The sequence below is a fragment of the Gopherus flavomarginatus genome, chromosome 16 (genome assembly GCF_025201925.1).
Source record: "Gopherus flavomarginatus isolate rGopFla2 chromosome 16, rGopFla2.mat.asm, whole genome shotgun sequence".
Taxonomy (NCBI): Eukaryota; Metazoa; Chordata; order Testudines; family Testudinidae; genus Gopherus; species Gopherus flavomarginatus.
Window position 1 is genome coordinate 18,961,927 of NC_066632.1, and position 568,627 is coordinate 19,530,553.

Sequence of the window (568,627 nt, forward strand, 5' to 3'; positions counted from 1 at the left end):
GGAACAAAAGTCCTCAAGTCCTCTTGAGCTTAATGAATCGGGTCTTCCTCAGCTGTGTCCTCTAGGTCCAACATCTCTCAGCCCACAGCCCATTCAGGAAGTCTGAAATGTATTAAACATTCTCAACTCCCATGGACATAATGAGGAAGGGCCCTCGATGCTACTCAGAAAGTGCTCCACACCTTGCAGAAGTGGGCCCAAGGAGTGTAACTGGTAAAGGACTTGTGTCACACGTAGGAAGCCCACAGTTTTGGGAAATTAAACCTTCTTGGTTTCGCCCATCACAAAAGTAGAGGAGTACTGTCTGGTCCTGCTAACATACTGCTCTTTAATTTGTTTCAAAACCTCCTCTATTGACACCTCAGTCTGGGACAGTTCCTCAGATTTGTCACCTACAAATAATGGCTTGGGTGTGCGAATCTCCTTCACATCTTTTGCAGTTTCATTCTGAAACTAACTTCAGAAGCTGGAAAGGCCTGTGAAACAACATCTCATCATCATGGAATTGTGACACAGTAAAATGCAGACTAATGAGTAGCTGTGTCACCCCTGCCATCCAACCCAGAGTGCTCTTTATAATGCTTTGATGCTATAGCTTCCAGCATGGACTACTCACAGCAAGCAAGTTACTCCCACCTATGTCTGTGTTTGTATGCTGCAGGCAGCCAGCCATACTTTGGCTCTTACGAGCCTGAATTATACTGCAGGGTGATCCCAACACACTCCCAGTCCCAGATTTCCTCCCTCACTTCACTCCCCCAGAAATGTATGCCTTGTATTGCCCAGCCCTCTCCTGGGCAATACAAACTTATCTAGATCTGTTATTTCATCAATGGAAATAATAAGCACACATTTTGTTATCCCACATGGAGTTTCCCAAACAAACACACTGGATTAGATAAAACAAGTTTATTAACTACAAAGAGAGAGATTATGAATGAATAGAAGTAATGAGGCAGTTGTGGGGCAAGTATGCCCCACCCCCTTTTGGGCAGGGCAAAGGCATTGCAAAGCTGCGGCTAAGTCCACCCAACCAACCTTAACCTCAGGGCAGTCTTGTCTAGTGGCCAGAGTCGATACAGATGTCCTTTCCCTTAGGGCTGTGTTGCCCAATGGTCAGAGACAATATAGCTACCATCTCCCTCAAGGCAGCAGGCCTAATGGTCAAAGTCAGTATGGGTGCCCTCTTCTTCAGGGCCATGTTGCCCGATGGCTAGAGTCAGTATAGAGACCTTCCCTTGCAGGGTTATATTGTCTAGCAGCCAGAGTCAATATAGATGTCCTGTTCTTCAGGGCTATGTGGCCTAATGGCCAGATTCACTATAGGTGTGGTTTAATGGTTGTAGAAAGGATGGACCACCACCCAGGGTGGGTGGGTGGAGGGGTAGAGGGACCCAGGCCTTCTCTACCCCACTGGGTCCCAACCCAAGGCCCTGTCAGAGGCTAGTGTACTCATCACTGTGTCAGAAGGAATCCTACAACTGGTTCTAAAACCAGACCAATGTAAAGTCCCCTACTTCCTACCCTGTCTCCTGACATGGTGGTCTGGGTGTCTCCAGGTCCCTCAGCCTATGCAGCTCCACTCTCTCTTGGGTGTCCTCAGGTAGCCAAGTATCAGCCTGGATCTCAACAGCTCGCAGACTGGAGCTGGCAAGGTGCATCCTCCCGCCTTGGCAGTCAGCCCCAACTGAGCAGACCTGCTCCCTTTTCTACTGGCGTTCCTGTTGGAGCATACCCAGCAGAGGTGAGGGGGCATGGCTTCCTCAGAGCACAGTGCAGGGTTAACCCTTCCCTGTCCAGTGTGGGGCAAATATACTCCATTGCACAGACAATGATAACCCTTCTTCCCCTCTGAGTTGGCAGCAACAAGGGCCAGGTTCAGTATCCAGGGGTTCTGTTTCAATAACGCAAATGCAAAACCGGCTCAAGCCCCCACCCAGTGACCTGGGACAATTACATACCACCCCCCGCCGGGCGCTTCTAGGAGGCAATACTTCCCCTCTCGCAAGCACAGAGTCTGAGTGTAGCAAAATCCTTTCAATAAAGGAGGGAAACAATGTGGCATCATATTGGGGAAACACCACAAACACGATTCATAACGTAAACCATGACCAAAAGACCCACCAAGTAAGTTTTGGCAATGTCCTTTTCCCCTTAGGGTCTTAAGTCCTATCACCCCAAAGTCCAACAACCCAAAAGTCTCTGTCTCTGGTCAGTGCCACCCCAGAGTTCAGAAGTTTATCTGCAGAGTTTTACCCGCCCCCCAGCCTGGGTGGAAATGGGGGGGCACATAAAGGGTGTTAAGGGGCACCTTACGTGGGCCAGGCTGACTGCTCCGCCTCTCTGTGGAGTTCTGCTACAGCCTTCACCATGACCGGCTCCACTCCAACAGCTGTGCCACTCCTCCAGCTGACCCGTGAGCCGCTCCAGCCACCCCCACAAACCGCTCCACTCACTGTTCCATGGGCTGCTCCAACGTGCCTCAACCTGCTCCGCTCTGCTCTGCCAGACGCTTAGCGATAGATCTTCAGGCTCCCCCACTAGTTAACATAGCACTCAGTGATCTCAGCTCAGTAAGCTTAGCTCTTTTAGTGATTTCAGCTTGTGGTAGGGGAGCCCCAGTGCTGGTACACTATTAGCCCAAATTGAATTCAGCTCCGCATCCTCTAGATGGACTCCTAATGGAATCAAAATTAGCTCTGCTCTTCAACAGTGGAGAGAGAAGGCTGTGCAATTGGTGTTCCAGGCCCTCAAAAGGCACCCGGCCCATACCAGAGAGAGGGAGAGAGAGAGAGAGAGAGAGAGAGAGAGAGTGTGTGTGCGTGCGTGCGTGCGTGCGTGCGTGCGCGCGCGCACACACACCAGCCCCCAACCTCTCTCAGTTCACTGGGTTTTGACAACCATGTCCCTTGTCTAGCAAGTGCTACTTAACTGAAGGTGAGACTTTCCGTCATAAAGCAGTCTCATAGTTCCTCATTCACACAATCAAGGTAACAACAGTTTATTCCTCCTGTCCCAATAACAAAGAAATTGGGGATCCCAGAGCTGCCAAAATAACCATCCCAGGCTGCCGTGGGCTATGCTAGGTGGAGTGGGTGTGCCAATGCAAATACCTGAAATTCCTTTCCACACTCCCAATAATTCACCACCAGATGTCAGGGTAGAGCTCATCCTGACTGCTTACACTAAAAAGTAAAGATAAAATGCAATTAATGCCTAACTTAACAAACTGTTTTAAATTCAAAGTAGGGCTGTCAGTTAATCGCACTTGATTAACTCAAAATAAAATATAGTGACTCCTCACTTAAAGTCCTGGTTAACATTGTTTCATTGTTAAGTTTCTGATCAATTAGGGAACATGCTCGTTTAAAGTTGCATAATGCTCCCTTATAACGTTGTTTGGCAGCCACCTGCTTTGTCCACTGCTTGAAGAAAGAGCAGCCCATTGGAGCTAGCTGGTGGGGACTTGGAACCAGGGTGGGCTGATAGCCCCCCATCAGCTCCCCTAAATTCCCTATGTGGCAGCTGCCCAGCAGGCTATCAATTGCTGGACACTTCAGGTGTCCCTGCCCCCACTGTCGTGTGCTGCTCCTGCCCTCTGCCTTGGAGTTGCTCCCAGGAGCCTCCAGCTTGCTGTGCAAGGGGGGGTGGAAAGAGGGGTGCTAATATCAGGGTGTCCCCTTCCCCTCTGCTCCTGCCCCCCTGCTCCTTTATCCCATCAGGCCATCTCCACAGACCAGGGGCGGGGGAGACACGACAGGACTCAGGACAGAGGGAGCTTGCTGGCAGCAGCTACTGTCTCAACTTGCTGATCTACTTAAAAAGGCAGTGTACTTAGAGTGGTGTCAGCGTACTTAAAGGGGCAATACACGTCTCTCTCTCTCACACACACACACACATACACGCGCACACACACACACACACACACGGTGTGCGTCTCTGTCTCTCTCTACCATGCTGTCTCCCCTCCCTCCATTCGTGCTGCCTTGTAGAGTGTGAGGCTACATTAACAACATTGTGTTAATTCTTGAGGTCTCAGTGGAGTGCTAGTTCATTATTTAGCAGTAAGGCATTCCCTGGGAAATATCCCACCCTCCTACTTCATCACTTCAACCAAGCTTCACAATCATCATTCCTGTGTACAGCATTAAATTGTTTAAAACTTATACTGTGCATATATATATAAATAATATATGGAGATATACCTATCTCATAGAGCTGGAAGGGACCCCAAAAGGTCATTGAGTCCAGCCCCCTGCCATCACTAGCAGGACCAAGTACTGATTTTGCCCCAGATCCCTAAGTGGTCCCCTCAAGGACTGAGCTCACAATCCTGAGTTTAGCAGGTCCATACTCAAACCACTGAACTATCTCTCCCCCCAGATATATATCAAATGTAGCCTTTTGTCTGGTGAAAAAAATTTTCCTGGAAGCTAACCTCCCAATTTACATTAATTCTTATGGGGAAATTGGATTCGCTTAACATCATTTCGCTTAAAGTAGCATTTTTCAGGAACATAACTACAACATTAAGTGAGGAGTTACTGTAATTCAATGAAAAAAATAATCATGCTTAATCAGTTTTAATCATACTGTTAAACAATAGATTCATAGATTCTAGGGTCAGAAGGGACCAATGTGATCATCTAGTCCGACCCCCTGCACAAAGCAGGCCACAGAACCCTAACCATCCACTTCTATAACAAACCCCTAACCTATGCCTGAGTTATTGAAGTCTTCAAATTGTGGTTTGAAGACCTCAAGCTGCAGAGAATCCACCAGCAAGTGACCCATGCCCCAAGCTGCAGGGGAAGGCGAAAAACCTCCAAGGCCTCTGCCAATCTGCCCTGGAGGAAAATTCCTTCCTGACCCCAAATATGGCGATCAGCTAAACCCTGAGCATGTGGGCAAGACTCACCAGCCAGCACTCAGAAAAGAATTCTCTGCAGTATCTCAGATCCCATCCCATCCAACATCCCATCACCAACCACTGGGCATACTTATCTGGCCAGTTGCCAAAATTTGGCTCTCCCATCATACCACCCCTTCCATAAACTTATCAAGCTTAATCTTAAAGCCAGATATGTCTTTTGTCCCCACTACTCCCCTTGGAAGGCTCTTCCAGAACTTCACTCCTCTAATGGTTAGAAACCTTTGTCTAATTTCAAGTCTAAACTTCCTAGTGTCCAGTTTATACCCATTCGTTCTTGTATCTACATTGGTACTAAGCTTAAATAATTCCTCTCCCTCCCTAATATTAATCTCTCTGATATATTTATAAAGAGCAAGCATATCCCCCCTCAGCCTTCTTTTGGCTAGACTAAACAAGCCAAGCTCTTTGAGTCTCCTTTCATATGACAGGTTTTCCATTCCTCGGATCATCCTAGTAGCCCGTCTCTGAACCTGTTCCAGTTTGAATTCATCCTTCTTAAACATGGGAGACCAGAACTGCACACAGTATTCCAGGTGGGGTCTCACCAGCGCCTTATATAACGGTACTAACAGCTCCTTATCTTTGCTGGAAATACCTTGCCTGATACATCCTAAAACCGCATTAGCTTTTTTAACGGCCATATCACATTGGCGGCTCATAGTCATCCTGTGATCTACCAGTACCCCAAGGTCCTTCTCCTCCTCTGTTGCTTCCAACTGATGCGTCCCTAATCTATATCTAAAGTTCTTATTATTAATCCCTAAATGCATGACCTTGCACTTTTCACTATTAAATTTCATCCTATTACTATTACTCCAGTTTACAAGGTCGTCCAGATCTTCCTGTATGGTATCCCGGTCCTTCTCCGTGTTAGCAATACCCCCCAGCTTTGTGTCATCCGCGAACTTTATTAGCACATTCCTGCTTTTTGTGCCAAGGTCAGTAATAAAAAGGTTAAATAAGATTGGTCCCAGAACCGATCCTTGAGGAACTCCACTAGTAACCTCCCTCCAGCCTGACAGTTCACCCTTCAGTACGACCCGTTGTAGTCTCCCCTTTAACCAGTTCCTTATACACCTTTCAATTCTCATATTGATCCCCATCTTTTCCAATTTGACTAATAATTCCGCATGTGGAACCGTGTCAAATAATAATAGAATACCAATTGAAATTTATTATAAACATTTTTGGATGTTTTTCTACATATTCAAATATGTTTATTTTAGTTACAACATGGAATACAAAGTATTTTTTATTATAAATATTTGCACTGTAAAAAACTAAAAAAAGAAATAGTATTTTTCAATTCATCTCATACAGGTACTTTAGTGCAATCTCTTTATCCTGGAAATGCAACTTACAAATGTAGAATGTTTTTGCTATATAACTGCACTCAAAAACAAAACTATGTAAAATTTAGTACACCTAAAGTCCGCTCAGTCCTACTTCTTGTTCAGCCAATCACTTAGACAAACAAGTTTATTTACATTTACTGGAGATAATGCTGCCCGCTTTTTATTTACAATGTCACCTCAAAGTAAGAACAGGTGTTTGCATGGCACTTTTATAGCTGGCGTTGCAAGGTATTTATGTGCCAGTTACACTAAACATTTGTATGCCCCTTCATGCTTCAGAGTTTTAGGGTATCTGCCCTTTCTTTTTATAGTCCTGTCCCCTCTCTGAGAAGCATTTCCAGCTGGGAGCATGGCAACAGGGAACTCCATGCTGTTTCTTTGCTAAGATATAGATTTTTCACCCATGCCCCTTTTCCTGCCAAAGAATGACCATTTAGCAGGTGATGGTCCATTGGCCTTGTTTACATCTGCCTGGGGGGTCAGCTTGCCCTTTGTCTCTGAGGAACTGGTTTGGTCACTCCCGAGGCTTGGAACATGTGTTAGTAACACCACACAGTGGAAACTTATAACTTTCCATACACAGTTATATTTTACCAGGACAATAATGACCAGAAATAATGAGTTTTCAAATGATACCTCACGAGGCATACTTGTATAAAGATTATCACAAGAGTGGACACAGGTATATTCTGTCACAGGGATGATCTGACAATGCCATTTGTTAGTGCTACAGCATGACAGTATGGCAGCAGAGAATGGCTCTCAGTGAGATGTATAAGAACTGGCAATGGTGGTGCAGAGGCAAAGAGAGTCTCCAATCACTGGGACACCTTAGCAGGGTTCAGACAAGGTTGGACATTTGGATGGATGACATGAATATCCATTTAAAACAGTCAATATTGAAATAAACAAGAGCTTTGCCAGAGGCAGCAACCTCCTGTTTCATGGCATGAGTAGACTGCTAGCTAATGGGGACTGGGAAGGAACTTTCCCAGAACATAAGAACAGCCATACTGGGTCAGACCAATGGTCCATCAAGCCCAGCATCCTGTTTTCCAACAGTGTCCAGTGCCATATGCTTCAGAAGGGAATGAACAGAACAGGGTAATTATCGAGTGATCCATCCCGTTGCACACTAGCTTCTGGCAGTCAGAGGTTTAGGGACACTTGAGCATGGGTGGCACGTATAAGAGGCTTGGGGAGGCTAAGCCTCCCCCAAAAAGGCTGGCCATGCAGGGGGCAAGAAATACTGGATGCAGGTGTAGGTCACCTCCGGCCTGCCACTCTTGGAACGCCACCACTGGAAGATCCCTAGAAGCAGAGGGGCCATGACACCTGGACTGTTGCCCTGCCCGTGCTCCCCCCCCCCGAGACCCTGCCCTCGCTCTGCCTCTTTCCCTGAGTCCCTCCTCCATAGGTGCTGGAACTAGGGATGCTGGGAGTGCGGGAGCACCCCCTGGCCTGAAATGGTTTATATTATATACCTCCCTGGCCACACTATAGCAGACCTTAAGGTGGCCATCCTGCAGCAAAAACTTCAGGACCAGACTTCAAAGAGAAACTGCTGAGCTTCAGTTCATCTGCAAATTTGACACCATCAGCTCAGGATTGAACAAAGACTGTGAATGGCTTGCCAATTACAGAACCAGTTTCTCCTCTCTTGGTTTTCACACCTCAACTGCTAGAACAGGGCCTCATCCTCCCTGATTGAACTGACCTCGTTATCTCTAGCTTGCTTGCTAGCACACATATATATACCTGCCCCTGGATATTTCCATTACATGCATCTGAGGAAGTGGGTATTCACCCACGAAAGCTCATGCTCCAAAACCTCTGTTAGTCTATAAGGTGCCACAGGATTCTTTGCTGCTATTATATACAGGGTTTAAAGTTTGGTCCAATGGCTCTCAGCACCCGCACTATACAAACTGTACCAGCACCCCTGCCCCCTTCTGCAGGGTGACCTGATGTCCCGATCAAATCAGGACTGTCCTGATATTTAACCCTTTGTCCCACATCCCGATCAATGTCTGATCGGGACGCCACTTGTCCCAATATTCAGGTCAGGAGGCGAGTGGGAGGGAGGTGCTGACTCTTTGGGTGCTCCAACACTGGAGCACCCATGGGGAAAAATTGCAGCCAAGCTCCCCGCTCCTCACCTCCTTCTTCTCCCCTGCTCCCAGTGTGCTGCGTCCCCACTCCCCCCCCCCCCAGTGATTCCCAATGCTAACAGCTGCTTGGCTGTGCTTAGCGCTTTCCAGGAGGGAGGGTAGAGGAGTGGGGACGTGGTGCACTCAGAGGAGGAGGTAGAGAAGAGCCAGGGCAGGGGTGGGGACCTGGGGGAACGGGGTGGAATGGGGGCGGAGTGAGGGCGTATGCTTGGGCGGGAAGAGGCAAAGGTGTGCAAGCACCCACCTGGCAGAGGGGCAGTCAGCGTCATAGGGGTGAGTGGCGGGCGAGGGTGTGAAGAGGTGAGCAGCAGGAGAGGACGGTGAAGAGGCCACCGGCGGGTGCGGGACTGAGGAGTGATGCAGCAAGCCAGCAAGGGGCTGGAGTGTAAGGAAGGGCACAGTGGAGGGGGGGCTGAGCGGGGAGGGGGCAGGACCTGGGGAGGAGTGGGGGCAGAGCCTGGGAGAAGTCAGGGTGGACTGTGGGTGAGGCTGACAGCACCCCAATATATTTTAGTGTTGTGATCTGGTCACCCTATCTGCCGGCCATTCGCTCCTCTCCGTCCCTCCCCCCATCACTATCCCTTAAGGCCGTAAAAAAGTGATGGGCCCACGGCCCCCTGGCTCCCCCTGTTCTGGCATCCCTTAGCTGAGTTGCTTAACCATCAGCTGGCACAGCAGGAGGAGAAGTCCCACAGCTGGGCCAGCAGGGAGAGGCTGTGCATGCTGATGCTGGAGGAACTCAGCTAAGTGGTGCCAGGACTGGGGAGGCAGGTGTCCGGGAGCCATGGCCCCATCACTTTTTTCCTGCCTTAGGGGCGAGCGACGGGGGGGGGCAGAGATGAGTGAGCGGCGGGCAGGGGGGGCTGCAGGAGACAGGGTTGGAGCAGGAAGAGGTGGAAGGAGGACGGGGCTTCGGGGGAAGAAGCCAGCAGGGATGTAAAGAGGTGGAGCAAGGGCAGGGCCTTGGGGCAGAGTGGGTGGGGGCTGGGGCCAAGGACACCAGTAGCCCCCCCCCCCCAACACACACATCTTTTCAGGAGCTTCTGGCACTTGCATAAGCCTCCCCAAATGAAAGAGTCCTGCACCACCTGCATCCCTGACCATCTTGGCTAACAGGCATTGATGGACCTATCCTCCATGGACTTATCTAACTCTTTTTTAAACCCAATTACACTTTCAGCCCTCACAACATCCCCTGGTAATGAAGAAGTACTTCCTTATGTTTGTTTTAATTCATTTCACTGAGTGACCACTTCTTGTTTTATGTGAAGGGGCTAAGAACTGGAGTTGCCAGTTTTCTTTGGATGTATTCCTGGAAGTTTCATCTCATGATATAATCTTTAATTAAAGGCAATCCTGGAAGATTGGCAATCCTATTCATAATACTTCTCTATAACTGTCCCTAGGGGCAGTTGATCCCATAACTGTTGTTGCAGTGTTCTCTCACCTTCTCCTAAACCATCGAGCGCCGGCCACTGCCAGAGTCACGATACCGGACTAACTGGAACATTTCTCTGATCCAGTCTGGCAATTCTGGTCCATTATTCCTGTGAATGAACCTTTCACATCAGCCAGGTTTCAAGCCCCTGATTTAGTAAAAATGTCTTAGACTGTAAGCAGGGCAGGGACTCCTCTGTCTTCGTGTGTGTTCGGATAGTGCCTGACACAAATCATCATTATTATTAATATTAATAATAACAATAAATAATAGCATAAAAGTCAGAAAGATGTTTCTGTTTGTATCCAGTATAGTAACCATAGGAGGATGCTGCCACCTAGAGCTGAAATTTGTTCATGGTTATAGACAGGGACACACAGATGCACCAAAAACCCTGTATCAACCATAGAATCATAGAATATCAGGGTTGGAAGGGACCTCAGGAGGTCATCTAGTCCAACCCCCTGCTCAAAGCAGGACCAATTCCCAGCTAAATCATCTCAGCCACGGCTTTGTCAAGCCTGACCTTAAAAACCTCTAAGGAAGGAGATTCCACCATCTCCCTAGGTAACCCATTCCAGTGCTTCACCGCCCTCCTCGTGAAAAAGTTTTTCCTAAGTTCCAACCTAAACCTCCCCCAATGCAACTTGAGACCATTACTCCTTGTTCTGTCATATGATACCACTGAGAACAGTCTAGATCCATCCTCTTTGGAACCCCCTTTCAGGTAGTTGAAGGCTGCTATCAAATCCCCCCTCATTCTTCTCTTCTGCAGACTAAACAATCTCAGTTCCCTCAGCCTCTCCTCATAGGTCCTGTGCTCCAGCCCCCTAATCATTTTTGTTGCCCTCTGCTGGACTCTTTCCAATTTTTCCACATCCTTCTTGTAGTGTGGGGCTCAATGTAGTGTAGATAGCAGGTATCAGTTTCTTGTGTCTGTAAACATCATTTTGGCAAATGGAGCAAAATTTGGAATTTAAGGAAAAAATCTGAATTTTTGAGAAAGGCAAAAATAACTAAGGCCTTGGCTACACTGGCGCTTTACAGCGCTGCAACTTTCTCGCTCGGGGGTGTGAAAAAAACACCTCCCTGAGTGCTGCAAGATACAGCGCTGTAAAGCGCCAGTGTAAACAGTGCTGCAGCGCTGGCAGCGCGGCTCCCAGCACTGCAAGCTAATCCCCATGAGGAGGTGGAGTACGTGCAGTTCTCTCCCAGTGCTGGCGCTGCGACCACACTCACACTTCAAACTGCTGCTGTGGTAGCGCTCCCGCGGCAGTGCTTTGAAGTTTCACGTGTAGCCAAGCCCTCTTTCTTGAGCTTCAGAGTGTTCACCCTATACTGCCCCTAAGGATCCCCACGGGCAGTAGGCAACCCTGGGGAAGTTGTTCCAATAGTTAATTACGCTAACATTGTTTGGGGTTACCTGAGGTGTCTGGAATGCACCACTATCACCTGCTTATCATCAAAGCTCTGTCTGTGTGCACCAGGGGAAACGCTCCCCAGCCACCGGCTACTGGCAACACAGTTGCAGGAGTAACACTAGATATAGATCCTATCCTCTGCTTTGGAAAGTGCTGAGACCAATGGCTGCAAGGTGCTAGATAACACCTATTTATGAATTATAATAATAATAACTATATTATTATTAATTTTCCTAATTGTTCTGTCTCAATTGTTTCTTTCTTTGGAAAATCCCAAATTACATTCCCAGCAGTTGGGAGGGGGTTAAATATGCAGTTTACCCTGGCAACTCTCTCAGCATAGAAATCTTGTGTAAATATAATCATTACTATCGCCAATTTATCTGGAAAAATCTGACTTTGTGTTACACGTATCACATGTGGCCATGTGTTGCATACATGTTGCAGACATGATCAAGTGTCGTATGTGTGATGGTGCCTCATGTACATTGTGCCCATGGCTATGTTGCATACATGTTGCAGACATGATTGTCACCTGGAATGTGTGTCATGTATGTTGCACCTGTGACTATGCGGCACACATGTTGAATGTGAGGCTGTGTTGTATGTATGTTGCATATATCCCTATGTCCAATGTATGTTGCATGTGAGATCGTGTGTCATATGCATGTTGCACGTGTCCATATGTTGCACATGTTGCATGACTGCCATGTGTGACTGTTGCATATACAACCCTGTGTCACACACACAACTAGGTGCAGCAGGCATGCTACACCTGTGACTGTGTGTTGCATGCTGCACACATGACCATGTGTAGGTGCAGGTTGCATGTGTGAATGTGCATTGAGTACATGTGTGCATATAGTGTGTTGTGTGCATGTGTGACTGCATTAAATGTCTTTTGATTGTGTGTTATATGTCTAAGGCTTTTATGATGCCATGCTCCATGTATGCTACACGTTATGTATTGTTTGTAATGTTCCTGTAGCCATGTGGGTTCCAGGGTATGAAAGACAAAAGGTGGGTGAGGCAATATCTTTCATTGGACCAACTTCTGCTGAGGGAAGAGACAAACTTTCCAGCTTTGCAGAGCCCCAGCCCTAAAAAAGAGTTCTGTGAAGCTGGAAGTTTGTCCCTTCCACCCAGAGTAGGTGGTCCAATAGAAGACACAGCTCCCATGTGGCATCTGTCACACGTCACCCATATGTTGCGCACAGATTGTTTGTATCACTGTGTCGTATATGTAGTAGGAAGAGGGCCTGAAACATAAGGCCTTGTATCAGAGGCCTGATATGAGGCCTAAGTCCTGGGCTAAAGTAGTGGTCAAAGCTTTGCTGATATAAAGCAAAATCAGGCTGTGAGATAGAGACAGGCCCTGCTCACAGAATCTGGCAAGAACAGGGCTGATATTGCAAAAACACACATTCCTAAGAGGTAGGGTTACCAGATAGCAACCGTGAAAACACGGGACAGGGAGTGGGAGGTAATAGGTGCCTATATAAGAAAAAGTCCCAAAAAACGGGACTGTCCCTTTAAAAATGGGACATCTGGTCACCCTACTAAGGGGTGCTAAGCACAGACCACTCATACAAACACATTTAAGAGTGGTACCAGAACACCTTGATATCAACACATTCCCTAAAGAGAAAAGGAACATGCTGACCCATCCCAAAGATAAGGTCAGGATGACAGTGTGATGGATAGAGATGTACAAGGTGATAGGTGGTAACTGGCTACGTCAGAGAGTGTCAACTAACTAACTATGTCAGAGGGGCAATATCTAACTTGTTTGCATTTATGTATAAAATGGAATATCAGAGGGAGTGTCTTTGGCCAGCCGAGGGGGAAATGGAAAATCCTGCCATTCACTCAGTTGCATCTATTGTCACAGGCATCCATGTCTTAGTATCCTCATAGAGTCTGCTAGGTGCTATTACCTTGCTTCGTCAACAATAAACCAGGCCGAGCACTTCTGCACATTAATGGATCTTGTGGTAATTGGGTGATTCACTTGAGGTCTGCTGTGCTAGCTCTCTGAGCAGAGCTGGGACAGCACATAGGGAGAACACACACATGCAGCCAAACATCTGATGACAGCACACATTTTTCATGTGTTGCATGAGTGTTCATGAATACATTCTGCACCCATATCTGTATGCTGCATATGTTGCATGAGTATCCATGGGCACAGACTGTACCAGTGTCCACGCTTCACATGTGTTGCATGAGTGTCCAGGGCACAAACTGTACCCGTGTCCATGCTGCAGGCATGTTACATGAGTGTCTGTGGGCACAGACCATACCCATGTCCATGCTGCACACGTGTTACATGAGTGTCTGTGGGCACAGACTGGACCCCATGTCCTCGCTACCCCTGTGTTACAGGTGTCCATGGGCACATACCACATTCGTGTCTGCAGTGCACGTGTGTTACATGAGTGTCTGTGGGCACAGACAGTACCAGTGTTGTTGCTGCACATGTGACATGAGTGTCCGTGGGCACAGACCATATCCGTGTCCGCGCTGCACGCATGTTACATGGGTGTCCGTTGGGACAGATGGTACCAGTGTCCGTGCTGCACGCATGTTACATGGGTGTCCGTTGGCACAGACCGGATCCGTGTCCGCACTGCACGCGTGTTACATGGGTGTCCGTAGGCATAGACTGGATCCGTGTCTGTGCTGTCCGTGTGCTACCTGAGTGTCCGTGGCCACAGACCGTATCCGTGTCCGCGCTGCACGCGTGTTACATGAGTGTCCGTGGGCACAGACAGTACCAGTGTTGTTGCTGCACATGTGACATGAGTGTCCGTGGGCACAGACCGGATCCGTGTCTGCGTTGCATGCGTGTTACATGGGTGTCCATGGGCACAGACCGTATTCATGTCCATGCTGCCCGCGTGTTACATGGGTGTCCGTGGGCACAGACCGGATCCGTGTCTGCGCTGCCCTCGTGTTACATGGGTGTCCGTGGGCACAGACCAGATTCGTGTCCGCGCTGCACACGTGTTACATGGCTGTCCGTGGGCACAGACCATATCCATGTCCGCGCTGCACGCGTGTTACATGGGTGTCCGTGGGCACAGACCGGATCCGTGTCTGCGCTGCACGCATGTTACATGGGTGTCCGTGGGCACAGACCGGATCCGTGTCCGCGCTGCACGCGTGTTACATGGGTGTCCGTGGGCACAGACCGGATCCGTGTCCGCGCTGCCCCCGTGTTACATGGGTGTCCGTGGGCACAGACCGGATCCGTGTCCGCGCTGCACGCGTGTTACATGGGTGTCCGTAGGCACAGACCGGATCCGTGTCCGCGCTGCACGCGTGTTACATGGGTGTCCGTGGGCACAGACCGGATCCGTGTCCGCGCTGCACGCGTGTTACATGGGCGTCCGTGGGCACAGACGGTACCAGTGTCTGCGCTGCACGCGTGTTACATGGGTGTCCGTGGGCACAGACCGGATCCGTGTCCGCGCTGCACGCGTGTTACATGGGTGTCCGTGGGCACAGACCGGATCCGTGTCCGCGCTGCACGCGTGTTACATGGGTGTCCGTGGGCACAGACCGGATCCGTGTCCGCGCTGCCCCCGTGTTACATGGGTGTCCGTGGGCACAGACGGTACCAGTGTCCGCGCTGCCCCCGTGTTACATGGGTGTCCGTGGGCACAGACCGGATCCGTGTCCGCGCTGCACGCGTGTTACATGGGTGTCCGTGGGCACAGACCGGATCCGTGTCCGCGCTGCCCCCGTGTTACATGGGTGTCCGTGGGCACAGACCGGATCCGTGTCCGCGCTGCACGCGTGTTACATGGGTGTCCGTAGGCACAGACCGGATCCGTGTCCGCGCTGCACGCGTGTTACATGGGTGTCCGTGGGCACAGACCGGATCCGTGTCCGCGCTGCACGCGTGTTACATGGGCGTCCGTGGGCACAGACGGTACCAGTGTCTGCGCTGCACGCGTGTTACATGGGTGTCCGTGGGCACAGACCGGATCCGTGTCCGCGCTGCACGCGTGTTACATGGGTGTCCGTGGGCACAGACCGGATCCGTGTCCGCGCTGCCCCCGTGTTACATGGGTGTCCGTGGGCACAGACCGGATCCGTGTCCGCGCTGCACGCGTGTTACATGGGTGTCCGTAGGCACAGACCGGATCCGTGTCCGCGCTGCACGCGTGTTACATGGGTGTCCGTGGGCACAGACCGGATCCGTGTCCGCGCTGCACGCGTGTTACATGGGCGTCCGTGGGCACAGACGGTACCAGTGTCTGCGCTGCACGCGTGTTACATGGGTGTCCGTGGGCACAGACCGGATCCGTGTCCGCGCTGCACGCGTGTTACATGGGTGTCCGTGGGCACAGACCGGATCCGTGTCCGCGCCCCCGACCCCGGCTCGCTCCCCCGGCCGCCAGGGGCGCTGCGGCCGCTCCGGGCGGGGCGGGGCGGGGCGGGGCCGCTCGCTGGGTGAGGCGGGGCGGCCTGGCGCGGCCCGCACAGGCCGGGCTCTCTCATGGCGGTGAGCCGGGCGCTCGGGCTCCGTCTGGCCTACGCGGCGGCAGGCGCCCTCATGGGCCTCTCGGCCTTCCTCACCTGGAGCCTGGCGCCGGCCTTCCGCCAGCCCGCCACGGCTGCCGCGGGGGGGCTCTCCGGTACGGGGGGGGGTCCGCTGCGGGTGGCCGGGCGCGTGGGGGGGAGCTCCGGTACGAGAGGATCCGCTGCGGGAGGGGGGGGGTCTCCGGTACGGGGCGGGGGTGTTCCGCTGCGGGGGGGGGGTCTCCGGTACGAGAGGGATCCGCTGTGGGGGGGCCGGGCGCGTGGAGGGGGTTCCGCTGTGGGGGGGCCGGGCTCGTGGGGGAGGGGTTCCGCTGCGGGGGGCCGGGCGCGTGGGGGGGGGGGTTCCGCTGCGGGGGGCCGGGCGTGCGGGGAGTTTTCCGTTCGGGACCTGTGGTGGTTGACGTGCGGTGGCCGGGTCTCTCTGTGCGGGGCATGCATGGGGCGAGGGGGTGGGCCTGGGCCCGGGGGGGGGGTGGCTGTCTGATAGGGGAGACTAGGGGGTCTCCTCGGTGCACGGGGCGGGGGTAGGATGAGGTTCTCTGGTACAGGGCAGGCCCGGTTAGGGGGAGGGATGGCTCAGTGGTTTGAGCATTGGCTTGCTAAACCCAGGGTTGCGAGTTCAATCCTTGAGGGGGAAATTTAGGGAACTGGGGTTAAAATCTGGGGATTGGTCCTGCTTTGAGCAGGGGGTTGGACTAGGTGACCTCCTGAGGTCCCTTCCAACCCTGATATTCTATGAGACTGAACGTGGGCACAGGGCTCTGGGTGCTGGCATGGAGTGTGGGCTCCCTGATACGGGGCTAGCATGTGGGGCACGAGGGGGCGCTCTGGTATATGGGGGCTGGGCACAGGTAATGAGGGGCTGTCCAGTATGGGAGGTTATGGTGGGTCCTTCCAGTATGGGTGGCTGGCACAGACATGGGTGTGCATCTCTGATATCTGGGAGGGGCAGGTGTAGGCATGAAGAACATTTTCCAATACCTAGGAAGCAGAGGCCTCCTTGGTATTAGTGGGGTCCTCATGCAGCTGGGGCTCCAGGCATACCGTGGTGTTTCCAATTGGGGGTTCGGGTGCGAGAGGTTCCAATACTGGGGACACAGTACAGGCAGATGCTAGGGCTTTGTTCTCTGGGATGGGACTTGCGGAGTTTATGGGGGGTCTGGCCTGTAGCTACTGCTCAGGCCAACATATCTGTTGGGTTGTGTGTGTGGGACGCAGCACCCCATGGTCAGGGGCCCTTGCATGTTGCACTGCTGGGACCCTGTGCTGAAAAATCTGTTAGCCCAACTGTGCTGGGGGGTTATACTGTAAGTACCCCCCACCTGGCTGGGGACTGGACTAGGTGCACCTCACTGCCTGGCAGGGGATTGGATGGATTCAGGCAGGTCCTCAAAGTGCTTTCATGAGCTAGTAACTCTTTCTCAGTGACCTGGAGCAGTTTCTGATCTTGTGTTTTGGGCTGGCTGCTCTTTGTTGTGGCTTATTTTATTCATCATCTGCGAGGCTTCCTCATGAAGTTTGGCATTTACTTAGTTTGCAGCAGATGAGGCTAAGTATAGCCCACTGCCACTCCCCTCTCTAACCAGGGCTCAGCTTCCAGTATTTTCAAGACTGTTCCTGTCAAGATGGAGGGTTGTATGCTGGGATTTATGCTCCACCAAGTTTGCTATAAACATGGCTGTCCTCTGCTCCACTTCATTCAGCCCTCATACTGCTGGGAAGATATTAACGCTGCCCCTTTGGAGGAGATTTGGAGTCCCTGCAGGTGTATACAGGCTATCAGAATAGCCCACTCTGATACTTGTGGTACTAGATTTATAGAAAGCTTTTTGGTTTTGCTCACTTAGGTAATATATTTACAGCTGCCACTCTCAAGATTGTTAGGGTTTCATAATTACAAGGCAGTTTTAGTAAGCTGCTCATGTTATGGTAGATGGGAGTGGGATCTTAATTCTGCTTCTGTGTGTGTTGATTTGTCTGTGGGAGGATTCATAGATTTGAAGGCCAGAAGGGACCATTATTTTCTAGTCTGATGTCAAAGTTAGAATCAGGACTCACAATTTGTCAGACCACTCTGTTTTATTAGCACAGCGCTCTGCCAATAACATTCAGAATATGTGAGCGGCCATGCAAGGCCAAAACAGTCTTATTTATACAGATAAAAGAGTGGGAATCAGACAAAGGAACAAAGAAAGCAAAACTGTAAAATTCACCTGGGGCACAGCATGCATATCCTACTTCCTTACTAACTCTTTATGGATCTGAGGCTAATACTTCACCAATTGCCCTTAAATGGTGCAATTGTTCTATGTGAATGTCTGTATTCCTGACACCTGGATTGCAGCATTCCAACAGTTTTTCTTAAAGGTACAGACAGCATTTCTTTAATCCTTTCTATTTTCACAATATAATTCATTCTACTTTCATAATCCCTCCTTTTGGTCAAGCGCACGCCATGACCAACAATTACTGGGTTCCACAAATTAACTGTTTCTTATCTTTTTGTTCATCAGTGATATTCAAAATCATTATATTAGCACTCTGTTTTGGGGCAGCCATCTGGGTGACACAATTCTGGATACAACAGATTAACTGAAAGCATACAAAAATCACTAAGATTTCAAACAGGATAGTTAGGGCTCCCTGAAACAACCAGTTTCCTATGCCAGAGAAATTGAACAGGTTACTTAGCCACTTCCATAAAGAATTCAGCTCTTCATGAGGAAGATATGCGATTTGTTCTAAGTGGCTGTAGCGATCTATTACCTTATTGGTATTGTATAAACATACAACATTGTTTTCCAGTGAGAGCACAGGTCCCTCCTTTGGCCGTGAGCACTATGTCCAATGCCTGACGGTTCTGGAGGGCCACCTGTCCGATCGCCTCTGTTTCCTTGGCCAGGGCTCTTAAACTTTCTCTGGTTTTATTTGCCATTATTTAACTACTTAGGAGCCTTTTTGCCTGGTGTATTGCTCCCCCAAGTGGGGTAAAGGAACTGCCAATAGCCTCTTCCTAGGTGTCATTACTGTTCCATATTGTGTTAAACAGACAAGGTCCTCCAGTGAGGTCTGGGGAATTGAGTGGGATAGCCAGGACAGGAACACCAGTTTGAGAGTGGGCTGGGATGTGGCTGCAGACCCAGCATTTAGAAATAATAAGGATCTGAGCTATCCACACTTGCTGCTGGATAAAAGAATTGTCATTGTGTGCACCCCAGACCTTAAGATACCAGCAGCCGAGGAACAGGCGCTACCAGAGCTGCATGTTGGAGGCAAGGCCCTTCTGGTTCTGACAACCTCAACTGAGGGAACTGCACTCACAGTTTTATGTCCACCAGGCAGCAGGCGCTTGGCTCACTACTGCTTCTTCTTGGGCCTTGCTTTATGTAGTCATCTGCTTCTGGCAACCCTTACGAGAGCGTAGATTGTAAGGTATTGCAGGCTGTTCCTCTACGTCTTCTTCTGGAGTTAAAAAAATTGACTCTGCGTGGTCCTGAGGTGGTGATTGGTTCACTGGGGTCTGTGCATTCTTACACTGCGAAGCATGTATCCACTCTGAGATGCCAGACAGTTTAATAGCCGTCCCTTGACTCTGGCTGTAACAATGGCCTTCACACCTTATCTTTTCCTGATGCATACATTCCTCATTCACACAAATAGATTTGAGAATACAAACAGTAGTATTTTATATAGAACAAAAAAAGCATTGCAAATTAAACCTTGCTAAGTTTTACAATTGATAACTAAGACAATTTACATTGAGACCCAGGCCTTCAATGTTTCTCTAATTTACTTAACACAGACACAATAGAGAATCCTGTCTCTTACTACCTAAATCTTAAAACAAAGAGTTAGAGAGGGCCCAATTTGTAATGCATATGGGAAAACAGAATCCTATAGTCCCAGGGGGTCATTTCTTTCTGCTATTTAAAAATAGTGACTAGCAGGATGAAATCAAATTATACTTTAATTCTTATGGGATATTATAAAATCCTGCTCCTACATATCCCCCTTTTGACACTAAGATTATTAATCGCCAGTGTCACTTCTTATTTAGTCCACGTAATAGAAAATACTGGGAGGTGATTTGGGCCTGTGGCTTTAGCTTTACATACATTTGTTTTATCCACCAGCACATTTTAAACATTTCAATTAAACACATACAATGTAAAACCAAAAACAATTAGGGTAGTAATATTAGTATGCCAGTAGTTGTGGGAGACCATCCAGAAAATGTTATACCAATGGTAAGCTGTTATGCTTTTATGCAGTGGCAATTTTTAACATGTCCCCATTTGCGTGTATAATATGAACAGTTTAGTTTTCCACATTTTTGTTTTTATTTTTTTTAGGAGCCATGTTACCTTTTTACCTTTTAACAGATGATTGGTAACTGTTTGCCATTTAATGCCAAGGTTGATAGAGAACTCAACTAAATCAGTGCTTACAGTAAGCGGAGACTCTTTTGTTGTTGTTGTTGTGGCAAATAGTAAATGTGATTATTGGTAAACACAGTACTTACATTACATTTACATTTGTCTTCTGGTGGGTTGCTAGCACTTTTTAAACACTTTTCCCCAAGATTTAACACATACACATAGTCCATTATACAGTACTTTGGATTATCTGAAAGACAAAAAGAACAGTTTTCTACCCCTTTTGGGGTGGCATTGATTATTGCTTAAAGATTTCATTCTTTTACAAATACCCTTCCTGACTACAGGCAAAACAGAGGAATTACCCCCATATTTTCCTGTGTGTGTTTTAATGGCTTCTACATTTTAAGGGTTATGCAAAAATTATTTCACTGTTTAGTTATTAAATTCATGAGGTGGTGTACCTCAAGTTTTGCCTCTTATATAGCAGAGCAAGTTTGTAATGTTTTCCCTGCTGTGTTAAGCTTTAAGTTTATTCACAGGTAATAGCTGAGAAGCATCATTACCATATTACTTTAAAGGATTTTTCCAAAAATCATACACACTACAAGTTGTTACAGGGGTACTCACTAACATTAAAGTTATTTTAATGTTTAATATTAACAGTAACATTAGCATCAAATTAATTAAAGGTATCTTGTTATACCATGCCTTTTATGTAGGCAGTTTGTTTGCTGACCAGGTATGTTCTTTATTTGCAGCTTCATTTGTGCTGGCAGTTTTCACCTTTCTTTATCAGTTAGGTAATTTGCATCAACACAGGCTAGGCTTTTGGATTCAAAGCCATCAGCAGAGCTCAGAGACTCTGTTTTAACACACAGGGATCTGAAAAAGAAAACACAGCCTATTGCGGCTCTTTTTGGAGCCCTAATAGGATTTTAATTCAGCAGCATGTTTCATTTGCATTTTTTTTTTTTACATCCCTTTCTACAATATACGCTGCACATGTCCTACAGAAAATGCACATTCTTTCTATACTATAACTTTTCAAAAACATTAGCCATATTAATTTTTACATAAGGTATAACTTTGTTTTGTTTTTGCATAGCTGTATATATATATAAGGATTATTTACAGGCACTCTTCTGGAAAAGGGCCCATTTTCCCTTCAGAATGTCTGCAAAGAAACCAAGAATTCTCTCTCTTTAACATGGTCCTTTTTAACATTTTCCACAAAGTTTAACTGCTTAATTCTCTCCAGCCTCTATAGTTAACTTTTCACTCTCTTTTCTTAAATCACTTGTTTATGTTCCAAAATGACACCTTTATCTCCTTAGATTTCACCCTTTTAAGTATTGTTCCAGGGGTTCATGCCTGCACTTACTACTTTTTTTTACTCCTGACACTATTCCCTTAGGGCTTTCAACCTGTTTCTTTTCTGTTGCTTGCCTGCTTGTCTGGGCCCGATCCTGCTTTTTTCAGTGAACCGTTTGTGAATGATATTGTGGTCATTTCACAATTTTGAAAGAAATGTTCAAGGAAAGGGACCAGGAAGGGTGGGGGCTAGTTGAGGAGCTCCCCCCACCCCAAGCCTTGCTGAATTGGTAGTGGGACACTATAAAGAATCAGTTTCTGAGGCAGACAACAAAGGGGAACAGAACAAGGGACTTTTTGTCCTTTTTACAATGAGATGGGAGTATGAAGGGGTTTGGATCGATCCGGGGTTTGGAGAACGGGGTAAAGGGGAGCGCTCGGTCTAGTGGTGGGAGAGGAGGCTTTTAATAAAGCTTTTAACTTATTATTTGAATAAGTGAGAGAGGCCAGTTTTGATTTTGTCCACCTATGATTTGCCTCTTCCCACCACTGCATGAAACAATTAACCTCTCCTTTAGCCAATTTAGTTTTAGGTTGGCCGAGTTTGTCCTTTAAGACGTCCACTCAGTCTTTGTTCCAAGATTTTAACAGTGGCCACTGAGTTTTGGGATCCCCCTGAGTTAGCCTAGACCATTTTCCCAGAAATTTACAGGAGTCGTGACCCTTTTTACAGGAGTCTGGACCCATCCTAAATACATAAAATGAGCCGGCGTTCATTTAGGGAACTGTCCCGACTTAGACGTCTGGTTACCAGTACAGGAGGACTTTCACACACCAATCACACAAGAAGGAAATTCAGGTTCGTCAGAGCGATGCCTGCTGCAACACATAAAAGGAGCCCACAGGCTACTGCCTCAATTGTCCTTGCTTTCACACTAAGGGTTTTACCCAAGGTGTGGTGCGGCTGCAATTGTGCAGATTTCACTCACTCAGACCGCGGGGACAGGAACCCCTTGGTCGGCCGATCCCCAGACAGAGACGGCACCCAGACTCAAACACTCCACAAGAGGACAGATAGACACAGAGACAGGACAGTCCTCAGTCCGGACAAAACACAGAAATAATTACCTGACCAGATTCCTGATGTCAGATCCCGGGATCCCTACCAGAACAGAGTGGGAACCAACAGGTTCGATGGCGTAGACCTCACTGTGGCTGTGCGCCTTTCCGCTCTAGTGGGGGACCGCTTGGGCCAAATGCCCAGGTGCTGGCTGCCACGGTCATCCCACAAAAACAGTCAGGAATCACACAGCCCCAGTGAAGACGTTTGCCATCTCGGTGGGACCTCCAAATTGTCAAAGTTAGAATCAGGACTCACAATTTGTCAGACCACTCTGTTTTATTAGCACAGCGCTCTGCCAATAACATTCAGAATATGTGAGCGGCCATGCAAGGCCAAAACAGTCTTATTTATACAGATAAAAGAGCGGGAATCAGACAAAGGAACAAAGAAAGCAAAACTGTAAAATTCACCTGGGGCACAGCATGCATATCCTACTTCCTTACTAACTCTTTATGGATCTGAGGCTAATACTTCACCAATTGCCCTTAAATGGTGCAATTGTTCTATGTGAATGTCTGTATTCCTGACACCTGGATTGCAGCATTCCAACAGTTTTTCTTAAAGGTACAGACAGCATTTCTTTAATCCTTTCTATTTTCACAATATAATTCATTCTACTTTCACACTGACCTCTAGCATAACACAGGCTGTGTAACTTCACTAGTAATTCCTCCTTCAATCCCATAACTTTTGGGTGACCTAGAGTAAATTTTATAAAAATGCCTGGTTGTGATTTAAAGACTTCAGGTGATAGTGAATCTACCAGGCCTCAAGGTATGCTGTTGCAGTGGTTAATTCCCCTCACTGCTAAAAAGGTATGCTTTTATTTCTAGTGTGAATTTTTCTAGCTTCAGTTCCTATTCTGGACCTCATTATAGTGGGGTTTTTTTTTATTTTTTGCTAGACTGGAGAGTCTAATCAATCAGATCAGAAATGTCTTCCTGTGTACCTATTTTTAGCCATTGGTCAAATCACCTCAAGATCAGCAAGTGGCACCATGTAAGAGGGAGACAGTAGGAATAAATGGAATTCTTAAACAGCAAACAGTCTACTTTATATGTAGTCAGGGTAACAGAGATACTTCTAAGGATTTTGTGGGAATGATAGAGGCCCTCTAGGTGTCTGAACCTTAATGTTGCCATTGTTGACTCTTTAAAAGCATGTCAGAGCATTATCTGTAGCTGGTAGTAATCAAAGGCAGTAGGTCAGTGATTTCTGCAAGACTTCTGAGAGAGTGGGGAAGCCCTTATGGCAGGGGTTCTCAAACTGGGGGTCGGGATCCCTCGGGGGTCATGAGGTCTTTAAATGGGGAGTCACGAGCTGTCAACCTCCACCCCAAACCCTGCTTGCCTCCAGCATTTATAATGCTGTTAAATATATTAAAAAGTGTGTTTAATTTATTAGGGGGTCACACTCAGAGGCTTGCTGTGTGAAAGGGGCCACCAGTAAAAAATTTGAGACCCACTGCCTTATGGTTTCAGTGTGCTAGTCAAGAATGGGAGAGGTATGGAAACTTCAACACAGTCTACATTAAGGACTGTTAAAATTCACCAGTTATATATCACAGGTTGCCAGCTGAGCCCAAGTGAGCTGCACTTTTTGTTAAGTGAACAGCCAGGAAAGGTTATTGGGATCATGAGTGTCTCAACTGAGGCTGAGAAATGGATGTGGGGAGGGAGGGAGGAATAAGTTAGGCCTGTGAGGTAGAGTAGGGTAATGGAGAGGCTACGTGGTGGTCTCATTGTATAGGTGATCAGAACTTTCAAAAACTGAAGAACTGCAGCAGATATATAGGGAGTCCCTCCCTGTATTTTTGCACATGGACCTTTAAAACTTTACCTGGTAGGATTCTGAATTTTCTTTAGTGGTGTCCCTTGAAATCAGGATTTTTAAAGGACTGTAAGTGAGACTTATAATGCACTGTTAATGTCTGATCCAAGTTGGAATTTGCCATTTAAAGTGGTGGTTTCAGGTTTACGTTAACTTCTTACCAAATGTGAAAACTCAGTAAATGAGTAATTTAAGTAAAAAAATAACTTAATTCTTCCCACTTCCTGAACCTCACTGCCAACAGGTTCTGTTTTTTCTCTTCTCTGCACATCAGTCCCTAGAATGTTGTTGCAGCAGCTCCTAGCTATCTCCTACCCGTGCTGCTGTTTTCTCTGTGAAAGACTGAGGATGAATTGCATATCTAGTTTATGTCTGTGGGGTTTTTTTGTTTTTTTTTGGTAAATGAGGATTGAAGGCATTTTTTACCACTCAGACTCCAGACACGCTTTTTATGAACATAGTCTCAATTCAGTATCTGACTAGGCTAGCCCAGGTATAGGCAAGCTATGGCACACGTGCCAAAGGCAGCACACGAGCTGATTTTCAGTGGCAGTCACATTTCCTGGGTCCTGGCCACTGGTCCAGGGGGCTCTGCATTTTAATTTAATTTTAAATGAAGCTTCTTAAACATTTTAAAAACTTTATTTACACTATATACAACAATAGTTTAGTTATATATTATAGACTAGGGGAAGGCAACCTATGGCACGGGTGCCGAAGGCGGCACGTGAACTGATTTTAGTGGCACTCACACTTCCTGGGTCCTGGCCACCGGTCTGGGGGGCTCTGCATTTTAATTTAATTTTAAATGAAGCTTCTTAAACGTTTTTAAAGCCTTATTTACTTTACAAACAACAGTAGTTTAGTTATATATTATAGACTTATAGAAAGAGACCTTCTAAAAATGTTAACATGTATTACCGGCACACGAAACCTTAAATTAGAGTTAAATGAAGATTCGGCACACCACTTCTGAAAGGTTGCTAATCCCTGGGTTAGCCCAAAATATGGCATTTGGGGATGAGGTAGGGGGATGTAATAAAAGGCTGGGATTTTAAACTTTTTATGGCTGCTGTAGTAAACCCAATATTCTGGCTAGTCCTTTCACTGAAAATCTATTCTGTTAGTTCTAGGTTGCGTGTAAGGTACCGGTGAGTCCAGAATGGCTGCTGTCTGCCTGCACAATCACTGTGTTTTATGAACAACTTAAATCTTAAGTTCTCATTTTGTAATGTTATCTATCACATTCACAAAACAAAACTGAATAATTGAAACATGGAATTTAAACTACAAAAAGTCTAGTCTTTCACATTTTCACTGTTTAAAAACAGTGTCCAGAACAATGTGTTCCAGAGTATAGTTCTGCAGGATGAACAGTGTTCAACAAACCTGTCCTGATTTGAGAGCTCTCTGTTCGTGGCTGTTGGTTTGACAGCTATCAGCATTCAGGGACTATAAAACCCTTAATTGTGGACCATGGATTACTGTCTCAAAATGACAAGGAAGAATTGAAAGCATCCCTGAGTTTGTTAAAAGTTTTGGATTGGCAGCTTATGTTTTATCAGCTTTTCACTGGAAGCTTTCACAGTTTTAGTCACGACAGGAACTGAAGGGATCCCCATTTCCTGAGACTTCTTTGGTAATATCATCTGCTTTGAGAATTCCCATTGGGCTGTGTAATGCAGGGTGTAGCAAGTATATAAGGGAGGGCATAATTTGAAGATAATGCAGTTCCACAGATGTCTGTACACTTTGAAAATTTTAGGCCCAAATTCAGTGTGACAGATGATTTTGAGTGTTTTAGTTTTTGGAAAAGCAGCAAAGAATCCTGTGGCACCTTATAGACTAACAGACATTTTGGAGCATGAGCTTTCGTGGGTGAATACCCACTTCTTCAGATGCATGTGGTGGAAATATACAGGGGCAGGTATATATATGCTAGCAAGCAAGCTAGAGATAACGAGGTCAGTTCAATCAGGGAGGATGAGGCCCTGTTCTAGTAGTTGAGGTGTGAAAACCAAGAGAGGAGAAACTGGTTCTGTAGTTGGCAAGCCATTCACAGTCTTTGTTCAATCCTGAGCTGATGGTGTCAAATTTGCAGATGACCTGAAGCTCAGCAGTTTCTCTTTGAAGTCTGGTCCTGAAGTTTTTTTGCTGCAGGATGGCCACCTTAAGGTCTGCTATAGTGTGGCCAGGGAGGTTGAAGTGCTCTCCTACAGGTTTTTGTATATTGCCATTCCTAATGTCTGATTTGTATCCATTTATCCTTTTCCATAGACTGTCCAGTTTGGCCGATGTACATAGCAGAGGGGCATTGCTGGCATATGATGGCGTATATTACATTGGTGGATGTGCAGGTGAATGAACCAGTGATGGTGTGGCTGATCTGGTTAGGTCCTGTGATGGTGTCGCTGGTGTAGATATGTGGGCAGAGTTGGCATCGAGGTTTGTTGCATGGATTAGTTCCTGAGCTAGAGTTATTATGATGCGGTGTGCAGTTACTGGTGAGAATATGTTTCAGGTTGGCAGGTTGTCTGTGGGCAAGGACTGGCCTGCCACCCAAGGCCTGTGAAAGTGTGGGATCATTGTCCAGGATGGGTTGTAGATCCTTGATGATGCGTTGGAGGGGTTTTAGCTGGGGGCTGTATGTGATGGCCGGTGGAGTCCTGTTGGTTTCTTTCTTGGGTTTGTCTTGCAGTAGGAGGCTTCTGGGTACACGTCTGGCTCTGCTGATCTGTTTCCTTATTTCCTCATGCGGGTATTGTAGTTTTGAGAATGCTTGGTGGAGATTTTGTAGGTGTTGGTCTCTGTCTGAGGGGTTAGAGCAGATGCAGTTGTACCTCAGTGCTTGGCTGTAGACAATGGATCGTGCGATGTGTCCGGGATGGAAGCTGGAGGCATGAAGGTAGGCATAGCGGTCGGTAGGTTTTCGATATAGGGTGGTATTAACGTGACCATCACTTATTTGCACCGTGGTGTCAAGAAAGTGGACCTCCCGTGTAGATTGGTCCAGGCTGAGGTTGATGGTGGGGTGGAAGCTGTTGAAATCATGGTGGAATTTTTCCAGTCTGCTTCCCATGGGTCCAGATGATGAAGATGTCATCAATGTAGCATAGGTAGAGAAGGGGCGTGAGTGGACGAGAGCTGAGGAAGCGTTGTTCCAGGTCGGCCATAAAGATATTGGCATATTGTGGGGCCATGCGGGTGCCCATAGCAGTGCCACTGATCTGGAGATATATATTGTCATCAAAATATATAGTTTTTGGAGTGCTTTGCATGTAATTCTGTAAAGAGATCTCATTTTCAGAAAGTGTTAAACAGCTGCCTTGTGCAAATCAGACCCCTTTAAACTACTTAGTAATATTGGCTGTAATTAATAACTCTGTTGATATGTGACAAGAGAATTCATATCATTCTTGTCAGCTCTAGGAGTAAAAGCTATCAGCAGACACTTTATTTAGCTATGTCGGAATATTTATTAGTCTCTCTATACAGTTATTTTCAGAGTAGAACTGCATTTTTAAAAGTATATGGATCTCTCATGTATTCTGCTTGAACTCTGGAAAGTCAGCACTCCAGTGTGTTTCTGATGCCCTGTCCAGTGCAGCAGCAAGACGTGGAGCTTCTGAGACACACAGGATACAGATATTCCTATATGCCAATAGTCCATTCCTTCCCAACTGACTTTTCCTCTGTGTGCCCTGCTCATACTGCACACCGAGAGCTTTTGTTCTTTGCTGATTGGAGAATCAGACAGAGGTGCCACCTACCTGCCCTATTCTCCTGGTTCTATAGAACTGTTTGGCATACAATAAATACAAAAGAGGTTACAGAAAAACCTATTTTCTACTGCCTGCATACATAATCCTCCCACTTTGCAATGGGGTTTCCAGAGCCTGCTTCTTGACTGGGTATTAGTGTGAAAGGCAAAAACAATATCAAAGCCATTCCAAACTGTGGGTCTGAGGTTGTCTAGATTGGGATTTGCGGTTCTATTTTAACTGTGCTTTGCATCACAGTGCAGACTGCATTCCAGGAGTATTGTGAATCTTCAGTTAGTGAAGTTGTTCACTACTCCACTCCTAAGAGGATCCCACTATATTTAGGCAGTAGTGGCCCCTTAAGTCTCAAATAAACAGTGCTATAGTTTAATTTTTGTCTCTGGGATACTTCATTAAATAGATTAGTCTGTTTTTAGCTTAACTCATTAATTAGTAATTGTTTCCATTGAGAAGAGATGGAAGGAGAGGAATTGGGCAAGCTTTTCTGAAATTTCTGAAGTTAGGGAACTTTTCAATTAGCTGGTGAGGAAAGTAGGTGCCTTTTTGTGATTTTTCCGTATTTTTAACAGGATATTAAATACCAAATGACTGCAGGCTAACTAATGTTTGTGACACAGCCCACAAAGGCTGGGAGGCATAGTGTTTGTGCTGGTGCAACCCATGCCGCTGTGAAAATGCAGAACAGCCCATGCTTCAGATCAGAATATGCTGGCTCTTGGCACAAATTTTCTTTTAACTTAAATGTACCTGTTGCATTCACAAGCTTCAAAAACTCATCCAGGCACCTGAATGAGAGTTGTAGGTCTGGTATTGTGTATGTGGGAGAAGTTTGAGTATCTTTGGCAGCCTGGCAAGCAGTTCCTCATTAACATGCTTCTGATTAAGCCAAGAGTTTGCCTACCTGTTTGTTTTATCATTTTGTATTTGTTTGTACATATTTATCTAGCTTTAACATCTTTCCACCTTACCCTCACCTCTTGCATTCTTGTCTTCTTCCATCTCTTGAATGTCCAGATCTGAGAGAGTGCCAGTATCAGTGAAATTAATTGCTTAACTGACTCTAATTTCCTCCTTTCTTGTTTGTTTGTGACATCAACTCATTTTCAGGAACTGTTTAACCTAATGCTTTTTCCTTCTTTCCTTACTGGTTCACTTTTCTTTCTATCTCTGATTTAAGAATTTGGTAGGCAGTGTCAAGTATTTCTCTCTCTTGTGGAGCCTGTTCCTCTATGTTTGTAATCAATTTATTACAGTCTAGACACTGCCTATGTTTTTTGGTTACCTGTGATATTTTATTCCCCACTGCTCTATGCCTTCTAATCTGCCTTCCCCTGCTGGTTTTCATTAACCTGCAGTCCTTTTCAGGTGTTCCTGTTCTACACATTTTTACTTTTGGCTGCATGCTATTTGTTAAGGTTATATACCATTGCAAAGATGTGGAAACCCGGGTGCTTATAGATGGGGTCCAAAGTCCATCTTTTGGTACCTAAAGAACAGCCAGTTTTTCAAAAGTGCCGAGCAGCTACGTCTTCCACTGACTTCAGGAACTTAAATATGCACTTAGGCATCCGGACTTGAAAATTGTGATCTGTATCAGCAGTTCTCAAACTGTAGCAATCTGAGGACCCATTGTGATTTAAATTTTTTTGGGGACCCCCAAGTCATGCCACTTAGCCCCAGGCCCCACCTCCATTCCACCCCTTCCCTCAAGGCCCCACCCCACCTCTTCCCACCCCCACTCACTCCACTCCCCTCCTGTCGCTCACTTTCCTCCACCCTCCCTCACTTTCATCAGGCTGGGGCAGGGGGTTGGGGTGCCAGAGGAGGTGCAGGCTCTGAGAGGGAATTTTGGTGTGGGCTCCAGCCAGGCAGCTCTTACTTTGGGTAGCTCCCGAAAGCAATCAGCACATCGCTCTGGCAGCGGCTCCTTGGCGGGGAAGTGGGAGGGCATTTGGATAAATGGATAATTTTTCCGTATTTTTAACAGGATATTAAATATTATACATAGAATTATTGACTCTCTGGAGATTTTGCCGACTAACCTAGGGCCTTAAGTATATTGTGCAACTCCATATGGGGTTTGGGCCACTGAGGCAATTTCATCTGTCTTGATGCCTGCTCAGAATTAAACAGTAGAATAGTCCACAGTTCTCCAACTTGGTCAGGACCCCAAAGTGGGTTGTAACTCCATTAAAATGGGGTCACCAGGGCTGGCGTTAGACTTACTGGGGCCTGGGGTTGAAGCCGAAGCCCAAAGGCTTCAGCCTTGGGTGGTGGGGCTCAGGTTACAAGCCCCCGCATCTGGAGCTGAAGGTTTTGGCTTTGCCCCCCGCCCCACCCAGGCAGTGTGGCTTGGGTGGACTCAGGCTTCAGTCCTCCCTTGTAGGGTCATGTAGTAATTTTTGTTGTCAGAAGGGGGTCATGGTGCAATGAAGTTTGAATAGATTGTAGAGAAAGGTTGTGTTTATGCATTAGCTAGTCTTTAAATGTTAATAACTCTGGTTTAAATATAAAAAATACCACAAATTCACCATCTAGATTTGGGGTGATGGCAGTAGAATGTTATGCTTTAAAATGGAGAAGATAGGCATGAATGGAAAAAAATTGAAGAAAATAGGCAAAGAATGAAAAAATATACACATACACCAAAACAGGAAAATATGAATGGATATTTTTGTCTTGATGCCCCTTTCTCTCTCCTTTCGCTGATGTCTATTTAGACTACGTTTTCAGAGGCCAAGATCTGCCGTATTATGTGTGTATGAAATGCCACGCAAAAATAATAAACAATATTGTTGGTTTAGTTTGAAGTGCTATATTAGATGCATAAAGCATCTGAAATCTGAATCTCATTTCCTGCTACTAAAACTGACTCATCAGACTTAAGAGTTGAACAAAGACTTCACATGCCAAGTGCCTTTCTTCTTGCACATGTGCAGTCCAGCCTACTTTGCTCTGAACCAAAAAGTCAATCCGCTTATGCTGCAAATGCCCAAAGTGCAATGTTGTGGGCTCAGAAGTTGGCCAAATGAAAACCAGTTTTCACTTGAACTCTCAAGAGATTCTTCTCAGAGGACTGTTTCCCTAACAAATTACAGTTTTCAATCACCAGCTGTTTTGGCATAAGAACTGTTCAAACAAAGTCTTAAGAAGATTTTTTTTTTTAACTTGTTCCCACAAATGGCTGAAGCTGAACTATTTTGGCTCAGACTTTCAGAAGAAAACGTTTTATACTTTCATAGAAATCTACAGTTCTTCAGCCTGACTGGGCAAGGTCTTGGATAGTTATGACAAAACGGAGTCAGAATGGAAATGCCTAGGGTCCCTTCATATAGGTGTCACTAATGCTTGAACTTGAATAACTGCACTTATAAAACAAGAGTCTTATGGATGTTTGATGGAAAATGGCATTCGGATAACGTGTTCTGAAGAAACTACTTTGGGTTAAATATATTGATATAATTCTACCCTGAAATGTTCCAGTGGTTCACAATGGCATTATCCATATTTATTTTAATTTTGCATAGTCATCACAGTTGTCATTGTCAGCAAATTTGGTTGTTTATTTTTTAAACTCCTGTTTAACTGTTTGGTCTTCTGGAACTCACTGTGGGAAGAAGAGCTGTTAGGGTTTTTTATGCTGTCTTGTCCTTTGTCAAATTGCCCATGATACCCATTGCTGTGAGGTCACTAATTATGAAGGGTATTTGTCCCACATCTGATTTGACAGCAGAGGCAGCTTTTATATTGTCTTGGTCAACAATGTAGCTCATTTATCAAGGCTCTGAAAAATTAGTCAAAATGATGAGGAACTGGTTTTTAAAAAAAGTACAACCTGGTGTTCATTTTAATTGTTGCATTTGGAGAAAATGAAACTTGTTTTATGTATCTTGAAGTATGGGAAGCTTTGAAATTGTGTTATTGAAATCCTGAGGATAATTATCAGTATTTTTCTCCTTTAAGAATTGTCTACCAAACTTGGTGACATCTTGTTTTGAACTTATTTTTAGGAACTTGTTCATTTACATTTCATTTAAGCTTAGTACCAATGTAGATACAAGAACAAATGGGTATAAACTGGACACTAGGAAGTTTAGACTTGAAATTAGATGAAGGTTTCTAACCATTAGAGGAGTGAAGTTCTGGAACAGCTTTCCAAGGGGAGTAGTGGGGGCAAAAGACATATCTGGCTTTAAGATTAAGCTTGATAAGTTTATGGAAGGGATGGTATGATGGGAGAGCCTAATTTTGGCAATTGATCTTTGATTATCGCCAGATAAGTATGCCCAGTGGTCGGTGATGGGATGTTGGATGGGATGGGATCTGAGTTACTACAGAGAATTCTTTTCTGAGTGCTGGCTGGTGAGTCTTGCCCACATGCTCAGGGTTTAGCTGATTGCCATATTTGAGGTCGGGAGGGAATTTTCCTCCAGGGCAGATTGGCAGAGGCCCTGGAGGTTTTTCGCCTTCCCCTGCAGCGTGGGGCATGGGTCACTTGCTGGTGGATTCTCTGCAGCTTGAGGTCTTCAAACCACAATTTGAAGACTTCAATAACTCAGGCATAGGTTAGGGGTTTGTTATAGAAGTGGATGGTTAGGGTTCTGTGGTCTGCTTTGTGCAGGGGGTCGGACTAGATGATCACATTGATCCCTTCTGACCCTAGAATCTATGAATCCACACACATTCCAAGTACTCTATAGGGTTTATATTATTAAATCTGGATTTAAGATTTGTCAAAATACCCAAGTTGACTTTTTCTTTAAAGAAATTGTGCTTCTATCCACTCTGTTTCAGATCTACTATGTGCTTTACTTAGGTAATCTTTACTTTAGATGTGTCTGTTTTCCATAGCTCTAAGTAAGAAATCCCATAGATTCTGTTTTGCTGAATGGCTATTTTATCCCAGGACAGTTCCGAGAGCAATCGTCTGAGAGTGGCGGCAACCAAATATTTCCAACTGTGAAGGTTGTAAGATTATATGGGCAGTGTTTGGGCCACTGAGGCAACTTCATCTGACCACCTTCCAAAACTGCTGCTGCGGGGTTACCTCCAGAGGCCCTGATACTGCTTCTGTATGTGACTGTGGTGTGGGGCTTGGATCAAACTATGTGGATGCAGTGTTGGGTGGCAGTGGTTAGATGGAGTATTTCTTGGGAGTAGGATTATGTGAAACAGAAAATTTAAACACTGAAAGTCAACTGAATCCTCTAGAGGTCTTTAAACCTCTCTTCCCCGCTTTAAATGACATCATTTTATTTTATTCCAGTAAAAATTGTTTCTAAAAACAATTTTTTGGAGCAGAACAACTGAATCAGTCAGTTATTGCTTTAGTGTTGGAGCCAGTCCAGCAGAGCTCTCAAAGCTGTATAGTGCTCTCACATTAGATGTGTGCCATATTTCTGCTGGAGGTGTTCTCCTATAGATGATGAGTGTAGTCCTTGTTGAGGGAGCAGAATGGTCTGAGTTCATTCTAACCACAACATGACCATGTAACCCTGTTAATGGGAGTGTACCGTTAGACACACGGATAGGCTATTTGAAATTGGGTCGTTCTAATGTGTCACAATATCATCTTGTCTTATGACCATTGTAAGAACATGCATCAAAATGAAGGCAGGCTAAGGCTTCATAGGATTCATATTAACCAGGAACAGTCATGTATTCTCGTTTAGTTTCCCAAATAGTTGTTATGGCTACTATCAAATTTTTCAAGACCCTTTTACTTTTAATCTGGCAAATTGACCTGGCCCCCTCACCACTTACCCCAGGGAGGTTATGGGATAGAGATGGTTTCCTTTCATAGCTCCACTAAGACAAGTTTGTTTATGTGGCTTTATTTGGTGAAGAGTTTTGCTTCTGTAATCTTCGTTGGTAAAGTCAAAGCCTTGGGGCTTGTCTACATGTGGAGTTATTGAGGAACAGCTATTCCTGAATACCTCCATGTGTGGACATTTTTTTCCTCAGTAAAGTGGCCTTGTATCTGTTTAAGCTTAATTCAGTGGGCTAAACAGTGAGTTAAACTAAATATGGATAAGGCACTCTTACTGTGAAATGAAGGTGTCCACAAATGGAGCTGTCATGGGTTGCACAGGCTCCATGCTCTGGAACCACTCTGAATGAAATTCAGACAGAGCACACTTGTGTGTGTCCCCTCAGGGCACACTCTCACTAGGGCAAGCCTCCTTGGCTTCAGCTCCTCCTGGGGTCTGCCCTTGGAATGTTCAGCACCCCTCTTCATGCCCTGAGCTCCCCGCAATGAGTCCACTTGGGGAAGCTGTACTTGCTCACCAAAGGGGCCAAGAACCCCCCCCCCAACTTGACTGTCAGCCAGCAGTGTAAAATAGAATGGTTTGTTAATCTTCTAGAACAGTGATGAGCTGCCAAAATATTAACAGGTTCCCTCCTCCTCACCCCACGAGGGGCTCGTGGCCACCCTCCCTCCCCCACCCGGGACTCCTGCCCCATCCAACCCTGCACGTTCCTTGATGCCCCCTGGGGCCCCTACCCCATCCACCCTCCTTCCCTGTCCCCTGACTACCCCCTGCCGCCCCATCCAACCCCTCCTCTCATTCCTGATTGTCCCCCGGGAGCCCTGCCCCATCCAACAGCTTACCTGCCTGCTGCTTGTTTCAGGCTTCCTGTGAACATCTGAGGAGAAGGGGGGCGGAGCATTCAGGAGAGGAGGGGGAAGTGAGCTGGGGCCGGGGTGGAGTGCAGGAGCTTTTGTTAAATAAAGCCCTTAGGAACAACTGGTTCTAAAAGGCCTTCTAAATTTAACAGCCGGTTCCTGCAAACCAGCTCCAGCTCACCACTGATCTAGAACACAATGTAGAACAGATCTTGTTGGCACAGAAAGCAGGAAGTTACAGCGAAGTCCATTTTGGAGGGATCCAGGACCCTGCATTCTCCCCTGAGTCCCAACCCAGGAGTAGCTTTTGTCCAGCAATCTCTTGCTATCTGCTCATGGTTTCAATAAGAATGTTTGCTGAACTATCCATGGAACCCCATTGCCTTCATTACTATATAAAGTGCCTTGGATTCCTGTGGCTTGGAAGGAAATCAAGACTTCAGTTTTCCCAGTGAATACTTACAGTAAATGAGCATATGAGGGGAAATTACCTTTTGGGCAGAGACTGGTCATAATTCTCCAGGAAGCTAATGCTCTGAATTTCAAAGACACTGTATATGCTGTCCTGAACAGCTTCCCGAAAACTTAGCAATAAATGCTCCAGTTTATCACACACTTCCCTGTTGTTTTTTTTAATTGTGGAGGCTTTAATCTCAGTAATCATATTGCTTTGTGTTTAACAATGTATTGGTCTGGCTTGGAATGATGGGCTATAGCTGTAATAAGCAGCAGAAGTTATCTGCTGGCCTGTGGGGACAATGCTTCAGAATGTGCTGTTCATGAACCATGCAGCCCTTCTAGGTGTGTGTTAATTTTGCAGAGCAGCGAAGAAGGAATGCCTTGTTAGTGTGTGTGAAGTGCACGGGCTTGGGTTGAAAGTCATTTTTATTTAATATTGCTGCTTCACTCTTAAAGCCCACTTACTTGGGCATTGGTCACTTGCAGTTGGGAGCAGCTGTTGACCAGCCAGTTCACCTGTGCAGTTATTATGATCTACAGATGTTAAGACCAGAAGGGACCAGTCTAATAATCTGCCTAATGTGCGTAGCCCTGGCCAGAGAGCCTATGGGGTATGCCTTCCATCACCCCATCTCAAACAAGGCATCTCGTGTGGCCCAGCAGGTGCACCAAAGATCAGAAATTGCCAAGTGGAGAGGGCGAGAGTCCTTTTGCGTTATGATAGAGCTTGTGTTTCAGGTACAGTAACTCCTCACTTAATGTTGTAGTTATGTTCCTGAAAAATGCGACTTTAAGCAAAACAATGTTAAGCAAATCGAATTTCCCCATAAGAATTAATGTAAATGAGGGGGTTAGGTTCCAGGGAAATATTTTTCACCAGACAAAAGACTATATTATACACACACACACACACACACACACACACCCCCTCTCTCTCTCTCTCTCTCTAAGTTTTAAACAATTTAATACTGGTACACAGTGATGATGATGCTTGGTTGAGGTGGAGGAGTCAGAGGGTGGGATATTTCCCTTACTGCTAAATGATTAACTAGCAACTGGCGGATGCCTCAAGGGTTAACTCTCTCTTTGCACAAGGCAGCAGGAATGGGGGGAGATGTGCACATTTCCCTTAAGTACACTGCCTTGTTGATAAGATCAGCTTTCTGAGACAGCTGCTGCAAGCTCCCTCCATCCTGAGTCCTGGTCTGTCCCCCCTGCTCTGTGGAAGGTGGGATAAACAGGGTGCAGGAGCAGGGGGGAGAGAGACACCCTGACAGTCCCCTTCTTCCTTCCCTGCCCCCTCCACCCCCCCCCCCCCCGCACAGCAAGCAGGAGTCTTGGGGAGCAGCTCCGAGGCAGAGGACAGGAGCAGCACATGGCAGTGTAGGGAGGGACACAGCTGACCTGCACACGGGACTTAGGGGGCTGCCGGTCCACCCTGGTTCCAAGCCTCCACCAGCTTGCTGCGCTTCCTGCAAGCACTAGACAAAGCAGGTGTCTGCCAAATGAGGTTAGAGGGGAGCATTACACAACTTTAAACGAGCATGTTCCCTAATTGATCAGCAATGTAACAATGAAACAACTTAAGCCGTTAACCAGGACGACTTTAAGTGAGGTGTTACTGTACTGTCAGTAACAGTGGTCACTTAGTTTGGTAGTTTTCAAAACAAAACAGCTCTCTGAAATGAAAGCTTCTTCTCTCTCATATAAGCCCTCCCTATCCTCACTTCCTGTTATGAAACAAGAAGTTCTATGACTTTTGTAAGAGAGAGGGATGTGTTCAGTCTCCAGACCCGTTCAGCCATGGACCTGTGGCCAGAACGTTAGAATGGGAGTCAATTGGCATGACATGTGGTGACACCTATTCCCTGAGAACTCAGACCAGGAGCAGCTCTCATCACTGGCTTGGCTCCTGTTCAAATCTAGGTTTGGTTCCCTAGAAATGGAATTTTATATATCCCATTACCAGCTACCAGAGCCTCCCAGTTGCCCTGTTGATCAGTCTGGATTTCATTTTGATTGGAGACTATTCTAGGGATCCTGCAATGATTAGTTAACATTGATGTGTGTTTTTCAGCTACTGTACATATTGAAAAGGAAGGAGTGCCATCGCCTTTTAATGAATTTTTCTGTTGTGCTTACCTGGCAGTGGCTTTTAGTGCTATTGCTCATACCCAGTATGTGTCAGTTATGCCAAGTCTGAATTAATCTTCTCCAGTTTTGATCACAAATACACTTCTTAAAAATAAAACCAACTGGATGCAGTAGTATTGGAGCCAGTGCCAGGAAAGTGCTCCAAAAAGTTAATTGTACTGGGGAAGGCTTACTTCGCCTCAGCACTGATACCCTGTGGGTTAGTAATTTAGTAGCTTCTCTCTGATGTTTGAGTCTGTGCAGGTCTTTGGACCTCTTATCCCTTGACATTTGTTTTTTCTTTACCTTAAACTTGTGAGGACACTTCTCAGAGCAGATGTTTCTTTTGTTCAGCCACATAGGACAAGACAAGTGTGATTGGACCTCTGCTGGTTTCTTAAGTTCTGCATGCCTTCATTGTGTATTTTTGTTGGTTTTGTTTTGTTTTTTGATGGTTGAGTAAAGTTTCATTAGTGGCCTTGAGTTTGAATTGCATCTAGCTCAGGGGAGTCGTTAACTTGGTTTGGACTTTCATGCGCTACCACCATGCAAGTAACTAGGAGCAAGCAATGTTCCTTCTAATTTTTTCCATCTGTGTGTGATATGCACCGAGGTATATGTGCGGATGTGTGCCACCAGTAGAAACAAAAAACCTAGCTATGATTATGTATTTTTAAAAAGTTAAATAGGGATAATTACTCCAGCCAGGACAGATTAGGTATTTTAGAACTCACTGCTCAAAGAATTAAATTTAAGTGTAAGAGAAGTAACAATTATTAAATGCAGAGACCAGTCAAAACGCTAAAATAACACTCTCTGAAAGAATAAAATTACAGAGAATATATGTGCATTGCAGGAATTACCAAGAAGTAACAACTACAATAATGCAAGTATGTGTTGGGAGGTGAGTGTGACAGAGACTGTGCGTGTGTTTGACAGTATGTGTGACCCTGTGTGTGTGAGATACTGAGACTGTTTGTGACAGTGTGATGCAACGACTGTGTGTGACAGACTGTATGTGAGACACAATGTGTGTGACACAATGACTGTGTGTGTGTGAGAGAGAGAGAGAGAGACCCAGAGACAGTGTGTGTGCTGGCTGCTGGGAAAGTTTCTGAGACACCCTGCGCTGTCTCTTCAAGAGACTCACTGAAAGCTCTTCTGCTCTGTCCTGATCCCTGTTGTCTCCCCTTCCCCGCTTGCAGAGATGGGGCCTGCGGGGGAGGGAGTATGTGTGTGAGACAGACAGACAGAGACTGCGTGCGCTGGCTACTGGGGCAGTCTCAGAAACAGTGCACTGTCTCTTTAAAAAAGGCACTCAGCCACTCACCCTTCCCCGCAGCAGCTCTGAGCCAGGCTGTGTCCTTTGCCTCTCCCCAGCTCTGCCAAGATGGGATACAGGGGCAAGAGGGGAGGGGTACACCCTGACATCAACACCCAGGAGCAGCTGCAGTATGGAGCACCTGAACACATGCTGCCCTCCTAATCAGCTGGGTAGCAATTAAATCTCTCCTGTGCAGGGCACCCAGCTTACAGGGAACACAGAAGCAGCACTGTCATGGTTAAAAGCAGGCTGTGATTTGGTGCCTGGACTCTCAAACTACTTTTACAGCTTTTCAAGGCAATCAGCTCATCTGATTCTAAGTATGAAAATGTGAACAGCAAGTGGTGTAAGCCATTCCTGACTTATTTGATACTGCAGTAAAATCCTAATTCTCCTCAATGAGAATTCATTTCCCTGCAGTGTAGTTCTTGGATTCTAGACAGCTGTTCTCTAAGTTGGATTCCAACCCTGTGTATATTCAAAGCATTAGAATGAATTTAAACTTGAATAAATCATAATAAAGTAGCTAGTTTTGTGTCTGTCGTGTCTCGTAATCTTCTAGGTTCTGAACGCAGTGAATGCATTCTTAATTCCCTAGGAATCCAGTTATAATGCATTTATGGAAAACTGTTTTCATTGTGAGCCCTTTACAGTGCTGCATCATTCAGGATTTTTAGTGATCTGACCATCAGTTGTAAAACAGTTCATGAGCTTTATAATAAAGTCCAAAATATAGTAATTTTATGCTGATTTAACAGATGTTGCAATTGCTAAAGACTGCTAGGTTTCTGCACTTGTGAAACTCTATTCCCAGGGATGATGCCTATATGCTGTTTTTGTTTTTGAGCTTCCCAGTTCTGAGAGTTTGGAAACAGCATGAACAGAGGGAATTCCAGGCTAACACAAACCTTTTAGATCTTCCATTCAGCATAATGCTGAGGACTGTGCTTTTGCTGACTTGAACCTGTTTGCAAAGTTTGTGTAACAGAACACCATGACCTGTCAGTATCTAAAGGCAGAGGCCTTTCACTTTCAGGAGTAGCAGATGATTTTGGGGAAAGGACCGAGGTGTACTTTGTTCCTTTCAGACCAGGTGAGCTGATTGCTAGGAGTCAGAGCCCTAAACCCAATTTAGAATCATTAAAATTCTAACACTGTTTTTGTCTAAAACTAAACATTGTTTGGATGCTCTTGGGACCATCCCTAGAGAAAGGGAGGCTGACCCATATCTTCTTTTGCATGTCTGTCACACTTGTCACCAATTTTTTTGCCCCGTCATGTCAAATGATTATTCTAGGCTAGGGCTCATAGGTTTAACTGATGATAAATGTTGCTAAGTAATTTTTCATGCAGAAAGTGCTGTGTCAGGCCTTGTATAAGGAGGGAACCAGGTGATTCCCTGTGTGCAGAATCAGTTCCTGTCATGGGAAAACCACATCATCAGCTTCTCCTAAAAACAGCAGCTTCACTGCTGTAACACAAGCACCATGAATCAGCACTTTAACCAAGTAAAATGTGCTTAATCATTGTGTGAAAGTGCCTCCTCTGCTGCAACAACCATGGGGAAATGTTTACATTCTGCAAACTGTGAACATTGTGCTTCCCATTTTCTGTGTGTTAAGTGTGGTTTGAACTTTTAACTACTCACTAGTGAGAGCAAGCTTAGTTAATATGGTGTTCAAGGTTAGTAGCTTAACCTTCTAAGTGCTAGACTCTTCTAACAAGCCTCGCACCATGTTATTAAAAGCTTGCTCACACTGTTGTGATCTTCTGTACGTGTCCACAGAGCACAGTGCCCTTCTGCTGAACACACCCAGCTCAATTCTGATCTCTGGTATGTGTACACAGAATGCTGTGTTAGGTAAAATCAACTATTCAAAAGCATTAGCAGTAGCTGACATCACAAGATTTGCGGCATTAAGCTTTGGAGTTGCTTTAAGGAGTAGTGCCTCAGTGCTATCAGTCCAACCAGATTAACAGGAGAGAAACAAGAGGCAAGCCCTACCTATCTGTTTATACACTGAGAAAGGATGTAATCCCTGCCCCATTCCCCTCAGCATGAAATCAGTCTGAGGGCTCTGTGACAGTGAGAATATTCTGTCATTTTTTTAGGAATCCTTTGTTTCAATTTCCCCATTATTTTGAATGCCCACCCAGTGGGAGAAAAAGGACTCAGTTTGCTCTCAGGGCAGGCTGAGACATGGGGGGTGCGGGGGGGGGGGGGGGGAGTTGCCTAGCTGTCTAAGCCTGAATGGGCCATTAAAAAGGACTGGCCTAGGCTGACACTATATCAGTGGAAAATCTGAGAAAACAATGGAAAATCCAGTCACCAGGAAACTGGCAAATAGCAGCCAAAGACCTAGAGGGAGGTGGATGGAAAGTTTGTTGCAAAAGTTGGAAGGTTTGTATTGAAAGAGGCAGGAGACTGCAGGAAGAGAAAGGACAGTATCATGGTCAGGGCAGTAGAATGCCACCCAGGAGAACTTCATTCTATCCCTACCTCTGCCACAGAGGTCCTATGTGATCTTGGCCAAGTCACTTAAACCAGACTCTTCACAGGTCACTGCAAATTTTGTGTGCCTCATTTGCTGTGTGCCCTATTTCAGACATCTTGGGCCAGATATGCAGAAGTGCTGAGTGTTTTTATGACTGCAGGTGATACTCCTGGGGGAATTCTGTGCCACACGCATATTTAACAGCTTCTGCTGAAAAGTTACTGCAGTTCCACCTTTTGCCTACTGGAGGGCGCTGTGGCACTAGAACAGAGCAGCTGCTCCTGGCAAGCCCCAGCCAGGATAAGGAAGAGAGAGAGCCTGCCTTCTTCACAGCTCCTGTTGGGGCAGGTCGGGAGACAGACAAGATGGGGCTGCTGAGGGGTTCACAGATGGGGGCTCATAATCACTAGTGGGGGAGGACAGACTGGGGCAAGGGCTGAATGGGAGTGGAGGCGCAGGGCCATGGTGAGGTGGAGGTACAGGGCTACAAGGGGAAGGGGTATGAAAAGTGGAGGTACAGACACATGGGGAGAGGAGGTGCAGGGGCACATGGAGATGAGTAGAGAGGGCTGGCTGAGGGGATGCAGGGACACGGGCAGAGGGATGCGGAATGCAAAGCTACAGGGGAAAAGGGGGATGGCAGAGTGGGGGCACACAGACACTTGGGGACAGGGGTAGATGTGCCTGACTGAATGGAAGAGGCTAGCGGTCTGCATGGGGGGAGCTCCCTAACAATCCCTCCATGCCCCGCAAAAAAAACCTGTTTCATACTTTTCCCACCCGTACCTCACAACCCTTCACGTTCATACCCAGGCTTCTTTCCAGCAATTATTTCCCTCTCCCTCTTCTCCATTACCCTTGACTCCCCCAAGCCTTTGAACAGCTTCTGAGGGGTGCAGGAAATACGGTTTTGTACTGTAGTTTAAATGAATTATTACTCAGAGTTCTGTATTAATGTGCCTAGTAAGGAATCTATTTGTCAAAACAAGTTTCCTGACTCTCTCTTGTTGTCTATATTGTTAGACATGCTTACTGACAGGTATTTTGAAACAAATTACCAAAATAATTGAAACTGGTGTGATTATATTGTGTTATTTTGACAAATAAAATATGCAGAATTGTGCAGAAATCTTAAATTTTTGGCACAGAATTCCACTGGAACTGTGCTTTGAACAACTGAAGTGCTATAAAATGCTAAATACTCTGAAAAATCAGCCCTTAAGGTTTTGGACCCCAAAGTTAGTGGTCATGTGACAATTTTGGCTTTAATCTCTGTGTTTCAATTCCCCAGATGTAAAAAGGGTTGTTAACACCATCTAATCTCTTGAGTGTAGTGACAATAATCATTAATATTTGATGCACTGAACTGCTTATTAAGTATCCGTACTGTGGTAAGAGAACCATAAAAATGCCCAGGAGGAAATTAATCAATGTATTCAGGCCAGGGTTTGAACTAGTGTGTTAAATAAGGCCTGGGATCATACATTGAATGTGGAGGATAAAAAGTTACTGAATATCTACCTATTCTTGAATGAGGCTGGGTCCTGTGGAAAAAATAGTGTGAGATCCTGTAATTGACCTCTGTTTTATAATGCATACACACAAGGGGGCTGAATTAGGGTTGCATGGCCAACCTTAATTCTAGCATTTCCTAAACTTTGAGCGCTTGACTTCGAAGCCTTAATGTTCTTTTAATGTAGTTTTTGGATGTAATTAGCTGTATATTTGTTTATAGACACCTTTCTGTGTTGCTGTGTGATCCATTATACTGATTCCCCTTGCTGTCTAATTGAGCAGGTGTTCTGGCGCTCTGGGCCCTAATCACGCATGTGATGTATGTGCAGGATTACTGGAGGACCTGGTTAAAAGGGCTGAGGTTCTTCCTCTTCATCGGGATCCTCTTCTCTGCTCTCTCCGTGGTGGCATTTTGCACATTCCTTGTTCTGGCCATCACCAAGCACCAGTGTAAGTATATTGTACCAAGAGTGATCGTGGGGAGGTCATCAGGAAGGCTGGAATTAATGGGATTGTAGAGGGGAGAACACAAAAGTTAGTGACTTGCCCAAGATATTGAAATTACTTCTAAGCACCTGTCTATTCAGTCTTCGTAAATCAGTTTAGACTGGAATTTTGCCACATAAACCTACAAGTCCCTAAACTCTTTGCATCAGAGTCTGAGGGTTCGTCTATACTCTTTGCCAGATCAGCGTATAGTGTTCGATGTATCTGGGATCAGTTTATCGCGTCTCATCTAGGCGTGATAAACAGATCTCCAAATCGACACCCTTACTCCACCTCGGCAGGAGGAGTAAACGGAGTCAACGGGGGAGCCGCGGTGGTCAACTCGCTGCCGTGAGGACGGCCAGGTAAGCCAAACTGAGATACTTCAACTTCCGCTACACGAATAGCATAGCTGAAGTTGCGTATCTTAGTTCGAACCCCCCTGCTAGTGTAGCCCAGGCCTGTGCCTGTCAGATCTCCAGCACACCTTGTAAAATTACGGTGCTATAAAATATTTAACAATAAACCAAAGAGGAAGGGTCAGTATTGTTGGACTAACTTTGTCACCCCTGGGGATTCATTAACACACATTGGCTGGATGGAACTCACTTTTAAAAAAACATTCACATTTGTGATATTTATGGATAGACAGCCACCCAAACAATCCCATGTGCCAAGGATTGGCAGTGTTCATTGGGAACAGAGCCCCTTAACTTCCCTTCGTTTAGATCCAAATGGAGTTCTGCAGAGATTTGAGGATCTCCTTTCATTGTGACAGTTTCTAACATTTCAGTAGAATGTTAATTGTGCTCAATTAGTCAATTCACACCACAGCAAGATGTGGGCTTGGGCAGGGGAGCAGTGGGGGTTACTGTGACTGACAGTGTGGCTTTGGGGCTCCTAGGTGTTACTGCTCTAGAAACAACACTACTTAATTTGCATGCTTTAGTCTGGACTGTACAGCACTTCCCTGTGGCAGAGATGGAGAGACCATTTGCCTATAATATAAGACAGCTGAGGATCTGAGTGTGTGAAAGCCTTATGCTGAACCACCTCTGAGAGGCATGGAGCACTGCATTCCTAGGCAATGGCACTTACCATCTCTAGTGCCCCATTTTATATTAGCTGTTTTCCGATGAATAACCAAAAATGCTTCTTTCCTTTACATCTCCATGAGCTCTGCACAATATGAGTAGTTGATACATGAGCATATACCAGTCGTGTAAGATCCTTCAAACCATGCAGGCTTTTCAGACTCAGTCATGATCATCCCAGTTTACTTTAAGTGACTTGGAATAAGCTTCCAAGCAAGAGTGTTGTAGGGCTCTGTGAGTGAGGCTGAGTCTCCTCTGGAAGACTGGGAGTGTAGAGAAGTAACAGCATTCCTCTCGTTTCTCCAGTTAGCATGCCTCTCTCATGCTATCCTGCTCTGCAAATGCTTACAACACTTATGCTATCAGCTGTTCCACTGCATGCAGTCCTGTGCTCCCTTCAGTATCCCTTCCTGCCGCTGGCAGGGAAACATCCTTGCTGTGTGCTGGGATTCATCTCTTCTCCTCAGAACCCCCAAATTAACCGAGTTCCTAGAAAACAGCGGTCTTTTCAAATGGAAAATGGACAGTTGTGTGGAAGCATGATCTATCATGTAACCACAGCTCTCTACTCTCGGGACCCACTTAGCCATAGTATTGAGCTGGCTGTTGGGTTGGTAGCTGTATGATTGGTGTATCCCTGCAATTGCTGCTTACACACCTGGAGGATCCCTAACGGGAGACAGGGAATGGTTTCACAGAGTGAAGAAGGGTCACTGTCACTCTTGGTCAGAATAGCATCGTGCATGGAGTGCTGCATCCTTGGAGATGGCACAAGTATCCTTTCCATTTGATTGGAACTGGATTCAGGTTGAGCCTCCAGGACCCACTGCTCTTAGAGCTACAGAATCCTAAGCAGAACTGGTAAAGTTCAGTGGCACCAGTGAACACAGCACAGCTCGCAAACCTCTGTTACTCCTGGAGGCAGGAGCACAAGTCTTCTGTTGAATAGGAGCTTGGAGAGAGGTTCTTCCTGGGACAGTCTTTCACGGGGGCTTGTGTTGGTGTTGGTCCTGCCTTGAGCAGGGAGTTGGATTAGATGACCTCCTGAGGTCTCTCCCAACCCTAGTCTTCTGATTCTGTGTGGAAATCTAAAGGGGGATTTTAAATATAACTGGCTCCTTTTCTTTCCTAGCCCTGACTGACCCCAGCAGCTACTACCTGTCGTGTGTCTGGAGTTTCATCTCCCTGAAATGGGCCTTCCTGCTCAGCTTATACTCACACCGGTACAGGAATGAGTTTGCAGACATCAGCATCCTCAGTGACTTCTGAAGCTTGGACTTAATTCTGTCGGAAGCTGCTAATGTTTGACTGGGCTTTTGGAGCCCTGCACTGGAAGGAGGCTGCGAAGAGGCAGAGAGTAGGAGCCAGCCCAGCTCTGCATGACTTGTCTGTCTGCAGTAGGGGTTTTCCCTAATTGCTTTTATTCAACCACTTAATTTGGCTAATTATGTCAATCTAGTGTTTTTGTTATCCTCCAGGGAGTCCGTGTGTCTGGCAATGAGTCAAGAAGTTCCATGCACTCACATGCAGCAGGCCTCAATTTGCTATCTGCATTGCTCTGCTGTTATCGTAAACCAGTGACTTTCAAACAGGAAAGTTGCAGATTAGCCTGTGGATGCAGCACCTGGTTAAGAACTGGGTATCTTTCTCTTAGCCAATGATTCACCAGCCTGCTCGTGGGGGTGCCTGGGGTTGCTTAGCAGAGGCCCATGCCCTGGGAAGGGATGTTTTTATTCTCACAGGGTGGTTTGAGCAGGGGGTGTATGTTCTTTCCCAGCACTGAGGAGGACAAACCCATCAATACCTCCATGCCAGCCCTCCAAACCTTCAGCATTTCATTGTGCTGCTTCATGTAAACAGTAGGGCTAAGAATAAGGCATGGTGCCGGCTCTACCCTGCTATTTAGAGCACATGCATCCCCTTGTGCAGGCCAGAAACAAGAAGTCAGCAATGCAGTGTCAGTTGTCTCAAACAGAGGTCACTGATGGGGGAATCCAGTGCTGGAGAGGATCAGTGCTAGCTGAGCATTGCACCCTGTTACATTGTGCTGCCTGTTAATCCAGGATCATTCTCAAAGGAAACCATTTTATTACAGCACTTGAGAGAGATGTAGCAAGTGACATCTGACCTGTGGGTAGTGGGTGCCCTGGGCAAGGGTCTGGGCTGTTTGAGTCTCAGAAGGGTTGTGAATGTGTGTGATTCATTGTTTTAAAGCAGTCTGTCTCTTAATGGCCGTGAAGCATTTGGAGGGCATTGTGTGTGCTTCTGTTCCTGTAATGATTCTTGTTCTGTTCCACTGTAAACCTAATTCTGACCTACCACTATGGACCATTAGTGCTGAGTGGCTCCAGCTAGCATGGGGGAGACACGCAAGAGATCAGCACATCTGTGTGTCCTGCAAAGGCCAGACCAGCTGTAGATTGCTGGCTGCCGCTCGGTGGAGGTGGCTTCTTCCTGCTGGAGCCTGGTATAGGGCACATAAGTCACTAGCAGTTTGCCTGGGGTACTAAAGTTCTACAAACGTATGCTCTTGAGCATAAGATGGGCCCCCACTCACCTACAGCTGGATGAAATTGCTGATGGGAAATGGGTTGCAGGAGCACAGCAGAGGAGACCAGGTGACGAAGCTACCCTGGCTCTTCTCCAAGTTTGAAAAATACATTGGAATGTACCCAGTAGGCAGCTTGAGCAGATCTCCATGGCAAGTGTCACCAGCGTAATGCACTGAATCGGTGCCCTATGGTAGGTCTGAACTTCACGGGACCTGCTATGGGAGAAGTCACACTGAGTGCTCCTCCCCCTCTGCTCGGGGAAGGCTCTAGCACTGAGATTTTGCAGTGTCAGCTCTTCTTTGACACTTGGACACTCTGAGTAGGTTTGATGCTCTTTCACCCTTGTGTTTGATCCTTGTTAATATTCACCCTGGGAAGCTTCACACTGCAGGCTGTTGCTTTCTTTCCTTCAGTTTCTTATGCATACACTTTCCGTTCAGGGCGGCTCTTGGCATGATTTGCTGGAAGTGTCTCATCAGCAAGGGGCAGTTGGCATTTCCTTTTTAATAAATTAAAAAAGCAGTTGTGTGTGATTTTCTTTTGTGCAGGTGGATGGGGCAGAGGCTGTAGGAACTCCAGGCCCTGGCAGATTGAGAGGTGTCAGGGAACTGGGCTGGTGGGACTGGACTGCTCCATTACATGTACATGGTCACAGGTCCAGTTGTAAAGTCACTTCTGTATATATACTACTGAAAAAGTCTCCTGAAACATAGGGACAAAGATCTCCTAGACAATCCATAGAATGTAAAGCACAGAGGAAACTGCATCAGGTGCAGTGACTAGGCAATGAAGTAGGTGTGCTGGGGCCTTAACTGTTTGTGTTGTCAGGCTTCTGTGTCTTAAAGCAGAGTGGATTCTTTGTGCTGACATCTGTGCAGTTGTCCACTGGGGAGTAGCGTGCAGTGTTCAATGTAGGCCTTGAACCTCCCCATCCACACCCCATGCTGTCCTGTGCTTGGTTTGGAAGATCAGTAATTTGAACACATGGCTGGATTTAATTATTTTTGTTAAAGGGATTTTCAGTCTTTGAGATTCATTAAATATAAACTTCCTTCTGTTTGTAGGACAGAGACCCTGACGATTAATATCAGCCCCAGAGCAGCTTCCAGGGAAAAGCAAGGAGTGAAGGCTCAGACTGCAGCCAACACCTCCCAGGGCAGCAAATGCTGGTGAGACAGGGCCACTAGAAATCCTCAGAGACCTGCAGGAATCTCCAGTGCTGAGTAGAAACTGCAGCTCTGACCCATTATAGAGATTAATAGTTAGGCTCAGAATTACTGAAACGACCCCTAGAGGTGATGTTGGCAGAAGGCAGCGTGAGACCCCTGACTGGGTGAAATGGGTGTCCCTGCCCTCATGAGCAAATCTGTGACAAGGCAGGAAGGAGGCTGCCTGTGCATTTAAGTGTTTTAAACTGTGGTAGCTTTAATCCCCCACCTAAAAGCTCACGTTGTCCTGCTCCTGGGAGGGATCCTGAACAGTAAAAGCCACTGACTCAAACTCAGAGGTTCATCTTGGCCCTAATGTTACTCTAAAGGTGGAACTATGTCTCCATTCGCTTACTAAATTATGCTGGGGTAGACGGACTCCCCTCAGGTTTATACCCAAAAGGAGGATGTGGGGGGCTTTTTTTGAGTGACAGTAACTTTGCTTACAAACAACCCACTTACTCAACTCTAGTCTTCGCTCCACCACGTTTGCTGTAGAATTTGTACTCATGTCACAGCTTTTTAAAAAAAAAAAAGTATATGTAAATATATAATATATTTTTACATTATATTCATGCTTTGTTTGCACGCTCAGTAAGAAATGGGTCATGTAGCAGGAGTGTAATTCATGGGGCAGGATTTACTTCCATGTATCCCAGTGTGTGTCTGACATTGTATTAACCACACTGTAATTTGTCTGTGACACCATAGTAAGAACAGAAATACAGTATTCTTTCTCACCAAACCAGAGCGTCCGGAGTGATTACCTGTCCTGTAGGAGCAAAGCTCTTCCCTGTTGCAACAGCATGTTTACAGAAATCATTTTTAAAAACGGTTTTAAAATGAATTTTGAACACAGTGGAAACTAGTGTGGATGGGTCTGGGACCAGAAACAGAGAACTCGTTAACCTGCACTCAGCTCCCATCACTCACCGGTCGCAGCAGCATTAACATCCAGACGTGCGTTGTGAACTGTCTTCTGTGAAAACACCAATTCTCCAGTGTGGGTTTGAGTGCACAGCCCAGGACAGCAGGCCTCCCTCAGAACGCTTGCGCTGCTGCTCTAACAGCAGCCCTCTCCCTAGGTTTCAGAGCCTGAGTTCCAGCCAGCGGTTCTACTTCAAAGCGCTGGCTACACAGCTCCTGTTAGGGCCGTGGCACAAGCCCTGCTAAGCCATGTCTGCCAAGCTGGGGTGGCGGACTTGCTCCAAAATGCTATGTGGACATACCCCACGGATGTGTCAGATGTTTGAGGAAGGTGTGAGACAAATTGCATTTAGCATGGGTGAGGGTAAGCTGCCCCATGTGTGATTCACACCCTTCAGCCGTGAGGCTGCATTGCCATGTTTGTTAGTTCAGGGCTGGGCCACTGCTTTTGGGTGTGCATGTTTGGCTGCTACTGTTTCCTCAGCATATAGCCCAGTTTCTAAAACAGCAAACAGCACATCAGTTACGGCACTGTGCCCAACAGCCAGGGGTGGCTCCAGGCACCAGCATGCCAAGCCGCTGGTGGGGGCACTCTGCTGGTCGCCACGAGGGCAGCAGGCAGGTTGCCTTCAGCGGCATGACTGCGGAGGGTCCGCTGGTCCCGCGGCTTCGTTGGACCTCCCGCAGGCGTGCTGCCGAATCCGTGGGACCAGGGACGACCTGCAGGTAAGCTGCTGAAGGCAGCCTGCCTGCCTGCTGTGCTTGGGGTGGCAAAATACCTAGAGCCGCCCCTGCCAACAGCAGTAATGTTGCATGCCCCCTAGGCTTAACCTGCCCCTCCCCCAAGTGCCCACAGAGCAAAGGTGCAGCATGCCCTGACTCTGGTATACCAAGGGGAGGGTATCCCAGCATCAAGGATCCCTCATCTCAGACGTGTTGCCTGCAGCCCCCTTCCATTTAAACTAGAGGAGTTGTAGAGCTTTCATCTTGTTATAACTGCTGCTTTGCATGGGGAAGGGACAGTCGTGGTTAAGAAAGTAACAACAGCCTGGGCCAATTTGTTGCTTATGCTGGATTCCACGCTACTGTCACTGCTACCCCTCTATACAGTCTGGCAGTCAACCTATTGCCTGCAGAATCCAAAGCACAGTGAGCCATTCAGCTCTCTTCACTGAATGTTTAAATTACCCCACGCTCCCAGAGCCTTTGAGAGGGTGACAAATCCACTGCCACTAAGTGTCCCTATTTGGAAGGAGACCCACAGTAATGCCCCCTGGATGCTCATCTAGGAGCAGTGCAGCCGCTGTTACTTTCTTAGACAAGGCCTCATGGCAGCAGTGCATGATCTCATGGGAGAGACTTCTGCCCTATTGCACACGCTGCATCACTAGCCCCTGGAACTCTAGGCAGCAGAAAGGCCTCGCGGCAAAGAGCTCAGCAGGATTCCTAAAGGATGAGGCGCTTCTCTGGCGCATGAGACTGTCCAGTTATGTTAGACAGTGAAATGTGTAAGAGAAGCAGTGCTTCAGGCTGTTAGCGGAGTGAGTCTGCCATTGGCTTGGTGCTGTAAGATAGTCTAGTGGGAGATTACAGCTTCCTGTGCAACACCAAATGCTGACCTCTTGGAGACAGCACTGGGCTAGATAGTCCCTGCTCTGATCCTCCCTGGCTTTCTGGGACCTGAAACTGCCTCAAGCCCCTTTTATCCCCTTCTAGGTCCTTTTCCCTCTCATCAGCTTGGCCAGAACCTGCTGCCAATCTTTTTTAACCCATGTCTGTGGCTCCTGATAGCCTGGGCAGTTCTTGTTTCTAGTTTCCCTTGAGCATCATGACCCTTGCACTGAGAAGTGCCCAGGGGAAAACTGGCGCAGCTTGTGGGCAGCTCCCTGCATCTCTGTCCTCCCCAGTTCAATTCATGCACCTCTCAAGTGATCTTAGATCTCCTTGAAAGCCTGACTAACAGCCTTGGGCTTCCTATAGCGACAGCTCTGTTGATGCGTCTCAATCCTGACCCACAGCTTCCTGCTATCCCAGCCCTGGGCTGCCCCAGTTCTGCTGGTATCCCTCAGTCCTGACCCACAACCCCCCTGCGCTCCCCATGCATGCACAGCCCTCAGTCCCGGCTGGTTGTGTTGCCTCCATCCCAATGCTTTCAGTACTTTACAGCTTCACCAGTATTTGTGTTGAATTCCCTTTGCTTGTTCGTGACAGCCCCTTTGGAATTTAGGTTGGGTCAGGTTTTCACTTAAAATGGGAATTCACTATCTCTGTTTTATGAGAAGAATCTTCCCAAAATTTAGAGCAAATAATCTGTGGGTAAAGAGTGAATTTTCTAGGGATTTTCAACTAAATCTATTACTTAGCACAGGGATGGGCAACTTTAAGGTGGTAGAAGGGCACAAACTCTACTAAAACCCTTTGGCATGCCATACGTGGGCAGGGGATCAGAGTGGGAATGCAGGGGTGGGTGCTCTGCATGAGGAGCCAGGTGAGTCAGTGACAGCAGGTGGAGAGCTTGGGTGTCAGCGATAAGAGGGGAGTGGGGACAGTCAGGGTGTCAGAGATGGGGGACAGAGGGGTGGGTGCTCAATATGGAGAGCGGAGAATAGTGGGGTGTCAGAGATGAGTTAGTATTAATGATGTATTTTAACTTCCCTGATATCTGTTGGAAGACCGTTATAGCAAAGTGTAATATGTCCAGCAAGTTGTTAGCATGTTTAGGGGTCAACTTTCTGATTCAAAATGGATGACTCCCTAGTTGTTGCTGCTTCAACTTTCTGATTCAGAAAGTTGAAGCAACTAGGGGGTCATCCATTTTGGATCTGGTGTTGACCACCAGAGATGAATTATTTGAGAACCTGAAGGTGCTCAGAAGCTTGAGAGGAAGTGACCATGATCTGATAGAATTCAAGATCCTAAGGAAAGGAGGACATGAAAACAGCAAAACAAGGACACTTCTTCAGAAAGGCAGCTTTCAACTAACCCAGAGAAATAGTAGGCAAGGTCCCATAGAAAGATCAATTAAGAAAAGGAGTCGAAGGGGGCTGGCAGTTCCTATAAGATGTAAAATATAGGCTCAGCATCAATCTATTCTGACACAGAGGAAAGAGAAGAAGAGCCACAGGAGGCCAATGTGGCTGCACGAGGATCTTACTAGTGGTCTAAAAACCAAAAGGAAATGAAAAGAGGGGCATGTCACCAAGGGCAGTATCCATGGGAATAGCACAAGGTGTAGGGACAAAATCAGAAAAGCCAAGGCAAAGAATGAGTTACAGCTGACAAGGAACGGTAGAGACGACAAGATGGGGTTCTACAAATGTGTCAGGCAAAAAAGAAAGATAACGGTTGTTGCTCACTGGAGAAGGTGAGCTGGGAACAGAAGATGACAAGAAGGCAGAGCTGCTCAATGCCTATTTTGCTTTAGTCTTCTCGCAAAAAATAGCATGTGACCTGATGACTAGCAAAGTTCCCATAGAGGATAAAGGGGAAGGGATGCAGGTCAGGATAAGTGAAGAACGCATATCAGAGATCTTCTGACTAATCTGAATGAATTCAAATCTGCGGGGCCAGATGCTATTCAGCCAAGGGTAGTGAAGGAATTAGCTGAAGAAATCTCAGACTACTGCCAATAATATTTGCAAACTCATGGAGGACAGGAGAGGTCCCGGAAGACTGGAGAAAGGTTAATGTAGTGCCCATCTTTAAAAATGGGGAAAAGGAAGAGCCAGGGAACTTTAGACCAGTCAGCCTGACCTCGCTACCTGGGAAGCTACTAGAGCACTGTATAAAACATTCAGTTTGCGAATACCTGGAGAATGAAGGGGTGATCACTAGCAGCCAGCATGGATTTACCAAGAACAAAACATGCCAGACCAGATTGATTTCCTTCTTGACAAGGTAACTGGTTTGGTGGATAGGTGGAATGCGGTGGACATAATATATGTAGCATAGGCGCCAACATTTTCTGGCGCCAGTGGGTGCTCACGTCCCCCTGGCCCCACCCTAACTCCACCCTTTCCCCACCCCTGCCATGCCCCCATTCCAATCTCTTCCCCAAAGACCCTGCCCCAATTCTACCCCTTCCCTGCCCCTGTTGGACCCTGTCCCCAAATTCCTGCCCTGGCCCCGCCTCTTCCCCGAGGGCACCGCGTTCCCCCTCCTCCCCCATCCTTCCCAGCACTTGTCGCACAAAACAACTGTTTCGCGGCGCAAGCACTGGGAGCTAGGGGGAAAAAGCGGGCATGCAGCTTGCTCAGGGGAGGAGGCGGAGCCCCAGAGCACCCATGGAGTCAGCGCCTAATGTGTAGACTGTAGCAAGGCTTTTGACACAGTCTCACTTAACATTTTGATAAGTAAGCTGGAGAAATATGGGCTTGGTGGAACTACCACTAAGTGGATACAGAATTGGTTGAACAACTGCAAACAAAGAGAAGCTATTGATGGAATGATGTCAAATTGGAGGGAGGTCTCAAGTGGGGTTCCACTGAGGGCTATTCTGGGTCCAGTGTTATTTAACATCTTTATTAATGACCTGGGTGTAGGAATAGAGAGCATACTGATCAAATGTGCAGATGATACAAGGCTTGGGGGGAGGGAAGGTGTGCCAATACTTAGGAGGATAGAGTTAAAATTCAGAGGATCTTGATAAATTGGAGAACATGGCTATAGACAACAAAATGAAATGTATCAAAGACAAATGTAAGATGCTACACTTAGGGAAGAAAAACCCAATGAACAAATACAGAATGGGGGATAACTGGCTTGGCAGTAGCACTGCTGAGAAGGATCAGGGAGTAGTAGTGGATCATAACCTCAACGTGAATCAGCAATACGATGCTGTTTGAAAAAAACCCAAATGCAATTGTAGGTTTCATTAACAGAGGAATAGCATGCAAGTCATGGGAGGTGAGAGTGCCGCTCTATTCAGCGCTGGTTAGCCTCAGCTGGAGTACTGTGTCCAGTTTTGCTCACCAATGTATAGAAAGGATGTAGTGAAATTGGAAAGGATCCAGAGGAAGGCTACAAAGATAATCAAAGGACTGGGATGCCAGCCATATGAGCAAAGGCTGAAAGAACTGGGCATGTTTAGTTTGGAAAAGAGGAATGAGACCGGGGTCTTAGTGGGGAGCCAGCTGTGGTCACTCAATTAGGGTGAACTGCAAAGAATGGGCAGACAATCTCCAAAAAGCTGATGGATATTGCAATACTTAGATTCACCAAACCAGCACAAAACAGCTTTTTTGTTACCTGGGAGAATAACATGAAAAGGAAAGGAATCCAAGAGAACTGGCTGTATTTTAAAGAAGCTTTATTGATGCTGCAGGAGCAAACCATCCCGATGTGTAGAAAGAACAGTAAATATGGCAGGCGACCAGCTTGGCTTAACAGTGAAATCCTTGCTGATCTTAAACACAAAAAAGAAGCTTACAAGAAGTGGAAGCTTGGACAAATGACCAGAGAGGAGTATAAAAATATTGCTCAGGCATGCAGGAGTGAAATCAGGAAGGCCAAATCACACTTGGAGTTGCAGCTAGCAAGAGATGTTAAGAGTAACAAGAAGGGTTTCTTCAGATACATTAGCAACAAGAAGAAAGTCAAGGAACGTGTGGGCACCTTACTGAATGAGGGAGGCAACCTAGTGACAGAGGATGTGGAAAAAGCTAATGTACTCAATGCTTTTTTTGCCTCCGTCTTCACAAACAAGGTCAGCTCCCAGACTGCTGCACTGGGCAGCACAGTATGGGGAGATGGTGACCAGCCCTCTGTGGAGAAAGAATTGGTTCAGGACTATTTAGAAAAACTGGATGAGTACAAGTCCATGGGACTGGATGCGCTGCATCCGAGGGTGCTAAAGGAGTTGGCGGTTGTGATTGCAGAGCCATTGGCCGTTATCTTTGAAAACTCATGGTGAATGGGGGAGGTCCCAGATGACTGGAAAAAGGCTACTATAGTGCCCATCTTTTAAAAAGGGAAGAAGGAGGATCCAGGGAACTACAGGCCAGTCAGCCTCACCTCAGTCCCTGGAAAAATCATGGAGCAGGTCCTCAAGGAATCAATTTTGAAGCACCTTAGAGGAGAGGAAAGTGATCAGGAACAGTCAGCATGGATTCACCAAGGGCAAGTCATGCCTCACTAACCTAATTGCCTTCTATGAGAAGATAACTGGCTCTGTGGATGAGGGAAAAGCAGTGGATGTGTTATTCCTTGACTTCAGCTAAGCTTTTGATATGGTCTCCCACAGTATTCTTGGCAGCAAGTTAAAGTAGTATGGGTTGGATGAATGGACTATAAGGTGGATAGAAAGCTGGCCAGATTGTCGGGCTCAATGGGTAGTGATCAACGGTTCCATGTCTAGTTGGCAACCGGTATCAAGTGGAGTGCCCCAAAGGTTGGTCCTGGGGCTGGTTTTGTTCAATATCTTCATTAATGATCTGGAGGATGGCATGGACAGCACCCTCAGCAAGTTTGCAGATGACACTAAACTGGGAGGAGTGGTAGATACGCTGGAGGGTAGGGATAGGATACAGAGGGACCTAGACAAATTAGAGGACTGGGCCAAAAGAAACCTGATGAGGTTCAATAAGGACAAGTGCAGAGTCCTGCATTTAGTAAGGAAGAATCCCATGTACTGCTACAGACTAGGAACCGAGTGGCTAGGCAGCAGTTCTGCATAAAAGAATCGAGGGATTACAGTGGAGGAGAAGCTGGATATGAGCCAATAGTGTGCCCTTGTTGCCAAGAAGGCTAATGGCATTTTGGGCTGTATAAGTAGGGGCATTGCCAGCAGATCGAGGGACGTTGGTGAGGCCTCATCTGGAGTACTGTGTCCCATTTTGGACCCCACCCTACGAGAAGGATGTGGAAAAATTGGAAAGAGCCCAGTGGAGGGAAACAAAAATATTTAGGAGGCTGGAGCACATGACTTATGAGGAGAGGCTGAGGGAACTGGGATTGTTTAATCTGCAGTTGATAGCTACTTACACCTACCTAAAAGGGGGTTCCAAAGAAGATGGATCTAGACTGTTCTTAGTGGTACCAGATGACAGAACAAGGAGTAATGGTCTCAAGTTGCAGTGGGGAAGGTTTAGGTTGGATATTAGGAAAATCATTTTCACTAGGAGGGTGGTGAAGCACTGGAATGGGTTACCTAGGGAGGTGGCGGAAACTCCTTCCTTAGAGGTTTTTAAGGTCAGGCTTGACAAAGCCCTGGCTGGGATGATTCGTTGGGGACTGGTCCTGCTTTGAGCAGGGGGTTGGACTAGATGACCTCCTGAATTCCCTTCCAACCCTGATATTCTGTGATTCTATGATTAACTTACTGGTTACTCAGAAGTTCAAACAACACAGTTCCCTTAAAGTGATCCAGCCTCAGGCCTCCATCCAGGTACCCACATCAAATATGATGAAAATTTCTGTAGATCTTATTTCATCTTATAAAAAAAAAGGTGCTACCAATCCCAAGGGATCGAACACATTACCTCTCAGATTAATGAATGTTTCAGATTTTACCTAAATATACGCTACAACCAATTCTTATTAACTTAAACTAAAATTTATTAAAAAAGAAGAGAGAGAGAGAGAGAGTATGGTTAAAAGATCAATATACATACAGACAGGAGATCAATTCATTGAGGTTCAGATTCACAGCAGAGATGGCGAGCTTTGTAGATGCAAAAAGTTCTTTCAAAAATAGTTCATAGGTCAGTGCTCTTCATTATTTTTCAAGTGGGAGCCACTTTGGCAAAAAACCTTCAATGTGAGAGCTACATGGGGTGGGGCCGAGGGGTTCAGAGTGTGGGAGATGGTCCAGGGTAGGGCAGAGGGTGGGCTGCAGTAGTGAGGGCTCTGGCTGGGGATTAGGGCTCTAGGGTGGAGCTGGGAATGAGGGGTTTGGGGTACAGGAGGGAGCTCAAGGCTGGGGCAGACAGCTGGGATGCAGGGGTGAGTGGTTCAGGGTGCAGGAGGGGGCTCAGGACTGATGCAGAAGGTTGGGGTGTGGGGGTGTGTGTGAGGGCTCTGTGTGGGGGTGCAGGCTTGGAGGTGGGGCCGGGGATGAGGAATTTGGGGTGCAGGCAGGCTGCCCCAGGGCTGAAGCCAGAGGACTCCCCCTAGCCCTCTCCCTGCTGCCAGGCAACACAGGAGCTTCAGAGGAGGGGGCCCTCTCTTCTTCCTGCCGACAGCAGGGAGCTCTGGGGCCGGGGGAGAGGCCCACAGCAGCCCTGTAAGGCCCAACTTGCTCTCCTCCCCAGTTCCCGCCCATCCCCTACCTCTCTCCTCTCCAGGTCCCTGCTGCATGGCCCTTTAGAGCTGCTGCATGGCTATTTATAGCCTGCTGTGCGGCTGCGCAGCTTAGAGGGAACTTAGGGAGCCGCATTTAGGGTCGATGGGAGCAGCCACTGGCTCGCGGGCCTTGCAATGAAGAACATTGTCATAGGTTATAGTCCAATGTCCAAATCTCATATTCAGGGTGTGCCCGCATAACTGGGACCTCAGTCTTGTGACTCAAACTTCCCCTGATGAAGCCTAAGCAGATCTGGGATGACAGAATCAGGACCCAAGGATCTTTTATACAATTTCATGTTCTCTTTGACAAGCTGGGGTTTCCTCGGGGAACAAAAGGTAATTAAGATGACTTTGAAGGAGGTCCTTAGCTATACAAATTAACGTAAAGCCGTTTTCTTTTTCCTCCACCATTCACAGTACGTTTCAAAGAGAGATGAATACCAAGATATCCCGTGCTTAAAATTCTTTTAAATGATATCAGAATACATCATAGGCAGGGATTGTTGATTACATTGTGGACCCTACTCATACATATGTAAATACACAAAAACAGAAACATTATCTCCCCACCTGTCTTTTGACGGGTATTTATTTTGCAGGCTGTTTAATCCTTTCTAGCCATGTGCCACAAGGAGATTAAGGGGGGATATGATAGCAGTCTTAAAAGACTGCCCTAAAAAAGATGGAGAAAAGTTGTTCTCTCTTGCCACAGAGAGCAAGACAAGAGGCAATGGGCTCAAATGATAGCACAGCAGATTTAGATTAGCTCTCAGGAAAAGCGTCCCAACTTAGAAAATAGGCTAATGGAACAGACGCCTAGGGAGGTTGTGGAAGCTTCTTCACTGGAGGTTTTCAAAAGAAGGCTGGATGGACATCTGTCTGGGATGGTTTAGACACAACAAATCCTGCATCTTGGCAGGGGGTTAGACTAAATGTCTCTTGCTGTCCCTTTGATTCTATGATAATAGGGAAGTGGGGCGGGTGCTCTGCATGCAGAGGGGGACAGTTGGGGTGTCAGGGCCTGGAGGGGGAGCTTTGAAATAGCTCTGGCTACACCTCAGCAGTGGAGCTCATTCTCTGAGAGTGCAGCAACGTCAATAGCATTCCTCAGCGACATCTCAATACCAGACATTTGCAAGGCTGCTGTGTGGTCATAGATGTGATGATGGTTCGTAAATGTTTGTCTCGCATCTTCCAGGACGGATGCAAGTTTTGGTAGGGTAGGGCTGCAATTCTTGTTTAGGTAGCCCTACCTCCTGGGGGATGGGGTACTGCTTGTGAGTCACCTCAGTGGAATATGTGGCTGTGAATTCTTCTTGAAGAAGAAACAGTTACTTTCCGTTAAGTGGTCAGGCAGCATTTCTCAAATGTGGCCACTAGGGATTTTTCTCATGGCCACAGCCTCCTGGACTGTGATGGAGTGAGAAGGGGCAAAGTAGTGGCCCTTCCCCCTCCTTGGTGCTCCTAGATGAACTTGGTGTTGGTTCCTGTGGCTACCAGCAGGGGTTGGGCCCTGCCCCCTCTGGAGACACCTGAGACATGATGCTGGAGGAGCAGGCAGTCAGTGGGGCTCAGGCTTTGCACGTCAGCCCCATGCTCTGGCCACATGGCTTCTGGCGCCTGCCCTGGGCCGCATCCTCTGGTCGCAGGGCTTCGGGCTCTGGCCGTGGGGCTTCAGGCTCCAGCCCCTCGCTGCCTCCTCACCCACCCCCATCACCCCTGGCCCCTGCTGCCTCCCCCAACCCTCCATCCAGGGCTTAATTTGTCCCTGGTTTGCCAGGGCTGAATCAGTCTGCTGTGAAAAGTCATACTTGTATGTTTGTTAATGGCACATTTCACAATAGACTTGCTAGCTAGCAATAAATAAATTACAATGATCTGGTGTGTCTGTGTGCACATTTATTTGGTTTTCCTAAAGCTAATTAAGTATTTTAGGAAAAAGTTTGAGAGCGGCCACCAGCAAGAGTGGATAGCCACACTCTGAGGGCATAAAAAAAATTGTCCTAAGATCATCTATGCCACAACCACCCTCCATCACCTTGTACTGAAGTCTGCTCCCTGGGCATTCAGTGCATCCAGGGTAGCATCACGTCATAGAGCCAGAGGAGGGCTCTGAGCACAAGGCCAAGTGCTACTGCTACGGTTACTGCTTGGCACAATTCTCCCGTTCCGGGGACTGGGCGCACACGCACCTACACGGCATACACCCTGCAGCACATCTCAAAGAACCAAGTAACCATTTCTCCCCTGCTCTACCGCAGCTCCGTGCACAGCCTCGGGAAGTCACTTAGGCACCAGTGAGAGCCTCAGAATCCCAGGCAGCTGCTGTCTGAGGCTGAAGGTTCCCCAAATCCCTCTGCACCTACATGTTTGCTGTAAAAGCTCCCTAGGAGCCTAATTTTGTGTGCACAAAGCCTCACTCTGAGTATCTGGAGGCCTAGTTCACACCTGTGCCCCAATGTGCTGCTGAAGCCAGGGGAAGGTAAGTGCTGTCCTGCCTATCTTGCCAGCAGTGCCTGCTCAGATACACAGTCTCAAAGCACACCTAACAGCTAGCGGGAGGAGGCACAAGCCCCCCTTTGGGCCAGAAGTTAGGGCACTCCCCCAGGACTTGGGAGACCCCAGTTCTACTGCCACCTGCTGAGAAGGGTTTTGAGCAGGGCTTCCCCACCTCTCAGCTGAGTGCCTAGCTACGGGGCTAGGGGATGCTCTGAGGGGACTCTCAATCTGTCTTGTTGAAGCTGTTTCATTTTGTGTGAATAATTAAATATGCATCGGGCCAGAGAGAGCATGGGAATGACTATGGTGCAGGGGTCAATCGAACCAGATGAGTGATGTAATCCCCAGCCTAAATGGCAGAAAGAAGGCCACCACCTCCTCCGCCAACCCCATTTTGTATGGCGTTAGGTGTGCACTGCCTAGGTGCCTAACTCCCTGAGCAGGCTGGGGCTGAACGCTGAGCTCCGGTCAGCATCTCCCCCCCGGCTGCCATGTGTGGGGCCCATTCAGAGGTGCTCGTGTTCGCCATGCCTCCTACAGGCAGGCTGTGGATTCCACAGGGCGGGAGGCGACTTCACAGCTGTTAGCTAAGCACCTTTGTGTAGCTGGCCTTAGGCTCACTGCTGTTGCTCTGTTTCCCAGCTGTGTGGGGGAAGAGCCCGGAAAGGGGGGAGAGGATAATGATTAAAGATTGTGAGGCACACACACTACAATGAGGGGGCAGATCGGTGTCTCAGGTAGATAAAATATATATTGCCTGCAACAGGCCGGCCGCAGCTCACAGCCTCAGGCTATTTTCTCTCTGTGGGAATTAAATGAAAGAGGAGGTGTTTTTGAAAGAAAACTGGACAACTCACACTGAGATCATGGACAGGATTAATGACCCCTCCCATGGGGACCAGCAAGTCATGACCTCCTGACTGCTGGGATGAGTCGCAGCAGTACCTGTTACTCCAATATGGAGCAGCCCCCAAAAGAGTCAGAAACATTTATGCTTTCCCAATGGATTACACAACTATTTGCAGTGTAATGCTGAGAATCAGGACTCCTGGGTTCTATTTCCAGCTCTGGGAGAAGATAGAGTGGGGTCTACTGGGATAGTGCAGGGGGTGGGGGCTGGGAATCAGGACTCCTGGGTTCTGTTTTGAGCTCTAGGAGCGGAGTAGGGTCAATGATTAGAGTTGGGCGGAGGCTGGGAATCAGGAATCCTTGGGTTTTCTCCTGGCTGTGTGAAGGCAATGATGGTCTAGTGGCTTAAGCAGAAACTGCAGAAAATGCAGCCAAGCACCTAGAATGGACAGATTGTTGGGAGTGTGGATGCAACTTGGGCTCTGTGATAATACAGACCAAGGGTGCAATCCTGGTGCCTTTAAAGTCAAGAGTCTGAACAATTTTTTCTATTCCAAACCTTTTGCAAAAATTTAATTGAAAATATTTGTTTTATAAATTTTTTTATTTTCATTTATTTAGTTTTGGTTTTTCAGGATTTTCAGGGTGTGGGTGTGTGGGGCAGGCATATGGAGCATGCACAGGGTGGTGTGCAGGTGTGGGTGTGCTGCGCTGTGTGCAGTGCATATCCTGATCTGGTGCAGGCACATGGAAGTTGTTCACTGGACAATGTAGAGTCTGTCAGTCAGTGGAACATGCTGGCTGGGTGCCTGGGGAATTTCAGAGAAGGTCCCTGACTCCACAGTTCCCTGTGCTGGGGACATCTCCCTTACCCAGCTTGGAGCCCTTTATAACAAAGGTTTTGTTAATGGAATATAAAGAAAGCGAAAGCTGCGGGAGGCTGTAACTGCTGCTTTGTCTGAAGTGGTAAAAGAGGAACATCTGTGGGTGGGAGCCCAGGGCTGAGTTTACATTCACATTATGCATGCACCTGCTCCTTTGATTGGCCCCTCTCTGAGGCTTTGTCTGCACTTAAAATGTTGCATGCACCTGCACCGCTGCCGTGCTTCAGAGAAGACACTACCTACACTACAACCCGGGGAGAGCTTCTCCTGTGGGCCTAGCTACTGCACTTCCCCAAGAGGCAGTAGCAAGGTTGACAGGAGAATTCTCCTGTTGACCCAGTGCTAGCTGCACCGGGGGTTAGGCCAGTTTAACTGCATTGTTCAGGGGGGTAGATTTTTCACTCCTCTGAGTGACGTAGTTATACTCACCTAATTTCCTAGTGTAGACCAGGCCTCAGTGTTGTACATGATCCCCATGTTGTATTAGAGGAAACTGAGGCACAATGCCCCACAGGGACTTGTGCCAGATCTCACAGGAAGGTGGCACAGGGAATTTGAACCCAGGCCTGGCAGTTGCAGTCAGGAGAAGGACCTGACTCTCCCAAATCCTCCAAGCACCTGAATAAAACAAATACCCAGGGCAGAAATGGCTCCAGGTTAGTGGCACATGTGGCAAGGCTCAGAAACCTGGGTGAGTGTGTCACCCCTGTGCCAAAGGCCAGCACAGCCTGCGCCCCACTTACAGCCAGGGCCGCTTTTAGGATTTATGGTGCCCTAGGCGGGATTATTAATCTGGTGCCCCTGTGCCTGTCTTGCTCTTAGCAACACAAACATAAGCTTACACTATTGGAAAACTTGCCATACGCATGTTATTAAAACCAGTTTAACATCGTTAAGAACACTGTAATGCTGATGGACTAGCACTAAAGAAGTAGCACTATAGAAAAAATTCTAATTTGACAGAATGATGCAAATAATATAATTTTTTTAATTTGTCAACATTTTATAGGAAATTTATATGAAGAGGTATTGAAACAAGGATTTGTTATTAATTAAAAGCAATCTTTCTGGCTTTTTTGGCTGCAAAATCAGTAATAATGTCATCGTATGACAAAGACAAAGTGATGTCTTGTTCGATTGCAAGAATAGCAAGACCAGTCAAGTGTTCCTGACTCCTTGTAGAGCGGAGATAGTTTTTAATGAGATTTAGTTTTGAGAAACTCCATTCTCCTGATGCTACTGTTACAGGAATTGTCAGTAGAATACGAGTGGCAATGTACACATTAGGATATATGTCAACACATTTGCTGGTATGAGTAAACTGTACAATGTCCATTATCGATTTTGCATGTGGCAACACGGATGACAGTATACTCAATTCTTCATACAGTTCAAGTCCATTTAAATCAAAACGATAGCCGTGCTTCAGGAGGCTTTCTAGGTCAGGGGTCCCCAACGCGGTGCCCGTGGGAACCATGGCGCCCCCAGGGGCTCTCAGTGCACCTGCGTACCGGCCGGCGGACAAGCATCTGCTGAAATGCCAGCGAAATTCGGCGGCATTTCGGTGGCGATGCCTCTGGATGACACCGCTTGCTGCCGATAAGCAGTGTCATCCAGAGGCATCACCGCTGAAATGCTGCCGAATTTCGGCGGCATTTTGGTGGATGCTCGTCCACTGCCACGGTCCTTTGTCTGGCAGGCTCCAGACAAAAAAGGTTGGGGACCACTGCTCTAGGTTCTTGCACTTTGTCATTAGTTGCTCTTGTTTTCCTATTTCATTGAATTTAGTCCTGCTCAGCCCACTACCAGCTGAGTGAATGGAACTCCAGGCCGACAATGGGTTGAATGGCTCGGCCAGGGTCTCAGCCACCGGCCTTCTCGGCCCGCTGCCAGCCTGGGGTTCCTTGGGGGTCCCCAGGTCAGCAGTGGGTGCTGAGTGGGGCCAGCGGCCAGGACCCTGGATGGCAATGGGGCAGCCGCTGGAACCCCAGAGCAGTGGTGGGCTCAGCTGCTCAGCCTGCCGCTGCGTGCCATCAAAAATCAGCTCCAGTGCCACCTTTGGCACGTGTGCCGTAGGTTGCCGACCCCTTCTCTATACATTAGTAAGGAGATGAGCATATTTACAGTTGTTGGAGGGCTCTATTTAGCAGTAACAGGGCTATAGGAAAGTCAGTCAACATTTTTAGTTTCTCTGATGAAAACTGGCCCACTCCCTTCCCCATACCAAACTTGTCACAAATAATTGTCAACTTAATTTTCTGTTTTTGGCTAAGATATTGATTTAAAAAAATATTGAAATGAATTCAGGATTGTTAGCAAGCATTTTTGGGGACCAAATTTGTTAAATGACAATCTAAATGGAAACACAGTACTGCTTTCATGCTTGGCTCACCCCCCAGCCTGCTGGTCCAACAGCTGCAGTAGAGGAGGAGATAAGTGGAAAACTGCAGGACCCCAAAATCCACCTCTTGGGGTGCAGAGTGGCAACAGCAGCAGCAAACCCTCAGGTCTGATCACATGCCAATGGGCACCACCACCAGCCCAACTGACCATGGTGAAATTAGCACAGCATCTGATCTCAGGGACGGAGCACCTATGAAGCCACAGCAGCTCATCCTGCCCTGTGCAGCTCCCCTCGGATGAGATGGATCAGATGCCAGCCCGGGGGAGAGACACGCTTTCCAGCTAGGGTGTCCAGATCCAGATGTCCTGATTTTATAGGGCCAGTTCTGATATTTGGGGCTTTGTCTTATATAGGTACCAATTACCACCACTTAGGGTGACCAGACAGCAAGTGTGAAAAACCAGGACGGGGGTGGGAGGGAATAGGCGCCTATATAAGAAAAAGACCCCAAAATCGGGACTGTCCCTATAAAATTGGGACATCTGGTCACCCTACAGGTGAGTTCCTTCCCTCACCCCTTCCCAGAGACCCCAGCAGCCAATCCCCTCTCTCAGACTGTGCTGCATTCATCTCTCTCTTGGACCCAGCAGCCCTGCTCTTACATGCTCCACTGCTTCCCATCTGTCCAGGCTCCCAGCAGAGCGGTGCCCCCAGACCTAGTGGTGCCCTAGGCGGCTGCCTGTTCTGCCTATGGCTAAGGATGGCCTTGCTTACAGCCTCCTAACCTGGGGAGATGAGGCCTCTCCCTAGCCTAGACTTGGCTCCAAATGATTGCACTGGGTTATGTGACCATTCCCCTCCCATCTCTACCAGCCAGGCCGTGCATCCACCCTGCAGCACTGGCCCATCCGGACCCTGCAGTCAGGCTCCCCGCCCTTGGGCTTTGCTTCCCAACACAGGGAGGCAGAGAAGGAGGGTGGGGTGATGTTTGGCTAAATCCCTGCTCAGGGCTGACTCCTGTGGGTTGGCGCGTTCCAGGAGGAGGGGAGGTCCCCTCATGTTTATGTCTCTTCATCTGTTTTTGGTATCAGAGCCAGAGTGTGAATGCTGGTGGGAGGCCGGGGTAATTAGAACATTTGGAATACATTGGATGGGAACGCATTGGAACGGTGTCTGCTCTTTGATGCCGTTCCTGCAGCAGGAAAGAGTCCAAGGTTCTGTAATGCTGCGGTTAAAGGCACCAGCCCATATTTTTGCTGCATTGAGCTTCAATCTGGCTCCAATTACAAATGAAATGAGTTTGGTGGGCTCAGCCGAATCCACAGGGGTCACCACCTTGCATCAAAAACACTGCACAATGCAGCACAACTGGCAGCCTTCTCTGAAGAGGCCCAGGATTGAATTAGCAGGGGTCTTATGGGTCAAGATTAATGGGCATTAGTAGAACTCTGTGTGTAGGGAGCCCAAGGCTGGGAGAGCAGGGGGATGTGGGTCAGAACTGAGGGGAACTGGCAGAACTGTGTAAGGAAGTAACAGAATGTCTAACAGGCTTTACTAGTCTCCAGTCCAGTGCAGTAAAACTATATCCGTCCTTTATAAAAAGGGGAAGAGTTGATACCTGGGGCAAAGCCGCTGGGAGACGCTCCCCTCTCACTGGCTCCATCTCAGTGAGACCCACTGTTGCCTGGGGTCTGAAAGGGGAAGGCTGTAGGGCTGCAATCAGGGAACGCAGGCTGAGAACCTCCTGCACTCTGACTGTGCCTGTCACAGTACTGCTCAGACCCTCCCAGTGCATCTGGCACTCGAGCAGGGCTCTCTGGGCACTCCCTTGGGCAGGTGGTCAGCATGCTAGGAGCTGGGCTTATTGGACAATCTGCCCGGGGAACTGTGGTAACCTGGCCCTGCAGGGTGTGAGCGTCCTGTGTAGCCGCTAGAGGACAGCGGTGACTTTGAGCCCATAGAAGCACAGTTTGAAGGGCCCCGGGCTTCTGGTGAGGCCTGCAGGACAGATGGGCAGAGCAGATGGGATGGGAGTAGGGCCCAACCAAGGGGGTCTGGTTTGCACTCTAGGTTACTGGAGGCTCCAGTCACCCCAACCCTAATGGGTATCAAGGCAGCACCCTGCTGGGGGCAGCACCTACAAAACATGGGCATGTCCCCAGGACCGGCGCTAGGGGTTTGAGCGCCCTAGGCGGACTGCAATTTCGCCGCCCTGCGCGCTGGTCCCACAGCTCCGCTGGAGCTGCCGCAATGGTGCCTGCAGAGGGTCCGGTGCTCCATGGCTCCGGTGGAGCTGCCGCAGTGATGCCTGCGGGCGGTCCACCGGAGCCACACGAGCAGCCGACCGTCCGCAGGCACAACTGTGGCAGCTCCACCGGAGCCGCGGAGCACCAGACCCTCCGCAGGCACCACTGCGGCAGCTCCACCGGAGCCGCCTGCCGCCTCCTCCGGCAAAACGGAGCCCACCAATTATTCTGGCGCCCTAGGCTATTGCCTAGGCTGCCTAAATGGTAGCGCCGAACCCTGCATAGTCTGTGGTGAAATTCCTGTTATCCCTTTTGGGGGAGGGGGTGCTCAGTGTCCCTCCCAGCCAGATCCTGCCTTGCTCTGCCCTTGGAAGGGGACAAGGCAAGTTTTCACAACCTTTAGGGGTGTCTGGACTTGGGGTTGGGTTTGCCCCATTGTAGAGGCAGGGCAGCTGCAGAGTTTAGCTGCCAGGGTTCCCCCAGTAGAGGCTGGGCTCAGGGCTGACTCCAGCACTGGTACAAGACACTCCTCCCCTGGGAGATTTTGCTGTCTGGGCTCAGAGCCCCTGCCTATCTCGGCCCAGGACTGAAATAGCCAGAGGGTTCTGGTAGTGGCAGACCTTGGAGAAGGGTGGTCAGATGAGCCAGGGGGGCAGGGCAGGGTGGACTGAATAACAGAGGAGGCTGTAGGCAGGAGTACTAGCAGACCAAGTGGGGAGGAGATCTAAGGCCTTTACCTGGCCTCCATCACCACAGGATCTAGGTCATTAAGGTATTTACCCTCCTACCCCGCCCCTGTGAGGCAAGGCAGGGCTCTGATCCTCATTGCACAGATGAGGAACCAAGGCTCAGAGAGACTCTACCAAGGAGGCTGTGACAGCACAGGGACTTAAACCTGGGTCTCCCTCCTGCTAGGTCAGTGCAGTAACCACTGGACCATCCTTCACCTCTAATCTCTCGCCCTATGTCTCTCTGTTGTTCTAATGGCTCCTGCCCTTTCCCGAGCAGTGACTGTCACCCCTCAATGGAATCTTCTCATTATCTGCTGTGAAGTGAGATACAAAGGCGGCTCCGTGCGCACACAGCCGCTGGGCCAGACGCCAGCATTCAGAGATACTGGAGCTGCCTGCTTCAGGAGGGTCATTAGCCTGAGTGAATGTGTCAGCTCTCGGTGCTCCCAGCCCATTCACTCCTGGTATGGGAGTTAGGCTCTTGGCATAAGTCCTGCAGAATTCATGCCTGAGCTCCCAGGTGGTATTGCTCAGCCAAGGCTCACGGGACTGGGGCTGAGAGCACTGGAGCAGTACATAGGATCTTCCCAGCCTTCCTTGTCCTGCTTCCTCAGAGCTCTCCCAGGGCAGGGATGGGCTGCAACCTCTGCCACAGCTCAAGGCTTTGAGCTGAGCCTGTAGGCATTGGGACTCTCTAGCTTCAACCATGCTCCAAGCAGAGCATTAAAGGCCTCTGGTCTGGCCTACTCCATGCTGCAGGCTGCATTAGGATGGAAGCACCCAGAGGCCCTGGCTGGGATCAGGCCCCATTGTGAGGGGCAGTGCATACAGTGAGGGGCAGTTACTTCCCCAGAGAGCTCACAGGCCAAATGCACACACCAGACAAGGGGCGGGGGCGAGATTAGTGTCCCCATGTCACAGATGGAAGCAGGGGCTCAGAAGGACTGAGCGCCTCACCCAGGGCAGAGCTAGGGGGTCCCAGTCCAGGATCCTGGCCACAAGGGCGGCCTTCCTCTCGCTGCTGAAGCTAAAGGGAGGGACTCTAGCTCCCAGCTTTGCCAATGCAGCTGCAGGCTGGGCAGGTGTGCTGGAGTTGGAGTGCTAATTGCTCTGGCATAGGCCAGGCCTCACCGCCACTGTGGCAGGGCCGGGTGCTGGGATCAGGCTCCGTGCAACCTCTGAAGACTAAACTCCCTGGATCTCAAAGCACTTTGCAAATGACAGGGAGGCAGGTGATGCCACTAGCCACAGTTATAGAAACAGATTCAATGGGACAGGCCCCAAGTCACCCAGCAGGTGTGTGGCACAGCTGGGAACAGGGCTCTAGTCTCCTGAATGCTGGCCGCACTGGCCTCAAGTGCCAGGCTGAGGAGCAGGGTTAATGCAGTGCATGGGCAGCCAGTATCATGGGCCAGAGGAGACTAAACTTCCCCTAACCCAGGCTGTGGCCCGGCCCATGCTCCATTCCGAGGCCCCGCTCTCACACCCCCCTCCCCTGAAGCCAGTGGGGACTCAGCTTTAGCCTGTGACCCAGGGTTTGGGCTGGCGGCCAGGGGCCAGGGTGGCCAAGGGCAGCTTGGGCCAACCAATGGCCCAGGGCTCCTCAGGCTGGCCCGGGGATTGGGCTGGTGGCCCAGGTTGGCTAGTGCTTGGGCCAGCTGGTGGCCTGGGGACTGGGCTGGTGTTTGGGCCAGGGGCTCGGGGCGGCTGGAACAGCTGCTGAAGGCTGGCTAGGGACTCGGGGCAGATGGGGTAGGCAGGGTTGCAGGGTCTGGGCCATTGTGTGATGATGGCGGTGGGATTTTGCAGTTTTTGGTGACATACCTTTCCCCTGCAGCCTGCTGGTGCATTTCCCGTTGCAGTGATGCCATCTCTTATGAATCTTGTGCAAGACTTGTGATGGGGGAAGCAAGGGGCAATGGCTCTTGAGGGGCTCCTCATGCTGCAGAAAGCTTGTCAATTGTTACCCTTATCCAAGACCTTGTGGGGCTTGATCTTCAGTCAGTTATTGATGCGAGTGTATGTGCACTCGGAAGCCAAATTTGAAGGTGCTTCCCCCCGAAATGCACACATGGTTGACCTCTGCCTCATGACTGGGCATTTAGGATGACGTTTTTACATAATGTGCTTGCAGTTGCATTCTCATTCGTGGTGCACTCGGTTGCATAAAGATCTCAAGTGCAGTAGATCAATGATGGCTGAGGCAGCAGGCGCTTGTCTGGTCCCAATGCCCGGGATATTGTGGAGATAAAAAAGAGAACACAAACCATTTTTAAGCCATTTTAAAGCCTTGAACATGTGCACCCTCCCCCAAAATAGACCCATAACAATCCAGATAACAACAGTTTGAATTCCAACCAGTGGATTAGCAGCTAGCGCAGAGAGCAGCCATTGGCTGTCCCAGTCCATTCCAGCTTGGCTCAGGGAGGGGCCATAGGCTGCCCACAGGCCACACCAGGTTGGCTCAGAGTGGCCATTGGCTGCCCCAGTCCACACCAGGTAGGTTCTCCCCTCTCTCACCAGGTTGGCTGAGAGAGAGGAGATTGGCAGCTTGCAGACTACACCAGATCGGCTGCTCCTGGTTCACTCTCCTGGCATGAACATTTCCTGTAAATAGTCAAATCTGTGTTAACAAAAACATGAGAGATTTTTGCATTCAGCAATCTGCTTTCAAGATGTGTGGAAGCCAGAAGCAACTTTTCAAAGCTCTGGAGCAATGTAGTCCTGACAGAGACAGATGCCTCTCCTGTCACGTCCTGCAGCAGCTGCAGTGGATCATTAGGGAAGTGAATACAGCCAGCATGAGACTGGAGGCAGACGGTTGCCTGGGGGGGAATCTGCTGACCCCAAACTGTCATTGATCTGTCTCCTCTGAGGAGACATGGCGAGTCTCTGTCCAGCTCCTCGTGGCTTTGTTTATGGCCCCATGGTGACTGACTGGCAGGAGGTGCCCAGCAAACTTGACTGTCCTCCTACCCCTGGGGCAGCACCACTGTGGGAAGAAGGCTCTGCATTACTGCAGGCCACCCTGAGCCTGTGCTGGAGAGGCAGCAAGGACTCCTGCCCCCAGGGCCCCACCTCCCAACAGACCCAAATCCACTCACCTAAGCAATACTAGTGATGCTGTGGGGTTGGTGGAGGCTGTTGGTCTTCAGGCCATGGCTATGCCACATGAGGGGATGTGGCAGCCACAGCGCAAAGCAGAGCAGGCAGAAGCAGCTCCCCAGTCCCCCATCTGTACAGTGAGGAAAACAGCCTGGCCCTGCTTCCCAGCGTGAGGTGCCCAGACACTATGGTGATGGAAGGCAGATGAATACCACAGACTAATGGTAGGGGTCTGCATGAAGGCGCAGCATGTGAACCAGCCTCCTTGCACACTGCTCATGTGCATGCCCTAACCCCTAGCCCAGACCTCCCCCAGCATGGGGCAGTGCAGGCCAGGCTGTCCAGTGCTGGGCTTGGGTGCCCAGACCTCTCCCTGCATGGGGGGCACAGACCGGTCTGTCTGGTGCTGGGCTTGGGTACCCAGACCTCTCCCACCATGGGGCAGCGCAGGCCCATCTGTCCAGTGCTCGACTTGGGTGCCCAGCACTCCCTGCATGGGGGGCGCAGGACGGTCTGCCTGGTGCTGGGTTCGGGCATCTAGCTGTTCAAAGGCGAGCCAACATGCTCTACACACGCTCTCCCATGTAGGCACATGTGCACAGGAAACATGGAGAAGCCCCGCCCGAGGGGGTGGGAGTGTCTCACAGAAGGGGCTGATGCCTGCTCCAAAGGCAGAGGCCCCTGCACCCCTCCATCAGTCCAAGCAAGCGGCTGTGGATAGTTCGGTTTCTGCCTTGGTTCAGCAAAGCCGGGGGAGCCCACAGGCCCAGTGCGTTCGTTCGTTTGTTGGAGGTGCTGCCCTAAGCTCTGCAGCACTGGGGCTGGCCCGCCGGGGAGCACAGTGCAGAGTCAGCACATAGTTGCTGTTTACTGGCTGGTGCTTGTAAAAATCCCCCAAATAGCATTTTAATAGTGTCAGACAGGCCTCGCACGCCACGTCCTGGCCCGAGGCGGAGGGGCTGCAGAGGAGTCAATGTGGCTGCTGGTGTTGGGAGCTCGTAGGGACTTGGGGGCACCAGGTGCACTGTGACTTGGGGGCAGGCGCTGACATCACCCTGCCACCACACCCTCCAGGTATTAGTCCGGGGGTCCCACAGCTTGAGCAAAGGGGTGGTAGGAGAGGGAAGGCTGTAATCCCCTCAGTCCCAATAAAATGCAGCAGCTTCTCGCTTGGCCCCTGGGGCCTTCCACAGCAGGGCTGGACTTCTCTGCGCTAGAGCCCAGGTGCCCGCTCCAGCCCAGCCCTGGCAGCCATCAATAGGCCCCTGACAGTTTCCTGGCCATGGACAGCCCATGATGTCCCCTCTGCATTGTCCCCTGGCTGTGGCTTTGCACCCTGCAGGGCTCCAGCCAGTGCGCTGCTGCAGCTGCCGTGGGGATCCAGCTCTGAGGCCCCCCAGCCCTGCTGTACAGAGGGCCCTTTGCAAGGCCATGCCTTCTCCTCTCATCTCCAGCCCCCAGCCAGAGTGTAACCTGGGAGTGCGCCACTTGTCTGCACTGACCTGGGCTGGCTACTGGCTCTGTGCCCTTGGGAGCCTCTGCTCAGTCCTTGGCTGCAGGGCTCCTGCCCAGCCCTGTATCCAGCAATCATGTCTGCTCCCACACCCCATCACACCTCCCGGGTGGCTGCTGCCTTCCCAGAGGGAGCACTCAGAGAGGGGCTGGGGCTGCGTTACCATCTTGCAGGATGGCGGGGAGCAGAATCAGTTTCATTACAGCCAATGGCTCCTGAAGCCCAGGGGCACACATGGCGAAAGGCTTCTGGGGCACTCGGCTAGGACCAGCCCTCTGGCCTGGGGCAGGCTGAGGAAACCCCTGACTGAGTGAACTCCAGGCCAGAGCCCCTTGGCAGGGCAGCAGAGGGCAAGACCTGCCAGGAATCAGGAGGCAGCAGTGCCCTGGTGGGCCAGGCAGGTAAACAGAGGCTTAACATCGCACCGTGGCAACTCAGGGTGGACTAGCCCAGCTACCCCAAAGAGCACCTAGTCCGGTGGCAGAAGATGGGACTGGGCCACAAACTCCCATCGGCTGTTTGGACAATCCCAGCTCCACTCTGACATGCCTTCCCCCCTGCTCCCTGGCTCCCACAAGCACTGCTCCAAATGGGCCATGGCCCCCAAAGCCATGTTGCCACTGTGAGGACACAGCCCATCCCAGGGGGACAGTTCAAGCTAGCACCTAAAAATAGCAGTGTGGACAGTGTAGCCCATGAGCTCGGACTCCGGACATTGGGGGGACTTGGCAGGGGCAGCTAGCCTGAGCCCCTGCCAGAGCTGCAATGTCCGTGCTGCTAATTGTAGTGCCTCCCAGCTGCAGTGTAGATATACTCCAAGGGCGCACACCCCTCCGCCCCACTGCAGCAGGAGCACCTACCACTTCCCCCCGGGGCTGCCTCAGCCTCCTCCCCCCACCCCCCAACAGACCTGTCCCACAGTGCTCTTTGCTTCTCTGGACTCTTTCAGGATTGTAAAACAACAGGGCAGCTGCATTATCCCCTCTGTGGGGGTGTCACTGCCACGGGCCTCACCCCCAGGCACCTGGTGAATCACACGGGGCACTGCCTGGGTTTTCTCCAGTAACTCAGGGGCTGAGTGAGAGTTTAAGTCTCGCTAACACTCCCTCCAAGCGGCAGAGAGCAGTGCTCCGAACGATCGAGCACCCACCCTCCACTCCCAGCGCAATGTGTCAGCTCCTGTTCACACAGCGCAAACACCCCTCAATCCGCAAACGTAGCAAATGCCCAGGGAATAATGGAGGTTTCAGGGCTGCAGAACGAAGGTCCTGGGACGTGATGTGAAAACCTGGTCCGCTCAATACCCTGCCTGTCAAGCCTAGCTGAAGCGAGAGCCTGGGCCTGGCTGGGACCCCCCAAGCCGAGGGTTTAGAGGCTCCAGGATTAGATATAACATGGCAATGGCAAACTGGGCTACTTCTGCCCAGCAGCTGGTGTTGGGAGAAAGCCTGACTAGCCAAAGCCCCGCCTAGGCTGGGGTACAGCCAGAGCTGATGTGGATCATGTACTGAGCTGGTAACAGCTATTTTTAGGACAACTTTCAATTCTGGAAAAAGACCAAGTGAGTAAACAAAACAACAGACCCCCTCCCCCCGCCAGCAGATATGGTTCCAATAGTTTCAAAGAAAGGCTGAACCTCCCAGCCTGTAAGCTGAAGGTCTATATTAGGAAAAGCATTTGCGATGGTATTTCTGGAGAGCTGTCAGGGCCCCACTGGAGATTGCAGTGTACTTGGAAGGGAGGCTATGAGGAAGGGGAGCCATCACACAAAGCCCATCGCCTTTCTATATTGACTGGTTCTGCAGCTAGCTCTTGTCTATTGTGACACAAGGGTTTCCTCTGATGCAGCTGGCACCAGGGTCAGGCTGCTGGGTGCAGGGGCCATTGGGGCACTCCACGGTGGTAATTTCCATGTGTTTCTGTCTGTCTCCTAAAACCTGGAATGGGGGAGTGGGGTGGGAGAGAAATGAAAAAAGAAAAGGGCTAAAACAAGAACAAAGCTAACATAATCAGAGAAGGGTAAAAGACAACTGAAAACACAGAGATGAACAACTGGGCTTTCCAACCCCCACTCCTTAGATGGTGAGCTCTGCAGGGCAGGGTTCTGTTTCTTATATGTCTGAAAAGCACCTGACATGCTTTGGAGCACTATGCGTGAAATGCACCCCTTGCAGGGAGCCAGCCTGATGCCTGTGTACCACCAAAGCCCCATTTATGACCTTAACGTAAGAATGTCCATACTAGAGCAGACCAATGGGCCATCCAGCCCAGTATCTTGTCGTCTGGCAGTGGCCAATGCCAGGTGCTTCAGAGTGAATTAATAGAACCGGGAATGAACAGAACAATTTTGAGTGATCAGTCCTGTCATCCAACCCATCTTCTGGCAATTGGAGGTTTAGAGACACCCAGAGCATGGGGTTGTGCCCTTGACCATCTTGGCTAATAGCCATTGATGGACCTATTACCCATTAATTTAGGATTTACATGATTTGGAGGCCATATGCTGGACCTCTGCCCAGGGGAGAATTTCACTAGCTGTAAGTACTGACATCCAAAAACAAATAATAAAAAAAACATTATGAGAGTTGCTAAGTCAAGCACTCAAAACTTAGGAAATGCCACCATTAAGGCTGCCCGCACAACCCTCTTATCCCCATTTTACAGATAGAGAACTGAAGCACAGAAAAATTAAGGCCAGAAATGTCCATTCATTTCGGGTACCCAATCTGAGCTGCCTAGGACCTGATTTTTTCAGAGAATTTAGCAGACTTGTAGCACGTTATATGTTCACATCACTGCTCTCATTGACCCCAGTTAGCATTCCTGTAACTCATAACCCGTGTCTCAGACCGGGCACCCCAGAAAATGAGGAACATACAATTAATTAGTGGCCACCTGTGAACAGTTGAGTTTTGCTGACTTGCCCATCAAGGGATAGGAGCCAATTCTCCAGCGCCTTAACCATGAGACCATCCTTTCTTCTCCTGCAATCCCCTGCCTTGTTCACACTACGCCTTCCAACTCCTGCAAGAAATGAAAAAAGAGTTTTACCGACAACAGTGTCCTTCACTACACAACTTGATTCATCCCAGAGCAGGGTCCATCCTATATACTGAATGATGCAGGGGTACTGTGGAAAAAATAGTATGTGATCATATAATTGAAGACTGTGTCACATATCATGCACAGACAACCTTAATTCTGTCATTTCCTAACTTTTGCAATATTCATATTCTTTTAATATAGGTTTTTGCATGTAATTTCCTAGATTTTTAACAAGGCAAACTGAAACTCTCCCCAGCAAATTCTACCCTGTGGAATCATACTGACCCCCATTTAGGTCATTGGCAGGGTTATGCCCCTTGAGCTAACAGAGTAACTGGGAGCAGCAACAGGCTGTTATTCTCTATGTGGACCAGTCACCAGAGGAGGGATGAGCTATATACTTCTCTAGTGGGTTCCACAGCTATTTGCAGACATTAGAGGAATACCCATAAGAAATGTTAATAAGCTCCCCCAGAATAATGGTTACGGACCTTTCTGCCCCTGAATCTTCCAGCCTGCCCTTCTCTCAGTGTCCCCGCCATTCCCTATGAGCTCCACATCGCTGTTCCTCTGCAGTTCCGTGTCCTCCACTCCCACCCTGCCCATGTTTTTGTCCCTGTCCCAGTCTCCCACACAGTCCCCTCTCTAGTTCCTCATCCCAGTCTCTCCCCTCCCCCAGTTCTTTATCCCAATCTGTCTTCCACACACACACACACACACACCTACACTCCTCCCAGTTCCCCACTCTCCGCGGATCCTTGTTCCAGTCCCTCCTATCCCTCCATCCCAGTCTCCCCCCTTGCCAATCCCTCTGGCCTGGCTCCTCACCCCTCTGCATTCCAGTCAGGCTTCTCCTACTCCTCCATGCAGCCTGGGTACTCTCAGTGGGGGCACTGAGAGCACAGGAGAGATGGTCTCCCTGTTCTCAGTTGCAGAGCCCGGCAGCCCCCCACAGCCCTGGGATGGAGCATGGTCTTTCTGTGGGGATGGAGCATGCTCACTGCAGGCAGAATCTTCAGAGAACTCAGCAGCCAGCCCCTAATGAGTCTTTATAGAATACGTGCAAACTGAGATTCTCAGAGGTTCATGCCATGGCCAAATGGGGGTGGATATTCACGGGAATGGCAAAAGGCTCCTTCCCGACCCCAAGCCCACCTCTGTCAGTTTAAAAGTCCCTACTCCAAAGCACAGAGGTGCTAGATTGTCTCAGTGAAACAGTAGAGAGAATTTTTTAGCATGAACAACACAACATAGTTTTTCCCAACCTCATTCTGAAAAGCAGCTCAACCATTTCTGCTGAGAGTTTTCTAAAAAAAATTCAGCCTGTGGCAGTGTCCCAGTGTCCCAGGGCTAGACCAGGGCTTGTCCCCTACAACATACGCCTTTAATTTCTCCCCGGACACAGGGCGGGGGGTTAATCTCTCTGCAAGCCTGAGCTTCTCTGGCCCAGCCTTCCCCTTCTACTGTGTCTTTCCTGTCTCTCTTTTAACTGTCCCTGCTGCTGAGCTGAATCACCTTGCTAGCTGTTTAATCATCCTGCCCTTAACCAATTAGCTCCTCAGTTTGGCCCATATGGGGAGCCTTGTAAAATGCACAGGAGTGATGAGTCAGCTCTATGCTACTCACCCACTGTCCCACACTGGCTCCCTTCCCCATTTGGGGCCTTTTCTCTCCTTCCCAGGGCTATGCGGGTTGCCCTCTCCTTTCAGGAGCAAGGTCTCTTTAAACTGGCACTCTATAATGACCATAGGAACCTTCTTCAGCCTAACCTAGCAAAAGTTGCTCCCTGACAGAAGAGGTAACCCTGACATCTCTTTTTCTGTCCCCCGGTCCCTTTTAGATCACTGGGCTTCTCCCCCATTTTAATATCTCCCCCAGGTTACCCTGTATTTCAATACATGGCTGTCCTGGCTCTGGATCATGCTGGCCCTTGACCTTTTCACATACAATTTTGCCTGCTTTCTCTATAAACTCTTGTTCTGTTTTTTCCCCCTTTTCGTTCCTTTCATCATTCTTGCAATCTTCACCAAGGCTTTTGGGTTCTTGGCTTGTCTCCTGGCAAGTCTGTTCTGCTTCTTCCTTCTCTAGCCCCCACTTGGCTTCTTGACCTGTTCCTCAACATCTGCTCCTGCCCTCCTGGGCTTCCCCAACTCCCCCTGGGTGAACACATGACCTGAACAGCCTGAGGCTATGGGCCCTCTCATTGGCTCCCTACTTCTCCGGAAAAGCTCAGGCTGCTTCCATGGTGCTGAGCGACAGAGAAGCAGCTGGTTAGGATTATGATACTGTGACAGATTGAAGCCCGTTTCCTTTCAGGAAGGGGAGAGATGCCCAGAGAACAGAGGGCCGAAGCTCAGCACTGTCATTCACCTTTCTCCTGGAAGGGGGGTGAAGCAAGCCCCTCTTCCTTACGGTACCTGGGGCATTGGACAGAGCTGTGGGTGGGAGGAGCTATCTGGTCCCAGGGCTTGCAGCGAGGAGCCTTGGCTCTTAAGAATATTCATGTTATTACTGTGGCTGCTGTTAATATTGTCCTGAGGAATCTGAGCATCAGAGAGAAATGGTGATTTTCAGAATATATATATTTGCCAAAGTGAACAGAATTTCTTGGGACAAAGAAAGGCACTTCTCTAGCCCAAGGCTCCTCTCTGCCCGATTTCAAACAACAGATTGGTCAGAGTTTCTCAAAAACAGGAAGCATATCTCCTTTATAAAGGAAAGGGTTCAACGCCCACTAGCATCACCCCTTATAATACTAACAAAGGGCTTGGCCAAGCCCTGTGGATCTGGGCATGGAAAGGACTCACATGGCAAGGAGGGGCAGTTTCCTCTGTGATGGCATGTTCCCCCGGCTCATTGCAAAGAGTGCTGGGCACATACAGAATTGGCAGGCTACACCCACGAGATCTGTTTGGGAGAACACTCCATGGTGAAACTCCCTGTAATTTCCTCCCCATTTTACCCTGAGTATAGGGCTTGTGGGCAGGACAATCATGCCCCATCATCCAGTGGCCTCAGGCATGAGGTCTGAGGGCTGCGTTCTGTCCCACTCAGCCGTGCCACTGTGGAATGTGCAGGCAGGAACCACTATGCTTCTCTGTCACGGCCTTGTCCACACTGGGATTCAATCTATCCAGTAAGCTGAACCAGTGCCACCCATAGGGCCAGTACAGCTGGCACCAGTGCACACCCCTCAGTCAGTACAGCTGACACAAATCATGTACACACATGCATCCACCCACAGTCGTGCACACAGACAGACACACAATAGCTGTAAGGCCAATGCTGACACATGCATACACGTATACTCTCACATACAGACACAGAGATCCACAAGCACATGTGCCCTTGTTGCCAAGAAGGCTAACAGCATTTTGGGCTGTATAAATAGGGGCATTGCCAGCCGATCGAGGGATGTGATCATTCCCCTCTATTCGACATTGGTGAGGCCTCATCTGGAGTACTGTGTCCAGTTTTGGGCCCCACACTACAAAAGGGATGTAGAAAAATTGGAAAGAGTCCTGCAGAGGGCAGCAAAAATGATTAGGGGGCTGGAGCACATGACTTATGAGGAGAGGCTGAGGGAACTGGGATTGTTTAGTCTGCAGAAGAGAAGAATGAGGGGGATTTGATAGCTGCTTTCAACTACCTGAAAGGAGGTTCCAAAGAGGATGGATCTAGACAGTTCTCAGTGGTAGCAGATGACAGAACAAGGAGTAATGGTCTCAAGTTGCAGTGGGGGAGGTCTAGGTTGGATATTAGGAAACACTATTTCACTAGGAGGGTGGTGAAGCACTGGAATGGGTTACCTAAGGAGGTGGTGGAATCTCCTTCCTTAGAGGTTTTTAAGGTTAGGCTTGACAAAGCCCTGGCAGAGATGATTTAGTTGGGGTTGGTCCTGATTTGAGCAGGGAGTTGGACTAGATGACCTCCTGAGGTCTCTTCCAACCCTGATATTCTATAATTCTATGTATGTTTACATACTTTCACACAGACACATATGCACACACATTGTGTTTTCTACCAGAAGAACCAAACTTTTGCATTCCTGTTTCCTCAGTTCTGGCCCTGCAGGACACACTCCTCCCCATATTTTTTTTAATGCCTGTTCAGGCCCCCACCTGAGCTGGTCACTTGCTGTCTTCTCTAGCCCATCTGGCATGTGTTCTGGCCCTGGCAACCCCTGGATCGTTCATGGAGGATCATTAAATTCAGAAGGGACCACTGTGACCATCCAGTTGGGATTCCTGCACCCCCCAGTGACGCCTGGCTGCAGCCCAGCACTGACAGAGCACAGCTATGTAGCAAGGTGCTGGTGCAAAGGCACCTAATTAGCCCCTACTCAGCCAGCTCCAATCAGGGGAAATAGATTGGGGCTGGGGAGAAGTCTGGTGCCTGGTCTTTAGAACTGGCTGCACCTGTGGGCCTGAGGCTTCAAGGGCTATAAAGGCTGGCTGGCAGCCAGGAGAAGGGCCAGGGGAAGGTTAGCCTCCAGGTTGAGGGTAGGTGTCATGTGGGAGAGGTGATTGTCAGGCCTGCAAGCTCTGTAAATAGTATCACTGGTGGTGGGAACTTGTGTAAATAAAGCCATGGGTGCTACAGCAAGAGAAGCCTCTCTGTGCTTTATTGGGGCAGCAGAGGGCCTCAGGAAGAGGGACAAGCAGAGGACCCTGTTACAAGCTATTACCCAGGACAGAAAATCGACCCTTCCCTTGCTAAGAGGTTTCTAAGGCTAATTCCCCTCCCCTTCACCTCACTTCCAGTCTGAATTTGTCTGGCTTCAGCTGCCACCATTGGATCATTAGACCTTTGTCTGAGAGATTAGAGAGACCTCCTGTAGGTTCTTATAGACCTTGGTCAAGTCACCTCTTCCCCTGCTTCTTGCTAAGCTAAAGAGAGAGAGCTCCTTCAGCCTCTCCCTGTCAAGCAGCTTTTCTAGACCTCAGATCATTCTTCTAGGAACCTTTTTTAATTTGTCAACATCCTCTCCAAGATGTTGACATCAGAACTGGACACTGTATCCAGGGGTAACACCTGGCCCTACTGGATATTCTCCATTTACTCATCCAAGGATCATTTTAGCCCCTAAAGGTATGTCTACACTGCAGCTGGGAGGAGTGATTCCCAGGGCAAGTAGACAGACCAATGCTAGCTCAGCTCAAGCTAGCGCACTAAAAATAGTAGTGTGGTTTTTGTGCTACGGGGAGCAGCGTGAGCTAGCCATCTGCGCTCAGACCCAGGGGGTTGGGCGGCCTTGGCTATAGGTGGCTAGTGTGAATCACTGCCAGTGCCGCAGTGTCCAAACTGCTAATTTTAGCACACTAGCTGGAACAGATCTAGCATAAATCTGTCAACCTGGGCTGGGACTCATACCTCCCAGCTGTAGTGTATACATACCCTAAGCCACACCATGCCCCTGGGAACTTGTGTTCAGTTAGTGTCCACCATGACTCCTAAAACAGAGTCGTGCTTTCCAGGATATGCTCCCGTCCTGTGGATGTGACCTACATTCTTTATTCCAAGCTGTGTGTGGCTGTATTAAAATACATGTTTTTTCCAAGAGTCCAGTTTACCAAGGGACTTGATTACCGTTACTCCTGGGGGAATTCTGCACCACTGCCTGTGCACAGAATTCATGTCCCCCACAGATTTCTTTGCTTCCCTGCAGAAAAATGACTTTCTGACAGGGAAGCAAAGGAAAGCTGCAAGAGCAGTCATGCACCACTCCCTAGCAGCAGAGGTACTACATTTCAGGCACCCAGAGCACCTGGCAGAGATGTAAATCACTGTGTGGCTGGGGACACTCCAGGCAGTGGCTCCTACCCTGAGCCAGGATCAGCTCCTAGTCCTGGCTGGGCTGGAGGCAGGAGAGGATGGGACTTCCTCTTCCCCTGCAAGGACTGGCTGGGGCTGTGTCAGACCCACCCTCCACAGCTGCAGGAAGCTCAGCATCCTCCTCTGCTTCCTGCCCCCATCATTCCTAAACTGTGGGGGGAAGGGTCACTGTATGGGGAGCTGCTCTCCCATCCACCCAACCCCTTTGCATCTGGACATCCCATACCCAGACACCCCTGCCAAGCCTCACCCGGTACATCCAGAATCACCCTAGCCCTCCATACCTGAACCCCACCCCACTGAACCTCAAGCCCTGCATCTGGAGCCCCCCTGCAGCAAGACACCCTGCCCCTGGACCCCCACCCCTGCATCCAGACCATCCCCCACTGAACTCCCTGCACTCAAACCCCAATCCTGATGCCCCACCCTCTGCATGTCTCTGAGCCCCCACATCCAAACCCCCATGCCACTGACCACTAACTAGCTGCACCCAGGCCCCCACCCTATCAAGCCCCACTCCTCCAGCACCCAGACCCCCTCACCGCTGAGCCCCAACAACTTTCACCTAGAAGCCTCTGCAGAGTCACATTGCCCCTGCACCTGGAACTGCCCCCCAATGAGCCTCTGAGTATCCAGATCCCCCCACACTTAGACCCCCGCAGTGAGCTGCCTGCACCCAGATTGTCCCACACAAAATCCTCTTACCCCACACCTGGATCCCCCCACACTGAGCCTCTCTACAATTGTGATCCTGCCTGGTTGAGCCTGCCCGCCCCCAACCTGGTGCACCTGGTGCAGAGACGTAGGGCCCTAGGGTGTTTGTGGGGCAGGCCTAGGCCTTGTGCTATCTTGGGGTTGGGTGCAGGCTCACCACTGAGTCCGTAACCTGGTGGGTGGGGGGTGGGAGGGCTGCAGGGTGCTGTGCTCCCCACTGCCATGCTGGAGCCTCTGCATTTATTTATTGACAAATAAAACTTGCAGAATTTTAAAATATTGTGCGCAGAATTTTTAATTTTCTGGTGCAGAAGGCCCTTAGGAGTATACCGTGGATACCTGTTCTGTCCTTTATATTATTTACCATTCCATCAATTTTGTGTCAGCTGGTAAACAGCAATGATTTTCTGTTTTCTTCCAGATCATTAATAAAGCTATTGAATAGTAATGGGCCAAGACCCTGCGGGTCTGCACTAGAAACACCCCCCTTGGATAACAATTCTCCATTTACAGTGACAGATCTATCAGTTAGCCATTTTTGTTCCACTTAACATGGGCTGCACTGATTTTGTAAAGTGCTAATTTTTTCATCAGAATGTTGTGTGGGACTAAGTCAAATGCTATATAGAGTCTAAGTATATTCTGCCAATACCGTTACTTAGTCAACCAAACTTGTAATCTCATCAAGAACCAATAGCAAGTTTGTTTGACCACCCCTATTTTCCATAACACCATGTGGATTGGCATTAATTATGCTGCCATCCTTTTGATGCCTCACTGATTGTGTCCAGTTTTGGTTAACCTTCCTGCAGCTGAACTGCAGCCATTGCATTCTCTGCTAGATTGCCGAGTCCCTGGGAAGTGACATGCCCCTGTTGCTTTTTAAATCAAATCTCTTGCTTTTCTGTCTTCTAAGTTGCCATAAAGGGAAGATCCGTTCAGCTGGAGGATGGTTAAGCTCAGCAGATTCCTTGGAAGCAGACAGCAGTTTGCTTTGAATGTGCCCTCTCACCCAGATTTCAGCTGTACAAACGTAACTTCTTGGCTCATGTTGCCATGGGCCACTGCAACCCCAACATGGCTAGTGAATCAAGGTTGTTTCCCATGGCCACCTGATGGGGAGGTGAAAGGCCAGAGGTCGGGGGTCTCAGGCTCCATGCCTTCCTGGGAGGATTTTTTACCAACCTCTTCTCTTCTCTGAGCTCTCCAGTAATACCTGCAGCACACAGAACACAATGGGGTCCGTTCTCCTCGCAGATGCAGTAACTATAGCATGGTCTTTCTCCTGACTCACATCTCAGTCAGTAAGAGAACAAATGAGGCCCTGAATGCTCCATAGCTGAGGCCACAGATTCATAGCTAGGCAATTTACCAGGGCAATGTAGTTTGTGACACAGTTTTCCAATGAACTCTGAGAAAGACCCACATTATAGCCCTATCACCTCCCGTATGCTGTGCTTGCCAGCCCTTGGGTCCCTTCTGTCCTCATGCTGGCTGACTGGCATGACAGTTTTGTATCCATCAAAGTCTCTAAACCCCCAGTCAACCAGAAATGACTGTTCTTTTTCAAGACATTGAGATTGTGTATTCCACAATAGGTGTGTGTGTTCGCCACATGCACCTGTGCCAGAAGTTTTTCCCCTAGCAGTACCAGTAGGGGAGCACCCCTAGCGACTCCTCGAGTGGCGTCTCCATGGCATGGTATAAGGGGCACTGTGGGCTTCCCCCCCCTCAGTTCCTTCTTGCCGCCAGTGAAGGTGCTTCAGAACTGCTCTGCTCCAGAACTCTTGTTCCTTCAGTGCTTCTCCAAACGATTGTGTGCTTTTATCCCAGAGTGATAGCGGCTGACTTCAGACTGTTGGGTCCTCAACACCGTCTCCTGGGGCTACAACCTCCAGTTTACTTCTACCCCACCCAACCACCCTCCGCCCCCATCCCTCCTGGGGGACCCTTCTCACGAGGCCCTGCTCAAGCAAGAGGTGAGGCGGCTCCTTGGTTTAAGAGCAGTGGAAGTGGTGCCAGCGGAGTTCAAACGCAAGGAGTTCTACTCCCACTATTTCCTTATCCCGAAGGCCAAAGGGGGGCTCAGGCCCATCTTGGACCAGCGAGGCCTGAACCAGTACATGGTAAAGCTCAAGTTTCGCATGGTCTCTCTGGCCTCTGTCATCCACTCCCTGGATCCCAGGGACTGGTACGCCGCCCTCGATCTGCAGGACGCATATTTCCACATTCATATATTTAAGGGGCACAGGAGCTTCCTCTGTTTCATGTTTGGGCAGGAGTACTTCCAATTTACAGTCCTCCCCTTTGTTCTGTCCACTGCTCGCAGGGTATTCGCAAAGTGCATGTCTGTGGTGGCAGCCTACCTTAGACGTCGTGGGGTCCAGATCTTTTCCTAGCTGGACGACTGGCTGGTCAAGGGCAGTTCCCGGTCACAGGTGCAGGATAACGTGGTGCTCCTCCTGTTCATCACCCTGGGCCTGTTGTTAAATGGCACCAAGTCCACATTAGTCCTGGTACAGCGCATAGAGTTTATCGGGGCAGTCCTGGATGCAACATCAGCCAGAGCCTCCCTCCCACTGAACAGATTCGAGTCCCTGAAAGGACTCATTAACACCGTCACAAGGTTTCCCGTGAAGACAGCCAGAGTGTGTCTCCAGCTCCTGGCTCATATGTCGGCATGCACATATGTGGTTCGCCACGCCAGACTCAGGATGAGGCCCCTCTAGCTCAGGTTGGCCTCGGTATTCTCCCAGGCCAGGGACAGGATGGACAAGGTCCTCATGGTGCCCAAGCTGGTGCTCGCCTTCTTACAATGGTGGTCTTCCCCAGGGAACATGCTCCACAAGGTCCCATTCAGGGGCAAGGCCCTGTCGGTGGAGCTGGTGTCCGACACATTGGACCTGGGGTGGGTAGCGTATGTGGGGGACGTTCAGACCCAATGTCTGTGGTCCACACAGGACCTTGCCCTGCATATAAACATCAAGGAACTCAGGGCGGTTCAGCTGGCTTGCATGGCCTTCTGCTGACACCTGAAGGGCAGAGTGGTCACGGTTCTCACAGACTACACAGCCTCAATGTTTTATATCAACAGGCAAGGCAGGGCCCGCTCCTCTGCCCTCTGCCAAGAAGCCCTCAGGCTGTGGGACTTCTATATAGCCCACGACATTTGCCTACAGGCCTACCACCTACCGGGTACCCAGAACTCGGGGGTGGATCGCCTGAGCCGAGACTTCTTCTCTCAGTATGAGTGCTTTCTACACCCAGAGATGGTGCACAGGTTTTTCCAAGAGTGGGGAACTCCCCAGGTGGACCTGTTCGCTACTTGGCAGAACCACTGGTGCCCCGGCTCTGCTCGTGGTGGAGGGGGGCTGGGAGTGAGTGCTATCTCTTTTGCCTTCCCCCTATCCTGGTCAGGCCAGCTTTTCTATGCCTTCACCCAGTTTCTGCTGATCATCAAGGAAAAGATAAAGACGGACAGGATCAGGGTCCTCCTGATTACCCTGGCATTGCCCAGGCAACATTGATATGGGACCCTCACAAGCCTGGTGGTCACCCCACCGTGGCCGTTGCCATTCCACCCAGACCTGCTCTCCCAGGACCAGGGCTGCCTCCTCCACCCCAAACTAGTGGCACTCCACCTTACGACGTGGCTGCTCATTGGTTAGGCCAGGAGGAGAGAACGTACTTGGAAGGGGTTCAGCGCGTCCTCTTGGAAAGCAGGTGACCCTCCACATGTGAAGCCTACTTGTCAAAGTAGTCTCGGTTTTCCCAGTGGACGGCTGAGCGAGGTATTTCCCCCATGGCTCTCCTGATCCAGCTCGTTTTGAACTACCTCCTTCACCTTAGAGCCCAAGGCCTGGCGCCCTCATCCATCAAGGTGCACTAGGCGGCCATATCGGCCTTCCACCTGCCAGTGCAGGGGCACACGGTATTCTCCCATGCTTTGACTGGCGAATTCCTTAAAGGGTTGGAATGTCTCTTCCCGAACATTAGGCCCCCAGTCCCACAGTGGGACCTGAACTTGGTGCTGGCCCGGTTGACGGGTCCCCCCTTTGAGCTGCAAGCTACTTGCTCCTCGTCACACTTCTCATGGAAGGCAGCTTTCCTGGTGGGGATCACATCAGCTAGATGGGTCTTGGAACTCAGGGCCCTGACCTCTAAGCCCTCATACATGGTGTTCCATAAGGATAAGGTCCAGCTCCACCCACATCCTTCATTCCTCCCAAAGGTGGTCTCTGCCTACCACATGGGTCAGGACATTTTCCTGCCGAGCCTGTGTCCCAAGCCACATGCATCCAGATAGGAGTGCCGCCTCCACACGCTGGATGTGAGGCAGGCTCTGGCCTTTTACTTGGACTGGACTAAGCCATTCCGGAAGTCTTCACAGCTGTTCATCGCCTTGGCCGAATGCATGAGGGGTCGGCTGATCTCCACTCAGAGGCTCTCCAACGGGATCACTTAGTGCATCCATACATATTCTGACCTGGTGGGAATCCCTCCGTTGCCAATTGTGAGGGCACACTCGACTAGGGTGCAAGCCTTGTAGGCTGCCTTTTTAGTCCATGTCCCCATTCAGGACATTTGCAGGGCTGCCACATGGTCTTCAGTTCACACATTCACCTCGCATTATGCAATTGTCTCCCAGACCAGGGAGGATGCCGGGTTTGGCAGGGCTGTGCTCCATCCTGAGAATTTGTGAACTCCTACCCACCTCCAACCGTTCTAGCTTGGAATCACCTATTGTGGAACACACATGAGCAATTACTCAAAGAAGAAAAGACAGTTACCTTTTCCATAACTGGTGTTCTTTGAGATGTGTTGCTCGTGTCCATTCCACATCCCGCCCTCCTTCCCCTCTGTCGGAGTTGTCTATCAAGAAGGAACTGAGAGTGGGGGGAGCACGCAGCACCCCTTATGCCGCCATGGAGGCACCACTCCAGGGGTCGCTACGGGCGCTCCCCTATGGGTACTGCTAGGGGAAAAACTTCCGGCACTGGTGCACTTGGCGAGCATGCACACCTATTGTGGAATAGACATGAGCACCACACCTGCAAGAACACCAGTTACGGAAAAGGTAACTGTCTTATTCCTGGGTCCAAGGGAGGGTGGAATCTCATGCGAATGGCTGACATGAGCAGTAGGAGATTTCAAAGAGGAACTGCATGTTGTAATGCTATGTGGTGGTGGGTGATTAAAAGTATTTCCAGAGGTAGAGAAAAGTTGGACGTTTCCAAGATGTTAGGTCCATTCTGAGAACATTAGAGGCCCCATGGACCAACTGCCTTCCTAACAATACTATTGGTTCCTCCAAGTCACCCCTTGTAACTCCTCCTGCACTATCCCAGCAGCCTCAATGCATCTCCAAATTATATGGAAAGTTGAAGACCAAAAAAGACAAAGAAATTCGATTTTGCACTTAGGCTCTCTGGTGCTAAGGACCACACAATTAGATAGATGCACAACTCAGGGTTCCATAGCTAAGTTGCATTAAATTTTGCATTTCAAGCAGGAATTCAACTACTTGGCTATGTATAAAGAATTCAGCACATCTCTCCCAAAATCACAGCAATTACTCTGAGCACAGACTGAATCTGAGAAAATTCACAAAAAAATCAGTTAATCAGTTTTAAAATAGGCCCTTTAAGACATTTAGCCTTAGATGTTGGACCAATTTTTAATCTTAGGAATGGAAAAACATGAGCCCTTCAAACTTTTCTTGTAGTTAAAACACTGAAATCTCAGGTTACATTTGAAGATTTTTTTTTTTATGGTTAAGTTTTTATTTTGCCACTATTCTTCAAAACTAAGTTTTCTTCTTCTGCAGGGTGCTGACAAATAAACTTCTCACCAGAAGTATGGCCAGCCCCATGTACTCAAAAACAATGAGTCGAGTCCCCAAAAACATGAGATTTAAAATAGTGAGATTTCTAATGATAAAAAATGGGCTATTTTTATTCACTTTCTGGTTTCTGAGTCTTTAGGCTGGACCTATTTCATGTTTTCAAGTATGTTTCTGTAACCACAAGGGCCAGAAATTTACTTTATTTTTTAAATGAAAGCTGATATTCTGTCCTGCAGTTAGGGCTTCAAGAGAAACACTAAAATAGGAGGATGCAAGGGTTGGCAACACAGAATTAAGTGAGTGCTGCTGCTTTTCAGCATTGCTGCCTTCTCCTATTGTTCTTAATGAGAATGAAGCCTTGAGGGTACCATTAGCAAAATGCCTTTTTTCAAAATGTTCACAACCTCCCTTTGTTCTCAGAGGAAGTGAGGCCAAGCTGCCCTCAAATGAAAAAAATCAAATTAATTGATCTCTCTATGAGTCGAGGTAGGTGAGGTAATATCTACCTATCTAGCTTCGTGTTTTAGCCTGTCACCCATCACCATAGCATCCGGGCACCTTTCCTGCAAAATCAATAGCAATAGCCATGCCCCCCCTAGTCAATCTGAGTGACTCTGGCTCCTCTCCCTGTAGGAGACTCTGCTTGGGATAGGGTGTTTTGGGAGTGGGGATTTGTGGAGTTTGGGAATAAAAGGGTTGTTTGAATTGTGTGTGTCCCACAGGAGCGAAGCTGTTGCAGTGGGCCATAGATCAAAGCTCAACCTATTAGCTGCTGTGCTGATTTGGACTAAAGCTTTAAACCAGCACAGGGAGCTGACGGAGCCAGTGGAGGAACCTGAGCACAGGCCTGATGTGCTACCAGGGGCCTGAGCCATGGAGAAGGCAGGTGGCCAAATGTTGAACTAGCTGGAGCCTGCACCTCAATCAGCCTCAGATCCAGTGAGTCAGGATAACCCGGCCCAGAGGTCACAGTGGCCTCATCCCTCTGGCCAGAACCAGAGGAGGGCAGAGTTTCCCAGCAAGCTGGAGGTGAAAGGCAGGATTATCCTGAGGGCACCTGGGGGTCCATGCTCAGTGAGGAGTCACACAGCACCCTGAGGCTTCCTGGGTTACCGAGTCTGGCACAGTAGCATTTTGGAGGCTCTGTTCTCTGACTAGGCGGATTTTTCAAATCACAGGAAATGTTCGGGATTATTGCAGAGCAGACAGTGCAGCTCAGAAAGAGCCCCAATTGGTCCACTTCCCAACTGACCCTTTCCCCTGCAGCCACAGCTGATGGATCCTGCCCATCCAGGTCCCGGCTCCCAGCTTTGGGGACTGGGTCCCACAGGGAGGTGCTGACTGACGGCTTGCACCAGCCACCCTGCCACCATGAGAGGGAGGCCCTGGCAATGGTTTCTCAGCGCTCCTTCTGGGACGATGCCCCCCATAGTCATGCAGAGCCGGCTGGCAGGTGCCAGGCACCACTCCGTGCGTCATCCATTACTTGCTTGCCTACCCCATAAGCTGGAAGCAGCAGTGGGGGGGACAATGCCCCAGAGGGATGAGAACCTTTTCCTTCACCCAGGAGCCGGGTACCTAGTGCTCTCTGCAAGCCTCACGGCCTGGGGAAGGTGTTGGTTCAAAGACTTGTGTGGCCTGAGGTTGTCTATAGACGCCCACAGAGGGGGGCGGGGAGGGAGGCTCAGGGACCACCGAGGAGGGAAGGACATCTGAGGTCGCCCATACCCTGCTTGGTACCCCCACGCGACCCTCCTCACCCACCTCCCCCGGCCACAGAAGCCCAGGATGGAGCAGGGCTACCCTGCAGCATCCCCAGCTGTACCACCCACTCCAGCTACCACCTCGTCCTCCCCCTCTATCTCTCCACCCTTTGACAGTGTCCTCTTTTTGGAAATCTGAAATATGCTCTGACCAGTGAGGGCTGTAGCCTTCAATGGAAGGTGGAGACAATGTCTTGGCCAGTTCTTCAAAGCATTTCCCCTTCCTGACCAGCACCACTTCAGTCTTGCCTGGGTTCAGCTGGAGTAGCTGCTGTTTGTCCAAGAACTGATCTCCTGCAGGCATTCTGATATTTCAGCAGTGGTGGTGACTGCATAAGTTAAGGAGATATAGAGTACATGCTGTGGGAGCTAAGCACACTATGTCTCCCAGTGGACTTTTGTAGGTATTGAAGAGAAGCAGGGATAGTGTGGATCCTGGTGGTACCCTTCTCCTTTGGAGAAGAGGAGCAGTCACCCATCCCTGTTCTCTGAGTTCTGCTGGAAAGGAATGATTGGTGCCACTATCACGCTGGGCCATCTACTGCTGCTGCATCAGGTAGGTGGGACTGCAGTGCCTTGTGGGCCACTGTGCCAAAGGCTGCAGAGAGGCCCAGCAGTGTGAGGATCGAGATCTTGCCTTTGTCCATGACCAGGAGCAGGTCATCTGTTAGTGCTGTGAGACCTATCTCTGTGCTGCCCTGGTCTGAACACATTTGGATGCATCTTTAAAAATCAGTTAGGAGCCTGCAAACACTATTATGCATCAACCATAAGTCTGTGTTTAATGCGTGGTGTCCCTATAGGGCAGAGTTAAGGTCATCTGGAAACCTTAACTCTGCATTTCCATTCCTTAACATAGGAATATTTTTAAACTTTAACCTTATTCAGAATTTCTTGGGTTTGTAAAGTTTGTTCTTTGTACCACAACCTTTTAATATTTTCATCCTTGGGTTTCTGATATGAATTCAACCTCAGGTCCAGTTTAAGGTAGTTTTTATCTGGGATTAGATAGATAGATTTGTTATTTACTTATCATGCACAGTGGCTCAGATTCTGACCTCAATTACAGTAGTTTGACAAAGCCTCTCATGTTATCCAGTCTTTGGCTAATTCATATTTTTTAAACTGAGGGACAATAACTAATGTGATGTGACTGTGTGTAACACTATTGCCACAGCCTGAGTGTAGGTGTTGTGCTGCCTTCCTGCAGCCAAGACAAGAGACATCACCTTAAAATGGGACAGATTTCTGAAGTCAATGGGAAACTATCCACTGGTGATGGTTCATATTGACTCTAATGACACTACATCATTTGATATCTTACAGAGAGTAGATGACTTCAGGAAGCTTGTTGAAGACAAAGAATATCCAAGCAATTGTCTCTGAGATCCTTCCTGTCCCCTGAGCAAAGGAAGACAGAGGGCAGAAGATTCTGGAAGTGAACTGCTGGCTAGGCAAGGGGGAGTAGGGATTTTTATGTGGAACGTTGGCCAACGTTCTATGCCGACAGGGGGCTGTATCGTTTGTATGGTCTTCACCTCAGTAGAAAAGGGACCAATCTTCTCAGGGACAGTCAGGCTGGGTAGAATATCAGGAGGGCACTAAACTAACTCCAGATCAGGGAAGATATGAGTATTCAGCACAAAATCGAAATGTTGAGAACAAAATTAATCAAGGAAGCAAAGAACACGAATAAAAGAAATTCTTGAATTGCCTATACACCAGTGCTAGGAGCCTGGGCAACAAACGAGAAGAACTGGAATTACTCATTTATGAGCATACATATGATTTAGTTGGTATTACTGAAATCCGGTGGGAGGATTCCCATGACTGGAATGTTAAAACCAATTTAGAGAGGATGAAGTGTGCAAAAGGGCAGTGGGGAGGGCACTCTGTCAAAAATGGCATTACCTGTTTCCAAATCACTGATAACACAGAAGAAAATGATCTTGAATGCTTATGGATCTATGTCCTATCAGACAAAGCACAAGATGGGGTGATATTTGGTGACAGACACCAAATTACACTAGGGAATAGAATGGCCACTTTCTGATACACTATCTATAATGTGTAGGGGAAAAGCTGCATCTTCATGGGGGACTTCAATTTGAGTGCCATATCCTGGAGGTCACATGTTGAAAGTACTAAAACATCCTTGAAATAAAGTCCCAACTAGTGATATATATGCTTGGTGTTTTAAAAGGGCCAGTTTCACAAGCTGAAAACAATTATGAGCCAAATCAGTTGGGACAAAGAATTTAATTAGAAAAATGTGAATAATAATTGGAATTGTTTAGGAACACTTCACTAGATACCCCAAAAGCCACAATCCCACAATAAAGAGAAAAGGCCAAATTGGTTAAAAAAACTAACCTGGTTTAGCAGAGAAGTGAAGGCAGTTATAATTTAAATATGACTTAAGGACAATAAGAAGGAGGTTTTAAAAGTATATTAGGAACAAAAAGAATCCTGACAATGGCTAGATGGAAATGGTAGAATTATCAATAATAATGCAGAAAAGGCAGATGTGTTCAATAAATATTTCTTTTCTGTGCTTGGGAAAAAAACAGATGATGTAGTCATATTATGTGATAATGCTTTTTCCATTCCACTAATATCTGAGGAGGACGCTAAACAGCAGCTACTAAAGTTAGACATTTTTAAATAAGCAGGTCCAGATAACTTGCACCCAAGAGTTTTAAAAGAGTTGGCTGAGGAGCTCCCTGGAAGGTTAATGTTGATTTTCAATAAGTCTTAGAACACTGTGAGAATTCCAAAAGAGAAAACTAATGTACCAATACTTTGAAAATGGAAAGACCCGGAAAATTATAGGCCTGCCAGCCTGACATTGATCCTGGACAAGATAACAGTGTGACTGATACAGGATTTGATTAATAAAAAATAAAAAGGAAGATAATATAATCAATGCCAATCAATATGAGCTTATGGAAAATAGATCCTGTCAAATTAACTTGATACGTTTTTTATGAGATTCCAAGTCTGGTTGATAAAGTGCTGATGAACTATACTTAGTCTTCTATAAGGTGTTTGACTTGGTACTGCATGACATGTTGATTAAAAAACATAACATGGCATCCATTAAATGGATAGGTCTCCAAACATAATTGTAAATAAGGAATCATCATAGAAGAGTTTGTAAAAGCAGCAAAGAGTCCTGTGGCACCTTATAGACTATCAGACGTTTTGGAGCGTGAGCTTTCGTGGGTGAATACCCACTTCGTCAGATGCATAGAAGGGTTGTGTTTCTAGTGGGGTTCCTCAGGGATCAGTTCTTGGCACTACATTATTTAACATTTTTATTAATGACTTGGGAGAAAAGATAAAATCATCACTGATAAAGTTTGCAGATGACACAAAAATTGGAGGAGTGATAAATAATGAACTGGGCAGGTCACTGATCTGGATCACTTATTAAACTGGATATAAGCAAACACTATGTATTTTAATATAGCTGAATATAAATGTATATATCTAGGAACAAAGAAAGTCGGCCATACTTATATGATAGGGGACTCAATCCTGGGAAGCAGCGAGTCTGAAAAAGGTTTGAGTATTGTGGTGGATAATTAGCTGAGCATGAGTTCCCAGTGTGATACTGTGGCCAAAAGCACTAATGTAATCCTTGAATACATACAAAAGAATATGGTGACTAGGAATACAGAGGTTATTGTGCCTCTGTATTTGGCACTGGTCAGACTGCTACTGGAACACTGTGTCCAGTTCTGGTGCCCACAGTTCAAGAAGGATGCTAATAAATTGGAGAGGATTCAGAGAAGAGCCAAGAGAATGATTAAGATTAGATAATATGGCTTATAGTGAGAGATCCAAGGAGCTTAATTTATTTAGTTTAACGAAGAGAAGGTTAAGGGGTAACTTGATTACAGTCTGTAAGTACACGTCTACCTCGATATAACACTGTCCTCAGGAGCCAAAAAATCTTACCATGTTATAGGTGAAACAGCGTTATATCGAGCTTGCTTTGATCCACCGGAGTGTGCATCCCCGCCACCCGGAGCACTGCTTTACCGTGTTATATCCAGGGCCGGTGCTTCCATTTCGGCAACCTAGGTGTTCGCCTAGGGCACCAGGATTTGGGAGAGCTGCAGACTGCTCCAGTAGACCTCCCGCAGGCGTGCCTGCGGACGGTCCGCTGGTCCCGCGGCTTTGGTGGAGCATCCGCAGGCATGCCTGCGGCAGGTCCACCGGAGCCGCGGGACCAGCGGACCGTCAGCAGGAACACCTGTGGGAGGTCCACCGGAACCCCGGGACCGGCAAGCTGGCCCTGCGCCTAGGGCACCAAAAACCCTGGCGCTGCTCCTGGTTATATCCGAATTCGTGTTATATCGGGTTGCGTTATATCAAGGTAGTACCTACTTGGGGAACAAATATTTAATAATGGGCTCTTCAATCTGCCAGAGAAAAGTCTAACACAATCCAATGACTGGAAGGTGAAGCTAGACAAAATCAGACTGGGAATAAGGTGTAAATTTTTAACAGTGAGAGTAATTAACCACAGGGTTGTGGTGCATTCTCCATCACTGACAATTTTAAAAACAAGATTGGATGTTTTTCTAGATCTGCTGTAGGAATTATTTTGGGGCAGGTCTCTGGCCTGGGTTACACAGGAGGTCAGATGAGATGATCACAACGGTCCCTTCTGGCCTTGGTATCTACGAGCGTCAGCTAGACTAGACCCTGTCCTTGACGTCTGATGAGTGTCAAATTGTCTCACTGGCTGCACCCTCAGTAGATAATGGAATGAGGTAGCCCTGAAACAGCAGGCAAATAGCAGGGCATAGCAGTCATGGTGTTTTGGGAGTAGTCCTGTCCTACATCCACGTGCAAACTCTAGTCAGCTACTGCAGTTGTCTAGCAACCCAATGAGCTTGGCTGGGCCCAATAACCCCCACCAAGTGGCTGTGCTCTCTGACTGGACAGCAGGGCCAACAGCTCACCATTTAAGCCTTGTAGCAACAACAACACCATGGCTGCTCAGTGCGTTCCATGCCCCACCGCTGAACCAGCCCTGCTTCCTCCACCAGCCCATCTTCCAGCCTGTGCCTGTTCCACTCTAACCCTTGTCCCTACCTTCCTCAGAACTCCTGGATCCCAGCTCCAAACACTGACTTGGCTCCAGTCCACAACTCTGGCCCTGCCCTTTGGTTCTCTTCTGGCTCCTGACTCTGACCATTAACTTATCCCTTGACCATGCCTCCAGTTCTGCCCTCTGAGTCTGCTCCGACCACTAGGCCAGACTCCTGTTCTGAGCACTAGGTTGCATCACCCACACCCCAGTGTGTGACAACAGCCTCCCAAAGAAGTGGCTCATGGGAGATTTTAGAAAGTCTAAGAGGTTTGTGGGAGAAGAAGCCAAGGTGGGGCTTTTCAAGGGACCCAAGGGATTTAGGTGCCCAAATCCCACTGACTCCATTAGGCTCTTTTATAAACATCAGCCTGAATTACCATAACTGCCTGGGAAACACAGAGCCAGCCTTGAATGTCGCTTAGCTCTAGTGTAAGGTTTGGCCTCTCTGGTCCCTTTTGTATCCCTTCCCCCTCTCTCAGGGAAATGCTCCCAGCTGCCCCCAGGATGAGTCTTTCTGAAGCCCCAGCTCCCTTTAGCTTGGAACCCACAGGGAGAGCTCCTCATCAGGGCTTTGGCAGTTCCCAGACAATTTCCTTTGGTCTGAGCCCAAATTTCAGTAGAGTGAAGCACATGCCAAGACTCTCATCTGGCAATGACTAGTGAGGGAAAGGGGGTGGGAGAGGGGAAAGGAAGCATTCGCACTGCAGCCTCAGTGCGTTCTCTCTGCTCTGCACATATCTGAGGTGTGATTTGCGACCTGAGTCATTGGCTTTCCCATGGGGCCTTGCAGGACAGATCCATGATGGACCAGAGGGAGCACCTTTCATCTCCAAGAATCCCCAAACCAGCCCTTATGCCAAGGGAGTCCCTGGCCCTTGTATTGTAATGATCAGTGCAGACAGCACTTCCACCAATACCTAGTTCTGTATCTTTATCTACTGTTAAGTTGCTATCTTGTTTTGATGTTGCATTGTTGTCTGGGTTCAGATGGCAGGGCTAGGAGGAGGTTAAGTCGTGCTTGTGTGTGCTTGAGTTGATACTTTGAAATGTCCCAATAAATCCTTTTATTCTATAAGCAAGTTTTACAACTAGGGGCAGCAATTTTCAAATGGCAAAAGTACTTATATCTGAGAAAAAATGTACAGGTAATGTGGATGAGAGTGGAATCTGTGAGCACTTGACAGACTTTGAACTGTTGCTCTCGGTGAACGGTGATCTGACTAGAAAGCAGCGCAGTACCAAAGCATTTTACAGCAGCTTCCCAATGTGGATTGTGGTTTGTACAGACAATTACACAAACACCTATATGACCACTATGACCGAGATTGGCCCTTCTGAAGTTCTGGAAGGAATGACAACCAAGGGGTCAGCAGGAAGGGGAACCCCTGTATAGTTTTTTGTGTGCATTGCAGAAACTGTTTGTCAGGGCTTTCCCTGCACCACACTGGCTGGAGGATGCTCCAGTCAGACAGAACCTGTTATACTAAATCTGCAGCTGGCAATGCATGGGAAGCCACAAGAGAATCCTGGGTGAAAAGTCAGTTTATGAATGGTTTAACAAGAGAACTTAATGGCTTGTTGGTGAAAGATAACATACTGGATAAACCAAAGGTGGGCAAACTATGGCTCGCAGGCTGAATCTGGCCCACCAGCTGTTTTAAGCTGGCCCTTGAACTCCTGCTAGGGTACAGGGTCTGGGGCTTGCCCCATTCTGGCACTCAAGCTAGGGTGCAGGGTCAGGGCCACTCCATGTGGCTCCTGGAAGCAATGGCATGGCCTCCCTCTGGCACTCCAGTGGGAGCTGCAGGGGCGGTGCCTGTGAACAGGGCAACATGCAGAGCCGCCTGGCCGCACCTCTGCATAGGAGCCGGAAAAGGGACATACCTCAAGTGGTTCCTGGAAGCAGCGGCAAGCGTCGCCCAGAGCCTGCGCCCCAAGCCTCTCCCCATGCCCCAAATGCCTACTCCAGCCTTGATCCCCCTCCTATCCTCCGAACCCCTCGATCCCAGCCTGGAGTACCCTGCTGCACCCCAAATCCCTCATCCCCAGCCCCATCCGAGAGTCCACGCCCCCAGCCAGAGCCTGCACCCCTTTCCGCACCTCAACCCTCTGCCCCAGCTCTGATCCCCCTCCCGCCCTCCGAACCCCTTGGTCCCAGCCCAGAGCACCATCCTACACCCCAAACTCCTCATCCCCAACCCCACCCCAGAGCCCGCACCCCCAGCTGGAGCCCTCATCCCTCCCTTGCACTGCACCTCCCCCCCCAGCCCGGAGCCCCCTCCCACACTCTGACCTCCTCATTTCTGGCCCCAGCTTGAAGCCCACATCCCCAACCACATCCCTCACCCCCTGCCACGCCCCAACCCCAGTTTTGTGAGCATTCATGGCCCACCATACAATCTCTATTCCCAGATGTGGCCCTTGGGCCAAAAAGTTTGCCCACCTCTGGGATAAAGCTATGGACCAGAGTATATACAGAGCTCCAATCGTAGAAGGAGAAATTGGGGTTTCCTTAAAGGGATATGCTCTTAATTCCCAACCTCAGAGTATCAGAGGGTAGCCGTGTTAGTCTGGATCTGTAAAAGCAGCAAAGAATCCTGTGGCACCTTATAGACTAACAGACGTTTTGGAGCATGAGCTTTCGTGGGTGAATACCCACTTTCTCAGATGCATGTAATGGAAATATCCAGGGGCAGGTATATATATGTGTGCTAGCAAGCAAGCTAGAGATAACGAGGTCAGTTCAATCAGGGAGGATGAGGCCCTGTTCTAGCAGTTGAGGTGTGAAAACCAAGAGAGGAGAAACTGGTTCTGTAATTGGCAAGCCATTCACAGTCTTTGTTCAATCCTGAGCTGATGGTGTCAAATTTGCAGATGAACTGAAGCTCAGCAGTTTCTCTTTGAAGAAGCACTTCAAGAAATGATTGCTAGGGAAGTGGCTAAAAAACTGGAGGAAGCCCAACTGCAGCTATTCACAGGCATCCTGTGAGTGAGATGAAGTCTCTCTCCTCCCAAGGGGGTCCCAGGCCAGATCTGCAGGTGATGCAGAGGCAAAGGCCATTGGAGACAGAATTGCCCAAGCAGAGGGAAGCCATGCCAGGGAAATTAGAAGTTGCTGATGCAATAGTGCTTGCACAGCCCATAGTGCTAGCACAGCCCCTGTTACTATGTACGGGGACATCAATAGCTAGACAACCACAGTGCTGTTGGACTCAGGATCTGAAATGTCCCATCTATGGCAGGCACCCACTACTTAAAGGGAAAAAAAATGTGCTGTAGGCATTTAATCATAAGCTGCTGCAGACAAGAGAAATCCAGCTTCCTCTGAACTTGGGGTCTCTGCATACTAAATGGATTGTTGTCGTGGTGACCAATATTTCTAGTTGCTGTCTTACTGGGAGTGGATTTCATCAGCGGTATCACAAGATTCAGAGATTCCAAGGTCAGAAAGGACCACTGTGATCAGCTTATCTGACCTCCTGCATAGCATAGGCCAGACAACTCCCCAGCATAATTCCTAGAAAAGAACTTTTAGAAAAACATCCAATCTTGATTTCAAAATCTCCAGTGATGGAGACTCCACCACAGCCCTTAAGGAAGAGTTCCAATGGCTGATTACCCTCACTGTTGAAAACTTACCCCTTATTTCCACCTGAATTTGTCTAGCTTCAATGCCCTGCCATCAAATTGTGTTTTTCCTTTCTTTGCTAGGTTGAAGAGCCCATTATCAAATATTTGTTCCCCAAACAGGTATTTATAAACTATAGTCATGTTACTCCTTATCCTTAGATTAAACCAATAGATCGAGCTCCTTGAGTCTCTCACTATAAGGCAGGTTTTCTAATTTTTTAACCATTCTCCTGTGTCTTCTCTGAACTCTCTCCCATTTATCAACATCCTTCTTGAGTTGTGGGCACCAGAACTGGACACAGGAGTCCAGCAGTGGTCACACCAGTGCCAAATACAGAGATGCAACAACCTCACTACTCAACATTCCCCTTTCTATGTACCCAAGGATCCCATTAGTCCTTTTGGCCACAGCGTGGCATTGGGAGCTCAAGCTCAGTTAATTATCCACCCAGCTCTTATTCAGAGTCTCGGCTTCCCAGGATCAAATCCCCATCATGTACATATGTATATTCGTAGATATTTACATTTAGCTGTGCTAAAATGTATATTGTTTGCTTGAGCCCTGCTTACCAAGAACTCCAGATCCCTCTCTATCAGTCACCTGCCCTCTTCATTATTTACCTTTCCCCTATTTTTGTGTCATGTGCAAACTTTAACAGTGATGATTTTTTCTTTTCTCCTAGGTCATTAATAAAATGTTAAATAGTGCAGAGTCAAGAACTGATCCCTGTGGGACCCCCGTGGAAACATACCCACTTGATGATTCCCGGTTTAGAATTACACATTAAGACCTGTCAGTCAGCCAGCTTTTAATCCTGTCAATGTGTGCTATATTCAGTCTATGTTGTTCTAATGTTTTAATCAACATGTCATGAGGTACAAATTAAAATGCCTTACAGAAGTCTATTACCTTCACAACCAAACTTGTAATCTCGTCAAAAAAGATATCAAGGTCATCTGACAGGATCTATTTTCCAAAAACCCATATTGATTGGTATTAATTATATTACCCTCCTTTAATTCTTTTATTAGTCAAGTATCACCCACTCTAATATCTTGCCTGGGATCAGTGTCAGGCTGGCAGACCTCTAATTACCCAGGTCATCCTATTTACATATACATCCTTTTTAAAATATTAGCACAACATTCAGTCTTCTGAAAATTCCAAGTTTGAAGACTTATTGCAAATAAACATTAATGGTCCAGGGAGCTCATCTTTTAAAACTCTTGGATGCAAATTATCCAGCCCTGCTTATTTTAAAATGGTTGACTTTATTAGCTGTTGCTTAACATCCTCCTGGGATAATGGAATGCAAAGAATGTTATCATCGTCTGATATGATTACATATGGGTTTTTTTTTCAAAATATAGAACAGAAATATTTATTAAACACTTTTGCTTTTTCTTCATTATTATTGATAATTCTACCATTTCCATCTGGTCATTGCTGAATATCAGTGGTAGGATTCTTTTTGTTTCTAATAAACTTTAAAAACTTCTTATTGTCCTTTTTACTCTGCTGGCTAAGGTTTCTCTCTGTTTCCCTTATCAATATTTATACTTCTGATTTATATTCATTTGTTATATTATATATAATTTTGTATAGATGCCTTCACTTTCCCACTAAGCCAGGTTAGATTTTTACCAGTTCTGCCTTCTTCCTCAATTGTGGCTTTTGGGGCATCTACTGATGTGTTCTTAAACATCCACATTTTTCTGATTAAGTTCTTCCTCCCAGGTGATTTGGCTCATAATTGTTTTCAGCTTTGAACTCCTGGGGTGTTAACAGAATACACTTGTCCCTGGACAATATTCAGATAGCCCTGCTGGATGTGAGTAGGAAGTGTGGTCAGGAACCAGGCTCTGCAGCAAAGCTAATCTGGAAGCAGGTCCTGCAGTAGAGCCAGTCTCTGGGCTACCTACCTACCAAGCGCAGCAGGGGTGTAGTAGGCTGCCTGATTAGCTACATCCCTGATTGGTTGGAAGAGTCAGCAGACCAGCACTTATGTCCAGCAGTTTAGTGGCTGTGCAAAGCATTTGCCCATGGCTGTGATAGTGCCTGTGTCTTCTTGCTCCTAGCTTTGCACCCAGCCTTACCCCTAACCTTACACTTGCCTTTCCTGACTTCAGGTAACCCAGTCCTGGCTGTGGCTCTGCTTCCTGATGCACTGGCATCTGGTATCTGACTCTGGTTCTGATTCCTGACTTCTGACTCCAGCTCTGACCCTTGGCTTCAATTCCTGACTAGTGACTCCTGCTCTAACCACTAGGCATGACCACCCATGTCCCTGTAACTGACACTTTGGGACATCTCTTGGGGCTTTAGAGTGCCTACTTTAGAGTACTATGCCTACACAGTGATGGAGATGAGCTGCTCCCTGAGGTGGCTCAGAATAATGCTGCAGTAATACCCCTAAAGATAAATAACTGCTGTAGTGAACTTGTAGGAGTGTTTGATGCTACCAGTATCCTGTCAGGGCTGTGTTTTGCAGAACTCTGCTTCAAAGTGCACCAAAGGGTGAGTTCTGGGAAAGAGCAATTCACTTGACTGACTAGGAGATGCAGCTAGTGAAAGATCAGACCCTGGGGGCAGCATCCAGTGCAGAGATGGAGAGCTGCAAGGCAGCCCAGTCAGTAACAGAACTAGGGGCTGACCCTACAGAAGCAGACATAGAAGGAAGTGGTTAGAACAGCTGCTCTTAGGATATGCTTGTGTGTTCTCCAGGAATAATGAAGAGCCTGGGAGATACCATTGGGTGCCATGTTGGATAGTGCTTATGTAACCCACACACCTGTGGGGTGTGGTGTTCTGTCCCATTTAGTGGCACCGAGACCACCTAGAGAGATTGAGATTAATGAGTCTGCTCTACAGTCTAGCTAAGAGCCATATAGCTTTTAGCTCATGTGGGAGAGTCTCAGGCACTAAGTTTTAGAGGCCCCAGAGGTTCGATTCCCCTGTCTACGACTGGGTCTGTCACTGTTACACTTAAGCTAGGGAGTGTTACCATGAGGCAGCCCCTGTCGTGGATTCCCCTGGCGTATCCGGGAGGAGTGAAAGAGAAGCTAAATCATAGGCATGACGATAGCCTGTGTGAACAATCTGCATCACCTTGGACTTCCCCAGTTGTAATTGTGAAAAACCCAACAGACACTGGGGGATATGTGTTGACTACAGGAGACTTAATACACACAGTCCAAGATAGCTGCCAACTCCCCAACTGTGAGATGGTTTGGGGTGTAATCCAGACTAGGGAGGGGTTTTGTCACCACTAGCCCTGCAACCTTGGGCGCCTCACGATGCTTTGCTGCTGTGGCTCCCAAGCTGGGACGCTTACAGCCAGTATCCAGGTCACACCCTGAGTGTCCTTGTGCTGGGCAGTCCTGGTTCAGCAGCTCAGACCCCAGCACAGATTTTAGAGTTCCACTGAACCTCTCCACCAGCCCACTTGTCTTTGGGTGAAATGGGGCAGCTTTTAGTTGTTTCACCCCACACAACTTCCATAATTTACTGACTAGTTGAGGCATGAAATTCGACTCAACATCAGATAAAATCTCTTGAGGGAAACCCACTCTGCTAAAATTAGTGAAAAGGGCTTTTGACACAGAATCACTCTTTTTAGTTAGAACAACTGCTTTGGGTTGTCTAGGGGCACAATCCACTACCACCAGGATAGATTTCTTTCCCCTTTGGGGAGAATGTGGCATAGGACCCATAGCGTCCATTGCTACTCTATAAAATGCCTCTTGAATCACAGGCAAGGATGGAGAGGAAACTTTTGGGGTCCTATAGGTCTTTCTTTTATGACATAATTCGCAAGACCTGCTGTGATAAATGAAAGGGGAGGCGGTAGCTCCCCTTTATGGACACTTAGCCGGCCAGTTAACTATAAAACTCCTCTTAGTAGCTGTTCTCAATTTGCTTTACCTGTAAAGAGTTAACAAGCCCACAGGTAAAAGGAAAGGAGTGAGCACCTGACCAAAGGAGCCAATGGGAGGACTAGAACTTTTTAAAATGGGGGGAAAAAGCTTTCCCTCTGTGTCTGTTGTTGCTCTCTGGGAAAGAGGGGAACAGGGAAGCAGTTATGCTGTGAGAAGCTTTAAAACCAGGTATGAAAAAGCATCAAATAATAGAATCATAGATTAGGGTTGGAAGAGACCTCAGGAGGTCATCTAGTCCAATCCCCTGCTCAAAGCAAGACCAACACCAACTAAATCATCCCAGCCAAGGCTTTGTCAAGCTAGGCCTTGAAAACCTCTAAGGATGGAGATTCCACCACCTCTCCAGGTAACCCATTCCAGTACTTCATTACCCTCCTAGTGAAATAGTGTTCCCTAATATCCAACATAGGCCTCCCCCACTGCAACTTGAGACCTTTGCTTCTTGTTCTGTCATCTGTCATCACTGAGAACAGCCTAGCTCCATCCTCTTTGGAACCCTCCTTCAGGTAGCTGAAGGCTGGTATCAAATCCCCCTCACTCTTCTCTTCTGCAGACTAAATAAGCCCAGTTCCCTCAGCCTCTCCTCGTAAGTCATGTGTCCCAGCCCCCTAATCATTTTTGGTGCCCTCCACTGGACTCTCTCCAATTCATTTACATCCCTTCTGTAGTGGAGGGACCAAAACTGGACACAATACTCCTGATGTGGCCTCACCAGTGCCGAATAGAGGGGAATAATCACTTCTCTCAATCTGCTGGCAATGCTCCTACTAATACAGCCCAATATGCCTTTGGCCTTCTTGGCAACAAGGGCACACTGCTGACTCATATCCAGCTCCTCATCCACTGTAATCCCCAAGTCCTTTTCTGCAGACTTTCTACCTAGCCTGTAGCAGTGCATGGGATTCTTCCTTCCTAAGTGCAGGACTCTGCATTTGTCCTTGTCATACCTCAATCCTACTTATGTGAAACTCCAAATATGTAAGTTATCAGGGAATGTCTAGGAAGACGTGATTAGGGTTATTTGCTTGTGGACTCCTCTGTGCTAACCTCAGATGCTTTTATTTTGCTTGTAACCTTTAAGCTGAACTTCAAGAGAGCTATCTTGATGCTTAATTTTTGTAATTGTTTCTTTTAAGATCTAACAAAAAGCCTACATTCCAAATGTATTTCCTTTCTTTTTGGGTTTAATAAAATATACCTTTTTTAAGAACAGAATTGGATTTTTGTGTCCCTACGAGGTTTGTGCTTATGTTGTTTAATTAGCTGGTGGCAACAGCTGATTTCCTTTGTTTTCTTCTCAGCTCTTCCTGGGAAGGGGGTGAACAGTCTTGAGGGTACCCCACAGGAAGAAATTCCCAAGTGTTCCTTCCTGGGTTCTCAAAAGGGGGGGGCAGGGGTTGCACTTGGGTGGTCGCAGCATCTACCCATGTAAGGTCAGAGAGAAACTGTGACCTTGGGAGTTTAATACAAGCCTGGAGTATTAAAAATTAAGTATTAATTTTTAAAATCCTTGCAGGCCCCCACCTTCTACACTCAAAGTGCCAGAGTGGGGAATCAGCCTTGACACCTGCAATACCCTCCCCCATCATTCTGTATCCCTGGGTGGGGGCTCAAACCAGTTCTGTGTTCTCCTAGATATTGAACCTGGCCCTGGTTGCTGCTGACTCCACCTGGCAGATGGGTTACACCAGGCCAGGGTTGAACATTTCAGAACACATTTCTGGTGAAATTTGGGGCTGATGGAATCACCTTACTAGTTGCTAACCAAGGCCGGTGGAGACCTGTGGAAGTCTGTGGTATTGCTGTCAGGCTCCAGGATCCAGAGCATTGAACCAGGGCTGCCCAGTATATAGACATAGAGTGCATGATTGTTGCTGGGCATCCTAGGCAGAGAGCTACAGTAGCAAGGCATTGTAAGGCCTAGAGGTGACACAACCCCAGACCGTGACACCCACATGGCAGACGCTCTGAATAAAATGTCAGGAGCAAAATAGTTTTGATTTCGTATCTGGAAACCATCAGGTTAAAGTGGCACCCGAGCTTCAAGAAAAACTGCCTTTGGGATCCCCCCCTGGACTTTCTGAAATCCGCAGAATGGCTTTTTCATTCATGAATGTATCCAGGATGTTTCAGAGGATGGTAAATGACCTAACCCAAGTTCTGAGAATTGAAAGCACCCTCACATACTTAGAGGTCTTCATTTGTTTCCATAAAACATGGGAGAGCCATCTGGTGGGAGTGGAAAGGACTATAAAGCTTTTTAAAAAGCCAGGGAACTTGTAGGAAAGAGAGGTCAATTTACAAGGTGTTGCATCATCATGTTATTCCTTGACTTTAGCAAAGTTTTTGATACAGTCTCCCACAATATTCTTGCCAGCAAGTTAAAGTAGTATGGGCTGGATGAATGGACTATAAGGTGGATAGAAAGCTGGCTAGATTGTCAGGCTCAATGGGTAGTGATCAACGGTTCCATGTCTAGTTTGCAACCAGTATCAAGCAGAGTGCCCCAAGGGTCGGTCCTGGGGCTGGTTTTGTTCAATATCTTCATTAATGATTGGGAGGTTGGCATGGACTGCACCCTCAGCAAGTTTGCAGATGACATTAAACTGGGAGGAGTGGTAGATATGCTGGAGGGTAGGAATAGAATAGAGAGGGACCTAGACAAATTAGAGGATTGAGACAAAAGAAATCTGATGAGGTTCAACAAGGACAAGTGCAGAGTCCTGCACTTAGGATGGAAGAATCCCATGTGCTGCTACAGACTAGGGACAGAATGGCTAAGCAGCAGTTCTGCAGAAAAGGACCTAGGGGTTACAGTGGATGAGAAGCTGGATATGAGTCAATAGTGTGCCCTTGTTGCCAAGAAGGCTAACGGCATTGTGGGCTATATAAGTAGGGGCATTGCCAGCAGATTGAAGGACGTGATCATTCTCCTCTATTCGACATTGGTGAGGCCTCATCTGGAGTACTGTGTCCAGTTTTGGGCCCCACACTACAAGAAGGATGTGGAAAAATTGTAAAGAGTCCAGCAGAGGGCAACAAAAATGATTAGGGGGGTGGAGCACATGATTTATGAGGAGAGGCTGAGATAACTGGGATTGGTAGGGATACCTCAGTGGTTTGAGCATTGGCCTGCTAAACTTAGAGTTATGAGTTCAATCCTTGAGGGGGCCATTTAGGGAACTGAGGTTAAAAAAAAATAATTCAGGAATTTGGCCTATTTTGAGCAGGGGGTTGGACTAGATGATCTTCTGATGTCCTTTCCAATCCTGATATTCTATTTAGTCTGCAGAAGAAAAGAATGAGGGGGGATTTGATAGCAGCCTTCAACTACCTGAAAGGGGGTTCCAAAGAGGATGGATCTAGACTGTTCTCAGTGGTACCAGATGATAGAAGAAGGAGTAATGGTCTCCAGTTGCAGTGGGGGAGGTTTAGGTTGGATATTAGGAAAAACATTTTCACTAGGAGGGTGGTGAAGCACTGGGATGGGTTACCTCAGGAGGTGGTGGAATCTCCTTCCTTAGAGGTTTTTAAGGTCAGGCTTGACAAAGCCCTGGCTGGGATGATTTTGTTGAGGATTGGTCCTTCTTTGAGCAGAGGGTTGGACTAGATGACCTCCTGAGGTCCCTTCCAACCCTATTATTCTATGATCTTCCTGGCATGCAAGATCAGTGAAGATGAGTTATAACATTTTGTTTCTGGGACCAGGTTCCAAAGGAATGGAAGTGTTACCTGGGGTTCTTTCAACCCAAAGCTCTTGGTAACTTTACTCTGTGCGAGGAGGTGTCAGGAAATAAATCAAGGGAGACAGGTCCATCGGACCAATAGAGGGCTGGCACAAACAGGACAACACAAGAGTGCTTGCACTTAAAGCTAAACTTTACTTAGTCTCAAGCACTTACACACATCCACAAGAAGTTAGTAAAACACCCCCAACCCTTGATAACTACCAAAGCTGAGTGTGGCTTTCCAGTGACACAGCGGCAGCCCGTCTGCCACTGGGGAACAGAAGATGCATCCAGAGGGAGAGGCCAATCCCAAAACAAGTCCCACTTGTCTCAAGCTTTTTCCCCTTATTTATACATTGGTAATTAAAGAAATCTTGTTAAGTAAGCAGTTTCAAGCAAGAGGTTCCTTCTGAATATTGATTAACCAGGTGTGGGTTTTTCCAGAACTTGGAGCCTTGAGACCTCAACAGACATTCCTGGGGCATATCCTACTCTTTGAAAACACATGTATCAGCAATTTTAACTCAATTCTTATCAGGAAGGATGTAGGGTCAAGCTGCCCTTTTGGTGGCACCCTAAATCCCCCTCCCCCCTGCCTTGGTCAAGCTGAGACTCGCTTTTAACAGCTTGCTGACTAGGCTGTCTTTAACAATAAGCCATAGTGGTTTCAGGCACTTTACTGGTTTGCCAAAGTCTCCCCATACAGAAGGTTCCTACAAACCTGGAGCAGGTGTAACCCACATGCCTAACAGGGAGATATCTCCTTAAGACAGTGGTCCCCAAACTTTTTACCTTGCACCCCCCGCTTACCCCTATCCATGCTCTCCTGGCCACTGGTAGCGGAGGACATGGACAGGGTAAGGAGCTGAGACTGGAGATAGGTGTGGGGCTGGCAGCCACGGCTGAGGTCAAGAGTGGAACTGAGTGGTGTACCCTACCTGCCCCTGTGGAGGCTGGCCTGGGCCCCAGCCACGCTTCCCTCTCATGTAGGGCAGGTGCAAGGAAGTTTCGCGCCCTAGGCAAAACTTCCACCTTGGGCCCTCCCCACCACCACCCAACCTGAGGTGCCCCTCCCATCCCTGCGGCAGCTCCCGCCCTCTGCCTTGAGGTGCCCCTCACCCCCCCACGGCAGCTCCGCCTTGAGGCTCCCCCCAGCTCCCCCCTGCTCCACACACAAGCACCCCGAGCAAGCCATTGCTGCTTCACTTCTCCCACCTCCCAGACTTGCAGCGCCGATCAGCTTAGGTGCCGCAAGCCTGGGAGGCAGGAGAAGTGAAGCAGCCATAGTGTGTTCAGGGAGGAGGCGGGGCAGGGGTGAGCTGGGGTAGGGAGTTCCCCTGCGTGCCGCCCCCCCCTTACTTGCTGCACACGGCCCTCCTCACGCCCCCCTGCCCCAGCTCCCTCCACCTAAATGTCGGCGGCGACCGGGGTGGCCGAAGATCCTGCCGCCGTGGTCGCTGCCAACGAAAATGGCGCTCCCCAAATCCTAGCACCCTAGGCGATCCTCCAGGCATGCTCCACATTGTGGGGACCTCTATTTAAAAGATCTACTGAGGGGGTGAGTAGGAGTGAGTTGTGTCTGGATTATTGTTACTAGTCAGATGCACAATTAGCACGCCATAGCCAGAAACTTCTGGAAGTGGGAGTGGTAGTTTTGGGCATGCTCAACAGGTTTCCTGTAGGTCAGAGGTTCCCTCCCTGGGGGGTGTGCCCCCCAGCGAGGCGTGGAGGAACATTTGGGGAGGTACAACTGGGGCCTGGGCCATCCCCCATGCGGGGCAAGGAGGGAGTGCAACCCATCTTTGTTTCTGGCCCCATGCCCAGGGCCCTGGCCACCTGCCCTATGCCCATTCCCACCCCCAGCTGTGGCCCCAGCCATAGGAGCCGACTTCTCTTCTGCCTGGTGGGTGCTCAACCCCTCCCCCACCTCTTCCCACCCCTGCACCACCTCACCCTGCCCCCATTCCACCCCTTCCCCAAAGTTCCCGCCCCTTTTCAGCCCCCCTTCTACTCCCTTCCCCCAAGTCCCCGCTCCGTCCTGCCTCTTCTCCGCCTCCTCCCCTGAGCTGGCCGCATCCCCGTTCATCCCCCTCCCTCCTGGAAAGTCCTGAGCGCTGCTAAACAGCTGATAGGTGGAGTGGGGCAGGAAACACTAGGAGGGAGGGAGAGGAGCGGGGATGTGGCATGCTCAGGGAGGGAGAAGGAGGTGGGAGCTTGGCTGCAGGTGGGTGTGGAGCACCCGCTCATTTTTCCCTGTGGATGCTCCAGCCCCAGAGCATCCACCCCCTGAGCAGCAGCCCCGCTTCCAGCTCCGGGTCCTGGGGTGGGGTTATGGACAGCAGTAAAGGGGTGCAAGGTAAAAAGTTTAGGGACCACTTGCGTAGGTAGACTCAGACTCCATGAGGGCGAGCAGTCAGGGCAGCTGCTTTACAAAGGGCCATGTGCTCTGTGTGGGTTGGGAGAAGCTGAGCCCAGGAACAGAATGCAGGCTGTTGTGCCTAACTCAGAAGCATTTTGCAGCAGGTTAGTGATATCGTTAACCCTCCAACAGGGAAGCCCTGGCAGCATTAATTATAGAAAGAGAAAATTGGGAGGAAAAATAATTCATTTTAATGGTAAACTCTGAATGTTTGGTTCTAACCTAACTGTTTTAGTTAAATTGTCTCAGCTAATATGATTCACCAACTTTTCTTTAACTGTGATAATGGGGAAAGAGTAGTTTATTTTGCTATTCTCCATTTTGTATTTTTCTTGTAACAGGTTTTTTTTTAAGCTATCAATACCGGTACTTAACTGAGTGATTGGTTAATTGGTTAGCTGACTGGCTAACAGTGATTTCAGCAGAGGAAGAGTCTGCATGGATTCCAGCTGAAGATTTCTACAAGCAAGTGGAGGGAAGATGTTTTTGATTCAGCAGATTGTATAGATTTGGTGATCATAGACTCTGAGACTCGACCTAAGGTTTTGGCAACTCTGAGGTTTCCTCACTATGTTTCTGTAGGGGCTGACCTGTTTAGATTTAATTTGTTTTCTTTATGTTTATGTGTATCTGTGAAGATAATGTATGTGGATTATAAAGTAGCTGTGCTATGTTGTAAACATTAAATTTATTATTTTATTTTTCTTAAGATTTAATAAAGTTGGTACTTAAGTTTATTCTTTTTGGGACTTGAATGTGGGGAGGCTGACCCTGTGCAGTCATTGCTGAAAATCCTCAGAAACTGAATTCTGGCTCCTCCGCTGCTTTTCTGTTACCGAAATATCGGTCTTCCTAGCTGAGAGCCAATAACAGCCTGACAGGGATAAGGAAAAATGCTTTATTCTGCAGAACAAAGGAGAGCCTTGTACCTTGGTACAAAAAACTCTACTCATACTGTCATAAACAGATAGCTAAGGGTTAATGTCTCTTTCACCTGAAGCACCTGACCAGAGGACCAATCAGGAAACCGGATTTTTTTCAACTCTGGGTGGAGGGAAGTTTGTGTCTGAGTTTTTTTCTGTCTGCCTGCTTTCTCTGAGCTTTGGAGAAGTAGTTCTGCTTTCTAATCTTCTGTTTCTAAGTGTAAGGACAAAGAGATCAGATAGTAAGTTATATGGTTTCTTTTCATTGGTATTTGCATGAATATAAGTGCTGGAGGGCTTTGATTTGTATTCTTTTTAAATAAGGCTGTTTATTCAATATTCTTTTAAGCAATCGACTCTGTATTTTGTCACCTTAATACAGAGAGACCATTTGTATGTATTTTTTCTTTCTTTTTATATAAAGCTTTCTTTTAAGACCTGTTGGAGTTTTTCTTTACTTCAGGGAAATTGAGTCTGTACTCACCAGGGAATTGGTGGGAGGAAGAAATCAGGGGGAGATCTGTGTGTGTTGCATTTGCTAGCCTGATTTTGCATTCCCTCTGGGTGAAGAGGAAAGTGCTTTTGTTTCCAGGACTGGGAATGGAGAGGGGGAGTCACTCTGTTTGGATTCACAGAGCTTGTGTCTGTGTATCTCTCCAGGAGCACCTGGAGGGGAGGAAGGGAAAAAGGATTATTTCCCTTTGTTGTGAGACTCAAGGGATTTGGGTCTTGGGGTCCCCAGGGAAGGTTTTTCAGGGGGACCAGAGTGCCCCAAAACACTCTAATTTTTTGGGTGGTGGCAGCAAGTACCAGGTCCAAGCTGGTAACTACGCTTGGAGGTTTTCATGCTAACCCACATATTTTGGACGCTAAGGTCCAAATCTGGGACTAAGGTTATGATACATACAAAAATCAAGAATCTTTTATACACACTCACACACAGGCTTCGGTCGTGCTAGCATTTGATTGGTGATTAACAAACCCTGCACTTCTGCAATCTGCTCAGCAAAAACCAGCTAAGAACCAGCTTCAACTGCCTCAAAACTGATAAGGGGAGACAGTTCAAGAGCTCAGGGTACTGTGTCCGTGAGGCTTCTGCTTCTCCCTACTGGCTGCTTGTAAGCTGTTAAGGGGGGCTACCAGTGACTTTCACGGTCCCCCTTCGGGTCTGACAATCTGGGTTGTCAGATCGTCAGGGCCATTACGTAATTTGCGATCAAGCTGGAGGGATAGATACTGGTCTTCTATATGGGCAGCAGAGGCCCTAGTCACAGCATTACAGAGACATTTTGCACATTGCAGTATTACCCAAATAATACATAGGAAGAAAAGAGAGAAAATAATCCATTTGACAATTGTACGGAAAAGGCCAGTAAACCATGACCCAAGGTCTGGGAAGAGGTCCTCAAAACTAAAGGTGTGATCAAGAGACACAGCGTGGAAAACAACAGCAGCATTCTTAACATCTTGTAAATCCTTTTCAATTAAACCAAAGTGATTAACATAAAAACAGCATTTTTCCCTGAGGCGAGCACAAGCCTCCCCTAATTCAGCATTCATGGCATCTAGCACACATCTATTTTGCAAAGTCACTTCTGCTACTTCATCAATCTCTCGCTGCAACTTTTGGAAAGCATCTATTGATGCATTAGCTGTTTTTTCAAGCTCTGCAGAAATATTTACAATTGCTCTCTTGAGCTTAGCCACCCCCAACCCAGGAATGGGTGCACGGACAAAAAAGTGGAAACCTGTTTGTCTGACAACTAAGGGATTGGGGCACTGACTATAAATCAGTTAGGTATACCAGGTGGTCTAATTTCCCAAATGTCTCAGTGAATAATCCAGTCCCACATGCATCCTTCCCATGGACCCATCAAGATTCGGTATGTGGGAGCCCACACCCCCCTAACCAGTCCAAATGCTTGGAAGGAGCACTGTGAATGTCCACACTTCCACCCAGAAAGTGTCCAAGTATGTCTCCATGACCACAGATCAGGTGGTACTCCTGATGTGTGTGTAAGGGCAGTGGGCCAAGCCTGGTGCTCAAGATCACTCCAAATGGCCATCAGCTGGTCATTCAGGAAATCCTGTATTTCTAAACATACTAGATCCCACTGCAATGCCTTCCCAGCCTCAGTGATATTTAATACCATCTTTCCTTGGTGTAGTACTATATTACAACTGTTATTTAACTCCTCGATATTTTCAAAAGGCATTAACATTAATAGCCTAGGAGGGGGTGTATTACAGGGTAATGGGGGAGATGGCAGGGGCAACAAGGTGCCTTTGGTACCTGTCATTTAAAATCCAGTTAGGGAGAGCAATACATGCTGAAGGATTTATCCAGAACACAGGGCGCAGCCTGTAGAACAAACCCCAAAATCCAGTCAATACCACATTCCCAGGCATGGGTCCCACAAATTTCTTCCTGCCAGTGTATAATTCTTTGTTTCTTCACCAGGATCAGTTCTTAATATCCTTTCTAGTCAGGAATTCCTGGACTTTGGCAATATCAGTGGAGTGAGTGTTCCTTCTTCTTCCCCAAAACAGTCGTGGTTCAGCATCCTACAGGGGAGAGGTTACCAGCACATCACCCTGTAATGGTTTTGATTCTTCTAGACAAATCCAAAGGCACAGTAGGTTTGTCAGTGGACAAGGGAGAGGTTACTAGCACTTCACCTTGTCCTTTTTCCCTGCTGTCCAGAAGGTACAGAAGGAGAAATAGGCTAATCATCCGTAGGAGAATCCTCCCAAGGTGGAGGGGTCTTTTTGCAGTGAGAATCATGGGTCCAAGCAGTCAGTCTTTGGCACCTCACAGCGGTGTTGGTAGTCAGCAGGACTTAATAAGTGCCTTTTCAGCATGGAGCCAAAGCAGTCTTTCGTTGGTGGACCTTTACATAGATCCAGTCTCCTGATTCCAAGGAGTGGCAGGGCTGCAAGGGTCTTTGGGTAGCACTTCTTTACCTGTGAGAAAAGAAACCTAACACATTTCATTAGTGCCTGGCAGTGTTTTGAAGATCTCATAGCTGTTTGGGCACATTCAAGCTCCCCCCCCTTTTTTTTGGTTGTCAGCCAAGTCTTAGCTGGGAGGAGTGTCCTTGAATGGGGCCAGTCTTATCTTTAGCCTAAGCATGCTAGCTATTTTTTCCAGTTAATTCATTCTGTTCTTTTTTCTTCTTCCCTTCTTGGCTTCTTTTAACCTACAAAAGAAACTTTCACTCTTCACTCATACACCATTTCCCAACAATGAACACATAAAACATTGCCATTATACAGTATATTAGTCTTATTATTTAATATATGCCACATATACCCTTCCACTAAAATAACTTTTTACAAAGCTTTGAAGCAACAAGCCAGGACAAGCACACCCACTTTGAGGAGTTCACTCAATATAACCTCTAGTCCAATAGCTTCCCACCATCCCTAGCCCTCTGGCTAGAAAACTGAGGTAGCCAGAAGGATCCCATGTACAATATGGGGAGTGGGTTAACTTTTCGTGTCCTTGCTTCCAAAGACTGTTGGTATGCAAATTTTAATAACAATTTTTTTAATTAACAATCTGACCAATGAAGTTTCTTCTTCTTACTTAAGCAAATGTGTTAGACTTTAGTATATCACATTGTCCTGGTTTATCCAAACACTCTGTATTCCAAGTTGAATAAAACAAGTATCTACATTTAACCCTTCTGTTTGATTTTAAATTAGACTATCCTATGAAAATATTAAACACAACAATTTTGGCCACAAGACAAACACCATAGAACAGAACATAGAACACAAAATATAATTCCTATTGTGCCAGTAAATGCATGGTACGTTAAATGCTGTTCAGCTGGCATCAGTTTTCTCTGATTATCTGAAAGACAAAAAAACAGAGGTCTACCCTCTTGGGCAGTCAATCATCGCTTAAAATATACAAATACCCTTGTTGATTTCAGGCAAAACAGAGGAATTACCCTATATTTTCTTGTATTTGTTTCATAGGCAGCCCAGGTTTCAGTGACTTCTACCTTATCAGTTAGATAATTTGCATTAATACAGATGCTTTCTGGCTTGCTTTTGGATCCAAAGCTATCCACAGCTTAAAGATTCTTACCTTAAAAGGGACATAATTAACTTTGTAATTAACATAATTAACCAGAATTTTGATGGCTTTTTACTTTTAACTCCTGCTTTCAAACACTGAAAGAAAACATCACTACTTATAGTGCCCCTTAGAGCCTAATAAAATTTCAATTACATAGCACTGTATACATTCTTAAGCTAATTCAACTAAATTGTTCATAGCCAAATGATTGCAATCTAATAATTTCTTTGCCTGATTTTATTTACAAACATTTCAAAGACACCAAGAACTTTCCTCTTTGGTATTTTTACAAAGTTCAACTGCTGTTCCCTCCAGCAACTACAGAGTTAACTTCTCACTTCTTCCTTAAATCACTTGCTTGTCTCCCAACAGCCACTTTTATCAACTCAAATCACCCTTTCAAGTATTGTCCTGGGTATTTGAAATCCCCATGCTTACACTTACTTACTCCTTCCTTCCACTATACCCTCAAAATTTTCGAACCTGTTTTCCAATCTCTCTGTCTGTTGCCTGCCCGCCTGGGCCCGATCCTGCTTTTCTTGCTGAACCGTCCCTTCCATGGGCACCAACTTGTTCCACTACCAGTTTAGCTAGGAGGGTGGGCTTCTCAACTAGCTCCCACCCTTCCTGGTTTCTTCCCTTAAACATTCCTACTCACAAGACTACCCGAGTCCTCCCTCGTGAGGCTTGTCACCTGGACAAAAACACATGGCCCATTGACGTTTAACTATTCAATTTCCTCTTGACATTCCTTTCTGAACACCGGGTAAAGGCCATTTACTTAACATATAATCCAAAGGACTATCCTTAGAGGGTTTATCCAGAGACCCACCCATCTGTCTTCTGACACTCAAAAAGAGAATTACACAGAGAGCAGAGGGAATTATGGTCTAATCCAGGTTTTTCTACTTCTATACACTGACCGCTACAGGGGATGGGACAGAAGGATCTCAATTCGACCTCAGAGCTTCATCACACGCAATGGCTTCCACCTTGAGGAATTACGAACGAGAGGTTCAGTTCCGCCCACACACCTAATGCCCAAATGAACAGAGCAGAAAAACAACAGTAACCGGTTAAACAGAACAGAACCAGAACCAGATGGCAAACCAGAACCAGATAGTGTTTCCTTATGCTATTAGGGCTCACCTTATCGGAGCACGAACCCCAGGGGCTGCAGTGAAGTGAGGAAGCGGGGCTAAACACCCCAGTGGTGCCGCTCCTAGTTCGCTGCAGCCATCCAGAGTCCGATGTCCGAGCTAGGAGAGTCCCATCTGGGGTCGCCAGAAACTGTTACCGAAACATCGGATCTGCCTAGCTGAGAGCCAATAACAGCCTGACAGGGATAAGGAAAAATGCTTTATTCTGCTGAAAAAAGGAGAGCCTTGTACCTTGGTACAAAAAACTCTACTCATACAAAAATCAAGAATCTTTTATACACACTCACACACAGGCTTCGGTCGTGCTAGCATTTGATTGGTGATTAACAAACCCTGCACTTCTGCAATCTGCTCAGCAAAAACCAGCTAAGAACCAGCTTCAGCTGCCTCAAAACTGATAAGGGGAGACAGTTCAAAAGTTCAGGGTACTGTGTCCGTGAGGCTTCTGCTTCTCCCTACTGGCTGCTTGTAAGCTGTTAAGGGGGGCTACCAGTGACTTTCACATTTCTATGGGAGTTTGGTTTGGCAGGGGCACTGAAGAAGAGCAATGAAAGTGAAATCTAGCCCACCCAAAGGTTACACTTACATCACATGAGAGCCCAAATCTCCTTTGACTTACAGCAGACCTCGGTGCTTCTGAAAATGCTACCCCGTCCCTAATTACACAGTCACCTCTCTCTGCCCTTAAACGCTTCCATATGAAATGCAGTGTCTTGCACATCCCAGCACGTCTCCTCACCCCCTGCACAAGCCTCATCCTCCACAAACCACACTTGCGGGAGTGCCTGAGCGCACAGGGGCCCTGTGCACTGACACAGCCTCCCGGCTCCAGTAATTGGGCAGCCAAATGAAGGCAGTTGGTTCAATTATTTCCTTCCTGGCATCAGAGCAGAGCAGGCGGCCAGGCCAGCTCATTAGGGAAAAGGAGCCTCTTTTGCACACAGTGTGTATTTTTTCCCTTTAAGACTTTAAAGCCTCATCGCGGGGGAGTCATGGCTCAGGAATCCCTGCTGGGAGTTTCTTCACTGCATGCAGGAGGCTGCAGCAGCGTTCACCAAAGAGGCAGCAGCAAAGGAGAGTGACCAGTTGATGATGTGTGCAGGGACACATCAGGCAGCAGTAAATATACCCCCACAAACACTTCCTCCCTCACCTATGCTGTGGCTCCAGCCCCCACCCCCCCCAGATGCTACCTCACCAGGTGCTGTATGGGAGCCTGCACTACCAGACATCTGTGCCTTGTGTCCTACCTGGGGGGCAGGAGTTGGACTGTTCTAGCGTCTCCTTCTCAGGTGAGAGGAGTGGAATGCTGAGGAATTAGGGGCTGTGACTCGCTGAAGGGGGGGTTGCCCCTTGGGGAGGGCTAGAAGGTAGCTGTGGTACCCAGCCAGCCACTGCTGTTCCCACCTATAAGTAGATGCCCAAGGTTCTGTCCAGGGTCCCTGGCATGCAAGAGGAAGTCATGCTGGGCCAACAGAGTGAGCATTGGGTTTGAGGACGAAACTTAGTGACTCAGCAGCCATGCACAGCATCTCTTCCTCTGCCATTTACCTACTGTGTCTGTAGGCAAAAGAAAGGCTGCAGAAAAGGACCATGCCCCAGGTAAGGAGCCACTACAGCATGCGAGACTTCCGCCCAAGCCAGCACCTCATATAAAATGCAAGACCATGTCAGCAAACAGCAGCCCCTTGCGGCTTGCTTGGGGCATGTAGCTGGAAAGGGAGCTGCTCTCAGAGGGGCCCCTGACCTTTGCTTCCGCTTCACAAAATGATTTGTGTCAAAAGCAGAGTCTGCTGTGGCTATGCCAGGACAGCAAGCGACAGCGTGAGAGTCAGGGCTGGGGTGCCATTTAGTTCAGGGGGGATGTCACAAGTTGGTGGAGAAGCCAGGACTCCCTTACCCACTCTCCCAGGCTTATGGCTGCCTGACCTCGAGCCCCACATAGGATGCTTGTTGCTGAGACTTGTGGGGCTGCCCGTTGGGTAGATGCTCTGTGCCAGCCCTCCCAAGTACTGTCCAGGCTCTGACAGCCTCCATTCCCTGCCTGCAAAAATCGCTTTACTGGCATGTGTGATTCTGGGGGCTGCTAAGGTGTTTGGGGACAGAAGGGCCTTGTCTTAGGCTCTTTGGAGAGAGCTTGAACGTTCCTTCAGCAGTGGCTGAGCCTTGTCTAGCCTGTAAGGTCACCAACTTTCTAATTGCACAAAACTGAACACCCTATCCCCACCCCTTCCCTAAGGCCCTACCCCTGCCCCGCCCCACCCCGCCCCTTCCTAAGGCCCCGCCTCTTCCCTGAGGCCCCCCCCACTACATTCCCCCTTCATTGGTAGCTCGCTGTTCCCCACCCTCACTCACTTTCACTGGGCTGAGACAGGGGGCTGGAGTGTGGGAGGGGGTGAGGGCTCCAGGGTGGGGCCAGAAATGAGAGGTTTGGAGTGCAGGAGGGGGCTCCAGGCTGGGGGGTGGGCCCGAGGGATTTGGAGTACAGGAGGGGGCTCCATGTTGAGGCAGGGGGCTGGGGTGCAGGCTCTGGGCTGGGGCCAAAGTGTTCAGAGTGTGTGAGGGGACTCTAGGCTGGCGTGGGGTTGGAGTGCAGGAGGGGTGAGGGCTCTGGCTTAGGATGCAGGCCCTGGGGTGGGGCCAGGGATGATGGGTTTGGGGTGCAGGAGAGGGTTGTGGGGGGCTCAGGGATGGGATGAGAGTTGGGGTTTGGGATTGGGACGTGGGCTTACCTCAGCCAGCTCCCAGTCAGCAGCACAGCGGGGCTAAAGCAGGCTCCCTGCCTGCCTTGGCACCGCACTGCACCCCAGAAGCGGCCAGCAGGTCTGACTCCTAGGCAGGGGGCCAGATGCATCACATGCTGCTCTCGCCCACAGGCACCATCCCCCAGCTCCCATTGGCCGTGGTTCTCGGGAGTCCGGAGCCGGTGCTTGGGGTGGGGGCAGCGCGTGGAGTCCCATGGCCCTCCCGCCTAAGAGCTGGACCTGCTGGCTGCTTCCAGGGTGCAGCATGGTGCCAGGACAGGTATGGACAAGCCTGCCTTAGCTCTGCAGCACCGCTGACCGGACTTGTAATGTCCTACCAGCCTGCCCTGGTCCTGCTGGCCCCTGCTGCCAGCCTGGCTGATAAACTCTGATAACCTATGAGTACTCATGGCCCAGCAGGAAGTGATGCGCTGAGTTCAGTGATGAGGACCAGCTGTGAGCTAACATTAGTCAAGCAATGGGGAGTTCTCCTTTGGAAGGGTTGTGGCTGGGTGTGACTGTGCATATGAGGCTCTGTGGGAACATATGGCTGTGCATGACTATGTATGTGTATGTGCATGCAAGTGAGCGGGAAAGACTCTTGCCTGAGATTATCAATTAAAGTGATCAATGAAACCCAAGGAGGTCTGAGTGACTAACTCCATTATACACTGAAAATCCCAACCCACGTGTGTGGATCCTTGCGTGTGTGGGTATGCCTGTGTGCATGTTTCCCTGTGTGGAAGCGCACGTGTGTGTGTCTATATCAGGCATGTGTGTGTGGGCAGATGTCCATGTTCCTCTGTGTGTGCATGCGGGTGTCCCTATGTGCACGGCGGTGTCATGCATACATGTATGTGACTGTGAGCAAATCTGCACACTAACGTGCTCTGGTGTAACTAATAGTGTGAATTTAACCCACCTTAGTTAGCCCAGTGCAATAGGCTGTGTGGATGCTCTGATACTGGTTAAACCACAGGCTGATTTTGGGTTAGTATAAGTCAATTAGGAATCAGTTTAGCTTAAACAGCAATAAGATGGTCTGAAACCCAACTCCATCAGGGGTTTGCACCACTTTGCTAAATTATCATCAAACTGGACCGAAGTGGAAGTAATGTTGCTTTTGGTGCCGGTGAGGCCTTCAGGCCCAGACTAAGCTGAGAGAAACAAGGTTGGAAGTGATATCCTGAGTGTCCGTACTAGAGCTGCTTCTGGTTCAGAACAGTCTGCGTGGGGCTGGTTACACACAGACTCACATCACTTTTGTTCGGCTGGTCCAGTTAAATGAGTGCAAATCTCTGTGGACATTCTTATATCAGCTTAAACCAGGTTATATTAGTTCAGCTGTGCACTATTTCTTTACAGATACCAGCTACATCAATTGAATCTTGTGGTAAAGCAATATGAGTGTGTGCACACACAGCTGCTCTGGTTTAGCTAATTTGGTGAAGTTAAGGTTTAGTTAAACTGGGACAATTTTGATTGTAGACCTGCCCTATGTTGGGGGAGTGTGTAGGTGTGTGTGCACAGGCATGTGTGTGTGTGTGGTGGGAGGATGTGTATGCAGGAGTGTGTGTGTGGTGTTTGTGTTCAGGCCTGTTTGTCATTGATAGGTACATGTGCGTACAGGCAAGGTTGTGTGATGGGAGGATGTGTATGCAGGTGTGTGGGTGGGTGAGAACCTGCCCATGAGTGTCAGTGTAGAGTTTGTTTATGAGTGCATATGGACACATGTACGATGGAAACAATGTGTTTATGTGTGGGTGTGTGAGCATATATAATGTGTGTGTAGCTGTATGCGTGTGAGGATATGTAAGGGCATAGGACATCAGCTCAGACCATCATCCAACAGTGGCCAGAACCAGCTGGTTCAGAGAAAGGTGGTAGAGCCCCTGCAGCAGGGTATTATGGGAAAATCTGCCCTGGGAAGTTCCCTCCCAACCCCTGATAGTCAGAGATCAGCTTATGCCCTGAAGCAGGAGGATTTCTCATCCTGCCATAGATAGTCTCTTAGATAGTCTCCTAGATAGTCTCTTAATATTTCCCATTCTAATGCTGGATGGTCTTGATGTCCATGTAAATGTCAAATCCTGCTGTATCTTGCTGATCTCTTGGCCTCAAAAGACATCCTGTAGCAGTGTGTTCCACAAGCAAAATGTGTTATGTGTGGAAAAAATGTTTCGTTTTGTCAGCTTTGAATCTGTGACCTTTAAGTTTCATTGAATGTCCCTTGTTCCTGTGTATGAGTTCAGGAGAACAGAAGCTGTTGGATCACTCTTCTCTAGGCAGGTCATTCTTTCATATATTTTTATCTTATTAATAATCATATTTACTATGGTAGCGCCGAAGAGCCTACCAAGAGTGAGGTCCCATTGTTCTAGGCATTGCACAAACACAGAGTAGTAGATGGTCCATAGTTTTCCTAAAAGATCTTCTCTAATTGAACCAGGAATTATCTGGGGGAAGTTCTATGGCCTGTGTCAGATAAGATGATCATAGTGGGCCTTTCTGGCCTTGCAATCTCTGATTCAGAGAACTTACCATCTAAATAGACCAGCAAGACGCAGGACTGGAGAAGGGGAATGAGCAGTTACTCAGGATAAGCAATGTGATGGAATTTTTCTGTCCTGAGTGACCCTTGTCACCTGATGCTGACTCTTTCTGGGAAGGGGTGACCAGAACTGCACCCAGATCTGGGTGAGGGTGTCCCGTTGATTTATACTGAGGCACGATAACTTTCCTGTGTTATTCTCTGTCTCTTTCCCTTTGCATCTTAACACCTTGTTTGCTTTTCTGACCTCGGCTGCACATTGAGCAGAGCTCTCCTTGGAGCTGTCCACAGAGATGTCTGTGGACAGCCAAGTCTTTATGCTGTTTACTACAGCTAGTTTTGAACCCAGTCACTTGTATGAATAGTCCGTTAGTCTCTCCAATGTGCATCACTTTGCATTTGTCAACACTGAATTTTATCTTCAGTTGTTTTGCCCATGCCCCTGGCTTGCTGTGATCTCCTGAAGTTCTTCACAGTCTTCCCTGGACTTGTCTCACATCAATAATTTTGTATCACTACAAATTTTGCTCTTTCCCATCTCTAGGTCCTTAATAAATTCCGTAAACAGCATGGGACATAGTGCAGAGACGTGATCCCCCCTGGTTCATCTTTTGCCATGATGAAAATTCACCATTTATTCCTACATTGTTTTCTGTATCTTAGCCAGTATCTGATCTATGATAACACTGGTCTACAATTTTTGAGAAGTCGTCTGCTTCAGAGATAAAATGTGATATTTATTATGTATTTTGATGTGCTGAATTCAAATATGACAATTAAAACAACTGATTGGCTACTGTTTCTAAGATATTTAAGTTTTTACATTTTATGTCTATGTCTATTGTGTAGATAGAGTTTTAATCATAAATTGTAAACCTAGGTCTTTTCATGTGTTTATGGTTGCTTTACATGATAATATTTCACCTGTCCTGTTTATGTAACACTTTAAAAATCAGCAAAAGGGTTATATAAATAAAATTTGTTAGGAAACAAAAGGCAAAAAACTATTATGTACATAGTTTAGTCCTATTCGGTGTCTACTCGGTGCTTCTTGACTTGTCTCTTGTATTCATTAAATGGTGCATCTCTTGTCACTGTCCAGCAATAGTCTGCAAGCATTGATGGGCTCCATTTGCCCTGATAGCCTGCCAGGAGATTCCACTGCTGTAGTCTGGAGCCCAACAGCTCTGCCTTACTTTTGGGTAGTTCCAAATCCCTGACAAGGTCATTCAGTTCACCCTGTGTTATGAGGTGTGGTTCAGAGGAGGAGGATGGGAGAAAATGTGGGTCCTGTGACATTGATGGTTCAGGACCAGAAGTTTCATCCTCTTCCTCTTCCGCATCTGACTCAAGTGAGAATGATTCTGGTGCATCGGGAACCTGCAGTCCTTCTCCGTGGGGTACTGGGCGTGTAGCTGATGGAATGTTTGGATAATGCACAGTCCACTTTTTCTTCTTTGACACACCTTTCCCAACTGAAGGCACCATGCAGAAGTAACAATTGCTGGTATGATCTGTTGGCTCTCTCCAAATCATTGGCACTGCAAAAGGCATAGATTTCCTTTTCCTGTTCAACCACTGGTGAAGATTTGTTGCACAAGTGTTGTAGCATATGTGTGGGGCCCACCTCTTGTCCTGATCTCCAATTTCACAGCCAGAATAAAGGTGATAGGCTTTCTTAACCATAGTGGTTATACTGCGCTTTTGTGATGCAAAAGTCACTTCACCACAAACATAGCAGAAGTTATCTGCACTGTTCACACAAGTACGAGGCATCTCTGCTCACTTTGGCTAAACAGAAATGTGTCCCTTTGCAAAATCAAACACTGACAAATAAGAGAGCACTACACTGTATGATTTCTAGAGCTGATATAGGGCAATTTGTTCAGCAGAGTGATGTAAGCTTCGTTATGATTCCATTATCCATGACTTCTAGGAATAACATGATGCAATTCATATCATGTATGATGCAATACCAACTTCAGATTGCATCACTCATTGTTTTGCCTAAAAAGCAAGTACTGTCCAAACCCAGTCATAGATTTATTCATAGATCCAGTCAAAGATGTATTTTAGTCATTTCTGGTTTAAATTGAAATCCCTTCCCTTTATAACTCACTTATCCTCCGCCATTTCCAAGTCAAGGGTCGTATATACTGATCCAATAGCACATCTTGAAAACTAGAGCCAATCAACAATTTTAAGCATCATTTTCTTTCTCAGTGACCCAGAATTAGTAAAGTTGGACTACATTTATTTCAGAAGCATTTTGGCTGTAGAGCAGTGTAATACTCTCACCTCATGATGATTTGGCTTCTTTAGTAGCCTCTTGTGGGGGACCTTGACAAAGGCTTTTTGAAAGTCTAAATCAAATGCACAGAGTTTCAGAGAGTTTAAGGGTAAAAGGATCCATCAGATCACCTAGCCTGACCTCCTGGGTAGCACAGGTCCTTACATTCCACCCAGTTATCCCTGTATTAAGAACAAAGACTTTAGTTAGACTAAAGTATTTTAGTCCTTGGAAGACTAAACTGTTGTGAGTCACAAGCAGAGAACAGGTGAGACTGAGGTGCCACCAACCCCTGAGGCCTCTGCAGTGGCAGGGAATTGATTAGGTGGGATATGCCCAAATAATTCTAGCAGGCAAACAATCCCACAGGCAAAACAAACGAACAAATCTGAGGTCCCTGACAAATTTGCCTGGGGGGAAATTCCTGTCTACGTATCAGTTGTAGACCTGGGATAACTCAGTGGTTTGCGCATTGTCCTGCTAAACCTAGGGTTGTGAGCTCAGTCTTTGAGTGGGGCATTTAGGGATCTGGGGCAAAAATCTGTCAGGGGATTGGACTTGCTTTGAGCAGGGGGTTGGTCTAGATGACCTTCTAACCCTGATATTCTATGATGTGCATATACTCATCATCTGCATGCTAGGGTTGTGGGTTCATTTGTGAGTATGTGTATGAGGAGCATGTAAAATGTGCGTGCATATGAGTATGTGCTGAGAGATTTTCTGTATGTCCTTCCTGCTGCGCATTCTCTCTTTATGTCTGTATGTATGATGTCTGTTGCAGTCATCTCCAGATTTAGCAGCTCATGCCCCTGCCTTCCCCCCTTTAAATCTTATTTGGAAGCTTTTAGCTGATACATTAGCCCAATAAAGCCCAACAATTGGAGAGAAACCCAATACCTCTCCCCGCTCTGCCCCCTTCTTCTCTGAGATCAAACAGGCTTTAATCGGAATAGAATTTCCTCTGAGAAAATGAGTAAAATCTGTGGCTCACATCCGCCAGCCAGCAGCTCCCCACTGTGGGCTCCCCACTTGGAGTATGCTCAGAAGTTTCATTCTCCATATTTCTGGGTGGGGAAAAGGGGCTGTGGTTGTGACACAATTATCCGGGGGCTTTGCCCTTAGTCCCATTGTCCCTACCGCCCTTCCCAGCACAGACCTCAGGTTTGCAACCAAGAGCCCAATTCTCCTCTCACTACACTGAACTCTGGAATGACTCCCCTGAGGTTGGTGGCATTGCACTGGTGTGAGTGAAAGGAGCCTCAGCCACTCAGGATATGTCATCACTGCAATTAAAAACCCGTAGCCAGCTCAGGTTAAGGAGCTGTTTAATTGCAGTGTAATCGTACCTCACAAGATCTGCACTTAAATAATCTACACAGCCTGAATCAGCTGGCCTGGGTCAACCAAGGGTTTTTAATTGCAATGATCTCCAGGCTTCCCCATCCCCGCAGGGTGCCATTGACTGGGTGGGTTTTATGACATGTCACGTGAAATGTCCAGGCCAGTGACATTGTCTCTGGAGTGGCATGGCTGAGTCAGGAACTTTGGCTTGCTACAGCCCAGTAATCCATGGCTAGTTAGCAAAGTTCCGCAGCACATGAAAGATTCTGCTATGGCGCTCAGGAAATGGGCCTCAAACCCGACTCCAAAGCACCAGCAACTCATTCCAGCCGTGGAGGGGATTGTTTCCTTTCATCCTCAGCCAGGAGTTTAACCGACCTTTCGTCTCTTCCCAGACAGGGCTTTGAAGGCTTGCCGGGCCCTCCTACATGTGTTGCTGGGGGTGGGGGCAGTGCCTGCTCTGGGACTGGTGGGGGGGGCGGGCATGGAAAGCAGCCCAGGAGAGAACAATCCCATCCCCAGAAGAGCAAGGACGTTGAAATGGGCAGTGCGCAATGTGTGGGGAAGTGATTAGGGGGTTGCAGTGAAGTGATCCTCTCAGCCTGTGCAGATTTGGTCCCCAAGCCAGGCTCCCTGCTCCATGGAGGGGTGGGTGCAGGCAGCCAGCTAGGGAGAATCTCAGGGTGCCTGGGCCTCATGCAAACTGCCATGAAAGTGACAGTGAGACAGGCAGTGGGTGGGTCGGAGAGGTGCAAAGTGTGTGTGTGGGTTCGATAAGCCAGCTGCCTCTGGGCTGCTGCCTCCAAGGGTAGGTGCATACTGCTGGAATTCACCCTGGGCCAGGCTAGGCACCACATCAATCCCACAGCCTGGGGCTGGGCCCCTACACAAGCCTGCACCGCAGGAGCACTTCACAGCAGGCTGCGGACAGGGCTGCTTCACAGAGCAGTGTGGGGCTTAGAGGGGCATTTATAAAACCAAAGAGCACAGGCTTGTGGCACTGGTGTGCATAGTGGGGGTGGGGTCCATGCTGCATCCATTGTGGGCTCTGGTTGTTTTACACTGCCTTAGTCTCTATGATGATGGGTTGTTGAGAGTGCAGTGTCCCAGTGTCATTGCTGCATATTTGGGAGTCTAAACTGGTGTAAATATGGCACCCTGTCAAGGGGCAGCATCACACCAGCACCTGGCTGGGGGCGCAGAGGGGAGGAATCAGAGGGTTTCTGTAATGTAAACACTGCAGGTTAGTCACCCATAAATGTCTAATCCCTTTTGAATCTTGTCAAGTTTTTTATCTCAGTAACTTCCTGTGGCATGGAGTTCCACAGGCTAATCACAGATTGTGTGAAAAGTGCTTCCATTGATCAATTTTGAATTTGCCATCATTTAGTTTAATTGAATTTATTCATTCATTATTGTACATAATGGATACAGCACTGACCTGGGACTCAGGAGAGCTGGGTTCTATTTCTGGCTCTGCCCCTGGCCTCCTGGGTGACCCTTCTCCTCTCCATGCCTCAGTTTCCTCATCTGTAAAATAGGAGTAGAGATAGAGACCTCCTTAGCAGAGTGCTTTGAGATCTGCTAATGCAAAGCACTAGGTAACAGCTAGGTGTTTACTATTATTATGTTGTTATTATTATATACTTTTATCTTGCATTTCTTTGGCACCTTCTAGCCAAGCAAATCTCAAACCATTTTACAAATTTTACTATTTTTTCCTCATTATGCTGCCAGCTCTATTCATCCAGTATGTGACAGGTGTTGGCCACATTGCTTAATGCACCTACTCAGAAATCATGACACGAACTCGGACACAGCAGAAATAAATTATACACGTTTCCCCTTCATTGGTGACTAGTTTCCTTTGTCCGCTAGTCAGCCAGCTCCACTTGTGATGCATCATCATCCCATAAGGAACATTCTTCTACACGCCTTAAATAAACAAAACCCCCATTTGAATATTGGGTTTGAGGGAGCAGGGCTCATCCACAAGAGTTTGAACCTTGTGTCAGTTTTGAATCCCTGGTAATGAAGCTGTTCATATAAAAACAACCTACCATTTCTCAGAAGGTACATATGTTATCTATACAGCTTTCATGACCCTGGTCTCTGAGGACCTTGGATTGTTTAGGGCGCAGCCAATGGAAAACAATTCTGAACTCTTGGCAACGGTGATCTGTTAACTCCCAAAGTCCCTGGTGTTATGGTGACCACCTTTTCAAAATGCAAAAATGGGACACATGCAGGACCCCTGCCCCCACCCCTTGCTCCTCTTCTTCCCCCCAAGGCCCCACCTCCTGGCCAGGCCAGAAGTGGGAGCTGGTCTGTGGTAAGAGCCACCCAGGGAGCCGGGCTGCTGTGGGGAGCCCTGGACCCTCCCAGGGCAGCTCTTACCATGGCTCAGCTTTGGACCTGGCTGGGGGCAGAGCCTCGAGGGAAAGAGGAAGAGCAGGGGGCAAGGACCTGTGGCAAGGAGGGGCTAAGGTCCACCTCAGCCCCCCACTCTCCCACCGGGAAGAGGCTGGCATTGCCCCGAGCCCCAGGCAGACCCAGAGCGACGCTGCAGGGACTCCAGAACAAATACTGTCACCGAGTCATTCAGCCCAGGACCGGGACTTGAAATGTACATTTTGGGACTGTCCTGTCTATTTAGGGATGAGTGGTCACCCTACCTGGTGTGTGTCTGACTTAGCTTCTATTGTGCTCTCAGCGGAGGAGATACAGCTTCCCCTGCCACTCTCAACCCCTCACAGTTTCTGCTTGAAATGCACTTCCATTCCCGTGGAACAGGTACAGGGACACCTGCCCTAAACAACGCAAGGCACCAAATATAGCTGGTTGCTTAGCAGAGATAGGTCTCTAGCTAAACTGTCCTACAAAGCGTGGGGACATGGCTGCTTGTCGTGTATTACACTACTCATTTATCATTTGCATAGCTCAGGGCCTGTTGTGCTGGGCACTGCAAATACAGTCAGTCAGCCAGCCCTGGCTCCAAAGGACAGAAGCTGGCAGTAAGGCTGGATTGTCACCCCTGTTTGATAGCAGGGGTGCTGTGCGACAGACTGGTGAAGGAACAGATTTTCCAGAGTGCTCAGTATGCAGCAGCTCCTATTGCTTTCACTTATGGGGGGAAGAATTCATCTTTCTCAGAGGGAGTTGCTGAATGCTGAGCTCTTAGGCCAGAATTTCCAAAGTGACGTTTTTAAGGACTGTGCAGCAGAGCCAGGAACTGAGCCCAGGGCATTCCTCACCTCAGCCTCAAGCCCCTCTTCCTTTTTGGGTTTGGCTGTGCCATGTTCCGACACGTCTGGTGCTCGTACTGTCCAGAGATGCATATTAGACACAGTAGGTTTGGAGGAGAAAGGGTGGGATTTGCGTGTAAAAGGAGTGTCTCTGGTCAATACCAGGTGCAGGTGAAAATTCTGGTGCTCAGCTCCTTCATGGGGAGATGTTTGCAGACCATGTCCTCCCTCCAGGCCAGCTCCACTCTCTGGGCTAGCAGAACCACAGATACACTGTCAGAAGAGTTGCTTCTCTTTCAGAGAAAGAACATTCCAAGAATCTCTTCTCCACTGCTAACAAGTTTGTGAGCATCCCTCTCCCCCGCATATTTGGACACATTTTCCTGGCATTGTTCACTTTCACTGCATGTTTCTCTATGAAGGCTACTGTGGTGTGTGGGTGTGCATGCCCGCAGGCATTGCTTTGACACTGTGTGCTGGCAGCCAGGGAACCAGAGATGGCTAGAAGATACAGTATTCTTTTGGGGATGTGCAGAGAGGGATAACGGAGTGCTAAGAAATGCATGTTCTGCTCAACCCAATTCCTTTAAGAGAGCAGGTCCAAGAGAACCTATTCTGTGCACAGAGGATGGTGCTGATGGAACGTCCCTTTAAAGTGACACCATAACACCGCCTCCCCAAGTAGAGCCCCAGTCAACCTACTTCCATCAACATAGCAAAAGTGTAGACACTGCATTGCCTGTTTTGACTCTAAGTATGCTCCAGCAGCTGTCCCACAATGCCCCGTCAACAACAGTGGTTGCTGTGGTTACAGTTTTGAACTGCACTGCGCAGGGGTCACAGCCACTGGCAGTATGCCCCTCCCTTTAACCCCTGGTGGGATTGCCTGCCATGGTGAGCATAACTACCAGCCCCACTTTGCAAGCATCCACCCATGCCATCTCCACCTGCCCTCAGAGTTACTAGGAGCAGGAAAGAAGTCTTGGATCCTTGGCCTGGGAAGAGAGGCTGTGCAAGCCCCGCTAAGGAGCAGTCAAAGAACTATAGACATCTATCTACAGAGTGCACAAGGGATGCTAAAACTGGGGCATGGCAAGGATGAGTAGCAGTGCCAGGGGAAAGGAACATGGGCAGGCATTTCAGAAGGCAAGGGAGGGCAACAACAAATGTGGAGCCACTCTGCAAACCTGCTGCTTCTACAGCGAACTGCGTGTCACACTTGGTGGGGACCCCACTCGCACACCGCATGTGACTGTGGGCACTTGACGAGAGTTTGGTAAGAGCATGCATGCATGTGCGTCTGGGGAGGAGCATGTGACCCTTCTTGTCCCTCCCAGGTGTCACCTTTCCGGTGTCTCAATGAAACACTCATGGAGATACTCTGCAATCCTCTCCCGAATATTTCTAGGGATGGCGGCCTTGTTTCTGTCCTGGTGATAGGAGGCATTTCCACACCACTCTGCAGAGAGTTCCACTGGTGCTATTGCAATAAACAGGCTAGGAGCACATGGGCCTGGGTGGCTTTGGGACACTGGCAGCACCTGTGTTTTCTGAGCCTTTGTCACCCTCGGAAGTGAGATGTCAGCCAGAATCACCACGGCCTGCAAAAATAGTGGCAATATTCGCTGCACTTTCCCTATACTCATACCCAAGGTGCCCATCAGCAATAGCCCCCACCACCGAATAGTAGGTACTCATCATGGCTTGAGCTGCAGAGCGGAACTGTAATGAAGTACTCCAAAGGAAAAGTGACAATCTGCATTTCTTATTAAAGGGTTTTAGGAGAATAATGTAAAGGAGACTTGAGACATGTCTTCCCGTTTTCAATGCCACTGTAAATCTAATGCTGTATCTGTCTGTTTTAACCAGCTGCCTCTGATGTGGTGGCCTTGAGAGGTGCCCCAACCCGCCTGCTGAACACTTAACCCAGATCAGGCGAAGAAAGAAACAGACCAGGGAGGATATATTCCTCGAGATTCTCTAGTCCACTACAGCTGCTGACTATGAACACAGGGGCTGGAGGGGCCAAATGCCCGAGACCAGGGTGAAGGATCAGGAATGGAGAGATCAATTGCAGAAAGGTAGGCAAAGGGACAGAGAGGTGCACTGGGACATTACAGCTTTGCTCAGGCAATAAAAGTTATTGAGCTGCATACTCTGCTTCTGAGGGCATTCTGTGCCAAAAAATTAAAAATTCAGCTCACAATAGTTAAACATTCTGCAAAATTCTGCAAGTTTTATTGTCAATAAATAAATGCAGAGGCTCCAGCATAGCAATGGGGAGCACAGGCCACTGGTTGTACAAAGGTGGGAGATCACTCTGCAGCCTCCTCACCCCCAAACCCCGGGACATAGACTCAGTGTTGAGACTGCACCTGACCCTGACACAGCACAAGACCTGAGCCTGCCCCAGAAAAACCTTGGGGCCCTGCCCCTCTTCTCCAGGCACACCAGGCGTGGGGCAGGCAGGCTCAACGAGGCAAGATTCAAGTGTGGAGGGGCTCAGTGTGGGATGACAGGGTTCTATGTGAGACAATATGGGTGCAGGCAGCCCAATGAGGGGTCTAGGTATGGGGGGCTCTGCATGCACAGAGGCTCATTGGGGGGTTCCAGGTGCAGGGGCAATGGGACTCCGCAGGGGCTGCCAGCTGAAAGTGATGGGGGCTCAGCGGACTGGTCTGGGTATGGAGGTCTCAGCACAGGGGATGGGGGAATGGGGCTTGGTGGAGTGGGGTCTGGGTGCAGCTAGTTGGGGGTCAGTGGCATGGGGGTCTGGATGTGAGGCCTCAGAGTGGTTCAGGGGAGTGAGGCTCATCAGGGTGGGGATTTGAGTGCAGGGAGCTCAGTGGGGGTCTGGGTGCATGGGTGGGGGTCTGGAGGCAGGGGGTCTGGGTGAAGGGGGGCTCCAGATGCAGGGGTTGAGTTTCAGTGGGGTGGAGTTTGGGTATGGTGGGCTAGGGGGGTTCTGGATGTACCAGGTGAGGCTTGGCAGGGGTGTCTGGGTATGGGAGGTCCATATGCATGGGGATTGGGTGGATAGGGAAGCAGCTCCCCGTACAGTAGCCCTTCCTCCCACATCTGAGGAATGATGGAGGCAGAGGAGGATGCTGACTTTCCTGCAGCTCTGGGGGGGTGGGTTCTGGGGTTGGGTCTGACACAGCCCCAGCCAGTCCTTGCAAGGGAAGAGAGAAGAATTCCCATCCTCTTCTTTCTCCAGCCCAGTCGGGACTAGCAGCTGATCCTGGCTAAGGATAGTAACCGCTGGCTGGGGTGTCCCCACCCTGTGGTGATTTACCTCTCCACCAGCTGCTCTGGGTTCCTGAAACAATGTACCTGTGCAGCTAGGGAGTGGTGTGTGACTGCTCTTGCAGCCTCCTTTTGCTTCCCTGTCAGAAAGTCATTTTTCTGCAGGGAAGCAAAGTAATCTGCGGGGGACATGAATTCCACACACACGCAGTTAGGGATTGGTCCTGCTTTGAGCAGGGGGTTGGACTAGAAGACCTCCTGAGGCCCCTTCCAACCCTGATATTCTGTGATTCTATGATTCTATTAATTCCCTCAGGAATAATGCTCAAAGATCCCAGACAGAGAAGCTTTTCCAATCCATGGCAAACTCCATGGTCACTGCTCCCTATACTCTGCAGTATAACAGGTGGCAGCCTGGCCATCCCTTACCCATGCCGCATCATGCCAGGGGAAAACACCTCACTGATCTATGATAACTGGCCACCAACCACAGTACACAACATATTTTGCAACATGAATGAAACATTGTAATATGTTTTGAATATATAAACATGTATGTTTTTATAAGTATAGGTCACCCTCTACAATGCTGATAATGTTTTAACTTGTGTATTTGCACTTTAACTTTTTTCCTGTTGACTTGCACTCAATAGGGTTCTATATTTTGAAGCTCCAGACTATATTTATTATTTTACACTAAGCAAATATGCCACATAGAAATCACAGAAATGTCAGACTGAAAGGGACGTCAATATGTCATCTAGTCCAGTCCCCTGCACTTAGGCAGGACTAAGTATTATCTACACCAGTGATTCTCCATTTTAATGGGGTCACCAGGGCTGGAATTAGACTTGCTGGGGCCCAGGGCCAAAGCCCCCCTTGGGCTTCAGCTTCAGCCCTGGGCTGTGGGGCTGAGGTTACAGGCCCCCTGCCTGGGGCTGAATTCCTTGGGCTTCTGCTTTGGCCCCACACCTGGGGCGGTGAGGATCAGGCAGCCTCAGGCTTTGGTTCCCCACCTTGGGGTCATGTAGTAATTTTTGTTCTTAGAAAGGGGTCAGGGTGCAATGAAGTTTGAGAACCGCTGATCCACACCATCCCTGGCAGGTGTTTGTCTAACCTGCTCTTAAAAGCCTCCAGTGATGGAGATTCCACAGCCTCATTAGGTAATTCGTTCCAAAGCTTAACTACCCTGAAGGTTAGTCATTAGGAAAAACTTCCTAACCTAAAACTCCCTTGCTGATATTTAAGCCCATTGCTTCGTGTCCTGTCCTCAGTGGTTAAGGAAAACAATTTATCACTCTCCTCTTAAAACAACCTTTCACATACTTGAATACTGTTATCCTGACCCCCATCAGTCTTCTCTTCTCCAGACTAAACAAACCCAACTTTTTCAGTCTTCCCTCATAGGTCACATTTTCTAGACCTTTAATCATTTTTGTTGCTCTTCTAGACTTTTTCCAATTTGTCCACATTTTTTCCAAAGTGTGGTGCTCAGAACTGGACACACCTGGCTGGTACCCTTTCCCCCTTTGCCTCACAGATCAGAGACAATGCATAACTGTTGATAGTCGGGGGGGGGCACAATTTAAAGCAGTGGCTCTCAACCTTTCGAGACTACAGTACCCCTTTCAGGAGTCTTTGTTGTCTTGCGTACCCCCAAGTTTCATCTCACTTAAAAGCCACTTGCTTACAAAATCAGACATAAAAATACAAAAGAGTCACAGCCACTAGTACTGAAAAATTGCTTATTTTCTCATTTTTACTGTATACAATAAATCAGCTGGAATATAAATATTGTACTTACATTTCAGTGTATAGGCTATAAAGCAGTATAAACAGCACTCCCCTGCCCACGGCCGCACCACAACTGCCCGGCACCCCCCACAGAACCCCCACTCCCTATTGCCCCAACACATACATCTTCCCCACCCCCTCGCAGCCCAGCACCCTCACCCCTAGATTCCCCAGAGACCCACTTCCCCACGCCCTACCTCCCGGCCACACTCACCGGCCCTGCTGGGAGGGGACTGTGTCTGCTGGGCTGAGCTGGCAGCGCAGCCAGGGCTGATCCCAGAGCCAGGAATTTCTCTGTCCCTTGAGACGCACTTGCCTGGAGGGGCCCAGCCAAGTCTCCCCCACCCTCCCCAGGCTGAGACTGGCCAGGCTTCTGCACCAGTCCCAGGCAGCTCAGCTCCGGGAATACAGGTGGGGCCCCACAAGCTTGGAGCCAGAGGTGCTGCCAGGGAGCAGAGAGGAGCAGGGGGGTGGGGCCAGGGGGCAGAGAGGAGTCCTTGGCCAGCCGGCAGGCAGGCCCAGAGGCAGGGCCGGCTCTAGCAATTTCGCCGCCCCAAGCATGGCGGCACTCCGGCGGGGGGTGCTCTGCCGCTCACCGGTCCCTCGGCTCCGGTAGACCTCCTGCAGGCTTCCCTGCGGGGGGTCCAGTGGTCCCGCGGCTCCGGTGGACCTCCCACAGGTGTGCCTGCCGATGCTCCACCGGAGCCGCGGGACCAGCGGACCCTCCGTAGGGATGCCTGCGGGAGGTCCACTGGAGCCGCTTGCCACCCTCCCGGCAACTGGCAGAGCGCCCCCCGTGGCATGCCACCCCAAGCACGCGCTTGGCGTGCTGGGGCCTGGAGCCGGCCCTGCCCAGAGGAGCAAGTGGTGGGCGGAGGGAGGAGCAGGGTCTCAGGTCACAGTGCAAGTGGAGTGGGCTGGGGCCCCTTCTGGGCATGGGCCCGGCTCATGGAGCCACTGGCACCATTGCAAACCTGGCACTGATCCCTCCCCCTGGCGCCGGCTGCCAATACCTCTCTCTGCCAGAGCTGGGCAGTTCCTGAGTGCTTCTCCAGCTCCAGCACCAACTGCTCTTCCCACCCTCCCAGCGGCGGATTGGAAGCCAATTGCAAATGGTAACTGGACTTTGGTGTCCCGTCAGTGGTACTGACCAGATACTATCAGATCCCCTTTTCGACCAGATTTTCCTGTCAAAAACTGGACACCTGGCAACCCTACACCCAGCATCCAGCCCCTGCCCCCAGCCCCCAATCCTGGGCTGGCACATGTGCCCTCCCTGCAGAGATACTGTGTCCTGTCTAGGGGAGAACAGCTTCCCCAGGGACTGCCCCCTTCAGCATCCAGTTCCCCACTCAGGGACTGCCCCCCATGCACCCAGCCCCCCAGGTAGGGACTGCCCCCCAGCAACTACCCTCACATGCATCCCCCCAAGGACTACCCCCCACACTCAGCCCACCCATCCAGGATTTGTGCCCTAGTATCTAGCCCCCCATCCAGGGACTGCTTCACCCACATTTCCCCACACCTTGAGTCTGTCCCCCACGCACCAGCTGCACCCCCTCCCTGTGAGCCCCCTCTGCCCAAGCCCCCTGCTGGCCCCCCTACTTCGGCTGCAGGTACTTCAGCCGTGCAGCCCGCCTTGCCCACCAGCAGCTGTAGTCCTAGTCCCGGGAAGCCTGCTGAAGCCGGGGTCACTGGTCCCACAATCCTGTGGGGTTGGGGGTCACTGAGCACCATGGCCTCCTGCCAATGCTGCTGGACCTGATCCTGCCGGAGGGAGAAGGATGACGTCACTGGTCCCGATCTTGAGGGGGGAGACTGACGTTGGGTCTGATCCTGCACAGCCCAATTTTTGTACCTCTCCTGCCAGCTTTGTACCTGGGGCAGGTGCCCCTTCTGCCCCACCATAGTTACGGAACATAAGAACAGCCATATTGGGTCAGACCAAACGGTCATATTGGGTCAGCACCCTGTCTTCCAACATTGGACTATACTAGGTGCCCCAGAGGGAATGAACAGAAGAGGTAATCATCAAGCGTCCATCCCCTGTTGCCCATTCCCAGCTTCTGGCAAACAGAGGCTAGGGACACCATCCCTGCCCATCTTGGCTAATAACTATTGATGGACCTGTCCTCCATGAACTTATCTAGTTCTTTTCTGAACTCTGTTATAGTCTTGGCCTTCACAGCATCCTCTGGCAAAGAGTTCCACAGATTGACTGTGTGTTGTGAAGAAATACTTCCTTTTGTTTGTTGTAAACCTGTTGCCTATTAATTTCATGTGGTGACTACCTAGTTCTTGTGTTATGAGAAGGAGTAAATAACACTTCCTTATTTACTTTCTCCACACCAGTCATGATTTTATAGATCTCTAACTAGGGTGACCAGATGTCCCATTTTTAAAGGGACAGTCCCATTTTTTTTTGGACTTTGTCTTATATAGGCACCTATTATCCTCCACCCCATCCCGTTTTTTCACAGTTGCTATATGGTAACCCTACCTCTATCATATCCCCCCTTAGTCGTCTCTTTTCCAAGCTGAAAAGTCCCAGTCTTATTAATATCTCCTCATATGGAAGCTGTTCCATACCCCTAATCATTTTTGTTGCCCTTTTCAGAACCTTCTCCAATTCCAGTATATCTTTTTTGAGATGGGGCAACCACATCTGCACACAGTATTCAAGATGTGGGCATATCACAGATTTATGTAGAGGCAATATAATATTTTCTGTCTCATTATCTATTCCTTTCTTAATGATTCCCAACATTCTCTTCACTTTGTTGACTGCCTCTGCACATTGGGTGGATGTTTTCACAGAAGTATCCACAATGACTCCAAGGTCTCTTTCTTGAGTGGTAACAGCTAATTTAGTCCCCATCATTTTATATGTATAGTTGGGATTATGGTTTCCCATGTGCATTACTTTGCCTTTATCAACATTGAATTTCATCTGCCATTTTGTTGCCCAGTCACCCAGTTTGGTGAGATCCCTTTGTAGCTCTTCACTGTCAGCCTTGGACTTAACTATCTTGAGTAGTTTTTTATCATCTGCAAATTTTGTCACCTCACTGTTTTCAGCTCTGAGGATGTCATGTGGGTCACAGCTGTGTGCTGATTGGGCGAGCTGAGAACCATTGTGCTAGAGCGATGCCAGAGACTGAAAAATGGCACATGGGAATTTTAAAAACAGCATGAAAATTATGGGATGGAATAAGTACTATGGGATGGAGAAAGTGGCATTCTGAGAACTCGACCCCAAGTTCCCAGAAAACTCTGGGCCAAGTGCTGGTATCCCACAAACACTGCAAAAATGTCCCTCACAGCATTGTGTTGAACATGGCACAAGGCACACCAGAGATAGCTCTGCATTTTCCACCACTCCATCTCTTCCACCAAAACCCCTCCCTGGTTCCACCTCTTCCTGACCCTGCTCTGTTGCCTCCACTGAGCGCTCCCTGCCCTCACTCTGCCTCTCCCTGCCCCGCCCCTCCCCGCAGTGCCTCTTGCCCACTGCTAAACAGCTGATTGGCGGGTGTCTGGTGGGTGCTGAGCAGCCACGGTATTTTTTCCATTGGTGCTCCAGCCCTGGAGCACCCACAGAGTTGGTGCCTGTGCCAGAAACTGAACTAAGGCTTTGTGAATCACACTCTGTTCCTGGGATTTTCTGGGTGCCTAAAAGTTAGGCCCTGTGATGTTCAGCAGAGCTGGCAGGTAGCACCAGAAACCTCAAACTAAGAGTCACATTAGAGAAGATAGGTAGGGGGTGGAGTCTCCCAGGAGCACCCTCTTACTCTGTTGTTCTCAGACACTACAGAAATGAGGGGCAGAATTAGACAGATGCTTATACAGCCCCAGGAGCTTCTCAAACAGTGGAGTCCAAAGTGATCTAACTGGGCTGCCCAAACACTCTACTGAGAGACCGGGCCCAACAGAGACACAGGAAAATGTGTCCCAAATGACAGATCTTAAGGAACAACATCAGGCTGCTTTCAGAGCCTACTTTCCACGTGGATGAACCCAGAGTGGAGAGGACAGAGCAAAGGGAGTCCCCTCAATAGAATTATGTAATAATAATAATAATAATAATAATTAATAATGAAAGGATACGATTATGTTGTGAAGTCACGGATTCCGTGATTCCCAGAGACCTCCATGACATTTCTTCCCATAGGGGAAGTGACATTCCCTGTAGTTGCACAACAACATGTACACATCTGGGTGACACTCACGTGGATCCCCATGCACAGAAAGGCCCGCTGCACCCTAAGCTTCCAGCCGAAAGAATGGGAGATGTCAGTTGTGTTATGTCTCTCAGCTGATGATGACTGGCTGACTCACTGCACACAGTGACGAAAGCACATTTCCCAATAACCCAGCAACAACTGCCAGGAATTCTGCTACTCCCGCCGGTAACTGACCTCTGACCTCTGGTGACTGATTCAAACGCAGGACTAACTGGAATGCTTGTGAAGTGTTCTGACATGATAGAGCTCTCCTGATGCCCCCCTACTCCCTGGTTTCTGCCAATACCCGGCTCCATCCCCCTCTCTCACATAGGATGTACTCTTAAACCTCTGACACCTTCGTGCCCCCATTAAGCCATATAAAGGTGACAGGACCTCATTCTCCAAAGCACAAGTCTCTTTGGCTAGAGCTAGAGAAAGCCCAAGTGCCCATCAGCTGACACCTGAATTCTGTTGCTACTGAACCATGAGCAGCTGGTTCCAGCTATGTGGGGAGGAAGTCAGTGGCAGTAGCAGGGCAGAAGGGCAGGGATGTGTTTGCACAGAGCCAGGGGTGTATTTGCTCTGGGCTGGGTCAGTGGGAGTACACAGCCAGCCCTGGTAAACGGTTTAACGACTGAGTCCGCACGCTGGAGAAACAGTGATGAGCAGACATGGGTGTGCTACTTCCTGGCACCGGGCTGCTGCTTCGCTTGGCTTTTAAACCCTGAGCAATAAAATTGGCAGGAGGGATAAGTGAGAGGACAGTAGCGGCTTTTCTTCCACAGTCCTTTCAATGGTGATAATAATCTGCCTCATATAGCCTCTCAAAGGTGGTTTAGTATTGTTATCCCCTCTTTAGAGACAGAGAAACTGAGGTAAGGAGCGGCAAGGCCAACATTTCAAACATGGGTTCCTAAGGAGAGACTATAAATCCATGTTGGTTCAGGGGCCAAAATATTGATTTAAAAGGCTAACTTTAAACATCCAAGTTTTGCTTGGGTGTTTAAAACAAACTTTTGCAGAAGTCTGTGCTGCCATGTCTGTGCTGCTGTTATTACCTACCCACATTGCAATCACCTCTTGATGTGCTGTGTAGACAGACCCTTAGAAAGACACAATGAGACAAAGACTTTGACACCTCTGTTTACAGAGTGTTCGCACCTCTGAAAGCTATGTTTCCTCAGGGATGCCTTTGTGAGTGACATAGGAGAGCTTGTCTACACACGCTGAAATATGGACAGCGGCACTGGTCTACACACGGAAGTTGCAGGTTAAGTAAAGATGTGCTGTTGCCCTATTAAAAAATTTGATTTAGGTAAACCTGTTAAATAACAGGGACAAGCTAAACCTATATATGCCAGGTTTAAACCCCTATAGAGTGTCCATACACAAAGCTGCACTAGGCTAGCTAAATATGTGCCCCATTGCTCTTTTACCAGTGTAATCATCGGTTTTAATTCAGATCTTTCATTATTTTATATATAGACCCATTTTGGTTTAAAAGTCCCTTATTTTGGATTAGTTTAAACCAGCTCCTTAATTAACTTAAGCTGAACTGAAATTTGTGGACAAATTGGAGAGAGTCCAGCAGAGGGCAACAAAAATGATTAGAGGGCTGGGGAACATGCCTTATAAGGAGAGGCTGAGGGAACTGGGATTATTTAGTCTGCAGAAGAGGAGAGTGAGGGGGGATTTGGTAATAGCCTGAAAGGGGATTCCAAAGAGGATGGAGCTCGGTTGTTCTCAGTGGTGGCAGATGACAGAACAAGGAGCAATGGTCTCAAGTTGCAGTGGGGGAGGTCTAGATTCGATATTCGGAAACACTATTTCAGTAGGAGGATGGTGAAGCACTGGAATGGGTTACCTAGGGAGGTGATGGAATCTCCATCCTTAGAGGTTTTTAAGGTCAGGCTTGACAAAGTCTTGGCTGGGATGATATAGTTGGTGTTGGTCCTGCTTTGAGCAGGGGGTTGGACTAGATGACCTCCTGAAGTCTCTTCCAACCCTAATATTCTGATTCTATGAAATAAGCCTGGTTTACCAAAATCAGAGGATCCGCACAGCCTTTAGCGATACAGGGTTGGTGAGGTATTAGCTTTTACTGGACAAACTTCTGTTGGTGAGAGAGACAAGCTTTCAAATTACACAGAGGTCTTCTTCAGATCACAACACTGTATACTCACAGCCTTTGGCATGGTTTCAATAAATTGGTTTAAAATCACACCTTTCGTTAAACCAACTTGCTCACCAACAAGGCCTTTAACTAAATCAAAATATACCAGCAAAGAACTTGGTCTAAGGGAGTGAAGGTTTTCTGGCGCTGGCTCATCTCCTTCCAGAACGCGGACATTCCAGCTGGAAACACTTTGCAGAATTTAGAAATACACTCAGCAAAACAGAACTCTCATGTGTGAAAGGTTAGTGACCGAAGACAGGCGGAAAATAAGGATTTCTGGCAATTTTGAAGCAAATGAAAAAAAATGTTTTTATCAAAAATTTCCACAGAAAAATTCAACTTTTCATTGAAAAAAATCAAAACTTGAAAACTTTTAGCAAAAAAATGTTTTGGTTTTTCCTCCTTAAAAACCCTTACTGTTTGGAAATGCTGCCATGGCATCCCCAGCAGGTGTAGTTCAGATGCCTCACTCCCCTCTTCTGCTTTGCAGGCTGGGTGCCCTGCCTGGACTACACCTCCCAGGTAGACCCCTGTGAATTTAGTGTGGGGAGACTGCAAGGGTCATCTAGTCTAACCCCCAGATCCTAAGAACAGAGTCAGCTGGAGCTGGGATCAACGGCTGGTGGGTACCACTGAAGCCTGTTAGGGCAAGGACGGGAGGGTTGAAATGCTTTCCCTCCGCAGCACTCCCAATGGTGTCAGTCAGCCATTCCTATTGAACAGGTAGAAAAATGGACTTCCAGGCATGACAGAGTATCAGGCTCTTTCAAACGAAGCCATCTGAGTTTCTGTGTAGACATTAAGAGGGATCCTCGGGCAGCTTTCATAAGATCAGGGTTTTGGCCCTGTCTTCTCCTCTGCTCTTGAGTTATCGATTCATAGATTTTTATCATCTAGTCTGAACTCCTGCAGAACCCAGGGCAGAAGATTTCACTGAGTGATTCTGTCACTGAGCCCATTATTGCTGGTCATGCTAGACTGGACCTTTCAGAGAGAGGTGCCCAATTTTGAATTAGAGACTCCAAATGACAGAGAACCCAGCACAGCCCTAGATGAGTTGTTCCACTGGCTAATTACAGGTGCTGTAAAATCATGCCATCTGACGGTCTGAATTCATCTAACGTCAGCTTCCAGCCATTGGACTTGGTCAGCTGTTAAAGAGCCCTCTGCTATGAGAAACCTTCTCTCCATGTACTTACAGACTGTGACCAAGTCACCTCTTAGCTTGCTCCTTGTTAAATTACATAGATTCAGCTTCTTCAGTCTCTCTGTCAGGCAGGGTCTCCAACCCTCAGACCGCTCTGATAGCTCTTCTCTGATCCTTTTCCAGTTTGTTAATGTCCTTTTAATGTGGACCCCCCGCACCCCCCCAGAAGTGGACACAGTATTGAGGAGCGGTCTCTCTAATGCCATGCACAGTGGTAAGGACACTTTCATACTGCTCCTGGATATTACACTCCGTATGCATTCAAGGCTGTGTTTGCTCCCTTAGCCACCACATAACCATGGAACTCATGTTCAGTAAGTTAGCTGCCATGATCTCTAAGTCCCATGTACCAGTTTGGCTATTGTGCCCCACCCCAGAGACAGCTGCATTTCATTGTTGCTGTGCATGTTTTGTAAAGCAGTTTGGGATCCCTCAGAGCACGAAGGTGATATGGGAATATAAAATATGACTGGGCTATATAAACTACTATTTTATTGCCAGTAATGGGCCTGATTCTCCACTGCCTTTATCACTGCCAGATCAGAACAGGAATTTTTTACACCCACTGCACATCTGGTTTGCACCAATGGAAGTAACTGTACAAAGTGCAGAGCAGTGGGGAATGAAATGGGTCCAATGTAATTAAATGACATTCACCATGACTGTAAATTCCTGCCTCCAACCAGGCTAATATGTACATTAAAAGAGGCAGAGTGGGTCCTCAATTCAGGGCAGCCTTCAGCCATCAAACCAAGGTTACACCGTTACTCTCATTAATAATATTAACTGATTAGTAAGTCTCATCATCTTGCATACCTGGGTCTGAGCCTCTGTCACATGTAGCAGCCTACAGTGAGCACTGCTTAGGTTAGTGACAGGGCTGGACCCCATAGCCCTGCAGAAGGAATGATTAGGCATGTGTGGAGGGTTGAGGAGCTCTCAGCTGTAGACACCAGAACATGGTGCTTTCTGTTTTGTTGGGCAGATGGAAAAAAACTTTCACACGCAGGACTTCAGGAAAGAAAATTAACTGGAAACAACATGGCAGCTAGTGCTTGTGTCTATGCCAATGGGTAATGCTTGGGGTCTGTGCACTGGGTGCTGGGGCAGCACTAACATCTGTGCTGCATCTCCTTCAAAATGGCATGTTGTCCCCTTTCCATCAACCCTCTGTACCCAGCATGCTCTAGCTCATGGGGAAGAAGGTGGCATCCCTAGGGCAGTGGATGCAGAAGCATTTCTCTGGCTACTTCTGGCCTGGGTGTGGGGGACTGATGCTTCTCCTACTCTGCACACTGTGCTCAGATGCCATGTAACTGATTGCATTTGGGCGTCCCCTGCCCCAGGCAGGAGGCAGGGTAACATGCCCGATCCCCGTGCCTCTCCTTTGGGGGATGGGGGGAGGGGAGTTCCATGGAACATCTTTTAGTTCTTAAAAAGTTCAGAAAGTTCCAAGAACATTATGTCATTTTGACAAGGAAATGAATTGCAAGGCCATCAATCAGAACTGCAGGCGCACAGATCAAAGGCCTCCTGAGCGCTTTACAGCCAGGGCTCTCCATGATCCCGCTCTTCCATATTCCCTGCGGTTGCCGGAGCAACAGCACGCTACAGTGGATGCTTAGCATTTTTATTCGCACCACACATGTTTCCACTCTAGCACTGAAATAACTAGAAAAACCTGTGAAACCAAAGCTGCTTCCCCCAGCCTTCAGGGGCAGCCGCTATTCCCAGCTCCCTTTCATGTTCCCCATTGATTAGTATTAGCCTCCTTTTTTCACACAGTATAAAACAGAGATGATTTTTGTCCCCTTCACAAAGAAAAGGAGCTGACAAAGAGCCCAGAACAAAGGCTCACCTCTGATCTGGTGTCCAGGATTATTTGCAGGTGCAATCGGGTCTTCAGCCTTTCAAGTCGCGTTATTGCACGCTGAGCACTTTGTACCTCCAGATCTCAAAGCACTTAGCAAAGGTGGGTCAGCATCACTGTCCCCATTTCACTGTGTTGGACACTGGGCATGAAGCGAGAGGCAAGATTTCCCAAGGTGACATAACAGGCCAGTAGCAGAGACAGAAGCAGCCCGGACTACAGCTCTCCTGACTCATCCTTGATCCCTGGATCATGCCGCCTCTCCAAAGGCCAAGGGCAAGAGATTGCCTACCTAATCTGTTTGCATAAAAAAACTGCCTCCATGCTGATATTACAGATGTGATGAGGCTCAAGGGGTCAAATAAGAAAATCCCAATTCTCCCTCCTACTCATCCCATAGCACTCCCCACAAACACACCCAGCACACAAGGGCTAGGCCTTAGCTCCCCAAACAGCTCTCCTTTGGTTTGTAGTAAGCTCCTGATCCCACCTCTTGCCCTGTGGGCTCATCTTCTGCTTTCCCCTACTGACCCATGTGTGTGAAAGCGGCCTCTGGAAGGCAGCTACCTCCTCCCATGACGTGTGAGCCCCAACTCATTGGCCCCCATGGGGTGGGTGAGTCTGCATGCACACAACTTCCAGTTCAGAAGAGGTGAGGGACATGGCATTACAGAGCGAAATGTTTGTTCTGCCAGAGGTTGGAGTGGTTCTGTGGTTCCTGGGTCTTCCCAGAGGGTGTCCTGGACACAAGCACTTTCAGTGTCCTGGGTATTTGTTATTCTCAACCATCCACAGTTTGGATTATTTTCTTGCTGCAAAAGCTTTGTGGGCAGCTACCTCCTCTTCCTCCAAGGAAGTCATGGGACACTAGCTGGTATCTGCTGAAGCCAGGGGACTGAACATTTCAGTTATATCACTGGCCAACGCAGACCCTGTAAGACTGGCAGATCCTCTGATGCATCTGCTACAAGTGATTCTATCCAAGTGCAAATGTTGCAAAGGGAAGAACCGGAGGTCTAGCTCGGTCTCCGTGATGCCGCACATTTTTTCCCCAGCCACCCCTGCTCAGGCTCTGAGGCCAGCCAGAGATCAACACTGGTGACCTGGCAGTGCCATCCCAGCCTAGAGGCTGTGCAGAAAGCAGAGGCATCAACCACTGCCTGGATGGACCTGGCTCTAGCTCCCTTCAAACTCTGAGCATAACAAATGAGGAGGAACCCTAGCTTCAGGGAGGGAAGAAGGGACCCACTATCTTCACTCAGCTGCCAAGGGGGAACTTCCTGGGTGGTTAAGCCTGTATTTAGGAAGTCTATGATAAAAACATCAGCATCTCACCTACAGGAGAGAACAGCCCCCTCCAGGTTTGCTTTGGTGACATTGCTCTTGTTCAGCGTACTGCTTCAATTTCTAGTGCAGGCCTTACCTTAGCCCAAGGTTCATTGGATGCTGTGCAGAGGGGCCAGCCCAAGACCTCTCTAGGCAGACATAACTGCCTAGGTGTGCATTTCGCTGGGAGAGGGTAGAGCCAGAAGTTTGCGCGGGTCACTTGCCTCTTTCACCTTCCCTGGCTCAGTCTGCAGGATTTCTCATTCCCATGAAGGTCTTTTCTTGCATTTGTAGTAATGGTGCCCCAGGCCCCTACCTCCTGAGTCTGCTCCATTTACTCTTATGAGCTCTTGCTTAATACCCAGCCTAAACTTTTCCTTTCTTTGCTTCAGGCTGGTGCTTCTTGTCCATCCATCTCTGGAGACGGTGAAGAATTCCCTTTCTTAATTCCCTATTGGCTTTTTGAAGTTACTTATAGGCCCTGATCCTGCCCCACTCCTGACCTACGTGCTGGAACTAGGGGTGCTGAGGGTGCTGCTGCGCCCCGTGGCTTGAAGCGGTTTCCATCCTATACAGGGTTTACAGTTTGATTCAATGGCTGTCAGCAACCCCACTATACAAATTGTTCCAGCGCCCCTGCCTCCAGAGTCTGCTTATTTCTAGATCCTGTATGTTCAGTTCCCTCCATCTCCCCTCATGTGTTTGCCTGTGGGTCTTCTTTGCTTCCTTTCTTTCTATTTCTCCCCTTTCCAAAGCTGTGAGGACCAACTGCACACAATGGTCACCATTTGGATCCCAGTTATCTGGCTAGTACACTGGCATGTCCCTGTTGGCTCCAGCAAATTTACTTCTGGTTCACATTGTGTAATTTAGCTCAGAATCAGGCCCAGGCTTCCAGTTGTGGTCACTCCAGGGCTATGAAGAGTGACCCTGAGTCTTCCAGACGTATTGGAGCATGAGCTATCGTGGGTGAATGACATGCATCCGTTGAAGTGGGTATTCACCCACGAAAGCTCATGCTCCAAAACGTCTGTTAGTCTATAAGGTGCCACAGGACTCTGCTGCTTTTAAAGATCCAGACTAACACGGCTACCCCTCTGATACCTGAGTCTTCCCTAGTTTGACATCAGAACAGGAAAAAAACAAACCAAAAAAGGCTGTGGTAATTTCAGTAAATTCAAATGTATCTTCCACGCTGTGGTGTTTCAGTCAATCAAACAATCTGCTTTTTATTTTGTTTTCCAAATTTGTTGCAAAAATTCTTCAGATTGAAATTAAAAACAATTTGTTTTTAAAATCTGAAATTTTCACCAGACAACCAATCCAAATGAGCCCTGGGGGAAAAAAAATATCTATAAACTGGAAAATGAGAAACACAAACACTGACAGACAATTTGATGATAAATGGATGAGTGACATTTTTTTCACTTACTTTTTGCACACTTTTTTAAAAAATTGAAATGTTTTCACGTAGGGGTGTATACATTTGATAGTGCACTGTAGCAGTGTAGGAGTGTATGTACATTCGATGGAGTGAGTGCACGGTAACATTAGTGTATGTGAGTGGGTATGTGTTCGACAGAGAGTGCACTGTAGCAGTGTACATGTGTATGTACATTTGATGGAGTGAGTGCATGGTAACATTAGCAAATGTGGGTGGGTATGTATTTGACAGAGAGTGCACTGTAGCCATATATGTACATTTGATGGAGTGAGTGCAGGGTAACATTTGTGTATGTAGGTGCATATACATTCAATACAAACATGTTACATTAGTGCTTCAAAGGGCTGCGAAGAAGTTTAGGAGGATTGGCTTGACGAAGCCTCTGTGTGGTGTATCTCAGGAGAGCTGGCTTCAGTTCCTGGTTCTGCCAGCATTCTCCAGAATTATTCAGGACAAGTCACTGAACCCTCTTGGCCTGCTACACCCCTGTCCAACCTGGGGATATTAGCCCTTCCCTTCTCCCACCATGTCTGTCTTGTCTCCTCAGCCAGTTGGTCAATGGACTGGTGACCCACTGAGGACAGTGCAGAAAGTTAGGCATGTGTGAAAACCTTACAGGACCAGGGCCTCAGGGCGGTGCTATCTGTTTGCTGCATCTACAACAATGGGGCCCCAATCTCAGCCTGCCCTGGGCTGCGGGGACTGAGATTGCCCCTGACATACTGGTGATCCCAGAGCCTTTGCCTGGCACTGGAGAAAAGCTAGACCAGCTCTGGTTGCTGAAGGTAGCAGGTAGGAGTCTGTGACGCAAGGCTGTGAGACAGTGAAGAAGGGACATCCCCAAGTCTACAGTCTGTGCATCAAAAGGTAGGGCTGAGACTATAGCAAGCGAACATACAACTGCTTCTTGCCTCTATGGCATGAGCAACTTAACCCCCCACCAGCCTGACCAGGGCACGGCCTCCAGTCGTGTGGGTCATTAGAAATTGTTCCTCTCTGCTTTTCCTTCTATTTTTGCAGTTAGGACCTGACCTTATGCATCATCTCCCAGACTGACTGAGCATGCTCCAGCCCAGGGCTGCAGAGGCTGAGCTAGATTTTCCACGAATGTGCTCCTCCTGGCTGCCATTGGATGCTGTGGCTCTGAGCACTAGAACTGAGAGCAGGGAGACTCTCTTGATCTCTGGATGGCCTCCCTGCTGGCACCCATATGGGAGATGGGGTATAGGGACAGGCTGAGGGGGCAAGAACAGAGGGGACTGGGGAACACTGGGGAGGGGCAGGAGTACAGTGCTGGTGTAGGAACAGGAGCAGAGAGAGATAGGGCAGATGAGGAAGGAGCAAAGGGGAGGTTGCATGCTGGGGAGTAGGAGCACAGGGGCATGCTAGGCGGCATGAGAAGAGGGAACATGGATGGAAGGGGGGGAGGAGGAAAGGGGGATGGGACAGGCTGGGGGTGGAAGGAGTGGGGACATGAGCAGGCTGGGGTGAAGGAGCAGAGTGGGACAGGGTGCAGGAGGAGGAAGAGAGGGGACTGTAGAATACTTCCCTATGTGAAGGAATTCACCTGGCCATTTTTCCAGGTTGGGTCCTGAACTGTCCAGAGAGCAGACTGGGGCCAGTCATTGCTTTATCCCATCAGCTCTTGGCTATGAGGCTGCACCCTGTCCTTCCAGTGTCCCCCTCCCAGCCTTGTCTCTGCCATGTACCCAAATGTCCAAAGGCCTCAGTTGGCTTCAGGACCCCTTGCTGGGCGCTGCATAAACACAGTAACAGCCTACCCCAGCCGTCGCTGGACAATGATCTAAAGACAGCAATGGAGCATGGCAGCGATCAGATAGAGCGCCCAGGCCAGTGAGCGGGGTGGAGAGTAGGGGACTGACTCATGGACTGTAGCTGTATTTTTGAGTGTGATAGAGGTGTGCATGGGGGAGGGCAAGAAGCGAGGGAAGAGCAGTCACAGTGCATGCTCGGCAGGCTGGCTTTGTGGGCACAAGAGCTGAGGTGATCCTGAGCACCTGGAGGAAGAGAAGACAATAGCTGTTCGGATTTTGTTGAGGAATTTTCCCTATACTCAGAGGGGTAGCATGAAGACAGCCCAGAGGGATCTGAGACTAGGAATGGTGGGGAGTAAATGGGCTGAGGGTTACATTACGAAGGCGCCTTAACAGTAAAGACAAAATGCTTGTGTTTGATGTGAAGCTGCAGGGGTAGCCAAGGGCTCAGATAGTGGCCTGCTGTGGTCCGAGGTACGAGTGGAAAAGACAAGCTTAGCAGCAGCCTTCTGAATAGAGTTGGGGCTGCATGAGTGGAGGAGGCCAGGGGAGGGGGTGGGAAGTGAAGAGGCCTTGGGTAGGGTCTGGGCTGTGTGTGGGAGAGGAAAGGCCAGAATTTAGATCTGTTATGGTAGGACAAGTGGCAAATCTTAGAAATGGCCTGTAAAGGAGGGTCTATTGTGAGGAACGAGTGAAAGATGGCACCCAGGAAGGGGCCTGAAAGCCTAGGGGATGGTGGTGGTGTCCACAGTGGCTGCAGAAGTGGGAGAGGGGAGGGATGCACTGAAAAGAGGAGCTCAGTTTTGGCCATGTTGGGTTTAAGATGACATCGGTGAAGAGGTGGTGGGTGATTACTCATCAGCAGAGAGGTAGGTGTGTGCATCATCAGGAGAAAGATGACATGAAAGCTATTCTTACAGCTAAGTGTACCTAGAGAGGGTAAAGTGGGGGAGGCCAAGAACAGAGCCTTGTGGGATCCCAACAGAAAAGACGAGGGGAAATGGGTGATTCACCTAATGAGACAGGTAAGAGGAGAGGACAGAATCATGAAAGCCAGTGGCTCTGAAAGCCACTCAGAGGATGAGGAGGATGGAGAAGAGGCCCTGAGACTTGGCCAGGAAGTGAGTGCAGTTTCAATGGAGTGTAGAGAGCAGAACCAGATTGGACAGGGTCAGGAAGGGACTCGCGGGCAGAGCAGCTATGGAGAGTGAGCGAGCCTGGGGATGAAGGGAGAAGCAAGACTGGGCAGTGGTCTGAGGGAGAGCCTGGGCCAACAGTGGATTTGTTTCAAGGGGAACCCTGTAGGTGGAGTGGAACCTGATGGGATGAGAGGTTGAAGAGCGTGAGAGGAGCTGAAGGGAGAGCAGGCGGGAGTCTCTGTCAGTGACAGAGGGGAGTAGGAGCAGGTGGGGTTTGCAGAGTGAATGGGTGTGGAGTGAGGAGGGAATGGTAGAGGTGGGGTTTGAGGAGGGAAGGGGCGGGGCTGGGTTTGCAGAGGGAATGGGAAGAGGCTTGAGGAGGGAATGGGAGGGGCAGGGTATGCAGAGGTAACGGGAGGGTGGGGCTTGAGGGCATCTGTGACCTCTACTGGCTCCTGGTTTAACGAGAAAGGGGCTGGGAGCAGGGAGATTTCTGTGGGATCCAATCTGGTTCTCTCCGTGTGCTGGAGCCTGAGTTCATTGACTGTGCAGCTTCAGGGTTATCAGTGACCCCAGGCTGAGGGACGGAGTTTTACCAGTGGTTTGGGTTGGGTGTGCACTGTGTGTGTGTTCAGGTGTAGACTGGCTGATCCGCTGTACACTCCAACAAAGTCAGTGACCACGTTAGGCTTTCAAAGTGGCATCGCAAAGTCCCCACCAGAGGCTATAGAGGAAAACCCAGTACCTGCAGGGTCGGGGGCAAAGTCCTCCCCTGAATTATACATTGAAAAAAGAACAGCCAGAGAACCAATTCCTCAGCTGGTGTAATTGATGCAGCTACACTGAAGTCAGTGCAGCTCCACCTATTCACATCAGCTGAAAAATTGGCCCAAAGTCTCCATTAAATGCACTAGGGCCTTCACCGGGCCATCCTAATTAATCCAAGAGGTGCTCAGATACTACAGTGATGGACACTAGAACAAAAGATAGAGGGATGTGGCTGGGGATAGCTAGTGAGAAGTTCCTGGGAGCAGTCCCAGGACCTGACTTGTCCAATATATTTATTCCCTATGGAATATTAGCACCACGCACAATATTAACACCACTTTTCACTTATGACTCAGGAAATGTGGACGTTAACTCTGCCCTTTTGTGTGTTTGGAACATCATGATACAGATTCTGTCTGTCTGTCTGTCTAGTTACTTATATGACCCTCACCACTGTAGTATATGAGCACTTATAATACAATCATATACTACTTCTGAAATAACAGACAGTTTCCTTTCTACGATGTTGCACATCTCTCTTTGTTTTCTTACACCAATTTTATTCTCAGAATAGGCCAGCTTTTCTTTATTGACTTTAGGGGAAACATTTTAAAAGGACCCAAATATCCGAGGAGTTTATGTTCCATTTTTTGAAAATGACGTCAGCATGTAGGTCCCTAAGTGTTATTGCAAGTCAATAGGACTAAAGCTCTTAAGTCACTTAGGTGTTTTGGAAAAATTTCCCCTAAACTTTTGAGATGAAAAGGTCTTTTCTCTCTATAGCACTCATGTAATACATATTTTCTTGTGCCAGCAGAAGTACAGTCATTAGTCTTCCTTAGGGTGTAGTTCAAGGGATGAGGCCATTAACTATGAAGTTAACATATATTCAAAGTTCGGTGGTTGAATGTATACTAGCAAATGTCACTACTATTCTGTATTGTTATACTTCATCTATAATGAATGGAGTCACTAGTGTTGGACAAAGACATCTCCCTGGGTGGTTGCACGTAAGTAGGTGAAGAGTCCAATGAGTCTCTGTGCAGAAAAAGGGGTGCATGCTAGCTGATCCAGATGCAGGATTGAGTCAAATATTCTAGACATCGTACAGATGAAGGAATGGGGCACAAGCAACATCCATAAGCCAGTGACTGAGTGGTAATGTGAGACACACCTCTGGTTAGTTTCACGATTTTAATGCTTTTGGATTTTTTTAGTTTATTGGTTTTTGTCAACTGTTTTGTTAACACTGCTTTCAGGAGAGGGCTGGGGTTTATCTGTGTCTGCTTGCATATTATGGTAGCTAGCTACCATAATAGATTGATAGGTAGATAGATAGATGCAACTCCAGCTTTATGCAGGTTGTTCAGAATCCCCTGCTTCCTAAGAAGAGTATGGATGAGCTACTGCATCTTCTCTTGGATGTTGTGAATGTGCCGGCTAGCTCTGTCCAAAACATGCCATCTCACAGCATGTCTTTCCATATTTCCAGTTGACTCTGTCACCGATAAAAGGCTTTGATTAAAAATCAGGGATCAGGCATAGAAATAAATGTTTGTGACTGACTTTAACGAGCTGAGCGAAGGCTGTTAAAAAACTTTTTCACTGCAGTTCCTGTTGCTCAGGTTAGCAGAAGGAACTTCCTCTGACATCCGGGCAGCAGGCAGGAGCATCTGTGCCTAAGGGCTTGGGGTGTGTTGCGGGGGAAGGGAGGAGGGAAATCTGGAACCCATAAGCTTCACTGATGTTTGCATTACCTTGCACTGTTGTATTGGTCTGTGCTTGGCCCCTCCCCCAGCCCGCCCTGCCCTATCAGCAAAGGACATCCACAAAGTTATTCAAATGTCCCTCCTCTCCTTAGCCCTCCCCCCCAAAAAACAAAAAACCCAAAAAACCACCCAGCTCCTTGAAGGTTGGGGAGGCTCCGAGACTTGAGGAAGTTTGGGAAGTCTGGCCAGTGGACACGTCAGGGCTGCATTCCCTGAGCTGGCTTTGTCTGCTTTCCTGGCTGCCTCTCCAGATGCACTGTGGCCTTTGCAGGCCCTCCATCCTGTGAGGTCCAAGGCCCCCGTGCCTGCCAGGTGGGAGAGACTCCTGGGCTGAAAGGGATCAGTTCTGAGAAGATGAAAGAGGAGAGCATGTGCCCAGACTCCCCCGAAGGCAGCCTGGTCACTAGTGAGGAGGAGGGCGAACGGCTTCACAAGAAATGCCTCCGTAAGCGCGGCCAGCTGGGCAAACCCATGGAGGATTGTGGCTCTCATTCTCCGCAGGGCAAGCGCAGCAAGCGCAGCCCCGTTCCCCAGTCCTTCGAGGATGTGCACACTCAGCGGGTGATCGCCAATGTACGGGAGAGGCAGCGCACCCAGTCACTCAACGATGCCTTTGCCGAGTTGCGGAAGATCATCCCCACGCTGCCCTCCGACAAGCTCAGCAAGATCCAGACCCTCAAGCTGGCCGCCCGCTACATAGACTTCTTGTACCAGGTGCTGCAGAGTGATGAGCTGGACCACAAGATCACCAGCTGCAACTACCTGGCCCACGAGAGGCTCAGCTATGCCTTCTCTGTCTGGAGGATGGAAGGGGCTTGGTCCATGTCAGCATCTCACTGAGCCTGCAGGATCCAGCCAACAGGTATGTCTAACAAACTTCCTGCTGCCCAGCTCCACTGAGAGCATTGTCTTTGCATCCCTCCCTCCTGCCTTCTCAGGGTACCTTCCCGGCTGTATTTGTAGCTTCTCCAGAGAAAATAAATGTCATCTCTCTCCCCCCACCCCGCCATGTACGGTGTCTTTGAACAAACCCCAGACGTGCGACGAGTCCTGTGCTCAGACGAGGTAGCTGACCCCGAAGCGAACAGGATAGCTTTCATTGCCAAGCCGCCACTCACGTTAATGGGACCTTGGAGGGATCTGAGCAGCAGAGCCCTAGAGCAACTGATTTAATTTACCAGAGACAATGGGGGGTTGTTTCTAAGGGCCAGTTAATGAAAGGTTTAAAACGAGAGTTTAAAATCAGATTTATCCTCCGATTGTAGCCTAAGAGTGTGGTTAAATCAGGAACAGTACTACTGAAATCAATACACCAGTGTAAGAGAGAGCTGAATCAGGCCCAGCTACTGCACTGATCACCCCAAAGGCAGCATTCTTATAAGATGCAGTCCCTGATTCTGATCTCATTGCACTGGTGTAAATCAGGAGTGACTCCACTGAAGTCAATGGAGTTGCACAGGGGCCCACGCCTGCAGAATCTGCCCTGTTACTCTCCTGGAGCACGGTTTAAAAGGGTAGAGAACAGTAACCTCCTCTGATCTGATGGGAGCTCAGCCCAGCTGTAATATGCCAGGAATAACGTACACCGGGGAGGATGTGAGAAACATGAAGTTTCATGCACACATTGCTGCAAACATTGCACTGAGTCTGGATCTTATATGCATTCCAGCCTCACGCAAATGCCATCCAAACACTCTCTGGGCTTCAGGCTCTGCCACTGGCTCTGCTCCTCTCAGCCACTGGCAAAAGAAAGAAAAGACCTATCAGTGATTAACTTATTTCTGGCAGCCAGGAGCTGCTGTGGGGGCAGAGAGAGTCCCATGAAATGGACAAAGGGACATGGGGAGGCCAGGGCAAGGAAGGGTGACAGCACAGCATCCACAGACCCATCCCAACCCCTTGCCATCGCTGGATATCCAAGATAACTGAGAAATAGTAAGAATAATTAAAGCCAACTCCTGGCCTTCCTCAGGCAAAGTGCCAACTGCAGTGGTCTGGGAAGGGCAGCAGCAGTCATCTCCTAGGACATAAACCTCTCTAGAACACAGGGCCATGGGCATTGCCAGACTGGATTCAACCCAAAGTCCATCTAGCCCAGTGTCCTGACTCCGACGTGCCCAGCACCAGATGCTGCTGAGGAAGGTGTAAGAATCCTGCAGGAGCAGATGTGGTCTCTAATAATTAGCTATCGGCTGAAGCCCCAAAACTCTTCCCAGATGTTGGGTAGCATTAATGACAGGAGCTCTGGACATTCTAATTATCCAGAGAAATGACAGGTCCTTTTTTCCAATCCTCCAAATGGAGGCGCATCCAGCTCACTGAAGCCCACCCCCGTGGATAGGTCCAGGTCCTCTTTCCTGGACTCCCACCCTCATTGCTGTGGGCCTCATGCTGGGGTCAATATGTCTGGCTTTCCTTGGATACTGACAGACAGGAGAGTGGAACACCTAGTTAATCAGCAACTGGCCGCTCTGGCTTGTGTCAATCCGGCTCCTATGGCACACACTGGTCTAGGCTGAGGCTGAGATCATGAGGAACATGTCAGTGTTATTTCTGCTCCCCCTAGGAGATGCAACCAAACGTCCTCAACATGCAAAAGATCCTTCTCCTTTGATTTTTATTTCTAGATATTAATTCTCTTATTAGGACCCGATCCAGCATGTCTCCTTACTCAAATACATGTCTTGGGGGCCGGATTCCCCTCTCAAGGCACCTCTTTCGACTAGGAGTAAATCCACTGAATTCAATGGAGTAGTTAGCTTAGAATCAGGACCATAAGGGTGAGTGTGGGCGGGATCAGGCCCTTCACTGGTTTCAATTTAAATATGAAGCTACAGATCCTTTTTTGTTAAACAAACATCAAAGTATCAGATCTGCCTAATGGAATCTGTGCCTGCTCCAGTGTGTATGAAACCCAAACACCACGGTCAAGCAATTATCCTTCCTTGGACTTTGTACCCAGAGTGATCTAAAATGTGAGGCAAAAGGGAAGAGCTCAGTTCTGCAGGGACTAGCAGGGAGCTGGGAGTATGGCCTCTGGTTAATGGCCTGTGGCTTGCTCACCCTCTCAGCTATGCCAGGAGATGGGGAAGCCTGACGCCCAAAACCTCTTTCTCTCTTGACCCACTGGAAGGTCGAGTCCCATGTCCCTCCCCCTTCCCTCCATTGTCAGTCTCATCAGATCCTGGACTGGGCTCCCCAAAGGCAGGAGTCGGAGCCAGAGTTTTAATTTCTGAATTGAAACGAATCCCGGGTGATTCCTGGGAAGAGGTATCAGTAATCTGAGGCTTATGCAGCAGTGACCAGAACTCTCAGCCGTTCCGTAGAGCACCCCTCTGACCACTTACCTCAGCACCTGCTCGGTTCTCAGTCATTGCTACAGGGACCACTCATTACTTAAGAGCTTTGGCTCTTAGGGCCAGAATTTCAAAGGTCTTTAGGTGCCCAAAGAAGCAGATTGGCACCTCGTGGGCTCTACAAAAACACCTAAGCACATTCATGCTGAACTCCCACTGAAAGCAATTTTGAGGCCCAACTTAAGACACAGCTCCTCACTGCCTCAGCTGGAGGTGCCAGTCACTCTGCAAATCAGCGGGGCCTAGCAGCTCAGAAACAGCACCTGAAATGTGGCCTTTGGCACCCCATTTCAACTGCTCTTTCTGCAAACCTGGGGTGAATTGTCTCATGATGGGCTCCAGTGAAAACTCAGCACCAAGAATCACAGGCAACTTCTGAACATTTATTATTAAATTGAGTATTTATTGGTCTGTTCCAACGTGCAGGGCTGACTCCAGGGTTTTTGCCACCCCAAGCAGTGGGGGGAGGAAGAGGGTGCAGGAGGAAGCCGCGATCGTGATCGGCAGCACTTCGGCGGCGGGTCCTTCCTTCCGAGAGGGACTGAGGGACCCGCCGCCGAATTGCTGCCGAAGAGCCGAACGTGCCACCCCTTCCCATTGACCGCCCCAGGCACCTGCTTGCTGTGCTGGTCCCTGGAGCTGGCCCTGCCAATGTGATGCCCAAAAGCTCTCTGCTCCCTTTTGCTGTGGAAATCCCCTGAGCTCCATACCTGACCTCAATCGCTGCCAGTCACTGTGCTGTACTTGCCCAGTGTCTGGGTGCCCCTTGGCTCCATTTCTGTAGGACCCTCCTCTGTTTGCTCTGGATAGCAGTGCAGATAGCGGGATTCCAGTGGGGATTTATCACCCCTCCCATGCACTGGGGTCTCGCAAATCACCACAGCATTATATTTGCTCTCAGTCCTGTGCCAGTTCCTTCCACCGCAGCAGGGTCATGGCTTCACTGCACATTCAGGCAGCAGATGCAATCACTGTTGGGCCTTTAATCAGGATTCATGGAAAGAGAAACCTCCTCCGGTCACACACTGTAAAGGCACCATTGTCATAAAATCTAAACAAGCCAAACGAGAAGTCAAAAGTATTTTCAGGTTTTATGTCTACCCTCAGCCCCTGCTTTAGCCGCTCACCCACACGGGCGTGTGCACACGCACACACACACCCTGGCACCTGCCCTTCACCTCAGACCAATTTTTGTTATTTTACAATGGTGTTTCCCTGTTGTTTAAAGATGTTTGTCTCTGTCACGTCGCTGTGATGCACTCAAACAACCGGGGAAGCATGGAAACAACCTGTCTCTGCACAGAATGCCGCTAAATGGACACGGCAGTACACTGAAAACTAGAGTTGTGAGGTGTGGGTGCCTACGCAACTACAGTGGGTGAAATACAGTCAGATGGCAGGATGCGGCTTTTAAGTTGACGGTGTTTCATTAAGTGTCCTTTATAGGGTCATTAACTATTAGGCCTAATTAGCAGTGAAGTCAGTACTGAAAGTGACTCTGCTAATGTAACACCAGGGTGAGGATGGTCCAGCAGTAAGTGTGGCTGCTGGAGGCAGCAGTTTAAACAGCCAGAGAAGCCAGAAGGCGAGGTTTGCTCCTGTGAAGTTAATATGGACAGATCTGTTATTGCTCGAACTGGCCAGTGCAGCAGAACATTTATTAGTGGTGGGTTCGCAGAAAGCTAGCGCAGTCTCAGTCATCTACGGCTTGAGCGAAAGGCCATTTGAGTCAATGCAAGGACACTCTATGACTTCACTGGGCTTTGGATCAAGCCACTAATGCCCTGCTTGCTTTGGGTTGTCTCTAGAGATGGAGTGCTTTCCCATGCTGTGTGCCTCAGCAGGACATCTGAGAATGAAAGTCCCTGGCATTAATGGTCACTTTTTGCAAATGCTGAGCCACGTGTCAGCATGAATGTGGGTGTCGGGCTTGCTAAGATGTGCAAGTCTGCGTCTGTTTCTACGTGTGCATGTAGTTAAACTGGTCTGTGTTTGGCAGGGGTTTCGTTCCTATGATAAACGGATGAGTGAAAGCCCCTTCAGTGAAATAACTCTTGTAAATATCCCCCCACTCCTGTAAGTACAGAGCTATTGGTGTTCTTAATAGTCCTGTTTCATATTCAGCCCAGATGGCTCCAAAATGCTTGCTAGAAACCCTGGTCTTTTTGTGATACATTGGTCTCCAAAATGGATGATTGTTTGTACTGTGCATTCCTGCCACAATGATACCAACTGACAGCTCCAAGTTAGGCAGGGAAATAATGGACAGTGGAACTTCCAAGATAGAGGGCAAAAGGAAGAAGCAGCAGCACTCAGGGAAATGCTCTTTAGTTACAAAGGCTGCTATCTCACCAGGCAGTTAGTGAATGCAGTGTTTGCAGTGGGGCTGTCATTTCATGATGCAGAGCAGCTAATGTTACTGAGTTTGCAGCATACTTGTCTCCACTGGAACCTCGCCTGTTAAATATCAAAGGCCGCTGGAACAGTTGAGTGTGAATATATGCTTGTGAAGCAGGAGACATCACTGGGGGCGAGGAGGGAGCCCCTTGGCAAGAAAAGTTAATGTTTGAAATCCACCGAGCTCGCAATTTTCAGAAAAAAAAAATACAATCTTGAGCCCATTCAAACGGATGCCTTGTTCCTCTTCCTGATAAATGGGGAGAAAATGAGGGTATCACTCAAAATCTCCAGGGAAAACATTTCTAGAGCAGTTAAGGGTGATATTCTTTGACTGACTTTAAATTGGCTTCCTGGATTCCGTGTATTTTTACAATGTCCTTACACAGTCATCCAGTCTGAAAAGCCTCTGATGGAATTCAGCGCTTACCTTTTGAGGACTGGTGCCCTTAATCGGGGTCTGCTCCGTAGGACAGTTATTTCCTTTCCCCCTATTTTATAACTAGGTCCTACAACATAATGCTAAATCATCAGGCAAGAAAGGGGAAGATAAGCTCAGCCTAAGTGTTGCAGGAGGCTTCCTCCTCCAGATCCACGCCTGCTTGGGCAGCCGATTTGGGCTCAGGAAAAGGCAGTGAGATCCTGCCAGTGAAAATCATGCTATGCATCAGGGAAACAGAATCCTGTCCGATTGGTCCGGCTGGGTACATCAAAATTATAACAAAGAGAAAGAAAGAAAGAAAGAAAGAAAGAAAGAAAGAAAGAAAGAAAGAAAGGTCTGTGGCAACACTGTAATGCTATTCAGGGGTAAACCACTGGGGTTACACTGCTGGAAGTGAGAGCCCCTCATACACTTTGTTCTTAAGTATGAAAGTTAAATGCTCCACAGGCTCTTCCCTATGTGAGAGGGGGCATCTGGGATGGGGTTGATTGGGCAGCCACAGGGGAAGAGAAGTGGAAAGTCGAGCTGAGGCTCTAGTGTCAAGCCTGTTGTTTGCCGTTCTGCCCTAGGATTCTCTCTTCTATCATGTCCCCAGCTGTGCTAGGAGTTTATGTGACTCCCCAGGCCCAGACTGGCCTGGCTTGGCTCCTACGGAGAATTCTGCTAAGCCCCCACTGCCCCAGAGGATCCATGGGGGATTTTTCTTTGCATGGCTCTAACCTTCAGTAACAGTCAGACATTAATAAGGGCCTTTTTCTCTGGCTGGGCCAGAGCAGAACTCTCCAGGCAGGCAGGCAATGTCCTGTGGGTCCATAGCTGTCTGTCTATGTTGCTGTTTTTACAAGGCTGCCCATCACCATGGTGCTGCATTTCTCTGCACTTTTAACAAGCTCACTAGGCCACAGGAGGTAGCAGAGAGGGGTCTGTTGATAGCAAATTCCTTCTGTAGCGATGTTTCAGTCTTATTGCTGCAGAAATATTAGAACAGAATTTCTTTGTGTTCTATTCTTCTACGTCTTTTGCTTTCTACAGTGCTGGCCCTGTAGGGTGCATGTTACATATCGAATCATAGGACTGGAACGGACCTTGAGAGGACATCTAGGCGTCTCATGGCAGGACTAAGTGTTATCTGAGTATATCAAGGTGTAGAGCCTTGACTGCTGTTAATTATCAGTGCTTCCTTGACTTCAGTGGAGCTATGACAATTTACACTAGCTGTTGTTTTCCTCAGTTGGCTGTGCTGGGTCCAGACCTGGGTCTGTGCCTGTGCAGTGCTTTTCACTACCTAGCTTGGTTTTCCCTCTGCCCTTGGGTTTTGCAACTACATGTGTTATCTAATTCATGGGCAACTTCAGCCTGAGCGTTGCCCAGGTGCATTGAGTGGCTGGCAGCGCCAGCCCAGGCAGCACTAGCCAACCCAAGGCTTGGGTGCAGGCATGGAACATTGCCTGTCTCAAAGCTGTCTCCTATCATTGGGGCAGTAAGAAACCATCACTGGGCAAGTTTTCCTAATGTTCAGGGCCCCAGCTGGGGTTTTCAGCAGAACCTCCTGCACTGGGCACCAGAGATACCTCAGCTGCTTTGTTCCCCATGGCAGGTGGAAGGAGGGCTGGGGCAGGTGCTGTTTCATGCAGTCCCTGCTGCGAGGGGACTGCTCTGCTCCCTGCGCTTGCTGTGAGGAACAGTGCAGTGGGTTTAGTGGCAGGGAGGCTCTCCTAACCGGCGACGGCTTCCTCCCTTGACAAGCACAGTGGCCTCTTGCTCTCGTGCAGGGCACTGATGCTTTCACCTTAGCCTGCTCAGTTCGGTGGGCGGTGGTGTGTGGCTACAGCTGCGTCTGCCTCTGCCCCGAAGGGGTCCTCGCAGGACGTCTACCTTGGAAGAAAAGACCTATGGCATGGCCCCTGCTGTGTCTCTAGGTCTAGGGGGGCTGTGACCGCAGTAGCCCTGGCACCTAGGCCTAACCCAGCATCGGCACCAACACGACTGTTGGACCAGCAGCGGGGCCCCAGGAGGGAGACCAACATGTCAAGGATTTCCAGCACGGCGGCTGGGCTGCTGTCAACCATCTGACTGGACAAAAGGCTTGGGGGGATGCTCCCACAATGGGGGTTCAGAGACTGCTGAAGCAGCTCAGGGGGCTCCTGTGTCCTGGTGGGTAGAGGAGAGCAGGGAAGAGCCCTGTAGCCTTGTGGGGCATTCCTACAGTGTTCACACTTACTCTTTGCTGTCCTGGGTGTCACTTCCTGCCCCCTTCCTGAGGTACACAGGTACACCCCCCACCCCATCCCCATGCTGCATAGCCAGTGACCAGCCAAATACCCTGCAAAGCACCACGTGGGAATGGCTCTGTGTCCAGAATTGGGAAGCAGCCAAGTTCTTATGAGCCACTGGAGTCTCCACCACAGTCCCTCTGATCCTCAGGGCCCTTGGCAGAGGGAGCCGACCCCAGCTTCCCTGCTAGGAAAACCCAGCAGAGTCACCTAAGAGCTGGAGCCAACTTCTCTCCCCTAGGGAAGGGATTTGATTTCAGCCGAGTGTGGGGGTGCGTGTGTCCCCTCATTCTGGCCCCTGCACTGCATTCCCATCCTCTTGATGGATTATGAATACACAGCCAACAGGGATCAAAGGGATCTGGGCCTGAGAGAAAGAGCTCTTCTGGGAGGCACCAGGGAGCTCTGAGCTGGGACAATTCATTTGGCATTGCATCATTCTTTCCAGCTGGGTAAGAGGTACTGGAGGGGCAGGGCACATCCCGAGTTGTGTGAGGGAGGGGAATAGGGAGCAATCACTGCACTGCATGTATGCGCGTGTGGATTCATAGGTTCTACGGCCAGAAGGGATCATTATGATCATCTGGTCTGACTTGCTGTTCACACAGGCCAGAGACCTGCCACCAAATAATCCCTAGAGCAGCTTTTAGAAAAACTTCCAATTTGGATTTAAAATTTTTTGGTGATGGCGTATCCACCATGATCCTTGGGAAGTTGTTCCAATGGTTAATTACTCTCGCTGTTAAAAATGTACGCCTTATCTCCAGTCTGAATTTGTCTGCCTTCAGCTTCCAGTCACTGGATCGCGTTAGACTTTTCCCTGCTAGACTGAAGAGCCCATTAACAATTATCTGTTCTCCATATAGATACGTACTGTAGAACTAATCACATCACCCCTTAACCTTCTCTTTGTCATGCTAAACAGATTGAGCTCTTTGAGTCTATCATTATAAGGCAGGTTTTCTAATCCTTTAATCATCGTATGGCTCTTCTCTGAACCCTCCAATTCATCAATATCCTTCCTGAATTTTGGGCACCAGAACTGGACACAATCTTCCCGAAGTGCCAGTGCCAAATACAGAGGTAAAATAACCTCTCTACTTTTATTCGAGTTTCCCTTGTTTATGCACCCAGGATCGCATTAGCTCTTTTGGCCACAGCGTTGCCCTGGGAGCTCATGTTCAGCTGATTATCCACCATCCAAATCTTTTTCAGAGTCACTGCGTCCCAAGATAGAGGCCTCCATCTTATAAATACGGCCTGCAGTCTTTGGTCTCAGACGCATACATTTACATTTAGCTGTATTGAACACACATTGTTTGCAAGTGCACCATTTAGATCAGTGACCTGCCCTCTTCATTAGTTACCACGCCCCCAATTTTTGTGTCACCTGCAAACTTTATCAGTGATGATTTTATGTTTTCTTCCAGGTCAGTGATAAAAATGTTAAGTAGCTTAGGGCCATAACCAATTCCTGCAGGACTTTGCTGGAACTGTATCTGCTCAAAGATCCCCCATTTACAATTACATTTTGAGACTTATTTGTTAGTCAGTTTTAATCCATTTAATGTGGGCCTTGTTCATTTTATAACTTTCTAGTTTTTTAATCCAAATGTTGTGCAGCACCAAGTCAAATGCCTTATGGACGTCAAAGTATATTACAACAACACTAGTACACGTCTGAGGAGCAGGCTGATTAGTAACCAACCACTGCCGGTAATTAATAACAATTGTCATTTCTGCAGCCCCTTCCCCTCAAAGCATTTTGCAAACACTCGGGAATGAGGCCTCTGGATACATTGTCCAAAAAATGTGGCCCAGTCTCGCTGCGAGTTCCACGGTACCTGTCCAAGCCTGGGGTGGGGGGGGGGTTCTTCCTTCTGCTCTCATGAGCCAAGTGCATTGAGGTCTCTCAGTGGAAGGGGCTGTAGAAACGCAAAGTGACCCTAGTGATGGAAAATTCCATTGCTCCAGTACCACAGTCCTGTTGTGAAGGCAGCTCTCGGGAAGCTGAGGCCAGTCCCAGGGAGGACTGTGAATACGCTGTATTCAGTGGGGAGAGCAGTGCAGCCCTCCTTCCCCTGCCCCCCCTTCCCCCGGGGCCTTTATTTGCACTTTGTACCAGCTGGAGCTTTTTCAGGGCATGTGCCTTCCTTCCTAGCTGTAATGAGTTGCAATCCTGAAGCCTCGAGCCATGGATGTGCAGATCACACATGTCTGTGGTCTGACAGGCTGGGCCACAACCTTCCAGCCAGCAGCAGAAGGAAGTGGATGGGTTTTGCTGCCATGGTTAGTTGGGCAGAGAGGAGTTCAGAAGGCCCCCCACGGCTGTGGAGTAGCTTAACAAACTGAGGGCTATTGTTGTCAACAACAGGGGCGCCTATAACTGTGGCCAGTTTCCAAAGCTCTTTTCTCTTCCTGCCAGCATCACCTCATTCTTCGGCCAGCTACACTGCACCCCGCACTGATCTTGGCCGGGCACTGGGAAAACTGGGAGATGCCACTGCTTGTGATTCTCATCATGGAGCAGCATGGCCTCTCCAACCATGACTGCCAGTGTACTCCCCTCTGACCGTCCATGTTCCCAGCTCGAGGAGGATTTGGGGATTCGAGGGCATCAAAGGGTCTAGAGGCAGGTTTTTCAGGGCTTGGCTAATTTCGCTGAAAGAAATGGCCTTCCCTGTTCCCTCTATGGGAGTTCCAGCCCATAATTTCAGTAACATCTTTTATCTTTTTAGTAAAGTGCACAGCATTTAACTCTGAGCTGTCCCCACGGGGTGGGGGTCAGGGTTGGGGGCTGGGTGGCAAGGAGGGAAGCGCCAATACAGAGCAGGAAGGCAGGTACTTAACACTGGTCAGGATTAAAGTTAAAACACAGATAAAATTACACAGCCTTGCCCTAGTGATCAATAAAATATCCACTGGTTTATGATCCCTGCAAGGAATCTGGCTCTTAGGATTTCAGCTGCATTCATTTAAACCCAAAGGAATGTCTTTGAAACCTAGTCAGTGTTTCATATCTGAATGGCATGGAAAGGGCCCTGGGATCTGACAGAGAGTGACTGAGCTCCATTAATAAAGATTTTTGCATTTAATTGCCTTTAAAAAAGTAGGGAGGTGAGAAGCAAAACATGTTGCATGAGCCATTAACGTGGCTGAATAACTGTGGGGTGACTGTTAGCCAGTGCCTCTTATCTGCTGGAGGTGTTACCTTTAATAGCTCTCTAGTCACACCCAGCATCTAACACTGTCGCTTTGCATCCGGTTCGTTTTTGACTAGCATCATGAATGGGTGTTTACTGCTGGCACTGCAATAGCTCCTAGAGGGTCCATTGGGCTGGGCATTCTGTCACCACATCAGTGGGGTTGTCTCATGCCTTGAAGATTTGCTGTCTAAATAGGTGAGTCAAACAAGGCAAGGATTTGGAGTACTTGTGGATTGTTATCCCTAGTCACAGACAGGGAGCTGAGGTCCAGAGATTCCAGGTAAAGTGATTGGCTCAAGGTCACCCACAGAGCCATGACAGAGCCAGGAACTGAACTCACATCTGAGTCCCAGGCCAATGCTCAGTGAGCCCTGCTGTCACCAGTCCAATAGTGCCCAGGAGTCCTTTTTTCAATTTGAGTGCTTGCCGTGACTCCACATTGATTTTCAGAGGCCCTGGATCTCCACAGATCCCAGCTAGAATCAGTAGGAGGGGAAAGTGCTCTGCTCCCCCAGCATTTTGCAGAATCCTGGCCCTTCATGCATCCCACTCTAGTGAGCCTTGGTACAACCTTGCATGAACCCGCACAGGAAACTAGGAGAAAGCACCCCCCCTTGGGAGCAGCTGGTATCATGTGCTGGGAATAGGCCTCCTCTGCCTCCAGGCACGTGTGTTCTTGGAGACTGAATGCTGGGAGTCTCCCCTGGAAGCTGGACAAGCCACAGCTGTGAAAGAGAGCCGCCCAAGTACAGCCCTCACCTTGGCCTGGACACTGGTATTTGGCCTGGCAACCAGCACTGACTTCTCACCAATAGGGCTGTGGGTGCTCAGTCCCTCTGAAGGTCAGACGGCTTTTAGGGGGGGTGGGTCCAAGACTGTTATTCTTCCTGAGTTGTGTATGGTTAGTGCTTGCAGGCCCCAGGCAGGGGCTGGGCACCACACAAACGAAGGGTGAGGATATTGACCTCAGTATTTACACGTGGTCACTTTTCCTAAGAGATCCAATTGCTCACTGCATGAAATAAAGATTAAAAATCACCTGAGTGCTGAAGCCAATTTGGCATCTCCTTAGCTCCGGTTAGTACCTCACGGACTCCAGGGGATGGGCTTCTGCTCCAGAATCTTACAGCAGGCTGCCAGGGCTGAGATCCCTGCAAAGCAGCACCAGGCAATTGTACGCTGCTGAAGGATCCATGCTGAAGGGTCCATGTAGGGTTGGAGCCAGAGAGACAGTCTGTGTGGGTGCAATTCGCTGGCCAAGCCATGAGTCTCACTTCAGCCGCATGAGAGCTCTGAGGGCACCATGCCCATCCCAACAGACAGAGACATGGGCATGGTGCACATACAGCTACAGAGCAAGAGACCCAAGTTTTATGCAGCACCATCAGTGACATTTCCTGCAAATTATGTAATGAGCTAGTTTGAATATTTGCAAAAAAGGTACATGTGACTATACGCTTTGGCTTATAAGAGAAGCTGTGCATATTTAGTACTTGTGAAAAGCATTGGGCTTCACAGCCTGAGTAAATAATGGAGCCTTTTCTCTGTCTATTTCCTAGAGCAAGAAGGTGGAGGTGGTAATATCTTTTATTTGACCAACATGTTGATGCAAGAGACAAGCTTTCGAGCAATACAGAGCTTTTCTTCCGGGCTGGGAAAAGTTCTCAAAGTGTCACAGGTGAAATAGATTGTTAAATATCTATTTCCTACTCACCACTGCCCCACCAGTCTGACCAGTGGCTTCCTCTAGGACAGAGGTCCTTAAACTGTGGGGCACGCCCCTGTAGGGGGGCATGGAGGAATGTTCAGTGGGGTGCAGTGGGGCCCCACAGAGGGTAGGGAGAGAGCACCACCCAGCCCTGCTCTGCTCCCAGCTCTGCTCCGGCTCCGCCTGACCATGGCCTGGCCACAGCTCCGCACCAAGCCCAAGCCCAAGCCCCAGCCCTAGCCCTGCCCCAGTCATAGCTCCAGTCTCAGCCTCTTTCCCTTGTCTGCCCCCCACCCGGGGCTGTGGCCCCGCACCTGGCTTGGGGAGGGGGCAGGGACGAGGTGCAGGTGGGATTAGGGGCGGCATGATGCTGAAAAGTTTGGGAACCACTGTTCTAGGGATGCTGGTCGGGCCTCTGCTGATTCTACCAGTTAGTGAAAAGGCTGATGTTAGGCTTTTGACAAGTGAGCTGGAACTGAGACCCAGTTCAGTTCAGCTCATGCAGGGCCACTAAATTTCCATTCAATGAGAGTAACTTTCTGCCCCTACTGAACTGGGATGGATTCATACTGCAAGTGAAAGCTCAGTAGCTGGTTAGCCGTGACCTGAGGCATCTGCTCCCCGTATGTGCTAATGTTTCACCTTGTTTCTGAAAATATCCATTTGTTCCATCGACTTCTGACTTGGGTGCTGAATCAGGCAGGGTCTCCACTCTCTGGACACAGGCAACATCCCACACCCTGTGCTCAGACTCCGGTATACATGGCAGGTAGGTGCCCTGTTTGTAAAGCAGCATCCCATCACCCAAAGTGGGAGCACGAACAATTCGTGCAACACCCAGCCCACTCCTCCACACACCAGTAGCAATACAAAACCATTGCAGCAGTCACACCTGGGTACTCTTGTTCGGTTCAGAAATGATTGTATATGTGTACTGGATTTTTGTGTGTACATTCATTTAAATTTCTCTGAGGACCTTGCAGTCATCCGCATGGGTCATCAACAGGGTGTGACTCTCCATCTTTCTGATCCACAGCGCAGGGCTTCTTCATCCTGCTGTTCGTGTGGCTGTGGAGCAGCCAGCAGCGGGTGTGCAAACACGCAGCTCTTTGAGAGCAAGCACTGGAGGCGGGTTGGGTCTGAGGGTTCCTAGATATGAGAGCAGCACGGGAGCTGGAAGTAGAGACAGCAGAGGCAAGCGCTCAGTTCAGGCCATTTCTTCGGCAGGATGATGTGACAAGGTGGGTAAGGCCGGGGTTCTGCTCCCAGCTCTGTTTGAAGTGACCTGCCTAACCTCTGTTATCTTACTGTCAAATGAGAGTCACAGCTGCCGATGGGTGGCCCAGTAGCATTTCATTAAGCTACAGGCAGCTCACTAGCTGTCGGGGGACTAACTCTACCTTGTAGCTGAGCTGGGGGAATGTGGGACAGACCTGCCAGATGACTGAGTGACTGTGCCAGCCAAGCTGTGTCACATGGGGTAGGGCAGAAGGCGCCAACCATTTACGTGCACATACCAGGTGCTTGGCAGGGAGATGGAAAGGTATGCACTGGCCGGAGGTCATTCAGCACCCAGGAAGCAAAGGAGGGTGCTGTCTCTTTGGCTGGGCAGCCCGGGCATCTGAAGTCTCGTTTCTAGCTGCAGATTGAGAGGGAACCGCGGGCTCTGCTACTGTGTGAGCTCGTGTGTGCATAGAGCTCATTTGCGAGGTGACAGGTGCATTGATTGGATGGGGCTGCTGGACCTCACTCCAAGAGAAGGAGACTGTCAGACAGGCCTGGCACTGGCCTACGAAAGTTATAAGCGTGCTGAATCTCTCTAGTGTTTTATTTCTTTCTCTCCTTATGCAGTGCGGTCTCATCACCTCTTGAGAATGTAAGATCTCACATTCTGCTATGAGAGACAGAAATTAAAATGGAGAGAGAAGCAAAGAGACCCTAGGGCCTCCGCAGCTCTCACAGGGCTGCACAATTAAAATGCAACTGCAATAATAATGAGTAGCCCAAAAACAACATGTATATCATGAAATACTGAAACCCCCGAGTGTTCTTTTGTTAAGTGACAAAGGATGTAACTCTGCATGGGTTGCCAGCCCTCTCGGTTTGGCCAGGAGTCTCCTGGAATTGAGCTCGATCTCCTGGTTCCACGCCACTCCCAGAAACGCCTGGCATATCTGGCAGTGGCTCCTAGGAGGAGGCACGGCCAGGGGGGTCTCTGCGCACTGCCCCCGCCTGGAGTGCCGACTCCACAACTCCCATTGCCTGGGAACAGGGGACCGCAGCCAATGGGAGCTGCAGGGGCGATGCTCGCAGGCAGCGGCAGCGTGCAGAGCCATGTGGCCACCTGTGAGCCTAGGAGCAACTGTTGGACGTGCTGCCACTTCTGGAACCACCTGGCCAAAACCTGCATCCCAAACCCCCTCCTGCACCCCAACCCACTGCATCTAGCCCACTCCCTCACCCAAACTCCCTCCCAGAGCTCACATCCCAAACCCCTCCTGCAGCCCAACCCTCTGCCCCAGGCTCAGCCCAGAGCCCCCTCCCACACTTTGAACCCCTTGGTTCCACCACCCACAAGCCCAGAGCCTGCTTCCCCTCCCACACCCCAACTCCCTACCCCAGCCCGGTGAAAGTGAGTGAGGGTCAGGGAGAACGAGCGACAGAGAGAGGGGGGCTGGAATGAGCTGGGGTGGGGGCCTCAGAAAAGGGGTGTGGCTGGGCATGGTGCTGGGAAAGGGCATGGCAGAGGACAAGTGTGACATGCTGTACCTTGGGGAACACCTAGACCCCCCACCCCATGTTCAGCCTTATAACATGACTGTGTGGTATCCAATGTCGGGTATCTTTGGAAGGCTCATGATGCACTGAGCACTGTTGCTACAGTGATGTTATAGTAATGTAGAGGTTATAATTTCATATATGTAGTTATGAGGCTGAAAACGTATCCTCATGGCTTAAAATAAGCCCAGGCAAAAACTCTCCAAGAGCAGAGAGGTGGTTCACATCTCATCAGGACAGGTATGGGCCAAACCCCAGCCCAGCCTCACAGGAACAAAGGGCGCTGGCCTAGGCAGCAACAAAAAAATCTGTTAGACGCTTGAGGGAGTCACCCCCTCTTCCTTTGATCAGTTTGGGACTGCAATGAGGTAATGCTCACCTGACTCTGAAGGGGGGGCGGGACAAAGCCAAGAGGGAGGAAAGGACATGATAAAAGGGAGAGATGTTTGCCATGCTTTCTCTCTCTCTCTTCCACCTACATCTACAGACACCACACCAAGCGACTGAAGCACTGATCAAAGGGGAGAGCCTGGCTGAAGAGCAACCAACCAGCCTGTGGTGAGAAGCATCTAAATTTTTAAAGGCATTGAAAGTGTTAAGATCAGCTTAGAATGCGGTCTGCCTTTATTTCATTTGACCAAATCTGACTTGTTGTGCTTTGACTTATAAACACTTAAAATCTATCTTTCATAGTTAATAAATGTGTTTGTTCATTCTACCTGAAGCAGTGCATTTGGTTTGAAGTGTGTCAGAGACTCTCCTTGGGATAACAAGCCTGGTACATATCAATTTCTTTGTTAAACTGACAAACTCCCATAAGCTTGCAGTGCCCAACAGGCATAACTGGACACTGCAAGACGGAGGTTCCTAGGGTTGTGTCTGGGACCGGAGATATTGGCTAGTGTCCTTTGGTTGCAAGCAGCTGGGAGCAGCTTACATGCCAGAGGCTGTGCGTGAACAGCCCAGGAGTGAGGGTTCTCACAGCAGAGCAGGGTCAAGCTGGCTCCCAGAGTCAAGGATTGGCGTGACCTAGCAGATCATCGGTCCAGATAACACCAGAGGGAATGTCACACCAGTGTTTAGGTTTGTGTGATGAGACTGTTGGCAACCCTATCTTCACCCCAGCGATCACCCTAAAAAAACTTGTTGCTGCTGAGCTCTTTGTTACCAATCATGCTGGCTATGAATTGTAGCCCCTTTCCTGGCTAGCAAATCACTCTGGCCTTGACCTGACCCCTGCTCTGTTCATTACATGTAAGCAGAGCTGGTTTAAAAAAATTGGAAGATATGTTTGTAAAAAATTCTTAGGTTTTGAATTTGATTCTATTGCATGGGGCTCTGACTGGAATGTGCTCATTTCATCCAAATTTTTAGTGAAATGTTTTTTGAAATATATCCAAATTTCCTAAATTTTTACTTTATTTGCATTTTCCTCTTTTCTCTTCTATTCCCTATGTCTCCTTCTTTGCCATGAGTGCAATAAAATTATGAATGTCCAGGTTAGGCTTGCTTTTTCCATATTGTAGCTTTTCCAAATTTCTCAAACTCTAGGCTAGTGACCAAGCTTTTAAGTCAGAGTTTCATTTCTTCTTTGGCTTCTCTAGGGCTTTGCCAAAGCTGGAGAAGTTTTGAAAACTTATAGAGACAAAAGGAAAAGATGTAAAAGAAACCCCAGCTGTTGTGCCTGCTATGACCAAATAGAAAAGGAAAAAGGGAAAAAAATTCAAAACAATTTTTTTCAGTTTTCAAAAATTGAAATGAAAATTTCAATTTGAAACAAAATTGAAACAATAAAAATATTTTGCCACAAAAAAATTATCTTTGATCAGTCCTCCACCCATTTTTCAGCAGGAAAATTGCTGGGTAAAAAGTAGGGCTGTCGAATAATCGCAGTTAACTCATGTGATTAACTCATAAAAATTAATTGTGATTTAAAAATTTAATCAAGATTGATCACAGTTTTAATTGTACTGTTAAACAATAGAACACGAACTGAAATGAATTAAATATTTTTGGATGTTTTTCTACATTTTCAAATATATTGCCTTCAGTTACAACACAGGATACAAAGTGTATTGTTTTTATTACAGATATTTGCATTGTAAAAATGATAAACAAAAGAAATAGTATTTTTCAATTCATCTCATACAAATACCATGATGGAATCGCTTTATCGTGAAAGTGCAACTTATAAATGTAGATTTTTTTGTTACATAACTGCACTTAAAAACAAAACAATGAAAATCTTTAGAGCCTACAAGTCCACTCAGTCCTACTGTGTGTTCAGCCAATCGCTAAGACAAACAAGTTTGTTTACATTTGCAGAAGATAATGCTGCCCTCTTCTTTTTTACAATGTCACCTGAAAGTGAGAACAGGCGTTTGCATGGCACCTTTGTAGCCAGCATTGAAAGGTATTTACGTGCCAGATATGCTAAACATTTGTATGCCCCTTCATGCTTCTGTCACCATTTTTGACTGAACTCCTTGGGGGAGAATAATATGTCTCCTGCTCCATTTTACCCACATTATGCCATATATTTTATGTTATAGCAGTCGTGGATGATGACCCAGCACATGATCATTTTAAGAACACTTTCACTGCAAATTTGACAAAATGAAAAAAGGTACCAATGTAAGATGTCTAAAGATAGCTACAGCACTCAATCCAAGGTTTAAGAATCTGAAGTGCCTTCCAAAATCTGAGAGGGACAGGGTGTGGAGCATGCTTTCAGAAGTCTTAAAAGATCAACACTCCAACATGGAAACTACAGAACTCAAACCACCAAAAAAGAAAATCAACCTTCTGCTGGTGGCATCTGACTCAGATGATGAAAGCGAACATGTGTTGGTCTGCACTGCTCTGGACCATTATCGAGCAGAACCCCTCATCATCACGGATGCATGTCCTCTGAAATGGTGGTTGAAGCATGAAGAGATATATGAATCTTTAGCACACCTGGCATGTACATATCTTGCGATGTTGGCTACCACAATGTCATGCGAACGCCTGTTCTCACTTTTAGTTTGACATTGTAAACAAGAAGTGGGCAGCATTATCTCCTGCAAACATAAACAAACTGGTCTGAGCAATTGGCTGAACAAGAAGTAGGACTGGGTGGACTTGTAGGTTCTAAAATTTTACATTGTTTTATTTTTGAATGCAATTATTTTTTGTAAATAATTCTGCATTTGTAAGTTCAACTTTCATAATAAAGAGATTGCACTCCAGTACTTGTCTGAGGTGAATTGAAAAATACTATTTCTTTTGTTTTTTTACAACACACATTTGTAATAAAAATCAATATAGATTGAGCACTGTACACTTTGGGTTCTGTGTTGCAGTTGAAATCAATATATCTGAAAATGAAGAAAACATCCAAAATATTTAAATAAATGGTATTCTATTATTAAGAGTGCGATTAATCGTGCAATTAATCACAATTAATTTTTTTAATTGCACGATTAATCACGATACTTTTTTTTAATCACTTGACAGCCCTAGTGAAAAGCATCGCCCCATTCCACTTCTCAGTGTCTGGAGGCTGCTCTTTACAGGCTATGTCTATTCTAGAAACGGTTCATAGAGCTATCCTAAGCTGTCAGCCCCCGCTTGTGCAGACACGACTTATACTAGCTGCTTGTAATGGTTTCCTGAGAGACACAAGTGACCCTAGCAACAGCACTTGTATGCCAGTATCACTGAGTATACAAGGGGGCTTTTGCCAACATAGAAGCATTGTAAAAGCTAACCCGCCCTGCCTCCCCCAGCTGACATTACTACAGCAGCCAACATGTCTAGTGTAGTGTGAAGGGTCTGTGTGTGTTTGTGTGGCTGGTCAGCTAAGACTTCACATGTCTTCTTTGTGCTCCCTGACTGGGAATAACTTTGTAGGTCTAAATCAATGTTCAGGAGTTGCATTTTCATCCCCCTTTCCAAGGCCTGCTTCACCACAGCTAGGATTACGATACGTCTGGGCTTTCCTGGACATTGCCTCCTTCCTGAGCCTTCTTTCTCTGTCCGGGGGATTTTCAAATAACAGGAAATGTCCAGGATTTTTGCAGCGCAGACAAGCCACGACTCGGAAAAAGCCCTGATTGGTCCGCTTCCCAATTGGTCCCACCCCTGATCTGCATCTGAATGGTCCATTCCCCTGCAAGTCATAGCTGCTGGATCCCACCTGCCCAGGCCCAGGCTACTAGCCCTGGGGAAGGGGATCCCGCAGGGAGGTGCTGACTGACAGCTGTCGCTGTGTCCTGGGCATGAGCCAGCCGCCCTGCCACCATTACAGGGAGCAACACTGCTCCCCACCTCCAGTAACTATCCCTGCCACAGGTACCCCCTGCAGCACCTCCAACTGTACCCACACTCCAGCTACCACTCCCTCCCAGCTCCTCCTCCCCCGCTCCAGCAGTGTCCTCTTTTTGGAAACCTGATATATGGTAACCCAAACCACAGCATCTGAGTGGCTATCATGCTAATGGACTTTTCCTCACTCCATTATGCAGAAGGAGAAACTGAGGCAAAGAGCAGGGCTGTGATGTACCCAAGGTCATGCATAGCATCAGTACAGGAGCTGGGAAGGGAACCCAGGATTTCTGAGACCTACCCCCGTATTTTAACCACTTGACCATTCTCCCCCTCTTCAGTTAGTTTGTGACTAATCAGTAGTGGACCCTTGTGACTGCAGTTTGGGCCCACCGCCAGCAGTGAGGAGGGCCATGCTCACAGCATTACAGGCAGCCACTGCTGGGAACGTGACACGGCCATGGCTGCACAGCCTTGGGCATTCGGAACCAGCACTAGATGCCACGGCCCCCCCAGCCAGCGGGATAGAAGACCTGGCTCACTGCTATATTGATTTCTCTGTCCCAGCCCAGAGGCTTCCTTGGCTTGGGTGTGGCAGAGTGGAGCAGGCCCTGAGAATGTGCCTGGCCTCTGGACAGAGCCCCGTCGCAGAGCCATCTGCATCCCATATCACAAGGGGCTGCTCACCCTCCTTCCCTTCTGATGCAAGTGCTGAGCCCTCTGGTTCTGATTTGCAGCCTCCTCAGGGCCTGCCCCGCTGAATTCCTTGTCTTCCTCACCCTGCCTGACTTCAAAGGGCAGCCTCCTTCCTTTCATATCCACACACGCTAGTCGTAAAGCCGGCAAACCCAGGGGAGCCTAGGCTATGGAGCCCAGCTATTCCAGGAATATGATCTAATGTGGCAGTTTATTAGCTCCAGGCTTCAAGGAAGGGGCATGTTGCAGACAGTGTATGCAGCAATGGGAAGCAGGTCCTAGGAGACTGGAGCAGGATGGGAGTTTGTCTGAACTGTCCTTTTATCCCTGAGATGGGTGAAATGTTGGTGCAGCAAAGTGGTGGAGTGGAGAGGGGGGTGGAGTGGGATGGGGATTCAGTAGAGGAGTGGGGAACAGTGGGGAAGGGGATTGAAGTGGGTCAGGGATACAGTGTGGGGGTTCAGTGAGGTTCAGTGGAGAGGTGCAGCTGGGGGGAGGTGCAGTAGGTAGGGGGTGCAGTGAGGAGGGGCAGCGTTGGAGGGGCTACAGTGGGGAAAGCGATGAAGTGGGTTGGGGTGTAGCAGGGATGGGACACAGCAGCACATATTGTTTATTTATTTTAGCCACACTGACTTTTCTCCAGTTAGGTCGAACCACCCTGGCAATGCTGGGTTCTCCCTCTTGCTCTATCCACTCTCATGAGGTTCCCAAGGCACAGTGACTGGGCACTCAGCTACTCTCTGCACTGAACAACACTTCCCCCTGCCTGTGAGGGCGAGAGGGGCATGACCCCAGGGTGACTATTCTCTAAACCGTCAAACTTGGGCTGTGATCCTGCTGCCGGGGAGGCCACTGGCAGTTTTGCCGCTGACTTCAGTGGATCAGGATTGAGCCCTTAGATTGCAAGCTCTTTGGAACAGAGGATGTGTCTGGATCCAGGGAGATTCCTGGTCCTGTCCTTTTTACCTTCTCACTGCCCAGATCTGCTGGGCACCCAGGAGTCTGGGATTGAACCATGGGCTCAAAGCTTGGCTCAGTCTGGTCTTGGTAACTTCATAATAAATAAGGAAGAAGCCAGGACCCTGCTTTTTTAAGCAAGTCACACCATCATCATCTTCTTCCTCACTCCTTCTTCCTCTCCCTGGGACAGATGTTTGCAGAGATGAAAGAGAAGCGGCCTCAGCCCAGGGCCGGCTGCGTTCAATCAGTCCCACATTATGCCGCACCCAGCTCCTCCCACCTTTGTGCATTTTACTGCCATATGTTTTAAAGTATAGCTGGCTGGGATCACACGGGATGTTCAGTCCTGCTCCCCCAGTGAGCAGCACGCAGGCAGCCTGTGGCTCAGAGTCAGGCCCTACTGCAGCATTCGTCTCCCAATTGGGGTGAGCAAGCTGGTAACTGTGCTCCTGACCCCATGTACAGCTCCGGTGGGAGGGAGCCACAGGAGGGAGATGGGTGCCCTGCATAGGCAAGACCATTAGTGAACAACAGACTACAAGTCTCACCTGCCAAGTGATACCTGGAAAAACAAAGATTAAGCTATTTCCCTGTCCACTTAGTGCCCCTCGATATCTGGACTTCATGGGCAGGGAACCCCTGCCAAACCAGTACCAATACAAGAGGGGATAGGGCACAGCACTTCCAATGCTTTTGATTTTATCCTGGTTTTCAAGACATTTGGTGTTTTTCTTAAAAGCCGCAGTCCTAGTGTAATGGAATGCTAAACTTATTCTACTGGTCAGCCACAAGGTGGCACTGTGTGTAGCAGAACATATTTAAGCAATGGCAGAGCATTAAAGGATCTTTTAGTGAACACATCTGGTCTGTATCTCTCTGAGAAGGAAGCTCTCTGCTTACTCCATATCTCGTACAGACGCCTGAGCTGCTAATAGCAGCTCTGCAACCTACCGTGTACAAGAAACACCTGACATGGTGTCAGGAGTAAACTAGTTCCAGAGGGGAACAGAAATAGAAGGAAAGCAGCAACGAAGGAATCAGACAGAAGGAGTAAAGCAACGAGGTTGCAGGATCAATCTCGTGCACATGCCACTCTTCAGTGCCCCAGAGAACTTCAGCTTTGACTAACCTTCAAAATAGACTCACTGGATTTTGCAAGATTTTGAATGGCTACAAAATTCCATAGGGAAACTGAAGATACACAGGGATGCTCTTAAATTTATGCTGTGCAGAAGCAGGCAGAGCATATTTTTAAATCCTTTGCCTTTACTGAAGACAGTCGCAAAGATGACTATGAAAGGGTTCTGGCTATGTCTGATGCATACCTTATATATCACAGAAATGTGGTTTATGAAAGAGCATGTTTTCACCAGAGAATTCAAGGACCAAGGGAAAAATGTTGGATGTTTTATAAGGGCTCTGCATACATTGGCTGAAAACTGTGATTTTGAAACTGCAGAACATGAAAATATCAGAGACAAGCTGGTTATTGCGTTAACAGATAAAAATCTTCCACAACAGCTACAATTAAAAACAGATTTAACCTTACACACAGCTATTCAGATAGCAAAGCAATGTGGGCTGGTGAGACAGGAAAACAAAGAACAACTTGCCAAACTTGAAAAACAAGAAACTAGCTTAGAAGTGTTAAAATATGCAGCATGAGTGCTACAAGTCATTATCATTAGATATCATAGGCAAGGAGAGAGAACTCTCAGGCTAATTCCAGTCACACATCAAAGCCCAACAGCCTAAATTAGAATGCACAAGATGTGGAAGATTTTATATCCCAAGATATGATGCATAGCCAGCCAAAGGCACAAGGTATAATAAATGCACAAAATATAGACATTTTGCAGTTGTTTGCCACACCAAAGCAGCCAGGGAGCTGACTTATACTACAGACAATCAAGAGCCATTGTTTCTGGGATCTTTCACATGTGATGACACAAAACCTGCCTAGAGAGTGAAACTGAATATTCATGGCAAAACTATTGACTTTAAATTGACTCAGGAGCAGACGTCACAGTCATCTCAGAAGGGATTTACAATAACCCTCAGCCCCTCCCACAGCTGAAGTCACCTGACACAGTCCTGACTAACCCTGAAGGTATTCTGAACTGCATGAGCCAGTTCACCACAGAAACAACTTACAAAGACAAAAGCTTTGCATTCAGAGTGAATCTGATCAAATAATCAAAGACCAAGAATCTTCTCAGCCGCAGCATGGCAGCCAAGATGGACCTAGTGAGAGAGGCGGAAGAACTTGATGGCGTATTTGACGATATTGGACTTTTGAAAGGACATTCAGTACAAATCAACTTAAGCGACAATGCGAGACCTTGGAAGAGACTAGCTGCAGATTTATACAAATTCAGAGGACATCATTTATACAAATTGTAGTGGACTATTTTTTTCAAATATATAGAAAAAATATACTTGAAAAAGATAACATTATCGAATTATCAAGAAACTGAAGTGCACTTTTGCTCACTTTGGTATTCCAGAACAACTAGTGATTGGCAATGGACCAGAAGCAAATGTAACACTTAACTGCAGCAGAATTTAAGTCATTTTGAATGCACTATGATTTTGATCATATTACTACCAGCCCATATTACCCACAAGCAAATGGAGAGGCTGAGAGAGCTGTACAGTCAGTCAAAATTATCCGATAGCAGGAAAATCCATTCCTTGCGCTTCAGTGCTACAGATCAACACCAACATAAATACTGGATATAGTCCAGCACAGCTCCTGATAAAAAGACAAATCAGAACTACTGTTCCAACTTTGGAAAATAATATATTTCCAAAGTGGCCAGACATGAAGAGAGTAGCCAAATTAGATAAAAAGGCAAAAAGAGTTTACGAACACTTTTACAACAGATGCCACTCACAGAGAACTGCCATGTCTAGAACATGGTGACTATGCTCATGTCAAATTGAATGGAGAAAAAGGATGGACACCTCCAGCTGCCATAAAGAAAAAGAATTCAGCACCCAGATCATATGTAATGGAAACTGACAGTGGAGAGTTCAACAGGAACTGTTGCCATCTAATTTATTCCTCAGATGGTGGATTCAGAACAAGAAGACACGAGGATTCCAAACCCTCTACAGCCTGATGACCAAGCTGTTATGTATTCTGGTCATGTAATTAGAAAACCTGTATGAGTCAGAGATGTTTAACAGACTTCAAAACTTCAAAACCAGACTCCAACAAGAAACTACAGAATTGGAATTAATTTGCAGACTGGACACCATTAACTTAGACTTGAGTAAAGATTGGGAGTGGATGGGTCATTCCACAAAGTAAAACCTATTTTCCCATGCTAATTTTTTTTCTCTTACTGTTACTCACACCTGCTTGTCAACTGCTGGAAATGGGCCATCCTGATTATCACTACAAAAGTTTTTTTTCCTCCTGCTGATAATTGCTCACCTTAATTCACCACTCTCATTACAGTTGGTATGGCAACACCCACTTTTTCATGTTCTCTGTGTATATATATCTTCCTACGGTATTTTCCACTGCATGCATCCGATGAAGTGCGTTTTAAGCTTATGCTCAAATAAATTTGTTAGTCTCTAAGGTGCCACAATGGCTCCTCGTTCTTTTTGCTGATACAGACTAACACGGCTACTATTCTGAAATCAGACTGGTCCATACTGAACTTTAAAGATAGCATGATAGCGTAAACTTTGTAAATGGTAGGAATGTAGCACTTAGAGGGGGAGATGTAATTGAGTGCTAAACTGCATTATACTGTTCAGCCACTAGGTGTGTAACATATTTATTTAAGCTAACCTCAGCCATACCTGGCAGAACAACGAAAGCATCTTAGAGAGAACACATTTGGTGTGTATCTCTCTGAGAAGGAAGCTCTGTAGTCAGGCTATATCTGGTACAGATGCCTGACCTACTAGTAGCAGCCCTGTAACCAACCATGTATAAGAAATACCTGACACCTGGAGTCAGGTGATTATGTGGGAATATCTGCATTCACTTATACAAAATATTTGTTACTAGCAATCCTGGTCATGGGGGAAAGCCTGAAAATGTGAACTCACCAGGCTCACATTCTCAAAGCAAAGCTTTTGATACAGTCTCCCACAGTATTCTTGCCAGCAAGTTAAAGAAGTATGGGCTGGATGATTGGACTATAAGGTGGATAGAAAGCTGGCTAGATCATCAGGCTCAACAGATAGTGATCAATGGCTCCATGTCTAGTTGGCAGCCGGTATCAAGCGGAGTGCCCCAAGGGTCGGTCCTGGGGCCGGTTTTGTTCAATAGCTTCATTAATGATCTGGAGGATGGTGTGGATGGCACCTTCAGCAAGTTTGCAGATGACACTAACGTGGGAGGCGTGGTAGATATGCTGGAGGGTAGGGATAGGATACAGAGGGACCTAGACAAATCAGAGGATTGGGCCAAAAGAAATCTGATGACGTTCAACAAGGACAAGTGCAGAGTCCAGCACTTAGGACAGAAGAATCCCATGCATTGCTACAGACTAGGGACTAAGTGGCTAGGTAGCAGTTCTGCAGAAAACGACCTAGGGGTTACAGTGGAGGAGAAGCTGGATATGAGTCAACAGTGTGCCCTTGTTGTCAAGAAGGCTAACAGCATTTTAGGCTGTATAAGTAGGAGCATTGCCAGTAGACCAAGGGATGTGATCATTCCCCTCTATTCAGCATTGGTGAGGCCTCATCTGGAGTACTGTTTCCAGTTTTGGGCCCCACACTACAAGAAGGAGGGGGGGAAATTGGAAAGAGTCAAGCATAGGGCAACAAAAATGATTAGAGAGTTGGAACACATGACTTATGAAGAGAGGCTGAGGGAACTGAGATTATTGAGTTTGCAGAAGAGAAGAATGAGGGGGGATTTGATAGCTGCTTTCAACTACCTGAAAGGGAGTTCCAAAGTCTGTTCTCAGTGGTAGCAGATGACCGAACAAGGAGTAATGGTCTCAAGTAAGCAAATGGCTTACAGAAGTCTAAGTATATTACATCAACAATATTACCTTTACTTGTAATAAAGCCATACTTGTAATCTCATCAGAAAATGACATAAAGTTTGCTTGACAGAATCTATTTTCCATAAAACCCATGTTGATTGGCATTAATTAAATAACCTTTCTTTAATTCTTTATTAATCAAGTCCCATATCAGCTGCTCCATTATCTTGCCCAGAATCAATGTCAGGCTCCCAGGACTATAATTACCTGGATCATTTTTTTACTCTTTAAAACATTGACACAATGTTAGCTTTCTTTTGGAATTTCCTCAGTGCTCCATGTCTTCTTGAAAATCAACATTAATGGTTCAGTAAGCTCCTTAGCCTTCTCTTTTCAAACTCTTGGGTGCAAGTTACCTGGACCCGCTGACTTAAAAATGACTAACTTTGGTAGTTGCTGTTTATCATCCTCCCGAGATACAAGTGTAATGAAGAGTGTTATCATCATCATCCTATGATAAAACTACATCATATTTTTCCAAATACAGAACAGAAGTATTTACAGACCTTTCTACCTTTTCTGCATCATTATTGATAACACTCCCATATCCATTTGGTAATGGAGGAATACCATTGTTTGGTTTATTTTTGTTCCTAATATACTTTAAAAAATGCTTTTCATTATCTTTAACTCTGCTGACCACAGATTTTTCCTTGTATCCCTTTGCTTCCCTTATACTTTTTTGACATTTCCAGCTTCTTTTATATTCATTACTATCAACTTCTCCTTTCTTTCATTTCTTATATGCTATACTTTATAGTTGCCTTCACTACCTCTCTAAACCAGGGCAGTTTTATTTTAACCAAGATGGCCTTCTTCCTTTTGTGGGATTGTGGCTTTTTAGGCATATGGTAAAGTGTTCGTAATTTCCAATTATCATTCACATTTTTATGATTAAATTCTTCCTCCCAGCTGATTTGGCTCATAATTGTTTTCAGCTTTGGAAAATTGGCCCTTTTAAAGCTACCTTTAATTTTTAGTTCTGTGATCAGTTACTCTCTATCTTTTAAGACAAGGTCTACTATAGAATTCGCCTCTGTTGGATGCAACACTTTTTGATTTAGGAAATATCTATAATGTTTAGAAATTCCAAGGATGTTTTAGTACCGGCAGCATGAGATCTCCAGGATGTGTCACTCAAATTGAAGTCCCCCATGATCATGCAGCTTTCCCCTCCTACATATTATAGATAGGTGCATAAGAAGATGGTCATCCTATTCCCTACTGTGATTTGGTGGTCTGTAGCAGACACCAACTAATAAACCATCTTGTGCTTTATCTGTTAAGACATTGATCCATAAGCATTCAAGATAATTTTCTTCCAAGTTATCATTGACAGCCAGGTCTAGACTATAGACTTATATTGGTAAATCTATGTCGCTCAGGGGTGTGAAAAATCCACACCCCGACCTAACTCTGTCAGCAAGAGACCTTCTCCCCTTGATATAGCTATCTCCTCATGGGTAGGTGAATTAACTATGCCAATGAGAGGAGCTCTCCTGGCATAGGAATGTCTTCACTTAAGTGCTACAGTGTGTGATGTTCTGTACCTCATGGGAACACCCTACACCCCCACGTTCATCCTTATAAAATGATTGTGTGGTATCCAATGCAAAATTTGTCATGGGTGTCTTTGGAAGGCTCATGATGCACTGAACATTGTTCTGGTAATTGTTGTTACAGTAATGTTGTAGTAATGTTATAGGTTGTAATTTCATGTATATAGTTATAGGGCTGAAAATGTGTCCTCGTGGCTTAAAACAGGCCCAGGCAAAACTCTCCAAGAGCAGAGGGGTAGTTCACACCTCAACAGGGCATGTATGGGACAAACCCAGCCCAGCCTCACAGGAACAAAAGACACTGGCCTAGGTAGCAACAAAGAGTCTCTTGGACTCTCCAGTGAGTCACCCCACTTCCTTTGGTCAGTAGGGACTATAATGAGGTAATGCCCACCTGACCCTGAAGGCGGGGGGGCAAAGCCAAGATGGAAGAAGGAACATGATAAAAGGGAGAGACGTTTGCCATGCTCTTCCTCTCTCTTCCGCCTCCATCTACGGACTGAAGCGCTGATCAAAGGGGAGATCCTGGCTGAAGAGCAACCAGCCAGCTTGTGGTGAGAACCATCCAAGTTTGTAAGGGCACTGAAAGTGTTAAGCTCAGCTTAGAAAGCATTTTGCCTTTATCTTATTTAACCAAATCTGACTTGCTGTGCTTTGACTTAAAATCTGTCTTTGTAGTTAATAAATGTGTTTGTTCATTCTACCGGAAGCCATGTGTTTGGTTTGAAGTGTGTCAGAGACTCCCTTTGGGATAAGCAGCCTGGTACATATCAATTTCTTTGTTAAACTGACAGAGCTTGCAGCATCCAGTGGGCATAAATGGACACTTCAAGATGGAGGTTCCTAGGGTTGTGTCTGGGACCACAGATATTGGCTAGTGTCATTTGGTTGCACAATCCAAGTAGCTTACATGTCAGAGGCTGTGTGTGAACAGCCCGGGAGTGAGGGTTCTCACAGCAGAGCAGGGTAAGACTGGCTCCCAGAGTCGAGGACTGGAGTGACTTAGCAGATCACCGGTCCAGACAACACCAGGAGAATGTCGCACAGTGGCACAGTGGCATCAGTGCAGCTGCGCCAATGCAGCATTTTAAGCCTAGCCCTGCCCTCAGGAAAGTACATTTTTGAGAGCAAGACTTGTGCCTTATTGTAGAACCCACAGATTGGAAGGGAGTGGGGAGTGCTGGAGCTGGTGCTAATGGGTGCTATACTTTCACTGTTACTCATTTATTTGAATTTTTACTGCTCCACACTAAATAGAGTAGGTGTGAGTGTTCCTAGTGGCACAGCGTGAGGTGCAAGGAAAGCCTGGTATCATGGTAAAGAAGTGAGCAAGGGCTCAGCATTGTGCTCCCGGGTCCCTTCCCAATTCCCAATCTGCCACTAAACACCAAGACCCAGAAGGGTTGGTTTGTGGATTTATGTGCCTTACAGGCAGGTGCTCAGCTGAAGCAGAGGGTGTATAGATAGAATCATAGAATATTAGGGTTGGAAGGGACCTCAGGAGGTCAACTAGTCCAACCCCCTGCTCAAAGCAGGACCAATCCCCAATTAAATCAGATACAATGCTCCCTACTGCAGAAGGTGCTCTGTGGGTGTCCTGTGCCATTTTGCGGCAGGTGTTATACAGGTTGCTAACGTGCCATCTGTGGAAGACAGCGTGTGGGGGCATGCATCCTTTTGCAGCAGGTGCCAGCTGGGCTCTCTTGCACCTTCTGAAGTTGGTGGCCTCAGGGTACCATGCACCTGACTATAGCAAGCAGACTTCGGGTGCCATGAGTCCCTTGGCAGGAGGTGGCATGCTTGGTGCCTTGTGCTCCCCTGCAATTGGCTTGGGGCTGCCAAAGGCCCATCTGTGGTCAGTGATCTTGGGGCTGGCATTTCCTTTCTGCAGCAGAGAGTGATATTTGGTGCTAGGCAGGTTGTCATGGCTCATCTGCGATGAGTGACAATGGAGGAGGTGAAATGCATAACTCAATGGCAGGTGTTATTGGATTCTTTTTGGCAGGTGACTCTGTGTGGTGCAGGTTGCCACATATTTGTTCAAGGCAGGAGACATGGAGGTGTCTCAACCCTCCCTGATTCAGCCGGAACAGGGACAGGGGCCACATCAGTCAGTGGTATGTGGAGGGGGGGTAATATGTGTCACGAGGTTTAGAGAGGGCCTACTGGGTGCCATGGAGATGTAGTGGATGTGTTGGAGGTATAGCATGTGCTATGGAGCTATACTGGAGGTATAGTGGGTGCCAGGGAGGTATAGCGGGTGCCATGGAGCTATACTGGAGGTATAGAGGGTACCAGGGAGGTATAACGGGTGCCATGGAGCTATACTGGAGGTATAGTGGGTGCCAGGGAGGTATAGCGGGTGCCATGGAGCTATACTGGAGGTATAGTGGGTGCCAGGGAGGTATAGCGGGTGCCATGGAGCTATACTGGAGGTATAGTGGGTGCCAGGGAGGCATAGCGGGTGCCATGGAGCTATACTGGCAGTATAGTGGATGCCAGGGAGGTATAGCGGGTGCCAGGGAGGTATAGCAGGTGCCATGGAGCTATACTGGAGGTATAATGGGTGCCAGGGAGGTATAGCGGGTGCCATGTAGCTATACTGGAGGTATAACGGGTGCCAGGGAGGTATAGCGGGTGCCATGGAGCTATACTGGAGGTTTAGTGGGTGCCAGGGAGGTATAGCGGGTGCCATGGAGCTATACTGGAGGTATAGTGGGTGCCAGGGAGGTATAGCAGGTGCCATGGAGCTATACTGGAGGTATAGTGGGTGCCAGGGAGGTATAGGAGGTGCCAGGGAGGTATAGCGGGTGCCATGGAGCTATACTGGAGGTATAGTGGGTGCCAGGGAGGTATTGCGGGTGCCATGGAGCTATACTGGAGGTATAGCGGGTGCCAGGGAGGTACAGCGGGTGCCATGGAGCTATACTGGAGGTATAGAGGGTACCAGGGAGGTATAACGGGTGCCATGGAGCTATACTGGAGGTATAGTGGGTGCCAGGGAGGTATAGCGGGTGCCATGGAGCTATACTGGAGGTATAGTGGGTGCCAGGGAGGTATAGCGGGTGCCATGGAGCTATACTGGAGGTATAGTGGGTGCCAGGGAGGTATAGCGGGTGCCATGGAGCTATACTGGCAGTATAGTGGATGCCAGGGAGGTATAGCGGGTGCCAGGGAGGTATAGCAGGTGCCATGGAGCTATACTGGAGGTATAATGGGTGCCAGGGAGGTATAGCGGGTGCCATGTAGCTATACTGGAGGTATAACGGGTGCCAGGGAGGTATAGCGGGTGCCATGGAGCTATACTGGAGGTTTAGTGGGTGCCAGGGAGGTATAGCGGGTGCCATGGAGCTATACTGGAGGTATAGTGGGTGCCAGGGAGGTATAGCAGGTGCCATGGAGCTATACTGGAGGTATAGTGGGTGCCAGGGAGGTATAGGAGGTGCCAGGGAGGTATAGCGGGTGCCATGGAGCTATACTGGAGGTATAGTGGGTGCCAGGGAGGTATAGCAGGTGCCATGGAGCTATACTGGAGGTATAGTGGGTGCCAGGGAGGTATAGGAGGTGCCAGGGAGGTATAGCGGGTGCCATGGAGCTATACTGGAGGTATAGTGGGTGCCAGGGAGGTATTGCGGGTGCCATGGAGCTATACTGGAGGTATAGCGGGTGCCAGGGAGGTATAGCGGGTGCCATGGAGCTATACTGGAGGTATAGAGGGTACCAGGGAGGTATAACGGGTGCCATGGAGCTATACTGGAGGTATAGTGGGTGCCAGGGAGGTATAGCGGGTGCCATGGAGCTATACTGGAGGTATAGTGGGTGCCAGGGAGGTATAGCGGGTGCCATGGAGCTATACTGGAGGTATAGTGGGTGCCAGGGAGGCATAGCGGGTGCCATGGAGCTATACTGGCAGTATAGTGGATGCCAGGGAGGTATAGCGGGTGCCAGGGAGGTATAGCAGGTGCCATGGAGCTATACTGGAGGTATAATGGGTGCCAGGGAGGTATAGCGGGTGCCATGTAGCTATACTGGAGGTATAACGGGTGCCAGGGAGGTATAGCGGGTGCCATGGAGCTATACTGGAGGTTTAGTGGGTGCCAGGGAGGTATAGCGGGTGCCATGGAGCTATACTGGAGGTATAGTGGGTGCCAGGGAGGTATAGCAGGTGCCATGGAGCTATACTGGAGGTATAGTGGGTGCCAGGGAGGTATAGGAGGTGCCAGGGAGGTATAGCGGGTGCCATGGAGCTATACTGGAGGTATAGTGGGTGCCAGGGAGGTATAGCAGGTGCCATGGAGCTATACTGGAGGTATAGCGGGTGCCAGGGAGGTATAGCGGGTGCCATGGAGCTATACTGGAGGTATAATGGGTGCCAGGGAGGTATAGCGGGTGCCATGGAGCTTTACTGGAGGTATAGCGGGTGCCAGGGAGGTATAGCGGGTGCCATGGAGCTATACTGGAGGTATAGCGGGTGCCAGGGAGGTATAGCAGGTGCCATGGAGCTATACTGGAGGTATAATGGGTGCCAGAGAGGTATAGCGGGTGCCATGGAGCTATACTGGAGGTATAGTGGGTGCCAGAGAGGTATAGCGGGTGCCATGGAGCTATACTGGAGGTATAATGGGTGCCAGGGAGGTATAGTGAGTGCCATGGAGCTATGCTGGAGGTATAGCGGGTGCCAGGGAGGTATAGCAGGTGCCATGGAGCTATACTGGAGGTATAATGGGTGCCAGGGAGGTATAGAGGGTGCCATGGAGCTATACTGGAGGTATAGCGGGTGCCAGGGAGGTATAGCAGGTGCCATGAAGCTATACTGGACATATAGTGGGTGCCAGGGAGGCATAGCAGGTGCCATGGAGCTATACTGGAGGTTTAGTGGGTGCCAGGGAGGTATAGCAGGTGCCATGGAGCTATACTGGAGGTATAGTGGGTGCCAGGGAGGTATAGAAGGTGCCATGGAGCTATACTGGAGGTATAGCGGGTGCCAGGAAGGTATAGCAGGTGCCATGGAGCTATACTGGAGGTATAGGGGGTGCCAGGGAGGTATAGCAGGTGCCAGGGAGCTATACTGGAGGTATAACGGGTGCCAGGGAGGTATAGCGGGTGCCATGGAGCTATACTGGAGGTATAGTGGGTGCCAGGGAGGTATAGCGGGTGCCATGGAGCTATACTGGAGGTATAGCAGGTGCCATGGAGGTATAGCAGGTGCCAGGGAGCTATACTGGAGGTATAGAGGGTGCCAGGGAGGTAAAGCACATGGAGCTGGCGCACATGGCTTACGAGGAGAGGCTGAGGGAACTGGGGATTGTTAATCTGCAGAAGAGAAGAATGATGGGGGATTTGGTAGCTGCTTTCAACCAACTGAAAGGGGGTTCCAAAGAGGATGGATCTAGACTGTTCTCAGTGGTAGCAGATGACAGAACAAGGAGTAATGGTCTCAAGTTGCAGTGGAGGAGGTTTAGGTTGGATATTAGGAAAAACTTTTTCACTAGGAGGATGGTGAAGCACTGGAATGAGTTACCTAGGGAGGTGGTGGAATCTCCTTCCTTAGAGGTTTTTAAGGTCAGGCTTGACAAAGCCCTGGCTGGGATGATTTAGTTGGGGTTGGTCCTGCTTTGAGCAGGGGGTTAGACTAGATGACCTCCTGAGCTCTCTTCCAACCCTGATATTCTATGATTCTATGATAGCGGGTGCCATGGAGATGTAGTGAATGCAATGGAGGTATAGCAGGTGCCATGGAGCTATACTGGAGGTACAGTGGGTGCCATGTGTTGACCTGCAGTTGGGATGAGGACACTGCCTTCTCACTGTATTAGGGCAGACTCTGTGTACTGGTCTGCGATGTAAGGAACAGAAAGTGCAGTACATGCTATGGATGCCCATTGACTCTCTGCAATAGGTGGCAGGGGGTGCCCTTTCCATGCATTCATTGTGGCAGGCTGAGGACAGCAGGCCTCATTCAGAGCCTTCTTCTTTCTAATTTTTGAGGGTGAGGCCAAAGAACAGAAACTGGGAATGCAGCCAGGTTAACACAGGGGCCCAGGGAGCCCTTGGTGCAAACGCGTGTATATGAGAGGCACAGGAAGAGGCATGGCAGCCCGTGCCTCTGTCTACCCTCCAGGTGTCATAACCCACCCATTGGCACTAGAATGTGCTGCAGTTGCAATGCAGCAGCACAGACTACTATCCGGGAGAGACATGGCCAATTCACGGGCAGCTCGAGCTGGAGAGGGGGCCTGGAATCCCCCTGAAGAGGCAGATGGAAAAAGCTGTTAGAGAAGGAGAAGGATTGAGATGCTGCGTTACCTGGTGAACCGGAGCTGGGGAAGGAGGTGAAGTGATAAAACAAAAGGAAAATAGGAGAATAAAAGTGGGAGACTGGGAAGCAAGAAGGAGGAAAGAAGATTTCAGGTCAGGAGAAGCAAAAAAAACTAACAAACAAACCAAAAAACCAACCAACCAACCAACCAACCAGACCTGGGTATGTGAGCAGGCACTGTTAGAGAAGGGAAATGTCGGGAGAAAAAATCTAGACTTACCAGAGCCGAGTATCAAGGGAAAAAAACTGAAAGGAAATATAATTGGTGAACAAGGGAATTGATCAAAAAACTGAGTTAGGTGCAAACAGATCCTGGAAATGATAAACAGGAAGTCCACTCACAAAGAGTCTAACGTACATGACCAGAGAGAGGGACTGTCTGAACATCTATTGACGGAATACAGTGCAAAGATGCCTAATAACAGATGAGGGCCCACTAGGTGGATAAACTTGGTGAAAAGAGGGACACTCACAGGAACTGTGAATCTAAGGAGCACTTCAAGGTGAAGAGAAGCAAAGAATGGGCCAGCAAGAGTGGAGCTGGACTTACAGCCAAGGCGAGGAAAAGTTTATTCTTCTCTGATGTGGTGCACACTATATGGGAGGAATCTCTTGTTCTGCTGGCATTAACTGCACAGCAGTTACACGCTCACAAGGTGAATGAGTTGGTCATCTGTTGTTTATTATTGTAAGTAGTGAGTCTTTGGTAATAGTCTATATCATTTGTGCTCCTGGTACAATTTGGGAGGTTTTTCCTTCTTAAGTTCTAAATAGTTAAAATTATCCCTTTTGTCTTGGTTTTCCCTGCCTCTCCTCAGTTAGCATCGCCTGGCCTAGTGGCTTGATTTGTCCCTGCCCTGCCTCTCCTCAGTTAGCATCGCCTGGCCTAGTGAGGTCACCACACAAGCACTGTGAGTCCCAGCACTCTTGGCACAGTCCCTCACAAGGCTGAGGGAAACAGGACCTCCCCGAATGAGTGAGGAACCACTGTGGACAAACAGGCAGTGTGGACAGACATGGAGCGCTGGTACCAGTGCAGCCAATTAGCAAAGGCTGACACCCAGTCACTGCAGTGCCACACTTCCTCTGGGGAGCCCATCTGACAGCAGCTCCCTGTTCCATGCTGTGGGAGGCTGACAGTCCCCGAGTTCACTGGCTCACTGGGGTTATGCTGCTGTGCTGAGCAGCTGGGGAGAGGGACTATTTGACAGCCCTACAGACCAGAGCCTCCAGTCCCAGAACAGGCACTGAATGGGCAGCACAGTCAGCAGGCTTCCAACACCACACTGTGGTTCCAGTGCTGCTCTGTAATGCTGCCATCTGCTCCATTCCCAGCCTCTGGGCAGACAGGGTGGGCTGGCATGGAGGGCTATCTGCCAATCTACCCTGGAGGAAAATTCCTTCCCGACCCCAAATATGGAGATCAGCTAAACCCTGAGCATGTGGGCAAGACTCACCAGCCAGCACCCAGGAAAGAATTCTCTGTAGTAACTCAGATCCCACCCCATCTAACATCCCATCACAGGCCACTGGGCATATTTACCCTTAAGAATCAAAGATCAATTAATTGCCAAAATTAGGCTATCCCATCATACTATCCCCTCCATAAACTTCTCAAGCTTAGTCTTGAAGCCAGATATGTCTTTTGACCCCACTTCTCATTCAGTGGGGGAGGGGGATTCTCCATTGGGGGGCATCGGGAGTTTTCTGTGGGGAGGATTGTCCATGGGAAGAAGGGGGATTTTCCTTGGGGGACGGCTTCTCCACTGGGGACAGTGGATGCTCTGTAGAGGGAGAGGGATTCTCCATTGGGGGTGCGGGGATCTTCCATGGGGAGAAGGGGATTATCCATTGGGGGCAGGGGGATACTCCATGGGGGAAAGGGAGTTCTACATGGGAAGAGGGGGGATTCTCTGAGGGGGAGGGGATTCTCCATTGTCCTCAGTGGGAAGTGCTGAACATTGAGCACTTTTCAAACCCACTCACCAAGTCCCTGTTTGGGAGTGAAGTGATTGCTGCTGCAGGTGGTTGCCTGGCTGTGACTGACTCTGGATCTCTCTCCTTAGGTGCTCCTGGGATGAGGAATGAGCAAGCGTCATGCTTCTGCCTCAAACAAAACAAAACATCAACTAAGCCAGAAAAAGCACCCAAAGCCAACAATGCTATTCTTCTGAGCAGCCTCCCGGCGAGGGAAGGAGAGCAGGCACCCCCTTTGGTACAACGATGACTTCTCAGCACAGGAACCACTCTCAATTCCTCAGTCCTTTGACAAAGACCCTGGAGAAAACTGGGTCTCTAGAAGAGGTAGAAATCCAAGCCAGGCCCGGACCATTTGGCTTGTAACAAGCTTGCCGGATAATGTGTATAAAACTCTTTTGGAAGATAATTTATTTTGAATAGCAGAAAACAAATTCTCTGTTGATACTAGCTTTCTGCTTTGCAAGAGCCCTGGGTACCCACCAGAAAGGATCCAAAGGATCCATTCACTCCCATTTGTGCCCAGTGCTTGGCCTGCTGATGGGATCAGCCCTGACATGTCTCATCCATACATCCTGCAGCAGGACTGGATAACACAAGAATAGAATCTCCTGGAAATAATCTGCCCTTAGCTGAACTCTCCCAGCAGCCAGGATTCCCTTGGGAGTCTCTCCCATTTGCCATCAACAACTGCCCAGATAAGAGGGCTCAGTTTGTGCCACTCAGCAGCCCTCGTTTTTCTCACCTCCCATTTTGTCAGATACTTGAAGCCATAGAAAGAAGTCAAACTGATTTCCTGGTTTCGGTGAGCTGTGCTGGAATTGCCAATAAGGAGTTTATTATCCCAACGTCCAGTAGCTGAAACCTGCTAGCTGCTTCCTCTAGACTAGAGGACTATGTGGCAGTGCAGGCATCCCCAGAAATGGACCCAGGTGCTTATTAGAACCTTAAGCCGTTCCTTTGTCTATAGCATCAAGCACCTTCTTCCTGGACATATTTCCTCATCTAGTCTCTGCCCCTTGTAAGTTACCAGCACAGCTCTCCTGGGAGTGAGTGGGTGGAGCCAATGAAGGGCAAAGCCCGTGCTGGCAGACAGACCACATGCTCCTCATTGGGACTGGCTTGTGCCAATTTTCTGGATGACGGCTCAGACCAGGCACATTTGCAGATGGTTTTCTTCTTGCTTTAGTGCTGCTTAGAAAGGCAATTCATATAGTGGGTAAAATGAAAACTCCAGAGAGCAAAGAGGAGAGATGAGAACTTCCATGACTATCCAGTCCTCACTGCTTTAGAGTTCCTAGTTTTGGGAATGTAAAAACACAGCATCCATGGCTTTGTCTGTAACTGAGGAGGAGCCTTGGCCTGTCTGTGTTTAACATCTGTTATGATGTCACTGTAAGGACTCTGCTCTCTGAACAAAACTGCATGAAAATAAAATCATGATTTGTGCCCCTGCCTGGCACGCAGAGTGCTACATAAGGTGCTTTGTTGTGGGTGGTACTAGCCTGGCTGATGTCATACCACACGTTCCCCTCCCCCAGAGTGTAGTGCAAAGCCCTAGTGCTACGGGATGCTGAAGGTTTGTGGCAACTCCTACTACACTCCTCCCCACTAACCCCCCAACAGGGATTTAGAGATTCAAACCCTTAAGCATATAAGAACTTTTATCAGAAACTTCTCAGAGACCTGCCACTTCAGTCCTGTTGGTTGGAGCCAGGAGATTCCGCTAGCTTGGCTGGTTGAAAATCAAGAGCAGAAAAATCTCACACATTCAGATTCCTGGGGTTTTCCCATCAGAATTAGAGAGTTTACTGATATTTTAAATTGAAATTTTTTCCCAGCTCTGATACTAGGCAAGGCTAAGATCAGGTTAGGAGTGACCTCTCCAAGCTCCTTCAGCTCCCAGGTGAGGCTCAAAGACCATTCACAGCCACAGAAGATGGTGAAGGGATTCAACACCCAGCAAGTGAATTTGCAGCATCACAACCATGCTGGTCCCCAGGGTTTTGCTTTTAAAATTAACTGATAAGGCTCCTCTGCACTGGTCCTTTCCCAGTCTAGAAGGGACCAGCTGTGCAGCAAGGCCACAGCACCTAAATCCATATTTACACATCTAAATCTGGTGTGCTACTGAAGCAAAAGGTCTCAGCACCTCTGGAAATCAGCCCATTTCTTTAGGCACCCCCAAGTGTGAACGCTTTGGCTGAAGGATACATAGCAAAGGTGCGAGCATTTCCACATGGACACTTACTAAGCTAATGACAGATTGCTATGGAGGGTCCCAGCACTTAATTTTTCAAACTGATGAGCCTTCCTCTGAGCAATGTTCTGTGCACAATAGTTCTGCCCTCCAAGGCAAGAGCTGTGCAGATGTTGAAAACTGCTCCAAAGCCTCTGTCTACCCTCCAGGTGTCATAACCCACCCGTTGGCACTAGAATGTGCTGCAGTTGCAATGCAGCAGCACAGACTACTATCCTGGGGAGCTAACTGGATCTTAGCTCTTTGAAGCCTGGGATATCTGGAACCAACCCCACCCGGATCTCCTGCTGCAGCACGACTCTGGTCCTGATTCTCCAGACACAACAGGCAGTTTCCTCACATTCAGGTGCAAGCAATAATGAAAAAAGACAAATGCCTCCACATCTTCCCCACCATCAGCAAACCAAACTGGCTGCTGAAAAGGGGGGAAACTGTTGTTCTCCTTTCAGCAGCCAGGAGTCCAGGCAGCCTCTGGTTCCTGTTTGACTATAAATGATGAAAATGACAAAAGCTGTATTCTTCAAACACACTCTTCCTCTCCCTCTCTTGCCACAGATCTTATCATAATTAATTGTGTGTGTATGCACCCATACAATCTCCTGCCTCTATATGGAAACACAACTGTGCAATACTGTGTCACAAGCCCCATTCTGTTCCCAAGTGACAGGAGAGCAAACTGAGGTCAGCCACAGCAGTGCAAGTCACTTTTTATACCCCTTCAGTACCATGGGATTGCACCCTTGAAGCTGCACCAATGCAAAAACCACCCAAGATAGTCAAACCTTATTGTGACATCTGAGGTAACTCAACCAATCATTGCCCTGCCTGGCCTCATTTGCCTACTGCAATTCCATTGGTTGAACTGAGTAAGACGGCAGAAAAGTATCTATTAATACATTAATGGCTATTAATGCATTAATTACATTAATTCATTAATATTTATGCACATGACATTTTATTCACATGCATTGTCCTGTTGCAACATATGGAATTACTCACATGAGTGCATGTGTGTATTTCTTTGCAGGCTCCAGCCATTCAGTTTTAGCTGCCAGCCACCGGAAAGTCTGGGAAGAATTTTCCAGGTTACATGTGTTTTTCCCTATGTAATCCTTACTTTTTACATATTACAACTGGTGGATGCTCTACCCTCATGAGCTGATTGCAGTTTTCAAACTATCTAATTGTTTATTAAAATAAATAAAAATCATATTAAAATATGATTTAGTTTGTCTTCATTTATTGCTAAGAGCCAAGGTGAATCTGAAATAAAGCCACAGCCATTTTTATAAGTATAAATTGCCATAAAATCCTCCTTTAAATTAAACTTGTCAAGCATTAATCAAAGAATAAAAAGATAAAAAATTAAAGAAAAATAGCTTAAAATCTGCTTTAAAAAAGTAATGTCCTGTTGAGATTAATTAAAAAAGCACAATACCATATTACTTAGAATATCTAGAAATATTAATCCAAAGGGGAAAAAAGTTTTCAAATTCTTATAACAGCAATTATTGTTGTTATTATTTTATTATTATTATTACAGACAGAAAAATAGTTATAACTTTTAAAATGTAAGTATTAAGCAAATCTTCTATTTTGACAATATAGTTTTCCCTTTCTGTTTGACTGGCCAGAGCGTTTTATAGGGGAAAATGCCTGTTTGACAATCTTTTAGACCAGGATACCAACTCAAAGCGACACCAGACCCTGTCAGAATAACAGAGGCAAAACTTGCAGACATATCTCTACTTCTATGATGATCAACACCTCCGTGCCCCGCAACACACCTTGCAGAATCCATCAGTCCTACACATGCCTATCACAACATGTGGTGTACCTCATTTTTATGCACTAAATGCCCCAACAACTATGTGTGTGAAACGAGACAATCACAGTGCTCTCAAATGAATTCACACAGAAAAAATGATAAAAGACATAAACACATTATTACCTGTGGGTGAACACTTCTCACAAAGAGAATACTCCGTATCTGACTTCTCAGCCCTCATCCTCAAAAGAAACCTGCACAACATCTTCAAAAGACAAGCTTGGGAGCTTAAACACATAACTTTGCTAGGCACAAAAAGTCATGAACTGAATAAAGACACTAGATTTATGGCTTATTACAAGAATCTATAACCTACCAGCAAACCCCCCCCCCACCAGTTCTTTTTTCCCTCCTTCCCCCGTTACGACTGGAAGGGTGTTAAAGGGCCACCTCACCTTGAATGGTCGGTGAAATATGTGTTAACTACTTATGCTCACAATTAATTCTATCTTGTACTTAGCTATAACACTCTGGCCTGGCCTACACTAGGGGAATGTCTACATGACACAATTAAGTCAACCTAACTTAGGTCCCCATACAGACACCACAGTAATTACATCGATTGTGCATGTCTACATTTTGCTGCTTGTGTCAGCAGTGTGCACCCTCAGCAGGAGCGCTTATAGACTCATAGACTTTAGGGTCAGAAGGGACCAATATGATCATTTAGTCTGACCTCCTGCACAAAGCAGGCCACAGAACCCTACCCATCCACTTCTATAACAAACCCGTAACCTATGTCTGAGTTACTGAAGTCTTCAAATTGTGGTTTGAAGACCTCAAGCTGCAGAGAATCCACCAGCAAGTGACCCATGCCCTACGCTGCAGAGGAAGGCAAAAAAACTCCAGGGCCTCTGCCAATCTGTCCCGGAGGAAAATTCCTTCCTGACCCCAAATATGGTGATCAGCTAAACCCTGAGCATGTGGGCAAGACTCACCAGCCAGCACTCAGGAAAGAATTCTCTGCAGTAACTCAGATCCCATCCCATCTAACATCCCATCACAGACCACTGGGCATACTTACCTGCTGATAATCAAAGATCAATTGCCAAAATTAAGCTATCCCATCATACCATCCCTTCCATAAACTTATCAAGCTTAGTCTTAAAGCCGGATATGTCTTTTGCCCCTACTACTCCCCTTGGAAGGCTGTTCCAGAACTTCACTCCACTAATGGTTAGAAACCTTCGTCTAATTTCAAGGCTAAACTTCCTAGTGTCCAGTTTATACCCAATTGTTCTTGTGTCTACATTGGTACTAAGCTTAAATAATTCCTCTCCCGCCCTAATATTAATCTCTCTAATATATTTATAAAGAGCAAGCATATCCCCCCCCCCCAACCTTCTTTTGGTTAGGCTAAACAAGCCAAGCTCTTTGCGTCTCCTTTCTTAAGACAAGTTTTCCATTCCTCGGATCATCCTAGTAGCCCGTCTCTGAACCCGTTCCAGTTTGAATTCATCCTTCTTAAACATGGGAGACCAGAACTGCACACAGTATTCCAGATGAGGTCTCACCAGTGCCTTATATAACAGTACTAACACCTCCTTATCTTTGCTGGAAATACCTCGCCTGATGCATCCTAAAACTGCATTAGCTTTTTTAATGGCCATATCACATTGGCGGCTCATAGTCATCCTGTGATCAACCAATACTCCAAGGTCCTTCTCCTCCTCTGTTGCTTCCAACTGATGTGTCCCCAATTTATAACTAAAATTCTTATTATTAATCCCTAAATGCATGACCTTGCACTTTTCACTATTAAATTTCATCCTATTACTATTACTCCAGTTTACAAGGTCATCCAGATCTTCCTGTATGATATCCCGGTCCTTCTCTGTGTTAGCAAAACCTCCCAGCTTTGTGTCATCTACAAACTTTATTAGCACATTCCCCCTTTTTGTGCCAAGATCAGTAATAAAAAGGTTACATAAGGTTGGTCCCAAAACTGATCCTTGAGGAACTCCACTAGTAACCTCCTTCCAGCCTGACAGTTCACCCTTCAGTACGACCCGTTGTAGTCTCCCCTTTAACCAGTTCCTAATCCACCTTTCAATTTTCATATTGATCCCTATCTTTTCCAATTTAACTAATAATTCCCCATGTGGAACCGTGTCAAATGCCTTACTGAAATCGAAGTAAATTAGATCTACTGCATTTCCTTTGTCTAAATAATCTGTCACCTTCTCAAAGAAGGAGATCAGGTTGGTTTGGCACGATCTACCTTTTGTAAAACCATGTTGTAATTTGTCCCAATTACCATTGACCTCAATGTCCTTAACTACTTTCTCCTTCAAATTTTTTTCCAAGACCTTACATACTACAGATGTCAAACTAACAGGCCTATAGTTACTCGCATCACTTTTTTTCCCTTTCTTAAAGATAGGAACTATGTTAGCGATTCTCCAGTCGTACGGTACAACCCCTGAGTTTACCGATTCATTAAAAATTCTTGCTAGTGGGCTTGCAATTTCATGTGCCAGTTCCTTTAATATTCTTGGATGAAGATTATCTGGGCCCTCCGATTTTGTTCCATTAAGCTGTTCAAGTTTGGCTTCTATCTCGGATGTGATAATATCCACCTCCATATCCTCATTCCCATTTGTCATCCTACCATTATCCCTAAGCTCCTCATTAGCCTTATTAAAGACTGAGGCAAAGTATTTGTTTAGATATTGGGCCATGCCTAGATTATCCTTAACCTCCACTCCATCCTCAGTGTTTAGCGGTCCCACTTCTTCTTTCTTTGTTTTCTTCTTATTTATATGGCTATAGAACCTTTTACTATTGGTTTTAATTCCCTTTGCAAGGTCCAACTCTACATGGCTTTTAGCCTTTCTCACTTTATCCCTACATGTTCTGACCTCCCTAAGGTAGCTTTCCTTGCTAATCCCACCCTTCTTCCACTCCTTGTAGGCTTTCTGCTTTTTCTTAATCACCTCTCTGAGATGCTTGCTCATCCAGCTTGGTCTACAACTCCTGCCTATGGTTTTTTTCCCCTTTCTTGGGATGCAGGCTTCTGATAGTTTCTGCAGCTTTGACTTAAAGTAATTCCAGGTCTCCTCCGCATTTAGATCCACAAGTTCTTCAGTCCAATCCACTTCCCTAACTAATTTCCTTAATTCTTTAAAGTTAGCCCTTGAGAAGTCAAAAACCCTAGACCCAGATCTATTTTTGTTTATCCTTCCATCTAGTTTGAACTGAATTAGCTCATGATCACTCAAACCAAGGTTGTCCCCTACAACCATTTCTTCTATGAGGTCCTCACTACTCACCATTATGGGATGGCTTCTGAAAGCCAGTAACAGTCGATATAAGCAACATCTATATTAATGCTACATTGACCTAACTACATCAACACTGAGGCCATGTCGGTAAAAGTTGTGTTGCTCAGGGGTGTGAAAAAAACTTGCCTGAGCAACATAAATTTCAGCGGCATAAGTGGCAGTGTGCACAGCATTATGTCAGCAGGAGAGCTTCTCTCTCCGGCATAGCTACCGCTGCTTGTTGGGAGAAGTGTAATTATGTTGACAGGAGCACTCTCTCCTGTCGGCACAGAGCGGCTACTTATGAGATCTTACAGTGGCATAGCTCTATTGGTTCACCTGTGCCGCTGTAAAGTCTCTAGTGTAGACATATCTGGACTCTCATGAAGATGGAGTTATTCAGTCAGTGTGGCGGGGCAATTACACCAGCAGGAACAAAATGTTAGCGTAGACACTTACATAGTTAGAGCACCATAAGCTGCCTTGTGTCGACCTAACTCTGTAGTGTAGACCAGGCCTCGGAAAATAGGTCAGTATAACTACGTTGCTCAGGAGAGTGAAAAATCCACTTCCCAAGCAATGCAGTTAAACCCATCTAACCCCAGGTGTAGATAGCGCTAGTTAGAGAAGCCCTCCCATAGGTGTAAATAGTATCTTCGCTGAGAGGCTCCAGGTGGCACAGCTGCAGTGTTTAAAGTGTACACAAGCCCTCTGAGTACCTTTCCCGGACCTGAAGAAGTGTGCTGTGTAGCTTGAAAGCTTGTCTAGCTCACCAAAAGCAGTTGGTTCAGTGAAAGATATGACCTCCCCCATCTTGTCTCTCTAATGTCCTGGGACCAACACAGCTACATCAACACTCCATGCAGTATTTTAGATTGCCTTAAAGATGGTATTAACTGTGCTTTGGCAGGGGGGAGAAAAGGTTAGTTTAGCATGGTCTGGAGCTGTTGTTGCTGCTAGTGGAATCTCATCCCGTTTATTTTAAAACAAAACAAGATAGTCACACATGAATAGGGAGAGAAAAGAACAGCAAAGATAGACCATGCAGCTTCTCTCCCTTGTGCTGACTCTCACTTGCAGCTTCACTGCTGGAGAAACATACCCCAGGATAGTGTGGGATCAGGCACTGTGAGACCTGGCAAATTTGGACCGGCACTGAGCTATTCAAGGCATTGCTTGATGCTGCTTCTCGGCTCCAAAAGGGGGGGCTTGTCTCGGCGGCTCAGCCAGACTTGTTACACAGAACGTAAAAGGTGAGAAAGAGAAAAGAGGAGTCAAACCGAGAGGAAAGGAAATGACACGTGATGGAGAGGGAGGTGAGCAAGAAATCTAAGTCTCACGTCTCAGGATTTAGCCAAAGACACAGGAGGCAGCAATTAGAGCTGGGCAAAAAAATTCTAGCAAATAGTTTATTTGCCAAAAACTGCAAAATTCTTGTCAAGGTTGCAAAATAGTTTTGACTGAACCCTCCCCCGCCCCCCCGCCAAAAAATCATTTTGGTAATGTCAAAAGGGGACATTTTGTTTCACCCCCAACTCAAAAATTTTTGCTTCAAAACCAGGCATTTCTGGCTAAAGAAATGGAAAGGAGACTAGATTCACAACACAGCTGGAACAGATGGTGCTGCTGCTGCACTTCTAAGCTTTACCCCATCGGTAAGGTACTCATGTGGGATGGGGGAAGGACAAGGTTCAGTTCCCTTTTGTCTGACATGGAGCAGGGATTTGAATGTGTCTCTCACAGTAGCAGAAAGTGCCATATTCACTGCGTTATAGGCACTCTGACATGGCACTTTCTCAGGCTCACCTGTCGGAGCTGTTCCACTTTATATAAATAATTGCATAATCATTGGAGTCTCCCAAATCCTAGGCAAGCACCCTTACCACCAGGCTGCAGAGTCATTCTCATTGCCTTTCCCTGGCTCAGTGACATCCATAGTGGCAATCCATAATCATAGAAATGCAGGGGTGGAACAGAACCTCAAGAAGTCATCAAGGCCCCCTGTGCAGTGTAACCCACACACCTCCTGGGTGTGGTGCTCTGTCCCATCTAGCGGCACCCAGACCACTTAGAGATTAATGAGTCTGCTCTATAGCCTTAGCTAAGAGCCATGTGAAGCTCATACATTTAGGTCTAGAGGGCTCAGGTTCAATCCTGACCACCGATGACCAAGGTCTGACAGGCGTTTGACCAGCCTTTCCTGAAAAACCTCCAGTGAAAGGGATTCCACAACATCCATTGGAAGCATATTCCAGAGCTTAACTAGCCTTATAGTTGGAAAGCTTTTCCTCATATCTAACCTAAATCTCCCTCGCTGCAGATCATAGGCGGCACGGAAGCCCCCACTTTGGGACGGCTAGCCACTCAGTCCTGCTCCTTCTGCCCAAGGCCAAGCCCCTACTGCCCCCCGTCTGCTGGAGTCCCCAGTGGCCACCCTCCCTCCATCCACTGGAGCCCTGAGCGCCCACCCTTGACCCCCCTCGGGCAGAGGAGCCCCAGCCAAACTATCTCAGGCCACCCCCAACACTGGGCTGCTGGCCAGCTTCAGCATCAGCCCTAGCGCTGGGCTACTGGCTGACCTGAGCGCCAGGTCACTGGCTAGCCTCAGCACCTCCTCAAGTTGGCCACCCGCAGCGCTGGGCTGCCCAGCATTGGCCCACTGGCCTCTGGCCAGCAGCAACAATGAGCTTCCACCAGCTTCGGTGCTGGCTTGGGGGAGATCAAGTCCATTACTTCTTGTCTTACCTTCAGTGGATATGGAGAGCAATTGATTATAGTACTCTTTATAACAGTCTTAACATAGTTGAAGACTGAAATCAGATTCCCCTCTCAGTCTTCTTTTCTCAAGAGTAAATATTCCTTTTTTTAACCTTGCCTCAGAGGTCAGGTTTTTTAAACCTGTGATCATTTTTGTTGTTTTCCTCTGGACCTTCTCCAGTTTGCCCACCTTGTTCTTAAAGTGCAGCAGCCAGAAGGCCTCACGAGTGCCGCACAGAGTGGGACAATTAGCTCCTGTGTCTGACACTCCTGCTAATAGCCCCTACAATGATATTAGCCTTTTTCACAACCACATTACATTTTGATGCGTGTTCAATTTGTGCTCTGCTAGAACTCAAATCATTCGCTCTGGGTTTTGTTTGGCACTGAGTTTGGGATTTTTGACTTCAAATTTTTTTGAAAAAAGTGATTTTCAATTCAACCTGCAATGAACCTTTTTTTTTTTTGGAGCAGGGGGGCGGGGGAGGAATTGCCAATGAACCAAAAAAAATCAATTATCTGTCCAGCTCTTGTAATGAGGCCATCTCAGGTCCCTCTCTCTTGCAGGCCAGACCAGCTTTGGGATCATGGTGACTCCTGGAGTCCCAGAGGCCAGCAGGAGTAGCAGCTATGCTGGTAAAGCTGGTGCCTTCCAGACCAACCATCTCCTTGCTCCCATTGCTTGACACCTGCCATCCCCCCAATACTGTCCATGAAGGTCCGACTGCCTCAGCTCATTAACATTCACCAATTAAAGCACATTGTGGTGATTCCAATTGTAAACATTCCCTCCCACTTCTAGGTTTAGCTCATTGCCATGCCAACAGTGGCTTAAAGAAGAGCCTTGCAGCCCCCTTTGCACAGTGCATTTCACTCCAACAATCCTGTCTGTGCCAGGTCAGTGGGCGCCTGCTTCTGCTGACTTTCAGGTTCAGTGGGCCTTTTGTTACCTTGGAAACTTCAAAGCTCAGGTCTCAGCCCAACAGCAGCCTTTGCGATCCGAGGCCACAGCGACACTGCAGGGCAGCAGCATGGCGGAGGGCCCTTCCTTTGCTAAGCCAAGGCGGTGGAGACCCTGGCAAGGGGCCTGCAGATCTGGCGGCCTCCAGCCCCTCAAAGAACGTCTTCCCCATTGAAAGGGCAGAGCCTAGCTGAGCCCTGCCCATGCTGCCTTTGGGACTGGCGAGCTTTGGCCTCCAAAGGTGCAGAGTGCAGCGTCACCACCAGTGCCAAACCCTGCCCCAGTGCCAAGGGGAGCCAAGGCAGAGTGGGGACAGGAAGGGGCTGGCCAGCCTGAGATTGCCAAGAGGCCCCTGGGAGGGGGTTGTGATGGTGGAGAAAAGGAGCACCCTGGGAGTGAGTGGGCACTGCCTACTCATTGCAGGAGGTGAACAGAGGTGGGAGTTACAGCAGAGAGCTACTGGGAGTGGGAGAGAGCCTCTGTGCACATAGTTGATATTTTGGGGAGACTGAACAGGATGTGGGGGTGTCAGCAATAATTGTTCCAGAGGTGGGGGGGAGGAGAAATCTCATTGTCTTGTTCCCATCGCCATCTTTTGGGCAGCAGCAGCAGCTGCTGAGCAGAATAGATCCTGGCAGGACTGGAGCCAGGATTTGAATCCATGTCTCAGAAGCCCCATAACACACTGCTTGCTTAGGGTTGCCAACTTTCTAACCACACAAAATCAAAAACCCTACCCCACCCATTTTCTCAGGCCCAACCCTTACTCACCACATTCCCCCCTCCCTCGGTGGCTCACTCTTCCCCACCCTCACTCACTGTCACTAGGCTGGGGCAGGGGGTTGGGAGGGGGTGCAGGCTCTGGGGTGGGGCCAGAAATGAGGGGTTCAGGGTGCAGGAGGGGGCTCCAGGCTGGGACAGGGAGTTGGGATGTGGGAGGGGTGAATGCTCTGGGCTGGGGGTGTGGACTCTGGGGTGGGGCTGAAGATGAGGGCTCTGTGGTGCAGGAGGGGGGATCTAGGTTTGGGGGGGCTCAGGGCTGGGGTGGGAGGTTGGGGCTCGGGCTTACCTCAGGTGGCTCCCGGTCAGTGGCACAGTGGACTAAGTGGCGGGGTGGGCTCCCTGCCTGTCCTGGCTCTGTGCTACACCTTAGAAGGAGCTAGCAGGTCCAGCTCCTGGAGGGAGGAGGGTGCAGGAGGCTCTGTGTGCTGCTCTCACCATCAGGCACCGCACCCCTTCCCCCAGCTCCCATTGGTCATTGTTCCCAGCCACTGGGAGTATGGAGTTGGTGCTCATGGCAAGGGCAGCGCATGGAACCCTGTGCTCCCCCACCTACGAGTTGGACTTGCTGGCTGCTTCCGGGGCCCAGTGTGGTGCCAGGAAAGGTAGGGATTAGCCTGCCTTAGACCTGCAGCACTGCTGACCAGACTTTTAATGGCCCAGTTGGTGGTGCTGACTGGAGCCGCCAGGGTCCCTTTTTGACCGGGGGTTCCAGTTGAAAATCGGAGACCTGGCAACTCTATGCATGCTGCCGGGCCAGAGTGCATCACCAAAAGCCAGGCCCAAAGAGGGCAGCAAACTCTCTTCTCTGAGTTGTAGTTTCCTAGAGCTTCAGCCCAGAAGCTCAATTCTTCTGAAGTTCTGGCCAGCACAGGCCGCAGAACTTCACCCAGGCCCACAGGCACTGAGCCTAATAACATGGCTGGCTATCATCTCTTCCAGAAGGCAACAAGTCTTAAGGGGGGGGGGGGACGACACACCCATGCGGGGACAACAGACTCACAGGGGCATTGGCCTCTGGAGGTGACAATAGACCCACAGGGGCATTAGGCTCTAGGGGGAACGTATCTATGGAGCACTGGGGAGGGGACAACTGACCAACAGGGGCATTAGGCTCTGGGGAGGGGGACATATCCATGGGGCACTGGTGGGGGGGACAACAGACCCACAGGAGCATTGGGCTCTGGGGGCAATGTGTCCATGGGACACTGGGCGGACAACAGACCCACTGGGGCATTGGGCTCTGGGGGAGAACGTGTCCATGAGGCTCTAGGGGGGAAGCCACATCCAGGAGAGCACGTGGATGGCGCAGGCCGTGGTGCAGTCTGAGTTGTGCCCTGTGTGTCTGAGCCCCAGGTCGGCGATATAGCCATATCCCCGCACACAGCTTGTGCAGTTCTAAGGCAAAGAAATATTTATTCTTCCAAGGTCTTTTTTTCTCTTTGTTATATTTTTACAAACAGACTCATCCCTCTCCTTGCAGACAGCGCCTCGCCAGACACCCAGCCCTGCGTGCCTACCCCACATCTCCAGACCCTGGCCAGATATCCCAGGTCCTGTGATCCGCCCCACTGAAATGCATGTCTCCACACTTCCTGTCTGCTTCTGTTTTGGACATTGGAATGAACCTAAGGAGACACTCAATTCAGCCAAGGGGTGTGCCCCTCAGAACCCCAGGAAGTGCTTGTGGCCATCACAAAGGCCCCAGGCAATGGCCCAACTGCTCCCATTGCTGCACGTCACAACAGCTTCTGGGCCAGGTCCTTCTCGAAGGAATGGTGATTGTCCTGGAGGACACAGCCATGGAGTGGAGAGGGGTCAGATCCCCGGTGCCCCTGGCAGAGGAGGGCTCACTCCCATCACACTAGGAGACTGGAAACGACGACCCCACCTGGACAGGAGCCAGGTGGAGTGATTAACCCAGGAGCGTTGGCCTGTAGTGCAGGCTGAGGCTGGTGCTTTGTGGGGACCTGTTGTTCTCCCAGGAAACTGCTGCCAGCCGGCCCAGCTGTGCTCTTCTGCAAAACCTGTTTAAGTGTTTAAGGGCGGGCGGGGGGGCAGGGGAGGGGAGAATATTTTTAGCTCTTCCATGTTGCCGTGAGATGATACGAACAGTGAAGTCAGGGTCAGATGGGGGTTGTAAAAGCTGCCAATTCTGGAGGCCACAGGCTCCCAGCTGTGTGAGTGGAAGGAGCCAAGGCTACAGGGGGGTGTGTGTGAACCCATGTGATCTACCCAGGGAGGGGGAAACACTTTGCAAGATCAGCCCAGATCCTAGTCCCACTGAAGTTGAGGAACGGAGCTGTCAGTCACTGTGTGCTTGTGTAGTGCTGGCTTGACAGTGGCCCAGTCTCAGCTGGCATCTGTGCAGCACCTGGCTTGATAGGGCCTTGATCATGGTTGGGGTCTGTGCAGCAGCTAGCATGACTGGGCCCTGATCTTAGTTGGGGTCTGTGAAGCACCAGGCTTACAGGGCCTCAATGTCCAGCGGTGGAGGGGTGTCTGTGCAGCACCTTGCATGATGGGGTCCTGAGCTCGGGCAGAGTCTGCACAGCACCCATGACTTCTAGGGGAGCAGGAATTTGGCTGGGGTTTCTGTTCACTCCAGAGAGGCTCTGGCTGGATCTCGGGGGCTCTCGGGAGTGTTTCTAATGTGTCCATCCTGGGCTAGCTGAGCACTGAGCAGCAATCAGACTCACATTAAGCTGAGCCCATGTTAGCCCTAAGATGCCCTGTTTCTCCTTGACAGCTTGGGTATTGGGCAGGGAACAGGGCTGGGGGCTAAGGCAGGCTCCCTAGTGAGGCCTGTCTCGAGGACACTGGGAGAGCCCTTAGTAGCTACTCTGGAAGAAGCCCCCCTCCCCTGGAGCCAGACAAAGGGCCCCATTAGACATGGATCCTCAGGTCACAGGCCTGGCTGGTTGTTCCAGGACTCAGATCACCTCGTGAACGTCCATCTGCAGAGGAGTTTGTTCCCCATAGTCCCATGGGTATGTCAGGTGCACATTAGCACGTGTAATCTGCAGATAGTGCAAATCAGAGGGGCCCCATCCCCGAGGGCTCACGCTCTGGTTAGTGGTTAAGGAGACCGAGTCCCAGGCTTGCAGTTCTGGGCACAGGGGACACTGGAGTCCAGGGCTTCCCTGTGATTTGCAGGTCGTCAATCATCTTCTAACCTCTTCTCATTCACAACGGGCTCAAACCCCACGTCATCATCACCCCTAGCTCCCACCTTGTGCCTGGCAGGAGGCTCCGATCGCTCCTAGACAAAGGTACAAAGAATGTTCTGTCTCCTCTCCCAGGAGCATGAGGTGCAGGGGTCCCTGGTGGAACCTTTGGCTGTCTGGAGAAGAGGTACAATCCTGAGATTGGCTCTGAGCTGCACGTCAGACACCACTGTCCATCTCAACACCTGTCCAGTTTCCCACTGCCACAGGATGAGCCCTTGGAGAAAAGCAGCTCTCCACCAACCGGGCAGGGCCGAGGCTTTCTCACACCCCACTGGCCCTTTATGCCCCTGCAACGCCCTGAGGGGAGAGCAGGTGGAAGGCGCGGTGCCAAGCACTGCAGGGCAGATCCTTTGAGAGGGAGTTTCTGGTCCTCGGCTGATCCCAGGCAGGAGTGTGATTCCCAGACAGCAGTGGGTTCCTTTGCAGGTGACCTGCAGATGCCGCAGCTGGAGGGCCAGTCCGTTCCATGGTGTGACTTGGGGAGAGAGGACATCGTGGCAAACAGGCAGTTGAGAGCGAGTCACGGGCTAGGGAGAGTCCAGACTCCTTCCTGCCATTGGCGACTCAGAGACCATCACCGCACATCACTGATTCATGGGCTCCTCTTCCTCCATCGGCTCATCCTGTGGCCTATAGTAGAGGAAACCAGCCAGCATGGTCAGAGGGGGCCTGTTCCCCCTGCTAACCCCCAGGGGAGCAGCTGGAATTCCCCACACAGCATAGCTAGTTGGGGGCCTCCTCCCCCTGCCAACCCCCAGGGGAACAGCTGGAATTCCCCACACACCATGGCCAGAGGGGGCTGCTCCCCCCTGCCATCCCCCAGGATGCAGCTGGAATTCCCCACATACCATGGTCAGAGAGGGACTGCTCCCCTTGCCATCCCCTACTCATGGGGCTGCACTTGCAAATGTGGTACTGCAGTTGCAAGCCCTGGGCGCTAAATGCCTTTGGACCGATCTTGCCCTAGTGGGTGCCCTACAATCCCATGGGGCAGACCCTAAGAAGAGGGAATCCCCAGGCACTACCCTAGTGCCCCATGAGAGCCGTCTGTGCTGCACTCACACAGCTGGTGGAGGCTGGGCTCAGGGGGTTGCTGGTTAGGGAGTTAGGCCCAACAGGTGCGCACAGCTCGCCCATGCCCTGGTCCCTGGCTGATAGCACACTGGAGCCATGGTGCCAAAAGGCTCAGGGCCAGAGAGCGGTGCTGGGGTTCCGGGCGACCCCAGGGCTACAGGGAATGGCACCATCACCTCTTCTCCACCATCACCGCCACCGACAAGGAAGCCAAGGCTGTCACCGTCTCCACCTCCTCTGGGTCATGGTGCTGCGCCTCCAGGAATGAGCAGCTCACCTTGGAGGCAAAGCGCTGCACGGCACCCCAGTATTTACCTGAAAGAGAGGCAGGGCTTAGGGGGACCCTCATCCCCATGAGGGCACATTGGGGCAGGGGGAGGGGTGGCCTTCCCATTCTCAGAGCAGGGGAGGAAGAGGGAGGGGTCTTCCTGCTCAGAGAAGAGGAGGAGGAGGGGCAGAGGGCTTGCTGCTCACAGAGAGGAAGAGGGAGGCTGGCCTAGCCTTGCCCAGCCTCTGGCTGTCTGGGTTTTCTTGCCCTAGGGGCTTTCCCAAGCTCTCCAGAGTGAGTGGCATGGCTCAGCCTTCTCTGGGAAACTAGACCCTGACGTGCCCTCTGGTGCTGGGGCTGCACCCCCGCCTGTAGCGGCATGAAGCAGCCCCACAGCTCCAGCTGCCCCACCACGCTCTCAAGACCCAGCTGAGGCGGGTGCTGAGTACCAGTGATGGAGCCTGCTCTGGAGTGGGGGTGTAACTGGGGTCTGGGCCTTGGAGGCTGATCCCTCCCATATCCCTTTTCTGGCCCCCCTGGAATCAGCTCCTCCCAGGCACACTCACTCTGGACCCGGATCACTGCTTCCAAGGAGCGCACGGCATTGGGGTTCGGCTTCTGCCTCATGCTCTCCTCTGGCAGGGGATCCAGCTGCAGGGACAAACACCAGCCAGGCTGTTAGTGCAGCTTCCAACCGGGAGGGGAGCAGAGTTGTGCAATCCCCCGCTCAGCCCCAGAGGCACTGCAGCCGGAAAACACAGCAACCTTTGGCTGGCCCTCTGATGGAACGCTGGGCTGTGGGGCAGCTGGGGTCGCAGATGCGCCCTGCTGCCCTGCATGGAGGTTCTGGGATACTTGGGGACGGCCTGTCAGATAGGCACCAGGCTGGCTTTAGGGATGCTGAACAGTGTGTCCTGCTTCAGGAAGGTGGAAGAGGAGCAGACTGGTGGGGACCACAGGGCCTGTCATAACAGATCAGCCTTGTCCTGCCCCCACATGGGCCCCCCAGTGCAGCAGAAGACAGCAGGCCCCTGCAGAGGATGGCGGGCTGTGGGCAAAGGGAGTACCCTGCTGTGTGGACAGAAACTGGGCGAGTCACACCTAGGCGCCGATTTCCCCTCTGCCCGGTAGGTGCTCAACCCCCACCGCTCCTGGCCCCGCCCTTGCCTTGCCTCTTCCTGCCCCTGCCCCACTCCCATTCCACCCCTTCCCCATAGACCCCATCCCACCCCCGCTTTTCCAACCCTAGCCCCGCCCCCTTCCCGCCCTCATTCCCCCAAGTCCCCGTCCCTGCCCCGCCTCTTTTCTTCTCTGCCTCCTCCCCTGAGCGCGCCAGGTCCCTGCTCCTCACCCTCCCTCCCGGAAAGTCCTAAGCGCTGCCGAACAGCTGTTAGGCAGCGGGAGGTGGGGGGGGGGGGGGGGGAAGGGAGGGGGAGAAGTGCGGACACGGCGCGGTCAGGGGGTGGAGAAGGAGGTGATGGGGGAGGAGCTGGGCTACCGGTGGGTGCAGAGCACCCGCTAATTTTTCCCTGTGCGTGCTCCAGCCCCGGAGCACCCACGGATTTAGCGCCTGTGGGTGAGTGCACCTCCCCTATCTTCCATGGGATCCAGCCCCAGGATTTGCCTCACTTGCCTCTTGCCAGTTCCACAGGGCAGCAACCACTGGGGCAGGGCCAGGGAGCTCGGGCTGCCTCCCAGCTCCGCTGCCCTCACCACTGGGGCGGGGAGGAGCACATGCCAGAGCTCACTGCCTCACCTCATTGCCCAGCAGGGCGGACACGCAGGCCTCCGAGGCATCGCAGATGGCCGTGAGGTCGTGGCCCCCTTCCAGGGCGAGGACGACGGCTCCTCCGGCCAGACTCATCAGCTGTCGGGTCATGTAGCCGAAGCCTAAGAAGGAAGCAGCCAAAGGGGCAGCCTGTCAGCCACCCTGCTGCACTGATCATGCCCAGGCACACGCCTGCTTTGCAGACTGCCCTGGCTACCAGGAGCGGGGCTGACAGGGGCAAGCAGCTGGCGTTAGAGCCCAGCCTAGCCCATCAGCCTCGGGGACTCTGTATCCCCGAGACCAAGTGTGCCAATGACTGGAGCAAAAGGCTGACCTGCCAGGTGAGGCTGGTCAGCTCCCCCATGGCTTCCCCATCCTGCTGAGGGGCCTTAATGAGCACACAGACAGCAGGGCTGAGCCACTCAGTTCAGGACGCTGGTTAATGCCAAAGTGCCAGAGAGCAAAGGGGGGTGGCTGCTGCATCACAGAGCACAGGCCTGTGCTGCTGTTACAATTACCCCACAGGAGCAGCCCGCTCCTGCCCTGGCCTTTGCTACGTGGAGAGCCCCTCTGGGCCAGTGCCTGCCATGGGAGCAGCCCCTGGAGCAGCTCTCCTCCCAGAGCACTTCCACACTGGGAGCACATTCCTCCCCTACACGCCTCCCATAGCCTCCTGAACAGTCCGGTTCCGGGCAGACCCAGTCCTGGCTTGCTTTCTAACCTGCCAGTGCACAAGCATCAACTGCAGCTCCTTACATTTGGCAGAGACTTTGTAGCCTCCCAGCGGTGGCGGGTGGCCGTCGGCTGCGTCGAACCCTGCAGATACCAGCACCACGTCTGGGGAGAACTCATGGGCGATCGGCATCACGACAGTTCTGTTAGGGAAGAAAACACACATCCAGCAAGGGCTGAGCACATGGCAAGGGCTGGGCTGCCCAGCTTCCAGTCCCAGCTCTGACACTGATGCAGCTTCAATGGCATTAGCAGAGAACTGCAGGGGGAGCAGCATCCACCGAGCTGGGTGATGCAACGGATCTTTGCACAAAACTGCAGCCTACACCTCTGCCCCAGGAAAAGGCCCCTCTGGGACGGCGCAGTGGTGACAGGTGCTGCAGAAACTCTGTGATTAGAACTTTAAAGACAAACACACAAAAGGTACCCCAGAGCAGGTGTCAAATTCCAGGCCACAGGCCAGAACTGTCCTGCTCGATGGAGCCCCTGTGATATGCGCTGGTGTGGCAGGATCTACGCTTTCCAGCCCTCAGGGCAGTGAAGCTGGCCTTCTCACCATAACCTGTGACATCTTCTGGAGCCTACAGACAGCCTGAAACAATGGCTCTGGGAGGAGTGAACTCCCTCCCATACAGAGATGGAGTGTTCACTCTGAAGAGTAATGATTACACTTGATATGTCATGGCTGACTAGTTGTTGCTAATCATTTTATCAGATGGGTTGTGAATGGAGTGGGCATTTGCCGCTGATGGTGGAGGAAGAGGGAGGAAATTGGGATCCGTGCCAGAAAAGGAAGCGAGGAAACATATGGCCAGGGTTGGAGGTGGGGAAGGAAGAGGTGTTTCAGGAAGAAAATGCTGAGGCCTACTAAGTGACACTGAAGAGAATGTCTGGGCTAGTTGGTGCATGAAGGTCGCACAGCCCCCTTGTCAATAATGGGGCTCTGCTAGGGCTGAGTGTCCTGCATGTACATCCCAGAGCACTAATCCACATGGATCCTGGCTCCCCACCAAAGGGCCTATGCCTCTCACAGAGAGACAGACAGACAGACATATACTATGGACAGCACAGCCAGACACTGCACATCCCACAGGGATAGAGCGCAAACCATGGGAACACTGGATCCCAGACACAGACAATGTCCATTCAAAGGAGCAGTTCCAGCATGGCCAGATTCCCTGGATCTGTGCGCTGGCATCCTTTCCAGCAGATCCCAGCTAGGAGCCTACGGCCATGCTCCCGGGGACAACAAGCGAAGCCAGGAGCCAGTTTCAGCTGCAGGCAGGTGGGGAACAGAAGGGGAGTGACCAGGCTGTTGGTTCAAAGGGCAGGATATTCTGTGGGCTCCCTGGAAATGCAGCCTCTCAGAGGGGCTGCTGCTGCTCACAGGCACTCTGGGGCTGGATCAGACTCTCTTCCCCTTTCAGCCCGCTGCCATAGGAGGCATGGCTGCCCTAGGGCTTTGGGAAGGAGGAGGTCCTGGACAAAGCAGGGCAGGACCTAGGCAGGTCTGTGGACAGCACATTGGCCAGAAGCGCTGAGTGGTCCGTGGGTGGGCTGACTCTAGCACTGGCGAGGCCAGGGGGCCTGGGAGTGAGTGGAGATCGCATTGCTGTGTAAACAGAGAGCTATTTATAGAGCCTTTTGAGTAAAAGCAAAGCACGGGTGTGGGAGCAGAGGGGATGACTGCCATGAACCCATGGCCATTGCGCTGGGCTGGCTCACACAGTCCCTGCACTCCCAGCTGGTGCTCAGCTGAGCCAACATAGCTCCTTAACACCCTGGGCCGGGTCAGGGAGACCCAGGAGGGGGAGGGGCTGTTCTAGCAGGGGTGGTCCCCCGTTGTCTCCCCCTGACCCAGGGGATCTGTGCATCTTCCCAAATGGATGGGGTTGCATCTTTCCAACCCCCCGCCCTACTTTGGGCTGCCCCTTCAGACCCACTCCTGCATTGGGCTGCCCCCTTTGCGGCCACCTGAACCTCCCTGATTTGGGCTGCCCCCAGGGGAGTCACTAACCATTGCCTGTGGGAGCAGCCAATGCTGCCCCTGCCAGCTGGCAGCTACTGGGTGCCATGCAGAGAATGCCAGCAGCAGCCTGTGCTGGCATGGGCTTGCCCCAGTCTGAAGAGGGACTGGCTCAGAGTCCTGGCTGTGTTCCTGGGCCAGGGGGATCCTAGCTGAACAGTAACCCAATACCCAACTGGGCTGTGCACTGGGTCGTTGAAGACCTTGGGCTGATGTGCTTCACACCAATGCCCCCCACGCCTCATTCCCCTGCAGTGCTCCTAGGGGGACTATGAGTAGTCCCAAGAAGCCATGTGACCAGCTACCTCTGGATGGAACTGTGTCCATGCAGGTCCAGGGCCACTGCTGCCCCAAAGCCCTGCCAACTCCCAACAGGACTGCAGGGGACCTGTGCCCGAGGCGCGCTGCCTGCCCGCCTAGCACTTCAGGGCTGGGGCCGCACTGCCTGCCTGTCTGGTGCTCCAGGGCTAGGGCTGGGGTGGCCTGGAGTGGGGGCCAGTAGCCACGATGGGGGGACTCTGGGCTCTGGTGCGGGGAGGGGAGGAATGGATGGGGCTGAGGGCTACCCTTCCCCATGGGCACAGCTTGGGACAGATGGGGAGGGGCGTGGCTGTGGACAGCCAGGGAGGGGCGTGGCTGGGGACAGAAGGGGAGGGAGTGTTGGGGTAGAGATGGGGAGGGGCGTGGCTGGGGACAGAAGGGGCGTGGCGTGGCTGGGGACAGAAGGGGAGGGGGGTGTTGGGGTAGAGATGGGGAGGGGTGCGGCTGGGGACAGAAGGGGAGGGGGCGTTGGGGAGAGATGGGGAGGGGTGCAGCTGGGGACAGAAGGGGAGGGGGCGTTGGAGTAGAGATGGGGAGGGGCGTGGCTGGGGATAGAAGGGGAGGGGGCGTTGGAGTAGAGATGGGGAGGGACACGGCTGGGGACAGCCAGGGAGGGACACGGCTGGGGACAGAAGGGAGGGGGGATGGCTGAGAAGAGACAGGAGTGCAGCTGGGGACAGAAGGGGAGGAGGGTGGCTGGGAAGGGATGAGGAGGAGGACAGCCAAGGAGGGACACGGCTGGGGACAGTAGGGAGGGGGATGGCTGGGAAGAGATGGGGGGGCCTGGCTCGGAACAGAGCCACCCAAAGGAAGGCTACCTGAAAGCTGCCAAGTACTCCGGATCCCCCATGGGTGCGTCAAGCCCACCAGTCCAAGCTACATTGACATTAAATCCCTCGCCAGCGCCAGAGCCAACCTGGAAGACAGAAAGGAAGATGCTGCAGCAGAGGGCATGGTGTTCAATGGCAGGGCCCACCGTGCCATGCCAGGGAAGCTCTTAGCTACACACTCCCCAGCTAGGATCGGCTCCAGTGCCAAGCTCCAGCAGTGCCAGACTGGAGACCCACGCAGTCCACAGCCTGTCCCTGGGCTCACGCTCCAGCCCAGGGCAATGGCTCCACCTCACAGGAAGTGTCAAAGCAGAGCCCTTGATGCACAGTAAGGAGCTGTGGTGTTTCCCTATGGCATGTCACCTCCTGTGCTTTGCACACTCTCCACCGCAAGCCAGGGTGGGTCATGACAGCTGCTTTACCTGGGCTCAGCAGCGCTTGGGGACTCTGGGACAGGACGTGGAGGGAAATCCTGCCGCCAGCCAAAGCTAATCTACAGGACATTTAGAATTAACCGCAGGAACTGATTCCCCAGGGGCGTGGGGGATTGGTCCGTCCCTTTCAGCCTGTCAGCTGAGGCTGGCTCGACAGCAAGATCTGGGCTGGGGAACCTCTGGCCTGGGAGGTGCTGGAGCTCAGACTGGGAAGTCAGAATGGTGCATCAAGGCCTTGACATCCCTAAAATAATAATCCCAGTAGGATTCCTGCAGGGGAAGCCCCAGAGGCCCACGTCAGGGTTGCTCTGCACCTGTGCGATGGCTGCACAAGGTGAGGCTGGCAGTGAGGGAGGGAGGGGCGGCTTGATGGACATGGTGGCGGTGGTGGATCTCAGTGCAGTCTGCTGCTGAAATGGTGTTCTCGGCCAGACGGGGAGCCCCCTATGCCTTTCCCTGCACAGCTGGGTGTGTTCAGAGGGAGGAGCTGACACTCATTCCTGGGACAACCCCCATCAGCAGCTGCCAGGTGACACTGTGGGCCCGGCATAGGAAGGAAGACGTGAAGGAGAAAACAGCTCATAACGTGCTTAGTAACCACAGCTACTAGCTAAGCATCATAAACCGTCCTCAGCAGCTCTGCCATCCCCCAGGACGAGGGCCGGGAGCTCGACCCGCCTCACCGCTCAGCACAAAGCCCCTTCGAAAGTACAGTGAAAAGGATGAGGGACTGGGTGGTACCCGTGTTCTGCCTTTCCCCCTCCTCAGCCATGCTCCCTGAGCCACGCTGGGCTCCAGGGTACTGCAGGAGAACACAACTGGGGTATGGCCTGCTGCAGCACAGCCTTGGGGGAGCTGTGCAGAGCACCTGGCCCTGAGGTCAGGGGCAGCATGGCCTTGGGGGCTTTGCAGAGCACACACGTGTTGGGGTGCTGGACAGCCTTGGGGGAGCTGTGCAGAGCATAGAGCCCTGGGAGTTGGGAGCAGGATGGCCTTGGGCAAGCTGTGCAGAGCACCCAGCCCTGGGGGAGGGGGTGGCCTGGGGAATTCTTCACCATGGGAGCTAATCAGAGCTCAACCGAGGACAGCAGAGAGGTGCTGGGTTCTCTCGAGTGAGCAAAGCAGAACAGATCTGCTCAGCCTCCCTCATCCAGGCCAGCCTCCCCTGCTCAGATCTCACCCAGCCTCCCCAACCAACAGGAGCCATGTGGCCCTGCCCAAGCTTCCCCAATCAACCCAAGACTTTACCAAACTTTCTCTCTGCCCATCTCTTGTCCAAGCTTCCCCGATCCCTGCCCTCATCTACACCCGACCTTCTCCTGGTGATCCCAGGGACCCCTCCAACCTTCCCCAGCTTCCTGCCCTACACAGGACCAACCCCAGATCCCTTGGCCCTACCGTGGTCACCCTGTGCTCATCTGATTTCCTAGAGTTTAAGACCAGAAGGGATCATCGCCACCATCTGGTCTGAGCCCCTGCGTCACATGCCCAGCCCATGGGATCCACCAAGGGTGTTCTGCCTCTGGCCCAATACATCTGGTTGAGCCAGAACAGATCTTGTAGAAAGTGATAGCCAGACTCCGAGCAATGAAGAACTCTCCTCATCCCCAGGGGAGCTGTTCCGACGGCTAACTGCCCCCCCCCCCCCGATTAAACATTCGCACCCTATTTCCAGTCTGAATTTGCCTGGCTTCAGCTCCAGCAATTGGATTTAATTCAGCCTTTGTCTGCAAGATTAAAGAGCTCCCTGCTCTCAGAAGTCTCCTCCCCATGTGCGTGCTTCATGTGGGTCAACTCTTCCCTGCTCTCTGTTAAGCTAAGGATCTGCCATTCCTTCAGACCTCACACAGGGCAGCCAGGGCTGGGATGGTTCCTGGAGCTTTCCTATGAATGTCCCTTTTGCCACCATTTGTCTCCAGGTGTGGGCTCTTGGTTCTAGAGCGCAGACCTGCCCTAAACATGTCAGGCTCCACCTGGCCGGGAGCACGAGTGCACCACTGGCTCTCGGCAGTCGTCCACGTGAGCCATGCATGATGCACAAGTGCTCACGAGAAAGGAGTGCAAAAGGGGTCAGAGTGAATCCATTCAACAGGACATCTGGCTAGCTCTGCTCCTGCCACGCTCCAGCCTGGGCATCCCCACGCTCTGCCCCTCGCGTGCTGCCCCCATCTCCATGTCTCCCAGAGGATGCGGAGCTGAGGTAACCTGAGAGGGGCTCAGAGGCTAATGCTCTCACCTCGTCGGCTGCCCCACTGCCGGGGAAGAAGTTGCCATCGTCATGGCGATGTAACGAAATGTAGAGAATATCTGGGTCTTTGTAGAACACTTGCTGGGTGCCGTTGCCATGGTGAACATCCTGTGTGAGAGAGAGGCTGTGAGCGAGCTCCTCACCCTCTGTTCATGGGACGGCCCTAGAGTCAGGAGCTCAGAAGACTCCAGGCAGCTCAGGGACTGCCCAGACCTCTGCCAGGTGTCTTCTAGGCAGATGCACTAAGGATATAAAATAGTGGACAGTGGCACCATGCTTTGGCCTTTCTCCTCCCCCATCTACACTGGAAGTATCAAAAACATTGAGAAGACAAAGACTTCAACTGAGGAGACTGGTCCAGGCTTAAGGGAGAGGCCTGTGTGTTAAAAACTAACATCCAGTGGGGTGAGAAAATTGCTTGATCTAAATACTGCCTAGTGTAATAAGGTTTCAGATTTAGACTATGCGCTTATCTTTTGTTTTCTTTGGCAACCATCTCTGTCCTTTTATGCCTGTCACTTAAAATCACTTAAAATCTCGCTTTCTGTAGTTAATAAAACTGTCTTATACTTCACCTAAAACAGTGTATTTTGCTTGAAGTGCTTGGGAAATCCCAGCTCAGCTTACAAAGCCTGGTGCATGTCCTTTGCACATTGAGGCTTCTAACCAGGGCAGGACGGTACAGTTCTGGGGTGTAAGGCTGGGAATCTGGGGGGAACTGGCTGGTGCATTTCTCTGTGTAATTCACGAGTGGCTTTGAGAGCATTCGTGTAATCTAGCTGGGTGTGGGGCTCCACATGCTGTTATGCTGAGTGATAACAGCACCTAGAAGAGTTTGCTGCTTCTCCCTAGCAAAGCATTGTGTGAGACAGCTCAGGCTGGAGAGTTAAGGGGGCACAGCGGTACCCTATTTCCAGGTTGCACCCTGGGGATCTTGCCACACCCACTCACACAGCTCTGCCAGTGCCCCCTAATCCCAACCTGCAGCCCCCTGCTAACCCACCCCACCCACAGCTCTGCTGGTGCCCCTCAATCCTGACCCACAGCCCACTCCTAACCCACCCACTCAGCTCTGTCAGTGCCTCTCAGTCCCAACCCACAGCTGCCTATTAACCACCCACTCAGCTATGCCTGTGCCCCTCAATCCCAGCCCACAACCCCTATTTGCAAAGCTATTGGCCTCAAAGGTGGGACAATGCTGTACTATCAATGTACATACAGATCACTGGGGACATGTGGCTTGTTGCATAACATACAGCTGACTGGGCTCTGCCTGGAGCTAGCTAGCTGGAAGGAACCATGGAGAATAGCTCCAGCCTGAGGAGAGGACAGAGTGGGGAGAAGGTCCGGGGCCAGTGGGGCTGGAGGAGACTCACCCAGTCCACAATGAGGATCTTGCTGAGCTTCCCCTTCTGCTGCAGCTGCTTAGCAGCTATTGCCACTGAGTTGAAAAAGCAGAAACCCCTGCAAGGAGGGAAAAGCAGGACCTGGTCAGTGCTTAGGCACCACCCTCCCCAAGCAGCCACTGCATCCTCCGAGACAGCCACTACCCTGCCCGTGCATGCGGGCTCTCCCGCCCCTCCAGACTGGTGGGTTCTCCACTCTCCCACCCTCTGGACGGGGTGGGTTCTCTCCTCTCCACCCACTGCCCTATGGACATGGTGGGTTCTTCCCCCCCTCCAACCACTGCCCTCTCGGTGGGGTGGGTTTTCCCTTCCCCTTACTGCCTCCATGGGGTGGGTTCTCCCCTTCCCCCCTGCCCAGACACTGCTTGTCAGTCCCACTCTACACAATGGGGAGCCGAGGTTGGAGGCGGGTAGCTCAGCAGGGACTCCCAACCTGAGCTGCTCCCGCCCTGATGGATTCGCTACTACAACACATGGAATCTGTTTTCTTTCCAGCCTACTCCTGGTGGGAGGAGCCTGGCAGTGAGCTTGCCTGGCCCAGACTCCTAGGGCGGGAAGCAGACAGGGTCAGGAGGCAAGTGATGGCTCTTACATGGCTGTGGAAGGGTCCGCATGGTGTCCTGGGGGTCGCACCACAGCAAAACCGTTCTGGGGGCAAGACAAAACACGTGATTGTGGGGCCGTTATTGCCCACCTCTTCCCCCGCCCCCGGGGCACAAGCCAAGCTTGCCCTGAGGGTGTCAGGGGGTGCTTTGTCCAACCCCAATGCAGTCTGGAGAACCCTGAGGTGACCCTCTCACCCACATGCAGAAGTGCCTGGGCTTGCCTGGCCCCACAGCCCCAGGAGACTCTTCCTCAGTCCTGGGGCCCCTGCATGGAGCACACCAACATTAGAGCCCGGATGGCTCCAGTTGTGGCACTCAGGGGTGTGAAACCTGAACCTGCACTCTCACGTCAGACCTGCAGTCAGTGGCCCTCTCCTAGCCAGGCCCTTGGTGCTGGCGCTGGGTGGGGCAGACTGCCATTCACTCCCATGCTGAGTTAGCATCTCTCCCTTGGCTTGAGCCAGAGGGCAAGTCTGTCATTTCCAGGGGCCACCAAGCCTTGCTGCCTCTGCTTCTGAGCTGACTGCCAGCAGGAGCCCTCTAACCACTATCTCAAGGCCACTGATCCTGCCAGTGCTTCCCATTGCCCGACCCAGATGAAGTCCAGGTACCTCTGGCTTCCAGAGGGAAGTGTCCTGGGGCCTGCTGTCCAGGTTCCCAGACTCTGATGGGCACGTGCCAGGGCCTGTAGCCATCACCAAGATCCCCACAGAAGGGTGAGAGAACCCCCATGAGTCCCTATCAGCCAGGGGAATTGCCAGGGATCCCCACCCCAGACACAGGTACGATGCCAGCCCTCATTTCCTGGCCTCTTCCTACCTTGAGCTCCCTTGTGGCCACCTTGAAGGCCAGGTCAGTGACGCTACCAGTGGCCCAGCGGGCGGCATTGGACGAGTGCAACTCGTTCCAGATAGTGTCGCTATCCACCTGGAAGCAAGTGGACAAAAAAGCAGTGAGTGGGGCAGGCTGCCCCTGCCGGAGCTGGGCATCGGGGAGTCTTTACAGAGGGACCAAAGCATGAAATGTGGGCTGGCTCTGGCAGCAGCGCACTGCCTGGCTGCTTGGTGCCAACAGCTGAATCTCAGTCCTCAGAGGGCGGCTGAAAGTGACCAAACCCCCAAATTCCACTTCCCAAGCCAGACGGGCAGGTTTCTGCACGTCGAGTCCCCAGGCTGGGCCAGCTATCCAGGCCGCCAGCTGAGCAGGGCCAGAGGCGGGGGGAGTCCGTAGCGGGGTCTGCACTGCGCGGCTCCCCTGTGCCTGGGGCTGGGGCAGGGATGGAGAAAACGCATTTTACCTTCTGTATTTTATTTTACTGTTTAAACAAACATCTTGGTTTGATCAGGATCACGTCATGGGCCGAGCCAGAGCGGAAACCTCAGTCTCTTCTGATCAAGTCCATGTGTGCGGCTCAAACGCCCCCTCTGCCCACAGACAGAGGGCAGCGTCCAGCCGAGGAGCCTTCGCTCTCCTGCTCTGCCTGGGGGGACGGGATGGGATGGGCGAGAGGGGAGGAGCAGAGGCGAGCAGGAGAGAGAGCAGATGGGAGGGAAGGAGCCAGTGGCCCAGCAGCAAGGGCAGGGGAGGAGGAGAGCCAGAGCAGGGAGTGGGAAGGCGAGGAGAGAGTGAGACACTTCCTGAAAGAGAGAGAGACAGAGAGAGAAGAGGAGAGGAGAGGAGAGTGCAGTGAATGGACAGAAACCAGGGCAGCAAGCTGCGAAAGGAGAGAGGCAGCAGGGGTGTCTGGAGCATTGGGCATGGTGGATGGCTGGTTTGCTCTGCCCCAGTGATACTGCTCTGCCCCTCTGACCCTGCCCCACTTGGGACCCACCCTGCTCCCCTGACCTGCCTGGGCTGGGACCATCCCTGCACTGCCCCCACCCCTACACCAGGCCTCTGTGAGCCAAATGATTTTGGTGATCGGGGGCTGCAGGCTGCCAGGGCCTGGTTGAGCCCTCCCAGCCACGTCATGGGGCACTGAACAGCTGACCAGCGGGGGGTCTCTCTGACCCTGGGATCCCATTGCCTGGAGCTGACCATGGTCCCTTGAGCTATTCCGTGCCCAGAGAGTCCATGGCTTCCTCAGACGCCACATAGTCCTGGGGTCAGCGTGGCTGGCTAGGCCCTGCTCCCACCCACAGGGCAAGGGCAGGGAAGCTGTGTTCCTGAGCCGAGGCCTCTGTCTCCGCCTTGCGAAGGGGGGCTCCTGCTCTGTCCAGCCTCGGCAAGGGGCCTAGCACCTCAAGCCACTCACCGCAAGTCTTCCCCCTCGAGTCCCCCAAGACACAGCCTGACACTTACCCCCACCCCCCCACAGGGCAGCATGACGAACATCCTCTGCGACAGGATCCCTGCAAGAGAGAGAGGCTGTCAGGGACCAGGGTGGGAGGGCTTGGGGGCGCTGTAGGTTGCCAGGCAGGCAGCAGGAGCAGCTAGGGGTTGGGGGACAAGAGGTACCTGGGGGCTGGGGATGAGTGGCAGGAGGCATCTGGGGGTTGGGGGGCAAGAGGGTAGGAGGTGCCTGAGGTGGGAGGGGGACAAGAGGCACCTGGGAGGAGAGGGATATGGGGGGCAGGAGGCACTTAGCCTGGCCGCTTGTTGAGAGTTTGGCTTTGCTTTTCAGCATCCTGTGGAGGTGCATGGCCAGGGCTGGACTGAGCCCGCAGCAGCAGGCGCCTGGGAAGGTGCAGGGGTGTGTACTGGACAGGGAAGATGCAGGGTGCTGAGTGCGGTGCAGAGTCCAGGAGTGGGAGGGTGTGGAGAGCTGGGGCAGAGGAGGATGGTGGCAGGATTGGGGCCAGCTGTCACAGCTGCATGTGTCTGGCAGCGTCATGGGGGCAGCACCTATGGGTATAGCTCCTAGCTCTCCCCAGAAGTCGGGGCACCCCAATCAGGCTACTCTCCAGCCCTCTCCTATGAAGGGTTCTGCCAGGGACCTCAGGAGCCTGTTCCATCTGACCCACCAGGTGAGGGTAGTTGAGTTTAGAAGAATCATCTTGGCCCAGCTGCTACCCCACATCCTCTCGGCTTGGACTGAGCACCCCCAAGCTGCCTGCAATGAGGGCACGGTGATGAGCCAGCACCCCACCTCCCTGGGGCTAGTGCCATGGCACGCAAGATGATGGAGGCTTCATCCAGTGCTTTGAGCTTAGCCTGGCCATGTCCACCCCACACTCTGCCTCCAGCTCTGCACCTGGGGTGGCATTTGCCCAGTGCAATGCCAAGGAGCAAGGCATTAGAGAACCAGCCCTGGTGTGCACTGGGGCCTGCATTCTCTCTGCAGCCTAGGAAGCCAACCTGTTCAGGTAGCGCAGCTGCACTTGGGTCCAGATTTTCCAATGTGCCCAACTCCCAGCAGCTCCCTCTCTGACCTGGCCCTTAGCCCCTAAACAGTGAGCAGAGCGCATTAGGGAGCCCTATGGATCGGTGCTCGTGGGAGAGGGTTGAGCTCCAATGCAGAGAAACGGAGAGGATGGGGCTAAAGTTGCCCAGTGCCCGGAGTGTGTGACCCAGGGTCAGCCCCCAGATGATTACCTGTCCAGGGCAGTGGGGCCACCAGTGCCCCCAGGAGGCAGCTTGCTGGCCTCTATTGGGGGAGGGGTGGTCCTGTCTCCTACCTGCCAGTTTCCCGTTGTCCAGTTTGAGGCGATTGAGGGGGTTGGTGCCATAGAGGAAGACGTGGCGCTCAGTGTGCACTGACTGCAGCTCCTCCAGGGTTGCCTTGCGCCCTCGCAGACACTGGCAACAAATGGGAGCAGGGCAAGTTAGCAGCATCGGGAGGGAAGAACGGGAGGCAGGGATGGGCATTACTCCCCTGTGTGCCCACATACCACCGCCAGCAGATATCCCAGTCCCTGCCCTCAGCTGGAGAAACAACGGGCCTGAATGAGAGCTGCAGGCTGGGACCAACATCTAAGCACCAGGAAGGGGAGCCTGGGGGTGAATCTGCTGGGGTGCTGGGAGTCCCTGGGGGCTCAGCGTGCCAGCCTCACACCCTGGCCCCCTCCCAGCCCCGGGGGCTCAGCGTGTCAGCCCTCCTCTCAGCCGCCCTCCCAGTCCCGGGGACTCAGCATGCCAGCCCTCCTCTCAGCTGCCCTCCCAGCCCCCGGCGGCTCAGCGCGCCAGCCCTCTTCTCAGTCGCCCTCCCAGCTCCTGGGGTCTCAGCGTGCCAGCCCCTCTCTCAGCCGCCCTCCCAGCCCCTGGAGGCTCAGTGTACCAGCCCTCCTCTCAGCCATCCTCCCAGACCCGGGGGGCTCAGCGTGCCAGCCCTCCTCTCAGCTGCCCTCCCAGCCTCGGGGGCTCAGTGTGCCAGCCTCACACCCAGGCCCCCTCCCAGCCCCCAGGGGCTCAGGGTGCCAGCCCTCCTCTCAGTCGCCCTCCCAGCCCCCAGGGGCTCAGGGTGTCAGCCCTCCTCTCAGCCGCCCTCCCAGCCCCCGGGGGCTCAGCGTGCCAGCCCTTCTCTCAGCCGCCCTCCCAGCCCCTGGGGGCTCAGCGTGCCAGCCCTCCTCTCAGCTGCCCTCCCATCCCCTGGGGGCTCAGCGTGCCAGCCCCTCTCTCAAGGACTTGCTTGGTCTTTAGGGTCTCAGCTTTCTTTCAAACCAATTGCAAGGCCCTGTCTGCACAGCAGTTACACCAGTTCATAACTGATGTTAGTTAAATAGGTGAGGACCTGGCCTTGCCGCTTTGAGCTAAATCGGTTTGAGCAGGATTGAGGCCTTGTCTACATGCAAAGGCTGTAGCATTTAATTGTACTGGAGTGAGGAGAGTGAGGGAGCTGGTGCATTGGTAGGTCCACTGCTAACCTGGGTCCAGTGAACCCAGACAGGGTGAGGAGAGGGCACCTTTATCCCAGTATAACTGTGTCTACACTGGGGCTGTACCCCTAGAATTGCAGTAACCTTGCCCCCCCCATGGATCCATCAGGACACATGCAGTGTGCAGAGCAGGCCTTCACTTGGGCTAAGTGCCTCAATCCCAGCCATTTGCCCCAGTGTAACTAGACCAAAGGCTCATCCCCGAGCAGTCCCAGCCAGATGAGAAAGTCCAGCACTGTCATTCTCCGAGCAGAGGCGCTCTCCTTCCAAGATCAGAGAGGCCTTTGGCAGTTTAGTTTATGTGATTTTGGAAGCGTTTTAAAACCAAACTGAAAGCCGCCTGTGTAAACGGGAATCCAGCTGAGGCTGGTACTGGGAGAGCACGTGCGGTTTAGCTGTGCTAGGAAGCAGCGATGGACACTCCCTGGGACACTACGTAACACTCTCCTGTGCAGGCAAACCCCAGTCTAGTGAGACTAAGGCCACATCTACACTACAGAATTATGTCACCTTGTTTACGTCAGCATACAGCCACCGCAGCTATTAAACGGCTTGGCTCCTTGGATCAGTGGTGCGTGTCCTCACCAGGAGCACTTGTATCTATTGTGCTGTCAGCATGAGGCATTGTGGGTGAGCTCCTGGATCCAGTAACAGTCGATGTAAGCAATGCAGTGTCTACTCTGACCTTGCGTCGATCTAATGACATCGATTGTGACTGCGCTGCTTGGGGAGGGGGTGTTACTAAACTGGTGAAGAGGGGCACGCATGTTGGCGGGAGCCAAATTTACATGAAAACAAGTCCACAGCTAGGTTGACGCCAGGCAGATTATGTTGACCTAACCACATAGTGCAGACCAGACCTGCTGCAAGCTTTCTAATATAGACAAGGCTGTATACGGACAAGGCCTGACTTTGCAGGGTCTGAGACAGGGGAAACACCTCAGCAGGGGCTAACATTGATACATGTGATGATACGTAATGTCCATGCTCTCCGCTAGGTATCAGCTGTGCAAGGCGTGGGGAAGGAGGAGGGTCAGCAGGGCCAGAGGCATGAAACAGGGCCAGGAGCCAGAGGAGAGAAGCAGAGCCAGGAGCTCTGTGGGCAGCGTGCGTGACTGAGAAGCAGCCATGTCTCTCCTGGATTTCAGTGGGCACTGACCCGTGCTTGGAGAATTTGATCCAAGTGTTTCATGCCTCTCTCATCAGAAAGGAGTGAAATTCCTTGCAGTTCCTCTTCCAAAGGCGGGCAGGACTCATGATTGTTGTGAGTCTTGGCTCCTCTGGGGTAGACCCAGAGCCCCCGCCTCTGCACAGAGACCACCTGGGCCTTCCTGATGTAAGCTGCCCATCCTGTCTGAGGCGCCCCTCTGCTTTGGCAGGACAAGCTCAGCCCACGCTCTCTCACTTACCACGCACTGGCTGCGCAGACCCCGCTCCTGCAGGCGGGACCAGATGCTCTGAATTCTCCCAGCATGCTCGGGATGGTTGCTGTTGTCCCCACAGGAGCACTGGTGTTTGAGCATCACAGAGTCATACACGAGCCCTGAAACACAACAACAGGCGGGAGTATTAGGGGACACCCGCCCTGCTGCGATCTCTGTCACCCAGTGTCAGGTTTCGATGCAGTGCCGGGCTCAGCTCCACAATGCTGCTGCACTCACAGCCCAGGCTGCTGGTCTCTCCTGGGCACCTGACCATCTGCACAGGCTCCCTCCTGTCCATGTCTGAATGGGAGTCCATGACCGAGCGCGATGGCCCCCATGACTGGGTTGTTGCACGGGGCCCAGTGTGGAGCTGCCTCCTAGCTGCAGGCCGTCGCCCTGGCTTCTCACACTGCCCTGTCTGCTGTCACATGGAGGGGGCAATCCCGGGGCAGCCCTGTGTGGCTGGGTCCCAGAGACATCTCTTCCCACACACCCGCAATCGGTGAGCCCAGCCCAGAGCCCTTCGGGGCGGGGGGCTGGCTCTAGACCCCACTGCCCCGTGAGGTCTGGGCGGGATGGACCAGCGAGGGGGTCAGTGTCGACATGAGCCAAGCGGCTGGGACTGGTGCCCTTATACCTCTGAAAAATCAGTGAATACAGCACATGCCACTGTACACAATCACTCCTACCCTCCCCCCAACCCCACAGGGGCACTCATCCCCCCAAATCCCCCAGGTGCTCACCCTCCAACCCTATGGGGGCACCCTCCCCAGTCCCACAGAAGCACTTACCCCCCAAACCCCACAGATGCTCACCCTTCAACCCCACAGGGGCACTCACCCTCCAACCCCCCTGCCCAGCTCCACAGAGGCATTCAACCCCCTAAGCCCCATAAGTGCTCACCCTCCAACCCTATGGGGGCACTCACCCCCCAGCTCCACAGGGGCACTCACACCCCCAGCCCCAGGGGAGCACTCACCCCCCAAACCCCACAGGTGCTCACCCTCTAACCCCATGGAGGCACTCACCCCCCCAGCCCCACGGGAGCACTCACCCTAGGGACAGAGTGTGATTGGGACAGTGAGGCTGAGCGGTGTGGTGCTTAGAGCAGGGGAATGGGAGTCATGACTCCTGGGTTTTAGTCCTGACTTTGACCTGCATGTGACCTTGGGCAAATCCCCTCCCTGCTTTCTGCCTCAGTTCACCTTGCATGTAATCTGCTGCTGTGGGGTTTAATTACTGTGTGAGGAAGTGGGAAGATGTGATACTTTTGAATCCTGCGTGCCTCAGTTTCCCCTATTTGCTGCATTGTTATCTAGTGAGGTGGCAAAAGACTGTTTTCTCTCAGTGCAGGCTAAGGGACAAAGATGTGCGTGTCCTCCAGCTGTCTGGGCCTTCGGCCTCATATCAATGGAGCAATCAAGAAGACAATGGCAAAACTTATCACCAGGACATTTGTACCTGACAACCAACAACCACAGATTGCCCCATCTCGCTGCAGGAAGCTACCCTAAGGACTTTCTAGGCTGTGTTCCAGTTAATAAATAACCCTTCCCACTTTGACAATGCTGTCTGAGTGTCACTGCTAATGGTGTGAGATGCATTAGGCCCTAACGAGCACATTAGGGGTCTGTCTCAGTTGGACTCACTGAACAGAGCTCATGGAGTGTTGCAGGCCCAGAGGTTCATTCTAAGGAGGCAGTGAAGCTGTGTGGCTTGTGTTGGAGGACGAACAAGACCCCTAGAGACTCTGGCACTGAAGGGGTTCCTCCTAGAGACCATTCCAAAGCTAGGGCCATAGCACCGATCCTGTGGATCCGTGACATACCTGCAGCCCTCCCGGAGTGCCCCCTGCTGGAGGCAGCCCACATTACCTGTTGTGAAGTGCGGTTTGGCTGGTGGCTCTTGCACTGGCAGGGAGAGTGCCTTGGCGGGTGCGTCCTGGGCAGGAAGGGCAATGGTAGCAGTGGCAGGAGATGACTGGGCCCTGGAGAGAGGCCGGTGCCCTCCGTGTGCGGTAGGGACCATCAGGGCGTCGGCTGGTGGCTGCCGCTTGAGGAGCGAGTGCTGCAGGCGCTGGTGATGCTCCCACAGGTACGCCTGCTGGGGAGAGGGTGTGACAGATGAATGTGGCGCCCTGGGCCAGGGATGGTCTGGGGACTCTGCAGAGGGACCAGGTGGCACATGCCACTCTCTGGGCTGGGGAAGACCACGTCTGTCAGTGAGCTGAGCGTAGAGGCTGTGCTAACACCCCCCAGGGCCAATCTGTGCCGCAGCAAGCGGGGCCAGTGGCTCCCCACAGCATCTCAGCAGCTATTCAATGCCAGGCCTGACGGTGGGTGTGGGGGAGGGGATCTCTGCACTGAACATCAGGATCTGCTCACTATGCAATGGGCTTGTTCTATCTGGGCTGCTCCCAACCCAACCCAGGGCTTAGAAACCCTAGTCCAGAGCTTCCACAACAGACCAAGGCTCTGCTGCCTGGGCCTTGGCCAAGTCACAGTGTCTGATGCCCTCTTGTGGCTCTGCATGACATTACCCCACCCACCCACTGAGCTTAGGGGAAAGGGCGTACAACAGTGCCGGGGCTCCTGCACACGTTACTTTGGCAGTACAGTCGGGGACCCATGAACTCTTGGTGGTCTGTGGAGGAGCTTGCCTGGCCCAGTAAAAGTGCTGCAAATCCTGGGGTGGCAGGGGTGTAAAGGTACTTTATGGTGGCATAGGCGACCCCGTATGGGAAGGGGAATAAACCATCCCACCACAGGCCCCTTTCATACAGAAATGACACAAAAGGAGACTCTGCTAAACAAATGTTAGGGCTCCAAAGCTCAGAAATGCCAGAATTCAGGCTGCCCGTGTGACCCTCCTCCAGCCCTGGTGCAGGGGCCTTAGCCACAGTCATTAACGACATGATCGCAGAGCAGGTTTCCAGAGCCCCTGGCCCTGCAGTGCCCGCTGCGGGCAGCGCTCACTGAAGGAGCAGCCAGCCAGCACTTGGTTTTCTCCTCACTGCGTGGCCCCAGCCTCATTACCTGCACACTACTCCGAGCCTTCTCTGGAGAAACAGGGGTTCGTGATGGGGGTGTCGGGCAGCCTTAGCTCCTGCTGTGTCCTTCTGGCCTTAACATCTAGGAATCCTCAGCAGAGCCCCTCCAACTCAGTGCTGTGGCACAGAGCAACAGGAGCAGGCTGGAGCTGGTGGCTGAGGGGCAGTGAGGTGGGCCCAGGAAGCCCTCGTGCAGGCCCACAGGTGCTCCCCAGTCATGCCCCCTTCAGTACCATCCCGTCCTCTCATGGGAGGGCGTTTGCCCAGCGGGGTTTTGTGCCCTCCAAAACAGAGGAGCTGGCAGCCAGCCAGCAATGCAGGTGGGGGCGATGAGTCCTGATAGCTGCACATAGGCCCCTCCCCACCCCATGCTCGGGTTTGGAGAGGACACTGATGCCACTAGGTTGGCTGGGCAGCCACACTCCCCATGGCCAGTGAAGTGAGGGCTGCTGCAGGCTGGTGCTGTGCCCAGCACCCCTGGTGCCCAGATCCCTGCCAGCCCTTAGGTACCTGTTGCAAGACGAGCTCCTCCTGTGGCTGCATCAGCTTCAGGCTCCGCTCAGGCTCCTTTGTGCTGACCCCTGGCCGCGTGAGCTCCACTCGGCCCCTAGGCTGGTCACTGCGCTCGCTTCCTCCCTCTGGGAGCCCCCCCTTGGCTTCCATGTCCTCCGAGGAGGGGATCTGCTGCAGACGAGGCTTCTCACTGGACTTGGTCATTAGCTGCAGGAGGATGGGTCAAAATCACTTTGAGGAAGAAAGCTACCAGAGGCTCCCGAGACAGGCCCCCAGCATCTGATTTGGATATGGGCAGAGACTTCTTTAATCTATTTAATGAAATAAATACTAGTGAGAATTGTGTGATGATAGGAGATGTTAACTTCCCAGAGATAGGTTGGAGGACAAGTGCTACTAATAACAGCAGAGCCCAAACTTTCCTGGATGTGATAGCTGACAGATTTCTTCACCCAGCAGTCACTGAGCCTGCAAGAGATGATGCCATTTTAGATTTGCTATTGATGAGTAGTGAGGGGAATAGAAGAGCTGGTTGCAGGAGACAACCGTGGTTTGAGTGATCATGAGCTAATTCACTTTAAACTAAATGGATGGATAAACAAAAATAGGACTGAAATGAAGGGCCTTGATTTCAAAAGGGCAAACTTTACAAAATGAAGGGAATTAGTTAGGGAAGTGGGGTGGACTGAAGAACTCAAGGATCTGAATGTGGAGGAGGCCTGGAATTACTTTAAGTCAAAGTTCAGAAGCTCTCTGAAGCCTGCATCACAAGGACAGGGGGAACATTGTGGGGATGGGTTGAAGACCAATCTGGATGTCCAAGTACTTGAAACAGGTGATTAAGAGAAAGCAGAAAGCCTACAAGGAATGGAAGGTGGGAAGGTTCAGCAAGGCAAGTGATCTCTTGGAGGGCAGAAAGCCTAGGGGGAAAGTGAGAACTGCTGAAAGTCAAGCAGAGCTGGGCCATGGAAAGGAAATTAAAACCAACAGTGAAAGGTTCCATAGCCATATAAATAAAAAGAAAACAAGGAAAGAAGAAGTGGAGATGCTAAACACTGCGGATGGGGTGGAGACTAAAGATAAGCTAGGCACGGCCCAAGGTCTAAACGAATGCTTTGCCTCCGATTTTAATAAGGGTAATGAGGAGCTTAGGGGCAGTGACAAGGTGGCTAATGGGAACGACAATATGGAAACAGAAATTACCATATCCAAGGTGGAAGTCAAACTTAAACTTAATGGAACTAAATCGAGGGGCCTACATAATCTCCATCCAAGAATATTAAAGGAACTGGCACATGAAATTGCAAGCCCAATAGCAATGATTTTTAATGAATCTGAAAACTCAGCATCATATTTTATGATTGGAGAATTGTTAATATATAGTTCCTATTTTTAAGAAAGAGAAAAAAGTGATCCAGGAAACTACAGGCCTGTTAGTTTCACCTCAGTAAGAATAAATTTTGAAAGAGGAAGTAGTTAAGGACATAGAGGTAAATGGCAATTGGGATAAAATACCACATGGTTTTACAAAACAGATTGTGCCAGACCAACCTGATCTCTTTCTTTGAGAAGAGAACCGATTTTTTAGACAAAGAAAATTCAATAGATCTAATCTACCTGGATTTCAGTGAGGTATTTGATACAGTTCCACATGAGAAATTATTAGTTAAATTGGTGAAGATGGGGATTAATATGAGAATTGAAAGGTGGATAAGGAATTGGTGAAAGGGGAGACTACAGTGGGTCATACTGAAAAGTGAACTGTCCGGCTGGAGGGAGGTTACTAGTGGAGTTCCTAAAGATAAGTCTTGGAACCAATCTTATAAAAAAATTTATTAATGACACTGGAACAAAAAGTGGGAGTGTGCTAATAAAATCTGCATATGACACAAAGCTGGGGGATATTGCCAATACGGAGGAGGACCAGAATATTATTATGGTTTAACTGCGCAACATAGTTAAACATAAGCAGTATTCAAGTTTTACCATATAGTCTGCATTCAATCAGGAAGTAGGGGGCGGGGAATGGGAACAGGGACTGGGGATGGGGGAATTGGGATCATGTTTTGCTAAAGGGGGAATGGGAACAGGGGATGGGAACAGGAACAGGGACACAGGCAAGGCTCTGTGGTGTCAGAGCTGGGAAGGGGGAATTTAACCTATGGTTTAAACAGAATATGCAATGTGCAGGTGGTCAGACTAAATGATCATGATGATCCCTTCTGGTCTTAAGTCTATGAGTGAGCAACGGAGCCGGATGGGGAATAGGACAAGAGAGGCCAGAGAACTCTGAGGGACTGGGTGGCAGAGCCCAGGTGGCAGGGAGCTCTGAGGGTTTGATGGGGGGAGCTGTGCGGGGGTGGGGAACCCCAGGTGGGGGGAGCTATGTGGGAGTGGGGGACCCCAGGTGTGGGGAAGCTCTGTGTGATGGGGGAGTTGTGCAGGGGTGGAGAACCCCAGATGCGTGTGTGTGGGAGCTCTGTATGACAGGGTGAGGGGGGAGCTGTGTGGGGATGGGAAACCCCGGGGGGGGAGCTATGTGGGGGTGGGGGACCCCAGGTGGGGGGAGCTCTGTATGATGGGGTGATGGGGGAGCTGTGTGGGGGTGGGGAACCCCAGGTGTGTGTGTGGGAGCTCTGTATGGCAGGGTGAGGGGGGAGCTGTGTGGGGATGGGAAACCCCAGGTAGGGGGAGCTATGTGGGAGTGGGGGAGAGCTCTGTGTGATAGGGTGATGGGAGAGCTGTGCAGGGGTGGGGAACCCCAGGTGTGTGTGTGTGTGTGAGCTCTGCATGACAGGGTGAAGGGGGAGCTGTGTGGGGATGGGAAACCCCAGGTGGGGGGCAGCTTTGTATGACAGGGTGAGGGGGGAGCTGTGTGTGGGATGGGAAACCCAGATGGGAGGAGCTCTGTATGATGGGGTGAGGGGGGAGCTGTGCGGGGGTGCGGAACACCAGGTGGGGGCAGCTGGGTTCAGAGGTTGATGTGAGGAACTCTGTGATGCGGGGGGTGATGTGAGGCACTCTGTGGGGTTGGGTGAGATACCCCTCCCTGCATACCATCTGGGGTAACAGGGGAAGCTCTCTGCAGGGCTGATGATGAGGGAGAGTGTTGCGTGGGTGGGCTGAGCTTACCCTGGGTGATAGGGGGATGCTCTGTTCAGGGGATGCTGGGAGCATTGTGACATGTGGGTACCCCAGATGGAGGGGCTCCAAGACTGCTAAGCTGGCAGCTGTACTGGCAGCAGCAGACGCCAGGAAGCTTACTCGCTGTCCTGGACCGAGGGAGGTCAAAGCAGCTGCTTGTGTCTGTCTGGCCTGGCAGCTTGGGTGCTGAGTGCCACATTCCACCATGCACCTGAAGTGCCCTCAGTCCCCAGATGCTGCTCAGCATGGTGCCCTCCTGCCCTGGCAGTGGTGTTGCCCAGCTTGCATGCCTGTTAGCCTCTTACCTTGCCCAAGTGTGTCTGCTGCTTGAGTCTCTCCAGGAACTGAGCATGGTGCTGCTGGTACGCCAGCTGCTGCTGGATGGCCTTGGAGTTGGGGGGCAGGGGCTCAGAGCGGGTCCGCCCCAGTGGTTTGTGGTGGCCTGCCAGCGACAGCCGGTCGGTAGGGATGAGTGAGTGGGCGAAGTGGAACGGGACCGACCCCAGGCCTGGCACTGCAGAGAGAGAGACTGGTGAGGCAGGGCTGGAGCTGGGTGCAGCACCAGGTGCTCAGGAATGGCAGTGGGCTTAGGGTGTGACATTATCATCCCCCAATCTGGTCTGTGACCCCTGGCCTGCCCTGAGCTGCAGCTCAGGCCCCCACACTGCCCTTTGGGGCTCTGTGCAGCCCCACAGACAGAAATCAATGTGTCTGCTGAGGTTCATCCCCTCCCATTTCACTTATTTATACAGCCCTTACAGACAATTTGGGGGGGGGGTGGGGGGAGCTGGTACAGTTGTTGCCCTTTCTCCCATCTTGTCAGCTCTGGGGCTCCCTGCTGGGCCCACTACAGCCCTGAGTACCCATGCTCCAGGCAGTAGAGTAGCTAGGGGGGGAGAGGGGCAGCAGCTGCTCTCCCACTGAGAACAACTGGCACCTTTTCAATATTTTGGTGCCTTTTTAATTTTTACTCACCCGGCGGTGCTCCGGGTCTTCTGCGGCACATCAGTGGTGGGCCCTTCACTAGCTCTGGGTGTCTTTGGCAGCACTGAAGGACCTGCCGCCAAAATGCCACCAAAGACCTGTGGAGCAAGTGAAGGTCCCACCGCCGAGGTGCCACCGAAGACCCAGAGTGCTGTCCCGTCAGTAAATGCGCCGCCGGATGACCAAAGTGCCACAGTGGGTGGCGCCTTTTTTGGGGATTGCTCCCCCTGTTCCCTCCACCTGGCTACGTCACTGGCTCCAGGGGCACCATAGGCAAGCCCTTCCCAAGGACAGACTGGCTAATGCCCAGCACCTGCAGCTGCACGTTCTCAGTGGGGGCTGAGGGGGGAATCTCCATGGTGTTCCCTGGGGGAGGGGAATCTCCCTGGGACTCACTGGGGGAGGGGGCGGGAGGTGAGCTCCATTTTCTCACAGAGCGCAGAGGGGCAGGCCTTGACCTGTAGGCCAGCTGGAAATCCAGCCAGGTGCCAGCCGCAAGCGCAGGATGTGTCAGGCTGGGAAGTGAGCAGCAAAGGGCATTCGCATTACGGCTGGTCACAGCTCCCACCCTTCTCACCCCGACTGCCCCGCCACTGTGCAGCCTGCAGTGGCTGGGGGAGACCTCTGGCTGCCCCTCACCCGCTTTTCCCCCTCTGTTCCACACTTGGAGCAGAAGGGTTGGGCGAGCCATAGAGAGGGAAGCCCAGAGGGAGGAGATTGAGAGTCGGTAGAGGAAGACTCACCCCCATCCCTCACGACAAATCAGCTCTACCCTTGGCCGCAGTTGGAAAGTTGAGTAAATCCCAGCAGGGTTTGGAGCTGAGCTACACAGGGGCGTCTGCCTGAGCGTGCAGGCTGCTTGAAGCAACCCCTGACAGCTAGCAGCTTCCCAAGGCATCTCAATGAGTGTTAACTCTGAAACCTAACAATGTGGAATTCCATAGCAGCATTAGCTATCTTACTGCTCATGTGCCAGCTGGTTAGAGGGCAGATTGTTAAGCAAGCCCAGTTCTCAGTGATGCCGGGGGGTCTCATACAGCACTGTAGGAAATCTGCTGAGACCCCAGAGCCCCTTTCAGGTACATGTCAGCAGGGCTCTGAGCTGCACTTGGCGCTGGGACTGCAGCCTCAGCCCCAGGACCCTTGGTCAGGTGGGAGCAATACGTACTTGCCACAAGTGGCGCGTGGGTGACCGAGGACTCAAGAATAATGACAGGCTGAAGCCGAGGGGACAGAGGCCCTCCGGGCTCATGCTGCTCCAAGCCAGCTGGTATGAACATGGATGCGTGGGTGCCCGAGAGGACGGGCCCGTTCAGCACTGGCACCCGATGTGCCAAGCCAGAGAGAGAGCGGCGGTCTGCATCGCCCTGCAGAGAGACACGGAGTCCATCAGCAGTGTACCAGAGCGCGGATAGAGGAGCACACAATGATGCCTGGGAGGGGTCCTAAGGCCTGACATGAGCACTGGCACAGTCTAGAGGAAAGGGACCCCCTGGCTCTGTGTCCCAAGGTGTGTGGAGGACCCTGTGGGTCTGAAAACCCATGAGGTGCTGCATCACATGCAGGACTGCTGCTCAGTGAACCCGCGCGTGCTGCGATCCTGGCCTTCAGAAGTGGGGTTGGGCTCCCTCTGCCCTGCATGAGCCCTCAGCAGGATTCCAGAGTCCCTTGTGACCCAGCTACCTACCCTGGCACTGGCAGTAGCTGGCAGTCCCAGCGAGATGGCCGGAAGGGAGGCCGTGCTCTGCAGGGCAAACTGGGCCAGCGAGCTCTCCTGCATCATCAGGTGCTGGGCGAGTGACGCCTGCACCAAACACAACACATTAGTCTCCAGACATGGTACAGCTGTGTGGGGCAGCAGGCGCTACAGGGCCAGTGCCAGCAAAGGGTGGCAGCGAGGACCCCAGCAGGGAAGACAGTACCACCAACCAGAAGGCAACAGAGGGACACAGTGCAAGACAGGGAGCAGCAGGGGGACCTGGAGGGCATCAAGGCAGCAGTGCAGTGGCTGTTGACTAGTCAGGGAGCAATAGGGTTGGCTGGGGTGCCACCAGCTGCTGGGGGAAGGGAGGGCTGCAGGGCCCAGAAAGCTGGGACGAATTCTTAGCTGGTAGTTTTCAAGGAAGTGGGAATTCTGGGAGGGGAAGTTTCCTGGTCCTGGCTCCAGGCCCCGGCGCCCATGAGAGATCTGGGGACAGAACTGCAGAATCCATTAGCCCATGCTCTCCCCAGGGACAGCATGTCCCCAGTGACCCCACCCAAGGCAGCACGTCCTGGACTCCTGGATCCCTTCGACTCCATACCTCATGGCTCCATACCTCATGGGCCACACTGGGCCCGGATGGGGGGACTCCATGTTCCGCTGGGAGGCTGTCGTTGGGGGAGCTGCAGCCAGACACAGGGGTGCTGCTACTGCTGGGGGATGAGTCTGCACAGGGAAGAGAAGTCAGACTGGAGAGTGGCAGGATGAACAGACCCAAGGGCACAAGGGGGCTGGGCACCTTCACCGCTGCATGCACATTGTTTTCTCTGTACCCTCCCTCTCATCAGGTACCCCAGCTTCCTTTCGCAGGGACACAGCCTAGTTCCCTCACATGTGCTGCGTCCCCTCATGGCTACTTCACCCCTCCCAGCTACACCAGCCTTGGCTCCTGCACAGTGCCCTTGCCCTGCCCTCTCCAGTTGGGTGACACTCAATGCCATCTGGACTTAGCACTCTCCATGACCAGCTGTCTGAGCCCAGGTAGGCAGGCAAGGACAGTTCATGCCCTGAGAACATATACTCATGGCAGTGCACCAGGCAGAGGCAGTTGGCACTGCTGCAGGGACTGTACCTGGTTCTGTACCCAGTCCTGAGACAGGGCAGGGTGCGCGATCATGGGGCAGTCCCTGGAGTTTGCCACCATCTGCCCAGCTGTGCTAGTGGGAAGAGCTCCCATCCTCAGGTCCAGCGCCATACATGGGTATGTCCTGCTGCTCCCAACAGGGGTTGAGCAGCCATGGCCAGCGGACTGGGTTGGCATCTTTTGCTGGGACTGCTTTGGGCCCATTAACCCCTCAAGTCTCTGACAGGTCAGAGAAACAACCCAGCGCAGCTCCAGCATTGCCCTCCCGACTGGTTGGGCCTGGGCGGGCCTGGCCCTGCCTGGCTATTAGCACATCACACCTGGCACGAGGCTCCCTTAAAGAGCATTGCTGCCACGGGACAGCACCAACCCTGTGCACTGAGCACCCTTGCAGCTCCATTGGCATGTGTGACCCCCTGCACGGAGCCTCGGGAGCAGGGTTTATGCGGGGCCCTAGTGTGCAGCAGCTGCTCTCCCTGGAGCCCCATGTTCCTGCTGTCACCCCAAGAGACTCTCACCAATGGCCTCTGCTGGCCTCCTCTTCAGGGAAGGGGGTGCACTCTCCTTGCGGGTCAGTGGGTTCTTACGCCGGTCCACCGACTTCTTGGGCTTGTACCGCACCTTCAGGTTGGGCTCAGATGCTGCGAGCAGACAAAGCTGTTCATTAGTGGTGTCCTTGCGCTATGGCATTGATACAGGTGCTGCTGCACTGGCCTCTTGGGCTCAGGCATGACCCTTGGGGCTGTCACAACGTCACCTTCAGACCTGCACACCTCTGCGCCAGCCCAACCCCCTCCCACTCCCTAGCCAGTACCAGTCTCACCTCCCTGCCAGGACACAGGCCCTAATCTGTGCGGAAGAGAAGGCCAGGAAGGTGGGCTGAGTCCACCCTGCTGTCACACCTGCACCCATGGGCATGAAGCCAGCATGGCATGACCTTACCTGTTTTCCGCAGAGGAAAGTGCTCCGGAGGGTCTATGGAACTGCTGGGGACTTGTGGCAGGAAGGGGCTGAGCACAGGAGGGGCAGGGCCTTCAGTATCCAGGGGCTCCAGCGATCTGCAGGGAAGTAGCAGCAAAGTAAGAGACCGGCCCTTGGCCCCAGGATTCTTCTCAGCCCTGCAGCACTGGCATTCCCCTGGAAAAGCCTGGTGCAGCCTGGCCCCATCATGCCACTGAGTTTGCCCTACCAGCTCAAGAAAGGGCATCCCCACCTCTGGCACTGGGACAGCCCCGAGACACCTTCATCCGAGAGCAGCCCCTGTCCCTGATGCTGGGAGAGGGCTGACATCCCCTCGGTTCAGCACAGCCTCCGCCCTTGGTGCTAGGACAGTCCTAGACACCGTCGGCCCAGCGCAGAACCTGCCCCTGGTGCTGAGACAGCCCCAGACACTGTCGCCCAGCACAGAACCTGCCCCTGGTGCTGAGACAGCCCCAGACACCGTCGCCCAGCACAGAACCTGCCCCTGGTGCTGGGACAGCCCCAGACACCCTCATCACAGTGCAGCCCCTGTCGCTGCTGCTGGGAGAGGGCTGACACCCCCTCGATTCAGCGCAGTCTTTGCCCCTCGTGCTGGGACAGCCCCAGACACTGTCGGCCCAGCGCAGCCCCAGCCCCTGGTGCTGGAACAGCCCCCAGACACCCTCGGTCCAGCACAGCCCCCGTCCCTGGTGCTGGGACAGCCCCCAGACACCCTCAGTCCAGCACAGCCCCTGCTCCGATGCTGGGACAGCCCCTAGACACCCTCATCCCAGCGCAGCCCCCGCCCCTGGTGCTGGGACAGCCCCCAGACACCCTCGGTCCAGCACACCTCCCGCCCCTGATGCTGGGACAGCCCCCAGACACCCTCAGTCCAGCACAGCCCCTGCTCCGATGCTGGGACAGCCCCCAGACACCCTCAGTCCAGCACACCTCCCGCCCCTGATGCTGGGACAGCCCCCAGACACCCTCAGTCCAGCACAGCCCCTGTCCCTGATGCTGGGACAGCCCCCAGACACCTTCGGTCTAGCACAGCCCCGTCCCTGATGCTGGGACACCCTCGGCCCAGATTCCCTTGGTCCAGCACAGCCCCCCTCCCGTAGTACCGGGTTTGCCCCAGCCTGGCCTATGCCCCCAGGAAAGGTGCACAAGTGCATCACTCTGTCCAAAGTTTTCCCCCACAGTCTGTATGGGAAGTGCCTCCACCCAGAGTGCGGATCTAAGGCATAGACACTCCAGAGATGCTACAGTTAAAGCCCTGCACAGATACAACATTTGGATCCACATCCGAGCCGTGATCCGCAAAAATGGCCTGGGGATCTAAAGTGGCTATCTGCAGATTTGCAGGGCTCTAGCTACAGTTCCAGAGATGGCCTGTCGTGGTGTGAGCAGTGGGTGCCTGCCAGGTTCCCATGGAGAGCAGATAAAACCAGGTCTGGACACTAGAGGGAGCTCCCTGGTTGCTGCAAACCACAGAAAAATCCAGCTTAGAGGGGCTGCCAGAGCTGCGGAGTCCTAAGGAACCTAGGTGAACAGAGCGTCCCCCACAGGATCACCGCACCCACTGCTGTGCTCCACAGACACAGAGGCTGTGAGAGCTCCTGCCCCACAGACAGATGCAGGCCTACCCATCAGGAGACGGGTTCTCTCCAGTGAAAGCCCAGTATCTCCATCTCACCTGTATGGCCTGGTGGTGTGTCTTGGGGATGCTCAGGTGTCTCTCTCTCATCCATATGGTGGGGGGGGTGGGGGAGAAGAGAGCAGGAAGAGAAGCTCTGGTGTCTCGATCTCACCTGTACAGTTTTTTTGAGGGGGAGGGGGTCTGGGGATGCCCAGGTGTCTCTATCTCACCTGTAGGGCATGGGAGGGCCACTGGGGTTGCTGGTCCTTTCCAGAGCTGCCTGCTGTTTCTTCAGGATGACCTCGGCTAGCTTCTGTTTCACCACCGTGCTCGCCACAGCACCTGCAGGGAGAAGGGGAATGAGTATCCTGGGTTGGGAACTTACACGAGCCTCCTACAGGGCTCCCAGTATAACATGAGCGGCCTCTCCACTGACTTCCTGTCCTGGGGCACCTGCAGGCAGGTAGCACATACCCGAGTGGCCAATGTCCACAGCACAGTGACTTGGCTCCACAGGCCTAAGAGCTGGGCCCCTCTAGCACATCCCTGCCAAGCCTTGCTCAGATGCTATTAGATTCTCAGTCAATCCCCCACCTTCATCAGCCCCTATTGCTCTGTACTGCCCACTCGGGCAGCCAGCTGTGGACACTTGGCCCAGAATGGAAACCTTTGTGCCACCCCTGTGCTACATAATTCCCAGGTCTCATTGCATACTCTGAGAAAGGCCCCTGAGGCTTCATAATCTCCTTCCTGATTTCTATTATTACTGTATCAGTGCTTTGCTTAGAGGTCCCACTATGCCAGGAGCTGCCTTGCTACAGAGTGACTGAGATTGGGGCCTTTTTGTGCTAGGTGCTGTGCACGCATGCGACAATATCTGAGATTGGGGCCTCACAGGGCTGCGCATGGCTGTGCACACACACACATACATACATAGAGTACCCAGATCAGGCTCTCGTTCTGCCAAGCGAGGACACACACACACACACACACACACACCACAGACACACACAGTCCCATAAGAAAATTCATTCAAAGCCAAATCCCAGCTTGAGAGCAGAGTTTGACCATGATCACTTCCTTGGACACAGCCAGTCAGGAGGCAGGCTCTTGTCTCCACTGCAGGCTGGCACACAGAATCACAAGGCCTGATCCTGTGAGGCACCAAACTCTCAACCCTAACTTCACCTTTTCTGTGTTGTCCTGGACCCCAGCTCAGCCTGTAATCCACTGCCCTTCCCTTGGCACACTGTGCTGGCCACAGGGCCATGCTTTAAATGCACTCCTCTTGCTTCGACAGCCGCAACTCACTTCGCAAGGCCACAGTGCTGCTGCATCGCTCCCTGCAGATCCTGCACCACTTTCTCCTCTCCACTGGCTGCCCCAGTCCATCTTTGGTCCAGTTCCTTTAGTGCAGGAACCCAGAGAATGTGTAACTTTGCAGAGCACTGGGCGTCCAGCCTGGCAAGCGGCAATGTTGCGGCAGTGTCAGCTAAGCAGAGGGGTCTGTCCTTTAAGCCCTGCCCTAAGGAAAAGCCCAGCAGGCAGATGTTGAGAATCTGCAGATCCAGCCAAGAAGTGGCTAATGACTGGCTCGGATTCCCAGCTGGGAGATATAAGGACTCGGGCCTGTTATGACCTGTGAGGTTCCCATGTACATGATGGAGCCCTCTAGTTAATCAAAAAGTCCTCCGCCTCTTCAGAGGGGAATAACTAGAAAAAACACAGGGATCAACTGATTCTAGGACACAACAAATGAAAAAAGAGGAATGGGAGTGAGGGTCACAGGTTTACAACTGGGGTCCCAGAGGGGGACACCAAGCAGAGAATACTGGACAGAACCCACTGCTCCTCCAAAGAGTCCAAGAATGTCACCCAGAGGCATTCTGCCCAGAGACATGAATGGACAAGTGCACAAAATTGAGCCCCACAGTCTCAGTTGCAGCCCCTGTCCAACCCCCTCCTCCTTGACTGATATATGGCCAATATGGCCAACGCCAGGAGGAGGCTGATGAAGTGGTCCTACAACCCCGTGGGGCCGCAAATAGAGAGTGCAAGGAAAAGTGCAGCCAGAACCTCAACAAGAGGTTCTGGAGAGGGCAGAAAAGGGGCTGTGACCTGGTGCACTGTAAATATGCACGCGGCAGGATCTCCCTCTTGCCACAAGCAGAACAAATGTCAGGGGAGTCCGAAAACCACATAACTCTCCTGTGTTCACAGCCCCGTGAGGCAGCCATTAACTTATATCCCCAGCAGACTGTGGTACGAAGGTGGAATACAGGCTGGCCCACCGGGGCTTCTTGCCCTCCAGAGATGGCAGCAGGTCCCGACATTTTGTATCAGGGCAGGACAAGAGGGTGAAGAAATGAACAGTGTGAGGCACAAGCTGTTCCCATGATGTGGCTCAGAAACAGACTGGCTGGATCCTACTAAGTTAGCTCATTCAGGCAGTTTGAAGCAACTAGGGGGGCTCGCAGGGTCAGGGCCTGACCTCAAGCTCAAGAAGGCCAGGCAGATGGGCAGGCAAGGAACACCCTGCTGCAGGACTTGCTCAGGGAAAGCTATAGAGGCTGGAGGCAGGGCAGCCTTTACCTCCTGGAGCTCACAGCAGGGGACATGCAGGGTGGGTAAGCCCACTCACTGAGCAAGTGTACCAGGGTACACCCAATCCCACCAACCGTGGTCCAGAAGGTCTCTGTCTCTGATGACACCAGCCAGGACCAACCTCCAGTGCACTGAAAGGACCTCCACCTCGTGTGTCATAAGACTTGGGCGTGGAACAGGGGTTCAACTAAGAGGTTCACACCTTCAGTGGTCGTAACAAACCAGGCTGTTGAGACCAACCTCCAGGTCCTGAGACCATCCTGGTAAAAGATTGGCAGCTCAGAAAGGTCTCAAGGGAGACTTCTCAGATATAGATAAAAGAGCTGCCAGTCATTGTCAGAGCCCTCAGAGGAGGTGGAGGAAGGTATGCCCTAGCTGGCTCCAGGCCAGACTACAAGCATTATAAAGGAGCCTCTGCAGGTCCTGGGATGGAAAGTGTGGAAAGTGTATGCAAATACATATCAGGCCCTGCCCTCCCTCTTCCTCCTCAGCACTCCTGCAGAGACTCAGTGCTTTTGTGGCCAGAAGAACTCCAGGACCTTCATCTGGAGGTTGGCCAGGGTACACAAGGGCGGGCTCAGGCTATTAAAACATTGCCAGAGCATGGACAGGACTAGTTTGTTAAAAACCAGTGACCTTCTCTGAAGGGAGAGGCATCAGAGAAGCCCCGTCCATGCCCACAACCCATCAGACGCCCTGGCCCCCAAGTCAGTCCTATTTTCTAGTAGGGAGGGATCGGTGGCCAATAGAAGCCCAGACCGAGTAGCAGACCTGTGCCCCGCTGGATGGTATGAAGTGCAGCTGGGAGGGAGCTTACACGACACCCACCGCGGACCAACAGGCCAGAGCTCTTGACCCAGCTGACCCTGGCAGAGGAGGCCACTGAGTAGATGGTTTGGCAAGCCTCCACTCCAATCATGTCTTCTAGATCCTGGGCCAGAAGTTGCACACTGTTGGTATACGCTGACAGAACCACCTCCAAGCTGGGTTGTGGAGCACCAGCCCCATCTATCGCTTTCAAAGGAAGGCCTTGACAACAATGGCATATAATTGGCCAGACAAAGGGCAGCCCTGACACACTCCCCGACCAAAGATGACCGGTTTGATCAATGACTGGTTTGATCAAGGCCCAGTTGAACTTGACTATACACTCTGCAGAGGCGTGCAGCACCTGGAGGAACCTCACAAATTGGGGACTGAAGCTGATTGCTCACACAGTTCCCATGAGATACTCGAGGTCCACCCTGTCAAATGCCTTCTCCTGGTTGAGGGACATGAAAGTGAGAGACAAAACATCTCTACATATCAGACAGAAAAGGTCCCAGACCAGATATAGATTATCAAATAAACTCCAGCCTGGGACAGCATAGGTTTGGTTGGAGAGGATCACATATGCCAGCATGGACTTCAGACACAGCAAGATGGCTTTTGCTATGACCATATAGTCTGCACTGAGTAGTGATCAGGGCTGGCCTTACCATAAGGCAAACTGAGGCGGCCGCGTCAGGTGCTAGACTGTGGGGGGGTGCCACTAGGACCCAGAGTGTAGAAAATTGTGTCTGCTGCTGGTGCATATGTATTCTCTCTGCTCTAGATGCAGAGATGGTGGAGTGCTGTGCTGGAAGAAGGAGGGCACAAGAGACAAAACAGGTGGGCAGGAGAAAAGGTGAGAGGGAATAACAGAGAGCAGCAGGAGATGCAGGGAGAGAGAGAAGGAGGAGCCTCTTATGTACGTCTCTAGCACCCCCAGGAGCCTGGACTGATTAACACCAGCATCTCAGGGAGCTTCCTGTTTCTTGCTGCTTCCCTGAACCCACTTGAGGAGAACAGGCAGTCAGCTGAAGTAGCAGGAACCAGTTAGGCCCTTAAGACACTGACATCTTCCCTCTCTCAGGCCCTGCTACCAGCCTGCTTATTTGTCCCCTTCAATTGAGTGTTGAGAGCCACTGTAGCTGGCACAGAACCGCAGTCATAAGTGAAAGAAGAAAACGCCCCTCTGGGGCAGCATTCCAAAAAAGAAAGCAAGCAAAGGAAGCTTTTCTATCTAAGCAGGAAGGAGCTCTCCTGAGATACACAGACACAAATGTCCACGGTGAGCCTTCCGGCCCCAGTGAGGATATGAGTGGTGAGGAGATGCCAGATCTTCCAGTTAGTCAGAGTGCAGGTGACCTGGCAGCTACTGCAGCATCCATATCTCCGTCTCAAATGGATGTAACCATGCACATTCCCAAATAAAAGTGTAGATCAGAGAAGGGTGGAGGTGCAAGAACCAGCTGCTGCTGAGTTTAGTTCCTTAAGTCTAGATGATCCAGGGCTGTGCACCCACTTGAGCAGTAGCCTGAGGGACTTTCTTGTACTGCATGGGCCACAGCAAGTGAAAAACTTCATGTTCCCCAAAGACAATGAAAATAGAAGTTTCCATCCAACACATTACTGGAGTGAAATCCCGAATGCTGACAAAGTGGAGAGGCCATGGCTTATGTACTCAAAAACCCAGAATGCTGCACACTGTTTTTGTTGCAAACTCTTCCAGTCTAATGTTCCAGCCACACTGGGTTCTACAGGAACAAAAGGACTGGAAAAATCTGGCTAGAAATCTGGCATGCCATGAGAAGGCAGCAAATCACCAGAGAGCATTCCATAGGTGGAAAGAGCTTGAGATGAGATTAAAGTTAAAGGTCACCACAGATGATCAGCATCAAGAGAAGATTGCATCAGAGTCTCTGTGGCAAATTGCCGGCACTATTACGATGGGTCTCGCACTTTCTCTTCTTTGGGGTGGGTTCAGGGCGCCATTTCTTGCCCCTGAATTGGAATACTAATTGCCCCACTAGTGTCCTTGAGGAGAAGAGTGGAGAGGAAGGGACCTGGGCCTGCCCTCTACTCCAGGTCCCAGCCCAGGGGCCCTGAAGATAGTGGTGAACCACCTGAACTGGTAGTTCCTTTCCCTTGGCTACTTCCCTCTCCTGCCCTTCAGCTTGTGAGGGGCTTCCTGCCCTCCCTCTGCACAAGCCAGTTGCCCCTTACCTAGGGTCTTGGACTTCTTAGCCCACCACAGCACTCCTCCAAACTTTCCTCTGCTCCAACACCAATATTCTCTGCTCCAACTCCTTCAGACTGTTCTCTGTCCCAATACCAATCCTTTCTGCTCCAACTCCCACACTGATTGAAGCAGGGGGTTTTTATCATGTGACTGACTGCAGGTGCTCTAATTGGCTTCAGGTGCTCTAGTTAATCTATAGCAAACTTTCTTCCCCTTACAGGGAATAAGGCTCCCTTCTAACCCTCTTCTGCTGCCCTCTGGCCATGCTGTATCACAGTCTCTTTATTGGCAAAATGTTCTGAAAAGGCTCATTGCCATTGTGAGAGTGCTTGCTACCCAAAACCTAGCACTGTGTGGCACTTCAAATCAGCTGTATGTGCCAAACAATGGAAACTTCCTTAAAACTGTGGAGCTGATGGCTGAGTTTGATGCTGTACTTCAGGAGCATCTAAGAAGAGTCACCATCCAAGAAATGTACACACACCACCTTGGAAAAAGAATTCAAAATGAGATCATACAGTTACTGACAACACAAGTCAAACTGAAGATTGTGGCAGATCTGAAGTCAGCAAGATATTACTCTGTTATTCTGGACTGCACACCTGACATCAGCCATACGGAACAAATGACTTTAATGGTGAGTTTTACAACAACAACAGAACCTAGTGAAAATGTTTCTGCAATGATGACTGTCAGAGAGCATCTTCTAGAATTTATTGACACTGATGATACTACAGGAGCTTGTATGACAAACGTGCTTCTTACAAAGCTGGAAGACATGGGAATTGCGATAGCGGACATGAGAGGTCAGGGCTATGATAATGGCGCCAATATGACAGGAAAGAACAGACGAGTGCAGATATGGATCCGAGAGTTGAACCCTGGAGCTTCTTTTGTCCCATGCAGTTCTCATTCATTCAGCTTCTAGTGAGGCTGCTGAATCTTTTAATGTAATTCAAAGCATCTATGTATTTTTCTCTGCATCAACTCATCGATGGCAAATTTTGAAGCAACATCTGGGAACATCCTCTCTGACACTGCAACCACTGAGTGCCACATGATGGGAAAGTTGAGAAGAGGCGATAAAGCCTAACACACACCAAACTGGGAAGATAGATGATGTCATAGTCACCATTATGAAGGATAATGCTATGACAGGAACTGCTTGTGGGAGAACAGGGGAAGAGGGAAATGGAATCACCAGAAACATACATAACTTCAACTTTCTTAGTGTTGTGGCATGACATACTGTTTGAAATAAATGTTGTAAGCAAGAGACTCCAAGGTGTTGACCTTGATATATCTGGAGCAATGAACAACTGGAGAAAACGAAGTCATACCTACAATCTTACCAGTCAGATAAGGGATTTCAAAACTTTCTGAAGAGTGCACAGAAGTTGGCAGAGGAACTTCACACTGAAGCTATTTTCCCACCCATTCAGGAATACAAGAGTTACTGAAGAAGAAGACATTTTGATTATGAGGCATGGGATAATCCTGTAAGAGACTCTAAACACCAATTCAAAGTTGAATTATTTAACCAGGTGCTAGACTGTGCAATACAGTCAGTTGAAGAACGATTCATGCACCTCAAGGAACACAGCAGTATATTTGGGATGTTGTATGATATTCCAAAGCTCCTCATTATACCTGAAAAAGACCTACACCAGCAATGCAGGGCATCAGAGACAGTTTTGACACGTGATGACATGCGTGATATTGATGCGAGTGATTCAGGTGATGAACTGAAAGCCCTTTCAAGATACATTTCAGCAGGATCAACTCCAAAGGCTGTTCTGGAATATATGTGCACAAATAAGATGACCACCCTCTTTCCAAATGTGTTTGTTGCTCTGTGCGTACTTCTAACACTTCCTATAACAGTTGCCAGTGGAGAATGCAGCTTCTCCAAGCTGAAGTTAATAAAAACACATATATGCTCCATAATGACACAGGAGAGGTTGATCAGCCTTGCAACCATCTCAATAGAGCATGAGCTGGCCCAGACTGTGGACCTTCAGGAAGCAGGAGCAGTTAAAATCTTTGCAACCAAAAAGGCACGGAAAGCACCACTTTGATTATTCAAACAGATAAAAATGCCAGTGTTTACTATGCAGACAGGAAAAGTTACATTTGCTGTTCAAGTGTTTGAAAGTTAAGTGACAGATTTCAGAGTAGCAATCGTGTTAGTCTGTATTCGCAAAAAGAACAGGAGTACTTGTGGCATCTTAGAGACTAACATTCCCCTCTATTCGACATTGGTGAGACCTCATCTGGAGTCCTGTGTCCAGTTTTGGGCCCCACGCTACAAGAAGGACATGGAGAAATTGGAAAGAGTCCAGCGGAGGGATACAAAAATGATTAGGGGGCTGGAGCACATGACTTATGACGAGAAGCTGAGGGAACTGGGATTGTTTAGTTTGCAGAAGAGAAGAATGAGGGGGGGATTTGATAGCTGCTTTCAACTATCTGAAAGGGAGTTCCAAAGAGGATGGATCTAGACTGTTCTCAGTGGTAACAGATGACACAACAAGGAGTAATGGTCTCAAGTTGCAGTGGGGGGAGGTTTAGGTTGGATATTAGGAAAATCTTTTTCACTGGGAAGGTGGTGAAGCACTGGAATGTGTTATCTAGGGAGGTGGTAGAATCTCCTTCCTTAGAAGTTTTTAAGGTCAGGCTTGACAAAGCCCTGGCTGGGATGATTTGGTTGGGAACTGGTCCTGCTTTGAGCAGGGGGTTGGACTAGATGACCTCCTCAGGTCCCTTCCAACCCTGATATTCTATGACTCTATGATCCTAAAATGATGTTCACTTTTTTTTTGCAACAGTGTTACACTGTTGACCACAGCTATCCCTAGGGGATGGCGAACTGGGGCAACCGCTCCAGGCCCCGTGGGCCAGCATAACTAGCCAGAACGGCATGGGCAGTGGATGAACTGCTGGCTTGGGGAGGCTACTCTCAATCCAACCCCTTCCACCCAAGGGAGAGCATGTGCCCCGGAGCGCCGGGAGGGTGAGCGCACAGCGACAAAACCGCAGCCTCCCCAGCCCCCTGGAGCCCAGCAGTACCGCTGAAGCGGGGGGGGGGGGAGGGAGAGGGGCACACCTGGCCTCTCCTACACATCCTTGGCGTGGTCATTCCCAGAAGTGACATTACTTCTGCCCTAGGCCCCGCACAAACCTAGGGACGGCCTTGCTTTTGATGCATATTTAGCTTGTGGTCCACTCTGACCTTCAGATCCCTTTCTGCATTACTCCTTCCTAGGCAGTCATTACCCAGTTTGTATGTGTGCAATTGATTGTCTCTTCCTAAGTGGAGCACTTTGCATTTGTCCTTATTGAATTTCATCCTGTTTTTTTCATACCATTTCTCCAGTTTGTCCAGATCATTTTGAATTTTACTCCTATCCTCCAAAGCACTTGCAACCCCTCCCAGTTTGGTATCGTCCACAAACTGTACTCTGTATGCCATTATCTAAATCATTGGTGAAGGTATTGAACAGAACTGGACCCAGAACTGATCCTTGCAAGACCCCGCTCATTATGCCCTTCTAGCATGACTGTAAATCACTGAAAACTACTCTCTGGGAATGATTTTCCAACCAGTTATGCAGCCACTTTACAGTAACTCCATCTAGGTTGCATTTCCCTTGTTTGTTTATGAGAAGGTCATGTGAGACAGTATCAAAAGCATTACTAAAGTCAAGCTATACCACATCTACCGCTTTCCCCCATCCACAAGGCTTGTTACCCTGTCAAAGAAAGCTATCAGGTTGGTTTGACATGATTTATTCTTGACAAATCCAAACTGACTGTTACTTATCACCTTATTATCTTCTTGATGTTTTCAAATTGATTATCTAATTATTTGCTCCATTATCTTTCCAAGTACAGAAATTAAGCTGACTGGTCTGTAATTCCCCAAGTTGTCCTTATTTTCCTTTTTATAGATTGGCACTATATTTGCCCATTTCCAAACTTCTGGAATCTCTCCCATCTTCCATGACTTTTCAAAAATAATCACCAATAGTTCAGATATCTCCTCAGCTCCTTGAGTATTCTAGGACAAATTTCATCAGGCTCTGGTGACTTGAAAACATCTAACTTGTCTAAGTAATTTTTAACTTGTTCTTTCTCTATTTTAGCCTCTGATACTACCTGCTTTTCACTGCCATTCAATATGTTAGACATCCAGTCACCACCTACCCTGAACAAAGAAGTCATGAAGCACCTCTGCCATTTCCACATTTTCTGTTACTGTCCCCCCACAACCCTCGCACGGAGTAATGGGCCTACACTGTCCTTGGTCTTCCTCTTGCTTCTAATGTATCTGTAGAATGTTTTCTTGTTACCCTTTAGTCTCTAGCCAGTTTGATCTCATTTTGTGCCTTGGCCTTTCTAATTTTGTCCCTACATAGAAGTATAGCTATGGTGGCTCAAGTGGCAGGAGGGGCTAGCTACTCCAAGTCTGAGACCCAAGTGCATCCAGATTGTAGTTGCTTGACTAGCCTATACCACCTCCTGTGCTGTGGCTGCTACGCTGCTATTTTAATGTACGTCTGTCTGAGTTGGAAATTACACCTTTCAACTTCAGTGCAGACATATGCCTGCTGGGGTCAGCACTGACCCATTAAGCAGACATCAAACCAGCTGAGACTTCATTCCTGGTCAGTGCCAGTCCTCCCCAAACTGCCCCAGAACTGTGCACACTGCCTGCTTCTACCTGCTACATAAGGAGAGCTCACTGAAAAGATCACAGGCTGGGAGCTCGCCAGTTGCTCCCAGCAGGAAGCTGGTGAATGAAAGTGCACAGAAGGCATTCTGTGGAGTGACGGCTCTGGAAGGCAGCCCAGCTGGCTAGAAGAGCCACAACTGATTTCCAAAGCTCCCGCGTGGCCAAGCATTCATCACACTGTTCTCAGCCACACCTGATCGTTTGCATGTTTCCACAGTGTCAGCAGTTCCCATGCTCTGGGAAGGTGTTATGTCACTTCCACCTATCCCATCATGCTCAGCTCCTGAGCCTGCAAGCAGATGTCTTCACTGTAGAGTCAACCCAGATGATCGGCATTCGGTTCTGAGACACTGCAAAGCCACACTCCAGTGTGTCTAGTAAACTTTGTCCTCGCTGGCTCTGCATTTACTGGTGTGTGGCACAAGGACTTCTGGGGATATAGCCCATGATTCTTAGTGCAGCAAGGAGCTGAGCCACTCTATGTGGGAGAACTTGTTTGTCCTTTGGGCACCTGGGGCGCTTGAGGGAAAGTAGTTTATCCTGTGATCCCACTGCAAAGTGGGCGGATTAACAGCCTCAGTGACAGCAGTACGTGGGCTCTAGCCCACAGCCCCAGCCAGCCTGAGGGCTGAGCATTGCCACACGCAGGCCAGAGAGTTTGTGTGGACGAGAGTTGAGTTAGGAGTTGCTCATGGGTGACCAGGGTGACGGCTATGGTGGGCTCCCAGACATCAGGCACAATGGCTGTTAATGAGCTTTCTGAGACGCCTAGAGAGTGGGCTCTCTGCAGCCTGTGTGGTGGGTACCTGAGTGGACCAGCAGGGGACCCTGACAAGGCTCATGGTGGGGCTGCAGTTTGGAGCTGTTTCTAGAGTACAGGAAGGTGTGATGCACTATGGGTAACTCAAGAAGTTCACTGTTTTGAGAGCTCTGTGCTGGGACAGGCACTAGATGGGGCACCAGCTTCATGTATGAACAGCAAAGAGTCCTGTGGCACCGTATAGACTAACAGACGTTTTGGAGCATGAGCTTTCGTGGGTGAATACCCACTAATGTCTGTTAGTCTATAAGGTGCCACAGGACTCTCTGCTGCTTTTACAGATCCAGACTAACACGGCTACCCCTCTGATACTTGACATTCATGTATGAAGGTGCTCACAGCAACATCGAGTCCAGAGGTGCCACCTCCCCACTGGTACTGGCTCTGTCCTGGGACCTTTGCCCACTGGCAGTTTCAATCCCAGGTCCTTCCTGCTGCTCTCAGCAGACAGAAGGGCTGGGATGGCGGAGAGCTGGAAGGAAGATTGCACTAGCTTTGCCTGTGGCACTACTGCTCGTATCCTGAGTCACAGAGTCTTGGAGATGGATTCCTGCCCCTCCCGGTGGGCTGGTCTCCTGTAGAAATGGCTCCCAAAACCTGACCAGTTCATTCTGTGACGATCCCAGTGCCAAGGGCTCTGCACGAGGAGGGACACTGGTGTGCGCTGCTGCCACCTGAAGAGCAAAGGAGGAGCAGGAGCGGGCTGGGGCCCAACCTGCTCTGGGGGGCGGTGGGCAGGGCCAGGCACTCACCTAGGCTTAGCCAAGGGGATCCCTTTTGCTTTTCTGATTCACCAGTTCCTGCCCTGTCAAGTAGCAGGTTCAATCTCTGCAGCTGCCCTTGGCAGGAGGGCAGGGTGTGGGCACCAGGCGGGACCTTCACAGCTTGCAAAGGCCCTTAGTGGAGAAGCAGAGCCAGAGCACATCCTTGCCAGGAGCATCCTGCGCAGGAACGTGGACGGTCTGAACAAGCAGCACAGTGCCATGATGCAGGCAGGGCTGTTTAGCAGGAACTCAAGAGTCCCAGCACTGGTAGGGAGCACCCACGTGGGAACCATCCACTCCCTACCTAACGGGCAGGGGGCCTGAGCCCCCCCCTTCACAGACTCCCAGGCAGAGCCATGGCACTCATTGCATTGCAGACAGACAGACGGACACAGGGAGGGGCTCTTACTTCGTTTGCTCTTGTCCTTATTAAGGAGTAGCCGCAGTTCCTGCTCCTGCTGCCCAGCCTCTGCCTCGTGCTGCGGGGAGTCCATGTTCACCTGCAGGGGGGAGCGAGAGCATCAGCATAGCAGCAAGAGAGCCCTGCCCCAGCCAGTGCCCTGTGGGGGAAGGGAGGGAGGAATCCTGCCCCAGACAGTATCCTTCAGGAAGCGAAGGGGAGCCCCGCCTCTGCCAGAGCCCTGCAGTGGAGGAGGGTGCCCCACCCTGGCCTGGGCCCTGTGGGGAGGAGGGGGGGAGCCCTGCCTCAGTCTGGCCCCTGTGGGGAGGGGTGGGGGGGGAGTCCTGCCCCATATCCCTGTGGGGAGGAGAGGGGGGAGCCCTTCCTCAACCAGCATCCTGGGGGGACAGAAGGGGAGCCTCGCCCAGGCCCAAATGGGAGGAGAGGCAGGAGCTCCACCCCGGGCAAGACCCTGGGAAGGCAAGGGGAGAGCAGATCTTCTCCCAAAGGTCCACCACGGGGCTCCCCAGGGGACCTTAGACCCAGGACACCCAGAGCAGATTGGGTGCAGGCATCAGAGTGGCTCATTCTCCATGAGCCTGTCCATTTAGCAGGGCACCAGCACCAGGAGAGAGACTCTGGGAGGTGCAGCTGCAAAGCCCAAGACCCTCAGCCCTGAGTCTGGAGACATGATGGAGTGACGGGGCTGCAGGGAGAGTGTTGCCCTGTGGACTCTATCAACAGTGACTCTCGGGAGTCACTTGATTGTAGGCCCTTGGTTGGGTGGAGCACCAGCAGTCTGGTACCTGTCCCCTGAAACAGGGAGGGCAAGAGACAAAGGGGCCCATCCTGCTGCTTCTGGATCCCATGACAATGGAGCCAATAGGTCCTTCCCCTGCAGGGGAGCTCCTGCCAGTCCTAGGGCTGCTCTCGGGCCAGGGTGAAACGAAAGGCAAGATTGGTAGCCAGAGTGCAGTGGAGCTGTCGTTCGGGAAGGAGACAAAGGCGGGTCCCAGGGACTGGGCAGTGAAGGCAGATGAGCCTGGGCTGCAGTTACCCAGAGGAGACTGTTGGGGTCCAGGTTAGGCCCTTCCCCAAGTGTGGGATTTACGGGCTGTGCTGGGCTCCAGACCAAGAAAAGGGGAATCCGTATCCCTTGCTGAGCACCCCTTGAGCTTTCTGTCAGCATAGGCAGCCCTGGAACATCTGTCCCTTAGCTGCAGTGAGAGCTGCAGAACTGGCAGCTGTCCCACCGGCCTGGAACGGAGACCTCTGAGAACAGGGCCATTGGTTTTGACTTCTTCCTGGCTTCAGATGGAGGGATCAGTGCTGGGGCTCCAGGGATGGACTGATCCTGCCCTGCCTACAATACCACATTTACTGTAGGGTCTGGAAGGTTCTGATCTTTGTGGTCAAGGACGTGGCCAGGGCACAGAGCAGAGACCTGGTGATGCAACCTTTGCTGTCAAGGTTCTGACATGGCCTGGGGAATTGATCTGGCTTGCCAGCTTGGCTCTGCTCTGGCCAGAACTCTTGGCTCTGCACCATCTGATCCAGCCCCCAGCCCTTCCCTGGGCCCATTCCAGGTTTCCTTGCCCCTTGTTCTCAAGCAGCTGCGCTGCCACTGCCAGAAACAGGGGAGAGGTCACTGCTGGACCATCCCTATGTTCCCAGTAACCAGGAGAACTGTGTTCACATAGACATGGACTGCAGACTTCTCAGGCCTTGACAGGGAAAAGCACTGCTAACCGTGGCCTCCCGTGATCCCTACGAAAAGCCAGACCAGAAGGTGACTTCCTGCTTTTCACTGCCACTGGCCATGCTGCACGGACCCGGCACTGAACCATGTGAGCACACATGGAACACAAGAGGCGTTGGGGCCACTGTATTCAGGGCCGGACAAAAAACTAATGACAGGAGATGTCTCTGCACCTGCCAGGATAATGGACAGCCAAGGCTCTCAAGGGGTAAGAAGGGAGAGGGTCACACAGGGTGGAGGTATCAGAGGAGTAGCCGTGTTAGTCTGCATCTGTAAAAGCAGCAAAGAGTCCTGTGGCACCTTAGAGACTAACAGACGTTTTGGAGCATGAGCTTTCATCTGTGAATACCCACTTCGCCGCATGCATCCGATGAAGTGGATATTCACCCATGAAAGTTCATGCTTCAAAACGTCTGTTAGTCTATAAGGTGCCACAGGACTCCTTGCTGCTTTTACAGGGTGGAGTGTGCTTGAGAGCAGAGGTTGCCAGGACTGGGCAGCATGGCTCAGACCCAGAGGCTGGCAGAAGTAGCCCAGCATTTGCCCTGTAACTTCCTCCATTTCATTTGGGATTCGCTCCTGTCTCAGAGAAGAGAAAAAATGCTGACGTCTGATGAGAGGCCAGGGGAAACAGGGATCTGCCCAGACCACTATCTGGAACACCATCCCATTGGTACTGCCTGGGAAGCCAGATATAACTGCTGTTCCTTGCGCTCCCTCAAGTTCTGATCACTGACAACGGCTTGGTCCTTCTGGGATCTGGGTGCCTCCTGCTCCCCAGCACAGCTGTGCTCAGAGCCAGGGGTGGCTGCCAGCTCCACTCCCCCTGTGCTGACGGACTGGAGCAGGCTCCCAGTGTGTCTGCAGCAGGCAAGTGCCTCCCCAACCCACTCCAAGGGCTGCTGGTGTGATGTGTCCCCACAATTTGGAGCTTGGCCCTGTGGCCCCCCCAGAGGCCCGGGAGGTTCCTACCCGCATGTGCTGGTGGGTGAACTGCTCCACCTGCTGCTGGTGCAGGCTGGCCAAGAAGAGCTGGTGCTGCAGCTGCTGGGTCTGCTTGAGAGCCAGCAGGGCGGTGTCGGAGCCAGGCTTGACGAAGCGCTGTCCGATCCGCAGGTCCATGGGGACAGCCTGAGGCACCCGCAGGGAGACGCACAGGTTCACAGCAGCTGGCAAGAAAGAAGCAGGGAGAGTTCAGTCACTGCCTGGTCTGGCACCTCAATGTGTCCCCACAGGCTGCTGGAGAGAGGAAAACCCCAGCACAGGCCCCAAAGGGCTGCCCACACCACCATCATGGGGACCCTTGTCCTGACCCCAAGGGACAAGGAGGGCACCCCCCCACCAGGGCAGTGGCATGGAGCCCCTTTGGGGGGAACTTCAGTACCTGTTTCTTTCCTGGGGCAATCACAGAATCATAGACTTTAAGGTTAGGAGGGACCATTATGATCATCTAGTCTGACCTCCTGCACAATGCAGGCCACAGAATCTCACCCATCCACTCCTATATCAAACTTATGTCTGAGCGACTGAAGTCCTCAAATTGTGGTTTAAAGACTTCAAGGTGCAGAGAATCTTCCAGCAAGTGACTTGTGCCCCATGCTACAAAGGGAGGTGAAAACCTCCTAGGGCCTCTGCCAATCTGCCCTGGAGGAAAATTTCTTCCCGACCCCAAATATGGCAATCAGCTAAATCTTGAGCATGTGGACAAGACTCATCAGCCAGCACTCAGGAAAGAATTCTCTGTAGTAACTCAAATCACACCCCATCTAACATCCCATCACAAGTCACTGGGCATATTTACCACTAATAGTCAAAGACCAATTAATTGCCAAAATTAGGCTATCCCATCATACCATCCCCTCCAAAAACTTATCAAGCTTAGTCTTGAAGCCAGATATGTCTTTTGCCCCCACTACTCCCCTTGGAAGGCTGTTCCAGAACTTCACTCCTCTGACTGTTAGAAACCATCATCTAATTTCAAGTCTAAATCTCCGGATGGCCAGTTTATATCCATTGTTCTTCTGTCCACATTGATACTAAGCTTAAATACTTCCTCTCCCTCCCTGGTATTTATCCTTCTGATATATTTATAGAGAGCAATCAGATCTCCTCTCAGCCTTCTTTCAGTTAGGCTAAACAAGCCAAGCTCTTTGAGTCTCCTTTCATAAGACAGGTTTTCCATTCCTCAGATCATCCTAGTAGAAAGATTAAATAAGATTGTCCCAAAACCGATCCCTGAGGAACTCCACTAGTAACCTCCCTCCAGCCTGACAGTTCACCCTTCAGTATGATCCATTGCAGTCTCCCCTTTAACCAGTTCCTTATCCACCTTTCAATTTTCATATTGATCCCCATCTTTTCCAATTCAGTTAATAATTCCACATGTGGAACCGTATCAAATGTCTTACTGAAATCGAGGTAAATTAGATCCACTGTGTTTCCTTTGTCTAAAAGATCTGTTACCTTCTCAAAGGAGGAGATCAGGTTGGTTTGGCACAATCTATCGTTTGTAAAACCGTGTTGTATTTTGTCCCAATTAACATTGACCTCGATGTCCTTAACTACTTTCTCCTTCAAAATTTTTTTCCAAGACCTTGCATACTACAGATGTCAAACTAACAGGACTGTAGTTGCCCGGATCACATTTTTTTCCCTTTCTTAAAGATAGGAACTATGTTAGCAATTCTCCAGTCGTACGGTACAACCCCTGAGTTTACAGTGAGAAGGGCTGAAGTAGAACATAAAGAAATTGCTCACCCGGTACAGTTTTGTGCCTGTGAGGGCCACAGCCCGTAGATTCTGATCTGGATGAAGATCAGTTAGGCGTGGTGGGATTGGATCCAGAGGTCCGGGCCCGGCCCATCGCCGGTGCATAATATTCAAAACAGAAAACCCTACACAAGAGCAACAGCATCTTCTGCAATCAATAGTTCTGGAGCCCTACCAGCTGGCCTCTGGTGGACTCCAATCCAGCGTGCTCGGTTCACTGCTAGCTAGGGCTGGCTCTCTGCCTGCTGGCCTGACAGAGTATGTCTACACTGCAATTAAAAACCCACGGCTGGCCCGTGCCAGCTGACTTGGGCTTGCGGTACAGATGTTCAGACTTGGGCTGGAGCCTGGGCTCTAGGACCTTTTGAGTTGGGAGGGTCCCAGAGCTCAGGCTGCAGTCCAAGCCCAAATGTTTACACCACAATTAAACAGCTACTTAGCCCAAGCCTCTTAGCCCGAGTCAGCCAGCACAGGCCAGTCACAGGTGTTTTACTGCGGTGTAGATACATGCGCAGAGTTCCCTGGGAACGTAGAATCCCTCTGGGCTCTTTCCTTATCCTCTCTGTCCCATAGGTCCTGCTCCTGGAACTGAGCGATAATGCATGAGCCACACGCATGCATCCGGCCACGCTGTCTTCTGCAGGGTTGAGAGAAGTCAAAAGTGCTAAAACCGTTGAAAGGCATCTCTGCCACATCATGTCATAGCCGCTGAGCTAAGGTGCAATTTTAAGCAGATTTTGTTCTAGCAGCTCTGGAATCAACTTAAGTTAAACTGAAATGAATCTGTTTTATACCAAACTAAGATACAGCTTAAGTGAAGCCAGTGCAGCTCCTGTGTGTAGACAAGAGGTCAGGCACTAAACTCAGCAGGTCTGACTCTGAGCTATGTGACAGGAACTGCTGGGCAAGACGGCGCCATTGTGAATCACTCTCCTGCAACTATAACCCCACTTAATAATGGAAACCTACTAAAAAAAAATCATTAGAGCCCCTTCCTTACCCAAGCCTGAACCATCCACTTGCCCACCACGCACACACTTCTATCCCCATAACAGCACAAACTCCTCTGCAGTCTAAATCCAGGGCCCAGATTGGAGATGTTCCAGCAGTCCTGTGTGTACCTGGAGAACAGTTCCCTGAGATGTGTGTTGAAGGATAAATTCCTCCAGTGCATGCAGTGTTGCCAGTTTTCATGCCTTTATTGCAGTTATCAAGACATTTGGTGTTCTTCTTAAAGCCCCAGCTCCTGGAGTCAGGTGATGACATGAGACAGAATCACAACTTTCATTTTTTGAAAACGGGTAAGTGTCCAGGTCTTGTGACTATAGAGAAAAACTTGAGAAAGTGACTCCTAAATATTCAGAAACTAGAAGGCAAATAAGCAGAACCCCAAAGTCAGTAAAATCTCCTGATTTTTAAGCCCACTTCATGATGAGGGGATAGGACAGGGGACTCCTAACTTGTTAAATGCTTGGGGTTGGCAGCATTGCCCAAGCAAGTGCAGAAGCATGTGTGTTACCGGCAATACCTGCAGAAGAGTTCTGCACTATCCCCTGAATCACAGCCGCTTTCCCAGTGGGCCCAAGAGATACTTGCTGGGGAGGGAGTCCAGGGTTCTGGCTTCTCCTTCTTCATTCCAGCTCTTAAGTTGCATGAAATCAGGAGTAGGCAACCTATGGCTTGGGTGCCGAAGGCGGCATGCAAGCTGATTCTCAGTGGCACTCACACTGCCCAGGTCCTGGACACTAGTTCGGGGAGGGGGGGGGGGGCTCTGCATTTTAATTTAATTTTAAATGAAGCTTCTTAAACATTTTAAAAGCCTTATTTACTTTACATACAACAATAGTTATACATTGTAGACTTATAGAAAGAGACCTTCTACAAACGTTAAAATGTGTTACTGGCACGCGAAACCTTAAATTAGAGTGAATAAATGAAGACTCGGCACACCAGTTCTGAAAGGTTGCCAACTCCTGCACTAAATCAAGGTAACAATGCATTCAGGGCTTTCCTAAGTTTGCAATTGCGGCAGTTCTGTGAAGGCACCCTGTGCCCCGTTGTGCTGGGCACTGCACAGTCACAGCATGAGGGCCAGTCCCTGTCCCAAAGACCTTGAGGTTTGAACAGTCAAGGAGGATTATCAGCTGCATTTTAAGGTGGGAAGCTTCGGTCCAGAGAGGTCAGGAGAAAGTGAGGACTTTCTCAGACTCCTTTGAAAACCTCAGTCCACAAAATCTGTGTCAGAGCCACTAATCACATCTTCACCCTCCAGAGATTAAGAACAAGCCTGAAACCCCCGCAGCAACCAGGGCTTTGCTTACTTTGCAGCCAGTGATGAAATCCAGCGACTGGGACTAATGCTACAATACAAGGCAGAAATGTTGGATACAACCTAAGGAAACCCATGGAACAATGACTCAAGTGTCAGATTAAAGAAAAAAAAAAAAAAAAACTACAGCCAACCTTTTAGACCTTGTGGAACATGACAGATATAACCTGTGCCCTGCCCTTTCCAACATCCTACAGGGGGTGGTGGCAGTGACCCTGACTCTCTGAGGTGTCTCTTGCCGAACCCCATTAAGAGTCCAGGTCCAAAGTGCTCTAAAATCCACATGCATGAGCAGACTGAAAAATGTTATGCCTCACTGGGTCTCAGGTTAGAATTATGGGAGCAAATTTGAGGAGTTCCCAAGAAACAGCCCCCTGCCTCAAAAATGAACTGCCTTTAAAGTTTTCAGATTCTATCACCTTTTTGGTGCAGAACTAAAGGTACAAATATGGCTCTGACCCGCCTAAAATGTACAGCCTTGACTGCCCTGAGCTCAGCGATTCAATGGCACTAAGGACCAGGGTAGAAATATTTTAAAACTATTCCACTACAGACACTTTAGCACCTTGGTGAACAGTTCACACCTCGGAGTTATTTCCTCAGAAAGACACCCGGTGCTGTGATCTCACATGGTGGCTTAGGGGAGCAGCTTCTGCCTCTCCATCACAAACCCCTGAGTTTGCAGCCTCTCTGCAGGAGGTCTGCATGCTGCACACATTAACGCTCTCAATCTGCTACCTGCTTGGGGCTCCTTTCAGAAGTGTGAGCAATGTGTGCAATTCTTTGCGATGGGGCTGGGTGATGATGGCAGAGGCTGGGGTTATGGGAATATGTCCTGCTGGACAGGTGATAGCAGGGGTTGGAGGGAGGGGTATACTCCTCATTGTGTGATAGGGACAGGTGATGGCAGAGGGAGGGGTCTGAATTTGTCTTCCTTCAACTTCCAGGCATTGGATCACGTTAGACCTTTCTCTGCTAGACTGCAGAGCCCAGTATTAAATATCTGTCCCCAATCGAGGTATTTATAGCCTGTAAACAAGTCACCTCTGAAGCCTTTCAAGTAATTTGTACACCCACCACAGCAAAGAGACTCGCATGTTAGTGGTCTTTTTCAGGTTTTGACACAGCTATTACTTTTGCTCTGTGCCAGATGTTAGGTATTTGGTTCTCCTGGATGACTCTAGGTAGAAAGGTAGCTAGCTGTTATTTACTAGGTTCTCCCTGTTTTTTCAAAATTCGGGGGGAGGGGGCATTATCAAGCTCACAGGCTTTACCTATTTTCAATGCTTTGATCATTCGTTCTACTTCATTTGCAGTGAAAGGCAGGAAGTCTTCTTCAGTTTCAGGTATGCACTGTTAGTACTATTGTCATTTCTTCTTCACCTCTCCTTCAAACTAGGGTGGCAACCGATGCATACTCAGAATACAGGGCATCCCTGCCCCCGGTGGTGTGACCCCCACACGCAGAAACAATGGCTAATAAAACCTGTGCCAAACATTGCCACATTTAAAATGCCCAGCTCATTCCTAAGTAGTATAGTAAAAGACTAATTCTAATTTCTGGCAAGTTAAATAATGCAACAACCTACATTCAATTCCATGTAAGATTACACAAAATGGAATAAAAATTACAACACAATGCACAACTTTCTCAATAAAATACAATGTTTATTTGTGTGTAGTGAACAAAGTGACAATATCGACACAGTTAGACTTGCTAGCAAGAAGCAGAGTGTTTGATGTGCCTAATTCACAAAGTACCATAACCATTCATCTGTGTCTGTACTTTTGCTCACCTTGGGAAGTTTCAGAAGTTCTTTCTTCTTGAGGAACTCAGCGTACATATTTTTCCATTCCCCTGTTAAACTGATGCATAGCTGGAGCTCCGCTTTCATGCTCTCTACATCTAGGCGATTCCCTTTATTTCTCCAAGCTGTGGTCATCAGAGAGAAAACCCTCTCCACGTCAGCACTGCTGCACAGTATTGAAAAGATGTAAGATCTGATCTTCTTGAAGTTCTTGAAGTTGCCCTGTGCTTTGGTGAAAATGTTCTGCTGCCTCTCCTCGCTAGTTAGGCAATTCTTTAACGCAGAAGAGTTTAGCACTTCTACAATGCCAAGTTCTTCATAGAGCTCATCCATGTCCATTTCCTTCATGCTGCAAGTGTGAACAGCTTCCAAAGATTCTTCAAAACTGATGCGTTTTTCAAGAGCTAAATTGTACACTTTGCTGTGAAGGCCGTATTCAGAGAAGTCATACCTGTCATGCAGATACTTCCTTTCTCTTTCATTAAAAGGCCATGAAGTCTTTTTTACACCTTCCAGCAATATCTTCAGTCATCTCCTCGAGCTTAGAATTCACTGCGTAGCCAAAGAACTTGTCCCTAATCCTTCTCTCCAGTTTCATATTCAATCCACTCCAGAGCTCAGTAACTGACAGAACACGAAAGCATGTGGCTTCTAAAGCCTCATTACAGTCCTTGAATAGCTTCAGAGCACAGCTCAGAAAGAGAAAAAAATCTTTCAACTACCTCATTGGCAATGCCTTTTCCAATTTATTTTGGAACACTCTTACTCTCCTAAACTCTGGAAATAGCTCGTTAGCGGTTTCCAGCACTTCAGTAACCTATTCATTGCTGGCAAAAAAAAAAGACAGCCACCTGGTAACGATGTGTCTGAACAGATTGCACTCTTCCACCTCAAGAAAGTCACAAATCTCCTTTAATTGCTCTGTTCCAGTGGCAGAAATGTTGAAGTGGGAATAAACCTTTAGAATTAAATGTTCTACGTCAATATCAAGTTTAACTGCTGCCTACTTTATGTTATGAAGAATGTGTGCTAAGTAGTGGGCTGCTATAATGTCCTCTTCGACATTTTTCAGTTTCTGGTAAATGCTGTTATATTTCCCGTAATTTACACTGGCATTATCAGCTGCATACGCTGACAGCTTCTCCAAACGGAGGTCAAAAGTCTTGAGTTTTCCAGTATCAGAGGGGTAGCCGTGTTAGTCTGGATCTGTAAAAGCAGCAAAGAGTCCTGTGGCACCTTATAGACTAACAGACATTTTGCAGCATGAGCTTTCGTGGGTGAATACCCACTTCGTCGGTTTTCCAAATAGTTCTGTGGCAATGGCTAGAACAGTTTCCTGACTATCACTGTAAAACCCACAAGGAAGTATGTAATCCTTTCTTTCAAAACTGAAATACCTTGAGATTAATGGAAAATACTTTGTTGCTCCCTTATTTGAAGCATCAGTGACCAACGAGAAATACAGATCATTAGCCTTTTATATATATATATAAAAATAATCTGAATATGGGACTAAAATGTTCTCGCTCAGTGCTTTAGCCACGGTATTTCCTCAAGTCAAGTCTTTAGCCACAGACAAGTCACGGTAAAACAGTTTTATCAGCTTTTATGCTACAGTCGATGCTTCAGGAAGAATGGTGATGCGTAACGGCATAGAACAATTTGCAAAGTTCGGCAGCAGTCGCATTATCGTCACAAAGCAACACACTAGCTTTGAAGGAATTGTCTATGTTAGTTGAAGTAGCTGTACTCCGGGAGTTCTGTTTGTGCTTTTCAGAAGAAATGCATTGATTCAAATCTTCATTGCCACAATTGCTGACATCTATATCACACCTACACAGGCTGCAGAATGCATGGTGCTCTCCTTTCCTGCTTTTAGCAATGAACTCAGATTCTTTTGGCCATTCAGGATTAAATGACGTTGTGTTTCAGCATGGTGACTATAAATGAATTCCAAGATAATGTTGCCTTTATTGACCACAGCAGAGAATTGATCGTGAATCATGTTTCACGGAACAAGCTACCTGTACAAGCAGTAGTGTATTCATCCTGATCATGGAGATTATTAATATTCCACCAGGGATCAAGATTTTATAAAGACTCAGAGATTTCCCAGGGTTCAGATAGACTGAAGGGTGTTCCCATATTGTGCTGGAGAGGTGGGGACAGCATAAGAACCTAAACAGAGCAATACCAAGAGCCACAGCAGGGCACAATGAAGAAGTTTCTTTTTGATGCTTGTACGCAAAATACTAGCTTCGCACTAACACCAGATCTGAACCGGACCCTCTGCTCTTAGTGAAATAGCAAGTGTTAGCAAACCTAGAACCCCTGAGTCCTTTGGATACGTTACTATTCCTACTCTTTTCTGCAATTAAGAAGCTACATGTGGGGCCCACTGAGATGATCAAAACATGAGGCAGGATATTGGGGGGAGGGATAGCTCAGTGGTTTGAGCATTGGCCTGCTAAACCCAGGGTTGTGAGCTCAATCCTTGAGGGGGAAATTTAGAGATTGGGGCAAAAATCTGTCTGTGGATTGGTCCTGCTTTAAGCAGGGGGTTGGACTAGATGACCTCCTGATGAGGTCCCTTCCAACCCTGATATTCTATGAGCCAAACATTCCAGCTAGTTTGAATGGCCTCAGTAACGTGCATTTAAGGTACATGGGTTATTCTGAAATACAGGCACGTTCCATAAGGTGCTGCTTCCACTATTGCTCTGCCTAGCTGCAGAGGTAGTGGTGCCACACAAGTGCTGACATGAGGTGGAGCAGTCAGCTACAAAGGGATTCTCCCACTGTTTTCAGACCAACCCCCAGTGCACCATTACAGAGAGACTGTTTCATTGTTAGGTGCTTAGCTAGACCAGAATTCAGCTGTAAGCTTTATATGTTTCTCCTCAGGATTTTTTCAGAGTATGCACTCCGGCTCTGGAGTCTGGGTGTAAGAGTCTTTAAGCGCACTGTCTATCACCATTTTGCTCACAACCTTTATTGGTGGACCACCAGGGACAGACAGACATGGGTTCCTGCTAGAGTCTGAGTTTACTTTCAGGATCAAGCCCTTGGCTTAGGAGAGCTTCAGTTCTAACAGCCTATTAGCCAGCCTCCCCTCAGCCACTAGAACCCTGGCCTTGATCCACAAAGTTACCTTTCTAATTCTGATTTGTCTCCATACACTCCACTCTGTATTTCAGCCTTGTCCCCTCACTCTCTTTGACAACCCCTCCTGTTGTCTTCCCTTCATCTTAAATTTAACAGGATAAAAAACAGAACTCCTTTCCTCTCCAGCCTGTCCTGCATTTTCCTTCACTGTTGAAACACCATCATCTTCCCTGTCAGTCACTCAGACCATTAACTTGTGAGTTGTTTTTGACTCTTCCCTCTCCCGTGCCTTCAGGTCAGGCTGTATTTTCCTCTCTGGTGTTTCTAAAATCTGATCTTTTTCATTCTGTGCACCCTGCAAAAGCTCCCGTCCCTCCTCACCAGCTCATAGTTTGAGTATTGTCACCTCACAGGCTACAGGACAAGCCAGCCTGGGTCCCCTGCAGCAGTCTAGCTAGCTGTTGGCCCTGTCAAAGTATTGCCTGGCTGCCTGGGTTGCAGTCTCAAGCAGCCAATGAGAGAGAAGGCCAGCTGCTGGGGGCTACCAGAATGATGCATGATGGTGCTGCCCTGCCCTCGCCTGCGTTGGCCCACCTGTGTCATGCCTGCCTTCCTCTGCACCAGTCCTGCCCCCGCTGGCATGACTTTGCATGCCAGCGAGGTCACACCATGGGGGTGGGGGTGGGGTGCACTCTGAAAAATGGCATCCACCAACTCCACGGTCTCCTCCTCGATTTTCAAATTTCAGCCAGACAAAGCCATGTCCAGTTCTAAATTGCTCCTAGACATGGACAGGACTTTATAAAATCAGGACTGTCTGGCTGGAACCCAGAGGAATGGCCTCCCTACTTCAAATTTTTTATCCTTATCCTTTGAGCATGTATCAGGTGGGTAGCACTCTTTGGAGAGTGTGGGTATGGTGCTGTGCTGGAGGCTTTTGAGCCACACCAAGTCTTCTGATTAGTGTGCACGCTTTGCGGATGGATCTTGGCATGTTTAGTTCAGTGACAGTCTGATCCCGTTTTGCTCATCTAGAAGCAGTTAAGCTTTTAACACGTGTGGCAATGGCTGGATCGCCATGCTCTTCATATTGCTTGAGGAGTTCTGCACACTCCACATCTAGGCAAGGAATGTAGAGTCTCCTTGCAACCTCTTGGAACGGACTCGTGGCTACTTTGTAAATGGCTTTTGTGGACAGCATATCAGCTTCTTCAATAGAGACGTCATGAGGGATACAAGTGATGTACCAGGCGGTGAATTGCGTAAAGTTGGGCCAGTTTGCATTCCAGTAGTTCCAGTGAGGGTTGTTCGTGGTACTCACAATAGGTATGGTTACTCCAACATTGGTACAGATTGGATGATGTTGACTATCTGGGAAGGTTTTCAATACATTGCTTATAGGTTGAAGCCTGTGCTGATGGTCCAGATGAGGTCGCCTGGCAGAATGGAAAGTACCCCATCATTTTCGATCCTGGACGATGTGAAGGTCCTGGCGCAAGACCCAGTTCAAAACATCAACTCCATTTTGATCTGACTCTCTGCATCTCGAGTAGGGGCCATTAAAATCTCTAAAACAGATGGCAGTGTAGGAGCTTAGGAAGAATATTTGGGGTAGGCCGAGGGTCAGCTAGTGGCCTTGGAAACATTTACCACTCTGAAATGACAACTCTCCAGTATCACAGAAGTCTGAATGAGATGGGAGTGGGTCTGGGTCAGCAAGATCTGATCTAATATCGATGTAGCACAGCCACATCTGTGTTATGTTTGGAAGTTAGGGATTGGAGAATGGAGTGTTTTAGCAGCTGAGACCTTCAGTGTTTAGCTGAACGATTTTCAGGAATAATCCAATGCCCAAGCCAGATTGCTGAGATCACTTGAAAGTCCATCTAGCTAGGATCTGAAAGTTTTAGTCTTCTAGTTGCAACTTTAGTTTGTCCTGCTGAAGAAGGGTATTATACAGGGGGAAGGACATATACCTTGTGAGGAGAGGGGAGATGGCAGGGGGCAGAACGGGCACATGGTCCACTGTGTGATGGGGATGCATGATGGCAGGGGTGAGGGTGGGAGGGACTTACACCCTGTGGTGTGATGGGAACAGGCATATGCCTTGTACTGTGATAGGGATGGGCAATGGAAAGGAGGATCTAGGGGAGGGGCAGGCTTATCTGCAGGATATTTATGAATCTTTTTTCATTAGCTTTAATCACATTAAAAACAAACTCTGAAACTAGCAGAAGAAAAGAGAGCGTGTGTGTTGGGAAGGGGGAACGGGGGAGAGAGGAAACAGGCAAGTGGCCAGATGTGAGTGTCCAGACAAACAAGCTGCAATCCTTCCCTGCTTGCCCTGAGCCAGGAAAAAAGCCATCTCCAAGCAGCCAAGAGGTCCTGTTTACAGGGGAGCGAGCCGCTGCTAAGAGGTTGCTGGGCTGGGCTGGGCCAGGCCTCAGACAGCAGGACTGTTCTCTTTGCAAAGTCTCTCCAGCCGCTTGGTCACTCTTGGTGTGTGTTAACCCTGCAGGAGCCTTTGCCAGTCATCTCCCCTCCTGGAGATTACGCCGGCCACAGCCGCAAGGTTCCACTCCTGGGCCCCAGGAGAACCAGGCAGTGGAGAAGCTGGCTCCAAACTCTCAACTCAGTTAGTGCACAGCTGGGCCCCAGCCCAAGGAGTCACAGGGAGCATAGCAGTAATTGGGACATAACAGGCCTCAGGCAGCAGAGAATGGAGAAATGGACCTGCTCCCGCTCCACATATGTGTGACTCTGGGCAGCTAAAATGGGCATCTCTACACAGAGCTTGCAGGCTTAGCACAGCAACTCCCTTTCAATGAGCTCTTCGACACAAAGGCAGGTCTGAGACCATTAGTCAGTGCTGCATCTTGAGAGCTCCCCAGGGGCTAGGGACTCGGAGGACAAGGCTGCCTTGGCTGCTGACAGCACAGTGGACAGATGAGGAGATGCCCAAGACTGCAGCTTTCAAAGTAAAGAGAAATGGCCGACAGTGTGTCATAACACCAGGGAGGCAGTGGCTGGAGGAAGCACTTTTCAGCCATGTCTGAAAGTATTTAACAAACAAGGGGTTGCCTTGCCCCATGTCTCACCCTCCACTCCCTGCTGGGGAGGGGCAGGATGGCCCAGAGCTCACTGGCCAGTCAGGGGGAGAACTAGGAAGGAAATCAGACCACCTACACCAGAGCCAATGTCTTAGTGATCTTCCGGACCCATGGCCCTGCATCAGTGCAGCAGAAATCCCCCTACCATTCCAGCCAGGGCTTGCCAGAGATGGGTTCACACATGGGCCCTTCCAGCCCAGGAAGCTGTTTATTTCATCTGTGACTCCTGCTGCAGTTTGAATTGATTTGGGATTTAAACCTGGATCCTCTACCAAGACGTACAGTAAATAACTTCCATTCCCCCACCCATCCCCTTGTGTACACATGTGATTCCCTCCCTCCCCTGCAGGGCAAGGAGCACCTCCAAAATTAGCATCAAGGCTGCTCCTGTCCTGCTGGGGTCTGCAATGCTCCAAAGAGGCTGCACCAGGCAATCCCTCATCTCCTCAAACCCAGGCCTGGCCTGCTGATGCTGAGCTAAGGCATTCCTGCACCCTGGGTCTGCTGGCCCATGGCCATTAGGCTTTGCCGGGCTCTCAGCATAGGCTGCCATATAACAGAAAGCAAGCCCAGAAGGATCTCACATCCATCTAGGTCTGACTGAGGCAGAAAACATGGAGGAAATCCATGACAAACAGAATAAAGTTGCAGCTGCTCTGAGGGTTGGACAGGCCCCACAGAATGGCACCGGCACGGCCTGGGCCATGAAGTCCATTCAACTCGCCCAGCTACATGGGGCAAGTAAAATGTTTGCTGTTTTTATGAAAGCAGAGTGCATCCAACTGTGAGAGCACTGGGGCCAGGAGGCTGCCAGGCGGGGAACTGCAACTCTCCTCTTTGTTTGCTTTCCGAATGAATTTTAGTTCACAAGAACATTCATGGGGCGTGGGGTTGGGGGGCACTCATGCCGGTCTGTGTTCACACAACTAGTCACACAGCAAATGCTTCAACAGCCACCGCCCAAGCAGGGAGCAGAACATTATCACATGACTTGGGTGACTGCTCACACGATGGATGGCGAAACTCAAAGCAAACTGCCTGTTAGCACCTTGGGGCCTGAGCTCCACTGACATTCACAGGGTATGGATGACCAAGGAGCACATCCAGCTCTGGGTGCAGATCATCCTCAAATCTCAAAATAGGCCACATCCCCTGAATAAACTGTTCCTGGATGACTTGCTCTGCTCTAGCCATGAGCATCCCAGTGGAAAGCAGAGGCTTGGGCTGGTAGAGAATCAAATCATCCCCCTCATCTGCTCTCTGGGGGAGTCTAGCAGTGAGGGAGGTTGAGCTTTTGGTTATGGGACTAGACCAGGCCTCAGGAGACCTGGGGCCCAGACCTCTTTCTCCCCCAGACTTGCTGTATGCACCTGGAAAAACCATTTCACTCAGTGCCTCGGTTTCCCTGGTCTGTACAATGGAGATATGTTATACAATATTATTTACTAAGTTATCAGGACAGTGAGGGATCAGAGGAGGATCAGTTTATACCCCCAAACTACTCAGATGTGCTGCCCACAGAGCTCTGCTTCAGGGAGAAGATGGATATTTCCCTAAGAAGCCGAACCAACTCCATGTAACTCCCTGCACCTGGCAGCCAGACAGCAAGCACTCCAGCCCTCTGCACTCAGCAGTTGCTCCTGCTCAAACCCAGCTTTGGTGTGGAGGGAAGGTTGCCACACAGCGCCCACTGCCCAAGGAGTGTCAGTGCTGAGTCGCTCCTGGCTTTCCCTGAGAAAGCCCTCTGGCGGCACTGACAAGAATGCAGACTCTGTGCTCAGTGAGGCAAGATGGCTTACAAACATTTTCCAGCTTGCTCACTCTCTGAGGGTGCCTGGCCTATCCCTCAGCCTGGCGCTGCATGGAGAAAACAGCAGCAGACGTTCTGTTCTCTGCTTGCCCGGGGGGGAGGGGAGGAGAGGAGAGGGCCTGGGAAGTGGCTACAGAGGACTGGTGCCTTGACCACGGTGAGGGCACTAGCAGTGCCCAGGGGGTAGGGTCTGAGTCAGGCCTCTCCAGCATTACTGGGCATGAATACAACTGACCCTAGGCAAAGCCTAGCCACAGCCAGAGAGCTCAGTACAGGCAAAAGATGGCATGGGGAGAAAGGAGCGAGACAGGGACGCTCAATGCAAAGTAAAGGTTAAAATCGTGCAGCGACAATCAAATCAAAGGCAGGAAAATTCAGGTTCATGCAGCATAGAAATGCAAGTGCTGCCAGCTAGCCTGCTCTGACCAGGCCTTCCAGCCCATGTCCTGTCCCCAGCACCAGCAGCCTCAGAAAAAGCGCTAGAGACCACATCCTGCATTTTGGGCCAATTTTTTCTCAACTCCCAGCGCAGGCCCTCAGTGAGAACTGGTGGCATAGCATTTTAACCTAGTTATGTTCTGTGATTCCATTAGCAGTTTTAAATTTGCCGTCTTTCAGTTTCAATCTCTGTGCATCTACAGAATATTTTCTAACACTGTTTTTGTTGCTGAAGTGTAGTTTATCATAGGACTGTTCAGCTAACAGAATGGACACTACACCATTCCCAGGGAGGGTCAGATGCCCAAAGCACAAGCTACAGAAACCTTTGCTTTTGCATTTCCTGATTTATCTATAACACAGCACAGTAGCAGCTCAGTGCAAAAGCTCTATTGTTGTGATAGGAGAAAACACTAAGAAATCTTAATCTGCAGAATGTTAAAGAATGCAGCAAAAATTACAAAAAGACCCTAAAAATCACAGGAGCTGCAGTTCTCCTCACAGCCCCTTTTCTTCCCCTATTTCTGATATCTAGGCCAGGTCTACACTGCTACTTATGTTGGCAAAACTTATGTCGCTCAAGAGTGTGAAAAAGAGACTCCCCCCGAGCGACATAAATTTCACCAGCATAAGTGGCAGTGTGCACAGGGCTATGTCAATGGGAGAGCTTCTCCCGCCAATATAGCTATCCCCACTCATGCAGGTGGTTTTATTATGTCAACGGGACAACTCTCTCCCATCACCATAGAGCAGCTACAGCAGCGCTCTTACAGTGGCACAGTTGCATCGGTACAGTGTAGACACAGCCTAAGCAGGGCCGGTGCAACCATTTAGGCGACCTAGGGTGCTGGGATTTGGGGGGCACCATTTTCTTCAGCAGCGACCGTGGCGGCCAGATCTTCGGCCACCCCGGTCGCCGCCGGCATTTAGGCGGAGGGAGCCGGGGCAGGGGAGCACGGGGAGGGCTGCCTACAGCAAGTAAGGTGGCAGGGGGTGGAACGCAGGGGAACTCCCCACCCCAGCCTACCCCTGCCCCGCCTCCTCCCCGAGCACGCCATGGCCGCTTCACTTCTCCTGCCTCCCAGGCTTGCGATGCCAATCAGCTTAGGTGCCACAAGCCTGGAAGGCGGGAGAAGTGAAGCAGCGATGGCGTGCTCGGGGTGCTCGTGCGCGGAGCAGGGGTGCCTCAGGGCGGAGGAGCTGAGGCAAGGGGGGGCGCCTCAGGGCAGAGGGGGGTAGCTGCTGCAGGGGGGTGGGGGGGCTCCTCAGGGCGCAAGGTAGAAGTTTCACCTAGGGAGCGAAACATCCTTGCACCGGCCCTGGGCCTAAGTCAGGTTGGGTTTTTTGCAGGGCTGCATTTTGCTGCAGATGTTTTAATGAGACATTATCTCTCACATGCGCATTATCCCAACAGCAACCCTGGACTCGACAGGCTCAGTGTGGAATCATGCCAGCAAACATGCTCTGAGGAGATTTGTCAAGTGCTTTCCCAACTTGTTCTTCAGTACATCTTGGTTACATTCTGTGTGATTTTAAAAAATGCCCCTTTTTCATTGTTTTGTTATAAAAGGAAAGTGTCTTCTTCAGAACCATGCACTAACAAACCTTAACCAGAGGGATTTTGCTCATATTAAAAGTGTTTTTAAATAAAACATACAAAATAAGTTATGCTAAAGGAACAATAAGATTGCAAAATCAAGCACTTAAAAATGAGAAATGCTAGAAGAGCCACAGCTCCCCCTACAACTTTACAGTGGCCACGTTGAGTTTCTGCATGTTGATAATGTTTTTAATTACCGTATATACTCGATCATAAGCCAGTTCGTTTATAAGCCGACCCTCCCCCTAGATGGGTAAGTAAAAATGGAAAATGTTTATAACCCGTTCATAAGCCAACCCTATAATTTGGGGGTCAGCAAACTTTGGCTCTCAGGCCATCACGATAAGCCGCTGGTGGGCCAAGATGGTTTGTTTACCTCCAGCGTCCACAGGCACAGCGGTAAAACGAAGTAAACAAAGTGTCCAGGCGTACCAGCTGCTTACCCTGATGGGCTGGGACAGCAACTGATGGGGAAATTGTGTGTGGGGGGGGAGAAGCTGGGAGTCAGCGGAGTAATCTCTGTGACTACCCCCCACATGACCCCACCCCTAGCCTGGGACCCCCACACTCTCCCCATCCCATCCCTTCCCACCTTATCTGGGGAGGGCCCGTGGGAATGTCTCTGGCCTGGTTGGAGCTGCTCCAGCAGACCGGGCAGCGCAGCTGCAGCACGTTCTAGCAGGCTGGGCCGGGCAGCACTGATGCAGCGTGCTCTGGTGGGCCGGGCGGCACGGCTACAGCCTACTCAGGGGCGGGAGGGAAGAGGGCACGGCTGCAGCCTGCCAGCCCCAGAGCTGCAGCTGCTTCAGAGGCTGGCCAAAAGCGGAGAGACTCTGGCCCCACCTCTTCCCTTTTCGCTCTGCTGCCTCTTCTTGCTCCCTCTGTTGGGGAGAGGGGCTGTGTCCCACCTCTCCCTCTCTATACCCACTCATAAGCTGACCCCTTTCTGTAGGGCTTCCCTTTTTTACTAACAAAATTTGGTTTATGAACGAGTATATAGGGTACATGATCACAGACTATTGTTCCCCACTGAACTCCTGCCTCATTTCTTAAGGTTTTTTTTTTTTTTAAAGTAAACTGAAAAATACCAGGAATTCCATCACATGGAATCATATTCAGCCTCATTATTAGTCATCAGCAGGACTGGAGCCTTCAGCTCCACAGTATGGACCTCTGCCATTTGAGCTAACAGAGTAACTGATAGCAGTTGTAGGCTATTATCATCTATGTGGACCAGTCACTAGAGGAGGGATGAGACACACTTTAAGTAAGTCAGGCAGCTTCCTCCTTCCCCTCCTCGTTGCCTAGGTGCCAGCAGAGGGGCACAAGAGAGGCAGCCTCCCAGCTCTCAGTTCTTGTGCCTGTCATCACAGCAGCCGACAGCAGCCCAGAAGAACAATTCCAGGGAAAGTCCTGCACAGCTGCTGTAGTCCCAGGATGGAGCATGCTTAGTCGCTCTGTAGGGCTGGAGCATGCTCCCTGCAAAAAGAATATTTGGAGAACTGAGCTGCCAAAAAAACATGGAAAAAACCATATTGCTCCCCAAACTGTATACATTGATTTTTTTTCCAGTAGTTTATGATTCAGATTTTAAAAAAATAAATTTTCTGCACACTCATGATTCCTATGTGAAGGGCAAAGCCAACTGGAACCCAGCTGGGTTCTCTGATTTCTGCACCTCACAGCAGGTATTGTACTTGCAGAAGGTGATGCAACAATATGCAACTCAGAGGCGATGCATGATCCCCCCCGATTTCTGCCAGCATTTATATCTGCTGGAGACACCTGACTCCTCCCCAGGGCAATGGCTGGGGGCTGGCTGCTGTATGAGACTCGCTGCCAACTTCTCCGCTCCTCACACAGGCCTGGGCTTGGCAAAACCCAGAGATTCCCCTGGGCGGCAGGGCACTTTGCCACGGGGCGCCGGGTTCCCTCGCCATGCTGCAGAGTGGACAGTGCTCACACCTGCTCTCAGCAGTGTCCACAGCGCCTCCCGCTCAATCACCTCCCCGGCACAGCTGGCTCCCGTCCTCTCCCGCAGCACACAGTTTGCTCCAGCCCTCAGTGACCAATATCGGTCCCCCACCCTCCCCAGCACAGCTGGCTCCTGCTCCCCTCCCCCCAGTACACAGCTGGTTCTAGGCACCAAGCTCATATCTCACTCCCACACACAGCTAGACTGTAGGCTCTGTACAGTTCCCTCCCTGCATCCTTAGACTGAGCTATTTCCACTTTGCTTACGTGTGAGTGAACACTAAATATAAAATACTGAAATTACGCTTTTAAAGTTTTAACTTGAGTAAAATAATTGGATGGACCTATCTAAAACCGAGAAAAGCTAAAATGGATATTTGGAAGTCTTTTGTGAAATTAGAGGATTGGGCCAAAAGAAATCTGATAACAAGTGCAGAGTCCTGCACTTAGAATGGAAGAATCTCACGCACTGCTACAGACTAGGGACCGAGTGGCTACGCAGAAGTTCTGCAGAACAGGACCTAGGGGTTACAGTGGACAAGAAGCTGGATATGAGTCAACAGTGCGCCCTTTATCAGAGGGGTAGCTGTGTTAGTCTGGATCTGTAAAAGCAGCAAAGAGTCTTGTGGCACCTTATAGACTAACAGACGTTTTGGAGCATGAGTTTTCGTGGGTGAATACCCACTTTGTCGGATGCATGTAGTGTGCCCTTGTTGCCTTTGTGTTGTATAAGTAGGGGCATTGCCAGCAGATCAAGGGACGTGCTCATTCCCCTCTATTTGACATTGGTGAGACCTCATCTGGAGTACTGTGTCCAGTTTTGGGCCCCACGCTACAAGAACGATGTGGAAAAACTGGAAAGAATCCAGCAGAGGGCAACAAAAATGATTAGGGGGCTGGAGCACGACTTATGAGGAGAGGCTGAGGGAATGAGATTGTTTAGTCTGCAGAAAAGAAGAATGAGGGGGGGCTGATAGCTGCTTTCAAGTACCTGAAGGGGGGTTCCAAAGAGGATGGATCTAGACTGTTCTCAGTGGTAGCAGATGACAGAACAAGGAGTAATGGTCTCATCAAGTTGCAGTGCAGGAGTGTAGTGGGGTAGTCACCCTGCTCTGGCCCTGAAGGGATTAAACCATCCCTGGGAAGGGGCTCAGGCTGCAAGAGGGCTGCTGCTGGGATAAGCAGCAAGCTTGGGCTGAATGGCCCCAGCTGCGGCTATTTTCCCTGATGCCAGTCAGGGCCCAGCTGGCCCTTATAAGAAAGCAGTGAGCCAGGGGCTCCAACAGACACTCTGTCTAGTTTGCTGAGAGACGAGGGCCTGGCTGCTGGGAGCTGGTCAGGTTATCGACAGTGGAGCAGGGTTGGGGAAGGGTCAGAGGAGCTGGGGAGCTCTGGCCTGGAAAAACCCCAGGCTGCAGGCCTTGTTAAAGGTCCAGACAAGGTACTGGGGTTGCAACGGGGCAACCCAAGGGCAGGCAGAGGCAGCAGGTCCAAACCCCCCCTTGCCTATGATGAGTGGCTTTGACACTGAAGTCTGCCCCAGTGAGCGGGGGCTAGATGGTGACTGGCAGTAGCCCAAGACTGAGGTGAGGTGGGGAAAGGGGGCTGGGGTTCTCCTGGGAGGGGAGTCCCAGACAGCTGAAGGGGTATTGCCAGGGGGCAGCATCCAAGAGAAAGGGGTCTGGGAGGAACATGGGGCGAGACTCAGGCCTGCAGAGGGTGCTCCAAAGGCTGGGGACCTAGTTCTCTGGACAATCAGCAGGAGGTGCTGCAGGGTGAGTCATTGCAACGTTACAGGGAGGTTTAGGTTGGATATTAGGAAAAACTTTTTCACTAGGAGGGTGGTGAAGCACTGGAATGGGTTACCTAGGAGGTGGTGGGATCTCCTTCCTTAGGGGTTTTTAAGGTCAGGCTTGACAAAGCGCTGGCTGGGAAGATTCAGTTGGGGTTGGTCCTGCTTTGAGCAGGTGGTTGGATGAGATGACCTCCTGAGGTCCCTTTCAACCCTGATATTCTATAATTTTATGATTTTAAAGCAACTGTTGAACCGTTGGTGGCTGATTCACTGCAGGGATTTTACAACATTTCTAGGCCAGGCCCTGCCTCCACCTGCCTTGGCTCCGGACTCCTTCTCATCTTAAGTACAGCAAAAGGTTCTTGAACCTTAGGGTGAAGTGAATCTGGGTTCTCTAAGCACATATACAACTGAAGATGATGTGAGAAGTGTAACTGCTCCTATATATCTCAGGGGGGTGGGAGGGAAGCAACAGGCCTAATCAACCACATCTGCCTGATTTCCCAAGAATGTTCGGGAAACATAACTGTTCTTTTAGACTCATAGACTCATAGGTCAGAAGGGACCAATATGATCATCTAGTCTGACCTCCTGCACAAGGCAGGCCACAGAACCCTACCCATCCACTTTTACGACAACCCCTAACCCAGGACTGAGTTATTGAAATCCTCAAAATTGGTTTGAAGACCTCAAGCTGCAGAGAATCCACCAGCAAGCGACCCATGCCCCACGCTGCAGGGGAAGGCGAAAAACCTCCAGGGCCCTTGCCAATCCGCCCTGGAGGAAAATTCCTTCCCGACCCCAAATATGGCGATCAGCTAAACCCTGAGCATGTGGGCAAGACTCACCAGCCAGCACCCAAGAAGGAATTCTCTGCAGTAACTCAGTTCCCATCCCATCCAACATCTCCCCGCAGACCACTGAGCAGACTTATCTGGTGATAATCCAAGATCAATTGCCCAAATTAAACTATTCTATCATAACATCCCCTCCATATACTTATCAAGCTTAGTCTTAAAGCCAGAAAAGTATTTTGCCCCCACTACTTCCCTCGGAAGGCTGTTCCAGAACTTCACTCCCCTAATGGTTAGAAACCTTCGTCTAATTTCAAGTCTAAACTTCCTTATATCCAGTTTGTACCCATTTGTCCTCGTGCCTACATTAGTACTAAACTTAAATAATTCCTCTCCCTCCCTAACGTTAACCCCCTTGATATGTTTATATAGAGCAAGCATATCCCCCCGCAGCCTTCTTTTGGCCAGGCTAAACAAGCCAAGCTCTTTGAGTCTCCTTTCATAAGGCAGGTTTTCCATTCCTCGGATAATCCCAGTAGCCCGTCTCTGGACCTGTTCCAGTTTGAATTCATCCTTCTTGAACATGGGACACCAGAACTGCACACAATATTCCAGATGGGGTCTCACCAGCGCCCTATATAACGGTACTAACACCTCCTTATCCTTGCTGGAAATACCTCGCCTGATGCATCCTAAAATAGCATTTGCTTTTTTAACAGCCGTATCACATTGGCGGCTCATAGTCATCCTGTTATCAACCAATACCCCAAGGTCCTTCTCCTCCTCTGTCACTTCCAACTGATGCATCCCCAACATATATCTAAAATTCTTATTATTAATCCCTAAGTGCATGACCTTGCACTTTTCACTATTGTATTTCATCCTATTACTATTACTCCAGTTTACAAGGTGGTCCAGATCTTCCTGAATAGTATCCCTGTCCTTCTCCGTGTTAGCAATACCTCCCAGCTTTGTGTCATCCGCAAACTTTATTAGCACATTTCCGCTCTTTGTGCCAAGGTCAGTAATAAAAAGGTTAAATAAGATCGGTCCCAAAACCGATCCTTGAGGGATTCCACTAGTGACCTCCTTCCAGCCTGACAGTTCACCCTTCAATACGATCCGCTGGAGTCTCCCCTTTAACCAGTTCCTTATCCACCTTACAACTTTCATATTCATCCCCATCTTTTCCAATTTAACTAACAGTTCCCCATGTGGAACCGTGTCAAACGCCTTACTGAAATCTAGGTAAATTATATCTACCGCATTTCCTTTATCTAAGTAATCCGTCACCTTCTCAAAGAAGGAGATCAGATTGGTTTGGCACGATCTACCTTTAGTAAATCCATGTTGCAATTCGTCCCAATTACCATTGACCTCTATGTCCTTAACTACTTTCTCCCTTAAAATTTTTTCCAAGACCTTACATACTACAGACGTCAAGCTAACAGGCCTATAATTACCCGGATCACTTTTATTCCCTTTCTTAAAAATAGGAACTACGTTAGCAATCCTCCAGTCGTACAGCACAACCCCCGAATTTATCGATTGCTTAAAAATTCTCGCTAACGGGCTCGCAATTTCACGCGCCAGTTCCTTTAATATCCTCGGATGGAGATTGTCCGGGCCCTCCGATTTTGTCCCATTAAGCTGTTCAAGTTTGGCCTCTACCTCAGTTGCGGTAATATCCACCTCCATATCCACATTCCCGTTTATCATCTCTCCATCATCGCTAAACTCCTCACTAGTCTTATTAAAAACTGAGGCAAAGTACTTATTTAGATATTGGGCCATGCCTAGGTTATCCTTAACCTCCATTCCATCCTCAGTGTATAGCGGCCCCACTTCTTCTTTCTTTGTTTTCTTCTTATTTATGTGGCTGTAGAACCTTTTACTGTTGGTTTTGATTCCCTTTGCAAGGTCCAGTTCAATGCGGCTTTTAGCCTTCCTCACTTTATTCCTACATGTTCTGACCTCACCAAGGTAGCTTCCCTTGCTAATCCTGCCTTTCTTCCACTCCCTGTAAGCTTTCTGCTTTTTTCTAATCCCCTCTCTGAGTTGCTTGCTCATCCAGCTTGGCCTACAACTCCTGCCCATGGTTTTTTCCCCCTTTCTTGGGATGCAGGCTTCCGACAATTTCCGCAGCTGTGACTTAAAGTAATTCCAGGCCTTCTCCGCATTTAAATCCACAAGTTCTTCCGTCCAATCCACTTCTCTAACTAATTTCCTTAACTCTTTAAAATTAGCCCTCAAGAAGTCGAAAACCCTAATCCCAGATCTACATTTGTTTATCCTTCCATCTAGTTTGAACTGAATCAGCTCATGATCACTCGAACCAAGGTTATCCCCTACCACCATTTCTTCTATGAGGTCCTCACTGCTCAGCAAAACCAAATCTAAAATGGCATCCCGTCTCGTAGGTACTTCAACTACTTGATGAAGAAATCCATCCGCTATCACATCCAGAAAAATCTGACCCCTATTATTCTTGCAAGCACTCGTCCTCCAGTCTATATCCGGGAAGTTGAAGTCTCCCATAATCACACATTTCCCCTTTGTGTTTACTTCATTTTGCAGTTTTCCATCACAACAAAGTTCCTTGGGTTGAATATTTTGTTCAACAAGACACTGTGTTCTGCTTCCCCCGCTGTCACTTTCACTCTGAAACAAGCTACGAGGACGAATCATTTATCAAAAACAGCGTGCATCATTGGAAGAAAATTTCTGAAAAATTGTCTAATCATGCTGTTTCCTATGTTCATGTGAAACGTACAGAAAAGTATCAATGCTTCCAGCATAGAGAAAAAACTGGATCAATAGTAATGAAGCTTTTGGCAAGTCATAAAAGTACCGTTGAGAGAAACCGGGACTACCTTACTAAGTAGTGTGCATAGGCACCAACTTTTCCCAGCACTGGTGGGTGCTCGCCTCCTGCCCCGCCCCCATTGTGATTTCTTTTCAAAGTATGACAAAACTTTCAAGAAAACACAAGCAAATTATTTTAATTACACAAGCCCTGACTTTCAAACCGAAGTGCTGCTGATTTGTGCAGATTTGATTTGCAATGAAATTGTACAAGTAAGGAAAAAGACTGGGTTGTTTCGGGTTTTTTTTTTTTTTTTTTTTTTTGCTGTAATTGCAGATGAGGCCAGGTCATTTAAGGCAGAGCCACTTTCAGTTTGTATCAGATATGCAGAAAACCTAGACATTAAAGAAAAGTTCCTGTGCCTCATCAATTGCTCGTCATAAGAACAGCCATACTGGGTCAGACCAAAGCTCCATCAAGCCCAGTATTCTGTCTTCCAACAGTGACCAATGCCAGGTGCTTCAGAGGGAAATGGCATTTATACTGCCATAAAGACAGGTTGGAGATGAGTGGATTGCAGAATGTGCCAATAGTTGCTCAATCTTATGATGATGTTTCTGTGAGGTCAGAACACGTAGCTGGGATTCAGCAGCAAATGAAAGAAAACGATCTATTTGCAATGTATATACATTGCATGACACACAAACTCAACTTCGTCCTCATGGAGTGCTGTAAAATAAGCCATAGTGCTGTGGGCTTTCTAAATGTACTGGAGAAATTGTATCTAGTCTTTGGGGAGCCAACCAAGCATCAGTTTTCTCAACATGCAGACAGCTTTAAGTCTTAAGCATCAAGAGATCTTGCAGCCCAGTAATACGCATTGGGCATGTAAGTGGAGAAATGTGTTTGCAGTAAAAACGCAATACACTGCCATCATGCAGTGTCTAAAAGATCTGAGTGAACAAGGTGAAAGGTGATCTGTGGGAGCAAACGGCCTTTATCATCACATGACTGTAGTTTCATTCAGTGTTTTCAACATATTATGAAAGTTGTTCACCTCACTCACAAAGGGCTTCAAGGCATCGGCACCATGCTTGCAAAAGCTTCCTCTATCATAAAGAAAACGAAACTGCACTTTGAGAAATGCAGAAGTGAAGAAGGCTAAAATGAAATGTGGAAAGAAGTGGCAGAATTCTGTCAAGACTGTAGCATTGCAGTGCCAGATGAAGACACACGTCACTTACCAAAATAAAAAGAATAGTAAAACCCTCAGCAGCTCTTACAGACTTCACTGTCCCAATAACTTTGAGTCAAAGAGAGTGCGTGAATGAGACAACAAATGCACATGGAACACCCAAGACTAAAAGTGCACCTGAAAAAACATGTATCAGCAATTGTACCCATCCTGTTTTGGATGCCATAACTGCAGAGGCAGAGAGATGATTCTCAAAAGAATCAACGCTGAAGCATGTGACTCAGCGTTAAGGTGCAACAAAAATGGCACTCAGCCACTCTTGCAGAAACATGCCACCCCACTCAACATAAAATCTTCATCTTGCAGCTGAAGAAATGGACATTTTCACCAGTACAGAATCTCCAGTTACCTTTCAAAGACTTCAAGAAGAAATGTCCCAGATTATGTAGCAAAACTATTACAAACTCAGGGTACGTCTATACTACCTGCCAAGTCGGGGGGTAGTGTTTGATGTATCGGCGATCGATTTATCACATCTCATCTGGACGCGATAAATTGATCTGCTAATCAACGCCCGTACTCCACCTCAGCAGGAGCAGTAAGCGCAGTAGACAGGGCGCCGCGGCAGTCGACTCACCACCGTGAGGATGGCCAGGTAAGTCGAACTAAGATACTTTGACTTGTATCTTAATTTGAACCCCCCGGCTAGTGTAGAACAGGCCTAAGTCAGTTAGCACTCACGCTGCCATAGCAGAACAAAGCTTTTCTGCAATAAAAGCTGGTTGCATTCAATCATGGGAGAAGTAAGATTTTCTTCACTGGTGGTTCTTCACGTAGAAGCTGATTTAATTGCGAAGCTGATTCCAGAGAACACTGTGGACATTTACACTAACTGAAGTGAAGGATGATTGCATCTACATTAAGGTAAATACAATATTGCTATATTAAGACAATGTTCATATATCTTTAAAACTAGGGAGACATGATTCATAGTTACATGAAAGTCCTTGGTTCTGTTTATTTAAGAATTTGTTTTTATGCTAAATTTGATTTTTAAGTGGTAGCTGATAAACATGTCCAATAATTAAGTTAAAACAAAAAATTAAGGGTGATTAAATAACAAACGTAACTCTGTTTGTGATTTCAAGTACACTGTAATTTAAGTACCACTAACAATCGCTAAATCCAGAATTTATACCTATATCGATTATTAACAATATATAGCCCCCCGGCTCCCCAAACACAGAAGTCGGACTAACCTATGCTGCCAAATCCTAACATGTCTCTAGTGAGCAAGTGCAAAGTGAGATTTTCAGAGGCTTATAACTTTGGCCAAATTTGGGTGGATTTTCACAGGGCCAGCAAAAAAAACCACCAATGCAGACCCCACCTTCCCAAATTTAAAATCAGCCTCTCTGTGCAGCCCTGCCGAGAACAGAGCGTAAGGCTCACCTGACAACAGGGTGCATGGCTCACACCTGAAGCATACAAAAACTGTGCATTCCCTACACTGCCAAGCTCCAGGAATGAGGTGTCAGCAATTTTTACAAGGGAAAAAAATACAGCTCCCCTGCCCCCCAAGACTCACTTTTAAAATTGCAAAGTGCTCTAAAATGCACATAAGGAGCCAGCTTGGCTTGAAAATTGGTACGCCAACCAACATCCTGGGGGAGATTTTGGAGCACAAATCTGCGATCATTTGGTCAAGAGATTCCTGAGCTCATTGTAAGATCGCCCAGCTTAGCGTTCCGCTCTGGAGCTGTGGTTGGTAGGCATGGGCAGAGCTCTCCAAAGTTCCCAGGGCAGAGGTAAGGACGGGTTGAGTGTGATGTCAAACTTTCCTGGTTGTCTTGTGTTTGTTTTGTGGGTCTCAGAAGCTCCCATTTTTAGATGCCACCATCTACATCCTGGAAGGGCAGAGGCAGCACCATGCAGCCTTACCTCCCCCTCAACGGTCTCCGTTAGTGAACTGAGATGGTGACTGCTGCCCTCCAGAGCACTGGCCCAAAGCCTCTCCTTGCAGGCAGCAACTTCACACTGAACTGGAGCATCACAATGTCACAGAGGTTAAGGCCAGAAGGGACCGCTCCACCAGATCACTTAGTCTGACCTCTGCATGCAACAGGCCACCAGCACCCACACACTAACCCCAACAACCAAATGAGACCCTCAGGAGACTAGACTATTACGTGCTACAGGCTGAGAATAGGAGGGACTGAGGTGCACCAGTGCCTGAGGCCCCTGCTGTGGCAGGGGAATGATTAAGTGAGATATACCCAGGTAATCCTTGCCAGTGACCTACACCTACACAATGCAGAGGAAGGTGAAGAAAAACCCAAGGTCCCTGCCAAACTGACCAAGGGGGAAATTCCTCTCCGACTCCACACCTGGCGTTCAGTTAGACCCTGGGCATGTGAGCAAGAACCAGCCAGCCAAGCACCTGAGAGAGTGCTCAGTGCTATCTCAGAGCCTTAGCCCTCCCTGCCCAGTGTCCCATCTCCATCTGTGCACATCCCGGGTGCTTTAGAAAAAGGACATAAAAAACAACTCTCCCAGAATACACTGGGGGGAAATAATCCCGTCCTGACCCCTGCTGGTAGTCGGTTGAAACTTGAAGCATCAGCTTGAGGAACATAAGACATAAAGTGGAAGCGACTCTCAGGGCTGCTGAGCCTGCCCCCCACCATCACCCTGTCACACAAATGTGTCCAGATCCCTCTCAAGTTATTTGCCCCCACAACTACTATGGGGAGGCTGTTCCAAAACCTCAGCTCTCTGATATATTGATGATTAAAAAACTTCTAATTGAAGCCTGAATTTGTTCATGGCTAATTTATGTCCATTTGTTCTTGTGACAACAGTGTCCTTTAGTTTAAATAGCTCTTCACTCTCCATGGTATTTATCCCCAAATGACTTTACAGAGAGCCATCAGATCTCCTCTCAGCCATGCTCTTCCAGTCTCCTCCCATAAGACAGCCCTTCCATTCCCCTGATCAGCCTAGTAGCTCTTCTGTGCATCTGTTCCAGTTTAAATTAATCTTTCTTGAACATGGGTGACCAGAATTGTACCCACTGTTCCAAATGAGCACTCACCAGTACCTTGTATAGAACACTAATTCGTCTCTATCACTACTGGAAATGTCTCACCTGATACATCCTAAGATCGCATTTGCTTTTTTCACAGTTGTATCACACTGGTGGCATATAGTCATCCTGTGATTAACACATACACCCAGGTTTTTCTCCTCCTCTGTTGTTCCAACTGATGTGACCCAAGCTTGTAGCAGAAATTCTTATTATTAGACCCTAAGTTCATGACCTTGTACTTTGTATTACTGAATGTCATCCCCTTTCTATCACTCCAGTCTTCGAGATCATCCAGATCTTCCTGCATAATATTCCGATCCTCCTCTGTATTGATGATGCCTCCCAACTTTGCTAATGAAATTTGCTGATGTTGCACACTCTTACTTTTTGTGCCAAGGTCATCAATAGAAATATTGAATGAAATCGGTCCTAAGACTGATCCTTGAGGAAGTCACTAGTAACTTCTCTCCAGTCTGATCATTCACCTTTCAGCACAAACTGTTGCCTTCTCCCTGTTGGCTGATTACATATCTACTTTACAATGCTTGTACTGATTCTCTAATTTAACTAATAATTTCCCATACAATACTATGGTTTATTGAAGTCCAAACATATTAGCTCTACTGCACTTCCCTTAACTAAAAAATCAGTTACTTCCTCAAAATTAAAGTGTCTAGCGAAGGGTTATCAGTCTGGGGCTGTGCCATCACTGCTCCTAGTCCTCACTGATGCCTTCTAATGCCACGAGGGTCTAGCCAGCAGAGATGTAGAGGTAAAGCTCAGACATGATAGGTAGCACTACAGCTGCCTGACTGCCAAACAGACAAGGATATAAAACTGCCCTGCGAGGGTCATTAGCTGAGCAAGCAATCCATGCCACACGCATGTTACAGCACAGGAGAAGCTTGCCATAAGACAGCAAGAGCATCCTGATTCAGGGGATCAAACTTCATCTGTATGAGTGACAATCACAAATGGGCCTTCCCAAATACATACAGTCCATGGCAGCAGCCACTGCAGAAGCTTCCTGCAGGGTGTGCCCTCTAGCTTGAAGAGTAAATAGACCTGTAACTGCTTCAGCAGCTTTAAAATGCAGCCAAGTGCTCCTGGGAAACGAGACAGCACCTTCCCCATGCAGGATGCTATGTGTTCTGACACCAGATTGATTACATCAGTGCAGGAGGATGCAGCCCCAGTGCCAAGGGAAGCAGAACAAAGATCAAAAGAAAATAAGAGCCTCTCCTCAATTAACAACTCTTTGCATAAGCGGAAGAGAACATTCCAAACCGGTTTGGATGGAATGTTAATGGGCCAGTCAGCACATTCAAACTGTGCTGTGCTCTGGCCTGCAACTCTTCTAGGTGCCACTGCAGAGGGTTGTGCATGCATTGGAACACACTCTGCCCCCGCCATGCCCAAGTGTCATCATACAGAGTGCTGTGCACACACTCCACCCCACACTGTTCACACACTATGTCACCACACAGAGCCCCATGCATGCGCTGCTACATACTCCAACTTGCATGCTAAAGCTTCTTGCTCCTATTTGCCCTGCCAGTCCCAAAACAGTCCAGACAGAGGGGGCTGGACTCTATTTCTTCTTGTGCATAAAAATCCAAAGGATAAATTTAAGTTACATCCATGACACCCACGCAGACCCACTTGCCACCACTGGCTGCACTGGTGTCACCAAGGTCATAATTCAGCCTGCATAGCTTTATTACCATGCACAACATAGCAAGAACCCAGCTTGACTCTCAGATCCCAGGGGGAAAGCGCAGGATTCAAAAGTGGCACTGTAATTGATCTGGAGTTACTGAAAGACAATAGTCATTGAGTCCCATGATGCCACTTGCAGTGAGTGACTCCTTTTCAACAGCAGACTTTACGAATGTTGTGGGAAAGGAACCCCTTCCAGTGCATAAGGGTGCAAAGGCTGGGCCAGAAGGTAGAGATAGCAGAATGCTGACAGTAGCATGGAAAATGAACTGAAATGGAGCTAGGCAGACAGGAAGGGACTGAACATCAGCATAAGAGAGATCCTCCCAGGAAAAGACAGGCACAGTTTGAGTCTCCTTTGAAATTTACAGCATGTCTGGGTGAGCCGGCACTCAGATACCAGGGTGATTGGCAACCTTACAGAAACACAGATTAGGGTTAGTTAGATAGGCAGACAGCTTGCAATAGGCAGGCATGCAGGACTTCCCACACTATTTGTTACAAGAGCTGGAGTGCAGAGTGAAGCCATAGAGGGGCCTGGCTCAACTTCTTATTGGTTACTGTTATTACCAAAAACGTCTTGAGTTCCACCTGTGTCCTGGCTCACCCAGCACTGCCACCACAGCCCCAGCCTCCCAACAGTCCTGCTATTGCCCTGGCCAGCCAGCACTGTTGCTATTGTTTCATATTTGGACCACCTCTACCTAAAAGTCCCCACTATCTTACAAGTATCAGAGGAGTAGCCATGTTAGTCAGTATCCACAAAAACAATGAGTCTGGTGGCACCTTAAAGACTAACAGATTTATTTGAACATAAGCTTTCATGGGGGGAAAAAACTGACTTCTTCAGATGCATGGAGTGAAAATTACAGATGCAGGCATAAACACAGATATACATAAATACAGGCCGGCATCTGTAATTTTCACTCCATGCATCTGAAGAAGTGGGGTTTTTTACCCACAAAAGCTTATGCCCAAATAAATCTGTTAGTCTTTAAAGTGCCACCAGACTCCTCACTATTTTACATTAACCAGACAAATTCCAACCCACCAGCAACGGGATTTCTCTGCTGCGTTAATGACCCCTCCAGATGTTGCAGTAGCAGGGGCCTTACTGACCCACTCCATTCAGATCAGTGCAGGCAGAGAGGTCGCATACCCACACTGGTTCCAGCCTTTGCAAATTTGGGGAAAGACTTGCAGAAGAGTTTAGCTTACCTTCAGGTAATGAAATAAATGGCCAGATTTTCCAAAGAGCACTGGGTTTCAAGCACCTTAGGAAATCTGACCTCTATTGTGGGCCCTAAGCAGGTGAAAATCTGACCGCTAGACACTGTTTGGGCGCACCCAGCTGTACAGAAACTTGGGCTAAACCAGGCAAACTTCAGCATCCCCAGCCTCAAGTCAATATTTTCGGAGCCTCCTAACTTTCCCTGGAAGTCAAACCCCAAGCCCTGTGCAGACTCTGCACCAGGCTGGAACCAATCATCCTTAGTTTAGCAGCTTCACTATAGTACTCATGACCATAACTCCTCTGGGGTCAAATCTTTCTCCCAGTGAAGTGAATGGGAATTATGTGAACAGGAGCAGGATGACATCCTTGCACCATTGTGTTATTTGGAGTCTCACTGTTGAGACACTGGGCCCTAACAACCACATAACTTCAAGCAGAGCCAGCCAATGCCCTCTGTACACCTCCCCTCTCTCCCTCTGAAACCCTTCAAATGCACAAGGCTTCCCATGCTGAGCTGACCAAACTTGGCCAAGCTGTTTGTCTCCCAGGAGAGCTAAGGCTGTGGGTGCTGTTCCCCCCCCAGCTCCCCGAGGGGGTTTTAGCATCTGACATTTCCAGGCTTGAAGTGTGCTTCTATTTTCCATCCTCAAGGAGAGCCGCAGTGTTCGACTCACTGCCGTGAGGACAGCCAGGTAAGTCAAACTAAGATACTTCGATTTAGTTGCGTATCTTAGTTCGAACCCCCCCACTAGTGTAGCCCAGGCCTTACACTGGTGGCGCCTACCCCAGCTTAATACCCTAGACATGTGCCTCTTTGATATTCCCCATTTCAAGGGAATCCCTCATGTTAGTACCAACGTTACAGATAGTCTGTCTGAGTTCAGTGTTGCCTCCGAGCTAATGTTGATTACTAACACCCAGCGCAGACTCAGGTGCTGGAGCGAGAGAGCTATTTATGCCAGAGGAAGGAAGCCCATAGCATTTTCCTGCATGAATAATTTTTTGGTGTCCCTCATTGTGGGTCTTTGTCACACAGCATCTCCTGTGTCTGGACCCTTGAGAGGCAGCTGGGGTAAAGCAGGGCTTTGCCTGATGGTCTGCACTTGCATATCTATGTTGGCTGCAGGCCACAGATTAATGAAATTGGGACCAATCCACAGTATGGAGAAGACCTGAGCCCAGGCATGGAATTGCCAGTCCTCCAGTCTTTGGAAGCTGCCACCACAAGGCAACCATGCAGCATTGCAGTAGATCCTTCATTAGACATAGTTATGGGGTGTTTGGGGCTATTCTGAGCCTCTGACCCACATGCAGTGCCAGCTCTGTGCAAGGCGAAGAGCCCTTGAAAGCAAGTGGATACTGTGAAGGATTAAAGACTCATTCACCTTCAGAGAAAGGGGCCCACTGAGAGGGCTCAGCTCACCAGCGGGCTGCATGGCACACACTGTCTGGGGCTGTTTTCAGCTTCTCAGAGGTCCTTCTAGCTCTCAGCCAGTCAGGTTCTACCAGTGAAGCTGCCAGCCACTTGCCAAGAGCGGAAGGGCAGAGGTGCAGCAGGGCTGTCCACAGCCCAGCACTTCTAGGAGAAGGGAGAGTCAGCAGGCAGCTAGGGATCACTGAACACCAAAAGAACAGGCAGCAGCGGTGGGAAGACAGGACTCTTGGGTGCTATTCTCAGCTCTTCTGGAGGATCCAGTCAGAAGGCTAACCCCTGCAGTTTTCCTGCAGGAACCCATGCCACTGTTGCATCTCATTCTTCTGAATGCACTGGGAGGGATATCTGATGAGCCACACACCCTATGCACAGCTGGATCCCGCTGGGGCTGGGCGAAGCCAGGAGGATGTATGTAATCTTCAGGGAGGGAGTTCTGGAGCCAGGCCCTTGCAGGAGTCACACACAGAGTGGAGTGCAGATAAGTAAAGCAGAACAGGTGTGACCAATAGCAAAACCAACCCCGGAGAAGGAACAGAGGGGGTGTGGCAGGGTGTGTGTGAGCGCAGAGAGCGGCCATGCGGCAATACCCCAGAGCCCCAGGTAGTTCAGCCCAGCAAGCAGGGACAGAGAAGCCACAGAAAGGAGCTGCTCTAGAGCCACTGACAGCTCGAGCCCAGAAAGAAAAGAAACCTGTCCAAAGAGAAGTGCAACGGAGAGTTAGGCTCATAGGGCTTCACTGAAACTTGAGGACTCACAGCTTTTCACAGGATCGGACCCCCAGTGTCAATGCCGGAAAACCACAATTACCCAGAATTCTGCTCCCAGAAATAACAGGCCCTCAGAGCCGCAGCCTGGGTTCCCTACTTGCTTACAAAATCAGACATAAAAATACAAATATGTCACTACACACTAGTACTGAAAAATGGCTGACTTTCTCTTTTTACCATATAATTATAAAATCAATCAACTGGAATATAAATATGGTACTTACATTTCAGTGTAGAGTATATAGAGCAATATAAACAAGTCATTGTCTGTGTGAAATTTTAGTTAGCACTGACTTTGCTAGCGCTTTTTATGTAGCCTGTTGTAAAACTGGGCAAATATCTAGATGACTTGATGTACTCCCTGGAAGACCTCTGTGTGCCCCCAGGCGTACACATATCCCTGGTTGAGAACCAGTGTTCTAGTCAAGTCACTAGGGTGCTGCTCTCCCATCTGTTGGCAGCAGGGTTCATCCACAGCTGGAATGGTTGCTGGGTCCCAACCACACTATGCTGTTTAGCCATGCCATAACAAGGTCAAGCAACTGATCATGGAATCCCAGCTGCCTTGCTTGGAGATTCATAGATTTAAAGAGTCTAGGACTGGAAGGGACCTTGAGAAGTCATCGAGTCCAGTTCCCTGCCCTCATGGCAGGACCAAATACTGTCTAGACCATCCCTGATAGACATTTATCGAACCTACTCTTAAATATCTCCAGAGATGGAGATTCCACAATCTCCCTAGGCAATTTATTCCAGTGTTTAACTACCTTGATAGTTAGGAACTTTTTCCTAATGTCCAACCTAAACCTCCCTTGCTGCAGTTTAAGCCCATTGCTGCTTGTTCTATCATTAGAGGCTAAGGTGAACAAGTTTTCTGCCTCCTCCTGATGACACCCTTTTAGAAACCTGAAAACTGCTATCATGTCCCCTCTCAGTCTTCTCTTTTCCAAACTAAACAAACCTATTTAGAATCATAGAATGTCAGGGTTGGAAGGGATCTCAGGAGGTCATCTAGTCCAACCCCCTGCTCAAAGCAGGACCAATCCCCAGACAATTTTTTGCCCCAAATCCCTAAATGGCTCCCTCAAGGATTGAGCTCAAAACCCTGGGTTTAGTAGGCCAATGCTCTAACCACTAGCCTATCCCTCCCACTCCACTGCTTTCAGCCTTCCTTCACAGGTCATGTTCTCAAGACCTTTAATCATTCTTGTTGCTCTTCTCTGGACCCTCTCCAATTTCTCCACATCTTTCTTGAAATGCAGTGCCCAGAACTGGACACAATACTCCAGTTGAGGCCTAACGAGCGCAGAGTAGAGCGGATGAATGATTTCTCGTGTCCTGCTCAAAACACACCTGTTAATGCATCTCAGAATCACGTTTGCTTTTTTTGCAGCAGCATCACACTGGTGACTCATATTTTGCTTGTGGTCCACTATAACCCCTAGATCCCTTTCTGCCGTACTCCTTCCTAGACAATCTCTTCCCATTTTGTATGTGTGAAACTGATTTTTCCTTCTTAAGTGGAGCACTTTGCATTTGTTTTTGTTAAACTTCACCCTGTTTACCTCAGACCATTTCTCTAATTTGTCCAGATCATTTTGAATTATGACCCTGTCCTCCAAAGCAGCTGCAATCCCTCCCAGTCTGGTATCATCTGCAAACTTAATACGCGTACTTTCTATGCCAACATCTAAGTCGTTGATGAAGATATTGAACAGAGCTGGTCCCAAAACAGACCCCTGCGGAACCCCACTTGTTATACCTTTCCAGCTGGATTGGGAACCATTAATAACTACTCTCTGAGTACGGTTATCCAGCCAGTTATGCACCCACCTTATAGTTGCCCCATCTAAATTGTATTTGCCTAGTTTATCAATAAGAATATCACGCGAGACCACATCAAATGCCTTACTAAAGTCTAGGTATACCACATCCACCGCTTCTCCCTTCTCCACAAGACTCGTTATCCTATCACAGAAAGCTATCAGATTGGTTTGACATGATTTGTTCTTTACAAATCCATGCCGGCTATTCCCTATCACCTTACCATCTTCCAAGTGTTTGCAGATGATTTCCTTAATTACTTGCTCCATTATCTTCCCTGGCACAGAAGTTAAACTAACTGGTCTGTAGTTTTCTGGGCTGTTTTTATTTCCCTTTTTATAGATGGGCACTATATTTGCCCTTTTCCAGTCTTCTGGAATCTCTCCCATCTCCCATGATTTTCCAAAGATAATAGCTAGAGGCTCAGATACCTCCTCTATTATCTCCTTGAGTATTCTAGGATGCACTGTTAGACAAAGCCACACCACCTAGGGGCCACCGAATCCTACTGAATACCTGCAAACACTCCTCAACACAAGGCAGCGATACTTCAAGGACACTGGGACTATACCAGACACTCCTGTCCATCTCCATCATCTACCTGTGCCCATCAATGAGCCCAGCCATGACCTTGCATATGGTTCTGAATAGCATCATATCCACTCAAAAATAGAAACAGCCTTCCCAGCACCCCTGGTTTTATACAGTGGAGTCCATCTCAGTGCCTCTATCTGACGATTCTGCAGCCACTGTTATAGCACAAAGGTCTGAGCAGGGCGGGGGAAGGAGTCTCACATTGTGCCACAATGGTGAAGGGACACAGTCTCAGACAGCCAGGAACTGTATGACTGGGGGTACATCCACACTACAGCTTAAAATCGATATTAGTAAAATCGATTTTATAAAACAGGGTTTATAAAATCGATTTTACGCGTCCACACAAGAGCACATTACGTCGGTGGTGTGCGTCCATGGTCCCAGGCGTCCATCGATTTCAGGAGCGTTGCACTGTGGGTACCTATCCCATAGTTCCTGCAGTGTTCTCTGACCCTTGGAATTATGGGTTACTACCGCAGTGCCTGATGGGGCAAAAATCACTGTCGTGGGTGGTTCTGGGTACAGCCTCACCCCCTCCCTTCCTGAAAGCAGCAGACAGCCATTTCGCGCGTTTTTTACTGGGTGAAGTGAGCAAACGCCATTTAACAGCAAGCATGGACCCCAGTCTGATCAGTACCTTGATCATGGACGTTGTAAACAGTTCACACATTCTCGTGCTGTCTATGATGAACCATGAACAGCAAATGCAGGAGAGGATGCTGCAGCGACGGCAGCGTGGCGACGAGAGTGATGAGGACCTGGAGCCTGAGTTCTCCGAAACCGCGGGACCCCGCGCTTTGGAGCTCCTGATGGTAATGGGGGAGGTTCTAACCATTGCTCGCCAATTTTGGGCCCGGGAAACAAGCACAGATTGGTAGGACCGCATAGTTTTGCAGGTGTGGGGCGATTCGCAGTGGCTGCGGAACTTTCGCATGCGTAAGAGCACTTTCTTTGAACTTTGTGACTTGCTTTCCCGTGTCCTGAAACGCCATAATACCAGGATGAGAGCAGCCCTCACAGTGGAGAAGCGAGTGGCAATAGCCCTCTGGAAGCTTGCAACGCCAGACAGCTACCGGTCAGTCGGGAATCAATTTGGAGTGGGCATATCTACTGTGGGGGCTGCTGTGCTGGAAGTAGCCAAAGCAATCATTAAGCTGCTGTTACGAAAGGTTGTGACTCTGGGAAACGTGCAGGTCATAGTGGATGGCTTTGCTGCAATGGGATTCCCAAACTGTGGGGGGGCCATAGATGGAACCCATATCCCTATCTTGGCACCGGAGCACCAGGGCTCCCAGTACCTAAACCGCAAGGGGTACTTTTCAATGGCGCTGCAAGCACTGGTGGATCACAAGGGACGTTTCACCAACATCCACGTGGGATGGCCAGGAAGGGTTCATGACGCTCGTGTCTTCAGAAGCACTACTCTGTTTAAACGGCTGCAACAAGGGACTTACTTCCCAGACCAGAAAATTACAGTTGGGGATGTTGAAATGCCTGTAGTTATCCTGGGGGACCCAGCCTACCCCTTGATACCATGGCTCATGAAGCCATACACAGGCAGCCTGGACAGTGGTCAGGAGTTGTTTAACTACAGGCTGAGCAAGTGCAGAATGGTGGTAGAATGTGCATTTGGCTGTCTCAAAGGTCGCTGGAGAAGCTTACTTACTCGCTCAGACCTCAGCCAAACCAATGTCCCCTTTGTTATTGCTGCTTGCTGTGTGCTCCACAATCTCTGTGAGAGTAAGGGGGAGACCTTTATGGCGGGGTGGGAAGCTGAGGCAAATCACCTGGCCGCTGATTATGTGCAGCCAGACACCAGGGCAATTAGAAGATCACACCAGGAAGTGGTGCGCATCAGAGAAGCCTTGAAAACGAGTTTCATCATGGGCCAGGGTACGCTGTGACTGCTGTGTTTCTTTCCCCTTCATGAACCTCCCCCCCTATGTATTGACTCCTGCTGCTGCAAGCAAGCTACCCTCCACCCTTCCATAACAGCTTGCTTATGGAAATAAAGTCATTCCCTGTAACCAACCCACCCTCCCACTGCCTTTGAATAGCATGTCATTATAAGAAGAGCAAAAGAAATGAAAAGGTACCCCGGGAGTGGTTTGGGAGGAGTATAGGAGGGAAGAAAAAGGCCATTAAGGGCATTTCAATGTAATGACAGCCTTTTGGTTGGACTGTCCACGGGGGTGGAGTGGGCAGGTGCAGAAAGCCTTCCCCCACGCGTTCTTACACGTCTGGGTGTGGAAGATATGGGACATGGTGAGTGGTGAGGGAGGTTAAACATGGGCTGGAGTGGCACTCTGTGACCCCGCAGCTCTTCCACCAGACTTCGGAGGATGTCAGTTTGATCGCGCAGCAGCTCCAGCGTTGCAGCCCGCCACCGCTGATCTTCCTGCCTACACCTCTGATCTTCCTGCCGCCACATCTCATCTCGAGCGTCCCTCCTGTCCTCACGTTCACTGGCAGCGTTCCTGTACTTTGCGACCACGTCTTTCCACTCCCCCAGATGAGCTCTTGCACTGCGGGTTACTGCCATTATTTCTGGGAACGTCTCCTCCCGTGTCCTCTTCTTCCTTATTCTCCTTATCTGACCTATCCTTCGGACTGGAGTAGGGAGGCTTGAAAAATGTGCAGCTGCATGAGTGGGGGAAAAGAGTGATAGAAGGATCATAAGAGATACATTTCACAGAACAATGGTTATACTCTTTCACAGTGAACTACACTATTCACCGTACGTAGCACATGTCACTTCACTACAAGGTCGCCTTTGGATTCTTTTAGTATTTAGTGCTTGCGGCTGTGGTGTCAGAGATCAACACAGACGCAGGTCCGGGGATTACAAATCAGCTTGCAGGCGGACATGGTAAGGCATACATCTAATGGCAGTTAACCGTGCAACCTCTTTTATTCCCCCGTACCACTGGCTATTAACAGGTAACATTCATGCTTGGCAGCCAAACTGCTAAAAAGCACATCTTTTGCTTCTTTTCTTATGCCATCAGAAAGGTTAAGCACTAGAGGAAAATTGTGAATGGTTTCCCCCCCCACACTGCATGTCTGCTGTAATGGCAGGTCACTGAAACCTTACCACCTCCCCCCCCCCCCCATGCCTTGGCAATTAGCAGCGATAATTCCTGCTGCCCAAATGCTAAAAAGGTCAGCGCCATTAGAGACACCTCCCCGTAGGAATGTGCTGGTTTTTACCCTCTCCCCCCCCCAATGGCTAACTGCTAGGGAAGGTTTTTTTTAAAGGAGCAGGAAAGCAGAAATGAAGGAATGGTCATCTCTGTCCCCTTAATAAACTACATTACTTATTAACAGGTGACCATGAACGATATCACTCTCCTGAGGATAACAGACAGAGAAAAAGAAATTATGCTTCTGGAATGCCAGCAATCCCCGGGGCCATACGCAGCTAGGCTTTGTCATGCAATGATACCCAATTACGTGCTCCAGGCATGGCGTGGTAAAGTTTCGTACCATGGTGGACGGAATAAGGCTGCCCTGCCCAGAAACCTTCTGCAAAGGCTATTGGGGTACCTCCAGGAGTGCTTCATAGAGATGTCCCTGGAGGATTTCCGCTCCATCCCCAGACATGTTAACAGACTTTTCCAGTAACTTTAATGCCAGCTACTGCATGCAAGCCCTCATGGCAAATCAATCATTAAAAAACGCTCGCTTTTAAACTATGGTTTTTATTTAAAAAAGTACACTCACCAGAGGTCGCTTCCATGGCTTCATTATCTGTGCGAGTGGCTTGGGAGGGCTGCGATGGTAATTCTGGTTGGGTGAGGAAAAGCTCCTGGCTGTTGGGGAGAATGGAGTGCTGTGTGGTCTCTGCCATCTCGTCCTCCTCTTCCTCCTCCACATCTTCGCCGTCCGCAGAATCATCAGCAGTGGCTGAGATTACTACCCCCACCTCTGAATCCACAGACAAGGGGGGCTTGTCGTGGCGCAGCCACCTAAAATTGCGTGAAGCTCCCCGTAGAAGCGGCATGTTTTTGGCCCAGATCCGGATCTGCCATTTGCTGCTTTGGTCTTCTGGTACGCTTGTCTGAGCTCCTTCACTTTAACTCTGCACTGCACCGAGTCCCTGCTATGGCCTCTCTGCCTCATGGCATTAGAAATCTTTTCAAAAGTTTTCTCATTTCGTCTACTGGAACGCAGTTCTGATAGCACAGAATCTTCTCCCCATACAGCGATCAGATCCAATAACTCCTGTGCGTTCCACGCTGGAGCTCTTTTCCTATTCTCAGGAGACTGCATTGTTACCTGTGCTGCTGAGAGCTCCACGCTGGCCAAACAGGAAATGCAATTCAAAAGTTCCCGGGGCTTTTCCTGTGTACCTGGCCAGTGCAGTAGAGTCCCTTTACCTGTCCAGAGCGGCCACTGGTGCACTGTGGGATACCTCCCGGAGGCCATTAACTTCGATTTCCGTCCACACTAGCCCAAAATCGATTTTGTAAAATCGATTTTAGGGTTACTCCTTTCGTTTAGCTGGAGTACAGAAATCGATTTTAAGACCCCTTAAAATCGATTTTAAGTGCCTTGTAGTGTGGACAGTTACAGCGTTATATCGATTTAAACAGCGTTAAATCGATATAACGCTGTAGTGTGGACCTGGCCTGAGGGATGTCTATCAAGAATGCCCTGCCAACACTACAAAGTTTTGTTGGCAAAAGCTGCCTTTTGCCGACTAAACAGGGGAAGTGTATATGATACAAAGCAACTTTTGGCGGCAAAACTCTGCTGTTTTGCCGACAAAATAAAACCACCTCAACAAGAGGCATAAAACTTTTTGCAGCAAAGTTAAAGGACAAAGCATCAGTGTTGATGATACTGCTGCTTGTTCTGTCTACAGAATTGGCTTCCACCAGTATCCCACAACGCCCCCCATGACTGCTCTGCTCACTGGTTTGATCTCTGCTGCTCTGCAGGCATAGGCCACTCTCCTTTCAAAGCTCCAGGGAAATATCTGACAGCTGAGCCTGCTGCCTCGTTTGGGGAACAATGAGCAAATTCATGTGGAATGCTCCGGTTCTGCCCTGCACCAGGAACACAGGCAGACTGCTGTTGCCGAGAGTTGGGAACTGCTGTGCTGCTTTGACACTCCTCAGCACGGACAGCTCATAGAGCTGCTCAGGATGCCGCTCTGGGAGGGAATCATAGAACCATAGGCAGGCAGAGCGGGCGGCTTGTGCTTGGGGAGACACTGCTGTGCCGAGCAGAGCCAGGGGCTGATGTGGGGAGGGGGGGTCCCTCTCCTCCACCCCAGACACACCACTCTCCTCTCCCTCTAAAGCAGGGGTTAGCAACCTGCGGCACGTGGGATGATTTTTAGTGGCACACTGCTGCCAGCCGGGGTCCTGCCTGCCGGCCCTGCTCAGCCCGCTGCCGGCCTCAATTATGGAACCCCAGACCAGCAGCAGGATGAGCCGTTCAGCCCGCTGCCAGTCTGGGTTTCCATCTGCCACCTGTGCTGCCGGTCTGGCATACGAAACCTTTCACTGGCAGTCAAAACCTTAAATTAATGAAGACTTGGCACAGCACTTCCCAAAGGTTTCTGACCCCTGCTCTAAAAGTATGTATCAACGACCACCTGGCAGCCCTGCTCCCTCCCTCCCGCAGACACCAGTTGAAAAAGCAGCTGACAATCTACTAGGATGCGGCTGGAAGATGGGATTGAGAAAACTGCATCATGTGATGCTGTACCTGCCCCATGAGGCACTGCAAACCCTTCCCAAAGCACCCTGCAGCCAGTTGCACAGTGGGATAGCTACCCACAGAGCTCTGCCCTCTGTGTCAATGCAAGAACTGTTAGTGTGGATGCACTCTGCCAACACAAGGAGCTAGCGTGGACATGTATTAGCAGTTTTAACTAAAGCACTTTAATTAAAGTGGCATAACTTTTGCCAACAAAACTTTGTAGGATAGACAAGGCCTGAGTCCACACTACACACAGCCAGCAGTAGGTCTGAAATGGATAGGTAGCCTGTCATAACTATAAAGGGAAAGGTAATGGCCCTGCTGTGTACAATACTATAAAATCCCTCCTGGCCAGAGACACCAAAATCCTTTTACCTGTGAAGATCAGGTAACCTGGCTGACACTTGACTCAAAGGACCAATAAGGGGACAAGATACTTTCAAATCTTGGTGGGGGGAGGCTTTTGTTTGTGTGCTCTTTGTTTTGGGGATTGTTCGCTCTTGGGAATAAGAGGGATCGGACATCAATCCATGCTCTCCAAATCTTTCTGAACAAGTCTCTCATATTTCAAAAACTTATAAGTAACAGCCAGGCAAGGCGTGTTAGTTTTTATCTTTGTTTCCTCAACTTGTAAATGTTCCTTTTGCTAAGGGGTTTACCTTTACCTCTGTTTGCTGTAACTTTGAACCTAAGGCTAGAGGCGGTTCCTCTGGGCAATCTGAATCTGATTACCCTGTAAAGTTATCTTCTGTCCTGATTTTACAGAGATGATTTTTACCTTTCTTTAATTAAAAGTCTTATTTTTAAGAACCTGATTGATTTTTCCTTGTTTTAAGATCCAAGGGGGTCTGGACTCACCAGGAATTGGTTGGGGGATGGGGGGGAAAGTAGGGGGAATGGTTAATTTCTCCTTGTTTTAAGATCCAAGGGTTTGGATCAGTGTTCACCAGGAAATTGGTGGAGGAGTCTCTCAAGGCTGCCCAGGGAAGGGTTATAGTACTTGGGAGGAGATATTCTGGGGGGAAGGTAGACAGAGTTTCCCAAATCATAAATAATTTAGGTGGTGGCAGCAAAACCAGATCTAAGCTGGTAGTTAAGCTTAAAGGTTCTCATGCACGACCCCACATCTGTATCCTAGAGTTTAGAGTGGGGAAGGAAACTTGACACAGCCAGCAAGTAGTGACCTGTTAACCAGAGGACAGTGATCGGGTAGTGATCAATGGCTCAATGTCTAGTTGGTAGCCGGTATCAAGCGGAGTGCCCCAGGGGTCGGTCCTGGGGCCAGTTTTGTTCAACATCTTTATCAATGATCTGGATGATGGGATTAATTGCACCCTCAGCAAGCTCGCAAATGACACTAAGCTGGCAGGAGAGGTAGATATGCTGGAGGGTAGGGATAGGGTCCAGAGTGACCTAGACAAATTGGAGGATTGGGCCAAAAGAAATCTGATGAGGTTCAACAAGGACAAGTGCAGAGTCCTGCACTTAGGAAGGAAGAATCCCATGCACTGCTACAGGCTGGGAACCAACTGGCTAAGCAGCAGTTCTGCAGAAGAGGACCTGGGGATTACAGTGGACAAGAAGCTGGATATGAATCAGCAGTGTGCCGTCGTTGCCAAGAAGGCCAATGGCATATTGGGCTGTATTAGTAGGAGCATTGCCAGCAGGTCGAGGGAAGTCATTATTCCCCTCTATTCGGCACTGGTGAGGGCACATCTGGTGTACTGCATCCAGTTTTGGTCCCCCCACTACAGGAAGGATATGGACAAATTGGAAAGAGTCCAGCGAAGGGCAATGAAAATGGGGCTGGGGCACTTGACTTATGAGGAGAAGCTGAGGGAACTGGGATTATTTAGTCTGCAGAAGAGAAGAATGAGGTGGGATTTGATAGCAGCCTTCAGCTACCACAGAGGATGGAGCTAGGCTGTTCTCAGTTGTGGCAGATGACAGAACAAGGAGTAATGGTCTCAAGTTGCAGTAGGAGAGATCTAGGTTGGATATTAGGAAACACTATTTCACTGGGAGGGTGGTGAAGCACTAGAATGGGTTACTTAGGGAGGTGGTGGAATCTCCATCCTTAGAGGTTTTTAAGGTCCTGCTTGACAAAGCCTTGGCTGGGATGATTTAGTTGGTGTTGGTCCTGCTTTGAGCAGAAGGTTGGACTAGATGATCCCCTGAGGTCTCTTCTAACCCTAATATTCAATAATTCTATGACAGTCTTTCTGAGCAACTTATCCCTTTTATGCTGACCCTCTTCATAGTGTGTAGCTCCTTACATGGTCTGCAGTGGCCCCAGCTGGACCCCTTCCATGTTAATTCAGGTCCCAGGTCAGTCACTCTGGGGAGAGGAGTTCTGAGTGTTGGTTACTGTATTTAAGACAATTCCTCCACCTTCCCTGACCCCTCCCCTCCAAAGAATGCTGTGGATTCTAATGCTCTTCAAAGTGGGAGAATGACAGCTCTGTAGAATGGAAGCCACTGCTCTTCCATAATCCAGGGGCAGCAGCAGTAGGGCAAGGGTGGCGGTGAGCTTGCTGGCTTGACGGAAAATCTCTAGGGCTGAGAGAGGCGTGCCTATCTCCATTGGCTCATCTGCAATTGCTTCCTCTGTTGACAATACCCATGCCCACAAGTAGTGCTAGGTGCAATATGCAGACCTGTCCCACCAGGCACTGGACTGTGATCCCCCAAACTCATTTCATGCTGAACTCAAACATCCAGACAGCAACTTCTTTCCAGCACTGTTGCACTGAGGTAGATTGGAACTAGAACGCTAAAGGTAAAAGATTCAGGATTCCAGCCCCTGGCTCCCGAAAACCAGTCAGTTCCCCCACCAAGGGCCAGCTTAAAACCAAAGCCCTAGAGGTGAAAGGCTCAGGTTCCATTCCTTACATTGCGTCTGCCAGTTCCCCTTTAAAATATATTATCCATGAAAACAACAGAAGATCAGAAAGAGTTTTGTCTGGGAGTAGTTCCCCATTGACTGTGCAAGGATCCTGTGCGCTCCTGTGCTGAGGAAGCTGGATTACCCCTCTAGCCAGACCCTGCAACAGAACTGGCTGGTGGTAACCCCCAGCCCATGAGAGAAAGCACTAGTGCCAGCGGATTTTCGGATCTTCTAATATTTGCAGGGCCAGGCATGGCAAGAGCTGCTGTTGTGTGCTCACCACACCCTTGCAGTTCTCACAGGCAATTACAGATTTTAGCAAAAACATTAGCCTCTACTGGCAAGGAGCCCACTCAGCCTCATTCAATGCAATTAAATTAAAGCAGGATTTTTGCCCTTTCTTCCTGGGATGTTGCTTTTAGACAAAACAAACAGTCTTTGCGTGGGCAGCATGCAGGTGGCTGGTACTCGAGCCAAGTGCACTAAGCAGGTAGGTACTCCAGGTTCCCATTCAGAAAAGCCAAAGGGTGCATGAACCAACAGTAGAGTCCAACAGTGGTTCCAGCTCCTGCAGCAGGGGAATCTACCACTTGTCCCACACACTTGCAGTTCAGACACAGATGTTGCCTCCCGACACCCATCTGCCTGCTCCTGGCCAAAAGAGAAGCTGGAGAAGCCAGTGGAAAAAATAACATATGAAACCTACTGGAGCATCTTTGCCTCTGCTTTGCTAGCACAGCACGTTGCTGCTTGCATTCATGTGCTGCATTAAGATGATGCTGTGGCTGGGTCTACACACCAAAGGGTACCAGTTTAACTAAAGGGATGATGTTACACTGAGTTAGTCAAGCCAGTGCAGTGTTCTGTGCAGACAACCTAGAGCGGTTTAAACCTAGTTTGGCTGTAGCTAAACCAGTGAAACTTGCGTGTGCAGACAAGCCCTGCAGCAGGGGAAGGGGTGAGACAATCAGCAGGAGGGGAAGAAAGGAGAAAAGCCTAGATTTCCCCCACAGGGAGCTGCCTTGCAAGCCCCCCAAGAAGGGACATTTAGACAGCTATTCTCAAGGAGCGAGGAGGGTGGGCCAGCTAGGACACAGAGATGGGGTTATTCCCTGGGGGCACTGAGGACAATTTGTTCACAATTTCTGTTAATGCTCACAGCTGCCTCTCTCACAGTGTAAAGTAGAAGCTCCATTTCCATTGGCACACAGACAGCCCCTTTCACCAGGATTTGTGTCTGACAAAAGAGGAAAGACAGGTGGTCAGAAAGGGTTTTTAACTATTTCCGTAAAAGCAGCAAAGAGTCCTGTGGCACCTTATAGACTATTCACCCACGAAAGCTCATGCTCCAAAATGTTTGTTAGTCTATAAGGTGCCACAGGACTCTTTGCTGCTTTTACAGATCCAGACTAACACGGCTGCCCCTCTGATACTTAACTATTTCTGCTTGTCCTCCCCCCCCCTTTAGAAATATCAGGACTGTCAAGTCTCCATCATCATAGAATATTAGGGGTGGAAGGGACCTCAGGAGGTATCTAGTCCAATCCTTTGCTCAAAGCAGGACCAATCCACAGACAGATTCCCCCCCCCCCAAAATGGCCCCCTCAAGGACTGAGCTCACAACTCTGGGTTTAGCTGGCCAATGCTCAAACCACTGGGCTAGCCCTCCCCACATAGTCTTCCTTTTCTACTGGGGGATGGCCTGGCTCCTACAAGATAAGGTGTGATTTTACACTGAACCAGGTCCACTGGTAGAATTCCCGCGTAGGCATTTTTATTCCACCATGAGAAGGGCCTTTAGCAATTTTCTGGGAAGAGATTCTAACTATCTGGGCAGAACTGCTAAACCTTCCCCATGTAGACCTGCCTTGGGATGTATGTAGTGGATGAGTTCTCAGCCCCTATTTGTATAAGCTTTAACAAAGAGAGCTTTGCTCCCAAGTGTTATCTCTTTATTGGTGTTAAACCAGTCTGAATAAAAATCACTTCCCATCGCAATTCATCCTATATTCACTCCCTTTGCCTTGTGAGCCTTGCCTTTTCTCCAGCTAAGCAGAGAAAGCCCGATCCAGCATTGCCTTGAGTTCTCCATCACAGAGAAGCCAAAATGACAGCTCAAACCCATGAGCTTTCCCTTGTGCAGGGCTCCTTTAAGAATTCCAGAGAGGAATATCTGCAGATCTGAGCTACTGAGGCCAGAGCCTGCACCAAGGGAAATTCATCCTCCTCCAGCACACCCACAGTGCTGCCATCAGGCATCTCCGCTGGAGACACCAGGGAGAATTCTTCTAATCCAGCTTGCAGCTTTTCCAGCTGTCATGGAGTCCCCGGGCCATGCTCTGGAACTGCTCCTCACAAAGCCAGTCAGGACGCTGGGGAGCCTCCTCTCCCTTGGAGCAGACTATCTACAGGGCAAGAAGCTCACATGGCTTTACCTCCTGGGTCTCTCCTTGGAGCATTCAGCGTATGCCCCTCCGTGTGCTTCCCATAGCAAATCCGTCCAGGTGGGGTCCTGGGGAAGCCAGAGGGCCTGAACCCCCCACTTCACAGTCAGACGTGACTCTTAGCCAGCCAGTAAAACAGAGGTTTATTTAGATGACAGGAACACAGGTCAAAACAGGTCTTGCCGGTATAGACAACAGGATCCCCTTTAATTAGGTCCATCTGGGGCCCCCAGGGAGGCCACAGCCCCGTTGGGAAGCCCAAGCGTCGTCGGGGCGCCCCTCTCCATTTCCCAGCCAGCTTCAAACTGAAACTCCCTCCAGCCTCTCACTCATCCTCCCCCAGCTCCTCCTTTGTCCAGTTTTCCCGGGCAGAGGTGTCACTTGGCCTCCAACCCCCCTCCAGGTTCTCAGGTTACATGCTCAGGTATGCTCCCTTCTCCAAGGCACCACGTCCCAGCTCAACTCCCCTGCAACCTTCCCAGGTCAATACTCCTCACTGAGCATTCACATAACACAGCAAGAACAGTCCCACTTCGTCACACCAGCTAATACTGTTATGGTCACACTTTGCCTTCCACAGTACCTTCCATCTGGGGGAGGTGCTCTCATCCTTTACCCAGGGGGGAAAGAGACCACAGGGGGTCAGTGGCAGCAGCAGCAACACCCATTCTTGCCCTATGTTTAGCCACTTGGCCATGCTCCCTCTTATGGAGGAGCCTTCACTGATCAGGACATTGCTACGCCTGACAACACAGGCCAGTCGGTGACTGATGTTCTTACTCATAAGAGTTTGAGATCATGGGCTCCCTGGGGGATATAACAACAAGCTGCACTATTGCTGCCAGAACTTGGCAGCTCTTCCCTCTATGTCTGTACTGAGTAAGGGAGGGGGAGGCCTCAGGGGGCTCCCAGCCCAACAAAGACAGGCCCAATGACCTGGGTGGAGCCAGCCAGTGCTTGCACAATTTGCCTCTCTCCCCCACCCGCCCCAGGGCCTTTCTCTGAGGCAGAAGGGAGAAAGCTGGAAACATCCTTCCTCTCCTACACACAATGAACTGGAAGCAGCAAGGGAGCGGGGGCCAGGCTGCCTTGATTCATGCAGAGAATAGCAGGGGCTGCTACTGACCCAGGTCCAGCCCTTCCTGCCATTGCCCCTGCTCTGCAATGAAGGTAGGTGGGACAGCCAGACTGCAAAGCCCAGGGCTCCATTCAAAGGCTGGCCCTGGACAAACCCCCTCAGTAGCCTCTGGCCACTGTGCTCCCCATGTGGCTTATGGCCAAAGCTGGTGTCTTCCCCAGAACTTACAGGCTGACTTAAGCTGAGAATCATGGCTCAGAATTGCCTCCTCATGCTCCCTGCTCAGTACAGAACACAATATAGCCAGTCGCAACCCTGCTGTCCCACCTAAGAGGTGGTGGGCCTGGTGGAATGCACTAACATTGCTGAAGTCCTTCCCTGGAGAGGACCCATGCAAAGAACAGAGATGGGATACTGCACTTCGAGCACTGGAACCCTCAGTGGTGGAGTCCCACAATGATAAGTTCTCTCTCCAGTTCTATTCAACATCTACACGCAGCCATAGTAGAACCTGTCAGATGACATGGACTCACATACCATCAATATACAGATGACTCAGCTCTATCTATCCTTCACCACATATGACCTCCTCTCCACCACTCGATGGGCCATTGCCTGGACAAGATCAGCTCATGTATGAAGAACAGCTGGCTGAAGCTGACCCAGACAGAGGTGATATTGCTGAGCAGAGGAAAGCACTTTGAGTTGTTTGCAGCCATGGTGCAGTCTCCTTTGTTCGAAGACCCACACTCACAATTGGTCAATTCAGTCTGTAGTTTAGGAGGCTCCCGGAATCCTTGCCAACACTGAGCTCTCATGCAGCAGCAACTATGAGGAATGCCTTCTACCATCTCCACTTGGCTAGGAGACTCTGTGCCATCCTGGCAGACAACGACCTGGCCTTGGTTACACACTCCTTTGTCACCTCCTGTCTGGACTGCAGCAACGTGACAGACTTTGGCAGGAAGGCATCAGCCCTTAGGAAACTCCAACTAGTAGAGAATGCTGCAGTGCAGCGCCTCAGCAACACAGGATACATCACACCAGTTCTCTGATCCCTATGTTAGCATCCCACACAATAGAGAGTCAAATTCAAGGCCTCAGTCCTGATCTCAAGGCTCTTCATGGCTGGGGCCAAGGGTATCTATTTGTAGAAAACTGATCAAGGAACACAAGGAGAAATCTTTCAGAGTAGCAGCTGTGTTAGTCTGTATCCGCAAAAAGAACAGGAGTACTTAGAATATTAGGGTTGGAAGAGACCTCAGGAGGTCATCTAGTCCAATCCCCTGTTTAAAGCAAGACCAATCCCCAGATTTTTACCCCAATTCCCCAAACGGCCCCCTTGAGGATTGAATACACAACCCTGGGTTTAGCAGGATGATGTACAAACCACTGAGCTATCCCTCCCCCCCCCACATTTATGACACCTTAAGAGACTAACAAATTTATTTGAGCATAAGCTTTCATGGGCTTCAGCCCACTTCATTGTATGCATAGACTGGAACATGTAGAAAACTATGGCCAGCAGAGCTAAGGACAATACGGCATTTTTAAAATATATTTGGAACAAAAAGAATTCTGACAATGGTATTGGTCCATTACCAGATGGAAATGGGAGAATTAATAATAATAATGCAGAAAAGGCAGAAATATTCAACAAATATTTATGTTCTGTATTTAGTGGGGGGGAAACAGATGATGCAGTCTCATCATATAGTCATGATAACACTCTTTTCATTCCAGAGGTATCTCTGGAGGATATTATACAGAAGCTTCTACAGTCAGACATTTTTAAATCAACAGGTCCAGATAACTGCATTCAAGAGTTTTAAAAACAGCTGGCTGAGGCACTCACTGGACCATTAATGTTGATTTTCAATAGTCTTGGAGCACAGGGGAAGTTCCAGAAAACAGGAAGAAAGTTAATGGTGTACCAGTTTTTAAAAAGGGTGAATGGGATGACCCAGGTAATTATAGGCCTATGTCAGCCTGATATTGATTCTGGGCAGGATAATGTAGCAGCTGACATAAGACTCGATTAATAAAGCATTACAGAAGGATGATGTAATTAATGCAAACCAATATGGGCTTATGGCAAATAGATTCTGTAAAATGACATTCATTAAATGGATTAAAAACTGGCTGACTGGTAGGTCTCAAAATGTAACTGTACACAGGGAATCATCAATAAGTGGGTGTGTTTCTAGTGAGGTTCTGCAGGGATCAGTTCTTGGCCCCAGGGCCAGCTTTAGGAAGTGCGGGGCCCAATTCGAACATTTTTGGCGGGGCCCTTTCATTTTTTCCATGTATTATTTTTTCCATGTATTATTTACTTTCCATAACTATATAAATAATAAAATTATATATTATGTACATTGCATCATATATGCTGTTGATTGGTTATTAATGACTGCCGTTTCATATGTGTGGGTCCCCGCCATGCCCTGGAGGTGTGCACATGTGTGGGTCCCAGCTGCTCTCTGCCCCCCTCATTGAAGCAGGTGTGCAGGGTTGCTGCCCTGGGAACTGCAGGGCAGCAGTGGACATGGGGCTGGTTGGAGGCAGGGCAGGGGCTGACCAGAGGTAGGGTCTAGCTGCACGCAGGGCAAGGGGTGCGGGGCTGGCTGGAGACAGGGGGGTGTGAGCGGGCTGGCTTCAGAGAGGGCCGCAGGGGGGTGCAGCAGGGGTTGGCTGAAGACAGGACAGGGGGTTTGACAGAGGCTGGCTGTGGGCATGGGGTGCAGAGCTGGCTGCAGGCAGGGGGGGTGGGGCTGGTGCGGGCAGGGCAGGGGGTGCAGCAGAGGCAGCTGGAGCCCCGGCCCTTTAAATAGCCCCCAAGCCCCCCGCTATCCCAGGGCTCTGGGGCTATTTAAAGGGCCAGGGGCTCCCCTGCTTCTACCCCGCCCCGGATCTTTTAAATAGCCGCAGGAGTCCTAGGGAATGCATGGGGGCGGCGGGGCTCCAGCGGCTATTTAAAGGACCGGGGTGGCAGAGGCAGCTGGACCCCTGGCCCTTTAAATAGCCCCTGGAGCCCCCCCGCTACACCAAGGCTCTGGGGGCTATTTAAAGGGCCCGGCGCTCCAGCCGGGGCCGGGGGGCTTGCCGCGCTCCGACCGGAGCTCCAGCCGGGGGAGTGGGGCTCTGGGGCTTGCCACGCTCCCGCTGGTGCTTTGGCCAAGGGAGTGGGGCCACGGAAGACCCCGGAGGAGACCGCAGCTGGGGTAAGTAAAAAAAAAATGTAAAAGGTGCCTAAGGCGCGGGGCCCGATTCCCGGGAATCGGGCGAATCTGTCTAAAGCCGGCCCTGCTTGGCCCCATGCTATTTAACATTTTAAATGACAAACATAAACTGATCAAGTTTGCAGATGACACAAAAATTGAGGGAGCGCTAAATAACAAAGAGGACAGGTCACTGATACACACAGAGGCATCTGGATCACCTGGAAAACCGGCCACAAGCAAAGAATATGCGTTTTAATACGGCTAAATGAAACGTGTACGTCTAGGAACAAAGAATGTCGGCTTTACTTACATGATGGGGGACTCTACCCTGAGAAGCAGGGATTCTGAAAAAGATGTGGGGGTCGTGGTGGATAATCAGCTGAACATGAGCTCCCAGTGTCACACTGTTGTCAAAAGGGCTAATGCGATCCTGTGATGCATAAACAGGGGGATCTCAAGTAGTAGCAAAGAGGTAATTTCACCTCTGTATTTGGCATTGATGCAGGGCCAATGAAACCATTTAGGCTACCTAGGCGGTTGCCTAGGGCACTAGGATTTGGGGGGCGCCATTTTCTCCAGCAGCGACCGTGGCGGCCGAATCTTCGGCCACCCTAGTTGCCGCCGGCATTTAGGAGGAGGGAGCTGGGGCAGGGGGGCGCAGGGAGGGCTGCCTGCAGCAAGTAAGGGGGAGGTGGCATGCAGGGGAACTCCCCGCCCCAGCTCACACCTGCCCCGCCTCCTCCCCGAGCACGCTGTGGCTGCTTCACTTCTCTCGCCTCCCAGGCTTGCAGCACCTAAGCTGATCGGGGCCGCATGCCTGGGAGGCGGGAGAAGTGAAGCAGCCACGGCATGCTCGGGGTGGAAGTGGAGCAGGGGTGAGCTGGGGCAGGGGGGTGCCTCATGGCAGAGGGTGGGAGTGGGGAGCTGCCACAGGGGGGGCACGTCAGGGCGGGGGCTCGGGGACGGGGGAAGGTGCAAGGTGGAAGTTTCGCCTAGAGCACGAAACATCCTTGCACCGGCCCTACATTGATGGAAATATTGTGTCCAATTCTCATGTCCACAACTCAAGAAGGCTGTTAATAAATTAGAAAGGATTCAGAGAAGAGCCAAAAGAATGATTAAAGGAATAGAAAACCTGCATCATAGTGATAGACTCAAAGAGCTCATCTATTTATCTTAACAAAGTGAAGGTTCCGGTGATGATTACGGTGTATAAATAGCTACGTGGGGAACAAATATTTGACAACGGGTGCTTCAATCTAGCAGAGAAAGGCATAAGACAATTCAATGTCTGGAAGCTGAAACTAGACAAATTTAGACTAGAAATACAGCATGTATTTTTTAATGGTGAGAGTAATTAACCACTGGAACACTAAGGGTTGTGGCGGATTCTACATCGCTGACAATTGTTCAACCCAGTTTGGATGCTTTTCTAACAGCTCTGCTCTGGGAATTAATCTGGGGCAGGTCTCTGGCCTGTGTTAGACAGGAGGTACAACCAATGATCTCAATGGTTCCCACTGGCCTTGGAATCTATTAACCTAAAAGAACTGAAAGCTCAGGGTCGAGGACCATGGCTGATTACTCCACTCCTACGGTTTGGTAGAACTTTCTACCAAAAGTAGAGCTGGTCCCCTGCCCTCTCTGGAAAGAATGGCTGTGGCAGCTACCAGCTTTAACAACCTCAGCTGGAGGGCACATCAGCCCGTGGAAAAAGGTGACAGACTCAGACACACAAGCAGGGTCAGCAGAAGATGCGGAGCCTGCACCAGTCCAGGCCCATGCAAACACCATCCCCTACTCCTACAGCACCCAGTCACCTTTCCCACAACCAGTGACCGTTGGGAGCATCAGCTCCTGGAGCCATCCCAGCTCAGTACAAACACCAGAGACTGGGTCACATCCAACCTGAAGTACCTGGCGCAGCACATAAACTGTTCTTGCTGGGGGCAGATGCCATGGGGCCCTGCTGTGCCCTGCATTACACTATCTATGATGCTGTTAAACTCATTCCTGATCGCACGGGTCAAAGCCGCAAATACACAGCACAGCATCAGGGCAGAGGACTCCCAAGGTTTGCCTTAGCAGGAGAGATCAGAACTTTGGAGGAGGTCAAACATGGACAGGCTCTCTGCACGTGTGGGGCTATACCCTTAGCCCTCACTCATGCAGGTCTCCAGGCAGGGTTCCACTGGACTCTCTCTGGACAGAGGGCACTGACCAGCATCCTTCTCTGGCACCCTTGTAATGACCTGTAACCTCAACTGGTGGCACCTCCCCTTTCGAAGGAAAGCTCCTGCTGTGTCTAAAATCACATAGCCTGGCCCCATCGAAGAAGGAGCAGAGCATGCTAGTGCAGTGGTCCTCAACCAGGGGTCCGGGGTCCCCTGGGGGGCCACGAGGTTTCAGGGAGCTCCGCCAAGCAGGGCCAGCATTAGACTTGCTGGGGCCCAGGGCAGAAAGCCGAAGCCCAACTGCATGGGACTGAAGCCCGGGGCCTTGAGCCCTTGCACCCAGGGCTGAAGCCAAAGCCTGAGCAATGTAGCTTTGCAGGGACCTCTGTGGTGCAGGGCCCCAGGCAATTGCATGCTTGCTACCCCCTAATGCCAGCCCTGGCTTTTATATGCAGAAGAAGGATCTAAGGAGGGAAGGATAGCTCAGTGGTTTGTGCATTAGCCTGCTTAAACCCAGGGTTGTGAGTTCAGCCCTCGGGGGGGGGGCACTTAGGGATCTGGGGCAAAAATCAGTACTTGGTCCTGCTAGTGAAGGCAGGGGGCTGGACTCAATGACCTTTCAAAGTCCCTTCCAATTCTTGGAGATATATTTATTATTAAGAACAGCTGTGACACAAGTGGGCCCTGGAGTTTTTATAGCATGGGGGGCTCAGAAAATTAAAGGTTGAAAACCCCTGAGCTAGCGAGAGCATAGAAATCAGCCTGCCTTGGCTACTGCAGAGAAAGCCCTCTACCTCCATATTAATTAACAACAGAAAGTCTTACCCTGGCCGCTGCTCCTGTAGACAGCATTGTGTGCAAGATCTGAACAGGAGAGTGGATCATCTGCCCCACAGCACAGCTCAGGAAACTGAGACCAAAGACAGGCAGGGCCTCAGCAAGTCGGTGGCAGAGCTTGGAATAGAATCCAGGCATCCTGACTCCCAAGCAGTGCCCTAGCCATTACAGTGCACAGGCTTCAGTATTTACTGCAAGTGTCCAACAGGTAAAAGTGAATGATCCCACCAGATCTAGCTGCACTTTCCTTACAAACCCCCAAATGGAAAAAACACTGGTGACCTCTGCAGTCAGATATCAGCCTAGCCCAGCCTGAACGTCTAAACTCCCCCTTCCCCATCCAGTCTCCGTCATCCTGCTGACTCAAGAGGGAGGGCGGGGGTCTGGCTGACCGTGGTTCCTGGAAAGGGGACCTTTCTGCATGAGCTCTGTCTTTCCATGAAAGCATTTGCACTCACTAAAGCAGGAGACTGGCTCCCCACCCAGCTGGAATGTTCATCTAGATCCAATTTCACTTTGTTTTCTCAGAAAATAGCATGGGAAACAAAAGGAATGCAGCAGGTTGCTTTTCCAGCTCCAGGTCAGAACATGGCTTCCACAATTCCCAGCCCTAAGGGGGAAAACTGAACAGGAATGGAGCAGGGGAGTTCTTTACCTGCCAATGCCCCCACTCAGAGAGACAGGGGACTGAGGGGTCTCTACCAGTGATCACTAACAAAGTCAGGTCCCCACCTCTTTGCCTCAGTACAGACTCATGCATGACACACAAGGCATTTGATCAAGTGACTGCTGACCAGCCAATGAAGAAGGGTGAAGACATTCAGATTCTTGGGGTTCAGGTCTTTGAACAAAGCAAGTGTGCACCACAAGAAATGCCACTGACTCTCGTCCACCAGATTCACTTGGTCACCCTGCACAAGAAACTCTTTCTGCTGACTACTGGTAGGAAATGCATGTGTGAATATACATATGTACAGATACACCTGACAGACACACAGGCAGCACAGAGCTGAGCGAAGAACAGGGCCGGTGCTTCCATTTAGGTGACCTAGGCGGTTGCCTAGGGCACCAGGATTTAGTGGGGCCGCATTTTGCCAACCTCGGCGGCAATTCGGCGGCAGGGGGTTCTTCCGCGCTCTGGGTCGGCAGCGGCAATTCTGCGGCGGGTCCTTCACTCGCTCCGGGACCCACCGCCAAAGTGCCCCGAAGACCGGGAGCACGAAAGGACCCCCGCCTAGGCCGCCAAAAACCCTGGCGCCACTTCTGGCGAAGAACCACACCCACAAGAGAATGAGAAAAGGAAAAGAACTGCAATAATTCAGATGCATCTATGTAGCCACCTGAGACCAAGGAGATCCTGGAAAAGCACCACAGAGGATGTGGCTGCAGCATTTCCAGGGTCTCCTATGCTCTGGTGACAGTCTCAGGCTTTATCATTTCCTGTGTGCCCCTTGGCACAATCAACCATGAGCACTGCCCGAGCTGCTGAGCCCCTTCCCCATGGGTGTTATGGCAATGGTGCATCCTACTAAACACTGCCAGCTTCTGAAAATCCAGCATGTTAAGGCCATTTTCTCTTCCATGGATTCTTCTAAGCCAGCCCTGTGTGTGTCTCAGCTGGCATATCAGTGTGAATTCGATGCCAGATACCTCTGTGCTGAGCTAGTGCACTTGAAAACATATGATGATTTCAGCAGATTAATTGGAAACACAGCCTGGGTGTTGCAATCACACGAATGACTCCAACTGCAGGAGCAAATGTTTTCATCTTAAACTGGAAGCAGTTACCCAAATGGAAGGGCACATTCTTCTTGCTCTAGCTCACCCCTCTCTCTGGTGAGAGAGCAGCCAGAGCAGAGATTCATCTCTCCCAGCAGCCCCGTAGGGATTTCACAGGCCAGACCCTGCGCACCGCAGCTGGGACTGATGCAGGACAGCTTGCATCAGCAGAGGAGGTGCTGCTGCTGCTGCAGGCATTCCTGACTTGCAGCCACGACTGGGTGGAAAAGTTGGAAAATGTTTTACAAGAGCCTTCCCATTTTCATCAACATTTCATTTCAGCTGAGGTTATGCAGCCAGGGAATCTGAGGGCTGGAGCCCCTCCCGCAGTGCAACATTGTCCTAAGCCAGACACAAAACTGGTCTTGGGCTCAGAAGGTCAGTATTCAGCTCTGCTGCAGACTCTCTTTGGGACCCTAGGCCAGCACAGGGATTACCCTGCCCTTTAAAGTCTGTGTGCCTCTATCTCCCCATCCGGGAAAGGGAAGAATGCTGTATCCCTGCCTCAGGGGTTAGGAGGAGAGACTCCCTTTCAAGATTTTTTAGAATCCAGATCCCAATCGACACAATCGTCAGAATCCAACAGGACATATGAGAACCGACTCGCACAACCTATAGTCAGCAAGGCCAGAGCTCAGAGGGTTTATCTTCTCCGACAACATCAGATGTCTAGGATGCCCTGCTGCTGTTCCCACCAGGGGTGGCATGATGCAGGCACAGTGCTCAGAGTGGATCTAGAGAGTGTGCAGCTCAGACACTAGCACTGTCCTGCTCTGGGCCTCCCACTGCTGATAGCAGAGCAGAACCAGGCTTACAACAGTGGGAATTTTTAGGGAGATAAAAGCTTCCTCTAGCCAAGTGGCTATTGTGGAGTGCTCTCTGCACATGCTGCTCCAGGGTCTGCTCGGGACATTACCAGGCAGACGGACCCAGCCCATTGGTCAGACAGACAGTGGGGGGAAGGGGAAATTGATGTTCACATGGAAGGTTTTGATCTGAACTCCAGAGGTTGGCTCTGGGAACTCCCCATGAGATCAGCCAGCTGTCAGGAAACAGGGCCTACAGCAGAGCCAGTCTACGGGCAACCTAACCATGGCAGCTGGCCTGTAGGAGGCTGCCTGGTTGGCTACACCACCTGATTTGTGGGAAGACTCAGCAATGGCTCTTAAACACAGCAGCAAGCCAGCAGCTGCTCAAAACACTTGCCCATGGTTTTGATAGCTCCTGTTCTCAGCTTTGCTCCAGTCCTGCTACTACCTTGGACCAAGCCCTGGTATGCTTCCTGGCTATGGACTCTTGCGCCAACCACTACAGCTGGCTGCTAACATCCAGGTCCCATGATGCTCCCCTTCTTCCACTGCTTTGTTCAGCTGAACTGTATATATCCCCAACAATAGGGCTCCCTTCTCCACAGAAGTAACGATTCCACAGCTGATACCGGTCAGTGAGATGGCTACTTCCCCTAAATCTTCCACTTCACTCCAGTCCTCCCAGAAGAGTACATCCCCCTTAGCAGCCCCACCCCATGGACCAGCAGCAGAGCATTGAAGACTGGATCTGTCTCTCGAGCCTTGAGTGACCAGGAAGGAGGTGAACAGGAGAACCTTGGGGCTGGACAACTGGCAGAAAATCCTGCCCCTTCCTCCTGTAACTGCCACAGCTGGGGCGTGGGTGGTCAGGTCTAGTGGATAGGAGCCAAGAGTCAGAGCCAGATTTGGCAGGTAGGAATCGCGGCTGAAGATCAGAGCCAGAATCAGAAGCCAAGAATGGAAACAAGGTGAACGAGCAGGGCCTGTTGTAGCTTCCAGCTGGGATCCACCTAGCTGCATAGACAACTTCCTGGTGCAAGTGCCTGGACCACACAGGGACCCTGGGAGCACTGCCAGTCAGGCCCTGTGGGTGGCACAACCTGTGATGCTTGGACCCCCAAACTCACAGTCCCATGATCGCTGCTCTGCTAGGGCTGCTGGGTGGCAGCATAGAGGCAGCAGTCACTCGGGGTTCACCAGACCCAGCTTCTAGATCCATGGATCCTCACAGCTGCCAGTTCTACTGTGTGGGCTGGGGAAGGGCGTGCACTGCTGTTCCAGGAGTATAGCAAGCAAGAGTCTAGGAGACAGGCTCAGGACACAGCTTGGGCATGTGGCCGCTAGGTGCCTCCGGCCAGAGTCCAGAGAGAAGGCCTGTGATCAGGGGTGGCTGGGTCTGCTGATGACAGAGATGAATGAGTAATTTCTAGGTCAATGCTGTACGAGGGGTCTCCCCCAAAGGGTGGGAACTTGGAATTACCAACCAAGGGCACCCCACAAGCTAGGCAGAAAAAAAAAATCAATCCCATCAGGCCCCTGATCTTTTCTGTTACTCTCAACCCAGATCCTGGCCCTTTGGCCACTCTCACTCGGGTGTCCGGATCTCCATTATGGACACGCTGTGGAGGTTATATCACCACCCTGTTCTGGGAGGAGATACCTTGGCACATGCTGCCGTGAACTGCACTAGCCTGTTCTGCAACCGTATCGCATTTCAGACGCAGTTCATCACTGCCATGCACCTTGTACAAAACGCCACCATCCTAGTGGGGGCACTTGGCACCAAGTTAGTTAGTACTAGTGTAAGGCAATGATGCATTGGGTCTCATACCGCTCGGCCGCTCTCATCCCTCGCTTAGCACTGCTGCTTCCCAAGGTTTCTCTCTGCCTTTTAGAGTTTTCCCTAGATATACAAGCTGCATTTTTCCAAGCCAAATCTCATTATGTTGAATTCTGCCTATTTTTCTAGTCTCCCCAGGATTATTTGTCTGTTTCTGACGTTCCCAGCTTCTCTGCATTTAGGATTATCTGTCAGTTTCATCAAGGTATTACTTATCTCCCTCTTCCAGGTCATTTCGTATATTAAACAGCACCAATCTCTAACCATACTTTGTTGTTAATCATTACCCTCTAAGCCAGTTTTCACTCCATATGGCAGAGTTCCCATCTCAGCCAATCTGAAATAAAGTTTCAATTAAGATTCCTAGAGCCTCTGCATCAAATGCTTTCCTAAAATCAAGACACACTAGGGTAGTCAGGTGCAGTGCAACTCCCTTACCTTCAACACCAGCTTATCTACAGTCCTCCTAATTTTCGGATTCTATCAAAACAAAGCAACCAGGTTTTATAATTAGATGTAATTAGGGTTTTGCTTCAGCCTGGAAGGAATATTTGGGTTACTGAGAGCTCCCTCTCTCTCCAACTGGGAGATTCATTGTGCGGATGCTAAGTGAGCAGGCAAGAGTGACTGGCAGCACATCAGAGCTGAAAGCGGTTTGTTCTGTTTGGAACAGAACAGTCTAGCTCCACCTTATCAGCCTGGATTCCAGATTCCCAGACAGATACTGAGCAGAGGGAAAGGCCAGGATGTGTGCTGTCTGTTTGGTTTAGTTCATCTGGGTCACTGCCTAGATCAATCCTCTGTGGACTCTGCAAGGTTTCCCTTTGCTTCATGAGATGTTACAGGATCATACAAGTCCCAGTGTCCAGAATTCACAAATAACTCTGGAAGCAGACCACTCAGCTCCTTACTGACCAGCTGTCATCTAGGCACATTCCTCCTGCTCACACGCACCCTCCTTTGAATTTACCTCGGCTCTGGAAGCTGTTCTGGGGAAAGCAATCACAGCACTTGCCTGCCTCTGGCTCCCTACTTCTGGAATCCCTCCATGTCTCGGTCCACCATCCACAGCCCTTCTGTGCCCCATCCCCAGGTATAATCTGCTGCACCTGGTAACCCATGCTGCAGGCAGGCCTCACTCAGCCCCAGCTGCCAACTCTTGGCTTTGCTCAGTTGAGGAGCCCTTTGAAACTGTTTTGCTGCAGCTCAGGTTGGAGAGAGTGCTGCTGCTTTGGGGTCTAGTGGGGAACAGGAAGCCTGTGAGACAGCTCAGCTGTGTCCAAATTCCTCCTGGTTGTCCCAAGGGCCTTTCCGGACATCAGATATTAGCTGTGGAAACATCCTGTTATTGCAGTTCAGTTACGGGGCTGAGATATGAACACTGACATGGCATCCTGCCCACTGGTGCTGCTTGGAGCATGCAGGGCAATACACAGGGACTGTGTATAGGAATGGATTCTGGCCATTGGGCTCTGAGCTCAGATATACATAGGGCACCCTTCAGTGGAGTATTTGAGCAGTAAACAATGGAGTGCGATCCTAGCAAGTCTTTCCCGTCTCAGATTCCTGGGATTGAGCGCTACCCAGCTGCCAAGACAAGTGAAAACTGTACAGTTTTGCAAGGAATTGGAGAGCCCCTCCACTGGAGTCCAGCAAAGAGGAGAGCCCTCCGTCACCCTAAGCCAACAGAGGGGAAGGAGCGAAAATCTGCAGTGACAGAGACCGCTCAAAGCTCAAACAAACCCAGTCCACAAATCCTTTCTCCAAACTTCTCCTCACTCCCCATCTTCATCCCACCTCCACATGTGCCTGCATCCCATCCTATGCCCTGCAGCCCACCCAAGCTTCTCTCCTAACCTGCCATCCATCTCCTTTGCTCATGCCTCACTTTTCAGATCCTTTCACAGCAAGCCATATACCTGGAAGAGCCTCTCAGATCTCCTCCTCTCTCCTCTGCCACAGAACAGCTAAGCTCCACCTCTTTTAACAGACTCTAGTTTAAGGCTGGAAAGAACCATTCTGAGCATTTAGTCTGAGTTCTTGCATAGCACAGGTCAGAGAGCTTCACCCAACAAATTCTGCATTGATCCCAATAACAGGGGGTTGAGCTCAAGACATCCAATCTTGATTTTCTGAATCCAAGTAACTGATAACTCACCACAATATGCTTTATAGTGATAGACTCAAAGAGCTCAATCTATTCATCTTAAGGAGTGACTTGATCCTAGTCTGTAAGTGCCTATATGGGGAACAATTATTTGACAATGGGCTCTTCAATATAGCAGACTAAGGTCTAACAAGATCCAGAGGCTGGAAGAAGCTAAAGAAATTCAGACTGGAAATAAGGCATAATTGTTAACAGTGAGGGTAATTAGCCATTTAAACAGCTTACTAAGGGTTGTGGTGGATTCCCCATCACTGGCAATTTTTAAATCCAGATGTGATTTCATTTTTTAGTATATGCTCTAATTCTAAAGGAATTATTTGGGGGGCAGGTCTCTGGCCTATGTTACACAGGAGCTCAGACTAGATGATCACAACGGTCCCTTCTGGCCTTGGAATTTATCAATCTATGAATCCCTAGGTAAGTGGCTCCAATTAGAGCAGGGAAATTGTGGATTTTTTTTTGGTTCACTGGCAATTCTGAAACATGAAAAATAATTGTGTCAGACTGACTGAAGTGTTACGTTTAGATTTCAAGCACTTAATTTCTTTTCTTTTTTCATTAAAAGACATTTCAAAATGAAAAGGTTTTTCGAACAGAAATATTGAAATGTTTCAAAACTGTCCAAATGTTAAGATTTTTTGCTATTCTTCTAAATGAACAAGTCACTGAACTCAACATGAATTTGTGAAGTGCTTCAGTGTCACCGAATCTTCCTGTTTTTCTGAAAAATGTTTGTTGAAAATCTTTGCCCAGCTTTAGTTCCAAAGGTTAATTACTTTCACTGCTAAAAATTTGCACCTCGAAAAACACCAAAAGAAACCAACCTGCAAAATCAACAGAACACTCCTACAATCAAAGCTTGTGTGTCCCAAATGGGGAGGAGAGCCAGAGACTCTAAGAAATCCACTAAGGACTTCACTGTTGCTAACTGATTTTACAGGGAGGGCATTCAGATACAGGGATGGGCAACAGTTAAAACCCGAAGACAGATAATTTCCAGTTTGTATTTGTCAAGTGTCAGTTTTCAGCCTTATTCCATTGTCTGCTAGACTGAAGAACCCTCTATTAGAAATCTTCCCATATAGGTACCTTATAGACCTTGATCAAGTCACCTCTTAGCCTTCTCTTTGCTAAGGTAAATAGATTAGAGAAGCTCAATCTCCTTCTGTCAGGCAGGTTTTCCAGACCTCAAATCATTCTTATAGCTCATCTCTGAACCCTGTCCTTTTTGAAGTGCGGACACCAGAACTGAATGCAGTATCTCAGTAATGGTCTCACTAATGCTGTAACACCACCTCCTTACTCTTACTTGATATCTCCCCATGTATAGATCAGAGGATTGCATTAGCCCTCCTGGTCGTCATGTTGAACTGGGAGTTCACATTCAGTTAGTTGCCACTGTGACCCCAAAACCATTTTCAGAGTCCCTGTCTCCAGGATACACTCTCCATCCTGGAAGTGAATGACATTCTTTGTATCGTAGGCCAAGTCTACACTCTAATCTGCTGGCTCAGGTCTGTCAGTTGGGGGTGAAGTGGTGTGATCGCTGATCGACAGAGTCACAGGTGCCAACTTTTCAATGTGGTGGGAGGTGCTTAACCCCCAGCTCTGCTCCAGGCCCTGCCCCCACCCCACCCCTTCCCTCAATGCCATCCCCCCCACACCTCTTCCCACCCCCGCGCCACTTCTTCCTGCCCGGCCTCCTGCATGCCACAAAACAGCCGATCGTGATGGGCAGGAGGCGCAGGAAGGGAGGGGGAGGCACTGACCTGCGGGGCCCACTGGCGGGCGGGAGGCACTGGGGGGAAGGGGGCAGCTCAGCACCCACCATTTTTCCCCCGTGAGTGCTCCAGCCCCAGAGCACCCACGGAGTCGGTGTCTATGGACAGAGCTGTGCGGGCCATATCCCCTAGTGCAGAGCAGTTATACTGGTAGAAGTGATTTCCTGGTACAGCTAATTTCATTGGGAGGGGAGAGGGAAGGGTCAGGTGCACAGAATAAGCTATACTAGCAAAAGAGCAGCTTTGCCAGTGTAAGATGTATCCACACTGGAGTGCTTTGCCATTGTATCAGTACATTAGACCAATACAGTTTACCACGACAGCCACACCGGCAAAGGACTCCTGGTGCAGACCTGGCCCAAATGTATTAATGCAAACAAAACTTTGTTTAACAACAGTTCAGAACGTACTGTATCCACAGGGCTTTCGCTTCCATCTCCACCAAAGCAATATGTACCCCAGCCTTTTCCAACTCACACTCCAGGTCACAACCTTAACAGGGACCTCAGCAATGTTCAGGCTTCCCAAATGTGTGACAGTCAGCTGCACTGATCCATTGGTATAAGAGCTTATGAAAGGTTACCATTAAGGTTTTGCATTAGAATGAGTTTGATTAACTTAGGGAAACACCTGTATTTCAGTGTCTTATGCCACAATTTTCAGATAATAGTGATTTAAATTTTAAAAAGCGCCACTTGGTTTTAAATGATGTTTTCTCACTTTATGATTAAACAATCTGTAAACAAACGAAAACCCCAGTTTAGTCACATGCAGTCAGGGCCGGTGCAAGGATATTTTGCGCCCTAGGCGAAACTTCCACCTTGCGCCCTCTGCCCCCACCCCTCCCCCCAGAGCATTGCTTATTATAAACTTTCAAAAATGAATACTGCATAATGTGGCATTGTTCATTAGAATTAATACATATTCGGCTTGAAAATTTATTAATTTAATTATTTAGCCTACATATTTAATGAAAATAATTGAATAACCTGACAGAGTGTGGGGCTGGCTGGTTCTGGGCAGGGCAGGGGATGCGAAGCTGGTTGGAGATGGGGTGTGGGGTTTGCTGGAGACAGGGGATGCGGGACTGGCTGCGTGCAGGGCAGGGGCTCCAGCAGGGGCTGGATGGAGACAGGTGGTGTGAGGCTGGCTATGGACAGGGCAAGGAGTACAGCAGGGGCTGGCTGCATGCAGGGCAGGGAGTGAGGGGCTGGCTGTGGGCAGGACAGGGGGTGTGGGGTGGCAGGAGACAGGAGGTGTGGGGCTGGCTGTGGGCAGGGCAGGAGGTCTGGGGCTGGCTGCAGGCAGGGCAGGGGGTGCAGCAGGGGCTGGCTGCGGGCAGGGCAGGGGGTGCAGGGCTGGTTGAGGCAGGGAAGGGGGTGCGGGGTTGGCTGTGGGCAGGGGGTGAGGGGCTGTCTGGATACAGGGGTGTGGGGCTGGCTAGAGACAGGGCAGGGGGTGTGAGGCTGGCTGTGGGCAGGGCAAGGGGTGCAGCAGGGGTGGCTGCCGGTAGGGCAGAGGGTGAGAGGCTGGCTGGAGGCAGGGGAAGGGGTGTGGGGCTGACTGGAGGCAGGGGAAGGGGTGTGGGGCTGACTGGAGACAGGGGAAGGGGTGAGACGCTGGCTAGAGACAGGGCAGGGGGTGTGAGGCTGGCTGTGGGCAGGGCAGGGGGTGAGGGGTTGGCTGGAGGCAGGGGAAGGGGCGTGGGGCTGACTGGAGGCAGGGCAGGGGATGAGGGGTTGGCTGCAGTCAGGACAGGGGGTTCAGCTGCCATGGATGGAGCTGGAGCACAAACAGCAGCTGCAGAAGGATGAGCTGTTGGACAGAGGCTTCTGTGAGGAACCGGCTCTGTCCCATGGAGAGGTACCACTGCAGGATCTGCATTTTAAATAGCAGTGGGGACGCCCCTGCAGCCCCTTGCCCTCTCAGCCTCCTGGGCACTGGCTCTCTGCGGCTCACTCCCTAGGGGCTCAGCCCTGCTCCTCTTGCCCCCAGTCCCTCATTAGGCCTGGGTGCCTGTAAAGCATGCAGCATATCTTTGTACTGTGTTAATGACTCCTGAACTGGTGGGGGCTATGTCTAATTGCTGCCACTATCTCTTTCTTTGCTGGGCAATTAGATGACAATTAACTTGGAATAGCCCAGAGGAGTCAGAGTAGAGAAGGAGGGAGGAGAGACCTTTAGGTTTCAGTTCTGTGCAAAGCCAGTTAACTTTTCTTTTCAGCTGCCTATAAACAAACCTAGTAGAGAAAAGAGTTTCTTCCCCACATCCCCTCCCCCAAAAAATCAGTTATGATTTTAATGGATCCAGAAGCAAAATAAGTCTGTAATCAAAAAGACAAGTTTCCTGCTTTCCCTTCCACAAAGATCTATTTCCAACCCAGTAACTTATTATTTATTATCTGTAGTAACTATGTTCTCATGTTTGAATGATACACTGTAGTGGTGTCGGAGTTCTTTGGAAATCCCTCAGCTCTTTTGCAGTGTTGGGAGTGAATGCTAGACCCTCGGTTAATTACTTTAACCTTACTTCACGTGCCCATCTTTTGGTCATTAATTTTTGAAGTTAAATTAGATTTTCAAAACCCAGCTTTAAAATGATGTTCATGCCGACAATTGCAATTTAATTGTCCAAATGGGGAAACTGATACCTTAAAATTATGGGATCTAATTTTAAAATTGTATTAAAAATGTGGCATTATAAAGGGGAAATATTTTAAAAGGTTTTACCAGCATCTCCATTACTGTTACCCAGGATTCTGCTTCAAGGAGTAACACAGGAGGGAGAGGGCAGTGGACAGATTAGTGTTCAGTGGTACTTCAAACAAAAAAGACATTTACTCTTAAATTATCTCGTTGATGCCTAATTGACGATCTAATAGCATGCATCAAGTACATCAAAATTTCGCTGCATAAGCTTGTTAGCATTTCTAAGGGGGACACTGACCATTCCAAACAGTGATAAGTGGTGCCTGCGAGCGGTCCACCGGAGCCGCTAGAGCAGCCGACTGTCCGCAGGCTGCGGCAGCTCCACGGGAGCTGCCTGTTGCCCCTTGCGGACCCCCTGGGCTGCCGGCTGCCGCAGAGACACCCTGACCAGGGGACCCCCTGGGCTGCCGGCAGCTCAGACTCCCTCTCTGTCCCAGCAGCTGCGGCTGCTCAACCATTTAAAAAAAAATTTGAGGGCGCTTTTTGGCGCCCTCAAATCTCGGCGCCCTAGGCAACCGCCTAGTCTGCCTAAATGGTTGCACCGGCCCTGCATGCAGTCCTAACAACCCCCACAGGTCATCCTGAACCAGCGTTAGAGACCCCTAGTTCTGAGTGGCAACACTTGAGCTACAGGAGTAATCGTGAGCCTCTCTGGACCAGTCTGTACACAGGATTTGACATTTACTTTTTGCAGTTGGCTGGGGGGGGGGGGAGGCAGGTGCTGTTGGTGGTGGCTCAGACTTAGCTGCCTTTTAGATTGGGGCTTTGGTTCGTAATATGGTGGTGAAGTCAATGGGAATATAAGTCAATCAACAGAGGTGAGATCTGAACTGAGGGTCCTGACTCATGGATGTCGCCCCTCTGCTCCAGGGTATTGATGGGGCTGTCTGTCTGATATCAGCTGCACATGGAGACACAGTGTCTTCCACGTAGACACTACATATTCTGAACTATAACTAGTGTAGACAAACAACATGTCTGTTTCAACTTGGTTATTTAAAGACGTAACTTCTCAATTTGTGGACAAAAGTTAAACAGAAAAGGGTCACTAACTCATAAATTAGAAGATGCGGAGTGATTGACAGGCAAAATTCCAATTCCTTGGAGCTCAAGACATTTTTTCCAAAAAGAGATTCAGAAAAGGTGAGGAACCGCAGTCCAAATTTTCAAAAAGTGGTCATTTCTTACTTCTTATTCTCATGCATCAACACAATGGGCACCAAACCAACACGAAGAGTTCAAATACTTGGTCCGTTTTCATTCCTGTGTTTTCTTTCCTGCCAAAATTCCACAATATTTCTGAAAAGTACAATTTTAACCCTTATACATGTTAGGATATAGATATTCAGGCCTGTCTGCAAAGGCCTATACTTTAAGACTTTAAGTGTATTTTTATCACTTAGCTAGTTATAGAGGTATAAAAGAAAGAATCAAAAATCACTGTCTGTGTAGTGGCCTTCTCTTACTGTGACAGTCTGAGGCCTGGTTCTTTAGCAGCCATAAACTGGGAAATGTATGGTCAGGTCTCACATTCCAAACTAGTCATATTAAAATAAGGCAATCTGGGACTGTTAGGAAGGTGATTCGATCTATCACCTCCAGAGAAAGGAAAGAGCCTAGAAGATGTAAAAGAAAACTTAGTTTGATAGCATCCTGTCTGGCAAGAACTCACTTATCAATAGACACAGCTGAAGAACCTGTCTCGTTCTGTGATTGTTTCTGCCTGCTGTATAATTAATTTTGCTAGGTGTAACTAATTAAGGTGGTGGGATATAATTGGTTAGCTAATCATTTTACAATACATTAGGATTGGTTAGGTAAATTTTAGTAGAAATGATTGGTTAAGGCATAGCTGAAAATATTACTATATAAATTAGGGGCAAACAGGAAGTAAGTTGGTATTCGAAAAATAAGGAAAAGGAACTTGAATTTAAGCTTGCTGGAAGTTCACCCCAATAAACATCGAATTGTTTGCACCTTCGGACTTCGGGTATTGTTGCTCTCTGTTCATGCGAGAAGGACTAGGGAAGGGTCAGAGTGAAGGGATAAGCTCTCTAACAATACAAATTACTTTTTTTTTTTTTTTAAATTCGGAACTTTTAAAACCAGCTCTATCAGAAATTTGAATGTCAAATTCAAGACGGATGTAGGACCCCTTTCATAAATTAAACCCTATATCTCCCACTGCTAAAAGGTCAGTCTTAACCCAGTTTTACCCTTGGGGGAAACTGAAGAACAGGAAAGGGAAGGACCCTGCTTCAAGGTCACTCAAAAAGCCAGGTATAGGTGATTAGAGTTCTATCTTTAGCGAGCACTCCAGACTCCCTCCCTACTCCCTGAGCAAAAGCTACATCACTCCTTAAGGGAAGGCTTGGTGCAGAAGAGGGGTTTGCCCCATCCTGTCATAGCAGCAACAGCCCAATAAGAGTGGGAGTGAAAGAAGTAGGGGCCCTACTGAGACACCACCCTTGGTGCAGAGTTGCATTTGGCATCCTGGCAAAATGCAGCCAATAAGACTCCATCTTTAAAGAGAAACATACTGGGTCAGTCCCCTCTCCCTGAGCAAACTCTGGATCTGCTCATGTCCAGGGGCACAGCACATGCCATCATCTGCTTTTAATGTTTAGTTTGAGGCTGTGCCCAAGACCCCCTCAGACTCTGGCCATATCATCGGTCAGGATGGCTCATGTGCCTTTGAAGCAGAGCTGAAGAGATTGTGTTTCTGCTTGTGCACAGTGTGAGCTTGTAAGGGGGAAGGGGGGAATAGGAGTGCATATCTCGGGGCGGGTGTGAATGCATTTGCTTTTGTGACTGACTGTCTTCGTGTGTGTGTGTGTGTGTGTGTGTGTGTCTTTGGGTTGAGTCTGTGTGTACACTTAGAACACAGTGTGCATTTCTCTGGCTGTGTGTTTATCTTTAAGGGTGTTTGCATGTCTCCCTGGTAATGTAGCTGCATGTGCGCATTCATCTTGAAGTCCGCTGGCATTTCCCTGGCTCTCTGTGCATTTAGCTTTGTGCGCCTGCAGAGCTATGCTGACTGTTTTTGCGTGTGCACTAGCTCTGCCCTCTCTGCACTCACAATACATAAACACACACGTTGTCACTTTGCTCATTAACACATTCTGGGGTTGGATTATGCTCCCAAGCTTCCTTTCTGGATCTCTCAGGGACAGTGCCTCCCTCACCCTCGTCCACAAACCAGCATCCCACTGGCTAGTCCCCACCCCCACCCTCCCGCCATGTGCCCCTGCCTTCCCTTGGCCAGTGTCAGCTACCTCAGACCTGAAAAAAACATTACAGGTTCCAGTAACATGGAGATAAATAACCAACCCACTCACTGCCTGGCTCACTGGGATCCCATCCTGCTAGACCACCACCAGCATCTGCAGGGCTCGCCAGGCTGGATTTGGTGCTGCCCCAATCATGGCAGCAAGCAGGGATTTGAAGCAATCAAATTTTTGAATTGCTCCGCTCCAGCTCCGGGCAAAAACCTACTGGTCCATGCTCCAGCTCCGGGCTCCACTCCAAAGCCCTGGCAGCAAGGAGGGGACTGTGCCTCACTATGGCAGGTGGTCTGGTAGCTCTCCACTTCCAGCCACTTTCTGTCTACGTGCATGATTGATACAAGGGTGACTAAAGCAAGTGACCACAGGAAACCTGGTGGGGGAGGGCTTTTTGCGTGATGCAAGGCCATGTGGGGTGGGGCGCAGGCCAGGGGGACAAGGAGGAAGAGTGATAACGCTCATAAGGGAGAGAGTTGGGTCTGGGTTCAGTAAGGGTGGTAGGCTCTCTCTCTGGGTCTCTCAGAAACAGTTCTAGCTTTTGCCTCTCTCTCCCCTGCCCCCTTTCCCGCCGCCTCTAATGCCTGCAGCTGTCATGCCAGCCTTCTGGCCCACTTCCCTGAGGTATCTGGGACAAGTCTCCCTTTCCAGCATAGACAACAACCAGATTCCTGTCCTGCCCTGTCAGGATTGGTTTGGGGAGCCAGCCATTTACAAGTCACCCAGGCCTAATATTCAGGAAAAAGACCCAGATTCAAGGGAATTCCAAATGGCAGCACTAGAACCAACTGTCCTCCCTCTGTGCCAGGAACAGCAAACTGACAAGTATCCCCATCAGCCTGGGGTCACCCATACCAACAGTTTTGCTGCCACAGGCGACAGCCTCCGCTGCCTGTCTGATACAGCCAGCCATAGCTACAGCAGAACTCTGCCTCCGAGACTCATGCAAGTCCCAGGCTGACACTCTTCCCAGCTCTCAGCCCTTCTGAACCTCTCTAAACAGAGAATTGAAGAAAATATGTTCTTGGGAGTCTTGGAATGGTTCCCAATTTATGACCGTTTGGATGCTCGTTGCCTCAGATCCACTCTGTCTCCTGCAGTTTGCCCAAGAGCACTGATCCCTTGTGCACACGAATTCAGTTGTTATGGCTATGGGGAACCTCAGCTTGGGAAACGCAGCATTTAAAATTGATGACGCAACTCAAGGGAACATTAGCTGTTTTAAGGAGAAGTAGCATCTTAGCCAGCCCGGCTTATGAATTGATCCTTGGTGCAGACAGCCATGGCCAGCAGGCTGGATGGTGCAGCCTATGTGAACTGTAACCCAATATCCCTCTCCTGCAGCCCCAATCCCATTGCTCACAGGGCCTCAGCAGCTCCTAGTCCATGGTTTGCATGGCTTTCTGCCACCATCTGGGCTCCATTTAGGGAGAGCTGATGTTTTTTGCAGGACTTTAATCTAAACTTCAGTACTGCGTTTACATCTCACATACCAGCATCTCGCTGCCAACTCGAATACATGGAGGGGGCAGCTCTCAAACTTGTCAGGCCCTAGCCTACAGCCAGAGGATCCAACATCCAGCCCATCAAAGGCTCAGTGCACTGGGTATCATTCTGCCCACACACCCGCATCCGGGGAGAAGCTACAGCGCACCAGCCCATCATGGTACATTATCAAGCATCTCCCTCTGCCAATGAAATGCAGGGCTGGAAAAGCTGAGGGCTGCAGATCACAAAGCAGCTTTCATTGGCCAAGCTGTGACTGGGGAGTCCAGGGCTGGAAAAGTGAGGAGCAGGGTTTCAGGTCAGAACTGAGGTGCTGGATTTAGCATTAACAATTGGTTATGTTCATGAGCAGAAAATTCACTCCCAAGTCTCAGAGTTAAGGCAGAAGAAATGTTCATTCAAGCACCAGAGTCTTTTAAGGGAAACCTTTTGCTCCCTTAAGGAAGTATTTCTTACAACAGGCTCAAGATTGGAGATGGAGCCTAGGCTTTGAAGAAGGGTTTCTGTCCCATGGAGGCGGAGAAGCACAGGGCTGTCAGAAGCAGGTGCTTGGGAGTATGAAACTGACACATCTTGGGATTATAGCTACACTGTTTATCTTCTCCCAAAGGCATTGTCTAATGTGGCTTGGAGCTAGGGTGACCAGATAGCAAGTGTGAAAAATTGGGAAAGGAGATGGGTAATAGGAGCCTATATAAGAAAAAGCCCCAAATATCGGGAGTGTCCCTATAAAATCGGGACATCTGGTCACCCTACTTGGAGCTGAGTTTGCAGATCTCTTTCCATCTCCCACCCAAAGTGATTCTAACTGGCCTTTTTTTGTGCTGTTCTGGAAGGCACGGGCAGCCCATTGAACTAATACAGCTTCCTTCAGTGCTTGGAGCATGAACCATTCAAACCAGGCTGATGGAGGGTGGCTGCCTGGGTGCAGAGGCCTCAGCAAAGAAGACAGCTTCCCCCAAGAGAGCCAAGCTGCCATTCAACAGGTCAAGAAACAAAGGTCACTCTCTGCCTGCAGTTCTTCTCATACCCCGCTTCAGTGGCATAAAGACCTCCATTCTTTTGCAGGAAGATGGAAGCCTGAGCTCCTGGGTAAGCAGCCTGCCAATTCTGGTAGCTTCAAAGCCAGTGCTCTGGGTTCCCAGAAATTGGGAACAACCAGGCCATTCCAGCTGTCCTGCTGCTCTCTTTCTGAGAAAGAGGAGGTCATACAGGGGTCAAGTCCTAATATCGGTGTCTGAAACGCAAGGCCTTGTCTGCCTGGCCCTGCATTGCCAGCTCCCAAAGACCTGCTCCTTTAGGGGCTGGTTGCCTCCCAGAGCAGAGCATTACCTCAACTCGTTCTCACACACTGATCTTCCTGCTCCTTAGCTGGCATGCTTCATCTGACAGCCGGCACCCAGAAGTCAGGCTTGATCCCTTCGTTCATCCCTGCTGGCCCCAATCCCCAAAAGCCATTACATCACTGTTCCAAACCTGCATCAAATGGAGACTGTTACATACTGGATCTGGAGTGGAAGCTAGAACAGAAATATTATGGCAGCACCTCAGGCAAAACATAGGCCCCATTGTGTGGGCACAGGCACCCTAAAACCAGACCTACTCGGAAGGGCTCACAAGCTGAAAGAACAAGTCAGAGAGGGTGGGAAGGAAAACAGAGGCACAGATGAGGAAACGAGCAGCTCAGTGTCCCACAGCAAGCAAGGAGCAAAGCCTGGCCTTCCAATCCAGTGTCCTATCCACCAGCCCACAGACCTCCTGAGCTCAGTCCTGCTTCTGTCCCCACAACATCAGCACTTAAGTTCTCGCCAGTCCAGATAGACTGAGAGAAAACAGCACAATGTTCCATCATTCGTGCTGGCACCCTCTCCTCCCCCTTCAGGCACCCGCAGTCTGCTGCACCCCTAAGGGCAGCAGTGGGTGTCGGGAGGGAAGCCTGCTCTGCCATAGCCCAGGCTGTACCTGCCAATCCAGTGCCTTTCATCAGCACCAGATTCTCACTAAAAACACATTGTGCGGGTGCCACCCAACAGGGCCTTCTGCACCCTGCAATGTTCTAGAAAGCAGGTCTTCAAAAACCCCAACCCCAAGCGTTAGAGAACAGAGAAATGTTCAGTTAAGGTCTCCCCACATCTCCTGAAGAAATGCTAGTGCTACAAAAAAGCAAACCACAGGCTTACGAAAACCAGGAAATATAGTTAAGGTGCTGCAACCTAAACTAGCAACGCAGTTCTTCCATCATGCGGAACCATAATCCGCCCTCCCCACCCATGGCTATGTATCAGCTACAGGGAGCAAACAAGGGACTTCAGAGCCACAGCACAACCTTCTTTGCCAATGGGAGCCACAGCTATTTGCTAGACAAGATATTAGAATGTTGGGAATCGTCTTGTGTTCTATGCCTAGCTCTGGAAGGGAGTGTTGCCTAGTGGTTACAGCAGGGGCTACAACCAGGATAGCCAAGCCCATATAGTCAGCATAACTGCTTTAAAGGTACTGTTGTGATGTGGAGGAGAATTGGGTCTCTACCATATCAGACACAAGAAGCAGAAGTAACTTATCTGATCTCTAAAACTGGCAAAAATGCCTGATTTCCCCATTCCTGGAGTAGGCATATAAGCGCTTGGTTAATAATGAAGGGTGACATGAGTACAAAAGTGACAGTTATATTCATTATTATTAAAATAATGAAGTTATAAAACATCATTTGGGATGAGGGTGGGGGCTGCATCTCAGGAGCCCTTTGGGCAAATGAACTGAAACTTTCCACCACAAACTCTACTCTGGCCCTGCTGCTAACAACCCAGTTTTCAGAATTCTGCTTTCAGAGAGGATGCAAAATTCAGCTTTAAACAGCCACTGGACTGCAACTTAGCTATAGAGCCGCTCTTGCTGCCTCATAACCTCAGTTTTAAATTCCTGATAAGTTTGTTTGATCTTTTCCTTTTTACATGGCTGATGGGCTTTGTAGCACATTCATGCTCCAGTCCTTCCAGCCACTCACTTTCAGGTGCAGCTTCTTCCCTATACCCTGGTCCCAGAGCTCAGAATGAAACCTTCTCATGACTCTTCCTGTGGTGTTTACAGAGAGGAAGCTGCACTCAAGTTTCCTTTGTCTGCTATTATTGACATGGTGATCTCCGCCTCCCTCCCTCTCCTCTCCCCTCCCCCACCTCTTCTTGTCAAGTGGGAGCTTCCAGGACAATGACTCTTGGTCAGATAATAACACCAGACCTCTGATTGGCAAGACCAGAGGCCACACACGTCTTCACACCCAAATTACAAACTCACACCGATGCACAGTTCTGCAACAGCATGGAAGGAAAGCCACAGACTTGCAGCGAGGGACTCTGTGCTTATGAGTCTGTCCTGGACAGCAGCTTTTTAGAGAAGTTTAAGCACAGAATTGAGAGGTGGACAAGGCCTAGTGTCCCATCCGTTCACTGCAGTGCAGAGAGCGCTGAATGTCTCTCCCATCTGGCCTGCTCCCATAAGTGCAATCAAGTCGCTGCAAGTTCTAAGCACGCAAGGGGTCTATTGCTCTTTGAGGGGCCAGTAGATTTCCATAAGAAATACAGGAGACACACACATGTATCCATCCAGCTCAGAAAACACAGCCACGTTCTGGTGCCACCATTAAAGTTACTGAGAGAAGAGCACAACAAAAGGTAGTGTTTGCTCAGTCTCTCCTTTTGCAGCAAGTAACATGCTTTGGCAGCTGCAAATGCCCTGAGAGCCCCTCAGGGTATGTCTACCCTGCAATAACACATCTGTGGCTGGCCTGTGGCAGCTGACTGGGGCTCTCTCAGGGCTATAAAACTTCAGCGTAGCCATTCCTGCCGGGCTGGACCCCAGCCTCTGGGACCAAGCCTGAATGGCAATACTTAAAGCCCCATCGCCCACTCAGCCTGCCCTTTGCTCACAGTGCATTCTAAAATCACGTCTTCACTGCAGCACAGTGGCGCTGAAACAATTTTTGGAGTGGGGGTGCTAAGCTGCACCCCTCTTATCCCTGTCTGTGCCCCTCACTGACCCCTACAGCTGGAACTGGGAGCAGGGTCATGGCTCCAGGAGGTGGGGACGCAGACAGGGGTAAGACAATGAAGGCTGGGGCCAAAGCTAGGGGCGGGTATGGAGCGCTGGGTGTAGGGCCAGCAGCCGGGACCCCAAGCCCAGCAGCTGGGACCAGGGCCGGCAGTGGAGCCCCCAGGCACATCCCGGACCCCGGGTGGCAGGGGTGCGGGGCCAAGACGCCAGATGCAAAACCTGGGGTGCTGCAGCACCCCCCATGCCCCTACTTCTTGCGCCTATGCTGCAGCAGTTATCTTGAGTCTCTCCACTTGAACAAGCTTGCCAGTATATATACATTGGAGATGGAGGTGTAATTTCCAGCTTGGGCAGACATACTCACACTAGCTCTAATCTAGCCAGAACACTACAAACAGAAGGGCAGCCATGGTGGCACAAGGAGCAGGATGGCCTAGCTAGTCTGGGTGTATGCCAAGTGTTTCCGAACAGCTCATACTCAGGGTGGCTAATCCATCCCACTGCTTGTGCTATGGCAGCTACACTGTTATTTTTAGTATTTCTGCATCAGATTTTAGTATTTCTAGATTTGAGCTCACACAGGTATTATCTATTTGAGCTGGAAATTACACCATCAGCTCCAGTGTGGACATACTCTGAGGGCTAAATCAGAACTGCTGCAACCGATGCAGAGGCATCAATTTAGTGGGTCTAAGACACACTCAATCAATGGGTGAGTGCTCTCCATCGATTTCTGTACTTCACCTCAACGAGAGGCGGACGCAACGTCAGCGGGAGAGCGTCTCCCATCGACACAGCATAGCGTGGACCCCGCAGTAAGTAGATCTAAGCTACGTCAACTTGAGTTACGCTACTAAGGTACCTCAAATTGCTCAGCTGAGATCGACCAGCAGTGGTAGCGTAAACCTGCCTGTGAGAGTAACCACACATGGAAACAGTACTGGAGTCACACAAGTGATCAGATTAGCTGCAGAATGATAGGATTAGCAGCTGATGATTTGTTGTACCCTGTCTTGACCACGTATAACTGATCACCATATTTGGGGTCAGGAAGGCATTTTCCATCTGGTCAGACTGTCAGAGACGATAGGGGTTTTCACCTTCCTCTGAAGAATGGGGCACATGTCATTTGTAGGTTTAAATTAGCATAAATGGTGAATTCTCTGTAACAAAGTCTTTAAATCATTATTTGAAACTTCAGTAACTCAGCCAGAGCTTAGGGGTCTGTTACAGAAGTGGGTGGGCGAGATTCTGTGGCCTGAAACTTGCAGGAGGTCAGACTAGATGACCATGATGATCCTTTCTGACGTTCAAATCTATGAGTCGCTGCATCTTCATTGCATTCCTAGCTGGAGCATCTGCAGCACTTGACCTTCAACCCACCCTCCCCTAATTAGACAGTTGACGCAAGCTTAAAGCACCACTTTACTCCAGCTAGAGATTGTGTGTGGACAGGAGTTTGGTTAGGGGCAAAACTCAAGTTATTCCTTGAGCTAACACTGCAACGAAGCCAAGTCCATAGTAGAAACACATGTGCTATTTCAGTCATTACTATTCACCCCCCGCTGGGGGGCCACAAAAGCCTGTGTACAGAATCATGGTAACAAAGTATCCTGCATGAAGCAGCAGCAGCCTCTGAACCTGACCCCATGTTATAATCTAATTCCTCTGGGGAAAGGTTTCTAAGCTTCCTGCCTGCCAAGCCTGTATCCAGGCACCAGCATGATCCTGCCAGTCAGAGAGCCACAATCAAATATGGGTGAGGGGCAGAAAGCCATTCCATCTCCAGAATCCATTCCTGTTCGTGTGCAACACGGGTCCCCTCAGTCTGTTCATTCCTACATGCTGCACTTGACTGAATGAGAGGTGGCATTTTCCCACGGGCTGGAAGCTGCACAAACTACTTTTATTAGTACATCTGATGGGACAGGAGGCTCCCCTGGCAAACCCCTTTCGGTCTCAGTAAATAGAGAGTGTGGACTAATGGTTATGGTAAGGTAGAGGCAACCTGGACACTTGGCTTCTACTCTTGGCTCCAAGTAGTAATTTAAGGATACACATGCGTGAAGGAGACTTAATTACCAAAATCTGTGCCACCATTGTACAGGCTGTGGATTTTGTGGATACCTCTATGGTGGATACCTCTATGGCCCCCTGCATTGCAGTAGATGAGAGCTTTAATTGGCCATATAAGACCCTGCTGTTCCCACTGAAAGCTCTGGAGATGGTACCTGAGAACTGACAAGCTCTGTGTAGTTATCCTCTGAACAAACGAAAATTGCTATAGGTCATAATTAGTTTGCTTTCAAATTGGTCACGCACAAGCCAGCTTCTTGTTCCCGTCCAATGTGAAGCCCAAGTGCAGCCGTTCCTGCTTGCTCAGTTGGTGGTGAACATGTGGTAGAGAGTTGGCAGAAGGGCTCGAACTGGGCACCACACAGTGGCACAGTGTGCCTGTGCATCGCCCAGCCACTAGACTCTTCTCCAGAATCTTGGTTTTCATGCAGTCTCTGCACTTATGGCTGTGAATAAAACATGAGCACAGTATAACCAATGCAGAGCTGTCTAATCTGCTGGGAGCTTGGACCAATAGATCTGAGGGGTGAACGGCGCCATTCATCTCAGTGAGGTATTAATTCAGACATCCAGTGATGATCATTTAAATGTCAAAATGCTTAGCTATTACTCTGCTCTCGTAAGAAAGGAGAAGGCCAGTGAGTGCATGCGGGCGGGGGGCAGGGGGATCTTATAGATCTATACAATTTACTGTGGTCTTCTCATTTTGTATCACAAGTGGATGGTGTTTGGGAGATTCCCCCACTTGCCTGCAGAAGAGTGGATGCAGAAGGCTCAGTGAAAGGTAGGCTAAATTACCTGACTGCTCTTCTTTAAAAACTAGCCCCTCAGTTGTCTTAGCCTTGAAGCCTTCTATAAATATGAAATAATAATAAATGGATGGAATGTCTTAGGTGTATAAGGTACTTCATAAGAATGGACCAAATTCTGCTCTCATTTACACAGAAATCTGGAGTAACTCTATTCAAGTTAATGGAGTTATTCCAGATTTACACTGTGTGACTGAGATCAGAATACAGCCCAGCATTTCTGCCCAGAGAAAGTCACTCAGATGATGCACAGCGCAGCAATGCAAAAGCAGGGTGGTACTGGGTCACTGTCAGGAAGAAGGGTTCTGCAACTGAGAGACTTATGCAGCAATTGGTATAGCTGCACTGGTGCTGATCCCAAAGCAATGCATTGTGCCAGAGAGCGAGCATCTGTATAGCCCTGTGGTCTGGACATTCACCAATAGCAGGGCATCTAAAAGTTAGGCTATGTCTACACTACAGACAGGATTGACACTCTGAGGCCTTGGCTACACTACAGAGTTGCAGCGCCGGTGAGGGGGTTACAGCGCTGCAACTTAGGATGTGGCCACACTTACAAAGCACGGCCAGCGCTGCAACTCCCTGGTTGCAGCGCTGGCTGTACACCCGGTCGAGCCTCGGGTGTAGGGGATCCAGCGCTGGTGATCCAGCGCTGGTCAGCAAGTGTGGACACCCACCAGCGTTTTTATTGATCTCCTTGGCATAAGGAGGTATCCCAGCATACCTTAGAAGCCTCTCTGGTAATCATGCACACTCCACTGCCCTGGGCTCAGCTGACCCCTCCTTTAAATGCCCCGGGAATTTTAAAAATCCCCTTCCTGTTTGCTCAGCCAGGTGTGGAGTGCAATCAATCATTCAATCAATCAGCGACCATGCCTCCACGCCCCAGACGAGCCCCAGCATGGAACAATTCAGAGCTGCAGGACCTCATAAGTGTTTGGGGTGAGGAGGCTGTGCAAGCATAGCTGCGCTCCAGAAGGAGAAATTATGATCCCTATGGGCAGATATCGCAGTCCTTGATGAGAAGGGGCCATGAACGGGACGCATTGCAGTGCAGGGTCAAAATAAAAGAGCTGAGGAGTGCTTACTGCAAAGCCCGTGAGGGAAATCGCCGCTCAGGAGCTGCCCCCACGACCTGCCGTTTTTACAAGGAGCTGGATGCCATACTTGGGTGTGACCCCACTGCCAATCCGAGGACCACGATGGAGAGTTCACAGCAGGGAGAAGTGGGGGAGGGTGTAGAGGAAGGCGACAGTGAGGCTACTGGCGTGGAGGGAGACACCTCGGAGTCCCAGGACACATGCAGCCAGGAGCTCTTCTCAAGCCAGGAGGAGGCTAGCCAGTCGCAGCAGCTGGAAGTTGATGGTGAGGAAGAAACTGAGGATCGTGCTCGGGGTAAGCAGATTTGTATGTTTTGGGAGAGGAGGGTTTGGGTTATGGCTGCCTGCATGCATGCCTAAACGTGAAATAGCCCATTGATTTGCTCTATCACGTCTCTGTAATCTGCCTCGGTAATCTCTTGAAAAGTTGCAGCCAGAGCGTGCGCAATGTGCTTTCTCAAGTTGATCGGGAGAGCCACCGTGGTCCTTGTCCCGGTCAGGCTAACTCGTCCGATCCACTGTGCAGCGAGGGGTGGGGGGACCATGGCTGCACACAGGCAAGCTGCATAGGGGCCAGGGCGGAATCCACATTGCTGTAGAAGACCCTCCCTCTCTTCCCAGGTAACACGCAGCAGTGATATATCTGGCAGTAGGAAACCCTGTTGAGAATTTAGGGATACTTGAGTGCAGGGCTCCAGGTTCACGGTCCCCCCCCCCTTGCGCTCTGGTGTTCAACACCCCCCATCCCAGCATGTAGCTATCCCCGCGGTGCGCTCCGGTGTTCCCCCACCCTTCCCAGCAGGCAGCCAGCCCCACGGTGCGCTCCGGTGTTAAACCTCCCCCCTCTCAGCAGGCAGCCAGCCCCGTGGTGCGGTCCAGTGTTCCCCCACCCCCCTCCCAGCAGGCATCCAGCCCCGCGGTGCGCTCCGGTGTTCCCCCACCCTTCCCAGCAGGCAGCCAGCCCCGCGGTGCGCTCCGGTGCTCCCCCACCCTTCCCAGCAGGCAGCCAGCACAGCTGTGCGTTTCCCCCCCCCCTCACCAGCAGGACAGCATGAACACGCCCCCCCCCCCCCGCCAACAGCTCGCCACCTTCCTGTTCACTACTGTCCCCTGTGCAGAACACCAGCTACGTCCTGTACCCAGTGCAGATAAACCCCAGTGACCCATCGGTCAATTCCCCCTCCCAAGGGGAACTCGGGGGAGAAACACTCACCCCATTGCTCGCCATGACTTAGCTTCCCTGGCCTCTCTGTGTTATGTGAGGTATGTGAGAAGGATGCTACCAAAAGTCTAAAAAGTCCTTCACTGTGTGATAATAAACAATGTAGCCTCTGTGTATTACATGGTTCTATCTTTCTTTTTTCTAGTGACCTTGACTAATGCAGCCGGATCACCGGCCTCACGTAGATTGCAGAACTTGAGAAGAAATCCCAGAAAATCAAAAGAGGAATTGATCAAATCAGTTATGAATCACTACAGCAGAGAAAGTAGGAAGACACAGGAATGGAGAGAGAAGATGTATGAATGGAGACAGAAAATGCATGAATGGAGGCAAACAGAAAGCAGGAGAAAGGAATTGGCTGCCAAAAAAACCTCAAAGCAGATGATAAGCCTCCTGGCTCGCCAAACTGAGTCTTTCGAGTCTCTCGTAGCCATGCAGGCAGATATGTACCGTGGTAACCCACAGCCCTCCCAAAGCTCTCTTTCTTGTTCCCCAGTATTTCCACAAAACAACTTTCTCCAGTAGCCAGTTTCTTATTACCCCCAGCTGCCCCCAACACCTGTACGATCACCTACCAGCCCTGATAACAATAATTCTTACCCTGTGCACTCCACCCCCATTACCCTGCAGTATAGTAATCCTGAAGTGCAGCAGACATTGAACAGTAATCAAAATAGGACATATTCAAACCTCTGAATGTACAGTCCACCACCCTAACCCCCCTTGCCTTTTATGTACTGAACGTTGAATAAAGGATTTTATTTCTTTTTCACTAAGTTATATTATTGCAGGAAGTGGTAAATATTGTACCCCAAGGTAGAACAAAGCACAGCAAAGGTACCAAACATTACTGTTGGCTCTCAGCATCAAATTGCTCCCTTAAAGCATCCCTAATCCTTGAAGCCCTTTCCTGGGCCTCCCTAGTAGCCCTGCTCTCTGGCTGAGCAAATTCATCCTCTAGGCGTCGAACCTCGGAGGTCCATTCCTCACTGAATCTTTCACCCTTCCCTTCTCAAATATTATGGAGGGTACAGCACGCGGATATAACAGCGGAGATGCTGCTTTCCCCCAAATCTAGCTTCCCCATAAAGACAACGCCAGCGTGCTTTCAAACGGCCAAAAGCACACTCCACAGTCATTCTGCACCGGCTCGGCCTGTAGTTGAACCGGTCCTTGCTCCTGTCAAGCTTCCCTGTATACGGTTTCATGAGCCATGGCATTAAGGGGTAAGCGGGGTCTCCAAGGATCACAGTGGGCATTTCGACGTCCCCTACTGTGATCTTGCGGTCTGGGAAAAAAGTCCCGGCCCTCAGCCTCCTGAACAGGGAACTGTTCCAAAAGATGCGTGCATCGTGCACCTTTCCAGGCCATCCTGAGTAAATGTCAGTGAAACGCCCACGGTGATCCACAAGCGCTTGCAGAACCACGGAGAAATACGCCTTGCGATTAACGTACTCTGATGCCAGGTGGGGTGGTGACAGAATAGGAATATGCGTCCCATCTATTGCCCCTCCACAGTTAGGGAACCCCATTTCTGCAAAGCCATCCACAATGTCCTGCACGTTCCCAAGAGTCACAGTTCTTCTTAGCAGGGTGCGATTAATGGCTGTGCAAACTTGCATCAGCACCATTCCAACGGTGGACTTTCCCACTCCAAACTGGTTCGCCACCGATCGGAAGCTGTCTGGAGTTGCCAGCTTCCAGATTGCAATAGCCACCCGCTTCTCCACTGGCAGGGCAGCTCTCAATCTCGTGTCCCTGCGCCGCAGGGTAGGGGCGAGCTCAGCACACAGTGACATGAAAGCGGCTTTTCTCATCCGAAAGTTCTGCAGCCACTGCTCGTCATCCCAGGATTGCAGGACGATGTGATCCCACCACTGAGTGCTGGTTTCCCGAGCCCAAAGGCACCGTTCCACGGTGCTGAGCACGTCTGTTACTGCCACAAGCAATTGAGTGTCTTCAGCATCAGGCGATTCAATATCATCATCTGACTCCTCACTGTCATTTTGCAGCTGAAGGAATAGCTCCACTGCCATGCGTGATGTGCTGGCAACATTCATCAGCAAGGTCCTCAGCAGCTCAGGCTCCATTTGTAACAGAAATCTCAGAAATCGCGCTGTAGACTCACAATGCCGCCAAACTGCTCGGAATGTGTAGCAAAGCACCACGGGGCGTTGGAACAGGAAGCGGAAAGACCCGCACACTTCCTTCCCCTTCCCACAGGCCACAGCGCCAAAATGGGACGAGGTGCTCTGTGGGTTAGCTGCCCACAATGCACCACTCCCAACAGCGCTGCAAGGGCTGTAAATGTGGCCACACTGCAGCGCTGGTAACTGTAAGTGTGGCCACACTGCAGCGCTGGCCCTACACAGCTGTACGAACACAGCTGTAACTACCAGCGCTGCAAAACTGTAAGTGCAGCCATAACCTGAGAGTGAAGACCCACCAAATCAACAGCAGATTGCTCTCCAGTCAATTCCTGTACTCTATCCCCGAAGGGAACAGTAAGGTAAGTCGATGGGAGAGTTTCTCCCATGGACCCTTCGAGGCGCAGACCCAACGGTAACTCAGCCTAAGGTACGTCGACTCCAGCCACATTATCCATGTAGCTGGAGTTGCGCAGCATAGGTCGGCTTACCACGGTAGTGTAGACATAGCCTTAGACTCAGCGTTGCTTAAATCCCTAGAGTCAGAGGCTAAAATCCCAGCAATGGGCCTCACAAATGTGCAAGGTGGCTGCTGTGCTTCTGAGTGTAGTACTGCCTGCTGCCACAAGGCGGCTCCTGCTGGGGCTGCTCCAGATCCTCGAGGCTGCCAATAGGTGACCCTGCATAAACTCCAAGCAACAAAGGAGACAGAGGGGAGCAGACAGAGGTCCACTGGAAGGGGAGCCCAGGCCACCCCCTTGGTCCCTGACCAGAGCTGGGTGGTCTAATGGTGGAGCCCCTGCCCTGCAGGAATGACAAAGGTGCAGCCACCCAAACACAAGTGGCATTGTAATCCTGTGCGCCTGCTTGGCATCCACACTTTTGCAGTCCTTCCAGCACCCACAGGCATTGGGCACCCCCAGACCTCCATGGACAAGTCAGGGGCACCAGGCATCCCGAGACTGCTGGTACTTCCTGGGGAAGTGAAGATGTGGGAGGAGGGTGGGGTATGGGACTCCCAAAACTGCTGTGCCCTGGTGGGGATGGTGCTCTTCAGCCTGACCGCTTCTCTGGGTAAGAGAAGGGCAAGTGCGAGATGGGAAGAGTTCAGAACTGGGTGAAGGGCAATGTGGAGGGTAGGGGGGAAAGAGCATGGGGCTAAGTGTGGGGTAAACTCAGAGCTGGTGGCGGGACCACATGGAGGGAAGAGCTCAGGGTTGGGTGTGGAGCAGGAGGAACATGGGGTAGGGAGAGCACGGGGCAACGCTGGGGGAAGAACATGGGGCTGGCCAAACTGGAAGCTGAGTGGTGGGGCAACATGGGGGAAGAGTGTGGGGCAGAGATGGCGCAGGGCAATGTGTGGGAAGAGCTCAGAGCTGGGTGCAGGGCAGGGATAATTGGAAGCTGCTGTGAGGTGGCAGCATGAGAGTGCAGGACTGAGTGTGGGGGAATGGCAGCGGGAGCGGTCCCGGCAGGGTGCAGGGCAGGAATGGGGAAGAGCTCTGGGCCCCCTTCTTAGGGAAATTCAGGCTGTGCTCCTGGGAAAAGGCCCAGAGCAAGGAATACTTTTTATTTCTGCACATAGTCCCCATCTGCATTCACATAGTGCAGGTGGGGGAGTTCTCTGCTGCTTGCATTTTTTGTGGATTTAAAAAAAAAAGGAAAGGGGAGCCATGCAGTGGTAGGTATCAGGCAAGCAAGGGAGACTTCTGAGCATAGGGGTGGGGAGGGTTGGTTTTCTGACCTTGAGTGGCTGACAGCTGTGGGTGATTCTGAGCCTGGGTGTGTCAGGGAGACAAGGCAGCGCTGAGGGAGGTGGTTTTGAGCTGCAGAGAGATCAGGTAGGAAGAGGAAGGAGGAGAAGGATGTGGGGGAGGGGTGGTATTTCTCAGTAGCTGCAGGTTGTGTTGGAGAGAGCTCAGGAGACCTGATATGTTTGAACTGGGAGGATGGGTGAGGTTGGCAGGATTGAGTGCAGAGGGCAACCGGAGTTAATTGGTGAAGGAAGGAGGGGCAGGGGAGTTGGTGGGGAGTGGGGGAGAAATGGTGAGATAAGAGCTAGAGGGTAGAGGGAAGACTAGCACGAGAGTAGTGACAGAGAGATAAACAGCCTCTTCTCCCCCTGATCTGGTACAGTAGCACACCCCAATTTGCACTCTGGGTGCTGGGGATGCAAGAGGGCTGCCCACCCCAAGGAAAGGCTTCACCGCTGACTGAGTAATCAACACCTGAGACTCAAAGCACAGCTAAGTAAGCACCACAGAACTCCACCAGGATTTGCTCTGAAACCAGCAAGCCCCAACACTGTGTGCCAAAGCAGTCAAATGGCCTCAGAATCACACAGAACTGGGCCCCCGCTCACTGAAAAAGGCTAGTGAACCTCAGCAAGCCTTTCAATGCAACTAGTCTGTCTGCACTGGCGATGACACCTTAAATTTGGGTATTTGCCAAAAGGATTTTTCATGGCTCCCATTTTCACACACCCTGAAAAAAAAACCTGTGGAAATAGAAACGCTAAGCCTCTCACCAGGAAACAACTTCCCAGGAAGCCTGACTTGACTATAAAGTGACTGTCTCCCGCCATGTGTCTGTGCAGTGCCTAGCATAATCGGGCTCTAATCTCAGTTGCGACACTCTCGGTGCTACAGAAATACAAATAAGGTTAAAGAAATACCTTTATCATATAAGGGTTTCGCACAAATGCTAGCTCCAAGAAAGAAAACAACTCGCCATCTGCTGAAAAGCCCCCCTGGTGTGGATTTCACCTGTAGAAAAAACAGCTTTCCGTCTACAAACAGAACAGGCCAGAGTGTGTGTACAGAAGTCCCCACTGTAATCCCAGGACTGTAACAGTCTGAAAGAGGGAGTGGAGTTTACTCCAGCCAGTTTGCACTTTTGTTACTGGAAGGAAATGTGTTAAAAGAAGTTTGAACAATGGAGCCTCTTCCCACAGCCCCTTTAGAACTGCACTCTGCCTCTCTGCTCTGCACTGGAAAGAAAGCCCTTTTTATCCCTTCCCACTTGCCACGGGAGCAAATACAAGACTCCAGAAGAAGCAGTTCTGTACTGAGAAACAGAGCCCAAGGCATTTGGGAGGAAATAGGCAAGGAATGCCTTCAAAGATTACCTTTGACAGATGACCTTTGACACTGCTGTTCGGTGGCTTTGATCTCTGATGGCCTCCAAACTCTCAAGCATCCAGTGAAGAATTTCAACTGCAGTAAACTGTGCATTTGAATTCTGCTGTGAGGACTGGACTCCCTTGATCTTATCAAATACTCAGAGATTCACTGTCCAGAACCTTCAGAAGCACAGTCTGTGGGATCAGTCTCACCAGCCATAAGGGAACACTTAGGCCTTGCCTACACTGCCACTTTACAGCACTGCAACTTTCTCACTCGGGGTATGAAGAAACAACCCGCTGAGCACTGCAAGTTTCAGTGCTGTAAAGTGGCAGTGTAGACACTGCGGCAGTGCTCTAACGTTGCTAGTGAAGACATACCCTTAGAAAGAGGTTTTGTACCTTTGAATTTATAGCAAAAATCTCATTTGTGGATCTACTTGATAAACCAGTTAGGGCCACATTTTCAGAAGAGCTCAATTCCCATTTAGGCACCAAAATAAGTGGTTAGATTTTCAAGAGAGCCCATTCACAGTTGCTGAGCTCTTGAAAAATCTGGTCCATAGTAGAGCAACAATGCTAGAGCAGCGCCAAAGAACAGATTTTACAACACATTTGTGTGAAACAGGTCAATCAACTGTTAGCAAAGCAGATTGGCTCCAATTTCTCCTGGCAAGCATCCTTCTCCAACATCCTCATCACTCGCCTCAGAACCAGTCAGACTTCCAAGGAAAGATATGGATCACTAGGCACCAGCAGTGGTTCATCAATGGTCCTGCATTCAGTGACATCAGTTAGCACAGATCATCTGCACAAACCCAATAGGAGGTCGATTTCAAACTTCCTGTGCCAGAAGTTATTATGGCTCACAAATATGACTTCTATCCCTGCACGTTAATTTAGTCTCCTGTGCACAGAATGCCTCCTTGCATACATCACAGCCCAAAGGAGTACTTTCAACCAGGTCAATTGTGACTAGCCCTGTGAGATACACAGCAATGCCAGAGAAGGGAAGTCACAAATGCCAGCCATCCAGGAATAAACTTCCAGTAAGTGACAAATATCACTAATGAGGCAAATATTCTGAGCCTTGCTGCAAAATCTTACACTGAATAACATGCACCTAGTCCCACTCCTGGGAACCTGTCTTTCATACCCTACATCCATTATGGCTCACATCATGCCATGTACACATCCAGTGATCACTCCAGCAGCACAACCACGTCTGATAGGAAAAGCTGGCTCAAAAATGACAGACCATTCAGCAAAGTGTCACATCCTCTTGGGTCATTTTATTTGAGTCTGGCTGAGGCTACATGCCAACCTCCAGGGCTCTTATTTCACACTTGTGTGTTTGTGGCTCCCGAGCTGAAGGAGCACAATGTCTGCAAGTTTGAGATTGCTGGGTAGGGATATGCACATATTTCAATTTAGTGTTGCTATGAAATGTAAGCAAAAATTTTGTATGGGGCACAGACTATTGGGCAATGTGGCTTGCTCAACTAGCCAGTGAGCTAAGAATAGAAGCTAGCTATGAAAAAAACCTGCCAGGATTGGCAGCTATTTTAGGCACATTTGGCTCGTGGGACACAATGACATAACAGGACATAAGGAGGAAGCAGTATGTGACACATCTGTAACCTCACTAAGAGCCATGGATAGGCTTAGGCACTTAGGTGGAGCTATTGCCACTGTGTGTGCTCCTCAGACACAGAAGCATTGCAGGGACTGGGTCTGGGATGTGCTGTGACAGCCTGTCACCGTAGGACCAGCCCTTCCTATAGGAGGGAACCATGGCCTGGATCTGAGACCATGTCTACGCTACAGGAAGTAAATCAGCACAGCTACAGTGCTGCAGTTATGCCAACATAACAGTCCATCCTAGACACAACCTACAGCAATGGAAGGGGATTTTCCATCACTGCAGAAACGCACCTTCCCAAGCGATGGTAGCTAGGTCAACAAAAGCATTCTTCCATCTACTTAGCTGTGTCTACACCTGGACATGCCAGGATTTTTCACACCCCTGAGTGCCGTAAGTATTTCGACCGAAATGTTAAGTGTAGACTAGGCCTGACCCTGGTTGATTTCAGGGAAAGATCCAGCACTGGATTCCAGGCACAGGAGAAATCAGTGAAGGACACAGGGGCTAAGTCCCACCAACGAGAGACTCTCCATTACTGCATTAGACACACACAACACCCTTCTAGCAAACCCTTTTCTCCCACAGCACAATGAACAAAAGCAGCAGGAGGTGAGGGGGGAAATGGGTGGGGGCCGGGGAAGGGAAACTGTAGCTCTTCAATGCAGCACCACAACATGCACTCATGACAGGAAGGGGCTAGCCGTGCCCATACCAGGATAACAAACACAGGGCCTTCAGGCTTGATCCAGCCCCAAGGCCCTTCCTTCCAACCCCCAACTCATCCCATGAGTTTCCAAGGGACCCAACCCACAGCCTTTATGGCTCTGGGTGGAGGCCACTGAGCCACCATCCCTCCCCCCAGCTGTCAAGTAGCCACGTTTCAGTCACCCAGCTCTGCCCCAGCACCCCCACCTCCCTGCCATCACTGAGCCTGCAGACTTGGGCTCCTGCTGTCCCCTGTGTAAGGAAATGAGGGATATTCCTCCAAAGAGGGAGGGAGGAAGAGAAGAGAAGAGACAATTCCCAAAGATGGGCGGGGAGCGTAGGGGGAGAAAAGAGAGGAACTGTTGAGGAAGAATATCACACGGGTGTGGGGAAAGGGGGCCTCTAACTAGGCGGAAGAAGAGAGGGATCTTACAAGCATTTACTCTAACAGCATCTGTAACTATGAGAACCTGGCTGCAGCAGGACAAACCCACACCGTTAGCCTCTTGCCAGCTCTTTGTTCCCCAGCTCAGAGAAAGGGCCATACAGTCCTCCCCACAGAACGAGTTAGACACATCAGGTCCGCAGCATGTTCAGTGCAGCAGCCCCACAGTGCAGTCTTGGGAGGGACAGCTAACGACATGCTGGACTGGCAGCCTCTAGCCCCTCAGAGGACTCTTTCCCACTGAAGGGGCAGAGCTAGCAGGGCGCTCCCCACTGCCTTTCCAGCTCTCTTTGGAGGGCACAGCTTTCCAGAACCAAAGTTGCGAGTGCAGCAGCAGCACCAGTGCCAATCCCATCCCAGCCCCAGGGGGAGCCAAGGCAGAGCAGGGAGATGCGTATGCTTAACTTTCAACATTGACTTCAGTGGGCCCTTTCACAGACTTGATCGGTGCTGTGAGGTGCACTGCTCAGACTCTGCAGCCAGCCCAAATAAACCCAACTATCTTGGGATTCACACTTGTGTCTAGATTTTAAGGGTCCTTTGCCTCAGGTAGCCTGAAATAATGTGGTCTCTGCTTTTCCTATGGCATTCCCAACACCTAAGAACTGGAAGTCCATAACAAGATTGGATCTCTCTTTATTTCATTTACTCCTTGAAGTATTAACAGAACTAGTGGATAACAACACAAGTACACAGACACTGCCACCTGCACACACCTTTGTCATGTGTGCACTAAGCACGAGTGGACACATCTGATTTAACTCCATAACCATGTGGAATTACACACACACACACGCACATAATTCTAGACAGTTCTGCCAATAACAGGCTTTAGTGGCAGAAGAAAAATAGAACTGATTAAGTTATTTATTATCTGTATTACAGTAGCAGCGAGCAGCCCTTGTCATGGATAGGAACCCACTGTGCTGGATGCTGTATGAACACAGAAAAGAGTTACTGACCCAGAGAGCTTGGTCTGTCTGTCCCTTCCACTCCCTATATGAGCAGCTTCCATACTGATGGCAGGAATAGGGAATTTGATGGATCAGTCAGCAGAGAGCACTGCATGAGAATTATGGCAGCAGCACGTAGCTGAAATTCCCTTGCCAGTGGTTGTTGAAGGGATGAGTATCTCACCCTATACATAATATTCAACCAGAAAATTTGGAAAGGGGTTGGTTGGACTGGACATATCACCTAGAACTGGGCCCAGTAGTAAATCACCCACTATTACTCAGATGGGTCACTGAGCCAGTTCCTAAAGCCACTGGTAGCTCATTAACTTGAGAAATGTCCCCTTCACCTAGACACGAAAGTACAGACCTGACCCGAGTGCACCCCAAAGGAGAGCACTTCTGGGCAAAAATTAGGTCCTGTTTGGTTTGGATGGACTTTGATGTCAGAGGCCGCAGTAGCTGGGGAACATGGCTTCTCAGGGGAAGGCTAGAGCTGGGAGTTAGGTTAAAGGACAAGCTGCTCTCTAGCCCGCTCCACAAAAGAAGAGAGGACGGATTGTTTTGTTTTAAACTGTAATTCAGATGGTTTTAGCAAACAATCCCTCAGGCAGAAGAAACCTGCATGGAGAGCTGGAGGCCATAGCAGAGAGCTGGAACTGACAACCAGTTTTAAAAGCCAAGACTGGCCCTCTTACCGGCTCCATCCTAGCATGAAGAATGCAGGAACTGCACCATGCAACTGTGGTTCACCCAAAATGAACTCTGCTCAGCTCAGAACTTGCAAGACCTTCAGAAGGAGCCCATTAGGTCGTAGATGGCATCAACTCTGTCCAGCTTGTGGGGCAATGGACAGAGCTCCTACCTTTACAGTTCCTGAGCGGAGATGTCAAAACAGACACAGGGCAATGCAATGTGCCCAAATAGACTCCAGGGCGGTACAGCATCCACAACCTGCCCTGCTGTACAACCCCTGGTGATACCTGCCCAAGAGGCCATCTTTACTGGACATCCTCCTGCCTCATGAGACCTCTCCAAACAATTGTGCATACTCCTGCTCTACATCCATTACAATAGCTCCCTCCATGAGGCAACTGATTTTCATTGACCCTTTGAATGGCCACTTAAGACAATTAAAGCTAGAAGAAAGGTCCAATGGCAGAAACAGTCATTATGGGGGTACCACTTGGAAATAACCAATTTGTTGACAGGTCTGTAAATATCCCTCCTCGAAACACCACCAGATGACACACTCCACATCCGAGTTCCCTTCTAGTCAGAGAGGGAGATAGGTGACTAGCCCAGCAGAGTAAAGCAGAGCCAGCCAGAGGTTCCTCACAGCTGGAAGATTCAGCACCACAAACCATCCAGCACTGATTCTAACAACTCATTTCCATGTTAAACACTAGGATGAGGAAATTATTCTACTCTGATCTTGCAACCAAGATTCTGCCAGGATAGGGGCCACAGTTTGTACGCTCTTCAGGGCTAGGACCATGTTTGTGAAGTGCCAGTGCAAACACGTGGTGCTGAATAGCTACAACCAATAAGTGCTAGATGGCTTAAAGTTTGAAAACTAAAAGCCACATCACATCAGCTCCTCAAATAAAGCAGCTTTTGCTGGGAGCCCAGTGCTCCCAAAATACTGAGGTGTGTTAATCTTCACCTTCTCTGATGAAATAAATAACAATCTCTTGGAATTTTGAAACCAGTGCAAATGCCCAACTCCCCCTCTACAAGTATGTACAGCTCCCATGACTGCATCCAATAGGAGTTACTCTCATGAGAGCCATCAGGCCCCTGGATATTTACTCTTTCTAAAACATTGTAAACACAGACTCCCAACTGCATTACACCCACTCAGTGTCCTCCCCAGCTCCACCCATTCATTCAATCTCTCTCTTTCTTCCCCAGCTCCCTCATCTCCTCCTAGAATTCATACTCTTTCCCTCAAAAGTCTCTGGGCCTGATTTGCTCTTATCCTGCACCATGTGCGATCATTTACACCAGTGCAAAGCAACTGCAGATTGGGTGCAAGACACCACCAAGTCAGAGCACCTCATCCCAAAGGTGACTGCACACTTTGTATTGTTCTTAGCGCTCATTAGGTATCTGAAAACATCTCAGTATAACTGTGCAATGCAATTGATTTGCAGGACAGTGATAAGTTTTACTTTAAACATTATGTAGAGGAGCAGGGGGTAAGAGGACACTCTACATTAAAGCAAATTCTCATGTGCTCAAGTTTGACAAGTCTGTTGCTCCAGGTACAAATGTTCTCTATAGAGTCCATCTTTGTGGGAAGCTGCATCAAGTAAAGCCGAACCTATTTTGCAGTGTATGTCTGTGCAGCACCCAGCACACTGGGAGTCCCTAGACACTACTGGGGCACCCATAATAACAGCAATATACAGGAAAGGAAAAAAAGACCCTTGGACAGCATTTTTATTAATATGAATGTGCATTATAGTAGCATCTAGAGGCTCCAGCCGAGATCGGTGTCCCACTGTGCCAGGTGATCCATAGGCAGCATGAGAGATACACAGTTAGTTGACAAGACAGGCGGAACAAAGGAGGGAGAGAGAGATAATTGTGCCTGTGGATAAATGATGGTGCCCAGCCTCCCTAACCCCCTTAACAAACGAGGATTAAAGACAGATCAGAAACCAGCTGGAGAAGTTGTGAGGCTTCATCACTAATCATCCAATTGCATCAGTCCTGCCTCTCCCCCTTCTAACAACTAGCACTAGGCCAGGTCCTCCAGTGATAACGCTGCTTAGGAGCATCTGGTGTTGGATCCCAGCACCCATGGGGAGGAGAATTCGGGGAGAAAGAATCTGCAGGACTATGGCTTGGTGTCAGAGGGGCAGCACAAGTGCAACACATGGTACTGCACTTCCATCCTCTTAGCCCTCGTCCAGACTAACCCGCGGCATCGGCGGGTTAAAATCGATTGCTCGGGGATCGATATATCGCGTCTAGTCTGGACGCGGTGTATCGATCCCCGAGCGCGCTTACATCGATTCCGGAACTCCATCAATCCGAACGGAGTTCCGGAATCGACGCGGAGAGCCGCGGACATCGATGCCGCGCCGTCCAGACTGGTGAGTACCTCGATTTTAGAAATTCGACTTCAGCTACGTTATTCTCGTAGCTGAAGTTGCGTATCTAAAATCGATTTTAATTCCTAGTCTGGACGTGGCCTGAGTGACTTATTTACTGGTACTTCTGCCTCACCAGAGCAGAACAGAACAGCCAGAGCAGACGCTGTCTCCAAACCCAATCTGCCAAGGGTTAACTTGCTCATGGTCAGCACCAACCCTCCTAGATGTGCTTAGGAATTTTCCAAGGCCAATTAACAGCTTTCCACCTGCGTTCCAGCTACTATTTATAACATGAATAATGGAACAAGGAGCCACTCAAGCATACCAGCTCCATTTGTTATGGCTAAACTTCAACCTCAGAGGTTGTGTCCTGCTTAGTAAACAGTAGACTCGAGTGCTCCCAATGCACCTTCACTGTGGGTCTAGCAACTGTTAGAGAAGGCACTGCTGGGAAGTCTGGGAGATCAGTCCCCAGAGGTGTGCAAGCTCTCAGTTAAGGTAGAAATAGTGACACAGCAGCCAGCCTCTACCTGCCCCAAGGAACTCAGCTCTGCTCTCCTCCATGGACTCTCATTTCTGCCTCTGCATTCCCATGAAGGAACTGTTTTCTCACTCACCTGCTAGGTCCTGTCTTTTCCACCAGGTCTACACTAGGAAATTAGGTCAGTGTAACTATGTCGCTCAGGAGGGTGAAAAATCCACCCCCCGAGCAACTCATTAAACCGACCTAACCCCCAGTGTAGACAGCACTAAACTGACAGGAGAATTCTCCCATCAACATAGCTACCGCCTTACGGGAAAGTGGATTAACTATGCCAATGGAAGAAGCTCTCCCATCAGTGTAAAATAGATAGTGTTTTCACTGAAGCGCTACAGCGACCCCACTGCAGCATTTTAAGCTTAGACCTGCCCATGAGTTTAAGCTCTTTTAGGAAGGGATTATTGTTTGCTATAGGTTTATATGGTGCGTAGCAGAATGGGTCCTAAAATGGCTAGTCTCTAGGTGCTACCACTATATAACTATTAAATAGGCAGGATCCTAATCCCATTTCTCTGCACTTGGTTGAACAGAAAAGAAGTTTGTAGTTAAAAACAAAATGCAAAGCTCTTTCCCCTAAGTATTAGAGCAGGGGTAGGCAACCCATGGCACGGGTGCCGAAGGTGGCACGCGAGCTGATTTTCAGTGGCACTCACACTGCCCAGGTCCTGGCCACCAGTTCAGAGGGCTCTGCATTTTAATTTAATTTTAAATGGAGCTTCTTAAACATTTTAAAAACCTTATTTACTTTACATACAACAGTAATTTAGTTACATATTATAGACTTACAGAAAGAGACCTTCTAAAAACGTTACAATGTATTACTGGGACATGAAACCTTATATTACAGTGAATAAATGAAGACTTGGCACACCATGTCTGAAAGGTCGCCGATCCCTGTATTAGAATCACAGGAGACATTCACAGACACTGCCCCCAGCTAGTGTCCTTGACACTTCCTCTGAGGGCTGCATGTCCCCGGGATGGTTTCCCTCCCCACTACCCCAAACAATACACATACAAACTATAGCCTTCCTAGAGTGACAGAGAACTGACACACTCAGACTCCGGGCCCAGCTGCCACTGGACCTCCTACCTATTAGCAGCAGATTCATCCAGCACTTTTTCATTGTCGTTGCTGATTTTCCACCCCATTCCAACAGCATTCAAGTCATAGAATAGCTGTGGGTGCAGGGATAATGTCACGGCAGCTCAAGAGTGGCACCAGGGTGGAACCACCACTTTTACCTTGTGTCCTGTAGTTTTAGAGGGCTTTGGCACTCTAACGCTATGGCTGCCAACTGGATATGGCACATCCAACAGCTTAGCTTCTGGGTCCTCTTTATTGTTTTGGATGGGACTATAAGTGAGACGGGCACTGAGCTGCCCTGTGCTCCTTCCGCACAGGAGGCCAGTCAAACCCATTGTGAGGAAAGCTGAAAACGCAGAACTGGATGTAATATGGCGGCTTTGAATCCCTTTGACTCTTCAGTCAAAGGCAGCCGCGCATTCTGAGGCAGGGCCACCCAGCTGTGATGAGGCTTTTCAGACTCAGCCAGGCCATGAAATTCTCATTCAGCTTTTGCTCACTTTCCCATGGTAACCGACTGCATGAGAAACACAGCAAAGATGGGGTTAATATGCACACAACAAACAAGGCCTGTGACAGGAAAAGAGGCATCTGGGTCAGGACTTCAGGGAATACAGCAAGATAATGAAACACAGACACTCTGCTCTGAACACAATTGCTCACAGGACTGACTCACCTACCCATTCTGCACTGGCTGGCTCCCCTTCTTATTCCCTGAGGCTGGAGCTGAACTGAACACTACACAGTGATGGGGTGGCAGAGCTCAGAACAGAGACTAGCCGCATGGCCAGAGGCAGAGGAGCCCTGTCCAGGCTGGGGAAAGAAATGGGTAACAAATCAGATCAGAAAAACAAGTCTTGGGACAAGTGGAGTGGACAATTCCAGGCCCTGCATGCGGAGAGTCAGGGTGGTAAGGGATCGCAGGAGCTAGAAATGAAACAAGAGTCTTAAGTGGCCAAGACTGACCCCACTGCAAGGGCAGGCTCTTGCTCCCCGAGAGGGGAACAGCATCAGTACAGCATCTCACATCAGAATTTGGGCAAAAATCCAGCGCTCACCAAGCTGAACATGTCTCACCTCATGGCCCAATCTGCACTGGATCAGAGGAGAGACGCATTCCCTGCCCTCTACACAGAGCAGAACAAGGGGACACAAATGGTAGTGTGTGAGTGAGTAAGTGAAAGCTGCTGGAATGCACATTCCACAGTGGTGGGAGGCTGAGGGTGTAGCAGGGAAGGCAACCAACAGGAGGTAACCAGACTGACAAGAGGCATGGAGCTGCTTTATCTTGCACTCTGCAATGCTGCCAACTCATGATTTTATTCATAAGACTCATGGGTTATGGAGTTCCTCCTAAAGCCCTATGCCGGATTCATGGGGTTACATGGGAATCTCAACTTTCATTTAAAAAAAAAAGTGTTTCTAGCCCTCCTGGCTACAGGAAAAAGCTTGGGAGCATGCACCCCAAAGGTTCCAGTATTTTAAAAAAAATCTCATGATTTTTGGAGCCTGACTAATGATGTGTGAATTCTTGGGATGGTAATCACATCCTCCTGTGACTCTCTTTGTGCTCCACTCTCAAGGGAGTAAATTACCCAGCTTTCACTCATGCCAACTAACCAATAAGCGATTAGCAGTGCCATTCACATCCCCACAGACATTACCACAAGCACTGGACTTGAGTCATCTAGCACCAAATGGCTTTGACTAGAACAACTTCAGCTCCTTGATGGAGACAAGACCAAGCTCCCCGTATCAGACACGAATACAGGGTTTTATTTTAAGCCACAGACTTTCTGAAATGTAAATATACAATTGAGAGCCAAAAATCCAAGCACTGAGGCCTGTGCTCTAGCAACAAATCTGATCTGAATTCCCAGTCTCCACAAAAAGCAAAATACAAATCCAGACCCACAAGCTCATGTGAGCAGAGAAGACTCATTATTAAGGGCTTAGCTACACTTACAGCACTGCAGCTGTAGCGCTTAGTGAAGATGCTACCTAAATACCAAGCGTAGGTACTCCACCTCCCCAAAAGGCATCAGCTATGTCACTGACAAAACACTGTCTATACTTGGGGTTAAGTCAGTATAACTGTGTCGCTCAGGGGTGTTGAGTTCCAGACTCCTGAGTGACATAGTTATACTGACATAATTCGGTAGTGCAGACCAAGTCCAGGTCTGGATACTAGTTCAGATATTATTATGTAGTATCTATATTCCAGAACCACTAAAAGGCTCCAGAGCAGGTCAGGACTCCACTCTGCTGGGCACTGTGCAAGCACACAGTAAGAGACAGTCCCTGCCCTGGAGAGCTTCCAGTCTAAAGTCAGGCAAGATGCAACAAGCTGGTGTAAGAAACAAGCGGAAAGAGTGTGCACACGCATGCACATGCATGGCCCCCAACCCCACCCAACGATAAGAAAGCCAGGAACATGTGGCTGCATGGAATGGCTTTGTGCCCTTTTCACAGTTGAAGCTTGTAAGATATTAACCAACAGGAGATATTAACAAGGTCAGAAATCCCTGCTGATAAGATCTAAACTGCCTTGACCCGTTTCCCCAGATTCAAACTGAAGCCCCAAACCTTTTCTGACATGCAAACTATCTGACTGCTGTTTTGTTTTCACTCTCTCTTGCTTCCTACTCACATCAGGCAGCTGAATAGGAAATGCTGAAATCCCAGGAGTGGCTCAGCCCAAATCAGGAAGTACTGGAGATCTTCCAAGAAAGCCTGCGGTTTCCAGGCCGAAGAGCTCTGCACACATCTGGTCATAAGCATCACATTTTTATCTCCACAGAACTTGAGCCCCACCCTTCCCTGCCCAGGCCCAGAAATAAAGTACACAGCTGGGACTAGAGGGAAAGCACACCTGAAGGGCAGTCACTGCACGCTTTATACAGTAGGACAGTCAGGAAGAAATCTACCTACAGTATGTTCAGTTGCCCAGTGCTGCCACATCCCCCAGATGCTTGGGACAGCAGGGTCTCTGGTTCTCCCAAACGCAGAGAAGGGCACATATGCAGTGATGTTAATTTCAGATATTTCTAAATCCCCAGATTGGTGACTGGGTGGGAGGTCCGAAGAAGCACTGCTCCCTCTTGGGATGATGCCCCTTCCATCCCAGGCAGCCAGTGCCTCTGACTTTAGCACATGGCATTGGGGTTTCAGCTCTCAGAGAAGATGCTGCATGTGCTAAGATGCGAGCTCTTAACAGTAACACAGTACACTGAAGCCCAGGGGGTGCCCAGTGCTAGCTCTAGTCCCTTCCTTCCTCTGCGCCAAGCACACTGGGCAGATTTAGATCTCTAAATAAAGTGGCCCCTATTTTTGCCCAGCACACACACCTGAGCCAAACCTCGCCCAGATGGCACAGCATCACCATTTCTGCCGAAGGCCCTGAATATAGCTTAGTTACAGGGCTGGGCAGAGTATCCATCCAAATCCCCCATTCTGCACATTAAAGCCATGCTAACGTGGGAAGGGCAGGAAGCTCCGTTCTTCTGGAGCATCAGCAGTGTCAAACAGAGCAAGATCTGGATGTCCAGGGCACTACAGTGACATTTCTGTTCCCAAGACAGAGCCAAACACACCTCCTATGATAAGGGTATCACCAATACTGCCCACTAGTCAGCTCCAAACACCCATAAAGACCCAGCCTGGTACCTCATCAAGATTCAAACATGGCTACAAATGGCCATTTATGGAGGCTCTGAGGTACTGTATACTACTTATGTCCCTTTTTGTACAAAATATCACAGTAGCATCTCAGCCAAAGCCTCCAAGGAAGGTAACATATGACTTTGCAGTGTTGCCTACTCTTGCAATTTTATCGTGAGCTGCATGATAGCTCAGGTTTTTCCTTAAAACTCTGGTAGTCAAACAATTAGGTGAGAATCTCAGCTTTCATTTAAAAAAAAAAGTGCAAGTTTCTAACCCTCATAGTTGTTGTAGAAACACTTGAAAATATGATTCCTGCAGGCTAAAAAATAAAAATAAAAAAGACGGCAAATAAAGAGACCCAAGTTTATTTTTTTTTTAAATAATGATTTTTAAGGTACTCTTGATTTGGGTGGGCCCTTAGTTTGAATATTTGAGTTGGCAATATTTGTGCAGTTTGTGAACTGCCTTAAGGCTTGGCTACATGGGGACACTCAGGAAAGTTAAAATGAATTAACTAAAGCTGTGAAGTTAAAGCACATTAACTCCTGTGTGGATGTTCTCATTCAGAAGTGGCGTTAGTTCACTGCAGCATTATCCAGAGGTTTAATTCACTTTAACATCACAGCTTATAGGTTCATAGATTCTAAGGCCAGAAGGGCCCACTGTGACCTCTAGTCTCACCTCCTGGATAACACAGGCCATAGAACTTCCCCAAAATAATTCCTAGAGCAGATCTTTAACATCTATTCTTGATTCCAAGCTTAATTTGTTTTAACTTTCCTGAGTGTCCTGTACAGACAAGCCTTGGAGTTATCCACTCTCTAGATCCAGAATATCCAGGAAGGTGATAAAGATGAACTGGGCTCACTTGGATACTCCTTAACCTGGACATCCCCTTACATCTATGTCTAATGCAGCTTCCTGCCAGGACTACAAACATCACCCTCCTGTTAATGGCATAAGAATCTTGTTTGAACACCATGAGATGCCATCACAGACACAATCCCCAGCACATATCTAACACCAAGATAGCAATGCAACAGTCTACCACAGAACCAGAGAGTGGACATGACACTCACCACACACTGTATCTCAGAACAACAAAACCCCCAGACTTAAACTCACATTAGCATCATGCAGGATGGGACTGGATGATTTTGCAGTAGCCTACATAAGATACCAACCAACTTCACCTGAGGAAGACACAGGCCTTGCATGGTGTGAGTGCTCTGGAGGACATAAGCAGAGCTAACTAATCTCCACAAGGCCTACTCCTTCATTTCCAGATGGGTTAAACATCCTGCTTGCCTTAGACTGGATTCCTCAAATTACACCCCAATGTTTTGCTTTGCAGAGACTTGATGCCTGCACCTCCCTGGACAGCCACCTGCGAAGGGACCTCCTGTTGCCATGGCTTGGAGAACTCCTGCTCTGCGCAGGCAAAGCAGAGGACTCATTCTCCCTAGGGGAACCATCACTTCTATCCATGTAAGGCACTGGGCTCGTCATTATACCAGCAGCCCTGAGAGTCATGGCAGGGTACACACCCCAACCAGACAGACTGCTCTTGGGAAGAGAAAGTTTGTCCCATTTCCATGAGCACCCAGCTGCTCCGTCTCTGAACATGGGACCCAGGGAATCCCACCTCTCAGCTGCTTAAGACCTCCCTCTCAAGCCGAGGGGGGAAGAGGAGGCGTGAGGAGGAAATCCCTGCGGCTGGTTCACTAAGTCCATTGCATGTCGCAGGGCCTAGTCATGTGGGCAGATGCAAAAATAGCTCCATCTCCTTTCTCATTTCCCTTTTCTCTGCATCCCAAGCCAGGGCGCTGCCCTCCCCGCTCTGCTGGCGCAGCGAGCTCTGACCCCGAGCGAGGTGCCACAAGGGTTCTCTGCACCCGGCCCTGCCCGAGGGACAGGCGGGGATCACTTACTCTGGCTGGAGGCGCCGCTCCCTTGGGCCAAGCTCACACTCGCTTCTCCTCCTTTAATTCCATCTGGGGAGAAAACAGAATCCGACTCGTAAATGGTGTTGAGCATCTGGTGTAGCCCTGGCATGGAGCCTGCTGCCGGAGCCCAGGCCGGGGGTCAGAGGGGCAACTCAGCCATCTCCAGCCAAGGCAGCGGGCGTCAGAGCCGGGCTCGGCCGCTCTCGCATCCAGGCAGCTGCTTCCTGCCGGCTGCTCCTTCAGCTGGAGGAGGGGCAGGGCGCAGGGGCTTCCCTCGGTGCCATGATCTCAGCCCCGCCGCTCAGGCGGCCCGCGGCAGCTCTCAGGAGCCAGCGAGAAGCTGAGCGCCGCCCATCCCCGTGCGCTCCGGCTGCAGCCTGTCCGCTCCGGGCTCTCCGTGGCCGATACACCTGCGGCGGCCTCCCCAGCCCAGGCCAGGCGCACAAATAGCTCGGGGAGGGGCTCGCCCCGAAATAGCCCGAGCGCAGGAGCCGGCCTCCGAGCGGGGCACGGAAAAAGTTGCATTGTTTGCGAAGGGCGCTCCTGATTGGCCGGGCCGCAGCCAATGGCGAGCGAGCCAGGAAAGTTTGCAATTGAAGTCGGGCGAGCTCCATCCGCAGAGAGCGCTCGGGCCGCGGGCTGGGTCGGGCTGCAGAGCTCGCTCCCACCTGCCCGGCCGGGGCTCCGGAGGGCTCGCTCCGCAGCTGCCCCTTCGCCGCGGCTCGCACTGGCTGTTTGGAGGGGGCTGCAGCGAGATGGCCCCCGCCCGCCTGGCAGGGCTCCTACTCCGCATCCACATTGTGCAAGACAGGCGCGGCTCTGATGCAACATCCCCCGAGGATCTGCGGGGAGCGCAGGGCGCTCACACAGCAGGGCCGGGGTACATCCGGATTAATTCCGGTGCCCCGGCGAAAGGCACCAGAGATGAGCTCCGACGCTGGCCCTCGTCCAGCGGCAGCCACCTTTAAGTGTCCTTTGGGGGTGGACAGTGTTACGCTCAGAGGGGAACAGCAGGTCAGGATCTAGCTCTGAGCAGGCAACTGTGCTTTCCAGGCCTGGCAAGTCTCACAATGGTATGACAAGTCTCAGGTTAGCTGGTGTTTTCTGAAAACCTCAGCTCCTGGAGTTAGGTAATTACCTGGCCTCTCCACCCTGCTTCTAGGTGTGCGTGTGTGTCTGTAAAGTAACTTTCCGTTGGTCATACTTGCACAGCAAAGCTTAAAAACAGGAGCTCCTAAAGCAGGGGTCGGAAACCTTTCAGAAGTGCTGTGCCAAGTCTTCATTTATTCACTGTAATTTAAGGTTTCGCGTGCCAGTAATACATTTTAACGTTTTTAGAAGGTCTCTTTCTATAAGTCTATAATATATAACTAAACTGTTGTTGTATGTAAAATAAATAAGGTTTTCAAAGTGTTTTAAGAAGCTTAATTTAAAATTAAGTTAAAATGCAGAGCTCCCCGGACCAGTGGGCAGGACCTGGGCAGTGTGAGTGCTGCTGAAAATCAACTTGTGTGCCACCTTCGGCACATATGCCATAGGTTGCCTAACTCTGTCCTAAAGGTTCAACCTCTAGAAGGCAAATAAAATAATCCAACGTGTTTTTGAATTTTTGGAGGCCCAACTCATCATAACTTTTGAGCTCTAGAAACTTGCAGTATTGAATCACTACAGCCAAAGAGCAACCTGGAAGATTAGTAACCTTTCTCCCAGGTACTACAGAAAATGAGCCACTCAGGCACTAGTTGCAGGAACTGGGGAAATCTGGGCAGAACTATTAGAAGGCACTACTATGTGTTTCCAAAGTCACTCCTTCCCCATGAGTGAGAAGATCTTCTCTCAACTATTATTATTTACTGAGCACCAACTGGTGGTCTGGGCAACACCTAATGAGACAGGCTTTGTGCTGTAAAGAATATCTCAGACACAGCCATTACAGCACATGCACACACATACACACCATGCTCACTGAGGTGCATGAATTTTGTAGTGATCATGCTTAAAAGGCTTTGCAGGAGGGATCTGAAGGAGAGGGAGAAGCATGGACAAAGTGAGGGAGTATAAGAGCCAGCATGGAGAGGAAAGAAGGGGAGGAAAACAAAGGGGCAACTCCAGGGGAAGTTTTGGAGAGCGGGTGTTTCAATGCAGGCAAGCTGAGGTGGAGGAATGGCCAAGGTAGGGTTGGCAGACTGTATCAAGGGATGGGCCAACCACGTTGGAAAAAATAAGAAAACATCTCAAACATCATATCAAATGAACTGAAATGAACTAAAAATAATTTCTGGTGACAAATATTTCTGATATATTCCACAATCTTGCTACCTCTATGCACATCCTGGTTTCTTCCAGAAGTAAAAGCTGAAATAAACTATTTTAGGATTTTTTCTAACACTTATCACCATAATGTTGAACCAGCAGAAGGCCAAACATATTATGAAAAGTCTTCTATGGTCTCTATCTCTTCAACCTACCATGGCTGTTTCCTGTGCATTCTACACCTTTACACTTGGGAACTCTGCTTGTTAGTAGCCACGGTTTGTTCACAATCTGTAGCAAATGCACACACTGTTCCTTTCCTGTTGTTGTTTTCCTTAATCTAAAATAAGTCATGTGACTGAAAGGACATTTGGCTCATGTATGTGAAGAATCAGACACTTATTGAACTAAATCTCCACATTTGGAGGTTCCCCCATTGTCAGTTGAAATGATATATTTTAAACTCATTGAATTAATAAACATAGGTGACAACTGAAGAGGCTCTGACTGATCATCGGAAATATGACTCCCCCAAGTCAGGAATGTGACCTATAGTCTGCATCATCTCAGGCTTCTTTCTTACGCTTACCTAGAGGGGAGTTAAGAAAATCAGCCACATGACACTTTTTGCACATAGCAATTCTTTCTTAGTGGAAATAATTAAACAGACACGGTCTGGTGTTCCGTTCCATGTGTGACACTAAGTTCCTGGTACTCAGTCCATGTCTCAATGGAGCAGAGTTCACAGAACAAAAGAACACCATTATGGTTGGAACTAATTGGCTCCTGTTGGTAGTCTGAATAGAGGGACCAAGATCTGAAGCGGAGCATGAAGATAGGACCACTCTCTCGCCTACAGAGATGTCTCGCACAGTCAGGACTGAGCCACATTGGCTGGGGGTATTGCACAGGGGAAGTTTCTGCTGTCACTGCCCATACTGTACTTGCTGCATGAATACAGAGGACAGAAATGCCATGGGAGGGACAGGACAGAAAACAGCTTTGTTCACCAGGGGCCTCATCCATAGATTCTAAAGTCAGAAGGAACCATTGTGATTATCTAATCTGATCTTGTATAGGCCATAGAACTTCTCCAAAATAATTCCTAGAGCAGATCTTTTTAAAAAATCCCGTCTTGATCCTGTTCCTGCTCCCAGAGAAGTCAGTGGAGAATTTGCTATTGGTCTTCATGGGAGAAGGACTGAGTCCTAAAATGTTCGCTACCACAAGCAGTTGTCCATCCTGCTGATGTTTGACAAATTTCCAGCGTGTGCATGGCTGCAGCATTCTTTTAGACCGGTAATGTGAACTTTTTAACCAGGGTGTACGTGTCCTTGCATGTGTGAGGTTATTACAGCTTGTCATTGATCCCAGAGCCAAGGGGGTGAAGAAAATTTCAGAGTAAAGTTGGTTAGATGTAAAAACTTAAGAAAACGGCCTGTTTCAGCAATGCTTTGCAGCTTTGTACCTTCTTTCCCAACCCCACCTCCCCGCGCTGGCCAGCTCACAATAAAACAGTGCAATGATATGCTTTCACAGGCATCCGACGAAGTGGGTATTCACCCACGAAAGCTCATGCTCCAAAACGTCTGTTAGTCTATAAGGTGCCACAGGATTCCTTGCTGCTTTTACAGATCCAGACTAACACGGCTACCCCTCTGATACTTTCCAGAGAGAGTTCATCACTGGGGACCTGAGTCACAGGTTGAGTTTAAAGACAAGAACTGTGAATTGCAGTTTTGCTGCTGTTTTTTAAAGCTGGTGGCATTTCAGAGATGCTCATCCATTGCCCATTCCTCTATTCACCACAGTCCACCTGCCAGCTCAGATGTCAGGAGCGATATGATACATAGAAAAATGTTGAGACCTCATTCAAAGCCCTATGAAACTGAGGTGAGGACCAATGGTTCATTTCCAGGAGCCTTTGTGCTTAGGGCCTTCAGTCAGCAGAGACACTTAGTCATCAAGGCTCCACCTTCTCTGTTAAGGCCATTCACTTCAGTTCTGCACCCCTGAATTCCCACTGACTTCAGTGGTGCAGGATTAGGCCCTTTGATGGGGAGAGAGACACACACACTGAAAGGATGAGGTTGCCATTGGCAGATTGCTGTCATTTCCTGCATACAGCCCTGGGGACTCAGATACCAGTGACACTTCCTTTCAAATGGTCACATAATTGGTATTTGAAACACTCTGCTTGGAAACCAAGGGAAGTTACTGAATGAGACACAAAGCAGGATGGAGCCATACAATTAGCACAGCCAACCTCATCTATTACTACATATATTAAGCTCCCAAGTGTATTATGTTTATAAATATAATAATGTTAATAAAGGATATTCATGGGATCACAGACTGCCGTGAACATCTGTCTTTAAGGGTCAGGGCAGAGTTACCACACCAGCTCCCTCAGAGAGGAGAAGGGAAAGAGGAGACGCAGCATGAAAAGTAGCAGCTACATAAAATAGTGACCTGGAACCAGAGAAGGCCATTTGAATACTATTCTTTACCATATCTAATTATACCAGAGTAAAAGAAACCCAATGGAATTAAAATCCAACAAAATTGGAGCAAACAGTTTTTTATACAAAATAGAATTAACAAGTGGAACTCACACATGATATTATTGAGTCAAAATAGCTTAGCATAAATGCATAAAAGGTTTAGTTTCAGAGGGGTAGCGGTGTTAGTCTGGATCTGTAAAGAGCGACAAAGAGTCCTGTGGCACCTTATCGACCAGGGGTCGGCAACCTTTCAGAAGTGTTGTGCCGAGTCTTCACTTATTCACTCTAATTTAAGGTTTCGCATGCCAGTAATATATTTTAACATTTTTAGAAGATCTCTTTCTATAAGTCTATAATATATAACTAAACTATCGTTGTATGTAAAGTAAATAAGGTTTTGAAAATGTTTAAGAAGCTTCATTTAAAATTAAATTAAAATGCAGAGCCCCCCAGACCGGTGGCCAAGACCCGGGCAGTGTGAGTGCCACTGAAACTCACTTGTGTGCCGCCTTCGGCACCTGTGCCATAGGTTGCCTACCCCTGTTATAGACTAACAGATATATTGGAGCATAAGCTTTCGTGGGTGAATACCCACTTCGTCAGACGTCTGTTAGTCTGTAAGGTGCCACAGGACTCTGTCACTTTATAAAAGGTTTAGATACTTATAATACAAGAGTGCTAGTGTCTTCAAAGTAAAGGTTCGACCCAAGCTCTCATGTTAAGAGCCAGTATTTCAAAATCCACATGTATATTCCATTTGTCTTGAAAACTGGTATGCCTTATTGGGGCTTGGTTTTGAGTTATTGGTGCCAAATTTGGGGTCATTTGGGTAAGGGGTTCCAGAGATACCCTGGAAAAAAGAACCCGTCACTCTATTCTCACAGTCTTCTATGCTTCATTGCACACATCTTTAGCTGAAACTATGGCACTGACCTGTCCCACAGTGTCCTTACCCATCAGATTTGACCTTAGTGACCATCAGGCACCCAGTTCCAGGTATGGGAAGCAATATTTAAAAAATGATTAGAGGGTCTGTCTCACTTCTCAGGGATGTGCACCAATAAAAGTTATTTGCACATGTGCCACAAGATCAGTGTGCCTGGGAGCAGTGCTGTGTCGTGACGACCTGAGGAGGAGTTAAATTCATGTCGCAGCTGGGGACCATGCAGTAATCTTTGAATTCAAGCAGGACCCAAAGACTGTGATTTCCACTCCTGCACAACGTGGATTTTCTTAAGAGTGTGTGGCATGTACATTATTGCTTCTGCCTGGCATCAGGGAAGATTTGCCCAAAGTTCAGGCAAAGTGGAGACACACCAGAGCCAATGTTTGAAAGTGCTTTAAAAATCCACCTGCATAGGGAAATTGTCTTTAATAGTGATGTGTACCACATCAGGAGCTCGGGTATACTGTGGTGCAAACTTAGGGTCATTTAGTCAAGACAGTCATGAAATACAGCTCCCCCTCAAAAATTAGCTGCTTTGAAAATGGTCATAGATACATAGATTTATGGATTTCAAGGCCAGAAGGGACCATTATGATTATCTATTATCCTATACTTCCAGCATAGCATGGGCCAGAGGACTTCCCTGAATTAACTCCTGTTTGAACTAGAGCAGATCTTTTAGAAAAACATCCAAGCCTCATTTCAAATTTGCCAAAGAGGGACAGTTAAAAACTTCTACTGTACCTTATTTCCAATCTGAATTTGTTTAGCTTCAACTTCTAGTCTTTGGATCATGTTATATCCTACTCTACTAGACTGAAGAGGACATTATCAAATATTTGTTCCCCATGTAGAATCATAGAATTATAGGGTTAGACAGGACCACAAGAGTAATATAGTCTAACCCTTTGCCAATATGCAGGATTTGTTGTGTCTAAACCAGGGGTGGGCAAACTATGGCCCGCAGCCGGATCTGGCCCGCCAACCATTTTAAGCCGGCCCTCGAGCTCCCACTGGGGAGTGGGATCTGGGGCTTGCCCCGCTCCGGCACTCCAGCCAGGACACATTGTCGGAGACGACACCACGCGGATCCCAGAAACCACGGCATGGCCCCCCTCCGACTCCTAATGCGCTCCAATGGTTTCGTTCTAATGGCCTCCTCCAGTGCTCCAATGGGAGCTGCAGGGGTGGTGCCTGCGGACAGAGCAGCAGGCAGAGCTGCCTGTCCGCGTCCCCAAATAGGAGCTGGAGGAGGGACATGCCGCTGCTTCTGAGAGCCACTTGAGGTAAGTGCCGCCCGGAGCCTGGACCCCTGAGCCTCTCCCCATGCCCCAACCTCCTGCCCCAGCCCTGATCCCCCTTCAGCCCTCCAAACCCCTTGATCCCAGCCCGAAGCACCCTCCTGCACCCCAAATCCCTCATCTCCAGCCCCACCCCAGAGCCTGCACCCCCAGTCGGAGCCCTCACCTCCCCCCCCTGCACCCCAACTCCAATGTTGGGAGCATTCATGGCCTACCATACAATTTCTATTCCCAGATGTGGCCCTCAGGCCAAAAAGTTTGCCACCCGTGGTCTAAATCATCCAAAAGCAATGGCTATCCAGCCTCTATTGGAAAACCTCCAGTGAAGGAACTTCCATGACATCCTGAGGCAGTTTGTTCCATTGCCCTACGGTTCTTACAGTTAGGAAGTTTTTCCTGAGATTTAATTTAAATCTGCTATGCTGTAGTTTGAGCCCATTGCCTCCTGTCCTGCCCTTTGTGGCAAGAGAAAACAACTTTTCTCCATCTTTTTTATATCAGCCTTTCAAGTATTTGAAGACCACTATCATGTCCCCCCTTATCTCCTCTTTTCCAAATGAAATATACCCAGTTCCTTCAGCCTTTGCTCATATGACTTGTGTTCCATCCCTTTCATCATCTTTGTCACTCACCTCTGCAGCCTTTCCAGTTTCTCTCCATCCTTTCAATATATTAGTGACTAAAACTGGACACAGTACTCCAGCTGAGGCCTAACGAGCGCCAAGTAGAGCAGTACTATCACCTCCTGTGACTTGCATGCTATGCCTCTGTTAATGCAACCCAAAATTGCATTTGTTTTTTTGCAACAGCATCTCATTTGTTGACTCATTTTGAGTTTGTGATCCACCACAACTCCCAGATCCTTCTCAGCAGTGTGGCTGCCAAGCCAGTTATCACCCATTCTGTATTTATGCATTTGGTTTTTCTTCCCTAACTGTAGCACCTTATATTTGTCTCTGTTGAATTTCACTTTTGTTGTCTATAGCCCAGTTCTCCAATTTATCAAGAACCCTCTGAATTTTAGATTATCCATCAAAGTGTTAGTAATCCTCCCCTCCCCAGCTTTGTGTCATCTGCACATTTGATCAGTATGCTCTCTATTTTTACATCCAAGCCATTAATAAGGATGTTAAACAACACCAGACACAGAACAGATAACTGTGGAACCCCACTTGAGACCTCCCTCCAATCTGACATCATGGAGATACTAACAGATTGTGATCAAGTCACCTCTTAACCTTCTCTTTGTAAAGCTAAATAGATTGAGCTCCTTGAAGCCTGGTCTGCACTAAAAGTTAGGTTGACCCAGCTATGTTGCTCAGAGGCATAAAAAATCCACACCCCTCACCAGTGTAATTAAGCCAACCTAACCCCCAGTGTAGACAGCACTAAGCTGATGGAAGAATTCTTCTATCAACCTAGCTGATACCTTTCAAGGAGATGGACTGCCTATAGGAGGACCCCTCCCATTGGTGTAGGTAGTGTCTACACTGAAGTGCTAGAGTGGCACAGCTACAGCGTTGCAGCTGAGGAGCATTTCAAGTGTAGACAAACCCTTAGTCTATCACTATAAGGCACAATTTCTAATCCTTTAATCATTGTTGTAGCTCTTCTCTGATCTCTCTCCAATTTATCAACATCCTTCTTGAACTGTGGACACCAGAACTCTCACAGGATTCCAGCGGTGAGAACCTCCCTAATCCTACTCAAGACTCCCCTGCTATGCATCCAAAGACCACATTAGTCCTTTTTGGCACAGTGTCACTCTGGGAGCTCGTGTTCAGCTCATTACCCAGCATGACTCCCAAGTCTTTTTCAGAGTCATTGCTTCCTAAGATAGAATCCCTCACCTTGTAAGTATGGCCTACATTCTTTGTTGCTAAATGTTTACAGAGAGCATCTCCCACTGACATAGCACAGTGCACCCAAGTGTTTTTTTCACACCCCTGAGTGACATAAGTGGTAGTGCAGACCTGGCCTAAAGTACTGCAGCAACACAGCTGTGTATGTCCTCAGTGCTCAGATCAGGGATGAGGGGTGGGGGAGAACGGCCATGCTCAGTGCATGCCAAATATCCACAGTGCTGAAACTAGGAGAGAGGGGAAGAGAAGAACCAGAGACAAATGGGGCAGTTGTTTCAGACTGCATTCTCCATGGGGTTCTTATTTAACTGAGAACATGTCACTGAGGTGAACAGTCCTTTTCACATCCCTACAAACTTGCATGCTGCAGACAGGTGTGCAGAGCCCTTCTCCCTGTGCTAGCCCCTGATGTGCAATAGGCACTCTGGGGTCAAGTCTACACTACAAACTTCTGTCAGCCAGGGGTGCGATTAGATGTGATCCCTGCCCAACAGAGCTGTGCTAGCAAAAGTCTCTGTGTAGATGCAGTTATACTGTTAGGAGGAGGTGGGACAGGAATGGAATAAGCTATACCAGCGAAAGCTCAGTTTTGCCAGTATAAGCTGCATCCACTCTAGGAGTGCTTTGCCAGCATACCATAAAGGTGTAGTTACTGGCAAAGGGCTCCTAGTGTAGACCTGGCTTGGGGCTCTCTGCCCTTCCCCGTTCCTTCATCCAGCTGGTAGATGCACTCCCAGAGCCCATCGCCAACACATCTTCTCCCCATGGCCCCTCTAGCCCTCCTGGGGGCATGGAGGAGCCAGGAAGAGGACAGTAGCTGTGGGGCAGTGAGGTGTATCCATGAGCCTCATCATGTCTCCCCATAGGGATCCCTTAATCTTGCACCTCTCACTATCACCGCTTCCTCAAAAAACCAAGGCAAACTCATTGCCCAAAACCTTCAGGCTGGGGCATCACTCAAAGAGGGGAGAATTAAGGTTGTGGGGAGCCTCTTGTGGGACACATTACCTGAACTCTTTATTTCCTGGTTTTCAGAGGTTTGAATTTAGCCACCCTCCATGTTCTGGAAGGGCACATGCCAGTGCTGGAAAACTTTAACTGTACATTTCAAAGTTCTGCTGGGCACTGAGAATGTGTTGCCAATCCCAACCATTCACAAATCAGGAGTCTGGCCCCCAAAATCATGAGAATAAAACCTCATAAATGTTGGTTGGTTTTATTTGCCTCCTGGTTTCTGAGCATTTACAGTTCACTCAGGCTACAGTTCAAGTTTTCCTCTGCAACTACAAGGGCTAGAAATTACACTGTGTGATACAGCATAGCCAGAGGGCAGCAGGAGAGTGTTAGAAGGGAGCCTTATTCTCGGTAGAGGGAAGAAAGTTTGCTATAGATTAATTAAAGCACCCGAAGCCAATTAGAGCACCTGAAGCCAGTCACCTGATAAAAAAGCCCTGCTTCAATCAAACAAGGGAAAGGAGTTGAAGCAGAGTCGATTGGTGTTGGAGCAGAGAGCAGTTTGGAGGGAAGCAGAGAAAAGTTTGCAGAAGCACTGTGGTGGGCTGAGAAGACCAAGACCCTAGGTAAAGGGACACCTGGCTTGTGCAGAGGAGGGGCAGAAAGCCCCACAAGCTGAAGCGCAGGAGAGGGAAGTAGCCCAGGGGAAGGAACCACTAGTTCAAGTGGTTTACTGGTATCCCTAGGGCCCCTGGGCTGGGACCTGGAGTAGAGGGTGGGCCTGGGTCCCTCTCTCTCCATTCTTCTCCTCTAGGACACTAGGGGGGTAGTTAATATCCCAGTTCTGGGGCAAGCAACAGTGCCCTGAAACCCACCACCCCAATAAGAGAGAGTGCAAGACCCATCATAGTAGTGCTGGCAATTTGCCACAACTGTTTAAAGAGGAAAGTTGAAATTCTCATGTGCCTTCAAGTGGCTGTAAGAAAAAAACAAATATTGCAAGACCCACCATAAAATCTGAGAGCTTTCAACACTATTCAAGAGAGCGTTAGAACTGGGTGAAGCAGACATCTGTTCCCCTAGTGGAATGGCAGTGTCTGGAGGGACAGTTGCAGCCATTCAAACATTTTACAACATGTTCATACATTCTTAAATTTCAGAGCAAAGAGGTCCCAGTTGGATCCTCTACAATATGGACTTCCTGCCTAACACAGCACAGAAAGCAGGTATCCTCTAGCTACAGCTGAACCTCTTCTCAGATGGCAGCTCGCTGGAATGAATGCCTGGTTCCATACAGCTACACCTAACATAGTGAGAATCATAGAATATTAGGGTTGGAAGAGACCTCAGGAGGTCATCTAGTCCAATCCCCTGCTCAAAGCAGGACCAACTCCAACTAAATCATCCCAGCCAGGGCTTTGTCAAGTTGGGCCTCAAAAACCTCTAAGGATGGAGATTCCACCACCTCCCTAGGTAACCCATTCCAGTGCTTCACCACCCTCACAGTGAAACAGTTTTTCCTAATACAGTAACTCACTTAACATTGTATATTCCTGAAAAATGCGACTTTATGTGAAACAATGTTAAGTGAATCCAATTTACCCATAAGAATTAATGTAAATGGGAGGGTTAGGTTCCAGGGAAATGTCTTTCGCCAGACAAAAGACATTATATACAATTTTAAACAAACAGTTTAATATTGTACACAGCAATGAATGATTATGAAGCTTGGTTGAGGTAGTGGAGTAAGAGGGTGTACTATTTCCCAGGGAATGCCTTACTGCTAAATGATGAACTAGCACTCGGTTGATCCCTCAAGGGTTAATATGCTGTTAATGTAGCCTCACACTCTACAAGGCAGTATGGATTGAGGCAGGAGGGAGGAAACCAGGGCCAGTGCAACCATTTAGGCGACCTAGGCGGTCGCCTAGGGTGCTGGCATTTGCGGGGCACCATTTTCTTCAGCAGTGACCACGGCGGCTGGATCTTCAGCTGCCCCGATCGCCACCGGCATTTAGGCGGAGGGAGCTGGGGATTACAGTCCCTTATTTCTGAAATATAATGTTGGCAAGTCTACGCTCATGCTTCAAGGCATAACCTTGATTTTCAGATCATAGCTGCCCATTGAGCAGCGCTCTCCAGGGACTGTCTACAGTGATGGCCAGGTCTTTGTGCTGATTGCTACAGCTAGTTTAGAATCCAGTTGGATGTATGAATAGTTCAAGTTATTCTCTCCCAGGATCAGTATACATTACGTTGCATTTGTCAACATTGACTTCCATCTCTCTGCCGATCATCACATTTCTCTACACCCACAATCTCCCAGCCTGCCCTCACAATTTTCCCCTAACTCTGAGTTTCATTCACTGTACCTCTTTATTCATCCATCCCTCACTTTCTCCTACTAAGGCCACAGACGATAACTACAGAGTGGCCATCATAGCTGAGGGCACTCTGGCTTCAAGCCCATTGAAAATGATGCCATTTTTGGTAAGGGCAAAAATCACAAGCACCTCAGCTTTTCTTGAAGTCAATTGGAGTCTTAATGGATGCAGGGGTCCGTGATAGCAGCTCCCAATACAAGACTGGGACCTTGAGATGTAAAATAAATAAATACACTGATATAGGGTATGGCCAGACAACAAAAGGATAAAAATCTCCCCGTCAATGTGTCTAGAACTCCCTGCTAGATCTCTCTAGTGAGTGTACACTGAACAATCCTGATTGACATTTACTTAGAGTGGCTCCTCTTTACATTCAAATAGCTGCATTTCCAGGAAACCCAAGCCAGGGGGTTTCTGTAGCAACTCAGTCACACTTCTCCTTTCCTAAGAAAAAAACATTTTAAGACACAGAACAAAGCTCTGCGCCAGAGCGCGCTTGGCCAATACTGCCTTTCACCCTTTGCTGCAATATCCTCCATTCCTGCTTGCAGCAAGGCTGGCAACAAGTCTAACTGCTTCGACTTTACTGATGATTATTCTATGAGCTCCTTCCTACAGTAAGAGCAGAATATGGGAAGCTATGTGTGCATGCACGGACCCACACACACGGTAGGCTGAGAATGCAATGGAGGTGTGACTGCAGCACATGTAGACATACCCTCTCTAGCTTTGATTCAACCAGCACACTATAAATAGCAGTGTTGCCCTGGCAGTACGGGCAGTGACATGAGCTAGCTGCCTAAGTAGAATCCTCTCTGAGACCCTGAGTATGTACTGCAGACGCTGGACCAAGCCGCTGCCTGTGACACTGTAGCTTCTTTGCTATTTTTACTGAACTGGCTCTATCAAAGCTAGTGGAATATGTCTACATGTGCTGCAATCACTTGACCTGATTGCAGTGTAGACATCCCCACATACATATACCCACACAAACATATGCACACATGGATACATCTTCAAACTCCATTTACCAGACAACTACTTTCAGCAACCTGCAGAAGAATGGTTTGGCATTGTTTATACTCATCTACCAGCACTGGCTAAAACTGCAGACATTAATTCAATCCTTATGCAGTCTCCCTCTTGTATGCCCCATCCTTCTCCTGGGTCAGTCAGATCCTTCTGTCCACTCTATTTTTTTTCAGACTCCCAAGAATTTCCTTTACCCACAATTCCTTTTTCCACATCCCTGGCAGAAAGTCTTATGGAAGGGGATTGGTAGAGGGGACCTTTTCACTGTGGTGCTGGTTAGAGATCCAGATCAGCACAGGTTAGCAATACAGTCTGAGGTTTTGGCTGAACTTGAAAACAAGTTTTCTTTGCTAATTTACAGTTATGAAGCATGTACTAAAATGCTTTGCTGATTTGGGATCTAATACACAACTAGAACTCCTACTCATTTACAGTGGTTGCAAGTGAATCCTGTCCCATTGCCTGATAAGAGTTACAGTAACGCCCTCAAATGCGATTGCTATAGTGGGACCAGGCTAGTGTGCGAGAGAAGGGTCAGAGAGGCCTCTGAGTCATTTCTGGGGGAGGGCAATGGGAAAATAAAACAACATTCCAAAATCATTCTGAAAGCAGGATGACCTGCCCTGACCTGGTTGGTTAATGCATGAGCCCATTCTCACAGTAACCTGAATGGGATATGCACAAAGAGTTGTAAGGCAGGGTACTGGGAATTACCTGCGCTACAGTTAGTACAGTTGCATGGTTTGTATTTTCAGTCAGACCTTTCCTCAGCCATGGGAACTAGCAGTTGCCTTGAGGAGCTGAGTCTGTCTGGAGCAATTAGTTCTCCTGAACTACTTTTTCACTGATGGTAATGTTAACTCACTCCCTGAGCCCCACACAACAGAAAAATCAGCCTGGTAACATTTTTATGACCAACAGCTCCTTCTAAGATCAGTCAATAACTACACAATGTAAGTCCCAGCAGACCCCTTTCCGAGCAGAACTTGCATATTACTAAGACGGAGCAGATCAAAGGCAGGTCATGGGAGCTAACAGATGAGGTATCTGAGCCTCTAGCTATTATCTTTGGAAAATCATTGGAGACGGCAGAGATTCCAGAAGACTGGAAAAGGGCAAATATAGTGCCCACCTATAAAAAGGGAAACAAAAACAACCCAGGAAACTATAGACCAGTTAGTTTAATTTCTGTGCCAGGGAAGATAATGGAGCAAGTAATTAAGGAAATCATCTGCAAACACTTGGAAGGTGGTAAGGTGATAGGGAATAGCCAGCATGGATTTGTAAAGAACAAATCATGTCAAACCAATCTGATAGCTTTCTTTGATAGGATAACAAGTCTTGTGGAGAAAGGAGAAGCAGTGGATGTGGTATACCTAGACTTTAGGTAGGCATTTGATACGGTCTTGCATGATATTCTTATCGATAAACTAGGCAAATACAATTTAGATGGGGCTACTATAAGGTGGGTGCATAACTGGCTAGATAACCGTACTCAGAGAGTAGTTATTAACGGTTCCCAATCCAGCTGGAAAGGTATAACAAGTGGGGTTCCGCAGGGGTCTGTTTTGGGACCGGCTCTGTTCAATATCTTCATCAACGACTTAGATGTTGGCATAGAAAGTACGCTTATTAAGTTTGCAGATGATACCAAACTGGGAGGGATTGCAACTGCTTTGGAGGACAGGGTCATAATTCAAAATGATCTGGACAAATTGGAGAAATGGTCTGAGGTAAACCAGATGAAGTTTAATAAAGACAAATGCAAAGTGCTCCACTTAGGAAGGAACAATCAATTTCACACATACAGAATGGGAAGAAACTGTCTAGGAAGGAATATGGCAGAAAGGGATCTAGGGGTTATAGAGGACCACAAGCTAAATATGAGTCAACAGTATGATGCTGTCGCAAAAAAAGCAAACATGATTCTGGGATGCATTAACAGGTGTGTTGTGAGCAAGACATGAGAAGTCATTCTTCCGCTCTACTCTGCGCTGCTTAGGCCTCAACTGGAGTATTGTGTCCAGTTCTGGGCACCGCATTTCAAGAAAGATGTGGAGAAGTTGGAAAGGGTCCAGAGAAGAGCAACAAGAATGATTAAAGGACTTGAGAACATGACCTACGAAGGAAGGCTGAAAGAATTGGGTTTGTTTAGTTTGGAAGAGAGAAGACTGAGAGGGGACATGATAGCAGTTTTCAGGTATCTAAAAGGGTGTCATCAGGAGGAGGGAGAACACTTGTTCATCTTAGCCTCTAATGATAGAACAAGAAGCAATGGGCTTAAACTGCAGCAAGGGAGATTTAGGTTGGACATTAGGAAAAAGTTCCTAACTGTCAGGGTGGTTAAACACTGGAATAAATTGCCTAGGGAGATTGTGGACTCTCCATCTCTGGAGATATTTAAGAGTAGGTTAGATAAATGTCTGTCAGCGATGGTCTAGACAGTATTTGGTCTTGCCATGAGGGCATGGGACTGGACTCGATGACCTCTCGAGGTCTCTTCCAGTCCTAGGGTTTATGAATCTATGGATCTATGTCTCCATTGGGATGTTTTTGTGTATGTGGTTGGAGATGGAGGGGGGAAATGCCTTAATTTTTTCACCCCGCTTAAGTTCCCTCAATCTATCCTTCTGTTCTCCTCCAACCTGCCCACCCCCATCTTTCAGACAGCTGCAGGCCTCATAGTCTTATGATAAATTTCAGAAGGCACCTTGGGGGGCCCTCAGATGCCAATCAAAGCTGCTGTAAATTCCTCCAGTTTCTCAGCAAGGCTACTTCCTTCTAAGCAGTCATTCCCTGAAAAATGTCATGAAAGGATCCAGTTTGGTGGTGGATCCAGAATGGGGAGCTCCACCCAAATCTGAAGCATCATTCCCAGCTCCCAAAAAGCGTGCCTCCACCAAACTCCTCATGCTTGTGGAAGTGACACAGGATCCAATCCCTCAGTGTGTGGAACATTTTTGGAGTTGGCACAAAAAGAAGCATACATAGGGGAACTCATATTCTCCTAGAAGTAGAACATAGTCTAACTTCAGGTTGTATCTCAGAGGAAGCCAGTGTCAGTCTTGCAGCCTGGTGACTTGATAGACAGTGATGGAATTGGAGCCAGTTGGAAAATTTGAGAATTTGGTGAAGGATTTTGAAATTTGTAATGATTTTTTTTTGACATTATGAAAATCCAAAATATTCCAGCCAGCTCTGGTCAGAATCTTGGAGTTCTCAGAACACGTGGCATGTCTGCTCTCCTGCCAGATACCCAAGGGCTTGTCAGGTAAACCTCAAACACATCCCCGCAGCAGGGCAATAAAAACCAGACCTAATTCCCTCTCTGCACAGCATTCATGGCTGAGACATTCCAAGAGCAAAATACTTGTGCATTTAAAGATAAAATGAGGGGCCAGAGTGGGAAGGGCAAGTCCAGATCCAAGTGGCAAATTCAACCTTGATGGCATTCTGTCCATTTCAGTGGGGGATGAATATGGGGCTCAGAAACATGTTTCCTGAAAAGCGAATCACTTTGCAGCCTAGGGGCAAAGCTGGGCAGCCAGCATTGCACTGGCATATGCGCAAGGATAATGGTTCCTCACCAGCATACCTCTCCCTCCCATTCTCTCTCTGACACCTATCTTTCTATCTAATCTATCTATGCCTTGCTCATCACAGCAGTATCTGAGCACCTCCTTCTCTGCCAGTAATCCTGATCTGCTGATAGCCACACAGCTAAGATCTGGCATCTAAAGACTCATGGAGGAGGTGGGAGGTTCCACTCAGATCCACCCTCCATTAGATGAGCCAAGCCATTCAAATGCTTCTGGAAGCCAACCAGTTGAGTCCAGCATTGATTTCAGAATGCACCAGTTCCACAAGCCAAGATAAAAGGATTCTCTGCATTTACGGTCATTGCTAGACCCCACAAACTATTTATTGCAGAGACCAGGCTTGGGCACTGTGTGTAGAATACTCATGGCTCAGTTGTGAAAGAAATGTTCTATTTTGATCTGGGGAGATGAACCTGATTCACCCCCGCATGTTGTGCAATCACCAGGCTGCAAACACCGGAAGAAAGAAAAGCCAGAGCTGGCTTGGCTGGTCCAAACTCCCCGCGATTATCCCAGCAAGGGTGCTCCCTGCAGCATTTCTACAGCCAGCCCAGAAGTTCAGGGGACATTGGAGCTGAAGCTGAAGGAGGGCAAGGGGATTAAAGTCTTGTTTGGTAGTTAATCTGAGGAGACACCAGCCCACAGGGCTGGGATTCCCCACCCAAGTCTTGACTGAGCAGCAGGATGTTCAGGCAGCAGAGGGCTCAGCCAGAGCCCACTCATATGGTTTTCCAAAGGCAGCACAGTGAGCGAGAGGCATCCAGGAAAGGTGGAAATAAGGCTAAGGGCACTCACTGTCATTCCAATGCAGAGGGCTGTAGTTTAGCCCTCTGCACTATAGGTAGGGTCAGGGGCGGCTCTAGGTATTTTGCAGCCCCAAGCACGGCAGGCAGGCTGCCTTCGGCAGCTTGCCTCGGGAGATCCCTGGTCCCGCAGATTTGGCGGCATGCCTGCGGGAGGTCCACTGAAGCTGCGGGACCAGCGGACCCTCTGCAGGCATGCTGCTGAAGGCAACCTGCCTGCCGCCCTCGATGCGACTGGCAGAGCGCCCCCTGGCTTGCCACCCCAGGCACGCGCTTGGCATGCTGGTGCCTGGAGCCGTCCCTGAGTAGGGTTGACAACCGTCCAGGATTGGCCTGGAGTGTCCCAGAATCAGCATCAATCTCCCAGTAACTATTGAAAGCCATTTGGGAGATTTTAATAGGATATTTTAAGAAAATGACATTGTCATGTCGGGGGAAAAAATCTCCTGGAATAGCTTCAGTCAGAGTTGGCAACCCTAACCATAGGGTGCTCTCAGGCACCCTGATTGGCAAGATCCCATTGCCCACTTCTGAAATGCAGCTGCTTTGGAGAAGGAACTTGCACTTTCTGCAGTATCCTGCAGCAGAACATAGCAGTTGCCTGAAGGAGCACACTGGGCAATTACATGAGCTTGAGGAGTGAGCCCAGGGCACAGTGATGGTGAAGAGACCCTGAGCTGCCCCTGAAATACAGATAATGGATCCAGGCCAGCACTGCAGGGTTTGGTGTGACTAGGGACCCCATTCTCTCAGCCCCACATCCTGGCAGTGCCATATATCCTCTGTGCCCCTCAGCTTGGAGCATTCACAGAGACCAGCAGCCTGGTTCCCACACACCCTTCTTCATTCTTCACCCTCCAGCTGCCAAACCCTCCACTCTGCCAAGAGCACATGTGGGTCTGATTCAGGGCCCTGCTCATATCAGGGCCTGCTCTGACTCACACTCATGCTGCAGCTCCCAGGAGCCTCCTCAGCCACTTGCCAGTGTGAGAGGCAGGAAAGGCAAAGCCCAGAATGGGAGGTGACTGTGCTGCAAGGGTGAGAGGTGTTTCCCCTGCTCCCCAGGGGCAGATTCAGTCAGAGGAGAGCTGTTCCCCAGGGGACAGCATCTCATGACACCTGAGCCCACCCTGTTTTATAGAGCTGCACTTGGCAGGGGCCTCTGCCGCTGGGGCTCTGCCAGCCTTCCCACGACACAGGCCTTTCCTAATCTGTACTCACTGGCAATGCCTTGGGAAGGAAAATATCCCCAGCATCTTTCATGGCACTGTGCCTAGAAGGTCTGAGCAGCCTCAGTGCTGCGCTGGGCATGGGGTGCCCTGGGGCACACAACTGAGTGCTGTGTTCTAATGGTGCACCAGGGAGCCAGGCAACCTGGGCCCCATCACAGTGTCTGGTCTCATACCTGGGACTCTGTGACCCACCTAGCAAGAACTGGGTGCACTGAGTAACGGGCTAGCACCACATTGGGAGCATCAGGCAAGTGGCACCCACAATGGCAATGTCCTGGCACACAGCATCTATAATAGATGGTGCTTAGGCACTGCAGGAGTGTGCAACACAGAGAGAGAGCGAGAGCCAGTGAGCAGGAGCGCACACTACAGTGGGCAGAGCATATGCAGCAGTAGCAGGGACCTTGTACAGTGATGATTCTGTACTGACTCCTGTTCACGCTGATCATGCTCTCCCTTGTGCTGACTGGCTGTTCACTCCAGCCCCCGTCAGTCTTCATTGCAACCTCACTCCACTGCCCTACTCCTCCCTGTCCCCTCTCCCCTTTGCTTCCTCCCTTAAGTGTCACTGCTCCCTCCTGCCTGGTTTGCAATCCCCTTCCATAAACCTCACAAACAAACAACAAAGACATTCTGAGAAACATGGTGACATGAAGACAATGTTCACTCACTCTGGGTGGGGGTTTTATCCTTCCCTCCCAGCTTCAGTCTGGGTGGTTTTAGGGGATGTCTGCACTGCACTCAGATATAGGATTGCAGCTCTGATAGAGATATCCACAGTAGCTTTAATCTAGCTAGTGTGGCTAAAAATCGCAATGAAGATGTCATGGCATGGACATCAGCATGGGCTGTACAAGCTGCTTGGAACCCTAGATCTATACCAGCCAGGGTCCATGCTGCTCCTTTACTCCAATTTTAGACACCTCAGGGGCTTGTCTGCACTTACAATGCTGCAATGGCACGGTTGTAGCACTCCAATGAAGACAGTACCTACGCTGGGGGGGAAGGGTTCTCCGATCGGTCTAGGTACTCCACCTCCCTGAGAGGCAGTGGCTGGGTTGAGAGGAGTATTCTCCCATCAACTTAGCACTGTCAACACCGAGGATTAGGTTGGTTTAACTGTGTTGCTCAGAAGTGTGGATTTTTCAAACCCCTAAGCGACATATAACCCACCTAATTTCTAAGGGTAGGCCAGGCCCAGGTAGATTACAGCTGCAATCCCACCTCCAGCTGCAGTGTAGACGGCCTTTTAGACTGTAAACTCTTTCAGACTGGGAGTATCTCTCTCAGGCCTGGTCTACATTAGAAAATTAAGTTGGCTTAACTACATTGCGCAGTGGTGTGAAAAATACACACTCCTGAGCAGCATAGCTAAGTTGACCTAACCCCCAGTGTAGAAGAATTCTTCCATCAATGTAGCTACTGCACCATGAGGAGGTGGGTTACTTATGCCAACTAGCGAACCCTTCCCATTGACATAGGTTGGATCTGCACTGAAGCGCTTCAAAGGTGCAGCTGTAGCATTTCAAGTGCAGACAAACCCTAACTCTGTGGTCATGTCTTCACTACAGCTGAGAGATGTAGTTACCAGCTCGGGCAGATAAACACACCTAGCTCTGCTTGAGCAGGCAGGCTGAACATAACACTATGGCCGCAGCAGCATTCACTACAGCTTGGGCTAGATGCCCTTAGTACTACCCCAGCTGAGAGCCTAGGTATGTAGTGGGGGCGGCTAGCCCAAGCTACCACCCATGCCGTACTACACTGCTATTTTTAGCACACTAGCTGGAGCAGAGCTGGCGCATATATCTACCTGAGCTGGGAATTCACCTCCCAACTGCAGCATAGCCGTACCCTGTGTGAGGATCTGTGTGGTGCTCGGCATAACAGGGTTCTAATCTCAACTGGGATCTCTAGGTGCTACTGTAACACAAACAATAAATAATACAAATATTAAAGTTGCCTCGTTTCTTATTCTAAAAAATGGCCTGGCAGTTTTTGAGGAGCTCTAGCCCCTCCACGGTTTGCAGCAGGAACTTTAAATCTGCCAGTGGGATAGTTCTGAGGTCAGAGGGATGTCTTTTATTGTCCTCATGGAAATCTGTTCAGATTTGGCTGTATTACCAACTGCTGAAAATCACTTTTTGCTTCTGCTCAGCATAGCTTGCTAGAGGCTTTTGATTAAAGCTGAACATTCCCTCTGGGCTGAGCATGCCCCCATTATCACCCTGGATCATGCACACACAACTTAACATCTGGACAAGACTTGGCCGCAAGGGAGAAGAATGCTGCTCCTCACAGCAGCTGTTAGACTGCAATATAAAATCACAACACAGTGGAACCAGACACCAGTGAAAATAAGCAAGATGGCAGGTCTCTCTTTTGATGGACATTTGAGGCACTGCAGTCAAAAGGGGATCCTGATTCATGTCCTCTGCTCCTGTCAAAATGATCTGCTCTTGTTCAGTATCTGTGGCTTTTGTCTGCCCCAAACTCTAGCATCACGTCTGTGGGAGTCACTGAACTCAGCAAGATGCGACAGAGATACCTGGGGGCCCACTCAATGTTTGCTGCTGGCCACTCAGTCAGTTATTTGTAAGAGAAGGAAAATCGTGTGCAACCCCATGTTTGATCCCTGCCAGGTCTGAGAGGCCGGGAGCCTTGGAAGACCACAAGCCAGTGCAACTGGGCTCAGAGGAGACATGCACGATCTCCTCCTCAGTACTTGCTTTTGTAAATTATTTTCACAATACAGGCTGTGATTTGGACTGTTCGGGAACCAAGTCTGTTCCCATCCCCTGACAAGGAGGCACGCACAGCACCCTACCCCTTGTGGCAGACAGGGCCATTACACACACAGTGAGATACAGCACAGTTGTCACCCAGGGTGGCAGCAGGGAGCACAGTCAGGAATTGGAGAAGTTACCTCAGTTCATATAATTCCCTCAGGGGTCATCTCCCTCTTTCTCTTGGGGGCCAGAGAGTTCACCCTTTTCCCCAGGGAAAGAGAGCCCCCTTTCTCTTGGGGGTCAGAGAGTTCACCCTTTTCCCCAGGGAAAGAGGGACCCCCTTTTCTCTTGAGGGTCAGAGAACCCCCTCTATTGCAAGGGGAAGAGGGCCCCCTTTTGTCTGCAGATAGGATTGGATGTTTTGGATGGTGCAGCCCACATTCGGGTCAGGTTTCTGGGGTGGCCTATGATCCATTCCCAAGACATAGTTACTTTTCCAGGCAGCAGCCAGGCTGGCTCATCTACCAGACAGGTGGGCGGCAGGGTGAGTTGCTGACATGGGCACAGAAGTGTTTGATGCATTTTATTGCTGATGTGTGATATGGGAAAATCCGGAGCAGCGAATCACACCCTGCATTGGGCAATGCTCAGCCAACTGGGCTGGGAAAGTTGCTCTCTTGCCTCAGAGCAGGGATTCAGGGCAGCACTCTTTGTGACAGCAGCATTCGGATAATGGAGACAACCACCCCTGGCACACAGAGTTAATGGGCATTAGGGGACAGGCAGCTCTAGAGGCCACAGAAGCCCAGTCCAGGCTTTCAGGTTTTTAATCTCATTCCGCAGATTATAGCAGCTCTCCTAGCATTGTGCTGGAGTACTGGGATCAGACATTGACTGTGAGAAGACCGTTCTCTCCACGGAGCCCCAGCCCACTACCTTCAGTGCAGCTCCTCTAGCATCACATTGGGGCATTAGCAGGGCCGGCTCCAGGGTTTTTGCCGCCCCAAACGGCAAAAAAAAAAAAAAAAAAAAGGGCACAATCGCAATCAGCGGCTGCTCCACCCCGCCACTTTCTTCTTCAGCGGCAATTCGGCAGTAGGCCCTTCCCTCCGAGAGGGGCCGAGGGACCCGCCACCGAATTGCTGCTGAAGAGCCCGACATGCTGCCCCTTCCTCTTGGCCGCCCCAAGCACCTGCTTGCTGAGCTGGTGCCGGCCCTGAGCATTAGGGCTAGCGCTGAGTCTGAAGGGAAAGTGCTCTCTGCAGCAGTGGTTCTCAACCTTTTTTCATTTGCGGACCCCTAAACACTTTCAAATGGAGGTGCAGAACGTTTGGAAATCGACTGTGTATATATAGTGGAATCCAGTTCACTCAGCTTTCAGTCTAGTCTTTTTCAGATCGCTTAGACCAATGGCTCTGAACCTTTCCAGACTACTGTACCCCTTTTAGGAGTCTGATTTGTGTTGTGTACCCCAAGTTTCACCTCACTTAAAAACTACTTACTTACAAATTCAGACATAAACATACCAAAGTGTCACAGCACACTAGTACTGAAAAATTGCTTGCTTTCTCATTTTTACCATATAATTATAAAATAAATAAATTGGAATATAAATATTGTACTTACATTTTGGTATATAGATCAGCATAAACTTTTCATTTGTCCTGGCTTCACTAGTGTTTTTCATTTAGACTATTGTAAAACAAGACAAATATCTAGATGAGTTGATGTAGCCCTTGGAAGACCTCTGTGTACCCCCAGAGGTACATGTGTCCCTGATTGAGACCCACTGCCTTAGACATAGTGGGTCCAGGGACCACAGGTTGAGCTTTACAGAAGATTCCCACCAGTTCCTGCAGCACAGTGCCCCCTAGAGACATGTTGGAGCACTAGGGCCAGCACTGACTTAGCCCACGTCCAGACTAACCCGCTGTTTCGGCGGGTTAAAATCGATTGCTCGGGGATCGATATATCGCGTCTAGTCTGGACGCGATGTATCGATCCCCGTGCGCGCTTACATCGATTTCGGAACTCCATCAACCCGAACGGAGTTCCGGAATCGACACGGAGAGCCGCGGACATCGATCCCGCGCCGTCTGGAAGGGTGAGTAACTCGATCTTAGAAATTCGACTTCAGCTACGTTATTCTAAGATCGAATTTCCTCCCCTAGTCTGGAAGAGAACTCACACCCTACTGAGATCCTCAGGCTAATTCCTGCAGCACTCAGAGTTCTTAGCAGGTTAACCAGTCTGACTCTCCATAATCTGGGAGAGCTAATGTCAGCTCAGCAGATGGTGCCATCTTAGGGTGACCAGACAGCAGGTGTGAAAAATCGGGACGGGGGTGGGGGGTAATAGGAGCCTATTTAAGAAAAAGACTCAAAAATCGGGACCGTCCCTATAAAATCGGGACATCTGGTCACCCTATGCCATCCAGCCACAGCAATAGCTAAATTCGGCTGGAATAAGTAGAGGCTTTCATTCTACTTATCACTATGTGGCTGGCATCCAAGTTAAATGGGAGCAAGGTCCATTGTGACTTTTCATTTAATAAACTCACCATGCTCAGATAGTGCAGCCATTGGGGCCCATGTAACTATTGAGATAGGAAACAAGGTAGATGCTAGATGATCCTGTTTGGTGGAGTAGCAGCCAGAGGCTGGTTTTTACTGAACAGCAAACATCAGAGCAACAGATGCATCATTGTGGACCAAAATATTGCCAAATTTATTTTTTAGTTATAAAGCATAAAAAGGTATCTAAATAGGAACCAGTCGCTTCGATTTATTAGAACAAAAAAAATAATGATGGTGAACTGTGATGTGTTAGTGGTAGAGTTAAGGGTATGGCCCCAGAGCTGAGAAAGCACCTCCAGCCAACTGTTGTGTATTAAAATACACACACACACACACACACACACACACACACGTAAAATTAAACACTTAAGTAAAAGCCATTCAGAATTCAGACTGAGACCCTTGGAACTACACTAGGCAACAGAATATGAGGACCAATTTTGCACAGATGAGCCAGATGGATTCTCTCATAACAGAACTTTCTAGCTCGTCTTCCCAGGGCCCTGATCCTGCATTGTGTGTGGGCACAATCCTCTGTGTGGATTCAGCTGCAACAGCGGAGCTTAAGATTCATAGCTCCAAAATGTCAGCAACATTAACTAGGATCAGCCAGAGTATTTTACCAAGAGCCCAAATTACTTGTGGTTGTGTTTTTTTTTAAATTAAATGCCTCTCACGAGCACAGAATATTTTATTAAATAACCAGTATTTTAATAGGACCTACAAAAATACCTGTCAGTCCCTTTGCTCACCCTGCAGCTGCAGTTACATTAAAGAGGAACCATCAAGTTAAAAAGAAAAATCACACTTCTGTCTGAAATATTTTAACCTAATATTCTTAGAAGCAAGCCCTCAGACTGCACAACCCCAAAACCAATTAGAGGAAAAGAATATTTTTGTCAGTCTGTTTACTGCATGCTTGGCAGCCCCTGGGCAGAGTCAGTCTCACTCTTTCCCTTCTAGAGTCAGCTTCCCGTCTAGCTTGTGTGGGTCTTTCACACAGCCACAAGGGAGAGAAAAACATTTGTTTTAAAAACAGGAAAATGTGATTGTAAAACCACAACAATGGACTGGGGAAAGACATGGAGCTGCTCTGAGGCTGAGCTCAGCTTTTGAAACTGACTTGGCTGCAAGTTGAAAATTGGCTGCTTGCCTCTTTAATAGGCCATCTCTAGATGCCTAAGCTGAGCTCCCCCTGCTGACTGCAGAAGCCGCTGTAGAAACCCCCATCTCCAATGCTTAGCTGGGTTCTGCATCCTGAACCTACAGCCCCAGTTGCACTAGCAAACCCTCTTGACTGCCTGAAGCCACAAGTAACAGCGAGATTTGTGATTTCAGTGACTACAGAGTGAGCTCCTTAACAATATGATTTTCTCATCAGGCCATAAATCATTTTAAATGGGGCATTTCTGTGGATTCTTGAGCATTTTTATCATCAAAAGCCATTTAATAACGAACACTGTACACTCAGAATAGCAGCTCTGACACGTGGAATCTTCGCTGAAAGCCTTCAATGACACACATGCCTATTGTCCTCCACAAACCCGCTGCTTGCTACTCTAATCACAGAAACTCAGATGGAATGACTTCCTGGAAAGACTCTGTGCAGGACCACAGGATATTTTGCAAATGTCACCACCTGAGTGACTGGAAATTGTTTATTTCCCTTGAAAATACCAACAGGGTTTGCGTCCGCCCGGATAAAGAAATAATTGCCGGCAATTTTTTTCATAAACAAAAACAAACCTGAGAGGAACAAAAGCTTCTGGCAGCCGCTGGAGATTGTGTGCTCCTGCCACTGGGAGCTGCCAGGCAGCGTGGCGTCTGCAGTGCTATAAATCCTCCCCTCACAGGCTGATTCCTCTGGCCTGCAACATTCCAATGTCTACAACTGGGTCCTGAGCCCAAGCTGCAGTGGAATCATCCCAGAGGAGCTGTCATTCTCTGCAGCAAATAAAACAGCTCTCGTTCATGTCACACTCCCCGTCAGTACTGGCCCAAGCCAGGAAAGCTAATGATCCAACCAGCAGACCAAATTCGGTGATGAATCCTGGTCATGTGCCATCTGAGGCACATTGTCAATACACTAAGGCCTGGTCTACACTAAGCGTTTATACCGAATTTAGCGGCGTTAAACCGATTTAATCCTGCACTCATCCACACAACTAAGCCCTTTATATTGATATAAAGAGCTCTTAAAACCGATTTCTGTACTCCTCTCCAATGAGGGGAGTAGCGCTCAAATCGGTATTGCCATGTCGGATTAGGGTTAGCATGGCTGCAATTTGACGGTATTGGCCTCCGGCCGGTATCCCACAGTGCATCATTGTGACCGCTCTGGACAGCAATCTGAACTTGGATGCACTGGCCAGGTAGACAGGAAAAGCCTTGCAAACTTTTGAATTTCATTTCCTGTTTGGCCAGCGTGGAGAGCTGATCAGCACAGGTGACCACGCAGAGCTCATCAGCACAGGTAACAATGCAGTCTCCAGAGAATCGAAAAAGAGCTCCAGCATGGACTCCATGGGAGGAACTGGATCTGATCGCTGTATGGGGAGAGGATTCCTTGCTAACAGAACTCCGTTCCAAAAGACGAAATGAAAAAATTTCCAAGGCCATGATGCAGAGGCCACACCAGGGACTCAGCACAGTGCCGTGTGAAAGTTAAGGAGCTCAGACAAGCCACCAGAAAACCAAAGAAGCAAACAGAAGGTCCGGGGCAGGGCCGAAAACATGCCGCTTCTATGCTGAGCTGCATGTAAAATTCTAGGGGAGTCCGCCACCACTAACCCACCCCTGTCCGTGGATTCCGAGGTGGAGGTGATAATCTCAGCCCTGGCTGAGGATTCTGCGGACGGGGAAGATGAGGAGGAGGAAGAGGAGGACGAGCTTGCAGAGCGCACACAGCACTCCATTCTCCCCAACAGCCAGGAGCTTTTTCTCACTCTGACGGAATTACCCTCCCAGCCCTCCCAAGCCACTATCCCAGACAATGAAGCCATGGAAGGGACCTCTGGTGAGTGTACCTTTGTAAATATAAAACATGGTTTAAAAGCAAGCATTTTTTAATGATTAATTTGCCCTGAGGACTTGGGATGCATTCGCGGCCAGTACAATTACTGGAAAAGTCTGTTAACATGTCTGGGGATGGAGTGGAAATCCTCCAGGGACATCTCCATGAAGCTCTCCTGGAGGTACTCCAAAAGCCTTTGCAGAAGGTTTCTGGGCAGCGCAGCCTTATTCTATCCTCCATAGTAGGACACTTGACCACGCTATGCATGTAGCAAGTAATCTGGTATCATTGCATGACAAAGCCTAGCTGCGTATGGTCCTGGTGTTTGCTGGCATTCAAGCAACATCCATTCTTTATCTCACTGTGTTATCCTCAGGAGAGTGATATCGTTCATGGTAACCTGGTTGAAATTCAGGAATTTAATTAAGGGGACAGAGATGGCCATTCCTACTGGACTGTTTGCCTGTGGCTTAAAAGAAATCCTTCCCTGCAGGTAGCCAAGCAGGGAGGTGATTGGCGCTGAGCTTTTTCGCATTTGGCTAGCAGGAATCTTCCCTGCTACCAGCCACACAGTGAGGGGGGGAGGGAGGTGTTTAGCAGTGATCTTCCATGATACCAGCCACGTGGTGGGGGGAGGGGTAAAGGGATCATCCCAGCAAATTGGATATGGGGGTAGTTTCTGCTGCTGCATGTTAACAGGAAAGAAGCAGCATTCAATGGGCTTTGCTTGCTATTTGGGAAAGGGTTATACTGAAATGGGTAACATAGTACAACTTTATAGTGCAGACAAGTCCTTAACCATAGTCCTATTGCAGAACTGGGAATAGAACCCAGGAGTCCTGACACCCCACACTCTGCTGCTGGCAAAGTGTGTATCATGTCTCATTCCAGTGGGTTGGGCACACAGAGGCTAACAGCCTACTTATGTCTTTGTCTCACGTGGTTGAGGTTTGTACTATGGATCTGGGTTCAGATCCTGATGATGATCCTTGCAGGAGTAAAATAGTCTGTGATCATGTAATTAAAAGCTACATCACAATGCATCCACAGAAAGTGGCTGCAGTAAAGTATCATGGTAGATAACACATGCTCCTAGTGCAATGATGTGCCTAGGAGAGCAAATGCAATACTTGGATGTAGAAATAGGAATATCAAGCATAGCATGGGTATTACATCTGCATATAGTACTAGCGAGACCATGCATTTGTGATGCTGGCAGACACGGTACCAGCTCATGCCAAGGCCCAGGCCTCACTGAACATTGACAAATGCATAGCTGGAAACCAGCTTACATGTGTGTTAGCATTATTAGAATAGATGTTAAGTTGATACGTTTGTTTAGTATTTAGATTGATGAAATACTTGTAGGACACTGAATGTACTGATTGTATAAAGTTATATTGAGTGTTTGCAGTGTAAACCTGTGCGACAAATCAAACAGGAGCGATGCCTTCTCTAATACAAATACTGGCTTCCTGCAGAAGATGTTAGGTCCTGCCCAACGAGAAGGCCTTTGAAACCAAATAAATCATTGAGACACATCAAAGAATAAAGACTTTGTTAATTGCATTCCTCTTCCTGCCCAGGAAGAGGAGACCTGTGCATGAACTTGTCCCATCAGCTTGGACTCAAGAATCACTAAGCATAATCAAAAGACACCCCCTCACCCCCTGCTGTTTTGCCTAGGTTACCCCTAAAGAACATATGGAATTTTGCTTACTATAGAAGTTTCTATCGCGTTTTGAAACCTAAGGCTGCATCTCATTTGTGTGTGTATGTTTACCTGGTTTAACCTTGTAAACACAGTAGAACCTCAGAGTTACAAACACCTCGGGAACGGAGGTTGTTCATAACTCTGAAATGTTCATAACTCTGAACAAAACGTTGTGGCATTTCTTTAAAAAGTTTACAACTGAACATTGACTTAAGACAGCTTTGAAACTTTACTACGCAGAAGAAAAATGCTGCTTTTCCTTTTTTTAAAATAGTTTATGTTTATCACAGTACTGTACTGTATTGTTTTTTTCTCTCTGTCGCTGCTGCTGCCTGATTGAATACTTCCAGTTCCAAATAAGGTGTGTGGTTGACTAGTCAGTTCGTAACTCTGGTATTTATAACTCTGTTCTTCTACTGTAACGCACTTCTTTTTCCTAGTTAATAAATCTTTAGATAGTTTATTATAGGATTGGCTACAAACATTGTCTTTGGTTTGAGATCTGAAGCAGTTGACCTGGGGTAAGTGACTGGTCCTTTGGGACTGAGAGTAAACAAAATATTGTTGAGATTTTTGGTGTAAGGGACCATCTAGCATAAAGACAACCTTGCTTAGGTGCAAGGCCCAAGGGCACTGTCTGTGATACCATGTTAAGGCTGTTACAGTGTTTTAGGAGTTCATACTTGTTACTTGGTTGGTGAAATCTAATTATAGAACCAATTTGGAGTTTGTGTCCTGTTCCTAGACAGTCTGCCTTGAGGTTAGCACTCATGGTCATGAGCCACTCCAGACAGCATGACAGCCGGTATACTGCATCCAGGTCTGGTGTGTTGACAAACTGGAAAGAGATCAGAGAAGGGCTACAAGAACAAGTCAAAGTAGAAAACCTGCCTCCCAGAGAGATATTAAGATAGCTCAATCTATGTAGTTTATCCAAGAGCAGGATTTGATCGTGGTCTATAAATACCTACACGGGGAGAAGATTTCTGACTGCAGAGGGCTCAATGTCTGGCTTCAACTTCCAGACAAGTTCAGACAAGAAATAGGACACCTATTTTTAACAATATGGGTAACTGACCATTGGAACAACTTATCTAGGAGTGTGGTGGATTCTCCCTCTCTTGGTGTCTTTGAATCAAGAGTGAATGTCTTTTTAAAACCTATGCTCTAGCTCAATCAGATGTCATGGTTTTGATGCAGAAATTAGTGGGTGAGGTTCTCTAGCCTGGATTGTGCAAGAGGTCAGACAAGAAGTTCATAATGGTCCCTTGTGGCCTTAAATCTGTAAATCTTTGACTAATTCTGGCATTTCCTAATTTTGGAACGTTTGATTTTGCAAACAATGGTCTTTTCACACATCTCTAGATAGACAGATAGATAGAAAACAAACAAACCAAAAGGAACGTAAAGGGGGACGCAGAGCCTGGAATAGACAGACGTAGATTGGGACAGAGGGACAGGGAGTACTGGGGAGATGGCTGGACACAATGTACTGAGTATAGATTACAACATGTGGTCAAAGCTGTAGGCTACCATGGGAAGTACACAAAGCACTATACATAAGTTCTGGCATGCACAGGCACAGTCATGCACACACGCATGTACACAGGCAGATGCATATATGCTTCACTTTGGGTATGTCTACACTGTGAGAGAAGGTGTGATTGTAGTGGGGGTAGACATATCCACGCTAACTTTAATCTAGCTAGCACTGGTATCAAGAGTAGTGAAGATGTGGTGGCATGAACTTCAGCACAGGCCAGATGCCCCAGTGGCTACACAGGGTCCCTGGTGATTTTGTACTGAGGTGGCTTGCCTGCACTGAAGCCCACACTGCCACGTTTTCACCACTTTTTACCCATGCAAGCTAGATTAAAGTTAGTACAGCTACCCTCATTACAATCACACCTGCACATGCAGGGCAGACATATCCTGTATCCACACAAAACTTTGGGTTCCAAAACAACGTCAATGTACAGCTGTCATGCCCCAACCCTGCTCCAGTTGTGGGGTTTGAACCTATGGACAAACATACAATGACACAGATGTCCCCTCCTCAAGAACACAGATGCACACACTCAGAGACACCCCACACTGACACACATGCATCCACATGGACCAACATGTTAACCACACACATGGACAGGTATGTGTGGACGCATGCACACAGAAGCAGAAATACACAGAGCAGTGTACACCTGCTCAGAGAGGTCCATGCACACAAAAAGGACCCAACACACACAGACAAAAAAATACACCCACAAGATGTGTTCCCAAGAGATAATTTTCCAGCTCTAGAGGCTCCCTCTGTGCTGGGAAAACCCACGCACTGGTTCTCACCTTCATAGTATATACACTCAGCTCAGCAAAGCAAAGTACTCCCTGTGCCGAGTGGGTGCACCTTTGTGGGGTCCCAGCCTGCCTGTCTGGGTCCAGAAGCACCATCCCCCAGAAAAGCCAGGCTGCTCTGATAAAAGCTGGATTCTTTCCCTTCTCTTTAAAAGAGACACAGAAAACACATCAGAAATTAATGCATTGGTAAATCTTTCCACCAGGACAGCTCGGATGTCAGTCCCCACCCTATTCCAGCAGACGGGCTAGGGCTGAAGCCTGCGTGTTAACACTCAGCTCCCATGACAATCACCAACGAAGGCTGGTGGTGCAGAAGGAATTAGGTTATGCAGAAGGAACTCACTGAGACAGACTTGGGCCTTGTCTACACTACAAAGTTGTAGCGCTGGTGAGGGGGTTACAGCGCTGCAACTTAGGATGTGTACACACCTGCAGGGCATTACCAGCGCTGCAACTCCCTGTTTGCAGCGCTGGCCGTACACTTGGTCGTGCCTTGGGTGTAGAGGATCCAGCGCTGGATCACCAGTGCTGGTCATCAGGTGTAGACACTCACCAGCGTTTTTGTTGACCTCCGTGGAATAAGCAGGTATCCCAGCATACCTGAGGAAGCCTCTCCGGTAATCAAGCAAACTCCACTGCCCTCCAAGCAGGTCTCCTTCCCCGCGGTGTGCTCTTGCGTTCCCCGACCCCTCCTCAAAGCAGGTATCCAGCCCCGCGGTGTGCTCTGGCGTTCCCCGACCCCCCCTCCAAGCAGGTCTCCTTCCCCGCGGTGTGCTCTGGCGTTCCCCGACCCCCCCTCCAAGCAGGTCTCCTTCCCCACGGTGTGCTCTGGCGTTCCCCGACCCCCCCTCCAAGCAGGTCTCCTTCCCCACGGTGTGCTCTGGCGTTCCCCGACCCCCCCTCCAAGCAGGTCTCCAGCCCCGCTGTGTGCTCTGGCGTTCCCCGACCCCCCCCTCCAAGCAGGTCTCCTTCCCCGCGGTTTGCTCTGGCGTTCCCCGACCCCCCCTCCAAGCAGGTCTCCTTCCCCGCGGTTTGCTCTGGCGTTCCCCGACCCCCCCTCCAAGCAGGTCTCCTTCCCCGCGGTGTGCTCTGGCGTTCCCCGACCCCCCCTCCAAGCAGGTCTCCTTCCCCGCGGTGTGCTCTGGCGTTCCCCGACCCCCCCTCCAAGCAGGTCTCCTTCCCCGCGGTGTGCTCTGGCGTTCCCCGACCCCCTCTCCAAGCAGGTCTCCAGCCCTGCTGTGTGCTCTGGCGTTCCCCGACCCCCCCTCCAAGCAGGTCTCCTTCCCCGCGGTTTGCTCTGGCGTTCCCCGACCCCCCCTCCAAGCAGGTCTCCTTCCCCGTGGTTTGCTCTGGCGTTCCCCGACCCCCCCTCCAAGCAGGTCTCCTTCCCCGCGGTTTGCTCTGGCGTTCCCCGACCCCCCCTCCAAGCAGGTCTCCTTCCCCGCGGTGTGCTCTGGCGTTCCCCGACCCCCCCTCCAAGCAGGTATCCAGCCCCGCGGTGTGCTCTGGCGTTCCCCGACCCCCCCTCCAAGCAGGTCTCCTTCCCCGCGGTGTGCAACAGCGCTGCAGCGTGGCCACATCTAACACCACTTGCAGCGCTGGTTGCTGTAAGTGTGGCCACTCTGCAGCGCTGGCCCTATACAGCTGTACTAATACAGCTGTAACAACCAGCGCTGCAAAATTGTAGATGTAGACATACCCTTGGAAAATGAACACCTCAGTTAGTCCTAAGATGCTCCATTTTCAGTTACAGCTGTTCTTCGGAGAGGAACCAAAGTAGGCCTGGAAGCCTGGAGCGGCTTAGTGCCTTTCTCCGGCTCTCTGCTGTTCTCAGCCTGGCAGACTCCAGAAAACTGCAGCCACCATTGTAGTGATGCTGCTGCCGGGGCGAGGCTGCCCCCTCTTGGGGCCTTGCCCTCTGGGAGAGGCATTTTGAGACATCCTTCAGCCATGCTGTAGGGAACCTGCCCGCTCACTGATACTGTCAGCAATCTCTCGGAGTTTGAGGATGATTGTCCTCTATAAAACACTGACAATGATTATCACTGCTACCATCTGCTTCAGCATCTTGCCGGTACAGGGCTCCATAATGCCTCCAGCACAGGAAAGGGAAGTACTTACTGAGGCCAGAGGCCTCTCAGTGGCAGGAGCTGCAGGCCAGAGGCCACAGCCTGGATCTCCAGCTGGAGAGCCTGAGAGAAAGTCAGAATGTTGCCCTGCTACTGGCAGGGGCCAGCAGTAGCTGCAGCAAGAGGGCACAGAAGTGTAGCATCCCCAAAGGATAATAGGGCTATATTGGGTCTCTGGTACCTTCACAGCCTGTGGCTGGGCTGGGAACTGCAGGTTGTCTCTTATTTGGCTGTAGCAGTTACAGCACATGTGCCTATCTGTGTGATGGCTGACAGCCTGGACTGAACCAGGAATCTCCAGTTAAAAGCATGAGCTGCTACAACAGGAACTAAAGAGCCAGGCTCGCAAGCTGGGGCTGTAACAGACTCATAATCTATATGTCAGGACAGTGGGGGTCCGATAAAATACACTCAACAGTCCCTCACGCTTTTATGGTGAGACCCAGTGAAGGAATCCTCAGATTTACACAGTGTGTGACTGTCTGGGGGCTAGAGCCTGCAGAGACCAGCACTGGAAGCACTTCCTGTGAGTTGTGGCACAACCAGCATGCTGCCAGATATCAGTTGCTGCTACCATAGCAGTACATAGTATTACTTTCACCTGGGGATCACACAGTACTATACAATTTATAGAGTTCAGGGACAAAAAGGACAATTGTGATAATCTAGTTGGACCTCCTATATAATACAAGCCAGAGAACTTCCCCAAAATAATCCCTAGAGCAAATCTTTTAGGGAAAGTCCAAACTGGATTTTAAAATGGTCAGTGATGGAGAATCCACCAGAACCTTTGGTAAATTGTTCCAGTAGTTAATTACTCTCACGGTTAAAAACTTTTAACCTTATTTCCAGTCTGAATTTTTCCAGCTTCGACTTCCAGCCCTTGGATAGTTAGAACTTTCTCTGTTAAACTGAAGATCCCATTATTAAATATTTGTTCCTGTGACAGAATGCACCCATTATTCATACCCTAAAAAATTATTAGTTTGTTCAAAGTATACCTTGTGAGGTATCATTTGAAAACTCATAATTTGCTGGTTGCCACTGCCCTAATAAAATGTGTGTGGCCACATTGTATGTGAAGTTATAAGATACCTCTGTATGTTATTGACACATGTCCCAAATCCCACAGCCCAACCCAAAGAAAAGTTGGCAAACAGGTCTGTCTCAAACAAAGTAATGTTTGCTCCACTTAATTTGCATATAGCAGTAAACAGAATCATCAAGCAGGAAGGGGGAAACAAAGAAAGTTTAAACAGGTGCGGAAAAAGCATCAGGGAACATCCTTCCACATAGACATTTTGTCTCCTGGTACCCAGCTGCAAATGTTTTTCAAGAGGGGAACTAAAACTATAAAAAGGAGATGCAAACACACCACAGCAACCCCTACTCTCCTGGCCTGTCACATTCATGGCACCTGAAGAGATAAAGGAAGCATTAATGGGATTCTGGGAGAAGGGGTCCTGACCTAAGAAGTTTGGTCAATAAGGCTGCTGAAAGCACATGGTGAAAAAACTTTGCTTTGAATTTAACTGTGTGTTCAGTTAGGCACCAGTTGCATTTTATCTTTATTTTTCTTGTAATCATTTCTGACTTTTATGCGTCATTACTTGTATTTGCTTAAAATCTCTCTCTTTCTAGTTAATAAGCTTGTTTTAATGTTTTATCTAATTCAATGTGTTTAAATTGAAGTGTCTAGGAAACTTCATTTTGGGTGACAAGTTGTGTTCATAGTGTTCCTTTTAAAGAAATAACAGACTTAATATATTGTTGTATTGTCCAAGAGAGGGCTGGGCATTACAGGACATACATTTCTGGGGAACAATGTAAAACTGGGGTGTGAGTTGGGTCATCCTGCAGTATAACCAACTCTAGTGAAAACCAGAATGTAACCCAAGAGTGGCTGGATGGCTGCAGTTACACATAGACACTCCGGGTGTGACCTGCATGCTGGTAGGCTGTTTATGAGCAGGCCAGGTAGGAGCTACTTCGGGAAGGCATTGTAAGGCACCCAGGGTTTCAGGTCAGGGGTGACACAGCTGCTCATTAGTTTAGATTGTATCCTGGTATGTCACAGTTCCCCATGTAGATACTTATACAGTGTAATTAATTCATCCCCGAACCGTCTCTTTGTTAAGCTAAATATATAAACTCAAAGAGCTCAGTCACTATAAGACATGTTTTCCAATACTTTAATCATTCTTATGGCTCTTCTCTGAGTCCTCTCCAATTTATCAACATCATGCTTGAATTGTGGAAACCAGAACTGGACACAGTATTTCAGCAACAGATACTAGTGCTAAATATAGCGATAAAATAGCCTTTCTACTCCTACTTGAGAATTATGCATCCCAGAATTGCATTTGCTTTTTTGGCCACAGCATCTCACTGGGAGCTTTTGTTTGGCTGATTATCCACCATGACCCTCAAATCTTTTTCAGTCACTGCTTCCCAGGATAGAGACCTCCATTCAGTAAGTATGCCTGCATTCTTTGTTCTTAACCGTACACATTTACATTAAGCCATATTCAAATGCATATTGTTTGCTTGAGCCCAGCCAGGGCCGGCTCTGGCTTTTTTGCTGCCCCAAGCTTAAAAAAAAAAAAAAAGAAGGGGGGGCAGGTCCACCGGAGCAGAAAAGCGGGGAGGGGGCACGGCATGGCTGGAGCGGCAAAGGGGGGGGAACAACACAAAAACCACAAGGTTGGAGCAGCAAAGTGGGGGCGGGGGTGGAAACAACAGCGCAGCCGGCAAAGCAGGGGAAAAACAAAACAAAAAACCCCTACAGGGCGGCTGGAGAAGTGAAAAAAAAGCAAAAAAAAAAAGGCGGCTGTGCCGCACTAGGTTTGGGCGCAATGCCGCCCCGTAGACTCTGCCGCCCCAAGCAGGAGCTTGCTCAGCTGGTGCCTGGAGCCGGTCTGGAGCCCAGCTTACCAAACGATCCAGATCATTCTGAATTAGTGACCTGTCCTCTTCATTATTTACCACTTTCCCAGTTTCTGTGTTATCTGCAAACTTTATCAGTGATGATTTTATGTCTTCTTCCAGATCTGTGATAAAAATGCAAAATAGTGTAGGGGCAAGAACCATCCCTGTGAATCCCACTAGAAACACACCCGCTTGATGATGATTCCCCATTTACAATTACTTTTTGAGATCTAACAGTTAGCTAGTTCTTAATCCATTAATGTGTGCCATGTTAAATATATATCTTTTTATAGTTTTTTAAATCAATATGTTGTTCGATATTGAGTCAAATGCCTTACAGAAGTCTAAGTCTATTATGCCAACACTATTATGCTATCAACCAAATTTATAATGTCATAAAAATAAAGATGAGATCTATTTTCTATAAATCCATGTTGATTTGCATTAATTACATTACATCCTTTAATTCTTATCAATAGAGTCCCGTATCACCAGCTCCATTGTCTTGTCCTGGGTTGATGGCAGGATGGCATGCCTCTATTTATCTGGGTCATCACATTTACCCTTTTACAAAACTGGAATATTAGCTTCCTTCCAGTCTTCTGGAACTTCCTTAATGCTCCAAGACTTAGAGCATGTCTATACTTACCAGTACATCAACAGTGCTGCAATCGATGCAGCGAGTGTCGATTTAGCAGGTCTGGTGAAGACATGCTAAATCAATGGGAGAGCACTCTCCCATCAATTTGTGTACTCCACCTCTGCGAGAAGTGTAAGGGAAGTCAATAAGAGACATTCTCCCATTGACAAAGCGCAGTGTAGCCACTGTGGCAAGTGGATTTAACTACGTCAACTTCAGTTATGTTATTCACAGTTGCAGAAGTTAGATCTATTTACTGCGGTAGTGTAGACTAGTCCTACATTAACGGTCCAGTGAGCCCTCAGCCAGCTTTTTTAAAACTCTTGTATGCAAGTTATCTGGACCTGCTGATTTAAAAATGTCTAACTGTAGTAGATTCTGCTCACTATCCTCCAGAGATACTAGTGGAATGGAAAGAGTTTTGTGATTCCCATATGATGAGACTGCATCATCTGTTTTTCCCCCAAGTACAGAACAGAAATATTTATTGAACATTTCTGCCTTTTCTGCATTACTACTGATAATTCTACCATTTTCATCTAATAATATATTAATACCATTAAAACTTCTTCTTATTGTCCTTAGCTCTGCTGATCATAGATGTTGCCTTGTGTCCTTTTGATTCCTTTATCAATTTACTACAATTCCTAACTTCTGATTTATATTCATTATTACCATGCTCCCCATTCTTCCATTTGTTATATATTTGTGACAGGGTGGACTAGGCCCTGAGGCCCCCTGCTGGAGGTCTTCTGGTCCTGCCACACCCTGCCCCAGAAAAGGGCAGTAGAGAGGTCCCCAAGCTGCCTAGAGTGGCTGTGTGGGAAGCAGCTAATCAGGACCCAGCAGGTCAGTATAAGAAGAGCTGCAGGGCCAGAGTGAGCTCAGTTGCTTGCTAGAGCTGAAGAAGAGTGGATGGCACTCCAGACTGGCTGCAGGGACTCCACAAGGACAAGGCCCTGAGGTAAAAGTGAAGAATTTGCGGGAACCATGGGCAAGTGGCCAGGCAATTATAGCAGCAACACAGTTTATTTAAAGAGACATTGTGGATGGCTGCTATCTATAAGGTCCCTGGGCTGGGACCCGGAGTAGAGGGTGGGCCCAAGTTCCCCCCACCAGCCACTGGGAAAGTGGCCTGGACTTTAAGGCACCTCAGAAGGGGAACTAAACTATAGTGGCCCACTGAAAAGCTGGGGCCAGAAAGGCCCTGAGAGAGGCTCTGCTCTATTCTGGAGTAGGGACAAACCAAGAGAGGCCCTTGTTGGACTTGTACCCCAAAAGGGGTTTGTGTTGCATTTATCATAGATTATTAGGGCTGGAAGGGACCTCAGGAGATCATCTAGTCTAACTCCCTGCTCAAAGCAGGACCAATCCCCAAGGACTGAACTTACAACCCTGGGTTTAACAGGCCAATGCTCAAACCACTGAGCTATCCCTCCCCCAAATCAGACAGATTGTGTATGACTTGACCGGAGGGCAGAATCACTGAAGACCCACCACAAACTGAAAGAGAGTGCAGGCACACACACTGGGCCAGGGGGAGCTCGCAAGAGGTGAGTGTGACCCAGTTACAATATTACATAGAATGGGTCAGGATCATCACCCTAACAAGAGCACACATGCACAACAGACACAAACTCAGAGATATACAACGCAATGTAGACACCTGCTCCCCAGAGTTGCATACGTGGACACACATTCAGACAACTATCACCCAAAAGTGGGTGTGTCACCAAGTGGGAAACGACTTGTCCTGGATCACCATCACTCAGTTCCCAGATCTTTCACACCATGTGCTCTCCCACACCCACAACAAAGGACGGTTTACTCTCCCACACCCCAGTAAATTCTTCCCATCCTAGTCCAGGACAAAGTAGTCTGGAGTAGGATCTACCTGCTAACTTTTGGGTTCTGAAACGCCGACGGGCATGATCCGGGGTTATCCCCATTCTGTATCTGGCCTTGGTTTGAAACAGTTTATAGTCGTTCATGTTCTCCTTAGGCATTTCAGCTGCCACCTCTGCTAAAGGTCCACTGAGCTGTGGCCTCAATTCTACCATGTACTGGTCTTCAGGGATGCGGTACCCAAGACAGGCTCTTTCAAAATTTTCCAAGAAGGCCTCGGTGTCATCCCCTGCCTTGTAGGTGGGAAATTTTCTGTGCTGTGGAACCATAATTGGCGGAGGATTGTTAGGATTGGCTGGAGCCTGTTGCTTAGCCTTTTCTAATTCCAGGGTCTGGCGGTGTGCCTCCCTCTGGAGTTCTATCTGTCTTTTGTGGGCTGCATCTTCTTCTTCTTGTTTCCTTCTGTGTGCCACCTCTTCTTCTTCTTGTTTACGTCGGTGGCCACCTCTTCTTCTTCTAGTTTCCTTTTGTTGGCTGCCTCTTTGGCTGCTTGTTCTCTTTTGTAGGCTGCCAGTTTGATGCTTTCTTCCTTTTCTTTCAGCTCCACCTCTTTTTGTCTTTTTTCCAGTTGTCGCCTGTGTTCAGCTTCTTTGATTTGTTCTTTGGCCTCCATTTTTGTATTGGAAGGCATGGTTCCTGTTTTCTTGTGTTGGGGTGCCCTCTGGTGTTTGTTGTCTGAACTGCAGGCTCTGTTGCCTCCTGGCGTCTGCCTAGCAACAGTGCCTTTTTCCCTTTCTTCCTTTAGCTAGTCTTTTCAATGTAAAGTAAACCGGAAAAACCACTTTATTTGCATGTGTATAGTGCTGGTAATGACTCTCAATGGGAGTGCTATTGTCACAAAAGACCCTTAATACCTCCTTAATGGTTTCTTGCTTAATATGCAAGCCACAACTGCCAGAGAGAGCAGAAAAAAAATTCTCTCTGGTTCCCTTTTAAAACCAAACTGTTTCTCTCTGCTAAAAAGCCTCTAGCAGAGAAAAGAAAAATATAATATTCCTACTGGCTTCTGGATTGTATCTATCTCACCACTGCCACTCATGTCATAACTTAGTCCCAGATTTGGACCTTAGCATCCAAAATATGGGGGTTAGCATGAAAACCTCCAAGGCTAGTTACCAGCTTGGACCTGGTAAAGCTGCCACCACCCAAAAAATTAGAGTGTTTTGGGGCACTCTGGTCCCCCTCAAAACCTTCCCTGGGGACCCCAAGACCCAAATCCCTTGAGTCTCACAACAAAGGGAAATAAACCTTTTCCCTTCCCCCCTCCAGGTGTTCCTGGAGAGATGCACAGAAGCAAATTCCGTGAATCTAAACAGAGGGAGTCCACCCTCTCTAATTCCAGTCCTTGAAACAAAAGCACTTCCCTCTTCACCCAGAGGGAATGCAAAGTCAGGCTAGTAAATCAAACACACACAGATTTTCCCCTGACTTCTTCCTCCCACCAATTCCCTGGTGAGCTGCAAACTCAATTCCCTGGAGTTCCTCACTAAAGAAAAACCCCAACAGGTCTTAAAAGAAAGCTTTATATAAAAAAGAAAAATACATACAAATGGTCTCTCTGTATTAAGGTGACAAATACAGGGTCAATTGCTTAAAAGAAATATGAATAAACAGCCTTATTCAAAAAGAATACAATTCAAAGCACTCCAGCAACTATAGACATGTAAATACAAAAGAACATATAAATTCCTATCTGATCTTTGATACTTACAACTGGGAAACAGAAGATTAGAAAGCAGGAAATAGAAATCCCCTCATAGCTGAGAGAGCATACAGGCAGACAGAAGAACCAAGAACAAAGGACTCCCACACAAACTTCCCTCCACCCAGAGTTGAAAAAGTCCTGTTTCCTGATTGGTCCTCTGGTCAGGTGCTTCAGGTTACTTTTTTTTCAGGTGAAAGAGACATTAACCCTTAGCTATCTGTTTATGACAGCTCTCCCACACCCACAACAAAGGACGGTTTACCCTCCCACACCCCAGTAAATTCTTCCCATCCTAGTCCAGGACAAAGTAGTCTGGAGTAGGATCTACCTGCTAAAATGCACCTAATGCTAATGTTGTTAGCAGTTGCTGCCTCTAACACAACTCTTTGGCTGACAGCAAGAGAAACCTGCCATAAATCCAGATCCATTTCCTCCAGGATGCTTCTTACTAAGCTTTTCTCAAGCTTACTGTGCTGCACGCAGTTGCTTGTAGATCTGCATTTACCAATATTATAGCTTCCAATCTGCCTAGACTTGCCTTAAAAACCAGTCATCAGAGACCTATGTTGTCATAAACAGATAGTTAAGGGTTAATGTCTCTTTTACCTGTAAAGGGTTACAAGCAGTGAACCTGGACCACCTGACCAGAGGACCAATCAGAAGACAAGATACTTTCAAATCTCAGTGGAGGGAAGTCTTTGTTTTGTGTTGTTTGTTTGTCTGTTGTTCTGTCTGGGTTCTGAGAGTAACCAGACGTACCTACAGGCTCTCTAACTTTCTGTTCAAATAGTAAGTATAAGTACAAAGGCGGTTTAGTCTTTTTGATTGTTTTCTTTATTTGCAAATGTGTATTTTGCTGGAATGATTTTAATTTGTATTTGTGCTGGGGGGAAGGCGTCTCTCTAGTGTCTATAAGCTAAAAGACCCTGTAATGCTTACCATCTTAATTACAGTGACAACTTTTACTTTTTTCTTTCTTTTATTAAAAGCTTTTCTTTTTTAAGACCTGATTGATTTTTTCCCCTTGTTGAGGCTCAAGGGAATTGAGTCTGTACTCACCAGGGAATTGGTGGGAGACAGGGAGAGAAAGAGGAGAGGGGAAGGTGCATTTCCCTTTGTTTTAAGATTCAAGGAGTTTGAATCACAGTGATCTTCCAAGGTAACCCAAGAAGGGAAAGCCTGGGAGAGGCAACGGTGGGGGAAAGGGTTTACTTTCCTTGTGTTAAGATCCAGGGGGTCTGGGTCTTAGGGTCCCCAGAGAAGGTTTTGGGGGGACCAGAGTGTACCAGGCACTCAAGTCCTGGTTGGTGGCAGCACTACAGGATCTAAGCTGGTAATTAAGCTTAGAGGAATTCATGCTGGTACCCCATCTTTTGGACTCTAAGGTTCAGAGTGGGGATTTATACCATGACATATGTAACTGGCAACATGGTTGGAAATCTGTATCTGGAGACCTGAAAGAAAACATATGGCTAAGCAGAACAGCCTTGGCCACAGCAGCAGCTAGCAGAAACACCCCATGCAACTTGATGAAAGCATCAGGAAGTCTCAGATGCCAGCTTCTGCCCACAGGCACTAAACAAATACCAGGGAGGGTGTCCAGGGCCTGTATGTACAGATCAGCCCACAGCGTTTACTTTAAAATGAGCATGGGAGAGAGAAACAAAAGAGGGTCCTGATCTGCCAGTCCTGGTGCAGCTAGCCCCTGCAAAGTTGTCAGTAGTCTGAACTCACTGAGACCTTCAGCACAAGCAGCAGGTGTTCCTACTGCTTGAGTTAAAGGAGTTGTCCCATTAACTGGGGCAGTAGCAGACTCATTGTCTCATTGTCCAGCTGCTAAAGAGGGACATATAACCCGTTGACCAGATAGGTTACTCTCGCATGCCTAATCCTCCAAATGAGGTCAGTTTGGGCACCAACTCCTCCTCTCACAAATAACCCAAGCTCAGAATGACAACACAGCACTGGACTGTCGATTGGCTGAGCTTGTCTCACATGAGTCTCAGAAATCCTACATTTCAGAAGACGAACTAGGGTGAAATTGCAGTGGCAGACAAGACCCAAGGTGCTATCATAGATGGAGGGACACTGGCAGTGTCCACGGCCACAGAGAGAAAGATACCCAAGGTCACCGGTGTCTCCATCTCCTCCTCAGAGTTGCTCAGGGGGAAGGACTGTGGAATTCCTGGCTCACTTGTAACATCCATGGCTATCTTTGAAACATTCCATTTCTTTTATATGCACTTGTAATGGAATCCATCCCAAAGGTATCCCTAGGGACTTCAGGATGCATCTTACTATAAACCCAAATACAGAACACTAGGGGCTCCAATGCCAACAAGTAGCTGCTGACTTTGGGGCTTCATTTTATTTTTAGGTCCAGTGCTGAATAGCCATAACTCCAACTGAAGTTAGTGGGAGCTAGGGGAATTCAGCATCTCTGGAAAACAGGCCCACAGTATCCCAGCTTGGGCTCCCAAAGACTGTGACACCCATTATTAGTGGACACTTGGAAAATTGGGCCTAAGGAAAAGAGCCAACCAGTCAAATCCAAAGGACAGCAGGAGAGATGATCACACAACCTGCCCAAGGACAAGCCCAAGTGCCATTAGACAGACACACCCCACCCATAAAGAAACAGTCTTCAGCAAGCAGGCCAGCTCCAGAGGCCCTTTGTTTTATCTGCTCAGATCTCCCCATGACAAAGCTTGCAATGGCCCTGTTCCAAGCTTCCCCAACAAGCTCAGGGATAAGCTAAGAATCAGTTTGTTGTTGCAAGCTTGTCCCTACCCCATAAGACAGCTATGGGGAGAAGATGTGCACAACTCCTGAGCTCAAATCTCAGTTCTGCTGCTTGGGAAAAATCACTCTGTGTCTCACTTTCCATATCTGGAAAAACGGCTGATATATTATCCCACTGCCCACACACGTTAAAGGGCTGCAAAGTGCTATAGACCTACTGGGTGTGATTTTGAATAAGGAAAGCAGCTTTCTGCATGAACTAGCCTCCTCAGCATTAATTTAGTCTCTGGCAAAACACGTATCTCCTTAGCCTAGTAAAAATGCCAGCTCCAACACAGCCCATCATATAACAGGGTCCCCTGCACGTAAATGGTGTGAACAAATACCCGTGTTGGTCAAACACTCTTGCTGCACCTTTGAGTACAAAGCAATGGCCTATTTGGGTTACCTAGGGAGGCGGTGGAATCTTCTTCCTTAGAGGTTTTTAAGGTCAGGCTTGACAAAGCCCTGGCTGGGATGATTTAGTTGGGGATTGGTCCTGCTTTGAGCAGGAGGTTGGACTAGATGACCTCCTGAGGTCCCTTCCAACCTTCATATTCTATGATTTCCATGATCAGCCTCCAACACAGAGAAGTAAAAGCAGCAGCTACCCCGTAGCAGGGAGGGCTTGTGGCCAGTGCTCAAAGAGGAGGGGGGATTTGCTCTTTGTCAAATTGATCTAGTTTTTCCATTTCACACTTGAAAGCTCTGATGGCTTCAGTTTCTAGCCCCCAGAGCAAGAGAAGGAAACTTTGGAAGTGACATACCACCCTGTGCCAGGCCTGACTTCACTCCTACAAGAGTACAGTATAAGCAGACTGGAAACAAGAGATCCTGCTCCAGGGCTAATGTCACTGCTGCTCAGAATGGGAATGAAATCCTCACTTCCTCTTCTAGATCTCAGCCCCCAAGATTCAGCACTGACCCTGTTTGCCCCACTTCCCTCCCGAGATTGGTCCTCCTCAGTGCAACCACTGGGCAGAATGTGGGGTCATGCCCCCCAAATGTTACTCTCCTGTCATGGTGCCACTCAAAGTGGTTCACAGAGAGCAGAGGTTCAGGTGCAAGGGTTAGAGCTGGAGGAGCAGCTGCAGTTTGAGGTAACAATTTTGAGCTGCGACACAAGCTCTGGGGTCTCTAGGGTGATGTCGACATTGCAGCTTGGCGCGAACTTCCCAGCACAGGTAGACAGACTTGCACTAGCAGGGTTCAAGGTAGCATACTAACAGTAGCAGTGTGAACCTTGTGGGTGACGCTGGAGTTCTGGCTCTGAAATAGGGTGACCAGACGAGAGGAAGAAAATATTGGGACACATGGGGGGGAGGGAGGTCGCCAGTGGAGAAAAAAAAAAGTGCCAATTGCTGCCAGCGGAGGAAAAAAAAAAAAAAGGAGTACCATGAAATATCGAGACAAATGCCTAAATATTGAGATGGGGGATGGTCCTGATTTTATCAGGACGTCTGGTCACCCTACTCTGAAGCCAAGTGGGTAGCTTGGTGATCTCTGTCTAATGGAATGCTGAACTGTACTACACTGTTCAGCCACTAGGAGGTACTGTGTGTAAAATATGTAATGTAAATTAACCTCAACCATAGCTGGCAGAGCATTAAAGGATCATATGATGAATACATCTGCTGAGTGCAAGCAAATTCTATAACCAGTCCATATCTGGTACAAAGGAGCATGACATGGTGTCAGGAGTAAACTAAGAGAAACAGAATAAACAGCAAAAAGTTGCAAACAGAAAGAACAAAACTATAAAGGTTATAGGATCTCATCTACTTGCCATTCAGTGACCAGAAAACTTTAGCTTTGACAAACTTTCAAAATGGACAGAGAATATTTTGCAATTGTTTGCATTGCAAACAAACTTCATTAAGAAACTGGAGATATACAGGTATCTTCTTTAATTTATACTATGCAGTAGCAGGCAGAGCATATCTTTAAATTCTTTGATTTTACTGAGGACAGTCACAAAGATGACTATAAAAGGGTTCTGGCTATGTTGATGCATACTTTACACCTCAGAGAAATGCGGTTTATGAAAGAGCATATTTTCACCAGAGAATTCAAGAACCAGGGGAAAATATTAAGTGTTATATAAGAGCTCTGAATACATTGGCTGAAAACTGATTTGGGGAATGCAAAACGTTAAAATATCAGAGACAGGCTGGTTACTGAGTTAACAGATAAAAATTTGTACTGTGGCTACTATTTAAACTATTTACAGCTAAACAGATAGCAAAGCAGTTAGACTTAGTCAAACAGCAGGCAGGAGCAACTTGAGAAACCTGAAACAAGCGTAGAAGCTATAAACAGACATTGATTGTTAAAAGTCATCATAAAACCTCCTAGGCAAGGAAAGAGAACTCCCAGACTAAGAGGGAAAAAGTCCAGCCTAGACACACAAAGTGTGGAAAAGAGTCATATCCCAAGAGATGATGTATGTCCAGCTAGAGGTGCGTAGTATAATAATTGCATGAAATATGGACATTTTGTATAGGTTTGCTGCACCAAAGCACTCAGGGAGTAGACTCATATTACAAACAATCAAGAGCCATTGTTTCTGGGATTGATCACTTGTGATGACGTAGAACCTGCCTGGAGAGTGAAACTGAATATTCATGGCAAGACCATGGCCTTGAAACTTGACTCTGGAGATGACATCACAGTCATCTCATAGATTCATAGATTCTAGGACTGGAAGGGACCTCGAGAGGTCATCGAGTCCAGTCCCCTGCCCTCATGGCAGGACCAAATACTGTCTAGACCATCCCTGATAAACATATATCTAACCTACTCTTAAATATCTCCAGAGATGGAGATTCCACAACCTCCCTAGGCAATTTATTCCAGTGTTTAACTACCCTGACAGTTAGGAACTTTTTCCTAATGTCCAACCTAAATCTCCCTTGCTGCAGTTTAAGCCCATTGCTTCTTGTTCTATCCTTAGAGGCTAAGGTGAACAAGTTTTCTGCCTCCTCCTGATGACACCCTTTTAGATACCTGAAAACAGCTATCATGTCCCCTCTCAGTCTTCTCTTTTCCAAACTAAATAAACCCAATTCTTTCAGCCTTCCTTCGTAGGTCATGTTCTCAAGACCTTTAATCATTCTTGTTGCTCTTCTCTGGACCCTCTCCAGTTTCTCCACATCTTTCTTGAAATGCGGTGCCCAGAACTGGACACAATACTCCAGTTGAGGCCTAAGCAGCGCAGAGTAGAGCGGAAGAATGACTTCTCGTGTCTTGTTTACAACACACCTGTTAATGCATCCCAGAATCACGTTTGCTTTTTTTGCAACAGCATCACACTGGTGACTCATATTTAGCTTGTGGTCCACTATGACCCCTAGATCTCTTTCTGCCATACTCCTTCCTAGACAGTCTCTTCCCATTCTGTATGTGTGAAATTGATTGTTCCTTCCTAAGCGGAGCACTTTGCATTTGTCTTTATTGAACTTCATCGGTTAACCTCAGACCATTTCTCCAATTTGTCCAGATCATTTTGAATTTTGACTCTGTCCTCCAAAGCAGTTGCAATCCCTCCCAGTTTTGTATCATCTGCAAACTTAATAAGCGTACTTTCTATGCCAACATCTAAGTCGTTGATGAAGATATTGAACAGAGCTGGTCCCCAAACAGACCCCTACGGAATCCCACTTGTTATACCTTTCCAGCAGGATTGGGAACCATTAATAACTACTCTCTGAGTATGGTTATCCAGCCAGTTATGCACCCACCTTATAGTAGCCCCATCTAAATTGTATTTGCCTAGTTTATCGATAAGGATATCATGTGAGACCGTATCAAATGCCTTACTAAAGTCTAGGTATACCACATCCACCGCTTCTCCCTTATCCACAGACTCGTTATCCTATCAAAGAAAGCCATCAGATTGGTTTGACACGATTTGTTCTTTACAAATCCATGCTGGCTATTCCCTATCACCTTACCGCCTTCCAAGTGTTTGCAGATGATTTCTTTAATTACTTGCTCCATTATCTTCCCTGGCACAGAAGTTAAACTAACTGGTCTGTAGTTTCCTGGGTTGTTTTTATTTCCATTTTTATAGATGGGCACTATATTTGCCCTTTTCCAGTCTTCTGGAATCTCTCCTGTCTCCCATGACTTTCCAAAGATAATAGCTAGAGGCTCAGATACCTCCTCTATTAACTCCTTGAGTATTCTAGGATGCATTTCATCAGGGCCTGGTGACTTGCAAGCATCTAACTTTTCTAAGTGATTTTTAACTTGCTCTTTTTTTATCTTCTAAACCTACCCCCTTCCCATAAGCATTCACTGTATTAGACATTCTCAGAAGGGACTTAAAGTAACTTTCAACCCCTCCTGGAGCCGAAGTTACCTGACCCAGCTCTAACTAGACTTGCAGGTATACTGAGCTGCATGGGCCTGTTCACTGGAGAAACAAATTACAAAAACTACATCTTTGCATTCAGAGTGCATGTGATCAAAGGATCAAAGACAAAGACCCTTTTCAGCTGCAATGTGGCAGCCTAAGGAGAAAAGTGGAAGAGCTCAATGAAAAGTTTGATGATATTGGACTTTTGAAAAGAGATCCAGTAGAAATCAACGTAAGCGACAATACTGAACCATAGAGTGTAAAAACACCCCTACCAGATTGACCTTGGAAGAGACTAGGTGCAGATTTATGCAAATTCAGAGAACATCACTACCTAATCATTATGCACTATTTTCCCAGGTATATAGACATAATGAATTTGAAAGACATAACATGTTGCAGTGTTATCAAGAAACTGAAGTGCATTTCACTTATTTTGGTATTCTAGAACAACTAGTGACGGACAGTAGACCATAATTCATGATAGCAGAATTTAAGTCATTCCAAACAAAATATGATTTTGATCATATTATTAGCAACCCACATTACACACAAATGAATGGAGAGGCTGAGAGAGCTGTATAGACAGCCAAGAAAGTGCAAGAAGATCCATTCCTTGCTCTTCTGAGTTACAGATCAACACCAATAGCAGGTATTGGATATGTCCCAGCACAACTCCATATGAGAAGAAAACTCAGAACTATTGTTCCATCTTTGGAACAAAAATTATCTCCAAAGTGGCCAGACATGAAGAGAGAAGCCAAATCTGAAAAAAAGGCTAAAAGAGCTTATGCACACTTTTACAACAGCTGTCATGTAGAGAACTGCCAAGTCTAGAACCTGGTGACCATGTTCATGTCAAATTGGATGGAGAAAAAGGATGGACAACTCCAGCTGTTGTAAGGAAAAGGAATTCAGCACCCAGATCATATGTGGTTGAGACCGATGGTGGAGAGTTCAACAGAAACCATTGACATCTACAGTTTGTTCCTCAGAAAAAACAATTAACAGATTAAATGCTATAGATAGCAGATGCAGAACAAGAAGTAGACTCAAGGATTCCAAACTAACCACAGTCAGTCATTGCAACTAATGGACAGCCAGATGAGCAAGTTGTTATGTGTTTGGGTTGTGTAAGCAGAAAACCAGTACAATCCAGAGACACTTAACAGAGTGATACATACTGAACTTTACACAACTGTGATAGTGTAAATATTGTAAAAGGCAGGAATGTAGGACATAAAGGGGGAGATGTAATAGAATGCTAAATTGTATTATATTACTCAGCCATTAGATGGCACTGTGTGTAAAATACCGTATATAAATAGACTTCAGCCATACCTGGCAGACCACTGAAGGATACTGTGATCAACACATCTGGGGTGTATAAGCAAGCTTTGTCACCAGTCCACATCTAGTACAGAGAAGCATGACATTCTGGTTACATAAAGTGCTCTTGAGCCAGTGATCACAATTCTCAGCTTTTGAAAACCTATTAGCCATTTTACAGTGTGCCAGGGAGTTTCTGACCCAGTGACATGGTTTGTGGCAGATCCTGATGACACGTCCAGCTCTTTAGTAGCCCCTTAGGTCATCGATTCCAAGCTGGGTTCAGCCTCTCTCCCCTAATTGACAAGACTGCCTGGCTCCTGATGGGGAGTGGGCAGGGAGGGGTCCCATTCAGGTTTCTCGACCTGACTCCCAGCCGGGAGCAGGGTCTAGCCACCCAGCTCTCCAGGGAGCAGCAGGCAGCTGGAATCTAGCTGCCTGGCTTTCTTGTCAATTTCTCAGCTCCTGACATGAAATTGACAAGACAAGTGATGTAAGGTCACATTGTCTACACAGACATTGCATCGCCCTAGATATACTGACATAAGACTTACACCTCTCATGGAGGTGGCATTATTATGTTGGCATAGAAGGGCACTTACATCAGTGGGAAGCACTTACATTGGTGGGAGGAAGGCTGTAGTGTAGACACTGACATAATTAGGTCGACATAAGCTGCCTTATGTTGACTTAACTATATAGTGTAGACCAGTGGCTCTCAACCTTTCCAGACTACTGTACCCCTTTCAGGAATCTGATTTGTCTTGTGTACCCCCAAGTTTCACTTCACTTCAAATCTACTTGCTTACAAAATCAGACATAAAAATACAAAAAATGTCACAGCACACTAGTACTGAAAAATTGCTTACGTTCTCATTTTTGCCATATAATTATAAAATAAATAAATTGGAACATAAATATTGTACTTGTGTATAAACAAGTCATTGTCTGTATGAAATTTAGTATGTACTGACTTCGCTAGCACTTTTTATGTAGCCCATTGTGAAACTAGACAAATATTTAGATGAGTTGATATACCCCCTGGGGATACACACACCCCTGGTTGAGAACCGCTGGCGGAGACCAGCCCTTAGACTCTAGTCTGGTTTTAAAACAGGCTTTTCATGAAACAAAGGAAACCATGTAAAACAACAAGGAAAAGGGAACTGGGACCAGGCCAAGAGGTGAATCAGACAAGGGAACAATATGAGATGTGAGCATGCTGTAGTTGGGGGCAGTGGATGGGCCAGGGCCTAGAGGGGGGTGGAGATTGTGCTATCACTGCAGCTGAGTGAATTTTTTTTGACAAATAGTTTATTTGGCAAAAAATGCAGTTTTGGGTCAACTGAAAATATTTGTGAAATTGGGTAGAAGACAGCGAATAGTTCCAGCCAAACTAACTGAAAAAAATTCAACTTTTTGTTTTGAAACGTTTCATTTCAAAATTTGGCTTGATTTATTTAAACACTTAAAGGGTATAAACCACGGGAAAACACAACAGAAAATGTTTTGCGTCAAATGAAACATTTTGTTCAACACTGGATGATTTTGCGGGACAGGGAGGTGGGGGATAGTTTAGTTCAGTCATCAGACTGAAAAATCAATTATTCACTTAGCTCCATTTACCACACAGCTGGCAGAATTCCCTAGGCTTTCCTCCTCTCTGAACTTGGTTTGCTGGCTTCACATTTCTGGGAGAGTTTAGCACTTTGGTGGCTCAGCTGCAGCTGTGTACTTCACAGCCCCTCCTATGTGGGATGCTGTTTGTCCAGTTCCACTGGATCCCTAGGCTGCAGAGAGCATCTCTCACAGGTGGGATAGTCATTTGCTTGGTCTGAAGCCAGGTGTAGAAATCCAGTGGTCCTGAGCTCCTGCATGGCAGCACTTGCATCTACCACTCTGGGCTGAGCTCCTTCCCAGCTTCACCCTGATCTCCACTCATAGAATCATAGAAGATCAGGGTTGGAAGAGACCTCAGCAGGTCATCTAGTCCAACTCCCTGCTCAGTGAGCTGTGTCTGTCCTAGGGCACCCTCTGCTTTGTTGGCAGTCTCAGCTACTGAGTCACTCATCTCCTGCTAGGGTCTGTGTTCTTTTTGTATAAATCAATCCTCAGTGAAACATACTCTCTTGCTGAGCTAATGGAATGGACTGCAGAGCCCTCCAGGCCCGGCAATGAGCAGTGACTGACTGAGTGGATGCAAAAGGCACATGCTAGAGGGAAAGGACTTGGGGCTCAAACCCTAAGGACAGCCCCTGCACAGAGAAGCACCCCTCCCCCCAGAATAGAAATGCTCAGGACGTATTATCACCCACTGTATTGACAACACCAAGCACCCAAAACACTTATGCCTTCAAAACTAGCTTAAAAATCATGAGACTCCAAATATGTTGGGCTCTTTCCATTTGCTTTCTGGTTCCTGAATACTGAGAGGGTACTTGGATCATGTTTTCAAACTGTTCTCTGAAGTCCAAAGAACTTGAAGTTAATTTTTTCACAAAAGTTGAAATTCTCACAAAATCCCATGACTCCAAGAGCTGAAGCTTTAAGAAAAGCCAAGAATATGCAAATTGACAACACTGCACAAACAGAGCTTGTTAGTTAATTGTTAATAAGGCAGAATAGGTATGGCTAATCACTCATCCACACAGCCTTTGAGCTCTGATACACAAATGTGTGCACACAGAATCCCGCATGCATGCAAATCCAAGCAGGTAGACTTCTCCTGCATGTCCATGTCTATGCAGATACACACATACGAACAGATACCTACACATTCACTGCACTAATACATACACTAGTAACCAAAGATTGCTGATGTGTAATCCTGATTCATGCAGGGAATCCCATCAAAAGCAAGACAACTGCTTTGTAAGGTGGGTCTAAGCCTGTGAGTAAAGGATTGCCGGCTCAGGCCATAACAGTGCAGTTTCCCAGATTTCTAGAGGTATTTATGTGTTGCAGTGCTGAACACCCAATGCCCAAGTGCTCCTAAGCACCTAAATCCCTTTAAAAATAAGATTTAGTCTCCTAAATTAGTTAGGCTTTGCAACACCAAGTGGTGCAACGCCTAAATACCTTTAAAAATCTAGACCTTACTGCTCCTGGTTCTAATGTGCAGATGGAGTTACTTTGGGTTTTAGGCTTTGCTTGCACTCCATAGTTAAGGATACAGGAGCTGCTACAACCATGTTTTCAACCTCTAGGTAGGATCAGCCCACAGGTGAGGTTTTTCGGGAAGTTTGGAAGAAACTGGTAGTGTCTTTGGAGTTAGCTTGTGAAAACAGCTGCTTTTCTTTCTCACACTGCATGTTACATTGAGATAGCTGCTCTCCTGTGTTCCTTACTCAGAAGTCATGGATGCCACATAGAGTGAGAACATGGATCTTAGGCTATGTCTACACTGCATATCTTACAGCGGCATAGCTGTACTACAGCAGTGTTGTTATAAGGTATGCCGTGTAGCCACTCTTTATTGGCAGGAGAGCTCTTCTGCTGACAAAATAAAACCACCCCTAACACAGGGTAATAGTTTTGTCGGTGGGAGAGCATCTCCCACTAACAAAGTGCTGTCCACACCGGCGCTTTTCTTCAGTAAACCTTTTGTTGGTCAGAGTGTGTTTTTTCACACCCCTGACCAATAAAAGTTTTACTGATGAAACTGCAGTGTAGACACAGCCTTGGATGGGTTCTTCTTGTAGAAAATGTACTGCAGTATCCTACAGTAAAAATCTAACAAATACTCTAATGATACTGCTGAGGTTTGAAGAACAGTGGAGTATTTTTTATAAGGGTTGCAAGATGGTTTTGCCTGTTGTGGGTTTTTCTGCATCTTCATCTGAAGCAGATGGTACTGGCCACTGTCTGAAACTGAATATTGGGCTAGATTATTCATGGCTTCTAGTCTAGCAAGTCCTATATTCCTATGAATATTAATGGTGATAGAACTGTACTGGTACAGCTGACAATCTTAGCTGGCCTACAATCCCACGTATACAAGACATGGAGGTTCCTCAGGCTCCCTTTGCTCACTCATTGCCTGGGTGGTCCCAGGAGGGAGGTAGTCTCAGGGTGAAGGAGTCCAGAGCACAGCCTGGAGCCTGGGCTGTGGGAGGAAATCAGCATGCTACTCAGTGAAGAAATCATGGGGAAGGAGTGGGAGAGAGAATTGGAAGAGGGGGCTTTCAGGGTAACTTAGGATCTTAGGAAGAACCTGGAGAAGTGAGACAGTACTAGGGGATGTGAAGAAAGAGTGGAAGAGAGCAGGCACATCTGAAATGGAATGATAGACTCACTGGAGGAGTAGTGGGGAAATGGTCTTAATTTCCTGGCCAAACCACCTGATATGGGCCAGGGTTGGAAAGGTTAATACTCACTGTTCTAGGAACCCTTGTAACCTGATATTGTGCTCCAGTCAACACAGATCCTGGTTTTTGTCCTGGAGTTAATCTGTGTTTGTCCAGATATTATTTGCCCAACAGTGCTATGGGCTCTGGTGGCATTGAAATGCCAGCACACAAGAGGGCAGAGTAAAAGTTGTCAGAGCAACCATGCCTCTCAGTTTCCTGATTCTGGGGGTGAAAAGCCCAACCTTGCCCTGAATATGTGATGCAAAGTAACATGAACCCTGGTGTGCTGCTGAATCTATCACTGTTCTTTATAACCACTGGGGAGGAGGGACAGGGGAGGACACCAGGATAAAAATGGTACTTAGTCCTTTTCCTCTCCAAGGAGGGTCATTATCTCTATTTTATAGATGGGAAAACTGAGGCTTAGAGAATTCAGGTCCCCTGAGGCAGCTAATCAAGTACCCCAGCTACCGGCTCAGTGCTGTGAGCTCTGAGTTTAATGCTGTCAGGAGGAGGGAGCAGCTCATCTGTCAGCATAGGCCCTTAAGTCTCTTTGGCTCAAGGACAGACCCATAACTCACAGTAGTCAATAACCATTGACTGAGGCTGTTAATGCACTTCTAAGATGACAGAGATATAAGCAGACTATGCAATATGCGCTGAACCTAGCTTCATCCCAGAGCCCTACCCACTCCAGGACACTGTACACCATAGCTTTTTTGTAGAGTTTATGAGCAGCCTCTCAGACATCAGGGTCTGGATCAATAATAAGAAAGAAGGATGCAAATTAAATGTTTTAAACCCAAAAAAACAGCATGAAGACCACCATCCATACCACATCACAGCCAGTTCGCCTGCTGCTTCCTAACAACTTGCATCAGGTTATTGCTAAAGGCCTCCATGCTTAGATACCACAGTGACAGTCACTATAGAAACACATCTAAGAGAGAGACAGTGGGGGAAGTGTTGGAGGAGGGAAGCAGTCACCTTGGTACAATTATACACAGAAGGTGAGTTGAGAAGGGTATTTTGCCATTACCTTTGTTGCCCGTGCTCATCTGTCCGGCTACAGCGGAGGACTGTGCTGGCTTGTCCTCCTTCGACTTTCTGTCTCTCTCTCCCCTGTGTGCATCTCACACTGCTCAGTTACGGCAGCCCTTTAGTGTGGTCTGCACGCTGAGCTGCGAGGAGCCTGAGCCCTGCTCTCTACCTTTTTTCTTCTCGTGTAATTTCCATGATCGGTTTCAGAATGACGGCACCTGACCCTGTGCCGCCTCAGTCACTGGCTCGCTCTCTAGCACGAGTGGGTTTATCTCGCATCCTTTTATTTTATGCTCTCACCCGGCTGGGGACCAACAGGTTTCAAAATAAAACAAAACTGCCAGAGAATGCTGGGTCTGCACTGTCTTTCTGCAGATATTCTCAGAGTCACTGAGAATGGCCTAGTTCCATAACGTTCCTGCCAGCACTTTTGGTCACTAGAATATTCAAGGAGTGTGAATTCAAGGTGACCAGACACAGCCAAAGCAGATTTAGCTTTTTTAGCCAAGTGACAGTTTTTATGGGGGGGAATGAAGGTGCTTTTATAATATGTATTATAGCCACACTTGCAGTGTATTGTGCTGGCTGCTTCATGTACACACAGTGAAAAAGAGCCTCTGCTCTAACAAGCTAACAATCTAGACCTGAGATTTCTAAAGCATCTACACAAGTCAATGGCACCCAATTCCTTTAAGTCTCAGTTACCAAGACTGAGGAAAGAAACATTATTATTCACATTTCACAAACAGGAGCTGAGGCTCAGATGCATTCAGTGACTTGCTCACACTCATACAGGAATGCGGCAGCAGAGCCAGGAATTGAATCCAGCTCACCTGAGTCTGAGCTCAGCACCTTTGACTGCAAGCCCACCCTTCCTTTCAGCCAGTAGCCTTCTGCATTTGTGCAATATTCTCTAATATATGCTTCAAATTGACTTTCCATGAACATTCCTGCCAGTACATTTCTCCACCAGTATGTTAGTCAATAGAAAGCAGCCCCATAAGAAGGCTGAACCCTCACAGAGCAAATGCACCTCTTTACTTAAGTGGCTGCTGAAAGAGAGAGAAAATTGTTGAGGTACTCTTCCAGCCATAGCATTGAAACAGCCTGTCAGGGCTCTGTGAGTTGGTCAAGAAACAAGAAAATTCACATACACTTCATTTGAAATATCTAAACGTGGGGAATTTGGACCAGCTCTTACTGCTCAAAGAGGCAGCACTGTTCAAACAATTCAAAGAAAAGTCTTTTGCCCAATGTGCTTGCAAAAAATAATTGGCTCCTTATAATTGACTCACTGTACACAAAGAGCTACTGTGTGCTTTCAGTCGGAGGAAATTTTATTTTAGGTTAAGGGAAAACAACAAAACAAGAAAGAACCAGTAAAGTTTCCATGAGAGAGCACTGTGTGCATCTTCTCTGTAACAGTCTGTGTCAACTCTGCCTCACAAAATGGCAGCTGCCCCTGTAGCTAGGTACTTACAGCACTATAGCAGCACAGGTACTCCACCTTCTCAAGCGGCTATAGCTGCTATGTCCATGGGAGACGGTCTCCTGCTGACATAGTGCTGTCTACACCGGGGGTAGTTCACTATAACTACGTCTCGCAGCAGTGTGAATTTACCATGCCTCTGAACAAATAGTTATACTGACATAGGTGTGTAGTGTAGACCAGGGCATAGATTCCTCTGAAATTTAAGATTGCAAGGCATAACAGTTGTGTAGCAGTACCCCATTTTTCCTACTATCCCAGTCCTCATTCAGCACTTCCTCTCTTCTGCATTATACAATTACATAGCACTCCATTGCAAATACAGTATGTGCCAGGCAAACTCCAGCTGAAGTTAACATAAAGAGACTGCCCAGCCCATTGTATAAAGTGCAGGGGACTTAAAGCCAACCACCTCTGAACTTTGGGAAACTGGATCTGGATGTGAATTCTGGCACTGGCTCTCATCTCTAGCTTAAACTGCTCAAACACGTGAGTTCACAAGTTGCTACAGCCTGAGACGAATGAGTAATGGAGCCCCCATCTATCATAGACACCAGATAACATTACAGCATGCAATGCTGCTGACACCAGAGAGTGCATCCATTAGTGACCGCACTGCTTTTAAATAAAAGGGGAATCACGAGCCTTTGTCCGTTGGGATCTGTCCATCCAGCCGCTGGTCACTGGCTCTCTCTCCCTGCTCAGGGTATTCCTGAGCATCACTGAGGCTGACAAAGAACTTGATATTAGGTTCCATTTTATGGCACCATAAATTGTTTATATTAGTCACATTCAGCCAGCTCCTCTGCTAATTAAGCTAATGGGGTTGGGGAGGTTCCTGCATCTCAGGGTTATATATTACTTTCTTGTACATGCTGGACCAAGACCCATCTATACTCAGTGCAGCTAAGTGATCAGGATAAGGCTTTTCCACATCACATGCTGGGTGGGCACAGTGTCCACTCTCCTCACCTGTTGTTCACCTCTGGCTTTCACTTCATTGTGTGGCCACTTTTGGACCCATAAGGAGTGGCAAACACTAGCTGCAGCTGGCTCCTTCACTTCAAGGGCCAAACAGGCCCTGGTGAAGGAGCAGTTTTGAGAGCAAGCAACATCTGTGATCAGAAAGCCCTTGGGGTTGAGAGATCATAGAATATCATTGTTAGAAGGGACCTCATCTAGTCCAACCCCCTGCTCAAAGCAGAACCAATCCCCCAACAGATTTTTTTTACTCCAGTCCCTAAATGGCCCTCTTAAGGACTAAACTCACAACCTGGGGTTTAGCAAGCCAATGCTCAAACCACTGAGCTATCCCTCCCCCCATAGATGGTAGTTATGGGCAGACGGCTGATAGAACAGTCCTCATCTCTCAATGGGGTCCAGTCACTTACACAGCCTCCCATTCTAGACATCTCCTGTGGCGTGTTTCATTAACTGGATTGGCTTGTGGCTCTTGGTTTTCGCTGATTTTATGTTTTATTTGCTTTGATTCTAAAAAAGTAGGGGAAGGTGAAACAGGGACCACTGGCCTCTGCCATGCGCCAGGCTATAACTCTGAACCACATCCAATGGCTGGGGCAGAGACATAAAGAGCAGTCACTTGTGGGCCTCTTGTTTGTCACCCTGTGCGCACCAGGAGTTCTGTGAGCTGTAAGCAGCAGGCTGGCAGCTTCCTCTTGCTGTTTGTTTGGTGACTGTTCTGCTACAGTTATTTTTAGCCAGTGACACCCAGGGTATTTCGCTTCAGGATGTCCGGTCTGAGCCTCTTTCTGGGAATCCCATGCGCTCTAATTGTAAACAGCCCCATTCAGTTGCTGTGAGAGTGCAAGGCCTGTTTTATTCAGCAGGGTTATCAGGTGTGAGTCAAACAGGAAGCCACTTGCGGCAGCAGAGACAGGCTTCCTCAAGCTGGTATTAGAGGAAAAAATGGTCTCACTTAATTCAGTAAAACAAATCCAGCAGCTCTCACCACTAAGCAAAGCTGAGTTAAAGCAAACAATGCTCACAAATGATTTGTTACAGGGCATTCATGGCGGTTGATTTCAATGAAAGGTAGGCATCTAACCTGCTTAGGCACTTCTGAAAATCCCACTAGGTGCTTATCTGCATCTTTAGGCACCTAAATACCTTTCTAAATCTGGCCCTTAAGAGCCTAAATCTCATTCAAAGTCACTCACTTTGGAATGGGACTTAGGTGCTTTTGAAAATTCTGTTCTCTGTCAGCTATGTTAAAGAGCCCTGTAATATCAGAAATCTTTTCCCCATGTAGGTACTTACAGACCAGGATCAAGTCACCCCATAAGCTTTTCTGCTATAAAGCCTTGTGTACATAGTGAAATGGACCCACATAGTTATTGTGGAACAGCTAGTGCGGAACAGCTCTCTGTGTGAACACTATTCAGGATAGAAGTCACTTTTGCACCAGACTAATTACTTTGTTTTGTGAGTGGAGTAATTATTCCGGAAGAAAAACAATGAGGAGTCCTTGTGGCACCTTAAATTTGTTAGTCTCTAAGGTGTCAAAAGGACTCCTTGTTATTTTTGCTGATACAGGCTAACACGGTTACCACTCTGAAACCTATTCTGGAAGAAAGTCACTTTGGCCTGGATTCACAAGGGGACTTGGGTGTTTTGATGCTGAATGTTGCAATGTCTAAATTTTGGGTGCCTAGAAAAATTCCCACAGGAACACATCGTGATTCGCAAATCTTGAGGCAGATGCATATAGGGAGCCTGGGTATGTTAGAACTGGATGACTGGAAAAAGGCTAATGTAGTGCCCATCTTTAAAAGAGGGAAGAAGGAGGATCTGGGGAAGTACAGGCCTGTCAGCCTCACCTCAGTCCCTGGAAAAATCATGGAGCAGGTCCTCAAGGAATCAATTTTGAAGCACTTTGAGGAGAGGAAAGTGATCAGGAACAGTCAGCATGGATTCTCCAAGGGCAAGTCATGCCTGACTAACCTAATTGCTTTCTATGAGGAGATAACTGGCTCTGTGGATGAGGGGAAAGCAGTGGATGTGTTACTCCTTGACTTTAGCAATGTTCTTGATACGGTCTCCCACACTAGTCTTGCCAGCAAGTTAAAGTAGTATGGGCTGGATGAATGGACTCTAAGGTGGATAGAAAGATGGCTAGATCTTCGGATTCAACGGGTAGTGATCAATGGTTCCATGTCTACTTGGCAGCCGGTTTCAAGCAGAGTGCCCCAAAGGTAGGTCCTGGGGCCGTTTTTTTCCCCAACATCTTCATTAATGATCTGGAGGATGGCATGGACTGCACCCTCAGCAAGTTTGCAGATGACACTAAAATGGGAGGAGTGGTAGATACCCTAGAGGGTAGGGATAGGATACAGAGGGACCTAGACAAATTAGAGGATTGGGCCAAAAGAAACCTGATGAGGTTCAACAAGGACAAGTGCAGAGTCCTGCACTTAGGACAGAAGAATCCCATGTGCTGCTACAGACTAGGGACTGAATGGCTAAGCAGCAGTTCTGCAGAAAAGGACCTAGGGGTTACAGTGGACCAGAAGCTGGATATGAGTTGACAGTGTGCCCTTGTTGCCAAGAAGGCTAACAGTATTTTGGGCTGTATAAGTAGGGGCCTTGCCAGCAGATCGAGGGACGTGATCATTCCCCTATATTCGACATTGATCAGGCCTCATCTGGAGTACTGTGTCCAGCTTTGGGCCCCACACTACAAGAAGGATGTGGAAAAATTGGAAAGAGTCCAGCAGAGGGCAACAAAAATGATTGGGGGCTGGAGCACATGACTTATGAGGAGAGGCTAAGGGAACTGGGATTGTTTAGTATGCAGAACAGAAGAATGAGGGAGGATTTGATAGCTGCTTTCAACTACCTGAAAGGGGGTTCCAAAGAGGATGGATCTAGACTGTTCTCAGTGGTAGCAGATGACAGAACAAGGAGTAATGGTCTCAAGTTGCAGTGGGGGAGGTTTAGGTTGGATATTAGGAAAAACTATTTCACTAGGAGGATGGTGAAGCATTGGAATGGGTTACCTAGGGAGGTGGTGGAATCTCCTTCCTTAAAGGTTTTTAAGGTCAGGCTTGACAAAGCCCTGGCTGGGATGATTTAGTTGGGGATTGGTCTACTTTGAGCAGGGGGTTGGACTAGATGACCTCCTGAGGTCCCTTCCAACCCTGATATTCTATGCTGGAGGATGGACAAACCTGGGTAGATTATCAGACCTGAAGAAAAGCCCTCTGTAAGCATGAAAGCTTGTCTCTCTCGCTGACAGAACTTGGTCCAATAAAAGCTATTACCTCACCCACCTTGCCTCTCTAAACCTGGGTAGAGTCCCATCCATCTGGCTGGACATGGCTTCTTCTCAGGGCTAGTTTTCAGGGCAGTGTGCATGAACAGTTCAATGCTCACTGACTAGAGGTGTTCTCATAACACTCTGTGCTCCAAGCACGGAGTGCAGCCCCTGGCTTCTTCACTAAGTCCTGTTGTGCTCTCCTAACACCCTCCGCACCTCCAGGCTGACATGCCGACCTTCCACAGAGCCCGCCACTGAGCCTACCTTTCCCTGGAGGAGATTCTGTTGCCTCTACTTCTCCCTCCTGCCTGGGCTCTTCTCAGATTTCAATACTTTTCATCAATCTCTATTGGAGGCCGTGCTAACCCATTGGGGGCCCTTAACAGGAATAATTTTGCCCCCCCCAATACTAAATCAAGCAAGTTCTCATAATAAAAAATGAATGGTGGGCCCCCTTGAGATGCTCAGGGCCCTAAGCAATTGCTTAGTCTGCTTATGCCTAGCGCCGGCTCTGATCTCTATTATTAGTTAGCTATTTCTTTGCATTTTAAAACTCATCACTAAGTGCCAACCAATATCTGCGCATCAGTCCCATCAACTACAGATCACACAGTAAACCCAGACAAAGGACTGACCACCAACGTCTCCCTCCAGCAACATGCTCCTCAACAGTCTTGCCCAAGAGCAAGAAAGACAGACTTTTTGATGTGCCTGGAAAGTAATAATCGTGGCCTCAGGGACGCTGGGCAGCCCCAGAGAGTGTCCTGCCTGCAGCTCCCTCTCATTCACATTGAGAGAGCTCCAGAGAGGAGGCCTGTCTGATCTCAGCTGTGTCACAGGGAGAGCGCGTTGTCTCAAGGTAACCAGGAGGAGGTGCTGCTGCTGCCCACCTTTTAACTTTTAGCCCAAGGGTTAGTGCACTTACTTGGGATATAAGTGAGCCAGGTTCAATTCCCTCCTCTGCATGATGGAGAGAAAGAATTTGACAAGGCTTTCCCATTGCTCAGGCAAGTGCTCTATCCATGGAGCTAAGGGTAAGGCTAAGCTTTTGTCACAGATATTTTTAGTAAAACTCATGGATAGGTCACAGGCAATAAACAAAAATTCACAGAAGCCCGTGACCGGTCCTGGATTTTCATTAAAAATATCCCTGAGAAAATGGGGAGGCGAGTTTAGCACCCACTCTTGCTGGGGCTCCCAGGTTCCCCGCTGCTGCAGGGAGTGGGAGCTCCATAGTCCTCCTGTTCACAGGGGCTAGGCTGCTGCATGGTCCCCCTGCTCCTTGGGGAGGCTGGGAACTCAGGGGGGTCCCCAAGCCACCTGCTGCAGCTGCAGGGGATCCCCCCATTGTGGCTGGGCAGCAGCTTCAGAGTCTGCCAGCCAGTCGCTGCAGCTGGGCAGCTGCAGGGGTTCCCCTGCTGCACAGCTGCAGGGAGCTCCACCAAGGTAGGGCTGAGAGCTAGAAGGGGGCTGGCTGGGAGCTCCCAGGCAGAAAACGTCACAGAGGTCAAAGGAAGTCACGGATTCCATGACTTCCATAACATAATCGTAGCCTTAGCTATGGGATATTTTGATGTGGGACTCACCCTCCTGGTGAAGCTGCTTCACTTTGGATAAATAAACAAACAATCACTGTAGCAGGGTGACTGGACCCTGCGGACACCATATGCCCTAACCACCAGGCTGTAGAGTCATTCTTACACTCACTGTCTCTCTGGCTGAATGACTCCACAAGTATTTATACATAGTGGAACAGATCCAACAAGAAACTAGTTAGGCATTTAAGCTACCTGATTCCAGGAGAGGGGTTCCCAGTTGTGTATCACTAACAGAAACAGGTGACTCCCTGTAGCCCAGACTTAGGCACCTACCTCCGTGAAAGGTAGCTGGCTTAGAACACACTCCTCTTGTAGCTAGTTTAGTCAGGGAGCCACCTAGGCTACGTCTTCACTACCCGCTGTATCGGTGGGTAGCAATCGATTGCTCGGGGATCGATATATCGCATCTCATCTAGACGCGATATATCGATCCCTGAATGCGCTTATATCGATTCCGGAACTCCACCAACCCGAAAGGAGTTGCGGAGTCGACATGGGGAGCCTCGGACATCGATCCCGCGCCGTGAGGACGGTGAGTAATTGGAGCTTAGATACTTCGACATCAGCTACGTTATTCACGTAGCTGAAGTTGCGTATCTGAGATCGATTTTCCCCCGTAGTGTAGACCAGCCCTTAGACCGCTGGCTTTGCTGGACTGCATTCTTAGGTGCCTCTCTTTCCTCATGCATAATATACAGAGCTAGGGCCAGATTTTTAAAGGTATGTAGGTGCCTAGTGAGATTTTCAGAAGCACCTGGGTGCCCACAACTCACTGATTTCACTGGATGTTGGGCACATATGAGCTTTTGAAAATCCCACAAGGCACCTAACTACTTTTATAAATCTTACTCGGGCTTTGTGCAACACACAAGTGTTCCAGATGTTTTTTAGGCTCGGGAGTCCCTTTGTGGATGTGGGCCTTTGTGTTCCCTGAAGAACTCAGCAGAAAGAGGCAAATGGTGACAATCAAATCCTTCAGCAATTGTTTTTCACTATTTGTCTTCAAACTCTGAAGCGCCCTAGGCATTTTCCACCTCTGGAATAAATAGATGTCAATCTTTATACTCGCACCTCACTCCATTGGATTATTAAAGTTCTTGTCACTAAAGATAACACCACTGTCCCTGCTGCATACACAGGTTTTGGGATTTTCTGGTTACATAACTAGTGCAACTAGTGTAAAACAGTATCGCTCCTCCAATTAAATGAGCTGAGAACCTGCTCCAATACTTTTAGGAAAACACTGAAAGTCAATAAGACTTTGGCTCCTAAGTCACCTAGACATTTTCAAATGTTACCCAAAATGACTCATGCTGGGAGCAGCGCTGCAGTTGCTAGTGAACTAGGGCATGTGCACATTGTGCGGGTCTCTTATCTGACTCATTTCTGTGTCTCAGGGGAAACACTAGGGATGATAAACAGTTCTCTCCTCCCTGCCTCCGCATTTACTAACTGAAATCTGGAGTCTATTTTTAACCCTTCAACACCCACTCCAAAGAGACACAGCACAGTGGGCTGTCTATCTTGCTGTTATCTTGAGTGTGTGTCATTGCAAAGGCCAGTTTTGAGTCTGAGCCGGCTAAACTGCTAGTTACCAGGGTAATTTGACGATGGGATTGGCAACCTCTCAAGCAAAGTGAGACCAAAACAAGACTGTTGATATCTGCACGCATGCACTTTGCATGCTCTGACTTTGCATTGTGCCACCAGATGGTGTATGAGGCTCCTGCATTTCAATGTTCCTGCACATCCCTGAACTAGGTGCCCCTCTCTTACATCCACTACACCCTTTGCACCATAAGGGGATTGAGTAGCTAGTGCTCAGAGAGGCTTCCTTCTTGGAAGGAAAGATTGGGATCCAAAGGAAGAAATCTCCAATCTACAGATTGGCCCAATCTGTATAGAGAAAACCAGATCCAAAACCTTCCCCAGGGCTGCAAGTTTGCTCCAGAGCCTAGTCATTTACATCCACCATGACTCAGGACTCTAGATGAATTGTCTGGTGAAGGTATCTGCTGTCCTACTAACAAGTATTCACATGCACAGACAGACACCCAAACATACACATGCAGACAGACACTCCAAAATACACTTGCACATATGCATGTGCCTGACCCTCTCAATGCATTCTCTGAGCTCAGACGCTGGCACCACTAAGATACTTGTGCTCTGTACCAGCATGAAATGGTGAAACATCAGACCAAGCATCTCTAGACCAGTTGGCTCTGGGAATCTCGAACTGTCTCTCATGAGACTTTCAGTCCTTCTGGGTTGGAAATACCAAGAGAAGCAGCATTTCCATTTCCTGGCCTGACTAAAAGCAGAAAGAGCAAGTGTGTGGGAGCACTTTCAAACACAAAGACGCTTCAGGTTCAAACTGAGGTCTTTGGGAAAGCTTTGGGGTTCAGATTTGGGCTGGGTTTGGGGGGAAGTTCAGCAGTTGGCTCAGGCTAGGTTTAGTGAAAAACCCCTTGTGGGGGGCTAATTACATGACAACCTCTTTTTGGGGGACTAATTACATTGGCAGAGTCAGCTACAGAGCAAGCCTACTGGGAAAGTGGCAGGCCTTTCTCCAAACCAGCTGGGTTCAGCCAACCCCATCTGTCAGACCTACTCCCCTCCTGAGGTACAGGGAGTGGATTACAACATACCCCTGCTCCAGTTAGCAGAGTCTCTGTCACATTTGCTTTAAATGGCTAGTTTTACTGACTGGTCACTAAGGAACAAGTTCAACCCTCAATCTGCCTTTCCCCAGGCTCCACAGTCTAAGGTTCTCCAAAGGCCAAAAAAACTGCAGGCTCAGCAGCCCAGAAATAGCTCAGGAGACATAAATCAGTCCCTAGCCACCCCCTTCTCCCCACTTCCCCTGTCAGAGAGGCCACATGCCAGGAGGCCTTGAGAAGGCCAAAGATGGAGGGCGAGTTGTTTGTGTGTCCCTGGGCTCCATTTCCTGCTCCGGCTCCATTCCAAAGACCTCCTATAAAATCTTCATTTCCTGACACTCATGGGATGAGGCCACGGGTTCATGTTTTTGACAACCTGGCTTCTCCATAGCAACCAGCGGTGATGTCACCAAAGTGAAAGGATCGGAAGGGGCCTGGGAAACAGAAAGATGTTCAGGAACAAGGCAGGGAAAGAAGGCTGTGCAACAGCATTGGCCGTGTTTTTCTAAGGCCAGTGCGCGTGTGAAAACAGCACAGGGAATGTTTTCCTTGGACAGCCTGGATGTGAACCTCAGCTGAGCCATACAGGGGAGATAAAATCCTACTTAGTGCTGGCTCTGTCGGGAACCCACTACTGTGGGCTCTGGAAATATGTTCTACAGGATGCATAACCCCAGGAGGCAGATCCTCAGCTGGTAACTTCAGTGCCCAGCTTCTGAGAATGTGGCTCAAACTCTCTCCTCCCAGGGAGGAAGGTCCAGCTTTCAGAGACTCCCAGGACATTCAGAACCAACTGGTCTCCCCTGCTGGCTGCTCCAGGAGAGGGTCAGGGACTGAATGGGCTGCTTTCTTGCCCTTCGAGGTGAGGTCCCATCAGGTCAGTGGTGTGGCATATTAGCAGTGTGGGAGTCTGTGCTGATGCTACCTGAGCTGCACCTATTCACCTACCTTCCACCTCTCCCTCTATTCATGCCACTTGCTTAGTCCTTCCTACTTTACCCACCACTGTGATACCCTGCACAGCCTCAATCCAGCACCATTCACCACCATGACACTGAGTCAAAGTATGTTGTAACCCCCCTCCCCACACACACAAAATTTTCCTTTCCTTCACCCACTCACCCCCTGAACTCAGAACTGTAGCCTCTCTCCCTTCCCTCATCTTGCTATTTAGCAAATCCTCTCCCAACAGAGCCCCGCCCCAAACACAACCAAAAACCCATACTGGCACTAAAATGCTGTTCTCTGTGGGTGTGTGTCCTATCCCTCTCCCAGGATGTCCTGCCTGTTAGACTGTGAGATCTTTAGGACAGATGCTGTGTTTGTACACTACTGTGTTTGTACAGCACCTAGAACAATGTGGCCCTGGTCTGAGTTGGCCCCTAGGCTCTACTGAACTAAACAAGTAAATACAAAGAAATAAACCTAGCTGTGTTTGGAGATGTCAAATCTCCTACAAATTATTTGTACTTTGTATGATGCAGGCAGCTTTCTGCTTCCAAGAACAAACGTTACACTCAGTGCTGGATCATCAGAACAAAACCAGATTCTGACTGCTTTCTAATGCTTCACAAAAAACAGGATTGGACAGAGTTTTGTGTCAAGGAGGGAACACTGGAGCAGAAAGAGCATGGGGGAGACCAGAGATGACTAGCTTGTATTCTACAGTATGATACCCTGTGACATATGTGTTTAGTCAGAACAACTTAGATTTTAAATATCCAATCCTTACACCATGGATTATTTAGTGATTCATCAACTAATCTTGGATAATGAACCAGTCAGAGGAACTTGTGATCCACCTGCTGGCAAATCAAAAGCAGAAACACAGGTGACGGCTGCCAAATAAAGTGATCTATTATATATTATTTAGTCAGCTCTGACTCAAAGCTGCCAGACTGTGTTATGCAAACTGGCTAGGAAACAACACAATCACTTTCCCCTGAGCTGGCTGAATACTGCCAGCAATTAGCCCTCAGATAATAACCACTAGCAACAGAAGCTGACAAATGTATCCAAGCAGTGCTAAAATTCGCTTGCTATAAAAAACACAGAATTCATGATATACCATCAGAAAAGCATAGGACAATGAGAACTGCCAACCTAGATCAGACCAGGGTCCATCTAGGCTAATATTCTGTCTCTGGCAAAAACAACGAGGAGTCCTTGTGGCACCTTAGAAACTAACAAATTTATTTGGGCATAAGCTTTCATAGGCTATAACCCACTTCATCAGATGCAGGGAGTGAAAAATTCAGTAGGCAGGTATAAATATGCAGCACATGAAAAGATGGGAGTTGCCTTACCAAGCTTGGGGGTCAGTGCTAACAAGACCAATTCAATTAGGGTGGATGTGGCCCAATCCCAACAGTTGACAAAATTCATTAGCTAGAGGTCAGCTCATGCACAAAATAGAGGTTATCTATCCTTTGTAATGCTCTATTTATTTTAATATTTCCTATTCTAATGCTGGATAGCCTCATTGACCATGTAAATGATGAATTCTATTGAACCTTGCTAAGCTCTTTTCCTCAGTGTCACCTTGTAGCAGTGAGTTCTACAGGCTAATTGCCAATGTGTGGAAAGGTGATTAGCTATGCATTTTGCCACCTTTTAGTTCAATTTTTTGTCCATTGTTCTTGTATTAATAAGACAGTGAAATAATGTTAAGGTTGCAAAGTCAAACACTCATAAGTGGGGGATGCAAAATTTAAGGTTGCACAGACCACATTAATTCAGTCCTCTTGTGTGCATGTGCATTATGATGGTCTTTAATTACAGGTGGCCACTTACCAAGCACCCATTATGGTCAGTCTGAGGTGCCCTGCTACCAGTTTATCCCATCTCTAAAGCCCCATAACTCACAGTCCACAGGAATTAGACCATTCCCCTCCTGGGCTCCCACTTATTGAGTCCTACAGACAGGCCCTCCAGGGCTCAACCCCAGTTCAGTCATTTCCCTCCCCTCCCACCATTAGGTAGGGAGTTCCAAGCCCTTCTTCCCAGAGCTAGGTCCTAGTTCAAAGTTTCAGGCTTTACCTGGCTGGAGCTCAGGGTTTCAGTCCTCTGGCTTCCAGGCCCTTCTCCCAGTCAGGTCTTTAGCAGGGGCTGGGCTCAGCCTGCCTCAGCCCTCTCATTCTGGCTTCTAGGTCCAAGCCCTTCTCTCAGTCAGGGTCTCCAGCAGGAGCCTCCTGCTCACTGCAGCTCCTCTTTGGCACATCTCTGGGGCTAGGTCTACCCGGGGGGAGGGGGGGAGTGTTTGACTTAAGATATGCAACTTCAGCTACGCAAAGACGGTAGCTGAAATCGGCATATCTTAGGTCAATTTACCTGGCTGTGAGGGTGGCGGTGAGTCAACCACTGCCGCTCCCCCGTCAACGCCACTTCTGCCTCTTGCTGTGGTGGAGTTCCAGAGTCGATGGCAGAACGATCGGGGATCAATTTTATTGCGTCTACACTAGAAACAATAAATCGATCCCCGATAGATCAATTCACTACACGCCAATCCGGCGGGTAGTGTAGACGAACCATAAGTCTTCCCTGAAGGGACCTTTCACTCACACTCTCAGCCCAGCAGGGCAGACCAGACTCATCTTGCCCCTACCCTGGAACCCTGTATAGGACTTCTTTAAAATCCAGCTCCCACTGTTATGGCAGTAAGATCCACCCCCTTCACTGCAGCCTTTATAAGGGGATCACCCGGATCTCTCCCAGGTATGGCTCATTCTGTAATCAGGGTTGGCTACCTCTAGCCCTTAAAGGGATGACCTGTTACAACCCCTTCCTCATCTGGTGCACAGGATGGCTGGAGCACAGGAAATGGGGTAGCTGTTCAATAATTCTTTCTGTCCTCATCAGTCATTGTATGGCCTGTTGTTTTGTTTAGGCACCATGCAAACCCTGCACTGAATACAGGGTTATTAATTGCCTTATGGGATTTGCTATGGCACACGCCATTAATATTTGACCGTCTTTTAAATATTAACAAATTTATTCTCACAAATTCCTTGTGAAATAGGAAAGTATCATTATCCACATTTCACAATGAGGAACTAAAACACAGAGAAGTTAAGACCAACATTTGCAAAATGTCCCCTAATTTTGGGATCCTTCACTCCCGGGAACCCAATTTGAGAGACCTAGGATCTCCTGTTTTTAGAGTACTTAGCTGTTTGCAGCACTTTATAAGTTCAAAGCATTGTACAGATGTTAACTAATTTGTCCTCACAACACCCCTGTGAGATAAATAGATTCATATTATCATTCTCATTTTGCAATGGGAAACACTCTGAGAAAGTGACTTGACCAAGGTTACAACTGAGTCAGTGGCAGAGTCAAGATGAGGACACAGGAACTTTAGATACCCAAACCTGTGCTTACTCCACCAGACCACACTGTCAGAAGCTCCCATTGACTTTGTTTGTAGCTGTGACTGCTCAGCAATCCTGAAACTCAGGCCCCAGATATCTAATGCTGGGCAACCAGAAAAAGAGAAACACACAGTTAGGGTCCCTGTTGAAAGATCTGATTTAAGTGACATGCCCAGAATCACACAGGAAATCAGCATGAGAACCGGAGACGAAACCAAGTTCTCCCAAAAAGCATTCAATTGCTTTTACTATCCTCTTACTTCTCACAGTCCCTTACATCATTCTGTACATACTTTCTAACTGGTAGGCCCTACAGCAAAGCAGCTGGTGTCCTGCAGGCAACAACCTCACTCACTACACAACTCTAATTCATTCCATGAGCACAGGGAATTCACGCTGTGCACCAGCCGAGGCAGGATTCTTGAGGGGGAGCGGAATATTATATGATCATGGAATACTGTGGTCCAGACTTAGAAAGGTATTTAGGTGACTAAAATCCAGCTAGGTGCCTAATGGGATTTTCAAAAGCACCTAGCTGGATCTTTAGGCACCTAAATACCAGGGGCGGCTTCAGGCATTTTGCCGCCCCAAGCACGGCAAGCAGGCTGCCTTCGGCGGCTTGCCTGCGGAGGGTCCGCTGGTACCGCGGTCCTCTGATGCCTGCAGGAAGTCCTCTGAAGCCACGGGAGCAGCGGACCCTCGCAGCAACTGGCAGAGCATCCCCCGTGGCTTGCCGCCCCAAGCACACGCTTGGCGTGCTGGGGCCTGGAGCCGCCCCTGCTAAATACCTTTGTATAATATGTCTGGCCCTGAGGAGCACAAGTCTAACTAAAAGCCAAAGAGACTTAGGAACTGAGGAGTCTATGTCACATTTGTAAATGGGACTTGGTCTCCTACATCACTTAGGAGCTTTTGAAAATTGTACACAATAATAATCTACATACATAAGGGGGTTGCCAGGGATCTCGTTTTCGATCGGACTGCCTGGTCAAAAAAGGACCCTGGTGGCTCCGGTCTGCACTGCTGACCGGGCCATTAAAAGTCTGATTGGCTGCCAACAGCAGGGCAGGAGGGCTGCCTGCCCGGCTCCACATCTCTCCCGGAAGTGGCAGGCATGTCTCTCTGGCTCCTAGGTGCAGGGGCAGCCGTGGGGGCTCTGTGTGCTGCCCGTGCGCTGAGCGCCAGCTCTACAGTTTCCATTGGCTGGGAAGTAAATGCCATCCGAGCCCACACGCCACACCTCCTCCCATACCCCAACCTCCTGCCCGAGCCCTGATCCCTCCCTCACCCAAACTCCTTCCCAGAACCTGCACCAGCCCTAAGCCCGCTCCTGCACTCCAAACCCCCAGCCTAGGTCCTCCTCCTATACCCCAACCCTCTGCCCCAGCCCAGAGTCCCCCCACACACCCAGAGCCTGCACCAGCCCTGAGACCTCTCCCATACTCCAAACCTCTTGGCCCCAGCCTGGAGCCCCCTCCTGCACCCGAAACCTCTCATCCCTGGCTCCCCTGCAGAATCTGCACTAACAGTCTGAGTCCTCACTCCATTCTATTCCACACCCTAATCCCGTGCCCCAGCACAGAGCCCCCTCTTGTACCCTGAACCCCTCATTTCTTGCCTCATTTTGGAGCCTACACCCCCAGCTGGAGCCCTCAACACCTCCCACACCCCAAAACCCTGCCCCAGCCTGAAGCCCCCTCCTACCCCCTGAACACCTCGGCCCCACCCCCAGCCTGGAGCCCTCTCCTCCACCCCAAACCTCTCATCCCTGGCCAAACCCCAAAGCCCAAACCCCCAGCCAGAGATCTCACTCTCACCTCATCCTGCACCCCAACCCACTTCCCCAGCCCGGTGAAAATGCACAAGTGAGCGAGAGTGGGGGATGGAGTGAGTGGGCGCTAGGACTTGGAGAAGAGGCAGGGCAAGGCAGGGGGACAAATGTGTTTGATTTTCTGCAGTCAGAAAGTTGGCAATCCTATTTAAGCTTGCAGGCTTAATTCCGACGTTTCCTAATTCTTGAATGCTAAACTTTGCAACCTTAATGACAGATTTTAGATTGTTTTAACAGAGAGAAATTCTCCTTTAACTGTGAATGCCACACTCTCTGGGTAGAGTCTGGAAGTCATGGGAATGGCAGCACATTTCCTAATGTTGATTCAGTGCGGTCACTAAATATCCCATGGGGATCCCAACAATACAAACCCCATTAGCAGGGGACAAAAGAGAAAACAAAACACTACCAGAAAAATCTTTCCAAAAATGTTTCATGAAAAGTGAACACTCAGCAGAGCTGAGCTTCCTGCATAGTGAGAGTTGGCCTGCGAGTTAACAGGAAATCACTGCTTCCTGCCTGCAGAGGAAGTGCCCTATCTAGAGCCTCGGATAAAAAACAAACAGCACTTCAATTAAACAAACAGAGGGCCCAAATCTTTCACAGCACTAAGGCTTGGGTCAGCTCCAGTGTTAGGGAAATGAGTCCAAAAATAAAAAGCTTGTAACCTTGTAAAAGGCCCTTATCCTGTTCCCTTCACATTGCTATTCCTTCCACTGCAAATGCCCAAAACCAAGAGGAGTCAGGGCAGCCTTGTTTTTCCCGTTCATGAGGTCAGTGCTCTGTCTCCAGGACAACACTGAAGCTAAATACACCAATTCACACTGGCTGGAGCACGGACCCACAGTGTTATTTCTGATTCAAACAACAGAAGACTCACGGAGGTTGGGGGAAAATCCCACTGCTTGCAATCAGAGCTGGATTTAGGTATCAGCCCTATAGGGCAGAGCTAGTCAATTATTTTTTGGTCAAGGTCCAGAGAAAAATACTACTAATAAAAAACACACTAACGGTAATAATAAGTAAATAAAAAGATTTCGGGGGTCTGTTCGAAAGCATCTGGCAGTCCGGATTTGGCCCATGGTCCGCCTATTGGCTACCCATGGGCCACAGCTTCTGGAGTCACCTGATGAGGCCAGAATCTCAGCTTTCATTTTTAAAAAAAGTCAGTTTCTATCCTACACCTCGTGGCTCTGGCTGTGAAGAAAAGCTTGAAAACATGATGAGCATAACTAAAGCAGGGAGGTCTGCCAGACTGAGTGCAAACAGCCTAGAGGAGAAGTAGCTCTATGAGGTGGGATCTGCCCTCTGAATCTCAATGGGATATTAATTCCAAGACTCACTGCTCTGCGCCCAGCCCCTGCCACACCAGCCCAGCAGAGGTCTCTGTGTATGTCAGGAGGAGAAGGCTGCAGCTGGCCTGTCTGCTGCCACTTCCAACCCCCTGAAGCTGGCAGGGCCAGCTTTAGGCCAATTCAACCAATTCCCCTGAATCGGGCCCCGCCCCTAAGAGGGCCCTGTGCCCAAGTCCTAGTACGGCGTACCGCCAAGACCAGTGCGCTGTACCAGGGTGGTCTGGCTTCCCCAGGGGGCAATTTAAAGGGCCTGGGGCTCCCAGCAGGGACTAGAGCCCCAGGCCCTTTAAATTGCCACCAGAGCCCCACTGCTGGAGCCCTGGGGTAGGGCTGTGGGGCTCTGGGGGCTATTTAAAAAGTCCAGAGCTCCCGTTGCTTCTACCGCCCCGGCCCTTTAAATAGCAACTGGAGCCCTGCCGCTTCCCCAGGGTTCCTGGATATTTAAAGGGCTGGAGCAGTAGAAGCAGGGGCATCCCGGGACCTTTAAATAGCCCCCAGAGCCCTGGGGTAGCGGGGGGTTCCGGGGGCTATTTAAAGGGCCAGGGCTCCAGCTGCCTCTGCCACCCTGGTTCTTTAAATAGCCACCAGAGCCCTGCCGCTTCCCCAGGGCTCCCTTGGCTATTTACAGGGTCGGGGCGATGGAAGCAGGGGAGCCTCAGGCCCTTTAAATAGCCCCCAGGCTGCTGCTGCTACCCCAGTGGGGGAGGGAGGAGGAGGAGGAGGCACTCACTGTACAGGGTGGGCTGTATCCCCTATACCCATACCCCTTGCCTGCAGCCAGCCCCTGCTGCACCCCCTGCTCGTACCAGCCCTGCACCCCCTGCCCTTCCCACACCAGTCCCGCACCCTCTGTCCTGTCTCCAGCCAACCCCTACTGCACCCCACTGCCTGAAGCCAGCCAGTCCTGCACTCCTCTGTCGCCAGCTCTGTCTCCTGCTGCATCCCCCTGCTGCCCTGCCTGAAGCCAGCCAGCCCACCCCACACACCCCTGTCTCCAGCCAGCCCCATGTCCACTGGTGCCCTCCAGTTCCCAGGGCAGTAACCCTGCACGCCTGCTTCAATCAGAGGGGAAAGGAGCAGCTGGGACCCACACATGTGCACACCCTAGGGTGACCAGACAGCAAGTGTGAAAAATCGGGATGGGGGTAGGGGTTAATAGGATCCTATATAAGAAAAAGGCCCAAAAATCAGGACTGTCCCTATAGTCACCTTAGCACACCCCCATGGAGTGGCGGGGACCCACATGTGAAACAGAACTCATTTCTAGTTCAAGCCCATCTTTTTAAAAAAGAACTTTAGGTCGGGTTAACATACATCCGTATTTTCATGGACATGTCAGGCTTTTTGGTTCTTAAATCGCCTTCAGGGAGGAATTTTTAAAATTGGGAAATTTTCCTGGGAAAATACGGACATATGGTAACCCTATTGGTACAAAAAATACATACTGTGGCACATCCCTTAAATCAGGGAACCAGTTGCTAAGAAATGAAAGGCTTTTTTTTTACTTTTTTTTTTAAGTCATCCTTGCCGGGGTCCTGCTGAAAATGTTCACATTGGGCCCAGCACTTTCTAAAGCTGGCCATGTAAAGCTGGTATACCTCAGCCACTGGGATAAGTACTGGGAAATCCCTTACTGCCACCCCTACCTCCAGGAGAGCAAAGGGACTTTCTGCTGCTCCCAATGCAACTGCCCCTTCCACTCTGTAGCACTGGATAACTTGCACCCAGGAGTTAATCACGGAGCAGTCAGAGCCATTGATATTTAACAAATCTTGGAACACTGGAGAAAAATGAATGTCTTGCCAATATTTTAAAAAAAGAGTAAATGGGGTGACCTGGGTAACTATGGGCTGGTTAGCCTGACATTGATCCCAGGCAAAATCATCGAAAGGCAGTTTCAGGATGCAATCAGAAAAGAGTTAATGGATGGAAGCATAATTAATGCCAGTCATGATTTTATAGGACAAAAGGTCTTGTCAAATAACCTCAATGTATTTTGATGAGGTGACATGGATGGTTGATTGAGGTAACTGTGCTGGCAGAATACACTTAGACTTCTGACTTAGTCCTGCATGACATTTAGATAAAAACAAGGTATCAGTACACAAAAATCAATGCAGAACATATTAAGTGGATAAAAACTTGTTAACTGAAGTACTTGTAAATGGGGAATCATAATCCAATGGGATCCCACAGGGATCTGTTTTTGGCCCATTGCTGTTCAACATCTTTGCCAATGATCTGGAATAAAACAGAAATTCACTGCTGGTAAAGTTTGCAGGTGACACAAAAACTGATGGAGTAGTAAATAATGATAAGGAGAAGTTAATTCTACAGAGAGATCAGGATTACCTTGTAAACGGGATTTAGTTGAACAGCTTCCAAATGCAAGGTCATAGAGCTGGGAACAAAGAATGCAGGTCATAATTATAGGATGGGGAACTATATCCTGGAAACAGTGGCTCTGAAGAGGGATTAGAGGGCATAGTGAAAACAGGGCTTTGGAGCTGCCCTCCGGCTCCGCTCCAGCTCCAGGCAAAAACCTGCAGCTCCACTGCTCCGGAGCTGCTCTGCACTCCAGCCTCGGGCTCTGCTCCAAAGCCCTGGATGAAAACCAACTGAACATGTGCTCCCACTGCCATGCTGTGGTGGCTAAGAGGGCAGCATGAGCCTTGAATATACAAACAGGGTAATACCAAGCAGCAGTAAGGAAGTGTTATTACTGGTCTACACAGCATTAGTGAGACTATTACTGGATCCTATGGCCAGTTTTGATGTTCAGACTTTAAGAAGGACGTTGACTAACTGTTAAAGGGTCCGTGAAGAGCTACAAGAATGATTCTTGGTCTAGAAAACCTGCCTGACTGGCAGAGACTAAAGCAGCTCAGGTATATTGTTTATCTGAAATAAGTTTAAGAGGTGATTTGAAAAGGGGCTGTAAGCATCTACATGCTGAGAAGGTTTCTGATACTAGAATACCCTTTAATCTTGCGACAAAGGTAGAACATAAAGTGAATGTATTGGAACCTGTATCTGCTCTTGCCAATAAGCCATCTTCACCTCTCTAGCCTGTTTGGCCTCACCATCTCCACTTATAAGGTACCGACTTTCACCTTTTGCAACTCACTTCCCTGGGTGATTCATAGATTCACAGACTCTAGGACTGGAAGGGACCTCGAGAGGTCATCGAGTCCAGTCCCCTGCCCTCATGGCAGGACCAAACACTGTCTAGACCATCCCTGATAGACATATCTAACCTACTCTTAAATATCTCCAGAGATGGAGATTCCACAACCTCCCTAGGCAATTTATTCCAGTGTTTAACCACTCTGACAGTTAAGAACTTTTTCCTAATGTCCAACCTAAATCTCCCTTGCTGCAGTTTAAGCCCATTGCTTCTTATTCTATCCTTAGAGGCTAAGATGAACAAGTTTTCTCCCATTTCCTTATAACACCCTTTTAGATACCTAAAAACAGCTATCATGTCCCCTCTCAGTCTTCTCTTTTCCAAACTAAACTCCAATTCTTTCAGCCTTCCTTCATAGGTCATGTTGTCTAGACCTTTAATCATTCTCCAGGGGTACGTCTAGAATGCAACAGGGTGGGGAGGGTGAATGATTCTCTGCATGGATAGACTTGCACTCGCTCAGCTTGAGCTAGCAAGGTAAAAATAGCTGTGTGGCTATTGTGGCACTGGTGGCAGCATGAGCTAGCCATTCACATCCACATTCAACCCTGCCTGACCCCCAGGTCCAAGCTCGGTTGGCTGGTCTGAGCTGCTGCCTGCACTGAAAAGCCCACAATGCTATTTCTAACACGTCCCTTGAGCTGGGCTAGAACAAGTCTGTCTATCTGCACTGGGGAATTACACCTTGCGGCTGCAGTGTAGACATACCATGGGTTCCAGAAATTCTTTAACCTGTAGGCCCTGCTCAACAAAGTTGCCTTGCCGCTTTCTCCCCAGTAATAGAGCAATGTGAAAGTTCCACGCACACAGCAGCTCTTACGATAAAATTAAATTTATTAAACAGTGGAGAGAAAAGGATTTAAACTGAAATAAATGGTTGTAAATAACCAGATTTATACTTGGTAAAAGCTAAAGTAGACAAGGCCTCTCAGTCTCAGATACAGAAAAGTGGTTACGTTTTCTTGAAAGCAAATTTTGCCCCAACTCTCAGCAATCATGCTGTCTAGAGTGCCTCCCCACACCCTCCAAGTTTTGCTCGGGGATTCAGGATCGTATTCTGGGTTATCTGTCCCCCATCTGTCTGCAAGTAGCTTATTTCTAAAACAGATTGACCTGTCTCAGTTATAAAATAGATTTTAGGAAACACAAACAGGGATCATATCTTGAACAAAGGGAGTCTGCCTTCTGGGAAGCCAGGCCAGAGTTTCTGCCTCTAAGGCCACGTCCAGACTAGGGTATTAAAATCGATTTTAGATACACAACTTCAGCTACGTGAATAACGTAGCTGAAGTCGAATTTCTAAAATCGAGGTACTCACCCATCCAGACGGCGCGGCATCGATGTCCGCGGCTCTCCGTGTCGATTCCGGAACTCCGTTCGGGTTGATGGAGTTCCAGAATCGATGTAAGCGCGCCGCGTCCAGACTAGATGCGATATATCGATCCCTGAGCAATCGATTTTAACCCGCCGATGCCGCGGGTTAGTCTGAACGTGGGCTATGTTAAGGAGGAGCTCTCAGACAGAACTGTTAGCACCTGTAGTGAGTGCATCTCTGCTGAGAGGCTCCTAATCTGAGTTTGATCTTGCGCCTTTCAGAGTTTGTGAGTCTCACCTCTGCTGAATTTTCATAAGATGCTGGGAGCTGTGATATTCCTCACAATGTTTCTCCAGCAGAACTGGAGACAATCCTTTCTCTAGTAAAACAGAAGAAAGCAAATTCATAGAATCATAAATTACAAGGGACCTCAGGAGGTCATCTAGTCCAACCCCCTGCTCAAAGCAGACCAATCCCCAACTAAACCATCCCAGCCCAGGGCTTCGTGAAGCCTGACCTTAAAATTGATTTTAATTACCAAGCAATCAGCAGGACTTGAGAGGCAGGTACCCCAGGTGCAAATAAAAGGTTTTCCTTTACTGCGTGTATCGTCAAAGCCCAGGTCAGTAATTGGAGCTAGAAAACAACTGAACAAGGAGGCAGCCTGCTGCAGCATTTATAGACTGTGTTAACAGGCCCTGGGACCTGCTGAATGGAACGAACATGTCTGGAATTCATTCTCTTTAACAGGAATTAAAGCATCAGTGCAGAGAGATGGAGAAAGCTAGCTCATTTCAAACAAAGGCCCAGGACTGCTCTGGCCTTTTCATTTCCTTTTTATTGCAGTTGGTTTCATACTGGGGAAGGGCACTGCCCCGCTGCCCAGCCCCGGAGACTGAATGCCTTTAGCCACAGAATATATACAGCAGGGTCAGCAACCTTTCAGAAGTGGTGTGCCAAGTCTTCATTTATTCACTTTAATTTAAGGTTTCGCATAAGGTTTTGTCAGTTTTGTTGTCACTGTACCCAGGGCTTCACAATACATTTTAATGTTTTTTAGAAGGCCTCTCTCTATAAGTCTATATATTATACAACTAAACTATTGTTGTATTGTAAAATAAACAAGGTTTTCAAAATGTTTAGGATGCATCATTTAAAATTAAATTAAAATGTTGATCTTACACCGCCGGCCTGCTCAGCCCGCTGCTGGTCTGGGGTTCTGTTCAACTCAGCCGCCAGCGGGCTGAGCAGGGCCTGTGGCTGGGACTCTGGCAGGCAGCGTGTGCCATTAAAAATCAGCTTGAGTGCTGTCTTTGGCACGCATGCCATAGGTTGTGGATCCCTGCCCTAGGGGTTGCCGCATCAGCCCAGGATCACCAGAGCGCCGTACACTTTGGCCACGCTGGGGGCCAAAGATCTAGCTCAAAGTTTGTCTCCTTTTCCTGTTCCTAGAATAGAGAACTCTGGGAAGGAAATGGAATTGGTCGGTGCGCTTAGACTCCTTTTATTCATTTATTGCAGGCAGGCCATTTGTCCAGTGGTAAGCCAGACAGTCCTGTTTTTGGAATGGTTTGGCCCTGTCCAGTATCGGACCTGGTTTTATCTGGTATCATTGCCTCTGCCTGTGTGCATGCAAAGTCATACTGGTGGAGGTGGGGCAGCACGCTCTGCAAAATGGTGTCCTCCATGTGGCTTGAATTCACATCCACCATGTGAGTGAGTTCACACTTCTGGAGCCAGGATCATGCAGGTGGGGACGGGGCCCATGCTGTTTCAGAAGTACCGGAATGTCAGGTATTCTGGGTATGCATCAGTGGCTACCCTATTGCTTTGTGGAAAATAGCCAGGCACTTGATAAATGTCAGGTGTTAGTATTAATATTTCTCATGCCTGGAGAGAAGCAGATGGGTGGTTTATGTTGCTGGTTTATGACATGTTGCATTAATAAAAAATAAATCTTTTTAAAATGACCCAAAAAGGAAAATCCAGATCATCGCTCCTCCTGTGACCAAGTTAGGGAAAGGTTAACAACAAACAACAATAATAATAATAATAATTAATAATAATAACAACCATTGTATTGTAGTAGCACCTAGTACCCCAGTCATGGACTAGCACTGTAATGTGCTGTATAAACACAAAACTCAGAGATGGTCCTGGACCCAAATACCTTACAATATAATAATGACTTTGGCAGCATCTTTGTTTGAGAGGGTCACAGATGTTAAGAACATTAATTTATTAATTGAAGGCCTCACAATCATCTTCTGAGAAGTTATCATTGCCCCATACTACAGAAGAGGAAATGGAGGCACAGAAGTCACATGATTTGCCTGAGGTCTAGTTTTGCAAGATGCTTACATATGTGCATAACTGAAGTTTTGCAAGTAGATTAATAGATTCCAAGGTCAGAAAAGATCATTGTGATCATCCAGGAGTAGTCAATAGGCGGACTGTGGGCCAAATCCAGACCGCCAGATGCTTTTGAATGGACCCCCAAAATCTTTTTTTTTACTTATTATTATCATTACTGTTATTTTTGTATAATTTTCTCTGGACCTTGCCTGTATCTTGACCAAGAAATTTTGATCTTGACAAAAAAATAATTGACCCCTTTCTGACCTCCTGCATAACACAAGCCACAGAACTGTCCTGAAGGTTTGTTTGAACTAAAGCAGTTCTTTTAGGAAAACATCCAATCTTGATTTTAAAAGTAGTGGTGATGGAGAATGTACCACAGCTCTTGCTAAATTGTTCCAGTGGTTAATTACCCTCATTGAAGTCAATGGGGTTACTCATGTGTTAGAAAGTACGCACATGCTTAAGTATGTCTGAGTCAGAACCTGAGTCAACAGCAGAGCTAGGAGTCCTGTGCTCTAACCATTAAAAATGCTGTTTTCCGCAATGAAAACCAAACTGAAAATGCAAAGAGAGCTGACTGAAGGACAAGAAGTAGCTAGCTTGTCAGTTTTGTTGTCAATGTACCCAGGGCTTCACAATACCATGCATCAGACCACAGCCACCCAAAATAGTCCCTACAGAGGAAAATGACTGGGCCCAGAACATCCCCCATGGGGCAAGGGCAGGAGAAACATAAGTGCAAAAGAAGCTTCTTTGCTGATGCTTTCACTGTTTGTAAAGTTTTGCAGGTACCGTCTACTGCCACTCAGGGGCTGTGATGGATTTATAGGAGGTGATATATGGTGAATGGCAAGATTCAGTGATTAAGGCTGCGTCTACACTTGGAACTGGGGGTGTGATTCCCATCTCACATATAAACACTTGTGCTAGCTTTCATTGAGTCAGTGCACTAAAAATAGTAGTGTAACTGTGGTAGCATGGGCAGCAGTGAGCAGTGGCATGGGCTAGCCACTTCAAATATGTACCCACGGGGTCCAGGCAGGTTTGTTCTTGGGGCAGCTAGCCCATGCCACCATGTGCCACTGACCATGCTACCACTGCTACACTACTAGCTAGTGTGAGTATGTCTACATGAGCTGGGAGTCACAGCCACACCTAGGTCCAAGTGTAACTGGAGTCCAAGAGAAATGGTTACAGGAATGCTCTCTCTGCATATATGTAAATAATTAGTGAATAGATAAAGTGTCATAGATGGCACACAAAATATGTAGCATATTGCTGGGTTTTGCAGGACCAATAAAACTTGTGCATGGCAAATAGCTTCCTCAGTCTGCCCTTTGCATCAGATCTTAACCAAAATACTGAAGATGTGTTTCTGCTATTGAGCTGTAAGCTTCCCTGCATTTCTGACATGCAGGCTGTGCTGTAGGTTTACTCCAGTGCTATGTAGTTCCAAATGGGTTTTACACATGCTCACACATATCTGCCCGATATGGCACACAGGAGAATAGAATGGCTTCTTCTCTAGTTCATTTTGCATTTGGAAGATGCCAAAGCCCTTTAAGCAGCAGTGATTTAGGGACCAGTGCAGGCAAATGGACCAACAATCCCTAACAGGAATGGGAAAGAATCCATCGATTGTCCTTCATGTGGGAACGAATAATAAGGTTAGATTCTCGCCGGAAGACTATGCCAGACTGGGGAAGACACTTAAGGAAATCGAGGCTCAGGTGATCTTCAGTGGGATTCTGTCTGTTCCTAGAGAAGGGCAACAAAGGTGTGACAAGATTATGGCGATCAACAGATGGCTCTGGCAGTGGTGCTATAAGGAGGGCTTTGGGATGTATAGCCACTGGGAAGCATTCATGGACAGAGGACTGTTCTCTCGGAATGGACTTCACCTGAGTAAGGAGGGAAATAGACTTCTAGGATGGAGGCTGGCACAACTGATTAAGAGAGCTTTAAACTGGGAATTTGGGGGAGATGGTTGAGAGATGCCCAGGTATTCTCCATGCTGGAATTTAATATTGAGAAAGAAGAAAACAAAGTAAGAAAGGATACAGCCGTGGGTAAGAGAATGGACATAAGGAGGAAGGGTAGTGTAGATACCGGTCTAATAGGTGATACTGGTGGTAGAATGTCTGTGCCTAATTGGGTAAAGAATGTCAGTGAAGCCAAACGGCAAAAATTAAGATGTTTGTACACTAATGCGAGGAGCCTAGGGAACAAAATGGAGGAACTAGAGCTATGGGTGCAGGAAGTGAAACCAGATATTATAGGGATAACAGAAACATGGTGGAATAGTAGTCATGACTGGAGTATAGGTATTGAAGGCTATGTGCTGTTTAGGAAAGACAGAAATAAAGGCAAAGGTGGTGGAGTAGCATTGTATATCAATGATGAAGTAGACTGTAAAGAAATAAGAAGTGATGGAATGGATAAGACAGAATGTGTCTGGGCAAACATTACATTGGGAAAGAAAGCTACAAGAGCCAAGACATAGTGCTTGGGGTGTGCTACAGACCACCGGGATCTGATTTGGATATGGATAGAGACCTCTTTAATGTTTTTAATGAGGCAAACACTAATGGGAATTGTGTGATCATGGGAGACTTTTACTTCCCAGATATAGACTGGAGAACAAGTGCTGGTAATAATAATAGGGCTCAGATTTTTCTGGATGCGATATCTGATGGATTCCTTCACCAAGTAGTTGAAGGACCAACAAGAGGGGATGCCATTTTAGATTTGGTTTTGGTGAGTAGTGAGGACCTCATAGAAGAAATGGTTGTAGGGAACAACCTTGGTTCGAGCGATCATGAGCTAATTCAGTTCAAACTAGATGGAAGGATATACAAAAATAGATCTGGGACTAGGGTTTTTTATTTCAAAAGGGCTAACTTTAAAGAATTAAGGAAATTAGTTAGGGAAGTGGATTGGACTGAAGAACTTGTGGATCTAAAGGCAGAGGAGGCCTGGAATTACTTCAAGTCAAAGTTGCAGAAACTATCAGAAACCTGCATCCCAAGAAAGGGGAAAAAATTCATAGGCGGGAATTGTAGACCAAGCTGGATGAACAAGCATCTCAGAAAGGTGATTAAGAAAAAGCAGAAAACCTACAAGGAGTGGAAGATGGGAGGGATTAGAAAGGAAAGCTACCTTACTGAGGTCAGAACATGTAGGGCTAAAGTGAGAAAGGCCAAAAGCCATATAGAGTTGGACCTTGCAAAGGGAATTAAAACCAATAGTAAAAGGTTCTATAGCCATATAAATAAGAAGAAAACAAAGAAAGAAGAAGTGGGACCGCTAAACACTGAGGATGGAGTGGAGGTTAAGGATAATCTAGGCATGGCCCAATATCTAAACAAATACTTTGCCTCAGTCTTTAATGAGGCTAATGAGGAGCTTAGGGATAATGGTAGGATGACAAATGGGAATGAGGATATGGAGGTAGATACTACCACATCCGAGGTAGAAGCCAGACTCCAACAGCTTAATGGGACGAAATCGGGTGGCCCAGATAATCTTCATCCAAAAATATTAAATGAACTGGCACATGAAATTGCAAGCCTGTTAGCAAGAATTTTTAATGAATCAGTAAACTCAGGGGTTGTACCGTACGACTGGAGAATTGCTAACATAGTTCCTATTTTTAAGAAAGGGGAAAAAAGTGATCCGAGTAACTATAGGCCTGTTAGTTTGAAATCTGTAGTATGCAAAATCTTGGAAACGTTTTTGAAGGAGAAAGTAGTTAAGGACATTGAGGTCAATGGTAACTGGGACAAAATACAATGTGGTTTTACAAAAGACAGATCGTGCCAAACCAGCCTGATCTCCTTCTTTGAGAAGGTAACAGATCTTTTAGACAGAGGAAACGCAGTGGATCTAATTTACCTCCATTTCAGTAAGGCATTTGATACGGTTCCACATGGGGAATTATTAGCTAAATTTGAAAAGATGAGGATCAATATGAAAATTGAAAGGTGGATAAGGAACTGGTTAAAGGGGAGACTACAAAGGGTCGGACTGAAAGGTGAACTGTCAGGCTGGAAGGAGGTTACTAGTGGAGTTCCTCAGGGATCAGTTTTGGGACCAATCTTATTTAATCTTTTTATTACTGATCTTGGCACAAAAAGGGGGAATGTGCTAATAAAGTTTGTAGATGACACAAAGCTGGGAGGTTTTGCTAACACAGAGAAGGACCGGGATATCATACAGGAAGATCTGGATGACCTTGTAAACTGGAGTAACAGTAAGAGGATGAAATTTAATAGTGAAAAGTGCAAGGTCATGCACTTAGGGATTAATAACAAGAACTTTAGATATAGATTGGGGACACATCAGTTGGAAGTAACAGAGGAGGAGAAGGACCTCGGAGTATTGGTTGATCACAGGATGACTATGAGCCACCAATGTGATATGGCTGTTAAAAAAGCTAATGCAGTTTTAAGATGCATCAGGTGAGGTATTTCCAGTAAAGATAAGGAGGTGTTAGTACCGTTATACAAGGCACTGGTGAGACCTCATCTGGAATACTGTGTGCAGTTCTGGTCTCCCATGTTTAAGGAGGATGAATTCAAACTGGAACAGGTACAGAGAAGGGCTACTAGGATGATCCGAGGAATGAAAAACCTGTCTTATGAAAGGAGACTGAAAGAGCTTGGCTTGTTTAGCCTAACCAAAAGAAGGTGAGGGGAGATATGATTGGTCTCTATAAATATATCAGAGGAATAAATACCAAGGAGTGAGAGGAATTATTTAAGTTCAGTACCAATGTGGACACAAGAACAAATGGATATAAACTGGACACTAGGAAATTTAGACTTGAAATTAGACAAAGGTTTCTAACCATTCGAGCAGTGAAGTTCTGGAACAGACTTCCAAGGGGAGTAGTGGGGGCAAAAGACATATCTGGCTTCAAGACTAAGCTTGATAAGTTTATGGAGGGGATGGTATGATGGGATAGCCTAATTTTGGCAATTAATTGATTTTTGATTATTAGCAGGTAAATATGCCCAATGGTCTGTGATGGGATGTTAGATGGGGTGGGATCTGAGTTACTACAGAGAATTCTTTCCTGGGTGCTGGCTGGTGAGTCTTGCCCATATGCTCAGGGTTCAAGTGATCGCCATATTTGGGATCGGGAAGGAATTTTCCTCTAGGGAAGATTGGCAGAGGCCCTGGAGGTTTTTCATCTTCCTCTGCAGCCTGGGGCATGGGTCACTTGCTGGGGGATTCTCTGCACCTTGAGGTCTTTAAACCATTATTTGAGGACTTCAATAACTCAGACATAGGTTAGGGATTTGTTACAGGAGTGGGTGGGTGAGATTCTGTGGCCTGCATTGTGCAGGAGGTCAGGCTAGATGACCATAATGGTCCCTTCTGAGCTTAAGTCTATGAGTCTATGAGACACAAAGCAATAGCTTACACACAACCTAGGATATTAGACCTGTTCTACTGAAAGAGAAAATACAGACCTGGACCCTGGAGTTAGAAGATGGTTCTTTTTTAAAAAGAACCAACACTGAAAATTGTGTAAAGCATCAATCCTCTAACCCATAGTCATAGTGCTACACAAACATACCCCAATAAATCTATATAATCAAAAGACAAGATTGTCCCCTACCTGTGTGCAACTTCTTACACACATGGCTTGGGGGAGCATGTACAACAGCTCCATTGTACATGGAAACAGAAGCCTTCATTTTTGGCTGTTTTACAAACACGATTTTACTAATTACACCAGTGTGACAGTACAGGCTTTTGGCTACTAATACAAATTTCAAGCACATCACCATAAAACTACAAAACACACACCTGGGAATCTTAACCATGAAAAAAGGGGGGCTGTGAGGTTCCAAACCTGGGGTGACACAGTGAGAGCCAGGTGACCACTGTGCAAAAATTCAGACGTTTTTTCATTTCTGAATTGCATTTTGATTCACACCAAACTTGACTATCCAAAAGACAAAGCAAGTCAGCCCATGGGATTATGGGATACTTTCGGTGGACTCCCAGAGCATGAGTCCGGTGGGGATGCATCTACACTACAAAGCAATAGGGCTTTAACCTGGGTCCTGGCTTGACTCAGACTCGGACCCACTGGCCCATGGAGTCCTGGGACCCTGTGTCTGAGCCTTAGCATGATCTGTGTGTGACGAACTGGGAAAGTTCTTAATATTTCCCCTGAATACTGTGTTGGTGCCTCAGTGTCCCCATGGCAGTTCTTAAGTATCTGGCAGAGCAAAGGGCCAGTGCACCTAAATGCCTGACCCTCTGTCTCCTAGCAACTGATGGCCTGGGCCCCTCCTCTGCAAAGGTGCCAGCTGAAGGTGTTGGAGACAAAGAGATCAGGTGACCTCCTGGCCCGGGAAAGGGGCTGAGGAGAGAGGAGGGGCTGGGAGGGGTTGTTAGTCTGGAGCTGGCTGGGGCCAAGGGTGGAGGGCAGACCTGGGGGTCTGGCTCACTGCCCCCCAGAATGGACCCAGCCAAGGGGTCCGGTTCTCTGTACCTACAAGCTCTGTTTTAGACCCTGTTCCTGTCATCGAATAAACCTCTGTGTTACTGGCTGGCTGAGAGTCACGTCTGACTGCAAAGTGGGGGTGCAGGACCCTGTGGCTTCCCCAGGACCCCGCTGGGGTGGACTCGCTGTGGGAAGCGCACGGAGGGGCAGAGGATGCTGAATGCTCCAAGGAGAGACCCAGGAGGTGAAGCTGTGTGAGCTTCTTGCCCTGAACAAGTCTGCTCCAAGGGAGAGGAGGCTCCCCAAAGTCCTGACTGGCTTGGTGGGGAGCAGTTCCAGAGCATCGCCCGGTGACTCCGTGACACTGTGTGTAGACAAAATGGTGGTTAGGCATGAGCCTGACTTCAAGCCCTGGACTTTCGTTGCAGTATAGACGTGGGAGCTTTTTCAGAACACAGCAGCACAACTATTCACTGATTCAAGCAAGAACAATAATAACTCTCTTCTCCCCTGTATCCTAGAGGCTGATAAATAAACTTGATTTTAAAAAGGCCTTATTGATGTGTAGGATCCTAGTGATGTGGCCTCTAGCTAAAAGCGTAAGTGAGGAACTAGGGGTGTTGGGGGTGCTGCCACACTCCCCACCTTGAAGTGGCTTCCATCATATACAGGGTTTACATTTTGATTCAATGTCTCTCAGCATCCACACTATAAAAATTGTTCCAGGGCCACTGGCTATAAGGACCTTCTTTGTCAGCCTCATCCAGCCTAGGGTGACCAGATGTCCCAATTTTATAGGGACAGTCCCAATTTTGGGGGCTGTCTCTTATATAGGCATCTATTACCTCTCATCCTCTGCCCTGATTTTTAACACATGCTATCTGGTCACCCTACATCCAGTCTCATCTGTGCTCTGACACAGGCCAACTAATAATTTTCACACATCTCATCTTAGGTCAGCGGGAGAATACTTTGTGACTCTGGTTTTATATCAAACTGTTTGTAGCCTGTGTTTATTCAATGACTGGATCACGGTAAATTCTCTGCCCAAACTATGGAATGATCACCCATGTCACATGGTATTCTTTCTGTTCTCTGATTGAATGTCTCAACCTTTTCTAAACTAATTCAACCCAAAACAATTCTGATTTGTTCACAAAGCAAATTTTGATTCTTGATTAAACAAATCATGTCCATGGGCCTGAACACTGGTTTGTTCAAACATTTGTGCAAACAAAACTGTAGAGTGAGAACAAAGAGCCACACCACAAAAACTTCACCTGCACAAATGTTCAGGAAAGTAAACAAACTAATCCTGCTGCAAGACATATCCAAGAAAGAAAACAACAGGACTCCACTGGCCATCACATACAGTCCCCAACTAAAACCTCTCCAACGCATCATCAGGGATCTACAACCCATCCTGGACAACGATCCCACACTTTCACAGGCCTTGGGTGGCAGGCCAGTCCTCGCCCACAGACAACCTGCCAACCTGAAACATATTCTCACCAGTAACTGCACACCGCACCATAGTAACTCTAGCTCAGGAACCAATCCATGCAACAAACCTTGATGCCAACTCTGCTCACATATCTACACCAGAGATACCATCACAGGACCTAACCAGATCAGCCACACCATCACCAGTTCATATACCTGCACGTCCACCAACGTAATATACGCCATCATATGCCAGCAATGCCCCTCTGCTATGTACATTGGCCAAACTGGACAGTCTCTACGGAAAAGGATAAATGGACACAAATCAGATATTAGGAATGGCAATATACAAAAACCTGTAGGAGAACACTTCAACCTCCCTGGCCACACAATAGCAGACCTTAAGGTGGCCATCCTGCAGCAAAAAAACTTCGGGACCAGACTTCAAAGAGAAACTGCTGAGCTTCAGTTCATCTGCAAATTTGACACCATCAGCTCACGATTAAACAAAGACTGTGAATGGCTTGCCAACTACAAAACCAGTTTCTCCTCCCTTGGTTTTCACACCTCAACTGCTAGAACAGGGCCTCATCCTCCCTGATTGAACTAACCTCATTATCTCTAGCTTGCTTGCATATATATACCTGCCCCTGGAAATTTCCACTACATGCATCCGACGAAATGGGTATTCACCCACGAAAGCTCATGCTCCAAAATGTCTGTTAATCTATAAGGTGCCACAGGACTCTTCGCTGCTTTTACAGATGCAGACTAACACGGCTACCCCTCTGATAGATGGAGGGGGTGAAGGGAGGCAGAATGCACCGAAATAGCTGAGCAGGGGTTTCCTCTGCTAGAAAGGGAAATAAACAGAATCAGTTTCCCCTGCAAGGAAAAATTGAAGGCCCTCCAGTGAAAAATTAGCTTAACCTTCTTTTTTGTTTTTCAGAGTCCCTGTAGTGCGACCCCCACCAGCTGCTATTTCTAGTCACATAGGCCCAAATTTCCCTTCTTCCACAAGTAGTGAGTGGGTTCCCAACACAGGGAAACCTCTGTCTTTAGAGTGAAGGGGGGTATGTATGTTCAGGATGCTAGGGGTATAACCCCCTACCTGAGTGCCACAGAGCACAGGTTAACAGAGGGCAGAGATAGTGGTGGAGTCAGCTACTTGGAGGGTGAGGAGGAAGTTGCTATGATCATCCTGAACTTCCCACCACAAAAAGATGGTGAGAGGTATGGAGGCTACTTCACGTTGGACTAGGATCCACATAGCAGACTCTGTGCCTTTCCACCACCTGGTGGCGAGGATTCCTCTCCCCTAGCCAATGCTCGAGGCAAATGCTGGGGGATACCGGTGATGCTCCCTTTCTGAAGTAATGATTCACCCTGGCCATTATAGCTTTGAGAGCTCCCAGTCTAGTCATGGACTGACCACTTGTCCTTCCCAAAGTAGAATCACAGCCAGGGTCGGTGCAACTATTTAGGCGACCTAGGCAGTCGCCTAGGGCACTAGGATTTGGGGGGCGCCATTTTCTTTGGCAATGACTGCGGCGGCCAGATCTTCGGCTGCCCTGGTCACCGCCGGCATTTAGGCAGAGGGAGCTGGACAGGGGAGCGCAGGGAGGGCCACCTGCAACAAGTAAGGGGGGGGCGGCATGCAGGGGAACTCCCTGCCCCAGCTCACCCCTGCCCCACCTCCTCCCTGAGCACGCCGTGGCTGCTTTACTTCTCCTGCCTCCCAGGCTTGGGGCGCCAATCAGCTTAGGCACTGCAAGCCTGGGAGGCGGGAGAAGTGAAGCAGCAACAGCGTGCTCGGGGTGCTCATGCTCGTGCGCAGAGCAGGGGTGAGCTGGGGCAGAGGGAGTGCCTCAGGGCGGAGGGTGGGGGATGGGGAGCTGACGCAGGGGGGACGCCTCAGGGCGGAGGGTGGGGAGCTGCCGCGGGGGGGGGGAGCGCCTCAGGGCGGGGACGCGGGGGGGGAGGGAGGGCGCAAGGTGGATGTTTCGCCTAGGGCGCGAAACATCCTTGCACCAGCCCTGATCACAGTCCTGGCCAGGAAGATAGACAGTGTCTGCTGCTGCTGTGCCATTCTCCAGGAGGATGCATGCAATGTCTCTGAAAAAATCTATCCATTGAAAACCTGGCCAATGTCCATATTGGATAAATGCCAAGAGAAGGCATGGGCTTCCAGAATGCAAGGGGCTAATACAAAGGGAAAACAGGGCTTTTTCACACACGTGGATCCACAAAGATTCTAGAGGAAGATTTCCAAGGCACAAATGGAAAGTTAAGTGCCAAATTCCCATTGAAAGTCAAAGAGACCTGGAGGCCTGCCTGTGCCTTTGGAAATCTTCCCCCTAGGTCTGAAGGTTTTCTCTGCATTTGTTGAACTGCCCTCCCAACCACCACCACCTCAGCTGCTGCCCCAGAAAAGTCTGCAGCAGGACAATGGATGGCTCCATTGGATTGTCCACTCAAATTACAGAGTCATTTATGTAATAACATGTCACGGATGCACATTTTTGATCTAAGCCCCTTTGTCTAGTTAATGTGATTGTGAGATTGTTAATGTGAGAATGTACTGGCTCCTCTTATTTTATTAGAAACCCTGTGGTATGAAGCAGCCACAGCTCCTATTGACCTCTACCTGGTCTAGTGTCCATTGCTAACGTCCATAAGCCTGCATGTACATTTTCAGCTAAGCCAGAGGCAGTTTGTCACTGTTGGATTCAGAAGCAGTCTCATGTGTAAGGACTGCTAGCGATGGGTGAAATGTACAAATTCAGAAGCACTGGGATGGAGGAAGGTTTGATGCTCTTTGCTTTGAATTGGGCTGGAAATCTAGGAAGATTAGCTTCCTCATAGGATTTCAAATCAGAGCTGATCAAAATTTTTCAAAAATTTGAAATGTTGATTTTTTTTAACCTCCTCCTGCACCTTTTCCATACCTGCTGTGGTCCCAGCCAAACCCACAGGAAGGCAAAATGAATTAAAAATGAGCTGCATGGGAAACTTTCTTGGGATTTATGCCTCTCCCCTTTCCTCCTCCCACCCCTTCCATTATGATTTATGCAGAAGGCCTGAAAGTGTTTAGTTAAGGGCCAGACTGTTATCCCCTTGTAGATGCTGAATAAGATGCTGATTCCTGCATCATATGTTCAGTGGGACTATTTATGCAGTAAGACTCTGAGACTCCATGTGAGAAAGAATATCCCTATGTGGCCTTTAATATTTTTCTTGTTCCTGCTTATATTTTACCTTAGAAATTTAGCTCTGTCTTGTCTAACTTGTTTTTCCTGGAAGACTATGGGTGACTGGAGGACTACTGAGATTATGACACCACTGGAATCACAGAAGTGAAACCTGAATACTTGAGAAGAGTAATTTTCAGTCAGTCTGTTTAAAAACCTTTGTTGTTATAAATAACAAACTGAAGCACCTAACAAAGAGATGGAGCACGCTTTCCTTGTTAAAAAAACAACACACCCATCCCATCAGTTAAGGGCTGACAATAAACTCACAATTCCGTTGTCAAATCTTCCAAAGTGACTGACCGAAAAAAGCAGAGAAGACAAGACTTCATATTCCTGATATTTCTAAGGGTATGTCTACACTGACAGAGTTTTTGCACTGTAAATTTCACCAGTGATAGGGAACTGGTGAAAGTAAAGCACTGATTTGTGTACTCACTCAATTCCTCAGGCGTCAGAAAGTGTTTACACTACCAGCACTTCCATCACCATCACTGATGAGAGCAGCACTGTAGAGCAGCTATCCCATGGTACCGCTCTTTTGATAGGTCTTGTGGAAAGGGGGAGGCGAGCGGAAGGCATTCTGGGTCCCTTCTCAGTGCCCTGTGCTGCCCGGCTTCATGTCCCAGCAGCCCCATTACTTCCTTGTTTCTTTCGTGGTATTTTTTTAACCCCCCCCCCCCCCCCCCCCGCCGCTGTCTGGCTGCTTTCCCTGCCATATCTACAAGCAAAGGGAAAGCGAGTTTCAAACTTTACGGGGCTTACAGAGGAAGGAGTGGACATCCATTTATTTGGCATCAAAGCAGTGGAGATGCTGGCCAGAGTGGTCACTTTTGGGATATCCTCTGGAGGCCAAAAGGTGTTTACGCTGGTAGCACATGTCTTCACTTTCACAACAGTGCCAAAAGAACAGCGGTAAGATTTATATGCCTCTCATGAAGGTGGTTTTCTTTTTGCGGTGAAACTTCTGAGTTTCACCGCAAAAAGTCATTAACAAGTGTAGACGCTCCCATGGTTTTAGCGCAAAAAAGGGACTTTTTGTTCTTTAAATGGTAATGTAGACATAGCCAAAGGAATAGACTGGTCTACACTGGCAACTTATATCGGTGTGACTACATCTCTCAGGGGTGTGAAAAATGCAGTTATGCTGACCTAACCCACAATGTAGGCAGCGCTATGTCAATGGAAGGGCTTCTCCTATCAACATAGCTACTGCCTCTCAGGGACATGGAGTGCCTATGCCAATGGGAGAAGCTCCCCTTCGGCCAAGGATTGCAGAGTCTCTCCATGAAAATGTCATTGAGATCTTTATGGAGGATTCACAGGACATCCTATTGCATGTAAACAAACTGCTCCACATAGTCCCACTGCCTAATTCTAGAGGGAAATGAAAAGCAAATAGCAACTCTCTCTCTTTTGGTTGTTCCACTAGCTTTTCTAGCACACGTAAAAATGAGTAAATCAAAAGATGGATCCTGCTACTCTGGAGGTGCCATCCCTGTAATATCAAAGTAAATTGCACGCTTACCTGAGGTTCCAACCCCTGCACTGGGCTCACCCATGCTTGACTTGTGGGATTGGGTGGATTGCAGTGGAGTCAAAAACAGGTCCTGGCTTGCTGCACAGCAGAATGCCCCAATCTCCTGCCCCCATACTCCTCCTCCTCCCTGTTCATGACAGGGGCCTGTCACTTGGGCTCCTTGGAAGCATCCATGGGGCTCTTGGGGGGTGGAGGTGAGGTCTCCACTGACTGAGGATGGCATGCAGTTCTTGGCAGATCTATGGCTTGGCACTGGACTGATTGTTGGCCTCCCTGGCCTTCTGGTACACCTGCTGCAGCTTCTTGGCTTTCACATGGCACTGCTGTTGGTCTCTGTCATAGCTGTTCTCCTGCATCCCCCATGCAATCTGCTTGTAGATGTCAATGTTTCTACAGCTGGATTGGAGCTGTGCCTGCACAGCCTCTTCTTCCCAAAAGCACACAAGATCTAATATCTCCTGTCTATTCCAGGCAGGAGCGCATCTGGACCATGTAGCCAGTATGATCAGCTGTGCAGTTACACTCAACAATGGAAAGCTGCTAGGTGTGCTCACCAAGCCAGGCAGCCAGGAAAGGAATTTCAAAAATTCCCAAGGCTTTCAAGGAAACGGGGGGAGGGGGTTTCCTGTCTACCTGATCCCTAGGCAGCAGAGTTCACAGCAGTGACCAGAGTGGGGCATTATGGGATAGATGATGGAGGCAGAAACGGTTGGCTTAAGTAATGCAGTGCCTGAACTCTCACTGCATTAATCTAACTACATTGATTGCCTACTAGCCCATCTAATTGTAAGCAGAGTCTGAATCATAGAATATCAGGATTGGAAGAGACCTCAGGAGGTCATCTAGTCCACCGCTCTGCTCAAAGCAGGACCAATCCCCAGACAGATTTTTACCCCAGTTCCCTAAATGGCCCCCTTAACGATTGAACTCACAACCCTGGGTTTAGCAGGCCAATGCTCCCTCCCCCACTCTCTATTGACATAGAGTGATGATCTGTGGAAGAGGACTTCAGGCGCTGACCTCATTTGCATGGGCACACCAACCATGCCTAGGTGCTCAGCATAATGGGATTGCTTGCCCAAATGATCACTTTTGGCTGCTGTTGGATCCCAGTCTCCTTGTTATTGGGCAGGAGTAATTAAGGGTTGTTATCCTTGTTGTGGTAATCAAAGGCAGCAGAACTGTGCTTGGCATACCCCGATTGAGGGACTTACCCTCAACCAAACGACACTCACTAGGCAGGGGACATGGGTTCCAAAGCTTGGGATGGTAGGGGGGAGTCCTTGGTACTATCTGACTCTTCCTCTCCCCTCTGTGTAATAACAGCTGGTAAGACTCAATTGAGAGTCTTGTTACACACCACAGATATCTAGGTCTAAGTGTTAAACATTGCTTGGGACAGTGTCTCTGATGCAAGAGACTGCCCAGGGTTTACCAGCATTGATTCTCCCCTCACTAACAGCTGAAATCATTGAGAGCTTTGTTAGGTGTTGAGACCTGAACACATCCCAGTGATCGGCTGGCAGAGTGGCCAGTAAAGAGGCGTGGTGATTGGTTGGTAAGGGGAGGAGAGGAGTCCTGCAGAGAAGTGTGGTGATTGGTCAGCAGGGCAGCCAGCAAAGAGGAATGGTGAGTGAGTGCCAGGGCAGTGAAGTGAATAAGGTGCCTCTTACCCTCCACACAGGGTGGGAGGTGAACTCTGAAGATGCACCTCTGAACTCTGGGTCTGCCCTGACCAAGGACAACAACTGTTAGTGGGGTGCAGAGAAGGGACGGACACATTAAAGGGACTTTTGGTTGCTGGACATAAGAACCTGAGGGAAAAGGACACTGCCCAACTTACTTGGAGGTGGGTCTTTTGCTCATGGTTTGTTTATGAACCCTGTTTGCAGTGTTTTCCCAATTTAATGCTGGCTTACTTCCCTCCTTATATTAAACTTTTTTTGCTACATTCAGACTCTGTGCTTGCGAGAGAAGTAGTATTGCCTCTTACAGGCACCCAGGGGGTGGTGTGCAATTGTCCCAGGTCACTGGGTGGGGGCTCGAGATGGTTTTGTGTTGTATTGTTGAAGCGAGAGCCCTATATACTGAACTTGTATCGAAGCACTGTACAAAGGAAGATCAGCTGGGAATATTGCCCAAGTTTCCCAACTCTGAGTTAATGCTCTGGCTGAAAACTGTGCTGCTTCTAGTCCACAGTCTTGCCTTCTATGGCACCCCATTCCACATGCCAGTGTCAGTGCTCTGAGGGGGTAGGTCTGATTCCCACATCCCCAGAGCCCTGAGAGATTAGGAGGCAGGCAGGCAGAAGAAACTGTCCTCTCTGCTCCAAGTGTCCCAACTGTCTACAGAGCTGGCATAATAACCTGCTCAAAAGGGAAGCTGAACTCTGCTCAGAGGGGGGCAAGTGACTCCTTCATGAACAGGTGATTGGCTTGCTGGAAGGTGAGTGCAGAGCCGGGCTGCAAGGAAGTGCCACTGCAGGCTCTGACTCAAGTCTGGGTGGAGGGACCTGTCCAGGAAGCAGTCAAAGAGCACAGCTACAGTCAGTCTGGCAGAGATCCAACCGCAGGGGAGGACACTGACAAGGATAGATGGACGCATAAAGACTAAAAGAGTGAAGTTGAAGGAGCAATTGAAGCAGTCTATGCTACAAACTTAGGTTGACAGACCAGGTCCCTTCTGCTGATGTAAGTTGCCTGTTATGTTGAGTTAATTACTCTACCTCCGTGAGAGGTGTAGTGCTTAATTCAATGTTGCTGGGTCGACAGAGAGGCAATGTAGATGCAACATTGTTTAAATTGACACAGTTGGCTTCCAGAAAGTGTCCCACTGCTCTGGAGATTGTTTTCAACTCCACTGCACAGCAGCCAGGTACACAGGAAACATCCCCTCCCTTCTTACAGCCCCAGGAACTTGTGAATTCCCATTTACTGTTTGATCAGCGTGGAGAGCTCGGCAGCCCAGTTGATCATGGTGACTCAATGCCCCAAATGCACTCCCAGCTACAGTAATTAGGAGGTGGAGAATCTTATTGGTCTGTCTGTGGGGAGAAGAGTTTGTGCAGGCACAGCTCCTATCCAGACATAGAAACGCTAACATCTACGAAAAGATCACACAGGGTTTCAGGGCCATCCCTAGCTATTCTGGGGCCCTACGCAGCCCCCCAGATGAGGGGGCAGGCCCCAGGCCTCCACGGGAGGGGCAGTGCTGGCTTGGAGGGCCAGGGGGGAAACCACCTTCCAGCACTCACCGGCAGCGTGGCGGGGACCAGGTCTCTGCACTTCCTATCGCCGGTGAGTGCAGACCCGGCCCTGCTACAGAGCTCAGGGGAGTGGGGGCGGGGCTGGGGAAGGGGTGGGAAGGGCAGGGTGGAGCAGGGATGGGGGCCCTGGGGAAGAGGCGGAGCAGGGGCTGGAGCAGCATGCAGCTGTGCAGGGCACCCTACGCAGCTGCATGCTTTGCATATGGGTAAGGACAGCCTTGCAGGGTTTGTAGGAGAAGGGCTACACCAGGGACATGCAGCAGTGCCACGTCAAAATCAAAGAACTTCAGCAGGCATACCAGAAGACAAAGGAGGCGAACCATCATTCTGGTTCTGCACCGCAAACATGCTGCTTCTACAATGAGCTCCATTTGATTCTCAGCAATGACCCCACCACGACCCCAAATGCAGCATGGCTACCTCACAGGAGTCTGAGTCCTTGTCTACCTCAGGCAACATCGAGGAGGATACTCTGGAGGAGGAGGAAAATGGGAGACAGGCGAGTAGGGAATCCATTCTCCCTGAGAGCCAGGAGCTATTTTTAACCCCAGAGCAGTCCAGCCAGATGCAGGACAGCATCATGTCTGAGTGTGATGCTGGGGAAAGCACCTCTGGTGAGTATAGAATTGCAAGCACACTGTAGGGGTTACATGCTCTTATAATTTATGTTTAATATGAGAAAACAATGAGGTGCAGTGAGTATCTGCTTGCCAGTGGCCACTCCAGCTACGCAGAGGGTGTCCCCTAGAAAAGACTGTTTATGTGCACAGTGATGGCTCAGGATTCCTCCATGGAGAGCTCCAGGAAACTTTCATGAAGATACTCTGCAATCCTTTGCAGAAGGTTTCTAGGGAGGACTACCTTATTTCTTCCACCATGGGTAGAACATTTTCCCATCCCACTCCAGCATTAACTCTGCTAGTACCATTGTGGTAAGCAGCATAAGGACGAGGTCCGTATGCAGATGCTTGCAGTATCGGCTCCCTTGCTGCCTCTGTTACCCTCAACAGACTCATATCACACAGGGTCGCCTAGAGGAGACGGTGGAAGTTTTCATTACAAGTACTTGTACCGCAAACAATAGAGCATATGATCCCCCACCCATGGTGATTTCTGGGTCTCTCAGCCAAGGTGTCCCTAACATGCCAGTGGTTTGGGTGCAGGAATTGGCATTGAACTCAGAATCTGCAAGCCCAGGGCAACTGCTATCAGCAGAGTTACGGGACAGGGGTGAGGGTGGGGAGCTGGGTTTCCTGTGGTCTCTCATGGCTGCAACACACACCCTCCCCAGAGCCACCTTAGACAAAGACCAGACTTAAGGAGGCTTAATGCTGGTCCCTGGTCTCCAAACACCATCCATGTTGCTGGGGTGGGGCATTGTCCACCCGCCCACCTGTGCTCCCAAAGTGGGTTGCCCACAAGTTGCTCATGCAGCTGGGCCACACTCACCATGGGAAGAACAGCAAACCAGTTCATTGACTAGCTAGGGATACTAATTATGTTCTGGCTTGCACTTCAGTGTAATAAGGGGAATGATTTTTAAATAGCAACTTTGTCCTAGAGCCAGGGTATGCATTGACAGTGGTTGCCTTGTGCTTTGCATGCCTTACAGTGGAAAGTTTGGCCTTCAGCACAGCCTCCACACACAGCCTCCCGTCTCATGCCCCAACCCTCTGGCCCCTCCCACATCCAAATTCTGCTGCTGCTGAGGGGGAGGCGCAGAGCCAGGTAGGGAGCCTGACAGCCCTGCCAATCCCCTTCCCCCCAGCACCAGTGAGGGTCCCAGGCCATGCACTGCTGCCCACCACCCCTCCAGCACCAGCGGAGGTCCCAGGCTGCATGCCCCCACCCCAGCACCCAGGCCAAACACCCCCAGGACCCGCAGTGCCCCTGGGCAGAGCCCCCCCCCCAAGATTTAGTGAGGGGTATATAGTAAAAGTCATGGACCAGTCACGGACCCTGAATTTTTGTTTACTGCCCGTGACCTGTCCATGACTTTTACTAAAAATACCCATGAATAAAATGTAGCCTTACTCATAATGCTTTGCCTTTGTAGCTTTCTGCCTGGAATGCTTAGAGTCAGCAACAAGCATGCACGTCATACCCTGAGTGTCTGTCTGCTAGACAGGGCCGGCTCCAGGCACCAGCATTCCAAGCAGGTGCTTGGGGCAGCAATCTGCAAGGGGTGGCAGTCTGTGTGTTTTTGCCCCCAAGCAGAGTGCCGAATAGCCCCGGTGGACGGTGGTGGCAGTCCATGCGCCGTTAGGGTGGCACATGCGTTTCCACGGCGGCGGCAATTCGGTGGCAGCTTCTATGTTCAGCTGTCCGCGGCGGCGCAGCTTCTGTCTTCTTGCTGAAGACAGAAGCTGCCACCAAATTGCCGCCACTGCAGAAATGTGCATGCTGCCCTACAGCACACGGACTGCCCCTGCTGTCCGCGGCGGCAATTCGGCGTGCTGCTTGGGGTGGCAAAAACAGTAGAGCTGGCCCTGCCGCTAGACAGACTTAGTTCAGCAACTCTGACTCCAGCAGCCTGTCTATGGCCCCACACCCTCTCTCTGGCTTCCACCAGCCTTGGTTACAAACAGGAGGGTGACTCCAACACACTCCAAGTCCTGAATTTCCCCAAAACTGTGTGCTCTCCAATGTCCAGCCCCCTCCTTGACAGTTCAAAGAAACAATAAGGTTCATTTGTTCCTCTAAAGACACAAAAACCCACCAGTTTGCCACATTAACTGGAGTTTAATTCAAACACAGCACTGAGGTTTAGATTAATAGTAAAGCAATTTTATTGATAATAGGACATAGGTTAAGTGATGCCAAGTAAAAGGAATAAAGTTTGAAAGGACATAAAAGTGAAAACACACATGTAAAAGTCTAAAACTTAATCTAGGAAGAGTATTCAAGCTTGGTTCAAGATGGGTTCTCACCTATATTCAAAAAAAGAACAGGAGAACTTGTGGCACCTTAGAGACTAACAAATTTATTTCAACATGAGCTTTCGTGAGCTGCAGCTCACTTCTTTGGATGCACAGAATGGAACACATATCACCTATATTTAGTTTCCTCAGATTTCAAGCTCCCCCCTCACTCCTTTGGTCGAATGACATCTTTCTCAGCTTGCAAAACCTCTGGCCTCTTGTGTCTGTTTAGTGATGGATACCAAAGTTGACTTCTGTCTTTGCTTATATGTCCCAAAGTTCAAAGATATTGTTTCAGTGGGCAAAATGACCTCATGCTGCTCTTCCCTTCCTAAGGGCTTCTCATTTCCCTGCTGATTTCTATATAAATGAAGCTTCCATTGTTTCTGGTCACACTTTGCTTAATTTCACTGGAGACAGGAGATATCTGCCTTCTCTCCTGTCTGGAGAGGATCCTGTCTGTCCCTTTGTTTGGACACAGGCTGTAAAGCATAATATTATTAAGTATCCATAATTCCTTATACAGTGTTAATACATATATTTTACAGTGATATGAATCACTACTGTCTCATAGGCTTTCATAAAAGACCTCTCAATATACTTTTATAATACAGTAATATTGTATACAATCAGTTGATTCAATTGTTTCTCACTTGAGGTTCAGTCCCTCTTTATAGACCCATAAACCTTTGAAATGGATTCTTCTGAGGGTTACCTCTCAAAGGAAAGTTTATTCATGCTGGGAAGAAGGTGGCATGGAGTTAGATGGTGAAGGAAACTCCCTGCTCTTTCTTTCCCCACTTGTGTTGGCTGAAAAGCAAATTGTTCTGTTTCCTGCCATCCCTGCTGCTTTGATGGTCCTATTTACAATGTATATGTAAATTGAAGTAAACACACATTCCTTTGTTTAGAATAGACCTATTAAATAACTCCCCTTGACATACCTGGGTTACACACCCTTTAGTCATAATTCCAGCACATATTCACGACTCTTAATACACATCATATGCATACACCACACAAGAATATTAATCATCAGTGATGATCATTATTAATGATAAATTAGTGTTGATGACTATTAAGGAATATGCATGATCATTAGTTTTCAAATGATACCTCACAAGCATATTTTGTACAAAAATTGTTCCAATAGTGTGTAGGGTATCAATATATCCCCTGTGTAAACTTATCAAGCTCAGTTTTAAAACAAGTTTGTTTTTTTGCCCCACTGCTCCCTTGGGAGGCTGTTCCAGAACTTCACTCCTCTAATGGTTAGAAACCTTCACCTAATTTCAAGCCTCAACTTGTTGATAGCCAGTTTAGATCCATTTGTTCTTGTGCCAGCATTGGCCTTTAACTTAAATAACTCCTCTCCCTCCCTGGTGTTTATTCCTCTGGTGTATTTATACAGCGCAATCGCATCTCCCCTCAGTCTTCCTTTTGTTAAGCTAAATGACCCAAACTCATGAAGTCTCCTCTCATAAGGTCGGTTCTTCATTCCTCAGATGATCCTATTTGCTCTTCTCTGCAGCTGTTCCACTCTGAATTCATCTTTGTTAAACATGGGAGACCAGAATTGGTCACAGTATTCCAGGTGAGGTCTCACAAGTACCTTGTAATAACACTTCCCTGTCTCTACTGGAAATACCTTGCCTGATGTATCCTAGGACTGCATGAGCCTTTTTCACAGCCTCATCACATTGGCAGCTCATAGTCATCCTGAGATAGACTTATACACCCAGGCCCTTCTCTTCATCTGTTGCTTCCAGCTGATATGTCCCCAGTTTATAGCAAAAAAAATTGTTGTTAGTCCTTGCACTTTGCACTATTAAATTTCCTTCCATTTCAATTACTCCCATTTTCAAGGTCATCCAAATCTTCTTGTGTGCTGTCCTGGTCGTTCTCTCTCTATTGGTAGTACCTCCCAAATTTGTGTCATCTTCAAATTTTATTAGTGCACACCCATGTTTTGTGCCAAGGTCTTTAGTTAAAATGTTAAATAGAATTTGTCCCAAGATTGATCCTTTAGGAACTTCACTAGTAACCTTCCTCCAGCCTGATAGTTCACTATTCAGCATGGACTGTTGTAGTCTCCCCTTTAACTAGTTCCTTACTCACCTTTCAATTCTCATAGACTCATAGAATCATAGAACCACAGGGTTAGATGGGACCACAAGTGTCATCTAGTCTAACCCCCTGTCAAGATGCAGGATTTGTTGTGTCTAAACCATCCCAGACAGATGGCTGTCCAGCCTCCTTTTGAAAACCTCCAGCGAAGGAGTTTCTGTGACTTCCCTAGGCAGTTTGTTCCATTGTCCTTCTGTTCTTACAGTTAGGAAGTTTTTCCTGAGAGTTACTCTAAATCTGCTATGCTGTAGTTTGAACCTATTGCCTCTTGTCCTGCCCTCTGTGGCAAGAGAGAACAATTTTCTCCATCTTTTTAGGGCAGTCTTTCAAGTATCTGACAACTGCTATCATGTCCTCCCTTAATCTTCTCTTTTCCAAACTAAATATACCCAGTTCCTTCAGCCTTTTGCTCATATGGCTTGCATTTGATCATCTTTGTTGCTTTCCTCTGGATCCTTTCCAGTTTCTCTACATCCTTTCTATACAGCGGGGGTCAAAATTGAACACAGCATTCCAGCTGAGGACTAGCCAGGGCTAAACAGAGCAGTACTATCAACTCCCCTGACTTGTGTGCTATACCTCTGATAAGCTAAACCAAAATTGCATTTACTTTTTTTGCCACAGCATTGCACTATTGACTCATATTAACCCCCATTTTCTCCAATTTAACTAATAATTTCCCATGTAGAAAATAACAGAATGTCACTAGCCGTCACCTTCAGCCCCCAACTAAAACCTCTCCAACGCATCAAAGATCTACAACCTATCCTGAAAGATGATCCCTCACTCTCACAGATCTTGGGAGACAGGCCAATCCTCGCTTACAGACAGCCCTCAACCTGAAGCAAATACTCACCAGCAACCTCACACCATACAACATAAACACTAACCCAGGACCTATCCTTGCAACAAACCCCATTGCCAACTCTGTCCACATATCTATTCAAGTGACACCATCATAGGACCTAATCACATCAGCCACGTCATCAGGGGCTCATTCACCTGCACATCTACCAACGTGATATATGCTATCATGTGCCAGCAATGCCCCTCTGCCATATACATTGGCCAAAAAGGACAATCTCTACGCAAAAGAATAAATGGACTCAAATCTGACATCAGGAATCATGTAAAACAGCAAAGAGTCCTGTGGCACCTTATAGACTAACAGACGTTTTGGAGCATGCATCTGACGAAGTGGGTATTCACCCATGAAAGCTCATGCTCCAAAACGTCTGTTAGTCTATAAGGTGCCACAGGACTCTTTGCTGCTTTTACAGATCCAGACTAACACGGCTACCCTTCTGATATCAGGAATCATAACATTCAAAAACCAGTGGGAGAACACTTCAACCTCTCTAACCACTCAGTGACAGACTTGAAGGTGGCAATTTTGCAACAAAAAAACTTCAAAAACAGACTCCAAAGAGAAACTGCTGAACTTGAATTAATATGCAAATTAGATACAATTAATTTAGGTTTAAACAGAGACTGGGAATGGTTGGGTCATTACACTAATTGAATCTATTTCCCCATGTTAAGTATCCTCACACCTTCTATGGGTCATCTCGATTATCACTTCAAAGGTTTTTTTTCTCCTGCTGATGGTAGCTCATCTCAGTTGATTGGCCTCTTACAGTTGGCATGGCTACTTCCACCTTTTCATATTCTCTGAATGTATAAATATCTATCTTCTTGCTGTATGTTCCAGTCTATTCATCCGAAGAAGTGGGCTGTAGCCCATGAAAGCTTATGCTCAAATAAATTTGTTAGTCTCTAAGGTGCCACAAGGACTCCTGTTCTTTTTCCATGTAGAAACGTATCAAATGCTTTGCTGCAGTGGTCACCAACCCATCAATCATGATCAATTGGTCCATCCTGGTGTTTCTGCCAGTTGATTTTGATCTCTGGGCCGCAAAAAGTCTGGCAGCGCAGCTTGCTGTGTCCCCATGCCGCTCTTGGAAGCAGCTGGCTGCTAGCACGTCTTTGTGGCCCCGGGGTGGGAGGGAGGAAGTCGGCTCCATGTGCTGCCTCCCACTCCCAGCACCATCCTCAATGGGAGCTGCGGGGGCAACACACAGAGACCCACTGCCCGCCTCCCTCGTAAGGGGTGCAGAGACGTGCCAGCAGCCAGCTGCTTCCGGGAGCGGCGTTGGGCCACAGCAGGCAAGCAGCCTGCCTGAGCCCTGCTGTGCCAATGACTGGGAGCCACCTGTGGTAAGTACCTCCCAGCTGGAGCCTGCATCTCACATTCCCTCCTGCACCCCAACCCACTGTCCCAGCCCGGAGCCACCTCCTGCACCCAAACTCCCTCCCAGAGCCTGCACCCCTCACCCTCTACTGCACCCCAACACTCTGTCCAGCCCGGAGCCTCCTCCTGCACCCAAACTCCCTCCCAGAGCCCACATCCGTCATTCCTGCACACCTGTGATGAACTGGAGATTTTCCCTTGTTATGTTGTATGTGAGCCTATGTGAGTCTTACTGTTTTGCATGAATGCTGTGTGTGCCTCAGTTTCCCTGTGTATTGCACCAATACCTAAGTGGTGGGACTAAGCATGTGTGACTTTTGTGGTGGTTGCTCCAGCTGCCTGCACCAATACTATGGCCATCCCTTCGTAACCTGAGACCCAGGAGTGGGATGCAACCAGGTGACTCTTGGCCTGGGAAGCGAGACAAAGGCTGGAGGAGCAATGGGCAGGGCAGGGGCCAGGCAGCTGGAAGCAAGTCAGTCTCAGTTAGCTTGGGGCCCAGGGGGAGGACCAAAGCCCTGGTTCCCCTCCCCCCAAGATGGGCTTGGCTAAAAATCACTGATTTCTGTGCTAATAAGTTCTGTCCTACGCTGTGCCCCTGTTGACTAATAAACCTTCTGTTTTATCAGCTGGCTGAGAGTCACGTCTGACTGCAGAGTTGGGGCACAGGGCCCTCTGGCTTCCCCTGGGCGGACTCACTGCAGGAAACGCTTGGTGTGGAAGGGGATGCTGAATGCCCTGAGGTCAGACCCAGGAAGGTCGAAGCTGTGTAAGTTTCTTGCCCTGGAGACTGTATGCTCAGAGAGAGGAGGCTCCTCCAGAGTCCTGACTGGCTTCGTAGGGAGTAGTTCCAAAGCATCATCCCGGTGATTCGTGACAACACCTCACAGTTAAGAATGTTTCGCTGATTAGTGACAATCTCTGAAGGATTTTGGATCTATAAACCACAAATGACATTAATATAAAGTAAACCTCATGAAATGTCCAAGCAGCAAAGAGTCCTGTCGTACCTTATTGACTAACAGACATATTGGAGCATGAGCTTTCGTGGGTGAATACCCACTTCGTCAGATGCAAATGTCCAGTGGATTCTATGAGATTAGGTGTAGTGTGACCATAAGACTCCAGCACCCAAACTCCCTCCCGGAGCTTGCACCCCTCACTCCTGCTCCCCAGCTCCCTGCCCTAGCCTGGTGAAAGTGAGTGAGGGTGAGCGACAGAGGGAGGGGGGGAATTGAGTGAGTGAGGCAGGGCCTCAGGGAAGGGATGGAGCCTCAGGGAAGGGGTTGGGTAGATCCTGGGTTGATATTAAATTCAAGAAGTGATCTTTTGCATAAAAAGGTTGGCGACCACTGCTTTACTGAAATCCACATTGGATTAGAACTACTGCATTTCTTTTGTCTAGAAAATCAGTTCTCTTCTCAAAGAAAGAGATCAGGTTAGTCTGACACACTCTACCTTTTGTAAAACTGTGTTATATTTTATCCCAATTACCATTTACCGCTATGTGCTTAACTATTCTCTTTCAAAATTTGTTCTAAAACCTTGCATACAAGTGAGGTCAAACTAACGGGCCTGTAATTATCCAGATCACTTTTCCTCCTTTCTTAAATATAGGGAACTATATTAGCAATTCTCCACTCACAAGGTACAACCCCCAAGTTTACAGATTCATTAAAAATCCTAGCTATTAGGTTTGCAATTTCATGTGCCAGTTTCTTTAATATTCTTGGATGGAGATTGTCTGGGCCCCTCAGTTTGACTTTGGCTTCCACATTGGGTATGGTAATTTCTATTTCCATATCATCGTTCCCATTAGCCTCCCTGACGCTATTCCCAAGCTCTTCATTACCCTTATTAATAGCAAAGGCAAAATATTCATTTAGGTGTTGAGCCATAGCCAGGCCTAGATTATTTTTAATGTCCACCACCATCCTTATTGGTTAGCAGTCCACCTTCTTCTTTCCTTGTTTTATTTTTATTTATATAGCTGCAGAACCATTTACTAATTGATTTTAGTGTACTTTGTAAGGTCGAACTGTGCTTGGCTTTTGTCAGTTCTCACTTTTTCTTTACACATTTTGACCTCCAAGAGGAGATTTTCTTGCTAATCTATCCCGTTTTTCATTCCTCGCAGGCTTTCTCCTTTCTCGTAATCACCCGTTTGAGATGTTTATTCATCCAGTTTGGTCTGCAACCCTTCCCAATGAATTTTTGTTTCTTTGCTTGGGATGCAGGCTTTAGACAGTTTCTGCAACTTTAACTTAAGGTAATTCCAAGCCTCTTCCACATTCAGATCCTTGAGTTCATCAATCCACTTACCTGACTACTTCCCTTAATTTTTTAAGGTTTGCCCTTTTGAAATCAAGGACCCTAGTTGCAGACTGGTTTTGTTTATTTTTTTAGTTAGTTTAAATTAAAGAAACTCATGATCACTCAAAAGTTGTCCTCCATAACCAGTTTTTCTCTGAGGTCCAATACTAAATCTAAAGTGGCATCATCTCTTATCAGTTTAGTGATTACGTGGTGAAGAAATCTGTCAGCTATTAGTAGCATGTTTATCCAGGAAATTAAAGTATCCCATAATCACACAATTCCCACTAGTATTCATGTCATTAAAAACATTAACGAGGTCTCTATCCATATCCAAATTGAATCGGGGGGAGGGGGTCTGTTACAGTCACCAAGTACTATCCTACTGGAACCTCTGTTACCTTTCTTCTCCAAAGTGATTCTGACCCCAACAGATTCCATTTTATCCATTCCATCACTTCTAACTTCTTTACAATCTACCTCATCATTAATATACAGTGCTATTCCACCACCTTTATCTTTAATACTACATACTCTTCAATACCTGTATTTCAGTCAGGGCTACTATTCGCCCATGTTTCTGTTATCCTTATAATATCCGGTTTCACTTCCTGCACCACTAGTTCTAGTTCCTCTGTTTTGTTACCCAAGCTCCTTGCATTGGTGTTCAGACATGTTAGTTGTTTCTGCTTGGCTTTGCCCAGATTCCTCACCCAGTTAGGTGCAGCCATTTTATTGTCAGTATCTCATATCTGTTACTGTCAGTGGCAATTGCATCTTTGTTCCTAGATATATGAGTTTACATTTGGCCACATCAAGGCTGGTGCAAGGATGTTTCGCGCCCTAGGCGAAACTTCCACCTTGCGCCCTCCGGCCCTGAGGCCCTCTCCCACCGCGGCAGCTCCCCACCCTCCACCTTGAGGCACTCCCCCCGCCCCAGCTCACCCCTGCTCCGCACACGAGCACAAGCATGAGCACCCCGAGCATGCCGTGGCTGCTTCACTTTTCCTGCCTCCCAGGCTTGCGGCGCCAATCAGCTTAGGTGCCAAAAGCCTGGGAGGCGGGAGAAGTGAAGCAGCTACGGCGTGCTCGGGGAGGAGGCGGGCCAGGGATGAGCTGGGGTGGGGAGTTCCCCTGCATGCTGCCCCCTCCCCTTACTTGCTGCAGGTGGCCCTCCCCATGCTCCCCTGCCCCAGCTCCCTCTGCCTCAATGCCGGCAGTGACAGGGGCAGACGAAGATCCGTCCACCGCGGTCGCTGTTGAAGAAAATGGCGCCCCCCAAATCCCAGCGCCTCACCTAAATGGTTGCACTGGCCCTGCCTGCACTGCCCTCAGGCCCAGCTCGGTCCCTCTGCCAAAGAGCAGCACATGTGACACAAGCAGAGGCGAACAGGAGCGGCTAACAGGGAGTTTTGCAAGGGAGTTTGGAAGGGGAGTAGGAAGGCAAGGGGGGGTCCCTTGTCGGTCTCATCTGTGACCCATTGGTCCCCTGAACCCATAACCTGAGCCACATCGAAAACCTTTCTGTTTACAGCAAAGAGGAGCGTACAGGGAGGTGTAGACAGGAATTTGAGACAGTTTGACAGAGGGAGGCCTACAATGGTGAGGAGGACCCGCAACACCTGTGCCAGCACTGCTTCTGTCTCCTCCACCTGCGCCTGTAGCCAGACAGAGCACCAAAGCATGGATGCTTTTACCCAGATTCTGGTGCGGGCTTGCAAAGACTGTAATTTGCATTTTCCACTTACTGATATCCAGGCTGGGGGTGGCATCCAATGTGAAAGGTGCCTGCTGGTGGAATCTCTCAGGCAGCAGGTGGGAGAGCTACAGGAGGAGGTGGCCAGGCTGAGGAACATCCATGTCCATGAGCAATTCCTGGACAGTATCCATGTGGAGACAGCTGACGGTCCTGTCCCAGTTGACAGGACTACCGACACTCCAGTGGAGGAGGAGATGCCTCAAGGTGTATCTGCCACACCAGTGGAGGAGGAGGCTCAGGGTGGACGCAGCCAGCTGGTTACTTCTAGCAGCAGGCAGTGCTCCGCTGCTGCAAACCCTCCTGTTGTGGTAAAAGATAACCATAATGCTTTTCTTGATACAGGAGAGAAGAAATCACCCCCAGCAGTTAAGGGGGTGAAGCCTCGTACCCCTAAGGCTGGGAGGTCTGCTGCCACCACTGATAAGAAACGTAGGGTAGTGGTGGTTGGAGACTCTCTGCTGAGGGGGACGGAGACACCCATCTGTCGCCCTGACCATTCATCCCGGGAGGTATGCTGCCTGCCAGGGGCCCGTATCCGAGATGTTACAGAGGCTTTGTCGAGGATTATCCGGCCTTCTGACTATCCCATGCTACTCATCCATGTGGGCACAAATGATACTGCAAGGTGTGACGCTGAGCAGATCAAGAGTGACTACAGGGCTCTGGGAGTACGGGTTAAGGAGTTTGGAGCTCAGGTGGTATTCTCTTCGATTCTTCCTGTTGAAGGTAGGGGTCCGGGCAGAGACAGATGCATCGTGGAGGTGAATGCCTGGCTGCGAAGATGGTGTCGCCAGGAGGGCTTTGGCTTCCTCGACCATGGGATGCTATTTGAGGAAGGACTGCTAGGAACAGATGGCGTTCACCTTTCGAAGAGAGGAAAGGCCTTATTTGCGCACAGACTGGCTAACCTAGTAAGGAGGGCTTTAAACTAGGTTCGACGGGGACAGGTGAGCAAAGCCCACAGGTAAGTGGGGAACAAGACCTGGGAGATGGGTTGGAAACAGGAGGGAGCACGGGCTATAATGGCAGAGAGCAAGGAGGGTCAGGGCAAAGCTGGGAGGCAAGATCAAACCAGTATCTTAGATGCCTTTATACAAATGCAAGAAGTATGGGTAATAAGCAGGAAGAACTGGAAGTGCTAATAAATAAATACAACTATGACATTATTGGCATTACTGAAACTTGGTGGGATAATACACACGACTGGAATGTTGGTGTGGATGGGTATAGTTTGCTCAGGAAGGATAGACAGGGGAAAAAGGGAGGAGGTGTTGCCTTATATATTAAAAATGTACACACTTGGACTGAGGTGGAGATGGACATAGGAGATGGAAGGGTGGAGAGTCTCTGGGTTAGGCTAAAAGGGGTAAAAAACACAGGTGATGTCGTGCTGGGAGTCTACTACAGGCCACCTACTCAGGCGGAAGAGGTGGATGAGGCTTTTTTCAAACAACTAACAAAATCATCCAAAGCCCAAGATTTGGTGGTGATGAGGGACTTCAACTATCCAGATATATGTTGGGAAAATAACACTGCGGGGCACAGACTATCCAATAAGTTCCTGGACTGCATTGCGGACAACTTTTTATTTCAGAAAGTTGAAAAAGCTACTAGGGGGGAAGCTGTTCTAGACTTGATTTTAACCAATAGGGAGGAACTTGTTGAGAATTTGAAAGTAGAAGGAAGCTTGGCTGAAAGTGATCATGAAATCATAGAATTTGCAATTCTAAGGAAGGGTAGAAGGGAGTACAGCAGAATAGAGACAATGGATTTCAGGAAGGCGGATTTTAGTAAGCTCAGAGAGCTGATAGGCAAGGTCCCATGGGAATTAAGACTGAGGGGAAAAACAACTGAGGAAAGTTGGCAGTTTTTCAAAGGGACTCTATTAAGGGCCCAAAAGCAAGTTATTCCGATGGTTAGGAAAGATAGAAGATGTGGCAAAAGACCACCTTAGCTTACCCTTGATCTTGCGTGACCTACAAAATAAAAAGGCGTCATATAAAAAATGGAAACTAGGTCAGATCACGAAGGATGAATATAGGCAAATAACACAGGAGTGCAGAGGCAAGATTAGAAAAGCAAAGGCACAAAATGAACTCAAACTAGCTATGGGAATAAAGGGAAACAAGAAGACTTTTTATCAATACATTAGAAGCAAGAGGAAGACTAAGGACAGGGTAGGCCCACTGCTCAATGAGGAGGGGGTAACAGTAACGGGAGACTTGGAAATGGCAGAGATGCTTAATGACTTCTTTGTGTCGGTCTTCACTGAGAAGTCTGAAGGAATGTCTAGTATAGTGAATGCTTATGGGAAGAGGGTAGGTTTAGAAGAGAAAATAAGAAAAGAGCAAGTAAAAAATCACTTAGAAAAGTTAGATGCCTGCAAGTTACCAGGGCCTGATGAAATGCATCCTAGAATACTCAAGGAGTTAATGGAAGAGGTATCTGAGCCTCTAGCTATTATCTTTGGGAAATCATGGGAGACAGGGGAGATTCCAGAAGACTGGAAGGGGGCAAATATAGTGCCCATCTATAAAAAGGGAAATAAAAACAACCCAGGAAACTACAGACCAGTTAGTTTAACTTCTGTGCCAGGGAAGATTATGGAGCAGGTAATCAAAGAAATCATCTGCAAACACTTGGAAGGTGGTAAGGTGATAGGGAATAGCCAGCATGGATTTGTAAAGAACAAATCGTGTCAAACTAATCTGATAGCATTCTTTGATAGGATAACGTGCCTTGTGGATAAGGGAGAAGCGGTGGATGTGATATACCTAGACTTTAGTAAGGCATTTGATACGGTCTCGCATGATATTCTTATAGATAAACTAGGAAAGTACAATTTAGATGGGGCTACTATAAGGTGGGTGCATAACTGGCTGGATAACCGTACTCAGAGAGTAGTTGTTAATGGCTCCCAATCCTGCTGGAAAGGTATAACAAGTGGGGTTCCGCAGGGGTCTGTTTTGGGACCGGTTCTGTTCAATATCTTCATCAACGATTTAGATGTTGGCATAGAAAGTACGCTTATTAAGTTTGCGGATGATACCAAACTGGGAGGGATTGCAACTGCTTTGGAGGACAGGGTCAAAATTCAAAATGATCTGGACAAGTTGGAGAAATGGTCTGAGGTAAACAGGATGAAGTTCAATAAAGATAAATGCAAAGTGCTCCACTTAGGAAGGAACAATCAGTTTCACACATATAGAATGGGAAGAGACTGTCTAGGAAGGAGTATGGCAGAAAGAGATCTAGGGGTCATAGTGGACCACAAGCTTAATATGAGTCAACAGTGTGATACTGTTGCAAAAAAAGCAAACATGATTCTGGGATGCATTAACAGGTGTGTTGTAAACAAGACACGAGAAGTCATTCTTCCGCTTTACTCTGCGCTGGTCAGGCCTCAGCTGGAGTATTGTGTCCAGTTCTGGGCACCGCATTTCAAGAAAGATGTGGAGAAATTGGAGAGGGTCCAGAGAAGAGCAACAAGAATGATTAAAGGTCTTGAGAACATGACCTATGAAGGAAGGCTGAAGGAATTGGGTTTGTTTAGTTTGGAAAAGAGAAGACTGAGAGGGGACATGATAGCAGTTTTCAGGTATCTAAAAGGGTGTCATCAGGAGGAGGGAGAAAACTTGTTCACCTTAGCCTCCGATGATAGAACAAGAAGCAATGGGCTTAAACTGCAGCAAGGGAGATTTAGGTTGGACATTAGGAAAAAGTTCCTAACTGTCAGGGTAGTTAAACACTGGAATAGACTGCCTAGGGAAGTTGTGGAATCTCCATCTCTGGAGATATTTAAGAGTAGGTTAGATAAATGTCTATCAGGGATGGTCTAGACAGTATTTGGTCCTGCCATGAGGGCAGGGGACTGGACTCGATGACCTCTTGAGGTCCCTTCCAGTCTATGAGTCTATGAGTTCCCATAGGAGGCATCACCACAGAGCTGATTCAGCCCAATAGTGCAGTTTGCTCACATCAGAGAAGCGTCATGAATGATCAACCTGAGTGTGGATTTTCTATAGCAGGTTGGGTTCCTGAGTCAGTGCAGGGACTGAGAGGGGAGGCTTTGCGCCTCCCTGATGTGATGCTGGGGCAGGCAGGAGACAGAGAGGCCACAGTAGCAGGTCAGAGCAGCCTGCGGACAGTCCTAGCTTGCCCTCCCTACCTCCCACTGCCATAGTCCCTGTAGGCATCACTGTACCAGGGGATCCCTAGGGTGCAGGCCTGTCTCTTCCTGCCCTCGATCTGCCCTGAAACATCCCCTGTGCCAGAAGAATCTATGGGGTTGGCACTGAGCCCCTGGTGCAATTCACCCAGGGGCCATGCAGCCCCTTGGTGCCAGCCCAGCTTCACACTACTCTGCACACACAGCAGGTGCAAAGCGACTGCACAGGGGAGGAGAAGGAGCCTCCTTGCTTGAGTCCTCTTGAGCCTGCCTCTCTCTATTTTCAAGAAAACCAGGAAATTCAAACACAAAAGACACTTTGTAAAAACAGTTCAGGTGGCTGAGAGACAGTGACACAAAACCCAAATGCACAACGCTAAGAAACACAGCACAAAACCATTCACCTACATCCCTCCTCTTCTGTCTCTCACTCACACACTGCCCATTCCCCCAGCCAGCTAGTCCTACTCAGCTATTGTCACCACAGTCAAACCCTTAACTCTGCCCTCCGTGGAATGCCACGAAACAATGCTTACATCTCCTGAACAAAAAGCTACATAAAGAAATATGCATAGCAGAGATCAGCACATGCACCCTGCTCAGGACACATGACCAAAGGAGCCCTAGTGACATCAATCTAAAACTATTCATTACACCCCAAAAAATTCTACATAACAGCTGAAGCTTACAAGTCCTCTCATACGCTACCTGTCACCATTTACAAACAAAGTCACAGCACACAAACACTGCAATCTGTGCAATTATGACTTACCAAATTGCAGAACTCATCAAAAAGATTGAGATGTAATATTGCTCCACATAAACAAATATGCTACCCCACAAAATCAAAATAACTTGGTTGGTAGCCTACAACTGTGAGATGAAGGTTCAATGTCTTAATATAGCAATGCCAACTCCAAAATACTGCCACATTTACACCTACTTCTACATATACTCTTATCATTGCGCAGATTTCCCATCTTAAATTCATACTGAACACATTCAAAATAAATGTTTATTTAAAAAAATTCTTTAGGTGACACCTCTATTGGGAAAAATACTGGTAACATATTCTAGTTCACAATATTAAGATTACAAACAAAAAGGACATATTAGTTGTGATTCTTGACAAGTCCTAAACAGAAATAATCCAGATTCAAGCTAACCATGAGAAACACAGATTAATCCCATAGGAACACTGGCATTAAACAGGCCCTGTCTACAGGCGTGTTTTGATTTTGTAAACACTTCCCTGCTGGGCTAGCCTGGGGCTTACAGATGGCAGAGTTAAGGATATCTGGGTGGCCTGTGAGTGTGGATAAGTAGAGCAGCTTTTCTCTGGGAATGGATGGTATCTGGGAACAGGGATGTGTGGGGCTGATGTACCGAGATACATGGTATTCACTGTGTTGTGTGTTCCAGTTTTGCATTGTTGTCCCTTAGCAACTTGTTCTCCTTGATGTTACCTTAACATTGCACACAACCCCTTAGCAACTTGTTTTTTACCACTGTAACCTGTGTCCCTGGGGACACCCCTGGGTGAGTCACCGCAGCAGGGACTGACCCTGAAATCTCTGCTTCCCTATGCATGAGCTGCTGCCCCCTGAACTAAAAACCCCACTGCTTGGCCAGGCTACAGCTCCTCAGCCTCCACCTCCGGCTCAGCCAGGCTGAGGGGAGAGAGCCTCGAGGGTGGGGATGGGTCACAGATCTCTGAACTAAGGTGGGAACCAGAGAGGTTCCCTACTGGTGCCAGGCCCGCCCAGGGACCTGGGACACTAGCATGGCCAGGCTGGGCACTTCGCTGGCTCCCTGGGCTGCTAGAGACTGGGAGCCAGGCCAGAAGGGGGGCAGCCACAGGGGTAGGTCCCTGCCAGCCGCCAGGACCCAGAACCGCAGAGGGGAAGGGGCTGCTCCTGGGCTCCCATCCAGCCGCCCCCATGCTGGGGCTCCCCACACGCGGCTTCCTTACCTCCTCCACCAGGGCGGCAAAGTGCTCCAGGGAGAAGGCAGGCAGGTCCCCGTAGAGCAGCTCCTCGGGGCCGGGCGGGGCGCTCAGCGGCCCGGGCCCCCTGCACAGGAAGAACAGAGCGTTGCCGCGGCCGGGGCTGGTGGGGAGCTCGGTGCGGAGCGCCAGCTGCCCCACCAGGCTCAGTGTCACCAGCAGCGGCGGCGGCTACCCCGCGGCACCCTCCAGGAAGCCCCCCAGCAGGGGCTGCGCCTCGGGGCTGCCCGCACAGCGCTCCCAGCGCTCCGGCTTCAGCCGCAGGATCCGCACCGTGTGCTCCCCGAGCAGCTGGACGCGGGGATCCGAGGTGGGGGCGTCCCAGGAGCAGCGCCAGGGTTTTTGGCGCCCTAGGCGGGGGTCATTCCTCACTCTCAGTCTTCGGGGCACTTCGGCGGCAGGTCCCGGAGCGAGTGAAGGACCCGCTGCAGAATTGCCACCGAAGACCCAGAGCGCAAAGGACTCCCCGCTGCCAAATTGCCGCCCCTCCAAATCCTCGTGCCCTAGGTGACCGCCTAGATCGCCTAAATGGAAGCGCCGGCCCTGGGCCACATTGAAATGCATCTTTGTGCCCAGTTTACCAAGTAATCTAGATTGCTCTATATCAGTGTCCTGTCCTCTACCTTATGTACTGCTCATTCAAACTTTGTGTCATCTGCAACTTTATCAATGATGATTTTATGTTTTTTCCCTAGTGATTGATAAAAATGTTAAACACTGTAAAGCCAAAAACTGATCCCTGCAGGACCCCCCTTGATACACACCCTCTCAGTGATGTTTCTCTGTTTATAATTACATTTTGAGACTTATCAGCTAGCCAGTTTTTAATCCATGACCATTTTACGGTTTTGTGCTCTCACTGTAGGTTTGCTGTGGGGATTTAATCTCACATGCAAGTCACTGACTATTCCTTTCAATGACACTAAGAGTCTATCCATACCACAAGGAGGCCAATAAAAATGTTAGATCTCTGCGTGCTGTAGTGACTCCTGCCTCCCTAAATGATAGAAGGGTTCACCACCCCAAAGCAAGGGAACAGGAATCTGGGAAAATAGATGGGTAGTGTACAGGATTTCGGTAGTATCCCATTAAATAGTTTGTGAGCCCTCTAGTGGTGCTCACTGTGTTCTCTGTGTCAGAAATCACCAGAAATCAGTCAGAGCAGCAGTGTGTGTATATAGCTAGGGCAGCATGTTGTGTGTGTATTTAGTAAACACAATCATTTGGGACCCAACTCTGCCTGTGTGGTTTCTTCTGTAAAGAACAAAAGACATGCCATTATGTCTAAGAGGGGAACCTCCCAGCACACACTTTTCTGTCTGTGTTCACCATCCTTCAGACATTGCAGGCAGGATAAGGATTAGCCTCCAGGAGCAATGATGGGAATTTTGGACAACTGAAGGAGCTGGTGTCTGACTCATAACTTCCTGTATCCCATCCCATTCTTCCCTTCCCTAGATATGGGCCTGGTTTAGGTGGCAGAAAGTCAGAGACATAAAGGAAGTTTCCAGAGAAAATGGTGGGGTCTTTACAAGTCATCACATTGCGCAAAATCATATTTTGTAAACTTTCCAACTCCTCCCTTCCCCTATCTTGCTGGTTCAACAAGCTCCACTCCAGTAGGATGATGAACTCCGCAGTCCCTTACTCCAAACAAGAGATGTGGCAAAAGCAACAATAGGCAACTTAAAAGGCGGCAATGGCAGTCTGCAGCTAAAATACACCTGGGGGAGCGGGGCTGACCTATTATCTATAATGGCCCCTAATGTCTATGAACCCCCCTTGAATTTGCCCTCCATATCCCCCAGCTGACCTAGCTGTCTCCAAAATCTGCTCTGTTTGGTGGATTATGAGCCACATGAGGAAGTATTTTAGCACCATGAGATGCCACAGATGTTGAGCCCTAGCATTTCCTGTGGCAATGGGTGAAGTTGATCATTCCCCAAACATTGACAGCGAACTATGTTTTCTTTCCATACTAACACAGCTAAGCTTCAGGTCACTGAAAACCTCCCCTGCGTGTCAGTTTGACTCCCTTATAGTTCCCTTTCATTCTATCTCACACACAAAATCAGTCATAATAGGTTACATACAAAATAGGTCAAATTTACATGAGGCCAGACTGGAAAAGAGTCTGTTAAAGGCAGGTAACGGACATGATATGCGTGTCAGCCGCAGAAGGCTCCTGTGCCCAGACAATTCATCTTCCCCTTGAACTCCTAGTCTCTTAAACTCAGAATATTAAGATCCACAGATGACCAGGTCTTTCTGTCAGACATGATCCTGGGGTTTCCATCGCAGGTGTATCTCTTTTTGAGGTTCTTTAAAACACTGCATCTGGGATTACACCTTGTCAGTACTAATGAGAAAGATTTCCTCCCAGAGCCCAGCTCAGGATCACACTCCCAGCTGTATTGCATAATATTTGTTTTTCTTTTCTGAGACTTTGAGGAAGTAAGAATCCCTCCTGCCCTGCTGAAAATCCAGAGTCTGCTCAGTTGCACAGGTGGGCCTGTTCAGCAAGCCAATGGAGTGACTCCGAATTTACAGAGGTGTAACTGAGAGCAGAATCTTGCCCACTGTATCTGGCAGGGACATTTTACTCTTTCACATACATCCAAAGTTCAGCACAATCACAAGCAGTGCTCAGTGTTTTCCACATGCTTAGAAACTTTAGCTTTTGCCCTTCCTCCACACAAGAGAAATAGGAGAGGAGCCCAGGACCTACCCACAGTGGGGAAAAAACACCTACCATGTTCACAGTTACTTCACTTCAGGCAGAAACATAGTCATAATTGCAGAAGATCCAGCAACTAACAGGACAATAGGCAGATTACTCACCCTGATTTAGTCCTTGCATCCAAAGGAATTAAAGCCCTTGAAGATGAGGTCTCATTGTTTAAGCTGTTTCTTAAGGGAGGCAGTTGCTTTCTTTATATCACAAGATTCACTGAGAGAGAGAGAGAGAGAGAGAGAGAGGAAGGCAGAAGGGGAGGGACTGAGAGAAGGGCCCAGGGGCCGTATAGAATGACAATGGAAGGAAATGCTTTATCAAACCTAGAAAGCCTGGCCAACCGGGCCTGGGAATGCAGCAAAAAAAAGGCTTGGAGAAGAAAAGTTAGCTAAACTGTTCTTGGTGCCTCTCTTGGCCGCACATAGCCTTGCTCCCCACCAACCCCTCATAACACAGGCACAATGCAAGATGATGGAAACTGTCAGAGGCAAAGCATTTTTTGATTAAGCAAAGAGAAGTTTTGGCATTTAAAAAACAAAAAGGAATTAGAATCCAAAGTGCTCCCCTCCTCCCCTGACTCCAGCCTTCCAAGTTTCTATGAGTCAAATGTTAGCAATGTGTTACCGAAATGTTACTAATCTGGTATGCAGCATCTGAGAGGGTTTAGCTAATAAAATTTGTGTTTGTGGGCTGGGGGAAAGTTGTCATCAGAGAGCATTTTCTCCCTTTTTTGAAGTGGGGGAGGGAAGAGTCCAATATCTTCTTTGGGTAGGGTTAATTAACATGTAAAGCTGACATTATACTGATTTGGAGTTAACCCACCATTCTCTGCATGAAACACAAGGGGAGGTGACATAATTTTTTATTATTATTAAGACAGAGAGGAAGGGTTATTATCTTTATATTACAGATGGGGGAAACTGAGGCCCAGAGAGATCAAGTGACTTGCCCAAGATGATACAGGAAATCCAGAGCTCAGCCAGATTTGAACCCAGAGCTTGTGAGATCCAGGCCTTCATAGTGATCGAGAAGCTAGATATGAGTCAGCAGTGTGCCCTTGTTGCCAAGAAGGCTAACGGTATATTGGGCTGCATTAGTAGGAGCATTGCCAGCAGATCAAGGGAAGTGATTATTCCCTTCTATTCAGCACTGGTGAGGCCACATCTGAAGTATTGCATCCACTACAGAAAGGATGTGGACAAATTGGAAAGAGTCTGGTGGAGGGTAATGAAAATGATTAGGGGACTGGGGCACATGACTTATGAGGAGAGGCTGAAGGAACTGGGTTTATTTAGTCTGCAGAAGAGAAGAGTGAAGGGAGATTTGATAGCAGCCTTCAACTACCTGAAGGAGGATTCCAAAGAGGATGGAGCTAGCTGTTCTCCGTGCTGGCAGATGACAGAACAAGGATTAATGGTCTCAAATTGCAGTGTGGGAGGTCTAGTTTGGATATCAGGAAAATCTGTTGCGACGGGTTGGGTCACAGAAATCCCCTTGGGATTGCCACCTGATGTGCTGAGACTACCTCTAAGCCTATTTTCCCTGGCAGCTTGGGACTTCAGTACCTGGTCTGGTTGTGCCAGACACACTAGCCTGCTACAAACACAGATCCAGATCTGAACCACGTCCCACAAAAGCTGCAGGCTAATTGAAAACAGCTTAAATGCTCCTGTCTCCAGCCCCCCATTCTCAATGGGATCCAAACCCCAAATAAATCCGTTTTACTCTGTATAAAGCTTATACAGGGTAAACGCATAAGTTGTTCGCCCTCTATAACACTGATGGAGAGATATGCACAGCTGTTTGCGCCCCCAGGTATTAATACTTGCTCTGGGTTAATTAATGAGTAAAAAGTGATTTTATTAAATATAAAAAGTAGGATTTAAGTGGTTCCAAGTAATAACAGGCAGAAAAAAGTGAATTACTAAGCAAAATAAAACAAAAACCCGCAAGTCTAAGCCTAATACAGCAGAAAACTAAATGCAGGTAAATCTCACCCTCAGAGGTGTTCCAATAAGCTTCTTTCACAGACTAGACTCCTTCCTAGTCTAGGTCCAGCAATCACTCACACCCCCGTAGTTACTGTCCTTTGTTCCAGTTTCTTTTAGGCATCTCTTGGGGGTTGAGAGGCTATCTCTTAAGCCAGCTGAAGACAAAATGGAGGGGTTTCCCAGGGCCTTATATAATCTTTCTCCTGTGCAGAATCATAGCTACAAGATGGAGTTTTGGAGTCACATGGGCAAGTCACATGTCCATGCATGACTCAGTTCTTTACAGGCTGATGCCATTGTTACATGTTAGTTTGAACTTTCGCAGAAAGCTCAGATGTGGATTGGCATCTTTCAATGTTCATTGTTAGTTAAGTACTCCCAATTACTTGAATAACCCCTTCACGCTATGTTGACCAAATCTGTCTTATGTGCTTCCTACAGCAAACACTTTAAATATAAACATAGAGCCAACACTCATAACTTCAGATATAAAAGTGATACATGCATACAAATAGGATGAATACATTTAGTAGAACATAACCTTTTCAAAGATATGTTACGTGGCATATGCAGCATAAAACATATGTAGCATAAAACATATTCCAGTTATGGCATATGTATATTCATAAACATATTTCTATAAAGCATTATGGGATGCAACATCACAACTGTTTCACTAGGAGGATAGTGAAGCACTGGAATGGGTTCCCTAGGGAGGTGGTGGAATCTCCATCCTTAGATGCTTTTAAGGCCCGGCTTGACAAAAGCCCTGGCTGGGATGATTTAGTTGGGGTTGGACTAGGTGACCTTCTGATGTCCCTTCCAACCCTGATATTCTATGATTCTATGATTCACAAGATTCAAAGACTGTAGAGCCAGAAAGGGTGATTGTGATCATCTAGTCTGACTTCCTGTAAAACACAAGCCAGACAATCTTGCCCATTTACCCCTGTATTGAGGCTGATAAATTGTGTTTGCTAAAGAATTAAAAGTTTATTAGAAAATATTTAAAAATAAACGATACAGAGAGTTTGAAAAGTCAGGTATTGATCATCGGGGGTAGCATGCAGAGTATAGGGGGATGCTAGTAGTTTGGTATTGAACGGCACATAGCATATACAGTCTGCCATGTTCCCAATGCGGGGTGTACGGTGGGTGAGATCAAGATACAGTCAGGAAGCAGTGGGGGTACATCGCTCATACATACAGGTTACAGATAGTGATGGGTAAAGATAAGCGGGCTGGGTAATGGGGATAGGATGACCTTCACATGGTGGAGTTCGGTTTGGTGGGTTCAGGGGATAAAGTCCTGCAGGGGAGGTCCACAAGTTTCCTCCCCCTCTTGGGTTCACAAAGTCACACTGGCTCACACTTGGTATTGGCGGTGGCCGGTGATGTGCTCTGTGTAAATGTCTCTAGACCATCGAATAGTGTCCGAGACCATTAGGCATCCAGTCTGGCTATAATGCCATCAGGGGACAAAGTATCCACAGCTTTCCTTAGCAGGTAGTTCCAATGGTTAATCACTCCTACTGTTAAAAAATTGTGCCTTACTTCTAATTTGAATTTGTCTGGGTTTAACTTCCAGACATTGAATCTTGTTCTGCCTTTCTCTGGTAAAGAGCTTTATAATACCCAGTATTTTCTTCTCATGAAGGTACTTGCACATTATCTTCAAGTTGCCCTTTGAGTTCCTTAAGTCTCTCACTGCAAGGCATTATTTCCAGCCCTCAAATTATTTTTGTGACACTTCTCTGCACACCTTCCAATTTTTCAACAGCCTTTAAAAACGTGGACACCAGAACTGGATGCAGTATTCCAGTATCGATCTCACCAATGCCCTATACAGAAGTAAACTCGCAACACCATCCCTCCTCTCAGCTCCCGTCTGTCTTCAGGGATAGAATAATAAATAATAATATACCACACTCTGGCACATCTGCAGCATCACTATGTCCAAACTCTGTGGCACTGAGAGTCTTGTGGCCTCATGTCAGAAACCTAAACATTTATGCACAGAGCTGCTGTCTGAACAACAGAATATCCATCCCCTGGGAAAGTCTGAGAGTTTGAAATTTGGGTTTGCCCCAAAGCAAGACAAAAAGTTGAATTTTTCACAAAAAAAAGTTTTCTGAAATATGTCATTTCAACCATATTGAAATATTTTGTTTCAGCTTTATTGTTTTGCATAATATAAGATTTTGACTTATTATATTATAAACAATAAAGTCAAAACTAAATATTTTTTATCTTAATGAAATATTTTAATAATTTCTCTATGAACATTTTGATTAAATTGATATGTTCCTGTGAAACATTTCAAGTTAGTCAAATTAGCATTTTCTGATGGAAATTGTTACATCAGAACATTTTAACCAGTTAATTTACATCCATTCATACATCAAAACTATATGCTTACATGCAAACAGCCTTCCCAGAGACATGTAGTGAACTTGCTTGTTGGTGACGTTTAGCAGCAATGAAAATAAATAGCCCAGAAGCCTTCCCAGAGCTTCTAGTAACAAATAGACATTGATTTAAATGTAAATTAGGCACTTAAGTGCTTTTAAGAATCCCATTAAGGAACTAACTGCCTCTTTAGGCACCTAAATACCTTTAAAAATCTGGCCCCAAGTGCCTAAATCAATGTTGACAGTAGGCTTTAGGCTCCTAAATTAGTTAGGAGCTTTTGAAATGTTACAAATTCTCTTGAGTCTCATTCAATTTACCACACTGCCTTTCAGAAGGGATGTGTTAAATTATATATTAGAGAGACAAGGTGGGTGAGATACTATCTTTTCTTGGAGCCACTTCTGTTGGTGAGAAAGACAAGCTTTTGAGCTTACACAGAGCTCTACCTTGTCTCTGTCACCAACCAAAGTTGTTCCAATTAAAGATATTACCTCACCCTCCTTGTCTCTCTGGTACCCTGGGACCGACAGCGCCACAATGACACTGCATATATATTATATATTAGATAGAGCTGGAAGAGAAAACAGTTTTTCCATCCCATAAAACAATTTGGGATTTCAGACAAAATTATCCAAACTGGGATTAAAAAAGAAACCAAAACACCGAACATTTTCAAGAACGAACCCCTCCACTTTTTTTTTTTTTGGTTTAGGTCAATTGATGTTAAACTTTTTAAAAATTCTTTTATGTTTTTGAACTATAATTACTTTATTCCTATCATTAGCTTATTGTTATATCAACAATCAGACAATTTCATTTAATAAAATGAAATATTTCAACAATCTCAAAACATTTTTTCAAAAATGTTCAAGTTGCAATATATGTTGACTCTGAAACTTTCCTGCACAAAGTTTTAGTTCCGATGAAGTCATTTTCCAGTGAAAAAAACATTCTATCAAAAAATTCCCAACCAGCTCAGAATTAACCTATACCATGTCTAGTTATTAGCCCTTACTGTGCTCCCAAACTGTTGGGTGTTTGACTTTCTGTCTTTAGTAGTCTTTTAATATAGCTTCTTAAAATAATTTTTCCTTGTTATCTTGTTCTCCCTCCATCTGTCTGTTGCCTCTCTTCCTTTACGTAGATTATTAGCTTTACAGGGCAAGAGCTGTCTCACTGTTCTGTGTTTGTAGTGCGCCCTGTACAATGGGGCCCTAAAGGTGGGCTAATACCCCTACATGCTACTGGAATACAAACATAAATAAATAAATTAATAAATAACAATAATAATACCAGTAATATATCTCTAGGACTTCCTCTAAGGGAAGACCCTGAGATAACTGTGATTGTTAAAATGAGTTTATATTGCAAAATGTCTCATTTAGAAGTGAATTTGGGTGTTATATTTTTATTATTTGAAATTTGATAATGAAAATTGCTCTTTTAACTTAATTGCAGAGTGTATCTGAAAGAACCTGACCTCAATGTGTGGGAGATATTGCCTGTGTGTCCAGAGGATGGGAGACCCTGCCTGTGTCAGCACTTAAAAGGTCAGAAATTGATATAACAAGTTGATCTTTCCAGACAATTGGGTGGAACGTTAGCACATATCGGAAGCACATGCCATAGATCACTGTTAATGAACCTTTCCGCTGCAGATCACTAGTTTGAATCCATCCCAGCTCAGAGGGGACTGAAAGTTACTCCCATCAAATGTAAGTTTAGTGGCACTTGTATGAGCTGAGTTTGGTGGGTCTCGGTTCCAGCTCACTTATAACAAACCCAACAACAGCCTTTGCGCTATATAGCATGGCCCCTGGAAGAAGTCCCCTGTCACAGATCAGGCTGGCAGGGCAGTGCGTGTGTGTGAAACTTGCCCTGCTGTTGCCCTGTAAATAAACAGATGGCTTCATTTTCCAGGATTTTCAAGCTGATGCCTTTTGTCCCCAGAGAGGCTGTCTGTGGCTATGGGGCTGCTCTCCTTAGCCTCCTCAATTCAGGCAGAGTTCACTGGGTGGTGTACATTGGGTGCATGTTGTCTGGAGTTTTCTGCTTAGTGTTTCCTTCTGGTGCCCTTTCACTAAATCTTTGAACTTGCTCCCATCCTGCCCTTCTTAAGCAGTTTCCCCAAAGTTAGTTTATCCTCGTTCCTACCCCAGCCCCCCGCCCTTCTCTGGGGTTGGGCCACAATCACCTGTTGGAGGTTTCTTCGGCCGTGTTCTTCTGATGGACAAAGGTGCGTGTCTCGTGGTCAGTGGAGATGGAGTCTGAAGGCCCATGTTCCCTTGAGGGGCTGTTTTTTAGGGGACACCAGGTGAACAGGGAACAGGTGGAGTCAGGCTGGAAGAGACTCAGCCACATGGACAGAGCAGGGCACAGTTTTAATACAGTTCCACTTGTTCAGATTAACCTGCATTCAGCTTCACTCATTGTCATAAACATACAGCTACGGGTAGCATAAAATCCCTCCTTACCTGTAAAGGGTTAAGAAGCTCAAATAACCTAGTTGGTACCTGACCAGAAGGACCGATGGGGAAAGAAGATACTTTCAAATAGAAAGGGAAAGACCCCTATGTTATTGCCTTACACATGCTGACTGTTACATGCAATTTTTGACAGATTTGTTAGACTCCCTGATTAGGGATAGGATAGTCTGTGTCATCAGGAATGACCACCTGTGGGAGCGGTTGCTCCGGGAAGGTGATGTGGCACTTGTATGAACAGATGCTTAGACATCGGTGTGCAGCAAAAGCCTTAAGAGAACGGACAAAAGCCTTAAGAGGCTTAGCACCCTGAGAAGTACATGCAGTGAGACAACAACAAAGGAGAATAGGTGGCCAGGTTCCATACCAACAGTGAATTGCATTTACTGTAGAAGACAGCACGGTAAGGTAAAGGATGGGAGTAGTGTCCCACAATAAGACAGCATTGCAAGGAATCTGACAAGTTAAACCATTAGAACAGTGTATGCAAGACCAGAGGAAGGTCTCAGAAAGATTCATTTAGACTTGTACAAGAGGGGGATGAGACATCACACTTCATAATTCTCTCCTAGAGTATGAGAACATATCAGGTTCAGGCTGTTGGGACAGGAACGCAACAAGAAACAATACTTTTTAAAGACATCTTTATAGAGGCTCAACTTAAATGTATACCCCACATTAAAAAACATAGTAAGAGAACCAGAAAAGAGCCAGCGTGGCTAAACAACAAAGTAAAGAAAGCAGTGAGCAGCAAAAAGGCATACTTTAAAAAGTGGAAGTTAAATCCTAGTGAGGAAAATAGAGAGGAGCATAAACACTGGCAAATGAAGTGTAAAAATACAATTAGGAAGGCCAAAAAAGAATTTGAGGAACAATTAGCCAAGACCCAAAAGTAATAGCGAATGTTTTTTTAAGTCATCAGAAGCAGGAAGCCTACTAAACAACCAGTGGGGCCACTGGACAATCAAGGTGCTAAAGGAGCACTCAGGAACAATAAGGAACACTTCACGGCTGAGGATGTGAGGGAGATTCCCAAACCTGAGCCATTCTTTTTAGGTGACAAATCTGAGGAACTGTCCCAGATTGAGGTATCATTAGAGGAAGTTTTGGAACAAATTGATAAATTAAACAGCAATAAGTCACCAGGCCCAGACAGAATTCACCCAAGAGTTCTGAAGGAAATCAAATGACGCCAATTTTTAAAAAGGGCTCCAGAGGTGATCCGTGCAATTACAGACCTGTAAGCCTGACGTCAGTACTGGGCAGACTGGCTGAAACTATAATAAACAACAGTATTGTCAGACATATAGATGAACATAATTTGCTGAGGAAGGTCAACATGACTTTTGTAAAGAGAAATCATGCCTCACCAATCTACTAGAATTCTTTGAGGGGGTCAACAAGCATGTGGACCAAGGGGATCCAGTGGATATAGTGTACTTAGATTTTCAGAAAGCCTTTGACAAGATCCCTCACCAAAGGCTCTTGTGCAAGGTAAGCTGCCACAGCATAAGGGGGAAGGTGCTATCATGGATTGGTAACTGGTTAAAAGATAGGAAACAAAGGGTAGGTATAAATGGTCAGTTTTCAGAATGGAGAGAGGTAAATAGTGGTGCCCCATAGGGGTCTGTTCTGGGACCAGTCCTATTCAACATATTCATAAATGATCTGGAAAAAGGGGTAAACAGTGAGGTGGCAAAATTTGCAGATGATACAAAATTACTAAAGATAGTTAAGACCCAGGCAGACAGTGAAGAACTACAAAAGGATCTCTCAAAACGGGGTGACTGGGCAGCAAAATGTCAGATGAAATTTAATGTTGATAAATGCAAAGCAATGCACATTGGAAAGTATAATCCCAGCTATATATACAAAATGATGGAGTCTAAATTAGCTGTTACCACTCAAGAAAGAGATCTTGGAGTCATTGTGGATTAGTTCTCTGGGAACATCCACTTAATGTGCAGTGGCAGTTAAAAAAGCAAACAGAATGCTGGGAATCATTAAGAAAGGGATAGATAATAGGACAGAAAATATCATGGTACTCCCACATCTTGAATACTGTGTGCAGATGTGGTCGCCCCATCTCAAAAAAGGTATATTGGAATGGGAAAAGGGCAACAAAAATGATTAGGGGAATGGAACGGCTTCTGTATGAGGAGAGATTAATAAAACTGGGACTTTTCATCTTGGAAAAGTGACAGCTAAGGGGAGATATGATTGAGGTCTATAAAATCATGATTGGTGTAGACAAAATAGATACGGAAGTGTTGTTTACTACTTCTCATAACACAAGAACTAGTGATCACCAAATGAAATTAATAGGTAGCAGGTTTAAAACAAATAAAAGGAAGTATTTGTTCACATAACGCACAGTCAACCTGTGAAACTCCTTGCCAGGGGATGTTGTGAAAGCCAGACCATAACAGGGTTCAAAAAAGAACTAGATAAATTCATGGAGGACAGGTCCATCAATGGCTATTAGCCAGGATGGGCAGGAATGGTGTCCATAGCCTCTGTTTGCCAGAAGCTGGGACTGAGCGACAGGGGATGGATCACTTGATGATTACCTGTTTTGTTCATTCTTTCTGGGGCATGTGGCACTGGCTACTGTCGGAAGATAGTATACTGGGCTAGATGGACCTTTGGTCTGACTCAGTAGGGCCATTCTATGGTCTTATGTTCTTAACCTCTGTGCATGCAACAAGGTTAATAGGGACATACCCTGTGTAATTTCTGATGGATAGCTGGGCCTACTGCGATGCGATACCTTGGGGTGAATTATATTCGAACACACCCATTACAAAAAGCAGGCACGATCTAATAATGTACAATGAGAGGACAATACAATGTTAGGAAAATGTGAGCTCATATTAACTAGCTCAAAAAACAACAGACAGTATCAACTGAAGATTGTCATGGTGGATGGTAAACACAACAGATCCCTCTTGGGGAATACAGCCATACAAACCATGGAACTGATCACTGGGCAGCACCAGGATTTTGTAGTGCAGTGCAAGAAGCACAAGGAGTAGTGCTATGGACAGTAGAGACAATTTTAAAAGCATATGGGGATGTTTTCCAAGGTGATGAGTGCCTTGAAAGAAAGCTGCAACTGGAAGTAGACCCCCACAGTAGAACCTGTGTATTTACCAGGAAGAAAAATTCCAGTGGCACTACATAATCCAGCATACAAGAAGCTCAAAGTTTTCAGAACAGGGGTATTCATAGCACCTGCAGAGGCCACTACAAGTTAGGTAAGCAACTTGGTGGTAAAAAAGGAAGCAATCAGGAAAATTACGTATCTACATAGACCCAAAGCCATTAAACCTGGCATTAAAAAGATGCTACCATCCAATGTTTACAAGAACCAGATTGTTATAGCTGGCAAACTCCAAAAGTCTCAATCCTCTCTCATTGTTTACCGCATTACAGAAAGGGCCACAATAGTCTCGCCAATCTGCCTGTGCACCAGTACCCACTTTAGCATTCCAATCTCTTGTCCAATCTGGAAATCTTTCTCGTGTACCTTATTAATGATGTCTTGGAGCTGACTGTAAAAGTCTCAATTTGCTCATCATCATAGTCTGTTGTAGGGGCGTAGACTTGTACCACTGTGATATTAAACGGTATTGCCTTTAGACGTATGGAAATAAGCCTGCTGGACATTGGGTGGCATTCTAATAATGAATTCTTGATATCTTTACGCACAAGAAATCCTACACCATTGACATGTTTGTACTCGCCACTGTAATAGAGCACATGCCCTTCTTCTGTTCGTACCTCTCCAAAGTTCTTCCATCTGACCTCAGAGATTCCTAGGAGGTTCCAGATGTATTGTTCCATTTTGTACGTGAATTCTTTCAACCTCCCTATCTGTCTCAATGTCCTTACAGTCCATGTGGCTATGCAGCAGCGTAGCTAGGGAGGGTGCAGGGGAAACAGCTGCTTCCCCTCAGCACATTTTCCAAAAGTGGCGCCTTTCTACGCAGCCGGCTCTGGGCTCTGGACTGGGAGTCCAGAGCCAGGTTCTGCATGCGGCCGCCAGCTTGCTCTCGGCTCCGCACCACCCCCCTCAGCCCTGCTTGCTCGCTGGCTCAGGGGCTGAGATGAGGAGCATGTGGCTGCAGTTTCTAACCGGCTCCCACGGCAGGTAAAAGTGGTCCATTTCCAGGGCAGAGCAGGCTTTTACTTCTCCCTAAGCAAGAAGTTGATACAGCTGTCCCGGAGGAGCTGGATCAGCAGCTCCTTTCTCCCCTGGGTTCTGGGCTGTGGGCAATGTATATTCCCCATTGTGTGAGCTGCAGCTACTCCGAGGCTGGAAGCAGGAGAGCTGTCTGGATGCTTTGTCTGCCCCACCCTATTTGCACTTTTTAATGAGTTTCTCAAATGCTCCCTCAGGTTGAGCAGCTGAAAGCCTGGGCGAGTTAGAAAACCATCACCCCTCCCCTCCCCCACAGCCAGCAGAAGCACTAGTAGCCCCTGGGCCAGAGGTGCACTCAAAGCACTTCATGTGGGTAAATAGTTCCCCCAGCTGATAGGATGAGACCCAGGAGACAGCAGTGTCTGGCTAGCCTTGGCCAAGAGAAGGGACTTGTTGAGTGCTGATCTCAAGTCTCTCCCACAAAGCTGATCGGTTTTATTTTCAGTGTCACAGCCAGTGCTTCCCTGAGACATTTCAGTTGCTCTTGATGGAAATTAGAGGAAGTATTATTGTACATACCTCTGCTTCTCAATCTTTTTTCTTGAAATAGTCAATGGATCCTGGGGACTTTTGTTAATAATAAATAATAATAATAATAGTAATAATAATAATAATAAACCCCTCCCGGACTGCTCTTAATTTTATCTGGTTGTTACAGCCTTTGAACAGGTATCTTTAGTAATTTCTTTAACATTTGATTATCCCTTGATTATCCCTTATCTAGAGGGCAAATTTTCTTAATATTTAAGACATATAGTGTCATATTGTATTTTCATTTAGACACAGTTAAGAATCATCCAGTTCAGTCACTCTAGATACATACCCAGGATTTCATATTACATTGTAAAACTGAACTGTTTCCAGAGCTAAAACAGGCTTTTAGATCAGTTATTTGTAAATGCAAGTTCAATTTTTAAATTTGTTTTTATGTTTTGAATCTTTATACCTTTTAATATCTTGAACTGGAGTGTGTTTTCATTTTTGCTGGAGAAATATCAAATGCATTGTATAAATGGATTACAATGTTTTAAAGACTTTATTTCTAATTGCAGAGTAACTTAATAGGAAAAGAAAGCACACTGCCATGGGAAAAAGATGATAGCATTTGTATCTACTGGAAATACACCCTCAGGCATCTCAAAGCTGATAGGAAACAAACAAAAGGAAGTATTTCTTCTCACAATACATAGTCAACCGGTGGAACTCATTGCCAGCGGATGCTGTGAATGTCAAAACCTTGATACCTCCTTGCCCCATCATCACACAGGCATGAATGGATTTAGCCTAGAAGGCAGGGAATCATTAGCCCCATTTGGACGGGGGGAATCTAGGGCACTGAGAGATGAAGTGACTTTCCTGAGACTAAGCAACGGGTCTGTGGCAGAGCAGAGAATCACACGCAGAACACCTGAGCCCCAGGCCTGTGCTTTAACCAGTAGGCAACCTTTCCTACCCTGAGGAGGGGAACCTGCTGTGTCACTTTGAGTGAGTGGGTGGAGTCAGGTGCTAGACTGAGCCACCAGGAGAGGAAGCAGAGAGAGGTAGAGTGGGGACAGGGCCTTGGGCAGAGTGGAGCAGGCAGTCAGGGAAGGGGCAGGCCAGGTGGGGCACCCACCGGCAAAACCAAAAGTCAGCAACTATGACCATCTCCTCCACCCCTGAATGTGCTGCCACTCCCGCCTCCCTCCCAGGCTTGCTGTGTGAAAGCCTGGGAGGGATGGGGGGTGAAGGGGAAATGTGGCACGCCCGGGGAGGAGGTGAGGCCACGGATTTGGGGAAGGGGTTGCAATGGCACCTTTTTTTATGTGTTTGCTCCCCCTGATGTTAGAACCTGGCTATGCCACTGTTGCTATGGTGATGTTATCTCTTCCACGGATCCTCTTTGTTGGTGTTACACCAGTAATATGCTTGTTGTGTCTGCCGTGGTGGGAGATGGATGGAGCGGTCATTATTAACCCGGGCTGTGATCAATCCAGTATGGACATTGTTGACTTGCTCATCACATGGTGTGTCTTGGGCAAATTTCTAACCTGGCAGAGCCCATCTCTCTCCAGGCAGCCCCTTTTAATCACCTCCTATGACATGCAGGAAGAGCAGTGGTCCTATTCTGTCCCCAGACCCACAATGAGTTCTTGCAACATATTAGGAGCACATAAAGCATCCAGACGATCAACATGGCACACACCTAATTGTCTACATCACAGCCAGATCAACTACATCATGATGCAAAACCGAGTTCGTTCTGGGATTAACAGAGCTAAAACAAGGAGCTTCCCCAGTGCTGATATTGGAAATGATCACAACCTTGTGATGCTAAATTTTTGGCTGCAGCTAAGAAAAATCATCAGGCCAAAGTTCATCAGAACCAAGTTTGACTTCGAAAGACTCAGAGACAGAAACATTGCAGAGTCATTTCAAGCAACGATCGGCAGAAAATTTGTCCCACTGCTTGCTCTAGAGGATCACTTAGAAACAATGACCAACAATTTCAATGCTGTAATGAATGAGGCAGCAATGGACATCCTTGGGAAGCATCATAAGAAGACAAAACCATGGGTCACAAATGAAATACTACAAATGTGTGACATTAGAAGAGAACATAAGAGAAACAAGAACAGCACTGAGGGAGCTGATAAATAGAGAGTGATTGGCAGAAAGATCAAGAAAGGAATGAAGGTGGCCAAGGAGATGTGGACTGGAAAACAAAGCTTTAAAATTGAAGAGTGTATCAATAATAAAAATAGAAAACGAGCCTTCCAGATTGTAAAAGATCTGACGAAGGAAAGATGGACCTAAGTGAACGTAATTCAAGACAAGAAGGGAACAGTCTTACAGAAGAAAGGGACATCATCAATAGGTGTACAAACTACTGCTCATATCTGTACAACCACCAGACAAATGGAGATCCTAGTGTCTTAGACAGCCCAGATTCAACAGAGGAGGATGACTTTCCAATACTACGTGAAGAAGTGGAGACAGCTGTGAAATCACTCAAGAACAGAAAGACTACAGGTATTGACAACATCCCAGCCAAACTGATGAAATTCAGAGGAGAAACAGTAATAGATGTACTTACTAAGATATGCAACAAGATCTGGCAGACCAGTGAGTGGCCTTCCATGTGGACACAGTCGCTAATCATCACTCTGCCAAAACAAAGGCAACCTGCTTAATTAGCCATCCCAGCAAAGTGATGTTGAAAGTCATATTGAACAGATTGAAGCCACAAGCCACATTTTTTTGTATGCATGCGAGATATGGACACTTATGGCAGAACTTGAATGGAAAATACAGGTAGTAGAGATGAGATGCTTCCATAAAATCCTGGGTATCTCCTACTTTGACTACGTCACTAATGAAGAGGTCCGCAACATTATCACCCAATGCTCTGGGTCATATGAAGATCTCCTGATGACCGTGAAGAAGCACAAGCTGAAGTGGTACGGCCATGTAACAAGATCATCTGACCTATCCAAGATCATCCTCCAATGGACAGTACAGCAGAAGAGAAGAAGAGGTAGACAGAAGAAGAGATGGATTGACAACATAAAACAGTGGACAGGAATGGACTTCGCGGAGACTCAAGCACTGACACACAATCATCAGGGGTGGAGACAATTGGTTGATTGCTCATCAGTGATGGTGCCCCAACGGCCAATGAGGTTATGGGAGTGATGATGATGATGACCATCCAGTGTCCACGGTTGATGACATCTTGCCAGAAATTTCCAAAGCCAGAATCTTAATAGTTTGTGATGTGAGGAATGGGTTTCGGCACATAAGCCGGCATAAAGAGACCAGCCTGCTGAAAACTTTGCAACACTATTTCATCATTACATATGTTTGCTCATACTGATAGGCATAAGCCCAGCACCAGACATATTCCAGAGAGGACTCTCCCAGATTCTTGAAGGAAATAATTGCAGATGATATCCTCATGATAGATGAAGGGAGCAAGAATACAGAAGGCGAATGAGACCATGACAGAAAAAAAATGGTTACTTACCTTTTCGTAACTGTTGTTCTTCGAGATGTGTTGTTCACATCCATTACACATTAGGTGTGTGCACACCACGTGCATGGATGTCAGAAACTTTTTCCCTTAGCGGCTCCCGTTGGGCCGGCAGAGGGGCCCCGCCAGAGCGGCGCCCTGCTCTGGTGCATATATACCCCTGCCGGCCCGACTCTCCCTCAGTTCCTCCTTGCCGGAGACTCCGACAGAGGGGAAGGAGGGTGGGAAGTGTAATGGACATGAACAACACATCTCGAAGAACAACATTTACGAAAAGGTATGTAACTGTTTTTTCTTCTTCTAGTGATTGTTCACGTCCATTACACATTAGGTGACTCACAAGCTTACCATAGGAGGAGGGTAGGAGTCAAGGAACAATTGATTGAAGCACAGCCCTGCCGACTGCCGCATCCTCTCTGGCCTGGTGATGGACTGCATAGTGGGCTGTGGAAGTGTGTATCGATGACCAGGTGGCTGCTTTACCAAATCTGCTGGAGTGGAACCTGTGCCAGGAAAGCCGTCGAGGACGCTTGAGTCCTAGTTGAGTGAGCCATGATCGTCGGGGCTGGCACTTTGGCGAGCTCATACCATGTGTAGATGCAATCCACGATCCACAATGATATCCATTATGCCAAGATAGGGAGGCCCTTCATTCTCTCCATAATGGCAACGAACAACTGCGTTGACCTGCAGAAAGGCCCGGTTCGTTCCGGGTAGAACGCCAAGGCCCTATGGACATCTAGGGTATGCAGGCTGCGGTGACTCGGGTCCATGTGTGGTTTGGGAAAGAATACTGGTAGACAAATGACCTGACCCATGTGAAACTGAGAGACCACTTTAGGGAAGAATTTAGGGTGTGGCCTCAGCTGCACCTTGTCCTTATAAAAAAAAACTGTATATGAGGGTTCCAAAGTGAGGGCCCTCCGCTCAGACACCCTCCTAGTTGACGTAATGGCCACCAAAAACGCCACCTTCCATGAGAGGTGCATGAGAAAGCAAGAGGCTAGGGATTCAAAAGGTGGTCCCATGATCTTAGTTAAGACCAGGTTAAGGTTCCATGGGAGAACCGGTGGGCACGAGTAGGGAAACACCCTCTCCAGCCCCTTGAGAAATCAGACTACTGTAGGGTTGGAAAACATGGAATGCCCAGACTCCCCAGGATGGAACAGTGATATGGCTGCCAGATGTACTCTGACTGAGGAGGAAGCAAGACCCTGATGTTTGAGGTGCAGAAGGTATTCTAGTATAGGTGGGACGGAGGCCTGAAGAGGCTGTATGAGCTTAGGTTCACACCAGTAGGAGAACTTCTTCCATTTGGCGAGGTATGCCGCCCTTGTGGAAGGTTTTCTGCTACTAAGGAGAATTTGTTGGACCTGGCTGGAGCACCTACTCTCCACAGCATTTAGCCACAGAGATTCCACACCGTGAGATGTAGAGACTGCAGGTTCGGGTGGAGCAGGCGACCTCTGTCCTGCATGATGAGATCTTGGTGCAGGGGCAGGGTAATTGGGGAAGTCACTGACAGTTCCAGCAGGGTCGTAAACCAATGCTGGCATGGCCAGGCCGGTGCGATGAGAATCATCACCGCATTGTCCCTGCGGACCTTGAGCAAGACCCTGTGGATGAGTGGGAGTGGCGGGAAAGCATACTTCAGACTCCTGCCCCAAGGCATCTGCCACCGAGCCTGGGCTGAGGTTCAGGAAGGAACAAAACCAAGGGCATTGGCCGTTGTCCTTGGTGGCAAAGAGATCTATTTGGGGAAATCCCCACCTCCAGAAGGTATCAGAGGGGTAGCCATGTTATTCTGTATCTGTGAAAGCAGCAAAGAATCCTGTGGCACCTCATAGACTAACAAACCTCCGGAAGATTGATCTCAGGATGTCCGCTCTTAACGTCCATTTGTGCACTTGATACGATCTGCTGAGGCGGTCCACCAGCTTGTTTTGCACCCCCGGAAGGTATGATGCCACTAATTGGACTGAGTGGGCTATACAAAAGTGTCTCGTGGCAGAGAGAAGAGGAACAGGCACTACTTTGCTTGTTTATGTAGAACATGGTGGTAGTGTTGTCCATCAGAACTGTCACGCTGTGGCCTTCTATGGTAGCATGAAAGGTCTGGCAGGCGAGGCGAACAACCCTTAGCTCCTTCACATTGATGTGGAGCGACATTTCCTCCCTGGACCACAACCTCTGCATTTGCAGTTCCCTCAGGTGTGCTCTCCAGCCTAAGTCTGATGTGTCTGTTACCAGAGTCAAGGGGGGTTGCAGTGTAGCGAAGGGAACCCCTTCACAAACTACCTGCTGATCAAGCCCTTCCTCCTCACTCGAGGCGCTTATCCCAGGGCTCAACGGACCTTTCGATGCCAGAGCCATCGGTACCAGGGTCTGTCCTGGGGCAGCACTACCTTTTTGCGCACTCGAGTCCTTCATGGGCCCTGCTATCTTATGTGGGGAGTGCCCTCGGGCCTTGGGTAGGCCCTTCGACCCTGCCGGTGAGGTCAACCGGTGCCAGGGCCAGTCGTGTTGTCTCGGTGCCGTGGGCTTATGGTGCCCCACCGGGGCCAGGTCACAAACCAATGCCGGGGCACTCCGCACCGAGGCCGCCGGAGCCGGGGGACGGTCCGAAGTTAAGGGCTGTAACACAGCCTCCATGAGCAGCTGCTTCAGTCAAAAGTCTCTTTCTTTTTTAGTTCTTGGCTTGAAGGCCTTACAGATTTTGCAGCGCTCTGTCTGATGCAATTCCCCCAGGCAATGGAGACGCGAGTCGTGGGGATCGCTAATTGGCATATGCTTGCGGCACGCAGGAGCAGCGCCAGGGGTTTTGGCACCCTAGGCGCAGGGCTGGCTCGCTGGTCCCGCAGCTCCGGTGGACCTGCTGCAGGCGTGCCTGAGGATGCTCCACCGGAGCCACAGGACCAGCGGACCGTCCACAGGGACTCCTGCGGGAAGTCCACCGGAGCAGTCTGCTGCTCTTCCAAATCCTGGCTCCCTAGGTGACCGCCTAAGTCACCTAAATGGAAGTGCCAGCCCTGGCAGCACATGGCACAAACCTTGAAGCCTTGGGTGTGCGGCAGAATTTATCCACACCCAGAACCAAGGAAGCTTAATTATCTACTAAGAAACTGTTAACTACTAACAACCAACACTGATAACTGCTAACAATGCTAAGGGACACTCTCAGTTGAGAGATAGGAGTTGTTCCAACGCCGCCAGGGAGGGTCGGGCCGGCAGGGGTATATATGCACCAGAGCGGGGCGCCGCTCTGGCGAGGCCCCCCTGCCAGCCCGATGGGAGCCGCTAATGGGAAAAGTTTCCAACATCTGTGCACGCGGCACGCGCAAACCTAATGTGTAATGGGCGTGAACAATCACTCAAAGATCTACAAGATTTCTACAGCAATGCAAGGACAAGAACATAAAACTCAACCCAGAAAAAATGTGATGCAAACAGCGTGAGGTGATATACATTGCATATCTGTTCACAGCAGAGGGCCTGAATGCAGGTCCCAGTGAGATCAGAGTAGTCAGAGACATGCCAGCTCCAGTGGATGTGAGAGGGATAAAGGAATGATAAATTGTCTGTCCAAATTTTGTCCACACTTGGCTGCAGTAGCAGAACCACACATCAGCTCATAAGGAAGGATGTTTAGTGGAACCGGGCAAGTTACCAACAGGAAGTATTTGACATGCTGAAAAATATAGTACTGAGTACCCCTGTTCTGAAGTTCTACCGGCCAGGAGAAAAACTGACACACCAGTGTGATGTAATGAAGGAAGGATTGGGGTGGCTCTTTTGCAGGAGCAACTGATTACTTATGATTGCAGAGCCCTGTCAGAGACTGAACAGGAGTATGCACAAACAGAAAGAGTTTCTGTCTGCAGTATTTGGAGTGAAGTGATTCCATCAGTACATCTATGGCTACGCAGTAATACTGCAATCAGATCACAAATTCATAGAGAAAATCATAGCAAAGGCCCTTTTTAGTGCTCCAAAAAGATTGCAGTCTATGTTGATACAACTCAAGCACTACCAGGTGGAGGTCAGATATTGTCCGGGATGATTACTGGTGTTAGCCGACAACCTGGGCACCGGGAATAATAGGCCTGGGGAGGCTCTGCCTCCCCTGGTGCTGTTGCGGCTGCCGGAATCCCAGTTGTGGGGTTTGGCGTCGAAGTTTTTGCTTTTATTATGCCCCGTGCTGGTTCCAGGGTGGCTGAGGAGGCACAAACCACCTCCTCAGCTGCCCTGGGGTCTGCATTGGGCATATCAAAAGCGTCTTCTAACACAAGCTTTTCCCCTGGGCAGTGGGTTGGTTGGGTCTGGGGAGGGGAAGCACGGTGCAGCTGTGGCCAGCCCTGGGCTCCTCCAGGCCGAGGGGAGGCTCGGCTTAGGGCTTCGGCCAGTCTGGCCAGGGTTCCTCTGGGCAGGGAAGGGGGAGGCTCAAGGCTTTGGCCAGCCCGGGGCTCCTCTGGGCAGCAGGGGGGACTTGTGGCTCTGACCGTGGGAGGGCACAGGGGGTCCCGGGGTTATGGCTGTGGGGAGGGCATGGGTGGAAAGGGCAGAGCTGGGGGTTAGCTTCCCCAGAGTGAGACTTCACCCACTGCCCATGGCTGACATCCTGAGCAAGGCATATATACCTAGCATCAGCAATTTGTGGGAAGGGGATCAGGACATAGTGCAGCATGTTAATGGATTCAATCTTCCAGTTTCAACAGCGAAGCTGATAGAAATCAAAGAGGCTACACAAAAAGACATCCAACTACAGGAATTCAAGAAAGTGATTCTAGCACTATGGCCAGAAGACAAAAGCCAGTAGGAGCAGAACCATATTTTAAATTAAAGATGATCTGAATATGCAGGATGGATTTATATTTCTAGGAAAAAGAGCTCTTGTCCCCACTTCATTACATAAGAATATCATGCAAAAAATACATGCCTCACATCTGGGCATTGGCAACTGTCTTAGATGAGCTCGAGAGTGTGCTTATTGGCCAGGAATGAATGTGCAACTCTTCTCCTTGATAAACGGGTGTGACACATGCCAGTCATGTATTAACATCCAGTAAAAAGAGATTTTGTTACCACATGAGCTGCTCACCCAGTCATGGGAAATGGTGGGAGTGGACTTATTTACTTTCAAAGAAAAGCACTACTTGATTATAGCTGACTACTATTTAAACTTCTGGGAGGTCGATGTCCTGCCTCATACAAAGAGCAACTCAGTGATTGGCAAACTGAAAGTCAACTTTGTAAGATATGACATTCCAAACACTGTATTCACTAGTAATGGACCCCAGTTTGCCTTGGAAGAATTCAAGGAATTTGCATGCACGTGGGAGTTTGACCACCACACCAGCTCACCCATGGAATAATGGTAAGGTGGAATGAGCTGTTAAAACAGCTAAGAGACTGTTATACAAGGCTGTTTCTTCTAGTTCAAACCCTGAGTTAGCATTTTTGGCACACAGGAATACCCCACCACAGCGGTGCCAAAACAGTTCAATGTAAACACTGATGAGATGAAGGACCAAAACCCTGCTAGCAATTAGGGGAGACCTGTTGCAGCTCAATGGAGATACTGCTGAGAGAAGATGGCCAACAATCTTTTCTATTTTTTTAATTACCTTATATTTTCTTGTTGTCACAAACATGATTACTCTACAGTTTCTTATACATGTCAGCAAAGCACTTTGCAGTACAGCACTTCTGCAGAAAAGGACCTAGGGTTTACAGTGGACGAGACGTTGGATATGAGTCAACAGTGTGCCCTTGTTGCCAAGAAGGCTAGCGGCATTTTGGGCTGTATAGTTAGGGGCATTGCCAGCAGATCGAGGGACTTTGGTGAGGCCTCATCTGGAGTACTGTGTCCCGTTCTGGGACCCACACTACAAGAACGATGTGGAAAAATTGGAAAGAGTCCAGTGGAGGGCAGCAAAAATGATTAGGGGGCTGGAGCACATGACTTCATAGACTCATAGACTCATAGGTCAGAAGGGACCAATATGATCATCTAGTCTGACCTCCTGCACAAGGCAGGCCACAGAACCCCACCCATCCAATTTTATAACAACAACTAACCCAGGACCGAGTTATTGAAATCCTCAAAATTGGTTTGAAGACTTATGAGGAGAAGCTGAGGGAAGTGGGATTGTTTAGTCTGCAGAAGAGAAGAATGAGAGGGGGGTTGATAGCTGCTTTCAACTACCTGTAAGGGGGTTCCAGAGAGGATGGATCTAGACTGTTCTCAGTGGTACCAGATGACAGAACAAGGAACAAAGGTCTCAAGTTGCAGTGAGGGAGGTTTAGGTTGGATATTAGGAAAAACTTTTTCACTAGGAGGGTGGTGAAGCACTGGAATGGGTTACCTAGGGAGATGGTGGAATCTCCTTCCTTAGAGGATTTTAAGGTCAGGCTTGACAAAACTCTGGCTGGGTTGATTTAGTTGGGAATTGGTCCTGCTTTGAGCAGGGGGTTAGACTAGATGACCTCCTGAGGTCCCTTCCAACCCTGATATTCTATGATTCTATGATCACAATGACATAACCAGATATCCTGCCTCTCGGAACACATGAGGTATCTGAGGATTTCCAGACTCCCCCACCTGTCCTTACCAGTATCTGAGGATGGTGACATGTTCTTTTAAGATGTAACTTGCCATGGTATGTCCAGTGTACCTAGGAACTGGACATTATACAGTCTTAATGCTTCACTTAGTCCTGTGGCCTCTGGTACTACTGATACTATAGGAAGGATCAATGTTCCATCAAGCTTGCTCCTTTCCTAAGGTTTGGTCCAGGGAAAATCCATCACCCTGAGTGACACAGTCATACTGACCTAACCCTCAGTGTAGACCATGCTATGTCAATGGGAGGGCTTCTCCTGTTGACAGCTACCGCTCTTGGGGAGATGGAGTACCTATGCTGACAGGAGTAGCTCTCCCATTGGCATAGGTAGAGTCTTCACTAAGTTGCACCACTGCAAGTGTAGATAAGCCCTCAGCATAATTGACCCTTGAGTAATGCCTAACCCTGCATCAATCTACTGCTTTTATTTTCATCCATTGTTCTAGCATCTTATTTATTATGAACCCAGGCACTTCCCCATCTTGAGTTTCCTTTAGTCATACTTGTAGCTCCTGTGGGGAAGGTGCTGTACCATGAACAGGTAATCGTCTTTGCTTTGAAACATTAGGATAGTTCGTGATTTTTCCCATTTCATTGATTGTTGCTTCCACTTTCCTAAACAGCTGTCCTGTTATCCTAGAGTCCTGAACATCCTTTAAATCCTCCCCTATACCCTCATTCTGCTGTTTATTTAACTTTGTAATTGAACTCTCATTTTCTGATTTTCCTCCAACAATACTGTGATATCCATATGATTCCATGCAGAAGTTTCCAAAACCCAAACTTCTAATATTGTTCCTATATCTCTTTTATCTCTCTTCCCCTTCTCAGGCCACCAAATTTCCTCCAATTCCATTCCATCCATTGGTTGTCTGAAATTTTGTACTACTGTTGCTATTATTTGCATACATATTTTGCATGACAGAGCTGCTGTGGTAATGTAATATTAGTTAAATCCATTACCACAGGTATCATTTGGCACTGTACATTATTATACATAATCTGATGTTAATCATTCATCACTAGTCCAGGAGTAGGCAACCTATGGCAAGCGTGCCGAATGATTTTCAGTGGCACTCACACTGCCCATGTCCTGGCCACCGGTCTGGGGGGCTCTGCATTTTAATTTAATTTTAAATGACGCTTCTTAAACATTTTAAAACCTTATTTACTTTACATACAACAATGGTTTAGGTATATATTGCAGACTTATAGAAAGAGACCTTCTAAAAACGTTAAAATGTATTATTGGCACGCGAAACCTTAAATTAGAGTGAATAAATGAAGACTGGGCACACCACTTCTGAAAGGTTGCTGACTCCTGCACTACTCTATTGTCAGATCCTGCTTCTGGGCATGGTTCATCATCTTACTTCAATTCAGGAGGAGAAGGCTGACATACCCAGTATGTTCAGGAGTGGTAGTGGTCCCCTGCCAGTCCTTAATCACATTCAGAGAGAAGATCAAAGTCCCAGTCACTTTCCTGGCATGGTAGATGGACTCATGGACGGCAGCTCAGTGATCTGCTGAAAGAACTGTAATATTTTCCATGAGTGTTAACTGTGTGCTATGAAGGATTAGGTTAGTTAGCCACTGTCATTCCGTTTAAATACACTGCACTCTCAAGGTCCTCCAGTCCAAGTCCCTGCTCTCAGAGTTGCTTATGCTGCAGGATCCTCCACCTTAGCTGTGGTCCAGTCTGTTAGCAAGGAGGCAATTGATCAGCTGCCCCAGACTGATATTAACATATCTCTTGCTGATCCCTCAGTGCTGACTGAAACTGTGAAAGCAATTGACCTGCTGTCAAATGGCAAAGCACCTGAAACAGATGCTGTAAGCAGAAGTCTGTAAGGCCAGAGGCTTGCACATGGCTCTGAAACTGACTGAATTTTTCCAGTCCATGCAGCCTCAAGGAACTATACCTCAGGAGTACAAGGATGCATCCATTATTCACTTGTACAAGCGGAAAGGCAACAACCAATCAGGCCTTGAGTGGGCCTGACTGTTATAAAAAGGCAGTCAGCAGGGAACCAGCTGAGCGGCAAACAGCAGAGGCTAACAGAGGGTGTTCGCCTGGGGAGAGCCCACTGAGGCTTTCATCTTGCTGGCTTCTGTGAGTTGCTGCAACAGCTGAGGAAGCTTTTAGAAGGAAGAAATTATGGAAGGTGAGCGTTTAGCTGTTGTAACCTGCACAGGTTGTGCCATGTTTGTCTTTCTTCCACAGGACAGAAGTGACTTTGCCTGTACAAAGTGCAAGCTGGTCTCCATATTGGAAGAGAAGGTTCAAAGTCTGGAGCAACAAGTATCGACCCTGCGTTGCATAAGAGAAAATGAAGATTTCCTGGACAGATGTCAGGATATGCTTCAACCGGCACAGCGTCCTGAAAAATCGGAGAAGGCTGTGCAGAGGAGAGAGAGGGACGGTTAAGAAATTTGGCAGCATATGACCTCCAGAAGAAAGAGGAGCATCCATGTACCAGCAATGGAGATACAGATGAGCAACCGTTTTCATGTTCTTTCCGCAGGTACTAATGCGGAGAGTGGACTAGATGGTACATCTGAGAGAAAGGAGCAGAAGGAGACTCCACTGACTGGAAGGCACGAGATGCACTGTCCTAGGGATGGGGGTTCCACAACCACAGCTCCCAAGAGAAGGAGGAGGGTGGTGGTGGTTGGGGACTCCCTCCTTAGGGGGACTGAGTCATCTATCTGCCACCCCGACTGAGAAAACTGAGAGGTCTGCTGCTTGCCAGGAGCTAGGATTCACAATGTAATGGAGAGAGTGCCGAGACTCCTCAAGCCCTCGGATCGCTACCCCTTCCTGCTTCTTCACGTGGGCACCAATGATACTGCCAAGAATGACCTTGAGCGGATCACTGCAGACTACATGGCTCTGGGAAGAAAGATAAAGGAGTTTGAGGCGCAAGTGGTGTTTTCGTACATCCTACCTGTGCAGGGAAAAGGCCTGGGTAGGAATCATTGAATTGTGGAAGTCAATGAATGGCTACGCATGTGGTATTGGAGAGAAGGCTTTGGATTCTTCGAACATGGGATGGTGTTCCAAGAAGGAGGAGTGCTAGGCAGAGACACGCTCTACCTAACGAAGAGAGGGAGGAGCATCTTCGCAAGCAGGCTGGCTAACCTAGTGAGGAGGGCTTTAAACTAGGTTTACCGGGGGAAGGAGACCAAAGCCCTGAGGTAAGTGGGGAAATAGGATACCAGAAGGAAGCACGAGCAGGAGAGTGCAAGAGGGGAGGACTCCTGTCTCAGACTGAGAAAGCGGGACAATCAGCAAGTTATCTTAAGTGCCTATACACAAATGCAAGAATAATGGGAAACAAGCAGGGAGAACTGGAAGTCCTGGCACAGTCAAGGAACTATGATGTGATTGGAATAGCAGAGACTTGGTGGGATAACTCACATGACTGGAGTACTGTCATGGATGGATATAAACTGTTCAGGAAGGACAGGCAGGGCAGAAAAGGTGGGGGAGTTGGCATTGTATGTAAGAGAGCAGTATGACTGCTCAGAGCTCCGGTATGAAACTGCAGAAACACTTGAGAGTCTCTGGATTAAGTTTAGAAGTGTGAGCAACAAGGGGGATGTCATGGTGGGAGTCTGCTATAGACCACCAGACCAGGGGTATGAGGTGGACGAGGCTTTCTTTTGGCAACTAGCACAAGTTACTAGATCGCAGGCCCTAGTTCTCATGGGAGACTTCAATCACCCTGATATCGGCTGGGAGAGCAATACAGTGATGCACAGACAATCCAGGAAGTTTTTGGAAAGTGTAGGGGACGATTTCCTGGTTCAAGTGCTGGAGGAACCAACTAGGGGCAGAGCTTTTCTTGACCTGCTGCTCACAAACAGAGAAGAGTTAGTAGGGGAAGCAAAAGTGGATGGGAACCTGGGAGGCAGTGACCATGAGATGGTCGAGTTCAGGATCCTAACACAAGGGAAAAAGGAGAGCAGCAGAATACGGACCCTGGATTTCAGAAAAACAGACTTTGACTCCCTCAGGGAGCTGATGAGCAGGATCCCCTGGGAAAAATCACATGAGGGGGAAAAGAGTCTGGGAGAGCTGGCTGTATTTTAAAGAATCCTTATTGAGGTTGCAAGAAAAAAACATCCCGATGTGTAGGAAGAATAGTAAATATGGCAGGCAACCAGCTTGGCATAACAGTGAAATCCTTGCTGATCTTAAAAACAAAAAAGAAGCTTACAAGAAGTGGAAGATTGGACAAATGACCAAGGAGGAGTATAAAAATATTGCTCAGGCATGCGGAAGTGAAATCAGAAAGGCCAAATCACACTTGGAGTAGCAGCTAGCAAGAGATGTGAAGAGTAACAAGAAGGGTTTCTTCAGGTATGTTAGCAACAAGAAGAAAGTCAAGGAAAGTGTGGGCCCCTTACTGAATGAGGGAGGCAACCTAGTGACAGAGGATGTGGAAAAAGCTAATGTACTCAATGATTTTTTTGCCTCTGTCTTCACAAACAAGGTCAGCTCCCAGACTGCTGCACTGGGCAGCACAGTATGGGGAGGAGGTGACCAGCCCTCTGTGGAGAAAGAAGTGGTTCGGGACTATTTAGAAAAACTGGATGAGCACAAATCCATGGGGCCGGATGCGCTGCATCCGAGAGTGCTAAAGGAGTTGGCAGATGTGATTGCAGAGCCGTTGGCCATTATCTTTGAAAACTCATAGTGAATGGGGGATGTCAAAGTTAGAATCAGGACTCACAATTTGTCAGACCACTCTGTTTTATTAGCACAGCGCTCTGCCAATAGCATTCAGAATATGTGAGCACCATGCAAGGCACAAACTATCTTATTTATACAGATAAAAGAGCGGGAATTAGACAAAGGGACAAAGAAAGCAAAAGTGTAAAATTCACCTGGGGCACAGCATGCATATCCTACTTCCTTACTAACTCTTATGGATTTGAGGCTAATACTTCACCAATTGCCCTTAAATGGTGCAATTGTTCTATGTGAATGTCTGTATTCCTGTCACCTGGATTGCAGCATTCCAACAGTTTTGCTTAAAGGTACAGACAGCATTTCTTTAATCCTTTCTATTTTCACAATATAATTCATTCTACTTTCACAGGGAGATCCTAGATTACTGGAAAAAGGCTCATGTAATGCCCATCTTTAAAAAAGGGAAGAAGGAGGATCCAGGGAACTACAGACCAGTCAGCCTCACCTCAGTCCCTGGAAAAATCATGGAGCAGGTCCTCAAGGAATCAATTTTGAAGCACTTAGAGGAGAGGAAAGTGATCAGGAACATTCAGCATGGATTCACCAAGGGCAAGTCATGCCTGATTAACCTAATTGCCTTTTATGAGGAGATAACTGGCTCTGTGGATGAGGGGAAATCAGTGGATGTGTTATTCCTTGACTTTAGCAAAGCTTTTAATACAGTCTCCCACAGTATTCTTGCCAGCAAGTTAAAGAAGTATGGGCTGGATGAATGGACTATAAGATGGATAGAAAGCTGGCTAGATCGTCGGGCTCAACAGGTAGTGATCAACGGCTCCATGTCTAGTTGGCAGCTAGTTTCAAGTGGAGTGCACCAAGGGTCAGTCCTGGGGCCGGTTTTGTTCAATATGTTCATTAATGATTTGGAGGATGGTGTGGACTGCACTCTCAGTAAGTTTGCAGATGACACTAAACTGGGAGGAGTGGTAGATACGCTGGCGAGTTGGGATAGGATACAGAGGGACCTAGACAAATTAGAGGATTGGGCCAAAAGAAACCTGATGAGGTTCAACAAGGACAAGTGCAGAGTCCTGCACTTAGGACGGAAGAATCCCATTCACTGTTACAGATAAGGGACTGAATGGCTAGGCAGCAGTTCTGCAGAAAAGGACCTAGGGGTTACAGAGGACGATAAGCTGGATATGAGTCAACAGTGTGCCTTGTTGCCAAGAAGGCTAACAGCATTTTGGGCTGTATGAGTAGAGGCATTGCCAGCAGATCGAGGGATGTGATCATTCCCCTCTATTCGACATTGGTGAGGCCTCATCTGGAGCACTGTGTCCAGTTTTGGGCCCCACACTACAAGAAGGATGTGGAAAAATTGGAAAGAGTCCAGCAAAGGGCAACAAAATTGATTAGGGGGCTGGAGCACATGACTTATGAGGAGAGGCTGAGGGAACTGAGATTGTTTAGTCTGCAGAAGAGAAGAATGAGGGAGTATTTGATAGCTGCTTTCAACTACCTAAAAGGGAGTTCCAGAGAGGATGGATACCTGATGACAGAACAAGGAGTAATGGTCTCAAGTTGCAGTGCGGAAGGTTTAGGTTGGATATTAGGAAAAGCTTTTTCACTCAGAGAGTGTTGAAGTACTGGAATGGATTACCTAGGGAGGTGGTGGAATCTCCTTCCTTAGAGGTTTTTAAGGTCAGGCTTGACAAAGCCCTGGCTGGGATGATTTAGTTGGGAATTGGTCCTGCTTTGAGCAAGGGGTTGGACTAGATGACCTCCTGAGGTCCCTCCAAACCCTGATATTCTATGAATCCTGCAACAACTATCCAGGCATCTCCTTGTCTCAGCAGAATTCTGCTGAATTGCCTTACGTAAAATACTGAACAAGGGCTCCTGCCTGACAGTCAGTGTTGCTTCAGGAAAGCACGCAGGACCATAGACATGGTGTTTGCAGCTTGTCAACTTCAGGAGAAACGCCAGGAACAGAACTCCAACCTGTATATGACTTTCAGTGATCTGACAAAAGCATTTGGTACAGTCAGTTGGGAGGGCCTTTGGAAGATCATGGCAAAATTCAGTTGCCCAGAGAAATTCATAGCAATGGTTCAGCAATTCCATGATGGCATGTTCATTTGTGTTAGGGATGACAGTGAGTCATCTGAACCATTCCCAGTCACCAATGGAGTCAAGTAGGCCTGTGTGTTGGCCCCAACCCTCTTTAGTATGATGCCATGCTTACCGATGCCTTTCATGACTGTGATACCGGGATTGGCATCAGATACTGAACTGATGGCACGCTTTTCAATCTGAGGAGACTATAGGCAAAGACGAAGGTCCAGAAAGTGCCTGTTCATGATCTTCTGTTTGCTGATGACTGTTCCCTGAATGCCAGATTTGAGTCTCACATGCAATGGAGTATGGACTATTTCTCTTCAGCTTGTGACAATTTTGGTCTCAAAATCAACATCAAGAAGGCAGAAGTGATGTACTAGCCTGCACCTGGAAAGCCTTACATTGACCCTAGTGTCACAGTGAATGGCCACACCGTCCAGGCAGTGGAGAAGTTTACCTACCTCAGCAGTACACTGTCACATGCCGTTCATATCGATGATGAAACCAGCGCTAGAATTGCTAAAGCAAGTGTGGCCTTTGCAGACTATGTGCAAATGTGTGGGAACACAGCGGCATTAGTCAACAAACGAAACTGAATCTCTACAAAACCATTGTGTTACCAACTTTGATGTATGCATGCGAAACCTGGATGGAGTATAGATGCCATGTTATGAAGCTGAATCACTTTCATAAGGGCTGTCTGAGGAAACTGATGGGTATAAGATGGCAAGACAAGGTTTCAGATACTGAGGTTCTCATATGGGCACAGAGGGTGCGACCAACGCTCCACCTCAGGCCCTGCCCCCACTCCACCCCTTCCCCCAAGGCTCCACCCTATCTCTTCCCATCCCCGGTCCATTCCCACCCTGCCTCTTCCTGCCCCATTCAGCCCCCTCCCCTGAGAACACCCCGCCCTCACTCCACTCCCTCATCCCAGCACCTCCTGCCCACCGCTGAACAGCTGATCACAGTAGGAGGGAGGTGCTGTGAGGAAGGAGGAGGAGTTGATTGACAGGGCCACTGGTGGGTGTGGAGAACCCACTATTTTTTACCATGAGTGAGCCAGCCCCGGAGCACCCGCGGAGACAGCACTTATGGAACGTATTCCAAGCATCCATATTTTGTTGATGAAATCACAGATGAGATGGCCAGGCCATGTCACCAGAATGTCAGATGAGTGACTGCCAAAGATCTTTTATGGTGAGCTAAAGGAGGGAAAGCGCTTTCAGGAAGACCAGAAGAAATGTTTCAGGGACTCCCTCAAGTTATCCTTGAGGCATTTCAACACTGACAAAGAGTTTTTGGAAGATCTCTTTTATGATTCTTCTGCCTGACGAAGTCTTATCCATACCAGAGCTACAGTCTATGAACAGAGGAGAACTACTGAGGCAGAGCAGAAATGCCAGCAGCGTAAATCTCGCAACAGCAACATGTCTGCTGTTAATCAAGTATCTCATATCGGCATTTCTTGTTCAGTGTGCCACGGACAGTTCAAAGCTCAAATTGGCCTGATCAGTCACTTACTTGTTCACAGAAACTAAACCAATCAGTGATGTCGTGGTCATCTTTGAACCCAAAGGACGAACAACAAGAACCAGAACACTGTTGGTGGTGCCCCAAGATGGTCTTAAATCACATGGGATTCTTTGAGGATGTCTTAGGCAAGAATGAGGAGACAGTTCAAAAGGATGCAAGCAAGGATCTTCCCAGCAATGGAGAGGAGGTTTATACCTCGGTAATTCCTGCACATTGACTTGTCCCATTTCTTAAAAATGGTCACAATATTGGCATTCTTTAGGTCTGGTGGAATTTCCTCATTAACCCAAATTCTAACAAGAAGCTGATGAAGTTTTTGCACAAGGGCTATTCCACCAGCTTTGAAGACCTCAATGGGATGCCATCTGGGCCTGGTGCCTTGTTGTTTCTAGTGTGAGTAATGGCACGCCAGACTTCTCAGAAGAGGAGGGATCATCAAGAGGTTCTATTACTGGATACTGAGGAATGGACTCGATGGTGGCAGCTGAGACTTCAGATTTGCAGTTCAATAGAGTCTTGAAATTCTCCTTCCAATGTTGCTTGAGGGTTACATTGTCCGTAAGAAGGGCGGAACTGTCCTGGAAACATAGAGGGCTTGTGCTGTTTGAACTTGGCCCGTAGATGGCTTTCATTGCTTGAAAAAAGCTTCTCATGTCATGTTGATTAGCAAAGCTCTGGATCTCCATGGCCTTTGCTTGCCACCACTGATTCTTGATGTCATGCAATGTCCCCTGAACTACAGCTTTAAGCCAGTAATAAGTATCTTGGTTTTGCTGGTTAGAGGGTTCATTCTGCCAAGTGCAAAATGTGCTTCTCTTCTGATGAATAAGTGCTAGGTTTTCCTTGTTGTTCTCATCAAACCAATCCTGATGGTGGTGAGTGGAACATCCAATCGATTCAACACATGCCTTGTGAATAATGGTCTTGAACTCCTCCCAGTGTATTTGGATGTCATTGATGTTATCAGGTAGGTCAGAGAGCCTCTCAATGAAGCGTTGCTGAAGAATCTCATGACTGTAGTGATTTTGAAGTGCATTCCTTTCAGTTGTTTAAGGTGTTGTGTTGCAAGCCGCATGCTCATGACTGATTTGACTAAATGATTGTCTGTCCAGCAGTCATCCATACCTCTCATGGCTCATGTAATATGGCCATCAGTATGATCACAGGCTCTGACGATGACAGGGAGATGCCAGAGTTTGGAACATGGGTGTTTCCAAGTGGTCTTATATTTGTCCTTCTGTCTCAGTATGGTATTTGTAATAAGAAAAGCATCCTCCACACATTTGCTGAGGAGAAAAATGCTGTTAGAGTTAACTTTCCCCACCCCTTCTTTCCCAATGGTGCCTCTCCAGAGTTTGGGATGTCGCCCAACCCTGGCACTGAAGTCACCCACGAGGATAAGCTTGTCTTCCTTGGCTGTGGCAAAGAGAACTGCAGCAAAAGCACAGTAGAACTGCTTCTTATTGTCTTTGTCATTGTCAAGTACGGGAGCCTGCGCACTAATGACCGTGGCACACTGGTCATTACTAATCTTAAAACGAAGAATCATGAGACATTTGTTAATGCTCTTAGGGAGTTCTAAAAGCTGGCTAGCAATCTTGTTCTTGATGGCAAACCAAGCCCATGAATAAACCTTTCTTCTGATGGCTTTCCTTTTCAAAAGAAGGTATAATCACCTCCATTTTTGTTGCATGACAGATCCAAGAGAAGTGTAGAGAACAACACCAGCCATTGTGATGGCTATGGCTATGATTTAGTCACAGGTATTTTTAATTAAAGTCATGGACAGGGCATAGGCAATAAATAAAAAGTCATGACCCGTGACCTATCTGTGACTTTTACTAAAAATCCCCTAACTAAATCTTAGGTGTTTAGCGGGCTGCTCTGAGGGATGCTACTGCTGGGGGGGGGGAGGGGGGCGCTGCTCTGAGGAACATTGCTGCTCCGGGGGTGGGGTAGTACTCCAGAACCCCACCAATGCTGCTGCTTGGGGTGGGGTGACCCGAGGCCCCACCAATTCTGCTGCTGGGGGGGTGGGGGGGGGGAGGCCCAGGGCCCTGCTGATGCTGCTGCTCCAAGTGCATGGTGACCTGGGACCTCACCACTGCTGCTGCTGGAGGGAGGGAAGCCCAGGGCCCCACCACTGCTGCTTCTCCAGGTGGGGGAAGGCCCAAGGCCCCACTGCTGCTGCTGCTGGGGAGGGGCGCCTGAGACCAGCTGCCTGGGGCTGCCCGAGCAGCAGCCGATGCAGCTGGCCCTGGGGTCAACCACACTGGCCACTGCAGAAGTCACAGAGCTCCCGGAAGGTCACAGAATTCGTGATTTCTGTGACCTCCATGAAAAACTTGCAGCTTTATTTATGGCATTTATTGACCTAAGGCCTTTGATTCTATTGGATGTGAAGCATTACGGAAGATGCTGTCTAGGTTTGGCCGTTCATTGAAGTTCATTTGTGTTTTCGGGCTACTTAAAGATGGGATGACCACCACCATCCTCTGTTATGGGTTGGAGATGGACCTGTTCCACCATCTGTACTGGTGTTAAGCAGGGCTGTATTATTGTCCCAATCATTTTTTCCAACTATCTTGCTGTAATCTTCATTCTTATTTGTGACCACCTTTCTTCTGTAATATGGACTGAGTATCACATGAATGGCCAGCTCTCTAAAACTAAACACAAGGACTGTTATTACCAAAGAGAAGCTAGATATGAGTCAGCAGTGTGCTCTTGTTGCCAAGAAGGCCAATGGCATATTGGGTTGCATTAGTAGGAGCATTGCCAGAAGATCGAGGGAAGTGATTATTTCCCTCTATTTGGCACTGGTGAGGCCACACCTGGAGTATTGTGTCCAGTTTTGGTCCCCCCACTACAGAAGGGATGTGAACAGATTGGAGAGAGTCCAGTGGAGGGCAATGAAAATGATTAGGGGGCTGGGGCACATGGAGAGGAGAGGCTGAGGGAACTGGGCTTATTTAGTCTGCGGAAGAGAAGACTGAGGGGGGATTTGATAGCAGCCTTCAACTACCTGAAGGGGGATTCTGAAGAGGATGGAGTTGGGCTGTTATCAGTGGTGGCAGATGACAGAACAAGGAGCAATGGTCTCAAGTTGCAGTGGGGGAGGTCTAGATTGGATATTGGGAAACACTGTTTCACTAGGAAGGTGGTGAAGCGCTGGAATGGGTTACCAAGGGAGATGGTGGAATCTCCAGCCTTAGAGGTTTTTATCGCCCAGCTTGACAAAGTCCTGGCTGGGATGATTTAGCTGGTCCTGCTTTGAGCAGGGGGTTGGACTAGATGACCTCCTGAGGTGTCTTCCAACCCTAATATTCTATGATTCTATGTCCTTCAGTATGATGACGACTGTGCTATCTTTGGGCACACTGAGACTGACTGGCAACCCTAGATCATTTCTCAGATGCCTATCATAACCTGGGACTTTTCCTCAGAATTGGGAAGACTAAGCACCTCCACCAGCCTGCCCCAGGACAAGTTGCCACCACTTTTCCCACAAATTGTCTTCAACGTTGAGCGTTTCCTTGGACAACGTTGAGCGTTTCCCTACATTGGTAATCATCTCTTCCAAACACCCAATCTTGATGTGGAGATCGAACATAGGATCTGTTGTGCCAGAGTATTCTTCAGAAAGTTGTTCCATTGTGTCTTTATTGTCAGAGGTATGTGGATGGAAACTAAGATCTTGGTCTACAATGCAGTAGTCATCCACACTCTTTTTTATGGAAGTGAGACATGAGTGACGTATTGAAGCCATCTTAAGCATCTGGAGTGGTAACAAGAGCGCTGCCTTAGGAAGAATCGCCATATCAGATGAGAAGACCGTCGCACCAATACCAGTGTTCTCTCTGCAGCTAATATCACCAGCGTTGAGGAGAAGATTATAAAAGATCAAATTTTCTGGGATGGTCATTGTCTGTGGATGGCTAATACTTCTCTTCCAAAAAGAAGTCCTCTTTTCTGAACTTAGTCATGGGAAGGGGACCAGTGTGGGACAGAGGAAATCTACAAGGACACCCTGAAAGGTTATCTTAAGTGTAAGCAGAGTCAGGATGAGCTCTACCCTGACATCTGGTGGTGAATTATGGGAAGTGTGGAAAAAAATTCAGAAAGTGTGAATTCTCAGATATTTGCACGCCCAGCATAGCCCAATGCAGCCTGGGATGGTTATTTTGACAGTTCTGGGATCCCCAATTTCTTTGTTATTGGGGCAGGATAAATAAAGTGTTGCCACTTGATTATGTGAATGAGGAACTACGAGACTGCTTTATGACAGAGGTGTCTCAATATAACTTAAGTGACACTTGCTAAACAAGGGACATGGGTTCCAATACCCAGTGAATTGAGAGAGGTTGGGGACTGATGTGTGTATCTGATGGCATGGGTCCCTTTTGAAGGTCTGGAACACCAATTGCACATTCACCTCTCTCCACTGTAAAAGAGTAGAGTTAATTTTGGTTCTATTAGGAGTCCATCTAGAGATTGCTGAGCTGAGTTCATGTTGGGCCAATGGTGCACCAGCACCAGGGCCCCCCTACTAAGAGCTGAAATCACTGAAAGAGCTGAGCTGAGATCACTGAGTGCTGTATTAACTAGTGGGGGAGCCTGAAGACCTATCGTTAAGCGGCTGGTAGAGCGGAGTAGTTTGCAGCATGTTGGAGCAGCCCATGGAACAGTGAGCGGAGTGAAGTGGTTTGCAGGGACGGCTGGAGGAGCGGCACAGCTGGTGTAGTGGAGCTGGTCGTGGTGAAGGCTGCAGCAGAACTCCATGGAGAGGCAGAGCAGTTGGCCCTGGCCCATGTAAGGTGCCCCTTAACACCTTGTGTGGACTCCTCCTCCCATTTCCACCCAGGCAGGGGCGGGGGGTAAAACTCTGCAGATAAACTTTTGAATTCTGAGGTGGCACTGACCAGAGACTTTCGGGTTGTTGGACTTTGGGGTGATTGGGCTTAAGACCCTAAGGGGGAAAGGACATTGCCAAACTTACTTGGAGGTGGCTTTTTTGCATATGGTTTGTGTTATAATCCTGTTTGTGGTGTTTCTCCAATGGGATGCCACATTGTTTCCTTCCTTTATTAAAAGGATTTTGCTACACTCAGTCTCCGTGCTTGTGAGTGGGGAAGTATTGCCTCCTAGAGGTGCCTGGGGGGGGGTAGTATGTAAGTGTCCCAGGTCACTGGGTGGGGGCTCAAGCCGGTTATGCATTGTGTTATTGAAACAGAACCCCTGGATACTGAACCCGGCCCTTGTTGCTGCCAACTCAGAGGGGCAGAAGGGTTACATAAGTATGGAGGCATTGACCCCACAAATTGGGAAGACCTGGATGGCAATAGACTGCAATGGAGTCACATCGTACATCAAGCCTCAGCCCGTTTTGAAGAAAATTGCCTTGCTCAAGAGACTGATTTGAGCAAAGTGTTGGACTAGATGACCTCCTGAGGTCTCTTCCAGCCCTAATCTTCTACGATTCTGTGATTCTATGACTGAGAAATGGTAGAGGAGGAAGGAAAGGTACAGCAACCCGATCAGCAGTTGTGCTCTCTCCAAATAGCCACCTGTCACATATGTGGAAAAACCCGTAGAGCATGAATTGGACTCCTCAGCCATCTAAAGTCTCATCAATGACTTTCCCCCGTGGCAGACATCATCCTCATATCAAGGGATAGCCAACAACAATGACCAGAACACTGAAGACTTTCCTGCATGATTACCTGGGAGCCGTAGGGCTAGGGTGGCATTCTCCTCCTTGTGCACTGTCACCTTCTTGTTCCTCTGCTATCTCCTGAATTCCATGGACCCCAGCACAATGCGTTTTATGTCTCCCTGGTGACCAACACCTAAAAAGAAAACAGTCGTTCTTACTTCCCTCTTTTTTACATCAGTAGATTTCTCTCTGTCCCGTTCTTTATATGGTTTCAGCTGCATAGCATGCACCATCGATTCACTTTTTCATTTTTTAGCTGAACCAGATATTAGCCTTGTCATTACATAGTAAGGATCTTCTCCACTGACTTTTGGAAAGGGCTTTTTATCTGAAACATACTGCACAAGTACCTGATCTTTCACTTCATACGCCTTGCCAGAAACTTGGCTATCAAACCATATTTATATATATATTTATAAATACATATTTATGCCCTATCTGTAATTTTCACTCCATGCATCTGAAGAAGTGGGGTTTTTTACCCATGAAAGCTTTTGCCCAAATAAACCTGTTAATCTTTAAGGTGCCACCGGACTCCGCATTGTTTTTTTGGCTATCAAAATATTTTTTCCATTGCACATCCCCTAAATTAAGCAGTTCACATTTCTAAACTGCCATTTTTTTTGGTATATATTTCAGCTTTGAACATGTTTTTCACAGGTGAATACATTTTTTTCTGATTTGGGCTCTGTTAACCTCTGTATTTTAGCAATGTTCTATTTTACTGCTGCTTTGATTTCTTTATACTTTTCTGAGTCTCAGCCAAATTAGATATTAGTACCTCTGCTGCTACACTTAAACTGTTCTTCTGACAGGCAGTGTTAGCTATAGTACTATTCAATTTTTTCTTCTTCAGTTTTCTTGGTATTTCCTCCCCCACCCTTTTTTTCAACTCATTAACATTCTCTTTAGCACTTACACTTTTTAACACTTGCACTATTCCTTCCAAGCTCTGCAGTGTTCTAAGAATCTGTGCAAAACTCCTTTTAACTTCACATTCCTTTTCCTTAAATCACTCAGCTTCAACTTTTCATTGCGAAATAGGACATTTCCCAAGACCTTACTGGGTTTTTTGCCCAGCGTGTCACAGTTTTCAGCCAATGTACTCAGAAGCTTTAAACTTATCATTTTACCATTTTTCAGCTTAGCATACTTTGTAGCTGTATCTGCAATATCCCAAGAATCATGGGCCACAAAAACATGAGTAACAGAAACGCTGCCTACAGTGACATCTAAGGCATTAGTAAGTCAGCGAGTCTGGCACCTTACCCTGTCACTCCACTCATGGTAATACACTGTGTGCCTGTCATACTGACTGGAGTGGTTCACGACTCTGAGCGACAATCTCAGAGCAGCTGTCAAAAAGCAGGGTAGATGCCCCAAACTGGTTGTGTGTTCTATTATTAGATTTCACCAACCCAGTAACCATGGGCAGTGTGTAATGGAGGCTGGGGGAGGCTAAGCTTCTTCATGCCACTGAGGAACAGGGGGCAGTGGTGGATTTGGGGCCCCTGGAAAAATCTCTCCCCCCTGGAGGAGCCCCCATGGGGCAGGGGGCGCAGAGCTTTTCTGGTCTTGGGGCTGCAGTGGAGGCGAGGGGGAAAAGAGCGAGTAGAGGCAGGGCCGAGCTCTCAGCCCCTCCACCTGTGACCCCGACCAAGCTCTCAGCCCCACCCCCACCCCAGCTAGGGCCACAGGGGGCTGAGAGCATCGAGCGGGGACATGGCATTGGCCCGAAGAGGCAGGGCAGGGGGCTAGCCTCCCCAAGGGGAAGCTTCACCCACTGCCCATGCCAATAACAAATGTAAACTCCTGAAGCACTGTAACAGTCTTACCAGGGAGTCACATACAGTACTCCTGCACATTCCAGTCTAACTTGCCACATAGGCAAACTGGATTCGTGATAGCTGGTAGTCATATACCAAAGATCATAAAAGATTCAGGTTGCTTCCTGTCCCAAGAAACCAGTCACTTACCCCCGGTCAATTTGTACCTCAGTTCTTACACCAAAGACAATACTTGTAGCCAATCCTATAGTAAACTAACTTAGGATTTATTAACTAGGAAAAAGAAATAAGAGTTATTTACAGGTTAAAGCAGGTACCATATATACACAAATGAGTTACAGTCTATGGTTCCAGGGCTAACCCAGGTTGACCAGGTCACTGCTTTTGCTTCCTAGCTCCAGCCCTGTAAGAGTCCAAACAGCAAAGAGATGACCAGAATTCAAGCTAATGGAATAAGCATCCTTGCACGCAGCACCTTTACAGGTGCGACAGTACCATTAGCCCAGTCTTTGTATTGTGATGTTCCACAATGGCCCACTTTTGATAATTCTACTTGAGGGACAGGGGAAACCACTTCTCCCAAATGGGTTCACAAATTCAGAGCAGGATTTTTCACAGCTATAAAGCAAAACTTACACATTTCTTTATAGCATGGGATACAGACATTACAAGTAAAATTAATGTATGCAGCAATTTATAAGCATTCCGTAGAGTCTAAACACTAATCACATCTTTACAAGTCTAACACTTATCTTGAACATACATGTGAGCTGGTCTGGTTTCCAGGTATCAATTTATCAATGATCAGCTGACACCTACAGCCTTGGAAAGAGCTGGCACCTGGTCTACCAGTGTCACAGTGACATCCCCTGCCTGAATTCTAGATGTTAAAGAAACAGATGCCCCACTAACAAGCAAAGCTTGCTTACAAACGTCTCCTATAACTGATGACACAATGGGATGTCCCCACTCATCCAAGGTAATGTGGGTAAGAATCTTGGATGAGTAGAAGGAGGCACAGTATCTCTATTGGGGGTGAAGGACGTGGATCCAGATGGTGGACCACTCCTTATCCCCAAGGTCAGCTTTTAAAGCCTCTGCACCACCCCCTCCAGTTCCTCATTATGCCTTTCTTCCTCCCTTGCCTTTGGCCACACCCACTGCAATACCCAGGGGTGCCTGTACTACTTTGAGAATTGGGTTCTTGGGCACTTTCAACCCTCTATGTTCTCGCCTCATCCAATGGGTCTCTGTTCTTACCCTCCAGGACATAGAGAAAAGCACAGATGCTTTTTCAATCAAATTCTGAACATTAGTGTGACCCCTATCCAACATCATTTTGACTGCCTCTCTCACCTCTGGAAGTAACACATCTATAACAAGTTGTGGGTAGCCTGGATCATCATGGGCTGGATTATTCATAACCAGAGAATAAGCAAAAAAAAAAAAGTTACTCTTCATATTCTGCAGAGGACTTAGGTTTCTGCTTAACAGCATTGACAATGGTGATTACTTCATCAGACCCAAATAAATTTGGATAATCTCTGAACACAGGAACTGCCACTGTCCCTGACCTCTATAGCCCTATGGAATATGTAGCCAATCTCCAAAGCTGACTCCCTTCTTCAAAATTCTCTTCTAGTCAGATCACAAAATTCAACCTGCTCTTTAGTTTTTATAAGCCACTTTAACACTTCCTCTGTGCCCCTGCTTCTGGGACAAAGACCCATTTCTTTCATTATGGGTGATATCTCCTCTGGTGAAAGATCTTTAACCTTCACCTATGTACAAGGTTATCATATTTCCCTAAAGTGAAAATGGGACACATTGTAAGCAATGACACCAAGTGCGGGGCTGGCCTGAACTGCCTGGCATTGCTGCTTGCCTGACACCTGCAATATGAGGCTAGCCCAGGCTGCCTGGTGTCGTCATCACAGATGTCACAACCTTTTTGGCAAAACTGGGCATTTGTCCCATTTCCTCTTGCTCCATGCCTCCTTCCCTCCCACCCCCCAGGGTAAAAGCAAATGGGACTAATGCCCAGTTTTGCCCAAAAGGTCATGAGGGCCAGGACAGAGACTGTCCTGGCCAAAACAGGAGATATGGTCACCCTACTGCTCTAAGTGTCCTACACTGATTGTTTTGGACTGTGGACTTGATTATAGGTGTGATGGGTTGGATCACAGAAACCTCCTTGGGAGCTGCCAACTGATGTGCCAAGACTACCTCTGCTCCTGTTTTCCCTGCCAGCTCAGGACTCCAGCGCCCTGTCTTGCTGATCCAGACACTCCCCACTCCCAGGGTCTGAATTACTTGCCTCAAAGCTGCAGGTTTACCTGAAAACAGCTCACAGATGTGTGCTTGTCTTTAATACTCAGATGCCCAACTCCCAGTGAGATCTAAACCCAAATAAATCCGTTTTACCCTGTATAAAGCTTATGCAGGGAAAACTCATAAATTGTTTGCCCTCTATAACACTGATAGAAAGATGCACAGTTGTTTGCTCCCCCAGGTATTAATACATACTCTGAGTTAATTAATAAGTAAAAAGTGATTTTATTAAATACAGAAAGTAGGATTTAAGTGGTTCCAAATAGTAACAGACAGAACAAGTTTTGCGGAGACAGAACAAAGTAAGTCACCAAGCAAAATAAAATAAAATGCGCAAATCTATGTCTAATCAAACTGAATACAGATAGTCCCACCCTCAGAGATGCTTCAGTAAGTTTTTTCCTCAGACTGGACACCTTCCAAGCCTGGGTACAATTCTTTCCCCTGGTACAGCTCTTGGTCCAGCTTAGGTGGTAGCTAGAGGATTCTTCATGATGGCTCCTCTCACTCTCCACTTTCTTCTGTTCCACCCCTCTATATATCTTTTGCATAAGGCAGGAACCCTTTGTCCCTCTGGGTTTCCTCCCCCCCCCCCCGGAAAAGCACCAGGTTAAAGATGGATTCCAGTTCAGATGACATGATCACATGTCACTGCAAGACTTCATTGCCCGCTTGCCAGGACACAGTATACAAGAAGACTCGCAGGTAAAACACATCTGCAGACAATTGTCCTGGTTAATGGGAGTCATCAAGATTCCAAACCACCATTAATGGCCCACATTTTGCATAATTACAATAGGCCCTCAGAGTTATATTTCATATGTCTAGTTTCAGATACAAGAGTGGTACATTTATACAAATAGGATGATCACACTCAGTAGATTATAAGCTTTGTAATGATACCTTACAAGAGACCTTTTGCTTGAAGCATATTCCAGTTACATTATATTCACTCATTAGCAGATTTTTATAAAACCATATAGACTGCACAACATCACAATAGGCTCCACAGGGACAGGCACCACAGGGGCAGCTTTAGAATCCGGATTTCTCAAGGAAGGAAAAAGTGGATTATAAGGAGATGACTCTGTGACATGTCATTCCATGTTCTTTATGAAAATATGCTTATGATAGGAATATGACATAACTGAGACATACTTTATGCAAGATGCCTCATGAAAGGTATCACTGGAAAGGTTATGATTTACTGAATGTGATTATCTTTTTGCATGTATGTATCATTTCTGTAACTGAAATTAGGAATATTGACTATGTATCTGTATTTCAGCTATGCCACTTTGGGTGACGCCCACTGCGAACACTTTAGGTACAACAATGGAAAAGCCAGACAGGGCGGATGGCCCATCAGCAAGGAAAATGGACTGTGAAAAGCTCGGCCTTCCTGTGGCTGCTCCATACTGCCCCTGACTCATGGACACTGTAATCCTACAGAGTCAGGTGGGTCTTGTCACCTGATACTGAGACATTACCTGGGACTTATTGTAACTTTCCACTGGAAGGGAAGAGGGGATCAAACTAGGGAACAAAGGACTCCCACCTTATGCAAATCCTATTTAAGGGTGGGGAGTGAGGTAATCCTGGTTGTCGGTTGTCAGTTCTCCCCTGCTACCCAACCCAAGATGACTGCTGGAGACAACTAAGACTGAACTAGGGGAAAGAACTGGACCCAGGCTGGAAGGGCATCTGGTCTGTGAAGAAGATTATTAGAACCACATTTAGGGTGAGAAATACTATTTGTAACCAATTTCTTTAGTGAAATTAGCTTAGTTTGTGTGTGTTTGATTTCATTTGCTTAGTAATCTGCTTTGTTCTGTCTGCTACCTCCTTAACTACTTAAAATACACCTGTTATTAAAAAATTATTTCTGGTTTACAATATAACCCAGTTTATATGGTTAATTAGTTCCTGGCAGGATGTCGTAAGTATGTCGGAGGGCTAACTTACCCTGGCAAAAATGTCTGTTAGTGCCTAGCACACACTTTTAGCCCTGGTGTTGCTTAGAGCTACTGCTTCTGGCCATCAGGTAGCAAAATCCATGAAAGTCAGTATGTACTGCTTTCCTCTGGGTGTCTTTTTTGGAAAAGGACCCAGAATATCCACAGCTACTCAGTGAAATGGAACCTCAATTATGAGGAGTGGCTTGAGAGGGGCTTTGACCTGGTCTTGGGGTTTTCCCACTCTTTGACACACCTCACAAGACTGGACATAAGTAGAAACATCCTTGTCCATTCCCTCCCAGTGGAAGGACTTCCCCAAATGTTCTTTGATCCTGTTCACCCCAGCATGGCCACTCGGATGATCGTGGGCTAAGTTCAAGAGCTTTACTCGGTACTTAGTTGCAACTACCAACTATCTTTGAGGATGCCAGTCTTCCTGGTGCCCGCCGGAAAGAGTTTACTTGTAAAAAGTCCTTTTTCTACAACAAACCAGAATTGATTAGAAGAGCTGAGAGGTGGTGGGTTGCTTTGTGCCACCATCCAAGTTCCCTGGAGGCTTTCATCTGCTTCCTGCTCAGCCTGGAACTGTTCCCTTGATGCTGGAGACATCAGTTCCCCACTGGATTGTGGGCTTGGGCTTGGTCCCTCTGGAAGTGATGTAGGTGATGGGTTGTTTCCGTTGACTATGAACCGATCTCTGCTGGTGCACTATGGTGAATTTCAGGCTCTGGCTGAGCCTCTTGCAGAGGTTTATCTGCTTGCCAGCGCAGGCTCGGTAGTACCCTCTGGCATTGGAGTTGTAGACAGGGTTGCAAGTGCTGGATTCAGTGCTGGCAATGGTTTTGTGATGGTTGCTCCACCAGTTCTGGTTCTGAGACTGGTTCTGGCTGGGTCTTTGCGACTGGATCCACTATTAGTGTCACAGATGTTGGCATGGGGTCCAGTTCCACCATCTCAGTCTGAGTCTCTGGTAACACAGACAGGGCGTTTGTAGAAAGCTCAGGAACAAGGATAGGCATGAATGCTTGCTTAGTCTGTCGGTGGATGACCATTCCCACCCTCTTGGCTAGCTTCACAAGTTGGCCAAGTCTTTCCCCCAGCAGCATGGGAATGGGATAATCATCATAGACTGCAAAAATCACATTTCTGACCAGCCTTTGTACTGGACATGCAACTTGGCTCTAGGAAAGTCAAAAGAGTTTGACATGAAGGGTTGACTCATCACTTGGGCCTCTGGGTTGATGAATTTGGGGTCCACTAAGGATTGGTGGATAGCTGACACCTGTGCTACAATTTTTAGATGTATCAGTTCTGGATCTTTTTAGGAGCTGGGTTACCTGCTTGGTCTTTCTCTTTGTGCCCAAGAGGGAACCAACAACGAGAGCACAAACAAAACCTCCCCCCCACCCCGAAAATTTATGTTACTGCATTCATAAAGGTTGTTACCCTTCCTTTTATATTTATGACAAAAGTCTTTTCTTTTAAGGACCCCTAAAGTGAGCGATGAGCAGAATAGCCCATCCTCCATTATTTTGCCTACCAATTAGGCCAAATTTCTGACACGCCAATTTTGGTCCATTGATTTCCGGTCCCACACTTCTCTTGTTTATCAGACATTATTGTAACACAGTCCTTCAATTATATCAATAGGCATTTTTGTTTGAACTAATTCAGTCTGTTTCCCTTTTGCATCTTTTCCCATCAGCATTTGTTGTTATATGTGATTGTAGCATTTCATAAACTTTAATACACTTTCCAACAGTTAGGATAAATTTGTAGGCCCAATAATTACAATAGGGGACTCCAGTGGAAACAAGTAATGCTGGGGAATTAGGTAGGAAGCCACTCAGGCATATGGACTGAGAATTCTACTTTTTCTGCTTAGCCTGCATTCAGCATCAATCACTGTGAATGAAACATGACATTAAATCCATACCATCTCTTTAAAGCTGAAATAGATGACTGTATAATAGAGACAGATTGAGAGCACTCATGTAAATACTATATAAACTCCCCAGGGCGTGGGTTTGAACTCCTGGTCCTTGGGACAGGACTAGTTCCCATAAGACACAAGCTGAAAACTCAAAGAGGTTTCTGAGGCCAAGATGCAATCAGTCTGTAACCAGAGAGACTCACACTTTTGCAGGGCAATAACTTCTGAAATATTTCTGAACGGGTCTTGGATCCCCTGAGTCGCTGAGCTCAGGGGCAGTAGTATGATAGACATTTTAAGAGGGTCAGAGCCCTAGTTTTTTCCCTTTTCTGCATAAAAAAGGGATAAGAATCTGAAAATGATAAAAAAAAGAGCTCATTTTTTGGTAGAGGGGTTTATCTCAACCACCACTTGACAATAACCCCAAATTTGCAATGCATAACCCTATCCCAGACTCCAGTGAGCATAGCAATTTTCAAGACAATCTGAGTAGTCATGTGGAGTTAGGGTACTTAGAAAAATCAGCTATTAAACAGTAAATTCATCTGAACCTTGACTGTATTGTTGCTATCATCCAGTCCTATAATATATTAGTCATCTTTGCCCTTGTAGCAATGCTTGTGACTGGGCATCCTAATCAAATAGCTGGGTACGATATAGGTTGATCTATAGTAGGGGCTAATAAAAGATGTACTTGTTGTTCCTCTTTGTGCTACCAGAAAGCACAAAAGAACGGCCATACTGGGTTATACCAAAGATCCATCTAGCCCAGTATCCCATCTTCCGACAGTGGCCAATGCCAGATGCCTCAGAGGGAATGAACAGAACTGGTAATCATCAAGTGATCCATCCCGTTGCCCATTCCACGCTTCTGGCAAATAGAGGCTATGGACACCATCTCTGCCCATCCTGGCTAATAGTCATTGATGGATCTATCCTCCATGAGCTTATCTAGTTCTTTTTTGAACCCTGTTATAGTCTTGGCCTTCACAACATCCTCTGGCAAGGAGTTCCACAAGTTGACCACCTATCGCCCCTGCATACTAATGCCAGTACTTCTCCTTTCTCCATTAAGCTGTTACACATAAAGACAGATTAGCAACCATAGCTGCCAGCAATGGACAGCAATGTACATGCATGCTCTCTGTACCATATGGAGCCTCTCTCTAGGGTTCTGCTATCTCATATGGACTTTTCTTTTGTCTTGTGGGTAGTCACTCCAAGGTAGAAACCTTCATCGCCAGCCAGCAGTTTAGTAGAAAGCTGAGCTCATGATAGCTATAGTTTCATTTATGGTTTGCTGTGCTTAGACTAACTCTGATGAAGTTTGAATACTGCACCAGGAATTTGCCTAAGCTGCAGTGATCTGACTAACCTACTGAGATCTGCAGCGCTGGACTTATCTCATGGGTTAAAGGGTTGGCAATAGGGGCATCACTGATGCTAATATGTACCGCATATTTTATTTTTATTATAGCAGCACTTAGAAGCCCTAACTGTGATTGTGGCTCAATTGTGTCAGGTGCTGCACAGACCCATGGTGAGACAGTCCCTGCCGCAAAAACCACACAGTCTAAATAACAAGACAGTCAGAAGGCGGGAAGGGGAAACTGAGGCTCAGTCCATTTGTAATTAATGCAAATCAACATGGATTTATGGAAAATAGATCCTGCAAACTAACTCAATGGCTTTCTTTGACAGCATTACAAGTTTGGTTGATAAAAGAGTGCTGACATAATATACTTAATCTTTTGTAAGACATTTAACTTGGTACCTCACAACATGTTTATTAAAAACTAGAACAATATAAAATTAACATGGCACACATTAAATGGATTAAAAACTGGCCAACTGATAGGTCTCAAAAAGTAATGGTAAATGGGAAATCATCATTAATGGATGTCTTTCCAGTTGGGTCCCCCAGAAATCAGTTCTTTGCTCTATGCTATTTAATATTTTTATCAATGACCTGGAAGGAAACATAAAGTCAGCACTGATAAAGTTTTCAGATGATACAAAATTGGGGGATTAGTAAATAATGAAGAGGATAAATCACTGATACAGAGTGATCTGGAGCTCTTGGTAAACTGGGTGTAAGCAAACAATATGTGTTTTAATATGGCTAAATGTAAGCATATACATCTGGGAACAAAGAATGTAGGTCATACTTACAGGTGGAGGACTCTATCTGGAAAGCACTGACTCGGAAAAAGATTTGGGGGTGGGGGTGGATAATCATCTAAATATGAGCTCCTAGTGTGAATAAGGTGCTACAGCTGCTAAAATACTGTGTCTAGTTCTGGTGCCCATAATTCAGGAAGGATGTTGATAAATTGTAGAGAGTTCAGAAAAGAGCTATGAAAATGATTAGAGGATTAAAAATGTGCCTTATACTGAGAGACTCAAGAAGCTCAATCTATTTACTGTAACAAAGAGAAGATTAAGGAGTGACTTGATTACAGTCTGTAAGTATCTACATGTGAATACATGTTTGACAATGAGCTCTTCAGCAGAGGTGCAGTCTGAAGTCTGAAAGTACAGGAACTCCAGCAGCAAACTCACAAGGGGGTGTGTGTGTTTGTGCGTGTGACAGTCAAGGTTCAGATACCACAAGGGACAAACAGGGGGTCTTAAGCCCAAAGAATAAGCAATTGAAAAAACTGGCTGTATACAGTGTTATTGTGTATAAAAATATGTCCAGAAAGATCTCTTATGAAAGCTTGTGATGTTCTGAACTTGACGGTCATTATAAGGTATGTATACAGCCTGACTCTCCTGGAGCCCCCGCCTCCCCATGTACAAACCAACCAGCCCAACTCTCCTGGAGCCCCTGCCCTGCCATGTACAAACCAACCTGCCCAACTCCCCTAGAGCCCCTGCCCCCCCACATACAAACCAACCAGCCCGACTCCCCTCGAGCCCCCTGCCCCCCCCCACATACAAACCAACCAGCCCGACTCTCCTGGAGCCCCTGCCCGCCCCCATGTACAAACCAACCTGCCCAACTCTCCTGGAGCCTCTGCCCCCCCCATGTACAAACCAACCAGCCCAACTCTCCTGGAGCCTCTGCCCCCCCCATGTACAAACCAACCAGCCCGACTCCCCTGGAGCCCCTGCCCCCCCCCATGTACAAACCAACCAGCTTGACTCTCCTGGAGCCCCTGCCCCCCCCATGTACAAACCAACCAGCTCGACTCTCCTGGAGCCCCTATCTCCTCACATACAAAACAACCACCTGAATCTCATGGGCCATTTGCCTCTGCTTCCTCCCCCTATTCCAGACCAACTCTCCTAGACCTGGAACTCTGCTTCCTCCTTCTCCCCTTGCCACAGCCTGGGCTGCCCAACCAATCTTCTATGATTCTATGAACTATCCTAGACCCAGATTCCCTACTGCCTTCACTGTTCCAGCCCAACTGTCCCACACCCAGTGCCCCTGCCACCTTCCCCCACAGACCAACCCTTAGGAAATGGTAAAACTAATGTTAGAATATTGCCTGGCTGGCTCAGAGGTGTGCTGCTGCACTATGCACTCAGCCTGTTTGTCCCAGGGACTCCCAGCCCTCCCAGCACTCAGCTGTCACTGTTCAGCTGAGCACACATGTGCAGATTGGGCTGCTGACTCCCAGCTAACGTGAGGTACCTGTGCAGTGGCCAGAACTGCAGCACCTGCCTTAGCCAATAGGGTGGCTCTGGCGAAATCCATCAGCAAAGTATGGGAATAGAATTCCTGCCTGTTCCTACCACACTACCACTCCACTCTTCAATCTAATTGCTGGAAGTTGAAGCTAGACAAATTCTGTCTAGAAAGATGTCATACATTTTTAGTGGCAAGAGTAATTAACCATTGGAACCATTTACTAATGGTTGTGGTGGATTCCTAATCATTGACAATTTTTAAATCAAGATGGAATGTTTTTCTAAAAGATCTAGGAATTATTTTGCGGGAAGTTCTATAACCTGTGTTGTACAAGAGGTCAGACCAGATGATCACAATGGTCTCTTCTGGCCTTGGAGTCTGTAAGAGGGGAAGTGACTTAACCAAGGTCACACAGCAAGTCAGTGGCAGAGACATGGACAGCCATCAGGTCTGCAGCGTCTGGGTCTAGTGTCCTGTTCAGTGCTTTAACCATCTTTCCTTTCCTCTTTTGCCCATCACCATCTTTCTAGACTGCCCAGTGATGGGACAACTGTTGACTCCAAGGCTTTTTTCACCCATGGTCTGTCATAGGGGCAACTTCCCTCCAGCCCCACATCATTACTAACACATTCCTCAGGCCCTTCAGCCTTGTCAGAGCTCCTTGTGGGAAAGAGGAAGGGGAGAAAAGCCCATTCAGACAGAAAATAGATGCCACAGTGCTAAATATGGATCCCTTTCCCCTTCCCTTGGCCAAGCTGCCTTACACAGATGAACAGGGCTTTTGCCATTCCCATGAATGCAGTGTGGCAATATAAGTGCATTTCCTTACACTTCAGGGGTTCACTTATCAAGCAGTTATTTTGTTGCTGAAGATTGACTGGATGCTGTGTAAGAGCACTGAAAAGAATTGAGCCATGGTTTGCCTCTGATTGGGGAACAAGGACTAAACAACTCCATAAGGTCCCATTGTCCTGGCTGGCTTGTCCCACTCAGTTACCTTCTCTGGTGTCTTATGTAATGGCATCAAAAGGTGTCATGTTGCCAATGATCATAATGGGCCATTTTTCCTCCTCCTGTTTGAACAACAGAGTAGGCTGATGAGATCTGGAAATGCAGTGCTTGGCATGGGTAGCTGATCCTGTTTGTGTGAATTAAGAGATTTTACGGGCTCCTACTCTGCTGAACTGGATACCTGGAGATGAGAGCAGCTAAGGACTTCTTGGCAAGTTTCAGCAGAGTGCAGACTGTCCGCACTGTTGGACTGGGATTGCTCTCTCTGCCTCATACCCAGCAACAGCTGGGAATCAATAAGTAGCCAATGTTCTCCACCCAAGTAAAGGACACCATTACAAAAGAGAAACTTGTAGCCAGCTTGGAAGTCCTGATTCTCCTCTCACTTATATCAAGGAAATTCAGAAATAACTCCACTGTGGTCAACAGTGTCGGAGAGAGGAAGATGAGGTGCAGAAGCCTTCAGAGAAAAGTGTTCCTCACTACTGGGGAGGAATTTCTTTTTAAACCATGTGCCAATGTCCTGTGTAGTCTGACATTGAGGGGAAACAAAGGCCCATTTCATCTCTGTCACAACAAAAACATAAGCTGAGGACAGAAAGCTGTCTAAGGACTAGGGTGACCAGACTGCAAATGTGAAAAATTGGGACGGGGGTGGGGGGTAATAGGAGCCCATATAAGAAAAAGACCCAAAAATTGGGACTGTTCCTATAAAATCAGGACATCTGGTCACCCTACTAAGGACTCAGTGCCCTGATCTGCACTTTCTAAGAGGGTAGGGAATAGGGGGCAATGGCACCAGGATATGGGGCATTTCTCCAAGTGTGCAGTTTGACCACTTTGAAAAGGCCAGGATGCAGTGTCCTGGATGTTTACCCTGGAAATCAATATTGAACCTCTCCAAAGAGAGGCCTTCCTCATTCCTTGGAGCTGTTCCAATGTCGTGTATTTACTCAGAAGGAGCTGCAGGAGGAAGGAACCTGGGAGCCCATATTTCCCCTCACATTGTGACATAGGCCTCAACTGGCATTCCAAGTCTCAAGATGACTGACTTTGTAGGTCTAATTTATAGCACTGGGAAAATTAAAAGCAGGTCATGCTTGGGGGAGGGGAGGTAGTATCTTGGGTACCCCCTGACTACATGACCTCAAATGTGTACCACATACTCAATCCTGGGTCTTCATGGGACATACCACTTTTCAGGTGGATGTGATGCTATATATGAATTTTACAGCACATAGAAAAGAAACCCACTTTGAAAGGGTTACTGTGCATAGAATGGGCATAGCATGTCCTGTGACTGCACTAGCTGTTGCAAGCTCTGGCCATGTTTAAACTGATATGAGTGATAGCAGAGTGTCCACACATGAAGTTGCACTGGTTTAACTAAATCAGTGTATCATCACACCTTTAGACACACTGATGTGTGTATACCAGGCATCAGAGTGTAAGGCCATGTCTACACTACAAATTATGTTGACCTAATTTACATTGGCATACAGTCGCCAGTTATTAAAATGCTTGTGTGTGTGCATTCTTGGATCCTTGCGCTGGTGGTGTCAATCCTCAACAGGAGCACATGTATCAATTATATATTGTTAAGTGGGCATTGTGGGATGGCTTCTGAAAGCCTGTAACAGTTAATGTAAGCAATGCAGTGTCTACACTGACACTGCATCAGCCTAATTGCATAGACCATGACTCTACGCCACCCAGGTAGATGGCTTTAATAAATTGGTGCAGAGAGGCACTTATGTCTATGGGAGCCAAATTTAAGTGAAGACACTTCCACAGCTAGGTCGATGCAAAGCAGTTTTTATGTCAACCTAACTGTAGTGTAGACCAAGCCTTAGTCACAGAGGCAATGGTAAGGAATTAATCGTTCACAGAAGATGAACTGTCTGTAAACAAAGGTGCTTCCTCTCTAAAGCAGCTGCTGTCACATCAGTCCAAAGTACCATTCCATAGAACCAGTATGAAAGTTCAATCACTTTTGAAATATTGGGTTTCCAAACTGGTTCTTTGTACTATTAACTATATGAGCTCAAGGACAGTCAGATGATATAGATTTGGAGAGAATCAGGGCCAGAGATTTTCCCTAGCTCTGCGCAAATAAAGTTACAAGAATCTGAACTTTTTAAAAGCAGGTTGTTTGAGTGGGACTGTACCTTGGGACCCCTTCACCAAAGAACCTCAGATTTGCACCGAGACCCTCAACTGGTATAGCAATTTTCAGTTCAAGGTGACTATGAATGTGGTTTTTAGAGCCCTTGAAAAATCACATCTAGACAGAAAGCTCTGTTCAGTTTTAACTGGATTAGCCTCATGAGACAGTAGGCAGAAGCGGCGAGGTCACCAATGTCCCAAATACTCATGGAGCAATGAATGCAGCATTTATCCAAGTGTCATCAATCACATCCATCAATGGATGACATAGGCTTCCTGGGGCAAGACTTATCAGGAAGAAAGGAGAGCAGCAGAATACAGACCCTGCACTTCAGAAAAGCAGACACTGACTCCCTCAGGGAACTGATGGGCAGGATGCCCTGGGAGAATAACATGAGGGGCAAAAGAGTCCAGGAGATCTGGCTGTATTTTAAAGAATTCTTATTGAGGTTGCAGGAAAAGAAAGAATAGTAAATATGGCAGGCAATCAACTTGGCTTAACAATGAAATCCTTGCTGATCTTAAAAACAAAAAAAGAAGCTTACAAGAAGTGGAAGATTGGACAAATGACCAGGGAGGAGTATAAAAATATTGCTCAGGAATGCAGGAGTGAAATCAGGAAGGCCAAATTGCACTTGAAGTTGCAGCTAGCAAGAGATGTTAAGAGTAACAAGAAGGGTTTCTTCAGGTATGTTAGCAACAAGAAGAAAGTCAAGGAAAGTGTGGGCCCCTTACTGAATGAGGGAGGCAACCTAGTGGCAGAGCATGTGGAAAAAGATAATTTACTCAGTGCTTTTTTTGCCTCTGTCTTCACGAACAAGGTCAGCTCCCAGATTACTGCACTGGGAAGCACAGCATGGGGAGGAGGTGACCAGCCCTCTGTGGAGAAAGAAGTGGTTTGGGACTATTTAGAAAAACTGGATGAGCACAAATCCATGGGGCCGGATGCACTACATCCGAGGGCGCTAAAGGAATTGGCGGATGTGATTGCAGAGCCATTGTCCTTTATCTTTGAAAACTCATGGCAATCAGGGGAGGTCCCGGATGACTGGAAAAAGGCTCATGTAGTGCCCATCTTTAAAAAAGGGAAGAAGGAGGATCCAGGGAACTACAGGCCAGTCAGCCTCACCTCAGTCCCTGGAAAAATCATGGAGCTGGGTCTCAAGGAATCAATTCTGAAGCACTTAGAGGAAAGGAAAGTGATCAGGAACAGTCAGCATGGATTCACCAAGGGCAAGTCATGCCTGACTAACCTAATTGCCTTCTATGAGAAGATAACTGGCTCTGTGGATGAGGGGAAAGCAGTGGATGTGTTTATTCCATGACTTTAGCAAAGCTTTTGATACGGTCTCCCACAGTATTCTTGCCAGCAAGTTAAAGAAGTATGGGCTGGATGAATGGACTGTAAGGTGGATAGAAAGCTGACTAGACCATCAGGCTTAATGGGTAGTGATCAATGGCTCCATGTCTAGTTGGCAGCCGGTATCAAGCGGAGTGTCCCAAGGGTCGGTCCTGAGGCCGGTTTTGTTCAATATCTTCATTAATGATCTGGAGGATGGCGTGGACTGCATCCTCAGCAAGTTTGCAGATGACACTAAACTGGGAGGAGTGGTAGATACACTGGAGGGTAGGGATAGGATACAGAGGGACCTAGACAAATTAGAGGATTGGGGCAAAAGAAACCTGATGAGGTTCAACAAGGACAAGTGCAGCAGGGGCAGCTCTAGCTTTTTTACCACCCCAAGCGTGGCAGTGAGGCAGCCTTCGGCAGCTTGCCTGCAGGAGGTCCGCCGGTCCTGCAGCTTCAGCATACCCGCCACTGAATTGCCACCGAATCCGCGGGACCAGCGGACCTCCCACAGGCAAGCTGCCAAAGGCTGCCTGACTACCGCCCTCGCAGGCTGCCCTCCACGGCTTGCCGCCCCAGGCATGTGCTTGCTGTGCTGGTGCCTGAAGCCACTGCTGAAGTGCAGAATCCTGCAGATAGGATGGAAGAATCCCATACACTGCTACAGACTAGGGACTGAATGGCTAGGCAACAGTTCTGCAGAAAAGGACCTAGGGGTTACAGAGGACCAGAAGCTGGATATGAGTTGACAGCGTGCCCTTGTTGTCAAGAAGGCTAACGACATTTTGGACTGTATAAGTAGGAGCATACCCAGCAGATCGAGGGATGTGATCATTCACCTGTATTTGACATTGGTGAGGCCTCATCTGTGTCCAGTTTTGGGCCCCACACTACAAGAACAATGTGGAAAAATTGGAAAGAGTCCAGCGGAGGGCAACAAAAATGATTAGGGGGCAGGAGCACATGACTTATGAGGAGAAGCTGAGGGAATTGGGATTGTTTAGTCAGCAGAAGAGAAGCATGAGGGGGAATTTGATAGCTGCTTTCAACTATCTGAAAGGGGGTTCCAAAGAGGATGGAGGTAGGCTGTTTTCCCTCGATCTGCTGGCAATGCCCTTACTTATACAGCCCAAAATGCCGTTAGCCTTCTTGGCAACAAGGGCACACTGCTGACTCATATCCAGGATGCAGCGTGGGAGCATAAGCAGACCTCTGCAGTCTGTTGGAACAATAATTCTTCCTACCTCACAGGGCCATTGGGCCTGAGAAGTTAATAGGCTACATTCCGAAACAATTCCAATTGGCAGGGACCATTCTCAAGTATGGCTCCAGGGAGTGTTCACAGGGTTTCCTACAGGTAATTCTCCCCCTTGGTCTGGGTGGGCTTTGAAGCCTTCTGTATCTGCACCGTTTGGTCACTCTGAAAGTCAGAAGGTTTCCAAAAGCCTGGACTCCATATAGTAATGGGCTGGGCTGGGTTACCCTCCTGAAACTGGTGGATGTACCAGCCTCCTTTCATGCAGGAAAAATGTAAAAAGCAATTGAGCTCCTTTATTGAACCAGGAGGATGAAATAATAAGAACCACTACCCAAAACCCAGGCACATGGCAATGTTTGAGTAGACACTAAACCACCTGGCCCACAGGATTTCCCTGGGGACTGACTTAGCAAAAGCAGGAGCTGGAGCATTAATTGGAGTTGTGTGCGCTTGTGTGTGAGAGAGAAGCAGCAAGAAACCACAGTAGCAGAGAGAAAAAGATCAGAAAGCCAAAGAGATGGAAAGGGGAAGTGATCATAATACTTATAGCACTTTGGATCCTAGCTTGCAAAGTGCTTTCCAGGAAGCACTTCCATCACCATATTGCAAATGCAGAACCCAAGGCACAGAGATGGGAAGTGACTCACCCAAGGTCATGGAGTCAGGGGACTATTGCGTAGGAGCTGGGACTTGGCATTACCTGTATAATGCATTGGGAGACCATTATTAGAATATTGTGTCCAATTCTGACATCCTCACTTCAAAAAGGACCATGAAAAATTGAAATGGTTCAAAGAACACCTACAAGATATAACTGTCATCTGGAAAACCTGCCACACAGTAAGAGACTAAAGGCACTCACTGTGTATAGTTGATGGAGCAAATGACTAAGAGATGACTTGACAGATTATAAATACCTTCACAGGGATAAGGGTTCTGATAACAGAAGTCTGTTAATGTAGCAGACAGAGATGAAACAAGATCCAATGGCTGGAAGTAGAGCAAGGCACACATTGTTAACAGTGAGGGGAATTAACCACTGGAACAACTTACCTAGGGCTGTGCTAAATTCTCCATCTCTTGGAGTCTTTAAATCAGGATTGGGTGTCTCTTTCTAAAAGAGTCACTCTAGCTTACTCACAAGTTATTGTGCTGGATACAGAAATCACTTTGTAGCATTCCCTGGCCTTTGCTATGTAGGAGCTCAGACTGGCTGATACGGTGGTCCCCTTCTGGCCTTAACAAGTCCATTTGGAAGAGAATTCTTGTCAGCAACTCAGACTGTGCTAAGAAGTTATTTGTGTGCTGAAAGAGCAATGCTTCATCTGGGTGGCTTGCCCTTGTTTTCCTGTTTGAAGGGGAGGGGAAACGGGGGATGGCAGGCCAGAAGCCAAAAGCACTGTGCATAGTCTCAGAGGACCTTTAGAACCACATTCCCATGCTCAGTGGGGTTAATTGTGAGGGTGGGGTGAAAAGCTTGTGCTACTCTTCTAAGCTTTCCTCACAAAACAAGCTCCGCCCACATGAGACACAGATGTTCAATACATGGTCATGCAGCTCTCTGGGTTGAAAATACATACACAGGCTCTGCTGAGCTGTTGGGCTTGTCATCCTGTCAGTGCAGCTCTTATGTCCCATTGGGCTTCATGAGCTTGGCTACCCAGTGTGAGGGTGGGGGTTCAGATGAGCTGCTGAGTTCCTTGGGTTTGGGTCCGTCTTCATTTGGCAGGGAAGGAGAAAATGGCAGAACTATCCCAAGCCCAACTCTTGGTGCCAAAATGAGCTGTCAGTTACAGTGGAATGTGCAGACCTTCAAATATTGCTGTACCATCCCCTTTTCTCTGCCAGCCAAATCACTGGGGAGGAAGAATTTGATCAGAAAAATGTGAATGATAATTTGAAAGTATTTAAGAAAACTTTACTAGATGGTCCAAAAGCCACAATCCCACAATCATGGAAGGCAGCTGTTTTGGTTAACAAAACAGTTTAGTTTAGAGAGAAATTGAAGGCAGCTATAAAAAAATTAAATATAAATATAACATATAATAAATGGACGAAAGGGGAAGCTGGTGATAATTAATATAAGTCAGAGCTAGGCATTGTGGAGAATTGATAAGGGAAGCAAGTTAATAAAAGGCAGAGTTAAGGACAATGAGAAGGAGATTTTTAAGTATATTAGAAACAAAAAGAATCATAACAATGTGTGACAGACCCAGCCCAGTGGGGTGCAGGAGTCTGGTAGAGGGCAAATATACTGGTCACTGGGTGAGTAGTTTTCTGTTCCCTGAATGACCAGAGCAGGGTCTGCACTAGAGTAATCAGGAACTTGCTAGAACCAATTAAGGCAGACAGACTGATTAGAACACCTGCAGCCAATCAAGGCAGGCTAATCAGGGCACCTGGATTTTAAAAGGAGCTCTCCCCAGTCAGATGGGGAGGAGCTTGAGGAGAGGAAGTGCGTGTGAGGAGCTGGGAGCAAGAGACACAAGGAGCTGAGAGGGAGAGGGTGTGCTGCTGGAGGACTACAGAGTACAAGCGTTATCAGACATCAGGAGGAAGGTCCTGTGGTGAGGATAAAGAAGGTGTTTGGAGGAGGCCTTGGGGAAGTAGCCCAGGGAGGTGTAGCTGTCACACAGCTGTTACAAGAGGCACTATAGACAGCTGCAAATCCATAGGGCCCTGGGCTGGAACCTGGAGTAGAGGGCGGGCCCGGGTTCCCACCAAACCTCCCAACTCCTGATCAGACACAGGAGGAGTTGATCGAGACTGTGAGGAGATCACTGAGGTGAGCAAATCTGTCAATAAGCACAGGACCCACCAAGGTTGAGGAGGAACTTTGTCACAAATGGTATTAGTACATTACTAGATGGAAATGGTAGAATTATCAATAATTCAGAAAAAGCAGAAGAGTTTGATAAATATACTGTTCTCATGGGTGGTGGGTGAAACTTCCCCTGGGGGAGGCTAGCTCCTTGTCCTGTCTCTTCTGTCCATGGCCTCACCCACGCTCCACCCCTTCTCTGCCCCAGGCCCTGCCCCTGCATGCTGCTGGCTCTCTGTTCACTTCCTCACCCTGCCCCGGCCTCCCCAGCCACGAGACCCTACCCCCTTTTCACCTTAAAGCACTAGCAACATCCCCCTACAGGAACTGAACAGCTATAGATCAATTGGCAGATGAATTCTCCTCTGAGTGGCATGGAGTTCGGTGTATACTGCATTCAGAGAGATGTGGCTTTTCAGGCTACCTGCACCAAACTGAAGCCTAATCTCGCCTTTTTCAAAAGTGTTTGTCATTGACAGCCTGCATTAAGGCAATAGTTTAATAACATTTCATACACACAATTCCCTGCCAGACTTCTTTACTTAAACTGGGTTTGAATAAAATGACTAAATCAAGAAATAAACTCATGGGCTATGTCAGCTCTTCCTTGAGCCAGGTTAGTAAAAAATACTTCTGCTGGGTACAGAAAATAACTTGCATAGCATGGGAACTACTGACGGGTCGTTTGGAAACGGTTTTTAACCCAAATAGCACATTTTCCTATGATATAAAAGCCAGCTGAATGTGGCCAAAAGGTTCCTACACGTTGGCAAAGGCCTGTTAAATGGCTTCATTACCACTTTAATGGCCCCTTTAACAGTTTCAATGATCTGCTGCTAGGTCTCTGGAAGCCTTTTTCACTTGTGTAGTTACTCTGGGATCCCCTCTACTTGCCTCCTCACTTCCCCCCCGGCTGCTTGTTTGCCACTCGCATTGTCCTCCCACCCACCCTGCCCCATATGGGAGAGGGGTGAGGAGGAGGAGGGACAAGCCAGTTGCAAGCATCTCCAACCTGGGGGGTGTGGAGAGGAGAAAAGAGGAAGAAGACAACTCATCAGGCAGCAGCAGGGAAGGGTCAGAGCAGGGAGGGGAAGAGGCGGGGGAGCCAATATGGCCCAGGTATCAGGTGGTAGGGGCCACTGTGCTAGGAGAGGCACAGCCTTCCCTTGCCTATTATACCCGCCACCAATGACTGTTCTGTATTTGGGAAAAGAACAGATGATGTAGTCATAGTATATGATAATATTCTTTACATTCCACTAGTATCTCAGGAGGATGTTACACAGAAGCTACTGAAGTAGGTGTAGTGGGGCGGCTGCCCCACTCCAGTAGGCAGGTGTTAAAAGCAGCCCTGGAGAGGGTTGCGGCTGGGAAAAGAAGTGAAAGCAGCTCAGGGAATGGCTGACCACAGGTGTGGCCTGCTCAATCAGGGACCAGCTGGCCCTGATAAGAGGGTTGGGGGCAGGAGCTGGGAGGAGTCTCACTTTAGCCCCAGGAAAGGCAACAGGAGCTGGGAAGCTTCAACCTGGCAAGTCCTCAGGCTGCAGGCCTTGTTAAAGGCCCCAAGGCAGGTACTGCGGCTAAAGAGGTGTAGCCCAGGGTTAGCAGAGGCAGCTGGTCCAACCCCCTTGCCAATGATGAGTGGCCATTACAGACTGCAGTCTTCCCCAGTGAAAAGGGGCTGGATGATGACTGGCAGTAGCCACTGAGGCAAGGTGGGGATACAGGGGTGGGGGTTCCCTTGGGAAGGGAGACCCAGAGAGTGGGGGTACTGCTTGGGCAGAACCCCAAGGTAAGGAGGCACCGGGGTCCAGGAGGGACACGGGGCCTGAGGCAGATGAGACACCAGCCAGCAGAGGATGCTCCAGAGCTGGAGTTGAGCTAATTTCCAAGACAACCAGCAGGAGGCACCACGCCGGTGAGTCTTCGCTCTGCTACTGTAGGACATTTTTAAATTAGCAGGTCAGCATAATTTGCATCCCAAGAGTTTTAAAACAGCTGGCTGAGGAGACTGTGGAATCAGTAATGTTGATTTCTAATGCCATGGAACACCAGGGAAATTCCAGAAGAAAGCTAATGTTGTGCCAATATTTTAAAAAGGTAAATAAGATGATCTGGGTAATTATATGTCTGTCGGGTCTGCCATCAATCTGGGGTAAAATAATGAAATGGCTGATACAGGACTTGATTAATAAGGAATGAAAGAGAATAACATAATTAATGTAAATCAACATGGGTTTATCGAAAACAGATCCTATCAAACTAACTTGATAAGTTGTTTGATAAAGGTAATAGTGTAGATGTAACAGACAGACTTTTGTAAGGCATTTCACTAGGTACTGCATAACATTTTGATTTAAATAGAAAAATATAAAATTAAGGTGGCACACATTAAATGGATTATAAGGTGGCTAACCGATAGGTCTCAAAATGTAATTGTATATGGGGAATCATCATGGAAAGGGTGTGTTTCTTGTAGAGTCCTGCAAGAGACTGGTTCTTGGCCTGTTAACCAGTTAACATTTTTTATTAATAACCTAGAAGAAAACATATAATCATCACTGATAAAGTTTGCAGATTACCCAAAATTAGGAAGTGGTAAATAATGAAGAGGACTGGTCATTGATACAGAATGATCTGGATCGTTTGGTAAGCTGGACTCAAGCAAACAATATGTGTTTTAACATGGCAAAATGTAGATGTATACATCCAGGAACAAGGACTGTAGGACATACTTAGAGGATGGGGGATTCTATCCTGGAAAGCAGTGACTCTGAAAAAGACTTGGGGGTTGTGGTGGATAATCAGCTGAACATGAGCTCCCACTGTGACACTGTGGCCAAAAAAGTTAGTGTGATCTTGAGATGCATAAAGAGGGGAATCTCAAGTAGGAGTAGAGCAGTTATTTTACCTCTGTGCTTGGCACTGGTGCGGTCCCTACTGGACTACAATGCTAGTGCCCACAGTTCAAGAAACGTGGATTAGAAAGGATTGTCGTGAACTGGTATGTAGGCGGTCAGGACTAGTGGTCAAAGTCGAGGTCCGGAGCCAGAGCAAAGGATCAGAGCCAGGGTCAGGGAAAAGGAATCAGAAACCAAGCAGAGCAGGGCTGTAGAGGACTGGCACAGGGCAGGAGCAAGTCAGACACAGAGTGATCACAGCTGCCAGGATAATAAGCACTGAGCAGCCGCTGGCCAAGTGCTACTGCTGGGCTTAAAGGCTATCTTGACGATGCCACTCAGCCAGTCAGGCAATCTGGCTGATTATGAGGTTCAGCTACAGTTAGCTAGCTGATCATAGGCCCAGCTGCAGGCCCTCATTCCTGACAGAGTTCAGAGAAGAGCCACAACAACAATAAAACAATTAGTGAACATGTCTTCTAGTAATATACTCAAAGAGCACAATCAATTGGTTTAACAAAAAGAAGGTTAAGGGGTGGCTTGATTACAGTGTATATGAGCCTGCATGGGAAACAAATATTTGATAATGGGCTCTTCAATCTAGCAGAGATAGGTATAATACGATCCAATGGCTGGAAGGTGAAGCTAGACATTCAGACCAGAAATAAGGCATACATTTTTAATAGTGAGAGTAATTAACTATGAGAACAAATCACTACGTGTCATGGCAGATTCTTCATCACTTACAATTGTTAAATCAAGATTGTGGTTTTTGTTTCTAAAAGATCTGCCCTAGGAATTATTTTGGAGAAAATCTCTTGCCTGTGGTCCCTTCTGGCCTTAGAATTTATTAATCTTTCCCACTCATTTTGTTGAGCGGTGAAACAAGTAACTGTGTTGTGTGATAAAGTTCCTCCTCTACCTTGGTGGGTCCTGCGCTTATTGTCGGATTTGCTAGCCTCAGATCTTCCTGTGTTGGATCAGGAGTTGGGAGGGAAGCCGGGCCCGCCCTCTACCCCAGGTTTCAGCCCAGGGCCCTGTAGACTGCAGCTGTCTAGTGTGCCTTCTGGAACAGCTACACGACAGCTACAATTCCCTGGGCTACTTCCCCATGGCCTCCTCCTAACGCCTTCTTTGTCCTCACCACAGGACCTTCCTCCTGATATATGTTAACGCTTGTACTCCTGCAGCAGCACATACACTCACTCCCAGCTCCTTACACACACACACCACTAACTGGAGTGAAAGCCTTTTTATACCAGATGTCCTGATTAGCCTTAATTAATTCTAGCAACTTCCTAATTGGCTACAGGTGTCCTAATTAGCCAGCCTGCCTTAATTAGTTCTAGAAAGTTCCTGAGTGTTCTGGAATAGTCTGTTATCTTACCCAGGGAAAAGGGACCTGCTTAACCTGGAGCTAACGTATCTACCTTCAACACTCTCTTGTAGCCATCTGGTCTGACCCTGTCACAGTTGCCATTTAACATTTCATTATTGGTATCTGAAGCCTTGTTGATACACATAGATTTTGCAATGATTTAACTAAAACGATAGGGGGAAAAAAAAGTATTTAGTTAAATTGATTTAACCCCTAGAGGGGATGCAGTTATATTAGTGTGATGGTCTCTATTGTTTCAGTACATTTGCCAAAACAAGCTATTTGAATATGGATGCCTTTACATTGGTATAATTGCATGCACACTAGGGAGTTTTGCAGATTTACCTGCATAGTTTTTTCTACTGATTGGTATAAACTGTGTGTAGGCAAGGCCCAGATTAACCTCTATTGAAAAGAACAGGGCAGGTCACAGAGCTCTTGCACTGGGATCTGTAAAGAATAGCCAGACCACATTGCATCAGTTACATTCAGTTCATATTTTTGAGGCTTTCTCAGCCACCAATGTGGCTAGAAACTTATCTTTTTTTCAAATGAAAGCTTTGATTCTGGAGAACAAGACGACGGCAGGAAAGAGGAACTGGTGTGCTGGACCACCATGTACCGGCAGCCCACTCTGAGCTCTGACCATGCCAAGTTTACATAAGGATGAGGAGCTCTTCAGTGATCTGAGGCTGCCTAAGAAAGGATGAAGAGAGAGCAGGGGTTCAGACAAAGCCTTAACAAGGTCATGGTCTTTTTACAATTAAGGCCATGTCTACACTACACATTTAAGTCAACTTAAGTTATGTCAATGATCATTAGTCACTTTAATAACTTTGGTTGAGCATGTCCACACAACACTCCTTGTGTCGGCTAAGCACATCCAGAGTTGTTGCTCTTGCATCAGAGAGAACACTGCATTGTGGGTAGCTATCCCACTGTGCAACTCACCATTCTCTGTCACCCACTGCCACTGGGAGCTCTGGGAGCAGATCACAGTGCATCATGGGGAAATGCTCACCATAGAATCATAGAATATCAGGGTTGGAAGGGACCTCAGGAGGTCATCTAGTCCAACCCCCTTCTCAAAGCAGGACCAATTCCCAACTAAATCATCCCAGCAAGGGCTTTGTCAAGCCTGACCTTAAAAACCTCCAAGGAAGGATATTCCACCACCTCCTTAGGTAACCCATTCCAGTGCTTCACCACTCTCTGAGTGAAAAAGTTTTTCCTAATATCCAACCTACACCTCCCCCACTGCAACTTGAGACCATTACTCCTTGTTCTGTCATCTGCTACCACTGAGAACAGTCTAGATCCATCCTCTTTGGAACCCCCTTTCAGGTAGTTGAAAGCAGCTATCAAATCCCCCCCTCGTCCTTCTCTTCTGCAGACTAAACAATCCCAATTCCCTCAGCCCCTCCTCATAAGTCATGTACTACAGCCCCCTAATCATTTTTGTTGCCCTCTGCTGGACTCTTTCCAATTTTTCCACATCCTTCTAGTAGAGTGGGGCCCAAAACTGGACACAGTACTCCAGATGAGGCCTCACCAATGTCGAATAGAGGGGAATGATCACATCCTTTGATCTGCTGGGAATGCTTCTACTTATACAGCCCAAAATGCCATTAGCTTTCTTAACAACAAGGGCGCACTGTTGACTCATATCCAGCTTCCCGTCCACTGTAACCCCTAGGTCCTTTTCTGCAGAACTGCTTCCTAGCCATTCAGTCCCTAGTCTGTAACAGTGAATGAGATTCTTCCGTCCTAAGTGCAGGACTCTGCACTTGTCCTTGTTGAACCTCATCTGGTTTCTTTTGGCCCAGTCCTCTAATTTGTCTAGGTCCCTCTGTATCCTATCCCTACACTCCAGCGTATCTACCACTCCTCCCAGTTTAGTGTCACCTGCAAACTTGCTAAGAGTGCAGTCCATGCCATCCTCCAGATCATTAATGAAGATATTGAACAAAATCAGCCCCAGGACCGACCCTTAGTGCACTCCACTTGAAACCAGCTGCCAGCTAGACATGGAGCTGTTGATCACTACCCGTTGAGCCCAACGATCTAGCCAGCTTTCTATCCATCTTATAGTCCAATCATCCAGCCCATACTTCTTTAACTTGCTGGCAAGAATACTGTGGGAGACCATGTCAAAAGCTTTGCTAAAGTCAAGGAATAACACATCCACTGCTCTCCCCTCATCCACAGACCCAGTTATCTCCTCACAGAAGGCAATTAGGTTAGTCAGGCATGACTTGCCCTTGGTGAATCCATGCTGACTGTTCCTGATCACTTTCCTCTCCTCCTTTCCTCCCCCATCCCATGATGCTTCCTACTTCATTTCATGCTGTTTTGCAACTGCCAGTGTAAATTGTTTGCCCACCATCTCTGCCTAAAAGCATGGATCCTGAGCTGCTGATCATTCTGGTGATGAGTGTTATGAACATATTGCGGCTTCTCCTACAGTATTTCATGAGCTGGGAAACAGATGTGAATGTGTGGTGCCTGCCCTGCTGTTTGCAATAGAAGGAAACAATTTGAGATTGTTGTTGGCATTCATGGAGTAGCTGCTCATGGTGGACGGTTGGTATTGGGCTCAAGAAACAAGCACTGAGTGGTGGGATCACATAGTAATGCATGTATTGGATGATGAGCAGTGGCTGCAAAACTTTTGGATATGCAAAGCCACCTTCCTGAACAGTGAAAGGATTTCATCCCTGCCCTGCAGCAGAAGGACACCAGAATGACAGCTTCCCTCACAGTGGAACAGCGAGTCATGAATCAGTTTGAGGTTGGAAAGTCTACAGTGGGGACTGTGTTGATGCAAGTGTTCAGGGCCATTAATTGCCTTCTGCTGCAAAGGAGTGTGAATATGCAGGAAATATTAGATGGCTCTGCAGCAATGGGATTCCCTAACTGCGTCAGGGTGATAGATAGAACACATATCTCAATTTTGGCCCCTGACCATCTTGCAGTGGAGTACATCAACTGAAATGGCTACTTCTCCATGATCTTGCAGGGGCTGGTGGATCACTAGGGCCGTTTCACTGACATGAATGAGGGGTGGTCAGGGACAGTTCATGATGCATGCATCAATAGAACACTGGACTGTATAGAAAGCTGCATGCTGGGACTTTCTCTCCAGACCAGAAGATTCCATTAGAGGATGTGCAAATCCCCTAGTGATTCTGGGAGACCCTACCTATCTCTAGGTCCTGTGGCTCATGAAGTCTTGCACCAGGAACCTAGACAGCAGAAAAGAGCACTTCAGCAACGGGCTTGGTAGGTGCTGAATGACAGTTGAATGTGCCTTTGGCTGATTAAAAGGTTGCTAGTGCTGTCTTTTTGGCCAGTTAGGCCTCAGTGAGGAAACTATTCCAATGGCATTGCAGCCTGCGAACTCTGCATAATATTTGCAAACTGAAGGGGGACAAGTTTCCCCAGGGATGGACCGCTGATTGACTAGCTTGTTATTTTGGATAGCCAGATACAAGGACAATTAGAAGGGCACACCAGGAGGCTATTAGAATCAGAGAGGTTTTGAAGGGGCATTTTGAAGATTATTCCTAGTAATGTATCTTTATGTGATGCATTCAGCCAGGCGTTTACTTACCACCTTGAATTACCCCTGTAGTGCTTGTTTCCTGAGAGTTAATTTCAAGGAGCAACTATTCCTACCTATAGTCACTGTGTTTGAATGTTAGCACTGAGTCATGTATGTATTGTGACAAAGTTCCTCCTCTACCTTGGTGGGTCCTGCGCTTATTGGCGAATTTGCTCACCTCAGTGATCTTCCCCTCTTGTGGAACCCTCAGTCTGGGTCAACTTCTCCTGTGTCTGATCAGGAGTTGGGAGGTTTGGGGGGGAACCCGGGAGTGCCCTCTACTCCGGGTTCCAGCCCAGGGCCCTGTGGATCGCAGCTGTCTATAGTGCCTCCTGTAACAGCTGCATGACAGCTGCAACTCCCTGGGCTACTTCCCCATGGCCTCCTCCAAACACCTTCTTTATCCTCACCACAGGACCTTCCTCCTGGTGTCTGATAATGCTTGTCCTCCTCAATCCTCCAGCAGTTCACTCCCAGCTCCTCACACATGCTCCTTCTCCTCTGGCTCCTTCCTGCCTGACTGGAGTGAGCTCCTTTTTAAACCCAGGTGCCCTGATTAGCCTGCCTTGATTGGCTGCAGGAGTTCTAATTAAAGTAGCTATCTCCACTGCCTTCTAGAAAGATCTTAATTGGCCCCAGGTGCCTTGATTAGCCTGGAGCAACTGCCATTTGGTTACCAGGGTACTAGAGATTTGTTTAGCCTGGGGCTAACATACCTGTTTCTCAGTACTTTACTGTAGCCATCTGGCCTTGCTCCATCATAGTATGTATGTCATTGTAGGCTGAGTGGTCATCCCTCCCTGTCACTCTCTAAGGGAGGCCACACCTTCTCGCTGTTGCATACCTGTAAAGGTGAGCTCAAAGGTGGGAATTAGCTGCACTTAGTGCTCCAGCCAAGCAAAACAATACGGCAGACTATGAACTCCAAGCCCTTGGGCAGGGCAGGGCAGCAAACACTTAGTAGGCTCTGACCTGCAATCAGGGCAGAATGGTTAAGCAGTCTATGAGTCCCAGGTAAGGGTGAGTACCAGCACAGTCTAGGGGCTCAGGCAGGAGTGAGCACCAGTACAGTCTAGCATCCTAGCTTGGTGGACTGTAGGGTACCACAGACTGCCCAGCCTAAAATGGGGGTGCTGCCCCCCTAAGAGTGTGGTGTTCGGGGGATGTGGGCCCGCCTGAGTCTACCGTGTCCCAGCTCCAGGCCCTGAAATGGCGGACCACTCCGCCATTGAGTCAGCGAGGATTCATGAGCAACACACTGACCTCGGATCAGGCCAACACTCAACCAGACTGTTGTCTAGTTTCCTGAGCTACTTCCTAAATCTGCAGGGTTTGGTACCTCTACAATGTAGTTGTCCTCCATCTCCCCCAGGGTAGGTGGCCAGCGGCAGTCCCAGCAGCTCGTTGATGTCTCGGTCAGCCAGCAGCCCTGAGAGCTCTGGCCAGTCCTCAGGAGGCATCGCCAGCAGCTCCTCTGCATGTTCCAGCAGCAAGTGGGATGCATCTGTCTCCCATGAGGGCACTCACCTAACTGAGCTGCAGGGCCCACCTTTTGTATTTCTGCTTCCTGTCTCACCCTTCCGCTTCCAGTGGGGCAGATATGCTATCCTGGTTCTTCCCACCAGGGAGTGTGCAGTGGTTCCTCCCTGTCACTCTCTGAGGGAAGCCATGCTGCCTCACTACAGTCCCTCGGCGTGGAGTGCACGATGTACTGTGAGGGAGCAGGAATACATGAGGAATGTGGTGAGGGAGTTTAGGTAGGGTAGAGACTGCAGTTCTGTAGCAGCTGGAGGGGGCATGAATGTGCTCAGATTGCAGAGTAATGAGGGACTTCCACATCTCTGTCTGGCCCTCCACAAGTTTTATCATGAGCTCCTGCCTGTGTCCTTTCCTGGTTATCCAAACTGAGTCTTTCGTTGCTTTTTTCCATCCATGCTCTTGTTTCACCATGTGATGCATTTGTTGACTGCATCACTTCAGGGAACATCACACTTACTCTCCCTGGACTGCCGCCTTATCTGATGGAGGCGTTTCACTGATATGGAGGAGTGGTTCTCAAAGGCACATCTGCAGAAGCCAAAGAAACAATGAACAGAAACAGTATTGTGACTGCACTCACAGCTGTGAATCACAAAAGTTACACATACTTCTTTCTCGCTGTCCCTTGGCTAGCACACAGCTTGGCACATAGGATGAGTTTGCAGGAAGGAGTGATGGGCAAGGGGGAATGGGCAAGAAGAGACAAAGGGTGGTTTGCAAAGGGGGTTACCATAAGCGGCTATGGAGCCTATTCTGAACCTTTTCCACAGGCTAGTGTAATTGAACCCAATATCTCACTCCTAAGAGTAACCCAGGATGCAAGAGTGCATCTCCTGCATGAGTGTGACTTCAGACCGGCTCTGTATGCTGCTTGCCTACAGCAGGGGGAGAAACAAGGCAACTCTCCCAAGGAACCTTTAGCAGAGGATTGCAGAATACCTACAGGAAAGTTTCCTAGAGATCACTATAGAGGATTCCTGGGACATCCCTGTGTACATTAAGAACCTTTTCCACAATGTCACCACCACGTAGATGGACAGGCTCTGTTGTTAATTTCTGTCCCTTATTCTTCTTCTACCATATAACAAAGTATGTGAGAGCTCAATCTCCTCTCACCGTGCAGTATCAAAGCAAAATAAGCACTTATCAGAGCTCCTCTCTCCTGTATCATGCACAACAGGGGACTGGGACTGGCTAGACCCCTCTGGAGTGGAAAAGAGGTCCTGACTTGCCATGCCACCTGATGACCCTACTCTGTGCTCCACATCATTCTCCAGCTCCACTTCCTCATCCATTACTTCCTCCTTCCACTCCCCCAGTATCCATAGGGTTTTTGGCAGTGGAGGTGGGGTCGGTGCCAAGGATGGTGTGCAGCTCCTTATAAAAGAGGCATGTCTTTGGTGCCTCACCGGAATGATGTTTGGGTGCTCTTGCCTTCTTGCACACCTACCTCAGCTTCTTGATTTAGCATGACACTGTTGCATGTCCGTCTCGTGCCCCTTCTCATACATGCCACTAGCAATCAGCCCATAGGGACAGAAATTCCTAAGGCTGGTGTGAAGCTGTGACTGCACAACCTTCTCTCCCAACACGTTCAGCTTATCTAAGAGTTCTGGTATGCTCCATGTGGGAATCTGGTATGGTCAGCTGGGAAGATGCTGTGTGAACTGTGCACACTGAGAAAACAGGAAAAGAAATTTCCAAAATTCCAGGGCCTTTAAATGGGGGAGGGGAGTATATCAGTATACCTTCAGGGCAGCAGAGTTCAAACTGCTGACCAAAGTGGTCATGATGCGCATTGTGGGACATCTCCTGGAGGCCAATTAGGGCAAGATAACCAAACAAGGTGTCTAGACTGATGCTGCATCGCTCTAACTGCGTCACAAAAAGCTCTATGCTGCTCGTAGAGGGGGTTTTATTATGTTGCCATAGCAGGGGGAGTTAAATCAATGGGAGAAGCTGACTTTTGTCAACAAAACTATGCAGCGTAGACAAGGCCTAAGTGTTATATCTCAAAGCAAACAGGAGAGAAAGGAAGATCTTAACAAGGACAGCTGAGAATTAACGGAGGAACATGTTCAAAGCATTGACTTTCCTCACAGTTTTACTTAGTTTCTAGTAAAAATAAATATTTTCCAAAGAAATCCATATGTTCTATTGTGATTATATTGTGCAATATGTTTGTATAAGTGCTCAGCAGGATAGAACACATTGCCTTAGAGATAGAGGCATCATACAGAGAGGAAGAATGACTGCATGATTAAGGACTAGAATGGGACTCAGTAATTTGGGTTTAATTTCGGGCCCTGATCTTGGGCAAGTCATTTCATCTCTCTGGACTCAGGTCCCTGTCTGTAACATGAGGATAACAATCTTTCCTCCCCTCCCCTCCTGTTCCCCTTCCCTTGTCTACCTGGTCTATGTAGAATGTTGCTCTTTTGGGCAGGGAATGTCTCTTACTATTTCTACAGTGCCCTGAATACCTGGGCAGCAGTGTGGACTGGGACCTCGAGGTGCTAAGAGAACAGTACTACTATAAAGGGGCACTGTCAGCAACCTCCCCCCACCCCAGCTCACGAGTACGAGCACCCCGAGCACGCCATCGCTGCTTCACTTCTCCCATCTCCCAGGCTTGCAGTGCCTAAGCTGATTGGCGCCACAAGCTTGGGAGGCGGGACAAGTGAAGCAGCTAACCCCTGCCCCGCCTCCTCCCTGAGCATGCCGTGGCCACTTCACTTCTCCCTCCTCCCAGGCTTGCGGTGCCAGAGAAGTGAAGTGGCCATGGTGTGCTCAGGGAGGAGGTGGGGCAGGGGTGACTTGGGGTGGGGAGTTCTCCTGCATGCCACCCCCCCGCCTTACTTGCTGCAGGGGTCCCTCCGAGCGCTCCCCTGCCCCAGCTCCCTCCACCTAAATGCCGGCGGCAACCGGGGCGGCCGAAGATCTGGCCGCCGCAGTCGCTGCTGAAGAAAATGGCGCCCCCCAAATGCCAGTGCCCTAGGCAACCGCCTTGGTCACCTAAATGGCTGCACTGGCCCTGAAAGTACTCCCTTTAGGAAGGAACAATCAGATGCACACATACAAAATGGGAAATGACTGCCTAGGAGGAGTACTGCGGAAAGGGATCTGGGGTCATAGTGGACCACAAGTTAAATATGAGTCAACAGTGTAACACTGTTGCAAAAAAAGCAAACATCATTCTGGGATGTATTAGCAGGAGTGTTGAAGCAAGACACCAGAAGTAATTCTTCCGCTCTAATCTGCTCTGATTAAGCCTCATCTGGAGTATTGTGTCCAGTTCGGGGCGCCACATTTCAGGAAGGATGTGGACAAATTAGAAAGAGTCCAGAGAAGGGCAACAAAAATGAGTAAAGGTCTAGAAAACATGACCTATGAGGAAAGATTGAAAAAATTGGGTTTGTTTAGTCTGAAAAAGAGAAGACTGAGAGGGGACATGATAACAGTTTTCAAGTATGTAAAAGGTTGTTACAAGGAGGAGGAAGAAAAATTGTTTTTCTTAATCTCTAAGGATAGGACAATAAGCAATGGACTTAAATTGCAGCAAGGGCAGTTTAGGTTGGACATTAGGAAAAACTTCCTAACTGTCAGAGTGGTTAAGCAGTGGAATAAATTGCCTAGGGAGGTTGTGGAATCTCGATCACTGGAGATTTTTAAGAGCAGGTTAGACAAACACCTATGAGGAATGGTCTTGATAATTAGTCCTGCAACAAGTGCAGGGGACTGGACTAGATGACCTCTCAAGGTCCCTTCTAGTTCTATGATTCAATGATTGCTGTACAGATAGCCAAGAAAATCCTACAGCAGGATGATCCACTCCTTGGTCTTTTGAGTTACAGATCAACACCAATAGTTATATATTCTGCATATAGTGAAGCACAACTCCTGATGGAAAGACAAGTCAGAACCACTGCTCCAAATCTGGAGCATAATCTATCTCCAAAGTGGCCAAACATGAAGAGAATAGCCAAATCAGATAAACCGGTTAAATGGGCTTATGAATACTTTTACAACAGAGTCACTCGGTTAGAGAACTGCCAAGTCAAGAGCCTGGTAACCATGTTTGTGTCAAACTGAATGAAGAAAAAGGATGGACAGCTACAGCTGTCATAAAGAAAAAGAATTTAACATCCAGATCACATGTGACTGAGACAGACAGTGGAGAGTCCAATAGAAACAGTCAACATCTAGAGTTTGTTCCTCAGAAAGAACGATCAATAGAGCAAACTCGACAGATGCAGAACAAGAAGACAACTCCTCCTCAAGGATTCCAAACAAACCACAGTTAGTCATTGCAATTAATGTTATGTGTTCGGTTCATGTAATTAGAAATACAGTACAATTCAGAGACACTTAGACTGACGTACTGAACTTCAAAGATAGCATGATAGTGTAAAATTTGTATATGATAGGAAAATAGAACTTGGGGGGGGGATATAATCATAAGGAAAAAAATTGTTAACCCAGTAACATGCCTAAATCACTGCACAGCTGCAATACCAATTATTATGCAGATAGCTGAAAGCAACTGTAAGGCCTTTGTAAGCAGCCTTAGCCCAACTAACAGACCAGGAGGGGAGGGGGAAGTGAATGACCAGGAGGAGTAAACATGACCCTGTGCCCTCCTAACTTGAGCTTTTTCCGAAGCATGCGGTTTTGCAAGATGGAAAGTCTGGCAATAGTTGACTATTGCTATGTGAAATACAGCTGGTTAACTGATGGAAAATTAAAGCTGGGAACACTCCACACTACCTTTCCGTCTTCCTTGCCGCTCATGTTCTTTGTGGGGCAAGTGTTGTTGGGATTGGCCTTCCATGGGTGTGGGAAGGGAAAGGAACTGCCAGTGCCCAGTGTGGTGATGTGTATTGCCTTCACCTGCCCTGGACTTGCTATGGTGAGTTGACTTTGCACGTGCTAAGGGGTGCTCTGGGGAGATAGAGTCCTGTGCCCTTATGAAAACACTACTCTTGAGAATAACCTTCCTCTGTTTCTCAAATCAAATAGGATTTATATTAGTATTATGGTACAGCCCAGCCTGGGGACCCACCAAGACAAGGGCCCCCTTGTGCCAGGAGCTGCATGTAACCAGAGCTGGAGACAGCCCCTGCCTCAAAAAGCTTACAGTCTAATAGACAGGCAGACACAGGCTGGAGAGAGGGCTAGGATGCCCTTGCTCACTCTGCATGGGTACCTTAATGCCATCAAGTTTGAGTGGGGCTTTGCTGGTTGGGGAATTGTTAAATGGAGAAACAAGGGAAGGGAGAGGAGCTATGAAAGGACAATGGGGGATAGTGCAGGAGAAGGTGGGAGGGGAGGAAGATGGGGAAGGAGGAAGGTATGCATGGCAGATGGAACTAGGATGAGGTGAAAATACTGTGCAGGAGGGGATTGGAATGGACAGCCAATCAGCACAAGGGAGAGGTGGCCAGAGTGATCACTGTGGGAAGCTGCCTAATGCCATTATCAGCACCCACGGGTCCACATTGCATCCCCTCCAATGCTACATCCCCTCCACCAATGCTGCATCACCTTTCTCTCTCAATGCTACATCCGTCTCCCTCAGTTACGTGCAGCCTCTCCAACTCAGTACAGCGTCTTCTGCCCCAATGGTGCATCCCCTGCCCCCAATGCTGCATCCTCTTCTCCCAGTGCTGCATCCCCTTCCCCCAGTGCAGCACCTCTCTCCTTCAATGCTGCATTCCCTCCCACCTTAATGCTGCACCATCTCCCCCTCAATGTTGCACCCCTTCACACTCAATGCAGTATCCTCTCCACCTCAGTACTGCAACGTTTCCCCTCTGTGCTACATCCCCTTACCCCAATGCTGCATCACATCCCCCCAAAAGGGGAATTTAATAGTAATAAATATAAGCAGCTGGGCACTATGGTAAATTGATAAGGGAAGCAAAAGGACACCAGGAACCCTCTATGGCCCACAGAGTTAATCATATCACCAAAGACATATGGAGAAGCTATCAGCTGAGGAGAGAGCTCATGCACTTCAGCTTAAAGTCCTGGAACAGCAAAAAGATTTGCCACAGCCTGTGAGTACATCACCTCTCAACAGCAGGGAGTGGGAGAAAGCCTGCCCAATTTATCAAGAGACTGATTGCATTGAAGCGTTCCTATCCACCTTTGAGAGATTGTGTGGGATCCATCTGATTCCAGAGGATAAATGAGTGCCCATCCTCTTAACCAGGATGACTGGGAAAGCCACAAACATTTTTAATGTTATGGAGGTGGGTGATGTTATGGTGTATAAGAAATGTAAAGAAAATGTATTGAAATGATTTTAAAACACTTCCGAGGCCTTTCAATTGAAGTATAAAAATCGTGAAATGTTTGACAATATCACTCATGTGGAATATTTGCATAAGATGTGTCATTACATGAAAAGATGGGCAGGGACTGAAGCTGTTTGATTTGGTGGCACAAGAGTAATTATTGTGGACAGACGCTGATAAGGTAAAAGCTGCCATCTGTGACAAAAAAAACTTCCACAGTTTTGGAGGCAGCAGAAATTGCTGATGAATATATTGAGTCAAGGTCCTGTGAGCGACCTAAACCCCAGGGGAATGGTAATCCCTCTGCTCCCAAGATTAAAAAGAATGTGGTGTCCAAGAATAAATCTAACCCCAGCTTTATTAAAAAAACTACAAGGGAGGCCAGATTTTAAAACTTCTTACTCTAAGGGAAAGGAGACAGTCTGTCATCACTGTGGGGCTCCTGGCCATATAAAACCAAATTGCCCAAACATTAAGGTCGCCCCACAATCTGCACTCACAACCCCCACCGTGAGTGCCCATTCTACTACTTTGCATGCTGATGCTACCACCTTTATTCCAGAGGAAATTGTGGAGGAGAATGGCCCATATACACTATATTAGGACTGAGTCTTGGTCAGGTAGTGAAGAGTTTATTAAGAGTGTGAGAGTGAATTTCATTGAATGTACAGGGTGGAGAGACACTGCATCACAAGTCACTTTGGTTAAGGTAAGTTTGGCAAGGGAAGAGGACAGATTTCCTGGAAGAAGTCTAAATATTTTCACTTTGGCTGGATTTTCTGGGACTCCATGGAAAGACTGTTACAGCAATCCAGGAGTTCATGTTTATTACTGGCTCGGTGAAATCTAATTACCACACCACCAGCTTGGGGTATCTGGCCTGCTTCTAACAGTCTGCCCTGAGCTAGGCAATCAATTATGAGACACTCCCAACAGCATGACATTAACATACGACTCTATGACACTATTTCTTCTGTAAGGCATTTGACTTGGTGCCACACAACATTTTGATTGAGAAACTAGAATTATGTCCCCCACATGTCACCTCTGCACTCAGAGTACCTCTAGGTGGAAAGAGGAGGTGGATCCACTCCAGTACCTGAGATTAAGGGCTATTGAGGTGAGATGGGGAGTTCTTCGTAAGGGAGTCAGTGCCCATTCTGGGATCCCAGTTGGGATGCACTGCCTATTCAGAGTACCCAGTGGTGAAGGCAGCACCAATCAGGATACCCAGTAGAGGAGATAGCATTGCTTCACAATTCCCAGTAGGGGAGTCAATGCTGATTCATGTACCTGGTGAGGAGCGGATGGGAGGCATTGCCCATACAGGTTACTCGGGAGGGGCGGGGGAGTACCCATTCTGGTTTCCCAGTGGGGGAGGCAGTACCCATTTAGGATGCCCAGTGAGGGAGGCACTGGCAGCACCAGTTTAGGGTTCAGGGTGAGAGAGGCAGCTCCCATTCAGGGTGCCCAGTGAGGAAGGCAGCAACAATTCAGGGCTCATAGTAAGAAAGGCTGCAACAAATGAGGGCTCACAGTGGAGAAGGCAGTGCTGGATCAGGACACCCAGTTGGAGAGGCAATGCCCATTCAGAGTAACTGGTGGGGGAGGAAGAATTCATGCAGGGTACAGAGTGTAGGAGGCTGCATCCATTCACAGTTCCCTATATGGGAAGCAATACCCATTCAGTTTACCTGGTGGGGGAGACAATGTCCTGCCTCTTTGCATATAGTGTGAAAATTCTCCCAAGAGAAGCTCTAGAGGAATCTTATTAAAATGTTTTTTTCAGGTCAATAAAATTCTATGATTGGTCAGACAGGCCCACCCCACACCAGTGGCCTCAGAAATCCCTGGGTAGACTTCTGAATGCATATATGGGTGCTTCATAAAGAGGGGCTGAATAAACAGGGGAATCTTGAGTAGGGGTAGAGAGGTTATTGTACCTCTGTATTTGGCACTGGTTCATCCAGTTCTGGTGTCCACAATTCAAGAAGGATGTTGATAAATTGGAGAAGGTTCAGAGAAGAGCCATGAGAATGATAAAAGATGCCTTGTATGGCTAGACTCAAGGAACTCAGCCCATTTAGACTATGTCTATACTGCCACTTATGCCAGCAAAACTTAAGTCACTCAAGGGTGTGACTATTCCACCTCCCTGAGCAACATAAGTTACACCAACATAAGTGCTAGAGTGCACAGCACTATGTCGGCAGGAGACCTTCTCCCATCAACATAGCTTATGCCGTTCACAGGGGTGGTTTTTTATGCTGACTGAAGAGCTCTCTCCCATAGGCACAGAGCGTCTTCACCAGACGCGCTGCAGCAGTACGGCTATATCGGTACAGCTGCAGCACTGTACCTGTAAACATGGCCTTAGCTTGACAAAGAGAAAGTTAAGGAGTGACTTCATTACAGCCTGTACTTCCATGGGGAAGAAATATTTGACAATGGGAGAAGACAAAGGTGTAACAATAGCCCATGGCTGGGAATTGAAATGAAAGAAATTCAGAGACAAATGTTTAACCATTAGCCATTTGGAACAATTTGCCAAGATTGTGGTGGATTCTCCAACACTGGAAATTTAAAAATCAGGACATGCTCTAGTTCAAAAGGAATTATTTTGGGGGAAGTTCTCTATTTCGGGGAGGGGGACTGTACTATACAGGAGGTCAGACTAGATCATAGAATCATAGACTATCAGGGTTGGAAGGGACCATAGGAGGTCATCTAGTCCAACCCCCTGCACAAAGCAGGATCAATTCCCAACTAAATCATCCCAGCAAGGGCTTTGTCAAGCCTGACCTTAAAAACCTCTAAGGATGGAGATTCCACCACCTCCCTAGGTAACCCATTCCAGTACTTCACCACTCTCTGAGTGAAAAAGTTTTTCCTAATATCCAGCCTAAACCTCCCCCATTGCAACTTGAGACCATTATTCCTTGTTCTGTCATCCGCTACCACAGAGAACAGTCTAGATCCATCCTCTTTGGAACCCCCTTTCAGGTAGTTGAAAGCAGCTATCAAATCCCCCCTCATCCTTCTCTTCTGCAGACTAAAGAATCCGAGTTCCCTCAGCTTCTCCTCATAAGTCATGTGCTCCAGCCCCCTAATCATTTTTGTTGCCCTCTGCTGGACTCTTTCCAATTTTTCCACATCCTTCTTGTAGTGTGGGGCCCAAAACTGGGCACAGTACTCCAGATGAGGCCTTACCGATGTCGAATAGAGGGGAATGATCACATCGCTCAATCTGCTGGCAATGCCCCTTCTTATACAGCCTAAAATGCCATTAGCCTTCTTGGCAACAAGGGCACACTGTTGACTCATATCCAGCTTCTCATCCACTGTAACCCCTAGGTCCTTTTCTGCAGAACTGCTTCCTAACTATTCAGTCCCTAGTCTGTAGCAGTGCATGGGATTCTTTTGTCCTCAGTGCAGCACTCTGCACTTGTCCTTATTGAACCTCATCAGGTTTCTTTTGGCCCAATCCTCTAATTTGTCCAGCTCCCTCTGTATCCTATCCCTACCCTCCAGCGTATCTACCACTCCTTCCAGTTCAGTGTAATCTGCAGACTTGCTGAGGATGCAGTCCACGTCATCCTCCAGATCATTAATGAAGATATTGAACAAACCCGGCCTCAGGACCGACCCTTGGGGCACTCTGCTTGAAACCGGCTGCCAAGTAGACATGGAGCCGTTGATCACTACCCGTTGAGCCTGACGATCTAGCCAGCTTTCTATCCACCTTATCGTCCATTCATCCAGCCCATATTTCTTTAACTTGCTGGCAAGAATACTGTGGGAAACCATATCAAAAGCTTTGCTAAAGTCAAGGAATAACACATCCACTGCTTTCCCCTCATCCACAGAGCCAGTTATCTCCTCTTAGAAGGCAATTAGGTTAGTCAGGCATGACTTGCCCTTGGTGAATCCATGCTGACTGTTCCTGATCACTTTCCTCTCCTCTGAGCAGGGCCGGCTCCAGGCACCAGCCAAGCAAGCTGGTGCTTGGGGCAGCAGATTCCAAGGGGTGGCATTCTACCCAAACCTTTTTTTTTTTTTTGCGCTTCATCGCTTCCGCTGCCCCTGCAGGTTTTTTTTCCTTTTGGTTTTCTGCTCCTGCAGCCCTGTAGGGGCGGCGGCACAGAGGAGGAGAGCTGCTGGGAGCAGTGCCAGGTTTGCAGCAAGCCCAGCAGGGCAGCCTGCGTCCTTCCCTGCCCGCCCACTGGAGCAGCGCGGAGCCCTCCCAGCAGGCAGCGCGGCAGGAGGAGCCGCATGGCGAGCGCCCCACTTAAGGAAGCCCTGGCCACCCCTTTTCTCTATACCCCTCCCCCGCTAGCTGGGGTGTGCACTCCACTGCCCAGGATCTGCAGGGCTGGGAGTCCCTCTGCACCCGCCACCCTGCAGGTATTTTTTTTTTCTTTTTGATTTTTGTTTTTTCTTCCCTTCACCGCTCTGGCCAGCTGGGCGGTTTGTTTTGCCCGCCCCCCATCCCCGTTCGCTCTGACTGGCCGGCAGGTTTCACACACTCCCACCCCTACTTCGCTGTTCCAGCTGGCCGGCAGGTTTCCTGCCCCTCCACCCCTTTGCTGTTTCGGCTGGCTGGAAGGTAGGTTTGTTCCCTCCGCCCCTTCGCCGCTCCTGCTGAGTGGCAGGTTTATCCCCCTGCTTCACTGCTCTGGCCCCCTGCACAGGTTTTTTTTTTGTTGTTGTTGCTTGGGGCGGCAAAAAAGCCAGAGCCAGCCCTGCCTCTAAGTTCTTCAGAACTGATTCCTTGAGGACCTGCTCCATGATTTTTCCAGGGACTGAGGTGAGGCTGACTGGCCTGTAGTTCCCTGGATCCTCCTTCTTCCCTTTTTTAAAGATGGGAACTACATTAACCTTTTTCCAGTCATCAGGAACCTCCCCTGTTCGCTACGAGTTTTCAAAGATAATGGCCAATGGCTCTGCAATCACATTCGCCAACTCCTTTAGCACTCTCGGATGCAGCGCATCTGGCCCCATGGATTTGTGCTTATCCAGGTTTTCTAAATAGTTCCGAACCACTTCTTTCTCCACAGAGGGCTGGTCACTTTCTCCCCATACTGTGCTGCACAGTGCAGCAATCTGGGAGCTGACCTTGTTTGTGAAGAGGCAAAAAAGTCATTGAGTACATTAGCTTTTTCCACATCCTCTGTCACTAGGTTGCCTCCCTCATTCAGTAAGTGGCCCACACTTTCCTTGACTTTCTTCTTGTTACTAGCATACCTGAAGAAACCCTTCTTGTTACTCTTCACATCTCTTGCTAGCTGCAACTCCAAGTGTGATTTGGCCTTTCTGATTTCACTTCCGCATGCCTGAGCAATATTTTTATACTCCTCCGTGGTCATTTGTCCAGTCTTCCCCTTCTTGTAAGCTTCTTTTTTGTGTTTAAGATCAGCAAGGATTTCACTGTTAAACCAAGCTGGTCGCCTGCCATATTTACTATTCTTCTTACATATCGGGGTATTTTTTTCCTGCAACCTCAATAAGGATTCTTTAAAATACAGCCAGCTCTCCCAGACTTCTTTCCCCCTCATGTGATTTTCCCAGGGGATCCTGCCCATCAGCTCCCTGAGGGAGTCAAAGTCTGCTTTTCTGAAATCCAGGGTCCACATTCTGCTGCTCTCCTTTTTTCCTTGTGTTAGGATCCTGAACTCGACCATCTCATGGTCACTGCCTCCCAGGTTCCCATCCACCTTTGCTTCCCCTACTAACTCTTCTCTGTTTGTGAGCAGCAGGTCAAGAAAAGCTCTGCCCCTAGTTCGTTCCTCCAGCGCTTGGACCAGGAAATTGTCCCCTACACTTTCCAAAAACTTCCTGGATTGTTTATGCACTGCTGTATTGCTCTCCCAGCAGATGTCAGGGTGATTAAAGTCTCCCATGAGAACCAGGGCCTGCGATCTAGTAAGTTCTGCTAGTAGCCAGAAGAAAGCCTCGTCTACCTCATACTGCTGGTCTGGTGGTCTATAGCAGACTCCCACCACGACATCCCCCTTGTTGCTCACACTTCTAAACTTAATCCAGAGACTCTCAGGTGTTTCTGCAGTTTCATACCGGATCTCTGAGCAGTCATACTGCTCTCTTACATACAATGCAACTCCCCCACCTTTTCTACCCTGCCTGTCCTTCCTGAACAGTTTATATCCATCCATGACAGTACTCCAGTCATGTGAGTTATCCCACCAAGTCTCTGTTATTCCAATCACATCATAGTTCCTTGACTGTGCCAGGATTTCCAGTTCTTCCTGCTTGTTTCCCATGCTTCTTGCATTTGTGTATAGGCACTTAAGATAACTCACTGATTGTCCCGCTTTCTCGCTCTGAGACAGGAGTCCTCCCCTCTTGCACTCTCCTGCTCGTGCTTCCTTCTGGTATCCTATTTCCCCACTTACCTCAGGGCTTTGGTCTCCTTCCCCTGGTGAACCTAGTTTAAAGCCCTCCTCACTAGGTTAGCCAGCCTGCTTGTGAAGATGCTCTTCCCTCTCTCGTTAGGTGGAGCCTGTCTCTGCCTAGCACTCCTCCTTCTTGGAACACCATCCCATGGTCGAAGAATCCAAAGCCTTCTCTCCGACACCACCTGTGTAGCCATTCATTGACTTCCACAATTCGACGCTCCCTACCCAGGCCTTTTCCCTGCACAGGGAGAATGGACGAGAACACCACTTGCACCTCAAACTCCTTTATTCTTCTTCCCAAAGCCATGTAGTCTGCAGTGATCCGCTCAAGGTCATTCTTGGCAGTATCATTGGTGCCCACGTGGAGAAGCCGGAAGGGGTAGCGATCCGAGGGCTTGATGAGTCTCAGCAGTCTCTCTGTCACATCGTGAATCCTAGCTCCTGGCAAGCAGCGGACCTCTCGGTTTTCTCGGTTGAGGCGGCAGATAGATGACTCAGTCCCTCTGAGGAGGGAGTCTCCAACCATCACCACCCTTCTCCTTCTTTTAGGAACAGTGGTTGTGGAACCCCCATCCCCAGGACAGTGCATCTCGTGCTTTTTAATCAGTGGAGTCTCCTTCTGCTTCTCTCAGATGTACCATCTAGTCCACTCTCCGCATTAGTACCTGTGGAAAGAACATGAAAATGGTTGCTCATTTGTATCTCCTTTGCTTGTACATGGACGCTCCTCTTTCTTCTTCTGGAGGTCACATACTGCCAAATTTCTTCACAGTCCCTCTCTCCCCCATGCACAGCCTGCTCTGATTCTTCAGGACGTTGTACCGGTAGAAGCATATCCTGACGTTAGTCCAGGAAATCTTCATTTTCTCTTATGCAACGCAGGGTCAATACTTGTTGCTCCAGACCCCGAACCTTCTCTTCCAATATGGAGACCAGCTTGCACTTTGTACAGACAAAGTCACTTCTGTCCTGAGGAAGAAAGACAAACATGGCACAACCTGTGCAGGTTACAACAGCTGAATTCTCACCTTCCATAATTTCTTCCTTCTAAAAGCTTCCTCAGCTGTTGCAGCAACTCACAGAAGCCCATGAGATGAAAGCCTCAGTGGGCTCTCCCCAGGCGAACTCCCTCTGTTAGTCTCTGCTGTTCGCCGCTCAGCTGGTTGATGTTCACACTGGTCCCTTTTGGCCTTAGAATCTATAATCTTGGACCAAGTCCTCCCTAACACTGGGGACCACTCTCTTTGGTTGGCTTTAAACTCATTCATAGTCTCCTCTTAAAACATTTTATACAGAAGACTGCAAACTCTGCCAGGGAAATGGAGCCACATTGAAGTATTTTGGCTTGGCCTGACTTTGGATTCTGAGTGCATTGGAAGATGGTGCCAATAGGACATATGTCACAAGCTTTTTGTGTCATACTTGTGTGTTCCAGGGTTTGTTCTGTTCTTACAGTAAAGGTTGGTAGCTCCTAGCACTGGTCTGTTTTGGCACAGATGAACATCTGAAGTGCAAAACTCTGTAGGAGAAAAACCTGCTATGTAAAATCTTAAATTCTGAAAATCAGGAGATCTTTTGAAGCTGTACCCCTAAGCATGGGTGCTGAATATTTGAAAATCTGGCTCTATAAAGCCAGAATCCATCCCAGATGTTATATATGTTGTAGCAGAGTGAGACTCACTGGTGTGGCACCTCCTGCTGGTTGTCTTGGGAATTAGCTCTTGTCCAGCCTGCCTTATGGCGCCCATGTCCCTCCTGGACCCCAGTGCCCTTTACCTCAGGATTCTGCCCTCCACAGTACCCCTGCTTTGGGTCTCCCCTCCCCAGGGAACTCTCCAATCCTGTATCCCCAGCTTGCCTCAGTATCTACTGCCAAGCATCCTCTAGTCCCTTTATCCAGGGCCAGACTGCAGTCTGTAATGGCCATTCATCATTGGCAAGGGGTTAGGACTAGCTACCTCTGCCTATTCCTAGGTTGTACCTCCTTCAGAGAGGCAGGCTAGGGAAAGAGAGACCTGACCCAGCTCAGCCCTTTTATCGGAGCCAGCTGTGGCCTGATTGGCGAAGTGGCCACAGCTGCAGCCACAACCAGTAAATTTACCTTTTTACAGGAGCGGGGCAATTGCCCCACTACACATGTGTCCAGTGAATGCTGGGACAGGGATCAAGATTCTAGTCATTGCTACAATCTCCCTGTCCCTAGCATCACCCTATATCATCCCATCGCCCAAACTGAAAGCCTGTCTGACAATATGGATAGGGACCTGTTTGAATTGTTTCTGTGTTTGTATTTCAAATCATTTTTCTCCTGCAAAGTCCTGTCCTCTGTGGGCTGCTGTGCTGCTGGGGTATGATGAGGAACCCATCTGACCTCAGTCCCATCAAATCACAGCACAACTCAGAGGCAGCCACAGCTGATCTCCATTTTCTGATTACTAACCCCAGACCTGCTCCATTGTTCTGGTCTGCCTGAAGCTATATATAGCTGCACCAAAGAGCAAAGGGGATGGGAGAGGGTGGGATTGTACTGGAGAGAACCATGTGCAGAGGTCCCCCTCCCCCAAGCGTACACTCAAATGTTTCAGCAAAATAGGAAGACTCTATGGCTGGGAAATGAGGAACAGCTGCAGGAGAGAAGGAATGATATGTCATACAGGGAGACCTGACTTCAAACTCACAGGAAATGTGTGAGCGATTTCACAGCCACTTTTCCAATAAGCTTTTTTATTATTCCACCCATATTACAACACCTCACAACTCCTGAGCTGTTACACCAAACTGTGCTCATTCATCAAAGGCTATACGCCAGCTCCAAAGAATGAAGCAGGAGCTCAGCAGTAAGTGGACAGCATGGATTTGCTGCCTTAAAGGAAGGAAGGAAGGAAGGAAGATGAGAAGACAAAGAATTTATGGGGCAGCTGAGCAGTTTCAGTTGAAGCCCTTGTAAGGGGTTAAGCTTAGCTCCACAAACTGCACTGGAATGGAAGCTTCCACCTGCGTGTTTCAGAATTAGTTTTCTCTGATCTGTGCCCCTTGTAGCCAGGCTCATGTTTTCATTAGCAATGGGTCCAAAGAGATGACAGTCACATGGTGAGTGTGGAGGGGAGACACTGTCACTTAAAAACACTGCCAGAACATTCCTTCTTAAGGTATTTCATGCAGTCAACCACTGTTCCCTCTAATTTTTCCCACCCATGTGCGGGGGTGGGGCTGAGGGGTTTGGAGTGTGGGAGGGGGCTCAGGGCTGAGACAAAGGGTTGGGGTGCAGGGGTGGGAAGGCTCCAGCTGGGGGTGTGGACTGTGGAGTGGAGTTATGGATGAGGCACTCCGGGCTGAGGCAGGGAGTTGGGTGCAGGGGGTGAGGGCTTTGGTGGGGGTGCAGGCTCTGGGGTGGAGCCAGGGATGAAGGGATCAGGGCTGGGGCAGAGGGTTGGATGCAGGGGGTGAGGGCTCCGGCTTGGGGTGTGAGCTCTGGGATGGGGCTGGGGATGAGGTGCTCAGGGCTGGGGCAGAGGGTTGGGTGCAGGGGATGAGGTGTTTGGGGTGCAGGAGGGGGTTCTGGGACTATGGCAGGGAGAAAGGACTCCCCCAGCTCTCTCTCCCTATAGCAGCACCTGGACTTGGGGGAAGAGGTGGTAGCTCTGGGGTTGAGGCTGCAGGATAGGTGCCCCTCCCCCAGCCCCAGCATGTCCAGGCCGGGGGAGTGCCACCCTTGCCGCCCCTGCGCCTGGACTGGGCTATGCTACCCAAGCTGCTCTGGCCGTGCTTGGGGCTGCCCCGGGCTGCCCCAGCTGTGGCTGGGACTAGGCCACTCTGGCTCCAGCGCCTTGGCCACGGCTGGGTCTGGATGCCCCGACTGCTGCAGGTTGGGGGCTGGGGGAGGACAGCCCTCCCCCAGCCGCAGTAATTCCCTGAGCGGGTTCCCTGGTCTGCTGTTCGGTGATAAATAGTCTGCCGCATGGCTGCATGGCCACGCAGCTTACAGGGAACTTAGTTGTCAACAAATCCTGACTAGGATGAGCAGAAATCCCTGCAGTGAAAGGCTGAAATAGGCTCACTTCTTTCCAGGCCTCAGAGAGTAGCCGGATGCAGGAAAGCAGGGGACAGATTCTAACCCCCATTCCAGTGGCACACAGGGGCTGTTAATGTGTCACAGCAGCCAAGGGAGAATTCCTCCAGTGCAGATAGTGGCCCTAAGCAGCCACCATCACAAGCCCTTGTGTAGGAGTTCTGGGGCAGATGGGTACAGTAGCACATGGTGCTTCAGGGATTCTGCGCTGTGCTGCAGCTCAGAATGGACTTGGAACAGCCCATAACATGGAGGACACAAAGGTGACATCTCCTTCCCCATGGCTGCACTTTGTGCTGCACCTCCAGGCTGGACTCCAGGTTTATGCCCCTTCCCCGTGCGCACTACACTGCCTTCTCTCCACTTCATGGACTCAGCTGTCTCTGACTGGCCCCTGCAAAGGGCAGGGCTGATCTAAACTACACAGCTCGGTCAACATAAGGCAGCTTATGTCATCCTAATTATATCAGTGTCTACACTACAGTCTTCCTCCTGCTGATGTAAGTGCCCTACTACACTGACATCATAACTCCACCTCCACGAGAGGCGTAAGGCTTATGTTGGTGTAGTTAGGGTGGCACAGTGTCTGTCCTTTGGAGAGTTGGGCAGCTCGATCCTGCTCCCAGCTAGTAGCCAGGGTGAGAAGCCCCAAGGGGCTTCCCCCTGCTCCCATCTGAGAGCTGGGGCGAGAAGCCAGGGTGACCCTCAGCCCACTTCCTGCTGGAAGCCAGTCAGCCATTCAGTTTCACAAGGCTGCCCAGTTCCTGGTGGGGAGCAAGCAAGGGGTGCCCCAAGAAGCTGGTGCAACTGGACCCTGCTCCCTGGGCACAAGAAGCCCTGGGCAGCTTCCCCTGACTCCTGGCAGGGGAAAAGGGGGTGGGAAGCCTGAGGCAGCTTCCCCTTGCTCCCTGTGAGGAACAGAGGTGGCTTCCCCCACTCACGGCGGTGAATGTGTGGGGGGGGGGGGCTAGAAGCCTGAGGCAGCTTGCTTTCTCCCTCTCCCTGAAGGGAATGGGAAGTGGGGGGCATCCCTCTGGGAGCCCAGGAGCATGTGGGGTAGCCAGGCTCCGGTCAGGGAGTTGCCAGCAGAGTTGAAAGACCAGGATCTCAGTTCCTCACACTGCTGCTCTTAAGTTGGTGGAAGTGCTCCTGGCAAGGATGCACACCTCACCCCACGGAGGGTAATGTGGACATGCACCACCACAGTAATTACTGTGGTGGCTGTAAGTTGACCTAATATAGGTTTGTAGTGCAGACATACCCTCATTTTGTGATCAGCTTGTCTGTACAGTCGCTTATCCTTTTTGGTATTTACTTCAAGTCAAGGAGTCAATGTGTAACTAAAAAATGAAACTTCATTTGCTGCTAACAGACTTGGAGAGAGGTTGGACAGTGTGACCCTGCTCTGTCAGAAGGGAAACAAGCAGCTGCCTCCAAGAGGATTGCTCTTGTGCTGAAAGCACTGGACTAAGGCTATGTCTTCACTAGCCACCGTATTGGCGGGTAGCAATCAATTTCTCGGGGATTGATATATCGCGTCTCATCTAAACACGATATATCGATCCCCGAACACGCTCCTGTCGACTCCGGAACTCCACCAATGCGAACGGCGGTAGCGGAGTCGACACGGGGAGCTGCGAACATCGATCCCACGCCGTGAGGATGGTAGGTAAATGGATCTACGATACTTCAACTTCAGCTTGTGTTATTCACGTAGCTGAAGTTGTGTATCTTAGATCGATCCCCTCCCCTAGTGCAGACCAGCCCTGAGACTCAGGAAGTCTGGGGTCTGTTCCTGGATCTGCCACAAACTCTATCTGTGATACTGGGCAAATCATGTGGGACCAAATTCTCAAAAGTACTCAGCACTAAGCAGCCTCCATTAGGGGAGTGTGAGCATCGGAGGCAAATGGACCGCAAGCTGGGGCAGGCTAGCCCCCAGCCCTGCCCCTTCTGGCCAAGGCCCTGCCCCTTCTGAGTCATGGCACCAAGATGTCAGAGAGCTTATCCCTTCACTTTCCCACTTCCATGGTCCTTCTCACATGAACAGAGAGCAACAATACCCGAAGTCCGAACGTGCAAACAATTCAATGTTTATTGTGGTGAACTTCCAGCAAGCTTAAATCCAAGTTCCTTTTTTCTTATTTTCAAATCCCAACTTACTTCCTGTTTGTCCCTAATTTATATCGTAATATTCTCAGCTATACTTTAACCAATCATTCTACTGAAATGTACCTAACCGATCCTAACACATTGTAACATGATTAGCTAACCAATTATATCCCACCACCGTAATTAGTTTACACCCAGCAAAATTAATTGTACAGCAGACAGAAACAATCACAGAACCAGACAGAGACCATGCAATAAACAATAGCAAAGTGGGTCCTATAATGACAAAACAATGCAGAAGCGAGGGTTTCACAACTACATCAATAAAGACATAAAGGTTTCCCAGCTGTGTCTATTGATAAGTGAGTTCTTACCAAACAGAAAACTATCAAACTAAATTTCCTTTCACATCTTCTAGGCTCTTCCCTTTCTCTGGAGGTGATAGATCGGATTCCGTTTCTAACAGCCTCAGATTGCCTTATTTCAATATGACTGGTTTGGAATGGGAGGATGTGACCGTAGGCTTCCCAGTTCCCAGTTCCCAGTTATGGCTGCCTCTGCTGCTTAGCCAAAGGCATTGGCCTAAGAACAGGGCCTCAGACTGTCACAGTGAGAGAAGACCCTTACATGGATTCTTTCTTTTATATCTCTATAACTAGCTAAATAATAAGCATATACCTAAATTCTTAAAGTATAGGCCTTCACAGACAGGCCTGAATATCTATATCCTAACACCTTCCACCCCCACCCCCACAGCCTTGAGCCCCCCACCATGGCTGCTGACCCCCATCTCAGGCTAGTGCCCCTATCCCCAGAGCAGTCCCAGCCCCCGCAGCCCCAGAGTGCCAGGGAGGTGGGTGGTATGGCCACATCCTCGCCAGCCCTGGAGTGTTGGGCAGGTGAGTTGCACCCACAGCCCCAGCCCAAGCCCAAGCCTTTGCACGGGTGAACTAGGAAGAACGGGCCCCAGTGGAAAGCAGGAGGGATCTGGGGGTGGAGCATGGGCAGGGTCATGCCTGGCTGTTTGGGAAGGCACAGCCTTCCCCAGCTTATAATACCCACTGCCCATAAGTGTGGGGGTTCTCAGTCGGAGTGTCTGGGTGATGATCAATTCTCTGCGCTTCAGTTTCCTCATCCGTAATACTGACCTAGCTCCCAGGGGTGTTGTGAGAATAAATCCATAGTTCCTGAGAGGTGCCTTGACACAATGGTAATGGGGCCTATATAAATGAGATGAAACTGGAACTGGGCTAGGAGAGTTAAGAAGGGGTGAGGGAGTTGGGGAAAGTGGAAGGTGGGGTGTCCATTGGGCATGACTGGGAGAGGGAGACGAAAAGGTGGCTGAGTCTTTGTGTCTCAGAGTCCTGAGGGTTAAAGGAAAAAAACAAAGCAGGAAATATAACGTGCAAGAAAGCACGAAGGGCTGAACACACCTTCCCTTCCGTTCCGTGCTCATGGGATGGCACCTATCAGATCATTAAAGAAACCACATTTCCTCTCTCTGCAGGTGCAAAGACCCCAAGACCCAAACTGTTCTAATGCCCCCCATCTGCTCAGGACAGGACTCAAGGGGAACTGAAAGCTAACAGCAGCCAAAACCAGAGAGTCAGGATGATGCTCTCTGAGCCCATTCCTGAGTCACTTCTACTGGACGGGCTGAGAGTTGGCTTATGGCATGGCAAGTCTCTCAGGCCACTGGTTAGATGCCCTCATATATTGGAACCCAAACTTTAACACTGGGCCCTGGTGCTAGGTGTCTAGCTAGATGAGATACCAGTCAGGTGCTGGTGCAAAATCCAGTCTATGTGGCTATGACTCTGTTTTCTGTGCACACCTTTAATTGTAATGACTCTAGGCCAGGGGTGCTGGAACAATTTGTATAGTGGGGGTGCTGAGAGCCATTGAACCAAACTGTAAACTCTGTATGTGATGGAAACCACTTCAAGCGAGAGGGTGCGGCAGCACCTCCAGCACCCCTTGTTCCAGCATCTACTTTCTAGGTAAAAAGTGGGAATGTGCTGCAAAAAGAGTATTTTACAGAGCGAGAGACTGATTCCTTGTTGCCCTACACCCTGAATACTCAGTGATGCAAAGTGAGGGCAAAGAGGATGTAAAATGCTGCTGCCAGTGTGAGCAACTGGAGTGTTCTCATTTGGTAGCATTTTACTGCACTGATGCTTTACCATTGCTCCTCACTGAGCTGGACTAGCAGAGGATGCTACCGTTCATGATTGCGATCCATTGGCAGAACCGGCAGGAGTGGTGCTGGGCAGGTGGCGACACTGCTCAGGAGTATGTTGCATCAGCAGAGATTGCACAGAAGTGCACACCCAAAGCCTGTCTTCAGCCAGCCAATGAGCCCTGACTAATCACCCAATGACTAAAAAGAAATGTTTCTGTGCACTGTGGGAAGCTTCTGCTGTTGTCCAGCATCATCTCTCAGCCTGAGCCTTCAGAATCAGGGTCCAAGGAGTTGTCAGTGAGGGGTCATTCCCACTAGAGAGTGGCTGTAGGTAATTTGCCAACAAAAACTAAAGTGAATTAAGTAAGTGGTAAGCTGGTTTAAATCTGTATTATTTAGGGATTTGCACCAGTTTAACTGGAGTTGTTTAAAATAGATTTATTGAAGCTGATATAACTTTTCTCCAATGCTTTCCCTTGAGGAGATCATTCCATAACCAAATGCAGCTCACTGAAGTGCAGTTTCCCTTCATTTTCAGCCAATTTTTTCAAAACACAATTTTATCCCAATTTTATTCCCCTAGTTACACTGTCACTTATAGCACTCCCCCTGCCCCCATGGGGTAGTTACACTCCTGTGATACTTGGAGACAGATACCTAGTAACTCTAATTGTCAGGGCCAAAGGTGGAGTGCTCCTTTAAGGCCCAGCCCTTACCACTCCAGCAGGAGGCCAAGATACCTAAGTTGATATTTCCTGTCCTATGTGTGTTGTTGCAAGGCACCTTTGTGGGGCTGCAGAGAAAGTATCCAGAGACAAATGATCTTTGGCAAAACCAGGGTACATAGGAAATGGGACCTATTGGAGGAAGTCAGAGGCTTCATATTTTCTGCCTTGTCCACTTCCATGTCTAGGATACTTGACTGATGTCTATACCGGCCATTTCCCACCAATCTGCCCTTTACTGTTTTCGAGAAGGTGCTGGGTTGGCCTCTAATCTCAGTGCCATACCTCTCAGCCCTTTGTCTTCTTTTTCTCCATGGCTCTGACAGCAGCTGAGGGAAATTGTAACTGCACCTGATCAACCACTGCAGCAGCAGGTGGCATGTCAGTTTAACGTCTTGTCTGACAGATCACTAAGGTGGAAAGTACAGAGAGGGAAAAGCAAACACCAAATTCTTCTCCAGGGTCCAGATGAGGAAAAGAGTCACAGAGGTTAAGGCCAGAGGAGACCCCTACATCATCTAGTCTGACCTCCAATATATCACAGGCCACCAACACCACCCAGCACAATACATTTAACACAACAACAGAAATGAGACCAAAGTAAATGAGACCCTCAGGAGACTAGCTTATTTTGTGCAACAGGCAGAAAACAGGAGGGAGTGAAATGCACCCATGCCTGAGGCCCCTGAAGTGGCAGGAGAATACTTAAGTGAGATATACCCAGCTAATCTTTGCAAGTGACCTGTACCCGCACACTGGAGAGGAAGGTGAAAAAGTCCCAAAGTCACTGCCAATCTGACCTGGGGAAAATTTCTTCCCAACCCCATACTGGCGATCAGTTAAACCCTGAGCATGTGAGCAAGAACCAGCCAGCCAAGTACCTGAGAGAGAATGTTCAGTGCAACTCAGGGTCCTGACCTGCCCAGTCCAATGTCCCATCTCCAGCTGTGGCCATCCCATAAGCTTCAGAGGAAGGAGATAAAAAGAGACTCAGAATACACTGGTGGGGAAATAATCCCTTCCTGGTCCCTGCTGGTGGCCAGCTGAAAATGGAGCATGAGCTTTAGGAACAGAAGGCATAAACCAGAAGCAAGCTGTTGAGCCCTTCCCCCTACCATCACAAGCAACCCCATCATTCAATTGCACTCATACATGTATCCAGCTCTCTCTAAAAACTAATGACGTTTTTTGTCCCTACAACTCCTATTGGGAGGTTGTTCCAGCATCTTACCCACATGATGGTTAGAAACTTTCTTCTAATTTCCAGCCTGAATTTATTCATGGCCAGTTTATATTCATTTTTCTTGTACCAAGATTTAGCTTAAGTTGCTCTTCACTCTCCCTGGTGTTTATCTCCCTAATGTATTTACAGAGAGCAATCATATCCCCTCTCAGCCTTCTTTTTCGCGAGACTAAACAAGCCAAACTCTTCCAGTCACCTCTCATAAGACAGGCCCTCCATTCCGCTGCTCAGCCTAGTAGCTGTTCTTTGTATCTGTTCCAGTTTAAAATAATCTTTCTTAAACATGAGTCACCAGAATTGTACACCGTATTCCAAATGATGTTTTATCAGTGCCTTGTACAATGGCATTAGTACTTTGTCTCTACTGGAAATACCTTGCCTGACCCATCCTAGGATCACATTTGCCTTTCTCACAGCTGCATCACAAGCGATGACTCACAGTCATCCTATGATCGACCCACACACCCAGGTTTCTCTCCTCCTGTAGCACTTACAGCTGATGTACCCCCAACTGGTAGCAGAAATTCTTCTTATTAGACCCTAAGTGCACTTTGCATTATTGAATTTCATCCAGTTTCTGTCACTCCAGTCTTTAAGGTCACCCAGGTCTTCCTGTATAATATTCTGATCCTCCTCCATATTGATGATGCCTCGCAACCTTGTGCCATCAGAAAATTTCATTAGCACATTCCTGCTTTTTGAGCCAAGGTCATAAATAAAAATATTGAATAAGATTGGTACCAAGACTGATCCTAGAGGAATTCCACTAGTAACCTCTCGCCAGTCTAGTAATTCACCTTTCAGCACAACCTGTGGTCTTCCTCTCTCTACTGCACTTCCCTTATCTAAAAAATCAGGTATTTTCTCAAAGAAGGAATTCAGGTTAGGATATGTGGCATGATCTACCTTTGGTAAACCCATGCTGAATTGCATCGCCTTTACCGTGTACCTCTATTAATTTAATTATTTTTTCCTTCACAATTGGTTCTAAAACTTTGCATGCTACTGAGGTCACACTAAAAGCTCTGTAACTGCCCAACTCACATTTCCCCCTTTTCTTAAAAATAGGTATGTGTCCCATTCTATACCTTGGGAGAGCATCCTGGAACCCCCATATTCCTCATTTGTATATATTCATAGTCTTACATATAAAGCACACCTTGTAAGGTAATGGGGGAGAGGTTATGATCTGCTGAAAGTCATTTCTCTATCCATATATATATATCATTAATGCATGTGAAGTTATGAGAATTGTGTATGGGTGACCCCTTTCATGTAGCAAGCCTCTAAGTGTGACCCCTCTAATAAATTAAAAACACCTATTTATTTATTTAACACCATTATAAATGCTGGCGGCAAAGCAGGGTTTGGGGTGGAGGCTGACAGCTCACGATCCCCCACATATTATTATAACCCCCTGAGAGGGTCTCAACCCCGTTTAAGAACCCCTGACTTAGCAATTAATGTGTGTTACAGCCTCAGGTTAGTGCTATGTTGCTTTTAGTTCATGCAGTAGAGATTCATGCATTTAGCTCCAGAGGTCCCAGGTTCAATCCCACCCACTGATGAGTGGAGTCTGTCGGTGTTATAGTTAGATGCTGAGTCTGGCCAGTGAATTGGTTGCCACAGTCATGCCTATAACTTCCTGCCTACTGAGCTAAACATTAATTTTAAAGCGAAAGACTGAGAACAGTCTGGTTCATTTTTCTTTTCATTAGATACAAATCTATCTTGAGTGAGTGAGAGAAAAGGCTTTCTTGGTTCAAGCTGTGGTTTTAGCAGCTGATAGCACTCAGCACCCCAGAGTCAGGTGTGCAGTTCTTGAGAGACCACACAGGGCTGCTGAGATGATGAAGAGACAAGGGAGAGAGCTAAGATCAAGGTATTCATCTGTGAAGAAAAGAGCTTCCAACCAAGGTGCAGCCTGCGTGGTGAGCTTGTGGCTAAATTGCTCACCCCACCTTGTCTAACCAGTGAAAGCAGCAACTCAGCCTTATATTGCTAGTTCTGCACCTGCTTGGTTTTGTCTCTGAAGAACAAGATTACTTTTCAGATGAACCGTTCTTTTATGTAGTGAAACTCAGACAGCAAAATGGGATGAATACAAAAAGCCAACATTAGCCAAAATCTAAGGGTAAGATATGTCTTGCCAAAGGATCCCCAGGAAGACCAGTTGTGCCCAGGAAGGATGTATACATGGAATAGTGGGACACCACAACCACAGCATCACAGGAGCTGGAAAAAACTCTGTTGTCCTATCTAACCCATCCCCAGGTGCATAGTTGTCACAGTTTCAGGTAACTGCACCTGTTTCTGTCTGCTCCCTCTGAGGTACACTCCAGGAATGCTCAGTCAGGTTTCAGCTCTTCTGCAGTCATTTGCCTCTTGGCAGGGACCCTTGTCCAACTTCCTTTTCACCAGGAAATTTAAGGCTGCACAGCTTCCTACACTGTGATATTCCCAGTCTGCCTAACAGCCCATGCTTTGCTTTCTCTCCAAGGGCTAGGAACTGTGTACTGCCAGCAGTTACACATTATCACAAAGCTCTTTCTAAGCAAGCACATTTATTTTTAAGATAAAAGCATTACAGAGAAACCATAATAAAAACAATAAACAGACTTAAACATGTGAAACACACAGAAATCACCAATTAGTCTTATGGGCCAAAGTCTTTCCAAACTTTCCACGAGGGTTGAGGCCCCTTGTGGGCAGAAGACAGCCCTGAGTCAGTTTTAACCCAGCTTTTTTATATAAAAATCTTTTTCTTTGTTTGTTGGTTTCTGGGAAACCCAGTTCAATCCAGTATATACAACCATCCCCGGGGTGGCACCTCTTTGGAGGTGTTGACAACCTGAGTGATTCACCTTAAATGCCCCCAGTATTTTTGGTTCTTGGAGGAGCTGTGACAATCTTCCCCCTTGGAGTTGTGTGCAGTTTCTGGCCCACGGTGATAAATAAGCTTAATACAAGGAAAAGTAAAATATCTCTAGGTTTTTCCAGAAGGAGGCACCTGGGCTAAATTGGCCAAACAATGAACTGTCTGAAGGCAAAAAACAAGAGAAGGACTGAATCCATTCCCTGTTATCAGCCCAGTGAGGTGTGGGATCTCCCCCAGAGGGTCTTGGTTTGCCTCCCTGAGGTTGTAAATATGACAAAGTGGGAATTTTGGTAATATGTTTATGATTCTTAAGCATGCCTCATTTTCCCTCTGTGCTTGAATTGCTATGCATGGAACATAAAGGGTTAAAAAGCTGCTCTTGAGACAGAGAGGGATGTGAGGCATTGTGTCACATATCTGTCTGGGGTGGTATAGGTAGTTAAGCATTGGCTGAACCTGACCCATATCAATGGAGGATCTGGAAAAACAATGGGAACCACAGTGGGTGGGACGTTCCCATCTAGCAACCAACAACAAGGAGATTTCCCCCACCTCCCTACAGGTACTCAGAACAAAGGCTCCAGCCAGAGAACAAGAGGAAAGGTGTAAGGTGGCGGGGTTAAGAGCTGGCCTTTGGAGAGACACTCATACACATTTAGGATAGGGAGCCCAGGCCTAGGGTTGGCCAGGCTGAACTCTATCTTAACTTTTGCTTTTCTTTGTTAACCTAAAGACTTTCAGATTCTTTAGGCCAGGTGACCAATAAATTGTTACCTTGTTTTGGAAAGACTGCCTGTGTCACTGCAAATCCTCTCTGAGAGCACTGCGCCCTCCCTGAAGGGCTGTAGAACAAACCTGCCACAGGAGTCTGACTGGCTGTGTTCACTGCAGGGAGCAATGGACAGAGACAGTTTGCTGAGGCCTGAAGGCCCAGCTTCAGAGTCTTGGAGGCTGAGGACCTGCCCTTGTGTAACTGTGAGGGTCTTTGGGGACTGTTACACTGAAGGGGTCACTCCCAAGGGATTGCTGGGCAGGGGCGGCTCTAGGCACCAGCTAAACAAGCAGGTGCCTAGGGCGGCAAAATATATGGGGCGGCATAATGCTCGGGCCCCAGCTCATAACTGAAGCAGCATCCAGGGCTGGATCCTGACCACTTCAACAGGCGGTAACCAGCCTGTTGTTCTGCCGCCGGGTGCAGCGGGGCAGGGAGCCGGCTAAGTGGGGAATGTGTCCCCGCCGCTCTCCCGCAGGCAGCGGCCACCCCCGACCTTTCAGGCAGGAGCTGGTAGCGCAGCCCTTCCCCAGCTGCAGAGGACAGGCCGCTCCTCCTTGGCTTGTCCCCTCCTCTGCAGCTGGGGCAGGGCTGCGCTACCAGCCCCTGCTTAGGACGGTGGGAGGTGGCCGCTGACCGAGGGAGAGCGAACAAGCCGAGGAGCAGCAGCCCATCCTCTGCAGCTGGGGCAGGGCTGTGCTACCGGCTCTGTTTGGGGGAGAGGGGTGGCCCCTGATCGCGGAAGAGCAGCAGGAACCGGTAGTGCGGCCCTGCCCGGCTGCAGAGGACAGGCTGCTCCTCCTCGGTTTGTTCATGCCGCTGCAAGCTGAGGAGTGGCCTATCCTCTGCAGCCAGGCAGGACCGCGCTAGCAGCTCCCGCCTGGGGGGCGGGGGGTAGCCGCTGACTGCGGAAAAGCAGCGGGAGCCAGTAGCTCCCTTCCTGGCAGCAGAGGACGGGCCACTCTCCCACGGTCAGCGGCCACCCCCATCTCCCAGGCGGGAGCCGGTATCGCGGCCCTACTCCGGCTGCAGAGGACGGGGAGGACATGGCGCCCAGGCGGGAAACATTGTGAATATTTCTTTCGCATCTGTCCTGCACACGTTTTTCTAAATATTAAAAACTGTTTCTGTGTGAGTTCTCAGATTTTTCTTAACAAATTTAAATGATCCCTATTATAGTAATCAATTTTATGAAGAGACTGATATCTTCTGTACAGGGTAGATTTGCACTATGGCCCCGATCCTGAAATCTTTTGAGCAGTAATTCCCTTCAAAACCTAAATTCTGCCCTCAATTACAGCCATGCTATTCCCATTGCATTCAATGGAAGTTTAATGTGTATCTGAGTGCAGAATCAGGCCTTATACTCAGTCTCCAATCTGTGCTTTCTGCTCAGCTGCATCCTGTGCAGGATGTGACAGGAAAGGAGAAAAGTATCTGTACACCACCTTTATATTCTCCCCATCCCCTGGGCTGCCATAAAGTAGAGCAGCCTTAAGACAGCTCAGCTTACCCTGACTTGTAATAGTCACCAGATAGGAAGGATGATCTAGTGGCTGATGCACTAGACTGAGACTCAGTTGTGCTCCAACACTACAGTGATGGTCAGCTGTATAAAACCCTAGGATAGATGGAACCTGAGATCAATTCCTGGCTTAACTCCGGGACTTCGAGTGTGTGACCTTGAATTAATCATTTAATCTACTCTGTGCCTCAGTTCCCGCTCTATAAAATAGGAATAATGTTTCTCTACCTCGTGGGGCCCTGTGAGAACAAAGTCCATTTCTGACTGTAAACTGCTCAGATATTGTGGGGATGGGGGCCAGATACTGCACATCAATAGGAGGAGCAGCCTGGGACTTGATATGAGAAGATAGGCAGCACTGAAATTCATATTGTTTACTTTCCTTAGCACTTCAAAATCTCTTTTGGAAATACTCTTTAAGGAAGCACCACCAAAGAAACCAGGCAGCTTTTAGAAGCAAATGTAATCATGGTATTAGCATTGCCATTGTCTACTGTCACAAAATTTAGTGGTGTGATATCACTCCAGACATTTACAGTCATCTCTACTGCTTGGTTCACTTCCTCATGCCTCAGTTTGTTGGTATAATTCACCATCCTACATGCAAGGAAAGTGCAGGACATAAATGTTAATATGCAGTGTTGTCATAGCCGACTTGGTCCCAGGAGATTAGAAAGATAAGGTGCGTAAGGTAATATTTTTTTATTTGACTAACTTTCGAGTTACTTCCAACTTCCCACTTCCAAGTTGGTCCAATAAAAGCGATGATCTCACCCACCTTGTCTCTTTAATAAATGTTAATAGACAGCTACTCAGAGTTGTGGCTTGTGAACTCAGAGGGCTGTATTCTCTGGCCCACCAAGTTCATTCTGCACCATGTAAGTAGCACTCAGTGAACTTAAACCAGCTGCAGCTTCATGTTAGATAATTCCTCCTGTCTAAGGGAATCACCACAGATATATGGCTGGTGATAGTAGTATAGCTGCCTCCCATGCCAGTGTAGATCCTGAAGCTAGGGTGACCAGATGTCCTGATTTTATAGGGACAGTTCTGATTTTGGCACCTATTACCCCCCACCCCCGTCCCGATTTTTCACACTTGCTGTCTGGTCACCCTACCTGGAGCACTGTTGTAATCTACATTGTTTTATATGTAAATTGCAGCTAGTTACACCCACATTCAAACAAACAGTCTCTCTCTTTGGATTAATCGCTCTCTCTCATTATTTGACTGCTGTGTTACAAATCAGTGGTTCTCAACTGCGGGCCCACAGCCCACTGGACCCTGATCCCCCTGCTCTGCGTGGCAAGTCTTGAGCCCCGCACATCCCATGGAGCTCGCGAACCCCTCACTCCCAGCCCCATAGGGCAGAATCCTGCCCACAGCTGAAGCCCAGAGTGCTCCCCATCTGAATCCTGGAGGGCCCTCCCTCACTAGGTCATGGAGTTTCTATAGCATGTTGTGGGGTGGGGGGCTTCAAAAGAAAAAGATTGAGAACCCTCATTGTAAACAACACTCTAAAAAGTCCATCTGGGCACCACAAAATCGTTATTAGCACTTCTGTGATGTGCAGCAGCCAATCTCAATCTGTAACATCAATCAACATCTTGCCCCAGTGAGGTTAGATTTGGGATTTAATTTAATAGCGTCTCTAATGAAATATGGCATTTCATGATCATGTCAGTAGACACTGTCCAGTGTATGCCACCCTCAACACAAGACAAGCTCTCAGAGATTTATTACTACTGTGATTTACTCTCCTTTTTCTTCACAAAGCCACATACTGCAGCTCTCTCTCTGGGCTCAGGCTGTGTTCTGACACAACAAAATGCCAGCTGGAGCGGAGCAAGTTTTGAAGATACCAAGGGGTTCAAGGAGCTAACAAAGGAGGTATCTGAGCCTCTAGCTATTATCTTTGGGAAATCATGGGAGACAGGAGAGATTCCGGAAGACTGGAAAAGGGCAAACATAGTGCCCATCTACAAAAAGGGAAATAAAAACAACCCAGTAAACTACAGAACCAGTTTTCCTAAGAGGTTTCCCAGAAAGGCTTCCCGCCTTGTCTAAGGGGTTTCCTGGGCAAGCATATAAAAGGCTGCCCTGGACACAGCCAGTGCTTCTATATCCTGGGAAATTTCCCAAAATCTGGGAATTTTTGAGTAAAATGTTTCAGCTTGTGAAATTGGGAATTTTTATTCAAAACCTAAATAATCCTGGGAAGTTTTCATAAAAAGTAAAATATTTGTGCTTCTTTTAAATTTCCCTCCAAATGCGTTCTTCCATGGGTGCATATTTGTCATGTGATTTTCATAATTGGGCTGTGCTGCTCTCCTATTGGTGTTGCTTCAACGTACTATATTATGACAGCATAAGTGAAGTGACAAGTGTGCACATGCACTCACAACAAACCAACCTCAGCAACAGCTGGCTTCCAGGTAATGAGGAGATGGTTATCAAATGTATCTTCTAGGTAAGGTTTCTTCCAATAATTAAATATATTGCAATACTTACTGATTATGATTAGTTTCTTGATCTATCATTAAATCTCTAAAATTTTGTCCTTTGTGCTTGCAATTCCACAGAGAACGTGGACCAGAGCATGCGGCTGTTCATAAATTTGTAACAGCACCTTCCTCCAGGCAAATATTAAATATCTTCACCTACTGTATTAGGTAATAATATATAATCTGTTCCCTTCTTTGATTTAAATATAAATTGAAACATATATTATACTAATTATCGCTTTCAATTATTTCAGAGATCTCTTTCCATTCTTTTATCTGAAGGAAAAACTGAATAACGAGACAGGTAACGCTGGTGAGAAGAGGAAGAGGACTGCAGGAGTAGACAAAGATCCGTCCATGTCGAAATGAAAACAACGGGATAGCACCCCCGACAGAGTAAAACTCAGAGATTATAATAATAAGGAAAATTATATAAAAGAGTGTTATTTGTTCTTTCTGTTTGCTTTTTATCTTATTTTATAATCATATGTTTACTCTTTATTTTTTCAAAGCAACTTTGATGTAAAGTACACAGTACACTGCAGGGCACATGCTGTACTTATTAATACTTTTGTATTAATACTTTTGTATTGTAATACTTTAGTGAAATTTGTGTAAAATACATTGTTTTCTATAATTTCAATCCTACTTCTCATGTGTGAAATACTTTATTTACTGTATAAGTAACATAAATTTAAAATTGAAAAACATGTCTATACGTGTAAAATAATAAATGTGAAATATCTCAAATGAATAAGAATAATTTGGATATAATATATATTATATAGTTATTAAAAACACACATATTACGTTCCTTTGAGATTTTGAAATAAAAAACTTTATTGCGAATTTTTCACCAGATTTGGGAAATTTTTAGCGCTAGGTTGGGAAAAGTTGGCATCATGATATAGAAACACTGCTTGGGGCTGTCCATCTGAGTGGCAGCCAGGGATGGTCATGGGTCACAGGTCTTATCTGCAGCCTCATCGGTAAAGAGAAGAGAGAGAAGGAGAAGAAACAACACTTACCTTTGTCATCATCCATCATGGTTCTCCTGTGCATTCAGAGAGGGTGTATTAAGCAGAAAGAACATTCAGTGCAGGAGACCAGGGGACTGAGTTAAACTGCAGATGTCAAGTTCACATACTTCCATTTTCAGTGACTAATCTCTTAAACCAGTGGGGATGGCCACGGTACAAAAGTATTTCTGTAGATCAGCATGTGATTATTTGTATTGCAGCACTGCCTCATAGTCCCAGTCACAGACCAGGATCTCATTGCGCTAGGACCTGTACAAACATAGAACAAGATGGTCCTTAACTGTCATTAATTAACACATATTAACAGCACAACAAACAGACAAGAGGATAATAAAGCAAGCAAAAAAGCCCCCTTTGACCAGGTACTGGCATATAACTAATAGAATGCTACATATTTAGGGAACTTTCTCCCTGATTCAGGGTCTGATGTGACTAAGCCCCTGTTACATACCATTGTGTAAAGTGGGGACTTGTACAATTGCACAAAATGGAACGTATACAGCGGCACACAGTTGAGGGCTACTCCATTTTTAGTACACAAACAGGAGGCCACTCTGCAAGAAGCTAAGGGCATGGTCAGCACACAGAGTTCGCCTGTCTCTGTGCTGGTGTTGTGCACCCCTCAGTGTCTACACCTGGATCCATAAAGTCGGGCCTTTCAAAAATGCAGCATCATGTAGGAGCACAGGTAATTGTAATAATGCTTGTCCATTGCAGCTGTTAACATCAGGGCAAGACATCCACATATAGGTCCACTACGGATGGATCAGTGATAGGAAGAGTGTTTGTGCATGTGACAAGTAACACTGTGAACTATGTAATGCCGCAGAACAAATTAAGATCAATAACAGAACAACATTATGTCTGGCAAAGCCATGACAAACACTGTGCAGGCATAAAGGAGCTCATAAATTAGCACATCATCACCCAAACACTGCCTCAGCTTGACTTAGATCTTGGGCAATAGTAGACCCTCAAAAGGAGGCCACAGCTTTTCACCCATGGTCACTGTGGTGGTAATTGGCTGCATTTTACAAGAGCTGGATCATAGGTTGACATTGAGTGTATTTACAGGGGACAAGGTTTTCACAACACAAGCCTTGTACACACACACAAATAGTGTTCTGCAGCAGTGCAAGTTAAGCTGCAGCAATGAGCAGTGGGATACTGCCCGTAGTAGGTCTTGGCTTGTAATTCATACACTTCTCTCACCAATGAGGATCAACAGATCAACCCATACTGAAGGCAGCTTTTCAAGACACCATCACTTAAAACACATTACAGTCAGAGAGGATGATAAATATTCCATTTATACACATTATGTAAAAGGCCCAAAATGACTGAGGATGCAAGAAAACAAAGGTAGTAAATACAGAAAATGCATTACTACAAAAATAGCCAGCAGATTGACTCCTGCTAGCAAGAAGCTTCTGTACAATGTACAGTAAAATAGTGGGCTTAACCCAACTCAGTGCTAGGTTGAATTAAAGTCAAAGTTTTGTCTGAGTAGGGTATGAGGCCCAGATCCTCAAAGGTATTTAGACTCCTGACTTCCACTGAAATCAATGGGAGCTAGGAGCCTAAATACCTCTTAGGATCTGAGCAAGGACTGTAGAATTTGACCCTGTAACTACCATAGTAATTATTTGCATGTTTAGAGAGATTTTCTTCTTCAAAGCATTTTACAAACATGTTTTCTAACTCTCTGCTTCAAATAAAAGCCATTATTAACAGACAACTATATTTTTCCATCACAGCACAGACAAATAGGAGAGTGAAGATAACACAACTTATTAAAAGCAGCAAAGAATCCTGTGGCACCTTATAGACTAACAGACGTTTTGGAGCATGAGCTTTCGTCGGTGAATACCCACTTCCTCAGATGCATGTAGTGGAAATTTCCAGGGGCAGGTATATATATGCATACATCTGACGAAGTGGGTATTCACCCATGAAAGCTCATGCTCCAAAACGTCTGTTAGTCTATAAGGTGCCACAGGATTCTTTGCTGCTTTTACAGATACTTGACAACTTATTAAGTATCAGAGGGGTAGCCGTGTTAGTCTGGATCTGTAAAAGCAGCAAGGAGTCCTGTGGCACCTTATAGACTAACAGACGTATTGGAGCATGAGCTTTCGTGGGTGAATACCCACTTCGTCGGATGCATGTATTCACCCACGAAAGCTCATGCTCCAATACATCTGTTAGTCTATAAGGTGCCACAGAACTCTTTGCTGCTTTTGCAATTTATTAAAGGGATTTTAAGCAGGTTCTTTTATAGAAAAAAAAATTAAAGATCCAGCACTCTATAGATGACTCTGCTTAGCTGGGTGCCTTTTGGCTTAAAGCAGAATTCCAAGAACATTACTTTGCTTTTTGAAATAGTTTCTCAATAAATGACAACTCAAAATATCTGCTTCCACCTAGTGGTGCGGGTCTGCATAATGTGTTATTTATATTCCTTTTTTTAGATATCTTTGCCTAAGGGATAAAATACATCAGAATCTACTGAGACAATTCACACTTCTGCACAAAGCCACAACAAAACTAAGAAGGTATATATTTGTTATCAAATAGGATCATTAGGGAGAAGGAAGAGGATAATCTTAGAAAGAGGCTCTCTCTTTCTCCTTCACTTTATTCTATATAGGTTTTTATCTTGTTCTCATCAATGCGGTATCTGAGCAGATTCCCCGAATACTTTAATAACATGACTAACATCTGCCATGGTAATATCTTTTATTGGACTAACTTCTGTTGGTGAAAGAACTGCACAGAGTTCTTTCTTCTTCAGGTCCTTGAAAGATTATTTCTTTCACCAACAGAAGTTGGTCCAGCAGAAGAGCTATGGTGACCAGAGGTCCTAATTTTATAGGGACAGTCCAGATATTCGGGGTTTAGGTGCCTATCAACCCCACCTCACCCCACCATGATTTTTCATACTTACTATCTGGTCACCCTATACCTCACCCACCTTGTCTCTCTAATATCCTGGGAATGACATGGCTATAACATGGTTCCAAATAACATTTGTCATGTCCAGTTCATTCTCTCTCATCCTCTTCTCATGGGGAGAATTGTGTGTGCAGTTTTGTTTTGGTAGGGCTTTGATTTTTGGTCTGTTTGGGGGGTGAGGTTACGTGTACACGTTGCTCTGTATTTATATTAGAGAAGCCAAGTTGAAGAAATGCACCTTGCACTGGGAAAGGTGGGAAGGTTTGTGATGGTCCTTAGTCCCTTTGGGAGTTTGTTCCACTGACAGACACTGTCCCCTGAGAAAGCTCTATCTCCTGCACAGACAAACCTCATCCTTATAATAGAAAACTCTCTGGTGCCTGAGAAATAGGACCTGTCAGCCAAAATCCTAATCCCAGGGATTTACTGGATATTTTAGATATATTGGGCCCTGGCCATTGAGTACCTTGAAGAGAACAACTGATACCTGGAACCTGACTTGATACATTCATATTACAGAAGTATGTACACAGGTGCACAGTGTTTGATGGCAAACAACAAACAAAACTTCAATTACCACTGAATGAGGGGGCCTGTGGAAAAAAATAGTACAATTGTGTAACTAAACACTGTGTCAAAATGCACGTGCAAGTGCACATATTAGGGTCAAATTCTGCTCCTCGGTTACATGAGTATGTCGGCCCCTGACTAGGGCCCAAATTTGTGTAAAGAAGAGTAAATCTGGTCCCGAGAGAGTATGGAACAACTTCCAATTGTTTTTTTTTCTGTGTCTTCCAGCAGATGGTGGTACAAGTCAATAGTTTTGTTCATCCTTGACTTTGGCTTGCTCTATGATAATTTTATATTTGTTATCAGGGCCAAACCCTCAGCTAATGTAAGTCATATCATTTCATTAAAGTCAAGGAAACTTTGCCAATTTACCCCACCTGAGAATCTGATCGTTGCAGTTTAATACTAATTAATCCCCTTCTATATTTATAGGGAATCATGTTTCCTCAAATGGTTTAAAATCTGATGTCAAATCATTTCAAGTTTAAATGTGTTTAACAAAGATTAACTGGTTCAAGTTAACGTACTTGGAGGCCCAGATATGTTAAAACTGTTTAAGAAGGGTGGTTGAGTCAAAACTATAAAGACAGTTCCAAATATGGACCACAATTCAGGAAAGCAGCCCTATTCATCATAGCATATGAATGATGTAAGCAAGTTCTTAAAATTTGGATCTTAGATCATAGTCATAATTTAAAAAAATTCATTGACACAGCTGGACACCATTCACATTTGAAACATAGAGTAGCTTAAAACTGTCCTAGCTTGAAGTGGTTTGAAACCGCTTCAGGAAATGGGGTCCTCTTACAAGTGTAGATGTGAGGTTGCATATATGATGAAGCCGTGTATACAGAGTACATGCTGATTTTAATCAGACAAGTTTCCTAAGCACTTTACAGAATATCTAATTGCTTATTTTTAAATCCCAATCAGAGATAAATTAATACTTGAATTCTAAGTTTTCGGTAACAATAAACACTCTTATTTTCTAAAGCTACTGATAGCTAGCCTAAGCCAACAAAACAGTATTTACAGTGTTTATGGTTCTTTACTGAAGTAGGTCTGTTCTTTATCCAAGAACATGAAAACAAAAGAATTCATAATATTGTTATCCCTTTTGACCTGAGCAATTAGTGAATATTTTGGGTCTTGTGAGTTGTTCCCACTAGGGGGAGAAATGGATGATGGAGTCAGGTTTTTTTTTGATGCAATCCTGTTTACAAAGAACGTACACAAAGTTCTATTTCCCTAATGACAGCAGGAATAGTTTCTTGGCTCACAATTCCAAGCCTCTTTCTATCCAGCAGTCTACCCAAAAGCTCTCTCTCTCTCAGCTTTTTCTGAGATCACACTACAAATACTTCTCTGGAGCTCCTTTGTGCTTCTGTGGTGTCACACTCCCTTTCCCCCCCAAACCGCAACCCTAACCCCATCTCTATCTCCTTGCATTTGCATTCAGATCCCAGGGAAAGCCTCTTTGACTGTATGGCTCAACTCCTATTCCAGCCTTGCTTGATGGTGGCTTCTGTGATGTCAGCCATTTATTTCACAAAAGAGCTTGATTGTTTTTACATTTATCCTGAATAAAGGACAACTAGTACACCCACCAACTTCAATAAAGCTTCCCTTTCCCCAGCATAACTACCGATTTTCATGTTGTTTTTATAAATCTGTATCTTGAACACTTCCACAAAACCTACAGCATTCTTTTCTTTTTACGAACCTGAAACAGGATACTGAATGCATAATTTCAGATACACCATGTGGCAGGCTTGGTACCTCGTCCACCCCTTTGATCAAGGTGGTGGGGGCGAGGGATAACCCCACCTTTCTGCACCTACGTCTGCTCTGAAACCCTTCCGGTAGTCCATACGGTGTGTCTCAATGGCAAGAGTCCCTCTAAACTCTCTCCCCCTGGTGGGATAACGCACCCAGTGAATGGAGTCCACACTCCTAGAGCAGTATTGTCCAATGGCCAGAGTCCCCCTAAACTCTCTCTTTCTAGTGGGATTGGGTGGCCCAGTGCCCGGAGTCTATATAGTATGCTCCTAGAGCAGTACAGCCCAATGGCCAGAGTCCCACATATAGCACGCTTCTAGGGCAGTATTTCCTAATGGCCAGAGTCCCGCATATGGTACACTCCCAGAGCAGTGTGGCCCAATAGCCAGAGTCCCACATATGGTACACTCCTAGAGCAGTGTTCCCAATGGTCAGAGTCCCTTTAAATCTTCTGAGGCAAGCGAGGGGTCGGGGAATTATGTTGTCTCTATAAGGGGGAGGGGGCAGTGACCACCAGTAGGCTCTGACCCAGGGCCCTGTCAGGGGTGGAGTGATCCTCCAGGGGGTCAGCAAGGCATCCAGCCAAAACACGCTGACCTCATAGTGGCGGGAGGTACCACTCTTTTACCTTTCCTGGGTCTCTTCCTACCAGTCCTCCAGTCGCCGTAGTCTCTGTGGCGTCAGGGTCTCCAGGGCTCTCGGCACCAGATGCTTCCTGGGGTTCCAATAGCTGCGGGCCTCCGGTCCAGGTTCCTGGTTCTTCAGCTCTCCCCGGTAAGGGCTGTGACAGCTCCTGAGCCGGAGCCTCCGCTAAACGTCCTTCCTCCTTGGCCTGGTGGAACTGCTCTGCAGGCTTTTATACCTGACTTCCAGTTGGAGCATGCCCAGCAGAGCTGCAAGGGCGGGCTTTGCTCTGCTAGGAAGGAAAGGTTAACCCTCTCAGTCTTAGGGTATGTCTACACTACGAGATTATTCCGATTTTAAAGAAACCGATATTTGGAAACAGATTGTATAAAGTCGAGTGCACACGATCACACTAAGCACATTAATTCGGCGGTGTGCGTCCATGTACTGAGGCTAGCGTCGATTTTCGGAGCGTTGCACTGTGGGTAGCTATCCCATAGCTACCCCTTAGTTCCCACAGTCTCCTCCACCCATTGGAATTCTGGGTTGAGATCCCAGTGCCTGATGGGGCAAAAAACATTGTCGCTGGTGGTTCTGGGTACAGCCTCACCCCTCCCTCCGTGAAAGCAATGGCAGACAACCATTTTGCACCTTTTTCCTGGGTGAACTGTGCAGATGCCATACCACAGCAAGCATGGAGCCTGCTCAGCTCAAGACAGCAGTCATGGATGTTGTAAACACCTCGCGCATTCTCGTGCAGTTTAAGCTGAACCAGGCCCTGAAAACCGAGGCGAGGAGAAGGCGGCTATGGCAGAGTGGCAACGAGAGTGATGAGAACATGGACACAGAATTCTCTCAAACCGCGGGCCCCGGCGCTTTGGAGATCATGCTGGTAATGAGGCAGGTTCTAGCCATTGAACGCCGATTTGGGGCTCGGGAAACAAGCAGAGACTGGTGAGACCGCATAGTGTTGCAGGTGTGGGACGATTCCCAGTGGTTGTGAAACTTTCGCATGCGTAAGGGCACTTTCATGGAATTTTGTGACTTGCTTTCCCCTGCCCTGAAATGCCAGAATACCGAGAGAAGCCCTCACAGTTGAGAAGCGAGTGGCGATAGCCCTCTGGAATCTTGCAATGCCAGACAGCTACTGGTCACTCGGGAATCAATTTGGAGTGGGCAAATCTACTGTGGAGGCTGCTGTGATGTAAGTAGCCAAAGCAATCACTAAGCTGCTGCTACAAAAGGTTGTGACTCTGGGAAATGTGCAGGTCATAATGGGTGGCTTTGCTGGAATGGGATTCCCGGATTCCCTAACTGTGGTGGGGCGATAGATGGAACCCATATCCCTATCTTGGCACCGGAGCACCAGAGCACCCAGTACGTAAACCGCAAGGGGTAATTTTCAATGGTGCTGCAAGCACTGGTAGATCACAAGGGACATTTCATCAACATCAAGGTGGGATGGCCGAGAAGTGTTCATGATGCTCGCGTCTTCAGGAACACTAATCTTTTTAAACGGCTGCAGCAAGGGAATTACTTCCCAGACCAGAAAATAACAGTTGGGGATGTTGAAATGCCTGTCGTTATCCTTGAGGACCCAGCCTACCCCTTGATGCCATGGCTCATGAAGCCATACACAGGCAGCCTGGACAGTAGTCAGGAGCTGTTCGACTATAGGCTGAGCAACTGCAGAATGGTGGTAGAATGTGCACTTGGCCGTTTAAAGGCGCGCTGGCGCACATTACTGACTCGCTCAGACTTCAGCAAAACCAATATCCCCATTGTTATTGCTGCTTGCTGTGTGCTCCACAATCTCTGTGAGAGTAAAGTGGAGACCTTTATGGCGGGCTGGGAGGCTGAGGCAAATCACCTGGCCACTGATTACGCGCAGCCAGACACCAGGGCGATTAGAAGAGCACACCAGGAAGCGGTGCGCATCAGGGAAGCTTTAAAAACCAGTTTCATCACTGGCCAGGGTATGATGTGACTGTTGTGTTTGTTTCTCCTTGATGAAAACCCGCCCCCTTGATTGACTCATTCCCTGTAAGCAACCCATCCTCCCCCTTCGATCACAGCTTGCTTTCTAAGGAAATAATGTCACTATTGTTTATATCATGTATTAATTATTAATTGATTATAAAAAGAGGGAGAGAACTGACAAGGTAGCCCGGGTGGGATTCGGGAGGAGGATAGGAGGGAAGGAAAAGGCCACTAAAAAAGTTCAAAATAATGACATCCTTTTGCTTGGGCTGTCCACTGGGGTGGAGTGGGCAGGTGCACAGAGCCTCCCCCCATGCGTTCTTACACGTCTGGGTGAGGAGGCTATGGAACAAGGTGAGGGGGGAGGGTGGTTATACAGGGGCTGTAGCGGCACTCTGGGATCCTGCTGCCTTTCCTGAAGCTCCACCAGATGCTGGAGCATGTCAGTTTGATCACGCAGCAGCCCCAGCGTTGCATCCCGCCACCGCTGACCTTCTTGCCAACACCTCTCATCTCAAGTGTCCCTCCTCTCTTCACATTCGTCCCTCCTGTCCTCACGTTGGTCCCTCCTGTCCTCATGTTCACTGGCATCTTTCTTGTACTTTGATACCGCGTCCTTCCACTCAGTCAGATGAACTCTTTCTTGCGGGTCGATTCCATGATTTCAGTGAACATTTCGTCTTGTGTCCTTTTTTTCCGCTGCCTTATCTGAGATAGCCTTCAGGACGGAGGAGGGAGGCTTGAAAAATTTGCAGCTGCGAGAGGGAAGGAAAAAAAGGGAGATAAGTATTTAAAAAGATATGTTGTACAGAACAATGCTTATACTCTTTCACGGTGAACAACACTATTCACATTACATAGCACATGTGATTTGAATACAAGGTTGCATTTTGCATCTTAATATTGAGTGCCTGCGGCTTTGGTGTTAGAGATCACAGACACAGGTCCGGGCAACAGAATTCGGCTTGCATGCAGTTATGGTAAGCCATTGTCTTTTGGCTTCTGCAGCCTTCATATATCCAGCGCCCTCCTTTCCCACATACCAAGCAAAGCCTGTTGAGTGCTGCGGCTTTCCTGTTAATGTGCAGCAGCAGAAACCAAACTCCCTCCCCCATCCAATTCTCTGGGATGATCGCTTTACCTCTCCTCCCACCGCGTGGCTGGTATCATGGAAAAGATCCCTGCTAGCCACCCCCCAACACCGCATGGCTGGTATCAGGGGAGATCCCTGCTAGCCAAATGTGAAAAAGCTCAGCGCCAATCACCCTCCCCTCTTCCCCCCACTTGGCTAACTGCAGGGAAGGATTTCTTTTCAGCCACAGGCAAACAGCCCAGTAGGAATGGCCACCTCTGTCCCCTTAATTAAATTCCCGTATTTCAACCAGGTTACCATGAACGATATCACTCTCCTGAGGATAACACAGCGAGATAAAGAACGGATGTTGCCTGAATGCCAGCAAACATCGGTATCATACACTACCAGGCTTTGTCATGCAATGATACCAGATTACTTGCTACTAGCATGGTGTGGTCAAGTGTCCTACCATGGACGATGGAATAAGGCTGCACTGCCCAGAAACCTTCCGCAAAGGCTTTCGGAGTACTTCCAGGAGAGCTTCATGGAGATATTCCTGGAGGATTTCCACTCCATCCCCAGACACGTTAACAGACTTTTCCAGTAGCTGTACTGGCTGCGAATGCATCCCAAGTCCTCAAGCAAATTAATCATTAAAAAATGCTTACTTTTAAACCATGTTTTATATTTACAAAGGTACACTCACCAGAGGTCCCTTCCATGGCTTCATTGTCTGGGGTACAGCCTTGAGAGGGCTGAGAGGGTACTTCCGTCAGGCTGAGAAAAAGGTCCTGACTGTTGGGAAGAATGGAGTGGTGTGTGCTCTCCGAAAGCTCATCCTTCTCTTCCTCCTCCTCCTCATCTTCCCCATCCGCAGAATCCTCAGGCATGGCTGAGATTACCCTCTCCTTGGAATCCACAGTCGGGGTGGGGTAGTGGTGGTGGACCCCCCTAGAATTGCAAGCAGCTCAGCCTAGAAGCAGCATGTTTGTGGCCCTGCCCAGGACCTTCCGTTTGCTTCTTTGGTTTTCTGGTAGGCTTGTCTGGGCTCCTTAACTTTCACACAGCACTGTACTGAGTCCCTAGTGTGGCCTCTCTCCATCATGGCCTTGGAGACTTTTTCAAATGTTTTTTTCATTTCGTCATTTGGAATGGAGTTCTGCTAGCACGCAATCATCTCCCCATATAGCGATCAGATCCAGTACCTCCCATATGGTCCATGCTGGAGCTCTTTTTCGATTCCCAGACTGCATGGTTACCTGCGCTGATGAGCTCTGCATGGTCACCTGTGCTGATCAGCTCTCCACACTGGGCAAACAGGAAAAGAAATTCAAAAGTTTGCGGGGCTTTTCCTGTATACCTGGCCAGTGCATCTGAGTTCAGATTGCTGTCCAGAGTGGTCACAATGGTGCACTATGGGATAGCGCCTGGAGGCCAATACCATCGAATTGCAGCCACACTAACCCTAATCCAAAATGGCAATACCGATTTCAGCGCTACTCCCCTCGTTGGGGATGAGTACAGATATTGGTATTAAGAGCCCTTTATATCGATATAAAGGGCTTCGTTGTGTGGACGGATGCAGGTTTAATGCAATTTAACGCTGCTAAATTTGATATAAACTTGTAGTGCAGACCAGGCCTTAGTGCGTGGCCAGTCTGCCCCATCACATAGCAATGTAAATCTGTGGTAATTCATTAGAATTATTCTATATTTATATTGGTGACAAAATATGTTACCAAGTCACTAGAGAAAACATTAAACTTTTTGATAATTGTTATAACAGATCTATCACAAGCCCAGAGAATTGAGATAATCATTTCTGGTTGGAAAATGTTGATGAAAATTAAATACTTTGTCAAAATTTTTTCCCATTTTCTAACCAGCCCAACAAGTAATGTTTATAGCCAAAAAACCTAAGGGGCATTCAGAAGGGGCAGCTCCAGGAATTTAGTAGAAAGAAAATTGTATGGTATTAAAGTGATGAGGAGGCTGTTTTTATAGCACTTAATTTCCAACAGATTTGGATTCAACAAGTCAAATAGAGCATGTTGCAGGTATCAGTAAAGCTATTGCTACATGGATATCTTCCAAAGCAATTGCATGTTCCATTAAATAGTTATTCCTCACCCTTGCCTCAACAGTGGTTCGAGGCGATAAGTTGAAGACGAACATCTGTCTCTCTGATTACACTTGAGAGATTTCAGAAGACAGCAGGATTTGTAAGGGACAGGATTTGTTGTACAGTGATTCGATCCTATCTGTTTAGTATCCGGATTTTGAGGTTGGATAATAATCAATGGCCAGG

At 48.3% G+C, this 568,627-nt stretch overlaps 4 protein-coding genes and 1 long non-coding RNA gene across 15 annotated transcripts; 4 read left to right on the plus strand and 1 right to left on the minus strand.

Annotated features, from left to right (window-relative positions):
• The first annotated feature begins 15,825 nt into the window (after window positions 1-15,825).
• On the plus strand, window positions 15,826-47,502 carry SLC48A1 (solute carrier family 48 member 1). Of its 2 annotated transcripts, none has more exons than XM_050926017.1 (3): window positions 15,826-15,964; window positions 43,131-43,298; window positions 45,561-47,502. In XM_050926017.1, the coding sequence occupies exons 1-3, from the start codon at window positions 15,826-15,828 to the stop codon at window positions 45,695-45,697; spliced, it is 444 nt and encodes a 147-aa protein (XP_050781974.1). In that variant the 3' UTR covers window positions 45,698-47,502. The 2 variants fall into 2 exon arrangements, with proteins under 2 accessions (XP_050781974.1, XP_050781975.1); XM_050926018.1 differs by lacking the exon at window positions 15,826-15,964 and adding an exon at window positions 17,488-17,634.
• Window positions 47,503-149,017: 101,515 nt separating this feature from the next.
• On the plus strand, window positions 149,018-165,380 carry LOC127035740 (twist-related protein 2-like). The gene is made up of 2 exons (XM_050926030.1): window positions 149,018-149,540; window positions 165,326-165,380. The coding sequence occupies exon 1, from the start codon at window positions 149,033-149,035 to the stop codon at window positions 149,516-149,518; it is 486 nt and encodes a 161-aa protein (XP_050781987.1). The 5' UTR covers window positions 149,018-149,032; the 3' UTR covers window positions 149,519-149,540; window positions 165,326-165,380.
• Window positions 165,381-199,699: 34,319 nt separating this feature from the next.
• Window positions 199,700-460,384, minus strand: HDAC7 (histone deacetylase 7). Of its 8 annotated transcripts, none has more exons than XM_050925794.1 (26): window positions 460,211-460,384; window positions 344,983-345,045; window positions 246,937-247,133; window positions 244,215-244,305; window positions 232,070-232,181; window positions 230,183-230,298; window positions 229,759-229,881; window positions 228,713-228,822; window positions 228,082-228,198; window positions 227,563-227,761; window positions 225,716-225,924; window positions 222,264-222,473; window positions 220,579-220,807; window positions 218,690-218,823; window positions 216,084-216,204; window positions 214,768-214,817; window positions 213,286-213,393; window positions 212,454-212,509; window positions 211,832-211,919; window positions 210,444-210,563; window positions 207,762-207,859; window positions 204,621-204,739; window positions 203,853-203,986; window positions 202,663-202,747; window positions 202,005-202,143; window positions 199,700-201,384 (listed from the first exon to the last, which is right to left on the minus strand). In XM_050925794.1, exons 1-26 carry the CDS (start codon window positions 460,227-460,229, stop codon window positions 201,339-201,341), a joined length of 3,093 nt encoding a protein of 1,030 aa, XP_050781751.1. In that variant the 5' UTR covers window positions 460,230-460,384; the 3' UTR covers window positions 199,700-201,338. The 8 variants fall into 8 exon arrangements, with proteins under 8 accessions (XP_050781751.1, XP_050781752.1, XP_050781753.1 ...); XM_050925795.1 differs by lacking the exon at window positions 460,211-460,384 and adding an exon at window positions 399,417-399,606; XM_050925796.1 differs by lacking the exon at window positions 344,983-345,045 and having other exon boundaries at window positions 460,211-460,383.
• Window positions 324,279-326,214, plus strand: LOC127035715 (zinc finger and SCAN domain-containing protein 29-like). Its single transcript, XM_050925990.1, has 2 exons — window positions 324,279-324,713; window positions 325,786-326,214. The coding sequence occupies exons 1-2, from the start codon at window positions 324,338-324,340 to the stop codon at window positions 326,163-326,165; spliced, it is 756 nt and encodes a 251-aa protein (XP_050781947.1). The 5' UTR covers window positions 324,279-324,337; the 3' UTR covers window positions 326,166-326,214.
• On the plus strand, window positions 376,783-377,951 carry LOC127035751 (uncharacterized). 3 transcript variants are annotated; one of them, XR_007769913.1, is made up of 4 exons: window positions 376,783-376,901; window positions 377,006-377,057; window positions 377,319-377,474; window positions 377,683-377,951. It is a non-coding gene; the product is annotated as an uncharacterized LOC127035751 (long non-coding RNA). The 3 variants fall into 3 exon arrangements; XR_007769914.1 differs by lacking the exon at window positions 377,006-377,057; XR_007769912.1 differs by lacking the exon at window positions 376,783-376,901 and having other exon boundaries at window positions 376,946-377,057.
• Window positions 460,385-568,627: the final 108,243 nt, after the last annotated feature.

Coding starts and splice junctions, on each gene's coding strand:
- SLC48A1 (XM_050926017.1), top strand. CDS start 15,826: ATGGCGGTGAGCCGGGCGCTCGGGCTCCGTCTGGCCTACGCGGCGGCA. Junction 15,965..43,130: donor TGCCGCGGGGGGGCTCTCCG/GTACGGGGGGGG, acceptor CTAATTGAGCAG/GTGTTCTGGCGCTCTGGGCC. Junction 43,299..45,560: donor GGCCATCACCAAGCACCAGT/GTAAGTATATTG, acceptor TTTCTTTCCTAG/CCCTGACTGACCCCAGCAGC.
- LOC127035740 (XM_050926030.1), top strand. CDS start 149,033: ATGAAAGAGGAGAGCATGTGCCCAGACTCCCCCGAAGGCAGCCTGGTC.
- LOC127035715 (XM_050925990.1), top strand. CDS start 324,338: ATGAGAAGGGGCCATGAACGGGACGCATTGCAGTGCAGGGTCAAAATA. Junction 324,714..325,785: donor AACTGAGGATCGTGCTCGGG/GTAAGCAGATTT, acceptor TCTTTTTTCTAG/TGACCTTGACTAATGCAGCC.
- HDAC7 (XM_050925791.1), bottom strand. CDS start 345,106: ATGCCAGGGCTACACCAGATGCTCAACACCATTTACGAGTCGGATTCT. Junction 229,882..230,182: donor CTTTCCTCTGCGGAAAACAG/GTAAGGTCATGC, acceptor GTCTGCTCGCAG/CATCTGAGCCCAACCTGAAG. Junction 228,823..229,758: donor GAGGCCAGCAGAGGCCATTG/GTGAGAGTCTCT, acceptor TTCCCTGTGCAG/ACTCATCCCCCAGCAGTAGC.